The sequence below is a fragment of the Gorilla gorilla genome, chromosome 7, assembly GCF_029281585.2.
Source record: "Gorilla gorilla gorilla isolate KB3781 chromosome 7, NHGRI_mGorGor1-v2.1_pri, whole genome shotgun sequence".
Taxonomy (NCBI): Eukaryota; Metazoa; Chordata; class Mammalia; order Primates; family Hominidae; genus Gorilla; species Gorilla gorilla.
Genome location: NC_073231.2, coordinates 14,784,525 through 15,361,240, shown reverse-complemented (window position 1 = coordinate 15,361,240; position 576,716 = coordinate 14,784,525). Strand labels below are relative to the sequence as shown.

Genomic DNA, 576,716 nt, shown 5'->3' with positions numbered 1-576,716 from the left:
GATGGAGAACCATGAGGGATAACCTATTCGGAATATTAAACTGTAAGGAACAATCAAGTGAAGCCAATTGAGGAAGACCTTTTAAAAGGAACCGTTCTGGCCCAGCGTGGTGGCTCATGCCTGTAATCCCAGCATTTTGGGAAGCCGAGGCGGGCCAATCACTTGAGGTCAGGATTTCGAGACCAGCCTGGCCAACATGGTGAAACTCCATTTCTATTAAAAATACAAAAAATTAGCTGGGTGTGGTGGCGCATGCCTGTAGTCCCAGCTACTCTGGAGGCTGAGGCAGGAGAATCGCTTGAACCCGGGAGGTGGAGGTTGCAGTGAGCTGAGATTGCTCCACTGCACTCTAGCTTGGGTGATAGAGCAAGACTCCATCTCAAAAAAAAAAAAAAAAAAAAAAAAGAACAGTTACAAGACAGGAGATCCCTTTGCTTTTCTCTTTTTTCTTCTATGTAGTGTTGAAACACCAGCAACTTTCTGGTTTAGTCCCTTCTGTATAAGGAAGGATGCCAGAATGGGAACTCGCACTTGGTAGTTCCCAAAGATTCTTTCCATCTGTGAACCAATTTTGAGGCTCTCAAGAGATGTGATTTTCTCTGTTCAGCTCCAAGGATCCTTTAATTAAAGAAAAAGCTGAAATGCAGCCTAGAGATTAGGTAATCAAAGCATGTTAAAGAAGCCATTGATTCAGAATCTCTCAGAAAAACAACTCCGCTGAGCAGAAATCTCACTTTGCAAACAGAGTCCTTCAAGTACAAATCCAAGCGGAGAAAAAGGCTGCATACGGATGCTTCAGGATTATACACGAGCTCTCTTTCTAAAGTTCCTGATCCAGAAAATCAGCCCCAGGGCCAATATGACAGAAAAAAACTGCCCTTCCAGCACTCTGGGTCCCAGTGGCAAGCAGGGACCAGATGGTCAGGCGTTTAGGGACCTCTAGTTTTTGCAATTACAACGGAGAAAATAGTTTCCAGGGCAGACCCAGGTCAGAGCAGACCTGTGTCATCAGTGTCTTCTGCTTCAGTTAGCTCTTCAATCACTGTCTCCATTCTTTGTACTTGGGGATCAGGAAAGGAGGCTATTTTCTGCTCAATGACCAGCTAGTTTTTTCATTACTTCTTCCTAAGAAACAGGGACTCCTTTGTCACTTTGCCAGCTTGCACTGGAAACCTCCAGACTTAAGTGACAATATATCTCAGTTTCCCTGGGACTACCCAGGTTTACATATTGATTTCATGTAGGTTTTTTGTTTGTTTGTTTTTTGTTTGTTTGTTTTTTTAGGCAGAGTTTCATTCTCGTTGTCCAGGCTGGAGTGCAATGGCGCGATCTTGGCTCACTGCAACCTCTGCCTCCCAGGTTCAAGCGAGTCTCTTGCCTCAGCCTCCTGAGTAGTTGGGATTACGCACATGCACTACTACCCCCGGCTAATTTTGTATTTTTAGTAGAGATAGGGTTTCTCTACCACGTTGGTCAGGCTGGTCTCCAACTCCCGACCTCAGGTGATCCACCCGCCTCGGCCTCCCAAAGTGGTGGGATTACAGGCACGAGCCACCGCGCCTGGCCGGTTCCATGTAGTTTTTATCAAGTTAAAACTTACAAATTGGGAGCAGTGGAGGATACCTATGGTCCCACCATTTGAGAGGCTGAGGTGGGAGAAGTGCTTGAGCCCAGGAGTTTGAGGCTACAGTGAGCTGTGATCATGCGCCTGTACTCTAGCCTGGGTGACATAGCAAGACCCCATCTCTCTTAAAATATAAGTTACTTATAGTTAAAATTATAGCTGTTAAGAGTACAATTCTATAGGTTTTGACAAGTAGATCCACCTGTATAAGCAACAACTCAAGATATACTCCATTTCTATGACCCCAGGTTTCCTCATACTGTCACCCCTCAAACCCCTCTCACCCTCATACACAGGTAACTGCTATTCTGATTTCTATCACCATAGATTATCCTTTCCAAATCTTGAACTTCATATAAATGAACTCATACATTTGAACTCTTATATGTTTGGATTATTTCACCCAACATAATGTTTCTGAGATTCAGCCATACTATTGCATGTTTATTCTTTTTTATTGCTGAGTATATTTCACTGTTAATGGACACGTGGGTTGTTTCCAGTTTGAAGAATTGTGTATACAGCTGCTATAAACATTCTCTTTTTTTTTTTTTTTTTTTTTTTTTTGAGACAGAGTCTGGCTCTGTTGCCCAGGTTGGAGTGCAGTGGCACGATCTCGTCTCACTGCAAGCTCTGCCTCCCGGGTTCACACCATTCTCCTGCCTCAGCCTCCCGAGTAGCTGGGACTACAGGCACCCGCCACCACGCCTGGCTCATTTTTTGTATTTTTAGTAGAGACGGGGTTTCACCATGTTAGCCAGGATGGTCTCGATCTCCTGACCTTGTGATCCGCCCACCTCGGCCTCCCAAAGTGCTGGGATTACAGGTGTGAGCCACTGTGCCTAGCCACTATAAATATTCTTACACAGCCTTTCCATTGGCATAGCTTTCATTTCTCCTGGATATATAACTAAGAGTGAACTCACTGGATTATAAGGTTGGTGTAGGTTTAACTCTAAAAAACAAAAAGCTGCCAAAGAGATTTCCAAAATGACTGTTTCATTTTATACACTTACCTCTCTAGTGTGTGTGAAGTGGCATCTCAGTACAGTTTCAATCTGCATGTCCCTGGTCAAGGGTGATGGTTCATGCCTATAATCCCAGCATTTTGGGAGTCCGAGACAGGAGGACTATTTGAGCCCAGGAGTTTGAGACCAGCCTGAGGAACATGATGAGACCCAGTCTCTACAAACACACACACAAAAAAATCTTAAAATTAGCTGGGCATGTTGGTGCATGCTTGTAGTCCCAGCTACTCAGGAGGCTAAGACAGGAGAATTACTTGAGCCTAGGAGGTTGAGGCTGCAGGGAACCGTCATCATACCACTACACTCCAGTCCAGATGACAGAGCAAAACTGTCTCAAAAAAAAAATTGCATATCCCCAACGATTAATGTTGTTAATTAAGTATGTTTTTGTGTGCTTATCGATCATTCACACATCTTCTTCTGTAAAATATCTATTCCATCTTTTGCCTGTTTTTTTATTGGACTGTTTGTCCTTATTTTGGATATATAGAAGTCCATTACATATCCCTGACTCTAGTCCCTTATGGTGATTAACATATTGAAAATACCTTCCCGACTGGGCGCGGTGGCTCATACCTGCAATCCCAGCACTTTGGGAGCCCGAGGTGGGTGGATTGCCTGAGCTCAGGAGTTCATGACTAGCCTGAGCAACACGGTGAAACCCTGTCTCTATTAAAATACAAATATATATATCAGCCAGACGTGCCACGTGAGCCTGTAGTTCCAGCTCCTTGGGAGGCTGAGGCAGCAGAATTGCTTGAACCCAGGAGGCGGAGGTTGCAGTGAGCCGAGATCGCACCACTCCACTTCAGCCTGGGCAACAAAGCGAGACTCCATCTCAAAAAAAAAAAAAAAAAAAGGGAAAAAGAAAGAAGAAAATACCTTCCCATAATATATGTCTTGAGCTTTCATTTTCTTTATATTGTCTTTCCAGAGGCAGAAGGTTGTTTTTTTGTTTTGTTTTGTTTCTTTGATCATCTTTGGAATAATTGACATCTTGGCAATATTGAGTCTTCCAAATATCATGTATTTCTTCATTTATTAGGCCTTATTTAATTTTTCTCAGCAATGTTTTGGTTTTCAGAATAGTGGTATAGCTTTTGTTAAATTTATTCCTAAACTTTTTCGTTTTGGTGCTATTGTGAATGGAATTGTTATTTTCTAATTGTTTGCTACTATTTGTATTTAGAAATACAGATGACTTTTGTATATTCTCCTTGTATCCTGCAACCTTATTAAATACACTAACTATTTGTTTTGTTGATTTCTTGAGGTTTTGTACACAAATAATATTGTCTGCCATTATAATTGTCTTATTTTTTTCCTTTACAATTTTTGTGACTTTTCTTTCTTTTCTGGCTTCATTGCACCAGCTAGGACCTCTAATAAAACCTCACATAGAAGAGGTGCTAGCAGACATCCTTAACTTTTATCTTAGGGAGAAAGTATTCAATATGTCACCATTAAGTATGATATTATCAGCATACTTTCTTTAATAATATTCTTTATGATATTGAGGAAATTTCCTTCTATTCCTGATTTGCTGAGAGTTTTGATCATAAATGGATGTTGAATTTTGTCGAATACTTTTTCTGCATTTATGGGGAGGGCCATGTTTTTTCTCTTTGATGGTGAATTACATCGATTTTCAAAGGCTGTCACAAGCATATTTACTAAGAGTTGTCTTTTCACTCTCAAAGGTGATCCATATTTTACAACAACTTAAATAGTTACTCATTCTAGATTCCCCTCTCAGTTTTACATAACCACTGAGCCTCTTTCAACTTGCAGCTTTAAGAATCTCCTTCTCCTGGTGACTCGGACTTGCCTGCCTCCATCAGTAAGCCTAAGATTAGGAGGCTTCCCTGGTATTAGCGAGTAGGCTAGAAACTCGGGAACCTAAAGAATCTCTTACCTGGTAAGATATTTTTTAAAAACAGAGTTCTAAATCCTTCCTACCTCTCCAAGTGCCACCCCCTGGGTGGTGTTTGGCTCGCAGGGAAAAACCCAGAGTGTAGACCACTGACAGGAGTTAGTATTCATCCTTTGCTCACCCATTGCTCCCCATCCTGTATATTAAAAAGCCAGATCTTCAACGATTGCAGCCTCCTGGAGATTTAAAGCTAAAGTGAAAATGTTAAGTGATAAAAGAATGGTCTTTTATATTTATATAATCAGTAAATATATGTACACTTTTTTATAGCTTTAGAGGATACAAGCACAGTTTTGTGACATGGATATATTGTATAGTGTGGAAGTCAGGACTTTTAGTATAATCACCACTCAAATAGTGTACATTGTCCTTATTAGATAATTTCTCACCCCTCAGCACCCCCCGCCAACCCTCCTACCTTTCTGAGTTCCCAATGTCTATTATTCCACTCGCTATGTCCACATGTCCATTTAGCTCCCACTTATAAGTGAGAACACAGGGTATTTGGATTTCTGTTTCCAATTTGTTTCATGTAAGGTAATTACCTCCAGTTCCATCCATGCAAATATATTTAAGGGAATACTCCAAACCTGGAGTGAGAAGCATCTCCTAGGAATTTGCACTGCGGCTTGGAGATACTCCAATGGAGAAGTCAAAGTCTTTGAGAATTCCTGCTAAATACTATCTAAAATAAACAGGAACAGGAACTGATTTCATTGAGCAAAGATAGATGGCATTTTGGTACCATCTTTTTTTTTTTTTTAGATGGAGTCTCACTCTGTTGCCCAGGCTGGAATGCAATGGCACGATCTCAGCTCACCATAACCTCCGCTGCCCACATTCAAGCGATTCTCCTGCCTCAGCCTCCCGAGTAGCTGGGACTACAGGCACATGCCACCCTGCCCGGCTAATTTTTGTATTTTTAGTAGAGACAGGGTTTCACTATGTTGGCCAGGCTGATCTCGAACTCCTGACCTCATGATCCACCTGCCTCAGCCTCCCAAAGTGCTGGGATTACAGGCATGAGCCACCGTGCCCGGCCTTGGTACCATCTTTAAAAGAAATCTTCTATAGGCTGGGATTTCAGAGGCCTGGTTTTTAACTTCAGCTTTGTCGTGAACTCTCTGCGTAATCTGAGGCAAGCTATGCCACATATACTACTACCACTACTACCGTTACTACGGCTAATAATAATAATAACGACTGCTAATATTTATATAGAACTATGCCAGATATTTCACATATATTATTTCACTCTTATAAAAGGGGAAAGATTGGCTGGGCGTGGTGGCTCATGTCTGCAGTCTCAACACTTTGGGAGGTTAAGGTAGGAGAATCATTTGAGCCCTGGAGTTTGAGAGCAGCCTGGGCAACATGGTGAGACCCCCATCTCTACCATTTTTTTTAAATAACAAAAAAATGAAAAAGGAAATTCAAGAGTAGAAACAAGAAATATTCAAAAATAATAATACCTGTCACTGTGAAAAAGGCTTGTCACCAAGTATCTCATTGAAACTTTACAACTTCCCTAGGAGGTGCGTTCTATCACCTTAGGAAAGTGAGACTCAAACAGGTTACCTTGACCAAGGTCAGACAGCTGGCAAATGGCAGAGCTGAAACTCAAATCCAGGCAATCCAACTCTAAAATGCTTGTTTTAATCCTAATGGGGAACTACCCTGTCCTACCTAGCATGGAAACTAGATAGGCAGAAAAAAAATACGGTTTTTCAAAGGAGCATGATTACAAGGACAGAAGAACGGTCTAGAACTCTCTTACTTTAAACATTAACCTTACAGTTACCATTTTTTGAGTGCTTATCCACAAAAATTTTTCCTAAAGCACTTTTCACACATTTCTTTTTTTAACCCATGGAACTGCCTTTTGCCATCGTCTGGCCTCAGGTCTGCAGCTCTTGTGACAGTGCTTCAGTGCCGTCTCTGCCACCTTGGTGTGGATGCCCCTTTTCAGGCTCAACCACTTCAGATTCTGCATATTTGCAACGTTTCCCTGCTTTCCTCACTACTGAGTTTCCTGGAACCCACTCCCTTCATGGAAAACAATCCAGTGCAATCTTTGGCCCCAGGACACATGACCGGCTTACTGGCCAACTTCCAGCCCTCACCAACTGTTGGTAGAGGATAGGATTAGATGGCTGGCCCTGCATCCACAGGAGTGCATGATGCAATGTTTTTAAACCTGGACTAGGCCATCTGAACGGTTTGCAACTAGCTTGTTTTCCTCCTGTTCCAGCTTTGGAATGGAACTGAGTGAAAGCCAACCCTAGGTCTCTATCAGATAGGGCAGCAGCCAAAGCAAGGCAAAGAGAGCAGAGTGCACAAAAATAATATCACGCACTGCAGGGCAGGACAGGAGCCACGTGGAGGGAGGGTCAGATTCTGAGGTTTAAACAAGAGCCAAAATTCAGGTCTTGTGTTCGAGTCTTGGCTGATTTAGTTTTGTATTGGTCAAGGTCGTGCGAGCACCCAGCACCTGAAGCATGGCCCGGCAGGAAACCAGGGCAGTGGTTGTGACTGGGGAGTAACCTCATATTTTTAAATTAACCGCTTCCCTCAGTGGGTGGCAAAATAAGAGAGAACATGAAATCACTCAGTGTGCACCGAAATGGAGAACGCTTGGGCTTGGACTTTAGCACCATTTTGTCCCTGATGTAAAGTGTACAATCTTGCCACGGTATATAATTCTGAATCCTTGGAGGTCCCTGAATTGTCTGTGAATACTCCCTGTAAACTAAAGCTGTGTGTGGAATACTACTTTCAAAGCAGATAACATTATGATTTCTGGATATTCGTTCAGGATTCTTCAGTCTCTGGCTCTCCAAGCAGACTGCCTGAGCCTTATTTCCAGAGGGAATTGTCTCTGCGGTGTTTGCAGATTCCTTGTGAGCTGATAGCACTGAAACAGCATGAGAAACTACTCCCGTGACTTAGTCATCTTTAGACCCAGAGACTGTGGAAATGTCTGTCTTCCTGGGGCTTGAAGGGGTCGAGGGGTGGGCTGAATACCAGACCCACCCCCATCCTCTGGGCAGAAGCTATTTCCCACAGTCTCCTGGCCCAGACACAACGTCTTTAGAACAGAGCCAGGAATGTTTCCTGGAGTTTAATGCTGCCCGGAGGTCATGGGAGCGACGTTGCACAATGATTAATGACAGGGAACACTTAGTCAAGATTATATTTAATTTATACTTAGGTGTTGGCAATTTCTCATAGACAATTATTTCTCCAGGATGTCTCCTGATTCCCTCTGAGCTGTATGACTATCACTGTTAGATGTGTATTTGGGAATCCCAGAACTTCATGAATAGCTAATGGCAGACACAGGACTGCCCACGTGTTCCTATCTAGCACCTGTCTCCTATTGTTCCATATTTATCTCTATTATATTTCCTAAAATGATGATACTTCCTTCTATTTATAGAACTGTTCAGCTAGTTGCATACTGCCAGAAAAAAAGAGAGAGAGAGGAAAAAAACAAAACAAAGGGAAAAAAATGAGTGTCCTTGTATTCTGGTGTATTTGTGTTCCAAAGTCCATGAAATAAGGCGTATTCTATAATTGTTACTTTATTTTAAATAGCCATCCTTAATCACATTCTTTGACAATTTTTGACTCAGCTCAAAATATAGATAGTAATCTCAATCCCTTATATTTACTTTTGATGTAAAATCTGAATCTCTGGGATGTGTTTTTTACAGGAAATGAGGTTTCGCATAATTTCCTGAGGAAACTGAAAATTTAACTACTTCAGTAAATAAGAAGCAAACAAACAAAAGTTGCATCATGATCGTGGGAAGGGGAGGCAGAATCACTTTGACATGATCATATTGCCTTGGTGGGCTGAGATCCGGAGATCTCTAGGAAAATATCTGATGAACACCTGTTTCTATTGCTTCATCAGCCTTCACTACTACGATGTTACTATTCTCAGGTGACAAGCCCAGGTTAGCCTCACTTCTGTGGCCTGGTCCTGACTGAGCATGTTTTGGGGAGAACCCGACTTCCACATTCATGTGGGTCAATCAGCTATGTGAGCTCCAGCTTCTTCACGACGCTGTGCTCAAACAATGTCCACAACAAGAATATAGTCACAATACATTCTCTCTTTGATCTACATGAGCTCAAGTCATCACTTTATTCTTTTAATATAATGAGGGTAATTTGGTATCAAACTATAGTTGACCTGTTTCCTTCCCCTTTGTCAGCTAACTTATCAGTTGAGGGGAAAAAATCAGTTTCTAGAAATGTAAATCAAATTCATCTTACCATCTTCTCAGATGTTAGGCTTGATCCAAAGCCCACCAACATATGTGCCATATCCTGGGAAAATAAGACCAACTACACACGAATCTGTCTTTTAAAAATGATTGTGAGCACCTCAGTGTGTATGGTGGCTCAAACCTGTAATTCCAACACGTTGGGAGGCCAAGGTGGGCAAACTGCTTGAGCCCACAAGTTCAAGACCAGCCTGGGCAACACAGTGAGACCTCGACTGTATACAAAAAATACAAAAATTAGCTGGGAGTATTGGCACATGCCTGTAGTCCCAGCTACTCGAGAAGCTGAGGTGGAAGGATCACCCGAGCCCAGAGAGGTAGAGGCTACAGTGAGCGGTGATGGCACCACTGCACTCCAGCCTGGGGGACAGAGTGAGACCCTGTCTCAAAATATATATATATATAGTTGTGGTTATTTTATACTTGATAAGTGTTTGTTGTCAACATAGCATCTTAACTATGAAATATGATCCATTCTTATTATTGAAACTGGAACTTGTGGATTCATTTTAATTAACATTCCTTTTCAAGTACCTAGTGCTATGAAAAAGTAGACATTGCCTGGTTTAGCAAAGTGGAGTGAGTCTTGATTGTCTTCTGAAACTGACAACAGCAGGCAGGGAATCCGGGGTACACAGGGAACAGAACTGACTTTGCCAAGGCACTTGAAAAACAACTGGTTTTTGTTTATTTCTTTTTACTGTGGCTTTGTGAAACATATTCGGGTGATTTAATTAACCTCACTGAGCCTCATTTATTCAGTTGTAAAATGAAAAAAATAGTTGAACCTAACTCATTTGTTTATTGTGAGGATTAAATAAGAGGAGGCATGGGCTGGGCACTAGTAAACACTAAATAAATATAAGCTTTTTTTTTTTAAATAAGGGCAGGACAATTATAGCCTCAAGTGTCACATTCAATGTGACTCAAGTCATACCCTTTCACTTGAAGTTGAGGGTCACAGGCTTTTATTCCAGAACTTCTCTAAAACCACGTCATACTGAAGTCAAGGGTTAAAGAGTTCCCAAAATATTTGGACCCTATTAAAATGATTCGGGGTGGGCTTTCTACTGAGTCCTGGCAGAGAAAACCAGACCTAAGAATCGACCCATCACAGTTAAAACTTACTTGCTCAATTCTAAGGCATGCATATATACATATATATATATATATATATATATACATATATATATATACGTGTGTGTGTGTGTGTGCTTTATAAATCAGTTTGCCTTAATCAATTTTGCCTTTAATCAATATCTACATGTAATTTAGAGTTTTTCTTTTCTGCTCCATCCCCTTTTGAATTGGTGGCTTCTCTCAGGATCAATGTTGATGTAAAATTAAGTACAGTGTGGGCATATGTTATTTTTAAAATCCTTTGTGAGTTTTATAATTTCTTTTAAAATACCATCTTATTTAGTAAGAATTTAGGATTCTTTGCATTTATCAGGATGTCTGTTTTAATATGGAGTTGGTTCTGATGGAAAAGCTTGATTGATTACACCTTGGGCCCATCTTTGCTTTTAGTTCTCCACAGAAAGCCTACATGAATGAGCCACGTTATCACTTCTCTTAACCGTGGAAGTAAAGTCTGAGAGACGAGGAAATAACACTTCTGGAACGAAGCCATGCAATCCCTGGAAAGGAACTTAGCATCAACTCGGGCAGTGACCCACTGTGACCCTGTTGGTTGGCCATACCAACACCTGCCGGGCAAAACCCCATGCCTGAGGACTTCTCTGGGCTCTGCTTCTGCCAAACCTTTAATGCCGGGTCTAAGATGAATGAAAATGGTTTTCTATGAAGACCAGTATATAAGGACAGAGCAAGATTCCTCATCTTCAAATATTTATTATTTCCTTCTTCTGGTATTAGCAAATTTTGGCTTTAGATGATACTAATGCATACAGTAGATAAGAAATGTGTTATCAAAATAAGCATATTGATGAATAGTACATAAGATTCTATAAAGTGTATCAATTCTAACCTGTATATCTAATAGTAACATAATTTATATTATTAATATTACAGTACTGTAAGCCCTCTGTGTTCATGGGTTCTCCCACCAGCCACAGATTGAATCTGGATTCCACCAGCCACAGACGGAAAGTATTTAAAAAAAATGGGTGATTGAATCTGTACTGAAAATGTGCGAATTTGTCATTATCCCCTAAATAATATGTTATAACAACTGTTTACATTAGCACTTACACTGTATTAAGTATTATAGGTAGTCTAGCGATGGTTTAACGTATATGCGAGGATATGCAGAGGTTCGCTGCAAATACTACCCCATTTTATATCATGGACTTGAACAAACAAGTACTTCAGTATGAGAGTAGGGACTGGAGTCGTCCCTGCCAAGGGACAACTGTAATCACATACATTTTTTTTTTGTAATACCACTCTCAGCAAATTCTACATCAGAATCCAGACATTACATAGACAAATGCACATTCAAATTATAGAATGTTGGACTGGATTATATAGATTTATACAGATGTTCTATCATTTATCAATTGAGCAAGGTTCAGCTTAGATTTTTGGCTAATTTGAATTCATTTGATTTTGAAAGTGCAAGAAGTTAAAATTATCATTCAGTGATAAAATAAGAAAGATTATGATATTTGAGAATACTGTTTTTATCTTGACTATAACCTCTATACCTGGCAGAATTAGTGCCTAATTTTATGAGCAATGCAAAGCCTTATTAGAACAGGAAGGAGGCTGGGCCCAATGGCTTATACCTGTAATCCCAGCATTATGAGCGGCCAAGGCAGGTGGATCACTTGAGCTCAGGAGTTTAAGACCAGCCTGGGCAACACAGTGAAAACCCCTCTCTACAAAAAATATAAAAAATTAGCCGGGTGTGGTGGCATGTGCCTTTAGTCACAGCTACTAGGAAGACTGAGGTGGGAGGATCCCTTGAGGCCAAGAGGTGGAGGGTGCAGTGAGCCAAGATCGTGCCGCTGTTTTCCAGCCTAAGAGATAGACTGAGAACCTGTCTCAAAAAAAAAAAAAAAAAAAAAAAAAATCAGTTAAAAACAAAAGGGAACAGAAAGGAGACATCCTTCTTCCTCACCTGGCTTACAATTTTCAGCTTTGGGAGCAGTGCTGTGGGTGAGGATAATAAAATTACAGATGTATAAAAATACTCTGATAGAAAAATGAGATAAGGGTGAAACTAACAAAAGAAAAAGTGTATATGGTCAATTCACATATGAAAAACATATAACCTTACTAATAAAGCAATGCAATGCAAATTATAATTTTAAAGTATCATATTTGCCTTTCAAACATAGATGAAAAAGGTTATTACCCCCGATGAGCACATGGTAAAATAAACATCCTCATACGCTTCAAGCCACGTTTCATTGGACACATCACAGTATACATTAAAAGCCTTAAAAATCTTTAAGCCTGACCCAATAAATCCATTTCTAGAAGTATACACTAAGAGGAAAAAAGGGATGCATTTTAATATTTATGTTTAATGATAATTACTACAGTATTATTACTTATAAGAGTCAAAATTAGAGACCTAATGTGTCCCATAATAGAAGAAAAAGCAAATTTTAGAATATGAAATACTTTAGAGTAATTTAAAATGTTTTCAGATAATATTTAACAACATGGAAAAATGTTAATGATTAGTGGGAAACTGAAATGTTGTCTGAAAAAAAGCACGAAAATCTAATTACATATGTATTCTATTTCCAATTTATTAAACAGATATATACAGAAGTTTTCCTGGGACCAACATCGTGGTTATATTTTTTAGGGACATAAGAACTGTCACACTGGGTCAGGTCCAGGTTCAAAAGTCAAAGGAGGCTCCAGGCCACATTTTAGGAAGACGGAATTGTCCTCCCTAAGGAACACTTTCCAAAGAATTTAGATTTAATAATAAGAGCCACAACAATTTTTTATGCGTGTGAAGCACTTTACACTTTACAAAATTTTTCAGATTTATTTTCTCTCTGGATTCTTAAAACAATCCTTTGAGGTTGGCTGCATACTATTATGTGTTTTACAGATGAGAAAATAAAAGCTCAAAGAGTTACCCAAGTGGTAAGTGGCAGTTTTCAGCTTTGACCGTTACCCTTCCCTTCCTCATACCGGCCACTTCTTCTGGAAATGTGATTCATAAATACCTTCAGGCAATTTTGGAATACACTTCTAACTCCTGTGTATACTGTCTCTTGAGAAAATGTATTGTTTGCTTTTAGTCTATCCTATGTGCTCTAAAATTTCCTAGTTTCAGTATCCATGGGCATATTAATGTAATAGTTATTTAACTGTATTATATATAATTAGACATAGAGGGTAAGAGTGAGCTTAATAAGGCCAACTACCACCAGCAGCAAACACACTTGCAACCATCTTTCTCAAGAAATGTAAGATGGGGGACAGGAAAAACACCATTTAAAGGGACTTCCCTTGGGTCACAGGGAAAATTTCTAGGAGAGCATTGAGAATCAAGAACCATTATGATGTATCAGCTAAATAAGGTGTCAACAAAAACCATGCTTGGCCTTGTATGAAGCCCAGAGCTGGCATTTCCCCACCCTTGGTCATTCTCTTCCACCCTGTGTCTATCTAGGTCAGGCTTCTCAAACCTCACCATGGCAGATGCATCATGTGGAGACCTTGTGAAAATGTAGACTCTGATTCCCTAGGTCAAGGGCTGAGATTCTGCATTTCTTTCAAAAACCCAGGTGATGCTGCTGCTGCTGCTGCTGCTGCTGCTGCTGCTGGTCTAGACCACATTTTCAGAAGTAAGGATTTAAACAATCAGCACCCAGGGAGCTAGGACAAATCTTCCGCTTGATTCTTACTTGTAGGTTGGTTTTCTATAGCTAACTCAGTGAGAACTCTCACCCCTTTGTTTCTCCATTAGCAATTGTTCTTTTTTGTTCGTTTTTATAATCTATTTAATTTTTAATTTTGGGGGTACATAGTAGGTGGATATATGTATGGGGTACATGAAATATTTTGATACAGGCATGCAATGTGAAATAAGCACATCAGGGCAAATGGGTCATCCATCACCTCGCGCATTTATCTTTACTTTGTGTTACAAGCAATGCGATTATACTCTTAGTTATTTTTAAATGTACAATAAATCGTTCCTGACTGTAGCCACCCTGTTGTGCTATCAAACTAGATCTTATTCATTCTATCTAAATATATTTTTGTACCCATTAGCCATCCCCATCTCCCTCCCTCCACTACCTCTGATAACCATCCTCCTACTGTCTCTCTCCATGAGTTTGCTTTAATTTTTAGCTCCCATAAATAAATGAGAACATGTGAAGTTTGTCTTTCTGTGCCTGGCTTATTTAACTTAATATAATGACTTCCACTTTCATCCATATTGTTGCAAATGACAGAATCTCATTCTTTTTCATGGTTGAATAGTACTCCATTCTGTATATGTACCATATTTTCTTTATCCATTCTTCTGTTGATGAGCACTCAAGTTGCTGCAATGAACATGAGAGTACAGATATCTTCTATGTACTGATTTCCTTTATTTTGAGTAAATACCTAGAAGTAGGATTGCTGGATCACATGGGAGCTCTATTTCTAGTTTTTGAGGAACCTCCATACTGTTTTCCACAGTGATTGTGCTAATTTACATTCCCACCAACAGTGTAGGAGTGTTCCCTTTTCTCCACATCCTCACCAGCATTTGTTATTGCCCGTCTTTTGGATAAAAGCTATTTTATTGCGGTGAGACGATATCTCATTGTGGTTTTTATTTGCATTTGTCTGATGATCAGTGATGTTGAGCACCTTTTCATATACCTGTTTGCCATTTGTAAGTCTTATTTTGAGAATGTCTATTCAGATCTTTTGCCCATTTTTAACCAGATTATTAGATTTTTTTTCCTATAGAGTTGTTTGAACTTCTAATATATTTTTATTATTAATCCCTTGTCAGATGAGTAATTGGTAAATATTTTCTCCCATTCTTTAGGTTGTCTCTTCACTTTGTTGATTGTTTCCTTTGCTGTGAAGAAGCTTTTTAACTTGATATAATCTCATTGGTCTATGTTTTCCTTTGGTTGCCTGTGCTTATGAGGTACTACACAAGAAATTTTTTCAAGACCATGTCCTGGAGAGCTTCCCTAATATTTCCTTTAAGTAGTTTTACACTTTGAGGTCTTTTATTTAATCCTTTAATCCAATCTGACTTGATTTTTGTATATGGAAAGAGATAGGGGTCCAGTTTTATTCTTTTGCATATAAATGTCAAGTTTTCCCAACACCATTTATTAAAGACACTATTTTCTTCCCAATGTATGTTCTTGGCACCTTTGTTAAAACTGAGTTCACTGTAGACGTATATATTTGTTTCTGGTTCTCTATTCTGTTCCATTGGTCTGTGTGTCTGTTTTTATGTCAACACCATGCTATTTTAGTTACAATAGCTATGTAGTGTAATTTGAAGTCAGGTAATGTAATTCCTCCAGTTTTGGGGTTTTTTTGTTTTGTTTTGTTTTGTTTTGTTTTTTTCAGGATGGCTTTGGCTATTCTGGGTCCTTTCTGATTCCATATAAGTTTTAGGATTGTTTTTCCTATTTCTTTGAAGAATGTCATTGGTATTTTTATAGGGCTTTGAATCTGTAGATTGTTTTACTTAGTACTGAGAATTTAACAACATTAATTCTTCCAATCCATGAACATGGAGTATCTTTCCTTTTTTTGTGTCCTCTGATTTCTTTTGTCAACATTTCATAGTTTTCATTGCAGAGATTTCTCACTTCTTTGGCTTAGTTAATTCCTAGGTATTTTGTTTCATTTGTAACTATTGTAAAAGGCATTACGTTATTGATTTCTTTTTCAGATTGTTTGCTGTCGGTATACAGACATGCTAGTGATTTTTATGTTGATTTTGTGTCCTGCAACTTTACTGAATTTATCTATTAGCTCTAATAATTTTTTAGTGGAGTCTTTAGACTTTTTCAAATATAAGATCATATCATCTGCAAACAAGGATAATTTGACTTCTTCCTTTCCAGTTTGGATGCCCTTTATTTCTTTTCTTGTCAGATTGCTCTAGCTAGGACTTTCAGCAATTGTTCTGTGTTACATAAAATTCCTTTATAATGACTCTCAATCTTGGTTCTACATTATAATCATCTGGGATGCTTTATCAAACTTTGATTCCTGGGTCATACACCAGTAAAAGTAAATCAGAATTCCAGATATCTAGGTGATTCTAATGTGCAGGCAAAGTTAAGAACCACTCACTAGAGGAGTGTAGAAGGCAGAGAACCCCATAAGTCTGGCTCTGGTCCATGCTGCCAACATTTCTTTTTAAGCCTGGGTCCCTCTTTTGCCTTTAATGTTAACCTGAAAGTCAACCAAAAATAATTGTCTCAGAAGCCTGCTTGCAAAGACAGGTCATCTGCTCTGAAGACGGAGAGAGAAGGTCACTTCAAAGAGACTCTACTGGAGAAAGGTCAATACAGGAGCTAGAGACTACATTTTTCCTTGATTTCTCTGACTTGGAAGTACATCATAAATTCATTCATAATTTTACCTTCCACTTTTGAATCTTAAGAACATATTCTGTGAATCATTTCTGAAGAAATTGATTATTTTTCTTCAAGAATATGCAAACACTTTAAGACAAATATTCAGCTAATAATCAGGTAATTAAATAATCACAGGTACCCAGGGAGGTGATAGCACTCAGAGACAGAAGTTCAAACAGATGAACCTCTAAGAAGAGAGAAACCTTTTCCCTATGAAGTTGAAAATGAGCTTTCAAGCAAACTAAAACACCCAAAACCATATTATTTCTGAAGCAAAATTGAGAAAATGAAGACCTTAAAATATATATAAAACATTATATTCATCACAGTTTTCTAGCTTTCTCTCCATCTTTTCAAATATCTAATAATTCCCTGATTAGTAGGTGACTATTTGCCAAAAAAAAAAAGCCAAAACAGAAAAGAAAACTTTTCTCTACAAGTCACTCTATGTATGATACATATTTTTAAGTGACTGTAATTTATTTAAAATTTTTTATTCTTATGAGCCCCCACCCCATTTTTTTATAATAACCTCATGATTTACTTGGCTAGAGTGTTTGTCCTCACTCAACAGGAAGAACAAAACAAGACATCAGTAGGGAAACGCAGCCACACCCAGACTGAAGAGAACAGCCGTATCCCTCAGGAAATTAGAGGAGAGTTCAAAGTTCTGAGCCAGCGTATTGTTCAGCCAATTAAGCATCCTGAGCAAGGATATTCACTTGATACCTGAACACTGGGTTTTCAGAAAGGCTCCAGAGATATCCATTCACTCATCCATTCATTAATCCAACAAGTATTTATTGAGGATCTATTACATTCCAGGCACTATTCCTAGGGGCAAAATATAAAAGTCATGGCCCTTGTCCTCAAGAGTTTAGACACCAATGGGAGAAGCCAATTTATAAACAAAGAGGCAACAGGTAGAGCAGAGAGGAAGAACTCAGGCTCAGGAATCAGGCAGATGGATATTCATATCCCAGCTGTGCCATTTTCTTAGCTGTATGATCACAGTTTATTTACAGCCTCAGTTTCTGCATCTATAGAATCCAGATAATAGTAGTACCTATGTCTGAGGGTTGCTGCACAGGCTAAATGAAATCTTCCATGTAAAACCACTTAGCCCAGTACTGGGCATATACTAAACAAGCCAGGAATGTGAGGCACGTGTGCGGTTCAGTGGTCGCACACAGAGAGAGGAGTGATTAATTTGGCTGGGGGACAGAGGCACTACTGTTTCAGGACTTTATGAATATAAATAATACTGTGTTGAAACCAGCTAACCAACTATGAGGGCTGGGAGGGAATGTCTCAAGTAGCCTTGTAGCCACAGAGCATTCAACTCAGGAAAGACAGAGCTACCTAATTATCACTGGGACTGAAATCAGAGAAGACCTTGATTAGTCTCAGAGTGTACAATACGTCTTGATTCTTTCCAACTCTCCTTTTGAACCTTTATATCTTGATAGTTTGTACTTCCTGTACACATATGTCTTCAGTTAGAAGATGAATTTCATAATAAGGGTTCCATCGCAGTGTTGCTGCTGTCAAATAAGATAACGTATGTGAAATGCTACACACTAAAGCATTGTACAAAATACACGAATGCACTAATTATGCCAGACAAGACAAAGTACTGTCTCCAAGAAGCATGCCAGGCAACCCCGATGACAACAACCACAAAAGCCTCTCTAGAACTGTTCAGTTGCCCCCTGCTCTTCCCTGGCCCCAGCTACCCATCCCTTTCCAGTCTGAGTTTATAAAACCATGGGCTCCCCGCTTAGGGAACCTGAGCACAGTTGATGAAGGAGGCACTGAGAATAAGAAAGTTGGGTAAGAAAGGATGAGTCAAGAAAATTCCATAGACTGGTCAGAAGTTAGAACAGGCTTAGGAACCAAGGACCCATCCCCCTCAGGGAGAAAGGGAAAGCCTGAAAGGAATGAGTGGCATCTCCACTCGCCTCCCGGAAGGCAGGTCAAAGATTAGAAGATAAGAAATACGCTTGCCTGAAAATGAGAAGATGGCAGACACTGAGCCCAAATAACTGTGACCTGGTGGCAATCATGGCATGTCCTAACCAGCCTACCTAGGTCTGGCTGACAGCTGTCCCCTGATCTGAGCCTGGTATTCTGGCCAGTGTATAGACACATAGACTCTAAGAGCTACCCACTTCCCCCCACGTTTCTTAACCTTTTCACACACCCCCATAACCACTAAAACACTTTTTAAGAATTTTTTTTTCCTCTGATCATTCCCATTTCCCCATCCCCTCCAATGACATTTTAATATCACAGATATTCAGTACATCTGTTTAAAGACGATGACCCTGTGGAGGGTAAAGGACTATTGCAATATCTAAGCTTTTCTTTGGTCCTCAGAGACTAATTTTCACTCCGTCTCTGGGCAATGTAACCCCTATTGAGAATGAATGTATTAAATCCGCCTTCTGCTTATGCAAGACAGACTCCATCTCTCATATTTACAACCATGAACCTTGATAAGAACACCCCATCTCATGCTGTTAAAACTCAAATCCACAAAGTTGATATTATGTTCATGTACTCTACACCAAAGCTTCATAAGATTCTGTTAAAATTCAAAATATTGGAAAAAATCCTTTTAAAAAAATACCAATAGTAGGTACTGTCTATCAACCAAGCACTGGGCTGTGTATTTTACACATCACCTCATTAAATCCTCACATCACTCTAAGCATCATTGGTCTGCTTTACAGATCAGGACTCCGGAGCTCAGACAAGTCAATAGCCGACCGAAGGTTATCCTGTTGGTCAGTGGCAGAGCCTGGAATGAGCACAGCCTTGTCTGATTTCAAGGGTGTGGGCCGTAAGCACAATGCAACATGCTGGCATGCAGAAAGTAAGACTCGCGCCTTCCTCACCTAGCTTCACTGGGGGTTTGCTTAGGAGTTTAGGAGCTCTGCTTATAAAGGAGTAATAGTTTTTAAAATATTCACATGTATTTTCATTTGCACTTCTGTATGTCTTGCCTTCCTCCCAGGCAGCCTGAGATAAGGAGTTAGGGCAGATATGAAATTTGAATTATTCAACAACCAGCGCTGCACATGCACCAGCCAATCAGAACAGGCCAATCACCAGCCAATGAGAATAGACCAGGCTCCAGTGAACCATAACAGTCCAGGAACCAAAGTACTGGGAACCAGCCAATGAGAATAGACCAGGTACTAGCCAATCAGAACAGTCCAGGCCTTACCATGGGAGCAGAGTTCAGCTGCCACCTGTTACTCCAGGTGTCCTTGGGGAGGGGTTGTGCTGGTGGGACAATGAGGGGGCTTGGGGCAGCAGCTAGTCATCTACCGATGTGGATGCAGACTTGGTTCTACAAGACCTAGAGGCACTTTCTTTTTTCTTTTTTCTTTTTTCTTTTTCTTTTTCTTTTTGAGATGGAGTCTCCCTCTGTCGCCCAGACTGGAGTGCAGTGGCGCGATCTCAGCTCACTGCAAGCTCCACCTCCCAGGTTCACCCCATTCTCCTGCCTCAGCCTCCTGAGTAGCTGGGACTACAGGTGCCCACCACCATACCTGGCTAATTTTGTTTTTGTATTTTTAGTAGAGACAGGGTTTCACCGTGTTAGCCAGGATGGTCTCGATCTCCTGACCTCGTGATCCACCCGCCTCGGCCTCCCAAAGTGCTGGGCCTTAAGGAGTTTCTCTCTTGCTGCCCAGGCTGGAGTGCAATGGCGGGATCTCCACGCACTGAGACATCCACCTCCCGTGTTCAAGTGAGTCTCCTGCCTCAGTTCTACAAGTAGCTGGGATTACAGGTGCCGGCCACCACACTCGCCTAATTTTTGTATTTTTAATACAGACGGGGTTTTGCCATGTTGTCCAGGCTAGTCTCGAACTCCTGACCTCAGGTGATCCGCTCACCTCGGCCTCCCAAAGTGCTGGGATTACAGGCATGAACCACCGCGCCCGAACTGTTTCTTTCATAGTGCAGAGGATGTTTCATAGAGACGGGTGTTGCCTTATGGGAGGTGGACAAAAAGACACAGAGGAAGGGAACGAAGCCCAAAGTCTGCCCGATGATTTTGGGGGAGGAGACAGGAGGAGACACAAAGGGAAAGCAAGGAGAGCAGAAGCCAGAACGTTCATCCCCACTCCACTTTTTACACCTGACCTTGTCGGAAAGGGGATTATTTAGAAACAACCAAGAATAAAAGGGACTTTTTCTGCTTCCCCCGCCTTACCCGCGGGCACCTTCACAATGGCACAAGAGCCATGGTCAGAGGGAGGCAGTGGAAGGAAGGTAGATAAACAGCTTTAGGGCAGTGCTCCTGCCTCCCTCGCCTGGTATACAGTGGCCCAGAGGGGATCGAAACCTCCAGTGCCTGAGGACTGACAGAGGCCTGGCGCCAGGAAAAAGAAGCTGATGAAGCAGTAACTTTAAAATGTGCGGATGTTCAGAACCACAGGTGGGAAGTGAAGTGTCTTTTGGAAATAAATGAAGACCAACCATAGGAAAACAGAACGACCGTTTATTTAGAGCTTACTATAACAAGAGAGTTAGCCAGCATCAACTGCATTTTGGCAGAGACTCAAAGACAGGCAATGGAGTGGAAGAGCTTCATAGTGGCAAGAAGTGAAGGCATCAGGTGAGTCCTGATTGGAGACTGCCGGCATGCGGAGGCTGCAGGCGGGCAGACTCAGAGCAGGGCATCCTATGGGATTGGTTAGGGAAGCATATTTGGCTTTCTCTGATGGGTCCTAAATTGGAAGCAGGGACAAAAATGAGGATAAGCTGTGATTTATTAATCAAGTCCTGGCCATTTGGAGCCAACTGATACAGAAGTGATTTTTTGGCTTTCAGGACTTTTACTAGAGATAGCAATCTGGCCTCCTACAGTTTCAACTTGTTGCTGGGCTGGTTAGTGTAGATAAGGGGGTTGCTTTCTGGAGCAGGTTGTAGATCAGTGTTCTGTTTTTATATGTGGTCTGGCCATTGTTCAATTGTGTCTTTAGTCTCTCCATTTTGGCCCAAAAGGCCATATAGGATCAGTCACATCTTAGTGGTCAGGACTTTGGATGAGAAACAACCCCGTCTCTTCCCAGCAGAGTCAGTGAGTATGCAATCTACCTATGTAGATCTGGGAACACCACTCCTCAGCCAAGACACTGACTATAACGTGGGAGGATGACCTTTCAGAAAGGTAAGCATCATAGCATTGACAGAGTTGTTCCAGAGGCTCTGCAGAGGACAGGCCACCCTTTCCATGTCCCTGTGCCTCCACTCATCCCCCCTTTATGCCATCTGGGCTCTGCTGTGTGCTTGCCTCATTTAGCTCCAAGGAATGACTCTGATGTTGGTCAGTGATACTTTAGTTCAAGTTGAGACATGTGTTGTTCTCAATGTTTTATTGACATACTATTTACTATGTATTATTATATAATCATTTTTTAGATTACAGAACAGGTGGTTTTGTCTAGTATTAAGGTTATAGGTCCTTTGCAGAGCTCCTGAAATCACAGTGCACGAGATATCATCAGGCTTTTAGCTGGTTTATTTGGTTGATCCTTATGAAATTGCCAATATTCAGTTGCTTTTGTCCTACATAGTAGACGTTTTGTAGGGTTCAGCCAAGAAAATGAACGAATATTCTGAGTTTTACTTCTAAGAACCAACTGGGTGACTAGAAAATGCTTTTTAAAAAACCATGAGGCCAATTGTAAATTTTCATTTTTATTTAGAAAAACTGCAGATATCTTTGTGACACATATGCAGATGCACACACACACAAATGATGGCTGATCCCTCTTAATATTTGTTTAAAGTACAGAGATAGAAACTTTTAAAACATGCCCCTGTCTAATTCAGCAGAGCGGCTTAACTATTGTGTGGGAACAGTTTTTATGAACCATATTTTACTTCACTTTTTCATTTACCTACTGTTGATTAGAGACTTTTTTTTAAACCTCAAAGTGATGCGTTTGAATTCCCCTTCAAGGTGGAGTGATAATAAGATTCAGTTTCATCTCATCTACAGGGAATTGGCAAACGGAAGGCAGAGCAAAGCGAGAAACACTGTTGTTGGCCAGTAAAGAAGCCTATAAACCAATATTAGGTAAACTGCAAGTAGTTACACATATCTCCCTGGCTGTCAACCAAGTGGAGCCCATCACAGCTCCCTGATGTCGAAAAGCGTGTTTGTCATTGATTTTCTAATGCGCTGGTTGAAATCTTGTCGGCCACTGTCAATTCAAAGCCCCCTGTAATTACACTTCTTGTAGAAGAGATTCTGATTGTATTTTCTGTGCCAAAATCTTGTCCTAAAACATGTTTCATGAGAAGTCGGAAGGGAGGCTGTAGCAATTCTTATCCCAAGGAGTGTGTAAGGCTCCCTGAAGAATTTTTCTTTAATTAATGAATGAGACATCTTATCCCCCTGATGGAGGTCATTTCAGTCATCTTTCTTTCCTAATGGAGCAAAAACCTTTCATGTGTGAGACAAGTTCAAGGTCAGGGAGTGTTGTCAGTGGAGTTACTGGAGTCTGAACTCTGAGCTGCCCACCAGGTTACATCACATTTTTGAGGTTAAAGATATAAGGGTCCTCTATCTGGACCATGGAGTTTTGATTCCTCTTGACACAGATTATCTTGGACGTCACAGTCAGCATATATTACTATTTCTTTCACTCCCCTGGTATTTAATTGTAAACCAAAAATAAAATTTTAAGATGTGCCCCCCCCCCCGCTGCCCCCGCCAATCATCTGAGTGGACCCCTCATCTCAGCCAAGGGCATTCCAAAAATTAACCTGAAAAATCTAGTTCAGGACATGATGGGAAGGGGGAACCAGATATGCTTCATTGCAGCCTCCTTACTTTTGGAATTACTTTAGAACAGACTCTTTAAGACTGATAAGAAACATTTACAAGGCTGGGCATGGTGGCTAACGCCTGTAATCCCAGCACTTTGGCAGTCCAAGGCGGGTGGATCACCTGAGTTCAGGAGTTCAAGACCAGCCATAGCTAATGTGGTGAAACCCGGTTTCTACTAAAAATACAAAAAATTAGTCGGGCATGGTGGTGCATGCCTGTAATCCCAGCTACTTGGGAGGCTGAGGCAGGAGAATCTCTTGAACCCAGGAGACGGATGTTGCAGTGAGCTGAGCTCGTGCCATTGCACTCCAGCTTGGGCAACAAGAGCAAAATTCCATCTCAAAAAAAAAGAAAGAAAGAAAGAAAGAAAAGAAACATTTACAGTCTATTCTCTCTGCAGCCTGCTACCTGGAGGCTTCATCTGCATGATAAAACCTTGGTCTCCACAACCCCTTCTCATAACCCAGACATTCCTTTCTATAAATAATAACTCTTTCAACCAATTGCCCAGCAGAAAATCTTTCAACCTGTCTATGACCTGGAAGCCTCCACATCTAGATGTCCCATCTTTCTGGACCAAACCAATGTACCTCTTACATGTATTGATTCATGCCTCGTCTCCCTAAAATGTGTAAAAGCAAGCTGTGGCACATGTTCTCAGGACCTGCTCAGGGATGTGTCACGGGCCATTGGTCACTCATATTTGGCTCAGAGTAAATGTCTTCAAATATTTTACAAAGTTTGACTTTTTGTTGACATAATCAAAAATAGACTTCAGATCTATCTTATATGGTTAATTTTTCTTCTTTCTCTTATATTGTAAATCTAGTAAGAGAAGAAACCATATGCTCTACCCCAAAACACCTATTTCAATGCCAACCATAAATAATGTATCTGTTGAGTGGTAAGTGGACCTTTGTCCATACAACAAAGACTCTATCCAACTCTGAGAAGCCACTAGAGGCCATAATTAGCACTGTTGCTAATGTTATTGATATGAACTCTGGACTCAAAAGTTCAGGCATTAAGTGTAATATTTATTTCATAAAACTGGTGGATTTTGAGAAGCCAGTGGGGGAAAAAAGCTATCCTATGTATGGGCATTATATAGAAGCACACAGGGACCTTAACTGAGGTAATATGCTTTCAAATGCAAGAGCAAAATGAGAGCAGGTAACTAATCCAAATAATCTCCTGTATTCTCCCTCACAAAGGAGTTCTAAGGTTCTGGCCATTGGGCATCTCTCCCACCCAATGCCTGCTGTGTGCTGCAAAACAGACTCTGCTCCGGCCTCTTGCCAATATATCACCTGGCGAATTCTCCAATAATATCACTATAAGGTTTCTGTACAACAAAGAAATATAAAACCAAAGATATCACAGGAAATGTCAAAAAAAAAAAAAAAAAAACCCTCATCCCCAGCTTCACCCCTGAGGGCCAAACATTCAACTTGAGCGTTTGGCAGTAAGAAAAAAGGACATGCAAAGAACAACAAAACAAACCCAAAAAAGCGTACTGATTCTTTGTCCCTTTCTATTTTGTTTGAAATGAAAACTTCACCTCAGAAAACAGAAACAACTAAATCCCCAGAAAACATAAAACTCTCTTAATTTTGTTTCCAGCACTGAACCTCCTGCTACTGCCCACTACTGCATTTGCCAGATAACCCATTATGGGACTAAAAAAACGCCAAACCCTGACAAATAAATCATTCTGAAAGCTGGGGCTTCCCAAGGGTAACATCAGAGATTATCAGTCAGGCAGAAATGTTAACATCCATTTTCCCATCATTGTGAGGCCCTTTGTTAATGATTTTTTTTTTCTTTGCAGAAAAGGCACAATGCCCTGCATTATGGGGACGTTTTATGCAAATAGCACTTAGGCTGTGTGAAACTCTGTATCAGACACTGTAGCCCAGGCAAATACCTCTTACAGAAAGATCTTCATACCAGTGCAGAGCCACCTCACATGCCCTGAGGATTAAAGGACCAACAAACCCTTCATGTCTACTCCCCAATGAAAATGACCAGGTTTTGAACAGACCAAGCTCTGAGTGGTGGCCCAGGTCAGATGGGGCTTTATTCAACAGCAGGAGAGGGACTTTTCCTCACCTCAGGTCTTCAGGCTGAAAAGGGGATCCGCTCCTAGGTCAGTCTAACACTAGGAATCATAGGAGTTCAGAGCTAGAAGCACTGTGTCATTTTATCTACTTACTTCAGTGTTGACACTGAAGCCTGGAAAGGTGATGTGACCTACCCACGCTCAGAAAGCCCACACATAGGGAATCAGGACCAGAATCTAAAGTGACTGGGCCCAGCTTGCTAAATTCATTTATTCGTTTCCTTAATAAGTAGTAATATTAAGGCTGGGGCACTGTGCAGAGTTTTGAAAGAATAACAATGAGTAAGTTGTAGTCTATGCCCTCAGAAGCACTAACAGTCCAGAAGGGGAGGTACAACTAAAAAGATAGATACAAGCACAAAAGATTTGATGACCTCAATGCCTGTCATCATAGAACTGGTTAAATAAATTGTGGTACATCCATATAGTGGGATAGCAGGCAGTTGTTAAAATAATCATAGCATGATCTACATGTACTGATTGATGTGGAAAGTCCTCCAAGTTATGTTGCCAGGGGAAAAAGGTGAAGTCTCTGTGGTAGATATCCATCCAACTATATCAATAATCCTTTTTAAATGTCAGTAGTGTAAATGCACCAATTAGAAGACAGAGATTATTGGAATGGATTCAAAAATGGATTAATATCCAACTATCATTGCCTACAAGAGACCCACTTCAAATATAAACATACACATAGATCAAAAGTAAATGATGGACAAGCACAGTGGCTCACACCTGTAATCCCAGCACTTTAGGAGGCTGAGGTGCACACATCACTTGAGGTCAGGAGTTCAGGACCAGCCTGGCCAACATGGCGAAATCCTATCTCTACCGAAATACAAAAATTAGCCAGGCACGGTAGCACGTGCCTGTAGTCCCAACTACTCAGGAGGCTGAGGCAGGATAATCGCTTGAACCGGGGAGGCAGAGGTTCCAGTGAGCCCAGATCACACTATTGCACTCCAGCCTTGGTGACACAGTGAGACTCAGTCAAAAAAAAAAAAAAAAAGTAAATCATGCAGAAAGAAAGACTATGCTAATATTCACCCAAAGAAAGCAGAAGTAGCTATATTACTTTCAGACAAGCAGACTTCAAAGCAAAGAAAGTTACCATGGATAAAAAGAGGCATTACATAATGATAAAGAAGGCAATTCTCCAAGAAGATATAAACATTCTTAACATATATGTGCCTAACAACAAAGTGTTAAAATATATTGGGCAAAAAGTGATAGAACTTCAAGGAGATACAGATGAATCCACTATCATGGTTGGAGACTTAGACACTCCTTTATCAGACATGAAGATCCAGCAGGGAGAAAGTCAGTAAGGACACATGTGAACTCAACAATATAATCAATCAGCTGAGTATAACTGATATCCACAGACTATTTCACTTAACAAGAGCAGGATATATGGTCTTCTCAAGCTCACCTGGAACATTCACCAAGGTAAACCACATTCGGGGCCATAAAACACACCTGAACAAATTAAAAAGAATAAAAATCATACAGGGCCTGCTCTGAGAGCACAAAGGAATTTAAGTAGCAATCAATAACAAAAAATAACTGGAAAAATCACAAAATACTTGGAGTTTAAATAACACATTTCTAATTAAAATGGTTTAAAGAAGAAAACTCAAAAGAAATGTTAAAACATTTTGAACTAAATGAAAATGAAAACACAACTTAGGCAAATTTGTGATATGCAGGAAAAGCAATGCTTAGAGAGAAACTTACAGCATTTAAAATAAGAAAGATCTAAAAATCATCTAAGCTTCCATCTTAGGAAACACGAAAAAGAAGAGCAAATCAAATCCAGAGGAAACAGGCTGGCGCCGTGGCTCATGCCTGTAATCCCAACACTTTGGGAGGCTGAGGAGGCGGATCACTAGAGGTCAGGAGTTTGAGACCAGTCTAGCCAATATGGCGAAACCCCATCTCTACTAATAATACAAAAATTAGCCGGGTGTGGTGGCATGCATCTGTAATCCCAAGCTACTTGGGAGGCTGAGGCATGAGAATCACTTGAACCCAGGAGGCAGAGGTTGCAGTGAGCTGAGATAATGCCACTGCACTGCAATCTGGGAAACAGAACTAGCCTCTGTCTCAAAAATGAACAAACAAACAAAATTCCAGAGGGAACAGAAGAAAACAAATTAAAATTAGAGCAGGAACCAGTGAAATTGAAAACAAGAAATAGAGAAGATAAGAATCCCAAATCTGTTTTTTTGAACAAATCAATAAAATGATGAGCCTCTAGTCAGGCTTAGAAAAGAGTAAGAAGAAAGAAATTATTAATATCAGAAATGAAAGAGTGACATCACTACAGATCCCATGGACATGTAAACAATAATAAACAACTCTGTGCCCACAAATTTGACAATGTAGATGAAATGGGCTTATTCCTTGAAAGACATAATCTGCCAAAACACACACCAGAGGCAATAGACACTCTTATTAGACCTATATCTATTTTTTAAAATTGAAGCAATAATTAATAACCTTCCAAAACAGGAAAGTCCAGGCCCAAATGGATTCACTGATGAATTCTACGAAAAGTATAAGGAAAAAATTATGCCAATTATTTGTAATCTCTTTCAGAAGGTGGAAGCAGAGGGAATACTTCCTAATTCATTCTACAAAGCTAACGTCACTCTAATACAAAAGCCAACAAAGACATTATAAGAAAACTACAAACCAATATCTCTCATAAACATAGACAGCAAAATCCTCAACAAAATTCTAGCAGATCATATCCAACTATATATAAAAAGAATTATACACCATTACCCATTGAAATTTATCCTAGGTATATAAGTCTATTTCAACATTCCAAAATCAATTAATGTAATCCATCACATCGACAGGCTAAGTTAGAACGATCATATGATCTTACTAATAGATACAGAAAAAGCATTTGACAAAACACAATACTCATTCATGACAAAAACTCTCAAGTAATTAAGGATAGAGGGAAACATTCTCAACTTGATAAAAAGCACCTACAAAAAGCCTGCAGCTAACATTATACTTAATGGTGAGAAACCAGAAGCTTTCCCACTAAGGTCAGGAACAAGGCAAGGATATCCCCCTTGCCACTCATTTTCAAACTTGTACTGGAAGTCCTAGTTAATGTAACAAGAAAAGAAAAAGAAAGAAAAGATATACTGATTAGGAAGGACGAAATAAACTGTGTTCACAGATGATATGATTGTCTATGTAGAAAATTCAAAAGAATCGACCACAGCAACAACAAAAAAACTTCCTGGAACTAATTAATAAGAAATCACAGCAAGTTTTCAGGAGGCAAGGTTAATACACAAAAGTCCATTTCTTTTCTATCTACCAATAATAAAATGGAATTTAAATTAAAACAACACCATTTATGTTAGCACCCCCCAAAATGAAATACTTTGGTATAAATCTAACAAAATATGTACAAGATCTTTATGAAGGAAGCTATGCTCTTTGAAAACAAATGAAAGAAAAACTAAATAAATGAATAGATATTCCATGCCCAGAGATAGGAAGAATCAATGTTGTCAAAATGTCAGTTCTTCCCAACTTGATATATAGATTTAATACAATCTCAATAAAAATCCCAGCAAATTATTTTGCATATATCCACAAACTAATTTTAATGTTTATGTGGAAAGAGAAAGGACTCAGAATAACCAGCACAATATTTGAGGAAGAAAATAAAGTTGGAGGAGTGACACTACTCAAATATTGGTAAAAGTATAGACAAATATATCAATGGAACAGGATAAAGAGCTCAGAAACAGACATACATAAATAGAGTCAACTGATTTTTGACAAGCAACAAAACGTGTTCAAACAACTATACAGCCACATGCATAAAAAAGAAAATAAAGTGAATCTAGACACACTAGACACAGACCTTATGCCTTCAACAAAAACACTCCAAATGGATCACAGATGTAAATGTAAAACACAGAACTATAAAATTCCTAAAAGATAACATAGAAGAAAATCTATATGACCTTAGGCTGATGATTTTAGATACAACACAAAAGGCATGATTCATAAAAGAAAGAATTGCTATGCTGAACTTCATTAAAATTGAAAATTTCTACTCTGGGAAAAACACTGTCAAGAAAATGAAAAGACATTGCTTCTCAGCCTTTTGGCTAAGATCAAGTGAAAATGAAAAGATAAGCCACACACTGGGAGAAAATATTTGCCAAGACATACTGATAAAGGACCGTTATGCAAAATATACAAAGAACTCCTAAAACTCAACAATAAAAAAACAAACAACCCAATTTAAAAACAAGTCAAACACCTTAACAATACTTCACCAAAAAAGATATACAGATGGGAAATAAACGTGAAAGGATATCATATTTCATCGGGGAAATGCAAATTAAAACAACAATGAGATATACTTTACACCTGTTAGAATGACCAAAATCCAGAACGCTGACAACACAAAATACTAGCAAGGATACAGAGCAACAAGAACTCTCATTCTTTGATGGTGGAAATGCAAAATGGTTACAGCCACTTTGGAAGGCTGTTTAGCAGTTTCTTACAAAACTAAACATACTCTTACCATATAATCCATCAAACACACTCCTTGGTATTTACTCAAAGAAGTTGAAAACTATGTCCACAAAAAACTGCATGGGGATGTTTGTAGCTGCTTTATTCATAATTGCAAAACTTGGAAGCAACCAAGATATCCTTCAGTAGGATAAACTGTGATATGTCCAGACAATTTAGCACTAAATAAAAACGAGCTATCAAGTCATGAAAAGACACGGAAGAAACTGAAATGCATGTTACTAAATGAGAGAAGCCAATAGGAAATGGCTACATGCTGTATGATTCCCACAATAGGACATTCTGGAAAAGGAAAAACTATGGAGACACTGAAAATATCAGTGACTGCCAGGGTTAGGGGAGATAGAGGTATGAATAAGCAGAACACAGAGGAAATACTCTGAACGATACTATAATTGTGGCTACATGTCATTACATATTTGTCCAAACCCATAGAATGTTCACCACCTACAGTAAACCTTAAAATTAACCATGAACTTGAGTGATGAGGTTTTGATGTAGGTTCATGGTAACAAGTGTACCACTCTGATGAGTTTTTTTTAATAGCAAAGTCTGCATTTCTCAAATGTAAAATGAGGGATTTGGATTTGATCAGAGATTTTCCAACCTGTTTCATTCCATTGTAAGTAAAATATAAATATATAAGGTTTAGCATTTTAACCATTTTTAGGTGTTTGACTCAAGTACAGCCCACTTAAAAGTCCTTGGACATTATTTGGCACTAAGTATATTCATACTTCTGTACTGTCATCATCATTATCATCCATCTCTAGAATTTTTTTGTTTTTTTCCTTTTTTAAAACTTTTTTTTAAGTATTTAGGGGTACAAGTGCAGTTGTGTTACATGGTTATATTGTGTAGTGGTAAAGTCTGGGCTTTCAGTGCATCCATCACCCAAATAATGTCCATTGTACCCAATAGGTATTATTTCACCCCTCATACGCCTCTCACCCTCCCACTTTTGGAGTCTTCATTCTCTATGTTCACAAGTGTCCACTGTTTATCTTTCACTTATAAGTGAGAACATGTGAGTTTTACTTTTTATTTCCCAGTCATTCCACTAAGGATAATGACCTGCAGAACTTTTTTCATCTTCCAAAACTGAAATTGTACTCACTAAGCACTTACTCCCCATTCCCCCTTCTTCTCTAGCTCCTGGTAACCACCATTCTACTTTCTGTGTCTATGCATTTGACTGTTTTAGGGACCTCACATGAGTATTTGTCCTTTTATGTCTGGCTTATTTCACTTAGCATACGGTCTTTAAGCTTCATCTATCTTGTACATGTGTCAGTATTTCCTTTTTTAAGGCTGAATAATTTTCCATTGTATGGATATACATTTTGTTTGGCCATTCATCCAACATGGACATTTGGCTTGCTTCTACCTCTTGACTATTGTGAATAATGCTACTATGAACATAAGTGTATATAAATATCTCGAGTCCTTACTTCCAGTTCTTTTTATTACAGACCCTGAAGGAGAAGTGCTGGATAATATGATAATTCTAGTTTTAATTTTTTTAAGAACGGCCATACTGTTTTCCTTAGCACCATTTTACATTCCCACTAACAGTACACAGGGTACCAATTTTTCCATGCCCTTACCAATACTTGTTACTTTTTGCTTTTTTAGTAGTAGCCATCCTAGTGGGTATGAGGTGGTATCTCACTGTGCTTTTGATCAGCACTTTCCTAATGATTAATAATGTTGAACATCTTTTCATGTGTTTATTGGCCATTGTATGTCTTCTTTGGAAAAATGTCTATTCAGGTACTTTGCCCATATTTTTATTGGGTTGTTTGTTTTTTAGTTGTTGAGTTCCAACCTTTTCAAAAGCTGTGTAAACATTAACTTTCAGTGAAATTGTTTATCAAAGCCCAATAAGCAAAATAGGAAAGGGCAGCCCTAGCCTGGTTGAATTGGATTCATGTACAGGACTCAGAGCTCTGACATACTTTCCCAAGAATTTCTCATCCCAGATCATTCCCCCTCTTCCCCTCCAACGTTTCCCCACAGCTGAAGGGGGTCGCTGGGACGCCTCCATGAAAACTTTAGTGCACACAGAACTGAGCAGACTTGAAAAATCACTAGACTAGATAACCTCTAGGCTACTTCCCAGGTAATAGACAGTGTTCATGTGAAGAATGACCAGAGTTTAATCGTTCAAAGGAGAAACTACTTAAAGTAAATGGGTTTTCACCAATACTTATTTGCAGAAGGCATACCCGTGATGTTCACTTCCTTCTGTGAAGACTCTGGTTTAACACGTAAGTCAGATTTATGCCATATTCTTCTGAAACACTGAAGATGTTTATTTTTCACATGTTACTTATCAGATTCTTGTAGTGAATCTAATTGCTCAGTCATATCTTTTGGGGCACAGTGCTCGGATAAGTCTGTCTGCAAAGTTTCTAAAAATGATTAAACTGTTAGAGATATCCCTGTGGTATATTGATTGCAAATTTTTCCTTAACTTCTTCTCTTCTCCCTGTATCCACCCCACCCTTTGCAATGTGACTTTGTGGCTCCTGCCATCAAGAAGTGAAGTCTGATTTCCCATTCCCTGAGTCTGGGCTGGCCTTGTGGTTTGCTTTTTTCAATGCACTAAAGTGGAAATGGTGTTGAGGTAGTTCTGAGCTGTCCAGCTTCACTTCTGCTCTCATTCTTGGAATCCTGTCCAGCCACAGTGAAAACAAGCCTGGGCTAGCCTGTCTGATAATGAGGAACAAAGGGGTTCTATCATCTTGTTGCCCCAGCTGACAGCCAGCCAACAGCCGAATATATCATAGTAGCTTTCCTAACCAATCCAGCACACAGCCACCTTACTCACTGACCACAGACATGTGTGCCAGCCCAGTGCAAATCAGCAGAACTGCCAAGTTGGCCCACAGACTCATGAGAGTAATGAATTATGATTTTAGGTTGCTGAGATTTGGGGTGGTTTGTTAGATGGTGATACTTAAGTAATATTGTCACCAACTACTTCTTACAGCAAAAACAAAAGGTAATAAATAACAGTTAGCAATTCTGAGGACCTATTGCATCCTGTGCAATTTAAATCCTTCTCTCACTATCCTATTCTTCAACAGGTACTTGGACTCACTATCAAAAGGTAAACACTACACTTCGAATTTAAGGAAATTTTTGCAAATCACAAAAGGTTCTGGAGATAATGTTTTATTTCAAAATACTCTGAGATGAATATAAACAAGTATTTGGGTATACCAAGGGGTTTGGTTCTTTTGTTTTTCTGCTCCTTCTGGGTTTTTCCTTTGGGGGTTTTGTCCTCCCTACCCGTGTGCTTGCATTTTGTAAGCCACACTTCTGTAGGGTAGCCACATTACTTCACCAGCAGTGTTTCAAGAAAACATCTTCTGAAGTTATTTCAGGGAGCAAATGCATCTGTTTCTATTTGGCTATAAAATACGGTTAAAACAAAAAGAAAAAGCAATCAGAAATAGCATTATATCTAATGCCCTTTCCAAATCAGAGAGTAGAGGTCTTTAGTTGGTTAAGCTTTCAGCATCCCCAAATATATAGTATCCCTGCAAAAGTAAGAGAAATTATGTCTCCTCTGTGGAGCAAGTGAGGGTTTAGCCTTCCCTGTGTCAAGAGTGCAGTACTCTCCCTGCACTCATTACCATGGTTCATTGCAAACCAGCACTCCACAATGTCAGATGGCCACCACAGCTCAGCCTTCTGACTTCAATATTCTCAAAGGCTGGGCAGTCTTCCTTTTGAGAACGTTAAGCAGGAAGAAGAAACGTGAGACTAATTTATGCAAATGTAAGCAACATCAATCAGATGGTCTCTGCCAGATAGAACAAATCACTGGGTGATATACTGCTTTGCTACTATGCACAAAAAGACTTCCAGACACCAGCTCTTTAGTATGGTGGCAGTGTACCTGGGCCACCAGCTAGGCTTTGCCATGGCAATTTGTTTCTTTATCTTTAAAAATAAACAGCACAATTCAATCTAACATCTCAGTTAAATAAGTAAAACCCAAAAGGCAAGCTTCAGTGTCTGGAATAAATTACCCAAGCCTACTGAAAGTTAGAATCAGGCCGAATTTAATCTAAGAGAAAGTAGAATAAGAAAAAATTTTTTAAAGGAAGAGTTTCAAGGAGAGTGAGAGCTCAATTGACACTGACAAATATCACAGAGAGATGGGAAAGGAGGGACTCTGAAAAGTTGATTGATTGATTGATTGAATTATGGATTGATTTTTGCATGTGAACTTTAAAAGCTCAATTCCAGTAGGATAGCGGTGACGAACACCAAATAGTGACTCTAGGAATGAACAGGAATTAAATAATTAAAGATATAAGTATGTTTACAGGAAATTCAAGTGGGAGTGATAAGAAATGCAGTGGTAGTTTAAGGGGATCAAGCGGTCACGGAAAGGAATTTTTGGTGAGCACAGTAATGAATCACAAGGGCATGACTAATCCAGAGCAGCCAGTGGACCGACATTGAAGGCACCAGGGAGAAGGAACAAAACAGGCATCCGGAGATGGCATTAAGAATGCATTTAAGATACAGCAGGTTTAAAACTTGCAACTCAGGTGTTTATACATGTAACTTGATCTTCTTGTCTATGACAGTACCTAATTTCTCTCCTAAATCCCCATTTCAACTCAGTATCTCTGTTGCTTTTGGTTTTAAGAAGGGTCAGTTTGGATTTAAACACTGGCAATTGAATATTAAGATTGTCCTCCTCCCTCTCCTCCTTCTCTCATCCCCAGAAGGGAGCTGTTTCCCTGGGGTTTGTTTGCTGTCCTGGCTCTTGGTTCTCACGGCAAGGCATCTGGATCTTGGGCATCATGCTATGGTATATCCACCGATGTCCATGGTCCTATTACAGTTTCTAGTTCCTCATTCTATGTGTTCTGCATTCTCCTCAACTGAACCCCACTGGGACTTCCATGCTCAACCCTATCCTGAATGACAGGGCACCCTCATCTTTCTATGTCGTCCTGAGGGACTGCTCTCAGGTCCACCTGCCTACTTGCCACATCTCCAGCCATTGCCCACATACACATGGAACTTCTCGGTGAGGCTTTTAGAGTCCCCAGTTAAATCCTGGTAAGCCAAGCAATGGTCTCTTCTGTCTGGAATCCCACAAACTTTTCTGGGGTTTCTGATGGTCCCTCATAAGCCAGCAGGTTATAGGAAACCCTTTCTCATGAAATCTCTACCCACCAAACTCTAGCCATTTTCCTTCTGCCCTCCCTGGTGAGCCAGGGGCAGGAGCTTCCGTGGCCATTCCCAGTGGGGGAGATGCTGCTCTCTGGATTTGGGGGATGGTTTACTCATAGACTTAATGCCTTTATTATTTAAAAATATTGAAAGTAACTAACTATGATTCCACTAAAAAATCTGGAACCAACATAACTAAAGAAACTAAAAACAGGCTAGAATTAGGCATTAATAAAAAAATAGTGGTCAATATCTTCACTACTGTTTTCCACGGACTTCTCTCAAATCCCATTCATTGGCTCACAGGATTCTTCCTTTTCCAGAAAGTCAGGTCTCTGTTGGCATCCCATCCATGTCAGCAAAATTATCAAGAGTTATAAAGGGTCTGAGATTTTACTCTACTTGCAAATTAACAGGTTAAGCTACCAGTTTCATGGATGTTGACAGAAGACATGAGACTCTTGGGTCAGAGGCAAAGAACTTTATTACAGCAATAGCAGTAGCTAGAGCATTTGCTTTATCTTGTACTGATTCTCTGAGTCTCAGATCTCACAGAGTGAGAAGAAGACAACCAGGTGTCTCCTTCACATGCAGTGGGTTGAGTTACAAGAGAGGAACCCTGAGCTTAGGGTATCTGAATCTTTTATAATGCCTGCCATTTGTTATGTAGGGAGGCACTATCTCTGTCTTCCAAGACTGTTTGCTATACAAACATCCTTGAAAAGATAGTCCAGAACAAATGTGGCCATTGCCTCTGCTTGTGAGATATACAGAAATATAAGAAACCCAAAGAGACTTGCCTCCAAACAGAGTCAGTCCCTTCTCTAATCTTCAGTAATCTATAGAATTTTTTAAATTACATTATTTTGTCATTTTTTTGAGAAACTGAGAGAGAAAAAGAGCCAAGAGTGTGTGTTTAGAATGCCATCTTTGTCCCTGAAATCCTGAAATTTGCCTGAACAGAACAAATTAATTTATTTCCAAAAATTACTTTTCTTTGTGTCTATGATAGACTTTAACATGTAACATAGGTTTTACCATTTATTTTAATCTGTGTACTTATAGTTGCTTTTTACCTCTGTGGCCCTAGTGAATATCACCCATCATGTTATTACTGTTGACTGGGGGATAGGTTGAAAAAAGCTGCTGAATTTAAGAATGCCTTATGGAAATCTAACAACCTTGTCTTGACCATGCTACAGGGAACTAATGTGTCAGATGTTCACATTTCAACCGGAACTCAATAGGAGGAGAAAAATATCTCTAATACAGCAGAAGAGAGACACTGATCTCTAGAAACAAAGTCCCCCGGGAAAGTCAAATCTCTGATCTGGTCAAGCTGCACTTACAAAGGAGGAACTCTGCTTTTCATTTCTAGTATGCCAAAACCTTGGTGTGATTTGAAGAGAAAAAGTGGTTGCCTTTCTATCATTCCTTCTAAATTGTCTTCAGTGGCTTCTCCGATGTCCTGGAATGTTGGGCTCTGTAGGTTTTCATATCCAATCTTCTTCCCTTTTCGTTCGATCTGATTATAGTTGGCTTTCTCTCTTCCCAGGGAAGCAATTACCGGATAGAGATTGATAATATAGTCCTGGAGTGGTGGCTCACACCTGTAATGCCAGAACTCTGGGAGGCCAAGGCAGGCAAATCACTTGAGGTCAGAAGTTTGAGACCAACTGGGCAACACGGTAAAACCCTGTCTCCGCCGAAAACTACAAAAATTAGCCGGGCATGGTGATGCGCATCTGTAGTCCCCAGCTACTCGGGAGGCTGAGACAGGAGAATCACTTGAACCTGGGAGGCAGAGGTTGCAGTGAGCCAAAGCACTCGAGCCTGGGTGAGAGTGAGATTCTGCCTCAAAAAAAAAAAAAGTCAGGAGTTCGAGATTGCTAATATATCAATGTACTTACTCTCCAAGCAAGAGACCCAAGTCATTCCCAGTGCCAATGATCTATCAAGATTTTGGTTGGTTCTATGGTCTGACTGTCTCCTCCAAAATTCATGTTAAAACCTCATCTTCAAGGTCATGGTATTAAGGTGTGGGTCCTTTAGGCGTGAATGGGACTAGTGACCTTATACAAAAGCTCCAGGGAAGCTTGTTTAGCCCTTTTGCAAGGTGAGGACACAGTAAAAAGATGACATTCACCACATATCAAATCTTCCGGTGCCTTAATCTTGGACTTCCCAGTCTCTTGGACTGTGAGAATGTATTTCTGTTGATTATATACCACCCAGTTTATGATATTTTGCTATAGAAGCCCATATGGACTAAGAGAATTGGTTTTGTTGTTTGCTAAAGGTTGTGTCACATAACACTGTCTAGATAAAAGGAATCGACTTTTCCTGCATAAACTTCGGCACGTGATAGGCCCTTCATAAATATTTATTGAATAAATGAGTGAATGCACTAGATAAGAAATGCAGAGGTTGGACTGGGCGAGGTGGCTCATACCTGTAATCCCAGCACTTTGGGAGGCAGAAGCAGGGAGATCACTTGAGGTCAGGAGTTAAAGACCAGCCTAGCCAACATGGTGAAACCCTGTCTCCACGAAAAATACAAAAATTAGCCAGGTATGGTGGTGCACACTTATAGTCCCAGCTACATGGAAGGCTGAGGCACGAGAATCGCTTGAGCCCGGGAGGCTGAGATTGCAGTGAGCCAAGATCTCACCACTGTACACCAGCCTGGGTGACAGCGAGATCCCGTCTCAAAAAAAGAAAGAAATGCAGAGGTTAACGATAGTATTATTTTATTGGTATATCTTATAATTTGAAATGAACTGTCCTTCATACACATAAACTCTTCTTCCACATTGGTGATGAATTTACAGTGAATGATTGATCATTCCTCTTTTACCTGGTCTTTCTTATAAAATTAATGGCATATACTAGGGGATCAATCAAAGGAGCTTCTATCCCCGTGTTTCTTCCTTCCCAGGGCCTACCTCATGCTGTCTCCTTACAAACACCAATTCAGTGTAGGACAAGGTAGGCTGGTTATGAAATAAAGTACAGTTAACTGTGTTATGTGGGAATTGAAATCATGACCTCATGTGCATAACACTTGCAATTAGCCAATGAAGGCCTGATAAATCTTTGCATTTTAAGAGTTAGCTAAACACTCAGCCTTTAGGAGCATGCCTTGGGAAGGGTTCCAAGAGTGGGACTGGTAAATATTCTACCTCTTTATTCACTGCCAAATTTCTGAGCTTTATACTCAGTTGTCAGTTGTAAGGAAAATCTTGAAATATCACCAAAGCCACCTAAATTTCTAAAATGTGTACTGTATGTCATTTATCAGTCAGAAGAGAGAGAGAAAGAATGTAATTGAACTGAAACATGCCTGCAATGTCTGTCTCTTCTACCTCAAAAGTCTGTGTTTCTTTTTTTCTTTTTTTTTTTTTTTTTTGAGACGGAGTCTCGCTCTGTTGCCCAGGCTGGAGTGCAGTGGTACGATCTTGGCTCACTGCAAGCTCTGCCTCCCAGGTTCACGCCATTCTCCTGCCTCAGCCTCCGGAGTAGCTGGGACTACAGGTGCCCGCCACCGCGCCTGGCTAATTTTTTCTATTTTTAGTAGAGACGGGGTTTCACCGTGTTAGCCAGGATAGTCTCGATCTCCTGACCTCATGATCTGCCTGCCTCAGCCTCCCAAAGTGCTGGGATTACAGGCGTGAGCCACCGCGCCCAGCCAAAAGTCTGTGTTTCTTTTGGGTAAAATTACTTTCAGAAAGTATTAGCTCCCTATAGTCAGCTTAAAGGATTCCTGGAATGACACGGCTAAACATGAATCAATTCCCTGGCTAATTTCCTTCAAGACAATACAAGATTATATCACACTGCTTGCTTCAGCCTGGAGTTCTTCCTATCTAAAAATAAGAATGTATCTTTCACATGAAAGAAACCCTAAGCTTTGAAAGAAACCTTGATTTCACTTGTTACATGAAACTCCTGTGTGTGTACAATCTACTATATTTGTCCTAACTGTGTCATGGTTTCAGGTGCCTCTAGGCATACCAGAAAGACATCTTGCTTGAATTATCAAGGTTCTGTGCTTTTAGGAGACACTGGATTAGGAGCAAGGCGCCTCAAACAGACACTTCCTTCTGTCTCTGGGCACCGTCAAAACCTCCAAATAAGCTGGCAACTGCAAATGAATTTCAAGCATTTGACAAAGTGGGGTTGAACATCACTTCACTCTGGTTTGCCGCAGAAGCCTTAATATTAAGGTATACTTTTTTAAAACTGTATTTTTCTGTATTCTGTATATAGAAACATTTTCTATTTCTCCATGTTTCCTATAGTTCTTTTTTTTCTAGCTAAAGAATTTATTTCAACATTTGCAAAATACTATATCACAATTATTTACCTTTCTTTGTTTTCTGTATTTCTATCTTTCCATTCAGTTAATTTGTACCCCATTTTGGAAAGCAAGTTGGTAAATCAAAAGTCTTAAAATGCTCATAGCTTTCCTCCCAGTAAATCTGTATCTGGGAATCTTTCCTAAACAAAGCATCCTAATCATCTAAAACAATGTTGCAGTATTATAATACTGAAAAGGACCAAAATGATCAACCATAGGATGCTTAGTTTTTAAACAGCATGATTATATTTACAAAGAGTTTTGAATAACATTGGCAAATGTCTATTATTATATTTGCTAAAAAATTGAATACAAAATTATATTCTCTATGTAAACACAGTGTACACACTATAAGCACAGCCCTGACACATAAAAAACATAATGCAAATATTTGTTAAATTCACTCATTTGAATGAATCACAGCTATGTTGAAAAAAAAGAATCCTGCCTAGGAAACAAAATTTACATATTCATATGGTTATCTCTGGATGACAAAACTAAGCATGATTTTGTTTATTTTAAGATTAGTATAATTACATTAACATTTTCATAACATGAAAAATAAAATTATCTTGAAAAAGAAATATGTTTATGAGCATATTCTAGGGAGTTCAACATACAAGAGAAATTCTACTATATATTGAGGCTTCCATTGTTTGATTAACTTTTTAAAGACATGGTCTAGATGCCTAAACTTTTTCACCTAAAGCTGCATTTCAAATACTAGTTGAGATATGGAAATAAGATGCCTCACAACTTAGTTCTGAAATTATGTATCCTCATAATCATAGCTACCCTTTATTGATACCTAATTTACATCAGATGCCAAGATAAATGATGTACCATTGAATTTAATTTTATTTTTATTTCATTCATTCATTTAATACATTTTGAAAGCAGCTGCTAGGTACAAGACACTTAGTATAAAGGTAGCAAAAAGTTTTTGCCATGAAGGAAGTTATTAGTTTGGTGCAAAAGTAATTGTGGCCTTTGCCATTAAAAGTAATTGCAAAAACTGCAATTACTTTTGTGCTAACCCAATATAAGGAGACCTGACCTTAATTAAATGAGGACACTAGTGTTTTAGATGTTGACCCACCCAAAACACTACTGTTACTAGAGCGTAAAAGAGGGACGATCACATCCAGGTGAGGGTCACAGGAAGGGCTAATGATTGAGCAGAAACTGTAGGATTAAAGCAAAGGCCCCTGGCCCCGGCCCACCAGGCTGGAGGGAGAAAGTGCAAGACTGGGACCCAGGCCAAGGCCACACACAAGGCCTGGCTCCTCTTCCGGAGACCACTGGTCAGAAAATAATTTTCCCCAGGGGCCTGAAGTCTCGTAACGCAGACACTCTAGACATTTTCCATTTTCTGATTTTATATATATATATATATATATACACACCACACAAACAAATATTTAAAATCGGCATGTGAAAATATATGTTGGTGTATTTTCACATACCCATTTCACATATATATACATATATGAAATATATATTTCATGTATACATATATATATGAATATATATCATGTATCATATATATCATATATACACATATATATGAATGGGTATACATATATGAAATATATATTTCAAGTATACATATATGTATACATGAATATATATCATGTATCATATATAATATCATATATACACATATATATGAAATGGGTATGTGAAGACAAACAAACATATATTTTCACATGCCCATTTTACTAAAAATATGGGGGTTTTTTTACAATGTTTAATTCTATTCTAGTAATCCTTAAATTTTGATGTGTATTCTTGAATGGTTAAAAACATGACTTTTTTAAAAATAAAAATGATCTGTAGAAACCTGTTTCCATAATGATAGAAATCTTGACTTTCCATCTTGCTGACAGATCCCAGTTAGAAATTTAAACCAAATTGTTTCCATCAATTAGTAGGCTAGGAGAGAAAGTGTGGAGGACAGGAGTTTCTGCAAAGTTATCAAAATTTTAGAGGAAAATGAACACTTGTACCCTCCTGAGATGTGAGTTTATATTGACCACCAGATTTCTCTAACACTGATCATAGATTCAAACTTATTTATTTATTAACGATGATGATAAAACTACCTAACGTTTTCGAGAACCATCTGTATGCCAGGCACTCCTCAAAATTCTTTGCACAGATTACCCCCATTAACCATGATGCCAACCTCATGGCCGGCAAGGCAGAAAAATCTCATTCTCACTTTACCAGTGGCTAATTGTGAAAACTCCATTCATGTTGGCCATTTTCACTAGTCATTTGAAAATCCAGCAAATGAAATCAGACATTTTGTGGTGGATGAAGCAACTTTTTTGGTTTGTTCTGTTTTTTTGAGACAGAGTCTCACTCTGTCACCCAGGCTGGAGTGCAGTGGCACGATCTTGGCTCACTACAACCTTCAGCTCCCGGGTTCAGGCGATTTTCCTGCCTCAGCCTTCTGAGTAGCTGGGATTACAGGTGCCCTCCACCATGCCCAGCTAATTTTTGTGTTGTTAGTAGAAATGGGGTTTCACCATGTTGGCCAGGCTGGTCTCTGGACTCCTGACCTCAGGTGATTTTCCCACCTTGGCCTTCCAAAGTGCTAGGACAAACAGGCACAAGACACCACGCCTGGCCTGAAATAATTTTTAAGAAGTGATTTAGTTGCAAGTCAGCTCAGAGCCTCTGTTTAAACATTATGAATTCTCCTCAAGTTATCAGAATTGACTAACTTTTAGTTAAGCCCCATTCCATGGCAAATAGAACATACCTTAGGCTAGGGACAAATTGATTGCATCTTTATATATTTGTGAAATTTAACATTCTGCCTCTAAATTTCCTGTAATAAAAATACTCTTAGAATGATCCTTCTTGAAAGGACGTGATTCTAAGGAAGTCACTGAACATAAATAACTAAGTAAAGAAGGAGGGGGAGGGCATTCCAGAGAGGTTTCTCATCACTGCTATTTGCATGGATTTTACCTGGGGGCAGCCAGTTACTAACTCTGAGCTGCTTTCAGGAACTTCCAAGTACACGGAGTTCAGGGATCTCCTTTTTCCTATCAACTTGGTTATAATGGTTTCCAGGATTAATAAACAAACTCAAAGTTTGGCCCAGGAAGCAGCTCTCATGTTATAAATCATACCACCCACAACTTTACCATCTAAATAGATAATGATATCCAAGTCAAGTATTTCCATGGGAGGGTTTTTCATTGTCCTAGCAGAATGAAAGTTTTAAGGAACTTTGTCTTTCAGGTATTATAAACTTTGGGGGCCTCTTCCAGTTTTTCCTACAGGCAGACGAAAAAATGTCACAGCTCTAGGGATGCTTAAGTCTCACCCAGTGACCTGCAAGTTCTTCAACAGACAGACGGGAAATTGAGAACCAGGATTATAGCACTCAGACCCCTATGGACTGAAAAAGTGGCTAGTTTGACTTCCTTCTGAATTCTTTTCACAAAATAGTAAATGACAAATAAAAATCAGAATCTGTTACTCTAAGAGGAGTGTCCCTCTGGGATGTCATATAATAAATGGTGAGAGACGGAGAAGATGGGAAGGAGAGTGGAGGCTTCTATCTTAGGCCTGAGAAAAGTTTCAAAACAATTACGCAATCAGGAGCAGGAGTCATTGTTGACTGGCAAGTGGCAAAAAAAAAAAAAAAAAAAGAAAGAAAGATAGACAGATAAATGGATAGATTTGTTTTCATTGGCTCTTACAGGTGATGAGTTCTTGAAGAAGGGGTGGAAATTAACAAAACCTATATGTATCCATGAGGGCTTTTCCTCCATTACTTCTGTAGGCAGGAGATTCTCTAGAATTGTGTCCACCATGGCTGTAATTAATGAGAACCAAAGATGTCCAATGTAATCTGTTCCAGCAGTCATAATAGAACTTTTAAAACATATTTCCTTTTACAATTCCATCAGCAGCCCTTGCTTGAATACCAGACTGATGTGTTTGCTAATCAATAACTCATTAATAATGATAATGACCACAAAGACTTAAGCTGTCCCTTAAAGTAGGAGCCGGATGCCTGTGCGGAATCCTGAGGGCTTTGTTGATTGGTTAGGTAGGTAGGTGAAGAATTAGTGAAGAAAACTGTGATCAAATCCTTCCTCACATTTTTTACCAAGATCATAAAATGGAAGAAAAGTAAATTGGGATTAAAATAAGGCAGTTATTTTCTCATCTGCTCTCACTGAAAAGGAATGTTTGTCATCTGCATGTTCCTAATAACAAACATTCATTGAGCACCTATGGGCAAGACGCAGTGGGCCTTAGGATCAGGATGAGTCTGCTGGTGGCTCCATGCAGGAGAGAGATGGCCATCCAAACCGTGCTGAAAGAACAGAATGAAGACACCATCACGGAGGCAAATGGTAAAGACCAGTCTCGTACCACTGAACAATGGGCTACAGGGAGCCCAAAGATGAGGATGCTACACTTCTTACCCTCAGAGAGCTTATGGGACCATGTGACCGGAGAGAATTTAGGTCAGCTTGTTAGCATCACAGGAACAGAAAACGAGATGAAACTCACTGTCCCTAGGATGCTGTAACTTTTGTGGCACCTACAGGAGGTCAACTTGAAAAAGGAAATTGCTTCATCAGGAAGGAAAAAGGGCTGCTTGCTAATGCAGGAGGTAGAAAGAAATTATTAGACAGATAGTAGGTGCAGCAGAGTCCCCAGTGAAATGTCCCTTTTAACAAAAAGCAGCCCCCAAATCACTTCCTTTCTAACAAACAGCAGCCTGAAAAATTGAGCTGTAGACAAATAAGCAAGCTGGGAACTTGCACGGGTGAATGCCAGCAGCTGTGCCAATAGAAAAGGGCTACGTGGAGGCCAGGTATGTCCAACATAGAGTCTCCATCTTCTCTTTTTTTTTTTTGTCACCACATGTACAGTAAAGGAACAGGCAACATGGCACCAGCCAGGTAGAGAACCATCTGCAATGGCACACCGAGTCCTAACCACTTTTTTGCGCCTTATGCAAATGAAACACCTGGTCTGACCAATCTTTCATGCCCTATGTAAATCAGACACCACCTCCTCAAGCTCATCTATAAAAAACCTTGCATTCCACTGTGGAACCAGCAACTCACTTCTCCAGCATGGCTCTCTGCTGCAGAGATCTCCTCTCTTTCTTTTGCCTATTAAACTTCCATTCTGAACCTCACTCTTTGTGTGCCTGCGTCCTAGTTTTCCATGGCCGTGAGACAATGAGTCTCGGGTATTTACCCCAGATTATTACCCCAACAACGCCACTTCATCGTTATTATATATATATATAGTAATAAAATAGCTAGCACTGACTGAGTACTAACCTTGAGCTGTATATCAAACTCTTTATTACATATTACATTTTATTACATTTTATTAATGTAATAACTCATTATTACATTTAACCCCTATAGTAATCCTATGAGAGATATTATTGTCATTTCCAGTGTATAAATGAGACAACTGAGCCTCAGATATAGTACTTTATGTACCGAACGTGGCATGGCTTCCTTCAAAATCTGCTCTCTTGACCCTTCTGCTGTTCTGAATATCATTAAGAATCACAAATATGTTATACAACTAAAATAAAACCATCATAAAGCAGCTTATATAACCAAAGGCTTCTCAGCCTCCACATACTGGCTGCTTTTTTTAAGCAATATTAAATGAAAGAATGTTCTAATAAAATCAGAAATGTCATATAATCTTCCGATGCTCCTAAAAATGGAATGTGAATTACGGTCAAACTATTAATAATATATTAAACTATCCAGAGAAAGAAGGCAAAGATAGAGGTGTGACTTGCTTTTTCTCTGCATAGATAAGATCGTCAGACCAAATGAAACCATACAAACCACACATCAAGATGTTTGACAAGTTCTTCCTGGCTCCTCCAAAATGTAATTTTGGCAGCAACTTTGGACAGAACATCAATTCAAATACATAAATAAAAGGACATGGATTATCACAAAGAGGACAGCCCAGAACTCAAATATTTTCTATTGACATTGAAAATAACTTAAAAAGTGGTGATTACTCTGGAAATGTTTGCAATGTGGACCTTAATTTCTCTGTGTAATTCCCTCTGTGAGGAAGCAACTAGCAAGCGACCTAACTGGGTGTAGAAATCAGGAAGCTGTGCTGAGGAGGTGATATTCAAGTTTCTCATCTTGAAGGAGGATTAGGAGTTGGGGAGGGAGGGTCTGGGAGAAGGAAGAGTGTACACAAAAGGCTGAAGGCAAGAGAGTGCACATGAGGTGAAACCTGCAATCATTTGGTGTAACTGGAGGTTAGTGTCTGAGAAAGGGCGAGCTGTGGAGGAATTTATCCCTATGGTGGCAAGAAGCTATTGAACAGTTTTGCTAAATGTTAAGTGTATCTACTGTTTCCCAGGCTTTATTTAAGGATTCATGAAATCATGTTTGTAAAATCCATTTGCAGCCCTTAAAAACGAATACTAAAGAAATACCAGGGTGTTTACATGTTTTCTTGCAGATGACAAATGCAAAACACCATCCATAAGGTTTTTAGGAAAAAAACTCAAGGATTTCATTCTAATTGTGAGGAGACTCCCAGACATGTCATTATAGCTAATCCCATGAAGCTCAAGTCATAGATCAAAAAACTACTACTTTAAATGGCAAATATGCACTTATTTATAAACGGATTTGATAGAATCACACTTCCAAACACGCATTTGCTTATTATTCCCTGTAAAATGACAAAACTATCACCTGATTGTTCATTAATTCTCCTGGAACATTCCAAACCTACCCAGGTAACAACTACTAAGGGTTCACAAAACATGTTTAGCTATTGATTTCCCAGGCACGCCACAAGCGATGAACAACAGCCATCATCTATGAAGCCGCTGCAATGAAGCAAAGCTACAGTAATTACTAAGTGCTTGAGTGGAGTATGGAAAACTTCACTGTTGGATAAAAAAATTAAACCTAGTTTCTGGACCCAATGGGTCATGCTAAGTTACATGTTACATGACTAAGTAATCATGACTTTGCCAAAAAGGTACAAAATAGGCACAAATGGCTCTCATCCCTCCTTATCCTCTTCTCGTCTGAGGACAGTGATGAATCGTGTTGACCACTTCTCTCTGGAACTTATCACTGCTATGTCTTGTTAAAGCAAACTAAATATGGCCTGAGAAAGACTCCATACTTCTGTATTTGAGTCCTTGTGGACGAACTGCAACCTACCTTAGTGTGCAGACAAGATTGAAACCCTAATTTAGGATTACAGCCTGTAACAATAGCTGAGTCTCGGCCAATCTCAGCAGCCACACTTCAACCATTCATACAGTGCTGAGTGTTCAGACTGTGTTCAAATAAGGCAAATGCCAAGCTGTAACCAATCCAGCTGTTTCTGCACCTCACCTCTGATTTCTGTACGTCACTTCCCTTTTTTTGTTCTGACCATGAGGTATCCCTGCAACCTCTCTGAATCTGCTGTAATTCTGGGGGCTGCCTGATCCATGAATCATTCATTGCTCAATTAAACTCCTTTAAATTTAATTCAGCTAAAGTTTTTCTTTTAACAGCCCATTTATCTATTCAACACATTTTACTGAGCTCTGTTCTGGTCACTATGCTGGGCAACGGAAGAGAGAAATTAATAAGACTTAATTCCTGCCTTTGAATTGCTCACAGTGAGATGGGACAGGCATGTAGATTTTAAAAAAAAGAATGCAATATAGAGTCAGGACTAACAGAGCCATCGGAATATACAAGGCCTTATTTGTAACTTTGAGATATATGTTGTCCCCAGAACGAGGGTCATAATAAAAAATAAACAGGAATTCCCAGCTGCAAGCTCTCACTAAACAGTCTCTTACCCAGGACAACAGTTAAATCTTTAATAGGAAAAACAGGAAGCATCCTATTCAAAATCCTGGTTGAAGGATGCAGGCTGAATATTCATTAGGGTGGGGGTGAAGGCTGAGGGGAGCAGGAGTGAGAAAATAGCAGGAAGCCAGGAACATCCATGGTATGAGAATTTCTTGAAGTGTTGAGATGTGTTTCCTAGACAGCTTCCACGGAGGAGGAGGGCTGTTGAAGATGTTCTCTTGTTAGATGCACTGTAACAATGACGACTGGTTTAGATCATAAAATATTCTTTAGTTCCTGACAATTTTCAGTTCACAAACTCTATATACATTTTACCATTGAGGCATATGAGAGTGAAAGCATCACTGGCTTTCTGTACTGTCACCTAAAGTCAGAATTTTTAAAATACAGAGGCTGTATGAAACCATAATTACGATGCAGTGCAGCCAGGAGAACTAACAAAGAAGAATATGCTTTCTTCTTGCTCTTGTTGTTTCTGTTGTTATTAATCCACTGCTTTTCTGCTATTGACATTGGGCCTGGCTAAATGGTTGGTGGACAGATAAACCTAGAGGCAAGCTTTCAGAGAGGGCATCATATATATATACAGTAGTGCTAAAACACAGGACAAGAAAATAGTTCTAGAAAATGAGGGTTTGTCTTTTCCTCTCTATTTCTCTAAGAGGAAGGAAGAAATGCATATTAGCAGTGTAATTAAGTCAGATGTCTTGCTGAATGAAGACATTATCTCTGAATGCAGCCCCTCTAAGGGAAAGCCAGGAAATTTGAAAGGTGACCTAAAAAGAGGATTTTATTGTAAGAACTGAAAAATACTTGCTGGCAATATTTAAGTAGAAGTTAAATGCATTTGGCTGAGCTGCATAAAGGAAATCGATGTTCTCTATTAGCTAAATTTGAGGACATTCACGTCTGCTTTCCCAGCCCTTGAGAATGTATGAGGTCCAACAACCCAGTTCTTTCAAAGTCAATCACAGCTTCTCACTTCCCTTCTTCTCCTCCCTCCTCCTGCCCACTCCGCCTCCAGCCTTCACCCTCCTAACTCCCAGACAAATGCACAACCATCTGTGTTCAGGTTCCTTCCCTCACATCTTCCTGGGAGGATGGGAGCAGCAGTCTGACTGCCTCACAGTACCACTCTGACATTGGTCACTCCTTCAGAGTCTCTTATCGGTGTACAGAGGACATCCAACTCCAAGTAAGGGGGCCAGGGAGTACACATGAGGCAGATGACACTTCCTATTCTACTATCACCTCCTACTCCTCCCCAGACAACACAGGTGAAGCCTTGAGGGGGAAAATTAGTCATAGAAAGCGGGCAGGAGAGGCATTGTGGGTGCTGAGTAAGGTGGAGAAAGTGAGAAGAGGGGGCTGGGCACGGTGGCTCATGCCTGTAATCTCAGCACTTTGGGAGGCTGAGGCGGGATGATCACTAGAGGTCAGGAGTTCAAGACCATCCTGGCCAACATGGCAAAACCCCGTCTCTACTAAAAGTACAAAAATTAGGGCTGGGTGCGGTGGCTCATGCGTGTAATCCCAGCACTTTGGGAGATCAAGGCAGGTGGATCACCTGAGGTCAGGAGTTTGAGACCAGCCTGGCCATCACAGTGAAACCTCGTTGCTACTAAAAATACAAAAATTAGCCAGGCATGGTGGCAGGTGCCTGTAATCCCAGCTATTTGGGAGCCTGAGGCAGGAGGATCTCTTGAACCCAGGAGGCAGAGGTTGTGGTGAGCCAAGAGAGAGTTACTGCACTCCAGCCTGGGCGACAGAGTAAGACTCTATCACAAAAAAAAAAAAAAAATTAGCTGAATTTGGTGTAACACGCCTGTAATCCCACTGTAATCCCAGCTACTGGGGAGGCTGAGGCAGGAGAATCACTTGAACCTGGGAGGCGGAGGTTGCAGTGAGCCGAGATCACACCACTGCACTCCAGCCTGAGTAACAGAGGGAGACTCGGTCTCAAAATAAAAAAAAAAAAATTAGCTGGGCATGGTAGCATGTACCTGTAATTCCAGCTACTGGGGAGGCTGAGGCAAGAGAATCGCTTGAGCCTGGGAGGCAGAGGTTGCTGTGAGTCAAGATGGCGCCACTGCACTCCAGACTAGGTGACAGAGTGAGACTCCATCTCAAAAAAAAAGAAAGTGGGAAGAGGGGATTATTGATTAGATTTGATGAATGCAGATCTCAAAGTGTGTCATGTGCACGTCTTTCAAGGTACTCCAGCTCGTTGCCCCCTTACCATTCTATGTCAGCCCCCACCCCCCCCGCACCTTTTCTAAAGAAGAGGCACCTAACTCTTTGGAGGGAGAATGGATTGGTCATAGACCCTACCTATCGCCATTAAAATAAACATACATGACATATTTTGCAAAAAAGAAAAAAATTCAGTGTTGGCCCCCCCATAAAGGCTTTCCATTTTCATTATCCTCTTCGCCAAGTCAGAAATCCATCTCAGAGCTTCTGACCAAGCTACCGTCCAGCCCCTCTTCCTTTTGAACTCAAGGGTTGACACTGGGTGCTCCCTGGTGCCACACTGCCTCGAAATTCTGAGCTATCCTCTTTTCATCCTAAAACCCAAACACCTGTGCTGCTTAGTGACTTTGCCCTTTATACAGCACTTCCATAGAGATTATTCCATTGGAACCCTCTGGAACTAGGTGTGATTGGTCATCCCATTTTTGAGATAAGACCTAGACACATTAATGCACCTTGCCCAGGGCCATGCCCTTAGGGAGAGCAGAGCTGGAACCCCAAAGGCATCTCTTGACTCCAAAGCCCTGCTCTGTCCTCTGTTCTTTGCAGCTTGTTTTTTTAGAGTCTTGAAAGTTTAACACCTCTTGACTGGGCTCTGAAAATGTGATTCTGATCCAGGTATTCACATGTGAATTTAGGAGCCCAGAGAGTTCCTTCTTCGGGGTGAAAACTACGTAAGAAAAAAAAAATCAAAGCATTCTTTGGCATTTCATGGCATAAAAATAAATACTTTAGGTGTACACACCCTTCCCTTTTGGCAGGTTTTAAATAAATGGATTATTCATGGATTCTTCAGCGTTCTAGTGAGTCCTGGCTTGGTGCACTGTTGAACACCCCATGATGGGCTACTCATCTGTGGCCACTCCATCTCTAAAAACAGGGATCCCAAAGGCCTAATCTTAAAGTGCTCAGGAGCACTGGCTATGAGCTTAACAGTTGGCAGACAATTTGTATGTTGCCCTAGTTAACATTTCTCTGTTTTTTTTCTTTTAAAGCATTTTGTAAGAAAGTAATTTCAAATAAATCATTTCATTTATCTGGGATGCAGTTTCCCCATCTATAAAATGGGTATGACTCTGGCCTGCCTTTCTGTATAAAACAGCGGTATTCAAAGATCCACCAAGTTTCTGAGCTATTGGTGTATCAGGGTCCTAGGGCTGCCATCACAAGATATTGCAAACAACGGGAATTTATTCTCTCAGAGTCCTGGAGGCTAGACATCTGAGTCAGAGTCCTGGAGGCTAGACATCTGAGATCAAGGTATTGGCAGAACCGTGCTCCCTGCGAAGGCACTAGGGAAAGATCTATTCCCCGCCTCTCTCCTCACTTCTGGTCGTTCCTTGACTTGAGGCACCCTAACTCCAGTCTTCACATGGAGTTGTCCCTGGGTACTATGCCCCCTCACTTGCCATTCCTTTTATAAGGACACCAGTCATAATGAATTAGGGGTCCACCCTACTTCAGTGTGAACTCATCTTAACTAATTATATCTGTGGTGACCCTGTTTCCAAATAAGGTCACGTTCTGACATATTGGGGGTTAGAACTTTTTTTTTATTTATTTTTTGAGACTGAGTCTCTCTTTTTCACCCGGCTGGAGTACAGTGGCACAATCTCAGATCACTGCAACCTCCGCCTTCAGGACTCAAGCAATTCTTGTGCCTCAGCCTCCCAAGTAGCTGGAGCTACAGGTGCACACCACCACGCCCAGCTAATTTTTGTATTTTTAGTAGAGACAGGGTTTTGCCATGTTGGCAAGGCTGGTCTCAAATTCCTGACCTCGAGTGATCCACGTGCCTCGGCCTCCCAAAGTGTTGGGATTACAGGCGTGAACCACCATAACTGGCCAAGACTTTGATATATAAATTTTAAAGGGGATAGAATTCAACAGTTCTATATTTACATATACAGATGCTCCTGGACTTACTCTGGGGTTATGTCTGGATAAACCCACTGTAAATGGAAAATATTAAAAATTGAAAGCATGGGCTGAGCATCTGACACCTGCAATCCCAGCACTTTGGAAGGTCGAGGCAAGAGGATAGCTTGAGGCCCAGAGTTCAAGACCAGCCTGGGCAACATTGTAAGACCCGCTACCACCTCTACAAAATTAAAAATTATTTTTAAAAATTACACATCTGTAGTCCCAGCTACATGAGAGGCTAAGGTGAGAGGATTGCTTGGGCCCAGGAGTTGAGGTTACATTGAGCTATGATTGTGCCACTGCACTCCAGCCTGGGCAACAGAAAAAAAAAAAGAAAGAAAGAAACAGAAAATGTGTGTTTGACTCACAGTATTTTCAACTTTTGATAGGTTGATCCAGATATAACCCAATCATAAGTTGGGGGGTGAACTAAATGCATGTCATTTTCACACCATCGTAAATCAAAAAATTTTAAGTCAAAAGTATTTTAAGTCAGGAACTGTTTGTACCTATCTGAGGACAGAAGCAACACTACAGCTGTCAGTAATTCAGGTTCCATAGCAGAAGGAATAATGACAGCTTTCATGTGCATATAGATGATGCGTATATGTGGACCAGCCAGTGTTAGAGCTAGAGTCAGAGGACTGTGATGTCAGTTCCAAATCACCAAAAAGAGGCGAGCCAATGCCTGTGTGGCCTGAAAAACACATCTCTCTGGGCTGGCAGCCAGCATGAGAGAAGCACAAGCTGTAACACCAAGAGGTTTACAAAGTCCCCATGAGAGGGTGGGAGAAGCTCCTCCGGGCTCCCACAGGGGCCCCAGTGCCTCTACCAAAATCAAACCTGCCCTTAGCCCTGCAGTGCCCTCGGTGGACACAGACGCTGGGAGGCTGACTCACTCACACTCCAGTATGCAAAGCCAAGTGCCAATGTATTCATTTCTACCAAGGGATGTTTCTTTCCAGCAACAGAAATGCCCCATTCCCTACAAAGGGCCCAGAGCCACTGCCTCCTGACATTTATCAGAAGGATGCGTCATGAGCATGGAGTGAAGCCAGATGCAGCACGACACAGTGGCCTCACTTACCACACTGTGGTCAAGTCTTCTCAGTGGGTGGCCCACATGAGGGTGTTGCTCTCCCCTGGACATTGGTGGGGCACTGCTACCCTCTGCCTCTGCCTTCCCTCACCTGGCCCCCAGGCTGGACACCCATTTATGTTCATATAGCCTTTCCCACAAAGGCCATAGTGAGATCTCAAAGGTCTGATTCAAATGTGCCAACGGAGCCAGGGAAGAATGGGGGAATGGTGGTCTCTAATAGTCCCCAGGGAACTGAGAAGATGCCTCCCATGTGCCTGAGAAAATTAAGAAACCCTGGACCTTCCCCTCTTCCATATCCCCCAGCAATCCCAGGCCATACCCCAAATCCACCCCTTGGGTCACACCTCAGGGGTTCACACCACAGGGGTTCACACCTCAGGGGATCACACCTCAGGGGTTCACACCCCAGGGGAATCACACCACAGGGGTTAGTACCCCAGGAGATCACACTTCAGGGTTCATACCTCAGGTGATAACACCGCAAGGATTCACAACTCAGGGATTCACACCTCAGGGGAATCACACCACAGGGGTTCACACCTCAGGGGATCATACCTCAGGGAATCACACCACAGGGGTTCAAACCTCAGAGGATCACACCACAGGGGTTCATATCTCAGGGGATCACACCTCAGAAGTTCACACCTCAAGGGATCACACCACAGAGGTTCGCACCTCAGGAGATCACCCTCAAGGGTTTGCACCTCAGGGGATCACACCTCAGAGGATCACACTGCAAGGGTTCACACCTCAGGGGATCACACCTCAGAGGATCACACCGCAGGAGTTCACACCTCAAGGGATCACACCACAGGGGTCCACATTTCAGAGAGGGTCACATCTCGGGGGTGGGGGTCACACCTCAGGGGATCATCCACTCACTCGGAGGAGGAGCACAGGTGTGGGAGATTTGTTCCGGAATCCAGGCAAGTCAGAGGTCACAGAAATTCAAGGGACCACCTGATGCAAGGCTACAGCACCTTTTTCTTTCGTACCCAAACACACACTAGCACACACACAAAAAACACACATATGCACCACATACACACACATCAAACACACATATCACACGCACCACACACAAACCACACACACCACACAAACCACACAGAAATACACATATACCACACACACCACATAGCAACACAAATGCACACATACCACACACACCACACACCACACACAGTACACACACCACATACCACACATATGATATACACACATCACACACACACATAAACACACATACCACATACACTACATACTACACACACTATACACACACCACAAAAACACACCTTGCACACCACACAGACACACCAAATACACACACCACACACACACACAAACCACACACACCACACAAACACACCATGCACCATGCACACACATACACCACACATCACACACAACATCATACATACATACCACAAACACACAGCACACACACAAAACACACAGCACACACAAACACACAGCACACACACACACACCTGCACTCAAGTGAGCCTGAGAAGCACATGAGATGCCCTCTGTTCCAAAGCTGAGCTGTTAGAGCCCCTCTGGGTAATGCTAGGGCTGTTCTCCAAAACACTTCTGCCTGCTAGGATTTGGAAGAGAATCAAGAATTAGTTTAATAATTCTTCTAAGAACACAGTTTCAAAAAATAATTATGTATTTGCACAAACACAATGTGTGTACAAAGGTGTACATTGGAGCTTTTCTTGTGTAACGGGAAAGAAAGCAGCCTTAGTGCCCAGCATGCAGAAATGCTTAAATGACTTACATTTTATCCGTCAGTGAAGTACTAATCAACTGCTTTTTAAAAAAACATGATTTTGCAGATTTTGCAATGTCCTTGGAAGATTCCCACAAAATACTTACTAGAAGGAAAAAAAAAAGCAGCATATAAAACTGTAATAAAATGATGAGATTCTCCAAAAGGTTAATACTCTTTTTATTAGGCCATTATTGCATTGCTATAAAGAAATACCAATGAATACCAGGTAATTTATAAGGAAAAGAGGTTCAATTGGCTCACAGTTCTGTAGGCTGTACGAGTATGGTGCCAGCATCTGGTCGGCTTCTGGGGAGGCCTCAGGGAGGTTTTACTCATGGTAGAATGTGAAGTGGGAACGGGTACATCACATGGTTAGAGCAAGAGCAACAGAGAGAGCAAGAGGAGGTGCCTCACACTCTTAAACAACCAGATCTCACAATAACTCACTCACTATCTCAAAGACAACAACCAGATCTCATGAGAATTCACTCACTCTCTCAAACACAGCACCAAACCATGAGAAATTCGCCTTCACAACCCAAACACCTCCCACTAGGCCCTCCTTCCAGAACTGGGGATTTCAATTCAACACAAGATTTGGGCAGGGACAAATATCCAAAATATATCAGTGTTTATCCTTTAATGTTGCTATTATGAGCGTCTTAAATTCCTTCCTTGGACTCTTCTATATTTTATAATTTCTCTATAATATTCTCTACATTTATAATCAGAAAAAAATACAATAATTGAAGCATAAGGAAGGACCCACTGCTTCCTCTTTTCTTTATACCTCCTCATCCCTACCCTAGTCCTCCAGTGGTGGAATTTTGCAACTTCTTTTTCCCATGCTTAAACAAAAAGTAAGCAATCCTGTATCCGAAACCAAGGCCAGGTCAAATGTATTTTTCTTCAGTAAAATAAGATGCTGTAGCTAAATTTCTCTACTCTTTTCTTGCCCCACGACCCTACTCATTCTTAACTCCAACACAGAGAATCTTGAAAGAAGCTGCAAACAGCAACCTGGTCTTTGACTGCACAATAATCCTCTAAGGTTCAGATCGTCTCATCCAGAGTTAAATTCTAACAGAGAGAGAGAACGAGAGAGAGAGAGAGATTGATCTGGATTCAGGCTTCCTAGATGCAGTCTATCCAACTCAGGCAGCAGTGAACGAGGAATACAGGCTCTTTCCCACATGTTTGGAACCCTGGCCCTGAGCCCTGAGCTGTGCATTCCATTTATCCTCTTTGTGGGCTGAACAGATGAAATTGCTTTAGCTGAAGGAAGTGGCACGAATTTACTTATTTATTAGATCTGCAGGATACCTCCATCACACCGACCTCTGGATCAACTCAAATCATGAGACAAGCACACGCTGGAGCAGACAAAACAGCACAGACGTGTTCATGCACCCAGACCAACAGGATGGCAGGGTCACCCTCTGTTAGTGCACATGGCAGCGGGGGAGTCTGGCCAGCGAGGGGCAACTCCCCATTCCTAGAGATGTGATTGATTGTTTCACAACTCACAAGGGATCACACAACTAGAAAGAGGAAATGCTAGTTATTGGAACTCCAATTTCCATCTTCCCAGTCCTTTCTTCCCACCACTGCAAGGCTGGAACTGAGGCTACTGCAGAGAATTTAGCAGCCCCCTGGCTCTAGCCAAGTACAAAGTGCGAAATTCCTAGGACAGTTCTCTTTATTCTTCTTTCCCTTGGCCTCTCCCCGAAACCCTGCACTGCTCCCTGCCCCTCCTCTCACAGACAATAAACTATTTAACAAAGAACGTAGCTTTGTTCCTTCTCACCTTTTCTGATAAGTCTCAGGCTGCAATGCCAAGGGGCTCATCTCTGATGAATATCAACATTAAGCTTCTCTCTCTCCCAGCATCAATCTCTTCTTTCAGATCTCAGAAGTCAGCCTCCCCTCCCTGCCTCGCTGCTCCCCTCTTCCCCTTTCTCACACCCCCACAATAGTCCCTTTCCTCCCTTGCTCGCCTCCTTTCCCAGACAGAGGCAATGTGGTAACATGTCCCCACCTGAGACAAAGAAAGGAGGCTTTGTTATACCGGCAAGAGCCTAAATATTAACATCATTTAATTACTGCCATTCTCCCAAGCCAACTTCTTGGCAGCAGGCTCCTCTTGTTAAATAGGCTTTTAAGTCTTCCCAGGGAGGCTGCATCGGAGATAATTTGTGAATGGAGACTGGGGTGTTGCTGCTGGTATAAAGAGGTGACTTCAAGGTAACTGGGTCTTCAAAGACAAGCAGGGGGAAAGGCTATGTAATTCCTTTAGGCTCAGATCATCTTTCGGAAATGGCCACTACTCTCAGATTCAACGTCTTGGGCACAAACCAGTGGACTGCATTATTAACAGGCCCAGATTCAATTCTTTTTTTTTTTTTTTCTTCCCCAAACACAAGGAGAGCCGTGTCATATTCATGTTGCCAGGACTTGTTCTCTTGGTTGTGTGCTGAGGTGAAAGACAACTTGACTTTAGTCTGCTGGAATGTGCCTCAGCCAGGGGTGCCCAGTTGACCCTAAAAAGCATCAGGACCTTTCACATTGTGAAAGGTCACTTGATCTGTAGAAAACAGCAAAGTGATGACCAGGTGCAGTGGCTCACACCTGTAATCCCAGCACTTTGGGAGGCCGAGGCAGGTGGATCACCTGAGGTCAGGAGTTCAAGACCAGCCTGGCCAACATGGTGAAACCCCATCTCTATTAAAAATACAAAAATTAGCCGGGAGTGGTGGTGAACATCTGTAATCCCACCTACTCGGGAGGCTGAGACAGGAGAATTGTTTGAACCCAGGAAGCAGAGGTTGCAGTGAGCACAGATCACACTACTGCACTCCAGCCTGGGCAACAGAGCAAGACTCTGTCTCAAAAAAAAAAAAAAGAGCAAAGTATTCCCCACCTGATGCAACAACATTTCTGGCAAAAGTGGCTGGTTCCCAGTCGCTGCAATAATTCTGAATTGCTGCATTTGTTAGTGCATCTCACACTGCATTCGAGGCATCTCATGATAGCTCTAACTTCACCTGGTCGGATCACAACCCTCTCATTTCCTTAGAATAGTCTCATGAAAAGTGTATGATTGTGGATTTCCTTGTTTTTATTTCATTGATTTATTGTACTATTCTTAATAGAGTCAATTTATGACCGATAGCTGGATTATTTATGCATGGTGCAGAAATGCGTCAAGAATCCGAAATACAATAACTGGCCCTGAAGCAAGAAATCCTGTCCTATATTATCAGTATACTTTCCCTGTCTCTAAAGTTGGCTTGCCGGCCAGACACAGTGGCTCATGCCCGTAATCCCAGCACTTTGGGAGGCCGAGGTGGGTGAAGCACTTGAGGCCAGGAGTTCAAGACAAGCCTAGCCAAGATGGCGAAACCCGATCTCTGCTGAAAATACAAATATTAGCTTGGCCTGGTGGCATGTGCCTGTAATCCCAGCTACTCAGGAGGCTGAGGCAGGAGAATCACTTGAACTCAGGAGGTGGAGGTTGCAGTGAACTGGGATTGTGCCACTGCACTCCAGCCTGTCCAGAGAACGAGACTACGTCTCAAAAACCAAAACAAACAAAAAAAAATTACTAAGTTTATTTCACATTGTCAAAACTGTAAAGATCACACTATTAATATTAATTGCTTGCCTTGATTATGCAATTCTACTGTACTCCTGGCTCATTCTTTAGTTGTTCTGTCGTGCTCAGTTTTGGCCACTGGGATTGAGGGAAAAAAATCAACTCATTCTATTTGCCATTCCCAGTATTATAGGATAGGAAAGAGTTAACACCTGCATGCCTGCCTTCTCTACATAGATTCTCATTTTTATATAAAGTTAAAGGTAGTTGTATCTTACAAGTTCCAGCATCAGAAATCACTTTTAGAGCATCAGCTGGTTCTAAACTCTACAATAGCTAATGAAATCACAGCAACAACCAAGATAACATATGGCAGGATCAGAGAGATGTGTTCAAATTTGCATTCAAGGTGAACTGTGCAGAAAGAAATTAATGATCATGCGGGCAAAAGAGAGAGAGAGAGAGACAGAATACATTTCACCACAACGACAAAACATTCTTATCTTTTTAAATCTTTTTAAAACATAAAACAGCTCATCTGTTAGCCTACTTTTTTTTTTTTTTTTGAGATGCAGTTTCACTCTTGTTTCCCAGACTGGAGTGCAATGGCGTGACCTCGGCTCACTGCAACTTCCACCTCCCCGGTTCAAGCGATTCTCCTGCCTCAGTCTCCCGAGTAGCTGGGATTACAGGCATGAGCCACCACGCCCAGTCTAAACTATAAACTATAAACTAAGTTTCACCCAAAGTTAGGTCAGCCTACACCCAGGAACGAACAAGGACAGCTTGGACATTAGAAGCAAGATGGAGTCATGAAGTTAAATCTCTTTCACTGTCTCAGTCATAATTTTGCAAAGGCAGTACCAAAGTTGAGTTTCTCCAGTCTTCCTCTCCCAGTTGGCTCTCAAACTGTTGGGAGTCAAGATTATACCTTAAGTTAAATGTTTATTGCCTGAGTAATACAATTAGCTCAAGAGAGGGAGAAAAAATTAAAGATACCAACACTAAGGATGTCTTCCAAGAAAATAATGTAGTCAGATCACCCTACAAACAAACGCCACAGTTAGAGACCCGCTCATGAGCACAGAGCTCTAGCAACCAACTTTTTAGAGCCTCAAGCACAAATAAAAGCAGAAAGCCTAGGATTACCAGACATTTGAGGAAAGCACAAGAAAGACTTAAACCAGTTTTTAGAAGTAACTTAAGAAATAAAGACTACACAGGAGATAAGAAAAAAATCATCTAATTTTTTTGTTGTTGTTCAAGACAGGGTCTCACTCTGTCACCCAGGCTGGAAAGCAGTGGCGTTATCATAGCTCACTGCAGGCTCGAGCCCCTTGGCTCAAGCGATCCTCCCACCTCAGGCCCTCTGAGTAGCTGGGACTACATTTATGTACCACTACGCCTGGCTAATTTATTTTCATTTCTGTAGAGATGGAGCCTTACTTTGTTGCCCAGGCTGGTCTCGAACTCCTGGCTCCAAACTATCCAGCTGCCTCGGCCTCCCAAAGTGTTGGGATTATAGGCATGAGCTACCATGCTGGGCTTAATTAATATTAATATTCTCAGAGAGACAAGACAATATACTGAATCCATAAAACAAATATAACATGATACACACAATGGACATTTGGAATATATACATTGTACTTTATTCTACAATTGCATTTTTTTTTTTTTTGAGATGTAGTCTTGCTCTGTCTGTTGCCCAGGCTGGAGTACAATGGCTTCATCTCAGCTCACTGCAAACTCCGCCTCCCAGGCTCAAGGGATTTTCCTGCCTCACCATCCTGAGTAGCTGGGATTACAGGCACCTGCCACCATGCCCGGCTAATTTTTGTATTTGGTAAAGATGGGGTTTCACCATGTTGACCAGGCTGGTCTCAAACTCTTGACCTTGTGGTCCACCCACCTCAGCCTCCCAAAGTACTGGGATTACAGGCATGAGCCACCGTGCCCAGCCTACAATAGCTTTTCATACCACAATTAGACTGAGTAGTCACTGCTGTACACTGCGATGCATCTCACAAACAGGATGATAAGTGAAGGAAGCCAGGCACAAAAGGGCACATACCCTGTGATTCCACCATAAAACATTCACCAAGGGCCGGAGGTGCAAGAAGTCATCATGGTGGTTACTCTTTAGAGGGAAGGTGTGGAAAACATCTGACAAATTTCCAACATGAAAAGAGAAATAAAAGAGGTTTTATCCAAAGGATCAAGAATCAGAATGGCCTCAATTTCCTCAACAACAACTAGAAGCTAGAGGAGAAGGGAGCAATGCCTTCAAATTTCTAAGGGAAAGTGATTTCCATATCCAGCCAAATTATTAATTAAATGTGAAAAAACACCAAAGCTTTTTTTTTCAAATGTACAAAGTCTTTAAGGATTCCTTCTGTGTAGAGGAAAACTCATACCACATTTCCCCTCTACTCACACCACCACAACAATCATCAACACAGAAGACTTCTGTAACAAATATGTCGACACCAGCTGGGTGTCCTCCAATTCAGTTCTCACACTGTCTACCCAGAGATAATGTCAGATCCCACAGGTTGGGGGCTCAGTCCACAAGACTGCCCCTCCTGCAGTTGCAAATCCAGGTCTCTGCAACTTCTTTTTATTTTATTTTTTTATTTTTTGAGATGGAGTCTCCCTCTGTCACCCAGGCTGTAGTGCAGTGGCATGATCTCAGCTCACTGCAACCTCCATCTCCCAGGTTTGAGTGATTCTCCTGCTTCAGCCTCCCAAGTAGCTGGGACTACAGGTGCCCACTACCACACCCAGCTAATTTTTGTATTTTTAGTAGAGACCGGGTTTCACCACATTGGCCAGGCTGGTCTCAAACTCCTGACCTCAAGTGATCCACCCACCTCGGCCTCCCAAAGTGCTGAGATTACAAATGTGAGCCACCATGCCTGGCCTCTGGAATTTCTGATCAATGGGCTTCAAGTTGGGGTTCCCACCACCTCCTCTTTGGGTTGGATTAATTTGCGGGAGCAAATCACAGGACTGAAAGAAACACTTACTTACATTTACTGGTTTATTATAAAAGGTATTACAAAGCATACAGATGAAGAGATGCATAGGGTGAGGTAGGACAGAAGGGGTGCAGAGCTTCCATGCCCTCCCTGGGTGCCACCCTCCAGAAAATTCCCTGTGTTCAGCCACCCAGAAGCTCACTGAACCCTGTCTTCTTGGATTTTTTGTCAAACTTCATGTCAGTAGGCCTTCCCCAGGGTATTGGGTGGGACCCTTTCTGAGGAGAATCTTAAGACCCACATCAGAAAGGTGGGGAAGATTAGAGTCCTGCCTTGGGGCAGATGAAAGGAGAGCAGGAGAAGGTTGGAGAGATTCTGTTTCCTGAGCCCTAACACAAACCAGAATTATAACAAATGACTAACAAGGGCTATGGGACTTATGAGCCAGGAACTGGGGACAAAATCCGATATATATCATAACACCAGACCTTCGTTTTACTCTTTTCTCAGGAAGCTAGATATGCCAGAAATATACCCAGAGAAAGGAAGATACGAGATCCATGCAACTAAAGAGAGAAAGCAGCAACGATCATTTGCAAATGTTGGCCAAGAGACAGCATAAGGCGACAGGTATATGGCAAACCCAGAGAGCCAGAAACCCAGATTGGCACAGGTTCGGAGGCTCTGACAGAGCTGTCTTCAAGAAGACAAATTGGCCAGTCGTGGCGGCTCACACCTGTAATCCCAGCACTTTGGGAGGCCGAGGTGGGCGGATCACCTGAGGTCAGGAGTTCAAGACCAGGCTGGCCAACATGGTGAAATCCCGTCTCTACTAAAAATACAAAAATTAGCTGCACATGGTGGCATGCACCTGTAATCCCAGCTACTTGGGAGGCTGAGGCAGGAGAATCGCTTGAACTCAGGAAGCAGGGGTTGCAGTGAGCAAAGAGGGCACCATTGCACTCCAGCTTGGACAACAGAGTGAGACTCTGTCTCAAAAAAAAAAAAAAGATGACAAATTGATAGAATACCTAGAAAGGAGATTTACACAATTAGGGCAAGTTTAGGGTTAACTGTGTATAAATTAGATGGGTGTATTATTGTACGTATATATGTTTGAATCACGTTCATATTACTATACCTAATATATTATAAACGTTATAAAATATAAATAAGAAAATAATGAAATAAAAATAAATATAAATAACAGCTCTATGATTTTCTTCCCTCCCCTTGCAGGTGCGCTGGGCAGGACACAGGCTGGAAGTGCTCAGGGGTTATCTTGCGCATTTCCTGCCTGTGCCCCACAGCGCACCCACAATACAAGCAGTGCCTTCCTTGTATTCGTTGACCAGATAAACCAAGAAGAACCATCAGGCCTTAAAGACGTGGAGCACAGAAACTGGGAGAGAAGGTCACATGTTGGTAGATGCCAGCCTCCACTGTAATAAGTCCTGCTGGGTACCCCAAGGTGGGCCCTGGGAAGCTCAGACCAGCATAAGGTCCTAGAGCCTGGAGTTGGTGATCAGAAAATTATCAACTCCTGGAAAAAGCAAAGGCCCTCAAGACCATCTCAGTTACAGTTCTCCTTTTAGCAATGAGAAAAATTTACGCTTTAGAATCTTGCCTGTCTAGTTCTACATCCATTTAACATATCTGCTTTTGATGGACTCCCAGATAAATGCATGAAACGTAAATATAAAGAGATCGTGTGTGTGTTTAATTTCCTGTCCTAATTGTCTTCCACTGCCTACACAGGCTGCCAAGTCTCTTATTTGCTGCCATTTGGGATGTGAGGTTTCTCCTCATCAATTCCTCTACAGTCCCTGTAAGAGCTCTGAGCCAGAGCTGGGCAGTTTGTTCAGAAAACTTTCTCTGAAATATTTTTAAAGAACTTCACAGAGCCCTTGTTATCTAATAGACAGGCCAAAACATTGACTCCAGGCATGTTTTCCTTTCTGTTTCATCAAAGGAAAATGAAGATGAAAAGCCTTTTTGTAAGTACTTATTCCCTATTAGGAAATTGTTTAAGTAAATCACTTTAGTCAAAAATGTTAGAGTCAGTCTGCCTAAGACAGAATATTTCAGTGGCTAACTTTAATAAATGCTAACTTACAAATTGAGCTCATTGGCCATAATTGCTTGCAACAGTAGGCACTAAACACAGAGATTAGCATAATTGTGATTATAACTCCCATTAGCATTTGTAATGTAATTGTAGCCAAGTAACGTGCCAGGATGGAAAGATTATACTAAAACTTCTCTCGCAAAGACACGAAAAGTGCATGCCCTTCCTCCAGGAGGTAGCATCACGGGGAGATGGCTCTGTGGTGAGGCCTTTAACCTCCCAGCATCTCACTTTTGCATCAGCAAAACTTTTTGTGATTATTCAATATACGTGGCAAGGATACACTGCTGGAAGAAAACTGTTTCTGCTTAAGATGGAGTCACATTTTGACTTAAGGTGGACACATTTTGCCACCTGCCTGAAACCAGTACGAACACACACAAACAAGAACAGCAAAAGGTATTAAATGACAGTTTGCAAGACGTTGGTTATCAGGCAATGAAGCACAGTGACCTCCAAGAGATGGGAAACGAATTAGTGGAGCCCTATTTTTGCCCCAGCTCACTGTCTTGAGAGAGTTTCCAGACTGTGGCACAGGAAGGGAGAACCCAGGTAGAAGCTGGTGGACTCCTTTAGGCAAGAAGATGGAAATGAGAGTCCAGGGATAGCAAGGCAGCTGGAGTTTACAGGACAGAGAACCAGCAGAGATAGCTGTACAGAGAGAGAATCCTGGGATCTGGACGGGGTTCTGTCAATATTCACACAGTATTGATCATGACAGCATGTGAAGATACTACTCAATGCCAGAGGGGCGAAAACATCTGAAAGGATCAGAGAAAAGCACCCAGTGTTCACCAAGTGTCAAGACTATTACCTGTTCCCTCCCACCAGCCAGCCAGGGAGAAAACAAATTTTTGAACACTGGGCAGAATACTCATGAACATTGTCTTAGCGGTGGGAAATAATTAGCCGCAGACCAAACACTGCTCCAGATCCACCTCACAAATTATGAAATCTAAACCTGAAGGGCTCAAACTATACCCAAGCAACTTAATTGCATCCCAGAGAAAAGCTTAAGAACAGCTATAGGAAAGCAAAGCATCACCTCTCCAAAAATGGTAGTAACCACAACGGGTGGTATCTGATAAGGATTATCAAACATAGAAAGTATAAGGAAAATATAACCCATGATGGGGGAAATAATTCAAAACTGACTCGAAACTGACACAGATGTTATCATTAGTAGACGAGGACACTGAGCAGTTATTATAACCATATTCCAGATATTCAAAAAGTAGAGAAAAATGATTTAACAAAAATACTCAAATTGAACTTCTGTGAATAAAAAACTACAATACCAAAAATTTAAAAAATTGATGGGATTAATAGTAGATTAGACATAGCAAAAAAATAGATCTGTAAATTTGAAACCATGGCAACGGAAACTATCCAAAATAAAAACACTGAGAGGAAAAACAATTTTTTTTTTCTTTTTTTGAGATGGAATCTCACTCTGTTGCCCAGGCTGGAGTACAGTGGTGCAATCTCGGCTCACTGCAACCTCTGGCTCCCAGGTTCAAGCAATTATCCTGCCACAGCCTCCTGAGTAGCTGAGATTACAGGTGTGTGCCATCACACCTGGCTAATTTTTTTGTGTGGTTTTTTAGTAGAGACAGGGTTTTGCCATGTTGACCAGGCTGGTCTTGAACTCCTGAGCTCATGTGATCCACCTACCTCGGCCTCCCAAAATCTGGGATTACATGTGTCAGCCACCACGCTTGTCTGGGAAAAAAATTTTTAATTAAAAGAGGATCAGTGAATTCTGAGACAACTTCAACTGGCCTAATGACACGTGCAGTGGAGTTGCCAGAGGAGAGGTGAGGCAACAGAAAAAATATTTGAACAAATGACAGTTGAAAACATTGCAAACTTAATTGAAACTAAAAACTCACAGATCCAAGAAGATCAACAAACCCCCAAGCAAAAGAAGCATGAAACAAAACACCAAGACATATCATAATCAAATTGTTAAAGAAATCAATAATAGACACAAAATATTAAAGCAGCCAGAGGAAAATAATAAGATGTTACATAAAGAGGAAACAAAAATAAAGATGAGAATAGATTTTTTTAATAGAAAACAATGTAAGCCAACAGACATCTTTAAAACATTGAAAGATAAAAACTATCAAGCTAGAATTTTACACCAAGCAAGAATATCTCTCAGAAACAAAGATGAAATGAAGATGTTTCCAAACATAGAAAAACTGAAAGAATTCACTAGCAAATCCACACTGCAAGACATTTTAGAGTCTTTTAGGCAGAAGGAAGTAAGGAGCTTCACAAATAAGGAACACCAGAAATTGTAACTATATGTGATTTTTCTTATTAAATCTATTTACAAGATAACTGAATATTTAAACTAAAATAAGAACAATGTAGTTAAACTTCATATGTATAAGTAAAATATATTACAGTGCTAGCAGAGCAACCAGGAGGGGGAAATAGAAATATTCTATTGTGTGATTCTTTTTATTTTATTTTATTTTATTTTTTTGAGATGGAGTCTCGCTCTGTCGCCCAGGCTGGAGTGCAGTGGTGCGACCTCGGCTCACTGCAAGCTCCGCCTCTCGGGTTCACACCATTCTCCTGCCTCAGCCTCCTGGGTAGCTGGGACTACAGGCGCCTGCCACCATGCCTGGCTAAATTTTTGTATTTTTAGTAGAGACAGGGTTTCACCATGTTATCCAGGATGGTCTCGATCTCCTGAACTCAGCTCTGTCACCCAGGCTGGAGTGCAGTGGCATGATCTCGGATCTGCAACTTCTACCTCCTGGGTTCAAGCGATTCTTCTGCCTCAGCCTCCCAAGTAGCAGGGATAACAGGTGCCCCCCACCATGCCCAGCTAATTTTTTTTTTTTGTATTTTTAGTAGAGATGGGGTTTCACTGTGTTGCCCGGGCTGGTCTCAAACTCCTGACCTCGTGATCCACCCACCTTGACCTCCTAAAGTGCTGGGATTACAAGCGTGAGCCACCACGCCCAGCCTCTATTGTATGATTCTTACACATAAAGTGGTAGATCACACAAAAGAATAAAGTGAAAAATTAGAATTATATGCTCTCCACTATAAACTATATACACTATATTTTACTACTAAAATGACAAAAAGATTTATAGCTAGTAAGCCAATAATAAAAAAAAATTATTTCAAGGATCAGTTAATTCAAAAGATGGCAAAAATAGAAAAAAGTGAGTAAAGAACAGATAGGACATCTAGAAAACAAACAGCAAGATGGCACATTTAAACCTAATCATATCAATAATCACATTAAATGTAAATGGGCTAAACAATCTTGATTAACTGCAGAAATGGTCAGACGTGATTAAAAATCTAGACTGAAATAAATACTTTCTATAAGACATGCTCTTCTTGCTCTCCTGGCCCCCACCCACACTGGCACCAGGGAAAGGCCATGTAAGCACATAGTGAGAAGGTGGCTGTTGGCAAGCCAGGAAGAGAGCCCTCACCAGAACCCAAACATGCTGGCACCCTGATCTCAGACTTTCAGCCTCCAGAACTGTGAAAAAATAAATTTCTGTTGTTAAATCAAAAGAAGAAGAAGAAGAGGAGAAGTAAATATTCTTTATATATTAAAACATGGGTAAAGTAAAATAATTTAAAAATTATTTTTAATGATATACCATACTAATACTAATCAAAAGAAAATTGGAGTGGCAAATTAGTAACAGTGGCACATAATAACAGAGCTTCAAACCACATAAAGCAAAAACTGTTAGAACTACAAAGAGAACAAAATAAATCCAAAATTATACTTGGCGATTTCAATAATTAGCTCTCTGATTGACAGAAGTAAAAAGAAAGTCATCAAGCTTATCAAAGATTTGAAAGTCACTGTTAAGCAACTTGACATAATTGACATTTATAAAACACTCCACCTAGCAACAGCAAAACACACATTGTACTCAAGGACACACAGAGCATTTGCCAAGATAGACAATATTCTGGGCTATAAAACAAGTTACAATAAATTTGAAAGTGTTCATGTCATACAAAGTATGTTCTCTGACCACAATGGAAGTAAATTCAAAATCGATTATGAAAAGATCTCTGGAAAATCCCAATTATTTGGATGATGGAAACTAAATAATACTAAATTATATACTTGTAAATACTAAATGGATTAAAGAAGAAATCAAAAAAGAAACTAGAAAGTATTTTCAGTTAAATGAAAATGAACATATAGAAATTTTCAGGATGCTGTTAAAGCAGTTCTTAGGGTAAATGTGTAATACTATATGCCTACACTAGAAAGAAGAACGTTCTGAAGTCAATTACCTCATCTTCAACCTTAAGAAACCAGAAAAAGTAAGACCAAATTAAATCCAAAGTTACAAGAGTGTTTGGACTTGCTCGTTAATAATAGCTTCTTTAATGTCCTTCTAGAATATTCTATTACCTGTGTCATCTAATCATTGGTGTCTGTTGATTTTCTTTTCCCATGCAAATGATACAGGAGCTAGAAATAAATTATTTAGGCAAATAGTGAGGGTAAAGAGTCTTCGGCAAGGCTTCCCTTCTAACAAAAAGTAGCCCAAGAAATTATTTTTCCTATCAAGGAGCAGCCTGAAAACTTAAGCTGCAAAGATAGATAAGCAAGCTGGAAGCTTGTATGTGTGAATGCCAGCAGTGTACCAACAGAAAAGGGCTACCCGGGGGCCAGGCACATCCAACGTGGAGGCTCCATCTTCCCTTCTCTTTATTACCAAGTGTACAGTAAAGAAACAGGCAACGTGGCTGCAGCCAGGTAGAGAACCCATCCATAATACAAGATTAGGGTGGGAGAAGCCAGTTTTTCACACCCTATGCAAATGGCACACCTAGTCCTAACCAGCTTTTTTGTGCCTTATGCAAATGGCACACCTGGTCCGACCAATGTTTCGTGACCTGTGTACATCAGACACTACCTCCTCAAGCTCTGCATTTCACCGTAGACTGGCGACCCTTTCAGGACCCCTATCTCTGCAGGAGAGAGCTCTTCTCTTTCTTTCACCCATTAAACTTCTGCTCTTAAGCTCACTCTTTATGTCTTAATGTCCTAGTTTTCTGTGGCTGTGAGACAACGAACCTCAGGTATTTACCCCAGACAACGATGCCACTTCACAATTAAGACTTTTTTTAAAATCACAAGTAATTTTGGTTTGTATCCTGAACATTTTCAGTATTATGCTGGGTCTTGTTTCTATTTGCCAGTTCTATGGCTCTTAGAATTCTGGTGTTGTTCCCTGATTTCCTACTGTTATTTATTTTGCAGAGTTTTCAAATAGCTGTCCTTGTACCCTGTCCAGGTTTCAGAGCTGGGCTTACTCGGAGGTAAACGGAGGTGTGTATTCATTTCATATGGCAGGCAGAATTCTAAGCTGGGTCCCAAGAGTCCTACCCCCGGGTTACATGTTCATTATGAGCCCCTTCCCTTGAATGTGAGCAGGATTTGTGGGTACAATGGAATACCACTCCCATAATTATTTTGCTTTATATGGCAGAAGAGATCTTGCAGATGTAATTAAGATCCCTAATCAGTTGACTTTGAATTAATTAAAAAAAAGAGATTATTCTAGATGAACCTAATCTAATCGGATGAGCCTTTAAAAGGAGTCAGAGAAATTCACAGCCAGATAGATGTCAGCCTTGAAGATGCAGCCTCTGTGAGTTCTCCAGTTGCAAGGAAATGGATTCTGCCAACAGCCACATGAACTTGGAAGAGAACGCTGAGCCTCAAATGTGACCCCAATTGACACCTGATTGCAGACTTGTAAGAACTGGGGCAGAAAATCAAGCCAGCTGTGGTGGCTCACACCTATAATCCCAGCACTTAGGAAGGCCGAGGCAGGTGGATCACTTGAGGTCAGGAGTTCTAGACCAGCCTAGCCAACATGGCGAAACCCCATCTCTACTAAAAAAAAAATTAGCCAGGCGTGGTGGTGCATGCCTGTAATCCCAGTTACTTGGGAGGCTGAGGCAGGAGAATTGCTCGAACCTGGGAGGTGGAGGTTGCAGTAAGCTGGGATCGCACCACTGCACTCCAGCCTGGGTGACAGACCAAGACTCTATCTCAAAAAAAAAAGCAATAAAAGAGAACTAAGGCAGAAAAGCCTGCCAGGACTTCTGACTTACAGAAACTGTGGCTCAAGCAATGATGTTGCATTAAACTTCTTCTTCTTTTTTTTTTTTTTTTTTTTTAAAGACAGGATCTCACTCTGTTTCACCCAGCCTGAAGTGCAGTGGTGCAATCTCAGCTCACTGCAACCTCCCAAGTTCAAGCGATTCTTCCACCTGGAGTAGCTGGGACTACAGGTGCACCCCACCCCAACCAGCCATTTTTTGTATTTTTTGGTAGATGCAGGGTTTCACTCTTTTAGCTAGGCTGGTCTCGGACTACTGACCTCAAGTGATCCATCTGCCTTGGCCTCTCAAAGTGCTGGGATTACAGGTGTGAGCCACCTTGCCCGGCCAATCTTCTATTTTTATAGCAGTTTATTACACTGCAAACTTTAATAGACTTTATCCTACGTGAAACTGTGTCTTAAAAAAGAAATTCTAGGTACTCTATGTCTGAGCAAACGTTATCCTTTAAGTATTGATTAATACTCAATATGCTTTCTAACAAAGCTCTTTGTTGATTTTCCTTCCTCTGTATTCCCAATATAGAATTAGGGAAATAACTTAAAGATTCAGCTCTCCTCAACATCAACTTTCCAGCAGTGTAGACTCTAGCAGCTCATCTTTGTGCAATTACAAGCTGCTTCATTACTTCTTTTCCTTTGCCCTTTTGGTTCATCAAGCTCACTGAGTTTTATGAAAGAAAAGCTAATCTTGCTATATAATTGCATTAATTATTGCCACATGAGCCACTCAGCAGGGACAAATAGCAAGCCTGGTATAATGAGTAAACTAGAAGTAACCATTTATAGCCACTCATAGGATAGGCCAAGTCAAAGTCACCATGAAATGATAGGTTGTTTTCTCCAAAACATGACAGCTATCGAAAGAAAGTATAACTTTCATTTAAGATATGCAAGGTGGCCAGGCGTGGTGGCTCCTGCCTATAATCCTAGCACTTCTGCAGGCCAAGGCAGGAGGATCACTTGAGCCTAGCAGTTCAAGGCCAGCCTCGGCAACATAGTGAGACCCTTGTCTCTACAAAAAATACAAAAATTAGCCAGGCATGGTGGCACATGCCTGTGGTCCTAGTTACTCGGGATGCTGAGGTGGGAGAATCACCTGAGCCAGGGAAGTCGAGACTGCAGTGAGCTGTGATCACAACACTGCACTCCAGCCTGGGCAACAAAGTGAGATTTTGTATATATATATATATATATATATATATATATATATATAAGCAAGGTGTCATATCCATTGAATCTGCATGTGGGGACACAGACAACATTGAAACAATGTAGCTTTTTTTTTTTTTAGCTGGAGTCTTGCTTTGTCGCCCAGGCTGGAGTGCAGGGGCACAATCTCAGCTTGCTGCAACCTCTGCCTCCCAGCTTCAAGTGATTCTTCTGTCTCAGCCTCCCAAGTAGGAGGGATTACAGGCACCTGCCATCATGCCCGGCCAAGTTTTGTATTTTTGTAGAGATGGGGTTTCACCATGTTGGCCAAGGTAGTCTTGAACTCCCGACCTCAGGTGATCCACCAGCCTCAGCCTCCCAAAGTGCTGGGATTACAGGCGTGAGCCACCGCGCCCGGCCACGAAGCAGCATGTCTCTTATGATGCTTCTTGGGGGGAAAAGCAATCTGTAATCAAATTGTTTGAGAACTATTAATTACAAATAAACCCCTTCTTAGAGATGCACACTTAATAAAGATGACCCAGGTGTGTGAAGGAAAGAAAACTATTTCACTTGAATTTCAATTTCATTCCAGAATTTCCCAATCTTATTTGATACATATTCTGTTCAGGTTTTAGAGTTGAGTTCACTGGAAGACAAGTGGAGATGTGTGCTTACTTCACACAGTAGGCAGAGTCATTTTGGAAGCAAACCTATCAAAATCCCTGGAAACTCAAATGTTTCTTCCTAGAAAATATTTTGGGAAATGTGGAGCTAGAGATTTAAATTCTTCCCATGTTTGTTTATCCTGTCCCCTCTTTCGGGTGATATTCCACTCTAGGTCAAGGGTTGATAATATGTCAAGTGGTGAGAGAAATTCCAGGCATAGCTAATGGAAATTGCCACCCCAACCTCACCCCCAGCTGATGTCAAGCGCTCATGCAGTCCATGGTCTCTGCAGATAAAAATGCATCCTCAGTGACTCAAGAATTCCAGGCATTCTGATCAGTTGTGTACTGTCTCCCCAAAGCATTCAACAGACATTCTCCAAGCACCTATCTTGCGCTAGGCTCAGTGCATTACCAGCAAGCATCCCAGGCAGGGCACTCATTTTGCAAGCTCGCAGAAAGTGTGGTCATGCCAAGTAAGTGTCCAGGAGGGTTTATAACTCATGGGCTTCTGGGGAAGAGGATGAGCAGCCAGCCTGGAAGGTGACAGACAGTCCCAGCACAAAAACCCTTCAACAAGGTCATGGGGTAAGAGCTGCCATCTCCCAGGCAGGGCTCTGGATGGGCCCGGATGGATGGGATAGCAAACTCACTCCGTAAAAGCAAAGGAAATTTGTGACAGGCATCAGCCCCTGAAAAAAAAATGTCTTCAAGTTGACAGCAGAGCAGGAAGTAGGAAAGGGAGAAATGGAAGAAACTGGAAGAATAAATTACTTTCCACTTTGCATTGATTCTAAGATGTAGATTTTTTTCACCTTTTAACAGCTCTGAATTCTGACATTGGAATAGATCGAAGGCATCCTACAATCGCCGCCTGACAGGCGCCCACGTGACCTCGTTGTCTTTGCGGCATGTGCAAACTTGTTCACAGCTGTGGCTGTTGTCATCACTTCAGCGGGATTATGTGCACTGTTGGCACTTCATGTGCCGGGTTTAATTGCCATGTAAAATGCCTTCAGAAAGATTATACTATGATTCAGCATTGAAAGGAAAACTTACGGTGTATTCAGAAAGGTGAGGAGACAGAGCGGGTGGGGCGGGGGGGTACATACATTTGTTATTTGTGAAGTGAATATTCATGACGGGAGGAATGCTTGCAATTCCATATTCTCTTGCAGAACAAACCAAGTGCTTTACAACCTTGCTGCTCAAAGTGTGGTCCACAGACCAGCAGCATCTCCTGGGAGATTGATCGAAATTCTGAATTTCAGGCTCTGCCCCAAACCTACTGAATCAGGATCTGCATTGTAACAAAGTCCCATTGATTTGTACGCATATTAAAGTCTGAGTGCCCTGCTTTAGTGAACATAAAGTGAAGCTAATTCATACCGAATTATCGAGCTATAAAAAGGGAATGCCCAGCAGAAGCCAAGCAGTGCAGCTGAAGGCAGGGGAAATTGTCAAGCCCTTTAGAATCCATGAAAGAAATTCCAATGCAACAAAGAGGTTGGTGTGGCCAATTCACTCATCAGGCAGGCCTGTCACTAAGACACCATGTCATAGTCTCATTGACAATGATTTTTCCTCTCTTTGTGGTACATCAGCTAATGATGGAGCTTAAAATGAAGGACATTTTAGATTCAATTAAATATGGCAAGTGGTATTTCTGCACGGCACTGTAAGAGATTAAAATAAAGGCATCTCCATCAGTGAGGCGGAGCTGGGAGGCAGCAGAAGACGGACAGTGCCACTGCAGTCCAAGCGGGAGAAGCAAGGACACTAGGAAAGTTCATGAGTCACCCAAGACCTGGCCAGGGCAAGGGAGGGACACATGGGGGCTGAGGTCCCTCTGACATTGCTGGTCGTGAACCATCCTGCCTGCATACTGCAGGTTCTAGAGCTACCTAAGACCTCCAACTAAAAATAATAATGATAATACTCAATTCCTTATTCTTTTCAAATAATTGTTAAAATTATTATTATTTTGAGGCGCAGTCTCACTCCATCGCCCAGGCTGGAGAGCAGTGTCACTATCTCAGCTCACTGCAACCTCCACCTCCCGTTCAATAATTCTCGTGCCTCAGCCTCCCGGGGAGCTGGAAATACAGGCCTGTGCCACCACACTCAACTAGTTTTTGCATTGTTAGTAGAGACGGGGTTTCACCATGCTGGACAGGCTGGTCTCAAACTCCTGACCTCAAGTGATATGCCCGCCTCGGCCTCCCAAAGTGCTGGGATTACTAGCATGAGCCACTGTGCCCACCCTCAAATAATTTTTATAGCCATTATTTTGTACTTCTTTCTTCAATAACTGTTAGTGTTTTAACCCCTCATCATCTCACTGAGCCCCAAAACAAACCCTAGGGAGAAGCAGCATGAACTGAAGTCTGAAGTGTGGGCAGTACTGTCGTTTTCCCTGTGGAGATGGGGAAATATGTCTGGGATTATCCCGTTGGTAAATGGTGGAATTGGGATTAGAATCCCAGAATTCTGACAACGCTTTCATTTTTCATTTTATTAATTAATTAACTTTTTGAGATGGAGTCTCGATCTGTCACCCAGGCGGGCATGCAGCGGTGCGATCTCGGCTCCCTGCCTCCCGGTTTCAAGTGATTCTCCTCCTCACCCTCCTGAGTAGCTGGGACCACAGGAGTGCACCACCACTTCAGGCTAATTTTTGTATTTTTAGTAGAGACAGGTTTTCGCCATGTTAGCCAGGCTGGTCTTGAACTCCTAATCTCAGGTAATCAGCCTGCCTTGGCTTCCCAAAGTCCTAGGATTATAGGCGTCAGCCACCGCGCCCGAGCTCTGACTATACTTTCGAAGTTCTAACTAGGAAGACATCTGGAGCAACTTGATCATCGCCAGGTAATGGCAGAAGCCCTGACTCTTCCTTGGACCTCCTCTGATACCATCCTAGTGGGGAAGTAGAGGGACATGTCATTTCTTCCCTTGGAGGCAGGAATCTGGGCTCCCCATGTGGCCTCTGCTGACACTGCAAGGATGGAGCTCATCACAGGAGGGGAGAGAATGTCCCTGTTCGCTACTTAAACTTCTGTGACCCTATCCTGGCTGGGAGGTCAGGATGCCTTATTCCAGTGTCATGAGGATAGAAGCCCAGCCTCCCCATTCAGCCTTGCAAGGAGGGAATTTTTGGTGGGGTTTGTCTAGAAAAGAGCAGTGATTTCCCAAAATTTTCCATCTTACTAGCTTGTTTCTTTCCTTGTCCTTTAGCTAGAGAGAGCAGGGTTTTGTTGGTGCTTTCTTGCCTCACCACTTGGGACTTCTGGGTTACTGGCCTCATCAGCTCCAAATCTGAGATATATGAGGCAGTGAGAGAGGGAGAGAAAGAAAGACAAGAGAGAAACCAGGACATCCTGGCTAACACCGTGAAACCCTGTCTCTACTAAAAAATACAAAAAATTAGCCGGGCGTGGTGGCGGGCGCCTGTACTCCCAGCTACTCGGGAGGCTGAGGGAGGAGAATGGCATGAACCCAGGAGGCGGAGGTTGCAGTGAGCCGAGATCATGCCACTGCACTCCAGCCTGGGCAACAGAGAGAGACTCCCTCTCAAAAAAAAAAAAGAGAGAGAAACCAGGGCATTCACCACTGTGTTGTTCCTCGGATCCTGGGGTTTCAAGCTGGTCTGCCTTCTTTTCTTTACCTCTCAGAGTTTTACTGTCTTTGACATGCAATGCCCATGATGTCCAGTTGTATTTAGTGGGAGGTATAGAAAACAGTGTGTCTACTCCATCTGCCCAGAAGCAGAAATCCTGATTTCGCAAAAGAACTTTAACTGGAGCAGAGCCTTGGCCCTTTCTTTACATGTTATCTGCGGCTGTTTCCCTGCTGCAACGCAGAGGTGAGCAACTGAAGGAAATCTGTGTTGAGTCCTCCTCCACAGCCTACTTCTTTACAAATTGCAGATTTTGGTTGCCTCTATGTAAAGCTATTCCATTACAGCAATTCTCCATACTTCTAACACTTCTGCTAATTTCACATCTGCTGAGCCAGAAAGTTTCTCGCAGCTCCTTGAGCATATCCTGTCTTGGAGCACAGGAGAGATTACAGCAGAATCTCTGCTTAAGTAACCTCGTTTCCTGACCACTGGATTCCATCCTTAGCAACAAATGGCAGACTCTCTAAGCTCCTCTGTGGTGGGTAGAAAATGGCTGCCCAAAGATATCAGGTCTGTGAAACCTGTAAATGATACCTTACAAAGAAAAGTCTTTGCAGATATGAGTGCGTGAAGGATCTTAAAATGTGGAGATTATCTTGGATTATCTGAGTGTGTCCTAAATGCCATCATGGTGGTTTTGTTGTTGTTGTTGTTGTTGTTGTTTTTGAGATGCAGTCTCGCTCTGTCACCCAGGCTGGAGTGCAGTGGTGCTATCTCGGCCACGGCAACCTCCACCTCCAGGGTTTAAGCAATTCTCCTATCTCAGCCTCCCGAGTAGCTGGGATTACAGGTGCCCGCCACCACACCCAGCTAATTTTTGTATTTTTTGGTAGAGATGGGGGTTTGCCACGTTGGCCAGGCTGGTCTCGAACTCCTGACCTCAGGTGATCCACCCACTTCAGCCTCCCAAAGTACTAGGATTACAGACGTGAACCACTGTGCCCTGCCAAGTTGTGTGTTTTTTGTTTTGTTTTTTGTTTTTTTAAAACAGAGAGATTCAACACACAGAAGAGGAAGAACAGCTCTACCAGATTTCAAACTTTCTACCTCTAGAACTGTGAAATACGTTTCTGTTGTTTTTAAGCCTCTGAATTTGTGTAAAATTACTAAGAAATTAACCACCAACCCTCTGTTCATTTTGATACCAATAGAGCAGACAGCTTCATAGAACTCCCTCATCCCACACAAGATGCAAGTCAGAAAAAACAAATCTCTACTCAATTGTCCTGCTTCTGTTACCTGGGAAAAGAGACTGTCTGAGGGATGAGTTGGGTCTCTTGTAACTGCAACAAAGTGAATGTCTCCGGATGCTCTAAAAGACCCTCCTCAGAGGCCCCAGGAACCTTCCTGCAAACCAAGTCTTCCCTCCAGGCACCTTGTTTACCCCGATGTGACCAATTCTATCTGTGCAGAAGCTGCCTATCCAGTTTTTAATATAAGTTGGGCTGATGTCAGCTCAAGAAGAAGCAATGAGGGGAGGCACTCAAAGGCGACTCTCAACAAAAATGATTTCTTAGTATTCTGACTTCCAGAGTACAGTCGCTATCTATAAAAAGTTAGTATGTTTTATCACGCTTCATCCTAGGAGGTACGTGCACTATGCACTATGGTTCTCAGTTTTGCAGATGAGGACATTGTGGCTTGGAGAGCTTAGGGCATTTAAACAGCAAAAATGGCAGAGTCCCTGAAAGATGTGCCCGGGTATTTAGACCACATCTTAACGGATTTCTCAAAGATGCCACTGCCTTTCTGAAGGAAGCCTAGGCAAACCCTGTTGGAGGCATTGCTTGTAAATCACTGTCAATTTTCTTTATTCCCCTCTCCTGCCCATCTCTGCCACAATGCAGTGACAAAAGACCGTGTCTTGCTACACTGCATGTCACTCCCTGAGATTTGCTGACACCTGCAGACAAATGAGAGGATTGCACTGAGTTTGCATTAAAAGGTATTAGAGGCCAAGCGCCGTAGCTCACGCCTGTAATCCCAGCCCTTTGGGAGGCCAAGGTGAGTGGATCACTTGAGCTCAGGAGTTTGAGACCAGCCTGGCCAACATGGTGAAACCCCGTCTCTACTAACAATACAAAAATTAGCCAGGCGTGGTGGCGCGCGCCTGTAGTCCCAGCTACTTAGGAGGCTGAGGCAGAATTGCTTGAACCTGGGAGGTGGAGGTTGCAGTGAACCAAGATTGCACCACTGCACTCCAGCTTGGGCAACAACACAGCTGAGACTCTGTCTGAAAAAAAAAGTATTAGAGCTGCTTGCAGGAAACCCCAGACCCAGGAAAGGCCGTATCATCTCTGGAGAAGATGATGAAGACCAGGACAGAGAGCACTAGGAGTAGGTCTGCAGAGATCCGAGCAGCCCCTCTGGTCCAGGCCATGCGGTCAGGTGCACGGACTCCCGTTGCACCTTATTGCCCTGAGGGGGTGGGCTGATGAGAGGCCTCAGGTGTTCTTTGTTCTGGGCAACGTGTAATCAGTGATTATTTCTAACAATACAAATAGTAAAACTACCTTAGCCACTCACTGGGTAACCCTGAGCAACTCCTTTAGTTAGGAGTCAGCCTAACTAAATTCTTATTGATATAATGTATATTTATATTAATTTTTTAAAAACCATAAACCCATACACAAAACCAAAATCTCTGATAGCAGTTGGGCCTGAAGTCGACTATGAGGTCTGGGCTTTTAAGAGAACGAAGTACCAACTCTTTCCGGTAGGTGGAGCCAAAAGATCAGACCTGAAACGCATTTCAGTTCAGCCCTCCCAGGCGGGGGGGTACCAGCATTTTCTAGCTCTTAATAAACTTTACATTGTCGGGGGATCAGTGAAGAAGGTTATAAAGAGCTTGTATTCATCCACCCCATTCATATGTCCCCCACATTAGCAGTCCTTTTATTCATAACGTACTCTCCCACCACGACCACCACATTATGAATAAATGAGACCTACCACCGGCAATGCCTGGCCTTTCTCCCTGTAGCCATCACCTCTCCAATCTTTCCCCTATCAAATCAGGGTATCCAAATGCCAAAATGCTCCCCCTCACAGATGCTACTTGTCTGTCAACCTTGCTTATGAAAAAGGAAAGAAACTAATGTCCGTTGAGAATCGACTATATTTCAGGCATTTCCACATGTCACTTGATCCCAATAATAATGGTAAGCATCGTAATAGCTGCTGTTTGGGGACATTTACTATGAGCCAAGTGCCATGCTAAGTGCTTTTATATATTATCTCATTTAATTCTCTTAGGATGACTGTAAAATGGCATTATCATACCCACTTCCCAGTTCTGGAAACTGAAATTCAGAGAGATTGGTAAGCACAGGATAGCGCATGTTGGAAGGCACATCAGGATTAATTTACATTTCATGAGCATCTCGCCCCTACTTCTGTTGTTTTATAGTCTCTCACTTACACCAGGGCTCTTTCTCTGGGAACATACGGGCAAGAGGGGGAGGCCAGTTGTTGGGGAAGAGGAGAAAGGGAAAAGGACTGGTGCTCCTTCCACTATGAAGGGGAGATATGCTCAGGGTACCCTGTTCTAGACCCTATCTAGATGAGACCTCTGACCTGCATCACCTTATCTCCTTCCTCCTTACCAAAATAACCTAAAACTTTTCCCATAGAAACAATAGTTTTGTTTTATTTTGTTTTGTTTTTGTTGTTTTTTGCTATAGCCCTACTAATATCATCATTCAACTACTTAATAGGTTAAAGGGGATTTTTCAAATACACTGGGAATTGATCTTCACTAATAAACTATTTTTACAGGAATGCCATTTAGGCTCCAAGTAAATGTCTTGCAATATTTTAGATTATTAAATTGCATGTACTTTGAATATTCGCATCCCAGAGTCAACAGATTTTGCAATTATTTTCTGTTAGAACGTAAATGGATGGTTATGTGAATTGATGGGTGGATGGATGGATAGACGGGTGGATGAATGGATAGATGGGTGGGTGGATGGATGGATGCATGGATGGATGGATGGAGAGATGGGTGGATGGGTGGATGGATGGATGGATGGATGGATGGAGAGACGGATGGATGGATGCATGGATGGATGGATGAATGGAGAGACAGGTGAATGGATGGATGATGGACAGATGGGTGGACGGATGAATGGATGGGTGAGAATCTGGGCAATAAACAGAGTGAGTTAAGATGTGGTGCTTATGAGACCAAGGATTTGGTCCCATGTAGACCAATCAATTTCATTCGTTCCTGGAGCAATTTACATGTATTCCTATTCTACTGAGCCATCTCAGAAATGTATACTATCAGTTACAAAGGGAATTATGTGACAGTATACAGATAGAGTAAAACAACTCATCTTTACTACTATAAAAGTAGCTGAAAATTTATACCTTATTATGACGGCTCAGCAGCATCTCTTTACATTCTAGTTTTCAGAACTTCCATAGCATCCAATTCACTCCTCTATTAGTTCATCTACAGCACAAAATGAATTGTAAACATCTACTTATACACTGTACACCAACTAGAATGGCTATTATTTTTTTAAATGGGAAACAAGTGTTGGTGAGGAAGTGGAAAAATTGGAACCTTTGAACATGGCTGGTAGAAATGTAAAATGGTGTTACTGCTGTGGAAAATAGTTTGGTTCCTCAAAAAGTTAAACACAGAATTGCCATATGACCTAGCAATTCCAATCCTTGATACATATCCAAAAGAACTAGAAGCAAGGTCTAAACAGATACCGGTATAACAATATTCACAGCCGCTTATTTACAATAGCTAAAAGATAGAAGCAACTCAAGTGCCCATCAACACATAAATGAATAAACAAAATGTGGTGTACACTCACAATGGAATATTATACAGCCACAAAAATGGATGAAATTTTACATATGCCACAGGGATGACCCTTGAGAACATTATGCTTAGTGAAATAAGCCAGATATACAAGGACAGAAGGAACTGTATGATTCCACTTATATGAGGTACTAATAAATAGTATACTTACAAATGGCTAAAATGATAAATTTTATAGTATATACATTTTATAATACTACAATTTTAAAAAATCTATTTATGTACCTAACTTCCTCACTGGATTGTAATTTCCCAAAGCATCAGATCTCATTCATTTTTGTATCCTCAACTTCAAACACAGAACCTAACACATAGGAACTAAAATAAATGACATCGGCCGGGAGTGGTGACTCATGCCTGTAATCCCAGCACTTTGGGAGGCAGAGGCGAGCAGATTACCTGAGGTCAGCAGTTCGAGACCAGCCTGGCCAACATGCTGAAACCCCATCTCTACTAAAAATACAAAAATTAGCCAGGCATGGTGGCAGGTGCCTGTAATCCCAGCTACTTGGGAGACTGAGGCAGAAGAATCGCTTGAACCCGGGAGGCAGAGGTTGCAGTGAGCCGAGATCGTGCCATTGCACTCCAGCCTGGGCAACAAGAGTGAAACACCGTCTCAAGAAAATAAATAAATAAATGACATCAAATTAAAAATATAAAAATACACAGACAGAAATCGTCGATTTAAAATTCCTTATAAACACATGCATATGTACATGCAAACAAGAACTGGAGAGACCCAATCTACTGGATGTCTTACTGTCTGCATTTTTAAAATTTCATTCGCTCCACACATATATAATGAGCATGCCCACTCTGCCAGGCTCTGGGATATATCATTGAAGAAGACAAAGCTTCTATCCTTACAGAGCACACATCGTACAGACAGGAAACATGCTAAATGACATAAATCATAAATATAGGCCAGGCACGGTGGCTCACGCCTGTAATCCCAGTGAAACTGCCTCTGCAAAAATTATAACTGAGGAAATTATGACAGTGAAAGAGATCAGACCTAACTGACTCTATCTTGCTTCTAACTTTTAAGCTGTGCTTGTTCATTCCTGGACGTAGGTTGAACTAACTTTGGGAAGGAATTCAGTTTTGGGTTGACTCTGAAACAAAATCGATAACAGCCCTTTCCCGAAAAGACTCCCTTCTTGCCTGGGAACCAGTCTGCCTTTGCAGCACTAACAAATTAGTGACAAGATTAGAAATTAAGGTTTCCGGACCATGCAGTGTCTAGCTTGAAGACTGTGAACCTCCACAAATTGCTCCTAGAGATAACATCACTATTGTAAAACCTAAGATCAGTGCTGGAGATATTTTGCAGACCCTGCACTAGATGGATCAGCTGATATCACCCAGACTGATAATCTAGCCCAACCAGTCCTGCCGTCCCACCCAGGAACAGAAGACAGCAAGAAAAACTCACTTCGACCCCCTGTGATTCCATCTCCAACCTGCCCAATCAGCACTCCCCACTTCCCAAGCCCTTACCCGCCAAATTATCTTTAAAAACGCTGATCTTTGAGTAATAATAAAACTGCTATCTCCTGCATAGCCATCTCTGCATGAATTACTTTCTCCATTGCAATTCCTACGTCTTTTTTTTTTTTTCTTTCAGACAGAGTTTCTCTCTTGTTGCCCAGGCTGGAGTGCAGTGGCACCATCTCGACTCACTGCAACCTCCACGTCCCAGGTTCAAGTGATTCTCCTGCCTCAACCTCCCAAGTAGCTGGGATTACAGGCACACACCACCGCACCCGGCTAATTTTGTATTTGTAGTAGAGACAGGGTTTTACCATGTTGGCCAGGCTGGCCTCAAACTCCTGACCTCAGGTGAATCACCTGCCTTGGCCTCCCAAAGTGCGGAGATGACAGGCATGAACCACCATGCCCAGTGCCCCCGTCTCGATAAATCGGCTCTGTCTAGGCAGCAAGCAAGGTGAACCCATTGGGCTGTTACACCAGCACTTTGGAAGGCTGAGACAGGCGGATGGCTTGAGCTCAGGCGTTCAAGACCAGCCTGGGCAACATGGCAAAACCCAGTCTCTATTAAAAATACAACAAAAAAGTAGCCAGGCTTGGTAGTGTGTGCCTGTGGTCCCAGCTACTCAGGAGGCTGTGGTGGGAGGATTGCTTGAACTTGGGAGGTGGAAGTTGCAGTGAACTGCACTCCAGCCTAGGTGACAGAGCAACACCCTATCACAAATGAAAAAAGAAAAAAAAGTAAATATAACCCCAGGTTCTGGAGGGCCATAAGGAAGTGCTGGAATGGCGTGAGGGACTCCTTTTGCAAAGCACAACAGGGAAAGTCTCTGAGAAGATAACATCTGAGCTCTAAATGATGAGAAAGGACCACGGTGTGACAACCTCAGGGAGCAAATTCCTAACAGAGGGATGAGCGTCTGCAAAGGCTCTAAGGGAAGAAGAAGCACAGCATGTGAGAGAGACAGAAAAACCATCACCGAGGCCAGATCACAGTGGGTGAGGAGGAAAATGAGAAAGAGGTATGTGCAGAACAAGTCGGGGGACCAGGTCATGTTGGACCGCAGGCCAGGCCAAAGAGTTGGTATTCCATTCTAAGGGTAATAAGAGCTTTCGGGCTTTTCAAGCCTGATCTGACTTATGCTTTCAAGAGATAACTGTAGCTTCTGTATGCCTACTGGGCCATCAAGGTACAAGATACTGGCAGGAACCCAGATGAACGGTGATGGTGGCTTGGATTACAGCTTTAGTCAGGGAGATGATAAAGAGTGGTTGGGTTCAAGATACATTTTGGAAGCTGCCCAGATAGAACCTGTTGATGCACTGGACATGAAAAGAAAAAGAAAGTGGTCAAGGGTGACTTCTAGGCCAGGTGCGGTGGCTCACGCCTGTAATTCCAGCACTTTGGGAGGCCAAGGCGGGCGGATTACCTGAGGTCAGGAGTTCAAGACCAGCCTGGTCAACATGACGAAACTCCATCTCTACTAAAAATACAAAAATTAGCCAGGTGTGATGGTGGGCGCCTGTAATCTCAGCTACTCGGGAAGCTGAGGCAGGAGAATCACTTGAACCCAGGAGATGAAGCTTGCAGTGAGCCGAGATCACACCATTGCACTCCAGCCTGGGCAACAAGAGTGAAACTCCATCACAAAAAAAAAAAAAAAAAACAAGGGATGACTTCCAGTTTTTTGTCTGAGCAGCTAAATTAAAGAGAGGTTCATGGAGGAAGAAAAGGAAGACTAGGCAAGAAGTGGGTGGGATGAAGACAGAGGAGAAGTTCAGATGGACAGTTTGCTTTGGATCGTGTTAAGTTTGAGGTGCCTCTTAGAAATCCAAGTGGACAATTCCATATGCAACTCTGGAGCTCAGATGAGAGGCTAAGGGTCTTCAACATATGCATAAGATGACTTGATGGCCTTAGCAGCAGGGAGAGACAGAGGAGAAGATATCCCAGATCAAAATCCTGGAGCACCCCCACATTTAGAAATCCACCAAGGAGAGGTGAACTAAGGAGATAAGTAAAAGAGTCGTGTCAGTGGAGGAATTCCAGGCAACAGTGCAATCCTGGAAGCCTGGAGAAAACTACATTTCCAGAAAAGCAGGGTGTTCAGCTGTGTCAAATGCTGCTCTGAGGACAGGAAATTGACAGGAATTGACCATGAGATTTAACAGATATGGAGGTCATTGTGGAACTTGATGGGCTAGAGCCAAAGAACTAATTGGAGCAGGATGATGACAAGAGTCTGTGAGAATGGAGGCCTAATATCAAGTCTTTTGAGAGGACATGCTTTGTTCAGAAGCAGAGCCCTAGAGCAGTAGCAGAAAGGAGATGTGCGATCCACAGAAGAAATTTTAAAGATGGCACCATGCACGATACTGTATTATCTCAATTTTTACAATCGCACCATGCTACAGGTATTATTGTCCTCATTTTATGCATGAGAAACCTGAAACAGAAAAGTGAATTCCTCACGCATCAAAATTTTTAAAACCTAAAGAACAGCAAATGCTACTATTACGTGAGACCTAAACTGTTTCCACCGGACCCTCATGTCTCCCGATAAAATACAACAGCAAAGGTCAAGTACTTTTGTTTTCCTGTTTAACAGAATGATGCAGTCGTATGCCAAGCAGCCTAAGCGGCCTTATTTGTATCTTTCTGTTACTTGTTGACTTCGAATCTTTGATGAAATACAGGAAGCTTTCTGTCACTTTTGAGTCACTGGTCAGTATCTGCCTTGATCAAGCCTGAATTTGGTTTCCAAGCTGGCAGTCTTTCTTCTAGCTATGCCTCTCAAATCTTTCACATGAAATGATGCAACAAGTTTTTAGGTCATCAAAAGGTATTTTGCTGTTATTGCTGCTTTAACTCTTAAAATTGGTAACCTTAGTAGTACCCAAGATTTCAAGACTTATCAAGGCTGGCACAGTCTATAGAAAGTCCAATTTTGTCTTAAATCATGACAGATTACCCTTAAAAAGAATGAATTCAATCATTCATTTTACTGAGATTAAAAGACATACATTTACTAAGTGCCTGCTGTACGCCAGGAATGGTGTTAGAGGCAGCCTGGTAGAAAACACAAAATAGGCTGGGCACGGTGGCTCATGCCTGTAATCCCAGCACTTTGGGAGGCTAAGGCAGCTGGATCACCTGAGGTCGGAAGTTTGAGACCAGCCTGGCCAACATGGCGAAACCCCATCTCTACTAAAAATGCAAAAATTAGCCAGGCGTGGTGGTGCACACCTGTAGTCCCAGCTACTCAGGAAGCTGAAGCAGGAGAATCACTCGAACCCGGGAGGCAGAGGTTGCAGTGACCTGAGATCGCGCCACTGCACTCCAGCCTGGATGACAGCCCAAGACTCTGTCTCAAAAAAAAAAAGAAAATAGAAAAGAAAAGAAAACACAAAGTTGCCAGTGCCCTTGCAGTTGTGTGACAGAGCAACCACGGGAGACCCTGGGAAAACCGGCCCAGAGAAATCTGCCAAGGGGTGAATAGTAACCTATTTGGTGTGAGCTGAGAAAACTCTATATTTGAATTTATATGCAAAACAATTGATTCATTATATGCACTGAAGGCAATAGCATTTTTATTTATTTGCAATCACCCTAGAACTAGTTTTTAAAAAGCGTGTTGAAAGTTCTTATAACTTTTTTATATTAAATAATATACAGCTATTTAGAATAAAATATATACATATGCTATAAATAGAACTAGTTATAGTAAATTGTTTTAAATTTAGATAAAATTATATTATTATGTAAATTATGTAACACAACAGCATACATAATCATACTACATGTAGTATTCTATTTATATTAAAGTTTTCATTTTAGATAATAAACCTAATCTGTTATTCTTAGAAAAATACACTATGCCAAAAACCGTTCGTGCTAGAACTGCGGCTGACCACAACTGCCAAATTCAGGTCCCTCTCAGGTGGTATCTGGCTGAGGAGGGCAGTTCTTTTTTTGGGATGGAGTCTCACTCTGTTTGCCCTGGCTGGAGTGCAGTGGCACAATCTTGGCTCACTGCAGCCTCCACCTCCCAGGCTCAAGCGATTCTCCTGCCTCAGCCTCTTGAGTAGCTGGGATTACAGGCACCCGTCACCACGCCTGACTAATTTTTGTATTTTTTTTTTTTAATAGAGATGGGGTTTCACCGTGTTGGCCAGGCTGGTCTCAAACTCCTGACCTCAAGTGATCCACCTGCCTCTGTCTCCCAAAGTGCTGGGATTATAGGCGCCCGACTGAGAAGGGCAGTTCTTAATGGCTCTGCACAACTTGCTGGTGTGCACTCACAAGTAGTCAACAGAGGTAGAGTATGACACCCAGGAGGCGTTTTACACTCCCTGTGTTGCAGAGTGGTTGGGCCCAGGGTCTGCTTTGCTGGTTCTGTAAGAAGCAGTGTACAGAGAGCTGAAGTCATTGGCTCCGTGTTTCTGATTTGTTCTTATGGCATATTCATATCCAAAGGAGCTTCCTCGAGGCCAGCTTCCTTCTCCCCTTCTCTATCTCTGCTTTAACCAGAAATTCTTTTCCTTCGGCTCAAATTACCAACATTTAAAAGGGAAAGATTCTAGGAGGAATAACCATAAAATAATTTAGGGCTAGCAATGTATGTATGTATCAGTCTGCTTTCACACTGCTGATAAAGACATACCTGAGACTGAATAATTTATAAAGAAAAAGAGGTTTAATGGACTCACAATTTCATGCAGCTGGGGAGGCCTCACAATCATGGCGGAAAGGGAAAGGCTCGTCTTACATAGAGGCAAACAAGAGAGAAAGAGGATCAAGTGAAAGGGGTTTCCTTAAAAAACCAAAAGATATTGAGAGACTTACTCACTACCACAAGAACAGTATAGGAGAAACCACTCCCATGATTCAATTATCTCCCACTGGGTTCTTCCCACAACACATGGGAATTATGGGAGCTACAATTCAAGATGAGATTTGAGTGGGGACACAGCCAAACCAATGTACATTGGATTTGTGAATGTATAAAATTCCTTGTGTCCCAAATGGAGGGTTTTGAGAATGCTATGAGTGGCAGAAGTTTTCCTCTGCCCTTGGGAAAAGAAGGCAGGCTTCAAAGACAACCTTAGCTTCTTCACAAAAATGCCCTTTGCAGCTCCTGTTTCCATGTGGATGGAAATATGTAACTGAGAGTTGTGATGGGTTGAATTGTGGCCCCCTAGAAAGGTATGCTGAAGTTCTAACTCCCAGTACCACTGAATGTGACTTGACTTGGAAATAGTGTCCTTGCAGATGCAATTAGCTAAGTGAAGATGAAGTCAGACTGGAGTGGTGGGTCCTTAGTCAAATATCACTGGTGTTCTTCTAAGAACAGGGAAATTTGGACCCAGACACATAAGGAAGAGGCCACGTAATGAAGGAGGCGGAGATTGGAGTTATGCCGCTGCAAACCAAAAATTGCCTAAGGCCAAAAGAAGCTGGAAGACACAAGGAAGGATCCTCCGTTAGAGGCTCAGAGGAAGCGCCGCCCTGCTGACACCTTGATTTCAGACCATAGCCTGCAGAACTGCGGGGTAATGCATTTCTGTTGTTCTAAGCCACTCTGTGTTACTCTGCAACAGCAGCCCTAGGAAACAAACACCGATGTTAATCAAAAAAATGAAGAAACTTTGAATGCCAACATTACACAAAAGCAATGTGAGAAGTCAAAGGGAAACAAAAGTCCTAAGCTGTTATACAATATCCTTGTGTTTCTTATTCTAGAGAGATGTTAAAAATGTACTTATTTTCCACCACCTTAAAGGACCCTATTTATCTGTTCAGATGGAAAAATGGACTTTGAAGATTGTGGGGTCGGCCTCCTGACTCTTTGTTCTAAACTCTGGGAACCAAAAAGGACTCACCTACAGTCCACATAGCCTCAGTTTTTATAAGAAATAAAATTTTAGCTAAACTCGGGACCATACAACAGATCGGTTGTGCTTGCAAAGTTGTGTTTTAGAATATGGTTTTCCATTACATGAATAGCAATAAAACTGCTGAGTCAGAAACTCAAGCAACCTCTCCTAACCCCTATCCCGGGGGTTTTGTAAACACTCACTGGATTCTGGGAAATCATGAGACAGCAGTAAGCAGAATTCCATTTTACCGTTTATTAGTCATGCAAACTTGGGCAACTTATTTAACCTTTCTGAATCTTAGTTTCAACATTTGTAAACTCCTAATCCACAGATTAAGTGTCAGCAGAGTTTGGACCAAGGACCCAAAACTGAAAACAAGAAGTGTCAAGCACCGCCACGTTTTCAGGCAGGCTTTTGGCATTTCCACAAGACTTGCAGAGTTATCCCCAAATCCATTTGCCGCCATTGCCGAATGAGCCAATTACTCCTCTCAAGATATAAAAGAGAATATTAAAGATGTGCTAGAGAGGCTGCCAGGGAGAGTGTCCTTGTGGAGGGTTGCTGGGGTGCCATGCAGTTCACCCAAATGGGAGGAGGCAGGTAGGGAAAGGGGTGCCCTTCTGCAACCCACCTGCTTCAGATCAGAGAGAAACCAGAAAATATTAGAAAATGTTGGAAAACTTGAAGTGTGGAGAGTATGCATGGACTGGTTTCTCATTCATGGTTTTTGATTTGCTTTGTTTTTTAGAGACAGGGTGTCACTCTGTCACCCAGGCTGGAGTGCAGTGGCATGATCATAGCTCACCGCAGCCTTGAACTTCTGGGCTCAGTCAATCCTCCTACCTCAGTTTTCTGAGGAACAAGGACCACAGGTGTGCACCACCATGCCTGACTAATTAAAAAAAAGTTTTTAGAGAGGGGATCTTGCCATGTTGCCCAGGCTGGTCTCGAACTCCCAGCCTCAAGCGATCCTCCCACCTCAACCTCCCAAAATGCTGGGATTATAGGTGTAAGCCAGCATGCCCAGTCTCACTTGTGTTTTATAAAAAGGCTGAAAGCGAGAAGCTGTGGCTGAGCTTCCCTGGAGGCAGAGGGAGGAGTGGGCTCTAGGAGGAGCTAGAAGCACCACACCAGGGGCATCACAGGGGCTATGACTTCCATGGGCCAGATGGCCTTGATCTGGGCCAAAGAAAGAAAGAAGGAGACTCCATCTGAGAAGACCATCTTGGGAGGAGGGGAGGTGGCAGCAGTAATCCCCACCTACAGGGAGTCAGAGTGGATAGAAGTTGAAGAGGCCAACCCAGGAATGATCATTGGTTGTGCCCAATGGGGCTGTCCAAGATCCTCACAAGAGGGACCCAGGAGACACACAGTCCATATGTGGCCATGTGCCAGACTTGCGTGGGCAGATTAGCACTGCCCCAGTCAAAGACAGCCTTTTCAGCCCCTCAACACTTCTCCTCTCTTCCCTTGAACCCCAAAGGAGCACAGTAAGTTCGGGGAAAGGACTAGTGGAAGACAGATGAGGGGATAGGAAGGAAGTTAACTGTGGCCTGGCCACACGGTAGACCTCCTAGCTGGAGGCAGGATGCGTCTAAGGAGAGGAAACACTGTGGTGAATTGGATGTGGGTTGGGGCTGGGTGCGGTGTCTCATGCCCGTAATCCCAATAATTCGGGAGGCCTAAGCGAGAGGATCGCTCAGGGCTGAGAATTTGAGACCAGTATGGCCAACACAGCAAGACTATGTCTTTATGTATTTACTTTAAAAATATTTTTTAAAATAAAAATAAAAAATGTGTGTTGGTATTTCAACTATGTATTAGATTTTTTAATATCTGAAGGTGATAGGTAAATCAATGAACTCAGAAATTCATCCAAGGACAGAGAAGAGCAATTAGTGGAAAAATACATGCCATGGTATTGAGGAAGAATCAGGTTGGTTTTTACCGTCTCTCTGCAGAGCCCGCCTTGTACAAAGAGCCCTGGGAGATACCGGGAAAATGGGGAGGCCACACCATGGCAGAAGACTCTTTCTAGGGGGATGTCTCTGCCCTGCTCTTCCTAGGGAATTTTTGCACTTTTTCTTATGGAGCCTGGAGGTGCATGATGAGTGATGGTGGCCAAACTGGTTCTGCAGAGATGGTCTGGCACCTGCTGTGGTTGAGCTTTGAAGCCTCTGCCAAACACAAGGAGGGCACAGGAAAAGTCACATTTCACACCCCGTTGCAAAAGAATAGGATGAGTTGATGTGAGCTAAGTACTATGCACAATGCCTGGCACCCAGGAAATGGTATATGGGAGGTACAGCATCTTCATTTTACTATAGACAGAATGGATGCTAAAATTCATCCAAATCTTTAGTTGTCTCTATAATCTGAAATTCCACTCTCTGATTAATAAAGTTGTCTTTAAGAAAGTGGTTTTTCATTACGGAAATGAAAACTGTGACTAACAAACTCAAGTCCAGCCTCAGTCTCAGGAGGATCCGTTATGCAAAGGGACCCTGACTTTTGCAACATACAACACACAAACCCACAGCGGGTTCCGGTCTCAATGGCTCACTTGTCTGACAGGATCTTCACTCAGAAAGAAACAATTGTCAGGTTCATGTTGTGGCCTAGCAAGAGTTTGGAAAGTTCCGTAAAGGAAAATAATGTAGACAAATTTAGAACCTGCCCCAGGTGTGTTGATTTGACGCCAAACCATGGATAGGTAACTTGATTCAGCTGAACCTCGTTAAAATAATGTTGGAAAACACTACATTACTGCGACATCCTTTTTATTTATTTATTTATTTACTTATTTATTTATTTTGAGAGAGAGTCTTGCCCTGTTGCCCAGGCTGGAGTGCAGTGGCGCAATCTTGGCTCACTACAACTTCTGCCTCCTGGGTTCAAGCACTTATCCCACTGCAGCCTCCCGAGCAGCTGAGATTACAGGTGTGCACCACCACGCCTGGCTAATTTTTGTATTTTTGGTAGAGATGGGGTTTCACCATGTTGGCCAGGCTGGTCTCAAACTCCTGACCTCACATGATCCACCAGCCACAGCCTCCCAAAGTGCTGGAATTACAGGCGTGAACCACCACGCTCGGCCCATTACTGCAACACTCCAAGAAATCAGTAATAACCATGTCATTACAGAGAAGCCCAAACCTTCCTATTTTATTTGACATGCACTAATTGAAAAAAGGCACTTTGATTGCTGTAACATAAGCCTATCATGCACTGAATTAGAGTCCATAATTATTAGAATCTATTTTGATGAGCACCTGCTTTGGGGGATGAAATACTCTATATGAGGCCTCTTTCTATCTAACATAGGACTCTTTATCTTTTTAAATGGTGATTTGGTGGCAGATGACAGTCAACATGTCTCTGAATCATCATGAGTTTTTAGCATTTTACAGAACTGGTTTGGAGATTAAAACTAACATCATTTTGTTACAACAGTGGTGCTGCGTAATAAAAACGAGAAGTCATTCGTAGAGTTCATAAACCTCTTTTTAATAATTTAGATTTTAGGCCGGGCACAGTGGCTCACTCCTCTAATCCCAGCACTTTGGGAGGCCAAGGCAGGCGGACCACCTGAGGTCAGGAGTTTGAGACCAGCCTGACTAACATGGTGAAACCCCGTCTCTACTAAAAATAAAAAATTTGCTGGGCATGGTGACACATGCCTGTAGTCCCAGCTACTCGGGAGGCTGAAGCAGGAGAATCGCTTGAACCCGCGAGGCAGAGGTTGCAGTGAGCCGATATCACGCCACTGCACTCCAGCCTGGGAGGTTGCAGTGAGCTGAGATTGTGCCGCTGCACTCCAGCCTGGGTGACAGAGTGAGACGACATCTCAAAAATAATAATAATAATAAAAAAATAGTAAATAATTTAGATTCTAATTCATTCAACAACTATTCAGCGAGGGCTATTACATGCCCATAGATAAGTGTTGCAATAAAAAGCAGAAATGTTTACATTTCTATTTTTTAAGGAAGGCATTTTCTGACATTTACGAGTAAGGATATTCCAAGAATATTGTCATGTATCTTGTTGTTTCACAGCTCAAGCTATGGGAATGAAAATTTTAATCTGAGTTTCTAATTATTTCCCCGAGACAGCTTGAGAGAGGGGGAGGTAACTTCCCCCAACTCCTAGGTAGGTGGTAGGTAACTAACCCTGCAGTGAAGAACCAATGCTCTGAAAATGACCAGGAAAAATGCCCCAATATCTACTGCTTCCTTCTAAGTGGGAAGATGGGAAAAGAATATTGGAAGAAAAAAAATCAAAGTGGATAATTATGAGAAAATCATAAGGGTAAAAATAAAACATGAGAGAGAGGAAAAGCAGCAGCTCTATATTATTTTTTAACTCTTGTTATGGCAGTTGGTTGCTTTTATTTTCAAGTGGGTTAGTTAACCTGACATTCTATTCACTTTGACTTTAAATGCTAGAAGAGTACATTTCAGCAAAAAGAAAAAAAAAAAGCAATGGGAAATTTTCATTGTTATAAATGAAAAGTTGGCCAGGCATGGTGGCCCATGCCTGTAATTTCAGAATTTTGGGAGGCTGAGGTAGGAGGATCACCTGAGGTCAGGAGTTCGAGACCAGCCTGGCCAACATGGTGAAACTCCGTCTCTACTAAAAATACAAAAATTAGCTGGGTGTGGTGACATGTGCCTATAATCTCAGCTACTCAGGAGGCTGAGGCAGGAGAATCATTTGAACCTCGGAGGAAGAGGTTGCAGTGAATCAATATCATGCCACTGCACTCCGGCCTGGGCAACAAAGCAAGACTCCGTCGCAAAAAAAAAAAAAAAAAAAAAATATATATATATATATATATATGTATGTATGAAAAGTGACCGTAAACATCTAGGGAGCTGCAGGTGGAAAGAGAGAACACCCAAACAGATAAACAAGTGTCTAAAAATGCTGGCAACCGAGCAAGCAAACAAAAGGCATCAGACTTCACCCTGATCCATTATCAGATCTCAGAGTCATCTATGGAATCTTCCTCCCTGAACTTTCTAAATATCCAAAGCCAAATTCCTCCCCTCCCACGTCCCTGTCCCTGGCCTCCCCATTCACACACACCCTCTTTTCCCTGTCTTGCTGTGAAACTTGGCTTTCGCCATGCACCCAGTCCCCGGGCTAACCACCACCCCCAGTACCACATTACTTTTGCTCTTCTCTTCTGGAATACTGACGTCCAAGTCTAACATCTGTCATGTGATACACCGCAATTAAATAGCCTCCTAACCAGCCCCACTTTCTCTCTGTTCTCCTACAGAGTGATGGCTCAAAACTAAATCAGGGCATGGCATTACCTGGTTTTAAAACCACTCATAGTTCTCTCACCTGCAGAATAAAGACCACACCGTCCAGCGTGACATTCAAGTTTTTTCTGAACCTGCCTCAGCAGCGTCACAGTGATGGCAATGGTGAGATCACACACACACATTTGTACATTTATAGTAGGACACACTTCATGATCCTCAGGAGTTACTCTTCCATGTTTTAGCTCCCACTGTTTCCTCTGCCTGGAATGCTTTTCTCCTTTATCTACCTGGTGAAGTCTCATCCTTCAAGTACCAGCTCCCCAGCTCCATTACTTCCTGGAAGAGAGCTCATATGGAGCTAGAGTTAAGAGTGGTTCCTCCTGACGGCCCAGCACAACAAGGCAGAATGAGTGTGTGTGTCTACAGGCAGGAGTGGCTTCTGCTACTTAAGAAAATCAAAGAAACAAGAGGACATATTTTTAAAATAACAGAAATGGAAGCAAACTGAATGAATTTTTTAAAAGTTGCTGGAAAGAGAAGAATGAAACGTGTCACAAAATAAAGAGACAAGATGATTTCTGGTCCCTTTTTATTTTCAGATGGCTTCACTTGACATTCAATTTCACTGTAAGCACTGGAACTGCACAAGCCAGCCTTTTATTAAAAAGAGAGAGAGAGAGAGAGAGCGCCATTTATTTCCATATTAACTACAAACAAGCAATGAGTCAGGTGTTTAAAAAAGAACCTGATTGCCTTAATATCATCAACAGTGCAACTTCTGAATGAGGATGTGGACTAGTAAAAATAAAAATAATGATTGATACATTTTTTTCTATTTACTTATCTACAGGGATTAGAAGGATTAGCTAGATGATGGATTGGAATGTTAAAACTCTCAGAAAACATATTTCCCTAGTTACAGATACAAACAATGAAGAACACTTGTCTTTGTGTCAAATTCTAATAAATGATATTCAGGTATATTACAAAGAAGTTAAAATGCTTATTTCAATGCCAAAGGGGGAGCTGGTGAAGTAAACTGGTTGTAACCTATTAGAGTTCTCCTTCCCCATGTTCTGCAGGGAAGAAAATAAATCAGTTCATTTTCCAAGTGCAGATCATCTCCAAATGTCATGTGCAAAATTATGCTTACCTGCCTATTAAGACAAAATGAATCAGCAGTGAAACTTACATTATGTTAAAGACAGAACAGCAAAGATGAGACAAGGTATAAATTCTGAACCGTCTAGCTAAATATTATAGGAGGTGTCCTTTTCACTTTGTAGGTCCTAGCTGAAAACTGTTGCAAAAAGGGTGGTGAAGAGTTAGCTGAAATCAAGATTCCTTGGAAGGCAATCCACAATGGATTTGCAGAATGAGGTCTGCAAGGACAAAAGTCAAATTGAATCATGTCCTTTCATCACCTGGCTAGAGACTGGTCCATACCCCCTACCATTTCCTTGATTTGGTTTACACTAAGGCATTTCTGGGCCTTTGCTACTCCTGTCTCTGCCTGAAATGTCCTTCCCCAACCTTCTCTGACTCATAAAATCTTATTGATCCTTTATGACCCAGTCCAAATGTCACTTCAGTGACCCTCCCACTTTGGCCCCATGTCCCTGGAAACAGCCCTCTGCATATACTTTTATTATACTGTTTATCTCTTGATATCATGGCTGTTTCCTCCTATGCCTGTCTCTCCCTCTGAACTCAGCCTATTCCATTTTTCTGAGCACCAAGCTCAGTGAGCATTCAAAGAATGCTTGATGAAAGAATGACTAAATTAATGCATAAATGGTGATGAAATTGCTGGTCTCAGACCTGCCCATGTCATCCCCTCTCTTAAACTGTCTACTCTCAGTTTCCAGTATCCCTTTGTTATAAGGCAAGGCCATTAGATGATTTCCAAAATAACTACAACTCCGGGATTCTAAAGCAGTTTTCTTCTGTATCAGTTAATTATTGCTGCATGACAGTCCATCCCCAAAGTTAATGATTGACTATTTATCATTTCTCTATCATTTGATGTTCTTGTCTGGGCTCATTCATGAGACTACATTCAGCTGGCTGCAGTGCAGGGACCAAGATGGACTTGTCAGGAGCCTTGGATCGAGCTGGCAGCTGAGTACCTTGGTCCTCTTCCAAGCCTCCTTTCATCCTCCACACACTAGACTAGCTTTTTTACTTGGACAAGCTCCAAGCGTGAGCAACTATCAAGCCTCTGCTACGCCATACTTGCCAGTGTCCCATTGACCGAGGCAAGTCACATGGCCAAGCCTAGTCATTGAGGGGTGAATTAGATTCAACCTCTTTCTAAGCAAAGTCGCAAATAATTTGTAGTCATTTTTAATCTACCACGACTTCATTGAAATCCTATTAATTTTCTTGTCACCACCATTGTAAATGGGATCTTTTTTCTATTTTGCCTCTTCCTGTTAATATTTTTACACTTAAATGTAGGCCCTTATCTAATTTCATTGGTTAGCCCTTCCAGCTCAATGCTTAAAAAATAGTTCTGAACTTGCTGGGAATGCTTCTGCTATTAAACCACTTATAAAGTTGATCATTGATTTAAGTAAATATTCTTTACCACTGAGGGAAATATCCCTCTATTTTATTTCACCACGGGTTTTTGTTGTTGTGGTTGTTGTTGTTTTAATTAGTCGTTCACGTTGAATGTTAACAAAATAGAATCTTAGAGGATCGAAAACTGTCTATCAGGTACTATGCTTATTAACCGGGTGATTAAATAACCTGTACACCAAACCCCTATGACATGCAATTTACACATATAAAAACCTCCATGTGTATCCCTGAACCTAAATAAAAGTTTAAAAATTGATTTTAAATTTTACAAAAAGAATCTGGTAGTATTTTTTAATTTATTAATATAACGGGTTATATGAATAGATTTCTCACTACCGAGCATTCATTCTGTTTTTTATACAGACCCTCCCTCTCCTGCCTCCCACCCTCAGTTGTCAAGAGATGACTATTCTGCATACAGACTGTCAATGGATTTCCGCCTTCCAGTTCCACTTCTTCCTCTTCCCCAGCTGTTAGCATCTAGTTCTGTGCTGTCCAACCCAATCACAACATGCCACCTGACACTACTGAACACTCTGAATATGGTGAGCTTGAATTGAAGTGTGACACAGTGTAGAATACACAGACTTTGAAGGCTTAGCACCAAAAAAAGAATGTAGATCTCTCACCAATAATTTTAATATTGAGTACATGTTGAAATGAAGCCATTTTAGATATATTGGATTAAATATCATATGAAAATTAATTTTTTTTACCTTTTTTAATGTCACTACTAAAAAATTTTAAATTATATTACATACGTAACTACATGTATCTCTATTGGACATCACTGATCTAGAGGAATTCTACTCTTTGGTTGTAGATATTCCTAAGATATTTTTACATTCCTATTTAAAGATAGTTGACCAGGGACGTTGGCTAACGCCTGTAATCCCAACACTTTGGGAGGCTAAGACGGGTAGATCGCTTGAGGCCAGGAGTTCAAGACCAACCTGGCCAACATGGTGAAACCCCTTCTCTACTAAAAATGCAAAAAATTAGCTGAGCATGGTGGCGTGGTGGCATATGCCTGTAGTCCCAGCTACACGGGAGACTGAGGCACAAGAATTGCTTGAACTCCAGAGGCAGAGGTTGCAGTGAGCTGTGCCGTGGTACCCGGTCTGGGCAACCGAGCAAGACTGTCTCAAATAAAATAAAATAAAATGGAGATAGTTGAACGTACTTGTGATCCATAGTCAGAGTTGTGACATGGCTTTGTTCTCACCTCTCTCTATACATGCCCTAGATAATCCCCTCTTCTCTGGGTTTGACCACGTGACTTAGCAAATGCAATCAGAGGGTTAAAAGTGTTTGTGTATTAGGGTTGCCCTCTCTTGCTGCTGGAACCCTGAACCGCCAAGCGAAGCAGCCAGGCCAGCCTTTTAGAGGATGAGAGACCATAAAGAAAGACAGGCCATGGTGTCTCACACATCTATTCCAGCCAAGCCCAGATCTCAGCTGACATCAGCCCCATGACTAATCCCAGGCAAGACCAGCAGAAGTGTTACCCAGCCCAGCCAGAGAATCGAAAGAAATAACAAACCGTTGTTGCTTTGTCACAAAAATTTGGATATAATTTTTATGCAGCACAGGCCAACCAACTCAATGCTCTATGTCTTTAAGATGGAAATCATGCTATGTGTATGGTGAGCACTGGCCATCCTCAATTTAATTAGTGAAACTGATTGCCAACTTCTCTAGAGTCTCTTGCAATTTTATTTTAAACTAGCCAAACCTGTCACTGGTATGTCATTTCTTACCAATGTCCTCTTCCTTACTTTCTATCTTCTTTATCATGCAGTTCAAAATTCACATACTTTATGGGTTTCTCTCAAGCAACTTCCTTCTTTGCCAACCAGTGACAGATAGGCACTCTTGCCTCCATGAGGTAACTTTTATTGCCTGCACAATAAGTAACTTTTCACAGGTAATGTGACTAACAGGTGACACAGGTCATTACCTCTCCCACGTATCTTTCAGCTGACGCATCCTCTAAATCCAGCCCACCTCCTCCCAGTGGGATCAGCGGGTATTCCCCAGGCAAGAGAGGGAGCACATATCTTCAAATTAATTAAATCTGGTATTTAGAGCAGAGTCGGCAACCAAGCAACATCATCACTAGAATTTACTGTTCATGAATCACTCTCTAATAGAATCAATTTTCTAAGAGATTTAAAACCTATTTAAATCAACACACAAATAACATGTGGCTGGGGGCTGATAACAGAACAGGGCGTTGACTGGCCACTGTAGGTTTCTTAAAGAAGGCTGCCAATTCCTAATGTGTTTGCTTTGTTTTGATTTTCTATCTTCCCCATTCTACCCACTGCAATTTGTATCCTTTTCACAGCTTCATTTTATCATGCCAGTTTGAAATTTCACGTTCAAATCGTCCAGTTACATATAAATATTCTGCTGGGTGCAGTAGCATGCACCTGCAGTCCTAGCTACTCAGGAAGTGGAGGTGGAAAAATCCCTTGAGCCCAGGAGTTTGAGGCTAGCCAGGGCAACATAGCAAGATCCCATCTCTAAAACACATAAGTGAAATTAAAATTAAAAAATTCTACTTTCAGAAATATTCAATTATAATGTCAATGAGATAAATATTTTTGGCTTGGCACAGTGGCTTATGCCTATAATCCCAGCACTCTGGGAGGCCGAGGTGGGAGATCACTTGAGGCCAGGAGTTCAAGACAAACCTGGCCAAGATGGTGAAACCCCATCTCTACCAAAAATACAATAATTAGCCAGGTGTGGTGGCGCACGCCTCTCATCCCAGCTACTCAGGAGGCTGAGGCATGAGAACCACTTGAACTTGGGAGAAGGTTGCAGTGAGCTGAGATGGCGCCATTGCATTCCAACCTAGGCGACAGAGCGAGACTCTGCCTCAAATAAAAATGTTGCAATGTATGTTGACTCTTTAGCTTATATTCCATAGGTTCAGAAAGCTAGATATACCTAAATATTGCCTTCTCACATCACTAACAATGTCATCAATACAACTGCTCTCTGCTATACTCTTGTAGGTTCCCATTTTTATTATAAATTTCGGAAACACTAGATGATGAGTATAAGGAGGTTGAAACTCAATATTACCCAAATATAGATTAATCCAGCTCTGTTAGTATTAACAAAAAATATCATTTTTGGCCGGGTGTAGTGGCTCACATCTGTAGTCCCAACATTTTGGGAGGCCAATGAGAGCAAATCACAAGGTCAGGAGATTAAGACCATCCTGGCCAACATGGTGAAACCCCATCTCTAATAAAATACAAAAAATCAATCGGGCGTGGTGGCGTATGACTATAGTCCCAGCTACTCAGGAGGCTGAGGCAGGAGAATCACTCGAACCCAGGAGATGGAGGTTGCAGTGATCCGAGATCACACCACTGCACTCCAGCCTGGGTGACAGAGCAAGACTCCATCTCAAAAAAAAAAAAAAAAATGATTTTTATATGTTACGTATTTTATAAAGGTTTTCTCACCCATCCTTATGGAAATCCTACTGAGTAGAAACCATTTCATTTTACATTTTTTTTTTTTTTTTGAGACACGGTCTTGCTCTGTTACCCAGGCTGGCACACGGTGGTGCCATCTCAGCTCACTGCAGCCTTGGCCTTCTGGCCTCAAGCAATCCTCCTTTCTCAGCCTCACAAGTAGCTGAGACTACAGGCGCCCAACATCAGACCCAGCTATTTTTTTTTTATTTTTGATAGAGACAGCGTCTCACTTTGTGGCCTAGGCTGGTCTCGAACTCTTAGGCTGAAGGCATCCTCCCATCTTGGCTTCCCAAAGTGCTGGGATTACAGGTGTGAGCTACCACACCTGGCTTTCATTTTACTATTGAAGAAAAAAGGCTCCCAGAGTTGGTGCTAATTACCTTCACATCATCAGTTCAAAAGTCACTTCTGCCTGCACCATGGTACTTACATTAAGAAAGTAAGACGTTAGAGTACATGCTCTCTAATGTCCTTCCAGCCTCAACGTTGGCTTATTTGCACATACTATAGTAGGTGTGCCCAGTTCCCTATCGCTGGGCATTTTTCCCAGGTCTCTCTGACACGTAACAGGGTCAGGAATGAAAGTATACCTGCCCAATTGTTAACATTATATGTTGTTATTGATCCAAATGAACTGAAAACCTGATAAAATGCCTAACCCATGGCATCAAGCTTTGCAAACAAATGACAAGTTTGGTAAGTTTAACAGGTTCCGTTTTGAAAGGCATCTACAAGGTAGAGGTGGCAGAGAAAGCTAAGCTGATGACAAAATGGTCTTTCTCAAAAGCGTATGCTTAGAAAGTCTCTATTTTATGACATTCACTTTACTAGACTTTAAACAATTCTCACATCAACCATAAAGCAAGCAATATGCATTTCTGCATGTGTCTATATGGTGTACTTTTGAAATCAGTATGCATTAATCAATGTTAATAATGAGTAACTCCTCTATTTCTCATATTGTAGCTGTTTCAGTGGAATTTATCCCGTTTCTGTCTGGGTAAAACATAACTGAGAGCAGCAGTGAGACAGGATAAAGAACTTTCTAGTGCAGGTTTACAGTGTGTTCCACGCTTAGCAATGACTGGTGAAAAATCACATGTCCGTCCTGCTACTCAGATTATGACAATGTATTACTGTTCAGGGAAGGGGGGGCTATTATGCCCTGAAAATATGGAAGGAGACACTTGCTTTTATACTCCTTTTTCTTTCCCAAGTCCAGGGGATTCATCAGTCAAAATGGCTTGTTAAATTAATTAGTTTTTACTTTCTCCAAAACAGTAAGTCCTATGGGATGGGGCAATACTTCTCTTACGAACCACCACAGTTTTATCTGACATCTTTCGGCTAAAATTTTCCCTTTTATATAATTTAAACTTTCTTTTACTTATTTATTATCATTATTACTACTATTGTTATTTTGGAGACAGAGTTTCGCTCTTGTCACCCAGGCTGGAGTGCAGTGGTGCAATCTCGGCTCACTGCAACCTCTGCCTCCCAGGTTCAAATGATTCTGGTGCCTCAGCCTCCCATGTAGCTGGGACTACAGGGATGCACCAACCATGCCTGGCTAATTTTTTTGTATTTTTAGTAGAGACATGGTTTTGCCATGTTGGCCAGGCTAGTCTCAAACTCCTGACCTCAGGTGATCCACCTGCCTCAGCACCCCAAAGTGCTGGGATTATAGGCGTGAGCCACAGTGCCTGGCCTAAACATTGTAACTGAAGTTTATGAACTAGAAATATACAATGTTTCCCTGTGTTACTAGGTTCAACATATTTTGTACATAAGTTCAGAATTCCAATAGCATAATATTGTACACATAAAATTAGACCATTCATAGGGTTGCCTTATTTGCTTAGCGACCACAGGTAAGAAAGGGTATTCAGAGTTCCAGGAAAAAAATAAGAAAATATGTTTGTTAATACTTCTAAGGATGCTATGCTCACCAGTATTAATATGATAATATTTAAAATGACCTTTGGAATGAAGAAATAATATAAAGATGAAAAATCAGGCTGTCTGGTTTTTTTCTTTACCAGTATACAGCGTATTTGCTGAACATATTCTTGAAGTTCAAAGTCAATGCCATATGTGAATTTTGTTATGACTGATTTGTATGTTGAATTTCATCATTGCTATTTGTTTCCATGTAAAGACTGTTTCTATATCATGTTTAAACATAAAAAATACTTACATATGTGGAAATATACCACTCCATTTTTTCCTGGAATATGTGCACATCACTTATTCTGCATGTATTTCTGTGAATGGCCTGACTGTTATGGTATCAAAATAGAATTTAGCTCTGTTCACATAAGACTAGAGCTAGTTATGGCCATAAAAGACTAGAGCTAGTTATGGCACATTCACAATTATGGGAGAAAAAATGTGTGTCATAGGAATGTGAGATTTTACTTCAAAATTAGAAAAACGGAGACACTTAACTGATCATGATTTTTTAAAATAATCTTTTTCATATGTTTAAAATTCTAGAGAAATAAAATGTGTAAAATCTCAAACAAAATAAAAATCAATTGTACATCCCATTGTTCCTTCTAGTATTTTTGTATACACAGATATTCTTTTTAAGATTTAATTGGTTTCATACTGCCCCACTACTTTATAATCAGCTTATTATAAAGGGTACTCTAGGCTGGGTGTGGCGGCTCACACCTGTAATCCCAGCACTTTGGGAGGCTGAGGTGGGTGGATCACGAGGTCAAGAGATTGAGACCATCCTGGTCAACATTGTGAAAACCTGTCTCTACTAAAAATACAAAAAAATTAGCTGGGTGTGGTGGGGCACACCTGTAGTCCCAGCTGCTGGGGAGGCTGAGGCAGGAGAATCGCTCGAACCCTGGAGGTGGAGGTTTCAGTGAGGCGAGATCATGCCACTGTACTCCAGCCTGGCAACAGAGCGAGACTCCGTCTCAACAACAACAACAAAGGTACTCTAGTGGATATCTTTATACTAAATCTTTCTACATACTCTGTTTATTTCCTTGAAGCAAACACCTAGAAAGTTAATTCAGAAACCAAAGTAAAGGTTCATATTTAAGATTTTTAAAAACAAATTTCAACATCATGTCTGAAATAAATGTTTATTTACTTTACCTCTAGTAGTGATTTTTTTCCGCAACTCTGGCCAAATTTGGGTAGTATTTTTCCCCCTACATGATTCCAATTTAAGAGGAAAAAAAATAGTTTCTCTTTGTTCTATTTGGCATTTTTGTGAATAAAAGGGTCATTTAATTCATCACCCTGGAACTTGACTAGTTGATGTCTATTTTCTTTTTCTCTGTGCATATTCTTCGCCCAATTTTCACCGCAATACTAAGATTTCCTGTTGATTTGCCAGATAGATGAAACATCAACTTCTTTTCCGCCACGTAAACTAATAAAGATTTGTCTTAATTTTGTGTGAGGCATGTTGAAATCAAAATATTTTAAACTCTCACGTAGCTAAATCTATCAACCTTTTTCTCTATCATTGCCATCTTGGATGTTTTGCTTAGAAAACCTTTTCACTCCTGTAGCTTTATCTCCACCTCCACTTCCTTCTAATTCTTTTATTATTAGTTTTTTGTCTTGTTGTGTTTTGTTCGTGGTTTTTTGTTTTGTTTTTTGTTTTTGTTTTGTTTTTGTTTTTTGAGACGGAGTTTCCCTCTTTTGCCCAGGCTGGAGTGAAGTGGCACGATCTCGGCTCACTGCAACCTCCAACCCCCATGTTCAAGCAATTCTCCTGCTTCATCCTCCTGAGTAGCTGGGATTATAGGCACTCGCAACCAAGCCTGGCTAATTTTTGTATTTTTAGTAGAGATGGGGTTTCACCATGTTCGCCAGGCTGGTCTCGAACTCCTGACCTCAAGTGATCCACCTGCCTCAGCCTCCCAGAGTGCTGAATTACAGGCATGAGCCATTGCGCCCGGCCAGTATTAGTTTTTACGTGTAACTAGGTAGTCCACCTAGACTTTGTTTTTACATATTTTGTGATGTATATGTATGAACTTAGGTTTTTTCTTCTTCCAAAGCTAACCAATTGCCACAATACTGTTGAGTTTTCATGCCTTTCTCTATGATTTGAAATCCCACTTTTCTCACATTATAAATTTATAACTAAGGTCTATTTTTTTGCTTCAACTGATGATATTTTTATTGATCTACCTTCATATTCTAGTGCTAACATAGAATTTAAGTTATTATAGCTTTAAACTACATTTAACAGCTGGAGTGTCCAGACCCTTTCATAACCGTTCTATTTAAAAGTTTCTTGATGTGTTTCATTCATTTATTTTTTTTTTTTTGAATGAACTTTGAAATCACCTGTCCAGTTCCTGTCTGACACTTTATTGGGATTGGATTGGGTCTGTACATTAACATGGAAAGCGTCACCATCGCTGTAGTACTCGGTTTTTACATTTAGGACTTTGCCCAGTGGCCATGTGGTTTTCTCAAAAGATAAATTTTGCCAAAAACGAAACAAACCGCTTGTGAATAAAAATAAAGAAATAAATAACAACACAAACTGAAAATTCTCTCAAAGACCTCAATGAATTTCGTCCATGGCATGGTAAATATGTTTACCCTGCAGTAGACAGGAAGGGCCAGGGTTGAAGGGAAGCAAGCATGGCGAGACAGAGGCAGCTGCTGATTCCTAGAACAGCAACTCCCACCCCAACTCCCACCCAGCATTTCCCTCTTGACAAGGGAGGCCACTGTGACTGTACGCCAAGAAGGGTTTGAAGCCACTAGAAGATAAAACTTAAGCATATTTTTTGAAATAGTGGCATAGTATCACAGGATGCCTTCTGATTTGTGTGAGAGGGTGGCAAGTTGATTCCTGTTTTAGTGGCCATCTAAAGTCGCCACACAGGAAATGAAATAAGACAAATTCAAAATGTTGTATACTCTCAAGTGTGTAATCCCAGCACTTTGGGAGGCCGAGGCAGGCAGATCACTTGAGGCCAGGAGTTTGAGCCCAGCCTGGCCAACATGGCAAAACCCTGTCTCTACTAAAAATACAAAAATTAGCCAGGCATGGTGGTGTGCACCTATAATCCCAGCTACTCAGGAGGCTGAGGTAGGAGAATCGCTTGAACCCGAGAGGCAGAAGTTGTAGTGAGCCAAGATCACTACAGTGAGTGAGATTCCATCTCAAAAAAAAAAAAAAAACTATACATCACAGCAGCATTCACAATAACCAAAAAAGGTAGAAGCAACCCAAGGGTTCACTGATGGATGACTGGATAAACAAAATCTGGAATTTATCGACAATAGGATATTATTTATTGCCATAATAAGAAGGAAGGAAATTCTGACATACGCTACAACATAGATGAATCTCGAGCGCATTATGCTAAGTGAAATAAGCCTGTCACAAGATAACAAATATTGTATGAATCCATTTATATAAGCCATCTAGAGTAGTCAAATTCAGAGTGACAGAAAATAGAGGGGTGATTGCTAGGTGCTTGGGGGATAGCAAGGATGGAGAATTGATGAATGGGTATAGAATTCCAGTCGTACAAAATGGAAAGAGTTCTGCCAGTTGCTTGCACAACAAGGTGAATGAACCTAACACTACTGACCTGTACCTAGGTGATCTGTACATGTAACATGGTTAAGATGGTAAATTTTATGTGTATGTTACTATAATTTTTTAAAAAGCGATGTATGCTACATTCTTCTATTGTGTTACTATGCAGGAACTTTACAAAAATTCTTTCATTTATTTAATAGATATGTACTGAGTACCACTAAGAGCTAGGCACTATTCCAGCAGCTGAGATATAGCCACAAGCAACATCTCTAGTCTTTGAAACTTACAACACAGTGTAGGAAACAGTATAGATAAGTCAGTACACACATATTAGAAAACACCTGGCAGTGATAAATTCTATAAAGAGAACAAAGTAGAGGGAAGTGATACTGAGCTAACAAGAGGGCTATTTTACACTCGATGTGAAAAGTTATTGATTTATTTTCTACAATATTAGGCACTCACAGTTGGTAAAACAGCTGTTGGACTACTGGCCAAAAAGAAAAACTAATACAATATTGAAGGGGCTTTGTTCAATTCAGGCTGTTTTAATGCTATTTAAAAATAAAGATCATAGTTTAAGTTTTTTCATAGTCTAATTTTTATTCTATAACTCACTGAAGTAGATTTACCATAGGATGATTATCAGTGGAGTTCATTTCTCACTCCTATTCAGAATTCTCCTAGTATAACATTGTGAACAAAATTGTCTTATCGCTTAGCAAACACAGGAAAGGGTGTTCAGAGTTCCAGGAAGAAAAAGAGAAAATAGCCTTTGGAGAAAGTAAAATAAAGACCTGGCAGAGGGAATCTGAGGACATCTTATCATGGCAAAGTGATCTAGTGCAGGGGTCCCCAACCCCTGGGCCACCAACCAGTACCAGTCTATGGCCTGTCGGGAACTGGGCCACACAGTAGGAGGTGAGCCGCGGGCGAGCGAGCATTACCGCCTGAGCTCCACCTCCTGTCAGATCAGTGGTGGCTTTAGATTCTCATGGGAGTGTGAACCCCATTGTAACCCACACATGCGAGGGATCTAGGTTGCCTGATCATCCAAGATGGAACAGTTTCATCCCGAAACCATCTTTACCCCCACAACCCCATGGAAAAATTACCTTTCATGAAACCTGTCCCTGGTGCCAAAGAGTTTGAGGACTTATGATCTAGTGGACCCTCTGTCCTAGCCAAAGTTGGTAATGTGACTTTCCAAGATGAAGCTGTCGCAGGTTGCAGCTTTGTGCGAGGTGGTAGCAGAGGCCTAGAGTGCAGGCAAACAGGGGACTCAGCATCAGTCCCTTCAGAATTCATTGCTGGGGGCTCACTATTCATTTCAAAACCTGCAGCATAGTGAACAGATTCTTGCATTACTACCGGGCCCTTCTTCAGAAAAGAAATCTGTGGTAGAACCTGGGTATCCACTTACACAGCCAGGTCCTAATCTCAGCAATCATTCATTCATTCCTACCACACAGTGACTCATGCTTTATTTCTCCCTCAGACTTCAGATGAACTCAGAAGGCCAGGGAACAGAGGTCAGCTCTATCCCCAGATGCTATGCTTAACAAAGTCACTTCTTTCTCTATTGTCACAGAAAGTGAGCCCCACAGGCCTACGCTTATTTGTCGTAAATATCTGGAGCTATCCCATACTCGTATGGGATAGATTGTTTTCTATGCTAAGCAAAAAGAAACATTCAAACAAATCAACCTGCTTACTGAGATGTATGTCACAATCTGTTTTGGCCAGATGGTCATTTGTTGGAAAATTCAGTAGGTACTATGTAGAAGAACACAGGGCAGAAAGACATAATATTGATTTGTTGAGTGGCTGCGGTGGCCCAGGCACCAAGATGTGTCTGGAGGACAGAACAGAACAAGATCCATGTGGTCCCTGCCCTCAGAGAACTCCCAGACCAGCTAGAAAACAAAATGATTCAAGGACTAAGGAACTGTGGTAAGTGCTGTGACAGAAGGGGTGTCATGGAAGTATATGAAAGGAAAAATTAACTTCATCTAGGGGATGAGGAAACCCTCCCAGAGAAAATGGCACTTAAGCAAAGATCTAAGGATGCACTGGAGTGGGGAAGCGATAGGCAGGGCACTAGGAAAAGACAAGGGCATTTGCAAAGGTCTAGAAGCAAAAGGGCACACAATGTTCGGGGAAAATGTGGGGGGAAATCCAGTTTCTTTGGGTTGTAATGTGAGGAGATGAGGCCGAAGGGAGGGAGAGACAGGGCTGGAATGCAGGGCTGGGTGGGACTGGGAATGGTCTTGTAAAGGGTTGATGCAGGCCAGCTGTGAGGGTCGTGTGGCTAATAAAAAGGGAGCCACAAAGCCCGGTGTAGGAGACCAGTTAGCAGCTTAAGGAGAAAGATGGGAGAATGGCCTGTACTGGGAAGAGGCAGTAGAGAAGAAAGAGACATGGAAGGACGAAAGACAGATTTAGGAGGCAGAACACCCAGGATTCCCTTCCTCCCCACAGGTAAATAACACCTGGGCTTCACTCATTCCGCAGAGATCTAAGCAAAAACGAAACTATTTTGGAAGAGGATTCAAATCACATGAAGCATTTATGAAGTGGCAGTGTCGCACATGATACCTTCTGATATGTATGAGAGGGATGGCAGATTGATTCCTGCTTTAGATAGTCAATCGCCACACAGTTAATGAAACAAGACAAATTTTAAATGATGCATAGGCCAGGCACAGTGGCTCACACCTGTAATCCCAGCACTTTGGGAAGCCAAGGTTGGCAGATGAGTTGAGGTCATGAGTTCGAGACCAGCCTGGGCAACAAGGTAAACTTCCGTCTCTACTAAAAATACAAAAATTATCTGGGCATGGTGGTGGGTGCCTATAATCCCAGCTACTAGGGAGGCTGAGGCAGGAGAACTGCTTGCTTGAACCCAGGAACCAGAGGATGCAGTGGGCCAAGATTTTGCCGTCACACTCTAGGCTGGGCAGCAGAGCAAGACTCCATCTCGAAAAAAATTTTTTTAATTAAAAAAAATTAAAAGTGATGTATATATCACTATTACATGAATGATGCAACAGCATTATTCACAAAAGCCAAAAGGTAAAAGCAATCTAAGTGTCTATGGATGGAAGACTGGATAAACAAAATGTGGTATTTATGTACAATAGAATATCATTCAACCTTCAAAAGGAAGGACATTCTGACACATGCTACAATATGGATGAACCTGGAGGACATTAAGCTCAGTGAAATAAGCCAGTCACGAAAGGACAAATACTGTCCGATTCCAGTTCTATGAGGTACCTAAAAGTAGTTAAATTTATAGAGAGAAAAAAGTAGAATGGTGATCACCAGGGCCTGTGAGGGAGGGAGGAAAGGGGAGTTAGTGTTTAGTGGATACAGTGTCAGTTTGGGAAGAGGAAAAAATCCCAGGAGTGGATGGTGGTGAGGGTATCACAACAACGTGAATGTACGTCATACCAATGAGCTGTACACTTAAAGATGGTTACAACGGTCAACTGTATGTTACATGTATGTTACCACAGGTTTTTTTTTTAATTTAAAAATATTCTTTTAAAAAAAGCAGTCACCGTCATTCCTAGTGTTGTCCACTCTGGAATATTCAAAATTATTTCAAACCAATGCTAAATTAACTTGAATTTTAAAAATAGTTTTAATTTTAAACAATTATAAAGGCAATACATTTTCATTGTAAAAATATAGAAAATACAAAAAAGTGTTATTAAAAGATAATTTTTAGAAAAAATGTAAACATCGTGACTTTCACACAAATATAAAATGAATATTTGTGAAAGAGGTTATTTAACTCATTATTGAATAAGGAAACCAGTATGATGTTAAAACTAAAGAAGCTGGCCACTTGCCTGCAGTCCTAGCTACTCCAGAGGCTGAGGCGGGAGACTCACCTGAGCCCAGGAGTTTGCAACCAGCCTGGGCAACACAGCGAAACTCCCCAACCCTGTTTAAAATAAATAAATAAATAAACAAAAGAAAAAGGAAAAAAAAAAAGCAAAGAACAAAAGGACACACATATACAGGCAAACAGGAATGCTAAAATGAATTTACAAATCAATGCCATACTGGTCAGTATCCATTGGACAATAATCATTCCACTGGGACGAACTCATTAGCCTTGATGTTGGCAAAAGTCATTTGCAATACTACAGGCTTTCTATAATTTATAGAGTTGTAAAATAACCTACAGACGAGGAAAGGCCACAGTACACTGTAAAATTAAATAAACCTGCAAAAAAACGCTAAGCAGGACATCCGGGAACACTGGTCCCTCTTTCTAATTCCCTTGAAAGTCTCACAAGGCTGAAAAAGGAAAGTAAAATCCTTGTGTAACCCTTCTGCCCAGAAATACACTGGCACGGATTCTTTAGAGACGAATTTAATCCAGAGTGTGGAGCCCTTATTAAGGAAATAATCAGGTGCAACGTTCTGGGACACGCTCCTGGACTGGGTGGGCTTCTGCACACTCACCCAGCGCACCTCCAATCCCCGGGAGCGCTCGGCACCGCCCACTTCTCTGCGAGTGGCTGCAAGTTGCAGAGCAAACCAGGGGGCGATCGGGAACCCTCTGGGAGTAAAGCGCTAAGCTATAAGCGCAGGGTCGACGGGCAGGGACCGGAAACAAATTCTAGGAACCGAGATCCGCTGAGCAGCAGGGAAGCTGCGCAGCCACCGCGTCCCGCCAGCGCCGCCTCTTTCCCTCCCCGCCCACCGCCCGCCTGGCCCGGCGGGGCGGCGCGAGGAGCCAGGGGCGGGGCGACCTTTGCTCCGGCCGTGAGCAGTCCAGGCTAGGCGTGGCCCAGCCGCCCGGTTGCAAGGTGGGGTGTCCCCGCCGCTCGGATCCCCATCTCGCCTGCCGCGGGCGAGGTGGCCCCGCCGCTTCCTGCGCTCACCTCGGGTCCCTCCCTCCCGGGCCGGGTTTGGCCGCGGCGGCCGCCCCTGGGCGCCCGCGCCCGGACCCGCGGTTTCGGTCAGACCCGCCCGCGGGCTGGTTTCGATTAGGGCCAGTAGGAGGGCGGAGCGGCCGGGACGCCAGGAGGGAACTAGCCTAAGTGGGGACGGTCCCCGTGCAGGAGACAAAGAGCGTCCCTGGAGCTATCAGGGCTCAGGAGCCCGACCCGGAGCCCGGGGCGTCCGCGCTGACTTCGGGTCCCCGGAGCCTGGGGCACGGCAGGGAGAAGACGACGGCGGAGAAGGCGACAGCGGAGAAGGAAGGCAGGCTGCAGGGGCGCCGTCGGCGCGGTGGGCCGGGATGCGGACGCCGGTGGTGATGACGCTGGGCATGGTGTTCGCGCCCTGCGGGCTGCTGCTCAACCTGACCTGCACCCTGGCGCCCGGCTGGCGGCTGGTGAAGGGCTTCCTGAACCAGCCAGTGGACGTGGAGTTGTACCAGGGCCTGTGGGACATGTGTCGCGAGCAGAGCAGCCGCGAGCGCGAGTGCGGCCAGACGGACCAGTGGGGCTACTTCGAGGCCCAGCCCGTGCTGGTGGCGCGGGCACTCATGGTCACCTCGCTGGCCGCCACGGTCCTGGGGCTTCTGCTGGCGTCGCTGGGCGTGCGCTGCTGGCAGGACGAGCCCAACTTCGTGCTGGCAGGGCTCTCCGGCGTCGTGCTCTTCGTCGCTGGCCTCCTCAGCCTCATCCCGGTGTCCTGGTACAACCACTTCTTGGGGGACCGCGACGTCCTGCCCGCCCCGGCCAGCCCGGTCACGGTGCAGGTCAGCTACAGCCTGGTCCTGGGCTACCTGGGCAGCTGCCTCCTGCTGCTGGGCGGCTTCTCGCTGGCGCTCAGCTTCGCGCCCTGGTGCGAGGAGCGTTGTCGCCGCCGCCGCAAGGCGCCCTCCGCCGGGCCTCGCCGCAGCAGCGTCAGCACCATCCAAGTGGAGTGGCCCGAGCCCGACCTGGCGCCCGCCATCAAGTACTACAGCGACGGCCAGCACCGACCGCCGCCTGCCCAGCACCAGAAGCCCAAGCCCAAGCCGAAGGTCGGCTTCCCCATGCCGCGGCCGCGGCCCAAGGCCTACACCAACTCGGTGGACGTCCTCGACGGGGAGGGGTGGGAGTCCCAGGACGCTCCCTCGTGCAGCACCCACCCCTGCGACAGCTCGCTGCCCTGCGACTCCGACCTCTAGACGCTTGTAGAGCCTGGGGGGCGCCGGGTGGCAAAGGACTCACCCCCGCACAGGCCCGCCTGGCTTCGAGGTGGAACCCGGACACTTGCCCCTCACTGGTGTGGATGGAAATCTGCCTTTCGTGGGACCAAACAGGACTCCATGGACGATTAGTTCAGGTTGGGTTTGGTTTTCTTCTTAAAGAGTTTAGTTTTCCTCTCCACAGGGAGTGGAGTCACTCTTAGGGAGTGACGGGCTTTTCATATATTTTTGCTGAAGAATATATGGAAAGGGTGGCATTTGCGTCACGTGGACCAGGGACAGTGCTGAAATCAGCAGTGCTCAGAAACAATTTAACATGTTGAAACGACAATATTCTAAAATACTGATGAATCTTGCATCAGTATAATTATTGGGGTTTTTTTTCTTTTTCCTACTGTATAACTCCTTGCCATGCAAACTCTCAAGAGGCCAATATATTCCTGGCCATGTTTGAATGAGCCTCTTAAAATAAACTTAGAGCCATGCAAATGCCAGCAGCTTAATGGATTTCATGGAATGAAATACCGTGATGAACTCATAGCTACATATCATTGCATAAATGGGATTTATCTTTTTTCTCACTTATTTTTGCCGTGAAAGTCGAGGGCATGCAAGAGTTTCTCTTCCAGAAGCCAGGAGGAGAACCAATGTCCTAATGCTGTACTATTCCACCCTTTGGACGCCTCATCCAGGACGCAGAGGACTCTAGGTTTAACATTTTGTACAAAATGGAACCTGTTAATCACATTAAAGCACATATGTATATATCTTTTATTTATAAATAAAATTTTAAAACAATAGTTTCAGTATATCCACAAAAGCTCTTTTGTCTTCAGTACAACGTTTGGGAGTTTAAACATTCATTACTAACAATTTCCTGGCTGCCTCGGCACTTGTGTCTGAAATCTAGCACTCAAATCTTTGCACCTCTTAGCATAAGGTTACTAAAAAAAGCCAACGGGCCCCATTTAAGTCCCTGATTGCTTCGGTTTCAGGTTCATGCCGTTTCTGTGCAAAGCCAAGTCTATTGCTGAGAAAACGAGAAGCACCAGTTTCCACTTGAGGTGAGACTGGAAATCTTTTCCTTTGTAGCAGTGGTGTTTAGAATCACAGGAAGGCAGCTATGTGTTCCATGAAGGGGACTGGGTCTCCAGCAGGGCTGGCTTCAATTCCAAGTGGTTGATTTAAGGGTACCTTTAACTGAACTGAATCTCATCTTTAAAACCTGCCGTTCAGAGGTAGGAACATTCATTCAGTTCAGCAAGCACTGATAATAGCTATAGTGAGGCTAACTTAATAGCACATGCTGCCTGTTAGAGTGGAAGGGATGACAGAGATTCACTTCCCTTGCCATTTGGTACTGGAATCACTTCTTTCTCTCTTTCTGAAGCCAGGCTTTAACGTGTAGGCTGTATCACTTTGGAATCTCTTTCAAATGCAGATTCTGATTCAGTAGATCTGGAGTGAGGCCCTGAAAAGATTTCCTAACTGGCTCCCAGGAGATGCCAATGCTGCCGGCTCATGGACCACACTTGGAGTTGCAAGGCTTTCACTGGGACTGTCTCACTCGAATTTCAATCCCAACTGGTGGCTCATATTCAGACCTTTGAGTGCCTGCTACCGAGATGCGCTTGGGGACTTGCTTGAGGGTACAGAGCCAGAAGGGAGAAAGTGCAACAGGGCTCTTTTCCACTAACACCTCCGAAGGCAGCAATTAGGGACCTGAGAAGTCAGCACCTAGCAGACACCGTACAGGTACTGGGCTCCTGGCAAATGGTGAGTCTGGGCTGCATCATAATTCTATCTCCAGGGAAGCTTTGGTAAAAACGCACAAAACTTTTGTGTGTTTTGCTTTTCTCCCCATCCCAATGATTCTCCACTGCCTTATATGCAAAACATTTCCTGCCTGAGGATTAGGATTCGGTTGCTGAGAGTTGAAACTCTACTTTTCCCCTATCAAGAGAACAAAGCCAAAACTCCTCCTTTAAAAATACAAACTCCTTTTTGCTATAGAAATATTCAAGACAGCCTGTAATCCCAGTGCTTTGGGAGGCCAAGTGGAAGGAATGCTTTGAGGCCAGGAGTTCGAGACCAGCCTGGGCAACATAGCTAGACCCCATGTCTACAAAAAAATTTTTAAAAGTTAGTCAGGCATAGTGGCAACATGCCTAGAGTCCTAGCTACTTAGGAGGCTGAGGCAGCAGGATCACTTGAGCCCAGGAGTTCAAGGCAGTAGTGAACTAAAAGCACATCACTGCGTTCCAGGCTGGGCAACACAGTGAGACTGTCTCTTAAATTTAAAAAAAAAAAAAAAAAAAACGAGTATGATGGCTCATGCCTGTAACCCCAGCACTTTGGGAGGCCGAGGTGGGCCCATCACGAGGTCAGGAAATCGAGACCATCCTGGCTAACATGGTGAAACCCCGTCTCTACTAAAAATACAAAAAATTAGCCGGGCATGGTAGCGGGCGCCTGTAGTCCCAGCTACTCCGGAGGCTGAGGCAGGAGAATGGCGTGAACCCAGGAGGAGGAGCTTGCAGTGAGCCGAGATGGTGCCACTGCACTCCAGCCTGGGTGACAGAGCAAGACTCTGTCTCAAAGAAAAAAAAAAAAAAAAAAAAGGTTCAGGACAGCATGGAAAGAGAGTCCTGCATCAGTCTGGGATCCACGTTTGCCGTGCGGGTCATTCTCTGCCACAGCAAGTCTCAGGAGTTGCTGCTGTGGGCAAGAATTTATCCTAAACTTTTCCTAAACTTACCACTGACCAGCCCAGCAACTGCACCACAGAGAACACACTCAAAGCACTTGTGTCTTGCATCAAGCCCTCTGACCTACCAGACTCATGTTTAATCCTCCCAATCCCCAAAGGAAGTATGAGTCCCCATTGAATGGATGAAGTCTTTTCTAGATTACTCAAGTGATGCCAGGAGGACGGTGAGATCTGTGAAGGTAGGGCAGAAACTGCTTTAAGGCACCCCTGCTCTACCCGTTCGCCAATCTGGCTCTTATCTGGACACACGCCCTCACCAAGGAGGGGTGTGGCTTTGAGCACACAGCCGGTTCTCCACCGTGGAGGCTGCGGGAGGTGCTGTCAGGGTGCTTTGGCAACCATCCTTCCCTTCACTGTGTAGATCGTTCACCCACTATGTTTTTGAGCGTCTGACATTTTGCCAGCACATTTGTGGGCACCATGGAAAACAATACCATCCAGGCCCATTCTGTATGGAACTTAAATAATCTCCAGTGATCATGTACAAATAAAATGAAAAAGATTAAGCCAGGAATCGAGGGATGGAGGAACAAAGGTGTTTTTTCTTTTTGTTTTGTTTTGTTTTTTGGAGACAGGGTCTCACTTTGTCACCCAGGCTAAAGTGCAGTGACATGATCAGGGCTCACTGCAGCCTCAACCTCCCAACCTCAGTGGATCCTCCAGCCTCAGCCTTCCAAGTAGCTGGGACCACAGATATGCATCACATCACCCAGCTAATTTTTTTTTTTTTTTTTTAACAGACAGAATCTCACTATGTCACCCAGGCTGGTCTCAAACTCCTGAGCTCAAGTGATCCTCTCACCTTGGCTTCCCAAAGTGCTGGAATTAGAGGTGAAAGCTCCCACACCTGGCCAAAGGTGATATTTTAGGAAAAGTGGTCAAGAAGTAGGAGGTACTTGGGCAGAGAACTGAAAGGAGAGGAGCCTTTTAGGCAGAAGGAACAACTTCAAGTTTCCACTAGAGAAAACAGGTGGGCGTCGCAGTCTTACTACCAGCTAGTTTTGCTTCTTTTTCTAGAATCGGGTGGTAAGGCCAAGAAGCAGCTGGTGGTACAACGGAGTAACCCTGAGTCAACCTTGTCATCTACTCTTTGCCAGGCTAACAGATTCAGAGGGAATACCATCTCGAACAAATTCACCCTGTCTTCTAGAATATTTCCGTAAGCAGACAGGGAGGGTCTCTGGGGATTCTAGGAATTTAATCAACTTGAGCAATCAGCCTGTTTTGCAGCCTCGTGCCCTGCAGTCTGTTTCTTCCTAGACCCTGTGTGGTCACCCAGCAGGTTAAAAGCAGCTCCTGACAGGTCCCAACAACTTTTAGATGAATTCGGTGAACTTTCCTCATGGCCATTCTATAGTCTCCACCCCAGGGGAACAGCAGCTTCAGCAGCAACCACGTGCCACCTATGTGCTGGCTTGAGAACTCACTGCATTGGTGCCACTGGGACCTCTCCTCGGCATGCGACGCAGTCCCTCCTTTCTCCATTACCCCTTAAAACCCTCCTGTCACATTCCCCCTGGGAGACACTGCTTTGGAGAGTAATCCCAGTGCCCCTCTTCCTTGTGCCAAGTAATAAAACTCCTGTTGATCACACACCTGCGTTCTCAAGGAGCGTGGTTTGTTATTCATCGGACCAACAAACCCTGATTTTTGGGGGGTAACATTTCCAGAATCAAAAATAAGCAATTTCTTTTTTTTTTTTTTTTTTTTTGACAGGGTCTCCCTCTGTCACCCAGGCTGGAGTGCAGTGGCATGATCTCGGCTCACTGCAGCTTGAATCTCCCAGGTTCAAGCGATTCTCCCACCTCAGCCTCCCAAGTAGCTGGGACCACAAGCACACACCACCATGCCTGGCTAATTTTTTGCATTTTTTGTAGAGAGTGTGTTTCTCCATGTTGCCCAGACTGGTCTCGAACTCCTGAGCTCAGGAGATCCACCTGCCTCAGCCTCCCAAAATGCTGGGATTACAGGCGTGAGCCACTATGTAAGCAAAAAATAAGCAACTTCATATGTGAATAGTCCTCCACTAAGCAGGACTGAACATATGAAAATGAGGTTTCATTTGTTCAAATCAAGGAAAATATAGACAGAGCTTAGCAGGGGGGACAGTGCTGACAAGGGGACTTGATTCTTCAGTAGCACATGGAGAGAATGGCTTAAGGCTTGATTGAACCCATTTAACTCTTGTCCTACTGGTGGCCCAAGTTATACCAAGGCGCTGACAAGGTGAGCCAGCAGCCCCTCTTGTAAAGCAATGTGACCAATAAGCTGGGTTGAGAGCCTGGGAGGGCAGGAGATGCCTTTCACAGGTACCAAATGACTCTCCATTGTTTTGCATAGAGAAAGTGACGTGGAGCCTGCGGCCACTGACACTTCTCCCCCACCACCATGTTTGCTATTCACAGTGGCTCCCAAAGAGCTGCCTCTCACCACGGGGCTGAGGGAGGCTAGACAAGATCACTGCAATTTTTCTAGAACTTTGATGATACCTGTCTCCCAAGAGGGTAAGCCTTGCCCTTGCTGGGCTTCTGTTTCCTCATCCATTAAACTGGGAAGAATGAATTCGATATTTTCAAAGGGCCTCTCTAACTTTATTCTGAGGGTGGCAGTTAAGAATTAAAGGAGGCTGAGAGGAGAGACATAAAATTTGAACAGTGGAGCCTGAGGAAGCTGACTGATGTGTAAAATTTTTTTAACAATAATTTGTTTTAAGTTCCAGGGTACATGTGCAGGATGTGCAGGTTTGTTACATAGGCAAACGTGTGCCATGGTGGTTTGCTGCACAAACCAACCCATCACCTAGGTATTAAGCCCAGGATGCATTAGCTCTTTTCCCTAATGCTCTCCTCCCACCATCCTCCTCCAAAACATCCCAGGGAGTGTTGTTTCCCTCCCTGTGTCCAGGTGTTCTCGTTGTTCAGCTCCCACTTATGAGTGAGAATATGCAGTGCTTGGTTTTCTGTTCCTGTGTTAGTTTGCTAAAAATAATGGCTTCCAGCTTCATCCATGTCCCTGCAAAGGACATGATCTCATTCCTTTTTATGCCTGCATAGTATTCCGTGTTGTATATGTACCACATTTTCTTTATCCAGGCTATCATGCGCATTTGGGTTGATTCCATGTCTTTGCTATTGTGAATAGTGCTGCAGTGAACATACATGTGTATGTATCTTTAAAATAGAATGACTTATATTCCTTTGGGTATATACCCAGTAATGGAATTGTTGGGTCAAATGGTATTTCCAGTTCTAAATTTCTGAGGAATCACCATACTGTCTTCCACAGTGGTTGAACTAATTTACATTCCCGCCAACAGTGTGAAGGTGTTCCTATTTCTATGCAACTTCACCAGCATCTGTTGTTTCTTGCACTTTTTTTTTTTTTTTTTTTTGAGACAGAGTCTCACTCTGTCACCCAGGCTGTAGTGCAGTGGCCGCTTCTCAGCTCACCGCAACCTCTGCCTCCCAGGTTCAAGCAATTCTCCTGCCTCAGCCTCTTGAGTAGCCGGGATTATAGGCAACTGCCACCACACGTGGCTAATTTTTGTATTTTTAAGTAGAAATGGAGTTTCACCATGTTGGCCAGGCCAGTCTCAAACTCTTGACCTCAGGTGATTCACCCGCCTCAGTCTCCCAAAGTGCTGGGATTACAGGCTTGAGCCACAGTACCCAGCCTTGTTTCTTGACTTTTTAATCATCACCATTCTGACTGGCATGAGACGGTATCTCACTGTGGTTTTGATTTGCATTTCTCTAATGATCAGTGATGCTGAGCTATTTTTCATGTGTTGTTGACCACATATATGCCTTTTTTTGAGAAGTGTCTGTTCATATCCTTTAAATTCCCGGGGTGTGGTAGCTCACACCTGTAGTCCCAACTACTCAGGAGGCTGAGGGGCAATTTGACGGCAAATTACTCAAGGATTGCCTGAGCCCAGGAGGTCAAAGCTGCAGACAGCCATGACTGCACCACTGCACTCCAGCCTGAGCTGGACCAAGTGAAACCCTGTCTCAAAAACAAAACATAACACAAACAAACAAAAGCTAATTATTAGTCTGAACCCAACAAACTCTATATTCTAGTTCCTGGTTTCTCTGAATTCCGTCGCTATTCCTCGGTAGTTAAAACAGTAGAAACTTAGTACTTCCCCCTCACCATCCATGACCATCACCCATTTACTTCCTAAAGAGAATGAACATAAAGTGCTTAATCTAACTCTTAATTGCTAGATACACAAAAAGTCAAGCGTTGTGTGGAGCTCTTTCAGCTTAATGCACGAACCAATTAACTTTTCTAAAGCGTCTTGTTTTTCCAGAAGAAAACCCAAACCTATTACTATATTACAGAATTTGAGTTTCTAGAATGAAATTCAGATTTTGCATCTGCCACAGGCTCACTGCTCCATCTATTGGGTGTAGAGAAATTAAGTGAGAAACCAACATGTAATGTAGAGATGATCACGATAGAAGGCTCTTAGAATTGATAACAAGACATTTCTACAAATAGATACAGTTACAAAATTGATGTATGAAAATCTATTTAGGGGACAGGGATGGCTAGGAATTTTTAAATATAAAATCTTGAGTATCCATCTACAAGATTAAGTATTTCTGATAAAACAGACATTTGGATGTGTTTTGTAAATTCTTGAATGGAGAAAGCATAACAGGATATATTAAACTCGGTTCTGGTAGGGTAACACCTAGGCATACATTCATAGGAGACCAAAGATAAGAAAAAAAAGGTATAGTATAAATAAGCCAGGGACAGAGCAAGGGGAAGAGGGTACATATCTGATATACAGGGATGTGGCTGCATATAGTCAGCAACCTTCCCAGGAAGAGGAAATGGCAGGTGTTTCTTGGATCCAAGTAGGAAACGAGACCTGCAGAGCAGAAGAGTGGAGCTGAGAGTAACATTTCTCACAGAGCCTGGGGAAGTCACCTGAGCTACCTGGAACACAAGCCCTGAAAGGCTGGTGGAAGGCTTAAGGTCCAAAGGAGGCCAAGGCACTAACTTAAATCTGTCCAGACAAAGTGATCGTCCTGTAGTACATCATTTGTACATGCTTTTGAGCCTGATTCTTTCATGTCATTTTATGCATTTTGTGCATAGGGAGAGATTTACCTAGAGCAAAATTATCGTGAGCTTGGCTCTTGGGAGAAGATAGTAAGATTCATTCTGTGTATGACAAGTTGAGAGTTTGGTGAAGCTGACATGGTTTCTCTGAGATACAGCTGAGCCTCTGGGGCAACTTAATGATGCTTGCTCTGTCCACCAGTCACAGAGACAGAGTGATGGACTTAAGTGATGGACAAGGTACGTACAAACACAAGTAGTGAGGTGCGGCTATATATGCATACATATTTGTTAGTTAAGAACCATTTCAGGCTAGGTGCAGTGGCTCATGCCTATAATTCCAGCACTTTGGGTGGCTGAGGCGGGCAGATCACTTGAGGTCAGGAGTTCGAGACCAGCCTGGCCAACATGCTGAAACCCCATTTCTACTAAAAATACAAAAAAATTAGCCAGATGTGGTGGTGTGTGCCTGTAATCCCAGCTACTCAGGAGGCTGAGGCAGGAGAATTGCTTGAACCCAGGAAGCAGAGGTTGCAGTGAGCTGAGATCACCCCACTGCACTCCAGTCTGGGCAACAGAGCAAGATACTGTCTCAAAAAAAAAAAAAAAAAAAAAAAGAACCATTTCAGAACAAGAATTCTAGTAACCTCAACTAGATAAGTTTGAATTTATGAAATCAATATCACTGCCATTACTTTTGGTCAAACAGAAAAACAATCAAAAGTTTATATATATTTTTAAAACTATATAACTTAAGACACTTAAAATATTTGGTTTCAGGATCACTGCAGTCTATTTATCATACCAATCTATTTTTAAATGGCCATATGCATAGTTTTAACCAAAGTTATATTCTATAAGGATTCATGTGGTAGATCAAAGTGGTGAGTAAATGGACTAGAAATATTTTTCCCATGTAAGTAGGTGTATCTGGAATTATTTTAATATTGTGAGTCCAAGTAAATTGTAGGTTCAGCAAATCTATAAGTTGCAGATATGGAAATGGATCTGGTGGAAGTGGTAGAAGGTGCACACATAAGGCAGGAAGTAGCCAACAGCGTGCTTCTAACTAAAGAGAAATCCAAAATTTAAAGTTGTGTTTAAGTGATTTCACCATATTCCTTATTATTATTGGCACAAGAATTACTCCCCCTCGTGAACGCTACAGGCAAAACGGCTGGGTAGGAAGACAGCAGTATTAGCAATAAAACTACATCTTGCCTCTGCCTTAAGCTGGTATCACCAGGCTATTTCCACTCCTGTGCAGCTGGGGGACCTCTGTGGCAGGGTATATCCAGAGGAAGCCAGCCTAACTTTATACACCTGCTACCCTTCCCCTCAACCCACTCAAAGCTTTATGTAAAACTCAGGGTGACTTAATTATTAAGGAGCAGAGCCAATTCTTTGGCCTAGGCCACCAGGAATGAAAAAGCAAGTGGAAGTACATCAGATTTCTGGTTTAGTTTTAAAACCAAGTGGTGAAGGTAACAAATTCCCCACTCAATGACCCCCCATCGGGTGACAGCAACACAGGGTCTTCAACAAAAGCATCTTCATTTGCTAGCGTCTAGATTCATCTCTGGGAGTCAAAATTCATTTTCTTCTCCTATTTAACATGATGTGACTAGGGGTCATAACTGCTTGGTCGTCTAGCTAGTGAGGTTTTAGGAAGAAGAGAATTTAAATTGTGAAGTCAATGAGAACTATTGACTATAAGATTCCCGTTCCAAATCTTTTTCTTTACTAGTTATGACCAGATTCAATACTGAGCTCACTGTCTCTTCTATTCTATAGCTTATAAATCTTAGATACCACTGGAGCTGGAGCTGTAGAATTAGAGGATGGTGGTTACAGAAGAATTGGATATTACAGTTGCTCATCTGACTGCCCGTGACAACACCTTTCCATGAAGACCCTATTTGGCAGGGTATTTCTTTTTCATTTGTTTGTTTTTGAGACGGAGTCTCGCTGTGTCACCAAGCAGGCTGGAGTGCAGTGGTGCAATCTCAGCTCACTGAAACCTCCGACTCCCTGGTTCAAGCGATTCGCCTTGGCAGGATATTTCTGTAACCATCTGCAGCTAGTATTCGAGTACGAGCATGACAGTATCAAGTTGCAACAGGACAGCTTTCTCCACATTCTTTGTGTTCCTTAACAACCCTACAAGGCAGAAAGTGCTGTTTCCACTTTTAAAAGGGGGAACACCAAGGCGGGTCAAATAGTTTGTCCAACCTCCTTCAACCCTGGCTATCGTCACAATGTGATCTATTTAAATTGACTGAATCAAATCTACATCAAAAGCATGTTCTCTGAGACAACATACAAATAGTCTAGCCCTTTGGAGCTCGCTATCCTATTGTCTGTTCTAAAATAGAATCAAGGCCGGGCACAGTGGCTTATGCCTGTAATCCCAGAACTTTGGGAAGCCAAGGCAGGCAGGTCACCTTTGAGGTCAGGAGTTCAAGACCAGCCTGGCCAACATGGTGAAACCCCGTCACTACTGAAAATACAAAAATTAGCCGGGTGTGATGGCACATGCCTGTAATCCCAGCTGCTCTGGAGGCTGAGGCAGGAGAATCACTTGAACTCAGGAGGTGGAGGTTGTGGTGAGCAAAGACTGCACCACTGCACTCCAGCCTGAGCCAAAGAGTGAGACTCCTCTGTCTCAAAAAATAAATTAATTAATTTAATTAAATAGAATCAGAGAGCACATGAATTTTCTGGAGTCCTCATAGTCTATATCTGTTGCCGATAGTTAGATATTTCATATTGTTCAGTTTAAAGAACCCACAGTATTAACAAGGTAATAATTTATAGGATGAAAACTTGAGGAATATTGCAGAATTAGATATTAATAAAAATAAGTCATGCGTGGTGATGAATAAATTACTCCAGCCCATGTTACCAGATGCATCCACACAGTCAGCAGGACCATCATAAACTTGCCCCATGGAAATGCATGTCTGAGCATCCTTACAGGATGTGACGGTGCCAAGCAGACAACGGCTCCAGTGCATGTGTTTGCATCAGCCTCGTAGGACTCCCTGGGACATCTAAGAATCTGTCCTTCAGGGTCTGGGATACAAATATGGCCACATCCTCCATGGTCTTTTGAGCACCTGTTACTACCTGTGGAATATTCCCACCACCTCCCTGAAAAGCATACTGAGTTATTAGGTTTCTTAAGGGTCTTCTGCAAACTTCTTGCAAATACATTATCAGAGTTATCAGAGTTATGGGACCCAAATGTTTTCCCCAAATTAGATTGCTCTTCAATTTAATTCCTTTTACTCAACTAGATACTGAATGACTGGAGATTCTTTCCTCATGGATAAGGATGGTTTTAGAAGCCTAGGAGTTCAGATGTTGGATGGCTTAAGAAAAACTGAGGGGAACTCTGACTCATTCAGGGCCGCATTGTGAGTTCTCTTTGCCCCTCAAGTTATACCTGGTAAAACAATTAATTGTAATAAAACAAACACACACAGATTCAGTATTCTGACATGCGATGGCTTTCATCCACATTAATTTGTCTAGGGACAGTTAGTATGATCATAGTAAACACTCAGGAAATTCATACCATGCACTCAAAGCTGAGTCAGTGTGCCTGGACAGAAGCCTGAGAAGAGAAGACGGCGGCAGACCTGGTCTGTGGCAGGACTGGGAGGATCACTCTTTATCTGAGCCATCCTGACAGGTGCATGTGCCATCATGGAGGTGCTCCCAAGAAACACGTTCCTCCCCATTCCCACAGGGAACAGAGGATGGATGCAAAGCAGATGTGGCGGAGGAGGAGCGGGAGGAGCAGGAGCAGTGGTTGGGGCTGCTCCTTCAACCCTGGGATCCAAAGCAAACAGCTGCTTCAGCAAGTCAGTCCAGTAGGTTCCAGCAATGGGCATGTGCCCCTACTGTCCCCCTCCTTCAGAAACTCACGTCATGGCTGCGTACATACATTTTTCTATCTCACAGGAAGAAAATGTGCAACTGACCCAAAGCCTGGATCCTTAGGTTAAGTGTGGTACGTTAGCCTATCATCAACTCACAGTGAATTTGGGCAAGGAGTTTTTTCCTTTCCAGCCTACTAACTTTAGCCTTTGGGAAATTTCCAGAACATAGACAACTTAGAGAGAAGGCCTGAAGAATTGTGGGTTGGGACCACTGCCAGTGCAAACATAAAGATGCCCAGGATTTTATCCTAGAAAAACACACTGAAAAGAGTCAGGTAAAGTGGATCTCAAAGAATAACCCCACAGAGGAAGGCTAGCTGGCCACCTCCTGGTTGTCTGCCAAGATGATCATTTTCTTTATATATGGCTCTTTCAACACCGAAAAGGCTGCTGCGTCCTCTTGTTCCACAGCACAAGAGCGGCTTTGTCCATAGTCACCAGGTAAGACTTGTAGGCTCCTCTAATCCCGTTGCTCCAGGATTTGTTTAAAGAGTGTGTTTTATTTCTATTTCTTAGAAGACTCAGACTACCTGGGCGCGGTGGCTCACGCCTGTAATCTCAGCATTTTGGGAGGCCGAGTGGGCAGATCACAAGGTCAAGAGATTGAGACCATCCTGGCCAACATGATGAAACCCCATCTCTACTAAAAATACAAAAATTAGCTGGGCATGGTGGTGGGTGCCTATAGTCCCAGCTACTGAGGAGGCTGAGGCAGGAGAATCACTTGAACCCAGGAGGCGGAGGTTGCAGTGAGCCGAGATCACGCCACTGCACTCCAGCATGGGCGATAGAGTGAGACTCTGTCTCAAAAAAAAGAAAAAAAAAGAAGACTCAGACTTTGCAACCCTAAGAGTCAAGTTCTTATTAACTAATACTGAACAAGTCACCTATGATGGGGGAAAGCATGGGTCCCATTTAATTGTGTCTTTTGTGTGCATATGGTGGAAATGCCATGTAAAGGTTTGCTACTGCACATTCCTTCCCAATTGTATGTTTAATCATGTTACATTGGTAGCTTGAAATCTGGCATCGTGGGAGTATTTGCACCCTGATAATTGGCAAACACTACAAACGGGGATTTCATTTTTTTTTTTTTCATTTTGATTTCTAGACCAGGAAATGGCAAACAATGGCCCTTGAGCCAAACTCAGCCTAATGCCTGTTTTTGTAAAGTTTTAGCAGAGTAAAGCTATGGCCATTCACTCACATGTTATCAATGGCTAATTCTATGGGACAATGGCAGAGAATCCACCAAGCCTAAAATATTTACTATCTGACCTTTTGGAGAAAAAGTTGGCCAATCCCTAGTCTAGACTTAAAGGAAGTGGTGAAGTATTAATGAGGCAGACTAAATATATGTGTATTGTGTCTATAACCATTAAATTTTAAATACCATAAAAAATTGAGGAAATATTGCCATAGTATTTGAAATCTATTATCCAGTTCAGCAAAGAAGTCACTTATGTCACTGATGGACTAATTCCCACAAGTCTTCATTGCTTCACTTTCATCTCACTTGTTTATGGAAATAAAATCATCAAAAAACATTCATGTCAAGAACACTCACGCACTGACTTCTTTGCCTAATCAGATAGTAATCAAGCACTTATTCATCGCTTTGTTAAATCTTGAATTGTAACCATAGATTGGCTTCTGATCTAAGAATTCCAAATAAAAAAGCAGTCTGTGAAAATCAGTTAGCTATATGAAATTTGTAATAACAAATATCATGGCCAGGTGTAGTGGCTCACACCTGTAAACCCAGTACTTTGGGAGGTTGAGGCAGGAGGATTGCTTGAGCCTAGGATGCGGAGATCAGACTGGGCAATACAGTGAGGCCTCATCTCCACAAAAAATTAAAAAATTAGCCAGGCATGGTGGCGTATGCCTGTGGTCCCAGCTACTCGGGAAGCTAAGGTGGGAGGATTGCTTGAGCCCAGGAGGTCAAGGCTGCAGTGAGCTATGATTGTACCACTGCACTCTAGCCTGGGCAACAGACTCAGACCCTGTCTCAAAAAGAAAACAAAACAGGCTGGGCATGGTGGCTTATGCCTGTAATCCCAGCACTTTGGGAGGCCAAGGCGGGCAGATCACCTGAGGCCAGGAGTTCGAGACCAGCCTGGCCAACATGGTGAAACCCCATCTCTACAAAAATACAAAAATTAGCTGGGCATGGTGGCGTGTGTCTGTAATCCCAGCTACTCAGGAGACTGAGGCAGGAGAATCACTTCAATTTGGGAGGTGGAGGTTGCAGTGAGTCGAGATTGCACCATTGCACTCCAGCCTGGGCGACATGAGTGAAACTCCATCTCAAAAAAAAGAAAAAAGAAAACAAAACAAAACAAAACAAAAAGCAAAGAAAAGAATATTGTGTATTTTCTTATTTGTACGTTGTGTTACATATCCTTTATACAGTACACTTAATTATAAACAGATGTAGGTATATATGTGCACATATTTTTTTTCCCAGAGAGCTGATTGTTAAACATTTCCCAGTACATCACTAGGTATTATAGTAAGAACTCAAATATTAACTACCAGGGATGTTGACAAACAGGCAAAGCATGAAGGCGGGGCTGGAGTAGCAGAATGAGGACGCTGGTACCCCCAGGGCTTGACGTGCTGTAAAATTCTTCCTACATACTGGGTGTTAGAGTGGGAGAATTTCTTTACTATTTCCTCACACTTGCATATGGAGGAACTTCCATAAAATTACACTTCTGTATACTCCCACATCCATGAAGTTACTCCTACCCAGGAAAGGAGAAGTGACTTAGAAATTATTGGAAATTGTTAAGATGAGGCTGGCCATATTTAGTTTGACCCCTTTGTTGGGCTCTGCCACCTGCAGAGAACATGCGCCTTCCTCTGGAGTTATAAATTTAGCCTTGGCACTGCACAGCTTCAAGGTTGAAAGCTCAGGGTCACAGAATGTTCCTTGAGCAATGCTACACTGGTTCTTAAAGGCATGCACTCTAGTTCTGAAACAGAATTTTGGAAGCCTCCCATTTTTCACTAGAAATTTCGTCTGTATTTTCTAGCATCAGTTTTCAATATGAATAACATGCTCCAGAAAAAACAACACTGACACTGGCACACTCAATGTAAAGATGAGCTGAAAACTATATGCTGATGGCTTGTCAGAAACCCTGCCATCTATAAACAGGCCTGGATAACAGACAGCACAACTTTTCTGCATTTTCTAATTTCACATACTACAGTGAGGGAAATAGGACAAAAGGAATAATGGCCAGAGATGTGCTAAGGTGTTTCCAACATACAGAGGGCCATTAGGAAGGAGGAGGACCTTAACAGAAACATAACCGAGGAATCCAAGAGAATGTGACCTCAGTTTTAGACAATATTTATTATAGAAGTCTCAAATCAAAATTATATATACATTTATGCTTCAGGACAGGTGAGTCACAGAAGAAGATCATCCGGATAAATACATATGCTTCTTAGACTATGGTTATGTGGCTTGAAGAAGGTAAGGCTCTTCCTACCAAGAAACATACTTGGATAGAGGAGAATAGAGTTCAACTTCCCAAGGACAAACACATTTAAGACTTCATCCACCCAGAAGTACATACATGCTTCTCTCAAGATCATATGCAATCAACCTTGGCCTTGAATTTAAAGATATGAGAATCTCACAGATGCCTGTTTGCTGATCCAAGACATCAAGCTTTCAATCTGCTGCTATAAGAATTTTAACATTATCAGCTGTACTAGAAGTAGTGACACATTACTTTGAAGCTTTACTTCACACTTTTTCCTTTAACTAAAGGTGTTTTCCCATCTCCTATGTCAAAATCTACCTGTCCCTGAAGTCTGGACTGTGTGTGCAGAAGAAAGCTAGTTGATCTCCTTAGTTCCCCCTCCTTCCTCTGAACCTCAACACACTAAAACTCATCGTTGGAACTTTACTGCCTTACTTGGTTTCAGAGTCAGCTCCTCTCTCACCTCAACGGAAGTCCTCTCCATGCTTCATACACAGTAGCTGAATGTAATTAAGTGTCCCAGTGGTAAAGAAACACAGGAGAAGGTGAGATTATATTGACTGGGTCTCTGGAGCACCTAGTTCTATAGTTTATAGATGACGTCATTTTAAAGACATTTAATAGCAACTGACCCTCAAACAGAACAAGGAATGTTATAATAGCAGCTTCCTTGTGGAAAAAATAAAATCGTTTCTATACTACACTTTCACATGAATCATCTATATCGCTTTTATCTATTACTGCTAAGAATAGAGCAGGAGCCAGGCTTTGCCTCCAGTATTGAAACTTACTTGTAACTTGACAGTTGTTGCCATCGTAGAGCTGGTGACCTTGAATACAGCCACTGGAGTAACAGCCTGGGGTATTATGACATAGTTGGTTGCCAGGACCACATGCCAGAGAGCACTCGTCTACATCTGACGATAGAGAGCCCTAAGTTAGAGAGGACCCAGGAACAATCTTTTCAGTATTTTTGTTCTCCGGAGCCACTTCCCAGATGCTCACTGAATATGTACTATGTGGAAGTCACTGAGCCAGGGGCCAGAATAGACAGTCTCTTTCTCTATAGAGTTCCCACTCACATGAATATAATTTAACAGACACATCGGTATAGGAACCCCAGATGTTTGACTGGTACAGAATATTGATTTATGTTACTTTAGCAACATTTATTGGGATGCCACATGTCAAGCTGGCCAGAGTGTAACTCAGAATGACAAATGTTACTGCCTGGACTTCACTACTGGCACCATGGGACAACCTGTCCAAGGTGATGCAAACAACTTAAGCTTCCCAGGTATAACTGGTGACATTTAGATCAAGTATTGTCATTTCTCAAAGCTCTATGGCAGGGACTCTTTAGAATATGAGTCACAGGACCAGGAATGATTTATTTTGGTGTTTGTTGTTTGTTTGGCAGAAAGAAATGTGGTTCCTTGGGGCATTGCCAGAAAAACATCATTTCTCCAAAACCATGGGTTCTAGAATAGAATGATGCCTTCCCATCCCAGGAGAATAATCAATGTATGGTTACAAGTCAAGTTCAGTGGCCGGTCAAGTCCTGCAGTGGGCCCGGAATGCTGCAGGATGCCTGCGGAAAGATGCCACAGGAGCCTGGGCGTATGTATAATACAAAACCCAGACCTCTCCAGGGTCAGGACCAGAAACCAACTTCAGACTCCTAATAAAGAATGAATAAATAAGTTGTTTTATCCAAAATAGGCTTCAATAATTATTCATAATATGACAAAAACTTATTGATGAATTCTCAATATAAAAATCATCATTGACTGTAACTCTCATGTTATTAAACCAGGGCCTTTTCTCTTGCATCCTTCTGATATGGTTTGGCTGTGTTCCCACCCAAATCTCATCTTGAATTGTAGCTCCCATAATTCCCATGTGTCATGAGAGGGACCCTGTGGGAGGTAACTGAATCATGGGGGCAGGTCTTTCCCGTGCTGTTCTGGAGATAGTGAATAAGACATGAGATCTGTTGGTTTTAAAAAGGGGATTTCCCCTGCACATGCTCTCTTGCCTGCCACCATGTAAAATGTGACTTAGCTCATTTGCCTTCTGCCATGATTGTGAGGCCTCCCCGGCCATGTGGAACTGTGAGTCCATTAAACCTCTTTTACTTTACAAATTACCCAGTCTTGGGTATGTCTTTATTAGCAGCGTGAGAATAGACTAATACACCTTCCCACCTAAATAGGTAAGGCTGCAGGTAGAGCCCATGTAGAGAGAGGGAACTACTGATTAAGGGTAACTGATATTAAGGCTCAGGGTGGCAAGACTGGTCTACCCAACAGGCCAAAGCATCAAGACAACAAATCCTTTAACCTCCTAATCACATTTTAACCTAAAATACCATCCTGTATTTTTATGGACAAGTGCTACAATAGCAGCCATAACCTTTACACATTATTAATGAATGGTGAAGATATATGAGATTTATTTCAACCATTCTGGCACAAGAATCCCATTTTATAAAGAGGAGAAATGAGACTCGAAGACTTGGAGAAGCTCAGCCAGCAGAAACAAGAAAGGATAAACATACGATGGGTTCTAATTTCAGAATCTGTTCTGATGCCAAGGTGTGTACCTCAGACATGGCCATGAAGTAACAAACATCTATTTTTTTCCATGACAGAAACCCTTCAATTCCGTAAGAGAAATATGCTAATTTAATGTTTTCTCATTAGGCTACAGTTGACCAGCAGTTTCCACAAAAGAAGATGATAACAGGCATTGTTGAGGATGTGGAGACATTGGAACCCTTAAGTATTGCTGGTGAGAATGTCAATGGTACAAGCACTACAGAAAACAGTTTGGCGGTTCTTCAAAAAGTTAAACACAGAATTACCATATGACTTAGCAGTTCCACTTCTGGCTTATATCTAGAGAATTGAAAGCAGAAATTCAAACAGATTACTGACCACCAATGTTCAAGTATCTTGGTAAAGGGATCATGTCTTAGTTGTACTTAGTTGTACTTGTACTAAATACTTAGTGGTACTTAGTGTAGTACCACTAAGTACTTAGTACTTACTACTTACTAAGTTGTACTTAGTATAGTTACTCATTTGATTTTAAAAGTCTGGCTTATAAAAACCATTAAAAATAAAATACTTAGGCAATATTAGTTTTTAATGGATAGCTAACAACTTTGCTATCTACTCACGTTCTATCTGTACCTCACATGACTTGAAGAAAACTATTAAATTGAGAGCAGTCGATGTCAGTAACTAACATGGGAGCTCAGGCTCAGTCAACGGGCTACTTGGGTCAAAGTTTCAGTTGGATCACTTACTAGAAGCGCGACCTTGGGAGAGTTCCTTCCTCTCTCTGGACTTCAGTTTTCTTGTTCATAAAATGCGGGTAGTAAATAAGTGACGCTAAGAAGATTCAGGAATTAAGTGAGCACAAAACCGCTCGGCACAATACCCACCACATAAATGCTCATAAACTAGTAACTCTTTTGCTCCCTCTTCCCACAGATTCTCCCAGAAGGATCACAACGTTGCAGTCAGCCCTCAAAGACTCACATCAGGTGAGTGACAACTTGAACAATGATGATTCTTGGTCCAGGGACCAGAAGTGCATGTGGATTCTACACATTATCTGCAGATGAGTCTCAAACCTTACTTTCCAAATTTAGGTAAATGCTTGTTGTGAATACATAAGCAATTTATTTATGAATGCATTTATTTTCATATTAAATTCCTGGTAGCTTTCTCATAGTCTGTCAGTATACCAAGTACAATGACTATGTGCCGTTCTAAAACAGACATCATAAAGGTGTCTTCACACTACAAGGTGTTAGAAATCACTGCTTAGTAGAAGCAAGAAAGGTAAGTAACATTGACTCCTATTTCAGAACTGGTGTGGGCAGATCAGCTTCAACAGAGAGGCTGGACCCGGTTAGGCAAAAATTCTGAAGCAAATCGGAGTGTTAGAATCCTTCCCGAAAGAGATGCAACTCAGTTGCTAAGTGGCGCCCCCTCCAAACTGGTTCACAGTATCTTGACCGAGAAAGAGTCTGCATAAGTTAAAATGGCTTAAAATCGGCTTTCCAATCGTAGGGGGCTAAACAGGAGCACCCGCCTGGCCAGGTGGTTTAACAAGTGCTGGGCGCCGGGCTATATCTCCAGGCACCGCCTTCACCCTTCGGGAACTGTGCGTGTCTCGGTCACCCTGGAACCAGCACTCAGCTCACCCCTGCTTTGGGGTCTGCCTACACCTGAATGGTGTCAATAAGTGCCTCCAGAATGTGGCTTCCTAAATGCACCTCAAGCCCCCAACACCCTTTCCTCTGGGCTGTTTCTGGAGTTGGGCACCTGTCTGCGAGGTCCGGCGTCTCCAAGAGGCTACACCTGCTGCCTGTAAAACCCGGGGAGCGGGGCCCGACCCACCGAGATCTAGGCGAAAGCCAATCCCACTCGGCCCCGACGTTAGAAGGAAGAGCCCAAGTAGGAGGGTGCGGCCCGCTCTCAGGTTTGGAGCGGACCTCTTCTCCCACCTGCTTGAGGATGCAAAAACGGAAAGACACTGAATTTGTCCGCTGAGCCCACCTCCCCTCCCAGCCACCGGGAGGTCTGTAAAGGGCCGAGAAGCAGGTGGTCCGAGCCCGGGGCATGGACGGCGGCCCCTGCAGAAGGCCCAGCCACGCCCTCCTAGATCCTGGACAACCCGACGCTGCAGCATGGGACAGGACACACCCCGCGAGGGAGCCCCAGCCGCCGGCCCCTGCCGCGCCCCTCGGCGACACGCGACGCCTGCGCTCTGCAGAGCGGTCCTCTCTCTGAGCGCCCTTGGCAGCCCGACCCACTCACCTGACCTGGACACCGCGACGCTACCAGCGTGGCCAATCCCGGCGAAAGGAGGAGGACGGGTGTCCAGCGCCCCAGACCCGGGAGGGGTCGGGCGTGGAAGACCTGGCGCTGGATACCGGCGTCTCCAGGCTGCAGCTGCGCTCGCTGGGAGGAGCAGAGAGGCGCGCGAGGTGCGGGCTCAGTTTCCCTAGGAGCTCTGGGTAATCTGAAAGTAGTTACGAAAAGAAATTCAAAATGTTTAAAAGATGAATTAAGATGTTCTAACTCATAAGTGGCAGTTGAACAATGAGAACACATGGACACAGGGAGGGGAACATCACTCAACAGGGCCTGTTAGTGGGTGAAGGGGAATGGGGAGAGAGAGCATTAGGGCAAATACCTAATGCATGCAGGGCTTAAAACCTAGATGACGGGTTGACAGGTGCAGCAAATCACCATGACACATGTATACGTATGTAATAAACCTGCATGTTCTGCACATGTTCCCCAGAACTTAAAAAAAAAAGATGAATTAAGAGCTGTTGTTATAAAACGCATAGGGTCACGGGTATGACAGAGGAACTGGCAGGGAACCAACCCTCTCCCTCTAAATAAACACCGAGAAAACTGGTCAACTTCCCATGAAAAAATTGTTTTCAGGGAGATTAATCCCCCAAAGAAAGAAAACAATCACCATGAGTTTCCACCTGGAGGCATTTACCAAACCTGGCAATAGAGGAGGAACACAGTAGTCTCATGTAATTAAGGAGACACAGATACACAGAGATCAGAATTCGGGTAGCCTGAAGCAGCTGGAACTTGAGAGGCAGAGCACTAAAGAGAAGAGAGCTGGCTGGGTGGGGTGGCTCATGCCTGTAATCCCAGCACTTTGGGAGGCCGAGGCAGGCGGATCACCTCAGGTTGGGAGTTCAAGACCAGCCTGGCCAACACGGAGAAACCCGGTCTCTACTAAAAATACAAAATTAGCCCAGTGTGGTGGCGCATGCCTGTAATCCCAGCTACTTGGGAGGCTTAGGCAGGAGAATCGCTTGAACCCAGGAGACAGAGGTTGCGATGAGCAGAGATCACACCATTGCACTCCAGCATGGGCAACAAGAGCAAAACTCCATCTCAAAAAAAAAAAAAAAAGAAAAAGAGCTACATAAAAGAGTTTCCAAAATCTTTACAAGAGTTGTTTGTATCTTTGGCTAAATCCCAAGCTGTGCCTGTATAGGGTGAGATTTCACGAGACCAGGCAAAGAATGACTACCGAAGAGTTACAAACAATTCATAGATTTTGACAGGTTTCAGACATCTAAGTTCTGAGCAGTTATTGAACACCTGGGATATTTCATAAGGGCCCAAAAGGCTTCTGGCTCTAAAATGTTCACCTGTAGTCACAGCTACTTGAGAGGCCGAGACAGGAAGATGGCTTGAGCCCTGTAGTTCTAGGCTGTAGTGAGCTATGATCATGCCTGGGAATAGTCACTGCACTCCAGCCTCAGCAACATAGACTGTCTCTAAAAAAAAAAAAAAAAATTTTTAGGACCCCTCCCCACCAAGAACTTTTGTTTATGAATATCTACCTAATATCTATCAATACTTGCTGTATCCTAAATTAAAGCTGAGAATGTTAAAGAATATTTATTAATTCAATTAAAATAGCAATAATAAGCTGATTACATGTTAACATATACAACACATTTTTATGAATAATCACATTTTCCAAAATAAAAAACTAATGAGAACAGTAGTATTGTTTTACATTTTGAAAGCCTCTTTAATGACATTAATAGAAGACAGCTGCACTCTCCCGTGCATTTGCATTCCATCTATTAGTGTGTTGTTTTGGTTCCAGTATACAAAGAAAATCTGGCCTTACACAGATATGCAGTTGGCCATGGAAAAAGTATTTCAATAGCCCTTTCAGATAATTGCTGATATTCTTCTTTGGTGCTGTTATGGGTTGATTTATGTCCCCTAAAAAGGATATGTTGAAATCCTAACTCCCAGTACCTCAATACATGACCTTATTTGGAAATAGGGTCTTTGCAAATTTAACCAAATTCATAGAATGTGGCCTAATCCAAGATGTCCAATGTCCTTATGAAAAGGGGAAATTTGGGCCGGGCATGTTGGCTTATGACTATAATCCTAGCACTTTGGGAGGCCAAGGCGGGTGGATCACCTGAGGTTGGGATTTTGAGACCAACCTGGCCGACATGGAGAAACTCATCTCTACTAAAAATACAAAACTTAGCTGGGTGTGCTTGTGCATGCCTGTAATCCCAGGTACTTGGGAGGCTCAGGCAGCAGAGTAACTTGAACCCAGGAGGCGGAGGTTGTGGTGAGCCAAGATCGAGCCATTGCACTCCAGCCTGGCCAATAAGAGTGAAACTCCATCTCAAAAAGAAAAGAAAGAAAAGGGGAAATTTGGACACAGACACATACCTATCTGTGAAGGAAACCAATGTGAGGAGACATAGAGAGAAGGCCATGGAAAGATGGAGGGAGGTCGAGGGCAGGATTATCCATAAGCCAAAGAAGGTGTGGGGCTACCAGGAGCTGCGGTGGCAAAAGGAACATCCTTCCCTAGAGGCTTCCCAGAGAGTCCAGACCCATTGACACCTGGATTTCAAACATCTAACCTCCAGAACTGTAAGCCAATACATTTCTGTTCTGCCAAGCCATCCCATTTGTGATAGTGTGTTATGTCGGCCCTAGGAAATTTATGTAGATACTAACACCAAAATCCAAGAAGTGGTACTTTTCTAGTGATTAGTTGCAATGCATGATTATAGCTCACTATAGCCTAGAACTATAGGGCTCATGCTGTCCTCCGGCCTCAGGCTCTCAAACAGCTGAGACTACAGGCATACACCAATGGGCCCAGGCCTTAATAATTCTTAAGCCTTTATTCTAGAGCCAGTAGCCTTCCGGGAACCTACAAAATATCCCAGGTGTTCAGTAATGGCTCAGAACTCAAATGTCTCTGAAACCTGTTAAGATCCATGAGTGTTTATCTTATAACTCTTCAGTAGTCATTCTTTGCCTGGCCTCATGAAATCCCACCCTATACATGAACAGCTTGGAATTTAGCTAAGGACACATATGAACCTCTGAAACCATATCAATGAACATTTAACAAATGTTGTGTGTTCTCATTCATCTATGGGAGCTAAAAAGGTAGATCCCATGAAGATAAAGAGTAGACTGGTGGTTTCCAGAGGCCAGGAAGAGCAGGGGGCATGAAAAGAGGTTGATTAATGGATACATTAATACAGTTAGATAGAAGTAATAAGAGCTGGTGTTTAATAGATTGGTAGGGGACTATAGTTAACACTAATCTAGTGTATATTTCAAAACAGCTAGAAGATAGTAATTCAAATGTTCCTAGCATAACAAAAGATAAGCACTTAAGATGATGGATAACCCAATTACCCTGATTTGATCTTTCACACTGTATGAATGTATCAAAATATCACATGTACCCTAAAAATAAGTACATATATTGTGTATCAATAAAATAAAAAGCAAATAGCAGGGCCGGGCACAGTAGCTCATGCCTGTAATCCCAGCACTTTGAGACGCCAAGGCAGGCAGATCACCTGAGGTTGGGAGTTTGAGACCAGCCTGACCAACATGGAGAAATCCCTTCTCTACTAAAAATACAAAATTAGCTGGGTGTGGTGGCACATGCCTGTAATCCTAGCTACTCAGGAGCGTGAGGCAGGAGAATTGCTTGAACCCAGGAGGCAGAGGTTGTGATGAGCCGAGATCATACCATTGCACTCCAGCCTGGGCAACAAGAACAAAACTCCATCAAAAACAAAAACAAAAAAAAAAAGCAAATAGCAAACAAAAATAAAATAACAAAATAGATGAGGCAAATTGCTACACAAATTTTTTTATTTAGTGTTATATTTTGTTTTCTACCTGTGAAATTTGCTGATTTATGTATGTTCAGTATATTAATCTCCATCTATGAGTCGATTCACCAATACTTTATACTCTTTCATTCTGGATATCAGAGAGCTGTGTGGGTGTGTGCATCAGACAACTAAAGAGAATAAATGTTGAATGATGATGTGCCAGGAGATACTAGCCTGAAAAGATTTCACGAACAAGATGAAATTTAAGCAGCAATTTGAAAGAAAAAAGAAACATGCCACAGAGGATTGTTTATGAAGTAAGTCAAATCTGTGTGAATTTTCCCAGCTATTTGTTTGGCAATAGGGCAAACTGAGGCAGTTTGAAAGAGTCCATCTGTTTTATACATGTAAAGCATGGAATACTATGCAGCCATTAAAAAGAATGAGATCATGTCCTTTGCAGGAACATGGATGGAGCTAGAGGCCATTATCCTTTGCAAATTAACAGAAACTGCCTTTATCTTTTGCAGAAACAGAAAACCAAATACCGCATGTTCTCACTTACAAGTGGGGGCCAAATGATGAGAACACATGGACGTAAGTAGGGGAACAACAAACACTGGAGCCTGGTTGAGGGTGGAGGGTGGGAGGAGGGAGAGGATCAGGAAAAATAACTAATGGGTATTAGGCTTAATACGTGGGTGATGAAATAATCTGTACAACAAACTCCCATGACGCAAGTTCACCTATATAGCAAACCTGCACATCTACCCCTGACCTGAAAATAAAAGTTACATTTAAAAAGTGTAGCTTGCTACTTCATTTAACAGATTCTCTCTCTTCTTTCTCTCTTTTCTTTTTTTTTTTTTTGTGATTGTTGCTGTTTTTGTTTTTTCCAGTTTGGTTCTTATTTAGGTTTGTCCTGCTACTATTTGAAGATTAATGTTCATTTGTTTGTGGAACAGCAGAAATTATTCCCCAATAAGATCTAGGCAATAAATGGGAAAAGAAAGCAGCAGCCAAGAAATTAAGAGACTGGAATTCTATTTCTTGCTCTGCTCCTTGTTAGCTGTATGATTTTTCTTAAGTTTCTTAGACGCTCTGGGATTCTTATGTAAAATCAGATGGTAGAGATTGGCCCTCTCTTAGTTTTTGTTGTTGTTTGTTTTGTTTTGAGACACAGTCTTGCTCTGTCACCCAGGCTGGAGTGCAGTGGCGCAATCCTGGCTCACTGCAACTTCTACCTCCCAAATTCAAAGGATTCTTCTACCTCAGCCTCCTGAGTAGCTGGGATTACAGGCACCTGCCACCATGCTTGGCTAATTTTCGCATTTTTAGTAAAGACAGGGTTTTGCCATGTTGGCCAGGCTGGTCTCTAGCTCCTGACCTCAGCCTCCCAAAGTGCTGGGATTACAGGCGTGAGCCACCACACCCAGTCATCTCAGATATTTTCAAACGTCAGTATTCTGTACATCCCAAACCATATTGCTACAAACATCTAAAAACGTGCTTGAAAATCTACATGGAAGGGATTCAGACAAAATGCCAGGTTAAGCATGCAGTTTCCTGACCTTTCATCCTCCCACCTTTTTGCAAGCACTACCCAACAATTGAGATAAGGGTGACATGCCAGCAGGTGCCCGTGGCTGCGGGCAGTGGCCAAGGGCATGCATTTGTTATGCTTTAAGGTGCACACAAATGATCTGGGGATCTTGTTACTATGTACATTCCTTTGAATAGATCTGGGGTGAGGCATGAGTTTCTGCATTTCTAACAAACTCCCAGGTAAGGCTAATGCCATTGACCCGTGTCCCCTCTTTGAGCAGCACAGATCTCCAAAGGGATTCTTGAGTGCACCTGAGGACTGAATTCTCCAGAGGATGGGCAGGTGCAGAGACTCACAGCTTGACGTGCTATGTGGAAAGCAGAAGCCTAGGCTAATGAGATGGGTTTTGCCCCCCAGCAGGGAACCTCCAAGGTACAGGCTGCAAATGCTGAAGTCCAACTGAGAGACTCTACTGGGTCCCTTTTTTGGTACTCTGCATGTTTGCTGAACGTGATATTTTGGGAGACTGAAGAACCTGGGCTGAGCAACAGCTGAGAAATGACTTGTTCCAAGGCTCTATGGTTGTAAGTGCCTTTTCTTCTCTCCCTTGAGCTTCGCCCCACAACTTGCACCTCTCTTCACCCTCAAAATAATAAGGCCTCCTCTCGTCCACCATAAAACCAGTCTGCCATCTCATTCATCATTTCCTGCCAGTCCAGCGTTTGCCATTGTTCTTCAAAATCCTGACTTTTGTGGTGGCTGAGGGAGCCCACCTTCACGAACAGGCAGACACTGAAGAAGTACCTGCCTCACAGGTAGGAAGCCTGGCCAGCGTAGACAGGTGGTTTCTACTGAGGCAGGACTCACTGATAAGACAGGAGAGAACGTTGGTAAAAAAACATTAGAGAACACTTAGGAGATGTAATGGGAGCAAAAATAAGATGTTCAGAAATTCAAAGTATGATTTACAGATTTATACACTCAATGGAAAGGACACGAAAAATCTTGATAAATGAACTGTGATTTGGGGAGGAGAAATGGAAGAGCTGAGAACACCAAATAAAATACAAGGAAATAGAAAATATGAAAGAAGAGATAAGAATGGGGAGCCTAGCCTGGAGTTTAATTTTGCGAATAATAGCAGTTTCAGAGGGACGAAAAGCACTTGATGAGGAAATGGTAATCTTCACATATGTATACATAAGAAAACTTCCCTGAGGCCGGGTGTGGTGGCTCATGCCTGTAATCCCAGCAATTTGGGAGGACGAGGCAGGCGGATCACCTGAGGTCAGGAGTTTGAAACTAGCCTGGCCAGTATAACAAAACCCCGTCTCTACTAAAAATACAAAAATTAGATGGGTTTGGTGGCAGGCACCTGTAATCCCAGCTACTCAGGAAGCTGAGGCATGAGAATCGCTTGAACTCGGGAGGCAGAGGTTGCAGTGAGCCAAGATGGTGCCACTGCACTCCAGCTTGGGTGACAGAGTGAGATTCCATCTCAAAAAAAAAAAGAAAAAAAAAGCCAGTTGCGGTGGCTCACACCTGTAATCCCAGCACTTTGGAGGCCAAGGTGGGTGGATCACCTGAGGTCAGGAGTTCAATACCAGCCTGGGCAACATGGTGAAGCCCCATCTCTACTAAAAATACAAAAATTAGCTGGGCAAGGTGGCAGGTGCCTATAATCCCAGCTACTCAGGAGGCTGAGGCAGGAGAATTACTTGAACCAGGGAGGTGGAGGTTGTAGTGAGCCGAGATCACGCCATTGCACTCCAGCCTGGGTGACAAGAGCAAAACTCCATCTCAAAAGAAAAAAAAAAGGAATAAAGAAAGAAGGAAGGGAGGGAGGAAGGAAGGAAGGAGGGAAGGAAGGAAGGAAGGAAGGTAGGAAAAACTTCCCTGAGCTGAAGAGACTTGTTTCCTGTTAGAAAGTGTTCATTAATTCCCAAGCAAAATGAATGAGATTGGATATCCTCGGCCATACATCACTGAAATTTCTGAACCCCGAGGATGGAGAAAACACAGACTGAGTATCTCTAATCCTAGATGCTTGGACCAGAAATGTTTCAGATCTCTGATCTTTTCCGATTTTGGAGTATTTGCATATGCATAATGAGATATCCTGGAGATGGTACCAAGTCTAAACATGAAATTCATTTACGTTTCATATACACCTGATACACATAGCCTGAAGATAATTTTATACATTATTTTAACAACTTTGTACTTGAAACAAACTTTCTGTACATGAGGTCAGGTGTGGAATTTTTCACTTGTGGAGTCATGTTGGTACTCAAAAAGTTTCAGATATTGGAGCCTTTCAGATTTTGCATACTCGGATTAGGGACCCTCAAGCTATACAACATGTTAGACAGAGAAAACGAGTTCTTGAATAGGAAGAGAATCCAGGCTAGCACCAAACTTCTCATTTCAGACTTTCAATAGAAAGAAACATGGAAGTTTCTACTGATAGTCTTATTTCCCATGAGCTGAGAATCCTGTACAGATGCATCATGTTCAAATATAAGTGCAAAAGAAGAATATTTTTAGGCCAGGTGCAGTGGCTGACACCTGTAATCCCAGCACTTCCGAAGGCCAAGGCAGGTGGATCACTTGAGGTCAGGAGTTCAAGACCAGCGTGGGCTACATGGTGAAAACCCATCTGTACTAAAAATACAAAAATTAGCCAGGGATGGTGGCACATGCTTCTAATCTCAACTACTTTGGAGGCTGAGGTGGGAGGATCGCTTGAATCCAGGAGCTGGAGGTTGCAGTGAGCTGAGATCATGGCACTGCATTCCAGCCTGGACAACAGAGCAAGACTCTGTCTCATTTTAAAAAAAAAAAAAAAAAGGATATTTTTAGACTTTCAAGAATTCAGAAGTTGATCATTGTTGTACCACTACAAAGAAAATCACAAAATGCTCAAAAAGAAACTAAAGATTAATTCAATTCTAAGATTTAATGACAGGGAAGCAAAATAAGAATACAGAATACTGGGAATGGAATATATATTCTTGTAAAATGTACAATTTCGTTAGATACTGCAAAAGTGTGTGAAGGTCACCTTCTGTCTTCCCCGCCCTGCCTGGGAGACTGACAGACATGGACTCTTCAATGAGGCCCTGTGTCCTCTGGCTACCACTGGGTTCAGACACTGAGGAGCCCCATCAGGAGTCTCAAGAAAGGGAAGAGTGAGGTCAGAGTCTTCATTCCCCATCTGGCAAAGTCTCCCAGGCTGGCCATGTGCCTCTCAAGAACGCCATTGAGCCTCTTAAGTTGCCTACTCTCCACTACTCTCTCCTTCCCAATTTTGGCAGCCTCTCCCGCACTCTGTTCCATCGCACTCTGGAGTGAAGTCTCTGCTGTGGCACACCTAGGCGTCTGTACTCTCCCTGTGGGTCCTACCTCATTACACAAGTGTTAATTGTTCCTTTTTGGGAGGCTGAGGCTGCCATATCACTTATGGCCAGGAGTTTGAGACCAGCCTGGCCAACATGGTGAAACCCCATCTCTACAAAAAATACAAAAATTAGCCAACATGTTGGCATGCACCTGTAGTTCCAGCTACTTGGGAAGCTGAGGCATGAGGCTTGAGCTTGGGAGGTGGACGTTGCAGTGAACCAGGGTCATGCCACTGTACTTCAGCTTTGGCAATAGAGCGAGACCCTATCTCAAAAAAAAAAAAAAAGAGAGAAAAAAGAAACAATTTTCCTATCTGACACTTTCCTACAATTATATCCGAAATAATATAATTGTAAACTCTGAGTGATAATAAATGCTTTTGAAACAGAAAAATAAATATCTTATAAGGAAAAAAATTTAATGACCTGGAATTGGTGACATTATTACTGTAAGTGAAAAATAATCAAAATGCAAACAAACATATATTTATGTTACCTTCGTGTAAGAAGAAAGAAAAATAAGAACACATACATTTCTCTACTTATCTTTATAAAAAGAAACGCAGGAAAGATAAACCAGATATCAAAGAAGTGGATTTCCTACAAGGAGGGGAGGAGAGCAGGAAATGGACAGGAGGAACCTGGGAGGGAATGATACTTTCTCTTTGTGCACCTTTCGCTATGGTCATGACATGAAAGCATGTTGGTGGTGAAGGGTGGGAAGAGGGAAAGGATCAGGAAAAATAACCATTGGGTACTATACTTAGTACCTGGGTGACAAAATAATCTGTACCCCAAACCCCCATGACATGAGTTTACCTATGTAACAAACCTGCACATATACCCTTGAATCTAAAATAAAAGTTTAAAGAAATGTAAAAAGATGCATCAGCTGTTAACATCCATTCTTCGCTATGTGGTATTAGAAGGTAGAGAGATGACTAATATTTGTGTATACTCCAAGACTGACTTGAAAAAAGATTTGTTCTAATCTTGTAATATTTTTAAGCACTACAATAAAAATGAATGAAAATTTAAAAATGAATATGAGAAGAAAAACTGTTGCTCAAGTTGACCTTTGAGAGTGCTCCTGCAGTCTTTTGACATATCTCCATTAATGTTACTGTTATTGCTGTTCTTTGAGCATTTCCTCACTTTCTGACGCTACAAGATACTCCACTCTCATCTTGTTTTTTTATTTTTCTTTTTTTTTTTTTTTTTTAGATGGAGTCTCACTCTGTCACCCAGGCTGAAGTGCAGTGGCATGATCTCGGGTCACTGCAACCTCCGCCTCCCAGGTTCAAGCAATTCTCCTGCCTCAGCCTCCCAAGTGGCTGAGATTACAAGCGCCCACCACCATGCCCAGCTTTTTTGTTTGTTTGTTTGTTTGTATTTTCAGTAGCGATGGGTTTTCACCATGTTGTCAAGGCTGGTCTTGAACTCCTGACCTCAGGTGATGCACAAACCTCGGCCTCCCAAAGTGCTGGGGTTACAAGCGTGGGCCACCACACCCGGCCTCCAGGCTCATCTTGTGTATTTCCTGCTCAAGCCCTAGAATCAGCCATTTCTCAGGAAGCCCTAGTTCCTTTTATTGGAGAATGGGATTCGAAATCAAGATCTGGACGCAACATATGCCCATTGCACTGGCAGGTTATTGCTTACAGGCCTTCTGAGCTGATAGAGCAAAGAAACATATGTGTGTATACTAACCCCTATATATACCTATATCTATCAATGTTTCCATCTACAACCATCTGTATCTGTATTAAACAAAATGAATTCATACTGATGTCATGTCTGCATCTCTAATCCATTACCATATGGATCATCCTAGCATTTTCCCCTTGCTTATCTGTAACATCTCACTCCAACAGTGAGAAAACTAGCTCCCACCATCTGCCATGCATTTACTTAATGGATCAATTCCCCTGCACATGTATTATGGTTTACGTGTTTATTAACCTTCACCCCTGCCAGGGTTTGTTTTTTCTTTTTTTCGTATAAAGCAAACAGGAAACAAATAATAAAATGGTAGACCTAAGTTTAACCATTTAAATAATTACATTAAATTATACTAATTTGTTATAGTCTGAATGTTTGCATCTCCCCAAAATTAATATGTTGAACCTCAATCACCAAAGTCATGATATTAGGAGACGGGGCCTTTGGAAGGTGATTAGGTCATGAAGACCAGAGCCCTCATGAATGGGATTAATACCCTTATAAAAGAGGTCCCAGAGAACTGCCCTGCCCCTCCCACCATGTGAGCCAGAAAGTGGGCTCTCACCAGACTTTGCATCTGCCAGCACCTGGATCTTGGACTTCCCAGCCTCTAGAACTTTGAAGAATAAATTTACGTTGTTTATAAGCCACCTAGTTTATGGTGTTTTGTTATAAAAACTCAGCAGACTAAGATGTGATCTAAACAAACCAATTAAAAGACAGAAATTTATAAACATGCATTTTACAAAAAGACCCAACTATATGCCGTCTGTAAGAAATCCACTTTAAATGCAATGATATTGATACTTTAAAATGTGATAAATGTAATGAAAGGATGGAAAGCATATATTATGCAAATACTAATTAAAAGAAAGCTAGAATGGCTACATTCACGTCAGATAAATATCAGAAACAATTAAAATTATCAGGGACACAACCTGCGTAGGTGATCAAAATTAACATGGTTCATGAAGGGCAGTGGATGCTGCATGCCTCCAGATAGAATGTCCTGAAGATGAGACAAAATCCCTTCATGAGAATGTGTAACCTGAATCTAATCACAATAGAACCATCAGAAAAATGCAAACGAAACAACATTCTGTTTTTAAAATGTCAGAGGGGAATGTATGCCTAAAAACTATGGATGTCGTAAAAGACTAAGAAAGGCTGTGGGGAGTTGCAGGTCAAAGGAGGCTAAAGAGACATGCCAACTAAATGTGATATTTAACCCTGGCCTGAATCCTCCCTGGAGAGGAGTGAGGAGTCCTGTGAAAGACATTATTAGGTCAACCAACAAGACATGAATATGGGCCACAGATTAGATAAAAATATGACATTAATAGAAATTTATGAAATTTGTAACTATACTATGGATATGTAAGAGAATGTCACTCTTCTTAGGAAGTACACACTGAAGTGTTTAGGGATAACAGCCATGATATACGTACCTTACCCTCAAATGGTTCTGAAAATAATCACACACGTGTGCATGTGTGTGTGCGTGTGTGTGTGTGTGTACAGAGAGAAAGCAAATGAATAGAGCAAATGTTATAACATGTTAATAACAGGTAAATCTGAGTAAAGGGCATTACCAATATTCTTTGTATTATTTTATTTTACTAATTATAAAGTGTTTTCAAAAATGTTATAAAAATTGACCAGGTGTGGTGGCTCACACCAGTAATCCCAACACTTTGGGAGGCTGAGGTGGGTGGATCTCTTGAGGCCAGGAGTTCAAGACCAGCCTGGCCAGCATGGTGAAACCCCGTCTCTACTAAAAATACAAAAGTTAGCCAGGTGTGGTGGTGTGCGCCTGTAATCCCAGCTACTCTGGAGGCTGAGGCAGGAGAATTACTTGAACCCGGGAGGTAGAAGCTGCAGTGAGCCGAGATCGTGCCACTGCACTCCAACCTGGGCGACAGAGCAAGACTCCATCTCAAAAAAGAAAAAAGTTATAAAAATTATCCATAACTCAATTCTTAACTTCATCAATAAAATATAGAGGTTAGGAATGGGAGACTCAGGGGGAAAGTGAATGTCTTCTCAATGTCGTAGTTGGTGGGGAGTAGGAATGATGATGAATGTTTAGAGAGTCAGAGTGACTATTTTAGTATAGTCACGTATTCACAGAGACTTCTAACCCTATGAGTTAAAATATAAAAGATATATAGTAAAATTTGTATTGCTTTTTATTTTAGAAGGAGGACACGGAGGGTTTTTTAAATTAATGTCCTGATTAATCTGGAAGAAATTTGAAAAGGAGAAAAGCATGAACAACAATAGGTATAATAAATAGTAAAATGCAAAGAAGAAGATGTGAAATCAAATCCATGAGATACAGGGAGAAATGTGAATGGATTGAACACCAGTATTAGATGATAAGGACTCTCAGAACGCATTAAGACATAATACCAAACTATATGCTTCCTACAAGACACACACGTAAAACTTTTGACAGAAAATTTGAAACTTAAGGGATAGGCAGAGATACCAAGCACAGGCAAACCAAATAATTTAAATAAAATGAAATTCAAAAGCAGTGACTTTGATATCAGCTGTAGGAGAGCCACATGAGTTTGCAGGTGATGAGAAATCATTTGATACCTCCCTATTTTCTTTCTACCCCGAGGAGGGTGTGCCACGTTTCCTTAACAACCCAGTCCACCCCTTAGTTCCAGCATAAATGGCATTAATGATGGTTTCATTGGTCATCATCTGGGGGCGGTCTCTCACTAACAGCCTAATTTCCTACTGCCGAGAAGACGGTTCTGATTTTTTTTTTTTTAACGTATAGAAATGTGCATACGTGACTTTTCAGAAGTTTGTTCTAATGATCTGAGATATCTCTACTCACGCTGGGGAAAAGACTACAGCTGTGAATGCTGTGTTGCCTCCACTAAAATTACAGCTGCTTACAGCTTCCAGGTCTTTTCCATAAACCACTGAAAACAGAACCCTCTAGGATACACCCGGAGCTTTGTGGGCTGGCTTTCCAAGTCTGAGTTTTTGCTGCCACCTACAGGCTCAATCTGGGCAGCACACTTTGCCCTTAATGCCACTTTTGACTCATACCAAAAGGTCCCTTAAATAGCGTCTACGTTGCAAATTGCACAAGGAACCAAAGTAAGTATCCAGCCTCCATGAATATGGCAAGTATCCCCAGACAGGAGCTACAGGGACACGTCCTCTACATATAAGGGACAGCGGGAAAGCAATTAATTCTCACCAGGAATATCTTCCCTTGCCGGACCCTGAGATGACCACTGAGCATGGAATCCCAGAATCATGCCATCTTTCCAGCCTGGAAATTCATCACTTCTCACTGCAAACACCCACATTTATTCCATGCATCCTATGTGCCCGGCATCTTCCCCATGCATTATCTCATTTATTATTCACAACAATACTATGAGATAATAACTCTCATCACCTCTTTTTACAGACAAGGAAACAAACCGAGTTTCAGAGAAACCAAATAACTTGTCCAAAAAATACAACTAGTAAATGATAGATTCTGGGTTTAAACCCAAATCTTGCAGTTCAAACTCAACAACTCTTTAGAGTGTTACATCCTTGATTTATTCATGGAAAAATCAACCCCATTGCCGAGCAACTTGAACAACCTTCCTTGAAGAAGGGTAAAATGTGTTACTTTCATGCTGTATTTTCCTGTTGGTATCAATGTCCAACTCCCAAAAAATCTACAGCAACTGACCACATGAAACTACTAAATTCTTCGGAAGAAAAACTAGTAAGTGCCCATACTAAATGGCCACAATAGCTTCAATGAGCTCTTCTTCTTGGTAAAGATACTTCTATTCGTTCATTCATTCATTTATTCCAACATGCTCCTGAAAGCCACCCAAACCATATCAAGATACAATAGAGTACCTGCATCCACAGGGACATAAGGGGAACCCGGGGTGTGCTGTGGGTATGATGTCACCTAACAGCACTAATCTGAAGTCAGTTTCTGTTTTTTCTTCTTCAGAATCCTTTTTCACAAAAACTACAAAGAATTTATCCACAGGCAATGAAAGCCTTTCTTGTCATTGTTGTTTCTATTTCTTTCAAGTTTATGTTTTCAATTTCATTTAAATAATGTAACTTTAAATGCATTAATTTGATTGTATTATACATCACTGAGGGAAGGTTCAGGGCAGTTTTTTTTTTTCTTTTCCTTTGCTTGTCTTCACCCTGTCTTTGTTTTTTCTTCACATTCGTCTCAGTAATCCCCACTTATCAAGGTAAAACATATAATAAATATTATGCTTTGTACTACATGTTTACATATCCCTGTAGAGACATATAAATACATACACATTTGGAGAGGAAAGCCCCTCCCCAAATCCACTTTGTGTGTGTACCTATACAATTTTCAAGGCTATTGTTTGATCATCTCTTGGCCACTCAGAATCCATAGACTAAAATCCAGGTGCAGTGGTTCACGCCTGTAGTCCCAAATACTCGAGAGGCTGAGGCAGCAGGATTGCTTGAGCCCAGGAGTTCAAGGCTGCAGTGAGCCATGATCATGCCTGGGAATAGCCACTGCACTCAGCCTGAGCAACATAACATTGCCCATTCACTATGATGTTGTCTGAGTTTGTCATAGATGGGCGGCTCTTAATATTTTGAGGTATATTCCTTTGATGCCTAGTGAACTCCAAGACTCCACAGACTCAGCTAAAAGGATTCAGAGCCCTCTTACTTCAACCTCTGCCTCATGGCAAGTGATTGAATAAGCCTCTAAGTCAGATTATTCTCCCTTAAAGATCTTCCAGATCAAAGACGTAGTGATGACCCTAGGCAGGTAAAAAACATTTCTGTGTTTTGTCTTCTAGGGTAGGTAAAAAGATGTTTTCTTAAGTCCAAATAATATATCTCCAGCTTCTATATAAAGTGATTTTACAGAGTAAATAAATACTTATTGGATCATCTGTTCCTAAAATTATTAAAAGTTAATTGAGGAAACAAAACCTACCCTAAAAGAGAAAGTCAATGATGATTCCAAGGAGTGGATAAGAGTGTAATTTCCAAGCAGGTGCAGTAGCTCACGCCTGTAATCCCAGCACTTTGGGAGGCCAAGGTGGGCAGATCACTTGAGGTCAGGTGTTCGTGACCAGCCTGGCCCACATAGTTAAACCCCATCTTTATTAAAAATACAAAAATTAGCCAGGTGTGGTGGCAGGTGCCTGTAATCCCAGCTACTCAGGAGGGTAAGGCAGGAGAATCGCTTGAACCTGGGAGGTGGAGGTTTCAGTGAGCCAAGATCACGCCACTGCACTCCAGCCTCAGTGACAGAGCAGACTATCTCAAAAAAAAAAAGTATAATTTCTGAAGTGTGATCAAGTATATTCAAATTCCAGCTTCACACTTACAGGCTATGTGGCATTTAGCAAACCAGTTAATCTTTCTGTGCCTTTGTTTCTATATCATAGACTTCTAAGAATTGAGGTAATACATACAAATCACAGAGCAAAAGCCAAGGCTCTGGTATGAGTAATAGATTTTAGAAAAATGCTGATGACCCAGTTTTCAACCCCAGAAGAGATGATTCCCTTGGCTTGACAGATAGAAGCAGAGGACATGATAAAAAAAAAAAAAGCCCTCCACAAACTGGGTATCAAAGGAATATACTTCAAAATAATAAGAGCCATCCATCTATGACAAACCCACAGCCAGCATCACAGTGAATGGGCAAAAGCTGGAGGCATTCCTTTTAAGAATAGGTATAAGATAGGGTTACCTACTCTCACCACTCCTATTAAACATAGTAGTGGAATTTCTATCCAGAGCAATCAGGCAAGAGAAAGACATAAAAGGCATCCAAACAAGAAAATAAGTCAAATTATCTCTCTTCATAGATTTAATGATTCTATACCTAGAAAAGCCTGAAGACTCCACCAAAAGGCTCCTAGAACCAATAAACAACCTCGGTAAAGTCTCAGGATACAAAATTAATGTACAAAAATTCAGTAGCATTTCTATACACCAATAACATTCAAGCTGAGAGCCAAATCAAGAACACAATCCCATTTATAGTAGCCAACAAAAAAACAAAATACCTAGGAATACATCTAACCAATGAGGTAAAAAATCTCTACAAGGAGAACTATAAAATACTGCTGAAAGACATCATAGATGACACAAACAAATGGAAAAACATTCTATGATCATGGATTGAAAGATTCAATATCATTAAAATGGCCATACTGCGCAAAGCAATTTACAGATTCAGTACTATTCCTATCAAATTATCAATGTCATTATTCATAAAATTAGAAAAACCTGTTTTAAAATTCATAGAGCCTCCCCCTACAAAAAAGCCTGATTAGCCAAAGCAAGCCTAAGCAAAAAAAGTGGAGACATCATACTACCCAACTTCAAACTATACTATAAGGCCACAGTAACAAAAACAGTATGGTACTGGTATAAAAACAGACATATAGACCAATGAAACAGAATAGAGAATCCAGAAATAAAGCTGCACACCTACAACCATCTGATATTTGACAAAGTCAGCAAAAATAAGCAATGCAGAAGGCACTCCCTATTTTATAAATGGTGCCAGAATAACTGGCTAGCCATATAAAGAAGAATGAAACTGGACCCCTTATCTTTCCCCATACACAAAAATTAACTCAAGATGGATTGAAGATTTAAATGTAAGACCTCAAACTATAAAGGTCCTAGGGGAAAACCTAGGAAACATCATTCTGGACATGAGGCTTGGCAAAGAATTTATTTCAGAAAACTTCTGTTTTTCTCAGTCTTCCATATGTCCTCAAAAGCAATGGCAACAAAAAAATTGACAAGTGGAACCTAATTAAACACAAGAGCTGCACGACAAAAGAAACTATCAACAGAGTACACAGACAACCTACAGAATGGGAGAAAATATTTGCAAACGATGCATCTGACAAAGATCTCACATTTAGAATCTACAAGGGACTTAAACAGTTCAACAAGCAAAAACCAACCTCATTAAAAAAGGGCAAAGGACATGAACAGACTCTTCTCGAAAGAAGACAAACATGAAAAAATTCTCAACATCATTAATTATCAGAGAAAGGCAAATCAAAAACACAATGAGATACCATCTCATACTGGTTAGAATGGCAATTATTAAAAAGTGAAAAAATAACAGATGTTGGCAAGGCTGCAGAAAAAAAGGGAATGTTTATACACTGTTGGCAGGAATGTAAATTAGTTCAGCCACTATGGAAAGCAGTTTGGAGATTTCTCAAAAAACTTGAAATAGATCTACCATTCGACCCAGCAATCCCACTACTGCGTATATTTTCAAAGGAAAATAAATCATTCTACCAAAAAGACACACGCACTCATATGTTCATTGCAGTGCTATTCACAATAGCAACGACAAAGAATCAACCTAGGTGCCCATCAACAGTGGACTGGATAAAGAAAATGTGATGCATATACACCATGGAATACTACACAGCCATAAAAACAGAATGAAGTTATATCCTTTGCAGCTATGTGGATGCAGCTGGAGGCCATTATTCCAAGCAAATTAACACAGAAACAGAAAACCAAATACCACATGTTCTCACTTGCAAGTGGGAGTTAAGCATTGGGTACTCATGGACATAAATATGGGAACAACAGATACTATGAACCACTAGAGGAGAGAGGGCAGTCGGGCCTCAGGGGTTTAAAAACTACCTTTTAGGTACTATACTCATTACCTGGGTGATGGAATTCTTCACACCCCAAACCTCAGTGTCACACAATATACCTAGGTAACAAACCTGTACATGTACCTCTTGAATCTAAAATAAAAGTTGAGATTATTTAAGAACCAGAAATAAATTTCTGTTGCTTATAAGCTTAAAAAAATCCAGTCCACCATTGATGGGCACCTAAGTTGATTTCATGTCTTTGCTATTGTAAACAGCACAGTGATGGACATACAAGTGCATGTGTATTTTTGATAGAATGATTTCTATTTCTTTGGGTATATACCCACTGATGGGCTTGCCGGGTCAAACAGTCTTTGAGTTCGTTGAGAAATCTGTAAACTGCTTTCTACAGTGGCTGATTTAATTTACATCCCTATCCATACCAACAGTGTGGAAGAGTTCCTTTTTCTCTGCGGCCTCACCAACATCAGTTATTTTTTTTTACTATTTATTTATTTATTTATTTACTTATTTATTTATTTTGAGAGGGAGTCTTGCTCTATCACCCAGGCTGGAATGCAGTGGTATGATCTCGGCTCACCGCAGCCTCTGCCTCCCAGGTTCAAGCAATTCTCCTGCCTCAGCCTCCCGAGTAGCTGGGACTACAGGCACATGCCACCCTGCCCAGCTAATTTTTGTATTTTCAGTAGAGATAGGGTTTCACCATGTTGGCCAGGCTGGTCCCAAATTTTTGTCCTCAAGTAATCCGCCCACCTCGGCCTCCCAAAGTGCTGGGATTATAGGCATGAGCCACCAGGCCCAGCCCTTTTGACTTTGTAATCATAGCTACTCTGGTGTCAGAAGGGAAGCAAGCACTAAAATGCGGCTGAGTGAACCAGAGACTGGGGTATATGGGCAAAGCAAGGACACAACACTCAGAGAAAGCTGAGAATCTGCACACAGAAGGAGCCTGGGCCCTATTTCCTGGGTGGCCCCCTGGGAAAGCAGCAGGACCCAGCATCTCTCACCCCTAAATGAAGGAGATGTCATGAGGGTCACACATAAATGGCAGTGTGGAGTCATTAAGGAGACAGCTCCAGATGCAGCCTGGCATAGGTGGGCATCAAGACGGGCACAGATGTGGTCAGAGGCCAGCAGCCCAGAGAGGCCTCGAGCTGGAGAAAGGAGGAAGTGGGGTTATCTGAAAGCCTTTCGCTAGGAAACCAGATAAACTTGGAACATCTTCCAGGTGCCAACGGGCACAGACGATCAGAGGCCAGTGAGAATGAGGATTCACCAAAAGATGCCAGAGTGGGCACACAAGCCCCAGGGGCCAGGCCCTTCACCCACTCCTTGGCACTAAACCCCCTTGAAACTCAGATGCAACCAGAGGAGGAAGGAGGGAGGTGAGAAACTCCTGGATTAACTGGAGAATACCTGAAGTGGCTAAGATTGCCTTCCTATCACCAGTGCAACGTGGGCCCAAAATATAAAATCAGGGATAAAAAATAATTTCTAAAGCTTGAGTCTGAGGCCTGAGACATTTGTATCTCCTAAGCAAATAAGCACTTAGCACAGCATCGGGCATGTAGTAAATGCTCCATAAACGTTAATAATGATCATTACTACCCACACAAGCTTAAATAACAAGTCATCGAGGCAAGATGAGAAAGTAGCAAATGGCGAAAGGCTCAGAAGCACAGCAGCCATGGAAATGCACAGCCCCAGCCTCCTGCTGCAGGGAGCAAGTTGACTGACAGCCCCCAGCCGCTGCCCCTGGCCCTGGGCTGCTCTCCGCCAAGTCCTCCATGACTGGAACTCCTCTATGGGCCCCTGGGCTCAGGAGCTCCTCTCCATCCTGGCTGCAATGCCCGCAGAGCTGCACTGCTGCCTGGAACTCCTCGTCCCCCGCCCTCCCTCCTTGCTCCTCTCCCCTACAGAAGCCAGCCTGCATCTCTGTCTGACGCTCCTTTGCCTGCTCCTGCTTTCTCCCCTTCATCCTTCACAGGCATTCCCGCAGGAAATCTCCTGCACATCTAATCCTGTCTTGGTATCTTCTTATCAGAGGACTCAACTTCTTCAAGGGGCCTCATCCTATTATCCTCACTGTGGGCCAGAAGGACACATACAGCTTCCATGAGGAAGTCAGACTGGAGGATCAAAGGGAATTAGATGTGCTTGGCTAACAGCCAGGGTCTTAGGGGCACTGCAAGCTCACATGACCACTGGAGCAGGTGTGGGCACAGGCTCTGGACCGTTCACCCATGGTGGGGGTTAGATAGCAGACCCCGTCAAAGAAGCCAGGCTCTGTCTAGGAGTCAGTGCGTGAGCCTGTTGAGGGGCTTTTGTTAGAGGAATGCCGGGGAACAAAGGAGATGACTAGAGCTCAGGAATTTGCTCTGGAAGCTTCATCTCCCAACGTGGAATGCAAAACCCTGTCTTCTAACACATGAATTCTAAGCTTTAGCAAGTGTGTAAGGAAAGATATCTCATTCCTGACATTACACCATACAATCTAAGCACGACCTGAGAAACACAAAAGACCTAGTGTAATTGCTGCAGAGATGTCCAACTTTTAAAAGGCATCTATGTTGGCCAGGCTCAGTGGCTCATGCCTGTAATCCCAGCACTTTGGGAGGCCGAGGCGGGCAGATCACGACGTCAGCAGTTTAAGACCAACCTGGCCAACATAGTGAAACTCTGTTTCTACTAAAAATATAAAAAAAAAAAAAAATTAGCTGAGTGTACTGGTGGGTGCCTGTAATTCCAGCTACTCCAGAGGCTGAGGCAGAATAACTGCTTGAACCTGGGAGGTGAAGGTTGCAGTGAGCCAAGATCGCACCACTGCACACCAGCCCAGGCGACAGGGCAAGACTCGATCTCAAAAAAAAAAAAAAGCATCTATATTATAAAAGGGTATGTAACATTTAATTATGAGGAACAGTCAATTTATATACCACTCCGAACCTCAGCCTCCTTCTCGTAAAAACAGGAAATGATACCACATGGACCCTAAGATCCGCTGCAGATCTCCTGGCCTATGGTTTTCAGAGTCATTGAACCATGAGCAGTGGCATCATTTCACACTTTACTTTCAGCAACTAGAAAATGCCAGACTACTTTTATTTGCTGTGCTTGACATCTTGTCACCAAAAAGAGATTTCTAAACAGATTTATCTTTCTCATGACATGAGACTTTTAATATCATCTGTTATAAATAATTGCTGTTGACAGCTTATACTGACAGGTGTTTGAGCAGTTGTCAATAATATGCTCATTTTATTGATTCTTTTCTTCCTTATATATCATGACTGAAATTTAAGTAGCTCAGAGTATATATTAATTGAGCCATCACTCTTATCTCCCTGATACATGATCACAGAACCAACAACTGTGCCTCTAATGTCCACATGGACTAAAAGTCACAAGATTGTGAGAGAAAAAAAAGGGCAACAATACAGACAGGCTAAATTAGTATTAGGTTAGTGCAAAAGTAATTGCGGGCCGGGCGTGGTGGGTCACACCTGCAATCCCAGCACTTTGGGAGGCTGAGGCAGGTGGATCACTTAAGGGTCAGGAATTCAAAACCAGCCTGGCCAACATGGTGAAACCCATCTCTACTAAAAATACAAAAATTAGCCACTCGTGGTGGTAAGCACCTGTAATTCCAGCTACTCAGAAAGCTGAGGCACAAGAATTGCTTGAACCCAGGGGGTGGAGGTTGCAGTGAGCTGAGATGGCGCCACTGCACTCCAGCCTGGATAACAGAGCGAAACTCCATCTCCAAAAAAAAAAGTAATTGCGGTTTTTGTCATTAAAATTGTGAAAACTGCAATTACTATTGCACCAACCTAATAACTCAATGTCATCAAGAAACCCACAAGAACAGCCACAAGTTTCTTTAGAGATGATTCTCAAGATTTCTCCAAAAGTAGAGTGAGATGCCAGATCCAAAAATACAAGGAGTACCTGAGAGTCTACCTACCTTTCTCCACCCAGCCTCTTCCTCTGCCCGGGTCCGTCACACCTGCACCCAAGCTTACACTCTCCCAACAGGAAACGGGGGCATGCATCCTTCTCTGGGGATATTAACACTTAGAGGTTGCCCAATAAAGCAGCGCGGTCGCTTCCCAACCCTGTTATAGTAAAGACCACTAGACACAAGCCTCATGAGATACACAACCTACAATCAGCTCATAAATATGCCTCGCTCATAAACGGCTGGGCCAAACTTGCCAGGCATTTGGGGAAAACGAGATCTAAAATAAAAGTAAAGTGAAAGAGGCTGGGCACGGTGCCTCACACCTGTAATCCCAACACTTTAAGAGGCTGTGGGTGGAACATTTGAGATCAGGAGTTCGAGACCAGCCTAGACAACATGGGGAAACCCCGTCTCTACTAAAAATAGAAAAATTAGCTGGACGTGTTGGTGCTACACCTGTAGTCCCAGCTACTAGGGAGACTGAGGCAGGAGAATCACTTGAACCTGGGAAGCAGAGGTTGCAGTGACCTGAGATTATGCCACTACACTCCAGCCTAGGCAACAGATCAAGACTTCATCTCAAAAAAAAAAAAAAAAGTAAAGAGAAAAAGACCAAAACAGACTAATGGAAACCAGAAATTCAGAGAAACAGAGACAACACAGGGAGCATAAGAGAGTTCCATAGAAACTATGACTGTTTGAGAAATAAGCAAACACAAGACATCTATAAAAGAACAGTATCACCTTAAAATAAAAATCAAAGAACAAGAAAAGCTTTGACAATTAAAAATCTGACACAACTTTTCTTAAAAAATCAATAAAAGTATTCAAAAATAGAGTTTTAAAAATCTTTTCAGACAGGTTTTTTTCAACTTTTATTTTAGACTCAGGGAGTACAAGTGCAGATTTGTTACTTGGATGTATTGTGCGATGCTGAGGTTTGAGGTATGAATGATCCCATCACCCAGGTAGTGGACGTAGTATCCAATAGGTCATTTTTCAGGCCTTGCCCCACTCCCTTCTTCCTCTCCTCTAGTAGTCCCCAGTGTCTGTTGTTCCCATATTTATGTTCACGAGTACTCAATGTTTAGCTGCCACTTATAAGTGAAAACACGTGGTAATTGGTTTTCTGTTCTTGCATTAATTCGCTTAGGATAATGGCCTCCAGCTGCATCCATATTTCTACAAAGGACATGATTTTTTCTTCTTTAAGGGCTGTGTAGTATTCCATGGTGTACATGTACCATATTTTCTTTATCCGATCTACTGTTGTTGGGCACCTCTGTTGATTCTGTGTCTTTGTTATTATGAATAGCACTGTGATGAACGTGCACCTGCATGTGTCTCTTTGGTAGAATGATTTGTTTTCTTTTGAATATTTACCCAGTAATGGGATTGCTGGGTCAAATGGTCCAGATAGTTTTTGAAAAGGACAATAGGAGGGGCCGGGTGCAGTGGCTCACACCTGTAATCCCAGCACTTTGGGAGGTCAAGGCAGGTGGATCACCTGAGGTCAGGAGTTCAAGACCAGCCTAGCCAACATGGCGAAACCCCGTCTCTACTAAAATACAAAAATTAGCCGGGCATGGTGGTGCACACCTGTAATCCCAGCTACTTGGGAGGCTGAGGCAGGAGAATTGTTTGAACCTGGGAGGTGGAGGTTGCAGTTAGCCAAGATCATTCTATTGCACTCCAGCCTGTGCGACAGAGCGAGACTCTGGATCAAGAAAAAAAAAAAAAAAAAGACAACAGGAGGGCAAAGGTAGGTAAATTAGAAGATCATTGCAGGTGTGTGAAAGTTGTCAGAATCCCTCTCCCTCTCCCTCTCCCTCTCCCTCTCCCTCTCCCTCTCCCTCTCCCTCTCCCTCTCCCTCTCCCTCTCCCTCTCCCTCTCCCTCTCCCTCTCCCTCTCCCTCTCCCTCTCCCTCTCCCTCTCCCTCTCCCTCTCCCTCTCCCTCTCCCTCTCCCTCTCCCTCTCCCTCTCCCTCTCCCTCTCCCTCTCCCTCTCCCTCTCCCCTCTTTCCACGGTCTCCCTCTGATGCCGAGCCGAAGCTGGACGGTACTGCTGCCATCTCAGCTCACTGCAACCTCCCTGCCTGATTCTCCTGCCTCAGCCTGCCGAGTGCCTGCGATTGCAGGCGTGCACCGCCCCGCCTGACTGGTTTTCGTATTTTTTTGGTGGAGACGGGGTTTCGCTGTGTTGGCTGGGCTGGTCTCCAGCTCCTAACCGCGAGTGATCAGCCAGCCTCGGCCTCCCGAGGTGCCGGGATTGCAGACAGAGTCTGGTTAACTCAGTGCTCAATGGTGCCCAGGCTGGAGTGCAGTGGCGTGATCTTGGCCCGCTACAACCACCTCCCAGCCGCCTGCCTTGGCCTCCCAAAGTGCCGAGATTGCAGCCTCTGCCCGGCCGCCGCCCCGTCTGGGAAGTGAGGAGCGTCTCCGCCTGGCCGCCCATCGTCCGGGATGTGAGGAGCCCCTCTGCCTGGCTGCCCAGTCTGGAAAGTGAGGAGCGTCTCTGCCCGGCCGCCATCCCATCTAGGAAACAAGGAGCGCCTCTTCCCAGCCGCCATCACATCTGGGAAGTGAGGAGCCTCTCTGCCCGGCCGCCCATGGTCTGAGATGTGAGGAGCACCTCTGCCCTGCTGCCCAGTCCGGGATGTGAGGAGCGTCTCTGCCCGGCCGCCCCGTCTGAGAAGTGAGGAGACCCTCTGCCTGGCAACCGCCCCGTCTGAGAAGTGAGGAGCCCCTCCGCCCAGCAGCCACCCCGTCTGGGAAGTGAGGAGCGTCTCCGCCCGGCAGCCACCTCGTCCGGGAGGGAGGTGGGGGGATCAGCCCCCCACCCGGCCAGCCACCCCGTCCGGGAGGGAGGTGGAGGGATCAGCCCCCCGCCCGGCCAGCCACCCTGTCCGGGAGGTGAGGGGCGCCTCTGCCCGGCCACCCCTAATGGGAAGTGAGGAGCCCCTCTGCCCGGCCAGCCGCTCCGTCCGGGAGGGAGGTGGGGGGGTCAGCCCCCCGCCCGGCCAGCCAACCCGTCCAGGAGGGAGGTGGGGGGGCCAGCCCCCCGCCCTGCGAGCCGCCCCGTCCGGAAGGGAGGTGGGGGGGTTAGCCCACCGCCCAGCCTGCCGCCCTGTCCAGGAGGGAGGTGGGGGTTCGGCCCCCCGCCTGGCCGGCCACCCGGTCCGAGAGGTGAGGGGCGCCTCTGCCCGGCCGCCCCTACTGGGAAGTGAGGAGCCCCTCTGCCCGGCCAGCCGCTCTGTCCGGGAGGGAGGTGGGGGGGTCAGCCCCCCGCCCGGCCAGCCACCCCGTCCGGAAGGGAGGTGGGGGGGTCAACCCCCCGCCTGGCCAGCCGCCCCGTCCGGGAGGTGAGGGGCACCTCTGCCCGGCCGCCCCTACTGGGAAGTGAGGAGCCCCCCCCCGCCCGGCCAGCCGCCCCGTCCGGGAGGGAGGTGGGGGGGTCAGCCCCCCGCCAAGCAAGCCGCCCCGTCCGGGAGGTGAGGGGCGCCTCTGCCCGGCCGCCCCTACTGGGAAGTGAGGAGCCCCTCAGCCCGGCCAGCCGCCCCGTCCGGGAGGGAGGTGGGGGGGTCAGCCCACCGCCCAGCCTGCCACCCTGTCCGGGAGGGAGGTGGGGGGGTCAGCCCCCCGCCCGGCCAGCCAACCCGTCCAGGAGGGAGGTGGGGGGGGGGTCAGTCCCCCGCCCGGCCAGCCGCCCCGTCCGCGGGGGAGGTGGGGGGGCCAGCCCCCCGCCCGGCGAGCCGCCCCGTCCGGAAGGGAGGTGGGGGGGTTAGCCCACCGCCCAGCCTGCCGCCCTGTCCGGGAGGGAGGTGGGGGTTCGGCCCCCCGCCTGGCCGGCCACCCGGTCCGAGAGGTGAGGGGCGCCTCGGCCCGGCCGCCCCTACTGGGAAGTGAGGAGCCCCTCTGCCCGGCCAGCCGCTCTGTCCGGGAGGGAGGTGGGGGGGTCAGCCCCCCGCCTGGCCAGCCACCCCGTCCGGAAGGGAGGTGGGGGGGTCAACCCCCCGCCTGGCCAGCCGCCCCGTCTGGGAGGTGAGGGGCACCTCTGCCCGGCCGCCCCTACTGGGAAGTGAGGAGCCCCTCAGCCCGGCCAGCCGCCCCGTCCGGGAGGGAGGTGGGGGGGTCAGCCCACCGCCCAGCCTGCCACCCTGTCCGGGAGGGAGGTGGGGGGTCAGCCCCCCGCCTGGCCAGCCGCCCCGTCCGGGAGGGAGGTGGGGGGGTCAGCCCACTGCCCAGCCTGCCGCCCTGTCCGGGAGGGAGGTGGGGGTTCGGCCCCCCGCCTGACCAGCCGCCCCATCCGGGAGGTGAGGGGCGCCTCTGCCCGGCCGCCCCTACTGGGAAGTGAGGAGCCCCTCTGCCCGGCCAGCCGCCCCGACCAGGAGGGAGGTGGGGGGGGGTCAGCCCCCTGCCCGGCCAGCCACCCCGTCCGGGAGGTGAGGGGCACCTCTGCCCGGCCGCCCATACTGGGAAGTGAGGAGCCCCTCTGCCCGGCCACCACCCCGGCTTGGAGGTGTACCCAACAGCTCATTGAGAACGGGTCATGATGACAATGGCGGTTTTGTGGAATGGAAAGGGGGGAAAGGTGGGGAAAGGATTGGGAAATCGGATGGTTGCCGTGTCTGTGTGGAAAGAGGTAGACATGGGAGACTTTTCATTTTGTTCTGTACTAAGAAAAAATTCTTCTGCCTTGGGATCCTGTTGATCTGTGACCCTACCCCCAACCCTGTGCTCTCTGAAACATGTGCTGTATCCACTCAGGGTTGAATGGATTAAGGGCGGTGCAAGATGTGCTTTGTTAAACAGATGCTTGAAGGCAGCATGCTCGTTAAGAGCCATCACCACTCCCTAATCTCAAGTACCCAGGGACACAAACATGCGGAAGGCCGCAGGGTCCTCTGCCTAGGGAAACCAGAGAACTTTGTTCACTTGCTTATCTGCTGACCTTCCCTCCACTATTGTCCTGTAACCCTACCAAATCCCCCTCTGCGAGAAACACCCAAGAATGATCAATTAAAAAAAAAAAAAAAAAAAAAACTGGGAAAAAAAAAAATAATAATAATAGTCTTTTTGGATTATGTTGTTGATCACAGTAATAAAATTACATTATCTTCTTCAAAAAAAAAAAAAAAAGAAAGTTGTCAGAATCAAAATTCAGTCACATGTTTAAAATTCTAACAAATAGAGCCAGGGAAGGTCATAAAAGCAGAATCCTCATTAAAAACATATCGTATTTTTTGGTAAACTTTATATGCAGAATTATATATATTAGTTAGAATTTTTAACTCTTAATAACTTTAATTTCTAGTGAAAACCTAGGAAATAAGATGTTTTTTAGTGTCTGTCACATATCAATATTTTGCAGATGTGAACCATTTTATCATTTCAAAAAGCATCTCCCCAAAACATAATTTTTGTGTGTATTAATAAACCCAAATATATTTAGTCTTTATATAAAATTCAAGAAGCCAAGAACAAACTTATATATTTATGTTCAGCAATTTATGTTTCAGTATTTTAACTTATTTAGAAATGACTCAGACATTTTATATCTATTACCTAATTTAACATAACCTGAAAATTTCACAAGTTTATTTATAAATGTTTATCGCATTGCATTTTCCTAATGTATTTATTTTTAACAATTTACCTAGATTACCATAGCCAAACTATCAATCAAGTGTGAGGCTAGACTGAAGACCATCTGTGACTTCAGGCAAGGGTCATAACGTGTCTGCACTTCCTGTTCCTCCACACAAAAGCAATGAAGATGGTAGCACCGCCTTGCCCATCTCACAGGATCCTTATCAAGATGAAATAAAGCATAACTTCCATCCATAGAGTACTAATTCCCTTGTAAGTCATAAGCTCCTCTGGGGCAGTGTCTAATTATGATTTATCTTTGGACTCTCTAAATTACCCAGACCAGTGACTTACACATAGTAAATATCAATAAATACTCTTTGAATGAATAAATAAGATTTGTAGAGCAACTTTCTAAAAGTTGAAAGATACAGCACTTTATATATAACCATAAAAATTTAGAAACCTAATATATATATACATATAAATAATACTGCGTTCTAGAAAAATAAAGTATGACATGGCCATGTAGTAAAATCTTGTGTATTCATTAGACTGAGTTGTTGTTGTTGTTGCTTTGACCAGGGAAATTATTCATGATGTAATGCTGCAGTGTTTAAGGTGGGTTGTAGATCACTGAGAAATGACATTCCCCCTCAGAAATACACACATTCCCATACACCTGCTATATTTCCTAATTGAATTCGGCGAAGAGAGGGAAATTAACAGAAACAAGGAGGCTCCCAGAGAGTGAGTGAGAGACCCGGAGAGGTTTGTCCTGGCTCCTGACTTGCCTATAGTACTCAAGGGACTGGTGTCATTCTCTGTCCAGGTAGGTCCTCGTCAATGTTGAGAAAACAGCTAAACCCTTGTACTGCAACAACCCTTTTAGACTCAGGCAGGCATTGCCAATCTGGAATAATAAACGCTGGTAATCCATGTGCTTCCATTTGAGGTAGTATTGGAAAGCATCAGCCTCTCCTTGTTCCTGAACCTGCCTGACAATCTACAAGGCCACCTCCCCTTCCAGGTAGAAAGCAGAGGCTGTGTCTAGATGGCCCTGAATGACAGCTCTGCCTGCTATTCTCCATTGTCCTAGAAAGCCCACCTCCCCACCATCCACCCCTGATTTCATCCTCTGTTTCCCAGATGAATCTCAAACTGTGTTAGAGACCTAATGTTACAAATCCATGTAGTCTATGATCTCAAATATTCAAAAATATGGAAGAATCACTGAGGCAGTAGCATCAACTGAGCCCAGGAGCTTGAGGCTGAGAGTGGGAGGACAAAAGGGCAGGTGGGGAGAGAAGACCCTCCCTGGTGGCCCTGCAGTGCCTCTGTGGATGGATTTTACAAAACAGTACAAAGGGAAGCTGAGGGTCAATAAATGAATGCCCTGAAAACCACCTGGCAAGAAACCCTTGTAAAGTTTCTCTGTAACCTCAGGGTGATACAGGCCCCAGTTTAAAATCTACTCATTCAGAACTCCAGGACTGCAGGTTCTTGCTAAGCATCCAGTCTGCTGACAAAAGCACTGTTTAGGCAAGATGCCAGCGGGACTTGGGAGCAACCCACCTCTAAAGGTCGATGCTTTTCAAAATGGGTTTCCTAAATCACCTGCATCAAATATTATCTGAGAGTTTATTCAATACGTTTAACATGAAGATTCCTAGGCTGTGTCTCAAACCAGCTGAAAAGGAATCTTTAGGAAGAGGGACATGTGAAACTGTTTGTTGAAGCAACCTACAGCAACGTATGGGCTTTTTGTTGTTGTTGTTGTTTAGACGGGGTCTCACTCTGTTGCCCAGGCTGGAGTGCAGTGGCCCCTCATCATCACACCCACAGCATTCTGCTTTGTCTAAGGCTTCCAAATTAGGGAATCCTAATTTCCACCACACCACGGTAGCCCCTCAAGCTAAGGGGCTGGATCTATGTCTAATTCATCATTGTGTCCACATCCTAGCCACATGACTAGCACATAGCTGTGCTCAAAAGATACTTGTTGTATGAATAAATTCATAGTAAGTAGAAGATACAAAAATGAAGAAGGTGGCTGGGTGCAGTGGCTCATGCCATAATCCTAGCATTTTGGGAGGCTGAGGCAGGAGGATCGCTTGAGTTGAGGAGTTCAAGATCAGCCTGGGCATCATGGCAAAACCCCGTCTCTACAAAAAATAAAATAAAATAAAATAAATGAAGAAGGGAAGAATGTTTGAGGAACTCCCAAATATAGGATTAGTGCTCAGTTGCTAATACACTAAGGAGCAGATTGTTGGTATGGATCAGCACAACCAAAAGGTAACCTCCAAATCATTGCTATCTGACTATCATCTATCTATTATCTATACATATATATGTAATCTATATATGTGTATATATAATCTATATATGTATGTAATTTATATATATCTATATATAATCTTAAAATTATGTAGTGATAGAAAGGGCAGGCTTATGCGATGGCGGATGGGATTATGCCTTCGGCTTTTGGAACTATCGAATATCAATGTGGAAGACTTGAAGACCTATTTGCTGAAGACCCTCCAAGCCTCTTAGAAAACAATGACAAGAGCTTTGGGACATTTGCTGGGACACCGGATATGCTGGCATTTATGAACCAAGCCTGGGGATGCTCTCTACTGCTGTGGAGTTGGGGTGGTTTCAGCGGAGGACAACAAGGCTGCTAATTTGTCACTCAACTGCCCTTTGGCCCAACGCCTGGGAATTTATCCTAAAGGCCTCAGTAAAGGAGATTGTCAGTTAAAGAGTCCAGTTACCCACGAGAAGCCTTATTAGTAACTGAACTTGCTCCTGGGCAAAGAATGCTGCCCATCTCGGGGAGAAGAACCCTAAAGCCTGAATTCAAGACAGCAGCAGGGAATACAGCAACTGTCAGTTACAGCCACCAGGTGGCGCAGCAGAAAGCCAAACTCTCAGGAGCGCAAGGCAAACCCACATCCTGGTTCTTCTCCCCTAAGAAACTTGGTAGCCTCAGAAATTTGTCTGGAGGAGGGCTTAGAGGCAGACACCATTGAAACGGTAACCCAAGACCTTAATTTCACCCTTGCCTCAGTTTTACCCTTAAAATTACACCCAGAAAATGAACTGATAGGGCTCGCTCTTGAGAGCCAATTGCTAAATTTTTAGTCCATCTTTTCTCAACCTCATGGTCAATGACACCAAGTTGGTAACTTGAAATTGGCCATGGAGGAATATTTACACCATGGAAATTGGCAAATGCTATAAATTAGTGCTTCAGAGGGTTGGTTGTTAAACATTTACCCAACACTCCTGGGTGAGAAGGAGAGACCGCCCATAAATTGTGCTGGGAGGCAAAAGAGGAAAGTTTGGCAATTTGCTTCTGATAATAACTCGGACAAAGTCAAATGTAGCAGCTAAAAACTTGGACTCTGTATTCAGGATTTAGAACTTAAATCTGTTGTTTAAGATTAAGCTCTGCCATTTATCAGCTGTGTAGAGTTGGGCAATCAACTCTTGGTGCCTGTCTCTTCATCTGTAAAAGAGATATAATTGTACCTACTTAGTAAGGCTACTGTATAAGTCATCTTAAAATAACTACATGTGTTAGATATTACTATTACTAAAAGGTGATGAAATTATTAATACCATTAATACAGAAATCATTACGATGTAAACAACAGAGACACACTTGAATTTTAAGACCTTAAAGCTATTTACCAATCTTGTTATATTTTTATATTTAATTTCAGATCCTGATTTAAATTTATTTTCTGTAAAGTGACTAAACACATTGGTTGGTTTTAATCCAGAACAATAAGCTTTTTACTATCATACATTCTCTTTTGAATGTTTGGGAAGTAAATTATATATTTCCAGGGTTTTGCTCTAAAGGCTTTTTATTCTCTTTCTTTAAATATTTTGTAAATATCAGAAAGTCAGTTGGGTTTCCCAAAGAGCATGCCATTTAACATGAGTGTGTCTCAAATTGAGTCAAACAGAGGTTGCTCAGAAATTGGGTTAATAGAAACTCCAAGTCTCATTCCTCTAATGAGGGGCTAAGGGTTTCTCTCCATGTTTTGGATGATGGCAGCCTTTGAGAATAAATAGATGAAATGAACTCTCATAGCGACAGAAGGAAAGTAGAACAATCTAGAACAACTAGACATGTGACTTTCTCTGAAACCACAAAGTAAATAAAAGACTCAGCTTTATGTTTTAAGGAGCTTCATCAATTAGGTCTGGATTTTGATTGATAAAAAATTCAGGGTGTCTGCTTACATAAAATTGTGAGACTTTTCCAGAAGTTTTGGAGAAAGTTGGGTTGCGACCTACCCTCTGACATCCTGACATTAAGAGTCATCTGGCCTGAGGCCAGAGGAATGAATACTCAGTGACCCACCTATGTCACTTCTAACTGGCAGAAATTAGAAGGCTGTGAAACTAATTGGTCAAAGAGGCTGTCAAACTCATTGCATCATCTATACTTTAAAGTCCAGAACTGCAGCGCTTTCTGCTCACTCCAGCCACTTACCTTTTTGACTCCCTTATTATATTTTAATGAGCCAATCAGACTCCTATGTATTGATTTCCTGTTATTTCTACCCAATACTATAAGATGTGCTGTTGAAAAATTTGTTTTAAAAACTACAACCACAGGGAAAAGAATACTTTTTCAAGGCACAACAATTAAGAGGGCATGCTCTATAAATCTGTAATAAATAATAATTTTCTAAAAATCAGGCCAGGTGTGGTGGCTCATGCCTGTAGTCCCAGCACTTTGGGAGGCCAAGGCGGGTAGATCACCTGAGGTCAAGAGTTCGAGACCAGCCTCGCCAACCTGGCGAAACCCTGTCTCTACTAAAAATACATAAAAAATTAGCTGGACATGGTGGTGGGCACCTGTAATCCCAAATACTCAGGAGGCTGAGGTAGGAGAATTGTTTGAACCCAGGAGACGGAGGTTGCAGTGAACCGAGACTGAGCCACTGCACTCCAGCCTAGGTGACAAGAGCGAAACTGTCTCAAAAAAAAAAAAAAAAAAAAATCAAAGGATACTTTTAACAATGCAGACACACTCCAAGTTTCTCACTCTGGAATGCTTGGGCCACAAGAAAGTGACAGGGTGCTTCCGCAGCAGAAAGCATGCACATTGCTGTTTTTAGAATTCCTTCTGGTATACGGTCTACTCAGCACCTCAGGGGAAAAGCATGTGACACTCTCAGTCATATGAGACTACAGCTGTCTTGCTGTCATGGTCATACCCAGAACTATTTTGCCACCACCACAGCTGCTGGTAGAGCCCAGATGGGTGTGTCCATGCATAGCCAAGCAGCAACAAAGACAAACAACTGTCATCAAAAAGGTGCCTTTCATGACAGGCAGAGCAAGGGCCACAGGCCCTGCTAGAGCTTCTAAAAATTTAAATAAATGGATATTTTTAAAATAAATACACATGACTGAGCATGTGTAGTATGTAAAAACATAAAGATTAATTTCAAATGTAATGTTTTTATTACTATGTAATCTCACCATCCAGATACAAACTTTATTAACACTTTCGCTAAATTTCCGTCAGTCATGTTTTTGCATGTGTGTGTCTCTGTGTGTGTTTGTGGAGAGACTTTTTAAAAAAATTCTCACTGTCTCTACCATTTACTTTGAAATAATTTCAGGCTTATAAAAAGATTGCAAAAACAGAATAAAGAATTCCAGTATGGTCTTACCCAGATTCCCCAAATACAGATATTGTCATATTTGCTTCATATCTCTCCAGCTTTCTCTCTCTCCTACGTATATTACTTTTTTTGAACTATCTGATGGTAAATTGCCAACCTCATGCCTGCTTCCCTTTAAATACTTCCTTGTGGCTGGGCACAGTGGATCATGTCTACAATCCCAATACTTTGGGAGGCCAAGGAGGGAGGATTGCTTGGGGCCAGGAATTTGAGAACAGCCTGGGCAACATAGCAAAACCACATCTCTACAAAAAAAATTTTTTTTTAATTAGCTGGGGTGTGGTGGTGCACACCTGTAGTCCCAGATACTCAGGAGGCTGAGGTGGGAGGATCCCTTGAGCCCAGGAGTTTGAGGCTGCAGTGAGCCATGATCACACATCGAGCTATGAGGTGCACTCCAGCCTGGAGACAGAGCAAGACCCTGACTCAAAATAAATAAATAAATACTTCTGTGTGTATTCTCTAAAAACAAAACCAGTCTTATATATACCCCCAGATTCTATTTATCAAAATAAGAAAGTTAACGTTGAGATTATAGTAGAATTTAATCTACACAGAATTTATTTAATGTCACTAATTGGCTCACAATTGCTCTTTTAGCAAAATAAAAGATTCTGGTCCAGGATCTAATCCAAGAACACCTATGACATTTGTACCCTTGGTATCCTTTAATCTGGGTTCTTTGGCCTTTCTTGTCTGGCTTTGACACTTTGGAAGAGTACAGGTCAATTATGTTGTAAAAGAGTTTTGAGTTTCTTGGTGCTTCCTCTTGGTTAGGTTCATGTCATGCATCTTGGCAGGAATATTGCAGAAGTGATGCAGTGTTTTTCTTAGTGCAGGAGGCACGTGCTGTGGTTCTGACACACTACGGATGTTGTTAACTCTGAGCATTTGATTAAGGTGGCTCCTACCAACATGCGCTAATATAAAAGCTGCCATTTTACTCTTTGAAATTAAAAGCTATCTGATAGGGAGCAACTAGATATTGTGTAAGTATCCTATTAAATCTTTAAAATGGTACTTGTGGCTAGGCATGGTGGCTCACATCTGTAATCCCAGCACTTTGGGAGGCCAAGGCAGGTGGATCGCTTGAGCCCAGGAGTTCAAGACCAGCCTGGACACCATGGCAAAACCCTGTCTCTACAAAAAAATACAAAAATCAGCTGGGTGTAGTGGTGTGCGCCTGTAGTCCCAGCTACTCGGGAGGCTGAGGTGGAAGGATTGCTTGAGCCTAGGAGGTTGAGGCTGCAATGAGTCGAGATTGCACCACTGCACTCCAGCTTGGTGACAGAGTGAGACCTTGTCTCAAAAATAAAATAAAATAACATTTTACTTGCTATTTTTACCATCCTTTGATGATTCTTGCTGAATCAGTTATTATTATGATGGTTATCAAAAGGCAATTCTCTCATTCCATCATTCCTCATTTACTAGTTTGCATCCTGCTCTAAGGAAGCACTTTTCATTCTCTCCATCCATTTATTTATGTATTCATTCATTGATTCATTCATTTATATCAATGTAGATACTTATGAATTCTAATTTTATTCGATGAATGATAATCTGTTGCGCTATCTTTTATTTTGATGCTCGAATTGTTCCAGAGTTGGTCAATGGGAGCCTCTTCGATCTGGTTCCTATGTCTTTGTGACATGTCCCTATCATTCTTTGAGCATTTATTTACTTACTTGCACAGCAAAATGTTTCATTTTTGGATTCAGCCAACTCTCCAAGGAGCTCTGGTTCCTTTCAGTGGAGGGTGGTATTTAAAAACCATGTCTGGGCACTAAATGTGCTCATTGCTACCAAATGTTGTTACTTTTAGACACTCTCAGCAAACAGAACCAGGTATATGTCTGTGTCCTGAGATTCATATTGATTTCTATAACTACATATTTAAAATCACATATTTATACTGATACCTCCAATTCCAATCCAACACTACAAGATGCTTTGTAGCTTTCTCCCTTCGTGTATTTGTAATTCCATTCTTTGATAGTAAAAAAAACCTGGATTCCATTATTTTGTCAATTATGGAATATACATAGCTTCAGAAGGCTAACACATAACACTGTGAAAAACAAACCTACAACCCTACTAACTACAATAATTGCTTACAGTTTTTGTCTTTAACCTGAGGACATAAAGTCAAATTCTTCTTTTCAAAAATACTTGGTTGCTTCTCCTTGCTCCCTTTCTGGTGGTGACTGTTTATTTTAATTTTTATTTTGTTTTTTTGTTTTTTTTTTTTTGAGACAGACTTTCGCTATTGTCACCCAGGCTGGAGTTCAATGGCTCAACCTCAGCTCACTGCAACCTCCACTTCCCAGGTTCAAGTGATTCTCGTGCCTCAGCCTTCCAAGTAGCTGGGGCTACAGGCATGCGCCACAACACCAAGCTAATTTCTGTATTTTTAGAAGAGACAGGATTTCACCATGTTGGCCAGGCTGGTCTCTAACTCCTGACCTCAAGTAATCCACCCACCTCGGCCTCCCAAAGTGCTGGGATTACAGGCGTGAACTGCCATGTCCAGCCCTAATTTTTTAAATTTCTTTTTATAGTACACCATCTCTTCATTCATGTATGTTGCAAATATTTCTTTAAATTTATTTTCCACGTTTATATTTTGTCTGCAGTACTGTTAGAACTTTTACAAGATGCATATTATCAAAAGAAGTAATTTCTTTCATGGCTTTTGTTAGAAAATTCTACTGTATTTGAAATTAGGTAAATATTCATTCTATTCATCTAGTAGTTTTGTATTTTCAATGTTTACAGTTAATCTCCACATTCTCTTCTGGAATTTACTTACACATGTGTTAAGAAGAAAAATCTAACTTTTTTCCCACATGTAGTCAAGCATATTTCCTAGGACATTTTTGCTGTTTAAAAACTAAATGGCCATTTAAAAAAAACAAATATTTCTATTTTTATCATCTGTGTTTTCCTATCTGTAAACTGGGGATAATAATTTCCACCTCATCATTTCTGTGTTTTCACACAGAAAACATGAACTCGGCTGGGTACGGTGGCTCATGCCTGTAATCCCAATATTTTGGTAGGCTGAGGCAGGTGGATCACTTGAGGCCAGGAGTTCGAAACCAGCCTCGCCAATATGGTGAAACCCTGGCTCTACTAAAAATACAAAAATTAGCTGGGCGTGGTGGCGCACTTGTACTCCCAGCAACTCTGGAGGTTGAGGCAGGAGAATCACTTGAGCCCAGGAGATGGAGTTTGCAGTGAGCCAAGATCATGCCACTGCACTCCAGCCTGGGCAACGGAGTGAGACCCTGTCTCAAAAAAAAAGAAAACATGAACTCAAGTCCTGCCAGACTATTGTGCTCCTTTTTTTTTTTTCTATAGAGACCGGCCTAGTGTGTTCTTATATGCAAGGAAAGCACTTTGAAATGTGGATTCTGACATCTGATGCCCTGAATTAATGTACCAAAGACAGCTTCAGTTGATTATAACTTACCTGGAGCCAAAATGAAGCACTTCGGGGAAAATGTTCACACTGTGGTACTCTCGGTCTCATTCCTCTACATCTTGTTTTTCTCCTTTTGCCAGTCCCTGGATAAACCATTCATCAGATACATAGGAAGATAAATCAGATCAGCTGCAAGACAAGAAAGGGAAGGAAGCGACTAGCAAAATTTACTAGATTAAAAAAGAAACCTGTGAAGAATTGTACCCCAAATTTCTTCTCTATATGCCCTTTTTTTTTTTTTAAGATGGAGTTTTGCTCTTGTTGCCCAGGCTGGAGTGCAATGGCGTGATCTTGGCTCACGGCAACCTCTGCTTCCCAGGTTCAAGCAATTCTCCTGCCTCAGCCTCCTGAGTAACTGGGATTACAGGTGACCATCACCATGCTCAGCTAATTTTTTATATTTTTAGTAGAGATGGGGTTTCACCATGTTGGCCAGGCTGGTCTCGAACTCCTGACCTCAGAGGGTGATCCACGCTCCTTAGCCTCCCTAAGTGCTGGGATTACAGGCATAAGCCACCGCACCTCGCCTCTCTATATGCTATATTTATTCTCACATTTATTCCTTACACACACACACATTTGTTCAAGAAAGAAATATATTGTGGTGTACTGACTCTCACCTTTATAGACTTATTAAAAATTGTAGATAGAACCCTTCACATGCAATCCATAAAACTCCAAGTTTATATTAAATAAAAACTAGAGAATGAGTATACTACTGCAAAATTATCTATTCTATGGGTCACTTTAAAGGACTAGCTCTCCTGGTACATTTAAATTTACCCAGCTGACAAAATACAAGGTTCACAGTTGCAGAAATTAAAGCTCATGCCATTTCTGTTTGACAACTGAACTTCCACTCAGGGAATACTGTAATCATCTACTCGACCTTCACCCAGGAGGTATTTTATATGTGGCCTTACTAACTTAATAATACAGCAAAGCTTTACAACATTTTATGATTACACAGACTTAGGAGAAACCATTGGTTACATTATGTACTCATAGAGTCACTAAATGGGGGTCACTGCAGCTACAGCAAAGGATCTATCCAACACAGTCAACTTTATAGGCATTTTCAGTGGAGGGGACATGGATCCTTTCCTTCCCGCCCATCCTCACCTACCCAAGCATTTGGAAGAGTCTCTGCCAGGGCCAATGATGCTATTATTAGTGAAGCCTCCTTCTTGAAGGGCCTTATGGTTCAGTGCCTGACTCAAGAGTGGTGAGGTCATTTTCCTTGTATGTCTAACGGCATCAGAACAGTTTTAATGATTTGGCGTCCTTTTTGTTTTGAGGCCAGTTCCTAGCCACCTACAGCCTGGAGTCTATCCTCTTCAGAGGATGTAGAACCCCTTCTTTATTTCTTTGGAGTTTAAACAGAGTCTTGAGAGGAGGCAGGAGAGAAATGGAGTTGGGGGAATTCTGTCCCAGAGAGTAGCAGGGAAGGAGGTGATAGCTGTTGCCAGGCCCTGAAAGAGAAGAGCTACCTAGTAACTAAGGCTTCCAGGATTCTAATGGGCTGACTGCAAATTCTGCCTCGTTGGCCCATGCTGTCTGCCATCTCATTTCCACTTTCACAGCTTTCAACACTAATATACCACTGGAGGTGATCCCACTGCACCCTATATACCTCTCTTTTAAGCACTGATATTGCAGTGGTTCTCCAAGTGTGAGCCCTAGGCCAGTCATAGCAGCATTTCCTGGGATTCCCAGACTGACTGAATCAGTAGCTCTGGGGTGTAGCCAAACAATCTGTGATTTAAAAAGCCAACCAGATGATTCTGATGCATACGCAATTTTTTTTTTTTTTTTGAGACGGAGCCTCCCTCTGTCGCCCAGGCTGGAGTGCAGTGGCATGATCTTGGCTCACTGCAACCTCTGCCTCCCCAGCTCAAGCAATTCTCCTGCCTCAGCCTCCCAAGTAGCTGGGACTACAGGCGCATGTCACCATGCCTGGCTAATTTTTGTATTTTTAGTAGAGGCGGGGTTTCGCCACATGGGCCAGGCTGGTCTTGAACTCCTGACCTCAAGTGATCCACCCACCTCACTCTCCGAAAGTGCTGGGATTACAGACGTGAGCCACTGTGCCTGGCCTGATGCATGCTTAATTTTAAGACCCACTGCTGAACTATAATTGTTGATTAACTCATCTATATTCTCAGCAAGACAGAAAGTTCCTTCAGCATACAGACAAATGTATTTATCAATACACTTAAAGTACAGAATATTATGGCTGAGTGCAGTGGCCCACACCTGTAATCCCAGCACTTTGGGAGGCCGAAGTGGGAAGATCACTTGAAGCCTGGAGTTTGAGACAAGCCTGGGCAACATAGTGAGACCCCCTTCTCTTCAAAAAATAGATAAATGAAATAAATAAAGTAAAAAAGAAAAATCAGCCAAGTGTGATGGTGCACACCTGTAGTCCCAGCTACTTGGGAGGCTGAGGCAGGAGGATGACTTAAGCCCAGGAGTTCGAGGCTGCAGTGAGCTATGATCATGCCACTGTATTCCAGCCTGGGTAACAGAGCAAGACTCTGCCTCAATTTTTTTTAAGTATAGAATATCCGAAATGTATGTTGCATGAATAAATGAGTGAAACAAATAGACTAGTGCAGTCCTAAGTAAAATGCTTAGTAAATACTTATGACAGCATCAAGCTTGAGTTGTGTGGATGTCTAATGATCTGGAGTCAATGAATTGCTCCTCCCACCCCAGAAATAAAATAATATCTATCCATGAAAATAAACATTTCTCTAGAGTTCACTTAGAACTTTAGGACTCAGGTGCATTTCAGTAAATGTATATTTTTCTGATGGGAAATGGAAGGTAGTTCCATTACAAAGTAATTAGGAAATGCAAAGAAAGTATTATATATATATAAAATATTATTTATTATAAATAAGATATGTATATTATTTATTATAAATAAGAGATATGTAATATTATTTATTATAAATAAGATACATATTATTTATTATAAATAAGATATATATTATTTATTATAAATAAGATATATATTATTTATTATAAATAAGATATATATACATAAAGTCTTACTTCACCACCTTCTGAGTCTTCTTTCCTATGCACCTTTTTAATATATCACCCTCAATTATGATGTTAAAAATAAAAAGTATTCTTTTCCTTATAAAAGCAACACAAACTCACTCAAAAAGATTAGAAAATACAGAAAAGCATCAAAAAGAAAATAACACTGTCAATAATTTCATTATTCAGAGATGTAACTACCCTGGGGGATATGCCTTCAAAGTATACTTGCTGTTACCCCATAAGACAAACTTGTGGAAAAAGCCATATAATGGATGTGGCCCAAAAATTCAAAGCTTAAAGTCTGCTCTCTGATTTTCCTTGGCCCCACCTTGACTATTTTAGGATGGGTTAATTTAGGGGGAAAACACTGGAATCTTCCAAGAGTTTGGAGTTCCTGCAGAAAAGCCTGTTCCAAAAAAGTATAAAACCATCCTTGCCTTCCTGTAGGATCAAGTTGTGCTGGCACTGGTTTGCTCTCTCTGGCCCTTGACTTTGCTCAGGGATTCAGAGCCAGAGTCATCCATGAAGGCCCCTCTTGCTGTGTTTCTTTCTGTTATCCTTAAAATAATCATTTGAAAATAAATAGGCTGTTGTCCCCACCACCTTGGGATTTTCCATTAAACCTGGCTTTATGGGCTGTGACATTCGTAGTCATCACCAGCAGAAGTCAATTCTGTAGCTTTGATGTTCTGCAGGGAGAGAGGAACCAGGTGAGCAGCTGGGAGACAAGGCAATCTCAAACAAGGAACAAGTAATTAAGGGACGAACACCAGCTGTGTTTCTTAAATGACTTTTATAATTTTAAAAATTTATAATTATAAAAGCTTTAAGGTAAAGCTTATTGTGGGTATTTGTGAAGCAGACTGAAGTATTAAGGAGAAGGGAAAAATCACCCATCCTCCCAAATCTAAAGTAATCTGTTAGCTTTTTATCTTTTTATTTTATTTTATTTTATTTTATTTTTATTGAGATGAAGTCTTGCTCTGTCACCCAGGCTGGAGTGCAGTGGCGTGATCTCTACTCACTGCAACCTCCACTTCCCAAGTTCAAGTGATTCTCTTGCCTGAGCCTCCTGACTAGCTGGGACTATGGCACATGCCACCAAAGCCCGGCTAATTTTTGTATTTTAAGTAAGAATGGGGTATCACCATGTTGGCCAGGCTGGTCTCGATCTCCTCACCTCAAGTGATCTGCCCACCTCGGCCTCCCAAAATGCTGGGATTACAAGCATGAACCACTGCACCCAGCCTTATCTTTTTGAGACAGTCTCTCACTCCGTCATCCAGGCTGGAGTACAGTGGCCCAATCTCAGCGCTCTGCCTCCCAGGTTCAAGGGATCTTCCCACCACGGCCTCCGGAGTAGCTGGGACTACAGATGTGCACCAGCATGCCTGGCTAACTTTTTTATTTTTTGTAGAGACAGGGTTTTGCCGTGTTGCCCAAGGTGGACTCAAACTCCTGGGCTCAAGCAATCCTCCCACCTTCGCCTCCCAAAGCGCTGGGATTACAGGTGTCAGCCATTGTGCCGGCCCCCTCTGTTAACTTTTTGTCTTGCATTTGTCTTCATGTGTGTTGAAAAATATCGTACGCAAAACTCACGACCTCATTTCTTTACTAAGACTGCATACAAATTTCTGTATATTATTAGAACAATCTTCAGAAGCATCATTTTAGTGACATTTTCTATCACATACTGTGCTGAATCATTTTCCTGTTGTTGCTTTTAATTTTTGTTGGAAACATCTTTTATATATACATTTTTGACCATCTCTTTATAATGTTGGCATAGATCTCAGAGAGTAGAGTTACTTGATGAAGGGATTTGGATACATTAATGACTTTTAACAGATATTGCTAATTGCTTTCCATAGTGCTCCAACTTCCACTGCTGTAACCTCAGTGTGCTGTGAACTTTGAGTCCAAAAAAGGCAACCTTTAAAGGGATAGCGTTTGAAAGCATCTATAGCACTACATGTCAAAAATAAAGTGGGTTTACTAACACAATCCCTCTTAGCATCTGTATTTTATAATCCTTTTTTTTTTTTTTTATGAGACAAGATCTTGCTATGTTGCCCAGGCTGGTCTTGAACTTCTGGACTCAGGCAATCCTCCTGCCTCAGCCTCACAAGTAGCTGAGGTTATAGGCATGCACCGCCACTCCCAGCTACAGTCTTCCCAATGTATTGCAAATCTGTTTTGGATTCCGTCTGGGCAGTTTGGCCTCAGGAATGCTGCACTTCATAGTCTCATCGGTCCATGTTTCAAAGACATGGATTCCAAGAAGAGCATTTTAGAGGTGCCCAAAGGGTAAATATTTCTGAAGTCAGATTTACCATTTTCCTAGAATTGTGTCAAATCTCCTTATTTCTACAAGTGATTACCCCTGCACAGAAAATGTATCCCTCATCCAACAGCTTAAGAACTCGAACATGTCGTTCTTTTGAGTTTAAAAATATCCAGAATCTACAATGAACTCAAACAAATTTACAAGAAAAAAACAAACAACCCCATCAAAAAGTGGGCGAAGGACATGAACGGACACTTCTCAAAAGAAGACATTTATGCAGCCAAAAAACACATGAAAAAATGCTCACCATAACTGGCCATCAGAGAAATGCAAATCAAAACCACAATGAGATACCATCTCACACCAGTTAGAATGGCAATCATTAAAAAGTCAGGAAACAACAGGTGCTGGAGAGGATGTGGAGAAAGAGGAACACTTTTACACTGTTGGTGGGACTGTAAACTAGTTCAACCCTGTGGAAGTCAGTGTGGCGATTCCTCAGGGATCTAGAACTAGAAATACCATTTGACCCAGCCATCCCATTACTGGGTGTATACTCAAAGGACTATAAATCGTGCTGCTATAAAGACACATGCACACTTATGTTTATTGCGGCACTATTCACAATAGCAAAGACTTGGAATCAACCCAAATGTCCCACAATGATAGACTGGATTAAGAAAATATGGCACATATACACCATGGAATACTATGCAGCCATAAAAAAGGATGAGTTCATGTCCTTTGTAGGGACACGGATGAAACTGGAAATCATCACTCTCAGTAAACTATCACAAGAACAAAAAACCGAACACTGCATAGTCTCACTCATAGGTGGGAACTGAACAATGAGAACACATGGACACAGGAAGGGGAACATCACACTCTGGGGACTGTTGTGGGGTGGGGGGAGGGGGGAGGGATAGCTTTAGGAGATATAGCTAATGCTAAGTGACGAGTTAATGGGTGCAGCACACCAGCGTGGCACATGTATACATATGTACCTAACCTGCACATTGTGCACATGTACCCTAAAACCTAAAGTATAAAAATAGTAAAATAAAATAAAATAAAATAAAAATAATACTGCGATAAAATCCTTGAAGACTGGTGATCACATGAATGAACTATCTATTAGAACATGCTGCTAGAGAGATAACAGCAATCCTGGAAGCTGTGCCCCTAATACCATGTATGGACACAGTGTCACAGTCCCAGCCAAATCGCCTTACCTCTGGCCACTGTTTGAAAATGCAGCGTTAGTCACAAAAAGAGCCAGGTCAGAATATGTGTATGAATCAGTGTAATTAGAAGAATAACACTAAAGTTGATGGGTCAGCTCCAGTAATTTTGTAGATGTGGGACAACAGTCTAATGAACTGACGTAGATTAAACTCAAACCGTGGAACGGACCCTAAGCAATTATTGAGTATACAGATGAGCAATCAAAGATTTAAAGAAGTCCAGAAAGATGCCCAAGATCCCCTGGCTGCTCAGTGACTATCTGAGTCTTTAATTAGGTCTTCCAGTTGCAAGTTCAATGTTCTTTCTAGTACTGCATTAGCTCATCTCTGGCCCATGTCCATGAGGTCTTGGCAAGGTCCATGGGGCTCCATAGAAGAAGTGGTTGAAAAAAATCCTGGACACATATACAAAAGACACAGATGACATCTTTTATTATTCTCCACGTTGCTGCCACCTGCACATCAGTAGTGGAATTTTCTGGTGCATCCCAGAAGCTGAATCCACTTATCATATTCACCTCTCAGGAGGAAATAAAATTCACTTAAGAATTCATTTCCCCAGCCCCTTATTTGTAGCAAGCCCCATGCACGAAGGGCTAACTCCAAAGCGAGATTCTTTTCTGATGAGATGCAAACCACTCTGCAGTAAAACATATAACCAGGGAACTGTAATTTTCTGACCCCAAACATCATTAAATGTCCGCAATGCCATCACATTAGCTTGTTTTCATGTAATTGTATAAACACAGTTTTGCCAGTTCAAAGCACTTGGAAGTGTTTTATTATGCTTTCTTCCTAGCTGTGCAATCCTGACCACATGCCAAGGCTGAAAAACAAACTAGCTTATCCATGAGCTGGTGATAATTTAGATTTGTAGGAGGGCAGCTAGACTGAAGCATTTAATTATGCATCACTATTTCATTTTACTTTAGGAAATAGGGTGGGTCATATTCTTGGATATGAAAGCTGGGAATAAGGGATGAAGGTCAATGTCCTGCTCACTTTCTCCCTCACTGGGTCCTCATAGGTTGAATTTAATTTTAACTGATATTCATTGAATGGATCATATGGGGAAAGTTCCATGATAAGCCCTAGGAAGAGGGGGAGTCAGGCTCATTTCTGGTTCTTTAGGAGTTTACATTGCTGAAGATGATTAGGCATGTAAATAACTTGAACTCTGAGGCCAAATGGCATAGAGCCACGATGGCCACAGAAGTGTTAAGTGATATAGGAAAGAGGGAAATTAACCTTGTCTGAGAGTTTCTAGAAAGCTATAAGGAAGAGGTAGCATTTGAGCTAGACTAGGAAATGGGTTAGGATTTTAGCTGGTGAAGGGAATTCTATGATCAGGAAATACTCTGAACAGTGTGAGTGAAAAGCTTGTGGCCAGGATGGGCCAGCGCGGGGCATGGAGCTGTGCTGAGTAATCCAGTAGTGACTATCGAACATTACCATCTGTGACCAGAAGCAAATCAGCTCTATGCAAGGGTCTTATCTAGTATTGAATCTTCATTGCCCCAAATAGCACCCAGCACATGAGTGCCTGTCTCAGTCCATTCAGGCTGCCATAGCCAAATACCTTAGACTGAGTCATTTATAAACAACAGAAAGTTATTTCTTACAGTACTAGATCTTGCAAAGTCTAAGATCAGTGAGCCAGCAGATACAGTGTCTGATGAGGGCTTGCTCTTTGCTTTATAGATGGCACTTTCCTGTTGTGATCTGGCATGATGCAAGGGGCAAACAACTCCCTCAGGCCTCTTTTATAAGGGCACTAATCCCATTCATGAGGGCTCCACCCTCATGACCTAATCACCTCCTAAATGTCTCTCCTCTTAATACTATTGCACTGGTGATTAGGTTTCCATATATGAATTTTGAGGGGACACAAGCATTGAGACCATGGCAGTGCCCAGTAATGGAATGAAGGAATTCTTAGGAAAGGGGTATTGCTTCAACTGGGTATTGCTGTTGCAAATGCAAGGATCCATTCAAATTCTTGTAATCAGTGGGTTTCTGGGGGAGATGGGTCCTTTTAAGAATATATTTGAACTGGGGAGATGGAGGTGACTCTAGAGACCCCTGATCATCTTCAGATCCACTCGCAGAATGTATGGTCTCTGGCATGCTTTTCTGCATTGTTCAGTTCTCTTTCAGCCAGCTTCTTCTGCCTTATCCAGGTCTGTTCCATATTAGCTTTGACCTGGAAGTGGCCTTAGTGGCCACTCTGACCCCTCTCTCCGAATCACATTCCCTCTGCCCCTACTTTTTGTTGCCTTGCCCATTTCTAGTCCTAAAAGTAGAAGCCTTACTGGACTGGTCCATTTTTGCATGCCAGGCCAGCAGATGCCCATGCCTACTTCAACCAGCAATGAGGGACTCAGGGACAGGCAGCAGGGACTGTGGGCAAGGGAGTCCCCCTTGGAAGCAGAGGTATGCTTGGCACTCACCATCTCAAGTACACCTGTACAGGGAATAGAGTTAAGTTAGATTTAAGCCAAATGACCAAGAAATTTGAGCTGTATTCAGTAGGCACATTCCTTCATGACCTCAGACTCTACCAGGCCACTGGCCAGCAGCCTAACCACTTGTGACTCCAAATCTTTTCCTTTATTTCAGTCTTGTGTTTCACCTGAAAACATCATCACTCCATCCTCAATATGGCTCCATCACTCTCTGCCTATGTTCTCCAGGGCTTTCTCATAGAAACCTGTGCTCTTACCTCTCCTAACAGCAGGGAAGTGGGATGTATAATAATAATAGTACTTGCCTGTTACAAGCTGAATTATTTCTCCCCTAAAAAATTCTTACGTAGGCCAGGCATGGTGGCTCAGGCCTGTAATCCCAGCACTCTGGGAGGCCGAGGTGGGTGCATCACCTGAGGTCAGGAGTTCGAGACCAGCCTGGCCAACATGATGAAAGCCCATCTCTACTAAAAATACAAAAAAATTAGCCGTGCGTGGTGGCACACACCTGTAGTCCCAGCTACTTGGGAGGCTGAGGCAGGAGAATCGCTTGAATCTAGGAGGCAGAAGTTGCAGTGAGCTGAGATCGTGCCATTGCACTCCAGCCTGGGCAACAGAGGGAGACTCCATCTCAAAAAAAAAAAAAAAAAATCATAAGTTGCAGTTCTGACGCAAAGTACCTTCGAATGTGGCCTTATTTGAAGATAGCGTCTTTAAAGGAGTAATTAAGTTTAAATGAGATCATTAGGGTAGGCCCTAAATCTAATATGACTGGTGTTCTTATAAGATGAGGATATTTGGACACAGACATGTACAGAGAGAAGACCATGTGAAGACACAGGAAGAACACAGCCATCTACAAGCCACGGAGAGAGTGACGCCTTCGCTCCCAGCCCTCAGAAGGAATCAACCCTGCCAACACTTAGATCTCTGATTTTCAGCCTCAAGAACTGTGAGAAAATACATTTCTGTTGCCAGACTATGGTACCACCCAGACTATGGTACTTTGCTATGGCAGTCCCAGCAGAATAACACACTACCTCATGTAGTTATTGGGAAGATAAAATTGATTAAGGCACTTAAAACACTTTCACCAGTACAAGAAGGATTAGCAATTAATTTCCAAACCTCTTAATCCTCCATCTTTCTCTTATTATTATTGCAGAGCTCCTATTTGTGCTGCTACATGTGACCTGACATCAGGCTGACTTTTTCAAAACTCCTCAATGTTCAAAGCAAAGAAATGGGGAGCCGTGTTTACCTGCTACCTCCTTCCAGCAACATGCACACAGGAAAGAACCCTAGGAACTAAGTTCAAAGGAGTTGCCTAACAAAAGTTAAATATAAACTCTTAGAATAAATTCAAGGCAGTATTAACAACTAAAAGTAAAATTTATCTACTATTTCTTCCCATGACCATGTAGGATGGAAATTCTTTTTTTTTTTTTTTTTTTTGAGAGGGAGTTTCACTCTTGTTGCCCAGGCTGGAGTGCAATGGCACGATCTCGGCTCACTGCAACCTCCGCCTCCTGGGTTCAAGCAATTCTCCTGCCTCAGCCTCCCGAGTAGCTGGGATTACAGGCACGCCCCACCATGTCCCGCTAATTGTGTATTTTCAGTAGAGACGGGGTTTCGCCATGTTGGTCAGGCTGGTCTCAAACTCCCAACCTCAGGTGATCTGCCCGCTTCAGCCTCCCAAAGTGCTGGGATTACAGACAGGAGCCATCGCACCAGGCCAGGATAGAAATTCTTAAGCAAAGTGTTTATAACACACAGAGGTTCCTCATTGAGTTTTCAGGTATGTCCAGTAATCTGTCGCAACTAATAAACTAAAGACTATATACAGTTTACCTTTTCATATAGTGGCAATCTTGCTCATCTATCATATTTAAAAATAATTTTACTGCTTTTACCATATAATCCACCCTTTTAAAGTATACAATTCAATGACTTTTTTAGTATAATTATAGAGTTGTCCACCTGTCATTACAATCTAATTTTAGAACATTTTCGTTTCCCCTAAAGAAATTCTATACCCATGCACAATCATTCTCTATTTGTTCTCCCTCTATCTGTAAGCAACCACTAATCTTTCTGTCTCTATCTATTTACCTATTCTAGATATTTATTTATTTAGTTTTGAGACAGGGTCTTGCTCTGTCATTCAGGCTGTAGTGTGATCACAGCTCACAGCTCACTGCACTGCAGTCTCAACCTCCTGGGCTCAAGTGATCCTCCCACCTAAGCCTCCCAAGTAGCTGGGACTACCAACATGTGCCACCATGCCCTGCTAATTTTTTTAAAAAAAATTTTGTAGAGATGGAGTCTCCCTATGTTGCCCAGGCTGGTCTCTAACTCCTAGGCTCAAGAGATCCTCCTGCCTCAGCCTCCCAAAGTGCTGTGATTACAGGCGTGAGCCACCATGCCTGGCCTATTCTGGATATTTTATAGAAATTAAATCATACAGTGTGGTCTTCTATGACTGGCTTTTTTTTTTAACCTAACATAATGTTTTCTGGATCATCCAAGTGATAGCATGTCATTCCTTTTTATTGTCAAATAATATTCCATTGTGTGAATACACCACATTTTATTTATCCATTCATTGGTATATATATAAGTGTTTCCACTTTTTAGCTAGTATAAATAATGATGCCATGAATGTTTGTTGACAAGTGTTTGGATGGATATGTATTTTCAGTTCTCTTGGAACTGGAGGAGTGGAATTGCCTAGTCATAAGGTAACTCTATGTTTAACATTTTAAGGAACTGCCAAACTGTTTTCCAAGTGTCTGTGCCGTTTTACCAGCCACGTATCAGGATTCCAGTTTCTCTACATCCTCATAAACAGTTGTTATCTTCTACATTATAGTCATCATTATACCATTATTATGGGTACAAAGTAGTATCTCATTGTGGTTTTGATTTGCATTACCTGAATGGCTAATGATTTTTAGTATCTTTTCATGTGCTCATTAGCCATTTGATATCTTCTTTGGAGAAAAGTGTATTCAAATCCTTTGCCCATTTTTCCATTGAATTATTTGTCTTTTATTGAATGATAGATGCTCTTTATATATTTTGGATTCCAGTTTCTTATCAGATATATGATTTGTAAATATTTTCTCCCATTCTGTGTGTTGCTTTCATTTTCTTGACAGCCTTGCTTGTAGCACAGTTTTAACCTTTAGATACAGTTCAGTTCAATTTATCTATTTTTTCTTTTGTCAATTGTGCTTTTGGTTTCGAATCTTAAGAAAATATTATCTGACCTCAGGTCACAAAGATTGACTACTATATGTTCTTCAAAGAGTTTGATCGTTTTTGGCTCCTACATTTAGGTTTATAACCTATTTTGAGTTAAATGTTGTGTGTGGTATGAGGTAGGGGTCCAAATTCATTCTTTTCCATGTTGATTCCCAGTTGTCCCAACACTACTTGTTGAAACTATTCTTTCTCACATTGAGTTGTCTTGTCACCTTTGTCAAAAATCAATAAACATAAATAAATGTAAGGGTTAATTTTGGGAATCTCAATTCTATTCTATTGGTCTATGTGTTTATCTGCTTATACCAGTACTATAATACATTGTCTTGATTACTGTAGCTGTGTTGCAATTTTTGAGTTTGGGAAGTGAGAATCCTCCATTTTTTTTTAATTTAGGATTTTTTGGCTATTCTGCATCTTTAGCATTTCCTAATGAATTTTAGGATCATCTTGTCAACTTCTACAAGAAAAGGCAACTGGAATTTTGACAGGCATTGTGTTGAATCTGGAGATAAATTTAAAGAGTATTGACAGCCAGGCACAGCAGCTCACACCTATAATCCTAGCACTTTGGGAGTCCGAGGTGGGCAGATCACTTGAGGTCAGGAGTTTGAGACTAGCCTAGCCAACATGGTGAAAACCCATGTCTACTAGAAATACAAAAATTAGCTGGGCATGGTGGCACGTGCCTGTAGTCCGAGCTACTTCGGAGGCTAAGGCAGGAGAATCACTTGAACCTGGGAGGTGGTGGCTGCAGTGAGCCAAGATTGCACCACTGCACGCTAACCTGGGCAACAGAGCAAGACTCTGTCTCATAAAGGAAAAAAAAAGAAAAAAAAGAGTATTGCCATCTTAGCATCTTGTGATCCATGAATATAGATTGTTTTTTCATTTATTTGACTTCTTTCAACGTTTTGTAGTTTTCAGTATTCAAGTCTTACACTCATTTTGTTAACTTTGTTCCAAAGCATTTTATTCTTTTTGATACTATTGAAAATTGAATTGTTTTCTTAATTTTTGGAATGTTCATTGCTAGTGTGTAGAAACACAACTGATTTTTGTATGATCTTGTATCCTGTAACCTTACTGAACTCACAGTTAGTTCTAATGCCTCTTTTTTTTGGTGGATTCTTTAGGATTTTTTATGTACAAGATCACGGTGTCTGGAAATAGAGGTATTTTGTTTCTTTTTTCCAATCTGGATGCCTTTATTTCTTTTTCTTGCCTGGCTAGAATCTCCAGTACTATGTGCCAGTTCATGAGAACAAATATGCTTATCTTATACCTAAAGTTAGAAGAAAACCTTTTAGTCCTTCTGAAATATTATCATGTTATTAAATATTATGTCAGCTTTGGGTTTTTAATAGATATTCTTTATCAGATTGATGAAGTTCCCTTCCATCCCTACTTTGTTGGATGGTTAGGTTTTTTTTTTTTAATTATTACTGTGTTTTTAAATCATGAATGGGTTTTAGCTTTTTTATTCTGAAATCTTTGGTTTTTGTCTTTTATTCCATTGATATAGTAAATTACATCAATTAATTTTCAAATGTTAAGCCAACATTGAATTTCTGTGATAAATCCCATTTGGTTATGGCATATACTTCTTTGTATGTGTGGCTGGATTCAGTTTTCTAGCTTTTTTTTTTTCCCAGAAATTTCGCCTCTACATTTTTTAGGGATATTGATCTATAGATTTCTTGTCTTGTGATGTCATTGTCTGGTTTTGATAATATTAGCCTCATAAAAGGAGTTAGGAAGTGTTCTGGTTTTTGGAAAAATTGAGAAGAACTGGTCTTAGTTCTTTTAATGTTTGGTAGATTTCACTAGTGAAGTCATCTGGTCCCAGACTTTTTTTTTGTTTTTGTAAGAAATTTTAAAATGACCAACTCAATCTCTTTGCTTCACACAGGTCTATTTAGATTTTCTATTTCTTTTCGAATCAGTTTTGGTAACGTTTGTCTTTATAGAAATTTGCCCAGTTTGATCTAGGTTATCTAACTTTTTGGCATACAATAGTGTTTCCATATAACCCTTTTTATTTCTGTGAGGTCAGTAGTGATGTCCTCTCTTTCCTTCACATTTGAGTCTTCTCTCCTTTTTTCCTGATCAATCTTGCTAAAGGTTTTCCAAATTTTGTGGATATTTTGAAGAACCAACTTTTAATTTTGTTGCTTTTATCTGTTTTTCTATTCTCTGTTTCATTTATTTCTGTTCTTTATTCTTTCCTCCTACTTGTTTTGCATTTAGTTAGCTTTTATTCTTCAAGCATCTGCAGGTCTAGTTTAGATTATTGATTTGAGATCTTTCTTCTTTTTAATATAGGCATTTACAGCTCTAAATTTCCCCCGTGCACTTTTTTAGCTAGATCCTATAGGTCTTGGTATGTTGTCGTTTTAATTTGTATTTATCTCAATATATTTTCTAGTTTCCCTTGTGCTTTATTCTTTGATTCGGTTATTAAAGAGTGTGCGGTTTAATTGATACCATCCAGTGTATTTCCTTACACCAATACAGCTTTTTTCCACCTGGCTCCTTTGTGCTCTTGTTGTCAAATATATTACATTTCTGTATGTTACAGGACCAACAACACAATTAGATACCTATTGTTTTGTGCAATTGCTTTCTTAAATCAGTTAAGAAAAATGAAGACATGTAATTATGCAGCTTTTATCATTAGCTACATAATTTCCTTTATTGAAGCTCTTTGATGTCCCTGCTCATATATTTCCCCTTGTTGGATCTGCATAGCTCACTGTTACTCAAAGGTTGTGCTTAAGCCCCTTAGTTAGATTTTCATCCTTTACTGTTGGATATGTGTGTAGTTCAGAGGTTGCTATCACACATTGGGGAATTTACATTTTGTTTGGCTCTGCATTCAGCCAGGGACTAGTAGCTTGGAGTCCCTCTTTAATCACTCCTGAGATGTCTCAGCCTCAAACACACACACAGTCTTCCAGACAGTCAGGAGTGAGAGCAATTTTAGTTTTAAGCCTGGCTTCCTAGGCCTCACCCCTGGGTTGGAGTAGCTTATTTTTAAGCCAGTGTCTGCTCAGAGGTTGTCTTTACGCCTCTTGTACCAGTGAGACTGTAAACGACTACCCCATTTTCCTAAAAATTATCTTTATCTTTTCTCTTTTCCCTGCACGTTCACCTCTTACTTAGCTATTTAGGAATGCAATTCTAACCTTTACCTTCTCTCCACCAGGCACTCCCTGCACTGAGAGCTTATCTAACTACATGTTTGCTTAGAAATTCTAAGGACCAAATGTTGAACCAAACCATGCACTCTCCCGGATTCTCCCCCACCAGGAAATTGCCTCAAGATGACAGTCAATTTACAACCCAGCTCTGCCCTTCATGGTGGCAGCCAGCAAGTCGCGAGTCACGCAGACCCCGCGCCTCCTCCTCTCCATAGCATGCACTCCAAATCCCCCTTAAAGCCTCTGCTTTCTGCCCCCACAGCTGAAGTGGTTCCCTTAAGGCAGAAGCCTGTACCTATTCCCTTCAGCTAAGCTCTGGAATAAAACTCGCTTTCTTTCTATCAGCCCTCACTCATTAATTGGACTGTGCAAGCAGTGAGCAGCTGGACTTGCATTTGGTTACAAGCCCTCTGCCTTGTGTTGATTGGCCTGTGCACGGCTTGGGGAAATCTTTCAGGTCTGCCCAACATCCTGCTCTGACTGGCCTTGAGTGGGTGAAACCTAGTGCATGTTCACCGCCTTCCCAACTCGCAGAATTGACTGTGATCCCAGAATTGACTGGGATCCCAGCAGCGCTGTTCTGGGCTCTTGACCTGGTTCTATGAAACTTCCAGCTGCTCTGCCGTTCCACTCATCCTGGAGCTCCAGCCTCTTTCACTGCTCTCCACACAGTCTCCACTGTTTTGACAACACCCTTAGGCATACAGTTCTCCAGGTACTGTTTCAAATAAAGTCAGTTCCCTCAGGCAGAGCGGCAGAGCTCTTCACCCTGACAGCATGCCCTCCCCCCGACCCCACCACCACAGGGCCTTTTTCTAGGAATGACATCCCTGCTCTACAGGGGGGCACTGAGGGAGGATGATGTAGCAGCCCTGGTCTTCTTGGTTTGCCTTCCCTGGTATAGAATTCCTGCCCTGTGAGAGAGCTGGCAGGGGCAATCAGGCCTCTTATTGGTGGCCTGCTGCAGAGCTCCTGCCCTTTAAGTGCAAGGAGGCCCTAGTCCTGTTAGCTACCCTCGCTTGGAATAGATCTTCCACAATAAGGAGCTGGGGAGAATGAGAAATGCCAGCAGTCCCTCCCTCCTGGTAAAAGAAAACCTTCAGCCGAATTAAATGTAAAGGAGTTTAATTGAGCAATGAACGATTCGCAAATCGGGCAGCCCCCAGAATCACAGCAGATTCACAGAGACTCCAGCACAGCCACACGGTGGAAGATTTACAGACAAAACAAGTGAAATGATGTGCAGAAATCGGCAGTGAGGTACAGAACAGCTGGATTGGTTGCAGGTTGGTGTTTGCCTTATTTCAACAGTTTGAACACTTAGCAGTCTATGAGCGATTGAAGTATGGCCACTGGGATTGGCTCAGCCTCCCAAAGTAATTTTTGTATTTTTAGTAGAGACGGGGGTTTCACCATGTTGGCTAGGCTGGTCTTGAACTACTGACCTCAGGTGATCCACCCGCCTCGGTCTCCCAGAGTGCTGGGATTATAGGCATGACAACAGGGCATACTCCTAAGTTAGGTTTTCAATCTTGTCTATTAAGCTAAGTTACAGTTCATCTGCAAGGACTCAAATATAGAGGTACAGAGGCCTTCTCATGCCATATTTAGTTTGCTTTAACACCCCCAAGGTGAAACTGCAGCCCCAGACAGGGTGTTAAGTGGAGCGGGAATCTCTGTCTTCTTGGTCGCATCTGCCCGAGAATGGGGCCCAGAATAGAGCTTCTGGAGATATGGGGAGGAGGGGTAGGCAAGGTCATGGATCAAAGGCCACAGACTTTGGCTATTCTTCTTACCAGTGTTTAGTACATTTCCTTTTCCTTTTTCTCTTTTTTTTAATTTTCTTTTTCCTTTTTTTTTTTTTTTGAGACAGAGTCTCACTCTGTTGCCCAGACTGATGATCTCCGCTGACTGCAACCTCTGCTTCCCAGGTTCAAGAGATTCTCCTGCCTCAGCCTCCCGAGTAGCTGGGATTACAGGTGCCCGCCACCACGCCTGGCTAATTTTTGTATTTTTAGTAGAGACAGGGTTTTGCCATGTTGGCCAGGCTGGTCTCGAACTCCTGACCTCAGGTGATCTGCCCACCTCAAGCTCCCAAAGTTCTGGGATTACAGGAGTGAGCCACCATGTCCGGCTGTTTATACATTTTCTCAAATGACTGTTTCTCCATCTGCTATATGTTTTAGGACAATTTCCAGAGACTTTCAATTATGACTTGTTTGTATTTTGCTTTTTAAAATATTTTTCAGCTGGGTGCGGTGGCTCACACCTGTAATCCTAGCACTTTGGGAGGCCCAGATGGGAGGATCACTTGAGGTCAGGAGCTTGAGACCAGCCTGGCCAACCTGGCAAAACCACATCTCTACTAAAAATACAAAAATTAGCCGGGTGTGGTGGTGCACACCTGTACTCTGAGCTACTCAGGAGACTGAGGCAGGAGAAACGCTTGAACCCGGGAGGCAGAGATTGCATCAGCTGATATCATGCCACTGCATTCCAGCCTGGACAACAGAATGAGACTCTGTCTCAAAAAAAAAAATTAATTAATTAATTAATTTAATGTTTTTCCCCAGTGAAATGGGCTGTTTTGCTGGGGAGAATTTCAACTGAGCTTCATTCTGTGTCCCTTCCATTCTGGAAGTCCTGCTCATTTACCAGTGAGGAATGCTTTCTGGGGTAGGAAAGAGTGGCTGGATCTCTAGCTGGCAGGGCATTGCGTAAACCCCTGAACACACACACTGGGTATGTGGCCTGTACCCAACCTCATTTCATGCCATGATTTCTCAAGCACTGAACATAAAATAAACCCAAGCAATTTGTTCTGTTCTATGCGTACCAAATCGGTTAGCAAGATTTGGCTTTTATTTCTAATAAGGGAAACATGTGGGCTCACTTTTTCAGTTTGGCTTCAGTAAAACATTCCCAGAAAAAGTATTCTACCCATAAGGACCTCCTGAAAAACATTAAAGTTTTCACAAATCAAATTTTCCCAAGTTTCAGAGTTATATTTATGTGAAAAGGCTGTGCTGAAACAAATGTTAAGAATGCACAACTTACTTTACCTTTCAAATTTTAAAAATATTAGTTTTATAACATAATAATTGTTCCATAATCTCCCAATAAGCCTCTTTCTAGCAGAAATTTTAAAACTGGAGGAAGCATCTTTTTATTTATTATTTATTTATTTATTTATTTATTTATTTTGAGACAGGGTCTCACCCTGTTTCCCAGGCTGGAGTGCAGTGGCCCAATCACAGCTCACTGCAGCCTTGACCTCCCAAGGCTCAGGTGATCCTCCTGCCTCAGCCTCCCAAGTAGCTGGGACTACAGGCCCATGCCCCTGTGCCTGGCTAATTTTTGTATTTTTAGTAGATACGGGTTTTTGCCATGTTGCCTAGACTGGTCTCGAACTCCTGGGCTTAAATGATCCACCCACATCGGCCTCCCAAAGCTCTCCCACAGGCATGAGCCACTGCACCTAGTCATCTTTAAAAGCTTCTGTGGTGCTTCAGACTTACTCAGGCAAATCACCTGCTCTCTCCCACGGGTTGCATTAATCAGTGGGATCACATTAGACCAGGAGTCCCGGACTGTCTAGTTTCATTATATTATGCAGACTTTCACATACCACTTTCATACTTTTTACCATATCTTCACATTTTTTTCTACATCTGTGTATCAACTGCAGTTATTAAAACTTTTTCTAATACACTTTTAAGTATTTCTTTCTAAATGCATTCATTTTTAAAGCAAATGTTTTATCACTCGTGCAAAAAGCCAATTAATAAATATAATGAAAACAAAAATTAAACATTCTAGCTACACACTGTTAAAAGCTCTGAACTTGAGGCCTGCTTTCTCTGTATAAAGAGAGCTATGCGGCCAGGTGCGGCGGCTCACGCCTGTAATCCCAACACTTTGGGAGGCCGAGGCGGGTGGATCACGAGGTCAGCAGGTCGAGACCATCCTGGCTAACACGGTGAAACCCCGGCTCTACTGAAAGTACAAAAAATTAGCAAGGTGTGGTGGCGGGTGCTTGTAGTCCCAGCTACTCCGGAGGCTGAGGAAGGAGAATGGCATGAACCCGGGAGGCGGAGCTTACAGTGAGCTGAGACCACACCACTGCACTCCGGCCTGGGAGACAGAGCAACACTCCGTCTCAAAAAAAAAAAAAAAAGAGAGCTATGCAATAGAACAATTGTATTTGATTAGTGCTGTCATAAGCACTTTATACATGGTATCTCATTTAACATTTATAACAATTGTATGAGGCAGATTGTTTCCCCATTTTACACAAGAGGAAACTGAGTGATAGTGGGTCCATGTCCCCACTCAAATCTCATGTCAAATTGTAGTACCCAAGGTTGGAGGTGGGTTCTGGTGGGTGGTGACTGGATCATGGGGGTGGATTTCCCCTTTGGTGCTGTTCTTGCGATAGTGAGTGAATTATTTCGAGATCTGGCTGTTTAGGTATGTAGCCACGTGCCGCCCCCACCCCTTCCTGCCCCACCCACTTCTTCCTACTCCAGCCCTGTAAGACATGCCTGGTTCCCTTTCACCTTCTGCCACGATTGAAAGTTTCATGAGATCTCAGAAGCCATCGTGCTTCCTGTACAGCCTGCAAAACTATGAGCCAATTAAACTTTTCTTTATAAATTACCCAGTCTTAAGTATTTCTTTTCATCTTTCTTTTTTTTTTTTTTTCAGATGGAGTCTCGCTCTGTCGCCCACACTGGAGTGCAGTGGCATGATCCCAGCTCACTGCAACCTCTGCCTCCCAGGTTCCAGCGATTCCCCCACCTCAGCCTCCTGAGTAGCTGGGATCACAGTTACCTACCATCATGCCCAGCTAATTTTTGTATTTCTGTAGAGAGGGGGTTTCACCATGTTGGCCAGGCTGGTCTTGAACTCCTGACCTCAGGCAATCCACCCACCTTGACCTCCCAAAGTGCTGGGATTACAGCCGTAAGCCACTGTGCCCAGCCAAGTATTTCTTTATAGCAGTGTGAGAATGGACTAATACTCTGAGGGACAAGATAGAATAAATGGCAGAGACAGCGGATCAAGCAGCATTAACATAAGCAACTCCATCTTAGAAAAAGACTCCATCTTACATTTTAAAATCCATCATGCTGACAGGGACCAGATGTTCACCTAATCAATAGACACTGCACCCAGCCAGATAAGGACAAAACCAGGCGCACTTTTCCACTATCAGGCCTCACCAAAGGACTCTGGAGAGCAGGACTTCGCCAGCTCAAAACGCCCATCTTAACAGACACTGTCTTGCTGTCACTTGTGATAAGCACCTGGCATCCACCTCTGAAGTCTGTACCCACATAAAAGACTCTTCCTTGCAAGACCTTGCAGGACATTCTTTTTGTCTACATTGCTCTTCCTGGACTGGTTAACTCTTTCCCTCATCCCTTTTCTCTTGATTTTTTTTTTTTTTTTTTTTTTTTTTTGAGACGGAGTCTCACTCTGTCACCCAGGCTGGAGGGCAGTGGCACCATCTCGGCTCACTGCAACCTCTGCCTCTCAGGTTCAAGCAATTCTCCAGCTTCAGCCTCCAAAGGAGCTGGGATTACAGATGCACACCACCACACCTGGCTAATTTTTGTATTTTTAGTAGAGATAGTGTTTTACTACGTTGGCCAGGCTGCTCTCAAACCCGTCACCTCAAGCGACCTGCCCGCCTCAGCCTCCCAAAGTGCTAGGATTACAGACGTGATTCACTGCACCTGGCCTCTCTTGATGTAAAATTTACTTTATTTGATGTGGAATGTTTAATCTATAACATTTATATATCGATTAAGCATACCACACTATGTATGGTTTGCAATGCTGACTGACTTGTGGAACGGTTTGAGCCTCACAGCTCTGACTACTGACTGAATGGGTAATAGTAAGGAGAGTCGCCTCCTTGGTAATTCTATGTAGCTCATGGCTTCTGTGACTGAAATAGCATCAACAAAAGTCTGACACTGTGGAAAGACACAAACGTGTGGATCTGGTTATCTGACCTTGAGACGTTCAGGATAGCCAGGATTCAAATGGAGGCAGTCTGGAGTCAGTGCACCTAGCTGCCTCCTACATAATGCAAAAGACAAGTGATTCTGTATGATTTGATGCCATCTGTGCCTCAATTACAAATGCCTGAGACTGCATTGGAGTACATGGCCCTACTTTGGAAACACTGGTCTGGGGGGATGTCCAGACAGCTCTGGGGAGAGGTGTCTTCCTTCCACACTCAGATACACATGGAAATGCTGCACATTCTCTCAGCTTTTGGAGATTCACCTTTTGTATTGGTATCTAAATGGTTCTCAGAGTCCTGCAGCAAAGACTGTCTTAAGCTTTCTTTTTCTTCTTTAGAGACAGGGTCTCATTCTGTTGCCCAGGCTGGAGTGCAGTGGTGTGATCATGGCTCACTGCAGCCTCGACCTACTGGGGTCAAGTGAGCCTCTTGCTTCATCCTCCTGAGTAGCTGGGGCATGTGCCACCACACCGGCCTTTTTTTTTTTTTTTTTTTTTTTGTAGAAATGAGGTCTCACTGTGTTGCTCAGACTGGCCTCAAACTCCTGAGGTCAAGCAATCCTCCCACCTCAGCTTCCTGAGTAGCCTGGACTACAAGTATGCCACCACGCCCGGCTGATTTAAAAAAAAATTCTTTTTGGTAGAGATGGGGATCTCACTATGTTGCCCAGTTTGGTCTCAAACTCTTGACTTCAAGCAATCCTCCTTCCTTGGCCTTCCAAAGTGGTGGAGTTACAGGCATGAGCCACTATGCCCAGCCTCTTTTAAGCTTTCTTTAATGCAGCATTTCTTATAGGATCTCAGAATCATTTTACAGAGGAGCCTGTATTTGTACCTCAGGAGACGCAAATGTTCCATTAAGCAGTCTGAATCCTTCTCAGCATTTAGAATAAAATTCATTTCATTAAAAAATATTCCTAGTTTTTAAAGATGAAGAAAGTATTGCTTCCCTGAAAGAGGTTACAAATATTCAAATAGGGTTTCTGTTACCTGGTGAATTTTCTCATGCCGTCGAACACAGATCACTTCAGAAGGTCATCTGCTTTCTAACACCCCTTCCAGTCCTTCCACACCCCCTTCTGACTTGGCAGCAGGAGCAGCATTTCCACCAGGTGATAGCCTTTGTCACTGCCAGTTCCACTGGGGGGCACCAGCAGCCATGGGCAAAGGAAGCCCTGGGCATTTGAATTTGGCACACAAGCTGCCACCATGTGTCAGGCACTCTGTATTCAAAGAGTGAAAGGAAAATAGAATCTCAGGATCCCAAACTCAGGATGGCAAAGGGAAACTTCAGCATGCGAACTGAGTCACGCAAAAACTGCTGTTCCTTCTGTTCCCAGACAGCTGTAATTTCACAATCTCATGTCACAGCCTCATTTCCTCTACTCCCTCTTTAAACGTTAACTTTATCTTGTGTAAAATGTAGATTTACTGAGCTTATCTTGTGTAAAATGTAGATTTACTGAGCTTATCTTGTGTAAAATGTAGATTTACTAAGCTGGAGACAATGAATAATTGTTTTTTTCCTCTACTCCCTCTTTTCACAGGTAAAATGTAAATTCACTGAAGCTGATCAGAGCCTCACAAGAAGGTAACCATCCGCCTCATTGCCTACCCTCCCTATTTTTCCCTCTTGCTTGCTCTTTCCCTTTTAAATACCAAAGTTCCCAAAACCCCTTTGGAAAAAACACAGGTCACAGATGCTCCTGTGATCTGTGCTTTTTACTAGGCGCGTCCTTGACTTTGGCTAAATAAACCTCAAATAGATTGAATCCTGCCTTACTCACCTTTTGGTTTACAAAAGTTCAGTGAACCTGGAAGTTCTTTCAAAAAACTCACAAAAAGGGGAAATTGCCTTAGGAGGGAACAACATATGTGATAAGTAATGCACTTCTAATTGTCACCACTGACAGGTACTTCTGCGTGGCCTGCTCAGCAAAGAACTCAGTTTCTTGATAAAGAAAAACAAGGCCCAAATTGATGTGTGCTAACTGCACGACCTTCACCAGCAGGAGGGAGGCAGTGGCACGGAGTGAGTGCTTGGGTTTGCTGTGTGTCCGGAAATGGTGGGTTCTTGGTCTCACTGACTTCCAAGAATGAAGCCGCGGACTCTCGAGGTGAGTGTTACAACTCTTAAGGTGGCGCGTCTGGAGTTTGTTTGTTCCTCCTGACGTTTGGATGTGTTGGGAGTTTCTTCCTTCTGGTGGGTTGGTGGTCTCGCTGGCTCAGGCAGCAGTGAAGCTGCAGACCTTCGAGGTGAGTGTTACAGCTCATAAAGGCAGTGTGGACCCAAAGAGTGAGCAGCAGCAGGATTTATTACAAAGAGCGAAAGAACAACGCTTCTACAGCGTGGAAGGAGACCCGAGCAGGTTGCCACTGCTGGCTTGGGCGGCCCGCTTTTATTCTCTTATCTGGCCCCACCCACATCCTGCTGATTGGTAGAGCCAAGTGGTCTGTTTTGACAGGGCGCTTATTGGTGCGTTTACAATCCCTGAGCTAGACACAAAGGTTCTCCACGTCCCCACTAGATTGGCTAGATACAGAGTGTCACACAAAGGTTCTCCAAGTCCCCACCAGAGTAGCTAGATACAGTGTCGACTGGTGCATTCACAAACCCTGAGCTAGACACAGGGTGCTGATCGGTGTGTTTACAATCCCTGAGCTAGACATAAAGGTTCTCCAAGGCCCCACCAGAGTAGCTAGATACAGAGTGTCAATTGGTGCGTTCACAAACCCTGAGCTAGACACAGGGTGCTGATTGGTGTATTTACAATCCCTGAGCTAGACATAAAGGTTCTCCACGTCCCCACCAGACTCAGGAGCCCAGCTGGCTTCACCCAGTGGATCCCGCACCGGGGCTGCAGGTGGAGCTACCTGCCAGTCCCACGCCGTGTGCCCGCACTCCTCAGCCCTTGGGTGGTCGATGAGACTGGGTGCCGTGGAGCAGGGGGCGGCGCTCATCGAGGAGACCTGGGCCGCACAGGAGCCCACGGAGGGGGTGGGAGGCTCAGGCATGGCGGGCTGCAGGTCCCAAGCCCTGCCCCGCGGGAAGGCAGCTAAGGCCCGGTGAGAAATCGAGCGCAGCGCCGGTGGGCTGGCACTGCTGGAGGACCCAGTACACCCTCCGCAGCCGCTGGCCCGGGTGCTAAGCCCCTCATTGCCCGGGCCGGCCGGCTGCGAGTGCGGGGTCCGCCAAGCCCACGCCCACCCGGAACTCCAGCTGACCCGGAACTCCAGCTGGCCCGCAAGCGCCGTGCGCAGCCCGGGTTCCCGCTCGCGCCTCTCCCTCCACACCTCCCTGCAAGCTGAGGGAGCCGGCTCCGGCCTTGGCCAATCCAGAAAGGGGCTCCCACGGAGCAGCGGTGGGCTGAAGGGCTCCTCAAGTGCCGCCAAAGTGGGAGCCCAGGCAGAGGAGGCGCCGAGAGCGAGCGAGGGCTGTGAGGAGGGCCAGCACGCTGTCACCTCTCAGCTGGATGCAGCCGTAGGGCCAGCCACACCTCTCTCACGTGGGACGCACCTCTTGAGACACTTCTCTTTTGGAAATTCTAATTGCCTCCCTGTTTCCTCTGTTCTGTTGGCAGAAGTGGCTTTGAATTCTGCGCACCCCACGGTTCTACCTGCCTTGTCAGGAGTCTTGCAGTGAGGCCCTCCTGGTCTGAAGCGATCCCTTCTTCCCTGTATTGCGCTGTCTTCAGGGCGGGGCTCCTCTTGTTACAGTAGGTAGTCAGGCACACATGAGCAGGGCGGAAGAACCCCCCCAGCAACCATCAGGTGAGATGCTCAGGTGGTTGTTACACTGTCTCGCTAAAATAATAATTGGTCACAGCCGGTGCCAGGGAAAAGCAGGCTCCCAACAGACAGAAAACACCTGAAGCTGGTGATCAGCGGCTTTCGGATAAGAGCTCAGGAGTTGGGTGAGTGGGCTCAAGCATGCGCATTAAGAGGCAAAAGGACGGCGCTTGACTGGTATAGGACCTTCTGGGAACATTCAACTAGTAAGGGAAGAACACCTCAAGTGAGCATGCGCACAACTCCAGTAATACATTGCGCATGCGCCCTCTCCCAAGCGCTGGCAGGCCACTGCGTATGTGGACAGCCAACCCCAGGGAAGAATCAGGGGAGACCTCGGAAAAATGCCAACGTATAAAACCCCAGGTCAAAGGTCAAACTGTGCACTTGCTCTCTCAAGCCGCCTGCTTGGCCCTCTTCCAAGTGTACTTCCTTTCGTTCCTGTTCTAAAGCTTTTTAATAAACTTTCCCTCCTGCCCTAAAACTTGCCTCCGTCTCTCCTGCTGTCTTATGCCCCTCGGTTGAATTCTTTCTTCTGAGGAGGCAAGAATTGAGGTTGCTGCAGACCCGTTATGGATTCACCACGTTAACACCCTGGCTTTGGTCCTTCCTTATCTTCTCTTTGCCTTTATTTAAACAATATGGAGGACTAAATCCTCTGATGGGTACCTGAGGGGCCTGCTCTTCCAGTTTGCAAATAGGGCACCCTGAGGCAGTATGTAGCAGGACTTCTGCTAAGAGCCTTTGAAAGAAAGATCAGGGGAACTTCCAAAGCTACCATAAATTCAACAGCTGTGACTTAGGAATATAGTGGATCATTGAAAACAAAAAAAAAAGATTCTGATTTAAGAGAGCTGATCTTCAAGAGTTATATCCTCAGCCTGAAAACAGAGGCAGTTTTAAAACAGGGACTCTTTAGTTTTCTCTTCAGAGACCAATTACCAAACAGATGAGAGCTACCACCACCCACCTCCCAAAGCTCCAACAGTACCACTAAGGACTAAAACTATAAAACAGTCATTCCTTAACTGATAGAATTAAAAGTAAAAACAAATGAACAAAATCTGAAATAATTAAGTTCTGGGAATACAACTGTTTAACCATTTCTTTGTATTTTTATTGATTTTTCTTTTTTAATTTCTGCCCAGTTACAACAACGAAATGGGAAACCACAATTAAAATTCACAAACCATGGCATGAAAAACAACACGCACCCCATCAGGAATTACACCAAACCCCTTTTCCTTTTTATTCATTCAAAAGAGAGTCCAATACACAAGTGTCAAATATGAGCACTGTCATTTTTTTTTTCTTAGAAGGGGGAAAAACATTTATTTTGGCAGTGCTTTGACAATTCCAGGAAGTGGTTTTGATACCACAAGTTGCAGGAATAGAAACCCTAACAAACTTGGAGGGCATTTGTTTGAGAGGCAAGGGACGCCTTGCTTAGAAAACATTCCTGTTGTGCTTGGTGAATCGCCTATCGCCTCGGTGGGCTGCTGTGTCTTTCCAGGTGCTGAAAGAGAAAACGGAATTTCTTGCATAGACAGCTGAAGAGTCCTGTAGAGCAGAGTGATTTTTGTATCTCCAACCCTCCTCCCACCTTGAAACAAATTCTCAAGCTTCTCTGGAGCATCTTTTGGTCACATGACCCTCTATCATGGTAACCCTTTTGCTAAGACACATGTGACACCAAGGTTTCCTCTGACACTGCTTCTCTAGGGTTCAGATGACAGCACAAAACATCACTGGTCAAAAATATTAGATATTAAGAATGTGGGCGTTTATGTTCATAACAGCAAATACTTTGTAGGGTGTGTCACCCAAAGGAGCATTTTTGTCATTTAATATGGTCCCCGGGGAGTTAGCCCAAAATCATACAAATAAGCCTTTTTCTAAAGACGGGTCAAAGTTGGTTAATTTAACAGTTGAGGAACCGTCTCATGCCAATTAAAAAATTCTTACTTCCCAACTATTCAATGGTCCAAAAAGCAATTAAATGTGACCATTCAGTTTTACACACATGCACGCACACACACACGGAGACGCGCACACACACACGAGAACTGTGACAAAAGGATTCACCAGATTAATCTAGTGACTGTGTTCTAAAAGAAAACGAAATCTCAAACTTGAGGTGTCCTATTCAAGTACTAAAAAAATGCAAACATCATCTGATCCCATTCGATTTTTATCATCATAAGAAATCACTCTCTGAACTGCAGGTTCTGGAGCCAGTGAAATTAACGCCTGGGGCACAAAATATTCTACAAAAATCGGTCTGTGATTTCTAGCAGGGCAGTCGCTTGCTCCTTATTTCTTTTAAAAAACATGTTGAGACTTTGTATACTGTGGCCTTCCAAGAGTCAATACTTTACAAAAGAAGTAGAAGAGTAGCGAGTACCAGCAACTCACTCTTCTTTTCTGAAGCTGGCGAGAGGCAGCCAGTTTTATACATTTTCGATCAACCCACGGAGGAGGCAAATGTAAACAGAGTTTTTTACACTCTCCGAAAAACATGTTACTACTGTAGCATATGCTGTTTGGCCCAATTAAAAGTAGAATGGAGAGCAATTTGTTTGGTTGGGTTTTTAAGTTTTACCTTGTGAAGATTTTAAAACAAGGGTTTTACTAGTTCTTGGCAGGAGACCGTCCAATCAGAGGCTCTGTATTTATAAATAACCCATGTGGGATTATGCTCTCCAATGAATGTAACTGGAGCCTAAATTCACAACTTTAAGATCTGACAGCCAGATGTGGAAGGTCTACAAAGAGCTCTGCTAATAAGTAATATGTCTGCAAAGTGCTCTGCTAAGTAAGGTACTTATTAAGCAGAGCACTTTGTAAGATTCAGAACTGACTCCTGATTATCTTAAGCCATTAAAAGACTCAAGTTTTGCATGGACTTTTTGTCCTCTTTGGCCCCTGAGTGTGCCCCATCTCTGCCCAGCACTAATAACACGTTGGAAGAGCAAAGGATTTCCCACCAGCGTGCCAGATGATTTATACAGGCAGGGACCTTTATTGAAAAGAAAGGAAGGGACACGGACTTAAATGCACATTTAAGGTTCTTTCTGATTATTGGCAATCTCTATGAACCAACACTTAATCCATGGACTAACAGAGAGATTTTTTTTTTTTAGTGTGAAGAGGATTAAAGAATAAAGAAAAAACAAAAAAGTCTTATACTAAAATAAGAAATCAGCCCCATCTTGGCACAGTTCTCATGCAGAATATTGCACCCAGTGTGAACTAATGCTAGAAGCTTCAAACTGTATAAATTTAAATGTATTTGCATATTATAAAAATAAAGATAAACATATACATATTTTACACTAGTTATGGAACAGCAATGAACGTCAGTCGATCCCTCTTTCACATTTAACAGAACTGAAATCTGAGTGCTCTAAATACTGCCACCTGTACTGTAACTATGGCTTATATGTGCACGGAAAACAAAATCCCTGAGAAGCCATTCGACTTTTTTTTTTTTTTTTCCTTTTCTTCAAGTAGCGCGCTCCTTGGAGGATCACAGTTCTGAGGTTCAGGTTGTAAAACATTTGCTCCATGTTCTCGTCCATGCTTCCCCCCACCACCCCCTCCCCACCTCTTCCCCAGTCTTCCAAAAAGCACCCTGCAAGCACGCATTGTCACTCAAGTTCACAGAACACGCTGGGGGGAGTGCAGAGGGTCTGCCAGGTGCAAAAGATGGTCCAGGTGTTCAGATGCTCTCTTTTCTCCATGGAAATTCCACAGCCACAAACGTCACTGGTTTCTGTGCTTTTCACCAACATTCTTCCTGTATGGGTGGACAAGAAGAAAGCACAGAGATGACAAAAAGGTACTGGACAATGCTACCCTCAATAAGAAAAGGAAGTGATGATAGAAATTTATTTTCTGCACATATTTTCATTTCTACTTCCAGGACTCATTATAAACATGTAAATGTCAGGCAACTAATGTCCCCACAAAGGAAAGAGTCATTTTAGCAGTCTATTTGCCAAACATTTCTGTTGGTGTGTTAAGCTCAGTTCAGCTATAAAGAGGGAACTGTACTAACTGGCTGTCATCACTTATTGCACTGTAATTTTATAGCTTAACTAGACCTCTAACTAACAACCCAAAACTCTAAACACGGAACTGTTTCCTTTCAATAAACACACACGGTCACACGCAGACACACACCAAATAATCCTCTAGGAGAAGGAATATATACTAAAAAGTGAGATGTCTGTCCGCCTAAAATGCATGATTTTACTTAAAATGTTATAAGTTAAGTTGTCCACGAAAATCTGGAGCCTGATCAATACAGAATGAATAAACTACTGCAGCCTCAGCAAATAAAGAGGGATTCAGTTCCGATAAAATGGTTAGAGGAAAAAATATCAAGTGTTTTTCTCATTTTTGCTTCCCTACAATGACATGTGATGGGATGTTTTTGAAAGTGTTTTTTTTTTTTAGCAACTTTTAATAAAATATACAAAGACATTGAAAGGAAAGGAAAAAGGAGTTATGATTCGTTTCCTCCAATCCCCAATCTCTCATTAGGAGAGACACGGATTTCATGGACACTGATAATTCAGCATCTGCCTAAACACTTCTCCAGTCCATACAAGATTCAGTCATGGGCTCATTCAAGCATGATAATAACGACATCACCAAAACAAAGCAAAGCAAAGCAAAACAAAACAAAACAAAACAAAAAAACCAAAAACCTCTCATTTACCAACTACATGCCAGGAATTAGGTTGTTCACTCTAGTGCATTATTTATCTTCAACTCCTAATAATCCCACCATGTAAGTTCCATCTTACTTAGTATTTTTTTTTTTTTGAGACAGAGTCTCGCTCTGTTGCCCAGGCTGGAGTGCAGTGGCGCAAACTCGGCTCACTGCAAGCTCCGCCTCCTGGGTTCACGCCATTCTCCTGCCTCAGCCTCCCGAGTAGCTAGGACTACAGGTGCCCGCCACCACACCCGGCTAATTTTTTGCATTTTTAGTAGAGACGGGGTTTCACCATGTTAGCCAGGATGGTCTTGATCTCCTGACCTCATCATCCGCCCACCTTGGCCTCCCAAAGTACTGGGATTACAGGTGTGAGCCACTGCGCCCGGCCTCAGCATCTTACTAAGAAGGGAACTAAGGTTCCAAAAGATGAAATAACTTCCCCAAGGGTGCATACTGGCGAGTGACAAAGCCAGGCCTTTCACTAGGGTGATCTGACTCCAAAGCTCAAAGAGAAGTTGGATATTTGGAGCCCTAGGAAAGAGTTTCACATTTCTAAGGCACTCTGCCACGAGAATTTTTTGAATGCCTATTAATATAGTAAACTCCCAGAAGAGAGGGTTTTGAAAACTGCCTCAAATTCAACTAATAATATAATCAATCTAACTGTAAGGAGGATGCCAGTGTAAAAACACACGTCTCAACCTAGCAGCTAACTTTGGTGGTGTGAGTTTTGGGTTCACGTGGGAGATGTGTTACATAAACATTTTCCCACTGAATCTGACAGACCTTCAGAAATGCAGACAGTCTGCTCCCCGGGCTACACGTAAGACTGAGAAACACAAGAATCCCTAATCAAGGACACCTAGAGGGAATATCCCACTGTTCAACCAGCTTGAAAATTGTTTCACATCTATATGCCTTTTTCCACATTTGGGATCTTAGAGAAAACAACCATCAAAATCACCAACCTTCTCTGTTTCTCCCCACCTCTCTAGCTCCATAAACTTGTCCTCCTTCTTCAAGATCCATCTCAAATACGACTTCCTGGAACTTTTCCTGATTCTTCCTGGCAGAGTTCCTTCTTCCCTGTGCTTACAAGACTCTGTTCACACACCTATCACGGCAGGTACCATGTTTCAATTATAATTAGACTCTGATAAGTTTGCCTGGTTATGGCTTTGATTCCTATCTTCTCCAAAGAGGCTATTAGGTTCTGGAGGGCAGGATTTGATTTAGTTCTTTATGTATCCTCAACACCCGGCCCAATGCCTACTAGAGGATAATTACTCAACAAAGATCTGTTGAATGAATGATGGGTCAGATGTGATGAAAAAGCCACAGGTAAAAAGTAGCCAAGATACTATGAGATCATTACCAAAAGAGGTATATAAAAAGTATTGAGGAGAGCCAGGTGCGGCAGCTCATGCCTGTAATCCCACTGCTTTGGAAGGCTGAGGCAGGCGGATCACCTGAGGTCAGGAGTTTGAGACCAGCCTGGCCAACATGGCAAAACCCTGTCTCTACTAAAAATGCAAAAATTAGCCAGGCGTGGTGGTGCATGCCTGTAGTCCCAGCTACTCGGGGGGCTGAGGCAGGATAATTGCTTGAACCCGGGAGGCGGAGGGTGCAGTGAACCAAGATTGTGCCAATACACTTCAGCCTGGGTGACAGACCAAGACTCTGTCTCAAACAAAGAAACAAAAAGTATTGAGGAGACATGAAGAACAGAGTGACTGGTTACAGTTAGGATGGTTAGGGGAGGCTCCCCAGAGGAGCTGACATATGACCTTGGCCTCAGCGACCAATGGGCCTTCACTGGGTAGGAGAGAAGGGCAGCAGCCAGCCAGCAGACTGAGAGGCAGCCAGGGCCCACCACGGTTGACCTCCCATGGTAAGGGAGTATCTGTGTGTTGGCAGAGTGGCTGGGTCTGATTGTGCAGGGCCTTGTGAGCCACGGCCAGGAGTTTGAACTTGAGCCTGTGATCACCAGGAAGCCATCCAAGGCTTTTCAACAGGGAGAGATGTGATGGGGTCTGATTTGTTAAAAGACAATTATTGTCGGTTTGAAGGACAAAAAGATAAGAGAGCAGGCAGCCAGCTGAGACTCAGTCACAGGAACCTTGGCAGAGATGGGGGAAGTGGTGGCTGGGGGGGTTGGGCCCTAGAGGGAAGCCCGAGGCTGAAGCTGAAGATGTGGGTCAAATTCATTCATGTCAGGACACAGACGAGATGGGATAAAAGGTGTTGGAGAATTACTACATATAGGGAAGAAAGCAGAGGAAGGCAGTGAGGCTCACGGACTCCTAGCTTGGAGCCGATGGTACAAAGCTACGCTGTTACCCAAGACAAGTCACAGACTGAGGAAGAACTTTGCGGGAGGAAGGCAATAAATTCAGCTGTACACCTGTGAAGCCTACAGACATCCAGGGATGATGCCAGGTGAGACATTGGAAACAGAGGTCTGGGGCTGAAGGGAGGGGCCAGCCTGGGGGGCACCCAGCCCCCGAGTCCTCCCAGGTTAGGGAATTGAAATCTGCCCTTCCAGGATGCAACAAAGAAATTATGACTCAAGGTACTGAGACGCTTAGGCTGAAACTGAAGCCATGGCATGTCGTATTAACCATGTCTTTTATTTTCTGTATTCTGGTGCTTTCCTACTCCGGACCTTGCAAACTCTGGAGGGACCGCCCCTCCTAGGATTAGCCAATTCCTAGAGATGGTAAAACAACTTGCCCGGAGTATACTCTTCAAATACAAACCAACTAATCCTGAACCCACACCTGGAACACCTCCTTTACTGGCTCTCACACTCCAGGCCACCATCCACCTGCCCTAATCACCCCTGAGCCAGGTGCCAGACGACTAAGGCAACCCCTCTGCCCCAGGGCCACTGAGATTATTCAAATGAGCCTGTCCTAGACCTGCCTACCCGGCCTTGCCCGTTCCTCCCCTCTCCCCTCCTGCCCCCAGTCCCTCCCTTTCCCTACTTGTGACCATCCCAGTACTTTGCTGTGTAGTTCCTGAAGGTGTGGACCCACTTGATGTTTTATTTCTGCATAATAGTAACATTTTTCAAAACTGACTTCCTTTTTTGAACAAGGATCTAAGATCACTGTCTATGCAATATCATAGTAAATTAAGCAAAAGATTCAAGCAGTTCCCTTCTTCCTAATTCCCATATGCAACTTGATTCTAGAGATGTATAAGGTTTGTCTAGGATTCCTGTTCTCCAAAATCTCTTCATCCCAACACCCCCATATCCCCCCTAATCTCTCTGAGTCCTCAAGAGGGCCTTACCTATTTAAGAAATTGTCTCTGTTTCACGGAGACTTACCCTTAAAAACTGGTGCTCCTAAAGTCACAGTTTGGGTACAGTAAAAATGATGGCACAAGGAAAAGAAGCACTATCTTTTCCATTTAATTTTCCAAGAAAGTATGAAGATACCTAAGCAGAGAGGGAAAAATTCCAGTATCAATGTGGCTGACGGGAGACTAAATAATTAAAGAAACACAATTCCTCCTAGCTTGTTAAAACAGCAAGGCAAAGAGCTGCCTCACTCCTTGCATAGAACAAAACAAATCAATGCAAATCAATGTGAAACACCCCACAGGCAACCTCCACATGTGGCCTTTTCTTATAAAATACCATCCCATCCTCACCCTCTATATTTTAAAATTCTGTGATCAGTGAAAAATTCTCCATTGTGATGAAGCCTAATTCATCTCACGCCGCTGCTTTTTAAAAATATTTTATCAAGTTCATACTAATTTGTGTGCTGTTAGGCATACATGGCCTGTTTATTTGGTGATATAAAGGCTACAGACTTCATCCTGCTTTTTATGAAAGGCTACTGCAATTGGTCTTAAATGTCTTTATGTCAAAACGATGTTACTGCCAAAATTCCTGTGCAAAGTAATCACGGTACTTCTGAGAATACTTACAAACAGCAAGTAACTGGAATTTAGTGAGGATCTTGCTTGAATGGGAACTCTACAGTATAGAGGCAATAATCCAAGATTTTAAAAGGGTATTTCGAAATGCAATAACTCAGCCTTCCCCTCTATTATTATTAGTACTTCCTAAAAAAGGAGAAAGCTTAGCTCAACAATTTTCAAACCACCACCCCACCCGTTTTTTTTTTGCTAATTCTGTTAACACATGATCAGCCAAAATCAGAATGAACTTCCTTCTTCAGTCTCAGAACTCCCACCACTCCCCACATATCGGAGCACAGACAGATACGGTATCGCTGCAGGAGAAACGTCAACCATCAGGAAATAAGAGTGACACATGCCCATTTCCTGTATATTCAAGGGTCAGTCCATTCAGAAACCACATGTTAGAATGTGGGTCGCATTCCAGTAATGCCTCAAGGTAAAACATTTTCATATGATGACCTGTTGAATTTGCTTGGTCTTTTACACAAAAATCAGTAGATAAACTGGGTTATCTGGCAGGTTATCAAAGAGTCTTCAGTTTGGTGGAGGATGGATTTGCTCTAAAGCTCTTTAGAAGGAGAAAGAGAAGCATTCTGCAGGATCCCTAGAAATGAAACGCAACCAGCAAGCTGCCATTTGTCCAGAGAAGCTCACGCTCCCTGGGAATTGGAATATTGGGTCTCAACCTGAAGAGTAGCTGGACAGAGACAGGAATTCACAAATAAAAGCTTTAAAAGGTAATGCGGTCTACTTGCTTCCTACCTTGCCCACCGGAAGTATATGTTTGCCCTATCTTTTGACTCCTAATGTCAAGGCTCAGTACCCCTGAAATATCTAGGGCCTAATTAGGCTGCCATGAAGAAGTTCTAAAGGAGGAGCTCTCCAAGCAGCTCCAGCTCCTCTCCGCCATCCAGGAAATAGGGGGCTGGCAGTGGCAGGAGCAAGACAAGCCACTGCCTTTAGACTGAACTGTGCCAAGGATAACGTGTTTATGAGAACCTCTTTAAAACTCAGAAATCGGCCAGGCGCGGTGGCTCACGCCTGTAATCCCAGCACTTTGGGAGGCCGAGGCAGGCGGATCATGGTCAGGAGATCGAGACCATCCTGGCTAACACAGTGAAACCCTATCTCTACCAAAAATACAAAAATTAGCCAGGCATGGTGGCATGTACCTGTAGTCCCAGCTACTCGGCAGGGATAACAGGACAATCATTTAAACCCAGGGGGCAGAGGTTGCAGTGAGCCGAGATCATGCCACTGTACTCCAGCCTGGGTGAAGGAGTAAGACTCTGTCCCAAAACAAAACAAAACAAAACAAAAAACAAAAAGCTCAGAAATCTGCTTCATACTAACACACCAGCCAGCAAAACCATTCCTGAAAGTGACACTAAAAATATTTATTGGCCGGGCGCGTGGCTCACGCCTGTAATCCTAGCACTTTGGGAGGCCAAGGCAGGCGGATTATCTGAGGTCGGGAGTTCAAGACCAGCCTGGTCAACATGGTGAAACTCCTTCTCTACTAATACAAAAAATAAAAAATGAGCCAGGTGCAGTGGCGTGTGCCTATAATGCCAGCTACTCTGGAGGCTGAGGCAGAAGAACTGCTTGAACCCAGGAGGCGGAGGTTGTGGTGAGCCGAGATCACGCCACTGCACTCCAGCCTGGGCTACAGAGCGAGACTTCATCTCAAAAAAAAACAAAAAAACAAAAAAAAAATTTATTGACTGCATGAACTAGGTGTTGGATAAGACACACGTTAACTGCAAATAGGCAGGAGATTTCTTTTTGGGGTGAAGGAACATTCTAAAATTAGATTGTGGTGATGGTTGTATAAATACAACTCTGTAAATACGTTAGTAATCATTGCACAGGTGAATTTTCTGGTATGGAAATTATACATCAATAAAGCTTTAAAAAATGTATCTGTCACAATCTGTATCCTTGAGGAGGCCAGAATTTTTCAGAGCAACCCAGGCAAATTTGCTACTAGGTAAATGTTCACCTCATCTTACATGCAGATATCCTTGAAAATCATCTCAAGATATTCAAAGCATGGAAATTACTCACATTTCTATCTGATAATCAGCAAGGGGGAGAAGAAGCCACTCAGCTCCTGTTTCTCCCTGGAGGGTGAGGTGCAGAAGGGGAGGCATTTCATCCTGTTCCTGAAACCTCTTCCCAATGAAATGCTGGTGGAGACCTCAACCACCAATCCACTGAGACAAGTTATAAGAGTAAATCATTTTCTTAAAACAAACAAAAAAAATCACTACCTACTTCTTATTCTCTGTCTCTCCCCATGGGGGAATAAAATGTCTAGAAATTGTTTAAAATAAGAAATAGAAAAGCTTGGAATTCATTTAAAAAAGGCCAATCAGGTAACAGTCATCTACAGTTTCTTCTTTATAAAGAAAGCATTGCAGCACCATTAGTCAAAGACAGGCAGTTAAATGACAAGTCTCTGATTTGACCAATAAAGGAGAGGGCTAAACCAGTCAAAGAAGAGCTTGGAATGTCTTTTTAAAAACCATCATGAGATCTAGATCAGCCACCTAAGCCCCACAAAAGCCAGCAATCACCTAGGGTAATTATTCTGGTCTACCTGGGAGCCTTCTCTAGGGCACCCATCATCCCAACATGACTGACAGCCATCCCATCACTCTCAATCCTCTCCTGATTTGAACAGTGAGTGATATGTTCACCTTACCTGAGAGTGGGAGGGACTGTGCTGAGGCTGAGAGCAGACAGCATGGACAGTTTTGCCTTTGTGCCGCAGAGCAGGTATTGACCACAGAGCAGTCCTAAGGCCCCACTGGCCAGGGAGCCCACCCTTAGAGGCATGGACTGGAACTGAACCATCAGAAAGTCGTGTACACACGTTAGACTCATCTAGGTGGCTTCTTCTGTTTTTTAGTGACTCATGCCTGGTCCCTTCCCTGAGAAATTCTAACTTAACAGGTCTGATTAAGAAAGCCTGACCTTGGCCGGGCACGGTGGCTCATGCCTGTAATCCCAGCATTTTGGGAGGCTGAGGCAGATGGATCACTTGAGGTTAGGAGTTCGAGACCAGCCCGGCCAGCATGATGAAACCCCATCTCTACCAAAAAATACAAAAAAGTAGCCAGGTGTGGTGGCGTGCGCATGTAGTCCTAGCTACTTAGGAGGCTGAGGCAGAAGAATCACTTGAACCCTGGAGGTGGAGGTTGCAATGAGCTGAGATCGCACCACTGCACTCCAGCCTGGGTGACAGAGTGAGACCCTTTGTCAAAAAAGAAAACAAAAAGCCTGACCTCTATGGTGACCTGCTTAAGTTACCTTGGCTGGAGTTGAAAGCCAGTGCAATAGCCCCGGACTTCCAATGTCTACTGCCTGCTGAGACCCCAAGTCTCAGGCTCAGGCCCAAGCTGTGTTGACTTAACCACAGCTTCTTTGCCAGCCATCCTAATCGATCCCCCCAAATCTCCCGCTTCCAATCCACTGTCATCCACCCATGAATGGGACCTTCCCCAGAGCCTGGCCCGGCCTCCACATGAGTTTGTTTTTGTCCATGTGTTCATGGATGTAAACTGTGGGTGCTTAAGGCAGTGAAGGTGGGGGAACACTGGGCAGCTCGAGCACAGGCTTCACATCTACGTGTGCTTTTCTATAAAGTCACACAAGAGATCATTTACCCCTCGCAGCTGCACTAAAATATGGTAATTTTCCAAGAAACGTCTTGCCAGGAATATGAAACTTCCCTACTTAGAGAACATTCCTTCATTTAGAGTTGAGAATTATATTGCAAAGCTGTCATCCATTTCATGAGACTTTTTTTTTAACCTATTTCAAAATAAAATGATTCTGATAGCTAGGTCAAAAGTGGTTCAATGCCTAAAGAGGCTTCCTCGGCATCTGGATGTCTGGCGCCATGTACCGCCGCCTACCCATGACTTTAGGCTGCTTGTTCGTTCAGGTTCAATACGCTGTCGAGAGAGAGGCTGATAACATTTTTTTCAGGTTGGTATAAACGTGGTCTTTCTGCGGCAGTACAAGAAGCCCATGGGAAAACACTGATAAAGCTGGCTTGGTGCCAGGAAGGTTTCTAGTGCAAATGGATATTTTAACTCCTACCTCTATCGCATCTATTCGATGGCATGTGGCTATGGCAAAACAATAGGTTCATGTCTCTCTTGGCTCTGGAAAGTTTACGCCAACGCAAAGTATACTGAATTTTTGTTTCCTCTGTTTCATACCTTGCTGGTTCTGTAATATCCCCTTGAGCTTTAAGAACTTACGGGGTATTAAAAAAAAGAGACAGAAGAAAAAGAAAACATATAATATCCCCTTATCCATCCTCACCCAGGTGTATCTGAAAGAAAGGGACCAATATGTACAATTTCAAAGAAACTAAAAAAGAAACAATAAAATTTCTGTTGTTTGATATGTTCAGGACAGGGGATATTCAGGTTAATATTCGGTTGGTGCAAAAGTAATTGTGCAATTACTTTTAACAGTTATTCTGTAATCCTATTTTAATATTTAAGAAGCACTTCAAGATTCACAATGTCTTAGGGTCAGTGATAAATTAAACTATGCACATGATAGTTAAATAGTACTCTGAATACAAGAGCATTAGATAACAGTTTTCCTTGGGTGTTCAGTGATATTTTCCAGCAAGGATAGATTAGGGATGTTCTATGTAATGAGTTTCCCAGTTTGGAGAAACGGGGCACTGAGCCGAGTGCCCTCTACTTCTACTGCAGCAGCTAATGAGTAAGAATGCCACTGGGAACCCTCGCTTTGCAGGGAGCACACCAAAGGCAGGGAAGCTGCCATGTGAGGGGCGAGACGGACGCCTGTCACACTGCCTGGAATGCAGCCGGACAGCAAGTTTCCCAAGAGGAGATGACAGGTCACAATTCCCAAAGGCACACTTTCCAACCTCCCTAAAAACAGGCTTAGATTCATACATAATTTTTTCATTAAAAAATTCCGTGTGACCAGCTAGGAAGAAAAAGTCGAGTTTGCTGCATGGATATGAATACTTTGCTGGAAAAATCATGGTGCTGACATCACCCAGATCATGAGATCTGACCCAAGAAGATCTGTGGCTGCTGCTTTTCAGGATTTGAGGTAACAGGCATTTCATCTCAGCTTAAAAGTGGCCTCTTTGGTTCTTAATACAAACAAAACAAAACAAAAAACACACATACATAAAACCCAAACAAACAGGATGAGTGTTATCTAGAATAGTAGTAACCCAATGTTCTATCTAAAAGTTACTTTGCATGTGTACATTCTCTGTCTTCAAGTCCATTTTGGGGCAAGGTGGTGGCAAACTGCACAGCCCTTGATTTTCAGGGACTGACTCCAAAATCAGAACCATGCAACAAAAAACAGTCTATTACTGACTTTCTGCAGGCTTTGCTCATGGAATGGGCCTGCACTGTTTTTTGATGTGAGAGCCAACTTAATTCTGCAATGACAGAGTTAAGACTGCCCATCAAAAAAATATTTTCTTTTGTAATCCCAGCACTTTGGGAGGCCAAGACGGGTGGATCCCGAGGTCAGGAGATCGAGATCATCCTGGCTAACAGGGTGAAACCCTGTCTCTACTAAAAATACAAAAAAATTAGCCGGGCATGGTGGCGGGCACCTGTAGTCCCAGCTACTCGGGAGGCTGAGGCAGGAGAATGGTGTGAACCCGGGAGGCCGAGCTTGCAGTGAGCCAAGATCGCGCCACTGCACTCCAGCCTGGGTGACACAGCGAGACTCCATCTCAAAAAAAAAAAAAAAAAAAAAAATGTTCTTTTTGGTTGCATATACCTGCAAATAAACTAAAAACCAATGAACTGTACACTTAGGTAAGTGAACTGTGGTATGTGAATGACATCTCAAAAAGGCTGTTAAAAAATGTTCTGACTTTATTAGCTAAAGTAAAAAAAAAAATCACAAAAAAAGAGGAAATAAAAGTTCCTGTTTTGCTGCATAAATCATGACGCTGATGTCATCCAGAAGAATTATGTCTGTTCAGGAGGACTTTGCAAGGTTTGTGCAGATGCAGTTTAACCTGGATTTTTGTTGTCATATCTATGGAGCTGGGATCAGGAGCCAGGTCCGGGGGCCAGAGCGACTTTGAGAACTCACTTGGAACAGGGGCTGATCACAGTCGGCGTGGGTGGGTAAACCAAGGCAACATTCACTCGCTCGCTGCCGTTCTTGGGGCAAATGATCTCTGCCACTCCTTCCGGTCTGGGCTGACTCAGCAACTCCCCTGTAGGAGGAGAGAGAAAAATGTGTTAGGGAGATGGGCACTAAAAATGGGCTCATTTTACAAAGACAGCACTGCCCAGGGATGGGGGCAGGGGGAGAAGGGCAGAGGTGAAGCAACGAAGGGTGTGAGAACAAATGTGCAACCAAGAACAGCAGAATTGCCTGGGCGCCAGCTCCAACGCCTAAATCCTCCTCTGCGTCACCGTGGAGAAAATTTTCATGGTTATGGCAGGAAGGCCCACACTAGAAAAAGACAGCATCTGTCACTGCTCTGCTCACCTTCCTTTTAACAGACTGACTCCAGGGATCTTTATCTAGATATCACCGACTGAGCCAGAGTCCCCAGAGCCCACCGAAGCAAGGGCTGCCAAGGAGGTGTTCATAATTAGGATTTGGGGCAGATGGGACTCAAGCAGACCACAGCAACCGTTCAACAAAGCCCTGTATAAATGATCTGGAAACACAGCAGACTAAAGGTGTTAAAAACACAAACAGCCTAAGATCAGCCCAGCCTCCTCTGGGCAAGGGGATTGCCCTGATAGGTATGTGTGAAGTGGATGCACGACACAACACTATCTAACGAGTCTAGCAAAAACACATAATTAACCTAATGGATCACCACAATACTTAAAGGAACGCTATTACTCTGCATGCCCTGGATGTAATCTCTCTTCAACTAGATCATTACATCTCTAAAAGCAGTGATGACTTCCATTCTCTCATCCATATACCCAGGGCACCCTGCCCTTTCTCAGAGAGTACTCAAGAAACAGCTCCTGGCTGCAGATGGGACACATTATTGTTCAAACTGCCCTACTTAAACCTAGGAACTAAATTTTTTGTTGTTGTTTTGGAGACAGGCTCTTGGTTTGTCACCCAGGCTGAAGTGCAGTGGCCTAATCACAGTTCTCTGCAGCCTCAATCTCCCAGGCTCAGGTGATCCTCCCACCTCAGACTCCCAAGTAGCTGGGACCACAAGTATGCAGCACCACATCCGGCTAAATGTTAACCTTTTACTTTATTTTTGCAGAGACGGGAGTCTCGATATGTTTCCCAGGCTGGTCTCAAACTTCTGGCCTCAAGCAATCCTCCCACCTCAGCCTCCCAAAGTGCTGGGATTACAGGTGTGAGCCACCATGTCTGGCTTCTAGAAAGTCAATTAACCAAATCAAGGATGTGAAACGTACACCAACTGGGGAAAGACACTACTGCAATTAAAACTTCAAACTCTCTGCACCAACCACTTCTACTGCTGACTTGAAATTCTAGAGACTCTGGGCTGGGCGCGGTGGCTCACACCTGCAATCCTAGCAGTTTGGAAGGCCGAGGCAGGTGGATCACAAGGTCAGGAGTTCGAGACCAGCCTGGCCAATATGGTGAAACTCCACCTCTACTAAAAATACAAAAATCAGCTAGGCGCTGGTGGCAGGTGCCTGTAGTCCCAGCTACTCAGGAGGCTGAGGCAGGTGAATCGATTGAACCCGGGAGGCAGAGGTTCCAGTGAGCCAAGATTGTGCCACTGCACTCCAGCCTGGGCGACAGAGTGAGAATCTGTCTCAACAAAAAAAAAAAAAAAAAAAAAGAAAAAAAAAAGAAAAGAAATTCTAGAGACTCCAAAGAACAGCAGTCCCCCCTTATCCCTGGGAGATGCGTTCCAAGACCCCAGCGGATGCCTGAAACTGAGGACAGTACCGAAGACTATACAGACTATGTTTTTGCCTATAAGTAGATACCTATGATAAAGTTTAATTTAAAAATTAGGCACAGTAAGAAATTTACAACAATAAATAGGACAATGATAATATACTGTATTAATAATTAAACTTTTATGAATATGGTCTCTCAAAAAATATTATTATGCTGCATTCACATGTATTTGGACCACAGTTGATTGCAGGTAACTGAAATCACAGAAAGTGAAACCATGGATAAGGGGACCACTGTATCTGCTGACGTATAATGATATGAAATTCCTTTGCTTCAAAGTACTGTATTTCCGGCTGGGCACAGTGGTTCACGCCTCTAATCCCAGCACTTTGCAAGGCAAAGACGGGTGGATCGCTTGAGCCCAGGAGTTCAAGACCAGCCTGGCCAACATGGTAAAACCCAGTCTCTACTAGAAATACAAAAATCGGCCAGGCATGTTGGCGGGCACCTGTAATCTCAGGTATTCGGGAGGCTGAGGCATGAGAATCACTTGAATCCAGGAGGCAGAGGTTTCAGTGAGCTGAGATCAGGCCACTGCACTCCATCCTGGGCTCCGTCTCAAAGAGCAAAAGAAAACAAAAACACCGTATTTCTAAATGTCTCATCCCCCGCAAAGGCCACACTGACAGCGCAGGCCCATATCAGCACTGGGCTTGCAGTTTTAAATGTACACCTCGTTTAATCTTCACAATGGCCCTAGATGGGTTTATCCTCATTTTACAAATGAGAATGCTAACGCTCAGGGAGGTTATGCGATGTACCCAGAGTCAGGAGCTAACCAGCGGCAGACTTGGGATGTGAACTTGGGAACCCCTTCTGGGGCCCTTACTCTTTGCCCCCAGGCTAATGCCTCCCCAAAGCAGGGACTGCTTCTTTATGCCAGAACTCATCTTTCCTAAATGAGCAATCTAAAAATGCTATTTTTAATTAATGAACTAAGCGGCATACTTTTATGAAAGACATTAATTTCCTGATGTGAACATTTTTATATAGTGTCACACAATATTAACTGAATGTAATTTGAGTTCCTTAACCAAACTCCTGTAAACAGCAAACTACTACAAAAGTTAATTTAGCATCATTAGCTTGTAGCATGGCTATGTGGATATCAGAAATGCACTTCAAACACCAGCTAGGAAAAGATCCCCAAATATAAAAATGCAAGTTAAAAATGTAAACGTTAAATGCTTATCAAAGTAATAAAATGAACCCAAGTAACAGCATGTTCGAGCTAGAATGGAACCTGGAGGGCATCCAGTCCAAACATCAACTAGTAAGTCAGAAGCCCTCTGAGTTTAACAGATATGCTGCAAGTCCCACAGAGAGCTGCAGGTCTGTAAACCAACCCACCCACCATGCACCACACGGGCCAGGACTCCAACGAGAAGTTGCTGTGGGCACCCCAGTCTCTTAACACCCTTACTTCTGGGACTGCCCTCCCCTAGCTCCTTACCTGCTTATCTTCAAGTTCTACTTTTGTCCTAAAATCATCCCCAGGGCTTGAACACAGATGCGGCTTCTTTGGTTTCCCCTGAAAACTCTCTCCTGGTTGGAATTCCACACAGGCCCCAGCTCCACCTCCTTTTATCTGCCTGGACACTCAGAATAACAACTGCAGATGCCAAGCCCCTGTCCTCAGCACCCATCCCTGGCACCAGCCTGGTGCAGCAGGCTTCTTGGCTAGTATGTCACAGCTTTCGGTGGTCAGATCATTTTGCCAGAGAATTTGAAATAACAGGCTGGGTGCAGAGGCTCACACCTGTAATCCCAGCACTCTGGGAGGCCGAGGTGGGCGGATCACAAGGTACGGAGATCGAGACTATCCTGGCCAACATGGTAAAACCCCGTCTCTACTAAAAATATAAAAAATTAGTGGGGCGTGGTGGCACGCGCCTGTAGTCCCAGCTATTCAGGAGGCTGAGGCAGGAGAATCGCTTGAACCTGGGAAGTGGAGGTTGCAGTGACCTGAGATTGAGACACTGCACTCCAGCCTGGACGATGGGGTGAGACTCTGTCTCAAAAAAAAAAAAAGAAAGAAAGAAAGAAATAATGTACAGCAGACTATTAAGCCTCCATTATCAACTCTAACTGTACCCCAGACTGTCCACGTCATACAGAGCCAGGTAACTGGTTTTGTTTGGGTCTTATCTTTAGCAGCACTGCCAGCCATGGAAACAGAGCACGAAGGTGGAAGGCACTGAGAAGTTTCACACATGTGAAAAATTCACTTGATGTTAACAAATACTGAGCAACAAGCAGAACAGTCCACAGTTTCCAGCACGTTTGTATACTCCAACAACCTACCACGCGGTGCCATTATCCTTAGGATTTAAGAAATGTGCACAGTTCCTAGATTAAGAAAATAAGAAAAACAGCTTTTTCCTTTCAAAATGATCTTAACTCACATATGAAGAATGGTTTATGTGTGTGCTATCTAGCAAAACAGAAGCTCATCATGCTCAAATTGAACATCAACTTGATCTTCAAAATAAAGTGCATTATTTCACTGAGTAACTAACTACTGAGACCTTACTGTGGGTGAGGACTGAAGAAGATGCAGGGGTCTGAGAGTTGAGGGATCCTCCACCATGGAGGATCCCAGTGTCCACAGGGGAGGCCAGGTGTGCAAAGAACTACAGTCCTGTATGATGAGGTCCCCAAGGAAATTTACAGGAGATGCTGGTGGAGTTCGGAGAAGGAGAGATTCATACTGATTCACAGGACTGGGAAAGACTTCAGAGTGGGGAACACTCAGACGAAGGACCCAGCAACTTTTGTTATCAGAATGGAGAACGATGCATGCACTTTACCTTACCATCATAGTGTAATGTATGTCAAACTGCAAAATAAGCCTAAGTTAATCCAGGAAGAAGAAAAGATGACCAGAGCAGCAACTGACATTGAGCCAGCACTTTTTACTGGCTTAATGTTGTTTATGTACCATCTCAGTCTTCACAACAACACCAGAAGGTAGGGACAATTATTATCCTCATTATATACAGAAGAGGAAATTGAGGCTCAGATGCAAGAGGTAGTTTGCCAATGGTCACAGGAAGAAGTGGCTGTGCTGAACTTTGACAGTAGGACTGACTAAAATCATCACTACCAGATATCCTGTGTCAAGGATATCATGATGTTTAAATTAGGTAACACATACATGAAACATACTAAACACTGTATCTGGCGCCTAGTAAGTACTTGAGTCTATTACTGTAGTCACGAGAAGATTCTCTAAAGGCTTACTCTTCTAAATATACAAAGAGTTCATACAAGCGCATGTGAGGACATGGCGAGAAGACACCGTATGTGAATGAGAAACCCCTCACCAGATACCAAATCTGCTGGTGCCTTGATCTTGGACTTACCAACCTCCTACACTGTGAAAAACAGATTTCTGTTCCTTATAAGCTACCCAGTTACAAGTAATGAAGGGTAGGGTATGGAGTAGCTCCTTGGATGGTGGAGAAGCTGGCTGGACTGCCCTAGGCCAGACTGTCCATGATCAGCTGGCCAAAGGTAGCAGGCAGGGGACTGTCCTCTGGGTGCCAACAAATTCCCTGGGAAGCTATCTTGGGGGGTGAAGGAGCAGGCTGTGCGGAAAGCAGGCTACAGAAATTTCTGGGAAACATGATGAGGCAACAGCTGTGGTCCCTGGAAGGCCACCCACACGGGATGCTGAATTCATGGGGAAGGCAGCTGGAACATCCTTAAAGGGGCTGAGTTGCTGCTGAACTTGCAAGGGACTTACCCAAGGTATGCACGCTATCGGTGGATTTGGCAAGAATCTTCCTGCATAGCCACTAACAAGTCAGCTGGGGTACCCACAGGTATATTCTAGCACTAAGCCACATATACTCTTAGGGGGTTTTGGGGATTCAAAGAGTGGTTCCCCAAAACTGTAGGGATGTTGCATTCTTCCTGTGAACAAGGTTTGCTCTTGGCTCAATTACAGAGTTAGCCCTCCTTATCAGTGAGTTTTGCATCCATGGATTCAACCAACTGCAGGTCGAAAAAATTGTTTTTAAACTGTACCTGGGCTGGACGTGGTGGCTCATGCCTGTAATACCAGCACTTTGGGAGGCCGAGGGGTGGGGGCAGATCATTTGAGGTCAGGAGTTCAAGACCAGCCTGGCCAACATGGTGAAACCCCCATTCTCTACTAAAAATATGAAAATTAGCCAGGGATGGTGGTAGGCACCTGTAATCCCAGCTACCTGGGAGGCTGAGGCAGAAGAATCGCTTGAACCCGAGAGGCAGAGGTTGCAGTGAGCCGAAATCGCGCCACTGCACTCCAGCCTGGGCGACAGAGTGAGACTCTGTCTCAAAAAACTAAACTAAAATAAAATAAAGCATCCGGGAGGATGTTCGTAGGTTATGTGCAAATACCATTCCACTGGATATCAGGGACTTGAGCATCCAAAGACTTTGGTACCCATGGGGGTCCTGGAACCAATGCCCCACACATATCATTCCTTTTCAAAACGACTCAAACTCATAGGGTCACTTGATAATTGAATATATCCTAAGGTATGGTTCCAACGACAGCTACAAAAACTTACACCATCAAAAATTATGACCCTCTCCTAGAACCGTTTTCATTTTCAGCACACATCTCAGCAACTCTTCAAAATGTAGGAATCCACTGAGTTCTGGGCAATTTAACAATGTAAGGAAATTTCCATTTTCAGGCATTTGTGGAATTTTCAAGTCCGGTTTTGATACTGAATGCTGAAACTTCAATAAAATAAAATAAACAAACAAAAAAAAAACACAAAAAAACAACACACAGAAACACCCTTCAGTGTCTTGAAGCTTTGGAAACCATTTGTGAAGTCTTATCAGTCACAGAGTACAATCGGTAGGGTAAACAAACCAGGCCAGTTGGGGCCTCTCAGAGATGCCCTTAAATCAGAATGCCCTCAGCACCTATCTTCAGTGAGTATTCATGGCCTGGTCACTAGGCAACACTAAACAAACTCAGTGTCAGCACTTGGCTTCTTCCACTTCTTCCAAGCATACCTCCAAAGTGGTGATAGTTACAGGCAGAAGAAAAAAGGCCACACTCTTGATTACTTCTGCGACTCACACAATGGTTCTCAGATTCTCCCAATAAATAACGCCAGGGAAGCCGTGCCAGGCCCACACACTGGGCACGGATGACGGGCGCCTTTCAGTTTTCCTTTCATGGCAGGTGCTCCACCTGGAGCCCATAAGCTCAGCTTTTCCTTGTTTAGCCCAATTCCTGGCAGAAGACAATCGTCCTGACAGTAATGTTTGCTTGCTAATTACATAAAGCTTTGTTAAAATTATTTTTTGGTTTGAAAGATAGGAGGGAGAAGGGGATGACTAAATGATCTCAGGTTTGCTAAACAAGAAGAGTTGCATTTGGCCCAAGGGCCCCTTGAGGGATCATCAGTCAGGTCTCTTCTAGATCAAAAAGCTGCGGCCTCAGATCACAACGCCCCTTCCAATGCATTTGGTAAACGTTCAACCACAGAAAGCCAAGGGGAAAAAACTGCTACTATTTTTCAAATCTCTACCAGAATTTAGTCTCTTCCCTCACATTACAAGCTTATATAGTTGACCCTTGAACAATCAACACCCCAAGCAGTCAAAAATCCACGTATCATTTCTGACCACCCCCAGAACTTAATTACAAAAAGCCTACTGTTGACTGGAAGCCTTACCAATAATGTAATCAGCTGATTAACAGATATTTTGTGTGTCACATATAGCATGTGCTGTATTCTTACAATAAAATAAGCTAGAAAAAACAAAATGCTACTGAGACAATCATGAGAGAGAATATATTTACTATTCATTAAGTGGAAGTAGACCAACATAAAGGTCTTCCTCATCATTGTCTGTTCATTGAGGAGGCTGGGGAGGAGGGGGAAGAGGAGGGGTTGGTCTGGTTGTTTCAGAGGTGGCAGAAGTGGAAGAAAATCCTTCTGTAAGTGGACCTGCACAGTTCAAACTCGTGTGTGTTCAAGGGTCAACTGCATTTCCCTTTCATGATAACCTTTTGTTTGGAGGGTTTTTTGTTTTGTTTTGTTTTTTGAGACAGAGTCTCACTCTGTTGCCCAGGCTGGAGTGCAGTGGCATGATCTTGGCTCACTGCAACCTCCACCTTCCGGGTTCAAGAGATTCTCCTGCCTCAGACTCCCAAATAGCTGGGATTACAGGCGCGCACCACCATGACTGGCTAATTTTTGTATTTTTACTAGAGATGGGGTTTTGCCATGTTGGCCAGACTCGTCTCTAACTCCTGTGACCTCAAATGACCCACCCACCTTGGCGTCCCAAAGTGCTGGGATTACAGGCGTGAGCCACTGCGCCTGGCCTGTTTGGGGGTTTGTTTTGTTTTGTTTTAAAAATAATTCATACAAATCCAATCCTCTGTAGCATTGTTCCCTACGTCTTCCTCATGCCTGGTTATTTGCAATTCCTCTTCCTCCTGCTTTCTCTGTTTCTAATACCTGCAACAGGAGAGCCCATCTCCCCTCCTCCAAGCCACTCTTCCTCACGGGACGCCCACCTGCTGCAAAAGCGTCAGAGTCTTGGCATCTCCAGAGTCCCTGGGGAGTTTCCTTCCCCAAGTGTCCATTACAACACTGGGATGAAAGGCCAGGTAGAAACTTCAGGAGCATTCCACTTTGAAGTGTGAGGCTCTACCAGACACAAAATAAATATTACTGGGGGCCAGAATAAACATCCAGGGTCAGCAAGTGAACCTGGCTTACGTGGCATGCATTAATATGTAGGAGAAATTTCCCCAGCGAGGTTGCAGGAAGCTGAGTCACCTACTAAGAAGGGCTTTATTTTTGGTTCTAAAAGACAGAACAATAGCAAAGTAAAATACTGTTCTATATCAAAGTTCTTTAAACTTACTGTTCTCAGCATCTTCATCAGTCCCAGATTAACCCTGATACTATACAAATTGCAATAACACAAGAACAATAGATGCTTTCTTTAGATTTTGTATGAGATTTCTCTGGAATTTCTAAAAATCCTAGAAAGGGGCCAGGTCCGGTGACTCAGGCCTGTAAGCCTAGCACTTTGGGAGGCCAAGGCTGGCAGATCACTTGAGGTCAGGAGTTCGAGGCCAGCCTAGCCAACATGTTGAAACCCCATCTCTACTAAAAATACAAAAATTAGCCAGGCGAGGTGGTACACATCTGTAATCCCAGCAACTTGGGAGGCTGAGGCAGGAGAATCGCTTGAACCCAGGAGGCAGAGGTTGCAGAGAGCCGAGATTGTGCCACTGCACTACAGCCCTGGGGACACAGCCAGACTCTGTCTCAAAAAAAAAAAAAAAAAAGAAAACCCAGAAAGGAACCATGAGGCACCACTTGAAGCTTCAATGAGGTGGTTTTATGATGTTGGGGGGTATAGAAAATCATTCCTCAAAATATGGCACCTGAGCACGCTGGGCGCTTTTGAAAGCTGAGCGGCCTCAGAAATAAGCCTCAGAATGAAGGTCCCTCTAACCTTGTCTTGTGCCTCCCCAAACCACAAGGGCAGGGACTATTCCTGGAACGTCCTTATCTGACCAAGAGAGCTTACCAACAGAAACATAAATGCTTTCTATGCCCTCCCTGGAATCTCATTATCTCAGAAAAAAAGCCTGACGAATGTGACCACACCTGACAGACATTTTCCCGAGATAATGTCTGCCTCTCAGGGCCATTCAGATTCCAAAGAGAATCACTTACAATTTCATTTCGGTCTCTGTGGTCCATTCATTCTCCCTAATCCTCACTTACTGCCTCTCAAAAGAACTGTCTACATTCTCATCTCTTCCCTCCCCTATGAAAAAGCGTATAGCTTCTGTATCCCACTGTGATTCCCTTCGAATGTTAATAAATTTATTTGCCTTAGTAATCTTCTTATTCTTATTAATTTGCCTTTCATCAGTTGATTTTCACTGAACCTTCTTCTGAGAGCAAAGGGAAAGTTTTCCCTGTACCCCCTACAATGAAAAGAAAGCATTCGTGTGGATGGCATGCACACTTAAAAACCTCACCATCCACAAGAAGTGGCCAGAGCTGGTGTGAAAGGCTGAGACTAATTCAAGGAAGTAAATTAATAGTGGGACACACTGTAAGTAGCTAAAACTTCCGAGGTCAGTGTTACAAAGGAGAGCTAAGGCCTTCTACAACATTATTCTCTTAGTAACAATTAAAAAAGTAAAATGAACTTGAACTTGTCATTCATCTGTATGTATCACTATATATAGTGATATATTTAGATATAACCCCCATCATCTGTGGTTTTTGCTTTCAAAGGTTTCGTCTACCAGCCATCAATCTGGATCTGAAAATATTAAATGATAAACTCCAGAAATAAACAATCATCAGTTTTAAATCTAGCACCATTCTAGTAGCATGATGAAATCTCGACCTGTCCAGCTCCATACCCCCCAGCACCATGAACTCTCCTGTGTCCAGTGTCCCCACACTGTAGACGCTCCCCTGGGAACCCTCCTCTGCCCAGTGTCCCCACACTGTAGACGCTCCCCTGGGAACCCTCCTCTGCCCAGTGTCCCCACACTGTAGACGCTCCCCTGGGAACCCTCCTCTGCCCAGTGTCCCCACACTGTAGACGCTCCCCACCTGCTCATCACTTAGGCACTTTCTCGGTTATCAGATCCACTGTCAAAGTGTTGCAGTGCTTAATACGTCACCCTTATTTTACTTCATAATGGCCCGAAAGTGTAAGAGTAGTGATGCTGGCGATTTGAATCTGCCAAAGAGAAGCTGTTAAGTGCTTTAGTAAAAAGCTGAAAGGTCTTGACTTAATAAGGAAAGAAAAAAAATTGCATGCTGAAATTACCAGATCTACAGTGAGAATGAATATTCTGTGAAACTGTGAAAAAGGAAAACTAAATCCATGCTAGTTTTGCTGCTGCACCTCAAACTGCAAAAGGTATGGTTACAGCACCTGCTAAGTGCTTAGTTAAAATGAAAAAGACATTACGTTTGTGGGCAAATGTATGACCAGAAACGTTTTCCAATTGATGGCAATTGGGTTTGGTGCCGTTGGTGGTTTCAGGATCCAGTAGGGGACTTGGAAAGCATCCCCCGCAAATAAGGGTTGGAGGAATGACTCTATAGCAAGGGTGCCCAACGCCAGGGCCATGGACTGGTACGCGTCCATGGGCAGCACAGAAGGAGGTGAGTGGTAGGTGAGCAGGCAAAGCTTCATCTGTTTACAGCCACTCCCCATTGCTCAAATTACCACCGGAGCTCCATCTCCTGTCAGATCAGGGCAGCATGAGATTCTCATAGGAGTGGGCAAACCCTACTGTGAACTGTTTATGTGAGGGATCTAGGTTGCGCGCTCCTTGTAAGAATCTAATGCTTAATGATTTGTCACTCCCATCACCACCAGATGGGACCAGCTAGTTGCAGGAAAACAAGCTCAGGGCTCCCACTGATTGCATATTATAGTGAGTTGTATAATTATCTCATTATCTATTACAATGTAATAATAGTAGAAATAAAGTGCACGACAAATGTAATGCACTTGAATCATCGTGAAACCATCCCACCAACCCCAGTCTGTGGTGCCGAACAAGGTTGGAGACAGCTGCTCTACGGTGATATAGACATATAGTGAGATGCACACACACCCTGCCCTTTGTTGCTCTATAATGGTCCTACATGTAAGTATGTCCTTAAGAAAATGTGCACAAGGACTTACACCATCCTCTCCTCACTGACCCTTAAAAGGTCTGACACCATCTGACCCAAGTCAAAGCTGCCTCTTCCCGCCACTCACTCGTCCCACCACGCCTCCCTGCAGACGTGTGTGCCACTTGGCTCCATTTTGCTCGCTAAGGGTTTATATAAATACGAATCCACCCAAGAAAGGAAAACTATTTCCCCTTTTCCTGCTCTGGATAAAGTTCCAGCAGACTTGGCTAAGGATGAGACAAGCTTCACAGATCAAAGAGAGTTGGGGAGAGGGGGAGGGGGAGGAGCAGAGCACAAACCTAGCTCAGCCCTCTCCTCTCACAAAACACAAGTCAAGATTATAAAAAGCACACAGTGCTGCACTGAAGTGCTTTCAAAAGGTTACTCTTTATTTTGATAGCCTGTCACCTACTTCTTACTGGAAAATGGTTCCAGACTCAGAGAGGTTACTGCAGATGGCATAAAAGCATTCAGACGACAACGTTCTCTTCCCAACATTCATTTTCCTTGCAAGAGAAAATAGGAGGAACCCTTATGACCTGAAATTATAAAACTAGCCCCCAAGGACCTTATCAAAATCTACCTGACTTTGAAGTACTAAGGGGAATCGTGTGAAGTCCTTAATAATGATCAGAAGCCAGGCCGGACGCAGTGGCTCGCACCTGTAATCCCATCACTTTGGGAGGCCGAGGCAGGCAGATTGCTTGAGACCAGAAGTTTGAGACGAGCCTGGCCGACATGGTAAAACCTCATCCTACTAAAAATACAAAAATTAGCCAGGCATGGTGGTTGGCACCTGTAATCTCAACTACTCAGGAGGCTGAGGCAGGAGAATCGCTTGAACCTGGGAGGTGGAGGTTGCAGTGAGCCTAGATCATGCCACTGTACTCCAGTCTGGGCGACAAAGCAAGACCGTCTTGGGAAAAAACAAATGATCAGAAGCCATATACAGTCAACTCCTGAACAACAAAGGTTTGAATCATGCAGGTCCATTTACAGGAAATTTTCTTCCACTTCTGCCACCTCCTGAGAGAGCAAGTCCAACCCCTCCTCTTCCTCCTCCTCAGCCCACTCAATATGAAGACGATGATGAAGATCTTTATGACAATCCACTTCCACTGAATAGTAAACACATTTTCTCTTCCTATGATTTTCTAAACATTTTCTTTCCCCTAGCTTGGTTTATCGTAGGAGCACAGTATATAATACATAAAACATACGAAATACATGCTGATGAACTATTGATGTTATCCGTTAAGGCTTCCAGTCAACAATAGGCTATCAGTAGTTAAGGAGTCAAATGTTATATGTGGGTGTGATTCCATGGGAGGGGGCTGGTCAGTGCCCCTAAACCCCGAGTTGTTCAAGGGTCAAGTGTACTTGCTTCTTGTCTCCTAACATTTCTGCAAATTCATTTTTCTCCAAGGAAGGGGAGGAAGGAGGAGTGAAGGTTGGGACTGGGAGGTCTGGTAGAGCTGAGGCCTCCCTGAAGAGTCCTGGGAGAGAGGAGAAACCCGCAGGCTTGGAGTCGGACCCACAGCACCTCAAGGCCAGAAGGAACCTTGAAATGGCTCACCTTTCTCCTTTTGCTCATGAATAACATCTCGCGCAGGCAGAAACATCTCCCACAGCACTACAGGGAGAGGAGTCCGGCTGCAATGCTCTCTCAACACCAGCTTTTCTTTATCTACTCCCCTACCCAAGTGTCATCTGCAGAATAAAATCCAGCCGGGACTTGAGGCCGTTTGAAACCCACAGCATCTATGATGACGGGAAAAGCACTAAATTGCACGACTAATTTAAACCCAGCACTGCTAAGCCTCTTCAACCTCTGAAAAATTATAATTGCAAACCAGAACAAATTTTTTTTTTTTTTTTTTTTTGAGACAGGGTCTTGCGCTGTCACCCAGGCTGCAGTACAGTGGCGCAATCATAGCTCACTGCAGTCTCAGCCTCCCAAGTAACTGGGACCACAGGCACACACCATCATACCTGAATTTTTTATTTTTATTTTTTGTAGAGATGAGGTCTCGCCATGTTGCCCAGGCTGGTCTCAGACTCATGGTCTCAAGTGATCCTCCCACTTCAGCCTCCTAAAGTGCTGGGATTACCGGCGTGAGCCGCCATGCCTGGCCAAGGCCAGGGTTATTCTCCTTTGGGTAACTAACGTCCACCTGACGCATACTAGCTGATGCTGCGTCTCCTCTGCAGGGACGTAAGCTCCACAAGAGTGGGATTTTCCTTACTCACTGTGGGATCCCAAGCATCCAGAACAACGTCAGGCACACGGCAGGCCCTAGATATATGTTAAAGAACGAAACTCATCCATCCCCGAATCCATAAGTTGGGGCATAAACACGGAGGTCTCTCAAGTGTCCTCATGTGTGTGGTTCTGAATCCGACACTGGTGTGGCACAGGGTTAGGCTGCGGGGGCCAGAGTCCACACCCTCTTCTTCCACAGGGTACACAAGTCCCCACCTAGGAAGCTTCCAGACTTCCCTGGGCAGTACTACCTTCTCCGCATGCCATCCAAGGGCAAACAAAAAACCCCAAAACCAGAAGCACTCCAGGAAGTGGTCACCCTGCTTTGCTGTCTTACCAGATTACTGGATCTTTTTCAAACTAAAGAGAAAACCACAACAAAGTCAAGTTCCATGTGGGGCGACTCTAATGCCTACCTCTTAAAATATTTTCTCAATTTTGACGATTACATGGCTCGGAGAAGCCCGTAAGTGTAGTGCAAAATGTCCTCTTCTGAATTGTAGTTGCAAATGGCTTCCTTTGAGGGGGAAAGGGCAGAGATACGAAGAATCATTTAGTGGTTCGGGGGTGTGGGGTAGGGGGAGACTGAAGCCGGCGTAAGATCTTAGCATCCCCCTTTTTGTCCTCCAGTCTTGGTTACTTACACGGGCTGGTCAGTATGCTGCTGGGTCCCAAGGTGGTGGGCACAGCTCTGGAGATCTTTCTTTCTGCAATTCTCTCCTCTGGGTCGGCTATCTAGGCCACCCTCCTGGCACCACAGCCTGGAAACTCTCAAGACAGTAAGCTGGGGCAATGACAGGGCTTGCCTCCTTCATTTCTCATAGCTCACGATCACTGTCCTTTGTTGCCTGATGCTCATGGTCTTGGAAATCATTACTTCTTATATTTGACTGGGGTTTTTGCCCTAGGTGTGCAAATGAATATGGTTCCTGTGACACTGACTTGGCGGGAAGGGGTAATGTGGCTACAGGCATGTTTTGCTTTTGCTTTGTGCTTGTTTTTGCCATAGGTTTTTTAGTGCTTGATACTGTGAATAAAATCCAGTCAGGCACTGTCTAATGACTTCTTTATTGCCTTTTTGAGACAGAGTCTCGCTGTCACCCAGGCTAGAGTGCAGTGGAGAGTGATCTGAGCTCACTGCAACCTCCACCTCCTGGGTTCAAGCGATTCTCTGGCCTCAGCCTCCTGAGTAGCTGGGGTTACAGGCGTGCACCACCACGCCCAGATAAAGGTTGTATTTTTAGTAGGGACGGGGTTTCACTTTGTTGGCCAGGATGGTCTCAAACTCGTGACCTCAAGTGATCCGTCCACTTCAGCCTCCCAAAGTGCTGGGATTACAGGCATGAACCACTGCACCTGGCCTTCATATAATGACTTTTTGAGCAATGGTGGACCCCACGTTTCTAAGGGTGGTCCCATAAGATTACAAAAGAGCTGAAAAATACTTATCACCTAGTGATGTCGTAGAGCAATGCATTATTCTTATGTTTGCAGTGATGCTGGTATAAACAACCTACTTCACTGCCAGTCATAAAATGCTAGCACATACAATTATGTACAGTATATAATAACAAACGACTATGTTACTGGATTATGTGCTTACTATACTATACTTTTTATCATTCTTTTAGGATGTACTCCTACTTATTTTAAAACATTACTGTAAAACAGCCTCAGGCAGGCCCTTCGGGAGGTGTTCCAGGGGAAGGCATTTTTATTACAGGGTATAACAGCTCCATCACTGTCATTGTCCCTGAAGATCTTCCAGTGGGACAAGATGTGGAGGTAGAAGACAGTGATATTGATGATCCTGACCCTGTGTAGGCCTGGGCCAATGTGTGTGTGTCTTCATTTTAAAAAAAAAGCTTTAAAAATTAAAAAACTATAAAATTTAAATAGAAAGAAACTCATACAATAAGGATATAAAGAAACAATATTTTTGTACAGCTGTACAATGTTTGTATTTTAAGCTAAGTGTTACTGTAAGAATCAAAAAGTTAAAATATTAAAAGTTTATAAAGTAAAAAAGTTACAGTAAGCTAAGGTTAATTTACTATTAAAGAAATAAAGACTTAATAAATTGGATGTGGCCTAAATGTACAGTGTTGAAGTCTACAGCAGCAGTAACATCCTGAGCCTCCATATTCACCCACACTGACTCACCCAGAGCAACTTCCATTCCTACAAGCTCCATTTATAGTAAGTGCCCTACACAGGTGTATACCACATTTTTGTCTTTTTTTTTTTTTTTTGAGACAGAGTATTGCTCTGTTGCCCATGCTGGAGTGCAGGGGCATGATCTCGGTCACTGCAACCTTCACCTCCCAGGTTCAAGCGATTCTTGTTCCTCAGCCTCCCAAGTAGCTGGGATTACAGGTGTGCGCCACCACGCCCAGCTAATTTTTGTATTTTTAGTAGAGACAGGGTTTCGCCATGTTGGCCAGGCTGGCCTCGAACTCCTGACCTCAAGTGATCTGCCCACCTCAGCCTCCCACAGTGCTGGAATTACAGGCATGAGCCAGCATGCCTGGTCACCATTTTTTATCTTTATACTGTATTTTGATTGTACCTTTTCTAAGGTTAGATGCACAAATACTTACCATCGTGTTACAATGGTCACAATATTCAGAACAGTCACATGCTGTACAGGTTTGTAGCCCAAGAGCAATAGGCTAGACCCTACAGCCTGGGTGTGTAGTAGGCTAGACTATCTAGGTTTGTGTAAGTGCACTCTGTCATGTTCGCACGATGACACAAGCGCCCAAGGGTGCGTTTCTCAGAACATATCCAAATTGTTAAGCAAAGAATGACTGCAGTTTCTTTATTTAAATGGTAAGCCTGTCATGAAAGTTTAAAAAGTTAAGCTCTTCCAAAAATGCTGAATGAAAAGACAAGCCACAGACTGGGAGAAAATATTTGCAAACTATGTATCTGATAAAAGACCTATGTGCCAAATATGTAAAGAACTCTCAAAACTTAAGAAAATAAATAAAATAATTTTTTAAAACGGGTAAAGTTCTAACAGGCACCAAAGAAGGTAAACCGATGGTAAATAAGAGCATGAAAAGACACTCAACGTGATGCATATTGGGGAGCTGTAAATTAAAACCACATGAGATACTACTTCATGCCTGCTAGAATTTCTTTTTTTTTTTTTTTTTCTTATTTTAGGTTCTGGGGTACATGTACAGGATGTGCAGGTTTGTTACATGGGTAAACGCATGCCATGGGAGTTTGCTGCATAGATCAACCCATCACCTAGGTATTAAGCCCAGCATCCATTAGCTATTCTTCTCAATGCCCTCCCTTTCTCACCGCCCCCCCACACAGGCCCCAGTGTGTGTTGTTTCCCTCCCTGTGTCCATGGGTTCTCATTGTTCACCTCCCACTTATGAGTGACAACATGCGGTGTTTGGTTTTCTGTTCCTGTGTTAGTTTGCTGAGGATGATGGCTTCCAGATCCATCCATGTCCCTGCAAAGGACACGATCTTGTTCCTCTTTATGGCTGCATTGTATTCCATGGTACATATGTACCACATTTTCTTTATCCAGTCTATCATTGATGGGCATTTGGGTTGATTCCATGTCTTTGTTATTGTGAATAGTGCTGCAATGAACATACACATGCATGTATCTTTATAACAGAATGATTTATATTCCTTTAAGTATATACCCAGTAATGGAATTGCTGGGTCAAATGGTATTTCTGGTTCTAGGTCTTTGAGGAATTGCCACACCGTCTTACACAATGGTTGAACTAATTCACACTCCCACCAACAGTGTAAAAGCATTCCTATTTCTCCACAGCTTCACCAGCATCTGTTGCTTCTTGACTTTTTAATAATTGCCATTCTGACTGGTGTGAGATGGTATCTCATTGTGGTTTTGATTCACATTTTTCTAATGACCAGTGATGTTGAGCTTTTTTTCATATGTTTGTTGCATGCCTACTAGAATTTCTAAAATGAAAAACACTCAGCATAATCAATTGTTGGTGAGGATGTGGGGGAACTGGAACTCTCCTACACTGTGGGTGGCATTTCTTGAAAAGTTGAAACATACACCTACCATGTTACCCAGCTATGCCACTCCTAGATATTTACCCAACAGATAAGAAAGCATATATCCATACATAGACTTGTAGCAGCTTCATCTGAAGTAGTCAAAAAGTAGAAACTCCCTCATTTGAAGGAATACAAGTGTCCGTTAAAAGGTCGGCACATAAACAAATTGTGGCGTATTCGTATAACAGACTACTATCTAGGAAGGAAAAGGAATGAGCCATGGATATATACGCCAACATCGATGACCTGGGAATAACTATGCTGTGTAAAAGAAGCCAGACCAAAAACAGAGTGCATAGTGGATGAGTCCATTATACAAAACTCTAGACAATGCAAGCTAACCTGGAGTGACAGGAAGCAGATCAGTGGTTGCTGGGGGTGAGGATGGGAGCCAGGAAGGAATGGAAGTGAGCAAGGAGTGAGGGTGATGGACATATTCATCATGGGGTCTGGGGTGACGATTTTATGGGTGTATGTATCTATCAAAATCTATCAAATTGGACACTCAACTATGCATTTTTCTGTGTGCCAGTTATATCTCAATTACAAACAAACAAAAACACAAAACCCTATGGTTAACCCAAAACCTAAACTATCACCAAGAAATATCAATTGGGGTTATGGCATGACCATCCTCCCCAAGCAAATAAAATGCTTGACAGATTCTGAGAGGGACAAATTTCACTGATCATATCCCATGAGTTTCATGCTAAAGAATCAGGGAATCTCATAGATCGAATGCACACACAGGCAGAAATGCCATATAAGCGTGCATCGTTCTGTGAAATATTTATGATTATTTCATTTGTGCCTTACTGTATTGTTTGTAAAAGAAAAAAGTATATTCTATGAGATGAAATTCAAGCTGAAGCTCTACGCAAACATGTAGAAAGTTCTAATATTAATAATACTAGATGCTATCTAATAATAATTGGTAGATGACACTACCTACCAATGGTTATTATACCAGTAGGTCAAAGTAGTTAAACATAGTTGATGGTTATAAACTTTGAAGGAGTAGCAATAACATGGAAACATACCTACTGACTGAAGGACCCACATGTAAGAGCTGACATTTAGGGAAAGGTAAGCCAACGTTAACATACTCTTACCCATCTCTAATCAACTAAAGACATATATAAGCGTGGCTTCTTTCTCCTCTTCTTCTTCAGCCTCAGGAAATGACTCCCTACCTGTTTACAAGGTTCAGAGAACTGTAACTTAAAAGTGAGACACGAGCTTTAGTTCATCCAACACTATCCCCCTCCAAATGTTAAAGAGACACCAAGGCTAAGGGTAATTAGAGATCAGGACACCGGCTGCTTTCAGTATAGAAGCACACAGCAATCTAGTGGCAGACTCCAAAAACTAGCTCCAAAGAGCACCATCCTCTCTCCATCTAAACTGGATATTACATCACTTCTGATAAAATGAGTAACTACCATAATAACCTCTATCAGCTAAGAGAAAATTTACCCTGGCTTCTATGAAAGGAAAAAAAAAAAAAGCACTTGATTTCTTGAGCTGAGAAATTACATTAAATTACCTCCAAGCTCTTTGTTAATTGACGTCCATTTGTATCAGAGGTAATTCGTTTAATAAAGCCATTTGAAATAAAAAGTATGGGCAGTTGCCAACCTACACATACTTGACTTTCAAAAATAATAAACGGCCTCATTCCTCCTCACAGTGCTCTCTCTGAGGCTTTCAACAATTCCACCTAAGAGGCCACCTACTGCCCTGTATCCTTGGCCACAGCCCCAGCCTTGCTGCAGCCTCAACTGCTGCCGCAGTGCCCCGGACTCCATCCCAGCCTACAGATGTGGGGGCTCTCGCCCCTCTTGTTCTCCTTGCTGTGGCTCTAACCCAGCAGTCCCCAACCTGTTTGGCACTAGGAACCAGTTTCGTGGAAGATGATATTTCCAGGGATGGCGGAGGAGGGGGATGGTTTCTGGATGAAGCTGTTCCACTTCAGATCATTAGGCATTAGATTCTCACAAGGAGTGCACGGATCCCTAGCATGCAGAATTCACAATAGAGTTCATGCTCCTATGAGAATCTAATGTAATGCTGCCGCTGATCTGACAGGAGGCAGAGCTCAGGCAGAAATGTGAGCTATGGGGAGCAGCTATAAATACAGATGAAATTGCTCACTCCTGCCCTGCAGCCCAGTTCCTAACAGCCCATGAACTGGTACTGGTCTGTGGCCCGGGGACTGAGGACCCCTGCTCTAGCCTGTATGTATCCATACATTCTCACCTATGCATCCCATTATGGACTAAGAACACCAAGAAATCACGGCCACCCATACGTCATGCTCTTTCAGAATGTTCTAAGTTATGTGGGCTTTGTGGGTCCACCTTGAAACCTGACCAGCTTTCAGAGCATCATACTTCAGGGCTGGCTCTTCTTTAAAGTCAGTAGACTCAGAAGAGTTTCTGGAACACAGCCCTTTGTGGTTAAAGACAATCCACATAATCCAACAGTAAATTTTCTCTGCACACCCTACAAACTTATTAAAAGTGACTTCCTAAGTACAAGCAAAGTCATACATCACAGGTCAACCTCAGGTGAAACTGGTCTTCCACCTAGTTCCTGGTTCATGCATCCCCAGATCCTTCACAAAGCAACAGCTACAGAGATTTCTATTTTTCTACGAGGAAGAGAAGGAGAAGGACTGTAAAAAGCTAGAGTACTTTCATGAAGTCTGAAAGGTGACTCTGCCATTTATGCACTGGATAACCCTGTGGAACTGACTTAGCCTCTTGAGCCTCATTTTTCTCATCTGTGATCTGTGGATAGTAAATGCCAAATATGGACCTTATAGGAACACTACTAGAATTAAACAATACTTGCAATTGACTTAACCCTAGGCTTGGCACATAATAGCAACTCACTCAATGTTGACTTCCTTCCTCACACCCTTGTTACCCTGAAATATAAAAACCAAAGTTTGAGCAAAAATATCTTCTAGAAAGAGAGGTGTCTATGAGAGAAGCAACTGCAAGGGCCCTGACTTTCCTACTTCCTTCTCTAAAGTCCCTGTCGCTATCATTATATTTCATCCCACTTCCAATGCAGACCTTGTTCTATAAAGAATATCTAGCACTTTCACATGTTTCTGAAGGAAGTGTATTATTTGTGGCCCCTTTTTGGAGAAAAATTATTCTGCTTCAAGGTATTTATTCTATGGATATACTAACATGTGTCAAAGAATACAATCTCGAGTCTTTAGTGTTGTTTCTGGAGTAAAATATTGAAAATAATCAAAATGCTCATCAATAGAATGCTGGCTAAATAAAGTCGGCTTATATAATGGAATATCACGCGGCCAGTAAAAAAGAATCAAACAGCTCTCTATATACCAATATTTTGCAGTGTATATATTAAACTTTTAAAAAGCATACAAAACACTGTTTCTATTCTACTACCATTTTGGGGTGGGAGACTTTCTTTCCCTACTCATTATATACATGCAAATATATATATTATAAACAAATCTCTAGATTTTTTAAAACATAGAGCATTTCTTTAAGAATATCCAAGAATTGGCCGGGCGCGGTGGCTCACGCCTGTAATCCCAGCACTTTGGGAGGCCGAGGTGGATGGATCACGAGGTCAGGAGATCGAGACCATCCTGGCTAACACGGTGAAACCCCATCTCTACTAAAAATACAAAAAATTAGCCAGGCATGGTGGCGGGTGCCTGCAGTCCCAGCTACTCGGGAGGCTGAGGCAGGAGAATGGCGTGAATCCGGGAGGCGGAGCTTGTAGTGAGCCAAGATAACGCCACTGCACTCCAGCCTGGGCAACAAAGCAGGACTCCAACTCAATAAAAAAAAAAAAAAAGAATATCCAAGAATCTGGCCAAAGTGGCTGCCTCCAGAAAGGGAAATACATGGCTGTGGACAGAACAGACAACTTCCCTTTCCCCAAAGAGCCTTTTGTACCTTTTGAGTCACCCAGGCTGGAGTGTGGTGGTGTGATCACAGCTCATTGCAGCCTCAGCCTCCCAGGCTCAAGCAATCATTCTGCCTCAGCCTCCCGAGTTTCTGAGACCACAGGTGTGCACCACCATGCCCAGCTGACTTTTTCTATTTTTGATAGAGACGGGGTCTTTACATTACCCAGGCTGGTCTCAAACTCCTGAGTTCAAATTATCCTCCCGCCTTGGCCTCCCAAAGTGTTGGGACTGCAGGCATGAGCCACCACACCCAGTCTATACAGACTATCTATGAAACACAAAACTTAAAATAATCAATCCCAGTGTAAATTTAGTTTTTGTTCTGATTTTTCCCCCAGAACAGCTCTCTCACATTTAAAAAGTCTTTCTCTAAATTTATTTAATTACAAAAATTAACAGTGCTGGTTTGAATAAGGAAATAAATATAAAGATGTGCAAAGAAAAGAATATAATCCTTTCCCTTACTCCCCCTTCCCAAGTCCCCAGGGTTAGACTGCTATGCTCCCCCTTCCCAAGTCCCCAGGGTTGGGAATGCTGTGCTCCCCCTTCTCAAGTCCCCAGGATTAGACTGCTGTGTGCCCTTCCCTACACCTTTTTCAAAAAGCGCATGCACACATCAGGAATTTTTTGTGTTGATTTCTTTTCTTCCAAGCAGAATCAAGCCATAAGCATAACTGCAACATTCTCTTCTTTCATCTGACAGTCAGGTTAGTGTGAGAATGGTATTTGGTCCCAATTCCTTTATTCACTTGATCTCAATGTCTTTCTCTTCCCCACCCTGCCCCTCCACCCGTGCTCACCCAAACAATTTTACGTAAGTAGACTAATATCATAATTTTTTTTCATGGAATCCCCCATTGCCGAATCAATCTCCTTGCATCCCCTTCAAGAAATGAGGCTACACGTCCATGTTCCCATCCTGTGGTCTTTCAGAGGCCCTCTCACTTGGGGCTGGCTCCCGCTCTGAGATTATCTCTAGTCAGGATGGGAAAAACTCCAGGGGTGCCCCGGGAAAATCTCTAGCTGCCTGGCCAGGCAGTTAAAGGTGGCCTTGACCAAGTGCGAAGTGTGATTCCAGGCCAAAGCTGTGCTGCCATTTCAATCGTGGAATTAAATGATCTAAGTGGAGAAGCCACTGGATGCTTTGAACAAACCCACATCAAACATTTAATGAAGAAAAAATAGCAGCAGTGAGAGAGACAAGCTCTCAAGCAAGACCTGGCAAGGCTTCTAATTTCACTGTCCTTCCTACCCCTCTTCCTTTAAAAGCCAACAGAGATGACAGCCTACGTGAGTCAGCACAGGGAAGTGGGGAGGCCTCTGGGTCTCAGTTCCACATATCTTCCCCCTGCCTGTTCCCAGGGGTCTGCAGGTCCAACGGCCACTCCCTGCGAGTCCTTGGGTGTGAGAGGGAGCAGCTGCCAGATGGAAACAGAATGAACTGCCTGCCGGGGGATTAGCAGCTTCTGTGCAAAGCTTACAGGATGCCTCTAATGCCCCTGTGGCAGGAGGTCAAAGAATCTTAACAAGGAGGTGGGAAGTGGAAATAGAAGGTCACTTACTACTAAGCCTATTTCCACCCTGCATTTTGGGTTCTTGGATTTCATCACGCCGAATTTTACAGAATGCAAGTAAGTAAGTACAAAGATCGAAGATCGGCATGGAGAATAGCATGAAGCAGTAACCTCCCTCCCAAATTTGCTTACAACTCTTATGTCCATACAAAGTTGTTACTAATGCCACAGGTTATGAAAATACAAGTCAATCATCACTGATTAATCACACTTTGATTTATGCTAGAGCTTCACATTTTCTTAAAAGGTGGGGGGTGCTTTTTAAATATCGCACAAAAAAGCCAGCAGTGTTTAAATCTTCCTTGGATGTTGCTACACAGACTTGATGTATATTAAATCCTCCTCTGCCTCCAAGCATGCAAAGATGTTAGCAGATACTACGCAGGTTTTCCATCAAGGTTTCAATAAAATCCTATTGCTATCAAACCTAGTCTAGGTGCCTGATAGTAACTTTTCCACATATGTGCAAAAGACAGCTGGGTTTACTCACCGTAGGAGCATGTGGACATCTGAGGAATTCACTGATTAACTGTGGATAATGGATAAGCCCGCGTCCAAAGGAGAACAGCGCAGCGCTGGCTTTGGGGTCTGGCTCCAGCTCTGCCATCTCCTAGCAGCGGGTCCCTCGACAAACGGCTCTGACAGCTCTAGGCCTGAGTGCACATGTCTAAGGGCAAGGTCACTGCATGCCTCGTAAGACGGTGGTGAAGCCTGCATGAGATGCTATACGCAAGTGTGTAGCATGAGGCCTTGAGACCCTGGCCACACACAAGACGAGGACTCTCCACCCGGCCACGGGCAGCCAATTCCTCTGTGTGGCAGCACCAGGCAGGCTGAGAGGAGCTGAAGCAAGCAGATCAGACAGCTCCCCGGGGATTTTGAAATTAGGGTGAGAGATAGAATTAGTCTGTGGTGGGGGACTGAAGCCAAGAGAGGCTGGAGCAGTCGTTTGCATCGTGCGCAGCTGCAGAGGAAGCTGGTCTGAGGGGAGAGGAAAATGGAGCGAGTCCTCAGGGAGAGGGTGAGATGGCACTGAGACGTGACCATGCCTGATGCAGAGGGACAGAGATGGGGGCAGGGGATGGAGCGGGAGACAGGGGACCACGCCAGGGGCACTGAGATGGGGACAGGGACCAAGTCAGGGGGATTGAGATGGAGACAGGGACCCAAGTCAGGGGGACTGAGATGGGGACAGGGACCACATCAGGGGGATTGAGATGGGGACAGGGACCCAAGTCAGGGGGAATGAGATGGAGACAGGGACCCAAGTCAGGAGGACTGAGATGAGGACAGGGACCAAATCAGGGGGAATGAGATAGGGACAGGAACCCAAGTCAGGAGGAATGAGATGGAGACAGGGACCCAAGTCAGGAGGACTGAGATGGGGACAGGGACCAAATCAGGGGGAATGAGATGGAGAAAGGGACCCAAGTCAGGGGGACTGAGATGAGGACAGGGACCCAAGTCAGGGGGACTGAGATGGAGACAGGGACCCAAGTCAGGGGGACTGAGATGGGGACAGGGACCAAGTCAGGGGGACTGAGACGGGGGCAGGGACCAAGTCAGGGGAACTAAGATGGAGACAGGGACCCAAGTCAGGGGGACTGAGATGGAGACAGGGACCCAAGTCGGGGGGACTGAGACAGGGACAGGGACCAAGTCAGGGGGACTGAGATGGGGGCAGGGACCAAGGCAGGGGGACTGAGATGAGGACAGGGAACCAAGTTGGGGGACTGAGATGGTGACAGGGAACCAAGCCATGGGGATTGAGAAGGGGACAGGGACCAAGTCAGGGGGACTGACACAGGGACAGGAACCAAGTCAGGGGGACTGAGACGGGCACAGGGACCAAGTCAGGGAAACTGAGAAGGGGTCGGAATGACTGAAAACCAGAAAATCAGGACAGGAGGTACCGACAGGCTGGTGGCGGGAAGGGAGGGTAACAGAGCCAGGCATGGGATCCTGCACAGAGGACACAGACAGAAGACTGGGAAGGAGAGACAGAGGGACATAGGACAGTCTCGCATTCTAGTCCATACAGAGGTTCTCTTCCCCATCCTTGGAATCTGGGGATAGCCCTCCTCCTGCCAGAATCCTGACTTTCCTTTCAAATTAGCTCAAGAGCTCTGACTAGAACACAGTAACTACAAACGGTTTTTCTCAGGGGTATCCATTTTTCTCATTAACCATAAATGTTTATTTGCAAGTTACTATGTGGCTCCAACAAATTATTATAAAAACAGCTTCTGAAGCCTTGCTTTAAGATGAATAATGTTTCTCTCTGTATCCAGACAAATGCACTGTGAAGTCCTGGTGAGCATTGCTGCCAGAACAAAAAGAGTAAGGAGCTGGACACGGGGCCCCGCGCTCTGATGCTGGTGCTGCGCTAACTCCCTGCAAGTTCCCGAAACACCGTGAGTCCTCTGGGCCTCGCCCCTTCTACAGCAAAACGAAGAGACTGAACTGGTTTATCTCTAGGGTCTCTTCGAGCTTTAAATAGTCTGTTCCAGCTTAAAATACTGTAAAAATATATTTTCTACTTAATTTTCTAGGCTTCATAAAACTCCTCACAAATTTAGCATGAAGCAGAACAATCGCCTAAATAGGGCACACAAACATGTCCTTGGTTCTCCCAGGCCACCACTTCCCTAATTCTCCCGTCTTCAGTCTTTGACACAGGTAATGAACCCACAGGTCACCGAGAAGAGCATCACCTGGGAAATTTCAACAGACCCACGGTGGCTGTGCTCCATCTCTGATGTAGCACAGAAGATAGTGGGGGCTGAAAAAAGAAAGAATCTCGCCTCTCAGAGATGTGCCTGTCTCCCTGGGCTTCAAAGATCTTAGCCACGTCCTACATAATGTATGAGTGAGCGCTCACATAAAAGGCCTGTTACACAGTTCTCTATCACAGCAGATTTCCCTACAGGGAAGAAAACAATGGTAAATCATATAAAAATAGGAGAGATTTAATTTTGTGCATAAATAAACATGCTTTTCATTCCCTACTTAGCAAAAACAGTTTCCCCTAGGAGCTCAGGCTACCTGCCTGCGAGGCAGAACTAAATCTATGCATCCGTACAGCTCTCTTGTCTGACACCTGACCAGTGGGGTCCTCTATGCTCCCTTGAGAAGAAGCCAGTAAACAGACAGGCAAACTCCATAAATAAGGCCACTTTCTCAGGGGCTCTGCGGGGAGCAGGATGCCTGGAGGCCAACCTCTCCTTACCTTCCATCATCTAAGCATCTCACATCTTGCATCTTCTTAAGCATCTTAAGAAATACAGGCCTGCCTCCCTCCAAGCACACAGTGTACCCCGGAGTCCTTACCCACTCCAGCACAGGAAAATCAGCCCTCACTTAGCCTCAGAAAAGATCCAGTCTCCCTTAAATGGCCTGGAACACTGCAGGCCATTTCAGAGTCTTCTGGCTCAGATGCAGTGCTGGGGTGAGGGCTTAAAGGGCAATGAAAGTCTTTCTCTTTCTCTCTCTTACACACACACACACACACACACACACACACACATCCCTTTCTGCTCCATCAGAAGAAAATGATTCTTGCCAATATCTATAATAAGGTCACTCATATAACATAAGATCCTGCTCTCAAATCTCACCAGCTGAAGAGATATAGATCATCTCTAAAAGATAAACCATTTGTAGTCCAGATGGGTTTAGCAGTCAGAAGCCAGGCAAGTAATCTAGAGTGAGACAGGGTATCCATCAATTCTGAAGTTCAAGGAAAGAAAATAGACTACAGAACAAGTAAGCAAGTTGGAGGCAAGGCCCCAAGGAACCCAGGAAGGAGGTGTGCACAGCAATCGGACCCTGGAGGAAGGCTGCACTAGCCTCACGGGAACAGATTTGCTTCTTCCAGTCAGATGCGCTTCTCTGCCCCCAGGCCACGTTTAGCATTTGCAGGTTCCCAGGCTAGACTCCTAGGGGACCTGCTTTCACCAAGGAAGGGAATAGAGGCAGTAGCTAAGTCAGTGCAATCTCACGCTGTCCTAGAGATTCTGCAAAATGCAGAGCTCCCCTCACAAAAGTGTAAAGGGACAGAAGACTGCATCAGCTTGCTAAGGCTATCATAACACAGGACTATAGGCTGGAGAACTTAAAGAAAAGCGTTGCATTTTTTTTGTTTTTTGAGATGGAGTCTCTCTCTGTTGCCCAGGCTGGAGTGCAGTGGCACAATCTCTGCTCACTGCAACCTCCGCCTCCTGGGTTCAAGGAATTCTCCTGCCTCAGCCTCCAGAATAGCTAGGATTACAGGTGTGCGTCACCACACTCAGCTAATTTTTGTGTTTGTAGCAGAGACAGAGTTTCACCATGTTGACCAGGCTGGTCTCAAACTTCTGATCTCAAGTGATCCATCTGCCTCAGCCTCCCAAAGTGCTGGGATTATGGGTGTGAGCCACCATGCCCAGCCTAAGAACAGGTATTTATTTTCTCAAATTCTGGAGTCTGGAAGTCCAAGATCAAGGTGCTGGCAGGGTTGGTTTCTTCTGAGGCCTCTCTCCTCCGCTTGCAGGTGGCTGCCTTCTCCTGGTGTCTTCACGTGGCCTTCCCTCTGAGGATGTTGGGGTACAAATTTCCCCTTCTTGTAAGAACCCCAGTCCTACTGGATTAGGGCCCAACCTAATGACCTCATTGAACCATAATTACCTCTTTAAAGACCCTAACTCCAAATACTACCTTCTGGAGATTAAGATTTCCACATATGAATTTTAGAGGGAACACAATTCAGCCATAACAAAGGCTAAGTAAGAACCTGTTTAAAATGCTGGATGTCTTTTCTTGCTAAAGGAGCTGACTCTTAGTTCTCTCCTTCAGCTCCTGGAGATTGTGTAATTAACTGGAGGAGGCTCAGAGGTAGAAGGAGGCTAAGATACTATCTATTCTAGCCTCTCGTTTTGCAGTTGAGGCTGAAGTCCACAGAGGTTAAATGACCTGGTTCTGAGTAACTGGTTGGACAGCTGTACCCAAGAGGTTCTGATAATGGATTGTTGTCAGCTTCCTATCAACTTCCTTCCTTTAAAGTTAACACACATTCATTGTTTTTTTAAAAAATTTGCAGGAAAGAACACTATATAAAGTGAAAAATAAATGTCCACCTTCCTCCTGACTGCCAGTCTATTCCAGAGGTAACTACTGTTAGCCATTTCTCAGGCGCCTTCCAGAAATACTGCATGCAAACACAAAGAGTGTGTGTGTGTGTGTGTGTGTGTGTGTGTCTCGCACACTCCTAGTTGCCTACCCAATATCCCTTCTCCTCTTCTTCCATATTCACAGAACTCTGGATTGTGTGTCAGGGAAGAACATGTGCCTAATCAAAATTTTTGCCTTGACAGATTCCCTGAAGGTCTGGGTAGCCATGGGATAGTTCTAGCCAGTGAAATGTAAGCAGAAGTTGGGCCAGGCATGGTGGCTCACGCCTGTAATCCCAGCACTTTGAGAGGCCCAGGAGGGTAGATCACTTAAGGTCACGAGTTCAAGACCTGCCTGGCCAACACGGTGAAACCTTGTCTCTACTAAAAATACAAAAATTAACCGAGCGTGGTGGCGGGAGCCTGTAGTCCCAGCTACTCGGGAGGCTGAGGCAGGAGAATCACTTGAACCCAGAAGGTGGAGGCTGCAGTGAGCTGAGATCACGCCACTGTACTCCAGCCTGGGTGACAGAGTGAGACTCCATCTCAAAAAAGGAGCTGGTTGGACATTTCTGGAAATATTTTGGGTTTTCCGATTCCAACTTCTTACCTTCCTCCTTAAGTCTTTTTTCCACCAGAAATGCAGATGTGAGGTCCGGTACAGTGCAGCCATCTTGCTGCCATGAGGAAACACGCCCACATAATTAGTACTGCAGAGGAGAAAGATGGCATCTAAGGCAGGGATGGCATAGTGAGACCCTGTCCCAACCCTGCACTGCTGACATATGCAGATGTCTTGTTGTACAAGGTAAATACATTCCCTTCATTTTTGTTAATTTATAGCTAATATCTTCCTTACTGATATCCCATATATCTTTTTAATTTTTTAATACAACATCCTCCTATGCATAGTGATTTGCTTTTCCATTTAGTATCCTGAAACTTTCCTAGTTAGTACGTACAGAACTGTGCCATTTTTAACACTACACAATATTTTGCTGGACACCTACAGATGGTCATATACGCTACCTCTATTTTTTGCTAGTATAAATGCTATTATTACAAATATCTGTGTAGCTATTTTTGTGTACATGCTGGAAAATATTTACAGGGTCATTAGTGGAATTACTGAGTCTAAGAATACGAACCTTTTAAATTCTAGTCTAAGGATATTGTAGAAATGCCCTTCAACAGCACTGGTCAACTCAATATGTCTGTTTTCTCATCCTTTCACCAGCAAGGTGGGTATTATCAGACTTAACCACATCCAATTTCACAGGTGAAAACAATGACACCTCTTTATTTTCCTTTGCATTTTTAAACAAAGTGAAGTTTACTATGTTTTCACATGCTCACTTCTAGCAATGAACATTGGTTTAACTATTCCATTTTTTCATTTTTCCTATTGACTTCTAAGACTTCTTTCCATGTGAAAGGAATTAGCTCTGATACATACGCTGCAAATATTTTTCTCCAATATATTACTTGTTTTTTGACCTCATTTATGGAATTTTTGCCCAACAGAACTTTAAATTTTCCTCATGAAATTTTTCTTTTAGGAAAGTTAGTCTTTTTCTTTACAGCTTCTGTGTTTTGTGACACACTTTGGGGGGAAAAAAGTCTTCTGTCTCCATTCCAAGATATATTTAAAATTTACTCATGTTTCGTCTAATAATTTTTATGAGTTCATTATTCAAGTCTAAATCTTTCAGACAATTTAATTTCTTTTTTTAAGAGACTTTCTTTGTTACGTAGTTTATTTTTATCTAAGGAATGTTGGAGGGACCCCAGCTCCCTTTTTTTTCTAACAGCTCTTCAGCTGTCCTAAACCACATTTATTGATGAATTTACTTCCCCCGGTGATTAGGAATGCCACCTTTTCCCGATCTGGAGGCACAGTGTGAAGCAGCCTACATCTGCCAGGACTCTGACATATGCCCTACCTTCGAGAACGTTTCAGTGAATGATGCTGATGCAAATATACAAGGGAACTCGTCAATCATTTGTGTCGCTTACAACCAAGAGAATGAATTAACAGGATGAAACCAGAGATTAAAAAACATCTCAAAAGCCTGGAGCAACAGGAACTGTTTAACAAGATAATGTCTAATAGGATATAGTTTGAGCTTACACTTAGGTGCGGTGAAATCAAAGCCATCAGATACAGAAGAGAAATAGTGGGGAGGCAGAACACATGCCAAGACCTCCTCGGGACACTGCCAGTAGCTCTGACCTAGGGCAGTCTGAAGCTGCAGTGTTCTCAGATGGCCTTCGAAGACGCAGGGCCATACCGTATCTTAGGCCGTCTTCACAGAAAGAAGGTAACAGCCTGGGCCCTGGTCCACATTGCTCACACCATTACCTAGAGCCTGCAATTCAGTTTCAGACACGACCAGTTAAGGGGAATATCAACTAGACCACTCCACGGAGGAAAAACGCAAAAGCTAAGGGCATTTAAAACAATATCACATGAAGAAGGAATAACTGGAGATGCCCACTGCCCACTAAGCAGTGACACTCTGTAATGCGGGCAAGGCCCACGCCACCTTTATCTGTGCAGTCCTCATGGCGTGCATACCCTGGAAAGAGCTGGCCCCTAATGAATAAGCATTGAGCAAAAGTGGAGAATTGAGGGGACAGGATTTGCCGCTTTAGATTTATGAGGTAGATTCCTTAGAGACTAGTGGCCGAGCTCTTATCCTGCCCCTAGCTCAGTCCTTCATGTCTTTCCTTTAGATCAGGCTCTGTCAGTCTGCTAAGAGCACCCCTGCCTCCCTCTTCCGGCCCGTCACTGCAGCCAGCAGCCTTCTGCCTACAATGCAAATCTATTCTCCCCAGCCTCTCACATTCAAGTGAACTCCTTGGACACTGCAGAATGGGCCCTTTGTGATCCAGCCCCCCGCCCACTTTCCCAGCTCCTTGCTACTTTAACATAAGGAAATCAAACTTTTCAGGACCCCAATATGTCACCTCTCATGCCTCTGCAAAGCTCTTCTCTGGGTCCGGAGCGCCCTCCCAGAACCCCTTCCCCATCCTGAGTCTGGCAGATTCCAACTCAGTATGTGTACCGGGCTGCACCCCCACCTGGAGGCCTTCTCCAGCACCCTTCTCCGTGCAGCTCAGCACCCTGGACATCATCTTCTTCACTGCATTTCTCACACTGTGCTCTAGTTAATTCATGGACATCTCTATTTCTATATCAGATCGTGAGATCTGTCCAGCGCCATGGCCCATGCCTGTAATCAGAGCATGATGGGAGGCCTAGGTGGGTAGATCACTTTAGGTCAGGAGTTCAAGACCAGCCTGGCCAACATGGTGAAACCCCATCTCTACTAAAAATACAAAAATTAGCCAAGCAAGGTGGCGGGCACCTGTAATCCCAGCTACTGAGGAGGCTGAGGCAGGAGAATCGCTTGAACCCAGTAGGTGGAGGTTGCAGTGAGCTGAGATCACGCCACTGCACTCCAGCCTGGGCGACAGAGTGAGACTCTGTCTCAAACCAACAAACAAAAGATTGCGAGATCTTTGAGAAAGGAGATTGTGTGGGGTATTCTCAGTGCCTGACACACTGGCAGGACCAATGGATGACAGCAAGTTAAACTAGAAGGTAGGGGAAGACACATTTCAGATAAATACAAAAAAGAGACTTGAACAGAACTGTCCACAAATGGAACAGATTGCCTCACGTGAGGTCACGTTCAGAGGTGTCCAGAGGCCAGATGGTCTGCTGGAAACACCATACAGAAGATTCTTCACTGTTCAACTAGAACAGTGCTTCTCAGCCTTGCTTTAGAGTGTCCCTGCTTCGGCAGGTCTGGGATGTGGCCTGGGATTCTGCATTCCTAATATTCTGCCAGGGGAGGTCGAAGCTGCTAGTCCAGGGGCCACATTTGAAATGCAGGGGACTAGATGACCTCTAGTTTCTCTCCAATCCTGAGATCTGTCCCAGGACACATGTATAAGAGGTGGCCCCACACCTCTGGCCTGGGGAGCCATTAACTAAGGAGAAAGCATTGCTTCGAGTTCTGTGTCAGGAAACACCAAGCAAAAGGCCCAAGGAAGAAATGACTGTAAAAACTCCTAAAATAAACTAGAGTCTGGTTCTATCTACATCAGGATTTTCCTGAAGCATTTTAACTAAAAGAAGACTAAGTTATTAAGTGTCAGCCACTGTTTTCATCAAACGATTTGGCTTTCAGTATTGTTTTTGTTCAGCTATTTTAAAACCTGAATCACGGCAGAGAATACAAGTAAAAGAGAAAATCACTCATAATCCATCTAAAATTACAGGTTATTAAATTTAAATAGGACATTAGTGGAGGCTATTCTAGAGTTCTCTGGACCAATTTTCTAATTTTACAGGAAAGGAAACATGTACCCAAGGTCACCAAAGTTGGCCCTAAAGCAAGGAATCCTATCCTATATATTTCTTTTTGAGATGGATTCTTGCTCTTTCTTCTAGGCTGCAGGGCAGTGGTGTGATCTTGGCTCACTGTAACCTCCGCCTCCCGGGTTCAAGTAATTCACATGCCTCAGCCTCCCGAGTAGCTGGGGATTACAGCACCACCATGCCCGGCTAATTTTTGTATTTTTAGTAGAGGCGGAGTTTTGCCATGTTGGCAGGCTGGTCTCAAACTCCTGACCTCAGGTGATCCGCCCACCTCGGCCTCCCAAAGTGCTGGATTACAGGCATGAGCCACCGTGCCCAGCCAATATTCTCAGTATAAGCTTGCTCTTTTTCTTAGTCTGCTCAGGTTGCTATACCAAAATACTACGGATTGGGTAGTTTAAACTATAGAAATGTAGTTTCTCACAGTCCAGAGGCTGGGAGGTCCAAGATCAGGGTGCCTGCATGGTTGGTGTCTGGTGAGGGCCTCTCCCTAGCTTGTAGAATGCTGCCTTCTTGTTATGTCCTCACATGGCAGAGAGAGACACAGTGGGCTCTCTGGGGTCTCTTCCAATAAGGACACTAACCCCACTGAATCAGCAACCACCCTCATGATCTCATTTAACCTTAATACCTCCTTATAGACTCTCTCTCCAATATACATTGGGGGTTGGGGCTTCAACATATAATTTGGGAGTCAGAAATCAGTCCCAAGCAATGCGAACTTTGAAAAATGATACTCTTACTTCATTTTTCCAATATGAGTAGAATAATGCATTTGATAAAAGTTTGATCGAATAAATCCAACTTAAAAATACACCTTCTTGTCTACAGCCATACTACCTGATCTGGAAAGCTAAGCAGGGTCGGGCCTGGTTAGTACTTGGATAGGAAAAATACATCTCCACAATTACCTGATTTCAAAATTTACCACAAAGCTACAAGAATCAGGGTAATGTGAACAGACATATAGATCAATGGAACAGAATAGAGTTCAGAAATAGACAAACACATAAATGGTCAATTTTTTTTTTTTTTTTTGAGACAGTCTCACTCGGTCACCCAGGCTAGAGTGGTGCAATCTCAGCTCACTGCAACCTCCGCCTCCCAGGTTAAAGCGATTCTTGTGCCTCAGCCTCCTGAGTAGCTGGGATTACAGGCATGCGCCCCCACACCCATCTAACTTTTATATTTTTAGTAGAGACGGGTTTCACCATGTTAGCCAGGCTGGTCTCAAACTCTTGAGCTCACGTGATCCGTCTGCCTGCCTCAGCCTCCCAAAGTGCTGGGATTACAGGTGTGAGCTACCGCCCCCAGCCGTCAACTGATTTTTGACAAGAGCCCAGGCAATTTAAAGGAGAAAGAATAGCTTTTTTCAGCAAATGGTGCTAAAACAACTGGATATCTGTATGGAAAAGAAGATAAACCTCAATCCTTACTTCAAGACGCACATGCACGCACACACACATAGACACACACACACACACACACACACACACACACGCACCAAAGTAACTTGACATAGATCGTAGACCTAAATGCAAAAGCCAAAATCACAAACTTCTAGGTGAAGGTCTTCTTAACCTTGAGAGGGACAGAGAGAAAGAAAAAAAAAAGTACTAACCAGAAGACTTTGACAAATTGAAATGTTAAACTCTTGCTCTTCAAAACACACTTGAAGAAAATGAAAAAGCAAGCCACCAACTGGGAGAACATGTTTGTAATACATACATCTGGCAAAGGACTTGTTTCTAGAATATATTTAAAAACTCATACAGCTCAATGATAAGACGACAAGCAACCCTATTAAAAATGGGCAAAAATTAGAACAAGACATTTCACACACACACACACACACACACACACACACACAGCCAGTAACCACATAAATGGCACAATGAGCAAAGATGCTCATCATTAGCTATCAGAAACACAAACAGAAACCTTACTAAGATACACAACATAACCACTAGAATGCCTACAATTAAAATGACTGACAATACCAAGTACTGATGAACATGTGATGCAACCAGAATTTTTTTCTTTTTTTTCTTTTTTCAAGACAGAGACTCCCTCTGTTGCCCAGGCTGGAGTGTGGTGGCTCAGTGATAGCTGACTGCCACCTTGAACTCCTAGGCTCAAACGTTCCTCCCACTTCAGCCTCCTGACTCGCCGGGACTACAGGCACATGCCATTACTCCAAGCTAAGTTTTCACTTTTAATTTTTTGTCGAGGCGAGGTCTCTTTTAGTTGCCCAGGCTAAGAATTTTCACAAACTATTGCTCGAATTGTGTGTTAGCCCATTCTTACACTGCTATAAAGAAATACCTGGCCGGGCGCGGTGGCTCACGCCTGTAATCCCAGCACTTTGGGAGGCCGAGGCGGGTGGATCACGAGGTCAGGAGATCGAGACCATCCTAACACAGTGAAACCCCGTCTCTACTAAAAATACTAAAAATTAGCCGGGCGTGGTGGCGGGCGCCTGTAGTCCCAGCTACTCGGGAGGCTGAGGCAGGAGAACGGCGTGAACCCAGGAGGCGGAGCTTGCAGTGAGCCGAGATCGCGCCACTGCACTCCAGCCTGGGCGACAGAGCGAGACTCCGTCTCAAAAAAAAAAAAATAAAAAAAAAATAAAAAAAAATAATAAAAAAAAAAAAGAAATACCTGAGACCGGGTAATTTATAAAGAAAAGAGGCTTAATTGGCTCACAGTTCTGCAGGCTGTAGAAAAAGCACGGAAGCATCTGCTTCTAGGAGGGCCTCAAGGAGCTTTTACTCATCACAGAGGGCAACAGGGGAGCAGGTGTCTTACATGGCAGGAGCAGGAGGAAGAAAGAGAAGGGAAGGTGCCACACACTTTTAAACAACCAGATCCCATGAGAATTCACTATCGTGACAACACCACCAAAGGGGGATTGGTGCTACACCATTAGAGACCGCCCCCCGATCCAACCATCTCCCACCAGGCCCCACCTTCAGCACTGGGGATTGCATTTCAACACGAGATTTGTGTGGGGACATAGATCCAAATTGTATCAGAATGTAATGGTACAAACCCTCTGGAAAAGTTTGGCAGTTTCCTATAAAGCTAGACATGGGCTGAGTGCAGTGATTCATGCCATAATCCTAACATATGGAGAGGCTGAAGTGGGAGGATCGCTTGAGGCCAGGAGTTCAAGACCAGCCTGGGCAACATAGGGAGACCCCATGTCTACAAAAAAATTAAAAATTAGCCAGGCGTGGTGGTGCATGCCTGAAGTCTCAGCTACTCAGGAGGCTGAGGTAGGAAGACTGCTTGAAACCAGGAGTTCAAGGCTGCAGTGAGCCACGATTGCACGACCACACTCTAGCCTGGGTGACAGAACAAGACCCTGTCTTTAAGAATAAATAAATTAAATCAACAAATAAACAAAAAGCTAGACATGCACTTTCCATATGACCTAGCAATTCTAATCTTAGAGCAAAGACAATATATGCTTACACAAAGCCTTACATGTGAATGTTCATAGTGACTTTATTCAGATTGTCAAAAAAATGAGAAGAACCCAAATGTCCCATCAAATGAATGAACATATTGCAGTACTTCCTAAAATGGAATACTACTCAACAATAAAAAGAAACAGGCTACACTTTGGGAGGCTGAGGTGGGCGGATCACCTGAGGACAGGAGTTCAACACCTGCCTGGCCAACATGGTGAAACCCCGTCTCTACTAAAAATACAAAAATTAGCTGGGCATGGTGGTACATGTCTGTAATCCCACCTACTCAGGAGGTTGAGGCATGAGAATCGCTTGAACCCGGGAGGCGGAGGCTGCAGTGAGCCAAGATCGTGCCACTGCACTCCAGCCTGGGCAACCGAGTGAGACTGTCAAAAAAAAAAAAAAAAAAAAAAAAAACAGGAACAGACTACTGTTACATGCAGCATAATGACATTTTATACTATGGTGGTCCCATAAGATTATAATGGAGTGGAAAAATTCCTATCACGGAGTGACATCATAGCCACCATAACTCAATTTTTTAAAACAAATTTAGTGTTGCCTAAGTGTTCCATGTTTATAAAGCCTACAGTAATGTGCAGTAATGTACTAGGCCTTCACATTTACTCATTACTCATTCACTGACTCACCCAGAGACACTTCCAGTACGCAGGCTCCATTCACGAGACGTGCCCTATACAAGTGCACCATTTTTTTGTCTTTTATACTGTATTTTCACAGTACCTCTTCTGTGTTCACATTTGAGATACACAAATACCATTGTGTTATAATTGCCTATAGTATTCATTACAGTAACATGCTGCACAGGTTTGTATTCTAGGAGCAACAGACTTGACCATATAGCCTAGGTGCATAATAGGTTGTAACATGTAAGTTATGTGGGTCCATTCTACGATGTTCATACAACAATGAAATTGCCTAATGACACATTTCTCAGTATCCCCATCATTAAGGGATGCATGACTGTATTCATTCATGTAACAACATAAATAAACCTCCAAAACATTATGCTAAGTAGAAGAAGCCAGATCTGAGGTTCCTCAACTGTGCACGAAATCACCCCAGGGCCCCCAGTGAACTCACAGACATGCCACTGGATATTTTAAATCTTTGAGCGAAACAGCAATAATTGTGGGACACAATGTAAGCTACTTTTAATGAGTTCTCTGGATCTAATGGAACTGGTAGGTATCCCTTTTAACTTTCAACACCATGAAAAAATTATGGATTCTAAAGGCGCTGTGAACCAAGGAAGTTTGGAAACCTCTAAACCAGACACACAAAAAAGTACATACTAAATGACTGAATGTATATGAAGTTCTCTAATAGGCAAACCTAATTCCCATGGACATAAAGCAGATGAGTGGTTGTTCGAAGGTGAGCATTAGGGGAGTGAGGGTACATTTGGGGTAATGGGAATGCTCCCTATCTTGATTGGGAGTGAATGCATGTCAAAACCCATAGAATCTATCACACACTTAAAAAAATAGGTGCATTTTTACTGTATATAAATTATACCTTAATAAAGTGTATTTAGAAATTAAATACTGCAAGAAAAGTTTAAAACACACATTCCTAAACACTATCCTGTCCCATGGGTCTTGACCATCTTTCTAGATGGTGGGCATCCCGGAGCAGAATTACGAGATACCCATCATGCAGCTGCCATCTCAGTGACTACAAGGTATCATAGCTCACACTCAGGAAACAAATGTTCATTAATTCCCTCATTTTCCTCACGATGAAGATGTTTCTACAAGGAAATGAAAACTGAAACTAAATTCCAAATTTGCTATATAATGATCTTTTATGAGAACAATTTTTTCAACAACTTAATTTTCAGCACTTATTAATATTTATAAAGCTTTTCTCTCTCACTTCCTCAGGATTCCTGCCACTGAATATGGTTTCAAATTAAAATTTTAAAAGATCCTTTACTGGGTAAGAGTATTTGGGACACCCATTATACTACATAGAAGAGTCAATATTCAGACCCAGTTCTCATGTATGGAAATTAAACTTTTCATGGCCTCTTGTGATTATTTAGAACAAAAGTTGGCAAAAGATGGCCCGCTGCCTGTTCTTGTAAATAAAGTTTTATTGGAACTTAACCACAGCCAGTCATTTACATATTATCTACAACTGCTTTCCAAGGTGGTGCAATTCTGCTAACCAATGCTACTACAGTGGCACAGGTAGGTGGTTGCCACAAAGACTATGGCCTGCGAAGCGAGAAATAATTACTATCTAGCCCTTCAAAGAAGAAGTTTGCTGAACTCCAATCTATAACATATCTGTTGACCTAAAACAACATGCTGAACCATGCAAGACAGAGAGGAAAGAAAAGAAGAAAACCAAACACCTCAGTGATGTTATTTCTTTTTAAAACACAACTGAACAATTACATAAAGGCTGTGTATGTGAGAAAAGCATACTGTTTCAATTGCAAATTTCAGGCAACCCTGTTGCTTCTGACAAAATAATAGTTTGAGTAGCCTCAGGTTCTGGGTGGTGTCCCACTCAAAAAGTCTGCTTCTGTGAGTTGTAATTATCTATGGCTCTTGGCTTCTTAGAAAAAGTACCCAGCTTTCCTTTCTACTTTATTGTTTTGTTTTGTTTTTTAGGGTCTTTTTCTGCTGCCCAGGCTGGAGTGCAGTGGCATCATCAGAACTCACTGCAGTCTCAAACTCCCGGGCTCGAGTGATCCTCCCACCTCAGCCTCCAAAAAGCTGGAGACTACAGGTGTCCACCACCACACCCAGCCGATTTTGTTTTTTCTGTGGAGGCAGGGTCTTCCTATGTTGCCCAGGTTAGTCTCAAACCCCTGGCCTCAAGTGATCCTCCACCTCAGTCTCCCAAAGTGTTGAGATTAAATGCACGAGCCACCTCGCCCAACCATCCAGTTTTCCTTTTTGAACACTTCCTGGTATCTCCATTCATCTCTGTCCATGAACTCAAGGTTGGGGAGAACAAATGAAGTAGAGCTACATAACTTCCTTTAGTTCCCTTTCTACACACAGGGGTCTAAAATTTCTGATTCCCTTTCCCATCTGAATCTTGCCATTTTTCTCTAAGTTAACCAACCTTTCTTCTTTCCTCTTTTTGTTCCCCCGCAGTGATAGTCATCTTGTTGTTTATTTAAAATGACCCTTTAAAGACATATTAAGTCTCATTCTGTCTGCTTAATGTCATGACCAAAACATAGTTTCATGCAAAAAAGATTTTAAGCATTTTTCTACAAGCTGAACTGGGTTGGGACGTGCAATGGGGGAACTTGTGACTTTGGCAAAACATAATAACTAGGCTCAGTGCCCACAAATATTTATTTAGCATTTTGAAATATGAACTATTCTAAATATGTAATTAGCAACTAGATGTTCATACCACTGCAGTTCTAAAATGATGATACAAATGTTCTGCTGAGTTGAGCAAGATCTTTATATATTCTTAGAGCAGAAGAACAAAATAGTTACCCTTGCTGGGCTTTCAAGTCCAAAGATTTTAAAAAGCAATGCAGCAAAGGAGTTGAATAGACATTTCTCCAAAGAAGAACATCCAATAAGTACATAAGAAGATGCTCGGCCAGGCGCAGTGGCTCACGCCTAATCTCAACACTTTGGGAGGCAAGGCGGGCGGATCACTTGAGATCAGGAGTTCGAAACCAGTCTGGCCAACATGGTGAAACTCTGTCTTTACTAAAAATACAAAAATTAGCCAGGCGTGGTGGCGCACACCTATACTCCCAAGCTACTCGAGAGGCTGAGGCACAAGAATTCCTTGAACCCAGGAGGCGGAGGTTGCAGTGAGCCAAGATCGCGCTGCTGCACTCCAGCCTGGGCGACAGAGTGAGACCCCATCTCAACTGAAAAAAAAAAAAAGAAGAAGAAGAAGAAGATGCTCAACACCACTTACCATTAGGAACATGCAAATTTAAAACACAATGAGATACCACTGCACACCCATTAGGAGGGCTACTATTAAAAAAATAAATAAATAACAAGTGTTAGCTAGGATGTGGAGAAACTGGAACTCTTGTGCACTGTGGGTGGGAATGTAAAATGGTACAACCGCTACGGAAAACAGTATTATGACTGCTCAGCAAAATCAGTGAAATGATTTAACACCATGTGACCCACCAGTTCCACCCCTACATGTTTACTCAGGAGAAACAATGACATGTGCAGCACACAAAGACTTGTACATGCATGTTCATAACAATTTTATTTATAATCACCCCAAACTGGAAACAGCCTCTATGTCTATCAGCTGGTGAATGGATAAATAAACTGGCATATTCAGCAATAAGATGGATGAAGTACTGACCTGTGCAACAGCTCAAGAGTGAGTATCAAATACATTACACTGAGTGAAAAGGTCAGGCAAAAGACTATCCGTTAGGATTTCTATGAAGCTCTAGACAAGGCAAATCTAATCTATAGTGACAAAAAGCCCATCAGTGGTTGCCTGAGGCTGGCATGAGGGAGGCCTGGCTGGGAAGAGGCAGAAAGCAACCCCAGGATTGAGGGGAAGGGTCTATATTCTTGATTGTGGTGGTAGATATCTAAATCTGTCACAATTCACCCAAATGTATAGTTAAAATGGTACATTTTATTGTATGCAAACTATACATCATTAAAAAAATTTTACGCTATCCTGCTGTGTTTTCATATTGAAAGATGAAAAGAAGCGAAGCTGTCCTTCTTCCCCCTATACCCCACACCTCCTAATAAGCCTCACATAAAATTCCATATGTCAGCTGGGCACAGTGGCTCATGCCTGTAATCCCAGCACTTTGGGAGGCAGAGGCGGGCGGATCACCTGAGGTCAGGAGTTCAAGACCACCCTGGCCAACACGGCAAAACCGTGTCTCTACTAAAAATACAAAAATTAGCTGGGCATGGAGGCGGGTGCCTGTAATTCCAGCTACTCAGGAGGGTGAGGCAGGAGAATCAGTTGAACTGGGAGGCGGAGGTTGTAGTGAGTCGAGACTGCACCACTGCACTCCAGACTGAGCAACAGGGCGAGACCCTGACTCAAAAAAAAAAAAAAAAAAAAATTCCACGTACCTTCAACCTTCTCTTCTCCCTTCCTGAGTACCAGTTATTTTCATATTTTAAAGGACTTTCTCTTTCTCTGATCTAACACAATGACAACTAAGCAAAGGCATGTACCATTTTATAATATATGCAGGGTCTCTTTGCTCCACTCTATACACGTGAAAGATTTTAATTCAAGTACAAGTTATTATTCAGAAAGACAAATGCTATTAAGAAATGAGAGTAATATTGACAAACTAGACCACTAAAATTTATGAGAACAATAAACCCATTTCCTGCAGGAACTATCTATTCTGGATATTACTTAGTATTATAATTCTGCCTCTTAAGAAAATTAAACCTGGGGAAGAGAGAATTAAAAAAAAATAAGGACTATAAAAGACTTGACGCAAAAACTGAGAAAGAGAAAAATAAAGTTTTTTTTCTTCTCAACAGTATGCAAAGACTCTAATTTCTCCACATCTTCATCCAACATATGTAAAGACATTATTTGTCTTTTTGTGAAGAAAATGTGCTATCTATGTAAAAGCCTGTCAAACTGTAAAGTGTTACATATTTGAAAGCTATCATCATTAAAGAGCCAGACTGTCCTTTTAACCAGATGGCCCCTTTAACAAATATCACAGAAAGAACACTAGGCTGGAAATGAGATATCCTAGTTCTGGTCCCAAATCTACCAATTATGAATTTAGTGACTGTGGGTAAGTAACCACTTGCCTTAACCCTCCATTTCTTATGTCCACCAATCCATGCCTTCCTCATCTCATAAGCTTGCTCTGCAGATCTGATGACGGCATATAAACAAACTTTGAAAATCACCAAGCCGCTCTCAATAAAAGAGAGCAGTATTATTTATTCCTAAGTCTGGCTGAAATAACATAATATATTTTTGATTACATATATCAATGGAACACCATCATGATATCCTTGTAACATGAGCCCAAAGAGTAACAATCACCTGGCTGAATCCACCTGTTTCTAAGAAACAAAGAATATCTCATTTCACATAGTATTACAGTGGAAGATCCAGAACCTACTATGCCTGGACTGTCTCAGATGAGTATTTCCAGAGCTTTAATAGCAAGTCAAGATAAACACAATAATTGGAGGAAAAAGAAAAAAAATGATACAGACCCACTAGTATTTGAATGCATTCTCTTAATTCTAGTAAATGGATATACATATACATATATATATACATATATGTTTGTACAGTGTAACTCAATGTTTTTAAGGAATTGTTATCCATCAAAAGACATATCCAAGCAACTACTGTTCCAACCCCACTGCCATTACCTCATTATTAGGAAGACTCCAGGGACGCAACAAAATGTTCATTACTGGCCAGGCACAGTGGCTCACGCCTGTAATCTCAGCACTGTGGGAGACCGAGGCGGGCAGATCACTTGAGGTCAGGAGTTTCAGGCTAGCCTGGCCAACATGGCAAAACCCTGTGTCTACTAAAAATACAAAAATTAGCCAGGTATGGTGGCACACACCTGTCGTCCCAGCTACTCAGGAGGCTGAGGCATGAGAATCACTTGAACCTGGGAGACGGAGGTTGCAGTGAGCCGAGACTGTGCCACTGCACTCTAGCCTGGGCCACAGAGTGAGACTCCATCTCAATACAAAAAAAAAAAAGAGAATGGTTCATTACCATCTGGAACATCCTGTTCAAATCTCAAGGACTTGGCAGCCATGATGCTGCCGGTCATTCATGGACCCGACCCGGTAATGACATATCATCAAACTCGGCACACTGTACACGAAAGCAAAAGTATCCTTCAATTTCTTCTGAAGGCACGATCTTTTAAGATGGATGATCACTTCTTCAACATTCCTTTAGGAACAAGTCCATTAGTTCGATGCCGTTGGTTCTTAGAATCCCTGTCCCCCTAAATCTCACACCTCACTACACTTCTAGTGTAATTCTATGTACTGGATGCCTAACTTAGTGATTTGCCTTGCCTTGTGTGATAAACATGCTCCTAAGAAAGATGGTGTAGAAGGTACCACTTTTTACAGTACTACAGGATTCCTGATTCAAATATCTTATAAATCCTTTAGTAAAATGATATACTTCTTATACAAGAGCATATTTTCATATTGGATTTGTTTTAAACAACGCACACAAACTTTGACATTGTATGTAAAACTATAAGCCCCATCACATGTAATATTTTAAATGTCTTCATTTAACCTTAAATAAGTAAAAAATAATAAAATGTAGGGAAATTACCAAGTGCCTTAATAAAGGTCAAGCTAACTATGTAACATCTCCTTCGCATATTCCTTAAGATATTCTTAATGTGCTAAAAATACCAATGGCGGGCTGTACTTCAAGACTTCTTTTTGGGTCGGGCGTGGTGGCTCACACCTGTAATCCCAGCACTTTGGGAGGCCGAGGCAGGCGGATCACCTGAGGTCATGAGTTTAAGACCAGCCTGACCAACATAGTGAAACCCCATTTCTACTAAAAATACAAAAATGAGCTGGGCGTGGTCGCACACTCCTGTAATCCCAGGTACTCGGGAGGCTGAGGCAGGAGAATCGCTTGAACCCGGGAGGCGGAGCGAGCCGGGAATGCACCACTGCACTACAGCCTGGGCGACAGATCAAGACTTCGACTCAAAAAAAAAAAAAAAAGACTTCTTTTTGTTGTTTGCTGGGAATGGATCCACCACATGCAAAACACTCACTCATTCCCCTCAAGCAAACATGCTGAATGTAAGAGGCCTTGTGAGCTGACAATCACTCGGTCAGACAGTCGAGTGGAGGACTTTTATTTCAAAAATGGCAATGGTAAGGCCAAAAGGGAGTTAAGTAGCTCCGTCCAGGCTGCAAAGAGACTGAACAGGAATAAGAAGCCAGCCCCTGGTTATACTCTTCCCTGCTCCACAAAGCCTTCCAGACCCCACATGTGCCACACCCCACGGGTGTGAGAGTTTGGGTTGAACCAAAAAGACTTGATCTTCCTGTTCGTATCCCAGAATAAGCCACCCTTATGTTGCTGCAGAATTTTAGGAAATATGCCATCCTACTTTGGCAACCGTATGTGAGATTGTCTGCATTTAAAGAAAGAGGGATGTGTGTTCTGCATTAGCTCCAGAAATAAAAACCCCTACTCAGTCTCAGCAAGGCATGCAGTTAAAAATAATCAGAGCCGGTGTTTCTCTACGGTGAAAGAATGAAACAGAGAGCCAGGCAATGTGGGAGGCTGACTGCCAACAAGGCTATGTCTTTATAATCATCTTAGTAACCGGACTGCCTGCTGCAGGTTTTCAAGGGAAGTCCTGAAAGAAGCAGCACGACCCACCCTACCTTCTTCCGGAGAAACTGTAACTTCACACGTCTGATTTTCTTTTCTTTTTTTTTTTGAAATGGAATTTCGCTCTGTTGCCCAGGCTGGAGTGCGGTGGCACAATCTCGGCTCACTGCAACCTCTGCCTCCCAGGTTCAAGCGATTCTCCTGCCTCAGCCTCCTGAGTAGCTAGGATTACAGGCATCCACCACCAAGCCCAGCTAATTTCTGTATTTTTAGTAGAGACAGGGTTTCACCACGTTGGCCAGGCTGATCTCGAACTCCTGACTTCAGGAGATCCACCCACCTCAGCCTCCCAAAGTGCTGGGATTGTAATAGGCGTGAGCCACCATGCCCGACCCCACGTCTGATTTTGAATGCTAACATTTCCTCGGTACACAGTAACTCACAACATCAAAGTGACACAGGACGCACGTGTAAATCGCACTAGAAGCCTCATCCGTACAGCCTTGCTATCAAGTGTGGTCTGCACCAGCAGCACCGGCATCACCCAGGAGCTGGTAAGGAAAGGAGAACCTCAACCCCTGCCCCAATCTCTGGACTCAGCATCATCCATTTTGAGCAAGGTGCCCAGGTGATCAGACAGCACGTTAAAGCTAGAGAAGCAATGCCCTAATCCTAGTAACCCATGCACCATCATGAGAAATCCCAGACACTGCCTCCTCTTCCTTCCCACCTGATGCTGCAGGACACAGGACGGATGCTCATGGTGCTCCCTGTGATCTCTCCAATTTCTCACTTGGGCCTTTGCAATCTGCATTTACAAATTAGCATGGATTGAATTAACAGGAAAACAAAAGAGTAGTATCTGGTTAGCATCTAAGAAAGCGAAAGAGGGCCAGGTGCTGTGTCTCACACCTGTAATCCCAACATTTTGGGAGGCTCAGGTGGGCAAATCACTTGGGGCCAGGAGTTCGAGACCTGCCTAGGCAACATATCAAGACCCCATCTCTACAAAAAATAAAGAAACTCACAGATACGGTGTTGTGCACCTTTAGTTCCAGCTACTCAGGATGCTGAAGCAGGAGGATGCATTGAGCCCAGGAGGTTAAGGCTGTAGCGAGTGGTGATCATGCCACTGCACGCCAGCCTGGGCTAAAGAGTGGGACTCCGTCTCAAAAATAAACAAACACATAAATAAAAAGAAAGTGAGACAGAAAGCAGGGAGCGGGGTCTGTTTGGGAAAGAAAAAGAAGAAAGTGAAAGGTGAGCAGGTCCGGTGTAGAAGAAGCAGGTCAGAAGAGAGGGCAGAGGCTCATTTCTCCCCACACGTCACCCTGCGCCTGCTCCCATAAACATCAGCGAACTCATCCCTATCTAACAGGCTGGAAAAGGAGTCACATTTCTCTTAAATTTAACTTTTACGCTAAGGTCCAAAAATGGAAAGGTAGAAATTGAAGAATTAATTACCTCTGTTTTATCATTAACCAAAGCAGTATTACCTGCCTAAAGAGGACAAAATATTAAAAAATAGCAGAATCTTATTTTATAAGGGATTGTGGGATCAATTTAAGTAATTAACAATCCACTGCTCTCTGGGACTCTACCTACATGGATGTCATGCTGAAAGGCACAGAAACACAGATTCTAATCCTTTGGAAAAGAATGACAGATGGAGAAGAAAGAACTCTGAAGTCAGCAAGCCCAGAATGCAGTGTCAGCCCTTCTACTACTAACCCAGCAAGAGAACTGTGGGCAGTTTCTCAGGCTCAGCTTTGTCATCCAAAGAAACAGGAAAAATCAACCAACGTTGTCTCCAAAGGTCCTTCCATAGGAGCCCTAAAAACTGTATGATTCTAAGTCAATTAATCATTGTCTCAATATTACTATTTCTCTTTAAAATGGGAAAAATGACTCACAGGTAGTCTCACCAGATGCAGGCTTCAAATGTGTCATTTGCTCATTTTAGGAAATAGTCCAGACTTCTTCAAAACATGACTCTATTCACACTTAGCCAGTCTTGTTTACCAAAACACAAATATGCCTAGGCATATACACAGCACACCTGTCATTGTTTACAGTTAGCATGACTCCTGCACCAGCTTCTTATCTGAAAAGATCTAAAAATAACACAACTGGCGTGCTCTAATTCTGCATAGGCAGGGCTGGCTTCTGTCCACCTTCTCGGGCATAAACGGGAAGCTCCTGCAAGGTCAGCTCTCTGCTTCAGATGCCTCCTTCTCAGACCATCTCTCATGCACCACCCATCACACTCTATCCCCTGAACCTCTCTTACATCTTCTCAAAGCTTAAATTATAATTGGCATATTGGATTACTGACCGTTCCTCTTCCCCAACTTGATTTTCAACTCCTAGAGAGGAGGGGTGTTACCTGGCACTACTACTACATCAAAACAGTGTCTGGCACAGAGGCCATAACCACTGGCCAAATAAGCAAATTTAAGTTCTAATACTGGTCAGTGAGGTTGTTGCTGTATTTTTAAGAAGGCCCAAAACTATCTGCATGACAAAGCAATCCTTGGATGAAGATATGAACAAGAGCAACAAAAGAAGAAGAAGAAAAGAATTCATTTTTGTTGGAGTAAGAGGAAAACTAAGAAGACCTATAAAATAGATTAAGATACAACTACCCTCAGTATTCTGAATGCACATGTGTTTTTCCCTTTAGAGTTAGGAACAGAAATTTAAACTGACCCTCTGTCATTCATATGCAAAGAGGATAAAATCAAGTGGATTTTTTATGTTCTGCTTTAACTGCCATTCTTTTTCAGATTTAATCAGCTGAACAAATAATGGTAGTTTTCTAGGTTAGTTCACATAAAAGTCAGAAACAGTCCTATAGACACTTAAAAACTTTTTTAAAAAGGTGCTTTCATCATCAATACCAATATTGGCAAGATTAAAATCGATGTATCTGTGAAGCAGCAGAAAATCATATTCCTTTTCAGTAATATTAGCATATCACAGAGCATATCGGGTAGTGAAACCCAAGCCTGGGTGCACACTTATCTAGAGGCAGACCCAGGAACAGAAGATTGTGAGTGGCATCTGTGAGGCTGCCGGAAACAGGTTCTCAATGAGACACAATTTCATTAAATGGCCTTTGACAAGACCCTCCTGCTGGGGGGCCCATGGCAGGCTCCTGGGAATGCTTTTTCCTCAGTGGTCTTTTCTAGTCTTTATCCTGAATTTTCCTTTTTTTGACTTAATATTTCCCTATCTTAAGCTTAGTGTTATACTCTGAGATTTGTTAACAAAAGCACACTTATCCCTATAGAAAAGCATAGAGAAGACTGAATGAGACAATAATAGCTTTTCATAGCAACCACAGCAAAAAACTAAACGGGTCCCACACCCAATTTTAATTTTCCCCACAAAATCTGCTCCTCTCCCTAGCTTTCCCAGTTCAATAAATAGCAACTCCATCTTTCTGGTTGTCAGGCCAAAAACCTTTGTCTTTACCTCTTTCTCTCAAAACCCAGAACAAATCCATCAACAACCCCTTCTACTCGATCCTCCAAACAGATCTAGAAAATGGGCCTGGCACAGTGGCTAACACCTGTATTCCCAGCAGTTTGGGAGGCCAAGGCAGGCAGATCACTTGAGGTCAGGAGGTTGAGACCAGCCTGGACAACATGGCGAAACCCTGTCTCCACTAAAAACACAAAAATTAGCCGGACATGGTGGCACGCATCTGTAATCCCAGCTACTCAGGAAGCTGAGGCAGGAGAATCGCTTGAACCTGGGAGGTGGAGGCTGCAGTGAGCCGAGATCACGCCACTGCACTCCAGCCTGAGCGACAGATCGAGACTCTGTCTCAAAAAAAAAAGGGGGGGGAAGAAGGAGGAGGGGGAGGAGAAGAAGGAGGAGGGGAAGGAGGAGAAGGACGGGGAGGAGGAGGAGTAGGAGGAGGAGTAGGAGGGGGAGGAGGGGGAGGAGGGGGAGGAGGACAAAGAGAAGAAGGACAAGGAGAAGAAAATGACCACTGGTCACCAGCTCCACTGCTACTATGCAAGTCCAAGGTATCAGTGTTCCTTGCCCAAACTACTGCAAAAGTCTCCTGCCTTACCTCCCTGCCTTCACCCTTACCTATTCACCACACACTCTCCAGGACCTTTTAAAACTAGTTCATTTAAAATGTTCTCAGCTCAAACTTCCCAAGCCTCACAGAATCTCCCCTCTGCTGCTGGCACCTCTCTGATCTCTTTTCTCCTTCTCCCCCTGCTTGCAGCCTTCCTGTCGTGCCTCAAACAAACCAAAAACACAGCTGTCTCGGGGCCTCTGCACTTGTTCTCCCTGCCTCAAATGTTCTTCCCTCACATAATAAGATTGCTCATTCCCTTACTTCACTCAAGGTTCTGCTGAATTATCCCCCCTAGACAGGTTTTCCTTGGCTGCTTTATCTAAAATAGCACCGACCCACCCCGCCCATCATTCTGTCTCTCATCACAAGTATGTAAAACCCATAAAAACAATGACTTTGTGCAGTGTCTACGATGACCTTTGATACACTGCATTCAACAAATGCTTGCAGAATGAAGGAATAAACTTATGCATCTACTATATGCCAGACACAATAAATATTTGTTGAATGGATGAATAAATGAATGAGTGAATTCCAACATCCCTCCTCCAAACACACTCAGAAAAACAACTGTCTTAAATTTTTCAGAGGAATCACCAAAATGAGGCTAACACCAATGATATTTTTTTTAATTGGCAGGAAGACTGGAGACACAGGTACTTGTGTATACTGGCTAGTTAGAAATATTTTTTGTTTTTTTTCTTTTGAGACAGAGTTTTGCTCTTGTCATCCAGGCTGGAGTACAATGGCTTGATCTGGGCTCACTGCAACCTCCACCGCCCAGGTTCAAGTGATTCTCCTGCCTCAGCCTCCTGAGTAGCTGGGATTAGAGGCATGTGCCACCACACCCAGCTAATTTTTGTATTTTTAGTAGAGATGGGGTTTCACCATGTTGGCCAAGCTGGTCTCGAACTCCTGACCACAGGTGATGCACCTGCCTGGGCCTCTCAAAGTGTTAGGATTACAGGTGTGAGTCACCACGCCTGGCCAGAAATATCTTAAGAAACAAAGAAGCAGAAAGGATCTACTCAGAAGCAGGCAGTATCTACTTGACAAAAGACAGAATGGAAATTCATTATTGATAAGACAGCTGGTGGTTATATACTAAGAAATAAAAAGAGCCCTATGCTTAGAATTGTCATTTACTAACTACCTGATGAAGACATCTCATGACAGACGTATAAAACGATTTTGCAGTAAATTCCCTGCACACTCTGGACCTTCAGAAAATGTGTATGGACTTAAATTCCATTTTATCATAAACAGTGATAGGAGAGTTTCTATTCCCAACCGCTTCAGACAGGTGTTTAAAGTCAATTCATTCATTAAGGGATGCTCAGCTTAGTCTAATCAATACCTGGTATAGCCCATGTTGCTGAATAACCTCAATTTCGCACCACAGTTATGCTTTAAAAAAAGATTTGTAAATATTGAGAGACGCAGTATACTTGCTGTGATGCACACAGGTAACACTAAAAGCACTATCCAAACATCCTTCCCTGTTAGGGGATATTTTCCCCATCCTAGGATAAAAGGTGAGAAAAAACAAAGCACAGCCTAGACACTGGGTTGCAACTCAACTGCTGGGACAATCATCCGGGACAGCTGCTTTCCACCCAGCTGGCCCAGGGCTGCACTGGCTAGTCCCTTTGCTTCTCTGTCCCTTTTAGCCGAGCTCCCAGAGTGTCCCACCTGACACCACAGGGTTTGCAGTTGCCATCTGCATCCTGCTGTTCTCATCTCTTTAATCATTTCTCCAACATTTATCATAACAGCCTCCTCCTAGTCTTCAAAGAAGGGATTATGACTCCAATTTACACACCGCTGAACCCGTGTTAGCCATTTGGAGGGAGTGCCTCTACTTTCCATTTTAAAAGGGGCCAGTCAGGCCTAAAGAGGAAGAAAAAAAAAAAAAAAAAAAGCCATGCCATCCCATTTCATTTTCTTCTCCACTGCAGGCAAAGGAATAAAAGTGAAAGCCATTAACATAAAGAGACACACGTAAAGGGCAAACGGCTCAGGAAGAACTCAAAAACCCTTGATCATTTAACTGGAAATTGAATTAAAATACTTCATGAGATAAAGACAAGCCCTTTTACTACTAACGGAGCTGGGCAGTTATTAATTTTTTTTAAACAATCAGATCTCGCAAGAGGTAGTTATTTTTAAACCATAAATTGAGTACTCAATAGAGAATGGACAAAGATTTTGGTCCTTACATTAGGACGTGTTTTTTAAAGCAAACAAATGAAAAACACAGACTGCTATGGCAAGCCATCGGCCCACAGGCTACTTAACACAAATGAATTAAATAGCCACAGAACCACTTTAATCAAACAGTGTGAAGTCGGCTTCCGTTCTCAAAGCTGGTGTTTTTAAAAACTGGTTAAATCAAGTTACCTTTTTTCTTCTGAAGGTAGGAAGAGGGATTTACTTCTGAATTCAAAACTCTATTATACTTACTTTTTTCTTAAATTGCTACATGATGGAATTGACCACTTCCTCCCAGTAGCAGGGTAAAGGTACACAATGCAAAGAACAGCTCTGCAGCAATTAATTCCTTTTTACCTTTTCTTTTTTTTTTTTTTTTTTGGAGACATAGAGTCTAGCTCTGTTGCCCAGGCTGAAGTGCAATGGCACGATCTCAGCTCACTGCAACCTCTGCCTCCCGGGTTCAAGCGATTCTCCTGCCTTAGCCTCCCGAGTAGCTGGGACTACAAGCGTGAGCCATCATGCCCAGCTGATTTTTGTATTTTTAATAGAGACAGGGTTTTGCCATGTTGTTCAGGCTGCTCTTGAACTCCTGGCCTCAAATGACCTGCCTGCCTCAGCCTGCTGAAGTGCTGGAATTACAGGCGTGAGCCACCGCACCCGGCCTTGCAGCAAGTAATTCTGAAAGGTTTCAGTTCACTGATTTTCTGCCTTCACCAGCCCAGATGTGCATAATGTGTGTGCACTTACACGTGTGCGTATTCTGTGTCAGTAAGAAACATGTGGGATTATTATAAAGATATTTACCAGTTGCAAATTAGACCCTTCACAGCTGCGGTCCTGTTCAGTCCAACTGTGGCCCCAAAGAGCCTCCCCCGGGCTGAAAATGCATTTTGTGTCTCCTGGTCAAGAAACGAGCAGTCCAAGTGGACGCTTCATTGTGGTCAAGGGAAACGATGCTTTTGTATAAATAAACTATTTGTCTAAACTGCAAACAGGTAAGGGTAGATAAGCTTTACTTTCTAGCAAGGGCAAAAGTTATCTCCTTTCCCTTTCTCTCAGAGGGAACCAAATCCTGAAGACGGTTCATGGCTCAAAGCCCTAATTGCCTGGTATGACCCAGGGAAAATTCCATTTTAAGAAAATGTACTTTCCTTTAAATATTCTGAGACAGAAAGCAACCAGGTCTCTGAAGAAGCCGCTAGACTTTCTCAGGATGCTAGAAACTTTCAGGAAAGCAAAGGAATTTAATGAAGCCTCATAGAGAGTTTGGAATCTTTACCTTACATAGCACTGATGGCTAATACTATGCTTGTTCTAATGCAGGTAATTTTGTATGATTCTTGACTAGGTTTGAAGCTACCAAAACCAAAAATCAGTGTGTATACCTTTAAATCCAGAGGCAACTAACAGCTATTAAACTAGTTAACATTTATAAACCATTAACTCTCACCTATACCCCTTGTAAACTATTAACTCTCAGCTACACCCCTTGGTAAATGTTAACAGTTAAAGTTCTCTTTCATTCATTAAAATGCAAATAGCTTAACATGTCTGTGACAATACACACTAATAATTTCCCACTTTTTATTAAATGTTTAATAGCAATGTAAGTCTCACTGATACCCAATCTGAAAAAACTTCCCATATTAGAGAGATAGACTGTGGGTGCTAATATTTTCCTAGCAAACGATAGAATTTTTAAATTGGAACAGACTTTAGAGATCATTTAATCCAGCTTCTCATTTTAAAGATTAGGAGACAGAACCAGAGCCTCTGAAATGTCCAAAGCCACAGAGTTTATTAGTAGAGATAAAATCAGAACACCCAGGGTCGGGTGCGGTAGCTCACGCCTGTAATTTCAGCACTTTGGGAGGCCAAGCCAGGTGGATCACTAAGGTCAGGAGACCAGCCTGGCCAACATGGCAAAACCCCGTCTCTACTAAAAACCCCAAAATTAGCCTCGCTTGGTGGCGCACACCTATAATCAGGAGGCTGAAGCAGGAGAATCGCTTGAATCCAGGAGGCGAAGGTTACAGTGAGTGGAGATCGCGTCATTACATTCCAGCCTGGGCAACAGGAGTGAAACTCCGTCTCAAAAAAAAAAAAAAAAATCAGAACACCCAGAAAGATCAGGCCAGCACCCGCTACACACCAATTCATCTAACCCTTCAACACTCATGTAATCTCAGCGGTCTCTTCTCTTTCCCCATCTCCAGCTAGCAGGTTCCATATTCACCCCGATAGCTCCATCCATGGTTTTACCACCCTGGGCACTAATCACCTACACCTGCTCTGTTCCTCCTTAGTGAATCTCCTCGACTTTGTCACCCAAAAGTCTTACATAGGGTCACGTATGTAAGTGTGCCTCAAGAGCTTAGGAGAAAATCCCAAGGCTAGATGAATTACAGAAGATGAAAAATACAGTTTTCTCTTTTTCCTAACCCTTGGTGGTTTTCAGGATGCTGAATTTTACCAAAAAGAATGTGCACACTTCATTTGTCCTATAGTTTATTTAGTCTTGGGTGTCTTATAAATAGAAACTATATTTTGTGGTTGATCCCAAATATTAATATTTAGCATTCCTCCAGCACTTAAAATACACACAGTTTCTGCCATTTCAATGAGTCCCTACAAGTCAGTAGGACACTAGGCTTGGCACAAACATAAAACGAACAGTCAGCACACAAACGTCTCAGAAATGCATGGACAGGTTCAGGGAAATACTCTTAAAAGTGAGGTCTAGATACCACAAAACAGGCTCTTCAAACTCTACGTGTGGAGTTGTTATCTAAATCAGCAAGTTTGCTTGGCAGCTTAATTAAATTCATCCTACCATGTAGTACAACAAAATCGAGTTTCCATATACTATTAAAAAACCAGGGACTAGAAAGTTTACAGTTCTTATCTACTGTTGCAAAACAAAACTGGAAACAAAACTCTATTCTTTCGTATTATACCCCTTCCTCTTGCCTTGTTTTTCTCTTTCCATTCATTGAGTAACACTTTAACTAAAGAATGTACTTAAAATAAGAACAAATACAGGAAGTTAATCCAACCAAAACACTTAAAGTAATAGTAAACTAAGGTACATGGAAAAAGAGGAAGTTGTGATGCCCCCCGCAAAATAAAGATTTCCTGGCAGGTGAGACTTGAAAAGCGATCACAGTGTTCTCCATTCTCTTGGTGACAGAGAAAAAATGTTTTCCCTCAACAAAGTTGAAGCTTAAGTGTAAATCTGAGGTCACCAGGCGGATCCCTAATAAGGACAGAGCGCTCCCTCAGGAACAGCGATGCCAAGCCCAGTTTTGGATACATAGGGAGTGAGTGGTGGAATGCCGGCTTCCTTTCGAAGCAGACCCCTCTCCAGCACCATGGGAGTCGCACCCTTAGCAGATATTCTGTCCTCCAGAGAGCTGAGGTTTCAGGAGTGCCAAGCAAAGTATAAATGTCATTGGCGTGACTACTTAAAACATACCACAATGGCCGGGTGCGGTGACTCACACCTGTAATCACATTTGGGAAGCCAAGGCGGGCAGATCACCTGAGGTCAGGAATTCGAGACCAGCCTGTGCAACATGGTGAAACCTCATCTCTACTAAAAATACAAAAATTAGCTGGGTGTGGTGGCATGCACCTGTAATCCCAGCTACTTGGGAGGCTGAGGCAAGAGAATCGCTTGAACCTGGGAGGCGGAGGCTGCAGTGAACTGAGATCACGCCACTCCAGCGTAAGCAACAAAGCGAGACTCTGTCTCAAACACACACACACACACACACACACACACACACACCCCACAAGAGGGTTTAGACCTGGTGCCTGCTGGTTTCAGCCACTCTAAAACCAATGGGAGGATTTTATTATTTTATTTCTTTGCAAAATAATGGGTTCTGTGGACACCATCGCCCTTCATTAAAGCTGAGATTCTGACTTCCATGGCCATTTGCCATTGATGCTTTTAATAACCATGCATTGATTCTGTTCTGAAGTCCAGAGAAAAAGCTTTCTATTTTTGCCTTCCCTAATAGGGCACAGCCAACAGAAAGCTTCCCACCATGCAAAGCTCTAGCTTGGCTGACATCAGAACAGAGTCCGGTAAACAGTTTCTTATATTAGGCTATCATTGTTGTTAGCCCCGATGAGTCAAAAATTTACATTCTGGGAGAAGGGTATGAGCCCTCACTTCTACATACTTAAAGTCAGAAGTGATTGCATTTCCATAAGAACATTTATACCCAGATATATTTCAGAGTCCTACTTTGTGGCTGGGAAGGTGGCCTAAAAAACCCAATATAACCCAAATGAAGCAGGAGGTCCTGATTCTGTTCTCAGCAGCAACTGCCTGCCTCAGTCCGCGTGTCTGCTCTCAAGACCCCGACTATGACCCTACTGGCTCCATTTCTCCTACTATACAAACAAGGCTCTTGCCATCCACTCAGGCTTATTTACTTGTACTGTGTACATATACACCGACTCACACACACACTCACATACCCCCCCAAAAAAATGGAGGCTTAAAAGACCCCATTTTGTCACAGTTTGCTCGGAAGCTACTCCCTCTAGCTCAACAGGCGACAAGCTCTTGTCCTACCTGCCCCTTTCTACCTTTTGGGAATAAAAAGGAGCAACCAGAAATAGCAGAGAAAGCAGAAGGGAACCAGGATCTGACTCGTAATTACAGTTCCATAAACCCAGACAACTATTTTTGTTAGTTAACCTGGACAATCGCACAAGATGTCTGCTCATTCTTAAAAAAAAAAAAAAAAAACACGCACAACTTAGATTGCTAGTGCCTGGCACGTACAAGGCAAACAGTGTGGGTACAACCATTAGGTCAGGTCCTAGCTACGTATATATATTTGAGATGGAGTCTTGCTCTGTCGCCCAGGCTGGAGTGCAATGGCGCAATCTCAGCTCACTGCAACCTCCGCCTCCCGGGTTCAAGCGATTCTCCTGTCTCAGCCTCCTGAGTAGCTGAGATTACAGGTGTGCGCCACCACTCCTGGCAAATTTTGTGTTTTTAGTAGAGACAGGGTTTCACTATGTTGGGCAGGCTAGTCTCGAACTCCTGACCTCAAGTGATCTGCCCACCTCGGCCTCCCAAAGTGCTAGGAGCCACCACCCCTGGTTTAGCTACCTATTTCTATTGTCAAGGTTATCCAATTGTTGTAGGTTAAATGGTCCATATTCACTAATACACTGGTGAAGGTGGGTAATTACTATTTCCAATTCCCATGTTGCATTCCATAAAAGACACCAACCAACTCCATGAACACCTTGATTTGTCTTAGTTGTGTTCACATTATTAAATTACACTGATTTAGGAGCAAAAAATCCTTTGGAAGTCATGGGCATTGTATAAGGTTGCCCAATTTACAAAACAAAAATATACGCTGGGTGTGGTGGCTCACAGCTGTAATCCCAGCACTCTGGGAGGCCAAGGTGGGTGGATGACTTGAGGTCAGGAGTTCAAGACCAGCCTGGCCAACATGGTGAAACCCCGTGTCTACTAAAAACATAAAAATTAGGCCAGGTGCAGTGGCTCACGCCTGTAATCCCAGCACTTTGGGAGGTCAAGACGAGGTCAGGAAATCAAGACCATCCTGGCTAACACAGTGAAACCCCGTCTCTACTAAAAATACAAAAAATTAGCCAGGCTTGGTGGTGGGCGCCTATAGTCCCAGCTACTCAGGAGGCTGAGGCAGGATAATGGCGTGAACCTGGGAGGCGGTACTTGCATTGAGCTGAGATCGCACCACTGCACTCCAGCCTGGGCAACAGAGCGAGACTCTGTCTCAAAAAAAAAAAAAAAAAAAAAATTAGCCAGGTGTGGTGGTGCATGCCTCTAGTCTCAGCAACTCAGGAGGCCGAGGTATAAGAATTGCTTGAACCTTGGAGGTGGAGGTTGCAGTGAGCCAACATTGCGCCACTGCACTCCAGCCTGGATGACAGAGGGGGACTTTGTCTCAAAAAAAAAAGGAAGAAAGAAAAAAATATGTATTATGACTAAATCAGAACATCACATGGAACATATTTACACTAAAAACTATTCATTGCTTACGTGAAATTCAGATGTAACAATAGATGTACACATGAGACCCACCCATAAGCAACACTTTATTGTTTATCTGAAATTCAAATTTAACTGGCTATCCTGTTTTTTTAGTTTTGGGTTTTTGGGGTTTTATTTGTTTGTTTGTTTCTTTGGTTTTGATACAGGATCTCACTCTGTACCCCATGCTGGAGTGCAGTGATACTACCACAGCTCACTGCAGACTCCATCTCCTGGGCTCAAGTGATTCTCCCATCTCAGCCTGTCAAGAAGCTGGGACCACAGTCGTGGTCCTCCCTCAGTATATATGGGGGGTTTGGTTCTAGGGCCCCCACCCCCAGCATACCAAAATTATTTTTTATTTCTTGTTGAGAGAGCTCTCGCCATGTCGCCCAGGCTGGTCTCGAACTCCTGGGCTCAGGGGATCCACCCGCCTCGGCCTCCCAAAGTGCTGGGATCACAGGCGTGAGTCACCACACTCAGCCGACATCCTGTGTTTTATCTGAAAATCTTAACATTGTATTAGGACAAGCGGAAAACAGGTGAATTAAGACATGGCATCTTACCACAGGAGCTCATCGTCTGGTGAAAGAGCCAGACGTGAACTAGAATCATACAATGGAGGATTAGAGGCGCTTACCAAGCGCTTTCAAGAACACAGGGAAGGAGCAATTAAATCCTAACTGAGATGCACACTAATGTCTCCATCCTGCACAATGAAAATGAACATTATAGAATTTATTCTATCATTCTATATATCCCACAGATTCTTTAATCCTGATTCATGAACTTGCTACAGTGTTTTCAGCCAGGCACAGTGGCTCACACCTGTAATCCTGGCACTCTGGTAGGCTGAGGCGGGTGGATTACTTGAGGTCAGAAGTTCAAGACCAGCCTGCCCAACATGGCAAAACCCCCTCTCTACTAAAAATACAAAATTTAGCCAGGCACGGTGGCAGGCGCCTGTAATCCCAGCTACTTGGGAGGCTGAGACAGGAGAAGCACTTGGACCTGGGAGGCTGAGGCTGCAGTGAGCCGAGATCACGCCACTGCACTCCAGCTTCGGCAACAGAGTGAGACACCATCTCAAAAAAGAAAAAAAACAAAAAATTATGCTTTCTGCCGTTATTTTCATCTGAAGCAAGTTACTGACAAGGTAATGTGAAGGGGGTTATAAAACACTGGCCATACCAGATTCAAAAACACAGATGAGAAAAGATGCAGAGTTATTTCAATGCCAAATAAGCCTCCTCACTTTTGTACTTTGAAAGCGAGTGGGGACTGAATGTTTACCTTTTTCAGAACTACAGTTTAGAAGACAGTCTTCCCCATGTCTGCTGAGATGAGGGATTCCCCATGAACTCCTCACATGCACAGCTCTGAAAGTAAGATCTGGGGCCCGTATTTGGAAAACAAACTCCCTAGCTCTTTTTGCTCCAGCAGCCAAAGGAGCTGGGCAAGGTACAAGAGTCACTGGTCAGGTGGGGTCAAGCCAGGACAGTGCTGGAGAGATCTGTCCCAAGCTTACTCAAGTGTCTTTCTCATGGCACTGGGGCAAGCATGATCTGCACAGCCTGGCACAGAAACAGCACTTGCCCAGAAGATACTTCCCCGTATTTCAAGATCAAAGAAAGTAGGACGCAGAAAAGAAAAGAAAAGAAGCAAGGGAGGTAAGGGGTGGTGTGTACATATTTCCTGTTGGAATTCCTCTGGAGTATAAAAAAGAGGGCCTGACAATTGCCAAATGTATCAGGTGAGGCTTTGGGATCCACTGGTGGGAAACACTGAATATATTTAATATCCAAGACAATAATTCAAAGACTCTAAATTGGGAAATTAGCTTAATAGTATTTTACTTGCAAGGTCCTACATTTCAATATTAAAAATACTGACACGTTAAAAAATGAAATTGGTCTTTTATTCCTAGCCTATTCATCTTTGCATCTTTCCCAGCACAGAGCATCCTCATGGCACTTAGCAGACCCCCATGATGTCTCGTCAATTAATGAGTTAATGGATGGTTTCAAGCCCATGAGCCAGATTCCAGTCACCGGCATTTATCAGTTTATTGCTGCACACGGGAAACCTTGCAGCCACAGGGCTTTGTTTATACACTGCCCTACAAGCCACTAGCATTCTCCAGATCAGAAAGAGAAATATATTCTAGTTCTCATCTTTCAAACTGGCTCAAAACCTGACACTTTCACATCAGGAAAGTTAAAAAAAAAAAAAAAGAGATCCCAAAAGAGTCAGGCTGTTCATAATTATGTTTTGGAGGCAGTGCAGAAGAAAACATCCTAGACAGGCACTGCCAAATTCTAAAAAGAGTCTTAGAATGCCAAAAACAGATTCAGTCCCTTAAGCAAAGTGGAAGGGAAAAAAAGAAGCCTATCAATTCAAAGCAATAAAGATTTAAACAGAAAGTTCATGAGAGATCAATAAATTCCGCGTGTGGCCCTATTGTTTAGTTACTAAACTGCCAATGCAACTTTCAATGGTTAACCAACACAGGACAAGTTTGCTCCTAATTTAATATCGCTTTCAGATTTCTGACTCCATAAGGAGACATCTTCCAGGCCAAAATATGCCAAATTTTTCTACCCTGAAACAAACCTGTGAATTTTCTGGGCTTAGGTCCTTTCTTTTTTCCTCCATTCAGCCACTGAAATAATAAGAATTCTAATTAAAAATGAGTTCAGGCCCAGCGCGGTGTCTCACGCCTGTAATCCCAGCACTTTGGGAGTCCCAGGCAGATGGATCCCAAGGTCAGGAGTTCGAGACCAGCCTGGCCAATATTGTGAAACCCCCGTCTCTACCAAAAAATATATAAAAATTAGCCAGGTGTGGTGGCGGGTGCCTGTAGTCTCAGCTACTCAGGAGGCTAAGGCAGGAGAATCGCTTGAACACGGGAGGCAGAGGTTGCAGTGAGCCAAGATCGCACCAAGGCACTCTAGCCTGGGCAACAGAGCAAGACTCCATCTCAAAAAAAAAACAAAAAAAAAATCTTTTGTTTGTAAACTCAGTAGATATATAACTGTCCTACAGTGACATTGACAAGTTAACTTTTAAAATACCTAAAGCAAGTTTCCCTGTAGAGTTGGGCAAATTCCATATGCTGACTGCCCACTTGTTGATACATTTTGCTATCAGGAACCCAACACCACCAATTGTGGGGAAACCCTTTTCTAAACAAATGAGAAAATCTAAGATGATTCAAATAGCTGAGCTGCACAAAACAAAATGCTCTGAGACAATGACTGGTGTTCACTGATCTGGGTCATTTGCCTGCCTCCATGCCTGACAGCCTTTGACCTATCCCAAAGCAACAGCCATCTGTCTAGTATCTGAACACAAACTGGGACAGAGCACAGGGGGTATACAAGGCAGCAAGTAGTTAAGGAGCCAGCAAGGGAAGGAAGGAAATTGTTTAGTAAGTGCCCACTACATGCCAAGCATTGTCTTAGGCATTTTTACATGAATTATTTTATTCAGTCCTTACAATAGCTGTATGACATAAATTTTGCTTTTTTAAAACTAAGCAAGTACCAGATGCCTCCATGTCATCAAAATCTAAATATATAACATTATTACCCTTTGAAAATTCTAATAAATGAAAGAAAATTAAAATTTAATATTTAAAATTCTATTAAACGGCCCAACCAGTTTTGGAGGCTAGGAAGGGTGATTATTATAAGAGTGATTTATTTTACTAAGACCTAGAGCAACAGATGAGACCTATGTTACTGAAAACGATGATGCAATGCTATAATTACAACTATATTAAAAATATGCCTTTTGGGGGATACTCTCTTCATTGTGGCGATGGCCTCACAGGTAAAAAACGGAAACAGACAGTCCTCCCTCAGTATATATATAGGAGGTTTGGTTCTAAGGCCCCCATCCACAGCATACCAAAATCTATGCATAAAGTCCTGAAGTTGGCCCTCGGGACCTGCATATGAGATGAGTCAGCCCTCCGTATGCACAGGTGGCGTCAAGGTGGACCAACGCAGTTCAAATCTATGTTGTTCAAGGATCAACTACACTCATGATTCAGACCAAAATAGAAATAAAGAAAGTGAAAATATCCGTAACAACAAGGATAAAGCATTCTCAGTCAAAAAAGACTATATAGAGGAACACAAGCTAGATATCTCTGTTTTGTATTTCTCAACATATTTTCTGCACAATACCAGCTCCAGGGGATGTTACCTCTTACATATGCACACACATACACGCACATAAAGATTCTTCAGTCAGTAAGTTTGAAAAATGCTTGGTCAAACAAAGCTCACCACAGCTGGTTGCGGTGGCTCATGCCTGTAATCCCAGAACTTTGGGAGGCTGAGATGCAAGGATCACTTGAGGTCAGGAGTTCGAGACCAGCCTGGCCAACATGGCGAAACCCCGTCTCTACAAAAATTACATGGGTGTAGTGGCACACGCCTGTAGTCCCAGCTACTCGGGAGGCTGAGGCAGGAGAATCACTTGAACCCAGGAGGTGGAAGTTGTAGTGAGCCAAGATCACACCACTGCACTCCAGCCTGGGTGACAGAGCAAGACTCTGTGCCCCTCACACCAAAAAAAAAAGTTCACCATGCTTTCTAACTGTGGAACTTCTCAGAGGCCTTCTCATACACTAAGATACTTGGTGCTATTCAAAGACAGCTTAATAAAATACAGTTGATCGTTTAACAACACGGGTGTGAACTGTGCAGGTCTACTTATATGACAGTTTTCTTCCACCCCTACCTTGCCTAAGACAGCAAGACCAACCCCTCCTCTTCCTCCTCCTCCTCAGTCTACTCAATTTTAACTTGACAAGGATGAAGACCTTTACCGATGATTTACTTCCATTTAAGGAATAGTAAATATATTTCCTCTTCCTTATGGTTTTCTCAATAACATTTTCTTTGCTCTAGTTTACTATATTGTAAGAATATAGTATACAATATATATAATGTACAAAATATGTGCTACTGACTGTTAATGCTATCAGTAAGGCTTCCAGTCAACAGTAGGCTATTAGTAGTTAAATTCTGCAAAGTCAAAAGTTAGATGTTCAACTGAATGGGGGGTCAGTGCCCCCAATGCCTGCATTGTTCAAGGGTCAACTGTATTTTTTACTAATTTTAAGTGATATCTGGTATTAATCCCATTTTCAGTTAAGTGGCAGTTCAAACAAATTAAAATAACTTGCCCACCAGGACTGCATACCTTAGGTGGAGGATTTAGGATCTGAAACACATTTGGCTGGCTCCAAAGCCTGTATTCTCTCCCATTGTCCCACAGTGCCACAAAAAAAATGGAAATAATTAATTTGGGTCTGCCTGCTCCCTCTCAGGGCCGCAAACCCTTCATCAAGAGTCAAGGTACGGTCAGAGGGAGCACACGCAGGCCTGAGATTCCACAGAAAGAGCAGAGAACAAAAGATGGAAACCCATCCCACTCACACGACAGCCCTTCTTGGGTACACTCTCTTTGGCGGCAGATGCCCAAAGACAACAGACTGTGCTACGCGTCAACAATCTCATCTGACTGCTAGGGTAGGTCCATTCCATGTAAAAATAACAACAACCCCTGCTTTCTCAGTCCCCTGTACTTAATTATTAGAAAAAGGGAAGGAGAAAATACGCCAGTTAGGAAACTTCAAGAACGCCCTCTGTTCCTTTCCATTTTGCTGGCATGCATCTCTACTAGAAGCCTGAGAAAATATGGCATCAAGGTGACCAACCTACATACACTTGTACCGGATTCTCTAGAATGTGTCTTCAGGAATTCCCCGGGGCTCTTCCTGTGGTGCTGAGTGTGGCTCTGCCACCGTCACAGCAAACAGGAGGCTTAAGGATGAAGTGACAGCTGCTTTCCCAAATGAAATGCCATAACATCACCCAGACCGCCTCACTTAGGACTGAGGGCTCCACGCATTCAAGCAATAACTAAAGGAGAATCAGTGTGAGGTCATCCACTGAGTCATGCCCAACTACAAGACCTTTTTTTCTCTTGAAAAAGGCTGAGAGAGATGTTTGCTCTTGGCAGACAGTTCTAATTTTCATGCAAATTAAATCACTGGTCTCGTTTCCATTTCTTCTGGGCTCATATGCATACATATTTATGTATACATACGTATACAAACCCACAACCACTTATTTCATCACTATGAAAGCCCAAATACCTTATTATAATCACTGCAATGGACATGACAAGAACTGGGAGTTCTATTTCACAGTCCCTATTAGCGATGATGACAGAAAGTCTACACGTGCCTTTTAATTTCATCACTTAACGTTTCTTGGGCTGAGGTAATATCAAACTCATCTTTACATTCATCCACTGTAATTTCAAGTAGAATGCCTGAAAAGTGGTAGACATATATAAAACATCTACCGAACTGAATTAAAGCAAAATAAAACATGTAATGTAAAACAGAACACTCAGGCCTTGTGTCTTACGAAATCCTTGAAACTTCACAACCAAGATGTGACCATTGCCAAGTCTTTCCAATGAATTAAAAAGCAAACAAAATTTCTACTATACTTATGCCACGCGAAATTGCTGCTTTTGTAGGTCAAGAATGATTGGATATCAACAATTTCATGTGGTTCAGTCTAAGAGAATATAATCAATCACACAAACTAAGGTAGAAAATCTGGATATATCTCCAACAACAATGTTCCACTTACCACAATATTCATATACAAAGGATATAATCACAAGGCATATACCAAATTAGTGTGAAAAGAGCATGTTTCAGGACATCTAAGGAAATCGTATAATCAAAACTTATTTTTTAAATTAACAAGATATAATAAAGACATTTTACGTGTAATAAAATTCACCAATTTTAAATGTAGAACTTGATGCATTTTGACAGATATAGTCTCGTAACCTCCACTACAATCATGAGGTAGAATATTCCCATCACCACAAAAAGGTTCTCTTGTACCCCTCTGCAGTAAATCCCTTCCCCATACCACCGGCCCCAGACCTGCTTTCTGACAGTGTATCAGTTTTGCCTTTTCTAGAACTTCATATAAATGGAGTCATACAATACGTACTCTTGTCTGGCTTCTTTCACTCAGCATAATGACTTTGAGAATCATCCATGTCGCTTTATCAGTAGTTCATCTCTTTTCCTTGCTATGTCGCATACCACAATGTGTTTATCTGTGCACCAGACAAATTGTTTCCAGTATGTGGCAATTGTGGAAAAAGCTGTTATGAACATTTGTGTATCTTTTTAAAATGTATTTTCATTTCCCTTGGGTGAATTAACTCAGAATGAAATTGCTGAGTTAGCTAGTAAACATGTGTTTAACTTTATATGAAACTAGCAAACTGTTTCCCCAAATGCTGTATCATTTTCCACTCCCAAGAGCAGCGTGGGAAAACTCCAGTTGTCACAGCTCCTCGCCAACACTTGGTATGGTCAGTCTTTTTCATCTTAGCCACTCTAGGGAACATGCAGTAGTATCTCCTAGTGATTTAATTTACATTTCTCTAATGATTAATGATGTTGACATCTTATACTTACCTGCTATTCATATATCATATTTTGGAAAATCTCTATTCAAAATATGTTACTCATGTTTAACTGGGTTGTCTCAGCTATAAGAGGTTTTTTTTTTTAATCAGATATATATTTTTCAAATATTTTCTCCTAGACTATAGATTGCCTCTTCATCTTAACAGAACTTTTGAAGACCCAAAGTTTTAAATTTAGATTAAGTTAAAAAAAATTTCTTAAACTAAAAAATTATTTAGTTTCTGTGCTAAAAAGAAAAAATATCTGCTGTTAGGGGGTGGAGGTGATGAACACAGGCAGAGCTCAGAGGAATTTTAGGGCAGTGAAACTCTTCCGTATGATACTATAACGATGGATACATCTAATCACACATTTGTCCAAACTCATAGAACACTAAGAGTGAACCCTACCTAGTGTGAACTACTGGACTTCGGGTGACAATGTTGTGTCAATGTAGGTTCATCGATTGTAACCAGTCCCACTGTGGTTGGGGATGCTACTAATGGAGGAGGCTACGCACGTGTGGGGGCAGGGAACAGATGGGCAATCTCATGCCTTCTGTGCAATTTTGCTGTGAACCTAAAACTCCTCTAAAACATAAAGTCTATTTAACAGTAAAAATCTTTGCCCGTCTGAAGGTCACTAAGAGTTTCTCCTATGCTTCCTTGGTAAGACTGTATAGTTTTAGCACTTACATTTAGATCTATTACCCATTTCAAGTTAATTTGTGTATATGGTACAAGGAATGACTCAAGGTTCATTTTTATTAATACAATTATCTGATTGTTTTGGCACCACTTGAAAATATTCTTTTCCTCACTGAATTATATTTGTACCTTTGTCCATAATCAATTGGGCATGTATGTGTGGGTCTATTCTGTTCCATCAATCTATCTGTTTATACTTACGCCAATACTACACTGTCTTAATTACTATAGCCGGAAAGTAAGCACTGAAATCAGGCAGTGTAACTTAGAATACAGTACCAATTTTTAAATAATTTAATAACTGTGGGACAATTCACCCCCAACGGATATATCACAGGACCTCAAAATGATGCTGTTACTCCCTCCATTCCTTTTTCCTCTGTAAATTAACAGTGGCTCCTTCCACACATGCCGGGGGGACTTCAAAGGCCTCCATGTATTTCCTGCTTAGATGGAGCATAAAGAATTCCTGCCCAGTTGACCTCATCCAGAATGGACTCTTACCTATACTTATTACCACGTATGATCTTTTCTTGTTCCACCAGCCATAACCCCTTGTACCCGTGGTCTCTAGTCCTTAGATTTTTCCAGAGCATATCATTAAAATGCTTCTAACCTCTGTTTTGATCATCTGATTCCTACCTATTTTGGACTGCTTCAGAGAATCATTTCCCTAACATACTGGTCCTTAACCCAGACCATGGCCTGTTTTCACTCAGAGTCTGGCCCTTACCTCTAACTGAAACCCACCCCATCATCTCACAGAAGTAATATATTAATACGTAGTTTCTGATGAGCTTAGAAATTGACCCACCCTGTCTTAAAACTTAAGAAAGTTGCATTTGTTTTATCTGAATTCCTTTCTCAGAAAACCAACCATCAGGGCTCCCAGACATCAAGGAGCTGAAACTCACCAGATCACTGCATTTGGACAAGGAGACACCAGACCCTTCACCCATTATGGCTGCCTCAGTGACCACCAGCTTCCTGTTGACCAACTCCTCTTCCTTATACCTTCCTAATTCCTGTTTACCAGCATGTAGTTACATTGCCTTCCCACTATATAAGCCCCCAATTTTAGTTGGTCAGGGAGATGGATTTGAGACTGAGCTCCCATCTCCATGGCTGCAGTACCCGATTAAAGCCTTCTTCCCTGGCAACACTAGTCTCAGCAGTGATTGGCTTTCTGTGCGGCAAGCAGCAGGACCTAAACCAAATCTCTGGTGTTTTGGTAACATAAACACAGAAGGGTAAGTTAAAAAAACAAAGCCATTTTCTGCCCCTATGCTCAACCAAATCTGCTGCTACTGGCCATGAGGGCCGCCCACTGCACAATTCAAGGATGCCATTCACACCAAACAACAAAATGGCCCTGCCCGACTCATCCTCCTCTTTGCCCACCCTCCCACATTAGTAGAAACAATGTCTTCCCATCAGAATCACCAAGTAAAAATATTTTTAATGTTCCTTGGACCAAATTCATATCCTAAATATTCTTATGTTAACCTTTATGTGTTTCAGACAAGTCAAAATGCAATCTACAAATAACTGTTTCAGTGAGATCACTTTTTCATTTATTTCTCCTAAAATCCTCATATATTTACATCATCTTATAGAACCACAATGAGCATAAAATTAGCTACTCTCTTCCTATCATTTGTACCAGCTACCCACCAGACAGTTCTGAAATGTATCATGTAAACTGAATTTTCCAGTTGCATGCCAGGATAAAAGTCCTTGAACTTGGGGTCACTTGGCAGTCATTTTATCTTTAAACTCACACCTACAGGCACTAGGGAAAAAAGGAAAGGGAAGGAGAGAGGGAGAGAGAGAGGACTCAGATAAGATGATATCATAAAGTTATATAACATGGTGCTGAAATTGTCTCATCCAAAAAATTACTTGAGATTTCTTTTGGCTTTAGGTATGAACCACATATTAGTTACTAGAAAGGGTATCTAGTTTCCACCTAGATTAAAAAACAAACCAAAAACATGTTTCAGGCCAGGTGTGGTGGCTCATGCCTGTAACCCCAGCACTTTAGGAGGGCAAGGTGGGTGGATCACTTGAGGTCAGGAGTTCAAGACCAGCCTGGCCAACATGGTGAAACCCCATCTCTACTAAAAATACAAAAAGTTAGCCGGGCACGGTGGTGTGCACCTGTAATCCCAGTTACTCAGGAGGCCGAGGCAGGAGAATCACTTGAACCCAGGAGCTGGAGGTTGCAGTAAGCCGAGATTGTGCCACTGCACTCAACCCTGGATGACAGAGTGAGACTCCATCTCAAAAAAAAAAAAGAAATGTTTCACTGTCAAGATGACAAACTGAGAAATTATTTCCCCATAAAAACCTAGCTCCACTTAGTTTAAGAAACAAAACTCAAAAGGCAAAAATTAGAAACTCCTGGATACAAAAATCAGAAATGGGAAAAGAGACACAAGGTACAGAGGATGGAGAGGAAGGAGACTAGGAGTTACTACCCTAACTCGATGAAAGCTAAACACAACCAGGGACCCCTCCCAGGACAGCCCTGGTGAAGTGGAATCACATAGAAAAGCAACAGATGACACCTGACATGAATTACTCTCCAGAAAACTTCATTTTAGAAAATGGCTGTTAAGTACAACTTTATATCACTCAACTGTCAAATCCTAGTCTACTCAAGGTGAGGCTCCTATAACTTCTTTGAAATTTCTAGTAATTATTGTCTGAATTGAGTTGCCACTATTAAACCAGGCAGCCACTTAGTCCAACTATTTTTGGTTCCCAAATTTGACACTTAGTGTCTTATAAGAATTTAATTTTCATAGCCCAAAAAGGTCAGAAGCCTGGTTGATGTAAAACAAGTGGTGTCTATTATTTTTCTTAGGAAGGCAGAAAAACTAGGGCAGGGATTATTGCAGCTACAGAATGACTGTCCTCCGCACCTCTCCTTGTTCAGGCGGCTTGGCCTGCTCTTCTGACAGTGCAGCCACGGAAAAAGTGCCAAAGCATGCCAACCTCAAACAGAGGTGATGACAGAGAAGCTGAAATCCTGGTTTCCCTGGGGATTTGGCTGGCCAATTTTTGGAAAGCTTTACTCCTAGCTGAAGTGGTTTTATTATTCTCTTTTTCTAAGCAGGAAGAATATAGAAGAAGAGGGTCTGGGAACCTAGGAGCACTTCTCTTTACCATTGGTCCAGTAAACTCAGTGTCATTTTGCCTGCGAAAAGCTCTCTAACTGATCCCTGTTTTATCAGACGATAAAACTCTGACACTGCATGGGAACCTAGAACACGGATCTATGGCAACTTAGTAAGGATCACTTCTTTTTTGTGTTTTTTTTTCTTTTTTGAGACAGGGTCTCACTGTCCTCTAGGCTGGAGTACGGTGGCGTAATCTCAGCTCACCGTAGCCTCTGCCTCCCTGGCTCAAACAATCCTCCCACCTCAGCCTCCCCAATGGCTGGAACTACACGCATGCACCACCACGCCCAGCTAATTTTTTTTATTTTTTGTAGAAATGGGGTTTTGCCATGTTGCCCAGGCTGGTCTTGAACTCCTGGGCTCAAGCGATCCTCCCACCTCAACCTCCCAAAGTTTTGGGATTACAGGCCTGAGCCACTGCAGTCAGCCAGTAAGGATCACTCTTATCCCTAGTAAAAAGGATCCGTGATACAAAATGGCCACCGAGTCCCTTCTCTCTCCCCAGTCTCTTACACATTCTCATAAACAGTGATTGACTCACTTATTTTCTGCAGAAGATAGAATGGCATGAATGGGATGGAAACGGTTCATACGACTACTTGGATATCTCTCATCTTGTGAACCAGTCTAACAAGCAATTACCCTGAGGAATCTGAAAATAAAATCATGTTATGAATTCATGAATCAGGAAAGAACCGTGTACTTGCATAATTAGCCTTCTTTAGAGAACGGGGAAATACATATCTGATACAAGACAATTTTTAAGGTGTAATCCCATCATTTGCAAGTCACTAAGAATAAATTTGAAGGTGACAGTGGGAAAAAAAACAAAGAGAAAGATGGGTTGGTATGATCTATTTTTAGCTTACAGTTCAGCTACACATATTAACAAAATCTGTGATACTGCTAAGGTGCATTAATATAGATTAAAGGAAACAAGACAATAAAGCAGATGGATTGAGCTCTTCAAGTCTGTGCTAGTAGGAAATGGAATTAAACACAGGCTGTGGTTTTATTAAAGTCACAATGGTCATTAGCATATGCAAACCCACTAAATTCTTCACCATATAAACTTTTTGTTACATTTTTATAACAAAAGTTAAAAATATACCCTCACATTTTTGAAAGTATGCTTCTTATGGTTCCTAAGATACCAAAAATAAAATAAAACATTCCTAAAACAGTCTAAAATTAAAAGGAGGCCCATAGGTACTTCCCTATAGGTGTCGCACAGAAAATTTTTTTTATAAAAACAATGTTTTACTCTTTTATTAATAATCCAACCCCAGGATTTTAAAAGTATGCAAAGTATTATTACATGCCAATAGGCTAATGATAATTCAAACATTATAAATTGCTATACTTTTTTTTTTTTGAGGTGGGGTCTCGCTGTCTCCTAGACTGGAGTGCAGTGGCGCAATCTCGGCTCACTGAAAGCTCCGCCTCCTGGGTTCACACCATTCTCCTGCCTCAGCCTCCCGAGTAGCTGCGACTACAGGCGCCCGCCACCACACCCGGCTAATTTTTTGTATTTTTACTAGAGTCGGGGTTTCACTGTGTTAGGCAGGATGGTCTCGATCTCCTGACCTCGTGATGGGCCCACCTCGGCCTCCCAAAGTGCTGGGATTACAGGCGTGAGCCACCGTGTCTGGACATAAATTGCTATACTTTTTTAGTAACAGGTTAAAAACCCTGGGATTTGAGGGAAAGACCAATTGTTCAACTCCATCCTTCATTCTCAACATGCATTTCCTACCACTAATAAATGGAACTCGAGTTTTTCCATGGCCCCACTCAGTTGGAAGAATCCTCTTTCTCGTCTGAACTCCTGTGGCACTGTGTCCAGATTGACTTTTACCATTTATTATAATAAGTGGTAGAGCGCACAAACCTGATCCATTTTCTACAACAAGTTCCCAACGCACAGGCTCTGAGGGGGATTCAGTTGAATCTCCCAGGTGCTTATCCCTTGCTGCAAGGCCTCTGGAAACTCCTGCTGTATGAATCTAGAATCAATGAATAAATATTCTGACAAATAGCTACTTACATGTAAACTCTAGATGTTATCTCATGTCTCTACACTGCATGAGCACTGTGTTGCATCTTTCAGCTAATAATATAGACAAACTAAGTTAATGATTATTCTTGCAAAGATGCAAAGATTTTTTTTAATCTAGTATGAGCTAAAAGCCATAATTAATCACTGAGAAGGATAGCCTCAACTTTTTTAAACTGACTGTAAACTGATTACCTAGTGCCACTCAGCTAATACACTGGAACCAGCCCTTGGTAGACAGATGTGCTCTTCCAAACAGATATGCACAGTAGGCCTGGGCTCATCCCAATTTGGAGCTACTCCCAACTACTCGGATCTTTGCCTTGGATCAGCCCAACAAACGATCATCTTATGGAAGATGAGGCCGATCACAAACCCACAATGAAATACACGGCTTGGGCCCTTTCTAATGAATTACTCATGAGTCAGGCATGACACCTGTGTCTGGGAGGCTCCTCTCATAAAGTCGGTAGTAACCTTCACATAGAAAGAAGTTATAAATGACTATGCAACGTTACAAGTGGCTTCCACCCATAGTCATCGATACTTCATATGCAAACAGCACCTCTGATATCTCACTCAGGTTCTAAAGAAATCTTTGCTAGGGGAAGAGAAAAAGGGAGAGGAAAAAAAAGACATTCTCTGCTGTGTTTTACATTTCTTAATCCTCTCTAGTTTCATCTAGAGTCTAGAGAAAGTCAGTGAGAAAAAAGATCATGGGCATGTTCCTAACCATTTATTTCAATTTCCTTTATTATTAGGTGGGAAAGTAGTTAAGAGCTATGCAAAGCAGGTGCAGAGAGCAGGAGGAGGAAGGCAAAAAGAGAGCCGCTTTTGAGGTGCATGAACCAAGAAGAGTCGCTGCCTGCTCTGTGCTATCATGCAGCTGTTAATGCCACAAGGCTGCTCTCCCACCCTCCCCAAAGTTGGTAACGAAAAATCAAAGCACAAACAAAAGCAATGCACAGGACAGGACAGCAAAACCCAATCATCCTGCACCAACCACATCTCTTCAATGCATCTGCTTTGACCTCTTCTTTTACAAGCACTACCACTGAAAACAAGCTAGAACAAAAGCTGATTCGTTATGCACAATCATAAAGAACTCCGGGGCACACTACATACATAATTCATCATGCCAAGCACGCAACAATCAGCATCATTTATCTTTGCGGTATTTTAAAGCGGTGACAGGTTACTAGATATTTATAAAGTCTCTTATTTCTATGAGACCCTTCCAAATTTAAGAAATAAAGAACCTCATTCCTCTGCAAATGGCACTGCTTACAAACCTAAGACTATATATCTCCTGGAATTCACTTGGTATCCATCATAAGAGGGAGTGGCTACACGACCCTAATAAACCAATTAAGCTAGCAGCCGTTCCACATCAGTCCTGTTGAAATTAATCTTATCAAATCACTTCCGCTTTCTGTTTTTTAAAACATGCTGCAGTCTTCTTCCCACTGTGGTTAAAATTTTTCTTGAAACATACACTTAAATCAGTCATGCTTTCTGTCTAATGGATGAGGAAACCGGAGCCTGGGAAGGTTCAAGAGCTCAGAGCTAGGAGGAGAGAGGCCCAGGACTCTGCCTCATTAACATCCGAGACTCAATTGCCTTCATCCCCAAGGACCTACCTGGGGGCCTCTATCGTTTATTATTGTCTGAATTACCTCTAAGTGGTCCCTCTGACTCCATTCTTACTCCATTGAAATCCATCTTCCACACTGCTGCCCTGAGTGTGCTGACAAAATGGAAATTTGACATTTCCCCATTTGACCCTTCAGTATTTTCCTCTCACCCTCTGAAAAAAACCATCAGACTTTAATTTAGCTTAACACCGAGATGCCAGAAGTTCCTTCTGGTGAAAAAGTGTTAGCTAGTGAATAGATAGGCTAAAAGTTATTTACACGGGATATGTACAGTGGCTCAACCTGTAATCCCAGCACTTCGGGAGGACAAGGTGCACAGATCACTTAAGCACAGGAGTTCAAGACCAGCCTAGGCAACATAGTGAGACCCTGTCTCTACAAAAAAAAAAAAAAAAAAAAATTAGCCAGACATGGTGGTACGCACCTACAGTCTCAGCTAACTCGGGAGGAGGCTGCGGTGGAAGGATAGCTTGAGCCCAGGAAGTTGAGGCTGTGGTAAGCTGAAATCGCGCCACCTCACTCCAGCCTAAATGACAGAGCAAGACTCTGTCTCCTAGGAAAACAAAAAAGGTTTAAAAAGAAAACAAAAATATTTACAGACGTGCATTGATAAATGAATAGTTGGGCTCCCAGTAATTTGTACAGCCCATCACACGTCAGGGGCCCTGGTTTTACACAAAGTCCCTAAGGCTCACCTCCCCTGGAGACCTCCCATCCATCTAACCACCCCATACACACACACGTGGATCAAGACAGATTCCATCCCGCAGGCCTCTCCGAGCCCCTGGAGATGTTTTTCTCCTGGAATTTATTACACAGCCCTGCAAATCTCTGCTTACTGTCCACACTGCTTCCCTGGACTGCAGCTTCCCGGGGTCAGGGCCTTGCTCCCCTCCCATGCCCCATGCTCTGCCCCATGGCTGGTCACTGCCAATCCCCAGCAAATGTTTACAGTCCAGTACTGCAATGTTAAAAGCAAGCATGTGCATTTCACACAAGGAGTCCTTACTTTTTTTTTTTTTTTTTTTTTTGGTGACGGGAGCGTCGCTCTGTTGCCCAGGCTGGAGTACAATGGTGCAATCTCAGCTCATTGCAACCTCTGCCTCCGGGGGTTATTCTGCTTTTCATTCAAATAACTACCCATTTTTAATGGGTGACAAGCTATTGCCTTCCTGAGAAGCAGCATAGGGTGACAGCAAAGACCATAGGTTCCTGAGGACAACCTGGGCTCTGCTACATGCTGTGTGCCCCTGGCCACATGACTTAGCCCTCCTCTGTGTCTCCGCTCCTCATCTGTAAACCAGAATGATGGTAATCAGAGATAATGTTTACTGAGCCCTTATTATATGGTAAAAACTACTTGCAGCTGGGCGTGATGGCTCACACCTGTAATCCCAGCACTTTGGGAGGCCGAGGTGGCTGGATCACTTGAGGTCGGGAGTTTGAGACCACCCTCGCCAACTTGGTGAAACCCAGTTTCTACTAAAAATACAAAAATTAGCTGGGCATGGTGGCACATGCCTGTAATCCCTGCTATTCATGACAATGAGGCACAAGAATCATTTGAACCAGGGAGGTGGAGGTTGCAGTGAGCCAAGATCACTCCACTGCACTCCAGCCTGGGCAACAGAGTGATCACAAACAAGCAAACAAAGAAAAAACTACTTGGGGACTTGACATCTATTCATTCATTTCCCCCTCACAACATCTAAGGAGACTCTGATAGCAGGTGTAAATGCTTGGGAACTGTTAGAATTATTTTTACCTATTTACAGAAGAAATCGAGGCCCAGGGAGGCCAAGTGGCTTCCCAGAGGTCCAGGCCCCCGACTTCCTAATCCACTGATTTAATTTCATCCAAGGCTCAGATGCATGGGCTCAGATGTATGAATGGCATTCAAGAAGTGTCTGGGAGAGGTTAACATACTGCTGATAAAAGATGCAAGGCCTCTTTCTCTAATGCTGGTTTAATATAAAGCAAGTAAGCTGCATGGCAATATTCATCTCTAGCGACAGCTAAGGTGACACTCGTTCTGTCACCCTACCTAGGAAACTGTATCAACTCCCTGAGATGAAAATCTGCCCCATTCGAGAAATGAGCTAAATCAAAGGAGGGAGAAGGAAGGAAGAGGAGGCTAAGGCAAAAAGTTACTCACACTTTGCATAAACATGTCCGGATGGCAAGCATTATAAAACGATCTGTGTAACATAAGCTTCTGGGTCCTTGGGAGGCAAGGGAGCATGTGATTGTGCACGGATATGAACAAAGCCACCGACACACCACCAGATTCTTCAAAAGCAAATATTTGTCTATGACCAAAGAATAGGGATTCTTTTCTAACAAAGAGCAATGTACACCATTCTAATTCCTGATTCTTCCTCCTGCTTTACAGTGGGTTATGATCTCGATGGAAATCCCCCCATGAATAAATGTGTCTGCAATCACAAATGGCCCCATAAATCAGAAGATTTGTGAACTGTAAAAGGGGACAGCAGGAGGATTCCAACCTTGTAGTTTCCTTCATGCGGACCACCTGCGACCGGATGCATGGCAGTTTATCAGTTCCTGGAAACAGTCATCTGGCTTTTCTTTTTAGCTAAGCAAGAAAATGTTATCAGCCCTGGTAATCAACAAGATGCAATCATCCCTGCTATTTGGGTAAGCTTTTAATGCCGCACCACATTACACAGAGGAGGCTCAGATGCATAGGCTTGGATGCATGAACGGCGTTCAAGAAGTGTCTGGGAGAGGTTAACACACAGCTGATAAGCTCTGGCTGGCCCAACAGCCCCTAAGGCAAATTCCTGAAGGGACTAAATAGAAAATGAGTGGATATTCCCTATTCCAAGGGAAAAAATAAAAATAAAAGATGGGAACAATACAGTAACCAGGGAAAAGCACAGAGCATGCACATGTGTGTTTTTCTTGGGGAGGGGGAAATGCATATATTTCAGAGGCTTAACAAATACATTCAAAAGAACACCTGCTCCATCCCAGACAGGCAGCAGAACATCGTGCAAGAGTGAGACGGACACAACCGGGCAGTGCCACTCATGAGCCATCTGGGAGTGAGGGGTGTCAGGGAAGGGGACAGATGCACCCTACAGGGCTTTGCATCCCAGTTCTTATTCCTGTACCTTGGGCACAAAACAGCCCAGCTCTAGGCAAGCCAGTGAGCCATTTTTGGTATCATAGTGTTCTTTTGGAAAATTCACATTTCTATTTTTAGTTCTTCCACATGCAATTCATAAGCAACAGCCCTCCGGAATCAAAGTCACCTCAGCTATGCCATGAGTCAAGAGAATCCCAGCGAATATATTTTTTAATAGCATGTTCAGGGAAAATGTGACCAGCTCTGTTCGGCCATACTGTCTGCATTGACTTGGCAGTTAGCACGGAATGAAGGATTTTAAAGACCAAACACATCAATGAGTCCTGTGAAAAAACTCCCAAGAACCTGACTGGGGACTCTGTTAGCTTCAAATAAATATATACGTCATTAAGTACGTTTTAAACACAGAAGCAACCATAACAGGACTTAATTGCTTACTGTTTTTTTTTTTTTTTTTTACAGGTCAAACACATTTTAGAGTGCTGGGTTACACCCACTCTTTCTTCATCACACGTACAGAAAGGCAGAGTGTGGGAAATCTCTTAAATTTTAAATTCCCACTTAGTATGAGGATAAAACATCCAAGAAACATTTCCTGTGCAGAACACACCAAGCTTAGGTGTAGAAAATACAACGGTGTGGAGCTCGAGAGGATGGTTATAGGATACAAATAAAAACAACCACGCAGCACGGGCAGATTTTTGTTTAGAAAACAGATGGGACAGAAAGGCAGATGCAATGTTTTGAGTCAATGAGATACAGTTCGTTCTTAATTACATTTCATTGATTTCTTACATGGACAGAACATCATTCTTGCTGCCACTGTTTTATTTTGATCAGCGGTATATTTATCTGTAAACATGTACAATTTGTAATTATTGCTATGTCTAAACACTGCATCACGTGTAATGGCTGAATTAAGCTGTGAAATGCGTAATTATGCTGAAAACAATGGTGTTCCAATACACATCACCAAAGCCAATTTAAAAAAATTACCTTGTTTCAAATCACAAAGCGAAGCCTTCATAACCCTCGAGGCTTTTTTTAGGTCCCACCACTTTGATTTAGAGATCTGTCTTTTTCTAATTGCATCTCAAGAGTGTTCCGAGCACAGAGAGGGATTATTAACCCTGAAGGAAATAAAACTGAGTATTTCTTACACCTCTGGAAGGTGGAGAAAGTACTTAGTTTAACAATCTGGAAAGGATCAAAGGTCTGTCAGTATAGGTGTGACTAAACAATACATCCATTGGTAGACTACTATGCTATATTTGTAGGATATACTATAACATTCTACAGACACACACACATATATAATAATCTTCTATAACAGGGTTCTAACTGTTCATATGGAGGCATCTCAGAAATATATTTTGAAGGGATCAAATGCGAGATGCAGAACAAGGAGTACAGCATGATCTCATTCCTGTTAAAATATATGCAAATACATGCTTTATTTTCCCTGGAAGAAATCAGCAAGAAACATTTTACAGAGGAGACAGTTTGGGGAGGGGTTATGAAAAAGGGGGCTTTGCTAATGAATCTACCATCCACATATGGATAGTACTTTTTTTATTTTCAGTTAAAGTTATAAGGGTGAAGAATCACTATGTGATTCCTGCTGTCACCTCTGTATTTAGAAAAATGTTATGAGGTTTTTTTTAAGCTCTAGAAGAAATCACAGCGGAAGCTATTAATATACTGAATGAAATTTGAAACTTCAAAACATTAAAGGTTTTTAAAGCAAAAAGGGGAACAAGCTAGAAAAAAAATGCCTTAAGTATGATAGACAAAAGGTTATTATCTTTCATGTATGAAGAGTTAATATAAACTGATAAAACTCTGTGATTAAAAAAAAAAAAGAAAAACCACCAAGATGATGCCAGAAGATGTTATTAGAGGATTCAGAAAAGAAGCAACACAATTAGGCAACATTTATACAAGAAAACGTTCACATCCACTAGTTAAAATCTTCAGTCACCAGGACGTATTGTTTCCATTAAACGGTAGTGCATCTTATAGATGATACCCAGTGTTGAGGAGGTACAGTGAAAAAGATCTTGCATCTGACGTGCCCATCCTCATGGGAAGTAACGTAAACGTGCATTGAGATTTAATGACATTTTTTGCCTCTGACTCAATGACTCTACTTCGGGGATTACTGCCCAAATAAAAAAGAGTTTTTATAAAGAAATACAGTCATCAGAGAATCAGTCACAGAAAAAACTGGGAACAAGAGCACAAATGGTTGGATAAACAAAAAGAACACAAGGTTAAATAAACAAAGGTGAAAAATCACCTTGATGTACTATTATGCAAGCATTTTTAATTACCGTATAAATACTAATCACAGGAAATTATATTCATGTTAGCACAAGTTTAAAAAATCAATATTTGAATTATTTATACAATTATAACTACATATTTTTAAAACCTAAGCTTAAGGAGGAAACAAAGCTAAAAGACACAGAGCAAAATGTGCAGTGATTACTTTAGATACCCACCATGAGAAACTTTTTTTTTCTTCTACTCTCCAAATTTTTTACGTTTTTTTGAGTCAGTCTCGCTCTGTCACCCAGGCTGGAGTACAGCGGCACGATCTCAGCTCACCGCAACCTCTGCCTCTTGGGTTCAAGCGATTCTCCTGCCTCAGTCTCCTGAGTAGCTGGGATTACAGGTGCGTGCCACCACGCTCAGCTAATTTTTGCAATTTTTTAGTAGAGACGGGGTTTCATCATGTCAGACTGGTCTCAAACTCCTGACCTCGTGATCCGCCCGCCTCGGCCTCCCAAAGTGCTGGGATTACAGTGCTGGGATTACAGGTGAGAGCCACCATGCCCGGCCTATAAGTTTTTATAAAGGGGAAAAAGCATTTTTAAAAGAGCATAAGGTGTTCAGATGAACAGAGATCATACTGTATTCCACCTCTTCAATGAAGAAAAGAGTTTTGATCCACAAACTTATCACTCTTCTAAATATATGTTTAGACCCTTGTACCTTCTAGAATGGTGGAAACAGCAGCAAACTCCTATTGAGCTCTTGCCAGGTGTCAAGCATTGTTCTAAGCATTTAACACATATAACTCAATCTTCAGAACCAACACAAACTATTATGATGCCTAAAGTCACACAACTAAGAAGCAGTGGCACAGGGATTAGAGCCCAGCAGTCTACTGCAAGAGCTCTTGCAACTAACCACCATATTATAATGCTTCAATTCGAAAACTACACAAAATCCCAACTGTTTCAAGTCAAACTATAAAGCAAATACAAACAAAATATAACCTAACACTTAAAAATATCTTGTACTTCCTAGGATTTGATTAAAAGTAATTGAGGAAACTTTGATAAGTTGGCAGGCAAGGGAAGACAAACTCAAACGATGATAAGATGCAAGAAACCACTGTTGTTGGCCGGGCTTGGTGGCACATGCCTATAATCCCAGCACTTTGGGAGGCTGAGGCAGGCAGACTGCCTCAGGCCAGCAGTTCGAGACCAGTGTGGCTAACGTGGTGAAACCCCGTCTCTATTAAAAATACAAAAATTAGCCGGGCATAGTGGTGTATGCATCGTGATCCTCCCGCCTCGGCCTCCCAAAGTGCTGGGATTACAGGTGTGAGCCACCACACCTGGCCTATAAGTTTTTATAAAGGGGAAAAAGTACTTTTAAAAGAGCATAAGGTGTTCATATGAACAGAGATCATACTGTATTCCACCTCTTCTATGAAGAAAAGACTTTTTATCCACAAACTTATCACTCTTCTAAATAGTGGTCCCAGCTACTCGGGAGGCTAAGGTAAGAGAATCGCTTGAACCCAGGAGGCAGAGGTTGCAGTGAGCCAAGATCATGCCACTGCACTCCAGCCTGCATGACAGAGCAAGACTCAGTCAAAAAAAAAAGAAAAAAAATGAAACCACTGTCATAGTGCGGTAAGTGGTGTCCAACAAATGAAGTGCATAAGACATGGTGGTCCAGGGCTGGGCGCAGTGGCACACACCTGTAATCCCAGCACTTTGAGAGGCCAAGGTGAGTGGATTGCTGGAGCCCAGGAATTTGAGACCAGCCCAGGCAACGTGGCAAAATCCTGTCTCTACAAAAAATATAAAAACTAACTGGGCATGGTGGCATGTACCTGTAGTCCCAACTACTGGGGAGGCTGAGGTGGGAGGATCACTGGAACCCAGAAGGTCAAGGCTGCAGTGAGCTGTGACTGTGCCACTGCACACTCCAGCCTGGGTGACAGAGTGAGACCCTGCCTCAAAAAAAAAAAAAAAAAAAAAGAACACTATGGTGTTCCATTAATGCAAATTTAATAAAAATGGCATTTTCAGTCAGTGAGTAGTGTCACACACAAAAAAGCATAAAGTAAATATAGTGAAACTTAAACAGCCCACAATAAAATGGTAATTGTATCAGATCCGAATTTGCCTTTACTGAAGGGTCTATTAGGGTAAGATTTAGAGCAGGGAAAATCGATGTTCTGGAATACATTCCTAGGGATTACAGAGGCATGCGGCTCTCTGGCTGATGTTAGAATGAATAACCAATGCTCCTCTTCTCCTTCTACTCCGACATAGTGAAAGTGACCAGCAGCACGCTTAGACATGGCTCTGCAGAGCAGGTGTTCTGTCAGCTTAACAATAACTTGATTATGAGTCTGAGCAAATCATGTGAAACTACCCTTCCGTTTTCCCAGCCATAAATCTCTTCCAAGGTCTCAAGAGAGCCCAGCCCAATGACAAAGGGACAGGCTAGAACAATGCTTCTAAAACTCTAGTTGATGGGCCAGTGGGTCACTGGCAAGTGTCTACCAGTCCATGAATGTCATTTAAACAAAGAAGTCTCTCCCTTACTATAATTTCTAAATGCAAAACGCATCTGTGCACACATGCCCACCCCTAGGCCTGCTGAAGTCTTTGTCTGCTCCCTGCCTTTTAAATGGCATTCTAACTTGAAATGCTCCACCTCCCTTCTTCAGGTGGTTAACTAGAAATCATCCTCTGACACTCAACTGCAGTGTGGCCTTTCCGGGAACCCTTCTCTGAGACCCCTGATGGCGCTCTCCCCACCTTACCTCCACCTGACCATGACCTCTGCTGACCTCTGCACGGGCAGCTCCTGTGCAGTACCAGACTCTGTCTGCCCAGAACTTAGAACATGAAGGGAGAGGAGGTGAGCTGGTGTACTCTGGAAATCAATGGCAACCTAACTGAGACCCACGTGACGGTGGGTCAGAGCAGAGGTTCGGGGCTGATATCCTAGAGTTCTCTAACTCTGGGGAATTCACTTAATTTCTAAATGTCAATTTCTCCTTCTGAAAGCAAAGACAGTAATAATACCTACTTCCTAGGGCTGCTGTGGGGATTAAATGAGATCACCCCTAGGAGGCACTTAGCACCGTCTCTGCAACATGAGAAAACGTCAACATTGTCACCTCTTCTATTTTTCTCCAAAAATAGGGAGACTGATGTGATGATTAACACAATTACCTTTATGACATGAAAAACAAGAATCATATTAAAACAATAATAAAGTTGGTTAGTCAAACAACGGCACCCAGGCGAAATATTTTTGTGGTTTTATGTTTTCCCTTTCCATTACTTTTTTAAAAATTCCTTCTTTTCAAAAAAAGAAAAAAAAAAAGGAAAAAAGGAGGGAAGGACAGAAAGAGTGAGGAGGAAGGGAGGGAGGCTTGTTCTAGAGACCTAAAATTCACTACTGCTATAACCTAGTACTAATACAATGTTAATAGCATAGACTTCATTTTAGGAATAAGGAGGATCTAAGAAAATTAAACTCTTTTATTTTCTCAACATTTAATATGCTAATAGTAGAAAAGTACTTCAAAGCATCCCTCACCAAAGAAATCCAGCAGTCATATATTTTTATTATGATGATATGCACTTTAATGGATGCTGTCTTTGGAGTCAGCATTCATATAGTCTTTGGTGTTCAGAAATGACTGATGATTTGAATCCTTCCCCAGATGGGAGCAAGTCTATAAATGACAAAAAAGGTAAGGACTACTGCCAGGCATGGTGACTCACGCCTGTAATCCCAGCACTTTGGGAGGCCGAGGTGGGAGGATCACTTGAGGTCAGGAGATTGAGACCAGGCTGGCCAACACGGTGAAACCCCATCTCTACTAAAAATACAAAAAAAATTAGCTGGGTGTGGTGGCACATGCCTGTAGTCCCAGCTAGTTGGGAGATGAGGCAGGAGAATCACTTGAACCCGGGAGGCGGAAGCTGCAGTGAGCCAAGATCGCATCACTGCACTCAAGCCTGGGTGGCAGAGAGAGACTCCCGTCTCAAAAAAAAAAGGTTAAGGACTCCTGAAGAAGAGGCATTTCTCTTCCTTGGAAAGGCTGATTCGTTTGGGAAGTTTTTAGAAATCCTCATATACAATGAATTTCCTTTTTCCAGCATCCTCACAAGTTCTGCCTGAGATTTCTCACAAACAAGTAATCCAAACTGCAAGTCAACTCAAAAGAATGACTTGACCGTTACTTTCCACCTACTCATACATCTGAAGGAAATTCAAAGCTGTGGTCTGCTTTGCTCAGTAGGATCACATTTTTTTTTCTGGAAAAATCAAAAGCCAGGGTTCCCCCCAAAGTAACATTCAAATATGCAAATGATTTTCTCCATATGGGGTCAGATTCTGTATTTACAAGAATCAACAATGACATTAACCAAGATCCCAACACAGCTCCCCAAGCCCAAGATCATGTATTTTATTTTCCTAGAACTCCCAGTTCAGTACAAACTTCTCTATAGAGCAGGTATTCAACAGTGATTGATGACACTTATCTAATCTGGTAATCATCTAAATTTGTATCACTGCCACCATCACCACCCGCTGCCACTCTACCTTCATTAGGTCTTGCCAGTCATTCCAGGAGTTAAACTTAAAATTTATCTTTAAAAAAAAAAAAGCTCTATGCAGAAGACAGGAATTACACAACATTTATTTGTACTTCTCTTCTACATGTTCTTTACGGAGCTCGTGTATGTCACCCCTCATTAAATCACATACACCCTAGAACAGACCAGGAGGCTTGGATGCCCTCCTTTCTGTCCTCTCATCCACACTAAGAGGATCCCCACAACCGTGTCAAAGATCTCCAATCAACATGGCATCTCCAGGCCTAGCCCCAAAACCCCTACTCTTAAGTCACACCTTGGAAAGAAAGTTGCTACAAAGCCTGGCAAAAGAATTCCCAGTCAATTGGCCCCAGGAAGAATGACACCAGTGTATCTGCCCCACCCCTCCAAAGGTGCTTGGCTGAGATGTGGCAGGTGCACAACACCGGGAATGTACTAAATGACAGGGAATAGTTTACTTTAAAATGGCTTTTTCATATTATGTGACTTTCACTCAATAGGAGGAAGAGGAGGAGGAAGATGAGGAAGAAAAGCAGCATCAGTCATCAGGGCTTGACTCATTAAGCCACATCACCCAAAAGGCAGAATGGCACACGCACAACAGAAACCTCCGGAGAGTAGTCTTGACACGATTCCAGTTTCCCTGCCTCCTCGCCCTTCTCCCAAGCGTGCTTCTTCAGATTTGCAAAAGTGAAAGAAACCATTTGCAATAGGCTGGGTGCTGGGGGCTGTCGGTCTAGGGCAGGACATCCCTTCCTTTTTTTTTTTTTTTTTTTTCCCCAGATGGAGTCTTGTTTTGTCGCCCAGGTATAGCGGCGCGATCTCAGCTCACTGCAACCTCCGCCTCTTGGGTTCAAGTGATTCTCCTGCCTCAGCCTCCCAAGTAGCTGGGATTACAGGCACACACCACCACACCTGGCTAATTTTTGTATTTTTAGTAGAGATGAGGGGTCACCGCATTGGCCAACCTGTTCTCGAACTCCTGACCTCAAGTGATCCACCTCCTCAGCCTCCCAAAGTGATGTGATTACAGGTGTGAGCCATCACGCCTGACCCATACCTTCCTAAGATGGGTGAAACAGGCTCCAAACTCACAATGTCCCTGCAAGCCCACCAGCAGTAACCCGATGCCTCTGTCTTCCTCTGCCCACATTCTTCTCCTGCTCCAACGTGCATTTAGACTCTTTGCTTCTATAAATTTACAGCAAAAGAAAAAAACTTGTTGGTGATAGCTTTTCATTAAATTTACTCTTTTAATAAACAAAGCCCCAGTATTTTCAGCTAAGAGATTGAGGAAGGAAAAATGTTCTGAAGGATTTAGTGCCAAAAATAAAAATAACTCAGAATGTTTCCTTCTTGGTCTCCACAAACAAGTCAGCCCTGCTAGCAGTGGATTCTGGGAACTGTTATCCACGCAGCCACCGTCGTATAGAGTACACATGCGATCATCTCTGCATTACGCCAGCCACTCTTCCATGACCTTCCAGGAACTCACACCAGCAGGTGTAACCTGTACGCACTTTCCGGGAACCACTGAAAACATCTACCTTCCTGCACCTGTTCCACCTCCACCATCAGACCTCACGCTCCTCACCATCTATATGCTCCCCCTATAGAATGTTGGCTGGGCGTGGTGGCTCACACCTGTAATCCCACTTTGGGAGGCTGAGGCTGAGGCGGGCGGATCACCTGAGGTCAGGAGTTTGAGATCAGCCTGGCCAGCATGGTGAAACGCTGTCTCTTACCAAAAATACAAAAATTAGTCAGGCGTGGTGGCAGCTGCCTGTAATCCCAGCTACTCGAGAGGCTGAGACAGGAGAATCACTTGAACTTAGGCAGGAGAATTGAGCCACTGCACTCCAACCTGGTGACAGAGTAAGACTCCGTCTCAAAAAAAAAAAAAAAAAAAAGAAAGAAAGAAAGCAGCAGCCAGTGAACCATCAGCTTCGGGAGGTTGGAGTATTCACTGCCTCAAGGTCAGGTGGTAGAAGGCTTTCTGTGGCCAGCTCCTGCATTAAATGCACACTTGCATCCTGCTGCTAAATGCCCCTTGCCCACTCTTCCCCCATTTCTGTAAGAATTAGGCGATAGATATGGAAGGCAGGAATATGTATACCAGAAAAACCACATGGGACAATGACACTGGCTTCCTTTAAAATGCATAAAGATAAAGAACATCACAGGCCGAGCATGGTGGCTCACACCTGTAATCCCAGCACTCTGGGAGGCCAAGGCGGGCAGACCACCTGAGGTCAGGAGTTCGAGACCAGCCTCACTAACACAGTGAAACCCCCGTCTCTACTAAAAAAAAAAACACACAAAAATTAGCTGGGGGTGGTGGTATGTGCCTGTAATCCCAGCTACTCGGGAGGCTGGGGCAGGAGAATCACTTGAACCCAGGAGGTGGAGGTTGCAGTGAGCTCAGATAGTGGCACTGCACTCCAGCCTGGAGACAGAGCGAGACTCAGTCTCAAAACAAACAAACAAACCAACAAACAAAATATCATAAACAACCAAAAAAGCACTTGCCAGGCATCAATTAAGAAATAGCCGTGTGTGGTGGCACACGCCTGTAATCCCAGCTACTCAGGAGGCTGAGGCAGAAGAATCGCTTGAACCCGGGAAGCAGACGTTGCAGTGAGCTGAGATCGCGCCATGGCACTCCACCCTGGGCGACAGAGTGAGACTCCATCTCAAAAAAATAAATAAAATAAAATAAAAATGAGAGTTTGAGTTCTTTCAAAATAACCAACCTGCTCTGAGCCCCTTCTACCTGATCTGCCCTGTGCCAGGCATTGCACAGAGTCCTGGATCATCACGTGAAATGTCAGAACTCAGAGCGGAGACTATGCACCTGTGCAGTAATGCTGCCACTCCTAACATACGAGAGTGTCTTCATGATTCAATGACAACACATCATCATAGGTGTTCTGTGGTTGTCTGAGATGCCCGTCAATTGCTCTGGTTTCTACACACTGCACAGACTTCAAAAGCCAAGTGGGAGGAACGACCAGCTTCATTCATGCTAGAGCAGCCTTGGAGAAGGCAGGCCAAACAGGGGTTCCTAATCCCTCCCTGCTGAAGTGAAGGCTGCCAGCCCCCAGAAGAAGGTAAACCTGACAACCACCCCCCAGCAATTAATGTTGCAATCAGAAAAGCTGAACCAGGCTGGGTGCAGTGGCTCATGCCTGTAATCCCAGCACTTTGGGAGGCCGAGGAGGGAGGATCATCTGAGGTCAGGAGTTTGAGACCAGCCTGGCCAATATGGTGAAACCCTGTGTCTACTAAAAATACAAAAATTAGCCAGGCATAGTGGTGCACCCCTGTAGTCCCAGCTATTCAGGAGGCTGGAGCAGGAGGATCACTTGGACCCAGGAGGTGGAGGTTGCAGTGAGCCATGACTGTGCCACTGCACTCCAGCCTGGGCGCCAGAGCAAGACTCCGTCTCAAAACAAAAACAAAAACAAAAGAAAAGAAAAGCTGAACCAGAGAGGACTGAGACCTGACCCTACCTGATGTGCTTTCCACAAAGACTGGAAACACAAAGCAGACCTCCATCCCCAGGGAACAGGGACGCCAAGGCTGCCAGAGACAAGAGAGGGCAGTACTGGGCCTGCACCCACCCGCTGGTTTTCAAAACAAAACAAAACAAAATCAACAGGCATTCTGATGCCCTAATGGATGGATGGTCAGGTGTCCTTAATCAAAAAGGGCTCCCATGGGCCAGGCGCAGTGGCTCATGCCTGTAATCCCAGCACTTTGGGCAGCCAAGGTGGGTGGATCACGTGAGGTCAGGAGTTCAAGACCAGCCTGGCCAACATGGTGAAACCTCGTTTCTACTAAAATTACAAAAATTAGCTGGGCGTGGTGGTGCATGCCTGTAATCCCAGCTACTCGGGAGGCTGAGGCAGGAGAATCACTTGAACCCAGGAGGTGGAGGTTGCAATGAGCTCAGACAGCACCACTACACTCCAGCCTGGGCAACAGAGCGAGACTCAGTCTCAAAAAGAAAAAAAAAAAAAAGAAAGGGCTCCCATGGATAGAAGCAAGTTAATGGGTAGATGAGAAGAAAACCAGAAATGTCCAATTCCACCTTTCCCCACTCATTCCCCTCCTGTAATACAGAGTTAAAGCCCCTCACCTCTTCACGGACAAAGGGGAATAACCTCAGAGTATGACATAAAATATCCACTAAATAAAGAATACTGGTTGGGTATGGTGGCTCACGCCTCTAATCCCAACATTTTGGGAGGCTGAGTGGGGAGGACCATTTGAGGCCAGGAGATCAACACCAGCTTGGGCAACATAGCAAGGCCCTATCTCTATTTCACAAACACACACACACACACACACACACACACACACACAAAAGGAAAAAAAATTTAAAGAAAAAATACTTTAGGAAATTGTAAACTACTTGTGCAGAGATGGACTTAAGAGCCTATTCCAGGGTTTAAAGAAGAGGCACCTAATATTTAAAATAATTCAAATACTCCAAAGGCCTTTCTAGCCTTCTAGAACTCTATTCTGCACAGTATTTGTTTTTCCTAGTGCCTGATTAAGGTTTTGATTTTTACATAAAACAAAGTCCCAGGGAGTTCAGAGGCCTATTCATAAAAAGAAAAGCCAAGAAGCATCAATATTAATAAAGCTTAACCAAAGAGATATTGAAAAACCTTTGTAAAATTAAAAACAATGACTAATTCAATCCAAACAACTAGGTCATGCTCAAATTCCAGTAATTCTAAAACTTAGATATAATAAGGCAAGAATTTTGCTTTGCTTCAGTGGTCAAAATGAAGGACCCATTCAAGGGTAAGACCAGTCATAGACGCACAATGGGAATGCTGGAGGAACACTGTGAGGGGGAGGGAGTTGGGAAGCTAAACAAAGCCAGATAATCATTACAATACTACCTGGGATTTTCACTGAGTGTGTGAATAACAAAGAAAAAGAGATAGTTCTCAGGCAGGGCATGGTGGCTCAAGCCTATAATCCCAGCACTTTGGAAGGCTGAGGCAGGCAGACTTTGAGACCAGCCTGAGCAACATAGTGAAACCCTGTCTCTACAAAACAACACAAAAATTAGCCAAGCATGGTAGGGTGTTTCTGGAGTCCCAGCTACTCAGGAGGCTGAAGTAGGGGGATCATCACCTGAGCCCAAGAGGTCGAGACTGCAGTAAGCCATTATTGCCCCAATGCATTCCAACCTCAGTGACAGAGTGAGACCCTGCCCCCACCCCCCCAAAAAAAAAGTTATTTCTCACAAAAAGACCAAACTATCATTCAGCAAACATCTGAGAGGCTCTGCAGAGGCTACTAAGTCTCGGGTGTGTCTCTGGCTCAGAAGCAGCAAGTGAACAACCTAATCAAAGATATATCATGACGCACCCAAACACCAACAAAACAAGTCAAATATGCTGAGTGTTGTCGGAGAGGTACACTCCGTGTGCAAAAACTGAAGGACAGAAGACATTTGGCATGAGATACAGAAAGGCATCAAGTTACTGAGTAAATGAAAGACAGTAAAGCTAAAGAAAGCCACATAACTCATTCTGTCTACTGATTTGGGTTGCTTTCTCCTTATTTTTTAAAATGACCTTAAATAATTTGGAGAGTAGGATATTTAGTGAAAATCTGCAGTCAATGCAAGTTTAACTCACTAAGACACACTCTTCCAATTCAAAAACACAGTATTCACTCATCTGCTTAAAAGGAATATCAAAGCACTTGAATCTTGCTGCAGGCCTGTGTCCTAACCACCACATCTTAATGTATCCCCGCTCAACTTCAAGAGTACCAACTTTTTGAGTTTAGAGGTCATACTGGTAGAACAGAATAAAAGCATAAACAAATATCCCACAAGAAGAAACTTGCACTAAGACAAGTATACAGGACCAAGCAATGAGAAGGAAAACAGCAAAAGGAAGGGAATCCTGGCTACCAGCTATGGGCAGCAAGTCTGCAAAAAATAAAGGGTACCCGCAGGAAGCAGGTAAAGACTTTCTTTTTGGAGCCAGGGTCTTGCCCTGTCGCCCAGGCTGGAGTGCAGTGGCACAATCTCAGCTCACTGCAACCTCCGCCTCCCAAGTTCAAGGGATTCTCGTGCCTCATTCTTCCCAGTAGCTGGGATTACAGGCATGAGCCACCATGCCCAGCTAATTTCTTTGTATTTTTTGTAGAGATGGGGTTTCACCAGGTTGACCAGGCTAGGATGTTGGCCAGGATGGAGAAAGCAGGTCAAGACTTACACAGTGACATTTAGGCTTCATCATAGGCCATCTCCAAGTTTCCAAAAGAATCTCCTGTCACTCAACCCATTTGTCTTAAATAAGATGTCTTAAAAAGATAATCACGTTGTCAGATTACCTATTTTAAATAAGACAAATAGGTCATCTCTCTGACAATGTGATTTATTTTTACAAAAAAACTATGAAACTAGTGATTGCTGGATGTGCATTTTCCAATCATTTCTTTCTTTTTTTTTTTTTAAGAGACAGGGTCAGAGTGCAATGGCACAATCATAGTTCACTGCAACCTTAAACTCCCATGCTCAAGTGATTGTCCCACCTCAGCCCCCCAACTAGCTGGGACCACAAGTGTGCACGCTTAGCTGATTTTTATTTTTTATTTTTTTTTTGTAGACACGGAGTCTGGCTACATTACTCAGGCTGGTCTCAAACTCCTGGACCCAAGTGATCCTCCTGCCTCAGCCTCCCAAAGCAAAGGGATTACAGCCGTGAGCCACTGCACGCTGCCCATTACTTTTCTTGTATAAACCAAAATAAGAAAAGAGAAATTTACCATTATACTTCCCGTGATCAACTACAGTAGGGCAGCTCAGGCCAGAAAATCCAACAGGACAACGGCAAAATAGGCTTTTCACATAAAAATACTTTAAAAGATATTAGTGCAACTTTATACATTTTTTCTGTATAAAATCAAGGGAGACAGTAATTTACTATTTACTCTTACTGTAACATCCCAAAGTTAAGAAAATTCAAAGTCCAACTTTTTCAGCATTGCATATAAAATTGTTATAGTTTATAGGACAACTTAACGCTTTTATAAAACATAAAAGTAACCAGTTTTTAATGTCCCCAAAAGCAAAATGACTTCTTAAAAAGACAAAGGTGGCCAAGCCTAGTGGCTCACGCTTATAATCCCAGCACTTTGGGAGACTGAGGTGGGTGGATCATCTGAGGTCAGGAGTTCAAGACCAGCCTGGCCAACCTGGCAAAACCCCCGCCTCTACTAAAAATACAAAAATTAGCCAGGTGTGGTGGCGCATGCCTCTAATTCCAGCTACTTGGGAGGCTGAGGCAGGAGAATCGCTTGAATCCAGGAGGCAGCCCAGAGGTTGCAGTGAGTCAAGATCACTCCATTGCACTCCAGCCTGGGCAACAGAGCAAGACTCCATCTCAAAAACAAACAAACAAACAAAAAAACATGAAAAGGCAAAGGCTACCAATAGATTCAAAGGGTTTCTGCTGAATTAATATATATTTTAATAATCTAGGGATTCAATGAATCTATTTTTAATGTATGCTCTACTTAAACACTCAACATAATTCTGTTCCTACATTTAGCTTTTATTTCTAACTCATTATTTTAACTTTTACCAAATCGTTCGCAACTGTAACAATTACTAACAAATGATGGGTACCACAGAAAAATACAGAAGAGGAAAATGTTTTTTGCATCTTCTTAATGTAATGAGAAATGTACTATAATCATGTTTTCTACTATTCTATACCCTCTGCTACTTTTGAAAAACAACACAATTCAAAAAAAAACAAAAAGACTATAAGACAAAAATATGTACGTTGGTGTATATATCATATATATTTTATATGTACATATTTTATAATTATATGTATATGTATATATTTTATATACATTGTGTTCTAAAATTGTGTTCTAAAAACAACTGATGATTTATTCCTATTCAATCTATAAGATAATTTTACAATTTTTCAATCATTTGTTTTCCACATTGAAAAAAAATCTCTTCCTTATAGCCTGGATTGCAAAACCAGGTGTGCCTCATTTGAAAGACAAATAGACGAAACAAGACAAGGGGCTTGTTTCTGCATCTCAGTACAAGCTTGTCTGTGGAATTTATGACTGGTAAAAATCAAACATAAAGAGCTGAGGTTAGCAAAAAAAAAAAAAAAAAAAAAAAAAACCTCCAGCCTCGCCCCTAACTCCTCAAAGTTCTTAGAAGATCTTTACTTGCTCAATAACCTATGTCTCTCCTTTTGTTGTTAATAACATTCGTTTTTATTACTTTGGATTAAGAATGGCTTCAGGTAGCTCCTTCAGTAAACTACCCTGTAAATGCATAACTCCCAGTCACTTTATTCCATTTGGTATCACAATAAAGATGTATCTTGCTTCCATGAATAACACACAATGACAAATATAAAACAAACTGAAGAGTCTACCAAGTCATGGAGTGTGACAAGATTCCAGATAAACATACAGAATGGATGCCTCAGTTGTCTGGTAACTGAATACGCTGGCTTTTTTCATGCTGAAGAATTAAATTCAACCTAGATCTAGGGCAACGGAAAGATGTCACCTTCGGAAATATTGGTATTCAATTCCTTCCTGATACTATTACCAGCTGCATTCTTGTTGTCCCTCTCTGACCAGGACAAAGATCAGAGTGGGACGCAGTCTTCCATTTCATCACCCCTCCGGGTCCCCTAGGGGTGGGGAACCAGGTGAGAAACGTGCAAGGATGCTATTGTTCTGTCTGGTTTGTGCTTAGGACAGTTGGAATGTTGTTAACCACCTGCTCCACAAAAAAACAAAAAACAAAACACACACACACAAAAACAGTTGTTTAAAGAACTACAAAGGATGAGGAAATGGACGCGTTCCCAACTAAAAACTAGTTTGATACCAATTAACCAGGCTCAAAAGAAAAAAATCCCATATAAGTAAAACGCAAAACTTATGGAGACAGTAAAAAGATCTGTGGTTGCCGGGGCTGGGGGGAATGAATTGGCAGAGCACAGGGGATTTTTAAAGCAGTAGAACTACTCTGTATGGTACTATAATGGGGGATACAGGTCATTGGACATTTGTCAATGCCCAACACAGAGTAAACCCTGTGTAAACTATGACCTTTGGCTGGTACTGATGTGTCACTGCAGGTTTATCAACTGAAACAAATGTACTGCTCTGGTGGGAGATGTTGACGTTGGTGAAGCTACACATGTGGGGAAGGGGATATATGGGAAATCTCTGTACCTTCTGTTCAGTTTTGCTATAAACTTAAAACTGCTCTAAGAAAAAAAAAAAGTCTTCAAAAAAAAAAAAAACAAAAAAACAAAAAACCCCAGACAACTAGTCCTGGAATTCTTCCACTTGCTTATGATGGTTTAAAAAAAGAAAACGAAAAAAAAGTCTACTGGAAAACACTCCCCAGAAAACTCTTAGCTTTCTGTCCCTTCCATCTCAATTATTAAGCACTGCCAGAAAGCTTCATTTGCTTAACACTTACCAAAAAAGAAACCTTAAGACGTCTATAAAACTCGAAACTGCCAGGAAATTCCCGAGGAAACGCCCCTCAAAGATTTCAGTCATCTATCTTCCATGTCCCTGAGTGGGCGGAGGGGAGCAGCAGCCCCAGGATTTAGTCATGCATTACAGTCTGAAATTTTTGTCTTTACTCATCCATCGTTCACTCCAATTACAAAAGATTTTCTCTGGAATTTCTTAAGAAAAGTGAGCAGTAATTTTTACTTTCTAATTACATTCTGAATATAAGCAGAGTGCTTAAATGCTTGAGGGGATGGATACCGCATTTTACAATGTGATTTCTATGCATTGCATGCCTGTATCAAAACATCTCATGCGCCCCACAAATATACAAACCTATGTACTCACGAAAATTTAAGTTTTTTAAAAAATTGTGACACTGCACACTTGAAACTCAAACTCATCTACCCTTTGAGATGTGTCTAATAAACACTTTAGCCAAGGATCAGTAAGAGGCTAACATCGGACACTGTCCAGCATCTGTTCAACCACCTGAAATTTCCTTCCACCAAATGGGGGCTACATCGACAAGAGGGGAAAGGAGATGGCAAATGTTGTGACTGGAACCCATTTTGGAAGTCTGAGTCTATTAGGAGAGGATGACACTTGTGACTGCATTTCATAAGGCTCAGGTACTTACTGCCTTTTGCTCATCTCCAAATCTCCCTGTGTTTCCCTTACGCAGCTTTCCTGGAGAACCCGTGAGGTTAAACAAACATTCTGCCAAATGAGAACCAAGTATCTCCAAAAACGTATCTTACAGCATACCACAGAAGAACTTCTCCCTCTCTCCGCTTACCTGGAAAAGCATGTGGATTGGGCGATCCTCTCTTAAGGCACTTAGAACAGAGAATGTGTACGGTGTAGTGCAGTCCAGGCCATTCCTGAAGTAGGACATTCAGTTCCTCCACCAAGGGGGTTATGGCTTGCCATGCGGTCCATATATTTGGTAATGATGCATGGCTAGCAATGGACAGGGTGTCTGGCTGCAGGACTCCCTTGGCAGGTCTGTAACTCACAACCACAGGAACTTTCCCTCTATAGGCAAAGATCTGAAATTTACCATCCGACCTGTGCACCACATGGCTGTTGATCTGGACACTGTACCGTGCAAACAACCCAGGTGGAAAAGTAAAAGGAAAGCTATATTCAATCTGCAACTGCTCAGCCACAAAAGACTGCCCAGCTAGGTTGGTCCCATTAATCCAGGCTTCTGCATGGGGCACCTCGTTCTGCACATAGCATGGGAACTTGTACCAAGCTGTGGACCCATTCAAAGGCTTGCCCTTGTGTTTATTGAGGCAGTAACAGAGTCCCATCTTCTCCAGCAGCTCCAGCAGCAGCTGCAAGTCCTGCTGGGCCTGGACATGAGGCTTAAGCAGCAACCGAATGACATGAGCTGGCAAGAGCCCATGCAACAGAAAGCCCTCCACATACTGATGGAGCTGGGTGGCCCGGAGGAGTTCCTGGCTGGGGGTGGACCGCGCCATGGGCGGGGAGCTTTCCCCCTCCGCCTTGCCCTCTCCACTGGTCCCTAGGAGCAGCTTATGCAGCAGCAAAGAGGGATCCCTCTGGAAGAAGACATTGAGGATGTCGATGAGGCGGGTGAGGTTGTGGAAGACGTGCTCCTTGAGAGCCGGACTGTCCTCAAAGTAGAGTAGCTTGCCGCTCTCATGCAGGTAGGAGAGGGCACTCTGCAGTCGGTCCTCGGTCAGACCCGCCTGCAGGCCCAGGCGCGCCGAGTCCCACCAGCTTAGCCACAGTCGCTGGGCCTGAGGTGGCTGGAAATGCAGTTCCTCCAGCACCTGCCAGGATCGAGGCAGTACTCTGTGTAAGTTGGGGAAGATTTCTCGGTGCTCAGCAACTGACAGCAACTTGTCCCGAAGGCGTCGTAAGTGGCGCGGGTCCCTGCAGCAAACAGGCAACACCGGGGAGAGGATCTGCAGCCGGTGGTTGAGCAGGTATTGAAAATGGGCCTTGCGCCGTCGAAGGTTCTTGTCCGAAACGCCGTAGTAGGCTGCGTGGGGGCTGGCAGAGCGCAGCTCGAAGTCCCGGGCCAGTGCCTCGTCCACCACCTTGGCCAAGCGGCTCAGTCCCTCCGCGTCGTGCTTCTCCTGCAGGGCGATCTGGCGGTGAATGTCCAGACATTTCTCCTCCAGCTCACGCTCCCCGCACAGGTCCGCGTGGGTGCCCACGATGCACACCACCGCGTGGGGCACTCTCGCTCCGACCCGATGCAAGAAGGAGCCCACGGTGGTAGGAAAGTGGCTAGGCTCATAGGTGGCCAAGTTGACCACCAGCACGTATAGGGCCCCTGGGGACAGGAAGAAGGGCTGGATCACCTCATAACTTTCATCCCCAGCTAAGTCATACACGATGAACCGCAGGCCCCGGGAGGCATCGGCCGTCCAGCTGGTCACCTCGATGCCCTTGCTCACAGGGGGAGGTGATGGTGGGTAGCACTTTTCCTTGTCCCCTCCTCCTGGGCATCCCTCCACTCTCTCCTCGGTGAGGCAGTGGCGCAGCAAAGTCTTTCCTGCAGCCTTATGCCCCATCAGGAGCAGCTTGAGCCGGGGCTGCACCGCCGGCTGGGAATGAGCCAGTTCCTTCTGGTAGGCTGCGATGTAGGGGATCCCCTTCATGCAGACCTCGTAGGGGGGCTGGATCAGTGGGTTGTCTTTGATCTTCCACAAACCCACCCGGGAGAGCTGGCCAAAGTGGTCGGGCAGCACCGCGATCTGGTTCCCCTGCAGCACGAGCTCCTCCAGGCCGGTCAGCTCCACGATGGAGTCCGGCAGGTAGCGGATGCGGTTATTATCCAGCCACAAGGTGAGAAGCCGGCCCAGGCCCGAGATAAGGGATGGCACCGAGGTGAGCTGGTTGCGACTAAGGTAGAGCTCCTCCAGACCAGCCAGGGGCAGCAGCGCGGCAGGGAACTCCTCGAAGAGGTTGGAGGAGAGGTTGAGCATTTTGAGCCGCTGCAGGCAGCTGAACTGGGCGGGCAGAGCCTGCAGCCCGTTGTTGTCTAGCATGAGGCTCTCCAAACTGGCCAGCTCGCAGAAGCCGGCGGGCAGCGTGCCAAGCTCGGCCCCACTCAGCCAGAGGATCTTGAGGGCACGCAGGGCACTGATATCCTCAGGCAGGCCCCGCAGCCGGTTGCTGGACACGTCCAGCTCCTCCAGGGCCGCCAGCTGCAGCAGCTGCCGGGGGAAGGCAGTGAGCTGGTTGTGATCCACGTCCAGGGTGCGCAGGCGGGAGAGGCAGGAGAGGGAGTCAGGCAGGTGCGCCAGCCGGTTAAAGCTGACGTCCAGCTCCTCCAGGTGAGCGAGAGCGCCCAGCTGGGCGGGCAGGGCGGGCAGCTGGTTGTGGCTGAGGTTGAGCTTCCGCAGCTCCCTCAGAGCACTCACCACCTCCGCGCCCAGGGCGGTCAGCCGGTTGTGGCTCACGTCCAGCTCGGTGAGGTGGTGGCCGAGCTCGGCCACCGCCGGGGGCAGCCGGGCGAAGCGGTTCCTGCGCAGGACCAGGACGCGCAGGCTGCCCAGCGCCGACCCCAGCCCCTCGGGTACCTCCTCCAGGCCGTTGTTCCCCAGGTTCAGTGCCTCAATGTCCCCGAGGTTGGCCGGCAGCACGAGCTGGGGGGAGGCGGGGGACTCGAGCGCGTCGGCCCCGGCCCCGGGGCAGGCCCCGGCGGCGGTGAGCGTGAGCTGGCGCAGGTTGCTCCGCAGCTTCCTGGCACGCAGGGCGGCGTCCCGCCACAGCCTCGCGGTCTTCAGGTTGCCACTGTCCATCCCAGCCATGGCGGGGCCCCGGGCCGACAGCCTCACGCGGACGCGGGAGCCCGCAGCTACATGCCGCGCCGCGCCCCGGGCCCTCCGGCTCCTGCCGCTGCCTGGCCTCCCGCGCTCGGCGGCCGGTGGCCGCGGGTCCTAGCGCAGCCAGCGGCCAAGCGCTGGCGGCTAGGGGGCGGCGGCGGCGGCGGCGACGCGAGCGGCTCTGGGGGACGCCGAGCGCGTGGAGAGCAGCTTGCATTCTCCCTGCGGCCGGGCCATGGGCGCGCCGGGCAGCAGGGCCGCCGCCCGCGCGCCGCGGAGGATGCCTGCTCCTCCTCCCTCTCCGCCCGCCGCGCGGCGCCTCGGGGTGCCCGGCTCCGACCCCGCTACCCTCGCAGCCGCGGTCCTGCGGCCGGCAGCGGCGTCGCCTCCTCGAGCTCCTGGGGGAGGGCGGCGCTCAGCCCGGCGGCGGGCATGCTGCGGGCGCAGGGCTGGGGCGCAGCCGCGGGGAGGGGGCGGCGGCGCCTCCTTGTCTCCGTTTCCCCGGGCTCGGGCGGGAGCGCGGGCGCCGCGTCCCCGGCGCTGGGAGGGCGCGATTGGGAAGCGGCAGCGCCGCCCGCCGGAGCGGCCCCCACGTGACCGGCGGAGGCGCCGCGTTTTCCCGGCACCGCCCCGGGGGCGGGAGCTGCGGAGGGCGCCGGGTGCGGGGCCGGGGGCGCCTGGCGGGGGGCGGGCCCGCGCCCCGGACCTTGCTGGGCGGGGAGGTAGTCCCAGCGTCGGATGTGGGGCTCCGGGGCTCCCGTGGTGGGTTCCCCCGCGGTGGGTTCGCCCGCGCCTGGCTCTTTGTTGGCCCCCAGTCTCTAAGGATTTCTTTTTCTTGTTCTCTAATGCGTCGGATCCGCCGGCTTCCCTTACTCATCCTTTACCTGCTCCCCTGCCGCTCGCCCTGCATCCACGCCGTAGTGGAACTGGCACAACTCGGGGGTCCTGGGTATCATCATGGAAGCTTAGGACAAGAGTGTGGTTAAACAAAAGCAGAACAGGCAACCATTCATTCATTTGGTAAATATTTCCTGAGGCCCTATTTCGTGTTGAACATGGGACAGGAATAATGCAGGGTGGTCAGAGGAGAATAAAAAATTCCAGGCAGCAGTTTCACTTGACTAGAGGCTATGGGCTGATAAGACCCTGAAAACCAGGGTGTGTACCAAGCTGGCTAAGACCGGCTGGACCCAACGTGGTCCTGGATTTGACCTAGGTTTCTCCTAGGCCTTCATTATATGCTCTTTAACATCCTAAGTCACACCAGTGCCATGACAATTCCGGGAACACCCATATTTGAAGTAAAAATGGGTGGCACCACAGTCCCGAAAAATCTCCACACTTTTCCAGGAATTTTCATGAATATTTCACTCCTTGGTTAAAGAAACCCATAAAGGTAGCAGCCCCAAGCCCCGTTGTGAGTGACCCTCTCTTGAGTACACCCACAATCCCTTTTCCTGGCTGTGTACTTTTCCCTTTGCAATAAATCTGCATATTGTCACTATTTTCTGAGTTGTCCTTGAACTCATCCTCTGGATAGTGTCAAGAGCCTGGACATGGGCTGGGGTCAAGGTCACACTGGCTTTAGAGGGTCTCCCCCAGCCCACCCGTACCAGACCTACTAAAAGACGGTTTTCACCCCCCTGGGGAAGGCTTTCGAGCAGGTGGCCCGCCAGCCTAAAGGAGGGTTGTTAAGATGGGGTGACACAAGGTGTTTATCTGGGGTATCCCATTTATCTTCACAACAACGCTGTGAAACAAATACTGTATCCCCATTAATACAGTACGTGTTGTTCTGCGGACTCAAGAAAACAGCTATTTCGGGAAACAGTCACAGTCCATTGTTCGACTCTAATGCTTATTTTTATTGCTGTTAGGAAATGTTTCTTTGAGCTCACATCTATGCTAAGTCAATAATTTCTCCCGAACTTATGAAAGCCTGGAAACCTACCAAGACTCCCAGTGTCACCTCCATCATTCCCTTCAGGTTGATTGATAAGGAAGCAAATAGTTTTCAGGGACCGAAAACTGCGTTCAATCGGTTAAAGGCACCACTTGACCCACTGCAGCTCTACCCGACATGCGCTATGGCTGTCATTTGGGGACCCATATTTGGTGCGGTAACGTGAGAAGTTTGTGTTTCCAAAAAGAGCACCTGAACATCTGAGGCTGGAAATCCACCCCAGTGATGGTTATCAGGCTGCAGGTAGTACATGCTGTAACTGGAGGATGTTCCCCAGTTCTGCTGGGTCCCCGAGGCTCTGACACCACAGGTGAAATGTGAGTAAGTGAACAGCAAGAGCTGATCTGTGTTCACTCTGAAGGACTTCCGAGAGCTCAAATGGCTCAGGGTAGCCCCACCCACACTCCCTCCCAGAGACAGTCAGAATTTTACAACAAATATTCTGAGTTATCTAGGCTGACCATTTTTTTCCCCCACAGAGGAGGAAATGGGCTCAAAGTAAGTGACTTCTCAATCAGCCATCAAAGTAGAGTAGAGGCAGGACTGCTAACTCCCCGTGTGGAATGTATTCCCCTGTGATCATCACCTGTACTCACACTGTTCTTGAGCCAGACCCCAAATTCTACATCCTGCAGCTTCTTCTAACAAAAATATGAACTCAGCCTGGGTAAAGAGACTGGAGTAGGCATCACCATCCTACACCACCTTACATGATTATATCTCAATAACTGCTAACTGTTCCTCTTTACAAGCCATCAGAAAATTATACTTCCTCCTGCAGAAGCTGAAATCAATTGAAAAAAATGAAAATTGTGCTTGCTTCAGCAGCACATATACTAAAATTGGAACAATACAGAGAGGATTAGCATGGCCCTGCACAAAGATGACATGCAAATTCATGGTGTTCATTTATTTAATAATATTTTTATTTAAAAAATTATTTTAAAAAAGAAAAATGGCCGGACATGGCATCTCATGCCTGTAATCTCAGGACTTTGGGAGGCCGAGGTGGTGGATCAGTTGAGGTTAGGAGCTCAAGACCAGCCTGGCCAACATGTCAAAACCCCATCTTTACTAAAAATACAAAAATTAGCCAGGCATAGTGGTGCGCACCTGTAGTCCCCAGCTACTCAGGAGGCTGAGGCACGAGAGTTGCTTGAAACCAGAAGGCGGAGGTTGCAGTCAGCCAAGATCACACCACTGCACTCCAGCCTGGGTAACAGAGTGAGACTTTGTCTCTAAAGAGAATTATATTTTCCTTTCTTTTCTTTTCTTTCTTTTTGTTTTTCTTTTTTTTTTTTTTTTTCTGGAGATGGGGGTCTTGCTTTGTTGCCCAGGCTGGACTCGAACTCCTGGGCTCAAGCAGTCTTCTTGCCTGAGCCTCCTGAGTAGCTGGGATTATAGGCATAAGCCACCCTGACCAGCTTATACTTCTATTTTAAATGTCCTTGGAAAACTGCACTCTTCATTTGTCAGGAGATCATCTATAATTTGCTTTATCTAATAAAAAGTACTGGCTAGGACCCTGCACTAGGGCTTCAACCCCCACTAAAGCCCCAAAGCCTGGAGTGAATAAGTCTGCTGAGGGGGGCAATTCTTTGTGAGCCCCTCAGCTGATGCAGTCAATATAGTAGGAAGCCTTGTAAGAATCCTTGTCTATGAGTTCTTTGAAAGTCAGTATGTGAATGGGCACAGGGGTATATGCCTGTAATCCCAGCACTTCCAGAGGCTGAGGCGAGCAGATCATTTGAGCTCAGGAGTTCAAGACCAGCCTGTGCAACAAGGCAAGACATCATCTCTACAAAAAATACAAAAATTAGTAGGGTGTGGTGGCTCACACCTGTAGTCCCAGCTACTTAGGAGGCTAAGGCGGGAAGATCACTTGGGGCTGGGAAGTGGACGCTGCAGTGAGCCAAGACTGCACCACTGTACTCCAGCCTGGGAAACAGAGTGGGACTCTGTCTCAAAATACAACACAACACAACAAAAGAAAGTCAGTATGCTAAAAACTAGAAAGTCAAATGATAAAAGATAACTCAATGATAAAAGAAAACTCTATGAAAAGATATTGTGTTCCATATAGCTTTAAAATTTTTTTTTTCTTTGTGCTTTCCACTTTCAAAGAAACTGCTTCGTAAAGAACTACAGAAATGATTCCTGGGCTGGGTGCAGTGGCTCACACCTGTAATCCCAGCAGTTTGGGAGGCCGAGGCGGGCGGATCACAAGGTCAGGAGTTCGAGACCAGCCTGGCCAACATGGTGAAACCTCATCTCTACTAAAAATACAAAAATTAGCTGGGCATGGTGGTAGGTGCCTGTAGTCTCAGCTACTCAGGAGGCTGAGGCAGGAGAATCGCGTGGACCCGGGAGGCGGAGGTCACAGTGAGCCGAGATCATGCCACTGCACTCCAGCCTGGACAACAGAGCAAGACTCCATCTCAGAAAGAAAAAAAAAAGAAAGAAAGAAAGGATTCATGAAAGTATCATCTTTTTTGTTTTTTCATTGAGACAGGGTCTGGTTATGTTGCCCTGGCTGGTCTCGAACTCTTGTGCTCAAGTGATCCTCTCAAGTATCAACCCAGGCAAGGACTCCTGCCGTGGGCACCTAACCTGGCCCTCCTCTCACCATGCTGTACCCCGTGTAGTTAAGTTTCTGATGGGCCAAGGGGGCACGCCCCCTCCACCTTCTAGAACACACATGGTATGGAGGACCCTGAATTCCCAACGCAAATAGCCTCAAGCCTGGATGGGGAGCGTGGGGCAGTCTTTCATAGTCATTGAAAAGAAGTTATTGAGGTGGGCATCCCTAGACCTGGGGGTTGTGCAGGAGCTGGACCTCAGCTATGTGCCGATGAAGCTCCTCTCTGTGCTGGATGTAGCCCAGGCTAGGGCAAGGAGTGTGAATATGCCACATCTGTTAGGGTGATGTAACACATTTAGATATTTAGGCGTGTGGCATGTGGGCCTTCCCGTGTACCCTTTCCCCAGGCCCTGCAGAGGATAAGCGTGGCCCTGCAAATGGTAGGGTTTTTCTAAAAGCAAAAACAACAACAACATTGTTTGGAGAAGAGGAACTCTATTATATAAAGTTTTCTTTCCTTAGGGGTCTATCCAATGTCATGAATCTAATCTATAAACTTTCCAAAACCTTTTCAGCTTAAGCCTTTTAATATATCCTGTTTTCTGACTCTTAGATTGTTTTCTCTTTCGCTGCTGCCTTATGATGGCAAGAGCATTCCATACACATTGGCTTTGTTCCAGAGTCTAGACCCTGTCTGCAAGAGCAGAGTCATTCAAGAGAGTGGAGAGTACATAGAAAGAGGTTGTGTCTTGAGTGAGGCCTTGAAACATGGCTATTTAGAAGGGAGAATCCTAGATGCTCCAGATAAGTGTCTTTTGTCAAGAACAGTCTGGATTGGCAATGTGTGGTGGCTCACGACTGTAATCCCAACACTTTGGGAGGTAGAGGTGGGCGGATCACTTGAGGTCAGGAGTTCAAGACCAGCCCGGCCAACACGGTGACACCCCCTCTCTACTAAAAATACAAAAAAAAAAAAAAATTAGCCAGACATGGTGGTGCACTCCTGTAATCCTAGCTACTCAGGAGGCTGAGGCAGGAGGATCACTTGAACCCGGGAGGCAGAGGTCACAGTGAGCCGAGATCATGCCACTGCACTCCAGCCTGGACGACAGAGCAAGACGCTGTCTCAAAAAAAAAAAAAAAGTCTGAATAGAGGTGGGCAAGAGTAGTTTGTTCCTATCCTTTGCTAAAACTATCAACAAGCCCCAAGTAAGCTTTCATCCTGGTTTCTTTTGCTCTGTCTTCAGCATATTCAATCAACCTTCTTCCATCTTGACAGATTTCTCTCAACCTTGCTAATGCCCTAGCTACTGTCTGACTACTTTACTTCCTTTCTCTGTCAAATATCTTCCATAATTGGTCCACACTAGTCTGACTCCTCTCCCCTGGCTCCCTCCTTGGGCCGGTCCAGGAATCTGGTTTCCATCCCCACCATGTTGATGAGCCTTTCCCTCTTAAGGGTCAACTCACCCTTTCTCCTTCCTTGACCTCCCATCGCTGAAAATGTTAAACAACTTCCTTTGGAAACTTTCTCCCTTCTTGGCCTATAGGATATTTGGTGTCACTTTAAGGTTTGGGTTTTCAAAAGGAGTCCCTGTAAAGGCTAATTATATCCTTATAGGGATCAAGTTTGCAATTAGAATAAGTGCTACCAAACGAAGCACTATAACTACATGGGCAGAGTGGCCAGGATTTGCCTAGATAATGATAGCTTCTTAGGAGGATATTTAGTCAGTATGGTTTTTCCACTTAAATTTATATTATTCTATTTCTATTAAAGATACATTTTGAAAATCATGTGAGCACCCTTTTCCATTGAATTTTAATTTAATCTATCACAACTTAATCAAGTCTTGATTTTAAGGTGACAAAATGCTCCAATGTGCACAAGACTGAGGGGTTTCTCAGGATAGGAGATATTCTGTTCTTAAAACTAGGGTAATCTTAGGAAACTAGTACAATTTGTTAACTGACTTAGTCTTTAAAACAAACCCTTTAATTTACTCTCCCTTTACCCTTCAGGAGTTCAGAAAGCACAGCTTCCAGGAAATGTAGCACATTTTCAGCTGCTTTAGTTCTGATTTAGACTTTGTTCTGATTTCATTTACCTAGTTGTTCACTACCTTAGAAGACAGGATATTCATGGGCTGGAGGTTCCAGCTGACTTTGGAGTATGAAAATTACCTGTCTAGTCTTGAAAGAAAATTTGGCAATCACTTAACCCTTCCACACAAATGAGACCCAGGGCTCGGTTACAACATCTCATGAGAAAATGAACTGAGTTTTCTCCTTGAAGTCTGGAGAAGCTGAAGATATGCTGCCTGTATCATGAAAAGGGGCAAAGGGTTTCCCACATTTCTCCTTTCTTGTGATTCTAGGTCGTGTTTTGCTTTAAATAAATGACAGCAACAACAATGCTTCCTCCTATGTGGCTAAAGGCAACTAAGAGAAAATCTCACCTTCGAGATTTTAATTAGGCCACACCCTTCTTGGCTTGTCTTTAGAGGAGATAGAAGTGGAAAAAGTCAAGGGAAAAACAGACAGAGGAAAAGGAAGAAATATTTATTTATTTATGTATGTATTTATTTGAGACAGAGTCTTGCTCTGTTGCCCAGGCTGGAGTGCAGTGCCGTGATCTAGGCTCATTGCAATATCTGCCTCCCCGGTTCAAGAGATTCTCCTGCCTCAGCCTCCCTAGTAGCTGGGACTACAAGCACACACCATCAAGCCCGGCTAATTTTTGTATTTTTTAGTAGAGACAGGGTTTCACCATGTTGGCCAGGCTGGTCTCGAACTCCTGACCTCAAGTGATCCACCTGCCTCAGCCTCCCAACGTGCTGGGGATTACAGGTGTGAGCCACTGCACCCGGCCAGGAAGAGATATCCCTTCAAAAGGTGTTAGGCTTGGTCCAAAGCAGGGGATTAGAAATAAACTCTTAAAAATGGACATCAAACAGTTTTGTCAAACGAGGTCTTGGTGATCATGGCATTCTCTCCGGCCACTGGGCATCACTCAATGGGAAATCTCAGAATAATCACGAGTCATAATAGCTAACATCTCTTAAAAGTTTTCCATGCATCCAGGCACTGTGCTGTGTGCTTTTCATGCAATATTTCATTTAATCTTCACAACAGCCCTGAATAGTAGGTTCCATTAGCCTCATTTACAGATGGAGAATGAAAGCAGAGCTACTGAGTGGCAAAATTCACTCAAAACAAAGCAGACTGTAAAATTCATGTATTTAATCACAGTGCTAATTCTTCGGGGGTCAGGAGGGTGGAGGAGATTGGTTCTTAACTGACTGGGAGCAGACTGTGTATTTTAAGCTGTAGAAAAGAGGGAAAGAGGTACCAGCTGGAGACAGGGCTGCCACCCAGTCTTCAGTAGAAATTGAACTGAGCTCTTACAAAATTGAAGAATATTATATTGGGCAATCCAAAGCTCTAAACACAGTGTCCCCAACTACAAGAACTGGGCTGAACAACTATTCTTAAATGTCACTGCAGGAAACCAACAGAATGTCTATGCTAGTTGTAGATCAGCTGTGTTTGTTCAATTTGCTAGTTTTACACAGAAAGGGTTTAATAACAATGTCCGTAAATCTACACTCCAATTAGAGGGTGTTTCAGACTTCATATTTTGACTGCATTTTTTGAAAAAAGATGGAAGATGAATTTATTAAGCTCAGATTAGATACAAAGAATCTGACCCCTTTTGTTTGGATTTTTTTAAATTTTATTTAAAAAATATTTAAAACATACCTCACCCCTCTTTCCTAAATTTAATAAATCTGCCTTGGACTCATCTGATTTGAAAGCAAGCCAGTTCCGATCAGCAATGGCTAAGAAGCCTGAGACTTGCCACTTAACTACAAGCGTGGAGCATAAAGTATGTGTTCAAGACACTGACTCCTCCAGAGAGCAAAGGCAAAACTATACCCAGACGACTGTTGTTTTTTCTTTCCCTTGCTCTCCAGAAAACTCATTTATCTTGGAATGAGCAACATTACATTTAACATTGGATCTCTTTGTGTTTCCAGGTCAAGTGGGAACACACACCCTCCCTACTGGGGAAAATAAACTGCAATGTATTTTTAGCATCCGTTGAAAGTACTTTCAGCTGAAGATATTCCACAGGACCCAGGCCATTTCACTGCAAGCCAAAGGATTTGCCTCGATGTGACCTAGAATTCCAGAACTTTTCCTGGGGGTCCCAGAGTAGCAGTGTCCCCTCCCAACCCCCAACTGCCCACCCAATCCTAGAGAAAACATCCTCTTTCTGAGAAAAACAAGGAAAATTAGTCCAGTGAAAGACAAATGGAAAACATCTGTGATATAGTCATGACACATGAGGCTAACTGTAGCATACTTGGCATTTTGAAATGAAGCATGTCCAGGAGGAGGGGAGAGGGAGAATGGGTTGCAGGGAGGATGTCCCTATCATCCCCCGCTTCGTGTCTATTGCTAATGGCAAGCATTGGACAGGGAGACACTCTACTGTGGGGCTTTTCAAAAGGGGCCTGTATTAGTCCGTTTTCACACTGCTAGTGAAGACATACCTGAGACTGGGAAGAAAAAGAGGTTTAATGAACTCACAGTTCCACGTGGCTGGGGAGGCCTTCACGATCGTGGCAGAAGGCAAGGAGGAGTAAGTCACGTCTTACATGGATGGCAGCAGGCAAAAAGAGAGAGCTTGTGCAGGAGAACTCCCCTTATAGAACCATCAGATATCATGAGACTTATTCACTGTCACAAGAACAGTATGGGAAAGACCTGCCCCCATGATTCAATTACCTCCCACCAGGTCCCTCCCATAGCATGTGGGAATTCAAGATGAGATGTGGGTGGGGACACAGTCAAACCATATCAGGGCCTGTATGGTGCCTCAGTGAAAGGGAGAGCAAGGCATCACTCTCCACAGACCCAACCATGCTCCTAGGCATGGTGAGTGAAGTTCAAGTGCTTTTGTCTTCCATGCCTCCTTCCAAGGGTGTGTGTGCAGAGCATAAGCTGTGTAGCCCTGGGAATGGAGTTTCAGTTACCAGTCTGAACTATAATGAGATGCAGTCACAGTGAGATAAATGGTTTAAGACCTTGCTTCCGTCCACAAGGCTTTGAAATATTTTCCATATTTAAAAATAAATGTACTAGTACCTACCTTTTAAATATATGACCCAGAGATATTGGGCCCTCCTTTTTGAACATCGTAGTTCCAAAATTTCAGAAAAGTCTACAATGACATAACACATACTATAAAGCGTAGCATTGAAAATGTAAAGTCCAGCCGAGCATGTTGGCTCATGCCTGTAATCCAACCACTTTTGGAGGCCAAGGTGGTCAAATCACTTGAGGTCAGGAGTTTGAGACCAGCCTGGCCAACATGGTGAAATCTCGTCTCTACAAAAACTACAAAAATTAGCCAGGCATGATGGCAAAAGCCTGCAATCCCAGCTACTCAGGAGGCTGAGGCTCAAGAATTGCTTGAACCCGGGAGGTGGCGGTTACAGTGAGCCAAGATCATGCCACTGCACTCCAGCCTAAGAAATGGACAGACTCTGTCTCAAAAAAAACTAGGGAAAAAAAAATGTTAAGTCCTACCAAATTAGTGTAACTATTATTATTAATATTAATATTATTATTGAAGACAGACTAAACTTTGACTGTTTTTCTTCCTTGCCCAAATTCCTACCCTAGGGGCCTAGGGAGTCACGGCCTACAAACCATAAAATCTCATCAGAGAGGTTATATTTAACCCTATATAATGTGGCCTGCCTTCCAACCTGACTCTGTCCTAACATCACATAACAAGGAAGTAAATCAAAATATTTTAACCCCAAATATATTTCCTTGCCATACCTTGAAAGTGTCCTGCACAGTCGTCTCTTGTGGGGAAAAATCTGCATTCTATAAATAATCCCCTTTTCCCTTTTTCCAGGCGTTTTTCTGGATCCAGGAGCGAATCAACTAAGAAAGAGCCTAGCACCCTTTTAAGTCCGGTAAGAAACATTTACAGCCTATTCTCTGTGAAGCCTGCTACCTGAAGACTTCCTCTGCGTAGTAAAAACTTGGGTCACTAAAATCCTTTATCTTAACCCAGACATTTCCTTTCTATTGATCCCAGGTCTTTAGTATACTCAACAAATTGTCAACCAGAAAAATTTTAAATCTACCTATAGCCTGGAAGCCCCAGCCCCGCTTTGAGTTGTCCCACCTTTCTGACACGAACCAATGTACATCTTAAATGTATGTGATTGGCCGGGTGACGTGGCTTATGCCTGTGATGCCAGCACTTTGGGAGGCTGAGGTGGGCTGATCACTTGAGGTTAGGAATTTGAGACCAGCCTGGCCAACATGATGAAACCTCGTCTCTACTAAAACTACAAAAATTACCCAGGCCTGGTAGCGCATGCCTGTAATCCCAGCTGCTCTGGAGGCTGAGGTAGGAGAATCGCTTGAACCCAGGAGGCAGAGGTTGCAGTGAGCCGAGATCATGCCACTGCACTCCAGCCTGGGCAACAGAGTGAGACTCAGTCTCAAAAAACAAACAAAAAAGAATTTGATTGATGTTTTATGTCTCCCAAAAATGTATAAACCAAGCTGTGCCCCACACCTAGGGCACGTGTTCTCAGGACTTCCTGAGGGCTGTGTCACCGGCCATGGTCACTCATATTGGGATCCGATTAAAATATTTCTTCAAATATTTTAGAGTTTGACTTTTTTCGTCAACATTATGAAGCCGTGTATTTAATAAACCCAGGAAAACCAAAGCTATCATTTATTTCTGATACTAATGACTTATAGCAAAAACAATTTCTGTTTACTTTTCTGTAAAACAAAACAAGAAAACCTAGTTCTCTATCTACTCTCGATGTCATCCTATGAAATAAGAGTCCTTGAAATAATGCCATAAGGGACTATGGTGTATAATAATGTAAGCATCGCCGTTGGCCATAAGTTCATTACTAACCCCACAAATATTTATGTAAGGCCCTGGCTAAGCTGCCTGGACTCGAGACAACTTAAGAAGACTTCTATCTTTGTTCTCTCCCTCAAAGCGTACACATAAAGCATTTATCCACTATTGATTAAGGTGCTCTTCCAAAGCTGTGGTCCTCTGATAAAGTTAACAAGATACACTCTATTTCAAAATTCTCTGATTTGATGGAAGTAGCTAGCAGACCCCTCTGTCTGGTTCGTTTGTCCCCTAATTACAGTGGCTGTTCTGGTATTTAAGAACAATTTGAGGAAGCCCTTCCCTTTCTCTGTAAGAGAATATTGTTCCATTGCCTTGGTGGATCTTGAATACAATGATGTTAACATTGAATTTATTTTTTCAAAACAATACTTGGAATATTAAGTTTATGTATTACAGGTTTGGTTTTGTTCTAGTATGGAATGCTGAATTTATTATTATTTTTCTTAGTTGGGCTTATTTTAGTAAGTTCTTATTAGCAAGTTTAACATGTTGTACCAATTAAATGAAAATATCCTCCAAAATTGTTTGGAAAAATTATAGAAGCCTTATCCTAGCAGCTTAGGACATAATCATATGTCTCTGCTGCTTATCATGACTGTGTTAAGGCTGTGTCTCTGCAGAGCAACTGGATTTAACTGGAACCAAACTCAGGTTTCCTCTTAAATTTTAGTGTTCACTTTCTTGCGGATGATGTTCTTAAAATGGATAGTTTATTTTTAAATATCCTCATGCGTAACATTAAATCTGACAAAAGATTCTAGGACATGCTTTTAAAAATACAGTTGGTGTGATGCACAGCTTTTTCGTATCTGTGTAAATTCACAATGGGTCTTCAACTGCTCCCTGTCTCCCCCAGTAGTGGGCTGTCAGGAGCCATTTGTCCATGTGACCCCACATCCTTGCCTTCGAATAATTAGACCTGAGGTAGGTGCTTAATTGAAACGGGGCCAAAGTCTCTTTCTTAGAAATTTGGACTTGGTCACACCTATAATCCCAGCACTTTGGGAGGCCGAGGCGAGTGGGTTGCCTGAGTGCAGGAGTTGAGACCAGCCTGGGCAACACGGTGAAACCCCGTCTCTACTAAAATACAAAAAATTAGCTGGGCATGGTAGCGGACACCTGTAGTAATCCCAGATACTCCGGAGGCTGAGACAGGAGAATCACTTGAACTTAGGAGGCAGAGGTTGCAGTAAGCCTAGATTGCGCCATCAAACTCCAGCCTGGACAACCGAGCGAGACTCCATCTCAAAAAAAAAAAAAAAAAAAAAATACAGCAAGAAATTTGGACTTGGGGTTGAGAGAAGGAAAGCCAGTCTTTCTCTGGGTCCAGATGGTAAATTTGGAACCAGAAGCAGCCAACTCCAGACTATTAAGGGGACGTAGGAGCAGAGAAAAGCCAGTCCACCGGGAAAGAAGATGGCAAATATGAGAGGCCACGTTTCTTGAGTTTCCAACAACATTTTGCTTTCTTGACTGGTATTCTTGAATCCTAGCTCCTCTCCCTGCCTTCAAGACTTACAATAAATCTCCTGCTTTTGCTAGAGTGCCTTTGAATTGGTTTCTCTTCTTTAAAACCCAAAGAATCTTAACATAGAAATTTTTATCTGGAAGTGAGTTTACAAGTTACAGTCCATTAAAGGAAATTGTTATATCAAAGCAGATGGGGTGAGAAGTGGATAGTCCTCTAACCAAGAAACAGTATGGTTTCATGTGTGCAGTTCTTACAGACTTTCAAGGAAGTACAGTAAGAGCAAGAAAGAGAGAGACTTCAGGCCAAGCTTGCCTTGCTGAAAGAAGACGATGGAAAATAGAGTAAGAATACAGTTATGTACCAGAAGCCTTTCTGATCACAGCCAGCCATCTAATCTTGCTCAAAGTTAATCTAAAAAGCATCTATAAGGGCCAGTCATGGTGGCTCATGCCTGTAATCCCAGCACTTTGAGAGGCCAAGGCGTGTGGATCACCTGAGTTCAAGAGTTGAAGCCCAGACTGGGCAACATGGCGAAATGTCGTCTGTACAAAAAATACAAAAGTTAGCTGGGTGTGGTGGCAGGCACCTGTAGTCCCAGCTACTCGGGAGGCTGAGCATGAGAATTGCTTGAGCCTGGGAGGCAGAGGTTGCAGTGAACCGAGACTGCACCCCTACACTCCAGCCTGGGTGACAGAGCGAGACTCTGTCCCAAAAGAAACACATCTGTAAGGACACAAACCATGCTAATTATGTATCATGCTTAGTAGCAACCAGATCCTTTATTGTAACCATTTTTGAAACTAAAATTGGGGTGTTGATTGGGAAAATATATGTTTATAATTAGAATGAGAATATCTGATAGAAACCAGAGGACCTAAGGACTTCAGCTTCAAAACTTCTGCTTTGATTCCCAAAACCCTGCACATGTCTGTTTCATTCCATTCATCCCATCAGATAAACACGCTGAGACCTGCCCCCTTGTAAAGCAAATCAGTTTTAACGGCTTTGCAACATGGGGGCACAGGTGACATTTCATGATTTATTAGAGAAAAAAAGTGTCATCATAAGTTAGAGACAATGATAAAGTGTTTTCAATACATACGACATAGGGTTTATGGTAAAAATATATAAGGAGTTCCTACCAATCAATTTGCAAAAGATGAGTACCATAATACAGAAACAGGCAAAACAGTTTGCATTAGGACAAATGCAAATAGCTAGTAAACATATTTTTAAAATAGTTTAACTTTGAAGAGTAATCAAACTAATGTAAATTAAAATAGGATACCATATTTAGCCTGTCAAATTGGAATCGATTTTTAAACATCCAATATTAACCAGAGAATAGGCAAAAGTAACACTAACAAATACTGCAGCTAGAGGTGCAAACTGGTAGAATGGTACATAAACACTTAATAATATACAGCAAAAACCTAAGAAAATGTTCTACTCTTGGGAATTATTTTAGTTTTAGAAATTTCTGCTAGCCAAAAAGCTGAGAAAAATAAAAAGTTTTCTAAAAAGGCTTGGTACAGTGGCTCACACCTGTAATCCAAGCACTTTGGGAGGCCGAAGCGGGTGGATTACTTGAGGCCAGGAGTACTTGAGACCAGCCTGGCCAACGTGGTGAAACCCCATCTCTACTAAAATAAAAATTATGAAAAAAATTTTTTTAAAAATTCTAAAGAAATAGAGATGCACCCAAAGATCTACATACAAGGATATATAGGGGGGAATACTGAAAACACTGTGGATTTCCAAATGATTAAATAAATGTTGGCATGAATATATGATGGAATCCATGTAGCTATTAAAAACGTTTTCCAAGAAAATTTAATGACTTTTAAAAATACTTATGCTGTAATATTTGTTGACAAGATGAAACTACAGTCCTTCATATAAACATGACCTTACTCTGATAAATAAAATAGATCTATTTGTAATTATATATATGTGTGTGTAAATATGTATTCATTAGAAAAAAGCCTGAAAATATATGCATCAGATTATGAATAGTTGTTAGTTCTGCTTACTGGAATTACAGCAATTTTCTTTTCTTTCTTTTTTATTTTTCAAATTTCCTATAATAGGTATGATCTTTATCAGAATAAATTATATATCAAAAGAAATTCATGCAAAAATATACATACACTTTGTTCAATCACAAAAATACTTGTAATATTTAATGTGATATTTCTATATCTCAATTTATGATTCAGAGCAAATATGTTCACAACGAAATCCCCCCTCTTTCCTGGAATATCCCTCTGTGCTTCCTTCTTGGCCATAACACAATCCTTATTCAACATGTGCAGTTTCTCCAAGTTAATTGCATGAGACTCATAAAATTGGGGATTTTTAAATACATTTCAACAATGTCAGGAATCTGGTTGCTTAGTATTTCAGTACAAAACATTTCCAGCACTCTCACTTCTAGCTGAAAAAAAAAAAATTGAAGCAGATGAAGTTCTGAATATGCTGTTTTTGCTTAACTTTAATCCTGTTAAACAGACTCTTCTGCCCCACCCCTCCTTTTATAAACACCTTATTTCTCTACCCCTCATCCCCTTGTGTAGACCTGATCATTGGACAATAGGCAAACATGTGTAGGTGTCAAGCTTAACAGCAGGTAAAGAGACCAAGAGCACCAAAAGGGATTGAGCCTGAGAGATAGGAGTCTGGGCTAATGACCCATATTATCCTCTAGTTTGCCTTCACCTGGCGTGTGCATGGAAGATGGTGCTTGATGCCTTGTCCAAGTTGATACAAATATGCTACCAGAAGCCCCCACGTGTGAGAATTTGAGGTACTATCAAAGACTGGGTAAGGAGGTACATCGGGTCCAATGGTACCTGTCACATGGATAATCCGTTAGGTGGAGTTTTGTAATCAAGTGATAGAAAAAGCCCCATTGCAATTATAGTGAAATCTCTACCCTCCCTCACTCTGTGGCCATGGGCAAGTTGCATAGCCACCATGACTGTCAATTCCATCAACTATAAAAGGAAGGAGTTGAATTATATCAGGTTCTCTTTTTTTTTGTAGACGGAGTCTTGCTCTGTCATCCAGGCTGGAGTGCAGTGGTGTGATCTCGGCTCACTGCAACCTCCGCCTTCCGGGTTCAAGCAATTCTCCTGCCTCAGCCTCCTGAGTAGCTTGGACTACAGGCACCTGCCACCATGCTCGGCTAATTTTTGTATTTTTAGTAGAGACGATGTTTCACCATATTGGCCAGGCTGGTCTCAAACTCCTGACCTCAAGTGATCCACCTGCCTTGGTCTCCCAAAGTGCTGGGATTAAAGATGTACATCACATTCTTAATTTGGAGTCTGATGATGGGCATCAGAAGGTCCATGAACAGGTAAAATTATCAGCAAAATAATATGCATTTTTCTAGGGAAAAGATTCATAGCTTACGTCAGATTCTCAATTCATGAACCCAAGAGAGACTCTGACCCACTGAATTATACAACCTTTAAATTTCATTCGAGATCAACATTCCAGGATTCTCCATTGATGCATATTTTGGATAGAACTTTTACTTGATTAGAAAACTTTATTTTATTGTATCTCAGCTTTTTGGATAGAAAAAAATTTTAATAATAGAAATAAATAAGTAAAAAGAAAGCTTTATTTTATACCACATTTAGTTTTACTCAGACTTCAAACAGGTAAGGCCAGACTCCAGTGTGAAGTAAAAAATATATTTCCTCTCTCATCTATAAGGAATTTTTCTACAAAAGGGGTTTGAATATGTATGGGTGCACAGGAGCTACAAAATACAGAAAATATATTAAAATAGTTAAAAATCTGTTATATTTCATGTCAGTGAAGGACATTTTGCAATTGTGGGAAATTAGACACAATTTACTAGTTTTGTTCATCCAATTAAGATATTTTAAATGTAATGTGTGTTAAGGATAGTTATACACAGTGTTTTCAGTATGTGATCCTGATGCCGACCTTGGCATAGTATTTTTTTTTTCTATTTTGAGACAGAGTCTCACTCTGTTGCCCAGGCTGGAGTGCAGTGGCTCCATCACAGCTCACTGCAGCCTTTACCTCCCCAGGCTCACATGATTCTCCTACCTCAGCCTCCTGAGTAGCTGGGACTACACGTGCACGCCACCATGCCTGGCTAAATTTTGTATTTTGTAGAGATGGGGTTTTACCATGTTGTCCAGGCTGGTGTCGAACAATCCACCTGCCTCAGCCTCCCAAAATATTGGAATTACAATTGTGAGCCACCACACTTGGCCAGCATAGTATTTTTTTTTTTTCCTTTTTTGAGACAGAGTCTCGCTCTGTCATGCAGGTTGGAGTGCAGTGGTGTGATCTTGGCTCACTGCAACCTCTGCCTCCTGGGTTCAAGTGATTCTCCTGCTTCAGCCTCCCTAGTAGCTGGGACTACAGGCATGTGCTGCCATGCTTGGCTAATTTTTTTGTATTTTTAGTAGAGACGGGGTTTCACTATGTTGGCCAGGCTGGTCTCGAACTCCTGACCTCATGATCTGCCCACCTCAGCCTCCCAAAGTGCTGGGATTACAGGCATGAGCCACCACGCCTGGCCTCAGCATTGTATTTTTACAGAGTAGGTTGGGCTACAGAGGAAGACCCTGTCTCAAGAAAAGAATAGGTTGGAAGGATATGGGGGAATGTTATAGAACTGTAACTCCAAGATCCCTAACCCCATCAATATGTAAATAATGTAGCTATAATGAATTCAGAATCTCCAGATTTTCATTCCCTGCTTGACATTAATAATGTAACATATCTATTCACATCGGTCTCTCTGACATTTACCTATTCTTTCAATAGACCACATTAAAAGCAACTAAATGATGATACAGACATTTGGCATCTTGCGGCTTTAGACACTAGCTAGAGATGTGTCGGGAAATTCTGTATGGAAGGAGCACTCTGGGAGCGTCTTTGCCAGGGGCCGCTGAAGCATGGTGCTAGATAATAGCCCTGTTTTTTGACCAACCTCGCTGAGCATGCAGAGCTGATCTCACGGGTTCTGGGTGACCTGCAATGACGTCAGTGTGCAGCAGAGACACCACATCCACAGAACAAAACAATAGACCGGCCCTGCAACTGTGGACTGCATTTCATTTTTATTTTAAAGTAGTTAACCTTGGATTGTTAGAGCTCTTATAAAAGTCTTACAAAAGGTGAAATTTGGTCATTTAATATTATATTGCTCATCTCTTTAGCTTTTTGAAAAATATTGCTACCATGTATTTTTATGTAGTTTTGTCCCCCCAAATTCAGTCAATTTGCAAATGAAGATGAAAATAAAACAATTAAAAAGAATAAGACATTGGGAGGCTGTGGCTGGTGGATCACTTGAGGTCAGGAGTTCGAGACCAGCCTGGCCAACATGGTGTAACCCTGTCTCTACTAAAAATACAAAAATTAGCCAGGCATGGTGCCATGAGCTTGTAATCACAGCTACTGGGGAGGCTGAGGCATGAGAATCATTTTAACTCAGGAGGCAGAGGTTGCAGTGAGCCGAGATAGCACCACTAAACTCCAGCCTGGGTGGCAGAGTGAGACTCAGTCTCAAAAAAAAAAAAAGAGAATGAGACAATTGGATAAAAACAAAATGTAGTATATTCATGCAGTGGGATATTATTCAGCCATAAAAAGGAGGGAAATTCTGATATATGCTATAATGTGGGTGGGTCTTGAAGATGTGATGCTGAGTGAAATAAGCCAGTCACAAAAGGTCAAATATTGTATGAGTTCACTAATATGAGATACCTAGAGAAGTCAAATTCAGAGCCAGAAAGCAGAATGTTGATTGTCACACTGTTGAGGGAGTTGGGTGGGCTGGGGAATGGAGAGCTACTGTTTAATGGGTGCAGAATTTCTGTTTGGGAAGATGAAGACTCTCTGGTGATGGATGGTGATGATGATTGCATGACAATATGAATGAACTTAATGTCACTAAACTTTACACTTAACAATGGTAAATCTTACGTTGTGTATATTTTACCACAATTTTTAAAATCCACTGAATTGTAAAACAAACAAACAAAAGGCTAGGCATGGTGGTGCGTGCCTGTAATCCCCACTCTTTGGGAAGCCAAGGCAGGCAGACAGCTTGAGGTCTGGAGTTCGACACCAGCCTGGCCATCATGGTGAAACCCCGTCTCTATTAAAAATGCAAAAACGAGCCGGGTGTTGTAGCACGTGCCTGTAGTCCCATCTACTAGGGAGGCTGAAGCACGAGAAATGTTTGAACCAGGAGTCAGAGGTTGCAGTGAGTTGAGATCTCGCCACTGCACTCCTGGGCAACAGAGTGAGACTCTGACTCAAAAGAAAATAAAAAGAACAGAAATAAATAAATTGTGAGATAGTGAAGGAAATTTGAATACTAAGTAGATGTGCAATGATGTAGAAGAATTATTATTAATTTTGATCTCTTTCAAAGACTCTCTTTTAGAGCTACTTAGTGAAATCTTTACAGATGAAATAATGCTGTCATTTGCTTCAGAAAAATCTGGTGAGTGCTAACAAGGAGGGTAGAGATGAAACAGTGTCAACCATGAGTCAGTTAAATTTAAAAAGAGAGGGAAAAAGAGCACACCTGTAAACACATATTGCTGTTAACCTTACATAAATAAAATCAGAATCTATGATTTTTAACCAAAATGTGTTACCTATTGGAATCTAAACTTTAGTTTGCTTGCCCAAACTAAGAGTGAATTTGTGTATATATTCTCTAAACTGTATACTTCTTGAGAACCAAGTTTGTTGTTTTATCTTAAAAAAAGTCTAGAAAATAAAGGGCACTAATAAATATTTGGTGAAGAAACAATGGACTCTATTTTTGGAATTCCTATGCTGCCCTGTAGACCATCATTGTTTACTTGGAGAAGAACTCTGCCTATCTTACTCTCACTTGTAGGACACACGGGTTGATATTGACTTAACACAACTTGTACTTTTCATCTTCACAGTGCATGTAAATAATTAATTATTTTGCTCCATGACACAGATGCTAATGCTGCATTTTATAGATGGGAAAACTAAAGCATAGACTAACTAAATCCCTAAAGATCAATGAATGAGTCAACGTCAGAGCCAGATGAGTAGAATTTGGGATATTTAGTTCTGAGCAACTGATTCCCCAAAGTCATTTAACTATATTTTGTGCTTGTTATAGCTCATTTAAAAGCATTCACAATTCCCCAATTTAAAATCTTTTCAAGTGAGGAATTGGTTTGTTGTGACAGCAGGTGATTCAGTTGCTGTAAGCGCTCATTCATGAACTCATTCCTCAATCTGGATACAGTAATTCACAAAGTAAGCTGATACTCTCCTACTAATCTCTCTGCCGCCAGTTATTTGTTCTGCCAGGCATCCTTTAGAAAGACGAGAATGTCTTTCTAAATCCCAAATCAGGCCAGGCAGGGTGGCTCATGCCTATAATTCCAGCACTCTGGGAGGCCAAAGTGGGTGAGTCACTTCAGGCAAGGAGTTTGGGACCAGCCTGGGCAACATGGTGAAACCTCATCTCTACTAATAATACAAAAAAAAAAAAAACAGCCAGGCGTGGCGGCATGCACCTGTGATCCTAGCTACTTGGGAGGCTGAGGCGGGAGGATCACTGGGCCCGGGAGGCAGAGATTGCGGTGAATCAAGATTGCACCACTGTACTCCAGGCTGGGTGACAGAGCAAGACCCTGTCTCAAAAAAAATAAAAATCCCAATCTGATTGTGCCACACCCTAAATACGTGTGTAAAAGTTGCATAAAGGGTTAACAGAAGCAGCGTTCTTCCTTCAGAAGGTAAAAATGTGTCAAGAAAATTGAGAAATAAAATGAATAAATGCTGAGTGAGAGCTCAGTAAATATCTAGGACTATGAATAACTACATCCAAGACATTATTATGTTTGTCTGTATAACATATGTTGAATTTGCTTGTAAAATTGAGGCACTCTAATAGATTTGTTTTTCTGCTGCTGGAAATATTAAGGAATGACCATAGGTCAAAATTTGCATTTGCTTCCTATCATGTACAAACTTAAGCAGAATAAATAGGATCACAAAGTTAACATTTTATTGTATTCATTTCAAAGATCTATAGTCACCTCACTAATCTCACTGAATGAAATTATCTTGTTACTTATTTATATAAGGAAAAAAGAGCAAGTCAACTTGAATGAATTAAATGTGAATTTTTTTAAAAATGTAAGTAGCGGCTGGATGCGGTGGCTCATGCCTGTAATCCCAGCACTTTGGGAGGCCGAGGCGGGCAGATTACCAGAGGTCAGGGGTTCGAGACCAGCCTGGCCAACATCGTGAAACCCCATCTCTAATGAAAATACAAAAATTAGCTGGGCCTGTAATCCCAGCTATTTGGGAGGCTGAGGCAGGAGAATTGCTTGAGCCCAGGAGACGGATGTTGCAGTGAGCCGAGATCATGCCACTGCACTCCAGCCTGGCCGACAAAGCAAGACTCTGTCTCAAAAAAAAACAAAAAAAGTAAGTTACTGTTTTAGCAGAAATATATGGTCTATAAATAATTAACCAGTTAGTAGTTTCATTAATGTTCATTCCTCATTTTGTTTTAAAATGGATTGTGCCACCCCACATCTATTGCAAATGTAGGGGAAACCCTTTGTGTAGTGTCTGTAAAAGAGTTTCTCAAAGTCTAATTTAATTTTTAATTATTCAAATGTTACTAGAAAGTATGACCCCAAAGTTCAGTATGCAATCTCGTTTTTCATTAAGAATTCTCTTTTAAAATGCGGACGTCTCAAAAAGAAGAAAGGGGGGGGCGGTGGGAGCTGGGGGCCATGGCTCACACCTGTAATCCCAGCACTTTGAGAGGCCTAGGCGGGCCGATCACTGGAGGTCAGGAGTTTGAGACCAGCCTGGTCAACCTGGTGAAACCCTGTCTCTACTAAAAATACAAAAACTAGCTGGGCGTGGTGGTGCTTGCTTCTAATCCCAACTACTGGGGAGGTTGAGGCACAAGAATAGCTTGAACCTAGGAGGTGGAGTCTGCACTGAGCCGAGATCACGCCACTGCACTCCAGCCTGGGTGACAGAGTGAGATTCTGTATCAAAATATAAATAAATAATCATAATAACAATCATAATATAGGGACAGTGGTTCTCAACTTTGGCTGCACTTTGGAATCACCTGGAAACTTTACAAATAGTGATCCCTGGATTCCACCGCCTAAGATGTGTGTTTATTTGATCTGAGGAGTGGCCTAGGCATTGTGATTTTTTAAAGCAGCATCCAAAATGCAACCAAGATAGAGACCCTTGAAGAAGAGGCTCAGTCCATGGAAGTCCCTATGCAAGACCTGAGAATGGAATCTAAGAAGGACCCAAAGCCAGAGAATCCCGAATATAATGGTTTGTAGATTTCTCTGTAAGTCTAGGTGTTGTAAACAATTTCAGTATTGCCGTTAGTAATATCTTACTGTATTCTTCAATGCTGTGGCTATTTCTCAAAAGGATCTAGTTTTCAGAATCTAGGATTTAAGTTAAATTAGGCTAAGATGAAAAGGATGTCAAGGTAATCAAAACTTTGGTGTTAGGCCGGGCACAGCGACTCATGCTGGTAATCCCAGCACTTCGGGAGGCTGAGGCCATGAGGATCACTTCAGCCCAGGAGTTTGAGGCCAGCCTGGGCAATAGCAAGATGCCATATCCACAAAATTTAGCCAGGCATGGTGGTGCATGCCTGTAGTTCCAGCTACTTGTAAACTGAGGTGGGAGGATCACTTGAGCCTGGGAGGTCGAGGCTGCTGTGAGCCATGACCGCACTTCAGCCTGAGGGACAGAGTGAGACCCTGTCTCAAAACAAACTCTGAGAAAACAAAAAAACAACTGTGGTATTACATGTGAGCCATGCAGAACCAAAGTGGTTATTTGTATAATATAAACTGCCTCAATATAATTCTTAATAATAAAATACACACGAAATATGTTTACTCTTATTTTAGAGCTCTTAAATCTTCATCATCAATCATTCTCTCTCGCTGGAAAATGGATACAGATTTGAATGCCTGAAAGTTCTACCCATGCTGATACCTATAGCTTAAAGTAAAACACAGCCCTGTTGTTACACAGTAGTTATTACATTTAACAATTCAGATCCCTCTATATGAAGAGTCCCAGGGGTACATGGTTTGCATTTATTTGCTAGCAAGTTCTCACACCTGGTATGTATTTGGTTTGCTTGCTTGCTTAATTGTGAATGTTAACAAAGGTAATATAGAAAAATAGATACACATGGTGGCTCATATCTGTTATCCCAGCACTTTGGGAGGCCTACGCAGGTGGATCACTTGAGCCCAGGAGTTCAAGACCAGCCTGAGCAACAGGATGCAACCTAGCTCTACAAAAAATACAAAAATTAGCCAGGTGTGGTGGCACATGCCTGTAGTTGCAGCTACTTGGGAGGCTGAGGTGGGAGGATTACTTGAGCCCGGGAGGTGGAGGCTGCAGTGAGCCATGATTGCACCACTGCACTCCCGCTTGGGTGACAAAGCAAGACTCTGTCTCAAAAAGAAAAAGAAAAATAGATACAAATGAGGAAGTAATTACTGAAAAAGAAATCCTTTTTTCATAATGAGCAAGAAAAAGCACAAAAACTTTGACCTCTGAGATCTAGGACTAGAAACCCTGACCCTCTCCATAGTTCAACCTTTGCATCTCGCTGGGTGCTTCCAGAACCCTGATTGCCTGAATCCCTTCCTTCACTGGTGGTGGTGTTGGGTCCTTGTCACTAGATTACTTAAGCTCCTTTAAAGTGTTGCTTTCCCCCTCCTTGCTCCAGGCTGTTGGGCCAACATTTGCTATACGTTCTCAGAAGCAAGGAAGTTGGTGTCATCGTTCAGCACCCCTATTCAAACACTCCCTTAATAATTCCTCCTGTTTCGTCTGGCTCATTGGGTGTTGCCCATAAAAACAGTTTGGCTTTTGTAATTACAATTAGAGCAGGCGGCATGACTAATCAGTCAGTTCACTGCATCTCTTGTTATCTCCTGTGAAGTGAGTCAGTTTCAACTTTGCCTTTGTGCTTATGTGTCATTCCCTGCTCTTTGATGTTCAAGTCTATATTGGTTCCAGACTCTGTTTTATTTAATCTGTTTGTTTTCTTTCTAAAAACATATTCTATATTCCCGTTCAAGAGTGGAGCTAACTTCACAGGATTTGGGAAAATTCTGATTATTCTAGCCCATACACAGAATGCCCAGGACAAGGAAGACACCACTTCTCTGAGGAATTGTACAAAGAATACAAGTCGGTGAAGTCAGCATGCACATGTTGAATGTTTACAATGTGCCAGGTACTTTCATATACTATTCTATTAAAAATAATAGAATATGGCCAGTATATGGCCAGGCGCAATGGCTCACGCCTATAATCCCAGCATTTTGGGAGGCCGAGGCAGGCAAATCACAGGAGTTCAGGAGTCCGACACCAGCCTGGCTAACATGGCGAAACCCCAACTCTACTAAAAATCCCAAAATTAGCTGGGTGTGGTGGCAGTCACCTGTAGTTCCAGCTACTCAGGAGGCTAAGGCAGGAGAATTGCTTGAACCCAGGAGGTGGAGGCTGCAGTGAGCTGAGATCACGCCACTGCACTCCAGCCTGGGCAACAGAGCGAGACTCCACCTAAAAAAAAAAAAAAAAGCACTATACGTTAGAGCAGTTTTAGGTTTACAGAAAAATTGGGAAGACAGTACGGAGTTTCCATATATGCCATACTCAAGTTCCCCTGTTATTAACCTCCTACATTAGCATGATCCATTTGTTACAGTTAATGTAATGCTATATGAATATTGGTATGTTATGATTAACTGATATCTATACTTAATTTTTATTGCCTTATTTTTTACCTGTTGTCCTTTTTGTGTTCTGGAATCCCTCCCAGATACAACATGACATTCTAGTCATCCATCTCCTTAGGTTCTTCTTGGCTGTGACAGATTCTCAGACTTTCTTTCTTTTTTGTGAGCTTGACAGTTTTGAGGAATATTGGACAGGTATTTTGTAGCATATCCCTCATTGACATTTGTCTAATGCGTTTCCCATTAGACTGGAGTTAAGTGTTGGTGGGAGCAAGACCACAGAGGCAGAATGCCATTTTCATCACATCATGCCAAGGGTACATACTGTCAAGATGGATTATCACTGCTGCTTTTACCTTGATCACCTGGCTGAGATTGTGTTAGTCAGGTTTCTCTGCTGTAAAGTGACCCCACTCCCCCACCAACACTTCTGTTCTGTGCTCTTTGGAAGGAAGTTGCTATGCATGGCCCACACTTAAGGAGAAGGGACTTACAGCCCATCTCTTTAAGACAGAGGATTTATATAAATTATTGGAAGTTCTTATTTAGTCACTTATTTATATCAACGTGGACCCAAGGATTTTTTTTTTAATGTTTTGAGTTATAATCTAATTCCCTTCTTTTCCTGACTTCCTTCCTTCTTTCCTCTCCCCGTCTCTCTCTGTCTTTCTCTTGCTTTCTTGCTTTTTTTTCCAGCTTTGGCCATGCTGCAAGCTCTTTCAGTTGACTTCTCTGTACCTATGACATACTCCTTTGTGTATGTGTGTGTGTGTGTGTGTGTGTGTGTGTGTATGTTTGAGCACTTCCTCAATTTCTGGCTCTGCAGGATATTTCAGACATCTTGTATATTTTCTCCTCCGCTCGTAGAATCAGCCCTTTCTCCAAGAAGCCCTGGTTCCTTTTGTTGAAAAATGGTACTAAATATCAAGATCTAGGTGGTAGATATGGTTGTTGCTGTGGGGGAAGTCTTTGCTTCTCAGCTGAAAGAGAAAGGAAATATATGTGCATACACTAACCCATATATTTACATATATCCATAAACATTGCTGTGTGTGACCATTTATAGTGATATCAAGTTAAATATGCATTCATAGGGACGTCCCAACTCTATTCCATTACCTCATGGATCATTCTAGCCTCTTTCCCTTCCACCAACAGTGAGAAGTCTGGCTCTGACCGTCAATCATCCATTTACTTAAGACCTCCTGGCCTCAAGTGATCTGCCCACCTCAGCCTCCCAAAGTGCTGGGATTACAGGCATGAACCACTGTGCCTGACCTTAATTTTAGCTGAATTTCTATGAAAGGGTTGGTTTTTTCTTCTTGGTACTTTTGACACAAAGCTCATTTCCTTCCTTTGCCACTTCCTTTGCTGCTGCATCACCTCCATCTTTTTTCAGCCTCCGCAGCAGCCAGCCATCACTAACAGAAGTAAGGGGAGAAGCCTTAGCAACTTCATTAGACATTGTGAGGTGAGAGGGCACAGCTGGGTAGCCAGGTGGTGATGGTTGGATGGAGGGAGGGAGGGAGAGAGGGATGAATGGAGGGAGGGAGGGATGGATGGATGGGTGGATAGATGGATGAAAAAAGTATCAGTTAATAGGTGCTGACTCATCCAAGATATTAATACAGCAAGGGGAAAGAAACATGTATGATGGGACAGGATTTACAGGTGACCATTAGTCAACTGTAATTTATATCTGTTAGGATATAGGTTACACACCTCTGACTAGTCGGTGCCTCTTCATTGAGCTATGATCAAATCAATCATCAGCATGCTCTTGTCATCCAGTGACAGTTGGTAATTTAAAAACAAACCCATGTCCACGTTCCAATCTGACCTGATGTCTGGACAATAGTGGATGTGTGTCATTATATATTTGTCAAAACTCATAGATCGGGCTGAGTGCAGTGGCTCACATCCGTAAACCCAGCACTTTGGAAGGCTGAGGCAGGCAGATTGCTTGAGTCCAGGAGTTCAAGACCAGCCTGGGTAACATGGTGAAATCCCATCTCTACTACTAATAAAAAACAAAACAAAAGTCCATAAGTTGTGCAATATCAAGAGTAAATTGTAGTCATAATGACATCTCAATGTAAGTTCATTGATTGTGATAAATGTAGTATTATTGTGGTGTTGGATGTTGACAGCAGGGAAGGTTGTGGCATGTGTGGGGAAAAGGGGTACATGGGAACTCTCTGTACTTTCTACTCAATTTTGCTATGAACCTGAAACTGCCCTAAAAAATCACTTTTATTAACATATGGGCCAGGCACGATGGCTCACGCCTGAAATCCCAGCACTTTGGGAGGCCAAGGTGGGCAGATCACCTGAGGTCATGAGTTCAAGACCAGCCTGGCCAACAAAGTGAAACCCCATCTCTACTAAAAATACAAAAATTAGCCAGGCGTGGTGGCGGGTGCCTGTAATCCCAGCTACTGAGGAGGCTGATGCAGGAGAATTGCTTGAACCCGGGAGGTGGAGGTTGCAGTGAGCCGAGATCACGTCACTGCACTCCAGCCTGGACAACAGAGTGAGATTTGATCTCAAAATAATAATAATAATAACAAACCTAAAGTTGTCCCTAAAATATGAGCTGATTGAGAGTTTAAGATTGTTGAAAGAAGAAAATGGCATGGTGAAAGGAAAGGGGGTTTTGCAAACTCACTCATCTAAGTTTGAATCCTAGCTCTGCCACTTAATAGCTATGTGACCGTGGGCAAATTATTTGTCGTTATTTATATGAAATTGATATTAAAATATTAAAGTATTAAATATAACTCATTAAAATAATATGTAAATGCCATCCTTTATTAATATTTAAAATGATATATGACAAAACTCATACAATTTGATAGCACCAAGAGTAAACCTGAATGAATGCACATTTACTAATCATTCATGAGGTCAAAAGATCCCAGGATAGAATGTGGAATGCAGTAAAACAATCTAACTGTATTACAAAAGTATGAAACCACCTCACTGAAGAGTGGAGGGAAAAGATGTCAACCTAAGTAACTCTGGAAATGAGTAGAGTCTGATAGACTAAAGGCAAAAGAAATTGTCCATAAACACTGCTGTAGTCAGAAGTGGAATATGAGATTTCCACCAAGTGTCTGTAAACGAGAGGTGCCTTTCTCCTCATCTCTTCCTTTCCTACTGGGTAGAAGGAGAACTGATATGGCTCGTCTCTGTGTGCCCACCCAAATCTCATCTTGAATTGTAATCCCCACATGTCAAGGTAGGGACCTGGTGGGAGGTGATTGGATCATGGTGGTGGATTTCCCCATGCTGTTCTCATGATAGTGAGTTCTAACAAGATCTGATGGTTTTATAAGTGTTTGGCAATTACTCCGTCACTCTCTCTCTTTCCTGCCGCCTTGTGAAGAAGGTATTTGCTTCTCCTTCGCCTTCTGCTATGATTGTAAGTTTCTTGAGGCCTCCCTAGCCATGCAGAACAGTGAGTCAATTAAACTTCTTTCCTTTATAAATTACCCAGTCTTGGGTATTTCTTCTTCCTCTCTCTTTTTTTTTTTTTTTTTTTAGATTGGTCTGTCCCCCAGGCTGGAGTGCAATGGCAAAATCTCAGCTCACTGCAACCTCTACCTCCCAGGTTCAAGCAGTTCTCCTGCCTCAGCCTCCTGAGTGGCTGGGATTACAAGCATGCACCAACATGCCCCACTAATTTTTGTATTTTTAGTAGAGGAGGGGTTTTGCCATGTTGGCCAGGCTGGTCTCGAACTCCTGACCTCAGGTGATCTGCCCATCTCAGCCTCCCACAGTGCTGGGATTACAGGCATGAGCCACCACACCCAGCCGGGTGTTTCTTTATAGCAATCAGAAAATAGACTAACACAGGGACAGGTGCCTGACATGGAAGGAACATCCATCTTGGACTACATGGAGTGAAAAGCAAGGGCTGAAGACGATGGAACAAGAAGACGGAAGACACCTGTCTTCTTCTCAGGATGGTGGTGCCATTATGCCAGCTGAATCTATGTGGAACAAAAAGTAAGCTTCTACCTTGTTTAACCTACTCTGATTTGGGGTTTTCTGTCACTCACAGATCAATCTAATCCTAACTGATATAAATTTTAGTTACATCTTTTTCTCCCTGCCTTTTAACTTTCCAACAACACCAGCATCCCTTAAAAAATGAGGCTACACAACTGTTCATGAAATAACTCTCCTTGTGGGATACCCTAAGGTACCCTTAAGCACCTAATTCTAGTCAATAAAAGCAGGGCATGAAGCAGACTCTCCCTCACAAAAAGATTATGCCCTTACATGGAATAATAATTGATAATAAGTAGCATAATTTTTGTTACCTCATCATCTTTACAAAAGAGATTTTTTTAATGAGTTTTCAAACAACAGTATAAATTTAGCTTTTGTTTCCTTTACATAAAAATTACACACTTACTGAATTTTGGGAGAAATGCCAAGAAGTATGACCTCTTAAAATGTAAAGGAACACAAATTGCTTTGGTTTGGAAGGTGGTAAGTATGGGGTTTGAATTAGTCCGTTTTCACATTGCTGACAAAGACACACCCGAGACTGGGAAGAAAAAGAGGTTCAATTGCACTTACAGTTCCACATGGCTGGGGAGGCCTCAGAATCATGGCAGAAGGCGAAAGGCACTTATTAAGTGACAGTACTAAGAGAAAATGAGGAGAAAGAAAAAGTGGAAACCCCTGATAAACCCATCAGATCTCCTGAGACTTACTCACTATCACAAGCATAGCACAGGAAAGACTGGCCCCCGTGATTCAATTACCTCCCCCTGGTTCCCTCCCACAGCATATGGGAATTCTGGGAGATTCAATTCAAGTTGAGATTTGGGTAGGGGGGCAGCCAAACCATATTATTCTGCTCCTGGCCCCTCCATATCTCATGTCCTCACATTTAAATACCAATCATGTGTTCCCAGCAGTCCCCCAAAGTCTGAATTCATTTCAGCATTAACCCAAAGTACACAGTCCAAAGTCTCATCCAGACAAGGCAAGTCATTTCCGCCTATGAGCCTGTAAAATCAAAAGCAAGCTAGTTACTTCCTAGATGCAACTGGAGTATATGTACCGGGTAAATACAGCCAATCCAAATGGGAGAAATTGGCCAAAACAAAGGGGTTACAGAGCCCATGCGTGTCTGAAATCCAGCAGGGCAGTCAAATCTTAGAGCTCCAAAAGGATCTCCTTTGACTCCAGGTCTCACATCCAGGTCACACTGATGCAAGAGGTGGGTTCCCATGGTCTTGGGCAGCTCCACTCCTTTGGCTTTGCAGGGTGCAGACTCCCTCCCAGCTGTTTTAACAGGCTGGCGTTGAGTGTCTGTGCCTGTTTTCCAGGCACATGGTGCAAGCTGTCAGTGGACCTACCATCCTGGGGTCTGGAGGACGGTGGCCCTTTTCTCACAGCTCCACTAGGCAGTACCCCAATAGAGACTCCATGTGGGGGCTCCAACCCCATATTTCCCTTCCGCACTGCCCTAGCAAAGGGTCTCCATGAGGGACCTGGCCTGCAGCAAACTTCTGCCTGGGCATCCAGATGTTTCCATACATCGTCTGAAATCTAGGCGGAGGTTCCCAAATCTCAATTCTTGACTTCTGTCCACCAACAGGCTCAATACCATGTAGAAGCTGCCAAGGCTTGGGGCTTCCACCCTCTGAAGCCACAACCTGAGTTCTATGTTGGCTCCTTTCAGTCACTGCTGGAGCAGCTGGGACACAGGGCACCAACCAAGTCCCTAGGCTGTACACAGCAGAGGGCCCTCGGCCCACCCCACAAAATCACTTTTTCCTTCTGGGCCTCCGGGCCTGTGATGGGAGGGGCTGCCATGAAGGTCTCTGACATGGCCTGGAGACATTTCCCCCATGGTCTTGGGGATTAACACCAGGCTCCTTGCTACTTATGCAAATTTCTGCAGCTGGCTTGAATTTCTCCCCAGAAAATGGGGTTTTCTTTTCTATTGCATTGTCAGGCTGCACATTTTCCAAACTTCTATGCTCTGTTTCCCTTTTAAAACTGAAAGCTTTTTTTTTCTTTTGGAGACAGAGTCTCGCTCTGTGGCCCAGGCTGGAGTGCAGTGGCACGATCTCGGCTCACTGCAAGCTCCGCCTCCCAGGTTCACGCCATTCTCCCACCTCAGCCTCCCCAGTAGCTGGGACGACAGGCACCCACCACCACGCCCAGCTAATTTTTTTGTATTTTTAGTAGAGATGGGGTTTCACTGTATTAGCCAGGATAGTCTCGATCTCCTGACCTTGTGATTCACCCGCCTCAGCCTCCCAAAGTGCTGAGACTACAGGCGTGAGCCACCGCGCCCGGGCAACTGAATGCTTTTAACAGCACCCAAGTCACCTCTTGAATGCTTTGCTTCTTGGAACTTTTCTCCACCTGGTACCCTAAATCATCACTTTCAAGTTCAAAGTTCCACAAATCTCTAGGGCAGGGGCAAAATGCTGCCAATTTCTTTGCTAAAATATAACAAGAGTCACTTTTACTCCAGTTCCCAACAAGTTCCTTATCTCCATCTGAGACCACCTCAGCCTGGACCTTATTGTTCATATCACTATCAGTGTTTTCGTCAAAGCCACTCTACAAATCTCTAGGAAGTTCCAAACTTTCCCACATTTTCCTGTCTTCTTCTGAGCCCTCCAAACTGTTCCATTCTCTGCCTGTTACCCAGTTCCAAAGTTGCTTCCATATTTTTGGGTATCTTTTCAGCAATGCCCCACTCTACTGGTACCAATTTACTGTATTAGCCTGTTTTCACACTCCTGACAAAGACATATCAGAGACTGGGAAGAAAAAGAGGCTTAATCGGACTTACAGTTTCACATGGCTGGGGAGGCCTCAGAATCATGGCGGGAGGCAAATGGCACTTCTTACATGGCAGCAGCAAGAGTAAATGAGGAAGAAGCAAAAGTGGAAACCCCTGATTAACCGATCGGATCTGGTGAGATTTATTCACTATCACACAATAGCATGGGAAAGACCGGCCCCCATGATTCAATTCCCTCTCCCTGGGTCCCTGCCACATCACGTGGGAATTCTGGGAGATACAATTCAAGTTGAGATTTGAGTGGGAGCACAGCCAAACCATATCAGGGTCTAAAACAATGAAAATATTGACCAAATAGTTATGAATGGCATGTTGTTTAAGTATTTTCACAAATAGGCACTAATATCTCTCCATCTCTCTCCCCCGCCACCCTTCCTTGTTGATGTTATACTGGATTTAGGAATTAAGATTTCTGTTCTTAGAAACAGGAGAAAAGGAAGATGGCAGTTAGTAGTTGCTTGATGTCCATTTCAAAATGGTTACCTAGCAACAGTTCCAGGCTGTAGCCGCTAGGAGTAGCTCCAGCTGCTCACGGTTAAGCCGGCTTGAGCTACATAGTTGCTCTGCTAAACAACTTATTTGTATGATTTCCAAATAAGAATCACCTTTTGGGGTTAGATGGGCTGATGCTTCAGCTGGCCATCTGTTTTATTTGTCTTGTCTCGTTCCTTGACAAGGTGAATGTGCTTGCTGTGTTTATAAAAGAAAAAAAAAACCCGGTCGGGTGCAGTGGCTCACACCTGTAATCCCAGCACTTTGAGAGGCCAAGGCCGGCTGATCACCTGAGGTCAGGAGTTGGAGACCAGCCTTGCCAACATGGTGAAACCCCGCCTCTGCTAAAAGTACAAAAAAATTTAGCCAGGTGAGGTCACGGCCACCTGTAATCCCAGTTACTTGGGAGGCTGAGGCAGGAGAATTGCTTAAACCCGGGAGGCGGAGGTTACAGTGAGCCAAGACCACCCCATTGCACTCCAGCCTGAGCAACAAGAGCAGAACTCCGCCTCAAACAAAAAAAAAAACAGTTGTGAAAAAAAAAAAATCTGACAGTATTTGGAGCCAAAACAAAATGTCTGTCAAAGCTCCTAGATGTCAAGTGATAGCAACTATGTAAACACATAAATAGATTTTTTAAATATTAATAAATAAAATCTATCCCAGCTACTTAGGAGGCTGAGGCAGGAGGATTACTTGAGCCCAGGAGTTCAAGACCAACCTGGGCAATATAGTGACAATCTGTCACAATATTTTAAGTCCACTTTTAAGTAAGAATATTAATAGTTTACTTAAACCCACAGAATGCATTTGAAGAGTTTAAGTCAGTGTTAAATAATTTTTATAAAAGTTAAATATCATTCTAAGATCACTGTACTCCTTGCCTCTTAAGTTTTAATCTCCTTATGTTCAATTTCAGGAAACCAAGACAAGTATCCACAAAAGGAGAAACATGGGCCGGGCGCGGTGGCTCACGCCTGTAATCCCAGCACTTTGGGAGGCCGAGGTGGACGGATCACAAGGTCACGAGATTGAGACCATCCTGCTAACATGGTGAAACCCCGTCTCTACTAAAATACAAAAAAAATTAGCTGGGCGTGGTTGCGGGCGCCTGTGGTCCCAGCTACTCGGGAGGCTGAGGCAGGAGAATAGCACGAACCCGGGAGGCGGAGCTTGCAGTGAGCCGAGATTGCGCCACTGCACTCCAGCCTGGGCAACACAGACTCCATCTCAAAAAAAACAAAAAAAGAAAAGGAGAAATACAGGATGTTTTACAGTGCTTGTGGTGCTTGATTTTTATATCTTGTCATTAAGCTATGCCTTTATTTCCTTTGTGTTAAACCTCTATTCTTGTTTACACCTGTTTTCTATCTGTATTTCAAAAACATAATGAATATTTCGTCTATGTAGTTTCTTTGTAAAGTCTTTTGAGCTCTAACCTCTCAAAGGACAGCCACTCAATATGGTCTGTTTATTTATCTATTTATTTATTTATTTCTTTATTTATAGATGGAGTCTGGCTCTGTTGCCCAGGATGGAGTGCGGTGGTGCGATCTCGGTTCACTGCAAGCTCCGCCTCCTGGGTTCACGCCGTTCTCCCGCCTCAGCCTCCCGAGTAGCTGGGACTACAGGTGCCCGCCACCATGCCCGGCTAATTTTTTTGTGTTTTTAGTAGAGACGGGGTTTCACCGTGTTAGCCAGGATGGTCTTGATCTCCTGACCCCGTGATCCACCCATCTCGGCCTCCCAAAGTGCTGGGATTACAGGCGTGAGCCACCACACCCGGCCCATCAATATGGTTTAAACATGCATCACACATGCTGAGGCCTGGCACGGTAGCTCACGCCTGTAATTCCAGCATGTTGGGAGGCTGAGGTGGGCAGATCACTTGAGTTCAGGAGTTCGAGACCAGCCTGGCCAACATAGTGAAACCCCATCTCTAATAAACACACAAAAAATAGCCGGGCATGGTGGCACACACATGTAGTTTCAGCTACTCAGGAAGCTGAGGCAGGAGAATCGCTTGAACCTGGGAGGAGGAGGTTGCAGTGAGCAGAGATCATGCCGCTGCACTCCAGCCTGGGCAACAGAGCAAGACTTTTTAAAAAATTTAAAAATAATACTAAATAAATAAATACCCATCACGTATGCTGAATGTGTAGAAATTGGATGGCTACTAAAAATCATATTCACATGGACTCAGATATTCGTACACCAAAGTTTATAGCAGCATTATGCATGATAGCCAAAAGGTGGAAACAACCTAGCTGTTCATGGATAGCAAAACGTGACGTATGCACACTATGGAATATTATTCAGCCCTTAAAAGAAATAAAAATTTTTACACATTCTACAACATAGATGAACCTGGAAGACGTTATGCTAAGTTAAATAAGCCAGACACGAAAGAACAAATACTATATACTTCCACTTACATGAGATAACCAGGGGAGTCAAATTCATAGAGACAGAAAGTAGCATGTTGCGACGGGGAGCAATTGTTTAATGGGTACAGATTTTCAGTCTGGGAAGATTCATTTAGCTCCCACTTATAAGTGAGAATATGTGGTATTTGGTTTTCTGTTCCTGCAAAATTTTGGACATGGCTGGTGGTGATGGTTGCAAAACGATATTAATGTACTTAATGCCAGTCAACTATACACCTAGACACGGTTAAAACAGACAATTTTATGCTACGTATGTTTTACATAGCTTAAAAAAAATCAAATGTGCTTATTTGGTCCAGACAAATGTTAACAATGCTCTGATTTTCCCTCGTGTTCCAGTATTTAGCCACATAGCTAGTGGGAGATCATTACATTACTAAAAGAGAAAAATCTGCTATGGAGATTGTGTAACGTGCACCCATGTATAGAAAAATAAACCACAATGTCTAAAAAGCAAAATCCTGGCCAGACACAGTGGCTCACACCTGTAATCCCAGTGCTTTGGGAGGCCGAGGTGAGCGGATCTCCTGAGTTCAGGAGTTCAAGACAAGCCTGGGCAACATGGTGAAACCCTATCTCTACTAAAAATACAAAAATTAGCTGGGCATGGTGGCAGGCGTCTGTAATCCCAGCTACTCAGGAGACTGAGGCAGGAGAGTTGCTTGAACCCAGGAGGCAGAGTTTGCAGTGAGCCAGGATCACACCAGAGCACTCTAGCCTGGGCAATAAGAGGGAAACTTGGTCTCAAAAAAAAAAAAGAAGAAGAAGAAGAAGAAGACTGACTTCATTTAAAAGCATGATTTTTATCTTTATATATATTTCTTCTTTCTTTTTTTCTTTCTCTTTTTTCTTTTCTTTTTTACTTATTTTTTTGGGGAGGACAGGGTATTGCTCTGTCACCCACACTGGAGTGCAGTGGTGAGATTATGGCTCACTCCAGCCTTGAGCCCTTGGGCTCAAGCAATTCTCCTGCCTCAGCCTCTTGAGTAGCTGGGCCTACAGGCACACACCACCATGCTTGGCTAATTTTTTTATTTCTTTGTAGAGATGGGAGTCTATATTGCCCAGGCTGGTCTTGAACTCCTAGACTCAAGTGATCCTCCCACCTCGGCCTCCCAAAGTGCTGGGATCACAGATGTGAGCCACTGTGACTGGCTATAATGTTATTTAATATTGCAAAAGCAAAATGTAGCTATTATAGAAAAATCAGAAAATGCATGCAGAGCGAATAAATCCTAGGGGCACACGCAGACCAATGACCACACATAACTCTACCAAAGAAGTATGGTAGGGTAGCATGTCTGCCTCTAAAGACACTGGCCCAATATGTCCATCATCTACAGCCCATTTCCCCCAGATCCATCCTTCCAACCTTCTCTGTGATGCTCTATCCCCTTAGAGTTGGCCCTCACATGCTGTATCACCCAGGTCCTTCTGGTTGGGCATACCAAGGGAGTAGCGAATTATCGGGAAAAAATTCAGAAGAAAGAATTCCCAGAAAGAATTTAAGACTCCCCAAAATAGCAGATCTTGAAAGAATAATTTGAATGTAAGCAGTTTATTTGGGAAATGATCCCAAGAGAGTGTAGTGGGGAAATGAGGACGTGAGATAGAAAAGAGAAGAAACCAAACAAATGGTTGTTAGCAAGTTACCTTGTAGGCAATTGGCGTTTAATTTCTGGGGAAATCTTGGAAATAGTGAGGAACATGGACCTGTGAGCTGTCCCACTTGAGGGTGGGGAAGTTCCAGTATGTATCACTACTTCCCATCTGTCATCAGCTGAGGACTTACTCCGGGATGGTGTACATGAAATGTGAGGTCTGAGGAGCTATGGGGCAGATGGTCGTGGGGACCACCTATTGGGACATGAAGACAAGAGAAAAATAGAGAAAGGTCAAAAGGGTCAAAAAGCTACACAATAATGCTGTAAGCAAGTACGGAACTGTGCCCATCAATTTCTCAAAAGGAGTAGCTGGATGGACCATTTCAGTGGAACAACAGGAGCTAAAGCCAGAATGCTTCAGAGTAAGAAGTAGAGATCATGTGTGGGGACAATTCTTTTTTTTTTTTTTTTTTTTAAACGGAGTCTCATTCTGTCACCCAAGCTGTAGTGTTGTGGTTTGACCTCGGCTCACTGCAGCCTCCGCCTCCCAGGTTCAAGCTATTCTCCTGTCTCAGCCTCCTGAGTAGGTGGCATGTGCCACCAAGCCTGGCTAATTTTTGTGTTACACGGGATTTCACCGTGTTGGCTAGGCAGGTCTCAGCCTCCCAAAGTGCTGGGATTGCAGGCATGAGCCACCATGCCCAGCCAACTCTTTACAACACTTGATTCTGAAAGGAAGGAGAGAAAGAGGGCTGTAGCCAAAAGGCTGTGAGGTTAGAGCAATGCTTTTCAAACTGGGGTCCTTGACGGATTCTCAGTCCATAAGACCTGAGAATTTTAAAAGACACACACACACACACACACACACACACACACAGTGTCCCCTGGATGCCCATTTCTAAGTGAATATTGCTTCCAAGTTTCAGTTCCTCTGTTTATATTTGTGTTTACGATCAACTTGTAGCCAGGCCAGGCAGTAATACTTTAAAGATCATTTTCTTTCTTTTTTTTTTTTTTTTTTTTTGATGGAGTTTCGTTCTTGTTGCCCAGGCTGGAGTGCAATGGTGTGATCTCCGCTCACAGCAACCTCCGCCTCCCGGATTCAAGTGATTCTCCTACCTCAGCCTCCTGAGTAGCTGGGATTACAAGTACGGGCCACCATGCCCAGCTAATTTTTTTGTATTTGTAGTAGAGACAGGGTTTCCCCATGTTGGTCAGGCTGGTCTTGAACTCCCAACCTCAGATGATCTGCCCCCCTCGGCCTCCCAAAGTGCTGGGATTACAGGCGTGAGCCACCGTGCCCAGCCTAAAGATCATTTTCAAACAGAAATTGTTCATGGTGTCATGGAGAAGGTATAATCTGGATGAACGTGTTTCTGTGTTGACAAGAAGGAACAGAGCGCTGCCTTCTGCTCTGATTGTTCCAGCTTTAGAGGTGTTTGAATTAGAGTGAGTGTTCCCCATGGGGGATGCTTGTGTCCTAGAAAAGACATTGAGGGCTGGGCATGGTGGCTCATGCCTGTAATCTCAGTACTTTGGGAGGCCAAGGCGGGTGGTTCACCTGAGGTCAGGAGTTCGAGAACAGCCTGGTCAACATGGTAAAACCCCGTCTCTATTAGAAATACAAAAATAATTAGCCAGGTGTGGTGGCATGCACCTATAATCCCAGCTACTAGGGAGACTGAGGCAGGAGAATTGCTTGAACCCGTAAGGCAGAGGTTGCAGTGAGCTGAGATCACACCACTGCCCTCCAGCCTGGGCGACAGACAGAGCAAGACTCCATCTCAAAAAAAAAAAAAAAAGACATTGAGCCTCAAAGAGAAAAACGAGAAACAGTGTATTAGTCCATTCTCACACTGCTAATAAAGACATACCGGAGACTGGGTAATTTATAAAGAAAAAGAGGTTTAATGGACTCACAGTTCCACTTGGCTGGGGAGGCCTCACAATCGTGGCAGAAGGCAAAGGAGGAGCAAAGGTGTGTCTTACACGGTGGTGGGCAAAATAGCAAGTGCGTGTGCAGGGAACGGCCCTTCATAAAACCATCGGATCTCGTGAGACGTATTCACTATCACGAGAACAGCATGAGAAAAACCCACCCCCATGATTTAATTACCTCCCACTGAGTTTCTCCCACAACACATGGGGATTATGAGAGCTACATTTCAAGATGAGATTTGGGTGGGAACACAACCAGACCATATCACAGGGGGAGCAACATATCCATGAGGGTAGATTTGTCACAACAAAACAGGAGCCCAAGCCGAGAGCTTTATCACATATACTCATCAAATCATTCTGGCTACTGCAGGACACTTGTCCGGAAAGCATCTCTGGGAACATCCAGCTGCGAAGGACTCCAAGGCCTTAATTTTCAGAGAGGACTCTCTTTAGTGGGTCTACAAGTGAATGCCTCCAGCTAGATTGAGTGGGGAGGGCTCCTTTGTGGCCGTAGCAGCGTTGGAATTGGGGATACAGTGGGCAAGCCAGACGTAAAAGCCACTTGCCATTTGGCCACCCTGAAAATCTTCCTTTCTGCATGGGAATGCAGGCCCTGAAATAATATGATTTATGTGTATCTTCAAAAGCAAGGAGAACTTATATCATAGGTAATCTCAAGATTTTGATGTTTCATAAGAAAGCTGAAGAACTTCAATGATTAGGATCAATCATCTTAGACCTATTCAGCTTTTAAAGAAGTTTTACAAAAAAACACATACACATGTACTCATGCAGAAAAACACCGCTTTAAAGGAGTAACTAGTTGCAACTTGTTATGTTATTTCCAATCTTGATCTATGTGCCTATGGTTTTAGATCGTTGTGGTCAACGTGTTGAATATTTCATGAGTGACCCCAGACAAACCACCTCACCTCCACTCATCTATTTTCTTATCAGCAAATGGAGATAATTGCTTTTATTTCACAGGGCTGTTACGAAAAACAAGTGAAGTAAGATAATACAAAAACAATTCGTAAACTCTAAAGTATACAATTATGAGACATTTAGTTACACGTAATTGCTTCTGTTATGTTTTTCTATGTATCACTTGTAACAGTTGCATATTACTCTGAGTTGCTGTCGTAGTTTATTTAACCATTTTTTACTTGTTACTCATCCTTGCTTTTTGCTATCATAAATAAAGTTGGTTATAAACATCTCTGCATGGTTTGCATTTTTTCTCTTTTGAAATATTTCTTTAGGAGGAATTCCTGGAAGTGGAATAAATGAGTTCCAATAGTAGTTGAGACATTCTTTCTTAGATGATATACATCATAGTACAAACAAACAAAAAACTAGCTCATTATGCTGTACCATAATTCAGACAAATTAAGAAACTAAAACTAATTCTGGTGGTGTTAGCAAGCCAGCATATATAAAATCATATCATCATAATTTTCAAAAGGCAAATAGTTACATTTTCTTTGATTATGGAACATGCCTCCTGATGGCATGAAATCCTTTTTTTGGAATGTGGCAGAATAGAGTAAGAAATGTAAAGACTTAACGCAGTAGCCTTCTTTTACAGTTTTAGCATCCTCTGTTTACAGAAGACCTGGTTTTTTTGTTTTTTGTTTTTTTTTTTTACTGTAAAATAAGTTTATTAGTGGTAATGTGATAGAATTTATTCCCGATATCTGATGTTACAAACTTTAGGGTCGTTGAGATATGCAGGATCCTTGTATGTAACTGGCATAAACCCCATTATTTGAGCTCTCTTAATTGCTTTCGTGATTTCTTTCTGTTTCTTCCCACAAAGACCAGGTCCTTGTTGCTGGATACCTGTTTATATTGTGAACAACCTCTTCTCCAAAGCACCGTGTGAGTCCCGGGATGTGTAAGGCTGACAGCAGCTGTTACCAGGTGTGTCAACTTCTTCCTCCCTAGACCATCACAAACAGCAACCATAGCGGCCATGGCTCCGCATTTCTTCCACTTCCTTTCATTCCAAATCCAAGACCTGGTTTTTAAAGGATCACTTCCTTCCCATGTGAGGCTTCAAGCTCCTTGGCAACAGTTGGTTTTGATTCAGAGCAAAGTCGTTTTAGTAAAGGACAGTTTGCTACATGGATTTTAGATTAAAATCGAGGAGATGAATTTTGTGCAGCAGGTATGTAAAATACAAAAATGTATTCTCCATGATGTGGTTCCAGTTTTCTGGAAAGATCAAAATTTTTTTTTTTTTTTTTTTTTTGAGGTGGAGTTTTGCTCTTGTTGTCCAGGCTGGAGTGCAATGGCATGATCTCGGCTCACGACAACCTCTGCCTCCCAAGCTCAAGCGATTCTCCTGCCTCAGCCTCCCTAGTAGCTGGAATTACAGGCATGCGCTACCACGCCCAGCTACTTTTTTGTATTTTTAATGGAGACAGGTTTTTTCTATGTTGGTCAGGCTGGTCTCAAACTCCTGACCTCAGGCCATCTGTCCACCTCCGCCTCCCAAAGTGCTGGGATTACAGGCATGAGTCACCGCACCCAGCCAGAAAGATTAATATTTTAAAAGTATATGCAGGCCAGGCATGGTGGCTCACATCTGTAATCCCAGCACTTTGGGAGGCTAAGGTTGAAGGATCACTTGAGGCCAGGAGTTCAAGACCAGCCTGGGCAACATAACAAGACTCTATCTCTGAAAAAAAAAAAAAATAGAAATTAACCGGCGTGGCGGCACACACCTGTAATCCCAGCTACTTGGGACACTGAGGCAGGAGGGTCGCTTGAGCCTGGGAAGTCGAGGCTGCAGTGAGCTATGATCATGCCACTGCATTCCAGCCTGGGTAACAGGGCAAAACCCCATTAAAAAAAATTTTTAAGTATGTGCAGATTCCCAAACTTCTGGAGTGTAAGTGCTCTTAACATCTATTATCTGACACAATTTTTGGAGCCTTAAATGCTCAGATTGGCAAGAGGCTTCTGCCTTTTTGGACTGAAATTTTGCTTCTCTCTGGGCATTTCTTTAGAGATGGTTGCGGAATCAAAGAAGAAATATCTGAGCAAACTAGTATGGTTCAATAGAAACTTTCCCTATGAAACGTTTCAGAGGAATTTGACCTATACCACTTATCAAGGGATCAGGGTGATTGATTATTAAGTGTTTACCTCTGTTGCCCTTATTTTGTTTCTCCAGTCACTTCTCTTTTAAATGGCTTGATAGGAAGTTAAGAGGAGGTATAACGGGAAAGCCTTGGCTGAAAGTTACATTTGATTCATGAGTTCAGCTTTGCCACTAACTAGCTGGCTGACCAGATCCAAGTTACTTAACCCATTTGGGCCTGAGTTTTCTCAAGCACAAAGTGGAATCTAAGATGTAGTCCAGTTCCAACACTCTGTGATTTCATCTGGAGCAAAGGCCTTTCTCCATGACACAAGTAATCTTCTGAGGGCCAAATGACTTAAAGACTCTTTTGCAAATGTGATGTGACTGTTGCTGCGCTGCGTGTGTGGGTGCGTGGCAGGGAAGGGTGGGTGGAAGTCAATTCCTACTCTCTACAGCAACAGTTAAAAAAACAGGTTGAAAAACATACAGTGCTCTCCTGTGTTTGGGCAAACAGGAATCAGGCCACCCTGACCTCATGGTCCCGCGGATGCTGCCAGGAAGCCCGAAAACTCCATCCAAAGCTGCTGAGACAGAATCTTTGGCAGAGCTGAAAGGAAGCTGAAAGGAGCAGTGCCGGGAGTTCCTGCCCAAAAAGGGGTGAGCACGGCACTTGGCAAACACGCAGCATGTATTATGTGCTGAGTTAACACCCCTTAGTGTCATTATTAGCACTTTCAGAAATAGCCAGCAAAGCTATTTAGAGAGGGGGTTAAAAAAAACACCACCAAAACCTTTAACTTACTCCAATATTACTTCAGGTGCATTCATACTTTTAAAACCTAAAGTGTAGTCTTTCTACTTGTTGTTAAGGCATCATTATTCTTCAGACTCAAATTCTGGCAGTTCCTTGTTGATATACTGCTTTGGTGTTTCTTTGGCATTGCTGTTGAGTCTCAGATCCCACATTGGAGGATCAGCTGCTACGAGGTGTATTATGAGGATTAAGTGAAAGCAAACCCCGGGGTCTTACGTGACCCCAGCAGGCTCCCTTCCCCTTTGGGTCCTCACTGTTCCAGACCCAGAGTGTTGCCTGGCCATCTGAGGGGCCTTAGTCTCACCCAGTCTGCTCACCTCTGCTAATACCTCTGTATGATGATACTTTTATTTATTGCTAAAGCCTTGCTAGGGTTTCAATCTGACACTGCCTGCTGGTCTGGTTCTGCACCCTGCTGCCTCTTCATGCAGCCCCTAGCTCCATAGAAAACCATTTGCCGTGGGCTTTCAAGTGCCCTTCCTTGACCTTCCTCCCAGAAGGTTCTTGCCCCTGCCTGCTGGCCTAGTAAACTCTTAGATTTGCCATCCTTAGGTCAGAGGCATTCCAACCAGAGCTGTGCCACCTTGAACATGGGCTGGGTAAAATAAGGCTGAGACCCACTGGGCTGCATTCCCAGGAGGTTAGGCATTCTGAGTCATACCATGAGATAGGAGGTCGGCACAAGATATAGGTCACGAAGACCTTGCTGATAAAACAGCATGTGGTAAAGACGCCGGCCAAAATCTGCCAAAACCAAGATGGCAAACAAACTGACCTCTGGTTGTCCTCACTGCTCATAATACAGTAATTATAATGAATCAGTATGCTACAAGACGTTACCACCAGTGCACGGACAGCTTACAAATGCCATGGCAACATTAGGAAGTTACCCTGGTCTAAAAAGGGGAGGAATCCTCATTTCCAGGAATTGCCCACCTCTTTGCCAGAAAACTCATGAATGAGCCACCCCTTGTTCAGCATATAGTCAAGAAGTATATAAGTATCCTTGGTTGAGTAGCTCAAGCTGCTGCTCTGCCTGTGCAAGAGCCATTCTTTACTCCTTTACTTTTTAAATGAACTTGCTTTCATTTTACTCTATGAACTCACCCTGAATTCTTTCTTGTGTGAGATCCAAGAACCTTCTCTTGGGGTCCGATTGGGACCCCTTTCCAGTAAGACTTCAAGTCTCAGCTAAAATGTCTCTTCCTGACATTTTACTGTTTCCTCTTGCGAGCTACCTCAGCACCCAGGACAATTCCAGCTGACCCTTGAAAAACTCAAGGGTTAGGGGCGTCGACCCCCTGCACAGTCAAAAATCTGCATATAACTTAACTTAGACCTTAGAAAATGTTACTAAGAAAATCATAAGGAAGAGCAAATGTGTTTACTATTCACTAAGTGGAAGGAGATCACCCTAAAGGTCTTTATCTTTGTTGTCTTCATGTTGAGTAGGCTGCGGAAGAGGAGGAAGAGGAGGGGTTGCTCTTGCGGTGCGGCGGGTGGGTAGCAGAGGTAGAAGAGGTGGAAGAGCTGGAAGGAAGGGGGAGCAGGAGAGGCAGGCACACTCAGTGTACTTCTTTTTTTTTTTTTTTTGAGAGAGTCTCTCTCTGTCACCTAGGCTGGAGTGCAGTGGTGCAATCTTGGCTCACTGCAACCTCCACCTCCCGGGTTCAGATGATTCTCGAGCCTCTGCCTCCCGAGTAGCTGGGATTACAGGCACATGCCACTATGCCTGGCTACTTTTTGTATTTTTAGTAGAGACGGGGTTTCACCATGTTGGCCAGGCTGGTCTCAAACTCCTGACCTCAAGAGATCTGCCCCCCTCGGCCTCCCAAAGTGCTGGGATTACAGGCGTGAGCCACCATGCCCAACCTTCAGTGTAAATTTCATTGGAAAAAAAATCCACATATAAGTAGATTTTGACTCACGTTCAAACCTGCGTTGATCAAGGGTCAACTGTATATATCCACCAGAGACTGAGTTTTTTGGAGCCAAGCATTTTATTTTGATTTTTATATTTCAAGCTTTGAAGCTTGAGCTCAGAATCTGGTAAAAAGGTGCCCAGTAAATGCTGTATAAATACACAGATCTGTGTTCTAACAATCTCTTCTTCAATTCCTACTTAGAACAAGGTGAGGGAGGATGTTAAATGAAAAAGAAATTTGTAAACTGACTGTGGGAATTTATATTAAACCATGTTTATACTTGCTTTATGGAAACCTGTCCTGAAACAAAGAAAAAGAGAAGCAAAAAAGGGTCCCTTTCTGTTTCAAAGATCTTATGTAAGAGGAGAGTCCCTTGACACCCCTGAACACCCCATCCCCCACACACAGGCCCATGGATTTCCCTCACATTCTAGTAACCATGGGCTCAAGTTTCTGTTTTAAAAACTTCATTACTTGTTAGGAAGGCTAAGCCTTGTTTATCTCTTAATGCAAATTATTCCACATAGAGATCCTCCTACAAGAGCTTCTCGCTGGGGACAGTGAGCACCAGAGATGCGACTTTGAATGTGGGACCCTTTCCTGGCATCCAGGCCACAGCTCAAATGCTAATCAGTGCTCCTGGGCTGCAATCCACTGTTGGCCCAGATTCCTGGTCCGTGGAAACAGGTCTCCACGGTGTAAAGAGCCTGAGCATTCTTGCCAGAAAAAGCTACTTTCAATTCCTGGCTCTGTCACCCACAGGCTCTATGACTTGGGAAATGTTACCTATCTTAGCAGAGCTGCTGTTTTTTCACCCATAAAATGGTGATAACAGTAAATGCCTCACAGTTGTTGGCAAATGAGATGAGAGGGCTGAGGTCCGGTCATGTAGCAGGTGCATATAAAGAGTACTTTGTGTGTCTTTGAGTGACTCTGGGGCTCTGAGACTTGCCGGGAGTAGGTTTGGATTGGCTGGTTATTGGGTCTTGCTATGAACTGGAGATGGTGTTGGGGGTGGGTCGGTAACAGCACAGGGGTCTGGGGGATACCTGGTGAGGTATGGCACACTGTGGACCCCTGAGGTTGGTCTGCTGGGGGATATGGTATTCCAGGAGCTCCAGGGCAACTCTAAACCCACAGCCTGCAAAAGTGGGCACTGGCTGATTCGATTCTGACACCTACTTTCTTTTCCAATGGATAATTTTTTCCATTTCTAGCTCGCTGAATAAAGGTGGGCCACTGGCTCCGTAGAGCACTAAACACAAGAAACTTGGATTGTTGAAAAAGAAATTAAATGTCAGAATCAGTTCCCATGTGTAAATGATGTATCTCCCTATCTGACCTTGGAGGTGAAACCCAGAGAAGATTGTTTCTCAAAGTGAATTCAGAGCACCTACTCCTCAGAGCTCAGACGTGTTGAATCAAGATCTCTGAGATGGGGATGGAGAATCTTCATTAAATCAAGTTCCCCCAGGTAGTCCTGGTGCACCTTATACCCTCACTAATTCAAGTGTGGTCCCTGGGACAACAGCATGGGCATCACTGGGCCCTTACAAAAACTTCAGAATCTCAGGCCTAGCCCCAAACCTACTGAATCTGCATGTTTAAAACATCATAGTAAAATGTAATACACATAGCTTACGATTTACCTTCTTTAAGTGTACAGTTCAGGAGTGTTAAGTGCATTCACATGATTGTGTAACCTATCTCCAGAACTCTTTTCATCTTGCAGAAATGAAACTCTATACCCATTAAACAACCCCCATTTCTTAGTCCCACAGCCTCTGGCGACCACCCAGAATCTGCATTTTAACAAGATTCCCAGGAGATTCTTATGCCCATTAAAGATGAAGAAGCCCTGCACTAAGTATGAAAACCACAGATAACAAAATCAGGAGCCTGCCAGTAGGCTTAGCGAGGCAACCAGGCCATTTCCTTAGGGCAAGATTAGGGAAACCAGTGAGCAGAACAATAGCAAATCCCTCTAGAAAATTCTGATGCATGCTCCAGTTTGACAATCACTGCTATCCAGAAGTGATTCATAACTCAATGTACATATTAAAATCACCTGGGAACCTTCCAAACATATTCATGCCTAAGACCCGTCCAAAATCCACTAACTCTAATCTCTAGAGGCAGGGCCCAAGCACCTAAATTTTTTAAACATGTCCCAGGGATTCTGATTACTCAGTCAGATTTCTCTTCTTTTCTTTTCTTTTCTTTTTTAACAGTCTCACTCTGTTTCCCAGGCTGGAATGCAGTGGCGTATTCTCACCTCACTGCAATCTCCTCCTCCCAAGTTCAAGCAATTGTTGTGCCTCAGCCTTCTGAGTAGCTGGGACTGCTGGCTCGCACCACTATGCTGTTATGCCTAGACGGTTAGTTCCTTAAAGAAGACCACCAGAGTCTAGAGTCAAAGCCAAGTGGCAAGGATCTTTACTATAAGTTCGAACCTGGTCCTTCCATTTCACAGCATACAAGAGGGCCTTGAACAATGCAAGTGTTTGCTTTTTATAGCCTGAAAGTTACAGGGGAACAAAGGAATTCTTTTGGTTCCCGCTCTTTCAGTAAAACTTTGAACGGCTGTCCCCTTATCGGAGACTTTCCTGGTGGTGTTTGTACTGGGCTCAGGAAGTTTGAGAGATATATGGCGATATGTGGTGGGATGGGAGGATGGGATGTGTTTGTACTGGGCTTGTTTGTTTTGAGCCCGGGGCTGAGGAATGTGCCCGGCTCCTTTCATTCCCCCCCTTTCTTTTCAGGTATTTTTTTAGAGCCAATCTTAGGTCTTATAAGTCTGATTCTGTTTCAGCGTTTACAGGTTGGTATTGGGCTCTGAGGACCATGAGTTGTACAGTGTTAAACCTTTTTTTAACGAACCGCAAAATTCTGTTAACAACACAAGGTCCTACGGTAAGCAGAAATAGTAGACTCAGCAGGGGTCCAAGGAAGGGGGCTAACAGAGAAAACATAGATGAGTTCTACCATTGGTCTGCAGCTGAAGCAAACTACCGTGTTCTTACTTCTGTGCTTAACTTGCGTAACTGTTGGACCTGGTCTTTCACGAGCCTTGATTTATTTATGTAGAAACAACAGTCTTCTTTTAGAAACATACACGTTCCTCCTTTTTCAGCAGTGAGTAGGTCTAAGGCCTTCCGGTTCTGCAAGGTTACCTGTGCTAGGGACGTGAGCTGCCGCTGGAGGGAGGCAAGGGACTCAGCTGACTCCTCCATAGTAACGGCAAATTGTTGGTACAGCTTGTTACTTTCTATGAGGGTGTGACCTAGGGCTCCCCTAGCCAGTCCGGCTGCCATGAAGGATGCGGTGAGGGAGATTCCTGCAATGAGGGGGAGAAATATGGCTCGTGCAGGTCTTGGTCTAGGGTCTGGGTGAATAACAGCACTAGTCCAGTTACCGGTATACTTTAGGAACTCGCCGGCAGTAAGTAGAGTTAACCGGGGAACTAATGTGACAGGAAGACACAGTAGGTTGGTAACAGAGGGGCTTGATAGGTTTTTAGATAATGTTCCATTACACCAGAAGAATATGCCTGACGGAGCCCTTAAGGTGATGTTAGGGGGTGTTGCAGTGGTGTTGCAGAGGCTGGAATTAGTTCCTGAGAAACAGTAGGGAAACTTTTCTTGACTGGGGTTTAGGTATAGTGGCACGTTAGGGATAGGGGCATATGAGAGGTTTCGGTGGTTGTTAGCTTGGGCAGAGGTGGAGGATCCCCATGGCAGGGGGACAGCGGTTAGCGGTGGACGCCTTAGAGTGGCACACAGCAGCCAGACAGGCTGTGAAGTCCTGTAAGGTTGGCAAGTTCTAATCCTTCTTGCAATAATTTTAACCAGGAAAAAGGACGTAAATCTTGTGTCAGGCAGTTTTCTTGTTGCTGGATATTTCCATGGACCAGGGGCCGTACCTGCACTAGACCTCGCCACAGATAGAGGTGACTGCTAGGCCATGTGGAGGCGGAGGAGTAGTATACAGCCCCGTGTTGAGGCGTGGTCTAGCGGGAGTTCCAGAGGTCTCTAACTATCCATGTATATGAAAGGTGTCTATCTCGTCTGCGATGGAAGGGCCATCTGGGATCTATCTGTTCTTTTCCACCCCACCATTGGTATTTATGGATGTTACAATAGTTATAAGGGCAGCCGGCACTTTGGTGCCACCAATAGTGTTAACAATTGTATTCAGTCTGATCATACTCAAAGCATATTATTGGTGCCACTGGTTTGGCTACTGGGAAATCGGTAAAATTTAGTAAAATTGGGCTATTGCACCTTGAGGAGGGGCAATCTGCACTGGCCACTAATTTCCCGGGCTTATGAGGTTGCCTAGGGTGGGTTTGGTTTTCATAAAGCCAGAATCTCTAGACAAAGGGATTAGGAGCTGGCTTTATGTTTTCCTTAGCGGCCACTAGGGCGACTAATGTTAGAGTTAGACTACTTAACTGCATGTTTGCAGTGAGCTATGCTGCCGGTGCAGGGTGAGTTTTAAGGGGTTGTTCTTAGCTCTGCCCACAGTCCACGTGTCCGGTGCTTCAGCCACCGCTGTGATTGGCCCTAGAAGGTCGGAGGTTGGGTCCACTGGCTTGACGTGGGTGTAGTGGATCCACGACGCAATGCCTTCTACTTTCAGGGCGGTGGGTGTGGTCAGGAGTACTTGGAGTGGTCCTTTCCACCTGGGCTCTAGGGTCTTTTGTTGGTGTTGCTTAACCAGGACCTAGCCTCCTGGCTGGTACGGATGGGGTGTCAGTGGGGGACTGGTCTCATATAGCTCTTTCAGCTTGGGCCAGATTTCTTGGTGAATTTTCTGTAAGGCTTGTAGGGAAAATAAGAATTCAGAGACATTTTCTGTTTCAGACTTAAGCAGGTCATCTTTTAACCTAGGAACCAGGGGTGGAGGTCTGCCATACATGATTTTGTAAGGGGTAAGGCCTAGTTTGTAAGGGGTATTACGGGCCCGGAACAGAGCATAGGGGAGAAGGACTACTTAATTAGCGCCAGTCTTTATAGTCAATTTAGTTAAGGTCTCTTTTAAGGTCCAATTCATCCTTTTTACCTGTCCTGAACTCTGGGGCCTGTAAGCGCAATGTAGTTTCTAATTTGCCCCAAGGATGGAAGCCAAGTCTTGACTTACTTTAGCGACGAAAGCGGGCCTATTATCTGACCTTATCTGGATGGGGAAGCCATACCTGGGAAGGATATCTTCCAGAATTTTCTTTGCTATGACCTGAGCAGTTCCTTTTTTGGTTGGGAATGCTTCAGTCCACCTTGAAAAAGTATCTACAAAGACAAGTAAGTACTGGTTCTTGTACTTTCCTGGCTTTATTTCAGTAAAATCTACTTCCTAGTAGATACCGGGCCTGGTTCCCCTGAGCCTTGTTCCTGCTGCAGCTTGAGATTGGGGGTATGCGTTGTTAAGCTGGCAGACTTTGCAACTTGTCACGATACTGCTGGCCGTCTCAGCTATATGTCTGATTTTGAGCTTGGAGCATCTGATCAGGTCTATCATCCACCGGGCCCCCAGGTGGGTGGTTCGGTGGATGTGTTCTAACACCTGTTGTCCTAATTTTTCTGGTAGGATGGTTTGGTCATTAGTATCAGTCCACCACCTATTCTGGATTTGTTTCAGGGGAAGTTTGTCAATCCACTGGAGATCTTGTTCTGAATATTCAGGGAAATATGGCAAGTCCCGGGGGCCCGGGTCAGGGAGCTGGAGTGCAAGGAGTTGGCTGGGAGCCTTCGCCACATTCCTTGCAGTTTGGTCTGCCAGAAAGTTGCCTTGAGCAGTTGGAGTAGTTAGTTTCTGATGCCCTGGGCAAAGTACAATGGCTAACTTTTCTGGCCTCCATAGGGCTGTTAGCAGGGCTAGGATCTTTTGCTTGTTTTTTATCTCTTTTTTTTCAGCCGTCAGTAACCCTCACTCCCTGTAAATGGCCTCATGTATATGCGCCGTTGCAAAAGCATATCAGCTGTCTGTATATACTGTCAGCTTTTTCCCCGCCCCTAAGGTAAGAGCTTGGGTGAACGCTATCAGTTCGGCCTTCTGGGCCGATGTCCCCGGGGGCAGGGGTTCCGCCCAGATTACCTCAGTCTTTGAAGTTACTGCCACTCCAGCGTACCTCTGGCCTTGATGCATGAAGCTGCCCCTATCAGTGAACTAGACGAGGTCGGCGTCAGGAAGTGGGCGGTCCTGCAGGTCTTCTCGAACTCCGTGCACCTGAGCTAGTATCTTGGTGCAGTCATGGAGTGGGGCGTCCAGGTCCGGGTTGGGCAGCAGCGAGGCAGGGTTTAAGGTCGTTGGGGGCAGGAAAATTATCCTGAGAGGATTTAGTAGTAGTCGTTGGTAGTGGGTGAGCCGGGCGTTACTTATCCATCGATTAGGTGGCTGTTTGAGTACACCTTCAATGGCATGTGGAGTAACGACCTGCAATTCTTGTCCCATGACAAGTTTATCAGCATCTTGCACTATCAGAGCTGTGGCCGCAATCATTCGGAGACAAGGGGGCCACCTGGCAGCCACTGGGTCTAACTTCTTTGACAGGTAGGCAACTGGCCTCTGCCAGGGGCCTAAGTACTGAGTTATTACCGCCTTGGCGACACCTTTATTCTCATCCACGTATAAGTGGAAGGGCTTGGTAACATCAGGTAATCCTAGTGCAGGTGCAGAGAGTAGGGCGGTTTTAATCTGTTGGAAGGCCAACTCGGCTTCGTCCATCCAATTAAATGGCTGTTGCCCCCGTGTTGCCTGATACAAGGGTTTAGCCAGTTCTGCGAACCTAGGTATCCATAGTCTGCAAAATCCTGCCGACCTTAGGAATTCTCTCACTTGTCGGGTGGATTGTGGCCTGGGGATCTGCAGAACAGTTTGTTTCCGGGCATCTGTTAGCCAGTGCTGCCTTCCTTTAAGCAGGTACCTTAGATATGTTACCTTAGGTTCGGGGAGGGGGTCCGAACCCCGTCTTCCCTAGTCTTCGTCTTGAGTGACTAGTACGGGTGTAGACCTAGGGGGTCCGGGTCCCTGTCCTCGTGGTTTCTTTTTGGGGCAGTCTTACCCAGTGGCCAGCCCCCTTACAGTAGGCACATTGGTCTTTACTCAGATTATCATGCCGGGGGGGCCGCCTAGGTTGGGTGTACTCTGGCTATAGATGCTCTTTCTGTACTACTGCTGCCAGGACTTTGGTCATTTTGTCAGTGGCCTTAAATTGCTTTTCTTCTGGAGTATCTCTGTTATTGTAAACCCACTGGGCTATCTGAAGGAGGTCCTGAATCCGCTTTCCCTCCAAGTCTTCTAATTTCTGGAGTTTTCTTTTAATATCTGGGGCTGCCTGATTTACGAAAGACATTACAACAGCTGCCTGACTTCCTGGAGCCTCTGGATCTATGGGGGTGTACTGTCTAAAAGCTTTTATTAATCTTTCTAAGTAGGTAGCTGGGCTCTCTGTCTTCCCCTGCAGAATAGAATATACTTTTGTCAAATTAGTGGGCTTGCGAGCAGCTGCCCGGAGACCTGCCATTAGAGTCTGGCGATAAAGGTGTAGCCGTCCTCTACCTTCTGCCGTGTTGTAGTCCTACGCCGGCCTGGTCAGAGGAAAGGTTGCGTTTTTGAGGTCGGGGTTGGCAGTCGGTTGACCGTCATCCTCCGGGACCAGCTTTCTAGCTTCTATCTGTATTCTCTCTCGCTCTTCCGTGGTGAACAAGATTCGGAGGAGCTGCTGACAATCATCCTAAGTGGGCTGGTGGGTGAACATGACACTATCCAGTAAAGCCAGTAAATCTTTGGGGTTGTCTGAAAACCGAGCACTCTGAGACTTCCAGTTATACAGATCACTGGTGGAGAATGGCCAGTACTGGAGCCTGGGGATTCCTGTGTCATCTGGGGGTCCTATTTCCCGAAGGGGTAAAGCCACCGTGGAGTCAGGCGGCTGAGGGGGGCTAGTCCGCGAAGTGCGCCTTCGCGTCCGCCCCGCCGGCCTTTCAAAGTTACTTTCCCTTTCAGCGGGCCCGTGTGTGCCGGCCGCCTCCTGTCCGCCTGCTCCTTCTCGCAGCTCAGTCAGGGGGGCTGGGGGCAGGGGTACAGAGGGGGTTCTGTGAACAGTGGGTCCCCACTGTCAGGTAGAACAGGATGGGGGGGGCAGTTGGTTGCTTGGATTTTAGTGGTCGAGCAACCAGTGCCTTACAGGGTTCAGAGGCTAATTGGAAAGGGGACAGCCAAGGAGGCGGGTTCTTAACAAGGTCCTGCCATATGAGGATATATGGGATTTGATCTAAGTGGCCCGCATGCCCAGGTGGGAAAATCTTGGACTTTACCTTAGTGATGACAGCAAGTCGGAAGGTCCCTTCGGGCGGCCACCTTACATCAAAGGCAGGCCACTTGGAGCGACACAGAGTAATTAGCTCTCCTTTCCTGATCTCTATACTAAGATCATGGCCCCTTGCTCCAACTTCCCCGAAATTACTCGTAAGGGGAGATAGAGGAGCTCTCCGGGTATTACCTATCTTGTAACAATCTGTAGTCTCTTCCTGTAAAGGAATGTGGGTGTGAATCCTTGTAAAGGAAATCTGATCTGACTTATTAATGACATCTAATCGCAGGCGCACTTTGGCAGCCCAGTCAGAGTTAGCCGCCTGTATCGCGGTCGCGCTGGGGCAGCCTAGATCAGAGACAGCTGCTGCCCGCCAAACCGGGGCAGTTCAGATCGCAAGCGCACACCGGAAGCCCGGGTCAGAGTTAGCTGCCTGGATCGCGGTCGCGCTGGGGCAGCGTAGATCAGAGACAGCTGCTGCCTGCCAAACCTGGGCAGTTCAGATCGCAAGCGCGCACCGGAAGCCCAGGTCAGAGTTAGCTGCCTGGATCGTGGTCGCGCTGGGGCAGCCTAGATCAGAGACGGCTGCTGCCCGCCAAACCGGGGCAGTTCAGATCGCAAGCGCGCACCGGAAGCCCGGGTCAGAGTTAGCTGCCTGGACCGCGATCGCGCTGGGGCAGCCTAGATCAGAGACAGCTGCTGCCCGCCAAACCGGGGCAGTTCAGATTGCAATTTAGATCAGATGAGAGCCAGGGGACGCCTCCCACCGGTCTCCGCTGGCCGTCCTATAGCGCGTCTGCCAGGACTGTGCCAGCTCCAGTTTCAGACCTCGCGAGTCACAGATTCAGATTCAGAACAGACACAGACAGACAAACGGAGACGAGCCAGCTCACCTATTAGTAGATCGATCTTAGCAGATCCGTTGACCAGGGGTCTGGTGGGCTTGGGGAATCCCGGACGAGCCCCCAGATGTTATGCCTAGACCATTAGTTCCCTAAAGAAGACCACCAGAGTCCAGAGTCAAAGCCAAGCGGCAAGGATCTTTACTACAAGTTCGAACCTGGTCCTTCCATTTCACAGCATACAAGAGGGCCTTGAACAATGCGAGTGTTTGCTTTTTATAGCCTGAAAGTTACAGGGGAACAAAGGAATTCTTTTGGTTCCCGCTCTTTCAGTAAAACTTTGAACGGCTGTCCCCTTATCGGAGACTTTCCTGGTGGTGTTTGTACTGGGCTCAGGAAGTTTGAGAGATATATGGCGATATGTGGTGGGATGGGAGGATGGGATGTGTTTTTACTGGGCTTGTTTGTTTTGAGCCCGGGGCTGAGGAATGTGCCGGGCTCCTTTCAATGCCTGGCTATTTTTATTTTTTATTTTTATTTTTGTTTTGTATTTTAGCAGACATGGAGGATTTTTGCCATGTTGGCCAGGCTGGTCGTGAACTCCTGGCCTCAAATGATCCACTGGCCTCAGCTTCCCAATGTGCTGGGATTACAGGCATGAGCCACTGCGCCCCACCTCAGTCAGGTTTCAGAACCACTGATCTGCAGAGATGAAGGAGGTTGGTAGGATGAGGCAGATTCTGTAACCATGCATGAACATTAGAGGAAAATAATGGTGCCGGGTAAGGCCTCAGAGCTGCTTTTTTATTTTATAATCTGCTCAGCTCTCCTGGTATGAGTGATTGCCCTGGGGAGTTTAAACCAACCAACAAAGCTGTGTTTGCAAAAAGAAATCGCTATCTTATTTGATGTTCCAGTGTTTTCCATGCAAACAATCCTTACCACCTCTTCCCTACTGCCTGCCATTATTTCCTATCACAGCCCTCTGTTTATTTTCCTATAGCATTTACCATAATTAGCAATTATTATGCTCATTGTCTGCCTCCTCTCATGAAAACAATAGCTAACTGTCTCTGTGTAAAAACCAGGTTCATAGGTCTTGTTCACCTCCTCCTCACACAGAGGCCCCTGATAAATATTTGAATGAATGAAACACACATAGTACTCAATCAGCTGATGTACCAACCAACTTTGCTATGCCATGGAATCCCTGCCCCCCTCGTGGCCCCAAACCAGCTGACATAATATAGAAAGGGAGAAGCAGTTGTCTTAAAAGAAACTGCTGCACTGTCAGGATTGAAAGAATTATGGCAGACAGGCTGTGCGCTAAAGCCCACAGGGAGCAGTCAAGGGCAGTGGTGGCCCAGTGTTGTCAGGTGGTAGAGACCAGTGTAGGGAAGCAGCACTGGCGGGCGGATTACCTGAGGTCAGGAGTTCAAGACCAGCCTGGCCAACATAGTAAAACCTCGTCTCTACTGAAAAAAAAAAAAAAAAAAAAAAAACAATTAGCCCAGTGCAGTGGCGACCACCTGTAATACTGTAATCCCAGCTACTTGGGAGGCTGAGGCAGGAGAATCACTTGAACGCGGGAGGCGGAGGTTGCGGTGAGCCAAGATTGAACCACTGCACTCCAGCCTGGGCAACAGAGTGAGACTTCATCTCAAAAATAAATAAATAAATAAATAAATAAATTAGAATTCTTCAATGAGTGATTGATAGGTTCATTGAACTGGTGAAATCTGCGTGTAAATGTGACCTCATCCAGAACCTCCCAGCTGGTGAGGCTTGGATTACAATGTGTTTATGCAACTCCCCAGGTAGAATTCTATAGTGGAAAGAGCATAGATTTTGGAACAGTGTTGAAGACAAGTTCTGCTTCCTCTACTAGCTGACTGTTCAACAGTGGGAATTACTTATGTGAGCTTCAGCTTCCTCATCTGAAAACGAGATGATCTTTCTCTCATATATTATGCCAAGCGCCTAGTAAACTGCCTGCTGCATAGCAGCATTTGATGAACGTTAAGTCCTAAATCTGCAATCTAGATTTTCTCACCCATTCTTTCTCAGACTTTTTCTTCCTTTAATTACAGCTTAGCCATTACCTCCTCGTCACTGGAACCACATGCCATCACTTATAACACTTACTGTTTGTAACATTTGATTGGCCGAGAAAAAAATCACATACTGCCTTGTGGATTTTCTTTCATCATTATATTGAGAGTTATTGTATTGTGAGTATATTAAAAGCTGAAGAATTTATTTAACTTATTCCTCAGCACAAATGGAAATAATTTTGGAGATAGGAGGCTTTTACCAGAAAGAGGTCCTGATCCAGACCCCCAGAGAGGGTTCTTGGATCTCCAGCAAAAAAGAATTCAGGGTGAGCCCACAGAATACAGTGAAAGAAAGTTTATTAGGGAAGGAAAGCTCTCGGGGCTGCAGGTTGGCTATTTTTATGGTTATTTCTTGATCATATGCTAAACAAAGGGTATCTGTTATTCAGGAGTTTTCCAGAAAAGGGGTGAGGATTTCCCAGAACTAAGGTCCCTCCCCTTTTAGACCATATACGGTTATTTCCGGATGTTGCTATGGCATTTGTAAACTGCCATGGTGCTGGTGGAGGGTCTTTTAGCATTCCAGTGCATTTTTATTAGCGTATAATCAGCACTGAAGACAACCAGAGGTCACTTTCATCACCATCTTGGTTTGGTTTTGGCGGATTTGGGCCAGCTTCTTTACTGTATCCTGTTTTATCAGCAGGGTCTTTGTGACCTGGTCCTGTGCTGACCTCCTATCTCATCCTGTGACTAAGAATTCCTAACCTCCTGGGAATGCAGCCCAGCAGGTCTCAGCCTCATTTTACCCAGCCTCTATTAAAGATAGAGTCCCTCTGGTTCCGAGGCCTCTGACACTACTTCCTGCTTCTTGCTGTTCTTTAGCACTGAATTCCACAGTCAGGCACAGGTCTGGCATGCACCATCTAGAGCTCAGCAAGTTTAATAGCTCAGATGAGGAACAATGGTGGCTCCCTAAATAGTCTTCAACCCTCCACGCAAATACTCTTAAAATGCAGCCCAACGATGCATTGGTGATACAATGAATTGTTTATTTATTTCTAGCTATTATCTTATGATTTTTAAATTAATACATAATAGATGTACATATTTTCAGGGACGTGTCACAATTTAATACATTCATATAGTTTGTAAAGACCAAATCAGTGTAATTGGGATCTCTATCACCTTAAATAGTTGTAATGTCTTCATAGGGGAGACGTTCAAATGATTCCCTTCTAGCGATTTAAAAATACACCATACGTTATTGTAAATGATAGTCACCTTACTGATATGTCAAACACTAACTCGATCTTATTTCTTCTATCAAAGTATATATATATATATTTTGTTGTTGTTGTTTGTTTGTTTGTTTGTTTTGAGACGGAGTCTCGCTCTGTCGCCCAGGCTGGAGTGCAGTGGCGCGATCTCGGCTCACTGCAAGCTCAGCCTCCCAGGTTCACACCATTCTCCTGCCTCAGCCTTCCGAGTAGCTGGGACTACAGGCACCCACCACCATGCCTGGCTAATTTTTTGTATTTTCAGTAGAGATGGGGTTTCACCATGTTAGCCAGGATGGTCTCGATCTCCTGACCTCATGATCTGCCCGTCTCAGCCTCCCAAAGTGCTGGGATTACAGGCGTGAGCCACCTCGCCCAGTTCAAACTTTATTTTTGAAATTCTGAAGATATCCCATACGGATTGAAAAGGGTTTTATATTTTTTGATCAGATTTTTATCTGCTTTATCTTTTAACAGAATTCAGTGTTATGAAAGAGCTGTAGCATCTTTCAATCATTGTGATATTATTTATGTTAAGACAGTGGCAAGAAATACAAATTTCTTTTCTCTATTTAGTCTCTGTTTTTTCTGCAGTAATATATCTCCAATTTTTGGTTGGTGCATTGCTGTCCAGTTAAAAGATGACATTTCCTAGTATCATTTGAAGTTGACTCGGTCAGGTATCTAAGTACATGTCATAGAAATGTAAGTCAAAATACTGCATAGTCTTCTGAGAAGTCTTATAAAGAAAGTGTTCTGGCAGGGTGTGGTGGCTCATGCCTGTAATCCCAGCACTTTGGGAGGCCGAGGTACGCGGATCTCCTGATGTCAGGAGGTCGACACCAGCCTGGGCAACATGGTGAAACCCCGTCTCTACTAAAAATACAAAAATTAGCTGGGCATGGTGGTGGACACTTGTAATTCCAACTACTCAGGAGGCAGAGGTGTGAGACCTGCTCTAACCCAGAAGGCGGAGGCTGCAATGAGCCAAGATTGTGCTATTGCACTCCAGCCTGGGTGACAGAGCAAGGCTCTGAAACTGTTCTGTGTTTATTCTTTCTCTTTTGCTGCCAGCCTGAACCATGGAAGAGATTACTGGAGCACCAGACACCTTAGACCATGAGTGTAAGGACCACACGCTAGAGACTATAGAGCTGACAGCCCGGAGGAGATTGAGTCCTTAATGAATTTGGGGTACCTTGCCACACTCACACCAAACTGCCTACTTACAAAATCCCTTTGCAAGAGAAAGCAACCAAGTGTTATATCAACCTGAACCTAATATGAACTGATACAAGCTGTAGTAAAATTATACTTTTTTCATATTCCATTCTTATGAATGAGGTTAATTACAGACAATTAATGCATTGGTTCTATGATGACCAAATAGTTTATAGCCTACTAATTGTTCTGAAGTGCTGGCTGAATGTAGCATTTTGATTATAATGCGAAACAACAATATTAAGATGTTTAAGAAAATACAGTTGACCCAAAAAGTCAATTTTAGACAACGATCAATAAATAGGCCCTATGTTTCTCTGGGCACCAAAGATTACCCCTTCAGGAAAACATATGCCAAAAAAAAAAAAACGCCAAAATCTGCTGAAAGAAAAAGCATTGCCTTTGGTTTTATGGATTTTTCTAGCTATTTTTGTGTGTCTTAAGTTTTAAATAGATTTTAGACACATTTATTGTGCTAGAGAATTTTTTATCTCTAGCAAGAAACAAAATCTTTGTCGTAGAAACATATATATGTAATTTTTTGGTGTTTGTTTATTACTGAAAAATGAGCACAATGAGAGAGAGGTAGGAAAGCTGGGAAAAATAGAAGTTAGAGGAAAACGATGGTAGAGGTTGTCCTGCAGGTTGGCTCAGATGTAGGAATGTCAGAGGTATTTGAACTAGAGCAACTCCACCTTGAATAGGGCCTGGGTAAACCGAGGCTGACACCTACTGGGCTGCATTCCCAGGAGGCTAGGCATTCTAAGTCATAGGATGAGATAGGAGGTTGGCACAAGGTACAGGTCACAAAGACCTTGCTGATAAAAGGATGTGGGAAAGAAGCCTGCCAAAATCCCACCAAAACCAAGACAGCGACAAAAGTGACCTCTAGTTGTCCTCTCTGTTATTATATGCTAATTATAATTAATTCTCATACTCAAAGACACTCCCACCAGCACCCCGACAGTTTACAAATGCCATGACAACATCAGGAAGTTACCCTAGATGGTCTAAAAAGGGGAGGAACCCTCAGTTCCGGGAATTGCCCACCTCTTTCCCAGAAAACTCAGGAATAATCTGCCCCTTGTTTAGCATATAATCAAGAAATAACCCCAAAAATAGCCAACCAGCAGCCCTCAGGGCTGCTCTGCCTGTGGAGTAGCCATTCTTTTATTCCTTTACTTTCTTAATAAATTTGCTTTCATTTTACTCTATGGATTCACCCTGAATTCTTTCTTTCGTGAGGTCCAAGAACCCTCTCTTGGGATCTGGATCAGGACCGCTTTCCAGTAACAGGAGTAATAATAATATCCACTATTTGAAGAATAGATTTCTGCTTACGAAGCCCACACATTATCTCACTCGGAGATAAGACTTAGGAAACAGGTTGGATTGCCAGAGGTTACGGGTGAGGGAAGTGACGACTGTAAAGGAATATCATGAGAAGATTGTTGTTTTTTTTTTCTGGATAATAAAAAAGTATAAAGTGACCGGGCACGGTGACTCAGGCCTATAATCTCAGCACTTTGGGAGGCCAAGGCGGTCAGGAGTTCGAGACCAGCCTGGACAACATCGTGAAACGCCATCTCTACTAAAAATACTAAAATTAGCTGGGCGTGGTGGTGGGCACCTGTAATCCCAGCTACTCGGGAGGCTGAGACAGGAGAATCACTTGAACCAGGAGGCGGGGCTTGCAGTGAGCCGAGATCACGCCACTGGACTCCAGCCTGGACAACAGAGTGAGACTCTGCCTCAAAAAAAAAAAAAAATAGTATACTCCAACTGTGCATGATAACCCAGGTTGGCCATAATGTTTGTCGTGTATGTAAATATCACGGAATGATTTAGGTTTTTAAAATATCAAATTAAGTTCAAGGTCTTCAAAGAAATTTATGCAAGTGAGAGCTTCTGAGCCTTAAATTTCATTAGCTCCACCATAAATCCACCACTGATCATTATTTATACTTTAAAAACAATCAAAATAGTGTTCATAGTATGCACATTGTTCTGTAAACTTTTTCCCTTCGACTATGCATCTTGGATACCTTTTCCTGTCAATACAGAGGGTTCCAGCTCATCTTTTAAAAACAATTCTGTTTTTTAAAAAAATTCTGTAGTTGTCCAGTATTCATTATATACTTCTTGAATGATACTTAAATTGTTTCCACAATTTGTTCCTCTCACTGTGGAGATACTTTATACAACAACAGAGCCTGGCATATAATAAGCCCTAAATAAATGTGTGTTGAGGTCAAGTGCAGTGGCTCATGCCTGTAATCCCAGCACTTTGGGAGGCCAAGGCAGGTGGATCACTTGAGGTCAGAAGTTCAAGATCAGCCTGGCCCACATGGTGAAATCCCTTCTCCACCAAAAATACAAAAATTAGCCAGGCGTGGTGGTGGGTGCCTCTAATTTCAGCTACTCGGGAGGCTGAGGCAGAGAATCACTTGAACCCTGGAGGCAGAGGTTGCAGCGAGCCAAGATCATGCCACTGCACTCCAGCTTGGATCACAGAGTGAGACTCTGTCTCAAAAAAAAAAAAAAAAAAAAAAGTGTGTTGAGTTGCTGCCTTGTTATGAGCTTGGTGGTTCCAGGTTTGCTGGGGTGTTAAAAGATGCTGATCTTTACTTGCCGCTCCCCTGGCTTGGAGAGGTGAGAGGAGAGAACAAAGCCCACTATTCTTTTCTTCCCCTCCTGCCTCATTTCTGTTTGTCCCTCCTCCCACCCGCTTCCCCTGGCTGTCATCACCCAGCCTGGCTGTTAGTGAAGGGTGGGAAACATCACCACTGAACAGGTTTGGCCAGAAAGCAAGATGGTGTTCTGGGACTATGCTCTCAATTTCAAAGCACTTTTAACGTTAGAGGAAAGTTTTCCTGAACTCTCTTTCCCCACATCAATGACAGGAAAGTCCCAGACATAAAACTGGAACGACAGGGGCTATCTGAGGGTCCGGAGTGCATTTGGGTAACGTGAGCCTGAAAAACAAAGAATACTCAAAACGAATAAAAATCCCACAAAATCAAGGAGTGTGAGACTCAAAACGAATAAAAATCTCACAAAATCAAGGAGTGTGAGACTGACTCTAGAGATAAAATTCTCTTTATATTCTTGTGTGATAGAGGGGATTATAGACAAATCTACTTTAGCTAGGCCAAAAGGTGCCATCAGTTTTGTGTTTTTTTTTTATTATTTTTTTAAAGAGGTTCTTACTCTGTCGCTCAGGCTGGAGTGCAGTGGTGCAATCATACCTCACTGCAGCCTTGAACTCCTAGGCTCAAGCAATCCTCCTGCCTCAGCCTCCCAAGGCACTGGGATTACAGGCATGAGCGATCGTGCTTGGCCTTCATTTGCGATTAGAAATGTTCTTAGTCAGTAATAAGCAGAATAAATGTACTGAGGAAGAAACAGTCATTTCAAAGTCTATCATCCCAGAATGATAGAATTTTAGTGTTTTTTGTTTGTTTGTTTTTGTTTTTTTGAGACAGAGTCTTGCTTTGTTGCCTAGGCTGGAGTGCAGTGGCGCAATCTCGGCTAGCTGCAACCTCCACCTCCCGGGTTCAAGCGATTCTCCTGCCTCAGCTTCCCAAGTAGCTGGGACTACAGGCACACACCACCACGCCCGGCTAATTTTTGTATTTTTTGGTGGAGATGGGGTTTCACCATGTTGCCCAGGCTGGCCTTGAACTCCTGACCTCAAGTGATCAGCCTGCCTTGGTCTCCCAGAGTGCTGTAATTACAGGCGTGAGCCACTGTGCCCGGCCAAGTTTTGGTGTTTTTAATGAGAAAAAGTATATGTTCATTTCCTAGAATAAATCTCTACATCACTCATGGAAGTTAGTGGAATATTAAGCCTGCCAACTTCTCTCTTTCCAGCCTCTGCAGCCCCTTGATAGTTTGGCCTGGGACCACTCTTCTCCGTGGATTTCATCATGTTCTGAGGCTCAGGAGAATCGAAGGGACCCAAGGCCAGGTGCTCAGCATGAAGTCCAGGGTCACTGCTGTCCCTTTCTACTTTTTAGCTGTTACATTGGCTTGCCAGGATTGGGCTCCTGCTTCATTTACAGGGCTCAGTGACTGCTAATGGGGTTCAGGACACACTATCCCAAAATATTTTAGGCTGAAAGAACTTGAGAAAATGGCAAAACAAGAAGGTGGCTCTCACCTTTCCCCCTACCCTTCTTCCTTGAAGCAGGTCATAAACTTAGGAAGGATTTTTTTGATGTTGCCCTAAAGCAGGTCATAAGACCCTCATTCCAGAGATGCCCTCCCTATACCTGGAGGAAAGGAACATCCTAACCTCTGACGACACAGGGACCCAGAGGAGAACCTGAACAAACAGGCCTGGCTACGTTTCTCTCCAGTTTACTGCCATTAGATCATACGGCTTTGTTCAATCATACTTTTCCACGGCCATCCTCATCTTCATCAAACTTAGCATGAAAATAAGTGGGCTTACCCACTTCTTCAGAGCTTCATTTCCTTATGAAGGCTCCCATGTCACGTAAAACTTACACTCAATTTGTATGCTTTTTTTGGTTTCTTTTCTCTTGTTTCTTTTGTTATAGGGATCTAAGCCCTGAACATTGAACCCGAGATAGGAAGGTGAGGTAGTTCTCTTCCCTGACACTCCCAAGCCAAGTAACGAGGTCGCATGTCTATCCCATAGTGTTCTCCAGACTGTTGAGCCACTTTGGCCATTTATTTATTTATTTATTTATTTATTTATTTATTTATTTATTTTGAGACAGAGTCTCACTCAGTCGTCCAGGCCGGAGTGCAGTGGCATGATCTCAGCTCACTGCATCCTCTGCCTTCCAGGGTTCAAGCGATTCTCCTGCCTCAGCCTTCTGAGTAGCTGGGATTACAGGCGCCCGCCACCATGCCCAGCTAATTTTTGTATTTTTAGTAGGGACGAGGTTTCACCATGTTGGCCAGGCTGCTCTCAAACTCTTGACCTCCAGTGATCAACCCGCCTCAGCCTCTCAAAGTGGTGGGATTACAAGCGTGAGCCACAGAACCTGGCCTTTAGCTGTGTTGCTGATGCTTATTTGATTCAGTTGATTTCTGGCATTCAATGTCGCCCTGCTAAGGGAGAATGGATTTTGTTTGGTTAACGGCATAACCAGCATCTGTGGTTAGACACTTTGCCTGTTTCCTTCATTCACTAAAATTATAATTGTATTTTACTGCAAATGTCTCTCCCTTTAGGGATGGAGTATAATTACCATTGAGTCTCTGCTGCTCCTAGTAAATTACCTAATGCTTCTTAATTAGTTGCTAAAGAGCCTAACAGCCAAATGGTTTTAGTAATAGTTTAAGGTAAGAAAAAATGTAAACTTGGACAGGAGCACCTCATCCTTAACTTTTGTGGGTGGTCATATTTCTCTATGGCCATATGAAAGCATTTACATCCCCTGTCCCATAACTTTCACAGAGAACAGGAGTCCTGGAGGCAAATGACAAGAGTCAATGGGACAATAAAGGGGTTTACTCTTGTCATTTGCAGAGCTTTGTCTCTTTAAAGCAAACAGCCTCTTGTTTTTACAGTCACACCCTTGTCATAGTCATACTCATAAGCAAACAAATGTTGAGAAAGTGCCAGAATCACTCATGAGCAAGCTCTTTCTTTTTGAATCAGCCATCCTCATGACTTTCCACTGTGCCGCCTAGGGAAGGCTTCCTATGCCTCCTACTCCCTCAGCCTATGCGTGCAAAACCAGTATCACAGCCAACTCTTTTTAACCTACTAATCCTGATTTCTGTCTTTTCTACCTCCATTGCATGGAGCTTTGGAAGTACAGAAATGATTAAGACAAAGTCTCCTTCCTCAAAGATCGTGCAGCCTTGTGAAAGAGACAAACACATATACATTTAATTTTAATAAAATGTGTTTAGCCAGGCACAGTGGCTTATGCCTGTAACCTCATCACTTTGAGATGCCAAGACGGGAGGATAGTTTGAGCCCAGGAGTTTGAGACCACCCTGGGCAACATGGCAAGACCCCATCTCTACAAAAAATATAAATAATTAGCAGGGTGTAGTGGCACGCACGTGTAGTCCCGCTCCTTGGGAGGCTGAGGTGGGAGGATCACTTGAGCTCCAGAATTCTTGGCTGCAGAAAGCCATGATTGCACCACTGCACTCTAGCCTGGGAGGCAGGGTGAGACTCTGTCTCAAAAACAACAGGCTGGGCACGGTGGCTCATGCCTGTATTCCTAGCACTTTGGGAGGCTGAGGTGGGTGGATCACATGAGGTCAGGAGTTCAAAACCAGCCTGGCCAACATGGTGAAACCCCATCTCTACTAAAAATACAAAAATTAGCTGGGCATGGTGGTGCATGCTTACAATCCCAGCTACTCGGGAGGCTAAGGCAGGAGAATTGCTTGAACCTGGGGCACGGAGGTTGCAGTGAGCTGAGATCATGCCACGGCACTCCAGCCTGGGTGACAGAGTGAGACTCTATCTCAAAAAACAAAACAAAACAAAAAACAATAACAACAACAACAAAAGGCAGGGGGAAATTGCTGTGATAAAATTATACATAGGGTGCTATGGGAGCACAGAGAAGGGACACTGAGGCCAATGCAAAGCTCATGAAGGTTTTCAGGGGGAAAATGATACCTAAGGTGAACCACAGAACAATGAACACTGTTTGAACATAAAGCATGAGGTGGGAAACACTGGGCTCTGATGGTTGGAGGGGTATATACGGGAACCATCAGAGAAGTCATGGAGGTCAGGGCTTAGAAGGGGCATTCAAGCATGGCTTTGAATTATTTATTCCTATTAGAGTTTAAACTCCCTCAGTGTAGGAACCTGGTCTGTCTTGCTCACTAATGGGTCTTCAATACCTAAAATGGTGCCTAGCATCTAAATGGTACTCAATAAGTATTTGTGGAACTGAATGAAAGCTTGGAAATAACACCACCAGATATATATCTCTTATAAATCATTTTGGCAGCTATGTGGGACATCAGTCCTGAGGCTAATGCAATAGTCCAGGTAGTGAATTGAATGAAACCCCAACATGGCAATGAGAAGACGATTAGGAAGAGGGAAGTTATCTGAGAAACGTTTACAAAGTGAAATCAGCAGGAATTGGTAACTGGATGTGGGAGGTGAAAGAGAGGCAAGGATGACTCTTAGTCGTAAAGACTATAGGAGAAGGGACGGGAGTGGTGGCTCACGCCTGTAATCGTAGCACTTTGAGAGGCCGAGGCAGGTGGATCACCTGAGGTCAGAAGTTTGAGACCAGCCTGGCCAACATGGTGAAACCCTGTCTCCACTAAAAATACAAAAATTAGCCGGGCCTGGTGGCTTGTGCCTGTAGTCCCAGCTATACAAAAGGCTGATGCAGGAAAATCGCTTGAACCCGGGAGGCTGAGGTTGCAGCGAGCTGAGATCCCACCACTGCACTTCAGTCTGGGCTACACATTGAGACCCCATCTCAAAAAAAAAAAAAATAATACTACAGGAGGAGGACTAGATTTGGGGAGGGAATAAAACGAAGAAACCTACATGGCTAGAAATTCTATCTGAGAAAAATCTTTCTTCCACTTCCCTTTTCATTATCTACCCTTGATCCTCGGGGACCCTCTAGACAGGTGATGTTCAGATCACATTCATCCAGTCATACACATTCAAGTCATGTTTATGTAACTTTGAAATTATATCATTTATGAAATTATGATTTAGAATATAATTATATGTTATTTTTATAGTTTCTTCTTTTCTGAAAATATTTTCAGGTTTGTCATTTACTTATTTAAACCTGGTAGGCAGAATGGGTTTATCATCTGCGTCTGAAAATTCTGATCCCTGAAGTCCGTGTGGCCTTTTTCTATTATCTGTTGTTTCTGCTGGTTCTCCCTCAAGTGCTTTTGCTTTCATGTGAGTGTGAGTCTCTTTCACTACATGTTTGACACTGCTCTTGAAAGTTACACATGAGGATTTCCTGAGGCTCCGGAGGAATATGCCTTCCCCTGGGAGGCTGCGCATGCGCCACTGTCGGGTGCTTAGACCCACTGCTGCCTGGGAACCATCTCAAACCAAATTAACGCTTGAGGCTCTCTGGCTCCCTCAGATCCTGTGTGCTCAGAATGCAAATATATGGGAGAGCTGGTCTGTGGCCAGTATTTCTAAGGATATTTTTCCTTTTCTTTTTTTCTCCTGTTTACATTTTCTAGTCTCTTGTGGTTATGAGGCAGAAGAGCATGTTTAGTTCTGCTTAACTCTCATGCTGTGGGGGTTGCACCTGTGGTTAAGGGCTATAGGGACACTTTTGGAACTGTCTTCCTGTGCTGGACTTCTGTCTCCCTCACTCCACAAGACTAACAACCTTGGCCAACTGGGTGTTGCCCCCAGTTCCCTCAGGAATATGTAGCTTGGATATCCCCTAACCCCGTTCAATATATTATTCAGAAAACAGGCTTTATCCTAAAAGTGGACATTGAGTCCCCACTCGTCAACTTTTATCAGCTTTTCAATTTTTAAAGGCAATCCAAATAACCTAGCCCTCCTTTTCTGGAAAAAAGAAGTCTTCTGCTAGAAATATTGAACTTTGTAATTAACAAAAGGTAGAATAACTCAAAAGTTTTTTGCTTTGGGAATCTGCTGATAAAAATGTAGGTGAATATAGCTTGATTTTATTAAAGAATAAATGTTTATTATTAATAGTCAAGATAAATCATTTCAATTGGCTTCATTATTTGTAACGCTGTACGAAATTCCAACTAGCACTGTCTTTCTATCTCTGCACCTGGTACTCAGTTGATAAAAGTGTTTTGAATGACCAGGGACACAGATGGTGACCTGTACTAGCTTTTAATCAGGTGACCTTAGGCTTCCATTTTCTCAATTTTGAAATGAAAAGGTTAAACTCTGAACTCTGAAATGAGAAGGTCGTATCAGTTGAAAAAGTAGCATGGCTTATTTCAGAGCTAATAATCTGGGCTAATTACATTTCAGCTCTTTTTCCTGGGGAAGGAAGGGAAAAACAGGTTTATCCAGTTACTACTTTTTCCCGCTCTCCTCAGTCTAAAAAATAAAAGCGTTTGTGACAGCATATGAACATAAATGAATATAGTAACACAGAAATATATGCTGGTACTTTAAAAACAGAGGAAGAGAAAAGAGATGAACACACACATTTATTCCCTAATGTCCTATAATTGGGTCCACATCTATGCAAAACTTTGTGGTCGCCCAAGCAGAAAAGAAAACTTGATTAGTTACTAAACTCACATCATGTGTAAAATAATGGCAGCCACAGAAAAGCTTTTCTAGATCCTTGTGCTGAGAAAATCTTCTCCCATGGGTTTTTAACATCAGTTTTCTAGGTCTAGGTCTTCCATAGAAAATGACCACAAACTGGGTGGCTCAGAACAATAGACATGTATTCTCAGTTTAGGAGGATGGAAGTCTGAAATCGAGGTGTTGGCAGATTCTTTTGGGGGATACTGAGGCTGTCCCAGGATGACCTCCCAGCTTCTAGTGGCTGCTGGCAACCCTTGCTATTCATTCTTGTTTGTTTGTTTGAGATGGGGTCTCCCTCTGTTGCCCAGGCTGGAGTGCAGTGGCATGATCTTGGCTCACTACAGCCTCCTCCTTGGGCACAAGCAATCCTCCTGACTCAGCCCCCGAGTAGCTGGGATTACAGGCATGCACCACCACGCCTGGCTATATATATATATATATGGTATTTTTTGTAAAGACAGGGTTTTGCCATGTTGCCCAGGCTGATCTCAAACTCCTGCACTCAAGCCATCTGCCCATCTCAGCCTCCTGAGTAGCTGGGACTGCAGGCGTGTGTCACCACGCCTAGCCCTTGGCATTCTTTAGCTTATACTTGTATCACTCCAAATTCTACCTGGCATCTCATGAGCTTCCCCTCTGTGTGCCTGTTGTCTCTGTATCCAAATTTCACTCTCCTTTCTCTTATTAAGACACCATTGGATTTAGAGCCCAGCTAAATGCAGCAGGACCCCATCTCAACTTGATTGTATCTGCAAAGACCCTGTTTCCACATAAAACCACATTCACATGTACCAGTGGTTAGGTCTTGAATATGTATTTGTAGGGGACAAAATTCACAGGTCTTTACAAAAGAAAGCCTGAAGGGTGTAGCGGAAACATTTACACCTCCTCCAGCTGCCCTGCTCCCAGAGTATCCAGCCCCTCCTGTGCTCCACCCTCTTGCATCTCATCACCCCAAAGATGACTCCTTGACAACCTGGATGTCCGGCATATTCTAACAGATTGTTCTGAACTGCCCAGAGGGGCATTAATAAATAACAATAGCTGTATTAGCTGTATCAGCTAGTTATTTGTACAAGAAATAGAAAAAGCACTGTCAGTACTTACTGTGAACTGAAGCTTCCTGGAAGAATACCACATTTTAGAATCATGATCGGTTTATCTTGGTTGAGTCTAATTAAGGTTTTGGAATGAGGATCTAGCCATCTTTATCCTTACTCCAAATTTCTATTTGAATAAACTGCCACGTTTGCTGCTATGTTTTAGCTAAAGTATGCATTGGGCAGAGTTTTCTGTGCCAAAGTCCAGAGAAGTTAAGACAATGGAGGTTCTGGGAAGAGTTTTGAGCCTCTGTGGTTAAATGGGTGCTATGGTTTGCATGTGCCCCCCAGATTCCATGTACTGGAAACCTAATCTCCAGATTCATATGTTGATTGGAGGTGGGGCCTTTGGGAGGTAATTAGAATTAGACAAAGTCATTAAGACAGGGACCCCATGATGAGATTAGTGGCTTTATAAGAAGAAAAGAGACTTGAGGTGGCAGGCTCTTGCCTTTTGCCATGTTATGACACAGCAAGAAGCCTCACTAGACACCAGTGCCTTGCTCCTGGACTTCCCAGTCTGCAGAACTGTGAGCTAAATAAGCTTCTATTGTTTATAAATTATCCAGTCTGTGGTATTCTGTGATAGCAACAGAAAGCAGATTAAGATAATGAGTTAGAGACAGAAGCTGCTCTAAATGTTAATTGAGGAGCCTCAAGACATAAGCATACTGCTTTGGGGTTCATATTGGGGCATAGAGCACCAGGGAGAGGGAGGCTTTCTCATTTTTCTGTGGACACACAGCTTGACCATGCAGCAGGGAGGAGGACCAAATGGAAACCTGTGCCATTCAGTGTATGAGAACGTTTGCAGCATGGAGAATGTAGCAAGTAAGGAAGTAGCCTTCTGTGTGTTAGAGAAGAGACACTGGTAGCTATGGCAGTGAATAAGTGACTCCTCTCTCAAACACTTCTAAGTAGAGGACTTACTCATATAAGAAAGTTGGCCAGGCTCAGTGGCTCATACTTGTAATCCCAGCACTTTGGGAGGCCAAGCCGGGCAGATCACTCGAGGTCAGGAATTTGAGACCAGCTTGGCCAGTGTGGTGAAACCCTGTCTTTACTAAAAAATACAAAAATTAGCTGGGCGTGGTGGCACACACTTGTAATCTCAGCTACTTGGGAGGCTGAGGCAGGAGAATTGCTTGAACCTGGGAAGCAGAGGTTATAGTGAGCCGAGATCATGCCACTACACTCTAGCCTGGGTGACAGAGCAAGACTCTGTCTCAAAAATAAAAAAAAAAAATTTAGAAAAGAATGCCAAAATTAATGAACATGAGTGAATTTGTTTCTGAGCAAATGTGAGACAATTCTGGAGAGTCCCTGGAACAAATAAGATAATTTTTATTTAAAAAAAAAATCTTGAATAGCAACCAGTTTATTTTTATTGTGGTAAAATATACATAACATAAAATAAGCCATTTTAATAATTTTACAATGTACAATTCAGCAGCATTAAGTACATTTACATTGTTGTGCAGTCATCACCACCATCTACGTCCAGAGCTTTTTCATCATCCCAAACTGAAACTCTGCACTCATTAAACAATAATTTTCAATTCTCCCCTTACCCCAGCCCCAACAACTTTGATTTTACATTTTGTCTCTAGGAATTTGACTACCTTAGACAATATTTGTACAATATTGTACAATTATTAGACAACGTTTGTACAATTGTAATTTGTAAATACTGTACAATTATGAAGTATTGTATAATGTTTGTCTTTCTTTGTTTGGCTTATTTCACTTGGCATAATGTCCTTAATGTCCATCCACATTGTACCATGCATCAGAATTTCCTTCCTTTTCATGCCTGAATAATATTCCCTTATATGTATGCACTATATTTTGCTTATCCAGTCACCTGTTGACAGCCAGGAGAACTCTAAATGTGGGGACTGAGGTCCTGCAGCTATGTTGATGGGAACTAACAAGGTGACAGAGTTCAGACGCCAACACTAACAAGAACTGTGTTGCACCACAGATTTATCATACTTTTGGACACTCAGGTTACTGAATTGTGTGATTCTTTTCATCTGGCAAATGTCTTTTTTTACAGCTGAGGAAATGAACCCCCAGCTTGCTAAAGTCATCATACGTGCTGTCCCCTCTGCCCATGCTTGTCCCCTGATGACTGGACTTTGGCTTTGGCTCTGCCAAGAATGAATGATTGGCCAGGTGTGGTGGCTCATGCCTGTAATCCCAGCACTTTGGGAGGCCAAGGTGGATGGAACTCTTGAGGTCAGGGGTTCGAGACCAGCCTGGCCAGCATGGTGAAACCCATCTCTACTAAAAATACAAAAATTAGGCAGACGTGATGATGCACACCTGTAATTCCAGCTACTCAGGAGGCTGAGGTGTAAGAATCACTTGAACCCGAGACGCGGAGGTTGCAGTGAGCAGAGATCGCGCCACTGCACTCGAGCCTGGGCGACAGAGCAAGACTCTGTCTTAAAAAACAAACAAAACAAAAAACAATGAATAATTGGCTTCTCTCCCTTAAGCCTTGCAAGTAGAATCAGGGGGCGGTCCAGCTCAGTCATTAGAAAACTGAAGTGAACTCTCTTCTCTCTGACTGCCAACAGAATGGGTCACAAGAAACAAGCTCTTTCTATCGTTATTGGAATTCTTAATTTATCTTTGTGAAAATAAATCCTATTTACATAAAAAGAACTTTATCAGATTTACTTGTTCATGTTCTCTCAAGAGTTATATAGATTTAGTAGATATATTCCCAAATTGCCATATTGTCAGATGGGCAATTTGGCCCATCTGACTGACAGAACACTGAGAGGGTGTGATTGATGTGTGCAGAAGAACACAGCTGGAGGGCCATTTGAGTGTAATTACTTGGGGTTTTATTACTCTCCTTGCAAATGAACGATGTGAAGATGTGCAAGTGCCAATTGTTCCCAATTACTTGAAATAGTTTCTGTTAATATGCAACCCCTTTCTGCAATTGTATTGCCAAGTCCCAAGGGAAATTACCAGATTATTGTATAGATTGTTAAAGTGGCTGAGCATGGTGGCTCACACCTGTAATCCCAGCACTGTGGGAGGCTGAGGTGGGAGCATTGCTTGAGCCCAAGCATTCAAGACTAGCCTGGGCAACATAGGGAGACCCCATCTCTACAAAAAATTTAAAAATTAGTCAGGTATAGTGAAGCCCACATGTGGTCTTAGCTATTCAGGTGGCTGAGGTGGGAGGATTGCTTGAGCCCAGGAGGTTGAGGCTGCAGTGAGCACCACTGCACTCCAACCTGGGAGACAGAATAAGACTCTGTCTCAAAACAAAAAACAAACAAAAAGGCTGGGCACAGTGGCTCAGGCCTGTAACCCTAGCACTTTGGGAGGCCAAGGCGGGAGGATCGCCTGGCCTCAAGAGTTCGAGACTAGCCTGGCCAACATGGTGAAAACTCATCTGTACTGAAAATACAAAAATTAGCTGGGCATGGTGGTGGGCACCTGTAATCCCAGCTACTTGGGAGGCTGAGACAGGAGTATTGCTGGAACCTGGGAGGTGGAGGTTGCAGTGAGCCAAGATCACGCCATTGCACTCCAACCTGGGCAACGGAGCAAGAACTCCATTTCAAACAAATAAACAAATAAAAATAACAACAACAAAATATATACATCCATATATATTGGTTAAGCTATATACACACACATATATATATAGCTTAATAATACAATTACATGGTTGAAATATGATCATCAGAAAAGATACCTGAATTCAATTAGAACAGTATGTGTCACATCTTTGAGGCTCAATGGAATACTGATAACAAATTAATAAATAAATAGCCACATAGAAAATACAATATAACTTTATACAAATAATAGTATATTGCCATAACTAGATATGTAAAGTCTCCTTGACACATAAACAGTAAGAGGAAAAACCACAAATCAAATCAAACTTTTTTAAAATCTTTTTTCCCTTTCTAATTTTTTTTAGTTAGCTTTGAGTTCAGCTATCAAAACCAAACTTTTTTAATCTCATTTTCTCTCCTGACAAAAAAAAAGCATAAGTAGAAAAATAAAATAAAATTGGGAATATTCGTTTTATTCCACAAAAATGAAGTGAGCAACTCTGAGTGGAACTTTGGTTACAGAAGAGACAAGCTGCTTCCTGAGATAGGGGGATTTTATGAAGAAGATAGAATGAGAGAATACAAATAATGGTTGATCTAATAATTTGCAATTGAAGTAGAGACAAACTAAGCCACCTTCCCAACTCTCCCACATCTCAGGAGTGATATCAATGTCTTATTAATTTAATGAAGCCCTAGGAATCATGAAACTGAGTTGTACTTTGGACAAAAGGAATCAAAAGTCTCTCTCTCTCATTGAAGATACCAAAAAGATAATTTAAAACACATATTCTATTTGACTTTGTATTAGTCCATTTTCATGCTGCTGATAAAGACATACTTGGCCTGGGCAATTTACAAAGGAAAGAGGTTTAATGGAGAGCTCCAGTTCCAGGTGGCTGGGGATGCCTGATGATCATGGCAGAAGGCATGCAGGAGCAAGTCACATCTTACATGGATGGCGGCATGCAGAGAGAGCTTATGCAGGCAAACTCCTGTTTTTAAAGCCATCAGATCTCATGAGACTTACTCAGTATCACAAGAACAGCTTGGAAGAAAACCCACCCCATGATTCAATTACTTCCCATCAGGTTCCTCCCACAACACATGGGAATTGTGGGAGCTACAAGGTGAGATTTGGGTGGGGACACAGAGCCGAACAATATCATTCTGCCCTTAGCCCCTCCCAAAACTCATGTCTTCACATTTCAAAACCAATCATGCCTTCCCAACAGTCCCACGAAGTCTTAACTCATTTCAGTATTAACTCAAAACTCCACAGTCCAAAGTCTTATCCAGATAAGGCAAGTCCCTTCTGCCTATGAGCCTGTAAAATCAAAAGCAAGCTAGTTACTTCCTAGACGTAATGGAGGTACAGGAATTGGGTAAATACAACCATTCCAAATGGGGGAAATTGGCCAAAACAAAGTGGCTACAGGCCCCGTGCGAGTCCGAAATCCAGCAGGGGAGTCAAATCTTAAAGCTCCAAAATGATCTCCTTTGACTCCATGTCTCACATCCAGGTCACGCTGATGCAAGAGGTGGGTTCTCATGGTCTTGGGCAGCTCTGCCTCTATGGCTTAGCAGAGTACAGCCTCCCTCCCGGTTGTTTTCACAGGCTGGCATTGAGTGTTTGCAGCTTTTTGAGGTACATGGCGCAAGCTATTGGTGGATCTACCATCCTGGGGTCTGGAGGATGGTGGCCCTCTTCTGGGCACAGCTCCACTAGGCAGTGCCCCAGTAGGGACTGTGTGTGGGGTCTCTGACCCCCCATCTCCCTTCTGCACTGCCCTAGCAGAGGTTCTCCATGACAGCCCCACACCTGCAGCAAACTTCTCCCTGGGCATCCAGGCGTTTCCATACATCCTCTGAAATCTAGGAGGAGGTTCCCAAACCTCAATTCTTGACTTCTGTGTACTGGCAGGCTCAATGCCACATGGAAGCTGCCAAGGCTTGACACTTGCACCTTCTGAAGCCACAGCCTGAGCTCCACAATTGTTCCTTCCAGCCATGGTTGAAGTGGCTGGGACGCAAGGCACTAAGTCCCTATGCTGTTTTCACACTGGTGATAAAGACATACTTGAGAATGGGCAATTTACAAAGGAAAGTGGTTTAATGGAGAGCTCACAGTTCTACGTGGCTGGGGATGCCTCACAATCATGGTGGAAGGCAAGGAGGAGCAAGTCACATCTTACGTGGATGTCCAGAGAGCTTGTGCAGGTAAACTTTATTAACTATCATGAGAATAGCACGGGAAAGACCCGCCCCAAGATTCAATTACCTCCCACTGGGTTCCTCCCACAATGCATGGGAATTGTGGAAGCTACAAGATGAGATTTGGGTGGGGATACAGGGCCAAACCATATCAGATTTTATTTTCAAACGCATTTTCTTAAAAATAAATACAAGATGCTTTTTAAAGAAATTATTTATACATATTCCAATTGGCATATATATTTTGTTACCATAAAAAGGTAATATACACATATGGTTGTATATGAAGAAGAAACAGATAGTAGGCTACATGTAAAAATGATAAAGGGCTGCAGCCAACTGAGCTGATGGAGTTCCTTTCCTCATGGGGCCCAGTGTGCAATAGCTGCAAACAGCAGCTTCCTTGGTAGTGTATGCAGCCTGTTTCTTATATGGGTTGCTCTAAGGGACCTTGGAGACAGTCAGATGGTTGTTCATGTCTCTGACCTTGCACTACCCTCAGTGCTCTGAATAGGTATTCGAGGTGCCTTTGAAAAGCCCCAGGGTGCTGTGGCCGGGGTTCACATTGGCCAAGTCATCATGTCCATCTGCACCAAGCTGCAGAACAAGGAGCATGTGATTGAGGCCCTATGCAAGGCCAACTTTAAGTTCCCTGGCTGCCAGAATATCCACTTCTCAGAGAACTGGGACTTTACCAAGTTCATTGTGGATGAATTTGAAGACACGATGGCTGAGAAGCAGCTTATCCCAGATAGCTGTGGGGTCAAGTATACCCCCAATCGTGACCCTCCAGACAAGCGGTGGGCCCTGCACTCATGAGGGCTTCTACTGTGCTGCCCCCTCCTAATGCCCACCAATAAATCCTACTTCCTGTCCACCTTAAAAAAATGATGAAGTGTAGTCACCTCTTGAGAGTGAGAATAGGGCTGGTGTGGAAGTGAGTTTTTACTTCTCACTGGACATATTCCATGTTGGAAAAACTGTTCTGAAGTGGGTATCATTTTTATAACATTTAAATTTCAAAAAATATTTCACTGTGTGCCTAATTTGTGCAAGGGGAGAATGCAGAGGAGGGAGGCATTAGAACCACACGTAAGGAACTCTGGAGTCCCAGCGTGTTTGACTGCAGAAAGCCATTATTTATCATGTTTGGCTAATAAATATTGTGTGAAGATTACTTCTGATGTGTAATCTCTTAATTACAGATACACAAAAAAGGCCAGTCATGAATCACCCCAAATTGGAAGCAACCAAGATGTCCTTCAGCATGTGAATGGATAAGCAAACTATGGTGCATTCAGGTAACTGAATATTACTCAGCGCTAAAAAGAAATTAGCTATCAGCCATGAAAAGATGTGGGGGGTATTATGGCCATATTACTCAATGAAAGAAGCCAGTCAAAAATGGCTACAGACATGCAATCCAACTGTATGACATTCTGGAAAAGGCAAAACCACGGAGACGGTAAAAAGATCAGTGTTTGCCAGAGGCTGGGGAAGGAGTGAAAGAGTAGGATGAATAGGTGGAGAACCGGAGAATTTTAGCTCAGTGGAGCTAGTTCTGTATGAAACTGTAATGATGGATAGAGGACTTTATGCATTTGTCAAAATCCATAGAACTGTAGAATACAAACAGTGAATTTTAATGTATACCATGGATTCAGTTAATAATAATGTGTACATATTGGTTTGTCAATTGTAACAAACGTACTACATTAATGCAAGATGGTAACAGCCTAACTGCTGGGCAAAGAGAGGATGCATGGGAGCTCTCTGGACTTTCTGCTCAGTTTTTCTGCGAACCTAAATCTGCCCCCCAGAAACTAAAACCCAAATTAAGAACAAAGTTAATGCTGTTTAAACATAATAATAATAAAAGGCTACTAATAACATACTAATATAGAAAACTAGTATTTCAAAACCAAGTCAGGACTATGATGCTCTTATCCATGTTTGTTTGTTTGTTTGTTTGTTTGTTGTTTTCAAGGTTAGGCGATGCTTTCCTTCACTGTCCAGTTTGCAGAGCCGTCCTGGAGCTGGCGCGGGTCCTCCCTCCGTCGTCCTGGCTCTTGGAAAGGAACCAGGCGGGCTGAGGAACTGGCGCGCCCTCGTCCGCCCACAAGTCCTTGGAAAGCGCAGGCCTCGTGCGCTCTCCAGCGCCCTCCCAGGGCGCAAGGGCAGGACAGGTACATCCCGCGTGCTGCGGTGGCGATCAGCGCGGACACGGAGCCCGGCTCCACCCGTCCGCCCAGCCTTGGGGTTCTGCCAGAGCGCCGGGCGCAGAGCAAGCGGGCCTGAGCTCCAGCACCTTTGGCAGCTCCCGGACCCGGGGTGCGAACGGCGGCCGTGGCTCACCGCTTCAGGAGGAGGCGGCCAGGACACTAGGAAGAGAAGCCCGGACCAGGGCTAGTTTGTTTCCCCACCTCTTCGGGCCAGCTCAGGTTCTTAAACCCGCCGTGCAACGGACGCAGGTACCCGCTCAGAAAGCTCAGTCAGTGGTGCAGGAAGCCTGGGTCGCTGTGCATCGTGTTTAAAAATAAACACACACTTCCCTTGGGGCCATTGGCATTTATTCTATTTAAATTACATAGATCGTTTCCATTCCTTGGTGTCTGAAGTATTAAGGCTGAAGTCTGCTTTCCCAGCTATTTGCATGTATTCGTTTAGGGATGGAGTCGCCCTGCAACACGGGCTGCTCCTATGGCAACTGCTACAAAACAAGATCAGGCTTCACCAGAGTCGGGAGAAGAAACCTCCCAAGAAAGCCAGGCGCTGGAGTCATGGGTGTGGATGTCCTTTTAGGGCCTAGGAAAGGAGGGTCTGATGAGGAGGCATTGAAGAAAAGCCAGTATGACGACGATGCTTTCATGGTGAAGTTTTGTGCATTTTCTACTGAACATTTTTTAAAGTATGCCCTTCTTTTTTGAGTTAGAAGGAAATATTGGCATTCAGAGTTAATGCTTCTTAAAAACAGTTACGTGGAAAGGAAAGTATTCCATCTTAGCTCATTTGCAAACAATTGCATTATTCTTGATCTTTGTTTATATCTATATATGTGTCCAATGAATATACTGTAGGATGTATATGTAATTATATATCGTATGTATAGTGTAGAATATAATTATATAACTTTTGAAACGTTGTACTTCAGAGAAGACACTGTTTGGGAAACACACGGACATTTTATACACTGAAGTTTATCTTAAGGTCTTTTTTGTTTTTTTGAGACAGAGTATCACTCAGTTGCCCAGTTTTAAGTTCTCTCTTTTGAGAGGCAGTAAGTCATGATTAGGGAGAATAAATGGACCACAGAGACCGAAATGAAATTGTAAGTGATTCTCTTTGGAATCTGAATGGGCCTGAGAGGCAGACATTATCTCGGGAAAATGTCTGTCAGGTGTGGTCACATTCGTCAGGCTTTTTTTCTGAGATAATGAGATTCCAGGGAGGGCATAGAAAGCATTTATGTTTCTGTTGGTAAGCTCTCTTGGTCAGATAAGGACGTTCCAGGAATAGTCCCTGCCCTTGTGGTTTGGGGAGGCACAAGACAAGGTTAGAGGGACCTTCATTCTGAGGCTTATTTCTGAGGCCGCTCAGCTTTCAAAAGCGCCCAGCGTGCTCAGGTGCCATATTTTGAGGAATGATTTTCTATACCCCCCAACATCATAAAACCACCTCATTGAAGCTTCAAGTGGTGCCTCATGGTTCCTTTCTAGGTTTTTTTTTCTTTTCTTTTCTTTTTATTATTATACTTTAAGTTTTAGGGTACATGTGCACAACGTGCAGGTTTGTTACATATGTATACATGTGCCATGTTGGTGTGCTGCACCCATTAACTTGTCATTTAGCATTAGGTATATCTCCTAATGCTATCCCTCCCCCCTCCCCCCACCCCACAACAGTCCCATGTGTGTAATGTTCCCCTTCCTGTGTCCATGTGTTCTCATTGTTCAATTCCCACCTGTGAGTGAGAATATGCGGTGTTTGGTTTTTTGTCCCTGCGATAGTTTGCTGAGAATGATGGTTTCCAGCTTCATCCATGTCTCTCCAAAGGACATGAACTCATCCTTTTTTATGGCTGCATAGTATTCCATGGTGTATATGTGCCACATTTTCTTAATCCAGTCTATCATTGTTGGACATTTGGGTTGGTTCCAAGTCTTTGCTATTGTGAATAGGGCCACAATAAACATACGTGTGCATGTGTCTTTATAGCAGCATGATTTATAATCCTTTGGGTATATACCCAGTAATGGGATGGCTGGGTCAAATGGTATTTCTAGTTCTAGATCCCTGAGGAATCGCCACACTGACTTCCACCATGGTTGAACTAGTTTACAGTCCCACCAACAGTGTAAAAGTGTTCCTATTTCTCCACATCCTCTCCAGCACCTGTTGTTTCCTGACTTTTTAATGATTGCCATTCTAACTGGTGTGAGATGGTATCTCATTGTGGTTTTGATTTGCATTTCTCTGATGGCCAGTGATGATGAGCATTTTTTCATGTGTTTTTTGGCTGCAGAAATGTCTTCTTTTGAGAAGTATCTGTTCATATCCTTTGTCCACTTTTTGATGGGGCTTGTTTGTTTTTTTCCTGTAAATTTGTTTGAGTTCATTGTAGAGTCTGGATATTAGCCCTTTGTCAGATGAGTAGGTTGCAAAAATTTTCTCCCATTCTGTAGGTTGCCTGTTCACTCTGATGGTAGTTTCTTTTGCTGTGCAGAAGTTCTTTAGTTTAATTAGATCCCATTTGTCAATTTTGGCTTTTGTTGCCATTGCTTTTGGTGTTTTAGACATGAAGTCCTTGCCCATGCCTATGTCTTGAATGGTATTGCCTAGGTTTTCTTCTAGGGTTTTTATGGTTTTAGGTCTGACATGTAAGTCTCTAATCTGTCTTGAATTAATTTTTGTATAAGGTGTAAGGAAGGGATCCAGTTTCAGCTTTCTCCATATGGCTAGCCAGTTCTCCCAGCACCATTTATTAAATAGGGAATCCTTTCCCCATTGCTTGTTTTTATCAGGCTTGTCAAAGATTAGATAGTCGTAGATAATGCGGCATTATTTCTGAGGGCTCTGTTCTGTTCCATTGGTCTATATCTCTGTTTTGGTACCAGTACCATGCTGTTTTGGTTACTGTAGCCTTGTAGTATAGTTTGAAGTCAGGTAGCATGATGCCTCCAGCTTTGTTCTTTTGGCTTAGGATTGACTTGGCAATGCGGGCTCTTTTTTGGTTCCGTATGATCTTTAAAGTAGTTTTTTTCCAATTCTGTGAAGAAAGTCATTGGTAGCTTGATGGGGATGGCATTGAATCTATAAATTACCTTGGGCAGTATGGCCATTTTCAAGATATTGATTCTTTCTACCCATGAGCATGGAATGTTCTTCCATTTGTTTGTATCCTCTTTTATTTCATTGAGCAGTGGTTTGTAGTTCTCCTTGAAAAGGTCTTTCACATCCCTTGTAAGTTGGATTCCTAGGTATTTTATTCTCTTTGAAGCAATTGTGAATGGGAGTTCACTCATGATTTGGCTCTCTGTCTGTTATTGGTGTATAAGAATGCTTGTGATTTTTGCGCATTGATTTTGTATCCTGGGACTTTGCTGAATTTGTTTATCAGCTTAAGGAGATTTGGGGCTGAGATGATGGGGTTTTCTAGATATACAATCATGTCATCTGCAAACAGGGACAATTTTACTTCCTCTTTTCCTAATTGAATGCCCTTTATTCCCTTCTCCTGCCTGATTGCCCTGGCCAGAACTTCCAACACTATGTTGAATAGGAGTGATGAGAGAGGGCATCCCTGTCTTGTGCCAGTTTTCAAAGGGAATGCTTCCAGTTTTTGTCCATTCAGTATGATTTCTTTTCTTTTGTTTTGAGATGGAGTCTGGCTGTGTCCCCAAGGCCGGAGTGCAGTGGCACAATCTCAGCTCACTGCAACCTCCACCTCCTGGGTTCAAGTGACTCTCCTGCCTCAGCCTCCCCCATAACTGGAATTATAGGCGCATGCCATGACGCCCAGCTAATTTTTGTATTTTTGGTAGAGACAGGGTTTGATATCCACTCACTTTAACCTCCCAAAGTGTTGGGATTACAGGCGTGAGTCACCTCACTCGGCCTATCTGAAGTTCTTATATTAAATATAGAGTTGACGTTTAGGATTCCTCTGGATCCAGCCTAAAAAGCAAGGCTTTATTTCCTTCTAAAGACTTGTAACACTATCAGACCCAATGCTCACCGTTTTTCTTCCTTTTATTTTGGAGACAGAGTCTTGCTATGTTGCCCAGGGTAGACTGCAGTGACTATTCAATACTGGCACCATCAGACTGCACTGTGGCCTTGAACTCCTGACCTCAAGGGATCCTCCTTGAGTTCTCGGCCTCCCCTATAGCAACAGGCATGCACCAATCATCTTTCCTTTTTTTCTTTTTTTTTGAGATGGAGTCTCACACTGTTGCCTGGACTAGAGTGCAATGGCGTGATCTTGGCTCACTGCAACCTCCGCCTCTCAGGTTCAAGCGATTCTCCTGCCTCAGCCTCCCAAGTAGCTGGGATTACAGGTGCCCACCACCACGACTGGGTAATTTTTTGTACTTTTTGTAGAGACCAGTTTTCACTACTTTGGCCAGGCTGGTCTGAAACTTCTGATCTTGTGATCCACCCACCTTGGCCTCCCAAAGTGCTGGGATTACAGGCGTGAGCCACGGAGCCTGGCCCACGCTCACTTTTTATAAGCAAATTTTTTGGTAATACCTACTATGCTTAATTTTTAAAAAATAGTCTTTATTTTTACGAGCAGTTTTAAGTTCACAGCAAAATTAAGTAGAAGGGAGGTACAGAGATTTCCCATACACATAGCTTCCCCTACACATAGCTTCCCCTATTATCAACATCCCCAGTCAGAGTGGTACATTGTTGCAATTGGTGATGCTGCACTGACACATCATTATCACCCAAAATCTCTGATTTACTTATGGTTCACTCCTGTACATACTATGGGTATGACCAATGTCTACTGACATGTATCCACTATTATAGTATCATACCGAGTAGTTCCACTGCCCTAAAAATCCTCTGAGATCCATCTATTCATTCCTCCCTCCACACCAACCCCTGGCAAACACTGATCTTTTCACTGTCTCCATAGTTATGCCTTTTCCAGACTGTCATATAGTTGGAATCATACAGTATAGAGCCTTTGCAGATTGGCGTCTTTCACTTAATAATATACACTGTAGGTTTCCTTTCTGCCTTTTCATGGCTTGAGGGCTCATATCTTTCTAGCGCTAAAAATTTTCCATTGTCTGGATGTACCACAGTTTTTTCACACATTCACTTACTGAAGGACATCTTGGTCATATCCGAGTTTGGGCATTTATGAATAAAGCTGCTATAAGCATTCACGTGCAGGTTTTTGTGTGGACATAAGTTTTCAACTCATTTGGGTAAATACAAGAACTATGATTGCTGGATCATATGACAAGAGTATGATTTGGTTTACATTAGTAAGAAGCCTCCAAACTGTCTTCCAAATTGTCTGTATCATTTTGCATTTCCACCAACACTGTGGAAGAATTCCAGTTGCTCCACATCCTCACCAACATTTGGTGTTGTCAGTGTTCAAGATTTTGGCTATTCTAATACGTGTGTTGTAATATCTCGTTGTTTTCATTTGCATTTCCCTGATGATATATGAGGTGGAGCATCTTTTCATGTGTTTGCCATATAACAAATATCCTTAACACCTCCTTAACAATTCTGAAATGCAATTCTTAGTTAATATCATTTACCTACAACATAATTGTTAAAATAATCAATACAATGCTCTAAGAAATAAAGGACTAAAAGGAAAGTGATGAATAATGACATAGTACAGGGACCCCTTGAGAGAAGACATGAAGAATTAGACAGATGATTGCCCTTAAATGTCATAGAATCACCATGGAAGTGCCTCATATTGGCAAGTAAAATATCCCAAATCAGCAATGATATTCTCTAAAATGGCAAACAGCTGTTAGTAAAGCAAGCAAAACAAAGTATAATCTTCCTTCTTTTCACATTGTAGTTGCATGTGTGGAAATTTGTTGTATATTAAAATTACACAAAACACATTTCGTGTTTATATGTAAAATAGAGTTGAGGTCTAGACGCAGATAATTATACATAGGGTGCTTAGTTTGTTTTTCTTACACAAACATCTGTTGGGATATTCAGAATTTGACAGAACTGTCCCATGCCAACAGTGCTACCCCAATATTGTGAAAAAAAAAGTCCTACTTTAAAAACCACTGTTCTAAAAGATGGAACTTGGTTGGGTGTGGTGGCTCATGCTTGTAATCTCAACACTTTGGTATGCTGAGATGGGAGGATTGCTTGATTGAGCCCAGGAGTTCAAGAGCAGCCTGAGCAACATAACAACACCCAGTCTCTACCAAAAATTCTGTAAATTAGCTGGGCATAGGGCATGTGACTGTACTCCCAGGAGGCTGAGCTGTTACTTATTCATAGAGGGTCTTGACTGCAAGTTGTCCAGGTTAATGGCATTTTTGAACAAAGAATTGGACAAAATGCACAGCAAAGCAAGGAAAGAATGAAACAAAGAAAGCAGAGATTTATTGAAAGTAAAAGTACACTTCGCAGTGTGGGAGCAGTTGGAGCAGCAGCTGAAGGGCCCAGATGCAGAATCTTCTTGGGTTCAAATACCCCCTAGAGGTTTCCCATTGGCCACTTGGTGTTCACCTCATGTAAATGGAGTGGTGGCTCACAATCAGTGTGATTGGTTACGGACAGTAACCGATCAGAGGCTGAAGTGAAGTTACAAAGGTCACACTCCTATGCACACATCTGATTGGTCTCGCAAAGCTAACAATCAGAGGCTAAAGTGAAGTTACAAAGTTGCTCTTCTATGCAAACCAAGACTTGGGTGGCAATCAGAGATTGGTCTTGGAAAGCTAACAGTCAGAGGCTAAAGTTTCAAAGTTACACTCCTATGCAAACGTCTGATTGGTTGCAATCAGAGGTACTTTCAATTTCCCATCTGCCCGAGCAGAAAAGACGGGTTTGCAAAGGGAGTAGCCTCTGGTCCTTGTCACTTAGGTGTGGAAAGTTAGGGTTTTCCTTCCAGGGCCTATTGTTCTACCTCGGGAAGACTGATTGAGCTAAAGAGCGAGGCTGCTTTGAGCCATGATCACGCCACTGCACTCAAGCCTGGGTGACAAAGCAAGACCCTGCCTAGCAAAAAAAAAGAAAAAGAAAAAGATATAACTCTTTCTCCAACAGGAACATTATGAATTTTATTCACTGACTTGAGATTTGAGTCCAAGAAGGAAGGTGAAGTTGCTGAAAAAGCAGACTCACTTAAAAGTCAAAAGCCGAGCCAGGCATAGTGGCTCACACCTATAATCCCAGCATTTTGGGAGGCCAAAGTAGGTGGATCACCTGAGGTCAGGAGTTCAAGACCAGCCTGGCCAACATGGTGAAAACCCGTCTCTACTAAAAATACAAAAATTAGCCTGTCATGGTGACAGGTGCCTGTAATCCCAACTACTTGGAAGTCTGAGAATTGCTTGAACCCGAGAGGTGGAGGTTGCAGTGAGCTGAGATCACACCATTTCACTCCAGCCTGGGTGACAAGAATGAAACTCTGTCTAAAAAAAGAAAAGAAAAAAGAAACAAAAAAGTCTAAAGCTGGTAAACTAATCCCAATGAGAAGCTTGGCATTGAAATGATGAGTTTATTCACAGAGAAAAAGAGCAAAGTCTCCAAAAGTTTTCTAGGCATTTTATAACTGAGCTGGCCTCAAGTGCAGGTGCAGGAGCTCTTAGAAGCTCAGCCACGGGGAATAACACTGCAGGAGATACATGTCCAGGGATGAGCTGAATGAAATGGGGGGATGGGATCCAGTATCCCATGTCTTCAACTTCAAACAGCTGCCCGCCTGTAGAAACCGTTTCAAGCTAGCTTGAGGACAGTATCCCTTCTGCAGGGCTGCATGCCGTTTGCTTGTCTGGCAATCCCATAACTCATAGGCAGATGCTGTATGCCATATACCAAATAGCAAAGTGGTGATGTGCAGGGTAGGAAAACTGGATTGAGAGGAATGAGATGAGGCAATCATTCTCAACCTTGGCTGCACAACAGAATCTCTTGGGAAGACTTTATAAAATATGAATGCCTGGGCCCATTCCTATGGTATTCTTTTTTTCTTGATAAATGTTAGCAATTTCATTAGTCTTAGTCCTTGCTTTTGTGTACTATCTGTCCCCAGGGAGATTATTTTTGAGAATTACCCCTAAATTTTCATTGTTTTCTCCCTTCAAATTCAGTGCTTGTGAGACACATTATGAAAAAGAGAAGCGACTCCGCATTTGTTTAATGCATTACTACCTCCACTTAACCTCTTGCTTATTGGAGCTAAAAGCAGACTCTGTAGTCCTTATCCCCTAGTGGCTCTAATCCCCACTCTCCTAACCAGGAATTTACCATTGTAGTTTCAATGCAATGGCAGTTTCATTTTCTTTTTCCATCCTAATCCAGTAGTTAGCTTAACTTGCTCTACAGTGAAATACACGCATGGTATTCTGACTTAATTGACCGAGTGCATGACCCTGGCATCAATAATTTTTAAAGGGTGATAAGGTGATTCTAATGTGCAGTTGGGGTGGAGAATACCAATCTGGCAGCTGGAAACAAAAGAAGAGTGAACATTTTCCCATTGGGCGCTTCCAGAAAGTAATTAAATACATATAAATGCTGGGAAAAAAGGAAGCTAAGTCCTGAGATATTAACTGGTTATATGATGTTGAGCTGGCTATCTTATCTAAGACTCAGTGTCATCTTTAAAAGGAGGGAAACTATAGCACCAGCCATATACAAGTGTGAAGATTAAATGAGCTAGTATGTGTAAATCACTTAGCATGGTGCTTGACAGTGCCCAACAGACAGGCCCAAGGCATAGTGGCTCATGCATGTGGTCCCAGCGCTTTGGGAGGCTGAGGCAGTAGGTTCGTTTGAGCCCAGGAGGCTGAGGCTGCAGTGAGCCATGATCGTGCCACTGCATTCCAGCCTGGGAGACAGAGAGAGACTGCATCCCCCCCGAAAAAAAACAAAAAAACAGTTGGCTGGGCACGGTGGTTCAGGCCTGTAATCCCAGCATTTTGGGAGGCCGAGGTGGGCAGATCACCAAGGTCAAGAGTTCAAGACCAGCCTGGCCAACATGGCAAAACCCTGCCTCTACTAAAAATACAAAAATTAGGCTGGGCGCTATGGCTCATGCCTGTAATCTCAGTACTTTGGGAGGCCAAGGCGGGTGGATCACAAGGTCAGGAGATCAAGATCATCCTTGCCAACATGGTGAAATCCCATCTCTACTAAAAATACAAAAATTAGCCATGCGTGGCTGTGCACACCTGTAGTCCCAGCTACTTGGGAGACTGAGGCAGGAGAATTGCTTGAACTCGGGAGGTAGAGGTTGCAGTGAGCCAAGACTATGCCACTGCACTCCAGCCTGGGCGACAGAGCAATACTCCTTCTCAAAAACAAACAAACATAGTGCCCAGTAAATGACTGGTGTTTGGTCATCATCCTCATTGTCATTTTAGAGAATAAAAACATTGGATTAGAAGTTTATATACAACATATTTGCCTCCATAAATAAGTGCAAATTCTGAAATTCAAAGCAAAAATTTTTTAAAAAATCATTTTATATTTGCTGAGAGCTTTTCCTTTGAACATAGGTTGGGGGAGGCAGTTTCATGGATTTCCATGTTCATAACTGGATCTGTCCCCAGTCTTTTTCTGGCATTCCCAGCCTTGAACCACGTCTTGTTAATCCTCCTCCACAAAAGCCCATACTAGTTTTATTTATTTTCTCTCAGAATATCCCATGTCTATAATTTCTGTTGATTTATGGTCTATAAATACTAATTCCAGACTTGTGTAGCCAGCACTTTCTGGCCCCAAGCGCTCCACAAAATGGACTCAGATTGTTTTCTTGTATAATGCACAGTCTACCAGTTTGGTGAAAGGTGATAAAGTGATCTGTGGAGCTCAGATGGAAAGAACCGTCTGGGAGAGCCAGGCTCCTAATCACTTAAATCCCTTCCAAACATGGGGAGGGGGGTGGTGCGAGGGAGAATGAGAGCAGACAAAGCTGGCTGTCGTTGTTATGATTAGGCTTTCGCTCTAAGCCTCCAGAGAGTTGTGAGCTGGGGTAAATGATGTGAAGGATTCATTTGGCCTGGATAGAGACAGGCTCAAGGAGCTGCACCAGTAAAAGTGGGATGAACGGCGTCTTAGACTCCCTTTCCTCTAAGCCCAGTGCAAGCCACAGCCTCGTGAACAGCCCAATGTGATAAGACAAATCCAAGGAAAAAGAAGGTATACGCTTCCTCCTGAGAGCTAGATTGGAGTGTCTCTAATCCCCTCAAACTGTTATCTGTCAGGAATCTTATTTGTGAGCAACAGAATCCAACTCCAATAACTTTGGAAGGAAGAAATTTAGCAGAAGGCTATTCAGGAGCTCTGGCTCGTGCTGAGCAGATGGGAGAAGCAGGCTTAAAGTGAAAGCTTTGGTGGCAGGCAGGAGCACAAGTCAGTCAGGACACCAGTGCAGTGGGCATTGGACACAAGACCACAGTGCTCACCATGGCTGATGCTGGCACGAGGTAGTGGTTGCTGCTGCAGGCATCGCTACCTCTGCACTTGGGAACTTGCCAGTACTCACCCATCTGCCACCACCCACCTATCCATGGTTTCGCCACCACCCTGCTTCCTGGGGTGCAGCAACCCCCAAACAGATGCAGCTTTGGGCCAGCGTTATGGAAGAGAAAGCAAATCCCCCAAATGTCTGAATCACAAACACAGAGACCTCACCCCCATGACAGTGGAAACAAATGCCCTGGCCTCTGACCCCTAGAGATCCGCGTTCCTGCCACTAAACGGTGCAGTGAGGGGAGAGCTGGGCTGCAGAACAGGTGGAGAGAAGAATGTGGTGTGTCCCCTAGGGGTCGGTGCTAGGACATATTGTCTCCAGGGTTTCGTGCCTTTCTGTTTGGTTGAGGGCAACATTTCTCAGAAGCATATGGATACCTGGGATTTTAAGAGGGCATCATGGCAACTCTTTCACTCTCTAGTTTTAGAGGTGATCTTGACAAATGTCTCTCACCTGAGAGCCTTTGAGTATGTACCAACTAACCACATGGGGCAATTGGGGTATCAGATAAAAAGGCTGATGACACGGTCACTCTATTGAGTTAGCAGCAGCTGAGCACAACAGGCCACCATGTTGTCTCTGACTACCATGCAGCATGGCAGGCTGCTTATTGTCACCCCACATCCATTTTCCCCTTCTTCATTAGAAAATGGTGAGCCAGCTAAAAATTGTATTTCCCAGTTTTCTTCTTCTCCTCCTCCTCCTTCTTTTCCTCCCTCCTTCCTTTCCCCTTCACCTCCCCTCCCCCTTCACCCTCCCCAACCCCTTCACCCTCCCTAACCCCTTCACCCTCCCTAACCCCTTCTCTTCTCCCTTGTTCTCCTTCTCCTTCTCCTTCTTCTGACAGGGTCTTGCTTTTTTACCCAGACTAGAGTGCAGTGGTGCAATCATGGCTCACTGAAGCCTCAACCTACTGGCTTAAACGATCCCTCCACATCAGCCTCCCAAGCAGCTGGGACTACAGGCACACACCACCACGCCTGGCTGGTTGTTAGATTTTTTTGTAGATATGTGGTTTTTGCCCGAGCTGGTCTTGAACTCCTGTTCTCAAGTGATCGTCCCACCTCAGGCATCCAAAGTGCTGTGAATATAGGTATGAGCCATCATACCCTGCCTACCCCAGCCTTTTTTACAGCTAGGTGTGGCCATGCAGCTAAGTTTTCATCAGTGAATTGTGAGAGGAAATAATGCACGAAATTTTGATTTCAGCCGGGCTCAGTGGCTCACGCCTATGATCCCAACACTTTGGGAGGCTGAAGCTGGCAGGTGGATCACTTGAGCTCAAGACTTCAAGACCAGTCTGTCCAACATGGTGAAACCCCGTCTCTACTAAAAATACAAAAATTAGCCAGGCGTGGTGGCACACGCCTGTAATCCCAGCTACTGGGGAGGCTGAGGCAGGAGATTCACTTGAACCCGGGAGGTGGAGGTGGCAGTGAGCCGAGATCACTCCACTGCACTCCAGCCTGGGCAACAAAGTGAGACTCCATCTCAAAAAAAGAAAAAATTTCTTTTTTGGTCTTACTTCTTTAAAACACTCCCCAGAACTTGGCCTTTACTTCCCCCCAAATTGTTACAGATTTTCATTTTTTCCCTTTCTTGAATCAGAAAATGGCTATGTTTGCTGCTTGACTTTGATCATGTAGATTAATTCATAGCCCTAGGTCAGTTTTTTTGTTTTGTTTTTTTTTTGTTTTTTTTTTTTTAGATGGAGTCTCGCTCTTTCACCCAGGCTGGAGTGCAGTGATTTGATCTCAGCTCACCGCAACCTCCACCTCTTGGGTTCAAGAGATTCTCCTGCCTCAGCTTCCCAAGTAGGTGGGATTATAGGCATGCACCACCACGGCCAGCTAATTTTTGTATTTTTAGTAGAGACAGGGTTTTACCATATTGGCCAGGATGGTCTCAAACTCCCGACCTCAAGTGATCTGCCTGCCTCAGCCTTCCAAAGTGCTGGGATTACAGGCATGAGCCACCGTGCCCAGCCCAGGAACTCTTAATCAGGGTTTTATGAATATTCAAAGAATTTGGGGATATAAGCCATGTGGGTTAATGAAGTTAAATCGGGGAAGAAAAGTCTTCATTTCAATTTAACTCTAACTGAAATTGTGTTTTTCAATTATGAATACAGGAAAGTAACCACAGTATTAAGAGTACAGGTAACTTTGTGACCAATAGAAAGATATTTTTATTTCACATTTCAGCTGAAGATATCTCAAAATATTATTTGTGCTCTTCACCAGTTTGAAATTGTGATACGAGACAATTTGACCCTACTAGATCTTTCTATTTAGTGTATTAATAAAGAAGCAAATATATTAGTAATTCACACATTTGCTTTATAAGCATTGTGATGAATATATTTCAATATAATTGCTATCTTTTATAATCCTATACATTTTCTTTTATATCTTTGAAAAAATTATTCTGAGGCTAGGCATGGTGGCTCTCACCTGTAATCCAAGCACTATGGGAGGCCGACATAGGAGGATGACTTGAGGCCAGGAGTTTGAGACCAGCCTGGTCAACACAGCAAGACCTTATCTCTGTTAAATAATAATAATAATGATAAAAAGAAAAAAATTATTCTGAGATAGTCCATAAGCTTCACCAGACTGTCAAAGGGGACATTGTCACAAAAACTTAAGAAGCAACATGGTTTCTTTTTTCTAGTCGTTCTGTCTCAGGGGATGGCAGAACAACTGGCTCTCAGAATACATGTGGAACAGATCTCACCCTCAATGAAACCACTCACCTACAGACGTTAAATAAGAGAGAAATAAACCTTATGATCTTTAAGCCATGCATTTTATGGTCTTTTTGTTACAGAAGCTTAAAAAATACTCCAACCATACATATAAAGTTATTTTATTCTCACTTTCTTGTTTTAAAATTCATATCAACATCATTCGTTAAAGGTAAGAAGCATACAGATGTCAAAATCCAACAACTTGTTGAGGGTTATTAAAATGATAATAATTATGCAAATTTATTTCAAGGAGATATTTGCAGTTTGTATGTTGTATTCATCCCAACAAAAGTATTATTTAGCACAACAAAATACTTCTTGTACTTCAAAATATATTAAGAGAGAAAATATGGTGCCTATTAAATTTAATTTGACTTCTTATTTATCAAAAGTAAACATTAGCACCTGAAATATGTTGTTTGCACAGAAATACCTATATTTAGAAGCTTGAAATATTTCCTCTGAATTGATAACTTAGAAACAAAACATGGAAATTATAGTAAGTGAATTTCATATTTAATGTTTTAAAGGCAATCTGTTTATACAGTAGTGTGCAATTTTACATTTTAAACCAGTTTTTAATATATGTTTGATCCTAAGGCTAAATATCATATATATTCTTCTTGAATTAATTTGTTTATAAAGCATGTTTTTGCTACTTAATTAATTAATTAATTATTCTGGATGGAGTCTCACTCTGTTAGCTGGAGTGCAGTGGCGCCATCTCGGCTCACTGCAACTTCCACCTCCCAGGTTCAAGTGATCATGCCTCAGCCTCCTGAGTAGCTGAGATTACAGGCATGTGCCACCATGCTTGGCTAATTTTTGTATTTTTAGTAGAGATGGGGTTTTGCCATGTTGGCCAGGCTGGTATTGAACTCCCGACCTCAAATGATCCACCTGCCTCAGCCTCCCAAAGTGCTGGGGTTACAGGCGTGAGCCACTGTGCCCAACCTGATTTAAATGAATAGTATGTATCAATTGTTAAGTGGGAAAAAAACTAAATGTTTCTATATATTTTAAATATTACTACACATTATATAAAAATGAACTCATATGCTAATTGAAAATACACTTTATGCTTGAAATTACTTTATATTGTATGCCCTGCAAAGTTGATAGAATTTTTTTTAGTTGTCCTTTTGCATCCCTTGGCTGTGCTATAAAGGGGCTTTGAGGATCAAGTAAGGAACTTGAGAGCAGTGAAAGTACCACCAAGTGGAGAGGGGGAAGACCTCATATGCAGGAGGATTAACTTTGCCCATACAGGGGTCTGGCCTTTGCCCTCAGCTCCTGGGAGATAATCTCTAAACCAATGGAATATCCTGCCTGATAAGAATGTTTACCTGAGGACTTTGGAACAAGCTCCATAACCTATGCTAACAATGTAATCGATAATGCAGGCTTTGGGCCACACGGCTCCACCTCAGCCTCCGGAAGGGGTGGAAACTAACCATGTCGATGTGATGGAACCCCAGTAAAAACTGTGGACATTGAGGCTCAGGTGAGCTTCTCTGGGTGGCAATTCATGCATATCCTCACATATCACTGCTGAGTTAGTTCTCCACTGGGAAAGAACAACTGGAAGCTTTGCACGTGGAGCTCTCCTGGACTCTTCCCCATATGCCTCTTCCCTCAGTTTATTTATTTATTTAGAGACAGAGTTTCACTCTTGTCGCCCAGGCTGGAGTGCAGTGGCGCAATCTCAGCTCACTGTAACCTCTGCCTCCCAGGTTCAAGCAATTCTCCTGCCTCAGCCTCCCAAGCAGCTAGAATTACAAACATGTGCCACCACCAGCACACCTGGCTAATTTTTTTGTATTTTTGTAGAGATGAAGTGTCACCATTTTGGCCAGGCTGGTCTCGAACTCCTGATCTCAGGTGATCTGCCCGCCTTGGCCTCCCTAAGTGCTGGGATTACAGGTGTGAGCCACCACGCCCCGCCCCCTCAGCTGATTTAAATTTGCATTCTTTCACTGTGATAAGCCACAACTGTGAGTATAACAGCTTTCAGTGAGTTCTGTGAGTACTTCTAACAAATTGTCAAATCTGTGGGTGGTCTTGAGGATCCCTGAACTTGCAGTTAGTATCTGAAGTGAAAGTGGCCTTGGGGCCTTCTGAACTTCACGCCTGGCTTCTAGTCCTGACTGCCCCTAACTCTAGTTATCAACAAATCTCCGTTTGCCTCCAAGCCACATTGTCTGCTGGTTCTCTGCCAAACTCCCACCCTTCTCTGCCTTCCTTTGTGTCATTGCCTGTGTTCCCTAACTCCAGGGGAAGATGAGCAGGTGCGAGACAGGGAGAAGCCATTCTACTTCTGGCTCCAGCGGCAGCGGTACCAGTGACTGTATACAACAGGGGGCCCGAGAAGCATCTGAGGCTCCAGCGGAGACACAGGGTTGGCTTCCGCTCCCCAGCAGTGGGGACGTCACCAGACATTCAGCAGCTCCAGCCCGGGGACTGCTGCAGCTTCTACCCTCTGGGTAACATCCCTCTTCTCTCTTTTGCTCTTCTAGCATACCCCACACCTTTGTCAACATCCCCTGAATTAATTCTCTCTCTGCTTTCAGTTTTCCTGAAAGGGGAAATACTCCTTTTCTGTATAAGGGGAATAATAATAATTATATCTGTTCTCTTTATCATTCAGAACTGTTGTGAGCATCCACTGCTAATGATTGATTGGTTGCTTTAAGGTTAATAAAGAATCACCTAATTTCACACTATTATGATCATGCAAATAGGGGCGTTCGCATCACAAAACAAGTATCCAGTAGGGAGGAAATTTCTCTGGAACCTAGAACAAAGACAGGAAATATATTTTAAAATATTCTTACTGTATTATGATGCATTTAAGCCTTGTAGTCAAATCCCAGCTTTACCATTTACTGTCTGTGTGGCCTTAGGCAAGTTGCTGAAGTTCTCTGTGTTTTATTTCCTCATCTGTAGAATGAAAATAACAATGGACCTACCTCACTGGGTTTCTGTGGGGATTAAATACAATAATTCATATGTGACCAAAAGGTTGTTTAAGCAATATTCATGGGCCATGATAAGAAACCACCTTTATTTTGTTTCTCATTGTTTATTTAAAATTTCTTCAGCAGGAGAAAGTCTTTTCCTGCTCCTAAATGTGAAATCAGGTGGTTCTCTAATGCTTCTGACCATCCTTAGGTAATAAAAAGTTCTACAACCACATTAACTTGCAAAACACACTCTCATTTCTAGATTTAGAATGTCACATCCCATGTAATAATAAAAGCTTCCAGTTTTAGGGAAAGTTCCCCCTAGCTGGGGTCTTTTGCTACGGAGCCAGGTTTAGGGGGTATGATTATCTTCTAGACCGTCACCTTACCCCTGCAGTCCCAATTTGATAACCATAGTTTCTCATCAATTGAAGTGGGTTAGGTTGGGTTAGGACAGAAAAGGTTAGGGTGTGGCCAGAAAACTTCTCCTTAAGTGACACTCTTGTAGGCTATGTTCTCACTTTCTGGGTTTGGCAAATGGTTAAAGGTGACCTTTTCTTCCTGGTGCTTCAGATTCCACCATGACTTTCAACGGTGCTTCCCATGTTGAGGGCAATGTATTTGCTCCTGGTTGCTTTTCTCTCAGCCGTGTGTGTGTGTGTGTGTGTGTGTGTGTGTGTGTGCACGCGCATGCATGTGTGTGTGTAGCTATCCACCGTGCATAGAATCTCTGTTGAAGACCCCTGTTCTTCCGGGTGTCCCTTGACCAGAGTTTAAATAAGCTCCAAGCCATCCTTCTCTCCCTCATGGTCCACACGTGAATTTTTTGTCCTGACATACTTTGGGAGTGCAAGCTGACCTCAGTGCAGAAGGAACTCTCCTTCACCCTGTTAATGTCTTTTCCAGACTGCCCTTCTCTCTTGACCTCTAGATTCTCTGGATGCAAGTCAGACTGCAGTCTACTGTGCTTTCACCTCCCAGGGGACACAAACCAAGCTCTACTCGGTCCTAGTGAAGTCTCTCTTGACCTGACATGAAGAGGAGGCATCCCTACCAGTCCCCTTTGCTGCATGTGATAAAGGACCCATACAGCACCTCTTTCTAGACACAGTTTCTTCAATTTTTTTCCCTCAATTTCAACTTTTTAATATATAGCCATGTATCACTTAACGATGGGGATACTTCTGAGAAATGCATTGTTACATGATCTCATCATTGTGTGAACATCATAGAGTGCACGCACACAAACATAGATGATCTAGCCTACAACACACCTAGGCCATGTGGGACAGCCTATTGCTCCCAGGCTATGAACGTGCACAGCATGCGATTGCACTGAAAACTGTGAGCAATTTCCATACTATTAGTATTTGTATATCTAAGTATATCTGAATATTAAAAAAGGTATAGTAAAACTACAATATTATAATCTCTTGGGACCATCAACATATGTGCAGTGTGTCATTGACTGAAATGTCATTATTCACTGCAGGACTGTATTTCTTTTTTGTTTTTGTTTGTTTGAGATGGAGTCTCGCTCTGTTGCCCAGGTTGGAGTGCAGTGGCATGATCTTGGCTCACTGCAGCCTCCGCTGCCCAGGTTCAAGCAATTCTCCTGCCTCATCCTCCTGAGTAGCTGGGATTACAGGCATGTGCTACACCTGACTGATTTTTGTATTTTTAGTAGAGAAAGGGTTTCACCATGTTGGCCAGGCTGGTCTTGAACTCCTGACCTCAGGTGATCTGCCTCCCTCAGCCTCCCAAAGTGCTGGGATTACAGGCGTGAGCCACTGTGTCTGGGCCAGGACTGTATTTGACTTAGTGGAAGTAGTCCAAAATTGTGTAACTAGTTTTTGACTAAATCCTACTTTATAAGCCCTCTGGGGTGGTCTGTGTGAAAACTCACTTTGGTATTTAGTATCTATTATCCTCATGCCTCAGCCAAACTGGGAAAGAAGGAGCCTCATTTTTACATCTTTTATATGTGAAGAGCACTTAGAACAGTGCTCAATAAATGTTAGCCATTGTTAACTATTGTGAACAGAAAACAGAACATGTGGGTAGTCTGAAATAAGCAAGTGGAACCAAAACAGAAGGATCACCCATTATCCTTCTTTCACAAAGAGCTTTAATGAATTTGATATTGTGGAATATCTTTTCTAGCTTACTTTCAGAGTAGAAGAGATTTTCATCTATTTGGAATGGATTAGCTCCCATTCAGCTTAAGCCGAGCAGTGAACTTGTGACCTCTTATTTCAGGTTCATGATGCTTTGAAACTCAGCCACAGGAAGCAAAGATATGGGTGGCAAGGCTGGGCACAATAGCTCATGCTTGTAATCCCAGCACTTTGTGAGGTCGAGGCAGGTGGATTGTTTAAGGCCAGGAGTTCGAGACCAGCCTGAGCAACATAGAGAGACCCCCGTCTCTACAAAACAAACAAAAACAAAACAAAGCAAAAACCAGCCAGATGTGGTGGCTCATGCCCAGCTACTCCAGAGCCTGAGGTAGGAGGATCGCTTGAGCCCAGGAAATTGAGGCTGCGGTGAGCTGTGATTGCACCACTGCACTCAGCCTGGGTGACAGAGTGAGATACTGTCTCAAAAAAAAAAAAAAAAAAAAAAAGATAATGGATGGCAGCAATTTTGCCCCACATGGGGCCGCAGTGAGTGTATCAGGCCATGGTGTTTCTTGGGAAGGAGAATGCAGCAATGTTAATATTCAACCTATTTAGAAATACAGCAACTATCATTTCCTTCCGCAGGTATAGTAGGGAAAATGAATGGTGCTGTCCACACGCTTGGAACGATTCCTCCAGGGCTGACTTTTTACAGAAAAAGGCTTATTTTATTTTACTTTATTTTTCAAGACAGTTTCACTCTGTCGCCCAGGCTGGAATGCAGTGGCACGATCTCCGCTAACTGCAACCTCCACCTCCCGGGCTCAATCAATCCTTCTGCTTCAGCCTCCTGAGTAGCTGGGACTACAGGCACGCACCACCATGCCTGGCTAACTTTTGTATTTTTAGTAGAGATGTGGTTTTGCCATATTGGCCAGGCTAGTCTGGAACTCCTAACCTCAAATGATCCAGCTGTCTCGGTTTCCCAAAGTGTTGGGATTACAGGTGTGAGCCATGGCACCTGGCCAGCTTATTGCTTTTTAAACCTGAAATATTTTCATGGACTGGGAGAGACATAATTTTTTTTGTTGTTGTAGAAATTCAGCCTCTTTCTTTGCACTGTCTTTTCTATTGAAAGTTGAAAAGTTTGATGGAATTGGAATAGGGAATGTAGTTCTAATTGGACCAGTCAATTCCCAGCTCTTAAAAGCCTGGACTGACACTCACGGATTCCTTGCAGCCTCACTTTCTTATTCCACAAAGTGGGATCCACAGTACCTAACTGCCGTGACAACTCACAGAACTGTTTTTGTTTTGTATGCTGTTTTTAGAGACAGGGACTTGCTTTGTCACACATGCTGGAGTGCAGTGGTGCGATCATAGCTTACTGCAGCCTCAACTTCCTGGGCTAAAGGGATCCTCCCACCTCAGCCTCCTGGTTAGCTGGGACTACAGGTGCTGCCAGCACACTTGACTAACTGTTTAATTTTTTGTAGAGATGGGGTCTTGCTATGCTGCCCTTACTGGTCTTGAACTCCTGGCCTCAAGCAATCCTTGCACCTTGGCCCCCAAAGTGCTAGGATTACAGGCGTCCCTCACCGTTCACACCCTCACAGAACTGTTTTAAGGATCTGATCAGCAAACGGGTGTTAAAATTGCAATAATATTATTTCTTTTTCATGAAAGCTTTTAATAAGTGTATCATATAACCAGTTTTCCTATTGTGTTTGTGTTTGGATCTGCTAAAAATACATTTTACACTGAGCAGGCTGAAAGAGAAAGCAAAACACCAGAGAGCCCGGTGTTTTCTGACTAATAAAATACTCTACATAATCATATAATGAACAATTGCTGAACACAAGTCTGGTGAGTTCATTTATGTCAGTAAACAAATTCCAATTTTTTTCAATCAACATATTTTGTAGAATGAAAAATTAATTCAATGTTTTATAACAGTGTGATCACACATTTTGTAGCTGAAAGTCACATCTCTAGGAGGTTAAATGAGAGCTAAGTTTTTATTTATTTATTTATTTATTTTTTTTTTGAGACAGTCTCACTCTGTGCCCCAGGCTGGAGTGCAGGGGCATGATCTTGGCTCACTGCAACCTCCGCATCACGGGCTAAAGTGATTCTCATGTCTCAGCCTCCCAAGTAGCTGGGATTACTGTAGTATGCCACCACATCTGGATAAATTTTGTAATTTTTTAGTAGAGGTGGGGTTTCATCATATTGGCCAGGCTGGTCTCGAACTCGTGGCCTCAAGTGATCCACCTGCCTTGGCCTCCCAAAGTGCTGGGATTACAGGCATGAGCCTCCCAAAGGCTGGGATTACAGGCATTACATCTACCACTCCCAGTCGAGAGCTAAGTTTTTAGCAGGTGAGCATCCTCTGGATTATTTTGAGAAGGTTATTTCCTCTCAATAAACATAACAAGTCATAGATCCTGCAGAGATTTAAACAGAAATAAGATTGCTGTGCAAGAAGACAGCAGAGACAGTGGAGACTGAGATAAAGTGATAGGAATATTGAAATATACAAGTAAATAACTACATTGGGAAAATTAAAGGCAGATATTTTACTGTGGAGGAAGAGATTACAAATATAAAAGGCTGAGAAAAACTTTGAGGTGTGGGATTGAAACTGATGATATCAGTGTGAACTCATATTTATATAGACAAAGATACATAAAGATGGAAATATTTATATAGAGTATGTGTAGGTGTGTGTCTTCCATCTCTGTTAATGAGAGGTCTCAGAAGCAATGACCCTACTGTAGCAATGAGTATATTCTTCACTAGGCCAGGCGCAGTGGCTCATGCCTGAAATCCCAGCACTTTGGGAGGCTGAGGCGGGTGGATCATTTGAAGTCGGGAGTTCAAGACCAGACTGGCCAACCCAACATGGCAAAACCCTGACTCTATTAAAAATTTTTTAAAAAATTAGCCAGGAGTGGTGGCACACACCTGTAATCCCAGCTACTGGGGAGGGACAGGCAGGAGAATTGCTTGAATCCAGGAGGCTGAGGTTGCAGTGAGCCAAGATTGTGCCACTGCACTCCAACCCGGGTGACAGAGTGAGACTCCACCTCAAAAAAAAAAAAAAATTCTTCACTAAAAGACCCAGGACTCCTTAGAGAACTGGCAAATTCCTGGGCCAGGAGAAGGGAAAGACAGAATGAGCTTGAAACAGTTTGTTGCACAAGAATGTAAGAAAATGCTAAAAAAAAATAATGGGAACATGTCAAAAGGACATAGGAAGCAGCTTGAAGAAACTCCCTTGGCCAAATCTAGGTTAATCTGTGTCATCCCCCTCCCCTAAAACAAATGATAGAAATGGATTACATTTCCTCAAATAAAATAGGAAGCCATGAGTCCATACTGACATATATATATGTAAATTAAATAGGAAAGCATCTCTTTGTAGTAGAATGTCAACTACAGAAGGAATTATGGAAATAGAAAAAATCATCATTTAAGGCTGGGTGTGGTGGCTCACGCCTCTAATCCCAGCATTTTGGGAGGCTGAGGCAGGTGGATCACCTGAGGTCAGGAGTTTGAGACCAGCCTGGCCAACATGGTGAAACCCCATCTCTACTAAAAATACAAAAATTAACTGGGCTTGGTGGCAGGTGCCTGTAATCCTGCTACTCTGGAGGCTGAGACAGGAGAATCACTTGGACCTGGGAGGTGGAGTTCGCAGTGAGCCGAGATTGTGCCGTTGCACTCCAGCCTGGACAACAAAGTGAGACTCTGTCTCAAAAAAAAAAAAAAAAAAAGTTAAAGTCATTGTTTAAGGACTACCATAATGATGGTTGATTCAGACAGGAATGGGTAATGAATGCTCCAGCCTGTGTGCTGGCGTTTGATAAGGTACAGATACTCCTCAACTTACTGTGGGGTTATGACCTCACAAATCCATCGTAAGTTGAAAATATCATCATGTTTTAGATGCATAGTGCTTCTTCTGATTACAGAATTTAAATATTCTTGAAATTTCCCTTTCTTTTCTTAATATCAGTGGTTTTGTCACTAAGACTGAAACTTAGCAGTTTAATCTTGTCCTATTTCCATTAAAATATGGTTAGTCTTAATACCTACTCAGAATCCCTGCAATGTGAGGTACAAATGAAGATTCTGAGGCTACCCAGATCTATAAAGTCAAATCCTGAAATAAGGACCCCAGGAATCTACATTATTATGGAGTTCCTTGGGATTCTCACACACACTAAAATTTAAGGGCTATTGTCATATGGTTTCTATAATATTGAGCTTTGTGATTTTGACAATGACCAAAGAAATGCCTTCAGTAAAACCCTACAAAATTCCATCATGAAATCTTCATTTTAAATGTAATAATTTTCAATTGCCTAGAGTACTTATTCAAGCATTTTTTAATGGGCCCTTGCATAGCTAAGAATTTTTGTTTACCTCACAAACGACAGATACCTTGGTTGACAATAAAATTCTTAGAGTGTAAACTTTTTCCCTCAAAATGTTGTAAATGTTGTTCATTGGCTTCTGGAATTTAGTATTTCAGATAAATTTGAGGACTATCTAATTTTTGCTCTGTTTTAAGAGTTCTAGTTTTTGCTGGGTGTGATGGCTATGTCTGTAATCCCAGGATTTTGAAAGGCCGAGGCAGGCGGATCACTTGAGCCCAGGAGCTTGAGACCAGCCTGGGCAACATGATGAAACCCCATCTCTAAAAAATTACAAAAATTAGCCGGGCTTGTGGCACACACCTGTAGTCCCAACTACACGGGAGGCCGAGCTGGGACGATCGCTCGGCCCTGAGAGGTTGAGGCTGCAGTGAGTTGTGACTGTGCCACTGCACTCCAGCCTGGGTGACAGAGTGGGAACTTGTCTCAAAAAAAAAAAAAAAAAGAAAAGAAAAAAGAGTTCTAGTATTTTTACACCTGGATAATTCTATAATCTTTTATCATTTTAATTCAAAAATTTGCCAAGACGTGCCATTAATCTTCCTTGCTCTCGCACTAGGAATGTTTTCTGGGAACAGGCTATTGCCTTCCATTGCATCTTTGATTATTGGTCCCACGAGTACCATGCCAGGTACCTTCAAGCCTCCTCCCCTTTCTGCAAATTTCCTGAAGTATACCCCCCACCTCCTCTGCCTGGAAACTTCCTCCTCATTATTATATTTTGCCATAGTTTAATAAAACATTCAAGTTTATAATTATATTATTTAGAGCAAAGTAGAGGCTTATAATTTTTTGCAAATAATGTTTTTCTATTCTGTGCTTTTATAAATGGTAAAATGTATTATATACACAAATGAACTTTTAACAACATATAAGTAACATACTACTATTAATAAAATGCTTTTTGCATCTATCATCCCCACTGAGAAATAGAACTTAGTGCATTAGGAGCCCCCACTGTGTCTCTTTTTTATTGCCTTTTCAAAATCTATTTTTCATGTAGGGATATGCGCCTAGCTATCATATTGTTTAGTTTTGAAAATTAAGATGCAAACACAAACTTAGCTGTATGAGGAGGGACAAAATCGTCTGTATTTGATGAAGTCTCCCAGGTAATCTGAACAGTCTCTAAGTCACAGCCTGGCTCCATCTTGCTTGATTGCTGATGGGAAACCTTTGAAAATTGGTGGGCAAAGCTGTATGTGTGTCCTAGGAAATGTAGGCATGTAAGGGCATCAGACAGAACTATGGCGTGGATTACCAAATATCAAGAAGACATATAGGCCCGGCACAGTGGCTTACGCCTGTAATCCCAGCACTTTTTTAGTCTGAGGCAGATGGATCACAAGGTCAGGAGATCGAGACCAGCCTGGCCAACATGGTGAAACCCCATCTCTACTAAAAATACAAAAATTAGCTGGGCGTGGTGGCGTGCACCTGTAATCCCAGCTACTCAGGAGGCCGAGTCAGGAGAATCGCTTGAACCCGGGAGTTGGAGGTTGCAGTGAGCCGAGATCATGTCACTGCACTCCAGCCTGGGTGACAGAGTGAGACTCCGTCTCAAAAAAAAAAAAAAAAAAAAAAAAGATATATGGTTAGACACAGTGAGTTACAGTGTGTTTTCTCTTTCTTAGCTTACCACGTTTTATCTCCAGCTCTTGCATAATTCAAAGCACAATACTTCTGTGGGGTGAATGAGTATCTTCAACTGATATAGCAGCAGGACTTGGAGGGGAAAGTGGAACTTCCTCAAGTTTTGATCAAGAGAAAGTAAGCAGCTGGGTGTGGTGGCTTGTGCCTGTAATCCCAAAACTTTGGGAGGCCAAGGTGGGCAGATCACTGGAGGCCAGGATTTCGAGACCAGCCTGGCCAACATGGTGAAACCCCATCTCTACTGAAAATACAAAAATTAGCCAGGTATGGGTATGCACACCTGTAATCCCAGCTACACAGGAGGCTGAGGCACAAGGGTCGCTTGAACCTGGGAGGTGGAGGTTGCAGTGAGCCGAGATTGTGCCACTGCACTCCAGCCTGAGTGACAGGAAGACTCCGTCTCAAAAAAAAAAAAAAAAAGGCAAAGTAATCACACCTCAAAATCTGACCAGATTCACTGGACTTTCTGTTCACCTGTTAAATAGAGTATGCAATAGCATTCAACATCTTGGTGGTAACAGCATTCAACGTGCCTGTCTCTTGAATTGCGCTGCTCCGATCCTGACAAGTGTCCCATGGAGCACAGCTGTCATGCTGCGATCTTTCTCCATCATCTTGGGGATTCTCTCTGCCTCTGTCCTGTGTTAGATCTCCTGTTTTATTATGGACATATAAGAGTTGTACACATTTATGGGGTATATGTGATATTTTGTTACAAGGATACAATGTGTAATGATCCAATCAGGATAACTGGGATACTCATCACCTGAAGGAACTGTCATTTCTTTGTGTTAGGAACATTTCAATTTCACTGTTAGATATTTTGAAATATACAGTAAATTGTTATTAACAACCTTTGAAGATTTTGCGGTATAAGTGTGGTTGGTTCTCAGCTTTCCCCCTGGCAGCTTGGGATTTTGTTTTCTCATATTGTTATGAGAAACAAGTTTGTTAAATCACTTTGCACTGATCCACTGGTTTTGCAGCTTCTAAAATGTCATAGCTGTTGTCTCCTCTCCTATTCTTCTAGTGCTTGTGGGTTTAGGTCTTAAAACAAAACAACTCCTATTTTTATGGGGTTCAAGAGAGAGAAAAATTAAATGCTCATGTTCAATTCACCACATTAACCTGGAAGTCCAAAACTGCCTACTTCTGTAAGGTCCAGTTCCACTGGGAAGCATTCTTTTGATTCATCTGCCTTTAGCAGAATTAATCCTGTCCTTCAAAAGATTTTTAGCGTGGTGCACAACACATTGGATTCTAATCCATTTGTTTACATATGCCTCTTCCCCCAGAGAAAATATGAATCCTGAAATGTCAGGATCAAGTTTTACTCTAATTTTATCCATGGCACCCATCATAATACCAATATGCATTTGATAAATGTTTGCTGTCTACAGGAATGTGTAATTAGGTTCCAAAAAGGATACTGCTGAACCTTTTCAAAAATTGGACACTTATTCAAATACATGTTATACTGACTAGGAATTTTTAATTCCTCCTTATCAGTTGTCAAACTGAACTAAAACTGAAAGCCGGTGAGCTCCTTCAACAGCATAGGAGCCTGTTTCTTGCACTCCAGATAGAGCAATGTTTCGTTTGAGTACCCTCTGGTGGCATTTCAAGAAACTAACTTCTTTTGCAGCCTGATATCTGGTTCTGTTGCTATTAAAAGCTTGATGGAAGACATCCCTCATTTTCTTAATTTTCTCAACTGAACATGCATGACTTTTGCAATCAGAAAAACTGTATAATTTTTTCCAAAACAACTTTATGAGTTTCTGAGACAACAGAAGACGTTAGGAAGCTGAACAAACATACAAATAGAAATTGCACGTATTTTAAAATTAATCTATTTCTAATGCTTGCTTGCTTTTTTTTTTTTTTTCTTTGAGACGGAGTCTGGCTCTGTGGGTCAGGTCGCCCAGGTTGCCCAGGCCACACAGGCTGGAGTGCAGTGGCGCAATCTTAGCTCACTGCAACCTCCGTCTCCTGGGTTTCAGCAATTCTCCTTCCTCAGCCTCCCATATACAGGCATGTCTCACCACATCTGGCTAATTTTTGTGTTTTTAGTAGAGACAGGGTTTCACTATGTTGGCCAGGCTTTCCTCAAATTCTGGACCTCAGGTGATCCACCTACCTCGGCTTCCCAAAGTACTGGGAATACAGGCATGAGCCACCGCGCCGGCCTGCTTTACCTTTCTTATTTCTCAGTCTGAGTGAGTCAAATTATGATAAGCCTCAAATTAATCATTTATAATTCAAATGGTAAAAAAAAAATCTGGAATTCTTTATACTAGAAAGTCCATTTTCTTTTTTATGCCAAAAAAAATTGAGTTTCTTCCACTCAATTTCAAAACAAATCTGAAATTTTTAACATACAGGCTTAAGCATGTTTATTTAAACAAAGACACATAAAAATGTGCAAAATGAACTTTGATGGATGACATATTTTTTAAGTTTTTATTTTTGTTTTTTCTTTTATTTCTTTTTTCTGTTTTTTTTTCTTTCCTTTTTTTGTTTGATTTTGGTTTTCTTTCTTTTTCTTTTCTTTTTTTTGGTGAATTTTTTTTTTTTTTTTTGAGACAGAGTCTCACTCTGTCGCCCAGGCTGGAGCGCAGTGGCGTAATCTCGGCTCACTGCAATCTCCACCTCCTGGGTTCAACTGATTCTCCTGCCTCAGTCTCTCAAGTAGCTGGAATTATAGGCATGCACCACCACGTCAGCTAATTTTTGTATTTTTAATAGAAACGGAGTTTCACCTTGTTGGTCAGACCGGTCTTGAACTCCTGACCTCAGGTGATCCGCCCACCTCAGCCTCCCAAAGTGCTAGGATTACAAGCGTGAGCCACCACGCCAGGCCTTGGTGGATGATATTCTTAATGAAAGGGTCTGGATGTGTGTATACCTTCCTATCAGTGGGTTGTGCTTGTCAGCAAGGCTACACATTCTGGTGCTGTGATTAGAGCAGAGGATCCTGTTTGTTTTTGTGATCAAGATTAGATAGGGCATGATTTGTACCAGGTCACACAAATGTTTTTAAACAATCGTGTAATGCTTAGAATGAGACTTGGGGGTTTCCTCCATTAGGGAAAGGGCAAGTATGTTTTATGTGTAGGAAAAACGGTATGTGTGGATATGTGGGGTCACCAGAATTGTGGCAGAGACTGTTAGTGGTCCTAATATTTGATCTTCCCTTCTTCAATAGTGATAGACTTTCAATTGTTCATAAGTAATTGTCCACAGAAACAAGACAACATTTTCACCAGTCTAAATTTGCAGCTAATGTGCGGTCCTATAACTAAGTACCAAAGGGCAAGATATAAGCAGAATTAATATGCATGACTTCAGGATGTGAGAAGAAGTTATAAAGAAATACATAGCCTCCCTTTTACTGTTTCTGTCTTTCCGTTGGCTGAACGGTGTGTGCAATGGGGAGGTGTCTGGAACATGGGAATGAGGACAGCATACTAGGAATGATAAAGCTACAAGACAGAAAAGCCCTAAGTCCTTGACATCTTTCTATTAACCTCAGAGAGAAATATGTTAACTTCTACCTCACTGAAGCCACATATATTTAAGGCCTATTTTATTCCCAATCACATTTTAATTGTATTTTTTCCTCTTTATTTTTTGTAGAGATGGGGTCTCACTATGATGTCCGGGCTGGTCTCAGACTCTTGGCTTCAAGTTATCCTCTCGCCTCAGCCTCCCAAAGTGCTGGGATTACAGGTGTGAACCATTGCCACTGGTCTTTTTTTCTTTTTTTCAAATCTTTATCCTAAAAAAAAGAAAACATGCCAAGAAAGGAGACAGATTCCACAAAGGGTGAGATGTAACAAAATCTGGGAGTTTGGGGGGAAAATCCTGGAGGAAGGGAAATTGAATCTCTGACCTAAACAGTGAACGAAATTAGCTAACAAAAGTTCTGAGATGGGAACCGGCATGGTGTGTGGAGGTACTAAAAGAAGAATGGAAAGAGAAAAAAGGTAGTTTGTGCTAAATCAGGAGACAAAAATATAACCCAGATCATCCTGAAGGCATTAAGGAAGGAAAAGATTTAAAAAAGTCAAAAGTGATGCCCATATTTTTGGCCCAATCAACTGCGTGGATTGTAGAGCTATTTATTGAGAAAAGAAACACCACTCTGGGCATGGTGGTTCACGCCTGTAATCCCAATACCTTGGGAGATCGAAGTGGGAGGATTGCTTCAGTCCAGGAGCTGGAGACCAGCCTGGGCAACATGGCAAAACCCTGCCTCTACTAAAAAATACAAAAATTAGCCGGGTGTGGTGGTGAGCGGTTGTAGTCCCAGCTAGTCGGGAGGCTGAGGTAGGAGGATCACTTGAGCAATCATTGTGCTACTGCACTCCAGCCTGGGCGACAGAGGGACATCCTGCCTCAAGCAAACAAACAAACAAACAAAAACAAAAAGAAAAACAGAAACACTAGAGAAGTGGCTGGTTTGGGGAGGAAGATGATGATTTCACTTTGGATATGTCAAGTTTGTTGTGTTTGTGAATCAGCAAGTCGTTATGTGGCTCTGGTGCTCTGAGTTAAGATCGTGGGTAGAAACAGGTTTTGGAGTCATTGGCTACTGGATGGTAAATAAAGCTAGATGAATGCATAGAATACCTAGAGCAAGAATCTATACTTTGAAAAGAATATAAAAGTTATGAACAGGGCCTAAGATCCATGTCCTGAAGGAATTCCGGAATTAAATGATTGGATATAAGAGGGGGAACCGATCAGGGAGATTGAGAAGAAATGGCCAGAGAAAAAGGAAGGAAGCAGGCGAGTGTGCTGTCATGGAGACCAAAGGAAAAGAGTGTTGCAGTAAATAAAGAATAGTCAGCCGGGCGTGGTGGCTCACGCCTGTAACCCAAGCACTTTGGGAGGCTGAGGTGGGCGGATCACGAGGTCAGGAGGTGGAGACCATCCTGGCTAACTAGGTGAAACCCCGTCTCTACTAAAAAATACAAAAAATTAGCCAGGCGTGGTGGTGGGCGCCTGTAGTCCCAGCTACTTGGGAGGCTGAGGCAGGAGAATAGCGTGAACCCGGGAGGCGGAGCTTGCAGTGAGCCGAGATCGCGCCACTGCACTCCAGCCTCGGCGACAGAGCAAGACTCCGTCTCAAAAAACAAAAAACAAAAACAAACAAACAAAGAATAGTTAGCAACACTGGATGCTGTTGAAAGATCAAGTCAGATGAGCTTTGATAAGAGGCTACTGGGTTCAACTACACGGGGATAACTGGTGACCTCAGTGGAGAAGTAGATGTCAGTGGACCATGGGGGTGGAAGAGAAATTAGTGTAGGTTGAATAGTGGGTAGATGTGTGAAAAAAGCGACAATTCTTTCAAGAAGTTTAGCACCAAAGGGGGCGGGAGAAAAGATAGTGCAGCAGCCATAGGAATTCTGAGGTTGAAGGAGGTGTTTTGTTTGCCTGGAGGGCTATTTAAGTTGGAAAATTTTGAGTCAAGCTCATTTAAATGCCAAAGGGAAAGGTCTACTGATGAGGAAAACACTGAAGATACAGAACAGAGAGTGGATAATACAAAATTCAAGATTCCTGGGAAGGTAGGAGAGGAGGGGAATTGAGGGAGCGTGTGGTGGTATCAAACCAGAAAATGAAGGTGGGAGGGAGGAGTGGCTGAAAGGGGCGGGGCTAGGACTCAGGTGAGGCGAGGGAGGCACTCACTTCAGGCACAAAATGTAAGGAGGCATCCCCCCAAAATCAGTAATTAAGATAAACACTTTAGTGTAATTTTTTTTTCTTTTTTTGAGACAGCATCTTGCTCTGTCGCCCAGGCTGGAGTGCAGGGGTGCGATGTCAGCTCACTGCAACCTCTGCCTCCTAGGTTCAAGTGATTCTTGTTCCTCAGTCTCCCAAGTAGCTGGGATTACAAGCATGCTCCACCATGCCAGCTAATTTTTGTATTTTTAGTAGAGAAGGAATTTCGCCATCTTGGCCAGGCTGGTCTGAACCCCCTGGCCTTTAGCGATCCTCCTGCCTCGGCCTCCCAAAGTGCTAGGATTACAGGCATCAATCTCTTAGTACATCAAAATTAATGTAAGAAATGTATGATGAACAAAAATCAACATATTAAACAAAGACACGACCAGATGTGAGCATGTAGATTTGGCAGTAAAAAGCTAAAACTGTTTTCTCTGTGAAGGAGGAGGCAAGGTTGTCTGGTGAGAGTACATGGGAAAGGAGATGGGAGGTTGGAGGTGAGAGCAAAGAAGGTTTGCTGCAGAAGTTGTGGAGAGAGGGAAGACAAGACAAGGAGAGAAATGTGACGGCTGCCAAGGAGGATTAGCACCCAGGTGGAGCAGGTGGTCATTAATTCTTCACATCACTGATCTGGCCATTGTATGATCTCTAAGGCCTCTCTCAGAACTCAGAGAAAGCATGAAGAAGGAAAATAGATTTATGATCATGGCGGGTTTTCACAGGGAAAAAGGTTAGGATATTGGCAAGGGATTTATGATAGTGGACCACAGAAGCTATGATTAGTTATGATAAGGGGCTGTTGAACCTAAGCCAGCAAGGTAATAAGCCAAAATATGAGAAATAAACTAAATCAAATGTGAAATGATAGCTCTGAAATAGAATGTAAATGCCAAATGTTATGGGGTGAGTTGTGTCCCCCTAAATTTATGTGTTGAAGACCTAACCCCCAGTACCTCAGAATGTACCCATATTTAGAGTGAGAAATAAAAATAAAATCCTAAATCCCCTAAGGCCACGTGTGGCAGCTCACACCTGTGATCTTAGCACTTTGGGAGGCCAAGGCAGGCGGATCACCTGAGGTCAGGCATTTGAGACCAGCCTGGGCAACATGGCCAAACCCACCTCTACTAAAAATACAAAAAAAATTAGCTAGCCATGGTGGTACACACCTGTAATCCCAGCTACTCAGGAGGCAGAGGCAGGAGAATTGTTTGAACCCGGGAGGTGAAGGTTGCTGTGAGCCAAGATTGTGCAACTGCACTCCAGCCTGGGTGACAAAGTGAGGCTCTGTCTCAAAAAAAAAAAAAAAAAAAAAAAAAAATCCTGAATCCCCCAACCTTCTGAACGGACCCCGTTCCAGCCAAGAAGACCCCAGAGAAACCTTAAAACAGAGTTCCGGGCCATGTCGGGACAGGAGGTCAGACATATCCCAGTCTGCCCCTTCCTTATTAACCTTTAACCAGAATCTTTCCTAAGAAGTAAGCAGGAATCAGCTGTGGAAGACAAGAGCAGATGACTTACTCTGTTATCACTATTAGCCAATTGTCTGAGGCCATGACGAGACTTCCCTTCCCTCTTTACAGTTTCGACATGACAGCTCGCCAGTTTCACAATGCATACCTTCCTTATCAGAGACTGTTGATGATGGAGATGCTCTGGCCAGTCTATAGAGGATGCGCAGAGGATTTTCGGTCCTCTGCTTCACCTTCTGATGCCAGAAGGCTGAAAACTCCACACTCAGATTATGCTAATGCTGCCATTTGTGTACATGTGACCCATGAAGAGGTATGAAGCTCAAGTGTACATGCATGCTTCTCCTTTCATAAACATTAATGATTCCTCCTATTGCTTATTAAATATGTATATTTGGCCACTATGCTCAGCATACATTCCTGTCTTATGCTTCCTTCCCTCAAGGTGCCTATTTCTGGCTTCTGGCTGGAGGCTACACTTCCCAGTCTATCAGAATGGCAGCCTGCAAGGATGCATAACCCTAATCCTTTATGAGAAATAAAGTTCTCTTTTCTATACTTATGAACCTTGTCATTCTTCAGTTGGCAGGAGATTAGGTCTTTAAAGAGGTGATTAAATTAAAATGAGGTGGCCGGCATGGTGGTTCATGCCTGTAATCCCAGCACTTTGGGATGCCAAGGCAGGTGGATCACCTGAGGTCAGGAGTTCAAGACCAGCTTAGCCAACATGGTGAAACCCCATCTCTACTAAAAATACAAAAAATTATGTTTTTTATTTTAGAAAAAAAGGAGAATCCTCACCTAGATCTATTACAATGAAATTTAAGAACATCAATGACAAAAAGAAAATTTGCAGACTCCAGAGAGAAAGAACAGATTATCCATAGAAGAGCAAGAATCATATCAACATTACACTTTTCAAATAAACATAGGATACAGGAAGAAAATAATGTTTTTAAATGACTGAAGGAAAAGACTTTGTAACTTGCAGAAACCGTTAAACTAAATAGAAAAGCTTTATACACATTTCCCATGAAATCAGCACAGCACCATTACTATTAATATATTACAAAGACTCCTGGCCAATGCAATAAGAAGAGAAAGAGATATAAGGGGTATAAGGAAGGGCAGGGCTAAAACCGATTATTTGCAGAATATGATAATTTTAGAAAAAAAGCAACAGAATAATAAAACTATTAAAATTTACAAGAAAGTTTAGAAATTATCCAGAATGTTCTGGGGATTAATAAAAAAAGAATGTTTAGAAATTAAAAACCATCAGGAGTTTGAGACCAGCCTGGCCAACATGGTGAAACCCTGTCTCTACTAAAAATACAAAAATTAGCTGGGCATGGTGGTGCACACCTGTAATCCCAGTTACTTGGGAGGCTGAGGTGGGAGAATAGCTTGAACCTGGGAGGTGGAGGTTGCAGTGAGCCGAGATTGTGCCACTGCACTCCAGCCTGGGCAATAGAGCAAGAATCCATCTCAAAAGAAAAAAAAAAGAAGAAGAAGAAGAAAAAGAAAAAGAAAGAAATTAAAAACCAATTTTTTGTCTTCAAAATTTTAATTTCTTTTTCATCAAAAGCAAGCTTACATAGAGTGAAATGCGTAGATCTTACATGCATAATTCAATGTGTTTTGATAAACATATACATCACATAATCACTATCCCAGTTAAGACGTAGAATATTTCCAGGACCTGGAAACTTCCCTTGTGTACCATTCAAGGTAATCCTCAACCCCTAACCCCAAGCTGAAGCAGTCACTATTGTGAATTTCGATTATCATAGATTAGTTTGGCCTATTCTTGAACTTCATATAAGTGGAATTAGAGTATGTCTTCTTTTCAATCTGGCTTCTTTCACTCAAGATTTTTCCAAATTCATCCATACTATTGCATGTATCAATAGTTTATTATTGTCTGGGCATGGTAGTTCACACCTGTAATCCTAGCACTTTGGGAGGCTGGGCCAGGTGGATCATTTGAGCTCAGGAGTGCCAGACCACCCTGGGCAACATGGTGAAACCCTGTCTCTACAAAAAATACAAAAATTAGCTGGACATGGTGGCATGTACCTGTAGTCCCAGCTACTTGAGTGACTGAGGTGGGAGGATCACCTGAGTCCCAGAGGTCAAGGCAGCCACCATCCTGCCATTGCACTCCAGCCTGTGTGACAGAATGAGGTTTTGTTTCTGGAAAAAAAAAAAAGGCTTATGATTATATATTGAGGAGTATTATGCCATTACAGGGATACATCACATTCTGGTTATCCATTCACCTGTTGATGGAGATTTGAGTTAATTTCATTTTTCAGTTATTTTGAAAAATGCTGCTGGAAATATCCACATCCAAGCCACCACCTGGACATTCACTTTCACTCTTCCTGAGTGAATACCTAGGAGTGGAATTGCTGGGTGATAGGGCCAATGTATTATGTTTATTTAATTAATTAATTCATTCATTCATTTTTGAGATGGAGTGTCTCTCTGTCACCCAGGCTGGAGTGCACTGGCACTATCTAGCATCACTACAACCACCGCCTCCCAGGTTCAAGCGATTCTCCTGCCTTAGCCTCCCGAGTAGCTTGGACTCCAGGTGTGCACCACCACGCCTGGCTAATTTTTGTATTTTTAGTAGAGACAGGGTTTCACCATGTTGGCCAGGCTGGTCTCGAACTCCTAACCTCAGGTGATCCACCCTCCTCAGCCTCCCAAAGCACTGGGATTACAGATGTGAGCCACCGCGCCTGGCTCTTTGTTTGTTTGTTTCTAATCTGGTTGTCTTTTATTTCTTTGTTTTTGTTCATTTAACTTAAAAATCAATAATATTTTATGTAATGGTATAAAATAATTTACCATTCATAATGGCAAAAAACCCATAATGTACCTAGGAATTCTTGGTTATGAATGTACAAGATATCTATGGAGAAAATTGTGAAATGTTAAAGATCATCATAAAAGACAATCTGAATTAGCAGTTCTGTATTACAAGAGGATAAATTAATGTGTCATTTCTCCTCAAAGCAATCGAGTGAATTCAATCTTAATGAATTTTTTGGATTGGATTGGATTGGATTTTTTGAAGAGCAAAAAATTTGTCCTAAAGTATACATGAAAGATTAAATATCCATAAATAGCTAAGTCAGTATTGAAAAAGAAGAGTAAAGAGGAGGAACTTGTTTTATAAGATATGAAGACATATTGCAGAGCTGAGTAATAGAAAGCAGTGTGGGAAGGGTATAAGAACAGATACCAGAGACCAAGAGAACAGAGCAGGATGCTCAAATACAGACCTAAACATATGGAATTATCTAACACGTGGCATCAGGCAGCAATGGGAGATGGCTTAGAAACAAAAGGCATTTTGCTATGTGAAACTCACATATTTAGTGCAGCCTAGAGTAATTTACTAACCCTGCTATCTAACAATACATTGATCTTCACTGACAGCTGACTAATCCCAGGACACTGAAGCTAGAGGAAAGGTAGGTACATTTTTCCACTGGGGTGAATAGAGAATAACCAATGCTCGAACTTCTCCTTTAGACTGTGGCATAGCTGAAATACTCAGGGAAGCTTTCTCTTTAACTGTTCAACTATGGCACACATTTTATTTTAAACAGGAGGTGCTAAAGTCATTGGGATTTCCCCTTTGGTGTTACGTGGCAAGTTACAGCAGAGTCAACATTTAAAAACATCGGCCAGGCAAGGTGGCTCATGCCTGTAATCCCAGCACTTTGGGAGGCCAAGGCAGGTAGGTCACCTGAGATCAGGAGTTTGAGAGTTTCGCTTGGCCAACATGGTGAAATCCCACCTCTACTAAAAATACAAAAATTAGCCAGGTGTGGTGGCAGGCGCCTGTAATCCCAGCTACTTGGGAGGCTGAGGCATGAGAATCTCTTGAACCCAGGAGGCTGAGGTTGCAGTGAGCCAAGATAGCGCCATTGCACTCCAGCCTGGGCTACAGAGCAAGACTCTGTCTCAAAAAATAAATAAATAAATAAATAAATAAAAACATTTAGGTCTCCTGCATACTGATCTCACACAGTCATAAGAAAGTACTGAACACAGTGATATTTCTTAAACATTTTGGGTACACTCCCAGCTTAGGATCTTTTCACTTGTTTGCTCTGCCTAAACTTCTCTTCTCCCATATATTCTCAGTTTACTCCCTTGCCTCTTCAAGTCTTTACACAAATGGCACATCATTAGAGAGGTCTTCCCTAACGATTCTATTTAAAATTGTAACCCCCTCCATACCTGGGCTCCCTCCCATCCCCTTTTCCTGTTTTACTTTTCTCCATACTATAAGCATTTTACTTATTTCTTTTGTTGATTGCCTGTCTTTCTTTTTCTTTCCTTCCCTCCCTCCCTCCTTCCCTTCCTTCCTTCCTTCTGTAGAGATGAGGTTTCACCATGTGGCCAGGTTGGTCCTGACCTTAAGTGGTCCTCCCACCTCAGCCTGGCAAACTGCTGGGATTACAGGTGTGGGCCATCACGCCTGGCCTTACAGTAAATTCTTGATAAACAACCCAGGAACTGCCTCTTTCCTTTAAAAATTCACTTGTAGCTTCTACTGATCTGAGTATACCCAGGGCAACTTGAATATACAATTGCAATCCTCAAACTTGGCCCAAATAAACTCTGCTTATATTAATTTTGCCTCATCTTCCTTTTCGGTTGATTATTTCATGCATGTTTCACTTTGTTCAACCTTTAATTGCTCAAACGAGAGTCTAAAGACAAAAAATGTTACTGCACGATAGTAATTTTCATGTAGCTATTTTCATCTAGCTTGGATTTTTTTTTTTTTTTTTTTTTTTTACTATTTTTTGACTGACTTCGACTATTTTCACCTAGCTAGGATTTTTCAGAAGGGACATTCTTTTACTGTGTCTCACAATCCATTTTCCTCAGAGAAACTTCTTGGAGTTTCCTCAGCACAGCTGCTCATCATAGGCTTCATGGACAAAAGCCTCACTATTTATTAGAGTATCTTCTTCTGGGTCTTTTTATTTATGGCAGGTCTAATTTCTTGATGCTGCTGCACTAGTTCTAGAAGTCAAAGAAATAAAGTCAAAAGAGTTGTTTCTTGAGATAGAAGCTGAGATGGAGGTACGTACAGTTAGAAAGGGCTACTTAATGCCATCAAAGATTATGGTTATTGGAATTATGCCTTATCTCAATTGCCTATTTAACAAAGCAAATAATCTAGAATGGGCAAGACTTAAGACAATTATGATTGGTTACTAAGTGTTCACTTAACTTCCAAACTGGCATATCTTCTGAGTAGATGGATTCAGCACAACTTCAATTCTATGCTCCTGGGTTGCAATCCTCAAGCTTGGACCAAATAAACTCTCTAGTTATATTAATTTTGCCTCAGCTTCTACCTTTTAGGTCAATAGTATTAAGCCTCTTTAAGTGGTCCTGAAGTATTAAGCCTCTTTAAGTGGTTACTGAAGCTGTATTCATCTTTTTTCTCTGTGTGTGTGTGTCATTTTGTATTGTTTCTGTTGCTATATCTTTGAATTCATTTATCTTTTTCTCTGCATTGCTTAATGTGCTAGCAATCCCATCCAAAGAAATTTTTATTTCAAATATTTTTCACTTCCATCCAGAAATTTGATTTCTTTTCAAAAATCTTTCCAGTTTCTCTCCTATCATGTCTTCCTTTAAATCTTTGAGCATATTCATAACAGGTGTTTAAAATCCTTGTCTGTTAATTCCATCATTTTTATCATTTTGGGGTTTGTTTCTATGAACTTCATGAGATATTTTCTTACCACTTGGTCTCTCTCTCTCTCTTTTGAGACAGAGTCTTACACTGTCACCCAGGCTGGGTTGTGGTGGTGCAATCATAGGTCACTGCAGCCTCAAACTCCTGGGCTCAAGCAATCCTCCCGCGTCAGCATCCCCAAGTGCTGCGTGTCTTTCAGTTTTTGACTGGATGTCTCACATTTTGAATTTAATGTTGTTGAATCCTGGATTTTACTATAGTCTTTCAGAGAGTTTTAGAATTTGTTCTTACAGGTAATTAGGTTACTTACAGAGCAGTTTGATCCTTTCAGGGCTTGTTTTAAGGCTTTTAAAGAGTCTACAGTAGTTTATGTTCTGGGTCCTGCAGTCTACGGCTATTGTATCTCACTAAGGCATGACACTTTCGTAACCACCCAAGAGGTTCATCTTGCCTACTGCCTAGACAGAGTCGATTTATCAAGACAGGGGAATTGCAATAAAGAGCAATTCATGCAGAGCTGGCAGTGCCGGAGACCTGAGTTTTATTATTCAAATCAGTCTCCCTAAGCATTTGGGGATCAGAGTTTTTAAGGATAATTGGGTGGGTGAGAAGCCAGTGAGATAGGAGTGGTGACTGGTTGGGTAGGAGATGAAATCATAGGGAGTCGATGCTGTCCTCTTGCACTGAGTCAGTTCCTCCCGTGGGGGACACAAAATCAGATGAGCTAGTTTATCCAAGATCAGGTGAGTCAGTTTATCAGTCTCGGAGGTGCCAGCTGATCCATCAAGTGCAGGGCCTGCAAAATATCTCAAGCACTGATCTTAGGTTTTACAATAGTGATATTATCCCCAGGAGCAATTTGGAGAGGGTTAGAATCTTGTAGCCTTCAGCTGCATGACTCCTAAATCATAATTTCTAATCTTTCGGCTAATTTACTAGTCCTACAAAAGCAGTCTAGTCTCAAGAAGAGGGTTTATTTTGAGAAAGGGCTATCACCTTTGTTTTAAACTATAAGCTATACACTAAGTTCCTCCCAGTGTTAGTTTGGCCTGCGCCTAGGAATGAATAAGGATAGCCTGGAGGTTAAAAGCAAGATGGAGTTGGTTAGGTCCGATCTCTTTCACTGTCTCAATGATAATTTTGCAATGGCAGTTTCACATCTGAGGTTTCTATTGCATGTTCCATGGTATTCAATAATCTCTTCACTCTCGTTGCTGGGAGCTCAAATGATTCCCAGTTCTGTGTGAGCTCTCACCATTGTTTGGTGTACTGCTCCCCAATAATTGTTCTTTCCTGGCCTTGTGGAGTTTCACGTTTTTTATTCAGTTAAAGATTCAAGGTACTCCTAAGCAGATTTCTGAAGCTCTTTTTCCATGTAATTCCCTCCTCTCCAGAATTCTGCCCTACAAATTCCAACCAACTTGGCCTACCCCAATTTCCTCAACTCCAATCCCTGTCTTTTCAACCCAGGAGATCCTAGGTTTCCATATGATTTCCTTTCATCGCGCCACAGACTGGAAATCGCCTCTGGGCAAAAGGGCAGGGTGATATACGGCTCCTTTTATTTCTTTTCTCTCAGGTAAAACAGTCCACAGCTGTCCGTTGTCCAATGTCTGAATAGGTGTCTCCTATATTTTGTTCCGTTTTCTAATTGTTTATAGTGGGACACTAAGTCCCTACCCATTTTCTTTTCTTGCCCAGAAGTGGAAGTTTTAAGAAACTCCTTATGGAAAATGTGAATTGTTTTATTATTTTTTATGGTCGAAAACATCTTTCTCTATGATATCTTCCCACTCACCCTACTTTTTTCCTTCTCAGGAAACACTGACGGGAACACACGTGCCAGTGCTACCCTCCAGTGACTGGACTAGATCCTTGCGCAACTTCAACCCGCGCTAGCTCCGCCCACGACCGGCCACGCCCCGTCTTCTCACCGGCGCGCCTCCCTCTTGTTCGTCCTCCCTCCCCCTGTGGACTGCGGCGCTGGCGTTCTGCGCACGCCGGCTCACTGCGCCTGCGCGGCGTGTGGACGCCACACGCTCCCGGAAGTGGGAGGTGGCCGCTGGAGTTTGTGTGGCCGCCGCCGCGGGAACGCGAGCCCGGTAATTTTTCAACGGAGAAAGGCGAGGTTTTCGGGCTCTGCAGAGTGAGAGTTAGCAAGGGTCCGGCTCCAGCAACTCTCCTCTGGCGTGACAGCCGGCATGGAGGATCCACAGAGTAAAGAGCCTGCCGGCGAGGCCGTGGCTCCCGCGCTGCTGGAGTCGCCGCGGCCGGAGGGCGGGGAGGAGCCGCCGCGTCCCAGTACCGAGGTGAGGAGTCGGCCCGCGCCTGGAGGTTGGCGCCAGCTGCCCCGTCCCCAAAGCGCCCTCGGCACCCCTTTCTTCTCAGGTGTCCCGCAGAAGGTGCAGCTGTGCGCCCTTGGACCCCAGCCTCTTCCTCGGTGCCCAGCTCCCTAGCTTTATCCTGGGGTGGGTGTCTTGGAGCCCCCTCAGGGCCGAATCACTCTCTGGGAGGGAGGAAATCGTCAAGACCAGTAGTTCTGTCTACAGTGGGTTAACAGGTTCTAAGAGGGAGTTTTGCTCTAAACTTAATTCTGTGTTCATGGTTGCTGTTGTCACTCCATGTAGCTGTTATGGGTAATTTGCAAGGCTTTATGTTTTTAAAATCTCACCATATACCCTAGGTATGTCACTTCATACCTTTTTTTAAAAAAAGAAAAAATTTAAAAAGCACCCACCAGCATCCCTCTCTCTGTACCTGTTAAGTGGAGCTTCGTCTTAGCTGCTTTTGCTCATTAACTGGTGTCTCATATAAACATAGCATAAGATTGAATAATTTTGACATCTCATCGGTTGAACTTAGTTACAGTGGCAAAGTTGTAGAACAGTCTTAAAACTTATTTAACGAATGTTAATTGTTGACTAGCGCTGCGGATTGTAAGTGATTGAATACTAAAATTGATCTTTTCCTAATAATAAACATGTTGAACACTTCATAAAGCTTCATAAAGTGGGTATTTGCAAGAGGCCTCGTAACTCTTGCTCCTTCCGTCCACAATCAATTTGCATCTGGCAGCTAGAATGAGCTTTTCAATAACATGAATTTGGCTTATTCCCCTCCTTAGTAACTTCCATTTGCTGCTCTGCGGGGTCTGGTGCCTGCCTCCGTTGCTAATTGCATCTCACACAGTTTTTTCCCTTTTGTTCCCAGTGCCCCTCGCTTCCTTGTGTTCTTTTACATTGGAAAGAAGGTCTTGTTAAGGGTCTCTGTATGTTCCTTTTGCCCTGTATGCACTTCCTTTGGATCTTTGCAATTATCTTTCTCCTTCTAAAGTTGTTACTTTCAAAGAGTACTTGCACATCCCTTCTCTTGTAAAGAACCACTCTTCCACCTGCCTCCCTCTTCAGCCTGAGATACATTGTCAATCTCATCCTGTAAGTGGGTTTTAAAATAAATTTCGAAGTTTATTTTTAGTAAAAGAAGTGTGTTTGAATATGCTTCTTTATATTTGAAAGTCTTGACACTTTTACAGCTACTTAAGTCCTAGGTCTCTGTTCCAAATTGGCTTTAGTGACGGTAGTAATTGTTAAAAACTTACTGTTGCATGCTCTTTATAATGATACTTTTTTTTTTTTTTTTTTTTGACAAAAAGCCGGTCGTAGTTGCCCTCGCCCGTAGTCCCAGCTACTGGGGAGGCTGAGTGGGGAGGATCACCTGAGCCCATGGGTGGAGGCTGCAGTGAGCTGTGATCGTGCCACTGCACTCCAACCTGGGTGACAGAGTGAGACCCTGTCTCAAAAAATAATAGTAATGATATATATATATTTTTTTTTTTTTGGAGACGGAGTTTCCTTCTTGTTGCCCAGGCTGGAGTGCAATGGCATGGTCTCAGCTCACTGCAACCTCCGCCTCCCGGATTCAAGTGATTCTCGTGCCTCAGCCTCCCTAGTAGCTCGGATTACAGGAACCCACCACCACGCTTGGCTAGTTTTTGTATTTTTAGTAGAGACAGGGTTTCACCATGTTGACCATGCTGGTCTCGAACTCCTGACCTCTGGTGATCCGCCCACCTCGGCCTCCCAAAGTGCTGGGATTACAGGCAATGAGCCACTGCGCCTGGCCGTGATACAGTTTTTTTCAATCTGGAGCAAAGTTTTTTGTTGAATTCAGGTGGTAAATTTCCATTATCTCTAATGCCAGTTGTCTTTGTAAACTAGTAGAAGCTATTGCATATTTATATTTTTAATAAGTAGGTTCAGATTTCATCAGAACTCTCCTTTTGGAAGAATGTCAATCAAGAAAAATTGTAAGTTTTTTTTCAGTGTGCAGATGCAGAGGTTTTCCTTTTCTTTTTTTTAATAGGTAGTACCTAGATTTTTGGCAACAGAATAATAGCATTTCCAGAACATGTTTTCAAAATGTTCTCTATACAGAAAAAGTTTCATTTGACAAGCAGTTACTTTCTAGCTTACTGTTAAAATGTGTTTTCTTTTATCTTGCAACAACAGATTGTGTTCCTTTAAAAAAATGCTAAAAATCAAGCTCCAGTACCCTTCCCAATAAGAGGACAGCAATTATAGAATACCTGTCTTTTTGTAAAAGAAAATTTGTAACTCATCTTTAAGTTCAACAACAGTTTTTTTTTGTTTTTTTTTTTTTTTTTTGAGACGGAGTCTCTCTCTCTGTTGCCCACGCTGGAGTGCAGCGGCTCAGTGTCGGCTCACTGCAAGCTCCGCCTCACGGGTTCACGCCATTCTCCTGCCTCAGCCTCCTGAGTAGCTGGGACTACAGGCGCCCGCCCGCCCCCCCGCCCGGCTAATTTTTTGTATTTTTGGTAGAGACGGGGTTTCACCGTGGTCTCTGTCTCCTGACCTCGTGATCCGCCCGCCTCGGCCTCCCAAAGTGCTGGGATTACAGGCGTGAGCCACCGCGCCCGGCCTCAACAACAGTTTTGAAGTAGTTTGCCACAAGATAGTAAACCTCTGTTTGGTATAGAAGATTTTCATGGCCACATCCCATAATGTAAAAGCTTCTCTTATTTGAGATAATATAAACCATACATCCACTTAATTGAACACGTGAATATTGCAAAATGTTACAGTTCTGTGATGGTGAATGTTTCTCTCCATATTGTGGAATCTATCACTTTTCTCGTTATATGGTCCGTATTATATGTGACATGTGATAGATGGATGTAGTTACTGGTACGGATGCTGATGCAAATGTAAGTATTTCGTAAACTAATTTTGTGTTTCTGCAGATTAACAATACAAGTAGGGTTTTTAGTATTTTCTTTCTGCTCCTTGGCAGATTGATTTGAGCATCGTTCTTTGTGAACCATTAGTGTAGATTTGAAATTTGGGAGGAGACACTGCTTTCTGAGGATTGGACCTCGGCTGTCTTTAGAACTTCACTGAAGGAAGAGACCTAGAGCTGGACCTAGGAAAGGAAGCAGATTTTTCTTTATGGAAGTCATAATTTATAGCATCTATAGAAGAGGCCTAAGTGTTACTTGTGAATAATTTTTCTAGCTACAGTTTTGGATGAGAATTAACAAGTGAATCAGAAAGAGGATTTATCCAAAGAGAAAATCTGCTTAAATTAACTGAGACATCTGTTTTGGTAGACAAACTGTTACTTAATGTTGACCTAAATTTTAACCTGAAATTTACTAAATGGTGACTAAAGATGAAGTTGCAAATTCAATGTAAATTTAAAGTCAAAAGATAATTTTTTATAAAATTCTGGTCAAGCAGAGCAATATCTATTGTAAATTTAATATATTGTTGAAAGTGAATCATTGGTCAACTAGCAATACTTTTTTTTTCCTTAACATTGTTAACAAGGAACCTCAGTGTGGCTATTCTTTAATTTATGGACAGTTCACACATTGGAACTGCTGACCTCTTCCTCAAAGGAAATGGGTGAGTCACTCTTGAGTACTCTGGCACCTTACCTAGCATTACATTTCCAGTAAATGTGTGTTGCATTAAATTGAGAGCTTAAAGTAAGAAATAGTTCCTGAACCATCAGGATCAGTTCTAAGTTAGGGACTGTGGCCTCTCTGTGATTATCCTTCCTTGATCTATAATTACGGTTTACGTGAGGACAGTGTGGTAAATTATAACTAAGGTAACAAGCTTTAATAGGGATAAGTAGTACTAAATATTTTTCAAAATTATGGAACATAGCTAATATTTGTGATATTGCATGTGGAAAATAACTTACAAATGAATCTTTGGAACTTAACATATTAGTAATTTGAGACTGCCTGTGGAGAAAATAGAATTGAGTCGTGTTTTTTCTTAACAGATTTTTATTTATGAAAAAATTCATAATTCTGTAGTTCTTCTGGTTAGTGGACCTAAGTACAACTTTTGGAAAATGTAAGTTTTGAAATTAAATACATTTCCTTCTTTGAGTACTAGGAAGCTGTAAATTAGATTTGCAGTCCATTTTGTTTTTATGTTGGGCAATTTTTGTTAACTTTGTGAAATGAAGTCAGGTTAAAAATTTATCAGAAGTTATTATACATGTATAATGTAAAAGTTCATTTAAAAATGGGTTCATTTGTAAATATTAGCATATTGTTTGTGAAGGGGTTGTTGTATAGCCTGTGATATTAATAGTTACCATTTATTAATAGCTACTGTGGGTGTAGGGGTCTGATACACATAATCTCATTTAATCTTTGTAATAATTCTGCCCAAACACTATTTACCATTACCAAATTACCATTTTATAGATAAGGAAATTGAAGATCAGAGGCTAATACGTAGCTATCCAAAGTCGTGCTGCTATTTCTAGTAAATAGTCAGCTGGGGCTCTCTATTGAGGTGGTGTTGACTCCCACCACCAGTCTTCTTTTTACTTAGCTTTGTTTCCTTTGAGGAACCTCATGACTCATAATAGAGTGGGGTAAATTGTATTGGAGACGCATCTTCCTTCTTATCCTTTCCTCCGTTTAGGAGCTGCAGTGAACACTTTTCATTGAACATGTAGCATGAAGAGGCTTCAGAAGTTTGAAAGTTTGAATCTTTAAATCTGTGATGTTTGTACTAATTATAAACTACATCCTTTTTTTTTTTTTTTTTTTTTTGGTAGGAAACTCAACAGTGTAAATTTGATGGCCGGGAGACAAAAGGATCCAAGTTCATTACCTCCAGTGCGAGTGACTTCAGTGACCCGGTTTACAAAGAGATTGCCATTACGAATGGCTGTATTAATAGAATGAGTAAGGAAGAACTCAGAGCTAAGCTTTCAGAATTCAAGCTTGAAACTAGGTAATTAAAAATAACTTATAAAATTATAAAAGTAGTACATGCTCATTTTAGAAAATCTTGAAAACATTGAAATATTAAAAATCATCTGTAATCCTACCATAATGACATGATCCTATTAACAGTTCAAAAAAACTGTAATTAACATTTTTTATGTGCAACTCTGATTATTTTTTTCTGTCTTCTAGATGATAGGACTGCTGAATCAAAGTCAAATATTTTAGTGACCTACCGGCAGTGTATAGGAGTATCTGTCTTCTTATGACAAGTGTGTTTTAATTTTTTTTAGTTGCTCATTTAAATGATGGATAATTATATTAGATAGAGTATTTTTTATTTTCTTTTTGCCATTTGTATCTTTTATAAAAAGAGTTTGTTTGAAATCAGGTACAATAAATTAAAAACATTCACTTACCAGGAATATTTTTTGTTCTAATTTCTAAAAAATAATCTACAATGATCGTTTGCATTATGTTTCACTGTATATTGAGTGAGAAAACAATGCAACTTAGTCAACTGTGTGTATTTTAATGAGATATACACATACCTAAGTTTTTAGTAATTTTTTGCGAAACAAATCACTTTACGTTGATTGGGCCATGGGGCAGAAATGGCTTTTGGAGTCCAGAAAAATACATCGATTTTTGATAAACAGTAGAACTGCCAGGCATCAAGAAAAAAAATTGCCTGTATGAAATCGGTGAAAACTCTTCCTTTTTCAAGACATCTCTGAATCATAATTCTCTTAAAAGTAGTATTCTTCCTCTTTAGAGTTTCCCCACTCTTCAAAAGAGCACAAATTTATTAATTTCTAGATTGTCTACATCATAATGTATGAAGAAATTTTTGACTCCTATTTCCCCGATTCTTTCTGTTATGAAGGTACAACTTGTAGCCTACAGAAGATTTTCCGAGCAAAATTTTTGTCCTTCCCAGGTGTGAAGATCAGTTGCTTACTCCTGGCTTGCGTGGGAGCTAGCGATCTAGATGCATGTTTATACATTTATTCAACAAGCCTGTATTGAATTCTAAGTACTGCACTAGGCATTGAAGTTATAAAGGTAAATACAGATATGTTCCCCACTTTGGCAATCTCAGTCTTTTGGGAAAACACACAGAGAAATCATCACAATACAGAGTGGCCAATGCTATATTGGAGGTCTGGCCAGGTACAGCATGAGAATACAGAGGAGAATATTTCTCAGGAATTCAGAAAGATGACATTTGAATTGTACCAAACAGAAAAGGGAGGGGGAGGGTATTTCAGGCAAAATAATAACAGAAACTTTTCTAATTCCAGTTTGTATGGTTTCTGCAACATGATCTTGCCTTTTCTTCAGCTGTTGTGCAACCAAAGTTATAGGACATAAAAGTGTATTGAGAACATGACTTTTAAAATTTTTTTATTTTTTTGAGACAGAGTCTTGCTCTGTCGCCAGGCTGGAGTCCAGTGGTGTGATCTCGGCTCACTGCAACCTCCGACTCCTGGATTCAAGTGATTCTCGTGCCTCAGCCTCCTGAGTAGCTCGGATTACAGGCATGCACCACCATGCCTGGCTAATTTTTGTATTTTTAGTGAAGATAGGGTTTCTCCATGTTGCCCAGGCTGGTCTCGAACTCCAGCTCAAGTGATTCACCCACCTCCCAAAGTGCTGAGATTATAGACGTGAGCCATCTGGCTGGTTGAGGCCATGACTTATAGTATATTTTGTCTGCAGTACACAGTATACCTCAGGAACATTTGACAATGATACTGAAATGATAGATTGTAGCCAAGTTGTGAAGGAACTCTATGCTGAAGTCTGCATTTTACCTCGTAAGCAGAAGGGAGCCACTGAAGATATTTAAGCAGAAAATTGGTGTTAGTGCTCAGTTCTCAAGTAAAGTAAAGAATGAATCGAAGGGTTGTGGTAATGGAGGCATTTGCCATGCTCCACGAAGCTAATGAGAGCCATAGCAGAAAGAATTAAAGAGAATCATGTTCTGAATATGTTTCTGAGTTAGAATTGAGAAACATGGTGAATATTTGGAAGAGCAAAGGAGATGTTAAAGATAGCAGGTTTCTATCCAGAGCAACTAGTTGTATGTTTGTCCTGCCATTAGCTTTGCAGACAACTCTGGTAAATGTAGTCTCTCCCCCTATCACACCTCCCACCCCACAACAACAACAAAAAAAGATAAAAAAAGAAAGTAATCCAAAGCTGTCACATGACACAGAGGTCACTCACAGTGCCTTAATATGAAAGAGGTTAAGGATTTTCTCCCTAGGTCTTGATAATTTTGAAAATCTCAAGCAAAGAAACAATATTAAGACATTTCATCTTGAAAAAGCTAACTGGTTGATTATTACTATTTTCATGGGTAGGATTTTTTTCAGTGCTTAATTGTATTTTAGAAAGGAAAATAAAAGACTAAAAAGGTTTTTTTTAAATAGTCATTAATCAGTTAACATGATACTTTACTTGGCACTACACATTAATTATAATTTAGATCTTCTTATTTTTACTTCCATTTCATATTTGCAGGCCAATATAAGATTCATTTATATAACACTGAAGGAAGCCTGAATGCTGGTTGCAACTTAATTTTTTGGAAAAATACATATTGTTTAAAGAATGAAGTCACCTGATCACTGTTATCTTTTAGGATGACCTTTCTCTCCTCCCCAGTACTCCATCTGTGGAATGTATACTTTAAAGCTACCTATAATACTGAAATCCCCTAAATCATATTCTACCCATGATAAATTAAGAAACTTATTTCTAGTTAAGAACCTACTAGTATGATAATGCTCCTTTGGACATTTTACTTAGAGTGTATTCTAACTGAGTTTTCCTTGTTAAGTAGCCAACAGACATTCACCTTTATATGCTAGGCTCATAATGCTTTCATATTCATATGAATCTTTTGAGTTGACTAACCTACAAAAGCCAAAAGAAAGGAAAGAGATAATACGATATCTTCAACTTAACCCAAATTTTTATATTCTTAAGTTTATATTTTGGCCAGTGGAATAATTTTATGTTAATTTCAATGTTTGTATCATATATGTAATCTTAGTATATAAGGCAATATGACTGTGTTGGTAGTATATGCTGACAGTGTTTATGGTTTGAAATACCAGTATATGTTGGAGAAAATACTGTTATATACTACTAAAATAAAAAATGATTTGTGAAGGAAAATGTTAATGTTGTAATAAACATATTATTTTAATTAGTTCTTTGCTAACTTAGCTTTGAGTCTTGCTTTTCTTACATTTATTTTAGCTAGCATTTGCTAAATTTCGCTGTGATTGTCAGTGTTCAGCCCAGTGCCAGCAGGTAAGAGTTTTGATTCTTGACTATAGAATTTACCTAAGTGTAACTAGTCTTCTTCTTCTACTTAGAGGAGTAAAGGATGTTCTAAAGAAGAGACTGAAAAACTATTATAAGAAGCAGAAGCTGATGCTGAAAGAGAGCAATTGTGCTGACGGTTATTATGACTACATTTGTATTATTGACTTTGAAGCCACTTGTGAAGAAGGAAACCCACCTGAGTTTGTACATGAAATAATTGAATTTCCGGTTGTTTTACTGAATACGCATACTTTAGAAATAGTAAGTGAATTTTTATATTTTAATTGTATTTCTAGCAGCAACTATTCTGGTGTTTACTGGTTATGTGGAGGACCTCATTTGCTGTTTAGCCAGAATTAGACTTCTAAAGTAAGTTTTTTCTTTGCCATGAACTTTATATCAGCTTGATTAATAGAAAAGCTGTAACAAAGCAATTTTAGAGACTACTGCTTTCTTTTTGCAGTAGGGGAAGTTAAAATGTTTTTTTTCCATTTGCTTAGAACATCCGCATGTGGACATCAGAATCTCCTGGTAAGTAAAAAAATAAAGAAAACACTAATGATACTGATGCCTGGCCCTAGTCCCAGAGATTCTAATTTAGTTCTCTGATAGGGCCTCTGGCATCAGCATTTTTTTGAAGCTTTTCAGTTGGTTTTAATATGCAGTCAGGCTTGATAACCACCGCTGTGGCCTAGTGTGAACTCTGATCTCTAAGAATGATAATTTACAAAAATGACTTTTGAACCTCTCTCTCTGGTGGAAAGTTTAAGGGTGAAATGACTCATAACCCTGGTTTCTAAGCCAAATAATATGTGTGCTTTAGATACTTGTCAGTGCCTTATTAGTTCAGAAAGTCTAGTAGGAATTCCCTAAAATAATACTGTTTACCTTATAAAATCTGAGCAAGAATATCCTAACATCTCATCTCTCCAAAAGTCACTTCTGTGATATCCTCAGTTCCTACCAACCCACTTGGGAGTAAGTATAAAAAGGCTTTGTGAATTAAAATGCATAGGTTATTAGTGCTATTCAAAATCTCTTTTAGTTATAGTCTTAGCCTATTTCTATAATTTTCTTATCCAAAGCAGATTGAAGGTCAGTAAATTAGAAGGAAAAATGGCAGCTGTGAAGGCAAATAATCTTGCATAAGTCACTAGATTTTACTTGTCTCTTAATCAGGGACGTTACTGTAGCAGTTCTCCCTCATTTGGACATTATGATTTATTGCTTTTGTCTATATTGCTCTCACTACACAAAAACATGTTATATTTTTCACACTGTGTAAAAACTTCATCCCACTTCACTGCCAGCTGCTACATTTCTTTGTTCCTCTTTTTGGGAAAATTCTTCACTTAAGTTATAGGTACTTATATGTGTATCTCTTTCCTTTTCTTCCATTCTCTCAAATTTATACCATAACCTTCAATAAAGTTTAAGCTGTGTATTCAATCCCATCATTCCACTAAAATCACTCAACATCATCTTTGACCTTTACCGTAACTCCTGGCAAAATTGACCATTCTCACTTTTTTTTTTCTCTTTTAAGATAGAGTCTTGTACCCAGACTTGAGTGCAGTGGTGCAAACCCAGCTGACTGCAACCTCCACCTCCTGGGTTCGAGCAGCTCTGCTGCCTCAGCCTCCTGAGTAGCTGGGAATACAGGTGTGTGTCACCACGCCCAGCTAATTTTTTGTATTTTAGTAGAGACAGGGTTTCATCATGTTGCGCAGGCTGGTTTCAAACTCCTGAGCTCAGGCAATCCACCTGCCTCAGGTTCCCCAAGTGCCAGGATTACAGGCGTGAGCCACCATGCCCGGCCATTCTCACTTAAAAAAAAAAAAAAAAAATTAACACTGCACTGCTGGCTTGAATACTCTTTCCTTGGAGCATTTTCTTCAGGTATAACTTGTTCTGCTTGATTTTTCTCCAGCCTTACTGGATTCCCCACTTGCAGTTTTCTTTGCTGGTTCCTCCTTTCCTTCCCAGCTTCCCCATATCAGATGACCCAGGTCTCAATCCTAGCCCCCGTTCTCTGCTTACATCCTCTTCTCTGCTTACATCCTTTCGCTTGATGATCTTATCTAGTTCCATAGCTTTCAGAAGCTATCTCTTTGCTGGTGACTTTCAAATACATATTTCCAACCCGTTCCAAATCCAGATTGCTTATTTGAAATCTCTACTTAAGTGTCTCAACCTTTTGAACTTACCCCCAGCCCATTCTATCTTTAGCCTCCTGTAGCCTGGGGGATGGCAGCTTTTTCTAATTAGAATCCTTCTAATTGCTCAGTTCAAAAACTTTGGAGTCATCTTTGACTCTTGTTTCTCTCACATCCAGGTCATCAATGATTCCTGTTTGGCTCTGCCTTCAAAATATATCCAGAACCCAGTCACTTAACTGAACTGCTGTGACTTCATTCTGAGCCTCTATCATTTATGTGACTTACTGCATTCACCATCTAACTGGTCTTTGTGTTTCTGTCTGTGTCCGCCTATAACCAGTTCTCAAAAAACTGGCCAGAGTAATCCTTTTAAAATACAAGTCACTTCACCCCTCTGGTCAAAACCCTGCAATGGCTCCTCATTTAACTCAGAGTACAACCCCTATTCCTTACATGACCTGGCCTATTGTTTCCTCTGATTGTTTCCTGTCTTACTACTCTTTTCCTTAACTCATTCCACTCCAGGCATACTGACCTGCTTGCACATTCTCAAAAATGCCAGGCATGCTTTATCCCATTACTTGCCAGGACTTTAGCTCCAATTTTCTTAGCCAGAAGTCTTGCTGGCTGATGTTTTTCTCCTTCTCTCCCTCCCTCCCGTTTTTCCTTCCAGTCCTTCCTTAAATCTTACCTCTAAATAAAGCCTACTTGATTATCCTATTTAAGAGTGTGGCCTGTGCCCATGTTTCTGACCCCCCTTACTGCTCTACTTTCCTTTGCTTGCTCAAGCGAGTCTCCTGCTTTATCTTCCTGAGTAGTTGGGATTACCGGCACCCAGGTTCCTTTAGTTTTAATAACCCTTACTACCTTTTAACTCACCTAATTTATTTAAGTGATGATTAAAGATTTGGCCAATGAATGTATAGTTCTCTCTAGCATTCTTCTGTTAAAAGTATTTAATAGTGAATAACATTTTAGTAATATCTGTTATTTAGTACTACCGAATTATAATTATAAGGGAAGTTGCAATATATTTTTGAAAGAATGTCATTTAGAATGATAAAATAGTGATACTTAAAAGGATGTAGACTTAATTTATCTGTGATATGCAGTTAAGTGGAATGTTGCAGTGTATCTGGTAAGAGTGTCTAACTTTTGAAGTTCAATTATTCTTTTTTTTTGTTTTTTTTGAGATGGAGTCTTGCTTTGTCACCCAGGCTGGAGAGCAGTGGCTCAATCTCGGCTCACTGCAACCTCTGCCTCCTGGGTTCAAGCGATTATCCCACCTCAGCCCCTTGAGTAGTTGGGACTATACGTGCATGCCACCTCGCCCAGCTAATTTTTTTATTTTTAGTAGAGACGGGTTTCACCACTTCGGCCAGGCTGGTCTTGAACTCCTGACCTCAAGTAATCCACCCCCCTTGGCCTCCCAAAGTGCTGGGATTACAGGCATTAGTCACCACATCTGGCCTCAAGTGTTCTTTTTTGTTCTTTACTGTTGCTCATTTACAATTCTTTACAACCATTTATAGCTCATCCACTTAATAGATTAGTATGTAGAAAGAATTTATTCTTAGGAAATACAAACTTTTCTTAATTTTTAAATCTTCTGCCATAAAGAATATTTTTTGTCATTTTCTCTATATCTGCTACCTAGGATTAACAGTTGCTGCCTTTAAATCTTTAGGGTTTAAAATTGTCCTTAATCTCAAAATTGACTCAGTGTGTTCTGGTTAGGGAGGCATTACTGGGCTAGAGGAAAAAGCACTTAGAGATTGGAGCCTGATAACAATACTGGCCTCACTTAGTTTACAGAGTTGTGAGCATAAAATAAGACCATTGTGTCAGGAGATCGAGACCATCCTGGCTAACATGGTGAAACCAAGTCTCTACTAAAAATACAAAAAATCAGCCAGGCGTGATGGCGGGCGTCTGTAGTCCCAGCTAGTTGGGAGACTGAGGCAGGAGAATGGCGTGAACCTGGGAGGCGGAGCTTGCAGTGAGCCGAGATCGTGGCAGTGCACTCCAGCCTGGGAGACAGAGCGAGACTCTGTCTCCAAAAAAAAAAAAAAAAAAAAAAAAGGGGACCATCGTGAAAGCTTCTTGAAAAGATTCAACATTGCTATAGATACACAGTGTTAGCAACTCTTAAACTACCTATATATCATACAGTTAAATTTTGACTATTTAGAATTTAGTTCAATTGGATTTTTATATGAAAATAAAGACTATTCAGGAGTAAATGAGAGAAAAATAGTTTAAAGCTAATTTATTATAACTGCAGGCTGGCATTTCTTCAAAAGAATTTATTATTTTTAAAACTTAGTATCTTGAAGTAGAGGATGCATTAATGGGCTTTATAGTTTTAAAATATTATGAACAAAATTATTAATATTTTGTTCCTCAGGAAAATAATTAAATTTTGAGTTGAAATCTTTCACACTCTCACTTTATCTTAAAGTATTTTAAATTATGAACCAATTCATTTTTTAATTTAAAAGTTAAGAGTGCTTTCGATGTGGGGAATTATTCTTAAAAACTGTGGAAGGGTTATGCCGTGAGATCCTATGAAATTGCAACCTGCTGTGATGAATTCGTCGTGTATCATGTATCGTGTATCTTAACTCATATAAATTACTTTAACTTGCTATCCTTCCCTTGCAGGAAGACACGTTTCAGCAGTATGTAAGACCAGAGATTAACACACAGCTGTCTGATTTCTGCATCAGTCTAACTGGAATTACTCAGGTTATAAGTCTAAGTTCTTCTCTCTAGAGTTTGAAAGAGTTCTTGAAATTAGGGATTTATTTTATACATAATTTTAAAAAATTATTACTGTTGTGAACAATTTAATACCTTGCTTGGTAAAGATCTTTCATGTTGTAATAATTAAAAAAAAAAAAAAAAAGCAAATTTTATACCTGGTAACATTTTCCTCAGCCTTTCCTCTTAAGGAGTTGTAGTGATGAATCGAAAGATTTCGTCTATAAAATGCATCAGCAAATTGTTTCCATACTGAACTTGAAGATGTTTTATTTATTTATTTTTTTGAGACAGTCTCACTCTGTCACCCAGGCTTGAGTACAGTGGCGTGACCTCGGCTCACTGCAGCCTCTGCCTCCTGGGCTCAAGCGATTTTCCTGCCTCAACCTCCTGAGTAACTGGGACTACAGGCGCGTTGCCACCACACCCGGCTAATTTTTGTATTTTTAGTAGAGACATGGTTTCGCAATATTGGCTAGGCTGGTCTCGAACACCTAACCTCAAGTGTCCCACCTCGGCCTGCCAAAGTGCTGGGATTACAGACCTGAACCACCATGCCCAGCCAGAGATAAGTTTTAGAATGTATCTGTTTACAACCTGACTTTATATGTTGCATTTATTTTTTATTTTTATTTTTTTGAGATGGAGTCTCACTCTGTTGCCCAGGCTGGAGTGCAGTGGCACGATCTTGGTTCACTGCAACCTCTGCCTCCCAGGTTCAAGCGATTCTCCTGCCTCAGCCTCCCAAGTAGCTGAGACAATAGGCACGCACCACGATGATTGGCTAATTTTTTTTTTATTTTTAGTAGAGACTGGTTTCACTGTGTTGGCCAAGGTGGTCTTGAAGAACTCCTGACCTCAAAAACTCCTCGGTCCCAAAAAGTGCTGGGATTACGGGCATGAGCCACCACATCTAGCCTGTTTCATGAATTTTTAGGTCTCTGATTTTTTATTGTATTCTAATGTGGTAGGCACTTTTTTCATTAAGTTAGTTCATTCATTCACTCCACGTGTATTTGAGTGCGTACTATAATATATGCCAGGATTTGTATGTATCTATATGTGTATATAGATGTATGTCTGTGCAGTGGTCACAGTAGGCCTAATAAGTCAGTGTTTTATTGCGGTGTTGTGGACATCTATGAAAAGGGCTTCCATATATGACAGAGGGAATAGAAGACTGTTCTGGGGAAAAACATCCTCAAGTTGATGAACTTGGGCTGAGTCATGAAAGATAGGTAGGCAGAAAAGAATGGCTGGGCATTTCAGGTGGGAACTGGCAGACCTACAGGTAGTTCAGGATGCTTCAGATGTGTATGGGCTGTTAAGAAAATGGTCCAGATAGGCAGAGGCAATCCAGATCCTGAAGGGTCTTGTGCATCTATTTATCCTGAAAGCCTTGGAGAGTGGTTGGAGGATTTAAGTATGAGAGCGATAGGGCGGACCCGATTTACGTTTTAGGAAGATCAATCTGGCAGCAGTATGTAGTATGCGTGGAAAATTGTGAGACCTGAGATGAGAAGACACTTAGGGAGCTGTGGCTTTCAGCTTAGAAGAGATTTCTCTTTTCCCTCCTCTAGAAATCCAGTAAGCCACTAGGTTCAGGCCTATAAAAAGAGAACCACTGGGGATGATCTTAAATCTTAATTTTGGGAGGATTATACATTTCAGTTGAAAGTAGTCCCAGTACTTGGTTGTGAAATTTTTGGAATTTCTTAAAAATGAAACTTCAGGTGGAGCTAAGCCAAGGAAACCATGAATTTAAAGTATCAGCCTTTCTAATACTGTTTCTTCCCCTCCAACTTAGGTCTGGGTATTTTGTAGGACTACATGAAGCTACAGCCCTGATTTTTGTATATTTTACTTTTATTTCCTCAGGATCAGGTAGACAGAGCTGATACCTTCCCTCAGGTACTAAAAAAAGTAATTGACTGGATGAAATTGAAGGAATTAGGAACAAAGTATAAATACTCACTTTTAACAGATGGGTAAGTATTTAGGAAGATTATTTTTTATATCTACTTTTTAGAGATTAAAGATACCCTTATTTATCTAACTTTTAGAATAACCACAAACTATTATTAAAGACCCTAGAGTCTCGCCCCACAGGGAATAGTATTTTTCCTTTCACCTAAGGATGAAAGAGAGGAAGAAAACAGTGGTCACAGTCCAATACAGGACTAGAACACTACAGAAAGTTAAAAATATGTAAAGCTAAAAAGACTTTGCTAAAACTCTTTTTTCATGACACTTCCTTGCTCAAAAAAGTTCAGACTCTTGAGCTTGGCCTTGAAGCCCCTTTCGTCTCATCCCACGCTACCCGTTTAATCTAATTCACCTGCCATTAATCCTCTTTAGTCAGACTGGCCCAGGAATTCACATGGTTTACCCTTTCTCTGTATAGTTACTTATGCCTCCCTCTGTACTGAGAGTCTCTTCTCGACAACTTTATCATTTTTCAAAGCCCATCTTGTGTTTTACCCTGACAACGCCATTGATCTTTTTTTTCCTTGAAACCTTATAATTTCTATGGTATATACCATTCATGTTGACATCTGACCATATATTCTGATATATAATCTTTGTGTACATACATAAGGCTTACTGTTGCAAGGAAATTTAAAATTCTTTCAGAGAAGGACTTTTGCTGCCTAATAATCTTCCATAATGCTTACCTTAGTGCTGAGCTTAAAGTGTATGCCCAAAAAGCATTTGTTAAATGAAAAGCTGAATGGGAAGATCAGAAAGATTAAAACATAGATGACAGACGTTGTGCCAGGGCAACTTCGATACCTTAAGGCCATTAAGGTTGAAAAGAACGTCCTAAACAACTTCTGTTTCAAGCTGTACAGATTATCCTCTATACCTGAGATGTCACCAACATAGAGGGTTTGGAGATCCTCACATGTGATAGGAGAAAAGCATTGAATTTAATCACATCATAACTGTTAAGTTTGGAAAAATGTTTATGGACCTCTTTAGAAATCTATTACTGATTTTAAATATGAATGAGCAGTGCTCTGCTAAAGTATACAGGTGTTTCTGCTGTAGTATAGTATATGCAGTTCTGGTAAAGTCTCATTTTGTGGGACAGATCACTCAAAACCTATGCAATTTTGTAACCAGAGCACTAACAAAAACCAATCATTGGAGTCTCCATTAATAATTTGGCAGCCCAGGCAAGCAGCTCAGGGAAGGTGAGGTTGCATCAAAGTATATGAAAATTGTACAGAAGCACTAGTATCCTGGGGACATACACTTATTTTAAATTTTCTTATAATATAGTTGACAGTATTATAAGAAAATACAAAGGATTATATCCTGTTCCCAGTATAGCAGCTGAGTTGAGGGCTTTTCTTTCCTGCTGAAGTTTATAATTTCCACTGCTATTATTCTGACTCTCCTTGCCTAAGAAAAACCACGTAGGAACCAACACAATTTCCATATTACACAATCAGTATTGTCCTTAACTACAATAAATTGGTTAGTGTTATAGAAACATGTTGTAGCGGAACAGATTATATTTTAACCATTTGATACCAGCTGCTTTTGTCTCTTTCATTTTTTTGTTTTTGGTTTTATTTCAAAGCATGCTGTCAACTTACCATGCTAAGTCTGGCAGTAAAAGTAAGCTTAGCATAATACTCAGCAAGATAGAAGCCTGCCCAGAACCATGAAAACAATCAAGATGAGCCTAATAGGAATTAGTTTGTGAACAGAAGTTAATATATCCGACTTCTTTGTTTGGGTTTTAAAGCTTAATTTTGAATTAGTATTTTGTAGGAAGCAAGGTTAATTTTCTCAGCTTGATGTTACGTTTGAATATGAGAAAGTTGACATATATAAATAAATGATTTAAAATACTCATTTGTAAGAATAGCATAGCGTTTATTTCATCAGTTTTTTGTCCTTTTTTAATTTATAGTTCTTGGGATATGAGTAAGTTCTTGAACATTCAGTGTCAACTCAGCAGGCTCAAATACCCTCCTTTTGCGAAAAAGTGGATCAATATTCGGAAGTCATATGGAAATTTTTACAAGGTAAAATTTCTATATTTAATAATTACATGGTTCTTAATGATAAATTTGTTAAATTTTGCATGTACGTTAGGTTGTAATTTTCCAGGTGTTTTTCATGGAAAAAAGCCATATAATTAGTTCTTACTCTTCAGATTCCAGATTCCTTATGTTCAAATTAGATAAGCCTTTTTCTCATTCAACCTGTTAACTTTATTTAAGTAGGTTAACTATATATACCTGACAAGTTTGAAACTGTAGGGGCAGTCAGTATGTGGATTGTTCATGGAGCAAATGCTGCCCACTACATTTTAATTTTACTTCACATTTATCAAAGTTAATATGCGTGTGCCGTGTAAATGTTTAAAATATTATTGCAAGACTTACAGTGAATGGCAGTCTTCTGCTATAGCCTTCACCAGAACTGGTTCCTGTTCTGCTGCAAAGACTTTCAACTTATGTAAAGCTCTGTTTTTGTTTTTGTTTTTGTTTTTGTTTTTTTTCAAATATTTACCTTTGTATTTCTAAGTTTCATGCTTATACTACTTCCTGACTTTTCAGTTTGCGATCTATTGAATGCCTGCCCTGAAAGATCAAGATTGAGCTCAACTAAGTTACCACTCCTGCTTGTCCTTCCCTTCCTGCATCTTCCTACTATAGCTCTGTTACCTTTCAGTCAGAGCACTCAGTGTTCATACTCCTTTGACTTATGGAGAGTGTTCAAAACTTTCCCCTGGATGTAATAATTTACTTCTGCGGTTGTTTACTTATCCCCTTACTCTCCATTCAAACTGTAAGTCACTTCTCATGACTGAGAACACTCACGTAGTCTGTCAGGTTTTCTTTTTTCATCTGTTTTTCCCTTGCAGACTATCTTCCTGGCCTTTAATCCAGTTCTAATCTGAGCTGTTAGTTCTTCACGCTTCTTTTAAAATCATCTTAGGGGATTTCCTTTAATTCTCATGCGTTAGATACTATGTCATTTTTCTCCCTTTACAGTTTCATTTTGGAGAAGCATGTTCTAAAGTAGTTTCATGAGAAAAGGTGCTTTTCCTTACAGACTCTTCTGTTTTAACAGTCTTTTAAAACTGAGAAGTATGCATGCAGAAAAGTAGAGTTTTGCCGATTGCTATAAAGCAAATACCCTTGTAACTTCCACCCACTTAACTCCTTCCTTCCTCCTGGAGTTAACCCTAATTCTTCCTTTCATGGTAATCATTTTCTTATTATTCCTTATAGCTTTAGTATTTAAATGTATATCCTTATATAGTTTTGTCTGGCTTTGAGCACGATATAATTAGTATTATACTGGCTATATTATTTGTTTTTGTTTTTTTTTTTTTTCAGTATTATGCTTGAGATCCATCCACGTCATGTATGTCACTGCAATTCATTCACTTTATTGCTATTAATTCCATTGTGTGACTATACCAGATTTGTTTATCTGTTCTACTTTGGCTGGCCATTTGGATTGTTTTTATTTGGGGCTTCCATGAAGAGTACTTTTATAAGCATTGTTGTGCATGTCCCCTGGTGTCTTTGTGCACTCATTTTTCTAGGATATAAACCTAGGAGTGCAGTTGCTGGGTCATGGGATGTGTACATCATTGACATTACTAGATAATGCAAAAATAGTTTTCCAATGGAATTGTACCAGTTTGCACTCTTATCAGTGCTATGTGAGTTTATAGTTACTGTAAGTTTTTGCCAGCATCTGATATTATCAGACATTTTAAATGTTTTGTAAATCTGACGGGTGTGTGATACCGTCTCATTGAGGTATCAGCTATCTGGATTGCTTTTTTGCGATCCCCTTATTTAAATTTCTGACTGTTTTAAAAAAAATTGGGTAGTCTGTTTTTTCATTACCTGTGTATTTTACTGGTTTATAGATTTTTACTTTGGGTGCTAGTCCTTTGATTATATTTGATAATTTTTTTGTGTGAAGTTTTTTTGTTTTTTTGTTTATTTGTTTTTGAGATGAAGTCTCATTCTGTTGCCCAGGTTGGAGTGTGGTAGTGCGATCTTGGCTCACTGCAACCCTGTCTCCTGGGTTCAAGCAGTTCTCCTGTCTCGGCATCCCGAGTAGCTGGGACTACGGGCGCCCACCACCACAACTGGCTAATTTTTGTATTTTCAGTAGAGACGGGGTTTCGCCATGTTGGTGAGGCTGGTCTCGAACTCCTGGACTCAAATGATCTGCCCGCCTCGGCCTCCCAAAGTGCTGGGATTATAGGCGTGAGCCACTGCACCTGGCCTTTTGTGGATCTTTTTTTGTTTTTTTGAACTCATTTTGTGAATTTTTAAAAAAATTGTGTTATGGAAAATTTGAAACATAACAGAAATAGGTATGAGTCCTCATGACCCAGGTTCAACAATTAGAAACTCATGGCCAGTCATGTTTCATGTGTATCCCCACCCACTTTCCTCTTCCTTATTATTTTGATGCAGAAGTCAGACATTATGTTATCTGATCTGTAAAAATTTCATTACGTAGCTCCAAAAGCTAAGGGTCATTTTCTTAGAAACACAGCTACTTTAATTCCTTCATCAAATAGTCATGAATATTTTCTTTTACCTTTTGTGTGTTGAGTCAGATCAGGATAAGGTTCACAGATTTGTAGTTGGTTAATATGTCTCTTAAGTTTTTTAGTCTTTGATATGTTTGGCATGTTAATACATCTCTTTAGTTTTTTTTAATCTCTTCTTTTTCTTCCCTAGCAGTTTATTTTATTCTTTTAAGAAACTGAGTCATTTGTCCTGTTGTGTTTCCCCTTATCTGGATTTTGTAATCATATCCTGGAATGTGGTTTCAGAGGTGTCTCTGTCTTTTGTATTTCATGTCCATTTATACTCCAGTTGAGAAGCTCGATCCCCTTTAGGTTCTTTTTTTGCTACAACTCCCAGATGGAATAATTTTTATTATTAAAAATTAATAAACCTTAAAATAATTTTCAGTCAGTTTTGCATAAATCTACAGCTCACAGTATATTAGTGTAATCGGAAAGTTGTAGATATTATAAGGCAATAAAATGCTCCCTCTTTTTTTGAGTAAACAGTGGTTTCTCTTTGTGCACCTGTTTATTTTGGCCAGTTTGTTAGCCTGCTCTTTTTGTGTGTGGTTTTCCCCTCTTTGTAATAGATAACTATAATGCTATTAGTTGTATAAGTAGAAGAAACTTATGTTTTCCTTTTTTTTTGTACCTTATCTAAGACCTAAATAAAACTCTCTGTCACAAGTTTCTGCTGTATATAATGCTGATAAGGTATATTATATGGTATGTCTAAAAACATTTTTTTTTTTAAGTAAAAATGACTTTTTTTTTTTTTTTTTTTTTGAGGCGGAGTCTCACTCTGTCTCCCAAGCTGGAGTGCAGTGGCATGATCTCGGCTCACTGCAGCCTCCGCCTCCCGGGTTCAAGCAGTTCTCCTGCCTCAGCCTCCCGAGTAGCTGGGATTACAGGCATGTGCCACCACGTCTGGCTGATTTTTTTGTATTTTTTAGTGGAGATGGGGTTTCACCATATTAGCCAGGCTGGTCTTGAAGTCCCAACCTTGTGATCCGCATGCCTTGGCCATCCAAAGTGCTGGAATTATAGGCATGAGCCATTGCGCCTGGCCAAAAATGACCTTGTATCCAGTCTTTCTTGGGGGCAAAGGGTGGAAATGGGTAATTAAACTTGGAGCTTAATTTAAAAGGCAAATAACTGTAATACATTTCTGTGAAATAGTTCGCTTAGGATGGGACTTGGTTTTTCTAAAAGTAGGCTGAAACAATATAAATAAAAATACAGTTTAAGACAGATTTTTGTATAAGATTTTGGGGGAAAACCCAAACTTTGTGCGTGGCATATCAAGTGCAAATGTGGGGTTAGCGTTTACAAAATTATACAGCTGTTTCTTTTTGCTTTTCTCTTCTCTTTTTTCTCTTTTCTTTTCTTTTCTTTTCTTTTCTTTTCTTTTCTTTTCTTTTCTTTTCTTTTCTTTTCTTTTCTTTTCTTTAAGACGGAATCTCAGTCTGTCATCCAGCCTGGAGTGCAGTGGTGGGATCTCAATTCACTGCAACCTCCGCCTCCTGGGTTCAATCAGTTCTCCTGCCTCAGCGTCTCAAGTAGCTGAGGTTACAGGTGCCTACCACCATGCCTGGACTAATTTTTTTGTATTTTTAGTAGAGACTGGGTTTCACTATGTTGGCCAGGCTGGTTTTGAACTCCTGACCTCAAATGATCTGCCCCCCTCGGCCTCCTAAAGTGCTAGGATTACAGGCATGAGCCACCAGGCCCAGCCTCTTTATGTCTTTATAGGCCTATGTATATGCATTACAATGCTGTTGTTGAAGTAAAAGGAAAGGATGAAATACACCTCTTGACTGTAAAATGTGTTTTCTTTTTTTTTTTCTCCCTTTACAAATACTCAATTCTAGGTTGAATTTAAGATAAGCTCACATGGATTCTTTTTCTCAGGAAATTAGACAATTTCTGCCTTTGCTCTTCATGCATGTTAAAAAAAAAAAGCTTGCTTACACATGTAGAAAGTTGAAAGTGCAGTGAAATGTTACTGCTTTCAAATGAATGACAGGATACTTTGCAGAAATCCACAACTTTTCTGGGGGTAGAGCATTAAGTCTATCTCTGGTGTACAGTCAGATTGTAGCTATAAAGCTCTTTTCTTAAAGTCAAATTCTCAGGCTGAGCAGAGGTTCAGAGAAAGGATCCCTTACCTAATCATATTCTGGTGTTGAAAGGGAGGAAAAATACTTAATTTTCTCCTACAGTTTTTCCATATTGCACTCAGACTTGAGACTTTCCAATAGCTTTCCTCACTTGATATCAAGCCCAAGGAAAAGGTGGATATTTTAAGGTTTTCTGTTGTAACATGATTATTTCCAAAGACATACTCCGTTACCTTTGAAATGCAAGAATCTTGTCACTTGAAGTCAAACATTTTCTCCAGCTTCTTATAGGGACTTATTCAGCTGATTCATGTGATGAAAAATGTCTGTAAGGAGGCTGCGTTTTGCAGCGCTTCTTCCAACCGCTCAGCAAAATCTGGCCTTTTTGTTTTCCTATTGTTCACCTTTCAACTCACCACCTGATTGAGAACTTTTCCTTGCTAAGCCAGAGGAAGCAAGAGGTTGGTTTGTTCTTTGTCTAGATTTCACATCATTTTTAAAAACACGATGAAGTGACTGGGCCTTTGTTTAATAAAGTTAATAACTCTTTTTTGGGCACTATCTAGGACTTTTCATTTTAATCTTTTTTTTTTTTTTCTTTGTGGTTAAAATGTACATAATACAGGTTGAGTATCCCTAATTGGAAATGATTGGGACCAGAAGAAATGTTTGAGATTTGGGGTTTTTTTCAGATTTTGTAATATTTGCATATACATAATGAGATACCTTAGAGATAGGACCCAAGTCTAAATATGAAATTCATTTTTGTTTCATATATACCTCATACACATAGCCTGAAGTTAAGTTTCATACAGTTTTGTGGATGAAACAGTGTATGTACACTGAACCATTAGAAAGCAGAACTGTCACTGTCACAGCCACTGATATGGACAGTCTGGTTGTTTGGCATCATCTTTCCTGATGCTACCAATAAGCAATTGCTTTCTTAGTTACACATAAATTAAGCATGTGTCATGTACCTGTGTTTTGACTGCGAACCATCACATGAGGTGTGTAATCTTCCGCTTGTGACGTTGTGTTGGCCCTCAAAAAGTTTCGGATTTTAGAGCATTTCAGATTTTGGGTTTTTGGGATTAGGAATGCCCACCCTGTATAACACTTGCTGTTCACTTGAAAATGTTCTCAGTCATTTTTAAGTGCACAACAGTTCAGTGGCATTAAGTACATTCACATTATTGCACAACCATCACCACATCATTCTCCAGAACTCTCATATTCCAAAAGTGAAACTCTGTGCCTGTTGAACTTCCCCTTCCTGCCAAACCCTGGCAATCATCATTCTTCTTTCTGTCTCTATCAGTTTGACTTATCTATATACCTCTTATAAGTGGAGGCGTACAGTATTTGATCTTTTGTGACTGGCATATTTCACTGAGCATAATGTCTTTAAAGTTCATCCATGTTGTATCATGTGTCAGAATTCTACCTTTCTGAGGCAGAATAAGAATTCATTGTATGTATTTACGGGCTGAGTATACCTAATCCAAAAATTCAATATCTGAAATGCTCCAAAAATCTGAAACTTTTTGGGCACTGACATTGTACTCAAAAGAAATTCTCATTGGAGCATTTCAGGTTTTGGAATTTTGGATTTTCGGATGAGTGATGCAAAAGTGGTGTAATGTAAATGTTTAATATTTCAAAATCCAAAAAATTTCAAATCCAAAGCATTTGTGTCCCAAGCATTTCAGATAAGGAATATTTAACCTGTACCACGTTAAAAAAAAAAAAAAATCCGTTGATTGTTTGATGGACATTTAAGTTACTTCCATGTTTTGGCAATCATGAATAGTGATGTTATGAACATGGATGTACAGATACCATTCTTTTTCCTGTATAACCAGAATAGGAATTGTTGGAGCATGTGCTAATTCTATGTTTAATTTTTTTGAGGATTCTCCACATTGTTTCCCACAGTGGCTGTACCATTTTACATTCCTGCCAGCCATGCACAAAGTACTACATTCTCCACATCTCTGTCAATGCTTGTTATTTTCTGGTGTGTGTGTTTGTGTGTGTGTGTGTGTTTATGGCCATTCTAATGGGTGTGAAGTGGTATCTCATTGTGGTTTTGATTTGTATTTCCCTAATGATTAGTGATGTTGAGCATCTTTTCATGTGATTATTAGCCATTGGCATATCATGTTTGGGGAAGATTCTTTCCTCATTTACTAAATGAGGTATGATGTTTTGAGTTGTAGGAGTTCTTTATTCTGGATAATTCATTATCAGATATATACTTGCAAATGTATCTTCTGTTCCATGGGTTGCCGTTTCACTCTACTGATAATGTCTTTAGTAATAAGGTTTTTAATGTTGATGAAATCCACTTTATTTTTTCTTTTGTTTCCTGTGTTTTGGTGACATCCAAGAAATCATTGTCCAACCCATTGTCATAAAGCCTTTTCCATATGTTTTATTCTAAGAATTTTATAATTGAATGTCTTACATTTAGGTCTTTGATCAATTTTAAGTTAATTTTGTTATATGGTGTAAGGTAAGGGTCCAACTTCATTCTTTTGCATGTGGATATTCAGTTTTCCCAACACCGTTTGTTGAAAAGGCTGTTGTTTTCCCCATTGATTCAATGTATTTGTGAAGGTTTATTTCTAGACTCTCCTCTGTTTTGTTAGTTTGTATGTCTATCTTTATACTAATACCACTCTCTTTCAATTACTGCACTCCTTCCTTCTGTTAATGCTTGTGTTAACGTTGTTTTTTAAATGTTGAGCCATCCTTGCATTTCAGGATAAAATCCTACTTGGTCATGGCACTTAATTCTTTTAATATGCTGCTGATTTAAATTTGCTTATATTTTGTCAAGGATTATTGCAACATGATAATTGTGGGGGATATTGATCTGTAACTTTCTTTCCTCATGAGGTCTTTGTCAGGCTTTTGTATCAAAGTGATGCTGACCTTAATGGAATGAGTTGGGAAGTATTTCTTCTTCAAATTTTTTGTAGTAGTTTGAGGAGACTTGGTTCTAATTCTTTAAATATTTGCTTGAATTCAGCAGCAAAGCTATCTGGTTCAGCGCTTTTCTTTGTTAGAGGTTTTCAGTTGCTGATTCAGTCTCCTTCCTAGGTATAGGTCTATTCAGATTTTCTGTTTCTTTGTAGTTCAATTATTGGTAAGTTGTATATTTCCAGGAATTTGTCTCTTCTACCTGTTATCCAGTGTGTTGGGCAAACTGTTTTTTGAAGTGGGTTTTCCAAGTGATAATTAGTGGAAGGTACAGGATATATTGCAGTATTACAGCTTAAGATAATTATAGATGTTTTACATCATTTGCTTTGTGATTATCCCAGTAACCCTATGAGTAAATATTAGAGCTGTTAGTCCCATTTTACGGATGAAGAAGCTGAGGTCCAAGATGCATAGGCAAAATAGTTGTACAAACTACAGAATGTAAAACTTAACAAATCTTGATAGAAATATGAAGAAAATATAACAATTTTTTTTTTCTTTTTTTGAGATGGAACCTCACTCTGATGCCCAGGCTTGAGTGCAGTGGAGTGATCTTGGCTCACTGTAACCTCTGCCTCCCGGGTTCAAGGGATTCTTCTGCCTCAGCCTCCCGAGTAGCTGGGATTACAGGCGCACGCCACCATAGCCAGATAATTTTTATATTTTTAGTAGAGATGGGGTTTCACCATGTTGGCCAGGCTGGTCTTGAACTCCTGACCTCAGGTGATCCACCTGCCTTGGCTTCCCAAAGTGCTGGGATTACAGGCGTGAGCTACCACACCCAGCCAGTAATTCTTAAAAGTGGAGGCACATATTGGAATTTGGGGAGTGTGAGAGTTTTTTTTTTTTTTTTTTTTAATTTATCAAGGAACAGGTTTTTAAATAACCTGAAAAATATCACACCACATCATCTTTCATTCTTAATCTTCATTATCTTTAGCCATCCAAAAAGGCTAGTCTTTTTATCTAAGAAATCAGTCAAGTAAAGTAATACACTATAGAAAAATACCATGTAAAATAACTAAGTTCGTTTCAAAAGGTAGATCTTCAACTTACAAGTCCTGAACAATACATTCCTTTTAATAAATTATTTTTAAATTAAAAAACTGCAGAGGTTTTAGATGTCTGAGGATCCTGTCTATATTTTCAGCTGAAACTCTTAAGATCATATTTTAAAGCTCTGAAAATTTCAGGGTTTTTTTGATGGAGTCTCGCTCTGTTGTTCAGGCTGGAGTGCAGTGGTATGATCTCAGCTCGCTGCAGCCTCCACCTCCCAGGTTCAGGCAGTTCTCCTGCCTCAGCCTCCCGGGTAGCTGGAATTACACATGTGTACCACCACGCCTGGCTAATTTTTTTGTATTTTAAGAAGAGATGGGGTTTCACCACGTTGGCCAGGCTGGTCTCATACTCCTGACCTCAAGTGATCTGCCCGCCTTGGCCTCCCAAAGTGCTGAGATTACAGGCGTGAGCCACCTTGCCTGGCCTGAATTTTTTATTTGCCTTATTTGAGTGGGGGTATTGCCCTTTGCCTAGCTTTATTTAGCTATTAGTGCTAATTTTCATTTTCTTATTTTTCATCTTAACTGTGGCTTGTATTACAGTTTAGAACACCAAAGAATTATTTACTAAGCTGTTTATTTTTCAGGTTCCTAGAAGCCAAACCAAACTGACAATAATGCTTGAAAAATTAGGAATGGATTATGATGGGCGGCCTCACTGTGGTCTTGATGACTCTAAGAATATCGCCCGAATAGCAGTTCGAATGCTTCAGGATGGGTGTGAACTCCGAATCAACGAGAAAATGCATGCAGGACAGCTAATGAGTGTGTCCTCTTCCTTACCAATAGAGGGCACTCCACCACCACAAATGCCACATTCTAGAAAGTAACAACAGTTTTGTGTGTGGATCATTCCAATTGAAGTTGGTATGAAGAGGTAGCAGATGAATCTCATTGAATTAGTCCTATAGTGCAAACTTGAAGCACCTTAAAACATTTAAAATCTTATTACAGGTGATAGAGATAGATACATGTATGTGAACAGATTTTGTAGGAAGGCATACTGAATTCTTTGTCACCAGCACTTTTGATATGAGCAGTATTCGTTACACAGTAACAGTTCCTGCTTAGAACTGAATTTTATAATTTAAGGTGTTCAAGATATATTCTTTTTGGTTTTAAAATGCAAAATCTTATTGGCTGTTCTCTTGAATGTGATATCTTACTGGTGTTTAAATATGTAATGTGTTTCTTTATTAACATCACTAGATGAAACCATATCTTAAAATGCAGAAATGATTGGAAGGTAGATCTTATCTAGCCTTTGGATTTCAAGAATATCATAGTCCTTTTGATTTTCAAAGTTTATATGTGAAGTTCACCATGTATGTGGTGAATTTCATAAGGTACTTGGTATACATATCTGCCTATGTTTCTTTTCACCTCGTAATTGGAAGAATTATGATGGATTATACGGTTTGGTTAAAAATCCAGTTACTGAAGGAATTAATGAAAACTTAGAAGAAAGTACTGAAAGGAATATCATAAGGGCTGTAGCTCAAACTTCATAATACATCAATCACTGGGGTCTTTTTGGGTTTGGTTGTTTGATTCGCCTTCCTTTTTTGACATATGTATGCCTTAATTCTTAAATCTGAGGGACCATGCTTTGAAATAGACTGAAAATTAAGGGTCACCACCTAATTTTTCTTTGTATTCAGTATCGTAAGTGAGGTTAATAAAGTCAATACTTTCTACCATATATTACGTTTTTGTTATTAAAAAACTTCATTGGCCACTAGTGAAGTTAGTCAATAGAAGACTTGTTTTTCTGATTTTACATAGTAAATGGCTGCTAAGTAGTGAGTAATTCTTAACTAATTCTAAAAACTAAAATGTGCATTTCGACTTGATAAGGTAAAACTGTTATCTAGAGGCTAAACCGATGTATTTTCAGAATTGAATTTTTCTCCTTGTAGCTTTCAGGGAACAATTTCATTGACATTGCTTGCTTCCTGCCTTTTACCTTTTAATAAAAATTGTGATGCTACTTTATTCTAAAGATTTATATTTTATAACCAAATGAATTTCCTCAAAGGTTTCCAAACCTATATCATATAGGGTGAAAAGCAGGAAAGTAGACATTTTTCTTGGCGTGGGAATTCTCTACATAGGGCGGTAGATTTCTTAAGCCAATGAATTTCTGCTTTTGAGCAGTAGTCATATAATCAGTATCTTAAAGAATAATGTGTAAATAACAGAAGGCATATGAGTGTGTGGTGTTCCTAGATGAACTGTTAACAGATAATAGTAAAATAAGGAAATCTAAGTGCTTTAAGTTTATACAGTTAACTCTTAGGATAAGAGGGATGTATGCTGAGATGTTTGTGCGTCCCAGATAGCACTGTACGATAACCTGTAAAGTATTACTGAATACTGAATAGCTGAAACTGCAATTGGAAAATCTGATGATGACGAGGAAATATTACGTTTCCAGTTTTTTTAGCTCTATCTGCTAATTTCTTTGCCTATTTTCACTTTCGCCAAGTACCAACAAGCTCATGTTGTATTTCTTTTTAAGAACTTCAACATTATAAGCTCTCAGTACCCTGTTTTGTTGTTGTTGTTGTTGTTGTTTGAGACAGAGTTTTTGCTCGTCTGCCAGGATGGAGTGCAGTGGTACGATCTTGGCTCACTGCAACCTCCGCCTCCTGGGCTCAGGTGATCCTCTTGCCTCAGCCTCCTGAGTAGCTTGGATTACAGGCGCGTGCCACCACACCCGCCTAATTTTTGTATTTTTGGTAGAGGAGGGGTTTCACCATGTTAGTCAGGCTGGTCTTGAACTCCTGACCTCAAGTGATTTGCCCACCTTGACCTCCTGCAGACGTGAGCCACTGCGCTCAGCCATAGATTTTACCGTCTTAACCCATTTTAATTCCTCTGTTGAGTCTCTGTCCTCCCCTCCAATTTGATTTGGGATTTTGCTGATGAGATGATACTAAACATTGAGAGTAGTGCTTTTTACTCTGACTTTTATTGTGTTGTCTTTGAAAGACAAATAGTACAACTTTTTACAAGGAAACAAGTAAGAGATGGATGTCCACGAAAACAATATTAGTATATTCTATTATTGTTTCTTATTAATAGTTACTTAGTATTTACAAACAATTTATTATTAGCTGTGTTAATTTTTATTCTATGCTTCATATGCTCTGACATTGACAGAGTGGATTTCTGCTGATTTTTTTCAAATCCGCAGTCTTTATAACCAACTGAAGTATATAATAGAGCATTACATTTTATCTTTATTTGTGTTCTGTTGGATCAAGTATTTAACATTTGCTCTGAAAAAAATGTTTTTGTGATGTGTCTTTGTTGCCTTGAGATAGATCCGTTTATCCTGCCTCCTAGGGAGAAGTTTCTGCCTGGATTGAAACAAAAAAACACAGGCGTCACAAGCATGTTACCTATTAAGAGAGAGAGGGTATCTCTGAAGACTAATTAAAATGGTAATTTTTAAAAAGATGTGACCAGTTGACTTTGAGTATATCATCCCAGGTATTATCCCCAAAATGATAATGCAAAACAGGATAATTTGGAGACCAGGAGAAAAACTGGTATGATTACTGGGGAGGGGAAGAAGCACAGATGGTCAAGATAATAATGCATGTTTGGCCTCAGCTGTAGGTAGAGTTGCCAAAGAAACTACCTGCCTCACAGATGAGCACGCACGGGTGCATTGTCAAAGTCTGAGAAGGATGTATTGTACTTTGAAGGAAGACTTTCCATTTCTAAGCTACCATGGAGAAGTATACGCTCCTTGAGACCAGAGACTGTGACTTCTGCATCTTCGATTCCAGCGACATATGATAAAATGTTTTGCACGTAGTTGAATCCAGCGTTGATACATGAAGGACAGCATTACATCTTTTTTCTATTATACTTAGAAATTTCCTCTTTCTTCTGCACCACCAACCTGTATATCAAGCCTCCTTGCCCCACAAAGCTTCCAAAGCCCGTAAATTTGTTAATCTAGAGCAGGGGTCAGCAAACTACCACCCATGGGCCAAATCTGGCCTGCTGCCTATTTTTGTATGGCTTACAAACTATGGTTTTTATATTCCCTTTTGTTAATGGCTCAAAATAATATTTTGTATAATATGAAAATTATGAAATTTTAGTTTCTCTAAATAAAGTTTTGGAAAGAACTACCATTCTCATTTGTTTTCATGTCATCTCTGACCACTTTTGTGCTACAATGGCAGAGTTGAATAGCTGCATCAGTGGTACCATCTGGCCAGCAAGGCCAAAAATACTACTGTCTGGCCCTTTATGGAGAAAGTTTGCCTACCCTTACCTCCCTTATGTAATGCAATATATAAGTTCCATCAACAAACAAGAAATGCGACTGTGATGAGAGCGTAGAGCTGAATGTTAAGGTACAATAATGATACTTGTATCAGACATTTATTGAGCACTGTTAAGTACTTTACTCCATTGTTTAATAAGAATCCGGTGACGGAGAGAGGCGTTCTCTCCAGTTTACAGATGGGAAAGTTGAGGTCCAGAGCGGTTAAGTTGCCAAAGTTTAAGTAGTGGGAGCTGTAGATTCTGGCAGTCTGGCTTGAGCCTTGCTCTTTATCCCTGTGCTATGCTGCCTCCCGTTGTAGACTTTGGCTTATCCTGATATTCCAGGAACAGGTAGGTTGTCCTAGGTAGAATAAACATCTTCCTGTTACGGTTTAAACTAGACATTTTCAATGCGATTGTACTAAATGTTGCAAATCAGGAGGTAATTAGATGTTCATTCTTTGAATGAAACAATATAAAATACTGTTAACTTCTAATGTGACCAGCTCTAAGGTTTTTTCGGAGATGGGGATAAGTGGAGAAGGAGAACGATTTTTGCTTTAAAATTTCCTCCATGTTCTTGAGATTAGAAATGTTAGTGTCTTGTGTTTATAATGACACAGAGGCTAAAGGGCTTAAGTTTGACTGATGAAGAGGTGGAAGTACTTGTTTTTCTGGATTCCTTACCAAGACTTGGGTAAGGGGCGGATGCCTGAGGCTTTAAACCAGATCTGCTTTTCTACTTGCAAGTGAATGTTCTCAAGGTAAATTTCATTAGATTTGTTTTAGGATGAATACTGCTCAATCATTGTGGAGCCACAAGGCATGCTTCATTTTATTGCACTTCTCTTTATGTGCTTCGCAGATACTACTTTGTTTTGTTTTGTTTTTTAACATACTGAAGGTTTGTGTGAATCCTGTGTGGAGAAAGTCTATTTATGTCATTTTCCCAACAGCATACTTTCACTTCATGTCTCATATTTTGGTAATTCTCCCTATGTTTCAAACTTTTTGATTATTATTATCTCTCTTAGGGTGACTTGTAATCAGTGACCTTTGATGTTACTATCATGGTTGTTTGGGGGCACCACAGACCACACCCATATAAGACAACGAACTTAATTGATAAATGTCTGTGTTTTCCCCATCGCTCCCTCTCCAGACCTACCTATTCCCTGAGACACAATATTGAAATTAGGCCAATTAATAAGCCTACAGTGGCCTCTAACTGTTCAGGTGAAAGGAAGAGTCACGTGTCTTCCACTTTAAATCAAAAACTAGAAATGATTAATCTTAAAGAGGAAGGCATGTCAAAAGCTAAGATAGGCTGAAAGCTATGCCTTTTGATCCAAATTAGCCAAGTTGTAAATCCAAAGGAAAAGTTGTTGAAGGAAACTAAAAGTGCTGCTCCAGTGAGCACACAAGTGATAAGAAAGCGAAACAGCCTTATTACTGATATGGAGAAAGTTTTAGTGGTGTGGATAAAAAATCAAACTGCAACATTTCTTTAAGCCAAAGCCTAATCTAGAGCAAGACTGTAACTGTCTCATATTCTGTGAGGGTTGAGGGAGGTAAGGAAGCTGCAGAAGAAAAATTGGAAGCCAGCAGAGATTGGTTCATGAAATTTAAAGAAAGAAGCTGTCTCCATAAAACAGTGCAAGGTAAAGCAGCAAGTGCTGATGTAGAAGTTATAGCAAGTTATCCGGAAGATCTAGCTAAGATAACTAATGAAGGTGGCCACACCATACAACAGGTTTTCAATGTAGATGAAATAGCCTATTCGAAGAAGTTAACATCTAGGACTTTGATAGCTGGAGAGAAGTCAGTGCTTGGCTTCAAAGCTTCGAAGGACAGGCTGATTCTTGTTAAGGGCTAATGTAGCTGGTTTAAGTTGAAGTCAGTGTTCATTAACCATTCTGAAAATCCTAGGGCCCTTATGCTAAATCTACTCTGCCTGTGCTCTGTAAAGGGAACGGCAAAGCCTGAATGACAGCACATCTGTTTACTACATCATTTACTGAATATTTGAAGCCTGCTGTTGAGACTTTGTGCTAAGAAAAAAAAAAAAAATCTGTTCAAAATATGACTGCTCATTGACAATGCATCTGGTCATCCAGGAGTTCTGATGGAGTTGTATAAGGAGATTAATGTTGGTTTGAATGCCTACAAACACAATATCCATTCCACAACCCATGGATCAAGTAGTAGTTCTGGCTTTCAAGTCTTACTATTTAATAAATACATTTCATAAGGCTGTAGTAACCATAGGTAGTGATTCGTCTGATGGATCTAGGCAAAGTCAGCTGAAAACCTTCTGGAAAGGATTCACCATTCTATTCTGAATGCCATTACAAGCATTTGTGATTCGTGAGAGGAGGTAAAGGTATCAACCTTAACAGGAATTTGCAAGAAGTTGATTTCAGTCCTCATGGATGACTTTTAGGGGCCCAAGACTTCAGTGGAAGAAGTCACTGCTGATGTGGTGGAAATACCAAGAGAACTAGAAGTGAAGATGTGACTGAATTGCTGCACCCTCATGATAAAACTTGAGGAATTACTTCTTACAGATAAGCAAAGAAAGTGATTTCTTGAGATGGAATCTATTCCTGGTGAAGATGCTGTGAACATTCTTGAAATGACAGCAAAGGATTTAGAATATTACATAAGCTTAATTGATAGACCAGTGGCGTGGTTTGAGAGGATTGACTCTAATTTTGAAAGAAGTTCTGTGGATAGAATGCTATCAAACAGCATGATGAAGAGAAATCTTTTGTGAAAGCACAAATATCAGTTGATGGAGCAAACTTCATTGTTGTCTCATTTTGAGAAACTGCCACAGCCACTCCAATCTTCATCACCTACCACCCTGATCACTCAGTAGCCCTCAATGTAGAGGCAAGATCCTACACCAGCAAAAAGATTATGGCTTGCTGAACACTCATGATTGTTACCTTTTTCTAGAAATTTAATCTTTAAGGTATATATGTATTTTTTAGACATAATGCTTTTGCACACTTCATAGACTATTGCTTAAATTTAACTTTTGTATGCATTGGGGAGCCAAAACATTTGTGTGAGTTGCTTCATTGTGATACTCCCTTTATTGCAGTGGTCTGGAACTGAACCTGCAGTATCTCTGAGGTATGCCTGTATATAGTATGATCAAGAACAAGTTTAGAATACAAGTCATTTTTTTTTCTATTGAGTAAAAGAACAAAAGAGGAGCAAGGTTGTGATTTTCTGTTTGCTAGTGTAGTGTGGCACACCATCACTGGTGATGGCAGATTGATGGAGGGCAGCGGTTGAGCCTTCCCCTTGAAGTGTCCATTCTTGCTTGCCGACTCTGCACCTTCGAACATAGACCTGTTTTCCCTTTGGATTTATTTTTGTCAGTGGGACCATGATTATCACAGTCACATAGGATTGAAACCATGAAACTCATAGTCCCTCCCTCCCCCTTTTAGCACAATGTCCTTTATTGTCCAGTCACTTTATCCTCACCCCAGCCTCTGTTATCATCATTGCTACACAGACTATTGCTAAAATTTAACTGACTTCTCTCTTGCTGTCTCTTCCTGTATACCACTGCCATAAAAAACCTTCCTAAAATGTTGCTTTGCACACTGATCTCAGAAACCTTCACATTTCTGATGGGATAAAACTCAGCTCTCTGTTGGCATATAAGACCCTTCACAGTCTGATTTTTTCTGCCAACTTTTACAGTAACCATCTGCTCTGGGGTAATAGTTACTCCCCTCACCATCACACTCGCGTTGAGTCGCATGTGCACCATCCTACTTCTGTCCCCAGGAAGTTAGCCCATCAGTCTTATTCTCTTGATTCTGTTTTGTTAAAGACCTGCTCTGATTTCAGCCTTCTTCCCAGACAACCTGGACCTTTGGCAACAACTCCCTCTATTTGTTCATTGCACTTCTGTTACATTCATTGTGCCCTTCATTTGTGCTGCAGAGATTCATATGTACTGTATTGTTGGGGGTTTTTTTTCTGTTTCCTCAACAGGAGTGTAAATTATTCAGGCACAGGTTCTTAACTTGTATCTCAAGAACCTAAGACACAATGGGTGCTTAGTTAAAAATAATTAGTGATGGTAAAATATATCCTCTAAGGTTAGTACCTGTTCCTGAAATTGCAAAAGGTAGCGTAAGTCCTGACTGCTGTGATGAATGAGTTGCTGTTTTGGCAGAGTTACAGATATGAGCTATCCCCTTTTCTTTTACTGTGCACCATAAATAAATTTTTAGAGGCTCTGTCTCGAGTAGAAATGTTTAATCCCTGTCTATGCTTGACTTTCCCCCTAGGTGCCAGGAAAAGCAAACAAATGTTAAGCTGTCCTTCCTGGTAGTTCAGTCTGTACATTGCTGATTTAAAAAAAAAAAAAAAAAAAATCTGCTCCAAGTATCTTTGGCCTTGAAAAAGGTCATTGGTTGCCTTTCCTCTGTGTTGAGCACTGATTTTTCAAACTTTTTTGCAGAAGTACTCCCTAATACTTGAAAAAAATTGTTTGAAAAGGAAACTGTACCTATTTGCACATTTAAAGCTATCCCTAAGTTCATAGTATAAATATTGACATTTAAAACAAAACAGGCTTCATTATATAATCAGTGGAGTCTCCATACCATAGAAATTTAGTACCATTATCTACATAGAAAATACATAAAGGCTTTTAAAATTCCTCTTTCTCCTGGAACTTGTATTTTTGGTGCAGTTCTCCCACAAGGTTTTATTCTAATGTAATACAGTAGTCCCCTCTTATCCGTGGTTTCGCTTTCCATGGTTTCAGTTACCCAAGGTGCAGTAACAAGATATTTTGAGAGAGGGAGAGACCATCCAGTTTTCATCTTATAGCTTGTCATCAGGTTTTACTCTGTATTTTTATGCCTGAAAGTCATTGATCATACTATCATACATCTTTGCAACAAGTGTATATACATTTAAAATTATATATGGCTGAGTGCAGTGGCACATGCCTGTAATCCTAGCACTTCGGGAGGCTGAGGTGGGTGGATTGCTTGAGCTCAGTTCTGGACCAGCTTGGGCAACATGGTGAAACCCTGTTTCTACAAAAAATTCAAAAACTTAGCTGGGCGTGGTGGCACAACCCTGTAGTCCCATCTACTTGGGGGGCTGAGTTGGGAGGATTGCTTGAGCCCAAGAGGTGGAGGCTACATTGCACGGAGATCTATTTATTGTGACCGTAAGGATGTGTGAAGTTTCTTCTATATTTACTCAGTCATTTGCATAATGGATCAAGATATAAATATATTAAAATTTTTGGAAATACTTTAATGAGATAATGTTTTTACAATTAGTTTATATATCTGGATTAATATGATTGCTAGAATGAAAGGGGTCCAGCATCAATTCTATAGCTTTACCTGAAAGGCTTTTACTCAGTTTTTTAATTTCCGTGACAAAAATCACATTGTGATCTGTGATGATAAATCATTCTTCAGCTGACAGCATGATTAGTTTCTTGTTTATTTTTGTTGAAAACAGAACTTTTGAAAGGTGCCTAACTTTTAGAAGTGTTTACTTAGAATTTACTCATTCTTATATTTGGGGATGTAAACCCAAAGGGCTTTACCAAGACTATCAAATAATTATTCATTATACCTGTTACTCTTTAACCTAGAAAACCTTTATTTATTTCAGTATATTCATAAAGGGTTGGGAAAATCCAACCTGTTACTTTCAAAACACCTTTTAGGATATAATACTCTTGGCACAGTTAGTGCTTTAAATATATTTTTATTATATGTTTCATCAAAACCTTGGAGCTACAGATTTAGTCATTCAATCCATGATACGTGTTCATCATATGATGAAATCAAGCAAAATATCCATGTCATGAATGAAATCAGACTGACTTTGTCAGAAAAAGGTCTGGCTTGAAAATTCAGGTTGTGTTACTGAATTTTGAACTTACAAAAATCATTACAAACCATCACAGAACACCTTTTGTAAATGATTAGTGAAAATGGTCAAGATTTAAAATTTCCCTTATTTAACTTATAGCAAGTCACAGTCATCTGTGGCAAAAACAAATTATTTAGGAAGCAAGTTAGGTTGATGAAAGGCAAGATATTCTTTCAATATAGGTGTGTACGTATATCGAACTAAGGTATTTGGCTTTTGGCAGAATTAAGAATCAAATAAAATTCTTTAGTGTTAATAATATTAACTTTTACTAGGATTACGCTTTTCCTATAGAATGTTATCCTGCTAAAAACTAACTGGCAGATATCTAGAACCTAATTTATTTTCTGTTAAGAGGTAGTAAATATTTCCCATTTCATAAGATGAAGTAGATTCATATTTGACTGTATTTGGAGTAAATATTTCACAGAATAATTGTGGTCAGTTTTTTCATTTTTCATGAGCAGTTTTGTCTATAGGTTTTATTCAGTGCCTCATGAAAATTCTGATAGTCCTGAAAATTATTCCAAGTACAATTAAAATATTCAGCATCACTAAACTCTTTTTGTTTTGACTGTCCAAGGGTATTTTTCCTTCCAGTCAATGACTGTTCTGTGGATGAGTTTTTAAATAGTTGAAAAAGTAACTTAGAAGAACAGCTGTTTGTAGCAGTCAGTATTTCTCACCGATGCTTGCTGCTTTTTGCTGCTGGGGCCTCCACCAAGAATGATTTATTTCTTGGCAGGAGTCTTGGAGAGGGAAGTGGCCAATTTGTTCAATAAAAGTCATTACTTTCACTTTACCACATATTCACATTTTGAATATCCTAACAAGTCTCCAAACATCCCCATTTCTAAATCCCCTTCTACAGAAGTTTAGAACGGGGAAAGTCACAAAGCCCTAAGGCCTTAAGCTGACTTGAGGAGACTTTCCGGGTGGTAGGAGGCTTCTGCTTTGTTCTCTGTGTTCACTAACGCCTTGGGGCAGCAGTGCCAAGTGAGCTGGGAAGGTGAGTGGTGTCTTTGTTTTGTAGAACGGAAGAAATAGTGTGGATGCCACGGTTTTGCTTTTGTTAGAGGGCTGTATGAAAGCTCAGAATTACCTTAAATTCCAAATTAATTAGGTCATCCTGTAAAATTACCCTTGCTGAGGCACCCCTTAGAAGGTTTCAAGGTGGCCCTAGGGTTAGACATATCCCACATGAAGACCTCTGGTCCAGTGTTGAAAATTTCTGTTATTTTTGTATGTTAATAAAATGTTTTCATCAGTAATATAGAGTGTGTGTGGGGGGGTGTGTTAGTTCACATTTGATAAGGTTCTTGTTTAGGACTTCCTTAACGCTGAGAAAACGAACTTAGACTTTTGTAAGGAGAGTGGAGCACAAACCTGCCCCTGCCTCATTGTCAAGAAGCCTCTCCATCAGCCCGCCAGCACCAAGCCTTTTGAGTTCCTTTTGATAAAGTCAGTAACACCTGGTTTAGCATTATTCCCACCTCAGTCTAGTGCTTACTCAGTCCTGGGCCATGCTGAAATTGCATGCATACAAGGTATAGCGTAATGAGACAGTTTTCAGTGCAGACAGCTGAGCCCCCAGGCACTTGCTCCGCTGAGTGTTTCAGCGATTACGCTGCACTTCTGCTCGCCTGCCTAAAACGCGTGAAGAGTACAGTGGGGGAACAATGAGCATGACTTTTGTTCATTCTGTGTGTCTGGTGAGAAAAATGGGAATTCCAAGCAACAACGTATTAGTGATGATTCTGGAAATTCAGGAGAAACAGGTAAAATATAAAGAAACCTTAAGTCGTAAAATTTATGTTAAATCCTACATTCCTTACTACAGGCAACTTCCTTGTATTCTCCCAAGAGAGAATACAAGGAAGGTAGGAGAGTAGGAGGGGGAGCTTTTAAAAATCAGGTGTGTTGAGGCATACACGCTCTTCTCATCGGCACATGGAACATTCTCCAGGGTTGACCATAGGTTAGGACACAAAACAAGTCACAAGAACTTTTAAAAAATCGAAATTGTATCAAACATCTTATCTGACTACAACGGAATTAAACTAGGCATCAGTAACAAGGAACATTCAAAACTAAACACGTGCAAATTAAACAACATGCTCCTGAATGATCAATGGGTGAAAGAAGAAATTAAGAATGAGATTTAAAACTTCCTTGAAACAAATGAAATAGAATCACAGTGTACCAAAACCTATGAGACATAGCAAAAACAGTATTGAGAGGCAAGTTTATAGCAATACGTGGCTGCATTTAAAAACTAGAGAGATTTCTTTCTTTTTAGACAGAGTTTCGCTGTTGTCGCCTAGGCTGAAGTGCAGTGGCGTGATCTCGGCTCACTTCAACCTCTGCCTCCCGGGTTCAGGCGACTCTCTTGCCTCAGCCTCTCGAGTAGCTGGGAATACAGGCATGCACCATCATGCCCAGCTGATTTTGTATTTTTAGTAGAGACATGGTTTCACCATGTTGGCCAGGCTAATCTTGAACTCCTGACCTTGGGTGATCCTCCCACCTTGGCCTCCCAAAGTGCTGGGATTATAGGCATGAGCCACCGCACCCAGCCAAGAGATTATGAACAACCTAACAGAGTACCTCAAGGAACTGGAAAAGCAAGAACCAAACCCACCTGGGGGAAAGAAATTAGATGTAGTAGAATAAGATAAGCATTAGGAATTCCTCAAGGCCAAGAGAAATGTCTGCACAGAAAAGAGAAGGAACTTGGGGGCTGCATTGCCAGAATGCCTCACCCAGCGTATGTTTTGTACGCTGTGTCCTTGGTCCTCGCTTTGCGATAATTTCTCCCTGTGGCACACAAGATTTCAACTATCCCTTCTCTGCAAAAGGTTCCTAAAATCTATTGCCCTGATCTCTCTTTTGAGTTTCAATTTCTAGAGTATTTCATAGGTGTCACCAGTGTTTTAAATTTTATACATTAAGAAACAAACATGCTTATTTCCTCAACTGCTACCCCCTCTCCCGCCTCCAACACACACACAGCCTACTCTTGTGTCACTCAAGTCAGGGAACACCCTCCCATTATACTCAAATCTGCCAGTTCCCTGTTCTTTGAGACGGGAGCGTCATTCGTCACACTGCAGGCCTTCTGGGGCTTTGTGGCCCTGGAGGAAGCCTGGATGCGATGGGTCCTTGTGTCCAGAATGAAAGTTAGCTAACAAAACTGGAGGGAAGTGTTACGCTTTGAGGAGGTAACACAGGTTGAGCATCCCTAGTCCAAGAATCAGAAACGATCCAAAATCTGAAGCTTTTTGAGTGTTGTCATGATTTCGGATTAGTGATGCTCAATGAATAAATATCAATATAATACGGATATTCCAAGATCTGAGAAAATTCAAAATCTGAAACATTTCTGGTCCCTAGCATTTCAGAGACGTGATGCTCAACCTACACCTGCACCTGCTTCAGTCAGTTACCCTGCATGCTCCCACGCGCAGTGCCGTGTGTCCCGCGGCACATGCTCTGCAGTCCACAAGGCTCTGGAGAAGAAAGGTGTGGCTGCACTTCCTGGCAGTAGACACTTCATTTCTGCTGTTGGAATAGATTGTGTTTGATTCTACTCTTATGTCTAAGGGCATCTCTTTAGGTTTCTGGCCTTGGAACCATGCTTGACTGTGGAAGGGGTACATAATTCTGATTTATTTTTAAGGTGTTATTCTACTTCTTCGTGTATAATTGATGCAAACCATTTCTGACATCCTTCAAAACACTTGTGTCTTCTTGAAACTCCCACCTTTAAGACAAGCAATGAGTGTGTTTTTGTGTGGCTCAGATATGTAGGTGAAACCTGTGTATGCAGCACCCTCCCCCAACCACCCAGTTTCAAGCCCAGCTTTTGTGACACTTTTGTGACTCAATTATGAATAATCAGAGCTGTTCCTGGACCCCATCATTCTGTCTTACTTTTTACATTCTTCACCCAAGCATGTAGGGGCCAGGCCTAAATCAAAGAGCTCAGAGGAATTGGTGGTTCTTTGGAGTTCAGGAACATCTCTTATGGAAGATGGAGACAATTGTGGAGAAATCTTTTCATCATCCATGATAGGCAGATGAGATGCAAATAGGCCTAGACTCACTTTGGTAGAAACTTAAATAGATAGTTCTAGAAAATTATTTTGTATTTGGTATTCCATGAGAGGTTGGGCAATTTTGGAAGCTTTTTTAAAGTTCAATCCAGTGACACACTATCCATAATTGTGTTGTTTATTGGAGATTTTATTTTTGTTTTATTTTCGTTGGAGACAGGGTCTCACTATCTTGCTCAGGCAGAACTTGAACTGCGGTGCTCAAGCCATCCTCCTACCTCAGCCTCCTGAGTAGCTGGGACTACAGGCCATAATTGTATTGTTTATATTCAACAGAGAAATATTTACTGAATATTTAATTCTAATTGAGAAAATAAGGCATAAGCAGGGAAAGATAGTTAACAATGTAAATCAAAAGAGGCCTACAGTGTAGCATGGTGTTTAAGGCTATAAGAGATTGGAATTGGACCTGGGTTTAGATCTTGGTTCTGAGACTTACTGGTGGTGGGACCTCAGCAAGTTACTTAACCTTTATGAGCTCCCAATTTTCCTTACAAAACTCTTTATAGGGTTGTTGTAGGAGTTAAATAGGATATCATCTGAATTATGCCTAGTGAATTATAGCTGATTTAGCGAGGGTATCATAGACTAAGATAAAACATTTTCAAATAAAACATCTTCAAAATCCATCATGGTGCGAAAGGATATCCTTGTTAGCATGGCATGCTGGATGCAGGGCAACAAGTCTAGAGCTCCTTAAATTTTCTCTGATTAGGGGATAAGTGATCCCGGATCCTGGAATGGTGCTGAGATTGTTGAAAGAAGCGAGGTGACTTTGGTGTGGGAATCAGGAGGATGTGAGGAACAGAAGGGAAGCCAGCGGCCAGGTCAGCAGACACATCACTGCGTCAGTTCAGTAGGAGAGTTCACACTGGCCCCCATACAGGTAGGTCTAGTTACCAGATTGCCAACTACCCATCATCAACTGGAGATGATGGAGAAATAATTACAATCCATGATGTGGCCAAAGTACACAGAGGACAGTGTAGGAGCAGAAGCAAAGCTTAATGGACTAGGGGGTCAAAGAGGGCTCTTTCAGGTGGAAACACAAGCTAAGCCTTAAAGAACAAATCATGACATTAGAAAGAGAAGCAATCGTTTACCAAGCAGCAGACACAGCATGTTGAAGAAACAAAAACACAGAAACATGAAACACCACTGGAGTCTCCAAGACGGTATTTTCCCAGTGGAGTTCTCCTTTTCCTCAATGTGCAGATAGAGATTCCAAACCTGCCCTTGACTCTCACCCTGACCTGCCACACCTGCATCATCTTCTTGCTAACACTGAGCCAGATTTCACATGGTGAGAACTGTTCTGAAATCTTGTCTTAGAGTCCTGACATCTTGTCTTAGAGTCCTGACCACGAAGCCCTTAAGAGTAGTAATATTGCCAGTCGTGGTGGCTCAAGCCCGTAATCCCAGCACTTTGGGAGGCCGAGTCAGGCGGATCACGAGGTCAGGAGATCGAGACCATCCTGGCTAACACGGTGAAACCCCGTCTCTACAAAAATACAAAAAATTATCTGGGCGTAGTGGCGGGCACCTGTAGTCCAAGCTACTCTGGAGGCTGACGCAGGAGAATGGCGTGAACCAGGGAGGTGGAGCTTGCAGTGAGCAGAGATCGCGCCACTGCACTCCAGCCTGGACGACAGAGTGAGACTCTGTCTCAAAAAAAAAAAAAAAAAAAAAAAAAGTAATATTACGTTCAGCCCTGAGCTGGCTTCTCAGATTTCCACTAGACTGGTTCTACAGCCAGTGCTCTGTAGGGTAGGGACTTCCCCATCCCACTTACGTATACTTGCGCTGAAACGAATTGCTCACTCCAGCCATGTAGATCTAGCCTCCACGAATAGATAGCTTAATAGGCAGGCTCTCATTAGACTTTAGTAGAAACATTCATGGATACCAAAAACTGTGTTTCAGTGGCTCTCAAATCTAATGTGTTGACCCTGGGCATGGTGGCTCATGCCTGTAATCTCAGCTACTGGGGAGGCCAAGGCAGGAGGATCACTTGAGCCCAGGAATTTGAGATCAGCCTGGGTAACATAGCCAGGCCCCTATTTGTATTAAAATATAAATAAATCTAATTTATCATCAGAATCTGTAGAATTTTTTTTTTTTTTTTTTTGAGATGGAGTCTCACTCTGTCACCCAGGCTAGAGGGCAGTGGCACAATCTCAGCTCACTGCGACCTCCACCTCCTGGGTTCAAGTGATTCTCCTGCCTCAGCCTCCCGAGTAGCTGGGATTACAGGCATGCATCACCACACCTGGCTAATATTTTTGTATTTTTAGTAGAGATGGGGTTGCACCGTGTTGGCCAGGCTGGTCTTGAATTCCTGACCTCAAGTGATCCACCTGCCTCAGCCTCCCAAAGTGTTAAGATTACAGGTGTGAGCCACTGCACGTGGCCATATCTGTAGATGAATTTTTAATACAGAGTCCCAGACCCCACTCAGAGATTCTAGGGGGCGGAGCTGGGCCAGTGTTAAAGAAAATTCATTTAAAAATTAAATTAAGGAAACAAATTCCCACAGGTAACTGTGATCCTTAGATCTGGAGACCTTGGCCGAGAGGACCGTCGCTGGGCCATCAGCCATCGCCATTGGCCTTGCTGATGGAATGTGACCAATGAGGTTCTCTGTCCTGAGAAGCGGTTCTGAAAGATGCTAGTTCTTCTGAGTATATCTCTTGAGTGGCAGTGATGAGTCTGCTCTCCGAGTGACAGTGACATTTCTCCTTGCAGCCTGGCAGTAAAAGCCAGTCAGCAGAGAGAGACATGAGCAGCACATATGTGAGACTGCCTAGAGGAGATGAGGCAGAGCAGCCCTGAGACCTCTGCAGTTCCTGAGGCCACACTGCACATGGCCACACTCCTCTCCTTGCTTCCATGAGATGCTCCTTTATTTCTTTGAGAAATTCCCCTCTCCAGCTAAGGACAGCACAAGTTGGTTTCTGTTACTTGCAATTAAAGAGCCCAGTGACTACAGCTCTTACTCAAATAGCATCCCTAAAGAACAATGAAGGGACACACTCTAAACATGCTAGGTATGAAATATCAACTTTCTCCCCAAACAACTCTGGAAATGAGCTCTTGCTCAGGAAGGAAAAAGCAAAAACACTTTTACTATTGAGTCTTTTATGCAGCTATTAGCTTGGTACAAAGAACATCCCCTTATGAAAAGAGAAATTCAAGATGCTGTCTGGATTGGAAGAAATGGAAGGAAGCAGTGGAAGCTCCACTCTCACAAGCAGGGCCCACATCGGCCTCCCCTCGGGAAGAGGAAATACGATCAGTTTTGCGGCACAGATGAGCTCCAGGCAGAGCCAATTTCACACACGCTGATTGCAGCCTGCACCTTCTGCCTCACCCTCCGAATCAGCCTGAGGCTGGCAGAGGTCTGTGAACTGGGCTGAGATTTTTTTGACCTGTCAGGTTTTAGCATATGGCAGAAACAATCAATACTGCCCAAGAACCGAATAAAGCACAGCTGTTCCCAACAGGGAAAACAGGCAAGCTGCTCTTTCCCAGAAGGAGCACTCCTTGCCAAGCCTGCATGCCCCGACCATCTTCCTGCACAGGGCACTTAGATATTCACCTACTTAGGAAACACATTCCAGCCTCTAGCCACCATCCCACACCTAAAAATCAAACAGAGACATTCATCTTGCTGGGGACTGGGAGTTTATAGCAGTGCCTTTTGGGTGAGTCGGTGAGCTCAGCTAGTGGTGGCTTACTCCACTAATTAGCCTGTGGCCAGAAAGCCACTTAGGCTAAGTAGCCCTGCTCTGCTCACTCCTGTGGCCACAGAGTGGTCCCTGGGCCTAGCCAGTCAGCTGGCTGGCAGATGCTTGCCACTAGGAGATGGGAAATGGGCTGCAGAAGTTCTGAAGCTGAAAATGTCACCTGACCAGCCTGGGCAACATAGTAAGACCCCATCTCTACAAAAAAAAAAGTTTTTAAAATTAGCCAGGCTAATTTTTACACACCTGTACACAGGTGCATATCTGCAGTCCCAGCTACTCAGGAGGCTGAGGTGGGAGGATGGCTTGAGCCCAGCAGTTTGAGGCTGCATTGAGCTATGATAGCACCATTGCACTCCAGCCTGGGCAACAGAGAGAGACCCTGTCTCTTAAAAAGAAAGAAAAGGAGAGTGCAGCCTGCATCTGTCCCTCCCCTCCCCTTCAGACAGAGCAGTTCCACCTTTACCTATTTATTAATTGAGCTTCCTATCATTTTGTTTGAAGAAGGGATTCATAACTGCTAATACTAATCGTTCACGCTGTGTGTTGGGGTGCACGAGTGCACACACGCCCACCAGGCACCATGCCAGGTGTTCCAGATGCCTTGGCTTGATCTCTTCAAACAAGTCCAAGAGGGAGATTCTGTTATTATGTCCATAGCACAGCTGAGGAAACGAAAGTCAACTCTCTTGTCCAAGGCCACAAAGCCAGTAAGTGGGAAAGCCAGGACTTGAACCTAGGTCTCCCAGACTCTGCAGCCTTTCTTGCATTGTCCTCTGGGAAGGGCCACAACCACCTGAGTGAAGAAAAACAAAGCCCAGTCTTTCTCTAAAGCAACTGTGCTCAACCTTGTCTACGTACTGGAGTCATCGAGGAAGCTGCAACCAGCGCAGACGCTGGGCTGTCATCTCTGGAGGCACTGATTTGCTTCATCGATCTGAGAGCAGCTTGGGCATAGGGATTTGTTTTTTTTAAGATTGAAAATCACTGCATTAGAGAAGCAGTGATGAGAATTCAATAATTCGAATTACATGTCAGCACTGATGTGAGGGTTCAAGATAGGAATTTCCCTCCTGGCACATTACTCAATTGATGGTTTAAAAAGCGTCCTTAAGAAGAAGAAAGACAGCCAAACTCCTCCTGCAGCTCTGGTGGAAAATGGAGAAGACTTTTCCTTTCCTCCATCTCCCCCAGGGCCTGGTGGAGTGAGGCGTTGCCCAGCTATAAACTGTGGTCACTTTTCTGGTGGGGCCAGCAGATAACAGCTGATGTGTGAAGGAGGCAGGGAAGGACATGGGGAAAAGGTCCAGTGGAAATCAAAGCCCATTGTCATAATTCTGTCCTTTGTTTTGAGACAGGATCTTGCTCTGTTGTCTAGGCTGGAGTGCAGTGGTGCAATCATAGTTGACTGCAGCCTCAATCTGCCTAGCTCAGGTGATCCTCCCAACTCAGCTTCCTGAGTAGCTGGGACCACAGGTACATGCCCCTGGCTAATTATTATTATTTTTATTTTTAGTGGAGATGGGGTCTTGCTATGTTGCCCAGGCTGGTCCTGAACTCCTGGGCTCAAAAAATCCTCTCACCTCACCCTCCCAAAGTGCTGGGATTACAGGCGTGAGCCACGCGCTCGGCCATCATTCTGTTCTTTATGCACCCAGTCCAAGACCAAGATAGGTGGAGGTGAGCGAGATGTAAATGCAGCCGTCAACATAAATAATGTTTGAATGCCATCTTTACAAAGGGCAGCTGGGCGCAGTGGCTTACACCTGTAATTCCAGCACTTTGGGAGGTCGAGGTGGGCGGATCACCTGAGGTCAGGAGTTCACAAGCCTGGCCAACATGGTGAAACCCCGTCTCTACTAAAAATACAAAAATTTGCCCGGCGTGGTGGTGGGAGCCTGTAATCCCAGCTACTCAGGAGACTGAGGCAGGAGAATCGCTTGAAGTGAGGAGGCAGAGCTTGCAGTGAGCTGAGAGCACACCACTGTACTCCAGCCTGGACGACAGAGTGAGATTCCGTCTCCCAAAAAAAAAAAAAAAAAAGCAACATTAATGCAAAAAAATTAATGGTGAAAAAAATGTCAAGTATTGAAATATGGATAGCATCTGACAGGGCTGCTGAGGTTGGGGTGAAGGGAGTGAGGGGAATCCTGCAACTAGACCTTTGGATCTTGTCTTTATTTGAATTTTGTGGATTTTTTTGGCATTAATTTTGACTTTAAAAAAAAAAAGCATGAAAATATTATTTTTCTTAAATTGTGTGCCCAACTGTGAGTCCCAGTAAATATTTCCTTTAGGAATTACTTAAAGGAGTTAAACAACTTTTGACTTGTTGATCCTTCTGCATTGAGGGAGGGGGCATCTCAGAAGCATGCCCTTTGAAAAGTATCAGAATACTAGGCATCCTCCTGTACCTCCCACAACCCCCGCAAAAAAGAGTACTAGGTCTCCCAAAGGCCGGATGGGATTTCTGCATCAAAGAGAAGACATCAACAGAGAGATAACCTAGTCATTCAGAGGCCGCATGTGAGGAGAGAGGGACAGTGGACAGCCATGCCCAGAGAAGGCAATTTGAGTGCATGACCATCGGCCCGTGCCAAGGGCAGCCTGCAGAGTTCCTCCCTCTGTTGATTCATTTGGCTAGGATGAGTTCTAGACCTGAACACGTCCTCCCCATCATACAGGATTACCCACTGTCACCTTGGTAAATTAACCTGTTTAACCTTCGGCTCCCTCGTCTGTAAGATAGAACTAATACTATACCCCTCACAGTGATGTTTTAAGGATAAGTGAGGTAGAATATATATAAAGCACTTTACAAAGTGCCTGGTACATTCTAAGTGGTCAAAAAAAAAAAAAAAGATAGCTATTTTCACCTTACTATTAGATTTTCTAGGTCAAGGCTGGGCGCAGTGCCTCACACCTATAATTCTAGCACTTTGGGAGGTGGGGGCTGGTGGATCACTTGAGGTCAGAAGTTCAAGACCACCCTGGCCAACATGGTGAAACCCCATCTCTACTAAAAATACAAAATTAGCTGAGCGTGGTGGCACATGCCTGTAATTCCAGCTACTTGGGAGGCTGAGGCAGGAGAATCACTTGAACCTAGGAGGTCGATGTTGCAGTGAGCTGAGACGGCGCCATTACACTCCAGCCTGGGAAACGAGTGAAACTCCATCTCAAAAAAAAAAAAAAAAAAAAATTATAGGTCTGTTCTTGAAGCTAGAACAGAAAAAAAGATTTTCTAGGTCTATTCCTGTCTGAGTCCTCATTGGGAACGTTTCACTGCTCACTGATAAGTCACCAGAGCGTAGGCCAAGCCAGTGAGGTTTGATGCATATTAATATAAAATGTGGGAAATTGTCACTAAAATGAGTCAGAGTTACGGAAGGAATGGAGAAGCCTGGATTCCGGTCTCAGCTTCAGGACTTGTTAGCTGTGGGAACTTAGGTCTATCCCACCACAACTTCGGGCCTCTTCCTTCTTTATGCAATAAAAATAACAACATCATTCCTATTGCTCTTCTGCTGTGGGAACCAAAGAGATAATAAGGTGCAAAAGTGACTCAGGGCAGCACCTTTGGATGGAAATGAGCTTTGTTAAGGCGTTGTTCTTTCAGTGGGCTCATTTCTTTGCCTGGGCTGGTTCATCTGGTTCTGATCCTGAACTTAATGATCTTTGGAGGTAGATTCTTTATTCTGGACTTTAAAATGATAGCAGAAAGAATTAGCTGAAAGTAACAAATTATTATTTAAAGTAGGTATGATAGATATTAGTTCTGGTATTAATTATATTACTTTCCCATAGGGAATTGGAGGTATATATGAATATATATATGAATATATATGAATGTATATATGAATATATATATGAATATATATGAATATATATATGAATATATATGAATGTATATATGAATATATATATGAATATATATATGAAAATATATGAATATATATGAATATATATGTGAATATATATGTGAATATATATGTGAATATATATATGTGAATATATATATGAATATATATGTGAATATATATATATATATGAAAAGGAGTTTATTTCTTACAGTATAGTGGCTGAGAAGTCCACGGTTGAGGGACTGCATCTGGTAAGGGCCTTGTTGCTGGTGGGGACTCTGTGGAGTCCTGAGGTGGCTCACAGCATCACATGGTGAGGGGGCTGAAACTGCTAACATGCTCAAATTGGAGGTGTTTTTAAGAAGCATGACTAAGGGCTGGGCGTGGTGGCTCATGCCTATAATCTCAGCATTTTGGAAGGCTGAGGCAAGCAGATCGCTTGAGGTCAAGAGTTTGAGACCAGCCTGGCCAACATGGTGAAAGCACATCTCTACTAAAAATACAAAAATAAGCAGGGCATGGTAGCATGCACCTGTAGTTCCAGCTACTTGGGAGGCTAAGGTGGAAGGATCACTTGAACCCAGGAGGCAGATGTTGCAGTGAGCCGAGACTGTACCACTGCACTCCAGGCTGGGTGACAGAGCTGAGACCCTGTCTCAAAAAAAAAAAAAAGAAGCATGACTAAGGGAAACGCCTTCCTCTTGGTCCTGCCTAGAACCACTTCTTTTGTTTTTCTGAGTTTGTATGTTTAGATCTTTGTAAGTGTCCTATGTAGTTATACATTTTCCTTGATTATGAGTTTGAATGATCACTTCCTTTTCTCAAGCAAATGCACTCACTTATGAGAATTTTCAGTCATTTGGACTATAATTGCTTAAACTTCAGACTGTAGCTGCAGAGTCATTTTGTAGCCATCCTTAGAGAGTGAGTATGGTGTAAGGATTGAGAGCCCAGGCTCAGATGCCATGCCACTAAATAAGTGACCTTGCTCTGTTAAACGGGGGCATGCCAGCCCAGATCTCATAGGGTCGTAGTGAGAAATGAAAGAATTAATGTTTATAAAGTGCTTAAAATAGTGTTTAGTGAATAATAACTCCTCAATAAATGTTAGCCATTATTGTATTGACCCTATTTGTGTTAGCTCTTATTACACTGGTCTGCACAAGGCTGAAACTTGGGGCTTATCCTCTATGGGATGTTTTCTGTGAGTTTCAGCTACTGCTCCTAGTACACTTTCTGGCAGTGTTTTTGTCTCTCTCTGTGTTCTATTTCTCTGCTTTCTTCCATTCTTCCGTGTCCATGGAAAGGACTAGATATACTTTTTTTTTTTTTCCAATAAATCCCCTTTAAGCAAAATTGAGTCAGGTGTCTCTTGCTACCAAAAGAACTGGACAAACTCCACTAGTTTGAGAACAGTCACCTCCTATTCTTGTGCTGATTGGTTGAACTCTCCTAGAGCACTGAGTCTCTGGGATTCTGGCAAGGTACTGTCACTGACACCAGCAGCATTCTGGGTAAGCAGCATATACCACTATTACCCGTGAACGAATCAAGGAACATGCTAAGTGCACACGTATGAAGGGACATCTGTTGCACACAGAACTGGGGCACAGTTGGCAAGGAGTTTAAATGTGTTAACTTCAGGATACATTTAGGGAAACTGCAATCAAGAGATTTACCCAGAAAACACATTTCAGAACTATGGTATAATAAAAAATATGTTTGGTCTTTATCCCTGACTCCTGGCACTGAGCATCAAAGACCCTTGGAAATTTCCGAGTGGTTCGAATGTCTATTGTTATTCATGAATCCTTTCTGATCATAACTAAGTTTATGCTATTGAGGTGAATCAAGGTGGGACCTTAAATAGTTTCAGGAGAGAGGCTGGCCACACTACAAAGACCAAGCTTATGATTAGAGGGTTGGAACTTTTGGCTCCACCCCTCACCCTCTGGAGAGAAGAGGGGAACTGGAGATTGAGTTCAATCACTAGTGGCTAATGATTTGTTTATTTTTGTTTTTGTTTTTGTTTTTGTTTGAGACGGAGTCTTGCTCTGTCACCCAGGCTGGAGTGCAATGGTGCAATCTCAGCAGACTGCAACCTCTGCCTCCCGGGTTCAAGAGATTCTCCTGCCTCAGCCTCCAGAATAGCTGGGACCACAGGCATGCATTACCACACCTGGCTAATTTTCATATTTTTAGTAGAGATGGGGTTTTGCCATGTTGGCCCCACTGGTCTCGAACTCCTGACCTCAAGTGGTCTGCCTGCCTTGGCCTCTCAAATTGCTGGGATTATAGGCAAGAGCCACCGCGCCCAGCCAATGGCTAATGATTTAACTGATCATGCCTAAGTCATGACACCTCAATAAAAACTCTTGAGCAACAAGCTTCCAGGAGCTTCTGGGTTGGTGAGCTCATGATGTGCTGGGAGGATGGCATGCCCAGAGAGGGAACGGAAGCTCCACACCCCAGCCACTAGCCCCATACCTCGTCCTATGCGTCTTTTCCATTTGGCTGTTCTTGAGTCGTATCCTTTATGGGAAACTGTATGTGAATCATCAATGCAGTGCTTTGTTGAGTTCTATGAGTCACTGTAGTCTGTTAATGAACCTGAAGCAGTCATGGAAACTCCTGAATTTATAGTCAGCCAGGTAGAAGTGCAGGTAGCCTGGGGACCCCACTGGCCCTGGACGTTTTGTGGAACTGAGGCCTTGATTTGTGGGATATGACAGTAACTCCAGATAGTACCAGAATTGAACTGTAGGACACCCAGTGAATGTTAGAGAATTGATGTTGAAACCATAAGAACTTTGGAGGAACTGATTGTAAGAATTCTCTTCTGAAAAGCAGCCAAGTCCTCTATTGCCTCCAGAGAACCATGTTGAAATCACTGATAACAGAGTAAAGTATTCTATTTCTCTGCTTTCTTCCTCTCTTTGGTGGTTTTCAACAGATTGTTTGGAAGTGAAAGGAAATATATCTGTGACAGGGGGGTAAACAACACCCTGTGACATTCAAAGTTCTAAGGCCTGATAGGCTGTGGGGTGTGATAACGAACTCCCATTTCCACATTCACATATGAAGTTGACCAGATTTGTGATTTATTCTGCTGAAATTCCCCAGAGACGGTCCAACTCTTTTACCATAGAAAAGCAACATCAGGGGATTGCGTACATTAAAGGTGATATAAACTGTAGTGGGAATGGTGTTTTAGAGCACATTTTAAATAACCTGTTTTGGACTCATGGCAGGCTCCCGTTAGAAAACAGTTGTGAGGGCTAAATTATCCCCATCAGAATTCATCAGTTATGTACCCACTTCGTCCTATTCTGCTGCACTTTTTTGTAGGATTCAGCTTTCCTTTTCTACAAATACATTTCTTCTCTTTTTTATACTTCTTACATTTTTGTTTCTATTCTTTATGTAATTGGAGTGAGGATTGTAGCGACAGAAAGGGGATGATCCCTTTCCTCCCCATCGTAAGGCTCACGGCTGACACCCCTACAACAAAAGACAGGAAAAAAGCACAACAAATTTATTTGATTCTAGTTTTATGTGGCACAGGAGGCTTCAGGATAAAGACCCAAAGACCCAGAGTAAACTATCCATGTTTACATTTAGGTTCAAGGAAGCAGGGACAGCCACGTAGAAACGTGATTGGGCCAGGCACTATGGCCCACGCCTGTGATCCCAGCACTTTGGGAGGCCAAGGGGGGGCGGATCACTTGAGGCCAAGAGTTTGAGATCAGGCTGGCCAACATGACAAAACCCCATTTCTACTAAAAATACAAAAATTAGCCAGGCGCAGTGGCGGCAGGCACCTGTACTCCCAGCTAGTCAGGAGGCTGAGACAGGAGACTCGGTTGAACCCAGGGTGTCAAGGCTGCAATGGGCAGAGATCGTGCCATTGCACTCCAGCCTGGGTGACAAAGCAAGACTCTGTCTCAAAAATAAACAATAAATAAATAAAATCAACACATAATAAATAGAAATGTGATTGGACAAAAAGGGTATGAACTCTTAAAAGAAAAACTTCAGCTGAATTAAATTTGACAGAGTTTAATTGAGTAAACAACAATTCACGAATCAGCAGCTGCCTGAGCCAGAGTAGGCTCAGAGACGCCAGCACAGCCCCGTGGTGGAAGATTTGTGGACAGAAAAAAGAGAGTGACATACAGAAAACGAAAGTGAGGCACAGAAACAGGCAGATTGGTTATAGGTTAGTGTTTGCGTTATTTGAATGTGATTTAAACAGTTGGCCACATTTGATTGGCCAAAACTCAGTGATTGGCACAAGAGAAGACTACAGTCTGTTTACAACTCCATTTAGGTTATAGTTCATGATGTACTTTAGGTCAAACTTAAAATATGTAAGGAGAGAGCTTTAGGCCAAACGTGACTTAACAGAACTGATGGTAATAAACTGAATGGGGAAACCTAGCCAGGCTTGCCTGTTCAGATTCTTCTTGGCCTCTCGTTTGCAGCATTTCTTCTTCCCTGGTGTAGGGCAGGACCCCTCTGGAATGAGGGTCTTTATTTATGGCCAGCTGATACATTGAAAGGTGGGGGAAGGTGAGAGTAATATTTTGTTGTTGTCGCCCAGGCTGGAGTGCAGTGGTGCGATCTTGGCTCACTGCAACTTCTGCCTCCCTGGTTCAAGCCATTCTGGTGCCTCAACCTCCTGAGTAGCTGGGATTACAGGCACCCGCCACCATGCCTGGCTAATTTTTTGTATTTTTAGTACAGATGGGGTTTTGCCATGTTGGCCAGGCTGGTCTTGAATTGGCCTCAAGTGATCCTCCCTTCTCAGCTTCCCAAAGACCTGGGATTACAGGCATGAGCCACTGTGCCCGGGAGGAATATTTTTAAGCTTTATAGCTAGCTTTGAGGGAAAGGGGTTCTGGTTTCTATGACCTACCTTGGGGAAGAGGAATACTAGTTTCTACGGCTTGCCTCAGGGAAAAATGAGGGGCAAGAGACAGAAAGGCAGGGGAAGTTCAGAGAGAAACTTCACTCGTAAGCCTTCACTTTGGGGCATCACTTTCTGAGCTCCAACATTGTTACTTGGATCCTAATTCATACACATCCCTCAGAAGCTCTGGGATCTCACAGGGTGCCTACGTGCTACGGGTTCCTGGAGCTTAGAGGAGACATCGTGAAGAAGAGTTTGGAAATGGAAAGGTTTCTGGGCCTTGGAGCTGTGATCCCCAGCTCTGCTGGAAGAGGAAGACACTGTCTCTGGGGATTTGGGATCAGCTGGATGGGGCACTCCCTGAAGTCAGAGAATGCAGGAGCACAGCTCTGTCCTGCTCCTGCCTCTGTTGTGATTTGACCTGCCTTTTCCCCTAATCTGTTGGGGTAAGGGGTTATACAGCATCATATTAGGACTTGCCCACGTTGTTAAACTATTAGTAAGTCCCTAAAACAGAATCGAATTGATGAGCCATGTATAGTTTGCTTAACCATGTTCTTATGGCCAGTCATGCAGGTTGCTTTCAAGTTTGGCTTTTATAAATGCATCTATAAATAAAATATTTGTCCATAAAGATGTTTCCACATTTAAGGTAAATTCCCACAAATGAATTCCTGAACATCTTAAGGCTTTTGGCCCATTTTCCAAATAACTTCGCGAAGGGCTCTGTTTTCTAAAGGGCAGGGTCTAAAGGTGCATTTTTTTCATTCCTTTGCCAGCATTATTATAGTTTTTAAAAACCTTTACCAACATAGTAGCTGAAAAATGGTTGTATTGATTTGATAAATACTTCCCTGATTACGTTTGATGTAATCAAACACTTTTGATTACCCATCAATTTTGACTATCCCATCAATTACATGGGAACACTTTCCCCATGTACTTGTCTGTTTTTTGAGACAAAGTCTTGCTCTGTCACTGAGGCTGGAGTGCAGTGGCGAGATCTCGTCTCACTGTAACCTTTGTCATCTGGGTTCAAGCGATTCTTCTACCTCAGCCTCCCGAGTAGCTGGAACTATAGGCAGCACCACCATACCTGGTTAATTTTTGTGTTTTTTGTAGAGGTGGGGTTTCAAGACGTTGGCCAGGCTGATCTCAAACTCCTGACCTCAAGTGATCTGCCTGCCTCGGCCTCCAAAAGTACTAGGATTACAGGCCTGAGCCACCACACCGGCCTGTTTTTTTGTTTTGTTTTGTTTGAGACAGGGTCTCGCTCTGTCGCCCAGGCTGGAGTATGGTGGTGCAATCACTGCTCACTGCAGCCTTGACCTCCAGGGTTCAAGTGATCCTCCTGCGTCAGCCTCCCAAAGTGCTGGGATGACTGACGTGAGCCACTGTGCCTGGCTCCTGTGTACGTGTTAGCCACTAATTTTTTTCAGGTGCTTTGCCCAACTCTGGGCTGTGCTGCCGCACACAACCTGTAATTGCAGAATGAAACCCACTAGGGACTGGCAACAACTCCAGTCGCCACCTAGATGACCCAGCACGTAGCTCACAGACCCAATCACTTTTGCGGTCCAAGTTTAGAAATCACAGTTGTTAACTAGTTTGTGGTTTGCAAAACAAGTGTTAGGCATCTAGTCATTTGCTGATTCATCACATATTTTTTATGGGCCCTCTATGAGCCAGACACTATTTTAGGCATGGTGAAAAAGACAAAAATCCCTCTTTGTACGGACTGTACATTCTAGTGAGGAGAGGAAGAAAGTAAACATCCTTAAGTCTGTTGTCAAATAAATTAAAAGATGTTCATTGCTTTAGGAAAATGAGCATCAAGGGTAGGGGGTGGTTTGGAGAAAACTGGAGGGTGAAACCTGCTGCAGATGTAAAGTGTGGTCAGGACAGAGCCCAGCAAGGAGGTGAGAGAGCCTTGGAAGCTGCCTGGGGACACTGCGTCTGGCAGAGGCACCAACCATGGGGAAGAACAGTAGGAAACCAGGAAGGCCAAAACGGGGCAAGCAATCGGAGTAACGGGAGTTGATGTCAGAGAAGTCCAGGGGGTGGATCTCATAGGGCCTTGGGGGCCGTTGCAAGCATTTGGGCTTTCCTAAGGGTGAGATGGGAGGACCAGAAAGTTTTCAGCCACATGAGTGATGAGATCTGTCTGGCGTTTGAAAAGAGTAGCTCTGGCTGGCTGCTGCATTCGAAACAGACTGCAGGGGGTCAAAGGCAGGAGCTGGAGGAGAGGGCGGAGCAGACAGACTGCTGCAAATTACCCAGAGCCCTCACGTGGCCCTGGAGCTGGTGAGTGAAAAGATCCAGGAATCCGGCAGAGCTGATGGGATTTCCTGATGGAGTGAATGTGCGCTGAGAGAAAGGGTGGAGCCACGGGCAGTTTCTATTTAAGACCTCGTAGGTTGCTGTGTGCCCCATGGTCCCTTAACTAATGTCTGAGCGTTTCCAGAGTTAAACCAGGAACACATTTACTCATGGGGCTAGGTCCTGGTATGAAGGGCATGATAACTAATCCCTGCCATGAGAATTCAGCAGGGGCAGTGGTTTTATCCATGTTAATGAGGTGATGAATAAAAATGATAATGACATTGTGGCATTTGGTCCATTCTTTGATGATCTTCATATATTCCTGTTTAACACTTTTTTCTCTACACGTTTACAGGAACTTCTCTAGTAGCAAACTACAGAAATGATCCCTGAAAGTATCGTCTCCTGTTTAACTTGACTTAATGGAATTGGCATAGGTATGTCCTATCTTGGCAACCATGTGTGGACCTTATACAAGATTTATGCATGATGTCTTTGCTGTTGTTGTTAGAACAACTCAGCAAAATAAAATTCCAGTTCATCGTTGGACAACATTGTTTCACACATCTGTGAAATAGGCCAAAAAAAATAAATAAATAAACAGCAACTTCATAGACAAATAAATAAATAAATAAATAAATCTTTTCTCTTTGGCCTTTTTAACCATCTCATACAAACCAACTTTCATGCGCGTCCGTGTGAAGAGACCACCAAACAGCCTTTGTGTGAGCAAAGGCTCACCTGGCTGCAGGCGGGCTGAGTCCGAAAAGAGTCAGCGAAGGGAGATAGGGGTGGGGCCGTTTTATAGGATTTGGGTAGATAAAGGAAAAAGGGGGGTTGTTCTCTAGCGGGCAGGAGTGGGGGTCACAAGGTGCTCAGTAGGGGAGCTTTTGAGCCAGGATGAGCCAGGAGAAGGAATTTCACAAGACAATGTCATCAGTTAAGGCAGGAAGAGGCCATTTTCACTTCTTTTGTGGTGGAATGTCATCAGTTAAGGCAGGAACCGGCCATCTGGATGTGTACATGCAGGTCACAGGGGATATGATGGCTTAGCTTGGGCTCAGAGGCCTGACATTCCTGTCTTCTTATATTAATAAGAAAAATAAAATGAAATAGTGGTAAAGTATTGGGATGGTGAAAATTTTTGGGGGGTGGTATGGAGAGACAATGGGCGATGTTTCTCAGGGCTGCTTCGAGCAGGATTGGGGTGGCATGGGAACCTATAGTAGGAGAGATTAAGCTGAAGGAAGATTTTGTGGAAAGGGGTGATATTGTGGGGTTGTTAGAAGACACATTTGTCTTATAGAGTTATTGATGATGGCCTAGATACAATTTTGTATGAAGTGAAAAAAGAAGGGAATAAGACAAGGAGAAAAACAGGTATTAAAGGACTAAGAATTGGGAGGACCTAGGACATCTAACTAGAGAGTGCCTAAGGAGGTTCAGCATAGCCTTGCCGGCAAAGATTATTTATTTACTTCAAGAGTTAAGGGTGGCAGTTTGGGGATAGCACCAGGAGATATCAGCTGCGATGGCTTGGAGAAACAGTGTAAACCGGCAGTGTAAACAAGAGCAGGGCATGTATGAGTAGTTGAGAATGGTGAATAGGAGTATGACTAGACAGAAGATAGTAGGGATGACAAGTTTTCTGGGGCACACACACAGTCCAAGTTGGTCTGGTGTCTGGAATGAGACTGGGGCTTAATAAAAAGGAGCGTCCATACAGGAGCTCAAATGGGCTGTACCCTGTAGCATTCCGAGGACACGCCTGAATTCTGAGAAGGGAAAGTGGTAAAAGTATTGTCCAGTCCTTTTTAAGTTGGAGGCTGAGCTTGGTGAGATGTGTCTTTAATAGACCATTAGTCCATTCTACCTTTCCTGAAGATTGAGGATGGTAAGGGGTATGAAGTTTCCACTGAATACCAAGAGCCTGAGAAACTGCTTGGGTGATTTGACTAATAAAGGCCGGTCTGTTATTGGACTGTATAGAGGTGGGAAGGCCAAACCAAGGAATTATGTCTGACAGAAGGGAAGAAATGACCGCAGTGGCCTTCTCAGACCCTGTGAGAAAGACCTCTGTTATGCCCAGACCATTAGTTCCCCAAAGAAGACCACCAGAGTCCAGAGTCAAAGCCAAGCAGCAAGGATCTTTACTACAAGTTCGAACCTGGTCCCTCCATTCCACAGCATACAAGAGGGCCCTGAACAATGCGAGTGTTTGCTTTTTATAGCCTGAGAGTTACAGGGGAACAAAGGAATTCTTTTGGTTCCCGCTTTTTCAGTAAAACTTTGAACGGCTGTCCCCTTATCGGAGACTTTCCTGGTGGTGTTTGTACTGGGCTCAGGAAGTTTGAGAGATATATGGCGATATGTGGTGAGATGGGAAGATGGGATGTGTTTGTACTGGGCTCAGGAAGTTTGAGAGATATATGGCGATATGTGGTGAGATGGGAAGATGGGATGTGTTTGTACTGGGCTTGTTTGTTTTGAGCCCGGGGCTGAGGAATGTGCCCGGCTCCTTTCATTCCCCCCTTTTCTTTTCAGGTATTTTTAGAGCCAATCTTGGGTCTTATAAGTCTGATTCTGCTTCAGCATTTACAGGTTGGTATTGGGCTCTGAGGACCATGAGTTGTACAGTGTCAAACCTTTCTCTAACGAACCACAAAATTCTGTTAACAACACAAGGTCCTACGGTAAGCAGAAATAGTAGACTCAGTAGGGGTCCAAGGAAGGGGGCTAACAGAGAAAACATAGATGAGTTCCACCATTGGTCTGCAGCTGAAGCAAACTGCCGTGTTCTTACTTCTGTGCTTAACTTGCGTAACTGTTGGACCCGGTCTTCCACGAGCCCTGATTCATTTATGTAGAAACAACAGTCTTCCTTTAGAAACATACACGTTCCCCCTTTTTCAGCAGTGAGTAGGTCTAAGGCCCTCCGGTTCTGCAAGGTTACCTGTGCTAGGGACGTGAGCTGCCACTGGAGGGAGGCAAGGGACTCAGCTGACTCCTCCATAGCAACGGCAAATTGTTGGTACAGCTTGTTACTTTCTATAAGGGTGTGACCTAGGGCTCCCCCAGCTAGTCCGGCCACCATGAAGGATGCGGTGAGGGAGATTCCTGCAATGAGGGGGAGAAATATGGCTCGTGCAGGTCTCGGTCTAGGGTCTGGGTGAATAACAGCACTAGTCCAGTTACCGGTATACCCTAGGAACTCGCCGGCAGTAAGCAGAGTTAACCGGGGAACTAATGTGACAGGAAGACACAGTAGGTTGGTAACAGAGGGGCTTGATAGGTTTTTAGATAATGTTCCATTACACCAGAAGAATATGCCTGACGGAGCCCTTAAGGTGATGTTAGGGGGCGTTGCAGTGATGTTGCAGAGGCTGGAATTAGTTCCTGAGAAACAGTAGGGAAACTTTTCTTGACTGGGGTTTAGGTATAGTGGCACGTTAGGGATAGGGGCATATGAGAGGTTTCGGTGGTTGTTAGCTTGGGCTGAGGTGGAGGATCCCCATGGCAGGGGGACAGCGGTTAGTGGTGGACGCCCTAGAGTGGCACACAGAAAGCAGCCAGACAGGCTGTGAAGTCCTGTAAGGTTGGCAAGTTCTAATCCTTCTTGCAATAATTTTAACCAGGAAAAAGGACGTAAGTCTTGTGTCAGGCGGTTTTCTTGTCGCTGGATATTTCCATGGACCAGGGGACGTACCTGCACTAGACCCCGCCACAGATAGAGGTGACTGCTAGGCCATGTGGAGGCGGAGGAGTAGTATACAGCCCCGTGTTGAGGCGTGGTCCAGCGGGAGTTCCAGGGGTCTCTAACTATCCATGTATATGAAAGGTGTCTATCTCGTCTGCGATGGAAGGGCCATCTGGGATCTATCTGTTCTTTTCCACCCCACCATTGGTATTTATGGATGTTACAGTAGTTATAAGGGCAGCCGGCACTTTGGTGCCACCAATAGTGTTTACAATTGTATTCAGTCTGATCATACTCGAAGCATATTATTGGTGCCACTGGTTTGGCTACTGGGAAATCGGTAAAATTTAGTAAAATTGGGCTATTGCACCCTGAGGAGGGGCAATCTGCACTGGCCACTAATTTCCCGGGCTTATGAGGTTGCCCAGGGTGGGTTTGGTTTTCATAAAGCCAGAATCTCTAGACAAAGGGATTAGGAGCTGGCTTTATGTTTTCCCCAGCGGCCACTAGGGCGACTAATGTTAGAGTTAGACTACCTAACTGCATGTTTGCAGTGAGCTATGCTGCCGGCGCAGGGTGAGTTTTAAGGGGTTGTTCTTAGCTCTGCCCACAGTCCACGTGTCCGGTGCTTCAGCCGCCGCCGTGATTGGCCCCAGAAGGTCGGAGGTTGGGTCCACTGGCTTGACGTGGGTGTAGTGGATCCACGACGCAATGCCTTCTACCTTCAGGGCGGTGGGTGTGGTCAGGAGTACTTGGAGTGGTCCTTTCCACCTGGGCTCTAGGGTCTCTTGTCGGTGTCGCTTAACCAGGACCCAGTCTCCTGGCTGGTACGGATGGGGTGTCGGTGGGGGACTGGTCTCATATAGCTCTTTCAGCTTGGGCCAGATTTCTTGGTGAATTTTCTGTAAGGCTTGTAAGGAAAATAAGAATTCAGAGACATTTTCTGTTTCAGACTTAAGCAGGTCATCTTTTAAGCTAGGAACCAGCGGTGGAGGTCTGCCATACATGATTTCGTAAGGGGTAAGGCCCACTTTGTAAGGGGTATTACGGGCCCGGAACAGAGCATAGGGGAGAAGGACTACCCAATTAGCGCCAGTCTCTATAGTCAATTTAGTTAAGGTCTCTTTTAAGGTCCGATTCATCCTTTCTACCTGTCCTGAACTCTGGGGCCTGTAAGCGCAATGTAGCTTCCAATTTGCCCCAAGGATGGAAGCCAAGTCCTGACTTACCTTAGCGACGAAAGCGGGCCCATTATCTGACCCTATCTGGATGGGGAAGCCATACCTGGGAAGGATATCTTCCAGAATTTTCTTTGCTACGACCTGAGCAGTTTCTCTTTTGGTTGGGAATGCTTCAGTCCACCCTGAAAAAGTATGTACAAAGACAAGTAAGTACCGGTACCCGTACTTTCCTGGCTTTATTTCGGTAAAATCTACTTCCCAGTAGATACCGGGCCTGGTTCCCCTGAGCCTTGTTCCTGCTGCAGCTTGAGATTGGGGGTATGCGTTGTTAAGCTGGCAGACTTTGCAACTTGTCACGATACTGCTGGCCGTCTCAGCTATATGTCTGATTTTGAGCTTGGAGCGTCTGATCAGGTCTATCATCCGCCGGGCCCCCAGGTGGGTGGTTCGGTGGATGTGTTCTAACACCTGTTGTCCTAGTTTTTCTGGTAGGATGGTTTGGTCATTAGTATCAGTCCACCACCCATTCTGGATTTGTTTCAGGGGAAGTTTGTCAATCCACTGGAGATCTTGTTCTGAATATTCAGGGAAATATGGCAAGTCCCGGGGGCCCGGGTTAGGGAGCTGGAGTGCAAGGAGTTGGCTGGGAGCCTTCGCCACATTCCTTGCAGTTTGGTCTGCCAGAAAGTTGCCTTGAGCAGTTGGAGTAGTTAGTTTCTGATGCCCTGGGCAATGTACAATGGCTAACTTTTCTGGCCTCCATAGGGCTGTGAGCAGGGCTAGGATCTCTTGCTTGTTTTTTATCTCTTTCCCTTCAGCCGTCAGTAACCCTCACTCCCTGTAAATGGCCCCATGTATATGCGCCGTTGCAAAAGCATATCGGCTGTCTGTATATACTGTCAGCTTTTTCCCCGCCCCTAAGGTAAGAGCTTGGGTAAGCGCTATCAGTTCGGCCTTCTGGGCCGATGTTCCCGGGGGCAGGCGTTCCGCCCAGATTACCTCAGTCTCTGAAGTTACTGCCGCTCCAGCGTACCTCTGGCCTTGATGCATGAAGCTGCTCCCATCAGTGAACCAGACGAGGTCAGCGTCAGGAAGTGGGCGGTCCTGCAGGTCTTCTCGAACTCCGTGCACCTGAGCTAGTATCTTGGTGCAGTCATGGAGTGGGGCGTCCAGGTCCGGGTTGGGCAGCAGCGAGGCAGGGTTTAAGGTCGTTGGGGGCAGGAAAATTATCCTGAGAGGATTTAGTAGTAGTCCTTGGTAGTGGGTGAGCCGGGCGTTACTCATCCATCGATTAGGTGGCTGTTTGAGTACACCTTCGATGGCATGTGGAGTAACGACCCGCAATTCTTGCCCCATGACAAGTTTATCAGCATCTTGCACCATCAGAGCCGTGGCCGCAATGATTCGGAGACAAGAAGGCCACCCGGCAGCTACTGGGTTTAACTTCTTTGACAGGTAGGCAACTGGCCTCCGGCCAGGGGCCTAAGTTCTGAGTTATTACCGCCTTGGCGACACCCTTATTCTCATCCACGTATAAGTGGAAGGGCTTGGTAGCATCAGGTAGTCCTAGTGCAGGCGCGGAGAGTAGGGCGGTTTTAATCTGTTGGAAGGCCAACTCGGCTTCGTCTGTCCAATTAAATGGCTGTTGCCCCCGTGTTGCCTGATACAAGGGTTTAGCCAGTTCTGCGAACCCAGGTATTCATAGTCTGCAAAATCCTGCCGACCCCAGGAATTCTCTCACTTGTCAGGTGGATTGTGGCCTGGGGATCCAGGTCTTCATGGAGGGCCTCATTGAACAGGGTAGGAGAGTTTTTGAATCCTTGCAGCAGCCTGGTCCATGTCAGTTGGCCACTTATGCCCCTATCAGGGTCATTCCACTCGAAGGCGAAGAGCTTTTGGCTCTGAGGGGCTAAAGGCAAACTGAAGAAAGCATCTTTCAAGTCTAAAACAGTGTACCATTGATGTTTAGGGTTTAAGGTACTTAGGAGGGTATACGGGTTAGGTACAGTTGGATGTATGTCCACAACCCTCTTGTTGATTTCTCTTAAGTCTTGTACAGGTCTGTATTCTCCACTATTAGGTTTTCGTACCGGCAACAATGGAGTATTCCAGGGTGAGTGACATGGGTGAAGGACCCCTTGGTCAAGGAGCCGGCGGATATGCGGGGCAATCCCTTTCTTGGCCTCTAGGGGCATCGGGTATTGGCATACCCGCACGGGGTCTGTCCCAGGCTTTAGTTCAATAAATAAGGCAGGACGGTGTTTTGCTAGACCTAAGCCCCCCGTCTCTGCCCACACTTCTGGATATTGCTGGAGCCAGGTTGCTATGTCCTGGTCAGGGGCCGCTTTCTCCTGGTGGAGCCGGTACTCATCTTCTAGGTTTATAGTCAGGACGGACACGGGTCGATTGTGGGAGTTGGTCACTACGGGCCCCTCAGGGAGGAAATGGATCTGTGCTCCCATTTTAGTTAGCAGGTCTCTCCCCAATAGGGGACAGGGGCTCTCAGGGATGACCAGGAAAGAATGGGTTACATTCTTGGCTCCGAGGTTTACTGTTCTTTGTGTTGTCCATGGGTATTTCTTAACTCCTGTGGCCCCTTGTACCCACGAGGATTTGGAGGATAATTTCCCATTAGTTTTAACTAAGACCGAGTGCTGTGCTCCCGTATCGACCAAGAACTGGACTGGGGACCCCTCCACTTGCAAAGTTACCCTAGGTTCGGGGAGGGGGTCCGAACCCCGTCTTCCCTAGTCTTCGTCTTGAGTGACTAGTACGGGTGTAGACCTAGGGGGTCCGGGTCCCTGTCCTCGTGGTTTCTTTTTGGGGCAGTCTCTTACCCAGTGGCCAGCCTCCTTACAATAGGCACATTGGTCTTTGCTCAGATTATCATGCCGGGGGGCCGCCTAGGTTGGGTGTACTCTGGCTGTAGATGCTCTTTCTGTACCACTGCTGCCAGGACCTTGGTCATTTTTTCAGTGGCCTTAAATTGCTTTTCCTCTGGAGTATCTCTGTTATTGTAAACCCACTGGGCTATCTGAAGGAGGTCCTGAATCCGCTTCCCCTCCAAGTCTTCTAATTTCTGGAGTTTTCTCTTAATATCTGGGGCTGCCTGATTTACGAAAGACATTACAACAGCTGCCTGACTTCCTGGAGCCTCTGGATCTATGGGGGTGTACTGTCTAAAAGCTTCTATTAATCTTTCTAAGTAGGTAGCTGGGCTCTCTGTCTTCCCCTGCAGAATAGAATATACTTTAGCCAAATTAGTGGGCTTGCGAGCAGCTGCCCGGAGACCTGCCATTAGAGTCTGGCGATAAAGGTGTAGCCATCCCCTACCTTCTGCCGTATTGTAGTCCCACGCCGGCCTGGTCAGAGGAAAGGTTGCATTTATGAGGTCAGGGTTGGCAGTCGGTTGACCGTCATCCCCCGGGACCAGCTTTCTAGCTTCTATCTGTATTCTCTCTCGCTCCTCCGTGGTGAACAAGATTCGGAGGAGCTGCTGACAATCATCCCAAATGGGCTGGTGGGTGAACATGACACTATCCAGTAAAGCCAGTAAATCTTTGGGGTCGTCTGAAAACCGAGCACTCTGAGACTTCCAGTTATACAGATCACTGGTGGAGAATGGCCAGTACTGGAGCCTGGGGATTCCTGTGTCATCTGGGGGTCCTATTTCCCGAAGGGGTAAAGCCACCGTGGAGTCAGGCGGCTGAGGGGGGCTAATCCGCGAAGTGCGCCCTCGCATCCACCCCCCCGGCCCTTCAAAGTTACTTTCCCTTTCAGTGGGCCCGTGTGTGCCGGCCGCCTCCCGTCCGCCTGCTCCCTCCCGCAGCTCAGCCAGGGGGGCTGGGGCCTGGGGCCCGGAGGGGTACAGAGGGGGTTCTGTGAACAGTGGGTCCCCGCTGTCAGGTAGAACAGGATGGGGGGGGGGCAGTTGGCTGCTTGGATTTTAGTGGTCGAGCAACCAGTGCCTTACAGGGTTCAGAGGCTAATTGGAAAGGGGACAGCCAAGGAGGCGGGTTCTCAACAAGGTCCTGCCATATGAGGATATATGGGATTTGATTTAAGTGGCCTGCACGCCCAGGTAGGAAAATCTTGGACTTTACTCTAGTCATGACAGCAAGTCGGAAGGTCCCTTCGGGTGGCCACCCCACATCAAAGGCAGACCATTTGGAGCGACACAGAGTAATTAGCTTTCCTTTCCTGATTTCTATACCAAGATCATGGCCCCTTGCTCTAACTTCTTTGAAATTACTCGTAAGGAGAGATAGGGGAGTGCTCTGTGTATTACCCATCCTGTAATAATTTGTAGTCTCTTCCTATAAAGGAATGTGGGTTTGAATCCCTGTAAAGGAAATCTGATTTGACTTCTTAATGATATCTAATCGCAGGCGCACTTTGGCAGCCTTGGTCAGAGTTAGCTGCCTAGATCGTAGTCGCGCTGAGGCAGCCCAGATCAGAGGCAGCTGCTGTCTGCCAAACCGGGGCAGTTCAGATCGCAAGTGCGCACCGGAAGCCTGGGTCAGAGTTAGCTGCCTGGGTCCCGGTCGCGCTGAGGCAGCCCAGGTCAGAGGCAGCTGCTGCCTGCCAAACCGGGGCAGTTCAGATCGCAAGCACGCACCGGAAGCCCGGGTCAGAGTTAGCTGCCTGGGTCCCGGTGGTGCTGAGGCAGCCCAGGTCAGAGGCAGCTGCTGCCTGCCAAACCGGGGCAGTTCAGATCGCAAGCGCACACCGGAAGCCCGGGTCAGAGTTAGCTGCCTGGGTCCCGGTCACGTTGAGGCAGCCCAGGTCAGAGGCAGCTGCTGCCCGCCAAACCGGGGCAGTTCAGATCGCAATATAGATCAGATGAGAGCCAGGGGATGTCTCCCACCGGTCTCCGCTGGCCGTCCTATAGCGTGTCCGCCAGGACTGTGCCAGCTCCAGTTTCAGACCTCGCGAGTCACAGATTTGGATTCAGGACAGACAACAGACACAGACAGACAAACGGAGATGAGCCAGCTCACCTATCAGTAGATCGATCCTAGCAGATCTGTTGACCAGGGGTCTGGTGGGCTTGGGGAATCCCGGACGGGCCCCCAGATGTTATGCCCAGACCATTAGTTCCCCAAAGAAGACCACCAGAGTCCAGAGTCAAAGCCAAGCGGCAAGGATCTTTACTACAAGTTCGAACCTGGTCCCTCCATTCCACAGCATACAAGAGGGCCCTGAACAATGCGAGTGTTTGCTTTTTATAGCCTGAGAGTTACAGGGGAACAAAGGAATTCTTTTGGTTCCCGCTTTTTCAGTAAAACTTTGAACGGCTGTCCCCTTATCAGAGACTTTCCTGGTGGTGTTTGTACTGGGCTCAGGAAGTTTGAGAGATATATGGCGATATGTGGTGAGATGAGAAGATGGGATGTGTTTGTACTGGGCTCAGGAAGTTTGAGAGATATATGGCGATATGTGGTGAGATGGGAAGATGGGATGTGTTTGTACTGGGCTTGTTTGTTTTGAGCCCGGGGCTGAGGAATGTGCCCGGCTCCTTTCACCTCTACCCATCCAGTGAAAGTGTCTACCCATACTAAGAGATATTTTAGTTTTCTGACTTGGGGCATGTTGAGTAAAGCCAATTTGCCAGTCCTGGTGGGGGGCGGGGGCAAATCTCTGAGCTTGATGTGTAGCGAAGGGAGGGGGCCGGAACAATCCCTGAGGGGCAGTAGAATAGCAGATGGAACACTGAGAAGTGATCTCCTTGAGGATAGATTTCCATGATGGAAAGGAAATGAGTGGTTCTAAGAGACGGGCTAGTGGCTTGTAACCTACATGGAAGAGGTTATGAAATGACCACAGAATAGAATGGGCCTGTGAAGCTGGAAGGAGATATTTTCCTTGGTCTAAGAACCATTTGCCTTGTGTGGGAAGAGATTGATAGGTGGAAGTTTCAGCGGGGGAGTAGGTGGGAGTGACTGATGTGAAGGAGAAAAACTGGCCGTGAGGGACAGAAGTTGGAAAGCTAGCTGCTTGTCTAGCCACCTTATCAGCATAAGCATTGTCTAGAGCAACGGGATATGATGCCTTTTGATGCCCCTTGCAGTGAATGACCCCAGCTTCTTTTGGACGTAAAGCAGCCTTGAGGAGAGTTTTTATTAAAGAGGCATTAATGATGGAGGACCCTTGCGTAGTGAGGAAACCTTTCAGCCTATATAACAGCATGGTGGTGCAGAATATGAAAGGCATATTTAGAGTCAGTATAAATATTGACATGTAGTCCTTTTGCAAGAGTGAAGGCTTGAGTTAAGGCAACTAATTCGGTTTGCTGAGAGGTAATGGAGGGAGGCAGAGCGGCAGCCTCAGTGATAGATGTGGAAGATACTATAGCATAGCCTGCCTTTGCTGGTGAGTGGCGATTAGGCCTGGTGGAACTGCCATCAATAAACTAAATGTGATCAGGGTGAGGAACAGGAAGGAAGAAAATACGGGAAAATGGGGTGAATGTCAGGTGGATCAGACAGATACAGTCATGAGGGTCAGATGTGGTATCCAGAATAATGTGGGAGGCCAGATTGAAGTCCGGGCCAGGAACAATGGTAATTGTGGGAGACTCAACAAAGAGTGAGTACAGCTGAAGGAGCTGGGGAGCAGAAAGTATATGCATCAGGTGTGAGGCGGAAAATAGACTTTGGAAGTTATGACAGCTGTAGAGAGTGAGTTGAGCATAGTTTGTGATTTTAAGGGTCTCTAAAAGTATTAGGGCAGTGGCGGCCGCTGCACGCAGACATGAGGGCTAGGCTAAAACAGTAAGGTCAAGTTGTTTGGACAGAAAGGCTACAGGGTGCTGTCCCAGCTCTTGTGTAAGAATTCTGACCGCATTAACCATGCCTAGGAAGGAAAGGAGTTGTTGTTTTGTAAGGGATTGAGGTTTGGGAGATTAGCCGGACATGATCAGCAGGGAGAGCACGTGTGTTTTTATGAGAATTGTGCCGAGATAAGTAACAGATGAGGAAGACATTTGGGCTTGACCGAAGTAATGGGGGCTGTCCGTGAAGTTTTGCAGCAGTACAGCCAGGTAATTTGCTGAGCCTGATGGGTGTCAGGGTCAGTCCAAGTGAAAGCGAAGAGAGGCTGGGATGAAGGGTGCAAAGGAATAGTAAAGAAACCATGTTTGAGATCTAGAACAGAATAATGGATTGTGGAGGGAGGTATTGAGGATAGGAGAGTATATGGGTTTGGCACCAAGGGGTGGATAGGCAAAACAATTTGGTTGATAAGGCACAGATCTTGAACTAACTTGTAAACTTTGTCTGGTTTTAGGACAGGTGAAATGGGGGGATTGTAAGGGGAGTTTATAGGCTTTAAAAGGCCATGCTGTAGCAGGTAAATGATAACAGGCTTTAATCTTTTTAAAGCGTGCTGTGGGACGGGATATTGGCATTGAGTGGGTAAGGGTGATTAAGTTTTAATGAGATTGTAAGGGGTGCATGATCGGTCGCCAAGGAGGGAGTAGAGGTATCTTATACTTGTGGGTTAAGGTTGGGGGATACGAGAGGAGGATGCGAAGGAGGCTTTGAACTGGGGAAAAGGGCAGCAATGAGGTGTGGCTGTAGTCCAGGAACAGTCAGGGAAGCAGATAATTTAGTTAAAATGTCTTGGCCTAATAAGTGAACTGGGCAGGTGGGGATAACTAAAAAAGAGTGCATAAAAGAATGTTTTCTAAGTTGGCACCACAGTTGGGGAGTTTTAAGAGGTTTAGAAGCCTGGCTGTCAATACTTACAACAGTTATGGAGGCAAGGGAAACAGGCCCTTGAAAAGAAGGTAATGTGGAGTGGGTAGCCTCCGTAGTGATTAAGAAGGGGACGGACTTACCCTCCACTGTGAGAGTTAATCAGAGCGTCTGTGATGGTCCTGTAGGCTTCCGAGGCAATCCGGCAGTGTGTCTTCAGCTGCTAAGCTGAGAAGATCTGGGAAGGAGTCAGTCAGAGAGCATTGGGCCAGAGTTCCAGGGGCTCTGGGAGTGGCTGCCAGGTGAGTTGAACAGTCTGACTTTCAGTGGGGTCCCGCACAGATGGGACGTGGCTTAGGAGGAATCCCGGGCTGTGGGCATTCATTGGCCCCGTGGCCAGATTTCTGGCACTTGTAGCAAGCTCCTGGGGGAGGAGGTTCTGGAGGAACCCCTGGCAGCTGCGGTTCAGGTGTTTGGAAGTTCTTGTGTGCTGGAGATGTGGCTGGGGTTTGTCTCACAGTGGAGGCAAGGAATTGCAACTCAGAAATATGTTGCTACTTGGCTGCCTCTACTCTATTATTGTACACCTTCAAGGCGAGGTTAATTAAGTCCTGTTATGGGGTTTGAGGGCTGGAATTTAATTTTTGGAGCTTTATTTAATGTCGGGAACAGATTGGGTAATAAAATAAAATATATATTGAGAATAAGATGGCCTTTTGACCTTTTAGGGTGTAGAGCTGTAAAGCGTCTCAGAGTTGCTGCTAAAGGGGCCATGAACTGGGCTGGGTTTTTTATATTTGATGAAAAAGAGCCTAAACACTAACTGATTTGGGAGAGGTCGGATAAAGAAAAAGGAGCATTAACCTTGACTATGCCTTTAGCTCCAGCCACCTTTTTAAGAGGAAATTGCTGGGCAGGTGGGGGAGGGCTAGTCATGGAATGAAACTGTAAGCCAGACCCAGTGTGAGGAGGGGAGGTGATAAAAGGATTATAGGGTGGAGGAGCGGAGGGTGAGGAAGAATTGCGACCTAGCTCAGCCTGGCAAGGAGGGGAGAGGTCAGATGGGTCTGTAGAAAAGGAAGATTAGAAAGACTTAGTGATGCTTGGGGTTGGGACTGAGGGGACAGGTGGGAGGGAAAGACGGAAGATTTGGGATGAGTTGCATGGGGAACAGAGACTAGGGAGGGCCCAATGTGTAAAACAATGCCTGGACATCAGGCACCTCAGACCGTTTGCCCATTTTATGACAAGAATTATTTAGATCTTGTAGGATGGAAAAATTGAAAGTGCCGTTTTCTGGCTATTTGGAACCACTGTAGAGTTTATATTGGGGTCAAGCGGCATTGCAGAAGAAAATAAGGCATTTAGGTTTTAGGTCAGGTGTGAGTTGAAGAGGTTTTAAGTTCTTGAGAACACAGGCTAAGGGAGAAGAAGGGGGAATGGAGGGTGGAAGTTTGCCCATAGTGAAGGAGGCAAGCCCAGAGAAAAGAGAGAGTAGAGACACAGAGGGAAGGGGTTCAGGGGTTCTTACCCTGCAGAAAAGCAGGAAAGGGGTTGGGGTGTGTAAATAAGGGGTTGGGGCGCAGAGATAAGAGGTTGGAGTGTGGAAAAAAGGCGTCAGTGTGCAGAGATAAGAGGTTGGGGCACGGAAATAAGGGATTGGGGCACAGAGATAAGAGATCGGGGCATGGAAATAAGGGATTGGGGGGTTCTTGCCCCCTAGAGAAGTGATACTTGCCGCTAAGGGTGAAGGAGAAGGGGGTGCGGGGTTCTTGCTGCCCAGAAAAGCAGAGAAGGGGTAGAGACATGGAGAGAAGGAGTTGGGGGTTTCTTACCCCCCAGAAAAGTGGTACTTGCCACTAAGGGTGAAGGACCAAGGTAGGCGTCCTTGCGTGGTCAGACACCTCTGAAACATGGGTGAATTATCAGAGAGCCGTCCCTGCAATGATTAAACACTAAGGGAAGGCTGCCTTCCGTAGTCTGTGAGCAGCGCCGGAGTTTTGGGTCCACGGATAAAACGTGTCTCCTTTGTCTCTACCCGAAAATGAAAGGAATTGAAATTAAGAGAAGGGAGAGATTGAAGAGTGGAAAGGAGAAAGTGGTTGAGGGACAGTCAGAGAGGTTGGAGAAGAGAGGAAGAAGAGGCCGCTTACCCGATTTAAAATTGGTGAGTTGTTCCTTGGGCTGGTGGGTCTGAGGACCTGAGGTCCTAGGTGGATCTTTTTCACGGAGCAAAGAACAGGACAGAGGATTTATCTCCCAAGGGAGGTCCCCTTATCCGAGTCATGGCACCAAATTTCATGCGCATCCGTGTGAAGAGACCACCAAACAGGCTTTGTGTGAGCAACAGGGCTGTTTATTTCACCTGGGTGCAGGCGGGCTGAGTCCGAAAAGAGAGTCAGCGAAGGGAGATAGGGGTGGGGCTGTTTTATAGGATTTGGGTAAGTAAAGGAAAAAGGGGGGTTGTTCTCTGGCAGGAAGGAGTGGGGGTCACAAGGTGCTCAGTAGGGGAGCTTTTGAGCCAGGATGAGCCAGGAGAAGGAATTTCACAAGATAATGTCATCAGTTAAGGCAGGAAGAGGCCATTTTCACTTCTTTTGTGGTGGAATGTCATCAGTTAAGGCAGGAACCGGCCATCTGGATATGTACATGCAGGTCACAGGAGATATGATGGCTTAGCTTGGTCTCAGAGGCCTGACACCAACTATCTATAGTACAGCTAAGTGCATGTACAAAAAAAGTTACTGGAATGCTCAGAATAAGATTGTTTAGTTGTTTTTGCTTCTTTCTACGAGGTTTCTTTTGTCCTTTGAGGTGGTGATGAACTTGGTCACACCACAAGTAAAGTCAGAAGTAAGGCAGAGGATGCTCAGTAGGCTGGTTTGATCACCTGAGATCATTAAAAATGGCTGACTCCTGGCTGGGCGCAGTGGCTCACACCTGTAATCCCAGCACTTTGGGAGGCTGAGGCAGGCAGATCACGAGGTCAGGAGATCGAGACCATCTTGGCTAACGTGGTGAAACGCCGTCTCTACTAAAAATACAAAAAATTAGCCAGGCGTAGTGGGGGTCGCCTGTAGTCCCAGCTACTTGGGAGGCTGAGGCAGGAAAATGGCATGAACCCAGGACGTGGAGCTTGCAGTGAGCTGAGATCGCAGCACTGCACTCCAGCCTGGGTGACAGAGTGAGACTCCATCTCAGAAAAAAAAAAAAAAAGGCTGACTCCTGACTCCTGACAATATGTGCAAAAATATAAAAGGAAACTAAAAAATGCTAACAAATCTCCTTTTAAAATTACTTTAAAAAAATACAAAGCAGGGCTTTGGAAGTTTTGATTCCTTTTTCCTCTCCTGCTGCAAACTCATGTTGTGGTTTTGGGTGGGTGGGTGGTGGAGAGTGTGTCACCAGCAGGTGGCGCTGTCGGCAGTGGCTGGGTCTCTCCCCAAGGTGACCATGTCTAGTTTATGAGAAGGGAAGTGGAGGGTGAATAGGTCACGGCCGCCTTTTTTTTCTTTGACTTTTCTGCTGCCTGGCTATCCTCCTTATCTTCTGCTTTGCGATATCAACACCACTATCTTCTTTATCTGCAGTGCCCTGTTTGCCACCAGGGGCTCTAGCTTCTTCATTCATCTCCACCCTCTTCCTTGCCTCTACCTTCTTCCTCCTCCTCTTCCTCCCCACCTTCTTCCTCTTCTTTGTCCTCATCGTCAGCCTCATCTCCCCATTTTCTTCATTGGGGTTCCCACTAGCAGGGGCATCTCTTCCCCTTTCTCCACCTGCACAACTTCTTTCTTCTCCTTTAAGTGATTGGTGGTCATCTCAGAGTTGGTGTCCACAGATGGATGTCTGTGACACAGCGGGCTCCCCGGTGATCCCATGTGTTGGATAACAAGAAAGCAAGAGTTTGAGGACTCTGCCAATAAAATGGGGACAATGCAAAGATGGCTTTTCAGAGCGGCCAGTGGGCACCTGATGACTTTTGAACTCACCAACACTGGCAGTGATTTGATTTTGTGTTCACCTGGCCTTTGGGTTGTTGGGCACGGTGAAGGAGGGTGACAAATGACAGGCAGAAAGGAATCAGATGCATGACTTTGTGAAGATGTAGGACATTTTGTTATTCAAGGAATGTTCAGTTATGAGTGCCGGTCATTGTTTTTAAAGGAAGGGACATACTTAATATTTTAAGTATTCTATTTTCTTACCTGAAATTTAAAAGGAAGGAGGAAATAAGAGGTCTGGCAGCCCCCACTGCAGAGACTAAAATGTGACAGGCGGGTGAGTTGAGAGGGAAACAGCTGGCTGGTTTGTCTCTGTGGTGGCTTCTATTTTGAGAAAGTTGGTGATCACCTTGCGTCACTGTTCTGATGTTCTCAGTGGCCTCAGCTGAGCTGCAGTGGAGTGAGGGGTGGAGGCAGCCCGAACGGTGACAGTCATTCCAGCTGCCTTGCGATGTGGCAGATGGGAATAAACGCCCATGAACTGGGAGAAGATTTGACGGCTGCCCATTGCTGTGTAAACCTGGCCAAGCCATTTTACACCTCTAAGCCTCAGTAAAAGAGAAATCATTCTCATTGCCCTACCTATTTCTAAAAATCGCATGAGTCTCCAAAATTGCAAGTGATATGACATAAAATTGTTTTGGGAACACTAAAGACCTATACAAATATAAGCCCCCATTATTGATTTAGCTGCAGGGTACGTCATTCATACACATGAAGTATGTTATACTCAAAGACTGTATACACGTTCCTGTTTCAGCCTGAAATCTGCATTAAGTTTTCTAGATATAAAGAGTCCCTTATTTTATGACTGGAATTTTCCTGCTCTATGCACTTGTTTATTATAAAGGTCATGATGGGATTTCATTTTTACCCTGTGTGCATGTGTGTGTGTGTGTGTGTGTGTGTGTGCGTGTGTGTGTGCAATATCAATAGTAGAAGGGAAAAAAGAAAGGTGACCTAGCCTGGGCAACATGGAGAAACCCCATCTCTACAAAAGATGCAAAAATTAGCTGGGCATGGTGGCATACACCTATTGTCCTAGCTACTTAGGAGACTTAGGTGAGAGGATCGCTTGAACCCAGGACCTCCAGGCTGCAGTGAGCCAAGATCGCACCACTGCACTCCAGGCTGAGCAACAGAGTGAGAACCTTTCTAAAAAAAAAAAAAAAAAGAGGTGTCAAGACCTTCCATAACATGGATAAGGCCTTACAGATGATCCAGTCCAATTTCCTCAAGTTTTAAAGAAGCTGGGTTCCACGGTATTAACTGAATGATTTCAAGATTACACAGCTAGTCTGAGCAGAACTGGGACAGGTCTCCAAGTCAACAAACTCCTGCCCCAGCAGGTTTTTTTACCTCCTTTTGCTTCCTTCACATTTTCTACAATTTTGCCATACATATGAGCACAGAGAGTTATGCTGCAAATACACACACACACACACATATATATGTATCTACACACACAAATATTATATAACATTCTTTCCTCAACAGTCTCCTTCCCCCAAGCAAGAAGTTTCCACTAAACCTTGAACAATTTTACTCAAAGCTTTATGGCTAAAAAAGTGGAGGAAGCAGAGAACATATATTTTCAGAGCAACACCTAATCCAGAATTGCTTTTCTCCTTAGCCCTTAATTAACTTCTTTTTAAATTCAAAATTTTTTTCAGATATATCTAAAATAGTATTATATACAGTTGACCTGAGACTGTCTCAGATTTAAAGAAGCGTTTCTGGAAATCTCACCCAACACCTTCCCTCTCACCTCATGTGGCTGTCCTGCCCTTGGGGAAAGTAGGTTGGGTTTCATAGTTTGCTTTTAGTAGAGGTTCTCTTTCTCTCTCTCTCCTTTTTGGAGACAGAGTCTCATTCTGTTGCCCAGGCTGCAGTGCAGTGGCACCATCATAGCTCACTGCAGGCCAGAACCTCTGGGCTCAAGTGATCCTCCTGCCTTGGCCTCCCTAGTAGCTGGAACTACAGGTGTGTGCCATGACGCCTGGCTAGAGACTCTCTTAGGAATGCTGAGTGGAGGCTGGATTGGTGGGAGCACTGGCCAATTGCCATAGGGGTCTTTATTGAGCACCAAGCAAAGCACCTTCCTCCCTTGCCGTTAGGGTCCTCATATCCATGCTTGCTTCTCTTCCTAGGATGCATTGTGTCTGAATTTATCTTCTTTCTTTATCTGTGTACGTATGTATTGTCTTACTCTCTCTTCATTAGAATGTAAGCTTCCTGAGAGCAGAGAGCTGGCTGGTGTTGTTCACCTGCGTACCTTGAGTGGCCAGAGAGTGACTGGCACTCTTTTTAAATTTTTTTAATTTTATTATTAGTTTTTGAGACAGGGTCTCTTTCTGCCACCCAGGCTGGAGTACAGTGGTGCAGTCATGGCTGACTACAGCCTTGACTCCCTAGGCTCAAGCAGTCCTCTTGCCTCAGCCCTCCCTAGTAGCTGGGACTACAGGTGTGCACCACCATGCTTGGCTAATCTTTTTATTTTTTATAGAGATGGGGGCCTCGCTGTGTGGCCCAGGCTGGTCTCGAACTCCTGGGCTCAAGCCATCCTCCCACCTCAGCCTCGCAAAGTGCTGGGATTACAGGCATGAGCCACCACATCGGGCATTTTTAATATGTATTAAAAGGACAAAAGGACTGTGGGGTTAACGGTTTGAACATCTTGATCCATATTCTCAGCTCACCTTCCCAAAAATGTCAGAATTCACAATCCCATTAGGAATGTCTAGGAGGATCTTTTCACTTGAATCCTCTCTGAAGCTGGGTGTGATAGTTTTTAAAATCCTTGTTAATATGATAGGAAAAATTTTTAAAAGCACTTATATTTTAATTTGCATTTCTTTGTTGCAATGTATTTTAGAAAGATTTTTATTCCAACAGATTTTTAAAAGGTGTGGTAACATTCCGTTATGTCAATTCCTCCTTGGTAATTTTCCCTGACAATGCTGGATGGATCAAAGGGGACTGTATCACCCTCTCTTAGTTATGGGCATCAAACATGTTTGAAAGTATTTTGAGAAGTATAAACAAGTTATGCAATCAGAATGATTTCTTTTGCTCAAGATGAGAGTATAGAAGACAATGCTTTCACTCAAATAGCACTTGTAAATTACTCTAATGCTTGCCACCTAAGTGACAAGATCATTCGTATCTCAGCATCGTGCAATATACACATGTAACAAACCGGCATATGTACCCCCTGAATCTGGAATAAAAGTTGAAATTATTAAATAAATAGGTAAATAAAAAAGTAAAGTATTACTTTACAAATGTGGGAACAGGAGGAATTATAGAGAAGGAAATGATTATACTATTGAAAATATTATTTCCTCCCTGAGTATTTTAACTGTTGTAAGTCAACAGAGGAATTTGCAGGTTTTAGAAAGTCGCTCCAGTCATTCTGATTATTGATTAGTTTTGCTTAATTTTAAATAGTCTATTATGGCTGGGTGGAGGTGGCTCATACCTGTAATCCCAGCACTTTGGGAGGCTGAGGTGGGTGAATCACCTGAGGTCAGGAGTTTGAGACTAGCCTGGCCAACATGGTGAAACCCTGCCTCTACTAAAAATACAAAAACTAGCTGGGCGTGGTGGCAGGCACCTGTAATCCCAGCTACTCTGGAGGCTGAGGCAGGAGAATCACTCAAACCTGGGAGGCAGAGGTTGCAGTGAGCTGAGATTGCACCACTGCACTCCAACCTGGGTGGCAGAGTGAGACGCTGTCTCAAAAAAAAAAACAAAACACCAAACCAAAACTAAAAAGACTATTAAAAAATAACAAAAATAAAAAAGAAATAACATATATGTCTAAAAATGGAGTAGTCTAAAGAAGCAGGGTGTGGTGGCTCCCACATATAATCCTAGCCCTTTGGGAGGCTGAGGCCAAAGGATGGCTTGAGCCCAGGAATTCAAGGCTGCAATGAGCTATGATCCCACCACTGAACTCCAGCCTGGGCAACAGAATAAGACCTTGTCTCAAGAAAAACAAAAAGGACTGTAAAGATACCTAGTTATATTTGGGATACATTGGCAGGTTCAGAACTACTAGTATGGAACAGAAAGGAAGAAATTGATTGACTCATTTCCCAACTACTTATTCACCCACAGAACATTCCTAATGAACACACACAGGAGTCATTGCTCATAAGGATCAATTAGTCCACTTACGCAGTGGAGTCCATCCTTGCAAATGCCCACAGAAAGAGAACATTTGGCGTCTGAAAGAATCTAGTTCAAGTCGCATGTCTGTGGATCAAAGTAAAAATTTAAAAATAATTTTTACTAAAGCTCCATGAACCACATTTGTAACTTGGGGATGAATTCGTTTGAAATCTCCTTTTTCCTCAGCATTTTTGCAGCCCATGTGTGCAGGGCCGGGCAGGGGATCATGGTGGTGGCCCCGGGTGGCAGGGTTGGGAGCTGGGACAGAGACTTACAAGGGCACCCATGGCTGCCATCACTCTGTACCCCTGCGGAGACTGCAGAGTGAACGGGCTCTATCTTCTCTCCACCCAGTTCTTCTGGCTGTTTTGGTCTGTTGATTTCCAGTTTCCCAAAGCAACATATCTTTCTTGGCCTGTTTGGAAAGAGAACTGTTGCTAAGATTATTGAACTCGCAAGGGAAAGTTCTTGTGTTTACAGCTGTCTAACGCGGGGCATTATTCTAAGCAGATGATTGCATTGTTACAGACAGACATCTACGAGGTCAGTTTTTCCTAACCACTGTAATAAATCTAATGATAACCAGTTAACTTGACAAAGCCATTTCTCAAAGCAGCTTCAGTGTTTGATAAATACTTTTCCTTTTCTGGAATTTCTATTCTAGTTATTACATTTGGGAGTAGAATGCACACCCATCACAAAATGCCTAACCTTTAAGCTCCCACGGTGGAATTCAATATAATTAAAAGCAGCAAGTATTTAAGTTTCTAGTAATGCCAGCTCTATGTGAAAAATTTGGGGAACATCCAAGAAATATAAGTCTTGTAAATGATGTCCTAATTACGAAAAGAAATAAAAACACCTTCTCCAGTTTTCCGTTTCCAGTTCATTCATCTGAGGAATGCTTTCTCCAGATAGGACGGGATAACTGACTCCTTTAACTTGGTACCCCATTCTGCAGGGAAACGGGAGAAGTCCTCCCCTGTGGCTCACTCTGTATGGCCGACGCCTTCCTTTAAAGAGTTCAAACTGTAGCACCTTCATCACACCTTTAGTTTTTGAGCTCCAACAGGGCAAGGTGATTCAACTTTGGAAATAGAATGACGGAGAGAGACTGGGTGCAGTGGCTCATGCCTGTAATCCCAGCATTTTGGGAGACCAAGGTGGGAGGACCGCTTGAATCCAGGAGTTCAAGACCAGCTTGAGCAACATAGTGAGACCTTGTCTCTACAAAAGACAAACAAAATTAGCAAGCGTGGTGGTGCGTGCCTGTAGTCCCGCCTATTTGGGAGGCTGAGGTGGGAGAATCATTTGAACCTGGGAGGTCGAGGCTGCAGTGAGTGGAGATTGCACCACTGCATTCCAGCCTGGGTGACAGAGCAAGACCCTGTCACACACATACACGCAAAAATGACAGAGAGGCAGAATTCTCCTAAGTGGAAATGAAATACAGAATACCATGATTTAGTTTTCCTGTAGTTCTTTCCCTAGCGTTTGACAATAGCTTTCCTTTTGGGTGATCAGTGACCTTTGGTTTTACCTCATAGCCCTGTGAGGTTGCCGTGTTGAGTCTTGTTTTCATACCACATTGACGGTCCTTTCTGGTGGCCTGAAGGTTTTTGTTATTATTTTAAAAAGCTTTATTGATATATAATTCCCATACCATACAGTTCACTCATTTGAAGTGTACATTTCAATATTTGAAAGCCTATTCACAGCATATGCGCAACCATTACCACAGCCAATTTTAGGATAATTTTTTCTTTCTGTTTTTTACTGTGGGGGTTTTGCAGTGAAAACCAGAAAACCTGCTAGACAAATTCCAAAAGAGCTGTAACACGCAATTTCAGAACATTTAATCACCTCAAGAAGAAACCTGAAGGATCCTTCCGTTGCCGCCTCTATCTCTGTCCCCTCCAGCCCTCAGAAACAATTAATCTATGTTCTTTCTTTAAAAAAAAAAAAAAAAAAATCTTTGAAGCCTTCATAAATCAGCCGTTTGATTTAAATCTCCATCTCACTCCGCCACTATTTTTGATCAATTCTTCACCAGAGCTTCATCTTGACATGCGCTCTGCCCTTCAGCTGATGCCACTGTGCTAAGGAACAGAGTGACCCCCCACCCCACTCCCGACAGAAGCAGCCCCAGAGAGAGAAGCAGAGGGTCAGGGTCAGGGTCAGGGTCAGCACCGAGTGTGCTCGGGTGAACTGCAAGTCTTGACTTAGTCTTGAGGACCTCCTCAGCCTTGCACCCCTTCCTTCAGCAACACCTGCCGGGATGCGTCTCTCGGCCTCCTCTGAAGTACAAAAACATTTTGTGGTCTAGCTGCTCACTGTATTTTCACTCTGTGATTTTCTTTAATTTACACCCCTCTTCTACTCTGCTGGCCTTCAGGATTTTTTTATTTTTATTCACCACACTCATCAGGGAACAAATGCATAATCCTTCATCTGGCTTCTGCTGTCAGTCAGTTTGAATCTTGGTTGCCTTCTCAGCCATAAACTTTATCACCTGGCCTCATGCCTTCGGCTTTGTCCTTGATTTTGGAAGCGCAGTGAATCAACATTATTTATCTTTGCAGAAGGCAGTATCTTAACCACCACATAGTAGCATTCATTTGTCAAATCGTCCCAAACATGCAAGACGCTATTTGTTATTGAAGAGGAGACTTCTTTATTGAAGGATATTGTCCACTCTTAGTAAAGTATCTCAACTTATGATCCCCAATACTTCCAAGAAGGGTAAGCGTGAGAGAAGATACAGTTGGGGGTGTCTGGGGGGAGGTTACTGATGGACAGGTTAGCAAATAGAGCATTGTAAAGGAAATCAGTGAAGTAAGATTTTCATAAAATAACAGGTAGAATTTTGGTGAGTTTTCAAGTTCAATTTTTAACCATTCCATATTCAAATATTGTTTTGAAGAGGCATTAACTCAGGCTTTAAAAAATGTTGCTGAGTCAGTGTGCAGGAGGGTGAAAAATATTTTTAAAATGTCGCTGAAAAATTATATTCTCCTGGTATGAAATAATTATATTCTTCTGGTATGAAATAATTATATTCTTCTGATATTAGAAAGCCTCTTATTTCTTAAATAGGCTTAAACATATTTCAATTAATCTTTCTCTATGCAATCAGCACTCTAAAGACTGACATGAAACTACGTAGAATCCAGTACACCTTTTGTTTAGGGTCTTTTACTTATTCACAACTAACTTCATAAAAAAGCCAAACCCTATAAAATACCTTATAAAAGACCATGACTAAGTAAACATTGCACTTTACAAAAATTTTATTATTTTTAAAATTTATTTTTTAATTTTTATCCTTACAGAGGAGGTCTTGCTATGTTGCCCAAACTGGTCTTGAACTCACAGGCTCAAGCAGTCTTCCTGCCTTGGCCTCCCAAAGTGCTGAGATTACAGGTGTATAAGCCACCGCACCCAGCCATACTTTTTTGTGTGTGTTATTTTTTCGTTTTTGTTTTTTTGAGACATAGTCTTGCTCTCTTGCCCATACTGGAGTACGGTGGTGCAATCTCGGCTCACTGCAACCTCCGCCTCCCAGGTTCAAGTGATTCTCCTGCGTCAGCCTCCCGAGTAGCCTGGATTACAGGCACCCGCCACCATGCCTGGCTAATTTTTTTTTTTTTTTCAGTAGAGACAGAGTTTCACCATGTTGGCCAGGCTGGACTTGAACTCCTGACCTCAAGTGATCTGCCCTCCTCAGCCTCCCAAAGTGCTGGGATTACAGGCGTGAACCACTGCACCTGATCCATATTTTTAAATTTAAATTTAAGTTTTTATTTTTGAGACAAGGTCTTGCTCTGTCACCCAGGCTGGAGTGCAGTGGCAAGAACTTGGCTCACTGCAGCCTTGACCTCCTGGGCTCAAGCAATTCTCTGGCCTCAGTCTCCTGAGTAGCTGAGACTACAGGTACATACTATTATGCCCAGCTAATTTTTTGTAGAGCTGAGGTCTCACTTTGTTGCCCAGGCTGGTCTCAAACTCCTGGACTCAAGTGATCCTCCCGTCTTGGGCTTCCAAAGTTGCTGGGGTTACAGGCGTGAGCCACTGCGCCCAGCCGGTACTTTATATTTATTGTGCCTGCATTTATATGGGAACTTCCTGTCATATTTCCTTTTTAAAAATTTCTAAATTCCTAAAACCTTAATTAATAGAGCACATCGTCCTCTTAGGTTGTCAGTCCTTCTAAGGGAAAAGCAGTATCTCCTGGTGTGGTCTGGTGTGGTCTTAATCTTCGGTGTCACAAGAGCAAGCCTGCTCCCACCAGCGCCACAGTGAGGTGACACAGAAGAGTGCTGGGCACCACGTGTTTACTTGCATTCCTCTGGTCCCGTGGAAGCCCATTATTCCTTTCCTGAATCGTATCCGAGCCAAAGGCCCTATATGGCCAAGATTCCCTGTTCGGTGATGAAATGCCAGCACATGACATTCTTTCTAATGAGTCACAGTCAATAAAAAATGTTTTCTAAATGAATCTGAGTATGTCTCCACACCAAGCAACACAGAAGAAAAATCTTATCAAACCAAAACATCTTATCAGCTGAGCCCAGACAGACCTTTTAGTTTTGCAAGCAAAGTGAAATGCGTTCCCACACAAAGCGAAAACCCAGTCTCTCCTTAGTTTTCCTTGGATACATGTGTTATATACTATGAGGAAATGAGGGAGACATGTATTGGGAAATATTTTCAGGGTTTGGAGAGTGATGAGAGATTACCGAGGAGTTTGTGTACAATGGTAAGAACACAGCTAAAGACATTCACTTTTGAGAGCCTCCATGTAAACATTAGGTTAATATCACATGCTGAACATGCCTTTTTTTTTTTTTGCAATGCTTTATTTTCATTATGAACATGGTCTTTACATGGAATAGCACTGACCCTATTATTAGTAGTGGAAATCTATTAGCCATGCATTTTGTTGTTGTTGTTGCTTCTAAAGAGACTTACAGGGGGCTTAGGAAAGCCACAAAGAATCCCCACGGTGTGCACACATCAACCACAGACAGGTTAACCCTTCAGGCTCAGGGAAAGTGAACATGAACTGAACAAATAAAATGTAATGATCACCCGGAGGTTAACTATTAGGTTAACTATTATAGTGAAAGAGGAAAATAATCTTTAAAAAAATTTTTTTTATTATTTTTTATAGAGACAAGGTCTTGCCATATGCCGAGGCTGGTTTTGAACTCTTGGGCTCAAGCCATCCTCCTGCCTCAGCCTCTCAAAGTGTTGGGATTACAGGGGTAAGTCACTGCACTTGGCTTTTTTTTGGAGACAGGGTCTCATTGTGTCACCCAGGCTGGAGTGCAGTGGCACAATCATGCAATCATGGCTCACTGCAGCCTCAGTCTCCTGGGTCCAAGTGATCCTCCTGCCTCAGCCTCGCAAGTAGCTTGGGACCACGGGTGTATTCCTCCATGCCCAGCTAATTTTTGCTGCTGCTGTTGTTTTGTAGAGACGAGGGCTCACTTAGTGCCCAAGCTGGTCTCAAACCCCTGGGCTCAAGTGGTCCTCCTACCTCAGCCTCCCAAAGTGTTGGGATTACAGGTGTGAGCCACTGTGCCCAGCCAGAAAAAAGAAAATCTGAAGGAAAAAATACAAGCAAGCCGTGTATACACAGTTTTGTCCCCTAAAACTACGGTACAGAAGAGAGGGTATAAATTACAGGACTGGCATCCATAACATTCCCTGAGGGAAAGATATACAACATCTAGGGTTCATCTGTAAGTCAAAGCAAACCCAAGTCAGAATGAGATGAAGGATTTAAATATGACCAAGGTGCCAACGTGTAAATGATACCATAGACAAGTGAGAACTCACCTGGGCCTTGAACTTGACTTTCTCTCAAGTACTCCCAATAAAGTTACCCAGTAAGGAAAAGAGGCAGGTGGGGGATTAAGTTCTTATTTGCCCATCAAGAGTTTGTTTGTTTAAATTATCCACTGCCTTTGGTAATACCATGTGCTTCTCTTTCTGTGGGAGAAACTACATAATATCCAGAGAAGGGTAACTAGAATGGTGGAAAAGCCACTTCAGTGAGAAATGGCTGAAAAACCGGGCATATTTAATAAGAAGAGAAATCTGAATGAGGACAAGAGGGCTGCCACGAATCTTTAGGGGGAAGCGGGGATGTGTGTTCTCCTGTAGTGCTGCAGAAGGCAGGGCTAGGGCCACAGGAGAGCTGCCCCACCTTTGAAGGAGCTCTCTGGGGCAGAGTTGATGATTTAGAAGATAGAGATTTATTATAAGGCCACACCAGTGGAAGGTGGGGACATGGGAATAAAACCAAAGGTGAGGTAGAGATAGCTGTTAAAGAATGTGGACTTCACAGCTTGCACTGCCTCCATGCTCTTCCCCTTCCAATCTACCTCATACGCATACCAGTGTTACTTATCTGCTGGTCAGAACGTTTATTAGCTACCCATTACCTACTGAAGTATGCTGAAACTCCTTTTCCTGGTATTCAAAGCTTTCTGTGGTTTTACACTTCTTTTTCAGCCATATCATCAGATTAATAATTTTCTCATGTTCTCCAGTTCTTAAATGTGACATGCATTTCCCTGCCACATTCCTTCCCTGCTTAATTCCCTGCCTGTTGAAAACCTTCAGGGCCCAGCAAAAATTCCACCTGTTTCATGAAACCTATGTAGAGGCAAAGGGAACTTTCCTTTTACCTTCTGAAGGTTCAATAATTTGAGTCTCTGGAAGAAACTGACAATAGATAGGTTAACAGGAGAAAAGGCATACAAATGTATCGTGTGCCCATGCGCACAGGAGCCGCACAAACTATGACTCAGGGGAGGACCAGGTGACTGACGCTTTTATACCCCACAGAAAAAAATAGGGGCTGGGGGCTCCTGGGGGGTGGTGGTGATGAGATGTGGGAGACAGAGGGGCAGAAATGCACTGTGAACAAAGGCTGCTTTATCTGCTTATAATGCAGAGAAAGTGTCTCAGGCAGCAGCCCTCAGAGGAATACATTGGTAGCCTGTGGTAAAAGTCTCTCTGAGCAAGAGGTCAGACCGTTAGTCTGTTTTCCTGAGTTAAGCTTCCCTGGCTGATGATTGCATTCCTCTGGAGGAACTTCCCTTAGTCAGAAAAGAGAGGACTAGAGAAAGGTCTTCTCTGCATTGGCCACTCCCCAGGTACTCTCAGTTTGAAGTCCAAAGCAGCATATTTGGGGAATTTTTTTCTGAGCCCCAACAACAACCCCATCCAACCTTTGTTTATGCCAGGGGAATGCGCTGCTTTCTTCCTGTGTTCCCATAATACTGTCGTGGTCTTTGTGACACTGATCCAGCCTATCTTTTTTTCTTTTTTCTTTTTCTTTTGAGACAGAGTCTCGCTTTGTCAGCCAGGCTGGAATGCAGTGGCGTGATCTCGGCTCACTGCAACCTCCACCTCCTGGGTTCAAGTGATTCTCCTGCCTCAGCCTCCCGTGTAGCTGGGACTACATGCATGCGCCACCACACCTGGCTAATTTTTGTATTTTTAGTAGAGACAAGGTTTCACCATGTTGGTCAGCCTGATCCTGAACTCCTGACCTCAAGCAATCCACCCACTTTGGCCTTCCAAAATGCTGGGAATACAAGTGTGAGCTACCACCCCTGCCCTGCTGCCCTGTGTTTTTCCTAATTAGGCATCTGTATAGCTTTTTTTTTTTTTTAGCTCATACAGTATTTTTACAAATACAAGTATTACCTACCTGGGAGAGTAGTATTCCCATTTCACAGATAATTCAGGTTTTGAGAGTTTAAGCAACTTAACCATAACCATAGAGCTAATACTTGGTAAGGTTGGAATTCAAACTCAAGTTTTCTAACCCAAAGTGCAGGCTCTGCTTCCCCTCACACTGTTGTGAGGGTGTTTTTTAAGTCTAATCAATATGACAGAGATTTTCAAATTCTGAAGTGCTACCCAGATCAAAAGAGGGTTTTATCCATTAGACTGCAGCCTTGTGGAAGCCAGACACCAAGTCATTTTCATCTGTGCATATAAATGCATATTCTCAGGTCCACCCAGACCTGCTGAATCAGTGACTCCAGGGTGGGGTCCAGCAGACTTTGTTACAACAAAGCCTTCCAGGTATCTGCTGCATGCTCAAAGTCTGAGAACCAAAACTGTAAGAGAAGATTATCTTTTTTCTCTTTTTTTTTTTTGTGGGGCCCTTTTCCTACAGAGACTACAGGGGCATTATGGGATCATTAACAAGTACACAAACCTCAATTCTCAGAGGAGAGAATCGCTACTAGTGCTGAGTGAGCAAAGATTTTATCAGGATAAAAAAATGTAAAGACTAACCTGGCAAGATTATGAGCTCTAAGGGGTGTTGTCTTACCTGGAAGGCAGGTGTCAAGTGAAGCTTTGAGTGGAGAAGGCAAGAAGACAGGATGTTGAAAGGAAAATTCTTTATGGGTGTCAGAAAACTCATAGGGAGGGGAAAAAAGATTTATTAGGGAATTTTAATATGAGAAAGAAATGACACTTTTGTAAAAAAGGCTATTTACTGAAAATTGCTGACAGCAGGCCTTTGGTAAAAGGGTGGAACAATGGGGAGGAGTAGCAGATGTTGAGAGCAGAAGATGAAGCTCTGAAGGCAAGGGTAAGCCCTGATCTCCGGAGAAGAGCTTTGAGTTCCTGTGAGCATTTGATTCTGGAAAACACTAACATGAGTTCAGCTATAGACTGTTTTCATTTTCCCTAAACAAATGCATTGTTCTAAAGAAGAAAACAAATACATGTGAAGGGTTCCTGGTTTCTTAAAGGTATTTTGAATAATGCAAAAATGTTGGTTGTGACTCTCATTTAAAATGTGTCCAGAATGGGCTAGCAAAAAAGAGGAACTTGCTAAAGTTCAAATGACTGTGTCGATCCAAAAGAAAGAAGCTGAGGCCTAAAATATAATTGGAATAGTTTAGCCAAAGTGAGGACACAGCTGCTGGGAAGACTCAGCCCGCAAGTAGCCTTGGATATGAATTCCACTGGATCTTTGTTACGAGCAGGTTTGTTTGTTTTTTGAGACAAGGTCTCACTGTCATCCAGGCTGGAGTGCGGTGGATCATGGCTCACTGCAGCCTTGACCTCCCCAGGCTCAGATGATCCTCCCACCTCAGCCTCCAGAGTAGCTAAGACTGCAGGTGCACACCACCAGGCCTGGGTAATTTTTGTATTTTTTTGTAGACACAAGATTTTGCCATGTTGCCCAGGCTGGTCTTGAACACCTAGGCTCCAGCAGTCCTCCAGCCTTGGCCTCTCAAAGTGCTGTGATTACAGGTGTGAGCCACTATGCTTGGCCCACAAGCAGGTTTTTAAAGACAAAAAAAAAAAAAAAAAAGTTTGAGTGACAGGGAGTAGGCTGATATAAAGTTGTTTGTCAGGAGCTGGCTTACAGGAATAACATTGATTAGTGATTGGCTGTACATTGTTAGGCTATAGGGTGTGGTTATAGTGTTTGATGTGGCATTATTAGGTTACTTTACAGCTACTTGTGGTAATAGAAAGCAGTTTTAAGAGGGGAGTAGGACGTGATTGCTGTCTCATTTTAATATCTCCCTGGGCCTGATAATTTAAGAGGACTTGCATTCCTCAGATCAAAGTCCATTTACTTTCTCAACTGTATAACCCAAGTAGCCTGACTAGATGTGCCCTGCCAGTGTCTAGGAGCCTCTGTTGTCCATGTTCATGTGATGTCCTGACAGGATGGCTTGTGATGAGTCTGCCCTCTGAGTGACAGTGACATTTCTCCTTGCAGCCTGGCAGTAAGAACCAGTTAGCAGACAGAGACATGAACAGCACATATGCTAGGCTGCCTAGAGGAGATGAGGCAGAGAGGCCCTGACACTTCTCCAGTTCCTGAGGCCACACTGCACACCTTTGTGAAGTGCAGCACCCCTGCCCTGATTTTCCTGCAGGTTTTCACAAGGTTCATGTTCACCCATTCCACCTTGCTGTTGCCTTTTTCCCCATTGTCTCTTGTTTTCTAGATGTGTCTTTGGGTTCTAGCAGCTCAGAGCTCTGTGTGTGGAATCGTCACCAGTGTGGACCTTGGCCACTTCTTCATTTGCCCCTCCCCCAAGGCACCACTCACTCGGCTCCTGCAGGAACAAGCATTTAGCGCAGATATCAGCTAAATGGGGGGTGGGGAGCAGCGGTGCAAAGAATGGGGCAGACAGCACAGCCCAGAATTGGCTACTACTTAAGATTTAATGCTATACTGAAATGTTCACTGACAAAATATGCTATCTGGATTTATTAGTCCAGTCTCACACTGCTATAAAGATACTACTTGAGACTGGGTAATTTATAAACAAAAGAGGTTTAATTGACTCACAGTTCCTCATGGCTGGGGAGGCCTCAGGAAACTTAACAATCATGGTGGAAGGTGAAGGGGAAGCAAGGCACGTCTTACATGGCAGCAGGTGAGAGAGAAAGCAGGGACATCTGTCATTTATAAAGACCATCAGATCTCGTGAGAACCCACTCACTGTCATGAGAACAGCCTGAAGGAAACCACCCCTGTGATCCAATCACCTCCCACCAGGACCCTCTGTTGACACATGGGGATTACAATTTGAGATGAGATTTGGGTGGGGACACAGAGCCAAACAATATCACTGGAGATTCTTTCAAGATAATCCATGGGAGAAAGGTGAGTGAGTGGGGCATTTTAGATGAAACAAGATTGGCTGTGCATTAATAATTGTTGAAGCTGCCAAGGGTGCATTGAGGTTCTTTATACTAGTCTGGTTGCTTTTGTACATACTTGAAATTTCCCACAATAAATTATTATTTTTTTAAAGTGGATGCTGGAATCCCTCAGGCCTTGCCAGCTCAGCCATTTTGTCTCCGGCCATCCTTCCCCTGATATGTTCCCTGGGATCCCTCTTCCCCTCTGCTACCCATTTCTTCACTCTCTTTCTTTCTATGGCTCTCAGAATTCTTGTCTTCCCTACCTAAAGGGAACACTTAAAACAACTCCCATTTCTTCCTTTCTTCTTCTTCTTCTTTTGTTGTTTTTTTTTTTTTTTTTTTTTTTGGTTTTTGTTTGTTTGTTTGTTTTAAGGAGCAGGGAGTTTAATAGGCAAGAAAGAAGGGGCAAGAAAGAAAGACGCTCCCCTGTACAGAGACAAAGGGAGGGGTGCTCCAAAGCCAAGAGAGGGAACCCCCACAACTCCCATTTCTTATGAAAAACAAGCAATTTAATTATTCTATGTCTAGACTTCTCATTAGCCTGCACTGGAAGACCAAATAAACCCATTAATATTGTTTTTCTGAACAAAAGTTGTTCTCTCTGTATGAAGAATTCTGCCTTCATCTTAGTCCATCTGGACCCTGCAGCCAACTTTTAAAGTCACTGTATCCCCCCACCCCATTAGAACTCTAATATTTGTTTAACCTCAGAGTAGAATGGAAAGCATGAATGGTAGATACTTCTTACGACTCCAGGAAGTGAAATTTAGTCTCTCTCTAGAACCTTCCATCAGGCGAGGTCCACTATGAGCCTGGTTTAGAGGGGAAGGAGAATGGAGACCCTCACAATGTCCTAAGACTCTTGTTTTCTTTGTTTTTCTTGTTTTCCTCTTACTCCTTTTACCAGAACTTCTGGCAAGTAACATGTTGACTCATGGTGTTTTATCACTTCCTTCCTCTGGCTCACGTCCAGTAGAGATGCTAATGAGTTGCCAAGTCACCAGTAGGCAGGAAAAGACAGAAGGGCTTCTCTGCCATGGAAACTTGATCATCTGGTGTTAATATTCTGAAAATGACATTGACAAAATGAGAGTTAAGCTGGATGAGAAGGTATCTCCTGCTTTCTGGCGTGAAATCATTCTTCCTTTGTTTCCTTTGAAGTCCATATCTGTGTAAAAGATGCAACAGCAGGAATGATCTGTACTTCTTGGGGGTCTTAATCTCTGCTGTGTTGAAAGGATATTGAAAGAAATGGATGAGCACCTACATCTGGGCTCCTCATCTTAGAAAGTAGGCACCTGCTTGGGAACACTTAGGCAAATGGATTCTCTCCTTCCCCATTTCCCTTCAGGGGCCAGAAGGTCGGACAGAAAGTCCACCCTTGAACCTATCTAAGGTCTAGGAGAAAGTCTTTCTAGAAACATAGAGAAAGTGAATGATGAGATGCCCGAAGAGTCATAATTACAAGAGTCCAGTCTAGTCACTTTAGGGTGAACTAAGACATGGAATGCATTGGAGAAAAGTGGGGAGGATGGAATATCCTAAATTTTGGAAGTCATAAAAGTAGGGTTACCAGATAAAATATGGAATATCTACCTTAGTGTGAACTTCAGGTAAACAACAAATAAATTTTTAACATAGGCATTTCCTCAATATTGCATGGGACATAAGTATACTAAAAAAATGTATTTGCTATTTATCTGAAATTTAATTTTAACTGGGGCCCTGCATTTTTTATTTGCTGATAACCCTAGAAAAGCCCAGCCAAACAGAGCTTTTATCGCTCCATTGAATGTAACAAGTGGTCACTGCACATTTGTCAGGGGGAAGCAAAGTCAATGACTGTGGTAATAATCCCTTATCTTGATCTACTTTCAGTGAAAAATATTACTTCTTTTATTCCTTTTGGAATGTTGCTAAAACAATGGCTGTGCTCTGACGGTAACTTCCATCCAAAGATCTCTTATTACATGGTATATGCTCCCTAAAGAAAGCATACCGTAACAAGAGAAAGCATACCATCTAGGGGTCAGAAATCGATGTTTATCTCCATTCTTTTTCTTTCTGCTTTTGATGCCTTATAAATTTTTATCTCTTTATTAAGGAAAAATTTAAACATATACCAAAGAAGAGAGAACAGTGCAATGAACCGCCTTGTACTCAGTATCCAGCCTCAGCAATCATCAACTCATAATCAATACTGCCTCATGATGCTCACTTTGGCAGCACATATACTAAAATTGAAATGATACAGAGTTTTGCATGGTCCATGTTAAAAAAAAGGGGGGGGGGAAGAATACTGCTTCATGCTTGGCACAGTGGTTCATGCCTGTAATCCTAGCACTTTGGGAGGGTGAGGTGGGAGAACTGCTTGAATCCAGGAGTTCAAGACCAGCCAGGACAACAAAGCAAGGCCCTGTCTCTATAATTTTTTTTTCTTTTTTTTTTGAGACAGAGTCTTGCTCTGTAGCCCAGGCTGGAGTGCAGTGGTGTGATCTTGGCTCACTGCAAACTCCGCCTCCTGGGTTCAAGCCATTCTCCAGCCTCAGCCTCCTGAGTAGCTGGCACTGTAGGCACCTGCCACCATGCCCGGCTAATTTTTTGTATTTTTAGTAGAGATGGGGTTTCACCGTGTTAGCCAGGATGGTCTCGATCTCCTGACCTCATGATCAACCCGCCTCGGCCTCCCAAAATGCTGGGATTACAGGCGTGAGCCGCCGCACCCAGCCTAAAATTTTTTTTTTTAATTTAGCCTGGTGTGGTGGTGTGCACCTGTAGTCCCAGCTACTTGGGAGACTGAGGCAGGAGGATCACTTGAGCCTAGGAGTTTGAGGTTGCAGCAGTGAGCTTTCATGGCATTACTGGTTTCCAGCCTGGGAAACAGTGAGACTGAGACCCTGTCTCAAAGAATACTGCCTCATCTATTCCACCACATTTTTGTCCATTCCAACTACATTATTTTGAAATGAATTCCAGAGAGCTGGACTTTATTGCTTTGTAACTTTCTACTTCTCACTGTACCTTTTCTTTGCCAGTAGTGGAATTGTATGGACAGTGGCTGCCCCAAACCTGAACATTTGTTGCCCCACGTTTATCATTGTGTAGTTGCCTGCCTTCCCCATATCAAATCCCCAAATTTGCATTTTCCAGCCTCCCTTAACTCCACAGCTCAGACACTCAACTTCAGTTTTGAAAGTCAGACCCTCTTGGTGCAAGATTTTGACTAGGACTTGGGCTTGGAGGAAGCGGGAGGGATTGGGTGCACGCCATCAGGTCAGCTCTGCAATGGCATTCTGGGGGCTGCTCCTGGAAGATGACCCAGGAAAATATTCCTCCCTCTTTTTCCAAGGAGTTTGTGAGTACCCTAACTACATTAATAAAGCCCTTCCTTTACACACTAGCTAGAGGGATTCCACTGACTTTTACCAGATAGCTGGACTGATACAAAAGCTGATCATTCTAACCTTCTGAAGAAGCCGAAGTGGAGAGGTGTACACAAGCGCTTCAGTCGCTCAGGAGAAAAATGTTGTGATTTGTATGAATATGATGATTTATTAAGTATGGGTTTATGGGACCACCCCATAGCAGTCGTTTCCAAAATGTAATCCCCCCTGCATCCCCCTCCAGCCCACCAACCAACAGCATCAGCATTGCCTAGAAAGTTCTATAAATTCAGATTCTTGGACCTATTCCCAAGACCTCATGAATCAGAAATTTGGGGGTGGGGCCTACTAATCTGCTTTGTAACAAACCCCAGGTGATTTACATCAGCAAATTCCAGCCTGAGGGCTACATTCTGTGCCCACCGCTTTTTTTGTTTTTCTTTCTGTTTTTGTTTGTTTGTTGTTGTTGTTGTTGTTTTGAGACTGAGTCTTGCTCTGTCACCCAGGCTGGAGTGCAATGACATGATCTCGACTTACTGCAAACTCTGCCTCCTGGGTTCAAGTGATTCTCCTGCTTCAGTCTCCCAAGGAGATGAGATTACAGGCTTATACTTCCATGCCTGGCTAATTTTTGTATTTTTAGTAGAGACAGAGTTTCACCATGTTGGCCAGGCTGGTCTTGAACCCCTGACCTCAAGTAATCACCTGCCTCAGCCTCCCAAAGTGCTGGGATTACAGGCCTGAGCCACCGCGCCCGGCCCTAGCATCTTTTTTTATAAATAAATTTTTACTGGAACACAGCCACACTGATTCATTTATGTATTGCCTCTCTCTGCTTGTGTACTAAACTTGTAGAGTGTCGTGGTTGTGATAGAGACTGTAATGGCCCACAAAGCCTACAGTATGTGCTATCTGGCCCTTAACAGAGCAAGTTCAGGGCCCCTGATTTAGATTCGCTCTAAGTGATGAGACAGTAAAAGTTACAGGAGGAGTCAATAAGAATTAAACAGGAATATGTGACACTAATTTATAACAAAGTATAGCTGTTGGGATTGGTGTCCATAAAATGGTGGTCTTTCCTTAGCTGAGGTCTGTGAGACGCAGAACAGCAGGTTTTTTCTAACTTGTTAATGGCAGTCTCCATGCTGAGGACAAATTTAGCAAACTCTTATTTGATCAAGATGCTTTTTTTAAAGTGTGTGCATAAGCATGCATGTGTTGGTTTGTGTGTATCTAGAAGATAATCTCTTGAGCAACCAGGAGGAATCACAGAAAAGAGAATTTTATCCTACTATTAGGAAATAACTCCCGTCTTCTTTCAAGTCGTAATTTGTTTGTCTAGACTGCGGCATTTACCATGAATGCTAAAAAACAGGGATAGTGGGCCAGGTGTGGTGGCTCACACCTATAATCCCAGAACTTTGGGAGGCCAAGGTGGACAAATTTCTTGAGCCCAGGAGTTCAGGACCAGCCTGGACAAGATGGTGAGACCACCAATGCTACAAAAATACCAAAAATTAGCTGGGCATGGTGGCCTGCACCTGTCGTCCCAGCTACTCAGGAGACTGAGGTGGGAGGATAACTTAAGCCCAGGAGTTTGAGACCAGCCTGGGTAATATGGCAAAACCCCGTCTCTACAAAAAATACAAAAACTAGATGGGTGTGGTGATGTGCACCTGTAGTCCCAGCTACTCTGGAGGCTGAGGTGGGAGGATCTCTTGAGCCAGGGAGGTCGAGACTGCAGCAAGCTGAGATCACGCCACCTCACTCCAGCCTGGGTCACAGTGATACCGTCTCAAAACTAGCCAACCGACCAACCAATTCATTCTGTTTGACCCATAGTTTGACTCTTGAGAATGCACTGTAACAAAATAAGTAAGGATGTGTTCAATATTATAGCAACAAGCCTGTTGGTTTCAGCACTGTTTATAACAGTGAAAAATGAAAAGCAGCCTAAATGTCCTACCTAATCAATGTGGTTAACTGTGATATACACATATTATGGAATATTATGTGGCCATTAACATGATGTTGTGAAAACATGCATATTGGCTTGGATAAATACTCACACTGTTGACTGAGCAATAGTGTCAAACCATTATTCTGTATGTTTTCCTGCAATGGACTTACTATTATGTATACCCATTTATATGCCTACATTATAATCTATAAGTGTACACAGGAAAATTCTCAAAATTTTAACTAGTTTTAAACTAGTTAGTGCTGGGCGGTAGGATTATGAGTAACTTTGACCTCTTTCTCACCTTCTCATCTTATTTTTTTTTAAGTTTTTTGAATTTTACTTTAAGTTCCGGGATACATGTGCAGAATGTGCAGGTTTGTTACATAGGTGCATTGTGCCATGGTGGTTTGCTGCACCCGCCAACCCATCATCTAGGTTTTAAGCCCCACATGCATCAGGTGTTTGTCCTAATGCTCTCCCTCCCCTTGCCGCCCACCTTCATCTTATTTTTATTTATTTTTAAATTATATTTATTATTTATTTATTTATTTTTGAGATGGAGTTTCCCTCCTGTTGCCCAGTCTGGAGTGCAATGGAGCGATCTTGGCTCACTGCAATCTCCGCCTCCCGGGTTGAAGCCATTTTCCTGCCTCAGCCTCCCTAGTAACTGTGGATTACAGGTGCATGTCACCATACGTGGCTAATTTTTTTTTTTTTTTTTGTATTTTTAGTAGAGGCAGGGTTTCAACATGTTGGCCAGGCTGGTCTCGAACTCCTGACGTTAGGCCCACCTCGGCCTCCTAAAGTGCTGGGATTACAGGCTTGAGCCACTGCACCCTGCCCTTATTTTTATTTTTATTTTTTATTTTTATCTAGTGATCATGTATTCCTTGTGTAATTATATGTGTTTTAATGCACACGCAGATACAGACATCTTAGTTTGGGGATGTAACAACATATTTCAATAGATAAATTTAGATCCCCTACTTTCTGCTCAAGTTGACATAAATGTCCTCCCCATGCAGCTGGGTGGGAGCATCAGGCCCCACAAGGGTTGCAGGTTCCCTACTTTCGCAGAGAGGGAAAGGGGCAGCTTCAGGTAGGGACAACAACACATTAAGGACCCCTTGCTTCTTCCTCATTTCCTGGGTGGGATGGTCAATCACCCCAGTATGCCTGGAAGTGAGGGATTTCCCAGGATACAAGACTTTCAGTACAAATAAGGAAAATCCCAGGCAAACTGGGTCCAGTTGATCATCCCATCCTGGCAGATTTAAAAAGAATGGCGTATATGCCTGCAGGTGCACAGAGCTACATGTGTGACTCACGCTGCGGTATGTGGTTTCATGAGAAGTTACTTATGAAATCATCACTGATTTCTGATCCTCATGGCCAGGAAAGGAGAGAAAAACAGCAGGGTTGAGGTCAGTTCAAAAAGGAGGCCTTCTAACCCCAAAGAAAGCAGAATCCATTTTGGGAGATAACACCTTCTCTTCTCTGCATTTAACACCAGTGCATGCATTTGTTCTGTGTCTGAGCCTCTGTAAATTAAAAAAAAAAATTAAAGTGTTTTCTGAATAATTCAGGTCAAATTAGCCATTCACTGACTCAATTTCCCACTTTCTTTACTGTTAAACATTGAACTATTTAATGTCGCTGAAATTGCATTTACTGTATTCCATTAGCCCAAGCTGTGCCCATTCTGCTAAAGCTCTCGACATTCTTATTATCATTAAAGAGAAAGAGGAAAGGACCAGGAGTGGTGACCAGCAAACCACAGCTTGTGTGGGAAGGAAATTTGACATGTGATGCAAGCGGACGTTTGTGTAAACTGCTGGGAGATTAACAGTGAGTATCTCTCTGTGTGTTGCCCATCCACCCATTTATAAGTGGTGGGAGAGATGGCGCAGAGGGGGAGCAATGCCCATTCAACCAGTGCAAGTTGTGGGCTCAGCTGGCTGCTAGTCAGTCATCCTTTGTTTGAAAGCAGCACACTTCCTTTTCACCAGCTGAGTCAGGAGCTGTTCTCCTGGGTAATTTCAGAGAATCCACCTCATTGCTCACATGCACGTCACTGCCTTTGGATTGTAGCATGCTGGAGGGTTTAACCAGGGAGTTGACAATGAGTGTCTCTGCAGAACAGGCCAAGCACATTCCCTGACCAGGTCATGCGGGTGAGTTAATAGGTTCACTACGTGCTCCTCCTACCCTGGAGAGCAGCGTGACGTTAGTTCCTAAGCGGCAGGGTTAGCACGTACAGTGTTATGTGGTGGCCTTGGCTTTAGAGTTAGCCAGACTTAGGGTAGAACTGTGGCTCAACCACTTCCTCACTGTGTGATATTTGGCAAGTTATTCGCCATCACTAAGGCTCGGTTTCCTCAAATAGATTAGGGAAATAACATGGTTCCCGCTTCACTCTCCTCTTTCCTTTTCTTCACTGAGTTTCTCTCACCTGTGCTTCTTTGTTGCCTGTAAAACATATAGGCCAAAGGGAAAGATGATTCTGGCATATTCCAGACCATTCTCACCTTCTTTAATTTAGTTTATTTAATTTTAAAAATATTGGTAAATAGAGATGGGGTCTTGCTGTGTTGCCCAGGCTGGTCTTGAACTACTGGCTTCAAGTGGGCTTCCTGCCTTGGCATCCCAAAGTGCTGGAATTATGGGTGTGAGCTACCACACCCAGCCTGGATCTCTTTCCAGTGGGGAACTTAAGATTCTTCTTCCTTTTCTGAGAATGACTTGGACACAAGGGTTTGCAAAGTATGTTCCATGGACCACTGGTGGTTCACTGTGGTCCCCTAGATGATGCAAACTTCAGAGGGAAGAAAATGCCCTATGAGGAGGAAGCAGAGAGGAGCCCCATTGGCTCTGAGTGGAGACTCCTGGCTCTACCTTCAGAACTCCACTCCTGGTCACCATCAAAGTCCTGCCTGGAGCCCACAGATTCCAATCCTATGCTGTTCTCCCCGCCTCTTCTTCACCAGCTGTACAAAATGACGAGGTTTGTGTAGCCGGAGCGATGCCTTGGGTTTTTGTTGTTTCACACCATTAGGAAAAATAGAGGGATTAGGTGGCAGAGTCCGCTTAGCTTTTCAGTGAAGAAATGAAAGGTGTGGCAAGATGGGTTCAGGTGCATTTTGCTGGTGGGAATGGAAATAAGATTGGGAGGAGGAGGATGTGAATGTGAACAATGAGACAGTTTCCCTGAAATTATCCAAGAGAACGGCTCCTGACTCGACCGTTGGCAAAGAGGGTGTGCTACTTGCAAAGCAAGGCTGACGGCTGAGATGATATCACATTTGCATTTTTCTGGATTGTCATCAGTCTCATTGTGCCATGTTTCCAATCTGCACATGTGCGGATGTGCAACCGGGAGACACAGACAGGCACCAAGAGCCAGTAATGAAAATCCCACCTTCTCCTTGTAAGCAAACCTTATCCAAGGACCCAGGACACTTGCTTGACCCAATTATGCAGAAACTCCACTGCTTCATCCTCCTCCTGATATGCTGTGAGAGAGGAAAGGAAGAGGGGCTGACAGAGAAGGGGTGTGGTGAGCTCAGGTGCATTTTGCTGGTGGGGGGACACCTTGATGCCAACTTGTTCTGTTTCTCCAGTGATGTAAAAGCCTTTCAAAGTTCTCATTGGTTGACCCAATCATTCTAGTTCTAGGAATCCAGCCAAAGGAAATAATCAGCAATGCAGATGAAGATCTATGTTAAGGGTATTTACCCTAGCTTATTGATTATGGTAAAATATTGGAAAAAAATCTACATGACCAGGAGTGGAAAATGAAGTAGAATATGATGGAATTACACAGTCTGTGAAGATGATGTTTTAGGAGTATTAGTTTTTAAATGGAAAAAGTTACACATGCACACGGTTAAAAGTTTAAATAGGACAAAAGAGAAGAAATGAGAAAGGAAACTCTCTCTGGGGTCCTCCTCTATAGATAAAACTATGTCCTCAGTTATAGATTGTGCTTTAGAAAAGAAATAGGTGAAACAAGAAAATGGTTTCAAAGTAATAATAAGTGGAGGAAAGACACAAGATCAAAAAACAACACCACCACAATAAAACAATGAACTTTCCAGTATAATTGCAATTTGAGAGGCTTGAGAGGAGAGTAAGACAGAGAAGAAATATTCCAAGCTGTTTCTGAGTGATGAAATTTGGGATAATTATTTTCTGTATTTTATAAACTTTTTATAGTGTGTAATATTACTTTCTAATACTTAGCATTTAAGGAGCTAGAAAATTGCATTTAAGTTCAGAATTCAGCAAGGAACACCAATGATCTTCTGAAAATATTTTTTTCCAAAAATCAACAGTCTTTATATTAACACATATATGTTCCCCTATTTTCTTTATGTGTAAGTTTAAAATAATGCTGCAAGTTAATTTTTCAAGAACACCCAGAAAATGCATTTTATCTCCCTGTCGGCCCTTCTTCAGCATCTGACTTAATCACCACATGCAAGAAAGTTAGAAAACAACACCACAAGAAAGAATTCTTGGCCGGGAGCAGTGGCTCACGCCTGTAATCCAAGTACTTTGGGAGGCTGAGGCAGGTGGATCGCTTGAGGTCAGGAGTTCAAGACCAGCCTGGACAACATGGTGAAACCCTGTCTCTACGAAAAATACAAAAACTAGCTGGGGGTGGTGGCGTGCACCTGTAATCCTAGTTACTTGGGAGGCTGAGGCAGGAGAATCGCTTGAACCCAGGAGGAGGAGGAGGTTGCATCACAGCACTCTAGCCCGGGCAACAGAGCGAGACTCTGTCTCAAAAAAAAAAAAAAAAGAGTTCTTGCCATTCTTTGGTGGTATTGTGCTCAAATAAAAACGTTTTGCTTATTTTGCATTTCAGTGTCAAACACAGAAGTCTGAACTTTGCGTTTCTATAAATGAATCCATCAGGGAAGATAAATTTGACAGTGGTTCTTAGGTCAAGGTCTAATGTTATGAGAGTTTTCAAAAGAATCCCGAGGGAAAGCATCTGTCTGGTTAGCATATGACAGCACTTAAGAACAAATTATTCCCAGTTTCCAAAAATGTGAAATGTACATTTGGGAGTCAAGTCAAGTTTCTGGATTTACAATAGTATTTCAGAATCCATCCACATATTTTAAAGAGACAGACATTCCTAAATGCCCTCTAAAAAGACCCAGTAACAAAATTGTTAATTTTTGGATGTTGGAAAGAGCTTTCTGAACTTACGCTGAAGTGTGTGCATGTGTTTTTGTTGTTGTTGTTTTGAGACAGGGTCTCACTCTGTCACCCAGGCTCGAGTGCAGTGGTGCAATCTCTGCTCACTGCAACCTCCGCCTCCTGGGCTCAAGTGATCCTCCTACCTCAGCCTCCCAAGTAGCTAGGACTACAGGCACGTGCCACCACACCTGGCTAATTTTTGTAGTTTTTGTAGAGAAAGGGTTTCGCCATGTTGCCCAGGCTGGTCTCAAACTCCTGGGCTCAGACAGTCTGCCTGGCTTGGCTTCCCAAAGTGCTGAGATTACAGGCCTGAACCACTGTGCCCCGCTTGTGTATGCGTTTCAGCGATGGCATCCCCACAGTATGAAGGATCTTAAGTGTGAAGACCCTTATTTGGAGAGGATTTGGAGGGGTGTTGGCTTCTCGTTCTGTTCAGAATCTTCCCGTCTACACCACTGCACACATGGCCTGTGGTCAGGCTCACCTCTGAGTCTGGGCTGGAATGAGCAAATATCTTGTTTATAGCCACAAACTGGTTCATTGGTTAAGTAGGTGAAGATGTCAGGAAATAAGATTTGCTCTTGTCATGGGTAAACAGATAGGGGACATCACTGAAGATTACGGGGAATCAAATGAGCAATTGTTTTCCTTCGGTCTTTCTCACACATATCAACCTCTTCGGATGCATGACGGCTGTGAGCTGAGAGCGCTCAGAGCAGGAAGGAACCAGGGCTGTGAGCAGTGGTTTGCCACTTGGACAAGATTCAGATTTATACTTCTTCATACCCTGAGTTCTTGAGACCAGGGATTTATATTTTTAGAGATGTGTTTTGTCTTAGTTTCCTAGGACTGCCATAACAAAGTAACAGACCGGGTGGCTTCTTAAGTCCCAGAATTGTATTGGCTTACAGTTCTGGAGACTGGAAGTCTGAGACCACGGTTTCGGCAGGGTTGGTTCCTTCTGAGGGCTGGGAGGGAGAATCTGTTCAGGCCTGTCTGCTGGCTTCTGGTGGTTTGCTGGGAGTCTTTGGCGTTCCTTGGTCGTGGGCCCATCACTCTAATGGTTGCCTTCACGTTCACGTGCTGCTTTCCCCGTGTGAGTGTGTCTGTCTCCAAATTTCCCCTTTTTATAAGGACATCAGTCATATTAGATCAAGTCCCACCCTATTACCTCATTTTAACTTAATCACCTTTTTAAAGACCAGGTCTCCAAACACAGCAGGGGTGTCCAATCTTTTGACTTCCCTGGGCCACATTGGAAGAAGAAGAATTGTCTTGGGCTGCAGATAAAATACACTAACACTAATGAAAGCTGATTAGCTTTAAAAAAATCTTAACATTTTAAGAAAGTTTATGAACCTGTGTTGGACCATATTGAAAGCCGTCCTGGGCTGCATGTGGCCTAAGGGCTGCGGGTTGGACAAGCCTGAAACACAGTCACCTTCTGAAGTACTGGGGGTTGAAACTTTAATATGTGAATTTTGGGGGCATGCAATTCAACCCATTACAAATATACACACAGGTATATGCATACACCTGGATAATATTTTTGGAAGGGAAGACCTTGTCTCTAAAAAAAAAAAAAAAAAGAAGAAGAAGAAAGTAAGAAAGTTTGTAAAACAGCTTAAGACTATTTATTTACTATTTATTTATTTTTGAGAGGAATCTCACTCTGTCACCCAGGCTGGAGTGCAGTGGTGAAATCTCCGCTCACTGCAACCTCTGCCTCCTGGGTTCTAGCAATTCTCCTGCCTCAGCCTCCTGAGTTGCTGGGATTACAGGCACATGCCACCATGCCCAGCTAATTTTTTTTTTTGTTTTGTATTTTTAGTAGAGACGGAGTTTCACCACATTGTCCAGGCTGGTCTCGAACTCCTGACCTCAGACGATCCACTCGCCTCGGCCTCCCAAAGTGCTGGGATTACAAGCGTGAGCCATCATGCCTGGCCAAGACTTTAAAATAATTATTTTGTCAATGGAAGAGCTAGGTGTGACTTTTACGGGAAGATGCCTGTGTGTTTAAAGTGTTATTTATCATTCAAAAGCAAATAAAGGAAACTTCTTTTTTATTTTATCTTTTTATTGTGGTACCCTATACACCAATCAGCTAGCTTCAACAATTACTAATAATTGTTACAAACTAATTTTTTAATAATAACAAGTATAGTAGTAATTATTAGCAATTTAAAAGCTTTGCTGGAGAATATTATCAAATACAAATAGCAGACAAGGCATTGAGGACAATTGAAACATTAGCTATGGTGTTTCTTGACAAGCTCCAATTTCTAAAATAATAGCATATTACAATATGAGCATGAGAATCGTCGTGGACTCTCAAGACAAATCCAAGCAACCAGCAGAGTCTCCTCAAGGGGCAGAGGATCATGCCCTCATTCTCAGTGCAGACTTGGGCAGCATTCCAAAAGCCTCTCCAAGAGTTAAGCATTGATATTTGCCTCGCAATCCCTCTCTCTGCAGTTGCTGCAATGGCTGAGTCTCAAACTTTTCAATCCACGTACCTCTTTGATGAGGCAAAAACCCTCCCCACCATCTGCCCCACCTGTTTGCTCTGCGCACAGGGGAGAGAGATTGGCTCTGTTCCCTCTCCTTCTCCGTGTCCTGTGTGTTGATGGATGATGAGTTTCCAGCAACCCAACTGCTCAGAACAAAGACCACATCTCCTTTTCTCTCTTCTCTGTGTGCTAGTTGGGGAACATAAATGTGTTTCTCATTATTTGGTCTGTTTTACAATGTGAGTTCCTGCTGGAGTTCACTGCTTTGGGGATTACAAGGTATTTCATCTCCTGTAGGACTGGCCCTTCCCTAACACTTAACAATGGCAGCCTGTCTGAAGACAGGAAACCCTGAAGTGTTTTGCTAAATTTAAAGACTCAGACAAATATTAAGATTGGAGAGATTTTTCCTATTTTTTAAAAAAACGTAATCCTTTTATGTAGCTAGTATGTATATGTGTTACGGGGGTTGGGAGAGTCCTGAAATGGGTGGTAGGAAGGATCCAAAGATAATTAATTCTCAGCTTAAAAACCATTATGGCACAAAGGAAAGAGAATGGGCTTTGGAGCCAGAAGGTGGGATATGAATCCTGCGGTTTTCCTACTGGCAGTTGCAACAGCTTTACTTCTATCAGCTGCAAGATGAGGATTGTATAACCTGCTTTCTTAGGACTGGTGTGAAGACTAAATGAGATGCTGCATGAGAGCATCTGGCATGCTGTAGGGCTTCATGAGTGCTACCTCTTTGAAAACACTTTTTAAATTTTAGATTCAGGGAGTACATGTGCAGGTTTGTTACATGGGTGTATTGGGTGATGCTGGGGTTCTATTGAATAGATTGGGTTTCTATTAAACCCATCACCCAATAGTGAACATGGTACCCAGTAGATATCTTTTCAATCCTTCCCCTTCTCTCTACCTCTCCCTACTTCGAGTCCCTAGAGGGCTATCTCTTAATAAAACCTAATTCTGTAACGGCAAGGAGTTCAGCATTGCAAATTCAAATTGGCTACAGGATGCCCAAATCCATGTGACAGGTCTTTTGTTGTTGTTTGTTTGTTTGTTTGTTTTTGAGATGGGGTCTCACTCTGAAACCCAGGCTGGAGTGCAGTGGCCTGATAATGGTTTACTGCAGCCTCAACCTCCTGCACTCAAGCCTCCCTGGTTCAGGTGATCCTCCCACCTTAGACCCCTGAGTAGCTGGGACTACAGGCACATGCCACCATGCCGAGCTAATTTTTGTATTTTTTGTAGAAATGGGGTTTCACCATGTTGCCCACGCTGGTCTTGAACTCCTGGGCTCAAGACATCTGCTTGCCTTGGAATCCCAAACTGTTAGGATTACACTGCGCTCGGCCAGGACAGATGTTTATATAATAGAAGTTTGTTCTGTGTTTAAGGATCATCTATAGGGGTGGGCGGGGGGGCAAGGCACTTGGCCTTACTAGCCTCATTAAAGAAATGTTTCGGGAGCCCCCTCCACCTAGCTGCAGGGCACTGGATCATCTGGAATATAGAAATCATAATAATTCCCCTTGCGTCATAGGCTGACCTGAGGATCAAATGAGATAATGTCTGTGAAAGTACTTGGTAAACCTGAAGCACTGTCTAAATGTATTGCTGAGGGCCTGAGGTAGAGAGGACGTTTACTTTGGGCCATTCATGAGGTTCAAGTACAAACTCTCCATTGCATGGCATTCAGTGCCGAGCAAACACATTCTATTTGGCTTTAGCATTGAATGAAAAGTCAACAGTGCCTTTTCAGTTGCTTTGCCTCCTCTCTTCTCCTTTCAAAACAAAGCCAGGTCCTCTAAGGGTTTCCTGCTGAGTTTATAAAGAGGTGCTGGATTACAAATCCTGCCTCGGATCCCAGGATCTTGGAAGCTGGGGAAGAGTATGGCATCAAAACAAGGGGTGTCTGAGGACACCTACCCTTGGTTCTTCATCAAGGGATTGGCCTTCTCTCAAGCCTTGAACCAGGGCCAAGTACCCCAGAAGCAATGCTTTCTTTCCCATGGAGGTAGTCACAGGAGAGGCACCATGAAAGAACTTGGACAATGTCACTGCTGGACTGTGAAAGGTCTCACTGTGAGGATGATCAGGAGGGAGGAGCGGTGGCTTGGGGCTGACCTCGGAAGTGTGGTCCAGCTGCCTGATGTTGATTGTACATTTCAGGCATGCTTTGAGAAGAGTCCTAAGTGATCCAAAGTCCCGTTCTATGAAATGAAATGTCCATCTCTTTACTTCTATTGCCATCTTTTTTTTTTTTTTCTTTTGAGATGGGATCTCACTCTGTCACCCAGGCTGGAATTGCATGATCATGGCTCACTGCAGCCTCAGACTTTTGGGCTCAAGCAATGCTCTCGCCTCAGCCTCCCAAAATGCTGGATTACAGGCGTGAGTCACTGTGCCCGGCCTCTGTTCCCACTTTCTGTCTGACTTTCTCCTGACATTCTTCTTTTCTTCAATCTCACGCACCCATCCTGCAGATCCTAAATATTGCCTTTATGATGGGAGTCAGGGCTCTTCACTCTCTAGACGAAGCCACCTTTCCTACCCAGGTCCCAAACGAACCCATTCCCTCTCTGCCTTTACTCTTCTAGCTCTCCCGCTTCCTCTGGAAGTCCCCCTTTCTTCTCTCTTCCCATTTACACCCTCTCCATCCTTCAGGACCCTTTGTGTGTGCCTCCCCATGAAGCCTTTTGTGACTATTCAATCCCCAGCCCTTTCTCCCTGCTCTCATATGCTACATATTTTTTATATTTTTTGTATTACTCTTTGGCCCTTCATGATTTTCTGTTTTTTATTCACTCATTAACAGTTGAGTGTTTTTGTGCTAGGCATTGCATTTGGTACTGGGGACCCAGTGGTAAACCAAACAAACAGGGCCTCTCTTCAGAAGTAATTTATCATTTAGGGCCGGGCGCGGTGGCTCACGCCTGTAATCCCAACACTTTGGGAGGCTGAGGCAGGTGGATCACCTGAGTATCACAGGCTGAGTTCGAGACCAGCCTGGCCAACATGGTAAAAACTGGTCTCCACTAAAAATACAAAAATTAGCCAGACACGGTGGCGTGCGCCTGTAGTCCCAGCTACGCAGGAGGCTGAGGCTGCAGAATCACTTGAACCAGGGAGGCAGAAGTTGTAGTGAGCCAAGATTGTGCCACTGCACTCCAGCCTAGGTGACAGAATGACAATCTGTCAAAAAAAAAAAAAAAAAAGAGTAATTTATCATTTAGTAGGCAGTTAAGAGACTTTTTTAAAAGAAAGAAAAGAAGAAAGAAGAAAAGACATAAATAAGCACTATATACATCATAAATAATGTGGATTTTATTCTGAAAGCAATAAAAGCCATTGCAGAAGTTTAAATTTTTTTTAATTAAAAAAAATGCTTAACAACCCAAATGCCCATCAATCAAAGAGTGGATAAAGAAATTATGGTATATGTATATACACCATGGAATACTACTCAGTCATAAAAAGAAATGCAATAATGGCATTTGCAGTAACCTGAGTGGAATTGGAGACCATTATTCTAAGTGAAGTAACTCAGGAATGGAGAACCAAACATCGTATGTTCTCACTCCTAAGTGGGAGCTAAGCTATGAGGATGCAAAGACATGAGAATGATACAATGGGCCGAGCACAGTGGCTCACACCTGTAATTCCAGCACTTTGGGAGGCTGAGGTGGGCGGATCACTTGAGGTCAGGAGTATGAGACCAGCCTGGCAAAAATGGTGAAACCTTGTCTCTACTAAAAATACAAATAATTGGCCGGGTGCAGTGGCTCACGCCTGTAATCCCAGCACTTTGGGAGGCCGAGGCGGGTGGATCACCTGAGGTCAGGAGTTTGAGACCAGCCTGGCCAACATGGCGAAACCCCATCTCTACTAAAAATACAAAAAATTAGTTCGGTGTGGTAGCTTGAGCTGTAATCTCAGCTACTTGGGAGGCCGAAGCAAGAATCGCTTGAACCCGGGACGCAGAGGTTGCAGTGAGCCAAGATGGCGCCTTTGCACTCCAGCCTGGGTGACAGAATAAGTGAGACTCCATCTCAACAACAATAACAAAAAGAATGATACAGTGGGCTTTGGGGACTCCAGGCAATGGTTGGGAGGGAGGTGAGGGATAAAAAGACTACACCTTGGGTAGAGTGTACACTGCTTGGGCGATGGGTGCACCAAAATCACAGAAGTCACCACAAAAGACCTTATTCATGTAACCAAATACCACCTGTTCCCCAAAAACCTATTGAAATAAAAAAAAATTTTAATAAAGAAATAGAAAAAAATGTTAAACAGCCTTATTGAGGTATAATTGACTTACAGCAAATTGCACATATTTCAAATATACAATTTGGTACGTTTTTTGTTTGTTTGTTTGTTTCAGACAGGCTCTCACTGTCACTCAGACTGGAGTGCAGTGGTGCAAGCTCGGCTCACTGCAACCTCTGCCTCCCAAGCTCAAATGATTCTCCTGCCTCAGCTTCCCGAGTAGCTGGGATTATAGGTGCCCCCCCAACCATATCCGGCTAATTTTTGTATTTTTAGTAGAGACAGGGTTTCACCATTTTGGCCAGGCTGGTCTCGAACTCCTGACCTCAAATGATCCACCTGCCTCAGCCTCTCAAAGTGCTGGGATCACAGGCATGAGCCACCACACCCAGCCACAGTTTGGTGAGTTTTAACATCTGTATATACCCATAAAACCATCAGCACAATATGATGAGCATATCCATCCAACCAACAAAGAGTTCTTGTGCTCTCTTCTTCCTTCTCCCCAAGTAAGATTTGAACTCCAATGCTACTGATTAGTTCACCTTTTTCAGAATTTTGTATAAATCATCATACAGGGCCAGGCACAGTGGCTCATGCCTGTAATCCCAGCACTTAGGGAGCCAGGAGGTTTGCTTGAGCCCAGGAGTTCAAGACCAGCCTGGACAATATAGTGAGACCTTGTTTCTACAAAAAATAAAAAATTAGCCAGGTGTGATGGTGCATGCCTGTGATCCCAAGTACTCAGGAGACTGAGTTGGAAGAATCATTTGAGCCTGGGAGGTCAAGGCAGCAGTGAGCTGTGACGGTATCATTGCAATCCAGCCTGGGCAATAGAGCGGGACACTCTCTCTCTCAAAAAAAAAAAACAAAAACAAACAAACAAACAAAAAACACAAACCCCAACCAAATAAATAAATAATTGTACACTATATACTCTTTTTCATGTGGCTTTTGTGCTCTTTACTACTGAAGAGCATTCCGTTGTATGATACAGCAGTTTATTTATCCATTTACCTATCAATGGACCTTTGGGGTTGTTTCTACTTTTTGGTTATTACGAATAATGCCGCAGTCTTTGCTAACGGTATTGGTATGGACACATGCTTTCATTTCTTTTGGGCAGACAACTGTGAGTGGAATTGCTGAGTCATGTGGCAAACTACCAGTTCTGTTGAACCTCAGGGCCATCATTCTGTTCATGTCAGCTCGTTGTAGAACCACATCGATGAAGACCAAGATGGTAAAGAAGAAAAATTGTAGCTAACATTTACTGCACATTTACTACAAGCCAAGCATTGCACTATGAAGTTTAAGTGCATTATTCGTTAACCCCTTCCGTAAAATTTGTAATTTTCATTTCAGAAGCAAATATTCATGTTGTGCAAATTTCTGATTGCCCTAAATGTAGAGAGACTGATGGGGAAAGTATGATGGGTTTGATTTTTATATCAAATCATCAGGCATGGAGAAATATCTTTTAGAAGTGTTAAAATAAATGTTCCTACTGTATATTTAAAATACAAAAAATGATGATAATAATTCCTCTGAAATAGGTACCGTAAATACCCTCATTTAAAATGAGGAAGCTAAGCCTTTTCAAAGTTAAGTAACTTGCCTAAGGTCTCTTAATAACTAGCGAAAAGGATAGAACTCAAACCTAGGTCTTTCTGACCCTGCAGTTTGTGTTTCTATGCATGGTGTAAGTGAATGAGTCAATGTATGCTAAAGTCAAGACTCTTATCTTGTGTTTTGCTTCTTTCAGCATGGACAGAAGCACATTAACCTAGTCACAGGTGCCAGTGAGAGGCATTTTGATTAGCTGAGATGTTGGTTTCATTTTGCTTTACTGTTAGTCTAAGAATCTAAGGAAAATATAATGTGCAAGATACATTTGGCAATCATTTTATAGATTTTGTTAAAACTCCATAGGAATCCTTTATAAAGTTGTCTAATCTAAAATATATGACTATATTTAAGATGCATTTGTTTGCTTGGTTTAGATGGTAGTTTTTTTAAAGGGCCTCATCCATCAAAACACAATAAATGGGAATTGACTGTAGAATCCTGAGAATTTGTAATATTTGGAGGCAGAATGACATAGCAGAGAGAATATGAGTTTGCAGGTAAAAGAGACTTGGATTGAATTTTCGGTCTGATGTTTCACAATGGAAAAGCTTTTGATACCTCATTTTCTTGTTGGTAGAATGAAGATAGTAATGCCTATTTAAAGGGTGGTTGTAAGGATTAAAGAAGATGACAGACCCGTTACCTGGTGACACTTTTGACACATTAGATTCTTGGTGAGGGTCAGGTCCTAGTTCATTTCTAGTCCCCCCCGCAACCTTTTTTTTTTTTTTAAAGGGATCACACCTTTTTATCCTGGCTTAAAATCTAAATCCCTTCCTGCTAGGAGTTGGTGATCCTTCCCAAACTGTATGCAAAATTTAGTATGTTTGTACATGTTCATTTTGCGAGAAAATATCCCTGTGTATTAGTTCCTTTTCAAACTGTTATAAAGAACTACCTGAGACTGGGTAGTTTATGAAGAAAAGGGGTTTAATTGACTCACAGTTCCGCACAGCTGGGGTGGCCTCAGGAAACTTACATTTTTGGCAGAAGGAGAAGGGGAAGCGAGGCACGCGGCAAGATGCAGGGGAAGTGCCACACTTTTAAATCATCAGATCTCGTGAGAACTCACTTACTATCAGGAGAACAGCCTGGGGGAAACCACCCCCTTGATCCAATCACCTCCCACCAGGCCCTCCCCATGGGGATTACAATTCGAGATGAGATTTGGGTGGGGACACAGAGCAAAATCATATCACCCTGGCTTCCATCAGATTTCAAAGAAATCCATGATTCAAAGACAATTTAGAACCACTGGGAGATTGTTTTTCATTCATTCAACAGTATTTACTGAATATCCACTATGGGTCAAGCGTTTTGCTCAGATAAACCATGTCCCTGACTTTCAGGAAGGTACAGCCTAGACTGGTGAATAAAAGTATGACCTGTTTTGTGAATCTGTGTGTTATCACGCTATTATTAGGTTGGTGCAAAAGTAATTGCGGCTTTTGCCATTGAAAGTAATTACTTTTGCACCAATTTCATGCTTACATGTATGGAGATGACACATCAGAGAGAAAGGAGAGTACATGAAACAAAAAGCAGAAGAATCCAGGCAGTTGAGTGGACATGAAAAAGAGGCCCTGTAAGCAAGGAACAGGCATCAAGAAAATAAACCTTCCTGACTTTGACTGACAGCCAGCTGCTATATTAAGGTGTAGGATTGTGTAGGTTCTGCCCCACGGAAGTGCCGGCCAAGGGGTGAGTGGAGAGCGTTGGGGTGGGGAGGTGATGAGATGCAGCTTGAGCTCCCTTCACCAAGCTGGGAGCCCTCAAGACTCTGCCTACCTGGAGACAGTAACTTTTTCTAATATGCTTCAAGGTGCTATGAGAGGCTGCCAGCCCAGTGTATTGCTGCTACACAGAGAGTCAGATTTTCCTTTAGGAGCTGAGCTGTTAAACTTGAAAGTAGATCAACTCTAGTTCTGAAAAAGAAAAAAAAAAAAAGTGGGTTCTTTGGCTCTTTGCTCAATTGATCCCTTAGAGGACACGATCAAGATAACTAACAGTTGGGTCACTATGTCAACAGTGTTGGGAGAACAAAGGAGGTGTCATTCAGCCTCACACCTTTCCAGGCAGCTAGTAAGGTGAGTTGGAAAAATCCTAATGCAGGAGAGAAATTTGTTTTTTTTGCAACTCAGTCCTCTTATTTTATAGATGAAGAAACTGGGACCCAGGATGATTATTTCCCAGCCTTTTCTTAAGCATGCAGCTGGAGAGTGGATGGTAAAGGCAGGAGGCCTTGGAGGATTCGTTGTACTCACTATGAGCACTTGACAATGGGAAGGGGCCCCTCTGCAGTGGCACTGGCTCTCCTGGCCCTGTTCACAGTGTCTAGCTCCACCCACCTGGCATATCTTGGGGCCAGAGCCTGTGCATATTTATTCTTTCGAGTCTTGCACTTTGCTCTTTTATTTTTACTGGCCCTGCACTTGTGTTTGCTCTTGGTGCTCTCTTCATACATATGGCAGGAGGCCCCGTGTTTAACTTGAGCTTGGGACTAAATATAACCACTGCTATCACCAGAGGCATCCATACATGTCAGCCCTTTTTCAGTGTTTGTCTGCTCCACCCCAGGTCGCAGGCTCGGGGCAGGCCCCCGTGCTCCTTTCATAGGAATTCACTTTTAAATGGAAACTATCACCAAAAGCAGGGGTGACTGGGGCCGGGAAGAAATCAGTTCTTATCACAAGCTGCACTCATGCTTTGTCCCTGGTGTGCAAAAGCCCAGTCCCCAAATCTCCAAACCTCTCTTCTCCGTTTAACAGCATGGTAGATGCCCCTCTCGCTGACTCCATTTCCATCCTGTGAGCCCTTTGAAAGGAACTGCAAAGTGTCTGTAGCTTTGACATGTGCTTTTGTCTTCCGGGGCCTTCCAAAGCCTTTAGGTCATGCCACAGACCTGCAAACCATGGTTCTTGGACATTGTTCCCACACTGCACATTGCACCAGGAGAAGCTTCCACCTCACCTCCTCCAGGAAGCTCTCTCCCACACTCCTGTCAACACTGCCCTTGCCTGTCTATAGTAATCGTGGTGATTAAAAGTTGCCTGCGTGGTTCATAAATTATTGTGTGGTTTTTCATCTTGTCAAAATAAGAGCAAAAGTCCTTCATTACTTGAATTAGTGTCTTCCACTCACCAATCCCTGATCCCTTTTCTCAGTGCTGAGAAAACAGGTGCTTGCCAATATCTCACTCTCTTGAGAACACGGAAGAAGATTCAAGCTCACATTTCCTACTTCTCTGAATACGGTAGGATCTGCTTTGACCTCTACTGCAGGCTGGGGAATGTCAGGCCAGAAGAGGGGCTTGGAGGGGCAGCTGGAGCTCCTAGAGAGAAAAGAGGGCACCCGCCCAGCCAGCTGAATCAACCTGGGATAATGAAACAGCAGAACTCGAAACCACATTGTTCTTGCAGCTTCCACTGGGTCTGAAATCAGATCCTTTACAATTTCTTCAAGGTCTACAAGTTCAGAAACTCACTCCTTTGAAAGAATATTGCATGCAGTGACATCATTTTCTGAATCAATCCCTTTTTCTCTCCATCCCTTCCTTCTAGCAATTGTGAGCACCTGCTGCGTACAAAGCTCGGGGTTAACAAGAAGTCTAAGATGTACTCCTTGTACTTCTAGAGCATGCTGTCTAGGACAAAAGACTTATTTAAAGTTATGTTCAAAGGAAGAAGAAAGGACCCTTGGATAAGTCGACTGGGCTGCTCTTGGGGGCTGTCAGCAGCAGGGGTTATTTCGGGCACAAATTCAGGGAGAGTGGGTGATGATAGAGTAAGGAGATGTACAGGGGAAAGAGGAAGGGTTTATTTATGTGTTCATTTGTGAACTTGTTTCACCCCGGGGAAAGAAGCAAGTGGTGAAGGTGGAGATTGCAAATACCAGAAAAGGCAGAAATGAAGAGTACCCGAGACTCCACTGGAGAAAGAGACAATGCAGTGTGGCAGGAACATGGGGCCACGCCTTGGATGCTTCTCCATGAGGACAGGTCATGATTGTTCCATCAGCCTGTACATGCACAGCTAGCAGTTTTCTATATGGCTGCCCAGCTGCTCAGCCTGTTCTCCAAAAGGTCTTCTTAGGTCACGTGTTGGCTGTAGGTGAGGACTGGGAATATGTCTTGTTCTTTGCCCTGGATCCTGTGTGTACAAGGTCACCTTGTGCCATCGGGACTTTGAGTGAGGACACAGTGTCCAACGCCATTCATGGAAAGAACTATTCTGGTCAGGGTATATCTGAAACTGGCTACAGTTTGCTGGTGGGGGTGGGGTGGGGTAGAGGCATCAGAATTTGAGAGTCTCTCTGGCTTCAACATCTCTACTGCAGACAGTTAACCTCAAGAGGCCCCAGGAGGGGATCTTCCTGGTGCCATTAAGAACACAGAGCATGAGGGGCCTCCCGTCTTCAAGGAGGTGGAGCTGGCTGTGAGCTCAAGGTGGGGCCTTCTGATTTTCAGTGATTTGTTGTTAGAACCGGAATTTCAGGGTTTTTGCAGCCTGGGGTCGATCCAGGCAGGTGTTAGAAAACTGGAATGACTAGATCATTAAGTGGTGTTGAGTGTGGCCATGCCAGAGTATGAAAGCTTTAGCAGAAACACAGAGCAGGAGCTTATCTCCGCTGCCTCAGTCGGACACATGATGTTGCATTAGACATAAGCTCAAAGCTCACATCTCCCTTGGAAATACACAATAACATCTAAAAACAATGAATTGAGATTAATAAAATATTCTTGGCTTGTGTTTTAAATCAAATTGGAAGTCCAGTTCATTTTGATCACTAATATATGCTTTTTGCTGTTCCACAATCCATGCAAAATAAGATAATATGTTGTGTGTATAGCCCAGGACCTGGTGGACACTCAGAAATGCTGGTTATTTTCCTTAGTCTCGTCCCACCTGTTCCCCATAGAAGAAAGTCTGCACCCCATACATTTGAAACCCTGCACAATCTTTTCCCTTTCTTGTGTTCAATCATATGTAAGCACTAATTATGCGCCAGGCCAGGGAACACAATAGACAAAGTCCTTGCCCTCATAGAAGTTATTTATTTATTTATTTCTTAGAGACAGGGTATTGCTCTGTTGCCCAGGCTGGAGTGCAGCAGTACAATCATTGCTTACTCCAGCCTCCAACCCCTGGGCTCAGGCAATCCTCCCACCTCTGCCTCCCAAGTAACTGGGGTTACAGGCATTCACCAACATGTCCAACTCCTCATGGACATTATAATAGGAGAGAAAGTCAAGAAACAAATAAAGCACAGTGTGTACCATGCCAGGTAATGAGAAGTTCTAAGAAAAAAGTGCAGCAGGGTCAGAGGATTAAGCATCCGCCTTAACATCTTTATTTTACACTTAGGCACCAAAGGAGCCATCTGCTAGAGCCAGGCTCACATCCAGCCTCACATAGTACAGAGTCTCTTGAAGGTCAAAGTGTATGCATTTCAACTATTTCTTTCCATAAAAGCCCTCCAAGTCCCCTAACTCAGGGATCCCCCAGCCCCAGGCAATGGATGGGTACTGGTTCATGGCCTATTAGGAGCTGGGCCACGGGGCAGGAGGTGAGCAGCAGTCAGAAGCTTCATCTGTATTGACACCCACTTCGCAACACTCGCGTTACTGCCCGAGCTCTGCCTCCTGTCAGATCAGCAGCAGCATTCCATTCTCATAGGAGCTTGAGCCTTATTGTGAACTGTACATGTGAGGGATGTAGGCTACACGCTTCTTATAAGAATCTAATCCCTGATGATCTGAGGTGGAGCAGTTTCATCCCCAAACCATCCCCTGCCCCTAAGTCTGTGGAAAAGTGAAACAAATCCCTGAGACCACTGCCCCAACCCTTATTTTGCACATTTATTGTCATGTTGTTTTTGATTAAGATTCCAGTGCTTCTTGTATCTTATTCTTTCCACTTGGGTTCAATTTTCGTCTTTAGAAAATATACTCTTTTTCACTGAGGGCCTGTGAATAATATAATATCTTAGTCTTAATTTGTATATATATATAAAGAGAGAGATGGAGTCTTGCTCTGTTGCCCAGGCTGGAGTGCAGTGGCACAATCTCAGCTCACTGCAACCTCCGCCTCCTGGGTTCAAGTGATTCTCCTGCCTCAGCCTCCTGAGTAGCTGGGATTACAGGCACCCACCACCATGCCCAGCTGATTTTTGTATTTTTAGTAGACATGGGGTTTCACCATCTTGGCCAGGCTGGTCTCGAACTCCTGGCCTCAAGTGATCCATCCGCCTTGCCTCCCAAAATGCTGGGATTACAGGTGTGAGCCACCACACCCGGCCTTAATCTGAATATATTTTTGTTTCATCTCTATATTTATTCAATAGTTTAGCCCTCTATAGTTTCTAGATTAAAATTACTTTCCACGAGCAGCTGGAAATATTATTCCACCATCTTCTGGTGTCCATCGCTGTCGCTGAGAAGCCTTTTGTCAGGCTAGTTGTTATGCTTTGTGTAATCTGTCTTTTTCTCTCATTGCTTCCTCCTCTCCTCCCTTCTGTTTTTTTTTTTCTCCTCTCTCTCTCTCTCTCTCTCCCTTTTCCCTTGTATATTTTTAAGGTTTTGTAAATCGTGTGTGTGTGTGTGTGTGTGTGTGTGTGTGTGTGTGTGTGTGTGTGTGTGTGTTCAGTAGCTTCAGTACAAGGCTTCTTGGTATAGATTTGGTTTCCTCTGTCCTGCCTGGGACTAACATCTTCAAGTATGAATTCTTATTCATTCTCTCAAAACTCAAATCCAGTGAAATGTTGACTCTTCATCTTCCATTTCTCTTAACATGCTGTAATATTTTCTATCTCTTTATCTCTCTGGTTGCAGAGGGTAATCTGTGCATATATTTTACAATCGCAGATGACAATGATCTATTTTACAATTCCCATATTCGCTACTCAGTTTTGCTGATCTGCAGTTACGCTGTGCCCTGCATTTTAATCTCAATGATGAGACTTATTCATTAAAATTCTTTTTTTTTAATCTTTTTTTCTACTTTCATAGTGCCTTGTTCTCTTCTAGGGGTTTTGTCTTTTGTAGATATGTATTTAATCATTTCAAACATTTTTCTTTCATATTCTCTTTCTGATTGCCATTCTGTTCTATCAAGTCTAATTCTCCTGTTTATTTTGTCTGCTCATTCTTGGTGAATGAATGGTGAATTGTTGTCTTATGTATTTTGTAATTTTCAATTTGTGCTCTTATATACATTGTGTGTGTGTAAAAATTTCTCGTGGCATGGGTTGTGAGAATATCCTTCTAATGTTATTATCTCTATTTCTGCCAGGGACTCTATGGGTATCACTTAACTAAGACTTGCTTTTTTTTGTTTGTTTTTGTTTTTTTGAGACAGGGTTTTGCTCTGTCACCCAGAATGGAGTGCAGTGGCGCAATCTCGGCTCACTGCAACCTCCGCCTACCGGGTTCAAGCAATTCTCCTGCCTCAGCCTCCCAAGTAGCTGGGATTACAGGAGCCCGCCGCCATGCCTGGCCAATTTTTATATTTTTAGTAGAATCAGGGTTTCACCATGTTGGCCAGGCTGGTCTCGAACTCCTGATCTCAAGTGATCAGCCCGCCTTGGCCTCTCAAAAAGTGCTGGGATTACAGGCGTGAGCCACCATGCCCAGTCCTAAGACCTGTTTTTTTTTTTCTTATGTTCGTTCCTGAACTTACGGGTTCCTAAGCCAAATAAATAAATTTGAATCCTTCATCCATGCAAGGTATAGGCTTAGAGTTCCAATTTTTCAAGAGAGACTTTATTTCTCCACCCAGAAACAGAAAAACTTTCTTGTAATACCTTGGTACTGACGGGTAGATTTTTCTAGTTGATCTTATAACCAAGGAGGCAGCTCTAGCAGGGTTCCAGCTTAATGCAGGAATTTCAGTTACCAGCTCCATGGTTTTATCAGGCTCAAAGCCTTGCTGAGGTTAACATGTAGTCTCAATGTTGGCTTTAAGACGCAATGCTACATAGATCCCTAGCGTGGGCCCTGAACCAGCAGCCACAGAAGCAGCATGTTGTGGGCTATCAGAAATAGACCCTTAGTCCCCACTGCAGAATCAGAATTTTTATCTTAGCAAGACTCACAGATGATTCCTGTGTACATTACAGTTTGAGAAGTTCCGCCCGAGTCACATGTTTTTAAATGCTCATTCTTCCAACCTCTCCCCTAGAGAAGTTATAATGTCTCTCATGTTTTTTCTGGGCTCTTTGTTTCAAACTTCTGTCTGCATTTTTGGAAACAAGAGATGTAATTTTCTTTCTTGAGAGCTCATCTGTGCATTGAAAAACATTTTTGTTGAAACCTTCTTAGTTGGCCATATTGCCAGGCCTAGAAATCCAATCCTACTCATTCTTCAAAGTTAAACTTTAAGCTTTTAGCAGTTTCCTATGCTAGCCCCTACCTTTGTGCTTTGTAGATATAGACACTCAACAAACTATTTGTAGCTTTTGCATTCAAATGATGGATTAGAAAAATGTTCTTTATAGTGAGGTGGTATCGTTTTTGCTTAGTTCTGCCCCCTCTATGGTATTCTCTTTTTTAACATAATACCCTCTGTGTCCCACTATATACTTTTTACAAAGCTGGCTCTGGCTCAAGCCAAGGCCTCCTCTCTGACACCATGGAATTTCTGTAGTGAGACAGGAAAAATCTATTGTGCTCTCAGAGTCACAGACACTGAACAACACAGCAGGGGCCAGGTTATCAGTGGCCTCTTCTTCCAGAGTTCCTGTAGGACAGTTGGTTATCTCAGCCTGTGCCCAGTCAGCCTACACGTGGGGGTCTGGGTAGTAAAAGCTGCAGAGAAAGCAGCTCTGTCCAGATTCATTTGATTAACTAGACAGGCACATTAACTATACACCCGTTCATTGCATTGCAGTATCCTGAAACTCAGGGGCACTTGAAGGGGAAGAGGAAGTAGCTCCTGCCTCTGGGGTGCTTATAATCATATGGTAGTGAGACACCCATATCCAAAAGAATGAGAAGAAAAATCCCAAGATCTTAGAGATGCAAGTGCCTCACAGGGAGGTAGAAACTGTACAAAATGCTGAGAGAACATCAAGTAAAGAGAAGCAACTCCATTGGTTGGGACAGAGCAACATCATCCCTTGTTTCCTTAAATTGCCAGTAAATATTTATCCCCTGCTTGCTTCTGCTTGGGGCCAAATCATTCTCCTTTGTTTTAGAGAGAAGGAAAGAACCCCTCTGTTCTCCCCTTCCTGGGAAATTCATCACACCAACAGCGGAGATCTTGGCTTTTTACACTATTGTGGGGGCTGTGCTTGGCATAAAATAATACATTCCCTGCCTGGGGCTAGGACGGATTGCTGCTTTTCTCCCACCTCCTGTAGGGTACATCCGGCCAACCGTCCCGATCATTGTTTGCAAAGATTCTATTCAAACATGTATATTGTTTTATGAATGGCAAAAGAGGAAGCCAACAATAACCTTAGGTCTTCATCTGCTTCTTTCATCTGAAGGGCGGGATGATTCTATGAAGTTCCCCTCCAGCCAGTGTCCCATGCTCTCTGTTTCCTGGGAAGCCAAGATCATCAAGATCATTGTCTTCTTTTGCTCACAGCACACCTACTCCTGGAGTCCCAAACCCCATTCCTTTCTAAATCCTACTTTTCTTAAATACTCTCTTTCCCTGGTGACTTTGTATCTGAATGGATTATTTGAAACTTCAGTGGTGCCTTATAGTGTTAGGAATTGTTTTTATGTCTTTCTGACTTACCTCCCCAAATATATTTTAAGCTATTTGAAGGCAGAGGATTCATAGCATGTGGCACAATGGCAGGCAAGGGCAAGTTCTCAAAGATCTCAAGAAAGTCTGTTGAGCCCAAATTCATAACACTGTTAGTTATCATATATAAGGTCACTCACCTTCCATATGATGCCCAGGTTGTTGTAGAAGTCATAGTAAAGAACGTCTAAGGACATAGGAATGTCTTGTTCATAAAGGTCAGAGGAATAAGCCAGACTTTCCACTGTTGGGGAAGGTGAAATGCCACACAAGTGCTTACCTGAACCCAGTACCTCCATTCTGCCACCAACAGTTTACTTCCTATCACCTTCTCTCCCAGGTAGAATCATCAAATGTCCCATGCAACTTTCTGATGTTATGTACAGACATACCTTGGAGATATTGCAGGTTCAGTTCCAGACCACTACAATAAAGCAAGTATAGGCTGGGCACGGTGGCTCACACCTGTAATGCCAGCACTCTGGGAGGCTGAGGTGGGTAGATCATTTGAGGTCAGGAGTTCGACACCAGCGTGGTCTGAATGGTGAAACCCTGTCTCTACTAAAAATACAAAAATCAGCCAGGCATGGTGTTGGGCGCCTGTAATCCCAGCTACTTGGGAGGCTAAGGCAGGAGAATCGCTTGAACCTGGGAAGCAGAGGTTGCAATGGGCCAAGATGACACCACCGCATTCCAGTCTGAGTGACAGAGACTCCATCTAAAAATAAAAAATAAAAATAAATAAATAAATAAATAAATAAAGCAAGTATTACAATAAAGCAAATCACCTGAATATTTTGGTTTCCCAGTACACATAAAAGTTATCTTTATACTATACTAAAGTCTATTAAGTGTCCAATAGCACTATGTCTAAAAAAAGATGTACCTATCATCTTAATTTAAAAATACTTCAGGCCAGGTGCGGTGGCTCATGCCTGTAATCCCAGAACTTTGGGAGGCCAAGGCAGAGGGGTCACTTGAGGTCAGGAGTTCGAGACCAGCCTGGCCAACATGGTGAAACCCCATCTGTACTAAAAATATAAAAATTAGTCGGGTGTGGTGGTGTGTGCCTGTAATCCCAGCTACTCAGGAGCCTGAGGTGAGAGAATCACTTGAACCTGGGAGGCAGAGGTTGCAGTGAGCTGAGATTACACCACTGCACTCTAGCCTGGGTGACAGAGTGAGACTCCATCTCAAAAAATAAATAAATAAAAATAAAAATACTTTATTGCTAAAAAATTGCTAACAATTATCCAAGCCTTTAGCAAGTCATAATGTTTTTGCTGGTGAAGAGTCTTGCCTCAATATTGATGGCTGCTAACTTAGCAGGATGGTGGTTGCTGAAGGTTAGGGTGGCTGTGGCAATTTATGAAAATAAGACAATAGTGAAATTTGCTGCGTTGATTGACACTTGCTTTCACGAAAGATTTCTCTGTAGCTTGTGATGCTGTTTAATAGCATTTTATCCATGGTAGAACCTCTTTCAAAATTAGAGTCACTCCTCTCAAATCCTGCCGCTGCTGTGTCAACTAGGCTTAAGTAATATTCTAAATCCTTTGTTGTTGTTTCAGGAATGTTCACAGCATCTTCAACAGGAGTAGATTCCATCTCAAGAAACCACTTTCGTTGCTCATCCGTAAGAAGCAACGCCTCATTTGTTGAAGTTTTATGATGAGATTGCAGCAATTCAGTCATATCTTCAGGTTCCACTTCTAATTCGAATTCTCTTGCTATTCCCACCACCTCTGCATTGACTTCCTCCACTAAAGTCCTGACCCTCTCAAAGTCATCCATGATGGCTGGAATCAACTTCTTCCAAATCCCCGTTAATGTGGATATTTTAGATGCATGCCTGTAGGCCCAGCTACTTGGGGAACAGAGATGGGATTATTTGAGGCCAGGATTTCGAGGCTACAGCGAGCTATGATTGTGCCACTTCACTGCAGCCTGGTGACAGAGTGATACCCTGTCTCCAAAAATATTTATAAAAAAGAAAAAAATTAAAAATGTTGATATTTTGACCTCCTCCCGTGACATGCAAGACCACATAATGGCATCTAGTATGGCAAATCTTTTCCAGAAGGTTCTTAATTTACTTAGCCCAGCTCCATCACAGGAATCAGTATGTATGGCAGCTACAGCCTCACAAAATGTATCTCTTAAATAAGACTTGAAATTTGAAATTACTCCTTGATTCATGGGCTGCAGCATGGACACTGTGTTAGCAGGCATGAAATGGCATTAATCTCCTGTACATCTCCATCACTGCTCCTGGGTCACTAGGTGCATTGTCAATGAGAAGTCCGATTTTGAAAGAAAACTTTTTTTCTGGAGCAATAGTTCTCAATAATGGGCTTGAAATATTCAGTAAACCATGCTGTAAACAGATGTGCTATCATCTGGGCTTCTTTGTTCTCTTTATAGAGCACAGGCAGAATAGCTTTAGCATCGTTCTTAAGGACCCTAGGATTTTAAGAATCGTCAATGAGCATTGGCTTCAACTAAAATTTACCAGCTGGATTAGCCCCTAATAAGAGAATTAGCCTCTCCTATGAAGCCAGGCACTGATGTCTCTTCTCTAGCTATGGAAGTTCTAGATGGCATCTTCTTCCAATGAAAAGCTATTTCTTCTACATCAAAAACCTGTTGTTTACTGTAGCAACCTTCATCAATTATGTCAGCTAGATCTTCTGGATAACTCTCTGTAACTTCTATATCAATACTTGCTGCTTCATCTTACCCTTCTGTATAATGGAGATGGCTTATTTTCTTAAACCTCATGAACTACCCCCTGGTAGCTTCCATCTTTTCTTCTGTAGCTCCCTCACCTTTCTCAGCCTTCACAGAATTGAGGAGAGTTAGGGCCTTGCTGTGAGTTAGGTTTTGGCTTAAGAGAATGTTGTAGTTGGTTTCATCTTCTAAGTAGACCACTAAAAATTTCTCTGTATCAGCAATAAGGCTCTTTCACTTTCTTATCATTCATGTGTTCACTGGCGTAGCACTTTTAATTTCTTCAGGAACTTTGCCTTCACATTCACAACTTGGCTAACTGGAGCAAGAGGCCTAGCTTTAGGCCTATCTCAGCTTTCAACATGGCTTCCTCACTAAGCTTAATCATTCCTATCTTTTGATTTAAAGTGAGAGATGTGTGACTCTTCCTTTCACATGAACACTTAGAAACCATTGTAACGTTATTAATTGGCCTAATTTCAGTATTGTTATTGAAATTGTTAACAATAGCAATTTTGTTAATTGGCCTAATTTCAATATTGTTATGTCTCAGGGAATAGGGAGGACTGAGGAGAGGGAGGGAGATTGGGGGATGGCTGGTCAGTGGAACAATCAGAACATACACAACATTTAGCAATTAAGTAACCATCAAATTACTAATAACCAAAGGCAAAAAGAAAATCTTGAAAGTAGCTAAAGAAAACATAGTTTACAATGGAGAGCAACAATGTCAATTATCACTGATTTCTCTGCAGAAACAATGGAGGACAGAAGACAGTGGAGTAACATCTTTAAAGTATAAAAGAAAAATACTCTCAATCCAGAATAGCTATAACCAGTAAAAATATTCTTCAAGAATGAAAGTGAAATGAAGACATTTTTCAGATACACAGAATCTAAGATAATTAATTACTGGCAGATCTGAACTCTAAGAAATACTACAATATAAGTTCTTTAGAATAATGGAAAATTTATCACATCTTAACCCATTGAGGCTGGTACAGCAAAATACCGTAAACTGGGTAGCTTGTAAACAGAAATTTATTTCTTACAATTCTGGGGCATGGGAAGCTAAAAGTGTCAGCAGATTTGGTGTCTGGTGAGGGCCCACTTTCTGCTTGACAGATGATGTCTTCTTGTTATATCCTCACATGGTGAAAGAGGCAACTGAGCTTCCTTGGGCTCTTTTATAAAGGCACTAATTCCATTTATGAGGGTCCCATCCTCATGGCCTAATCACCTCCCAAAGGTCCCACTTCTTAATACTATCACCTTAGGATTTTTTCAACATATGAATCTTAGGGAGACACAAACATTCAGACCATAGTAGATAGCAACTTGGAATTTCAAGGCAGAATGAAGAGCATAAGAAATGTTAAGCATTTGGGTGAACATGAAAGACTTTTCCCCTTTAATTTCTTTAAAATACATATAACTATTTAAAGCAAAAATTAAGACATTGTTTATAATGTATACAGATGTATATGGATATTGGTAAAATGTATCTAGATACATGAAAACTATATCAAAAAGAATGGGAGAGTAAAAGGACCTGTACAAGTGCAAGATTTGTATATTTCATGTAAAGTGGTGCAAAAGTAGCCATAAGTAATTAAGAAAGTTAAGAGTGTATATATTAATCCCTAGAATAATCACTAAAAACTAATGCAAATAGTCATAAATAAGAAGCCAATAGATATATTAAAATACTAAAATGTACAATTAACAAAAAAAAAAATGTAGGAAAGGAGGAACAGAGGAACAAAACACAGATGGGACCAACAGAAAACAAATAGAAAATAGTAGGCCTAAAATCCAACCACAACAATAATTATAGGCCGGGCATGGTGGCTCACGCCTGTAATCCCAGCACTTTGGGAGGCCAAGGTGGGCAGATCATGAGGTCAGGAGATCGAGACCATCCTGGCTAACATGGTGAAACCCTGTCTCTACTAAAAAATACAAAAAATTAGCCGGATATGGTGGCGGCCACCTGTAGTCCCATCTACTCGGGATGCTGAGGCAGGAGAATGGCACAAACCCGGAAGGCGGAGCTTGCAGTGAGCTGAGATTGTGCCACTGCACTCCAGCCTGGGTGACACAGCGAGACTCCTTCTCAAAAAAAAAAATTATTATTATTATATTAAATATTAATAGACTACGCATTCCAATTAAAAGGCAGAGATGGTCATAATGGATAAAAAAAGGTAGACCTAATGAACACTGCCTATAAAAGTTACACTGTAAATATAAAAACATTAGATTGAAAGTAAAGATAAAGTAAAAGAATAGAATAGAAAGAGAAAGATATACCATATAGACAATAACATAAGAAGACTGGGTGGCAATAATATCAGATGAAGTTGACTTTGAAACTAAAATTATTACCAGAGATAAGGAGGGACATTTCATAACGATAAAAGTATCAACTTATCAGGAAGACATAACAATTGTGTATGTGTATGGACCAAATAACAGAGCTTCCCAGTATAAGCATACCTTGTTTTATTGTGCTTTGCGGATACTGAATTTTTTACAGAATGAAAGTTTGTGGCAACCCTGCATCAAACAAGACTATCATCACCATTTCTCCAAATGCATGTGCTCACTTTGTGTCTCTGTGTCACATTTTGGTAATGCTTGCAATGTTTCAAACTTTTTCATTCTTTTTAGTGTAATACCATAAACCTTGAATAATATCATGAGATCCATATAGAGTGCCCCTAGTGACAGTGATATTGCTCCCAAGAAACAGAGAAAAGTCATGACATTACAAGAAAAAGTTGACTTGCTTGATCTGTACCATAGATTGAGGTCTGCAGCTGTGGTTGCCACCATTTCAGACAGATTATTCATCTTGTGAACAGGCAATGGAAACTTACGGTATCAATACATACAGTACAGTGCTGTAAATGTATTTTCTTCTCCTTATGATTTTCTTAATAACATTTTCTTTTCTCTAGCTTACTTTATTATAAGAATATAGAATATAATACATATGCGAAATATATGCTAATTGACTGTTTATAGTGTTGGCAAGGTTTCCAGTCAAAAGTCAACTATTAGTAGTTAAGTTTTTGAGAAGTCAAAAGTTATATGCAGATTTTTGACTGCATGGCGGAGGTCAGCATCCCTAACTTTCACATTATTCAAGAGTCAACTGTAATAATAATTGCTTATATATTCTTTGCAAGGCCCTGTGCTAAATGTTCCATATACATTATCTCATTTGGCCTTCCCCCAAACCTTTACATTAGGGGCAAGTATTGTTCTCATTTTGCAAATCAGTGAGTTGAGACCTAAAGGGATCAAGCGAGTTGTCTCTCTGTCACACAGCTGAGTGTGTTTGGAAGCAAGACTAAAATCTAGATCTGCCTGACTTGAAGGCCCCTTTTCTTATCAGAATGGGGTAGATACAGGTTTTATCCATCCTTCCTCACAGACAAAAAGTAGCATGGTTCATGGTCATGTAAATACACACCCTGAATATTTACCCTTCTGATTACCTTGTGTAGGGGGAACATCCGCATCCAAGAGACGCCTGCAGTCCAGGGGGCTCCAGAGGGAGGGAGTCCTGTGGATGTGGAAGATACGCTTTTATCTGAGAGTCATGAGATTGGACAGTGGGTCCCTGTTGTTGTTAACCCCTGTGTGATCTTGGGCAATTCACTGTTCCTGTCTTTACCTCTACTTGCTCCTCAGTAAGTCAGAGTGAACTGAGATCTCTTCCTGAAATTACTTAGCCTAATTCTATGGTTGGTTTCTGGTGGCCAGGAACCAGAAATAAATCTCTCAGCAAAATTTTGCTTATGGACCATGAATCTTAGAGTATCCATGGTATCATTGATATCTTTAATTCCCAGATATTTTCCAGTAATGAAATTCATATAATAAAGCCAGGATCTCTGGTTCTTAATGTGGTGTTCTTGAGATCTCTGACTCTGTCTAACCCCGCTTCCCCCAGATCTATCAAGTTTTAGTCCGTGCTGCTGGCCTGCCATTCCTTAGGAGTGCCCTGATCCTGGCCTGGTCGCTTTTTTTTTTTTTTTTTTTTCAATCACAAGGCACTAATTCCTACAAAGGGAGAAAACTCAAGGGTATGATAGTCATCCATCTTGAGAGCCTGTGCTCTGGAGTTGGGCAGCTTATGTTTCCCACCTACCAAAATTATCTCCCTGCCTAATCTGTCCAAGGTGGGCAGAAAAGGTTGTTTCCATTTACGACTTCCTTGCCGAACTCAGTTTCCATGATGCCACTTCAGTACCACGCCTAGCCCTATATTAACAGCACGGTAGACTGGACACAGGGCCTCTTCTCCCAAGAATTCATCAATCCATAAGTTTTCATTAAGTAAATTAAACTAAGGCTCTTGCTAGTGCCTTCTTGGCACAAGAAACTTGTCAGTTTCTGGAATCTCTAAGGGTTCACATCTCCCCTCCCTCATCTCCATCTAGTCTTATTATTATTATTATTGAGATGGAGTCTCGCTGTGTCACCCAGGCTAGAGTGCAGTGGTGCGATTTCGCCTCACTGCAACCTCTGCCTCCTGGGTTTGAGCGATTCTCCTGCCTCAGCCTCCCAAGTAGCTAGGATTACAGGCGCCCGCTACCACAACTGGCTAATTTTTGTATTTTTAGTAAAGACAGGGTTTCATCATTTTGGCCAGGCTGGTCTCGTACTCCTGACCTCATGATCCACCCGCCTCGGCCTCCCAAAGTGCTGGGATTACAGGCGTGAGCCACTGCACCCAGCCTGTATTATTTTTATTTAAATAATTGTGCTGGAAAAATCATCCTGCTTGGGAAAAAAAGTAACGCAGGAAGAGGCATGGGGCCGACTCAGTGTGCTACGGCAGTCCTTTTGAGAATGACAGCTTGGGACACAGCCAATGGAAGAATTCACCTTCCTGATCTTCTCAGAAATGGCTTTAGAATGAGGTTATGGGCATAAAATATGCCTTCCTTTGGGCTCACTGCATAACTTTGGGGAGTGAACTTAACCTTGCAGTGGTCCAAGTGCAAATGTCCAAGGTGTTACTTCCCATAATTTTGTGACAAAGAGAATTCTTGAAATACCAGGAGAGCCTTGCAAAAATAAAGTGACCTTGCAAAAGTGACATTTCTGGCCACTGCTGAAACTATAACAGGACTTAAAATGGAGCTTTCTTGTTTGTCATAAATTTATGCCCTCAATTTACTGTGAGACCGACCCCTCCACCTGGTTCTGGGGGTGTCTAAATCACATGTCAGCATCTTACACGCTGTGGGCCAGTGATGACGAGGGCTGGATTTTCACACACGGGAAGGCCAGGTGGCACCACTTTTGCTTATGACTTCCATTTACCATCTCCCTCTTTCCACTTCTCCTGCTGCTTGCGAGAACAGATCCACATTTGCTAACCTAGACCTCATGGGAGTTAGAGTCACCAAACAAGGAGAAGAAGGCCCTTAGCTTGGCAAAACTTCAAAAGTTTCTAGTTTCTAATCTAAAGGGGCAAAACTGTAGCCATACCTTGCCATACCTTGGAATGAAGACTGAAGTTTCCCCAGGACTGCTGAAGTCTCACCAATGGCTAATCAAATGTCAAATTTTCACAGCAAGAATTTTCCAGAAGGGGAACAGGTAACTGGATGTCAATTAAATTCCCTGGGCCTTAATTCTTTCATCTGTAAAATGAGGCAGTAGGAGTCACTGGTGCTCCACAGTTCTTTCTTGTTTCAGCTATGTAAGAGTCTTTTTATTCTTTTTTGTTCTTTTTTTTTTTTTTTTTTTTTAATTTTTGAGACAGGGTCTCGCTCTGTCACCCAGGCTGGAGTGCAGTGATGTGATCTCGGCTCACTGCAGCCTTGACCTCCCAGGCTCAAGCGATCGTCCCACCTCAGCCTCCCGAGTAGTTGGGAGGGACCACAGGCATGCACCAACATGCCCAGGTAATTTTTAAATTTTTTTGTGGAGATAGAGTTTCACCATGTTGACCAGGCTGGCCTCAAACTCCTGGGCTCAAACAATCTGCCTGCCTTGGCCTCCTAAAGTGCTGGGATTACAGGCATGAGCCACTGCACCCAGCTGTCTTTTTATTCTATTGCATTCAAGTATTATTGCCAAAGGCTGATGTTACCTAAAATTAGCCATTTTATTACTTTTTTTTTGGCTAAAAAAAATAATCTCCAGTTCTCTTCCCCCTTCAAACTATAAAATACAATGATTAGTAAAATCTCATGACTTCTGTCTTGCTCTAGCTCAGCAAACAACAGGAGGCTTTCATCCTCCTATGGATATATTTCAGATCTCTTCACTGATTTTTCTTAGGTGTCTATAGCATCTTGGGAGGGTTTCTATTCCAAGCTAACCCTATATCCTCTAAAGACCTACCCAAATATTCTAGCTTTTACTTCTCAGCAAAGTTCTATTCTTGTATTTCCAGTTGCCCATAGGGAATTTTCACTTGGAAAGAACATCTCATCATAAGACAGTTAACAGATATTTTTGAGTGGCTATGGTATATCCATCATTATGAGTAATCTAGAAGAAACATTAGACATTGCCTCTGTTTTTTTTTTTTGTTTTTTTTTTTGAGACAGAGTTTTGCTCTTGTTGCCCAGGCTAGAGTGCAATGGCGCAATCTCAGCTCACTGCAACCTCTGTCTCCCGGGTTCAAGGGATTCTCCTGCCTCAGCCTCCCGAGTAGCTGGGATTACAGGCGCCCGCCACCACGTCCAGCTAATTTTTTGTATTTTTAGTAGAGACGGGGTTTCACCGTGTTAGCCAGGATGGTCTTGATTTCCTGACCTCAGGTAATGGACCCGCTTCGGCCTCTCAAAGTGCTGGGATTACAGGCGTGAGCCACCACCTCTGTTCTTAAGAAACTTAAATTACAACAAGGGAGGAAAAGACAAATATATTCATCCAGCAAACACTTGTTGAGGATCTATTTATGTGAGATACTTTAAAGTCTGATAGGAAATGTCACCATGTATCTCAATTTGCCAGGAACTGTCTTATTTATACCTGTTGCACTGGTGTATTATAAATAGCAATCCTTCTGACCTTCAAAAGTGCCCTAGTTTGTGTGGCAGATTAGAAGATTGCTTTGATGCTGGGAAGTGATAGGGCCCTGATAACCTCATCCACTAGAGTCAGGTCAACGGAGAAGATTACCATAGCAACTAAGGACCATTATGTTAACAGAAACAGATATTATCACAACCTGGATATTTTTGTAATTTGGATGAGGCAATCTCATTCATTACATGAGATATTTCTAGAAGCTGTATTCATGTTGTTGGTTAATCTAATGCAAAGTGTTATCTTCTCCAGCTTACAATTCTGATCAGCATCTATGCCTCTGGGATAGGCTTAGCCTATGCTGAGACAGGTCAGATCTCATGTCTATGGGAAATGGACCAAGGAGAAGCCTTAAAGAGTGGGCAGGCCAGGTGTGGTGGCTCACGCCTGTAATCCCAGCAGTTTGGGAGGCCGAGGTGGGCAGATCATTTGAGGTCAGGAGTTCGAGACCAGCCTGACCAACATGGTGAACCCCATCTCTACTAAAAAACATAAAAAGTTAGCTGGGCGTGGTGGCGCATGCCGGTAATTCCAGCTACTCGGGAGGCTGAGGCAGGAGAATTGCTTGAACTTGGGAGACAAGTGAGCCGAGATCACGCCACTGCACTCCAGCCTGGGAGACACAGTGAGACTCCACATGAAGAGAAGGGACCTGAAGTCTCATGAGCTCAGTTCCATAATCATGCCTGGGTGGCTACTCCATGCTGGGCACTCCTCTAGTCAACAGGGCAGAAGGAATTTTATGAGCAGAGCCTGGAGGTGGGAAATAGCATGGGGTGTGTGGGGCCCACCAAGCAACTTGGCATTGGTGGACGTCTACAGTGTGTGGCAGTGGCCAGCAGGGGATGTGCTATGGGAATAGGCAGAGGCCAGATGATGGAGAATCTACATCAAGAAACACCATGCTTTTTTAAAGCTTGGAAATGAAAAGGTACCTCAGATGTGGCTCTATCCCAAGGGCTCTGCCTGCCTTGGCAGCCACCACACCTGCAGCAAGACGATCTGTTTTTCAGCGCTTCTGCTGATCCCTGAAAACCTCTCTGCCCCCTCCAGGGCTCTGTCCAGGTGTATGTTACTCATATTTGCAGATTTAGTGCTGATGAGACAGTTTCTGGAGACCCAGGACAAACAATGTTGGCTGGAAGAGCCAACCCTGGGCAGTCAGCCCCTTGTTTGGCAGCACTTCCAGGTGCTACAGAAGAACTGGTGCAGCAAGGACGATTGATTCGTGTGGGTCAAAGTAGGGGTGTTGATGTTCTTCCGGAATGTGCAACAGTTGCTGATAATATTGGCTGACACTGAAGATCCTGCCAATTTCTTTAATCTTCCTTACTGCTGGTAGACTTGAATGGCCCAAAAGGCCGTGTATACCAGCCTGGAGTGCTACCCCGAAACCACTGGATCTTGAACTCCCTGCCACTCTGAACGGCAGTGCACAAAGCAGGTGATCTTATTTATACTGGCAACATAAGTTCTTGGTAACAGGGGCAGAGCAGTATGGTTTGGTGCATAACACAGGAAGTTAAAAAATAAAAATAATAAAAGGAAAGAAAGGGGGAAAAATGCTCATATCAGTGTGGAATGGGCAAGTAGAACCCACCAAAAAGGTAAAATGTGAAACTAGCAGGAAGAACTGTCTCCAATTGCATGAGAAGAACATGCCAACAAAGACGATTTTTCAAAGATAATTGTTAAGAAACACATGGCCAAGAACTTTAAAAATCAAGTACAAGCCAGGCATGGTGGCATGTGCCTGCGGTCCCAGCTACTTGGGAGACTGAGGCAGGAGGATGGCTTAAGCCCAGAGTTTAACAGTGTAGTGTGTGATGATCATGCCTGTGACTAGTCACTGCACTCCATCCTGGGTGACATAGCAAGACCCCACCTGTAAAAAAAAAAAAAAAAAAAATCATGTGCAGACATTTGTTTTCCAGTTTGCTAGACACCAGCACTTGAAAAAATATCTCTTTTAGGATGAAGAGATGTTTTTCCTAAAGTTGTATGAAACAGCTTTTCCTCTGTACTAACTCACTTAAACATGAATGAGTCTTAAATTATTACTTTTTCTTCTCTATTGCAAGAGTCTCACTGGTGTTCATTTCCTGAAGAATCAACGATGAACTAAGGGCGTGTGGGAGGCATTCGCCTCCTTTGAGGACTGTAGAGATGCCGATAGATAGAAATAATCTTGAACAAAAAGTTCCATGAGGTTATTGGACTGTTTTATGGTCCATTCTGGGTCATGTGCATGCCAAGTCCATCTTTTTCATCCAAAATGCCTTCATGAGTATGTTCTGAACTGGGATCCTGGGGGTCATATGATTATGACTGTTTTTTAACTGTGGCTCTCACCGTAGAGAACACTCCAATTTAACATGCCCCTTTATGAAGTTCAACTCATGATTAATTGTCATTTACACCAGCGCTACTCAAAGTGTGGGTCTCTGATGCTTGAGGAGCTTGGTGCAAACTGTAAATCAACATACTGCTTTCTTCATGGAGAAAGTCAGGCACTAAAAACCTGTCCGCTAAACTACAGTGTGCTTGGTGAGGCGGTTGACACACATTATGGTGCAAGCTTCACCTCTTGATGTGGCAGGGTAACCGTTTGCAGACCAACATCTGTCTACAGACTGCACTTTGAGGCACTCTGACATATACTTGACATATATTTACATCATCTTTATAATCTATAAGATGCAATCTATAATTATTAATCTGTCTCAATTTTAAAAAGATTATTTTGAAACAATTTCAAATGTATAGAGAAGTTGCAAGACTACTACAAAAAACTCCTGTATGCCTTTCTTTCTTTTCTTTTCTTTTTAATTTATAATTTTTTTTTCTTTTATAGAGATGGGGTCTTGCTATGTTTACCAGGCTGGTCTCGAACTCCTGGTCTCAAGAAATCCTCCCATCTCAGCCTCCCAAAGTGCTGGGATAACAGGCATAAGCCACCATACCCAGCCCCCGTATGCCTTACATTCAGACTCCTTTCAAGTTTTACTCATGATGTGCTTGCTACCAATGGGTCCAAATCATGATCCTATGATCTAGCCTCTTTCTATCTGGATCTTTCTCTGAGTTCCATGCCCTTGACCTTTATGAAGGTTACGTTTTGTAGAATGATTCTCAAGTTGGGTTGTCCTCTGCTTTTTCATGATTAGACCAGGTCACGCCTTTTGGACAAGAATGTCACAGAAGTGATGCAGTGGTCTCACTGCCCACTATCAAATAGCCCATGATGTCATTTTGCCCCATTGGTGATGGTAACTTTGATTGTTTGATTAAGATGGTGTCTGCCCCCTCTTTTTTCTTTTGTAGTTAATAAGTATTATGTAAATATTCCATTATTCATTCCATTTTTACCTCCTTGTTTTAGAACTCATTGATGTTTCTTGCTGGAATTAATTATTACTGTGATGTTTGCCAAATGATAATTTTCTAATTGTATTATTCCCCTCACATTAATAAATTGGCATACTATTGTAAGGAAGAACTTTTGTACCTCCCGTTTTTACAAACAAATGTGTTATCATCCATTCTATTCTATTATTCAATGGGTTACAAACCTTACTCTCAGTAATTACTTTGATGTTCATGTAGACCCAGATTTTGACAGTTGGTTTCCTGTGAAGCTGGATTCTGCACCTTTTGCCATGTGCGTCTCATTCTTTGAGAACTTCCTCACAAAAAGCCCTTCCAGGATATCTGGTGCTTTTTCTGTTCCAGGTCTGGATCAGCCAGTTCTTTGAGGAGCCTTAGTTCCTTTTCATGGAGAGTGATATTTAGAAGCCAAGATCTAGATGCAAAGTAGGCCCTTTGCTACTAGAGTTGTTGCTTCCCTGGGCCCTCTCAGTGGACAGAATTAGGAAATAGATGTATTTTTATCCGTCCATATATGCAAACACACAAAGGTGTGTATATACACATACACCTTTACATCTATACTTCCGTCTTGACGTCTTGGGGTTGCATCATCCTTAGTATGTTTGTTTACTGGCCCCTGTAGGTAGCCATTCTCTGGACTACATGAGGGGCCTCTCACCCTGCTCTGAATCTATCCTCATAATTGTTGCCATTGCCAGGTGCCACCAGCTGCTTCTGCCACCTTGCTCCAATACCACTCTTGCCAGGCCACTGTCACCTCCCTTTCTTGTGCCTGCTCAGTGACTCTTGGGCTGAATTAGGAAAGAGAGGAAGGAAGCCAGACTTTTGTTTCTTAATTAGAAGATGAAGTAAGCAAAGGCTACATTGAGATTACCTGCCAAGATTACTACTTTGTTTCACCTTAGGACACAGATAAGACAGCCTGTCTGTCAGGACGATATCAACATTGAAATGAAAGGGTCTTCAATATCTCTAGGTCTACTTCAGGATCGTAATCATGGCCAGAAGGTTGGGAGGGGTGGTGCTTCTGCATTCTGCAGTGCACGTCAGCCTTGGTTTTTGCAGCGGGAATAAGGCTATCAGTCCTGGCTTTAATGTCGCTAAATCAGCAGAATGCTTGTCAGCTGGTCTAGACATGCATCATGCCTGATGAAAGAAGATGAAAAAATAGAACATTGGTTTTTCTGGCAAGGGGCATTTGGAAACGTGGGGGTGTTATGCATTGTCACAATGCCTGGGGCCCACTGACATTTGGTGAGCAAGAGCCAGGGATATAAATGCTCTGTAGTGCACAAGGCAGTCCTGCATGACAACGTCTTGTCCCACTCAAATGCCACTGGAGCCCCCTCTAAGAGATACAAACAGGTGCTCACCCACAGGGGTACAGTTTGTAATGCTTTAATGCCATTACTGCTGTCATGTTTGTGAGGGAACATGGTCTCCAGCCTCCACCAGATGGGAGCAAAATAACCATAACTACCAGAAACAGAAGTGGTTGTAGTAACTGCTTCCACATATTCTAGATACCCACCCACTGTGTGCAGTTATGAGTGAAAGTGTGGCAGCTTTGTGAATCCCACAGGCCTGATCTTGGTCCTAGTGGGCAGCATGACACTGGAATAAAATTCAAGACATTAAGTGATCCTGTGTTTTGCCCGCTGTTGAAATTAGCAACTGGAAAATAAATGTGTTTCTATGGTCAAGGATGACTGGTTACCTTTTATGAGCTCACACATCCCGTCACTTGGTCAAGGAGTACTTGCTTGCACTTCCAAATTGATTGTAAGCTCCTTGAGGGCAAGAGGCAGTATGGCAGGCTTATGTAATTACCCACAGTGTCTTGCAATTAGCAGGTGATTACTAGCCGGTGACAAGGTTTGATTTTTCCCAGCTGGACCATTAACCATAACACTGGGTAAGGGCTCACACGTATTTTTCTACAGTGTTCCAACACCTCACTAATTCATATTTTAGATAGGGCTGAAATCTGTAAATTTCTGAACTGGTTAAGCAAGGCAGAAGCAGCAAAGCCCTTTTTTCTTTCACCTACTCTGTCTCCCTCCCTGCCTCTGATTTATAGGCTGACAGAAGTGGATGCAAGAATGACTTCCGTATAGGTGGGCAAATGACCCTACTGCTGAATCGTGCTACTTTAAGCTCAGAGCTGAGGAGCAGGACATCCAGGCTTGGGAGGACAGCAAGGGTCATAGGTGTAGGCTGGCTTCTGCCATGAACTCTCTGTTCAATGTTCAGCAAGTCTTCTAACCTCTCTGGGCCTCATTGTCTGCATCTATAAAATCGGGAGGTTGGACCTCACGATCTCTTCACATCTGTGGTTCTACAGTTTTTTGTCTTGGACCTCATGAAAACTATGAAGCATGGCCACATCAAGAACAGTACGCAAAGTGATAAGGAAATGTCACACGGATGGCAAAGTGACAGGGAAAACAGAGTGAAAAGTGTGTCCTATGATAACACTGGAAAGAGCATTCTCTGGCCACAGTTCAAACCTCTCTTTCTCAATGAGTTTTGTCTTTTGTCTTTTTCTTCTTCTTGTAATTACAGGAAGAATAGCGAACAGCACTTATAGCTGCTGCTTTCCCAGCTAAGAGGATAAGCCAGGCTCAGGCTCTGGTGGTGGAGACATGGTCTATTTACCTCAGATTTACTTCCAGACCACAGGAATCCCACATTTGTCCAAGACCTGTTTCTTTTCTCCCATGGAAGGAGAGCTGCAATGGCTGGACAATTCCACTCTCAGCAACCTCTTCTGATCTTTGAAATTCTGATCTCCTTTTAACAAAGCACAGTGAGAAGTAATTTAGACTAAATGACTTGATACGTGTATTTCCTGATACTTTATTTTTCTTTCCATGATTATTTTAATTCCTGAAAAGTGGAAAAGTACTTTCTCCATCATTTCTCATTTTTCCCTTTTCCCTTACAAACATAACTCTGCATTTATTGGAAACTATCTTAAATCGACTTTGGAAGTGATTTGAAAATAAATTGTAAAATAACAGTGCTGTAGGTGTCTAATACGCTTTGTGTTGTAGTCAAGAGAATAAAGCAGTAGACACATTTAGTAGCAAATATCTGAAGTAGAAGGGACATGAGAGAATATTTAAATCATTGTTTTTCAAATTGCAGGTTGTAGCCCATTAGTGGGTCCTGAAATCAATTTAATGAGTTGCAACCAGTATTTTTTAAAAATAATATAGAATAGAGTAGAAAATACCAGAGTAATCACACATAAAAAAGGTTTGTTAATGAAACGTTTGTTTAGGCAAGTTCTGACTTGCCTAAAATATCAAAGCTGTTAGAAACTACAAAAAACAGAACAAGAACTTTGCACAGTAGACGAGAGCATTTTATTTTACTAAGAATTAGTTTATATGATTGGTTATTGTGATGTCCCATTTAATTTAGAAAGGGTCTTTGCAAAATCCACTGAGAAAAACAGTTGATTAAATATTTATTGAGTGCTCAAATGTATGAGAAAGTGTGCAAAAATATTTAATGAAAATACTACTTATTACGTCCTGTAACTAATAAAGATATTCAACTATAATTTAAAAGCTCCCAAAAAGGAAATTTCTAGGCCCAGAAGGTTTCCATGGTGAACTCCATTGAACATTTAAATAAAATTTTTTTTTTTTTTTTGAGGCAGAGTCTTGCTCTGTCGCCCAGGCTGTAGTGCAGTGACGCCATCTCTGCTCACTGCAAGCTCCGCCTCCCGGATTCACGCCATTCTCCTGCCTCAGCCTCCCGAGTAGCTGGGACTACAGGCACCCGCCACCACGCCCGGCTAATTTTTTTGTATTTTTAGTAGAGACTGGGTTTAACCGTGTCAGCCAGGATGGTCTCGATCTCCTGACCTCATGATCCGCCTGCCTCGGCCTCCCAAAGTGCTGGGATTACAGGCATGAGCCATCGCGCCCGGCGAAAATTTAACAATTTTACACAATTTCTTCCTGAAAACAAAAGGGGAGGGAATGCTTATCACTTCATCTTATGAGGCTAGTATTACACTGATACAAAAAAAAAAACAAAAACAAAAAACAGACTAATATGGCTTATAAACTTAGATACAAAAATCCCCAGCAAAATATTAGCAAATCAAATCTAGAAGTATATTAAAAGACTTAAACACCATGACAAAATTTATTTCAAGTATGCAAATTTAGGTCAATATTAAAAAAATCCATATAATCCGCTGCAAAGAAAGAAAAAATCACACAGTTATATCAATTGACACAGAAAAAGCATTCCACAAAATCCAACACGTACTCATGATAAAAACTCTCAGCAAACTAGGAATAAAGGAAATCTGTAGCTTGATAAAGAGTAGCTATTAAAAGCCTACAGGTAACATCATGCTTAATGGTGAAAGACTGCTTCCTGTCTAAGATTAGGAACAAGGCAAGGATGTCTACTCTCACCACCCTTATTCAACATGGTGCTAGAAACTCTAGCTATTGCAAGAGTGCAAGATAAATAAATGAATACTGTAAAGATTGGAAAGGAAGAAATTAAACTGCCCTTATTTTCAGACGACATGATTATCTACATAGACAATCTCAAGTAATCTGTGAAAACTCCTAGAATTAATAAGTGAATCCAGCAACCTTGCAGGATATAAGATTGACACATAAAAATTAATTGCATTTCTATTTATAAAAATGAACATCCAGAAACCAAAATTAGAACACAACATAAGTCACTCCAAATAAAATGAAATACTTATGTGAAGGATTTCTGTACTGAAAATAACAAAATGCTTATTAAAGAAATTAAAGAAGATCTAGATAAATGGAGATGTATATTATGTTTATGGATTAAAAGACTTAACGTAGAAAAAGGTCAATTCTTCCCAAATTGATCGACAGATGTAATGCAATTTTTTTTTTTTTTTTTGAGATGGAGTCTCGCTGTTGCCCAGGCTGGAGTGCAGTGGCGCCATCTCGGCTCACTGCAGGCTCCGCCCCCCGGGTTCACGCCATTCTCCTGCCTCAGCCTCCCGGGTAGCTGGGGCTACAGGCGCTCGCCACCTCGCCCGGCTAATTTTTTTTTTTTTTGTATTTTTAGTAGAGACGGGGTTTCACCTAGTTAGCCAGGATGGTCTCGATCTCCTGACCTCGTGATCCGCCTGCCTCAGCCTCTCAAAGTGCTGGGATTACAGGCGTGAGCCACCGCGCCCGGCCAGATGTAATGCAATTTTGATCAAAATCCCAGCAACAGTTTTTGTAGACAGAGACAAGATTACTCTAGAGTTTATATGAAAAGACACAAATTCTAGAATTTAAAAAAATCTTGGGGCTGGGTGTGGTGGCTTACGCCTGTATTCCCAGCACTTTGGGAGGCCGAGGAAGGCGGATCACGAGGTCAGGAGATCGAGACCATCCTGGCTAACACGGTGAAACCCCATGTCTACTAAAAGTACAAAAAATTAGCCGGGCATGGTGGCGGGTGCCTGTAGTCCCAGCTACTTGGGAGGCTGAGGCAGGAGAATAGCATGAACCTGGGAGGCAGAGCTTGCAGTGAGCTGAGATCGCGCCATTGCACTCCAGCCTGGGTGACAAGGCGAGACTCCATCTCAAAAAAAAGAAAAAAAAAAAAATTGTGAGGAATTACTCTATCTCATATTAGGTTTTACTATATATCCACAGTACTCAAGATAGTATGGTGTTGTTCAGGGATAGGTATATACATAATTGAAACAGAATAGAGAACCCATAAATTAACCTATATAAATATGAAAGAACCCATAAATAAACTTATGTAAATATCTCCAACTGCTTTCTGACAAAGACGCAAAAGAAAGCCTTTTCAACAAATGGTACTGAAGTAAGTGGACATGTATAGGCAAAAAAATAAACCTCAACCCAAACCTCTCACCTTATCAAATTTAACTCAAAATGCATCATATTTGTAAATTTAAAATGTAAAACTATAAAACTTTTGGAGGACAACAAAGGAAAAAATCTTTGAGATTAGGCCTAGGCAAAGAGTTCTTATGCTTGACATCAGAAGCGTGATCCCACAAAGGAAAAAATAGATAAAAAGTAAACTTTACTATGAGAAAGTCCATGTGAGGAGAATGAAAAGGCAGGCTACAGACTGAGAGAAATATTTTCAAATAACACATATGACAAAAGACTAGCACCTGGAATATACAAAGATCTCTCAAAACTCAACAGTGAAAGAAAAAAACCCCAGTCTACTTAGAAAATGGGCCAAAGACATACATACATTTCACTAAATAAGATACATTCGGCAAAGAAGCACACAAAAAGCTTTGGCATAATTAACCACTGAGGTAATGTAAATTAAAACCACGATGAGATGTTACTACACGCCTTTCAGAATTGCTAAAATAAAAAGTAGTCACAACAGTAGTCAGGTGTGGTGGTGCGTACCTATAAGACTGTGTGAGCCCAGGAGTTCAAGTTCAGCCTGGGCAACATAGTGAGACTCTGCCTCTAAATAAATAAATAAAAACAGTGACAACACAAAAAGCTGACCAGGATGCAGAGAAACCGGATACATTACTGGTGGCATTGTAAAATAGTATAGCTACTCCAGAAAATAGTTTGGCAGTTTCTTATAAAACTAAACATGAGACTGCCGTAAACCCAGAAATTTCACTCTTGAGCATCCATCCCAGAGAAATGAAAAATGTGTATTTGCACAAAAAGCTGTACATGAATGTTCATAATAGCTTTATTCATAATAAACCCAAACTAGACACAACTCAAACGCTCATCAGTATATTATTAATCTGTATTGTGGAATAGTCCTCAGCAATGAAAAGGAACAAACTGTTGATACATGGACCAACTTGGATGAATCTCCAGGGAAATAAACTGTGGGGAAAGCCAATCCTTAAAGTTTACATGTAGGATTCCACTTATATAACATTCTTGAACTGACAAAATTAAAGAAATGGAGAATAGATTCGTGGTTGCCAGGGGTCAAGGACCATGGTGGGAGTGGGGTAGGGGAGGAGAAAAGCCAGGGAGAGGAGAGGAGCTGTGGTTACAAAGGACATGAAAGATCCTTGTGGTTCTATATCCTGACTGGGGCCGGGAGCAGTGGCTCATGCCTGTAATCCTAGCACTTTGGGAGGCTGGGGCAGGAGGGTCGCTTGAGTCCAGGAGTTTGAGACCAGCCTGGGTAATGTGGCAAAATCCCATTTACATTAAAAAAATATATACATACTAAACATTAGCAGGCATGGTGGTACACACTTGTGGTCCCAGCTACTTGGTAGGCTGAGGTGGGAGGATTGCCTGGGCCTGGGAGGTTGAGGCTGCAGTGAGCCATGATCGCATCACTACACTCCAGCCTCGGTGACACTGAGACCCTCTCTCTCAAAAACAAAGTAAAAATTATATCCTGACTGGATTAACGTCAATATCCTGGTTGTGATACTGTATTCTAGTTTTGCCTGATGTTACCACTGGGGAAAACTGAGTCAATGTTACATGGAACCTCTCTGTATTATTTCTTAAAACTGCATGTGAATCTGCCATTATTTCAAAACAACAGTTTAAATTGTAAAAAGGAAACATGAGGACTCTCTGGTCTTAGATGCAAGCAAATGGAGTAAAAAATGTATAATTTGGGCAAAGACTAAAGTAACTATTGGAGGATTCTAAATAGCTTCGTGACAATGACATGCTTTCTCTTTCTACGTTCCCATAGAGTACTTAGTCCCAGTCATACCCTTGCCCATAGAGGCACTCAATAATTTTGTCTTATGTGTTATTATTAGTGTGGAATAGACGTTGCCCTGTCAAGCAGTTTAATGTATGAATGTAAATATAAATCACATATATATAATAGGCAGCTCAAGTGTGGTTCTGTGTGAACAAGCCAATTTTTTTTTTTTGTGAAAGGACATGATAATTATCCTTGAGAACAGAAGGAAAACATAACCAGAGTCCACATTTATTTTGGGGTCCACAGCTGTGTTTCCTTCCCATGCAGGTTTTGCTTGTTCACTTGCTTTTGCCTTTTTCTATAGGATATCCTTCAACCACATTCATTAGCCTAGGAGGCGGGAGAGTGGAATTTCTGTGTGGGAAGGAAAGGGTTTACACCCGTTATTTCTAGGGCCCTAGGGCTCTCAGGAGATGCTTCAGGGAGGGGGAATGGGTGCAATTTCTATCTTGGGCGGCCTATTTTCTTTTTTTTCTTTTTTTTGAGACGGAGTCTTGCTCTGTGGCCCAGGCTGGATTCCACGTCTTCATAAAATGTTAGAAAACTGCCAGCGGCTCATGTCTGAGTTCAGCTGCACAGGACTGAGGTTGCAGCTGGAGACCTGGGCCTCTGCATTCCCTGTCTAGGGGAGGGAGTGCAGAGGCTGAGATGAGGCGTGAGTGGTGTCCTGGAGGGCTGGAATGAGTGCCCCCTGTCACTGTCTGTCTGGCTCCTGCCACTGACAGCAGAATGTCACTTATTCAATGTTGCTTGCCCGGGGAGGACAGAGTGTGTCCTGCCTTACAGAAGGCCTGGGGCAAAGCCATGACATTTCAAAGCGGGAAAATCAACCAGGGTGAGAGGGACTTTTTTCTGGAGAAAATACTGTTTAAAAAATGTTTGTTTTCAAAGTCTGTTTGTGTAATATAGTGTGTGACCAATAGAAGCGATGAGAGTCCAAGGTGGTGAGGTGATTGATCAATTGATGAGAAAAGCCCCTGGAAAATTTGTGTGAACAAACACTTAGTTGCATGAGCAAATGTGCAAAGCAGTGTTCAAAAAGATGTTATGAAAATATTTGGGAGATGGGAGGTGGCAGTTTCAGTGAGCCAAGATTGTGCCACTGCACTCCAGCCTGGGTGACAGAGTGAGACTCTATGTGAAAACAAAAACAAAAAACAAAAATTAGGAGAAATCTTTCAGTAATAGGTTCAATAAATAATTGACTAATGATGAATATTAATTAGTCAATATTAATATTAATATTAATTAATTAATATTTATAATATTAAATATTAATATTATATTGATAATATAATAATTTATAATAAAATGGTGTGATGATAATAAAATCAGTGAAATTTCAACTGGCTAATTCCACATTCAAATGAGACCAAGATGTTGACCAGAAGGCAATCCACACAGTGACTCTGGAAGGGAGCCCGGCTGAAGCAGTGACCGGTTTTTCTTCCTGATCAGCTCTAGCAGTGCAGGCGGTGATGTGTGATATTTGGATGGATGCTGGAAAACTAACCGTCCTCTGGCGGTGAAGAGTTCCCCTTTGATATGTCTGGGGATTCCTGAAGCCTTTCCAAGACCCTTCAGCACTAATGCTAGGGTCCTCGGCATTACCGACCTACCTTCAGCATGGCAGTAATGGTAAATACCAGTGGGAGGAGGCAACAGAGGTGAAATGGAAGAGCATGTGTGCCTGCCCCTCATGGTGCCACCAGGAAAGCAGGGGGTCTTCAGGGCCAGGGCCCAGAGAGAGCACTTCAGAGATGAATTTCTACCTCCTTGGTCTCCTGCGGTGCTTAATTAAGGCCTCTTGAACTTGCTGGGCTAGAGAAAGATGAGCTGAGACCCTGGAGTTAGTTAAATTCCTAGGAGCGCTTTGATGTTACTTTCTGGGGACTTGGGTTTTGGAATACTGCAAGATCCAGCCTCAATGTCTCTGTCCGCAATGAGCAGCTTCCTCGGGAGCTTGGCCAGCCTCGATTTGTTGGGCACGGGGGAGAGGTGGAGGAAAAGCACTGGTAGGAAATAAGCCCAAACCATGAATCACCCCTTTCCTCCTAAAGAAGCTACTGTTAAGAGTGAATTGGCTGAAATTTCCAGAGGGCTTTTGGCCACCAGCACTACAATTAGGAAAGAAAACCAACCGATAAAAACACATCTAAACCACAGACTAAATCACCACTCCATGATAACCCTTCCCAAAAGAGCACAATCCAGCCAGAACTGATTCCCGGCACAAGACCAGCCTGGTCTTTCCCAGCTCTGGAGAGGTCTAAGAAGATCCCAGAGGAGAGGTGAGCTCGGACAGGGATCGTGCTGTCATGTTTGCCCAAGGTGTTCCTAGTATACACCGGGTGCTCCTGGCTAACTCACAGGAGCCTTATTCATTCTCGAAAGCGTCCCAGTTTAGATCATAAATTATATGATCATCTTGAAAAGAAAAGCAAGCAAGCCACTGAAAATAACCTGCGGCCTCAAGACTTCAGCAAGTCGGCTCTCAATTCTCTTCCTATGTGACTCTTGCTTGGGGTTGGCGAACCATGGCCTGAGGGACAAAGTCTGCCCTGGTCCTGCTTTAGTATGGCCCACGAGCTAAGAACGGTTTTTACATTTTTAAAGGGCATTTAAATAAAAACAAATATGTGACAGAGACCACATGTGGCCCGCAAAACCTAAAACATTCACTACCTAGTTCTTTACAGGAAAAGGTTGCCGACCCCCAACCCGGCCACTCGATCTTGTAGCTTTGGGTAGAGGGCTGAGATCTTGGATCATTATTGATGCCTTTGGCCCCAAAGAATTTTGACGATTCTGTATCCTCATCCTACCTTTGCCAAATCCAAGGCCCAGCCCCGGGTCCCCCAGTGCTGGAGAGGCAAAGTAGTGTTTGTGGAATGAATAACATCAATGCAAGCATGTCACTTACCAGAGAATCCCATGCAGAAAGCAAAAGGCATCTGTTGAGTTTCCCTCTCTCTCTTCTCCTCCAAGGGAAGGTGACAAGAAGGAATGAGGTTTAGTTAAAGCCTTTCTGTGCCACACAGGGTTTCTATTCTGGTGGAAGGGAACGCTGTGGCCAAGAATGCGGCCTCTCTCCTGGAATGCCCCTGCAGCCATGGTTCCTTGGTGGTTTCCTTCCACCAAATTATCCTGAGGTTTAATCAGGCCCTCGGAGACCCACATCATTTCATTCTAACTTTCATACTTCTACGCGGTCTGTGGTCCTAGTACGTGCTGAGGAAGCCCTTGGGAGGAATGCGGCTTTTCCTGTAGAAAAATGATTGTGTTCACTCCTTTCCTGGGAACTGTATCTCTCCAGCATGAGGGACAACTTTTGAGAATCATCATCTTGGTCTCTCAGTTCTATGAGATTGATTCTGGTTCACAGGGACAGTTCTTGGAAAAAAGACCTATGTTGTCCTCCTGGCTCAGTCACTGATGGGCTCTGGGACTTGAAGAAACTCACTCAGGGCCTTTGTCTCTCACTCTCTCGCTCTTTCTGTTTTTTTTTTTTTTTTTTTTTTGGTGACAAAGTCTCACACTGTTGCCCAGCCTAGAGAGCAGTGGTACAATCACAGCTCACTGAAGCCTCGAACTCCTGATTCAAGTCATCTTCCTGCCTCAGCCCCCTGAAGAGCTGGTATACAGACACGGTACCACACCCAGCTATTAAATTTTTTTTTTTTTTTTTTTTAGAGATGGGGTCTCACTATGTTGCCCAGGCTGGTCTCGAACTCCTAGCCTCAAGAGATCCTCCCAAGGTGCTGGGATTGCAGATGTGAGCCACTGTGCCCAGCCACCTTCCTCTCTTTACCCATAAAGAGAGCTCTGTGATATTTCTTTCAGCCCAGTCACTGAGGATGTGATGAAGTCCGAGCAAGTGTCTGGAATGTGATTCACTCCCGTGATTCCTGGAGAGGACACAAATAGTGTACAAGGTGCTTCTTATGAGAGTCTGTATTTAGAAACCTCTTAAAAATGAACATGTTGGCTGACTCTCAAAAGCATTCAGGGCACTGCTAGAGCCCCTGGTTACCTTATTCCTACTAAACATGCTCAGGGCCCCTTCAGTAGAGCCACTGACAGGAGATGGGAGGCCGAAGAGGTCGGTGGCAGAGCTTGGATTGGAAGCCAGACTTCCTGAATTCCAATACCTTCCAGTGGCTCTCCATGCTCACCAGAGGCGTCACCCCGAACATGTGAATGTCCTTTGTGGGGGTTGTGGGAAAAGCACCTGGCACTGCTTTGTATATGGAAGCTGAGTGGTAAATGTTCAATTGAATTACTCAGAGCTGGACATTTGCCATTCTGGAGACATTGCTCTAGAAAAGTGTTTTTCTTTTTCTTATTTTTATTCCAGACATTCCTGAGGTGTTGGTCTCACAACTTATGATTAGGTAATGATTATTAAAACCTCACTGAACCTCAAATAGACATTCACGAAAACCAGAGTTAACGTCTCCACCCTTCCTATGTCTGTGAAGGCAAGTTGTGGGCAGAGTGTAAAAATCTGGAGAAAGTTATGTACGGAGCTCACTTTTTGCATCTACATACTAGCTGCTAAACTTTAATACACTCTGCCTTTCCACTAGAGCCACCGCCCACTTCCCCAGGGTGGCAGAGGACTTGTTGACATGGAACTTCTAGATGCAGCTTCCCACCCCACTCTGCCTGCATCTTGTCCTGAACTTTGGAAAAAAGCAGCTCTGGAAATCTCACTTAGGGTGACTATCCGCTACCTATCAGGGGCTGTTTTGTTTTGCTGCTTAGTTTGTTTGCTCAAGCAGTTAAAAGCTATGATAGCCATTTATAGTTTTCCTGCTTTTGTTTGAATACATCTGTCTGCACTGTACTTCAAGTGCAAATGACAGGGTAAGAATGCGTATGATCTAGGATCATTAAAAATGGGTGCAGAATAACACTAGCTCCTGTATGTCTTCCCTAGCACTTACCTTCTCAGCTATGCTAAAACAATTAACTCCTCTCTGCCTTGCACATTTAACTCAGCCATTGACTACAAGCTTTTTCTTTGGAAACCTAAGATCTACATGTGGAAACATATCGATTTGAAATGTTTCTCCACTTACTCTGGCTCTAAGAATAGAAGGACACTTTCAGTTTTGTTTTGTCTTCCTTTATTACATTTTTGCTTTTGAGATACAAACCAACCTCTCATACCACACAAAGAACATCCATTCTTGGGATTTTTAAAGTGCATTTCCCCTTGAACTCTGTGTACAAAAATATTTATCTTTTAAAACATGCAGAAATTTCTTGACAAGGCACTTTTAGGTATAAAATGAAGATGAGTCCTTGGTTCTACATTCACACTGAAGTAATAGTGAAACATCATCACAGCTGCACTCTCAAAGCCCTCAGAGGTCCAGCAGTCTCTAAAAACTCGTCAACAAGACTGAAAACATTCACGGCTTTACAATGTGGGTTGCAGAGCTTTACAACGATGACCAGGAAAAACTGCTCGTAACAACAGCTGTCCTTCCCAGTTCCACATGTGTTGTCTCACTGCAGGAAATTAAGATAAGCTGCCAAATTGTCTTTGTGTGACCCTGTAAGATCCCATCATCCATGTAACTTCTTGTCTCCGATTTCAGTGAACATGTCAGGAGAGACGTGATCGGGACTCTCCCAGGACTACATTCAGGTGAGAAATTTTAGAAGAGGAAACAAATAAAAGGCAACCAAGGTTTTCATCCCCTATCCATTGAGAGGGAAGATCCAGAAAATGGGCAGTTCCAAAAAAAGAACACTTTTTTGATTGATAAGCATATATGGCCCATTTAATGTCCATGACTACAACTAATGCCTTTTTTCAAAAAGAAAATGGTTTGAAAAGATCAAAACCACAGAGCAATCTCCTAACAGTTCCAAATTTACATCTTCTAAAAACGTATAATTTTGCCACCATTAAAATGAAATCTTAAAGGTAAATTAAATTCTCCCATTGACTCTGACATTGTTATAATTTCTGGAGAACTGCACAGCTTCATTATTTCTCACCAGCTCCAGTAGAATAATTTTTTAAATAAAGAAACCCACTCAAATGCTTCATGTCTTCCAATAGATACTGAAAGCTTATTTATTAAATATCTTTGTATAATCCAGCTTATTTATTGTACCCAGTTTGCAAATGCTCCTCAGGGCACTTGAGGGAATAAATATAAAACAAAAATGAAGTTGCTTCCCTATTGCCGGACAACTGCACCTGTGACAGGTGGCTGGTCTTTCTGGGGCAACCTGGGAAAGATCCTGGGACTCGGAGGCCACTTGTTACCATAACCAAGAGCTGTCTGAAGGCAAATCTACAAGTCAAGGTGCAGTGAAGTCTCCAAGTAAGAAACCTGTCACCCTCTGAAGTGTGTAGGCTTATCTACTGATGATGAGCTATCAAACAAGGAGAGAATACATCAGTGCAGCTCCTGAGGCCTTCTGAGAATTTCACAGGACAGAAGTGGGCCAAAAGGAAGAAGACTGTTTGCGGCAGGAGGGTAGCAGAGGAGCGAGTGGTAAAGAGAAGACAGATAGAAGGCAGTATTCTTCAGACCCCCATACATCACTGAATGACAGCCCTGATGAGGAAACTCACGCAAGTGGAGTCTTTTATTGGAGAACAAGGGTCTTTGCAAGCAGGTGAGGACTTGCCTTCTGAACTGTGCGGCAGGGTGAGCATCCCAGGTGTGCTGGCTGGGGGCTTGCATCCAGCACCCCCAGCAAAAAAAAGCCGGGGTGAGCTGGGAGAAAGACGGGTAGTGGGGAGGGTTTACGGCTGCTTTAGAAGAGATAGTTATCACTGAATTACCATATTTCAAATTTTGACATGGGTATGTCTTAAGATCATTATTAGATAAAATTAAACTGACTTTATTAAACAGAGTCACTTCAGGCCTTTTTCTTAAGAACACAGAATGATCCTTAGTCGGGTAACATGTCAATGACAGTGCACTCTGTGCCTTTCCTGCATTGTGGGGAGGGCACTTCTTAAGGCAAAGTAAAATTCAGGACCTGCATGAAATCAGTTTTGCTTCCATTTGAGTTCGATTTATGCTATTAATAGTTCTGATCACCATATTTATAACATTTAAAGTACTCTCTGTTACCCGATGTCTGGTATGTTTACATAAAACATGGTTCTGCCCAGTAACAGCATAAGGTAAAAATGTGATTTCCCCTAAAATTATAATATCATGTAATCCTAGAGTGTTACCCACCTGGGAGAGGTACAAAAAACAAAGCATTAGATTTCAGGCTAAGAACAGCCAGTTTTAGGAGTAAGAATTATATCGAATAGCCTTAAGAGCATTTAAAAAGTCAAGGCATCTTAAACTTCAGAAATGAAAACAAAACCAAAACAAAACAACAACAAAAACAACCTAACCCAACCACAAAACTCTAGGAGCCAAGGCACTCAACATCTGCCTGTTGGTTATGTACAAAGCCACAAATGGGAGGTCTTTTCAAATTAATCTGGAAAATCCAAGCACAAGACTCTTAGCTTGAAAAGCCTGACAACTCTGCCTCCAAATCCAGGCAACTGTGCTTCCACTCCTCTTCTTGCTTGCCTTAGGAAAACTTCACTTTAGTAAGATCAGGCAAAACAGAAAATAAAAGAGTCATTTAACCAAACTCCAAAAACAAACAAAAATAGAAAATAAAAAACCAACTTCCTAAAAATATACTTGTAAAAATATATTTTTAAAGCACCCCTAAGTAAACACCAATCTTGCCCAAGAAAAATCACAGGTTTGGGGCCTATCTGATAATGATTGTCCCGGAAGTCTCTCTCTTTTTTGAGACACAGTTTCACTCTGTCGCTCAGGCTGAAATGCAGTGACATGATCTCGGCTCACTGCAACCTCCACCTCCTGGGTTCAAGTGATTCTCCTGCCTCAGCCTCCCGAGTAGGTGGATTACAGGCGCCTGCCACCACACTCAGCTAAATTTTGTATTTTTAGTACAGACGAGGTTTCACCATGTTGGCCAGGCTGGTCTTGAACGCCTGACCTCAGGTGAGCTGCCCGCCTTGGCTTCCCAAAGTGCGGGGATTACAGGCATAAGCCACCACACTCGGCCCCAGAGGTCTCTTTTACAACAGCACTAACCAACAGACTTTAGTCCAATATGGTTAAGAACAATGAATCTCTGAAATTTCAGAGTTGGCAAACATTTAAAATAACGTATAACTTGGGTGAGGTTTTTCTCCCCTATCTCTTTACATACACACCATAAATAAGAACACCCAAGTCCATGTCCCTGGGTGCTGGTAAAGTGTTCTAGATATTGTGAATCACAGTCAAGATAAAACCATTTTCTCAAGGTTTCGAGGAGATATTGGATATGCAAATCAAATGTCCTAAACACAGCAGAAAAGATGACTCTTTGGGAAAGGAGATTCAAAATTCTCTTTTTTTTTTCTTTTTGAGACGGAGCCTCGCTTTGTCGCCCAGGCTGGAGTGCAGTGGTGTGATCTGGGTTCACTGTAAGCTCCGCCTCCCAGGTTCCCGCCATTCTCCTGCCTCAGCCTCCCAAGTAGCTGGGACTACGGGCGCCGGCCACCACGCCCGGCTAATTTTTTAGTATTTTTAGTAGAGACAGGGTTTCACCGTGTTAGCCAGGATGGTCTCGATCTCCTGACCTTGTGATCCGCCTGCCTTGGCCTCCCAAAGTGCTGGGATTACAGGCATAAGCCATCGCGCCCGGCCCCAAAATTCTTTCATAAAGAATGAGACAAACCAGCCAAGCACGTTAAAGTCATTGAGCTTTCCGGGGAAAAATCAGATTTTTCCGGTGACTCGGGGTAAATGTGGGGACTTAGAAAGCTCCCCCTAGAAGGCAAAAGTAGAAGCTGAAAGTGTCCCCACTCTTGACTGTCCTGCCTTGTCAGAACCCTGCAATCTGTGACACTGCACAGGAGCCAGTGGGTTTTGATGACTGCTGTGTTGCTCTCTGCTGGAATATATCTGTGGGGTCAAGAAGCGGGAGGAGGAAATGCCTGTCTCAACCACTAACTAATTTGCCTTTATTATCTTTTCCTGAACGTCAGATCAATTGTGGAAGAACATAAAATGCAAAAGATGAACTTGCAGAAAACAAGAGCCAATCCCCTTTCTCTTCTGCAGCTGCACTGGAAATGTGCGTCAGGTCAGTGTGTCACAGCAGAGATACACGTGGACGGGGAAGCACAGCAGCTTGCAGGAAAGGCCTGGCTGGCAGAGAGCACCCAAAGATGAACACAATGAACAGTGAGGGTCTGACGCGAGGTGGCTGGGGCTGAGTGGCTTTTGGCGACTGATGTCCCACATCTGAGTGGAGAGCAGAGGAGAGACTCCTCCAGCTTCATCAGCATTGGCATAGGCTTGATTCCCATCCATACCCTTTCCAGCACAGACATGCACAGACTCTCGTGGCTGCCACAGTGCGAAAGCGCGCCAGCCACCACTGCTCCTTTGAGTGAGACACTGGTTGTGTAATCTGAACCTGGCTGGATTTGCTGTTTAAGAAAGAAGTGAAGAGGATCCTTTTATTTTCCCAAACGGGGCCTCATGGAAGTTCCACGTTGCTCCTCCCTGGCCTTCCATCTCCACTGCACAGTGAGCAGAGCTAGGCTTGTCTACGGCAGCTCCGCCACGCCCTGTCACCTGCAGTCACTAGTAGTAGGGCCCCAGCTTTTCATATCCTAAGTAACTTGGCCACTCTGGAAACAGACCATAGGAACACCGAGGGCTTCCGAACTGGTCAAAGGATATTCCCAAATCCGGTCCACTGTGGGGCTTGGTCACTCCCTGGGTAGATTTTAACTCAGCCCGGATGATCCTATAGTTCTTGCCTCTGTTGCTGTCCCAGTACGTCTGTCCATTGCACTCGTAGTACACAGCAAACTCCATTCTTTCATAAGACTGAATCTTCTCGGGCAAGCTGATGTCAAAGGAGAACGTGTCCCTGTCTGAACCGGCATAAGTGTCCTTCACGTACTGACAAGGAAAGTCTGTGTAGCTCTTCCAGGTGTCGAACGTCATCCTTATTTTCACGGTCTTCTCAAATGCGAGGTTCTGAACCTTCACAGTGCCTGCAATGGCCTTGTCCTTGAGCACACAGTTCTCAAGGCAGACGTGGTCGGCCTGAAGTCGATTTCTAAAGTCTAAGTAATCTGCAGAGGGCTGGGAAAAATCCAGAACAAAGCTCTCACTCTCTGCTGTCGTCAAGCTCACAATGTTGTCTAGGAGCTCGGTGATGTTGAATGGGATATCTAGCGGGTCATCGAATTCCGAGAACACTTTGACCATTGTCAGGGCCAGCCCTTGGTTGTCTGCGAAGGACACCCGCTTTTTCACCTTCTTCTCCTGGACAGCCGGGGCCACCATTCCACTGGCTTCATTCTTGCTGCTCAGCTGAATACAAGGCCTCAGTGGTTTGCTGGGCTTTGGTGAGATCTTAAAGGCAAACCTCTCTCGGCGCAAGGAAGGAGCCATGCAGTTATATCCGTACTCGATGTCCACAGCCATCATGGGGCTAGATGAACAGGGTAGAACCCTGGAAAGGGAAGAGAAGAAAGAAAACAGTGGAGCAATCAGATCAGACAGATGTGTAAAGGTATCATTCCAGCAGGGACTGGCAAACAATATTTCCTTTTATCTATGCCCACATGGCTACAGGTCAGGATTAACTCTGGTGTGGTCCAGCACAACATGCGTTTGAGAGATTATGCTGTGAGGGGACGAGATGTGGCGGGGGGTGGGGGGGTGCTTCAAGGGTAAAACAAACAAAAGAGTATGAAACCCACTAGTTTTAAAACTAAATGCACAGGTTTTTTGCTCAGCATTTCTTGGGGTCTTCTGTTGGCAAATGTGCCACAGAGGATAATGAAAAGGGCATAAACTGTTTTAAAATTTCCCACATCTATTTGACTAAAAAGGTGTCTTCCACAGATAGCTGTCCTGAGGGACACTATTTATTTACGTATTTTTAGAGACAGGGTGTTGCTCTGTGCCCAGCCTGGAGCGCAGTGGCGTGAGCACAGCTCACTGCAGCCTCGACCTCCCAGGCTCAAATGATCCTTCCACCTCAGCCTCCCAAGTAAGTGGGACCACAGGCGCAAGTCACCATGCTTGGCTAATTTTAAAAATTTTTTGTAGAGACAGGACTCGCTATGTTGCCCAGGCTGGTCTCACACTCCTGGCTCAATCCATCCTCCTGCCTTGACCTCCCAAAGTGCTAGGATTACAGATGTGAGCCTCTCTGCCTCTCTTTATTAATTGAGAAGTAAAAATTGTATATTCTTACGGTGTACAACATGTTTCCATATATGTATACATTGTGGAATGGCTAAATCGAGCTATTTAACATGCATTATATCATACTTTTTTTGCAGTGAGAACACTTAAAATCCACTCTCAGCAATTTTCAAATATATGACGTATCATTACCAAGTATAGGCACCATATTGTACATCAGATCTCTTGAATTTATTCCTCCCGTCTACCTGAAATTTTGTATCCTTTGGCCAAAGGATACCTCTCCAGTCCCTCTACCCTCACTTTCTGGTAGCCACCACTGTACTCTCTGTTTCTATGAGTTTGACTTTTTCAGATTCCACATATAAGTGAGATCATGCTGTATTTGTCATTCTGTGCCTGACTTATTCAGTTAACATCCTCCAGGTTCATCCACGTTGGCACAAATGATAGGATTTCCTTCTTTTTTCAGGTAGAATGGTATTCCACTGTGTTTATATACCATGTTTTCTTTATTCACTCATCCAATGATGGGCACTTAGGTTGATTCTGTATCTTGGCTTAGTGAATAACGCTGCAATGAACATAAGAGTACAGATAATTCTCCGATACACTGACTTCAATTCCTTTGGATATATGTCCTGCAGTGGGATTGCTGGGTCATATAGTAGTTCTAGTTATGGTTTTTTGAGGAGCCTCCCTACTATTTTTCCATAATGGCTGTACTAATTTACATTCCCACCAGCAGGAGACAAGGGTTCCCTTTTCTCCACGTCTTTGCCAATACTTATTTTCTTTGGTCTTCTTGAAAATAGCCATCCTAACGGGTGTGACGTGACATCTCATTGTGGCTTTATATTTGCTATAATCTGATAAAAGGAAATGGACTCATCCCACAAATAGGGATTGGGTGTTTCCTACATGGCAGGCATCAAGCAAGATACTGGGATTCAATAGTGAAGATAGACACAAACCTGCTTTCATTAAGCTTATGGTAGGTTTTTAAATGTCAGGATACCATTCTTTTAAAAAGAACCAGCAGGCCTAGGCAGTGGCTCACGCCTGTAATCCCAACACTTTGGGAGGCTGGGCAGGTGCTTCATCTGAGGTCAGGAGTTTAAGACCAGCCTGACCAATATGGTGAAACCCCGTCTCTACTAAAATTACAAAAATTAGCCGGGCGTGGTGGCATGCACCTGTAGTCCCAGCTGCTCTGTAGGCTGAGACAGCAGAATTGCTTGAACCTGGGAGGCAGAGGTTGCAGTGTGCAGAGATCACACACTCCAGCCTGGGCCACAGAGCAAGACTCTGTCTCAAAAAAATAAAAATAAATAAAATAAAAACAACCAGCAATTTCGTATCCTTAAGCCTTTAACATAGGTGAATATTTGTTTTTTCCACAAGTAAAAAAATTGGCTCTATAAGAATAAAAAGCAAAGAGAATCATGCTGAAAGAGGATAAATCTGAGTTAACAAAAACTATATTTTCTATAAGTAAAACAAAAAAAGACTACAAACTGTGAAAATATTTTACAATAAGCGTAGCAGCAGAGCTAATACCTTAATATGTAAAGTGTTCTTACAAAGCAATAATAAAGTCAAATATTCCACATAGAAAAATAAGCAAAGAACATGAATAGAAAATTCATGAAAAAAATTTTTAAAGTGGCCTATAAATATGCAAAATGTTCAACCTTATTATTAATTTAAGAAATTTAGATGAAAAACAATGTCTGTTTTTTATTTATTGAATTAGGAAAAAAATTGAAAAGATAATACAAGTTTTTCTTTTTTTTTTTGTTTGAGACTGGGTCTTACTCTGTCACCTAGGCTGGAGTGAAGTGGTATGAACATGGCTTATGGCAGCCTCCACCTACTGGGCTCAAGCGGTCCTCCCACCTCAGCCTCCTGAGTAGCTAGGACCACAGGCACGAGCCACCATGTCCGGCTAATTTTTAAGAAATATTTTTTGTAGATACGAGGTCTCACTATGTTGCTCAGACCAGTCTTGAATTCCTGGACTCAAGCAATCCTCCCACCTTAGCCTCCCAAAATGCTGGGATTTATAGGTATGAGCCACTGTGCCCAGCCAATGCAAACATTTTCATTAGTTAAAATTGGCACAACCTTTCTAATTTTTTAATCATTTTTTATCCTAATATCACATAGAGACATTTATCCTAAGTAAAGAATTAAAAACACATAGAGATTAAGGTACTAAAATGTTCAATGCCACATTATAGGGGGAAAAAGTTGACAAAATAACCTAGATGACCATTAACAGGTACCTGGTTAAATTAAATGTACCACATCCATGTGATGTGCTTTTATTTTTACTGTTATTATTTTTTCCTTTTTTGAGACAGAGTTTCACTCGTGTCACCCAGGCTGGAGTGCAATGGCACAATCTCAGTTCACTGCAACCTCCACCTCCCAGGTTCAAGTGATTCTCCTGCCTTAGCCTTTCGAATAGCTGAGATTACAGGAGTCTGCCACCACGCCCAGCTAATTTTTGTATTTTTAGTAGAGACAGGGTTTCACCATATTGGCCAAGCTGGTCTCAAACTCCTGACCTCAGGCGATCCACCCGCCTCAGCCTCCCAAAGTGCTGGGATTGCAAGCGGGAGCCACCATGGCCAGCCCATGTGATGTAATTTTATATCATCATTAAAGCCATTATTTTAAAAAAGATTCAAATGAAATGAAAAAAATTATATATTTATATTTATGTCTATATATGTATATATATAGAGAGAGAGAGAAGATAAAATTGTACATAGAAACTAGACTTGTGGGGAAAATGCCGTTGTCACTTCAACGACATGAGTTTGAACTTTGTAGGTCCACGTGTGCTCAGATTCTCTTCTGCCTCTGCCGCCCCTGAGACAGCAAGACCAACCCCTTCTCCTCCTCTTCCTCCTCCTCAGCCTACTCAATGTGAAGAGGATGAGAATGAAGACCTTTATGATGGCCCATATCCACTTAATAGTAAATATATTTTTTCTTTCCTATGATTTTCTTAACATTTTCTTTCCTTTAGTTTACTTTACTATAAGAATACAGTATATATTACAAATCAAATACAAAATATGTGTTAATCAACTGTTGATGTTATTGGTAAGACTCTGGTCAACAGTAAGCTGTTAGAAGTAAAGGTTTTGGGGAGTCAAAAGTTATATGTGGATTTTTGACTGTGTAGGGGCTAGGCTCCCCTAGACTCCATGTTGTTCAAGGATCAACTGTATTATATAAATGCAGAGAAAAAAGACTAGAGATATATATTTAAAATCGGAATACCTAGGTGACAAGATTTCAGGAATTTCTGGTATCCTGGTTTGTATTATCTTATATCTTCCAAAATAATATTGCTTCTATCATCAGAACAAAATGAACCTAAAAAAAATCCTCAAATATTTTATGATATGCCAAAAACCCATCCCATCACTACTGCCTCACTAAAGCTGAGCACTTTTTTTTTTATGAGACAGGATCTTGCTGTGTTGCCCAGGATGGAGTGCAGTGGTGCAATCATAGCTCACTGGAACCTCAAACTCCTGGGCCCAAGCAATCCTCCCGCCTCAGCCTCCAAAGTAGCTGGAACTACAGGTGTGCACCTCCATGCCCAGCTAATTTTTCAATTTTTATAGAGGCAGGGTTTCACCATGTTGCCCAGGTTGGTCTCAAACTCCTGAGCTCAAGCAATCCTCCCGCTTCAGCCTCCCAAAATCTGAGCACTTTTTATCATTCTAATTACCATGGCAAATTTATATTTTGATTTGACAGTTTCAATGGACTAAATTAAGGAAATGAGTGACGAAACTAGGATTAAAATCTCAAGTCTGAGAATCACAGAACACAGGATCTGGATGAGTCCTCCAAGCTATCTCCCCTCAACCTATCTCCCCTCCTTATGGCACAGGTGTAGGTGTGTGATGACGTGTTGGGGAGCTCACTCTCAAGCAGCCATGGCCACCCCTGAGAAGTGACAGGCAACATGCCAAGTGTCTTCTGTAAAGAGCTGGGACCACTGGTTCAGTTCTGTAAATAACCTCTCATTTTCACCTTCTGATTGTGATTAACCAAACATGTAAAGAAAAAAGGTGAACGGACGAACACGTATCAGATTTGACCCCATTTTTCCAAAAGTACAGAACTTCCCTGGGATGCAAGAAACCCTTACAGATGGCCAGTCAGAGAAATACACATATTCAGAACCAAACAATAACTTATGGCCAGAATGCAAGTGCTTAAACATTCATTTTAAAGGATATCTGTCTCACTGTTTCCCCTTTAAGAAAATCAATCTAGTGAAAATTTTAAGGGCAAATTTGCTTTCAATGATCTGTTCTTATAGCCACGTAACTGTTCTGGAAAGGAAAGTTCTGACTGAATTAGGGAAGGTAGGTTTGCAGAGGTTCAACGGATTGACTAACAGGTTCAATGTAAAAAAAAAAATCCTATACTTACAAAATATCTAAATTTTAGTTACTCTTGTCCTTTGCAAAACTGTGCTGGAATTATACCCTCAGCTCTAACTGTAACACAGGTAGTGCTTTTGTTTTGTTTTGTCTTATTTTTAATTTTTTTTTTCGAGATGGAGTCTTGCTCTGTTGCCCAGGCTGGAGTGCCGTGGCGCAATCTTAGCTCACTGCAACCTCTGCCATCCGGGTTCAAGCGATTCTCCTGCCTCAGCCTCCCAAGTAGCTGGGACTACTCGTGCCACCACCCCTGGGATTACAGGTGTGCACCACCACCCCCAGCTAATTTTTGTATTTTTGGTAGAGATGGGGTTTCACCATGTCAGGCTGGTCTCGAACTCCTGACCTCACGATCTGCTCCCCTCAGCATCCCACAGTGCTGGGATTATAGGCATGAGCCACCGTGCCCAGCCTTGTTTTTAAACAAGTACGAAAACCAAACAAGAGGCTATATCTGGCATCCCAGTGCCCCCCACTCTACCCATCCTGAAAAATCTGGGTGTGAACTGAGGGAGTAAGGGTTCCTCTTCACAGCTTCCTCCTCAACTGAGTCAGCACAGGTCACCTGCAAGTTCTCTTTGCACTTCCAAGAAGCCTGCAAACCAGCCTCCTACGTGCTTTTCTGCATGTTAGAAAAAGCCCTGGAAACTCTCAAGATATCGTGGAAACAGCCAAAGCAAAAGGATCAATCAAAGAATCTACACACAGCCCACTAGAGCCAATGTCCCAAGTTCTAATCCCGCAGGCTGAAGAGACTTAGCTGAAGACCTTGGGAGAGTTTCACTGTTTCAACCCAGTGGCATAAATTTGTCCCTGAGATCCCTTTTATCACCAAGCTGTAAGAACAAGCAGAAGTCCGGCTTGGAGAGGCCAGGCTCTAGTCAGAGCCAGAGCTAATTAAACAATGCTGCTGGCACCTGAAGGAGCCAAACTGCTATTACAAGATTCTTCCATGAAAGGCAAAAGTAAGGTTATGATGGCCCAAGAGTTACCAGCAGGACTACTACCCCAGGGACATTGCACAAGCAACCCCAGTCTAGAATCCCTTCACTTTGTGGGTCACCATAACTGCAGGTGAGGACATTAACCTGTGTGGCCTCAATCTGGGGTATGACTCGACTGTCAGTCACCTTGCCTGTCCCACAGATAGCTTCCAGATTTTATTTACCCGGTCATTCTCCAAGAATCAGCACACCAAAGTGCTGGTTTGGTGTAGGCTTTCCTGAACTGCTCAGGAACTCCCCAGCGGACTGTGACAGGGATGGCTGCCGCCATGCGGAAGTACTCCTAGCAACTGAGATGTGCAAGGTAATATTAAGTTCCTGAAAAGAAGGCACCTGGACAGGTGCTTCTTTTACAAATGACATGAAAATGATCGGTTCCAACACAGGAAGCACCAGGCTGCAGCCCAGCCTCCTCTCCTGACAGACTCTCTGGCTGCTCCAGCTCTGTCCTTTTCCCAGGCCAGGGAATATGAGTCACCAAAGTTGGCCAAGGGAAAAAAAAAAAAAGAACCAGAAGTTATGCACATACATTTGAACCATGAGAGCAGGACTCAGGATCTGATACCAGTTGCAGGATAGGAATAAGAGTGTATGAGTGCAGCTCCCAGGTAGGTATGAATTCTCAAACACTTGCTTCCATAGAGATGCCTCAGAGCTCAGGGATCAGTTTCTCTGGTGAGAGACTGGGCCATGCTTGAGGGTAGATTTCAGTGTTCATGGCTAAGACAGGGCAAACCCTAACAGATCATGGAGATAGTTTTGCATAAATGCTTTCTCTGTTCCACTCATGATAACACACCTTCTCAAGACAGCTGGCCAAGGTTAGACGGCCATGGTGATAACTATAGACCTGCACAGAAAATAACCCTATGACCTTCACGGTTTCAGGCAGCTGAACTACTGACTTTCTGGCTGTACCTTTCATAGGGAGGAAATCTTTTTTGTATCAGGGCCACGACATTATCCCCTCCATTCTCTCATTCTCTCTCTCTCTTTCTTCTGATAAAAAAAGACAAAAAGGCCGGGCGCGGTGGCTCACGCCTGTAATCCCAGCACTTTGGGAGGCCGAGGCGGGCGGATCACGAGATCAGGAGATCGAGACCATCCTGGCGAACATGGTGAAATCCCGTCTCTACTAAAAATACAAAAAAAAAAATTAGCCAGGCGTGATGGTGGGCGCCTGTAGTCCCAGCTACTCGGGAGGCTGAGACAGGAGAATGGCGTGAACCCGGAAGGCGGAGCTTGCAGTGAGCAGAGATGGCGCCACTGCACTCCAGCCTGGGCGACAGAGTGAGACTACGTCTCAAAAAAAAAAAAAAAAAAGGCAAAAAAAGGCCGGGCGTGGTGGCTCACGCCTGTAATCCCAGCACTTTGGGAGGCCGAGGCGGGCAGATCACGACGTCAGGAGATCGAGACCATCCTGGCTAACACGGTGAAACCCCGTCTCTACTAAAAATACAAATAAAAATTAGCTGGGCGTGGTGGCGGGCGCCTGTAGTCCCAGCTACTCAGGAGGCCGAGGCAGGAGAATGGCGTGAACCCGGGAGGCGGAGCTTACAGTGAGCCAGAGATGGCGCCACTGCACTCCAGCCTGGGCGACAGAGCGACACTCCGACAGAGCGACACTCCGTCTCAAAACAAACAAACAAACAAAACCAAACAAACAAAAAAGTCAGATGCACAAGCAACCCACCAGGAACACTGAAAGCTGCCGAACTGCATTCAGTAAACATTCGCAACCAGGTTATAATTTTCATTTTTAAAGACATGGCCATCTACCTCCCTCCAACAATTCTGTGTTCCCTTCCAAAAGGTTTCACTGATCCAGCCTGAAGAGAGTGCATGTCTTTCCCCTTTGTACTCAGACCATGGGGGCCTATTCACAGCCTTAAAGGCTACTTGTACCCCTTGATCCTGTCCCCATCATCCAAAGCATCTTGGAGACTGATATTTGTGAACACAGTTGCATATTCTAGGAAAGAGGCAAGTTCAAATGACACAGCCCCTGCCGTCTAAAAACGTACGAGGGAAAACAGGGCACTAGGCTAAGAATGCCCGCACCTTGCTTTGCTACTTGAGCGAGTCACTCAGCTGCTCTGGGCTTGAGGTCCCCTCCAAGGTCCCTGCTGGCCCTGACAATGTATGTTGCGACCCACCCCTGGTGCCGCTTCTCTTCCCACTAACTTTTTTCCCTAAATACCTCAACTGTACTTTTGTGGTAAGTCCTCCAGCTGTCTTCACTTTAGTTTTGGCTCCTGGACAACTCTGCCCAAGGAAACATTTCCTCCTCTCCTCCTCTTCCTCCCAGACCAAAGCTCTAATTGTCTCTTCTGCTGCACCCTGGGTCTCCCAGGCAGGCCCCCGCCACTCAGACCACAGGTTCCAACACCTTCCAAGTCTCCAAGTTCCCAAGTCCAGTCTTTCCTCTGTTTTCTCCTCTTTTTCAGAAAACAGTGCTCCGACAGGCTCCAAATCTTCCAGTAAGTCATTACCGGCCCCCACTCCCTCTTTTGCAGCTACTGTGCCTTCCACACCCCTTTTTCTGGATTCCAAAGAGGCAGGAACAGGCCAGTGCTCTCCAGGCTGGAGGATCCCACAAGTTACTCTCCGACCCTGTCCCCTGCGTCCAGTTTGACCAGGCTGCACTCCGCCCCCAACCTCCCTACAAGCCTCCTTCGCCTCGCGCCGCACCCACCTTTTGGGCCGCGGAGAAGCCCCCTCCCCAGCTCGCTCGCCGCATCGGAGATCCCGCAGGGTTGTGGCAAGGGCGACTACGTGAGCGTCGGTGTGTCCGGGAGGCAGGGCCTGGGCTGGGTTCCCGGAGATGTCGGCGGTGGGAGGAAGACGACGAGGAGGAGGAGCCCGTTATCGCACCCGGGCGGGGCCGGCAAAGGGGCAACCCCGGCCGGAGCAAGCAGCGCGACACCAGCACCCCCGCGCGGCCGCCTGGCCTCCGCCAGCCCGGGACGGAGATCGTGCTAGGTCCCGTCGCCCTCGGTGGCCTGAGAGCCTACCAAGTGTATTTCCTCGCGTTTTATAGGGAAAATAAGGCCCGGAGAGAGACGAAGCGGCTTGTCCTCAAGCTCCAAACCCCACTACCCAACTTTGGAGAAGTCTCCAGACCTCTCGGGACCCGGGGCTGGGAACTTGTGCTAGGTTCGAAGCCAGAACAACAGGTGGTAAAGGGATCAGCCGCCGCAGCCGCAGCTCCCGGGTCACGGTCGCAGCCGGGCCCAGCAGCGCGGTGGAGCACGTGGGCCCGGGAGGCGCTTCCCAGCTGCGGTCCCTGGATCGCCCTCTCCACGCTGAAGCAACAGCTCCCTGGGGCCAACTACCTAGAATGTTCCAGCCCGGTGTGCCAGTGCAAGTCGCACGGTGAAAATGTAGGTGACAGGAACCCAAACAGGTCCCCGCTGCACGCCCTCGCCTTGTTGTCCCCAGTCCTTCCCTCGGACTCGAGGCTTGGGGAGCTACGTACCGGGTTCAGCTCATAAGTCCCGAGGGCAGACGCGCCAGCCCGCGGCAGCATCCGCACTGGGGGAACAGGGACAGCTGCCGTGACGGCAGGAGCTGGGCCCCGGGCTCGGGTTCGCGCCCCCCGCGGGCGGCGAAATCCGTCCGTGCACGAGAGCTGCGCGCTCACCTCCTCCCTCCAGCAGTCACCCGGGACCCGAGCTCCCCGCGGCCGCGCTGCCCCCTTTAACTTCCCTGCCAGCTCTCGGGACCCCGGGGTCCATCCCAGGCCCCCTTCCACGTGAACGCCCCCCGCAGCCAATGGGCGCGCCCGGGACTCCAGCCGCCGACCAATGGGCGCGCAGCCACGGCGCTGGGGAGCACCGCTTCGCCACGTGATCGGCAGCGGGCCCGGAGTGATCCGGCTGCGGGCCAGGGTCTGGGAAGGGGGTGGTGGGTCGCCGTTTCATCAGAAGCCCGAGGACGGGCGCCAGGGGGCAACTTCCTACAGGAGGGCGTCCCGTTAGAATGACAGGGCTTTTGCAAAAGTCTGACACCCGTGGCACAGAGCGCCCCAGATATGGAGGGTTTCACAGGTAGGTATACTTCAGAAGAAATTTCCTGACTCGAATCGGTTATAATCGCTATCTAAATCTACAGGGCCTCCGTGATGCATATTATGCACCTTGAGATCTATAGAAAATGGTCTTAGAAAAAGAAAAAAATGATGACCTTAAAGAGTTTGAATCAGAGGCTCTTCCTTTCTTCAGTTTACATGTAACTTGATCTGAACTAGCCACTTTAGGCATAAGGCTACCAGTTTTCTAATTTTAATGACCAGTAAAGTTTTAGAAAAAAATTAGAAATTGATATAGGATTGCCAGCTTTTTAAACTGCCAAGAAAGACATGAAAATAAACCCTGCTGTCTTCTATTACTATCCTTTTATTTTTATTTTTTAAAGTACTCTTTAATAGCAATAACAACGAAATGCAGGAAGGATGTAATGGCCAGTCTTTCCCATTGGATATATTTAGCTTTCTGAAAACTCATTATGTTGAATATAGCATTTGGGAATTTCTACTGTAAGGGATATAGGCTCAGCTTCAATTTTACTAGGAATGCAAGCCTAAAACAGTAATCGGTGACAATAATCCAATACAAGCCTTTAGCTGTATAGAGAGCTTCCCCGGAGGGAGTCATGGTGTCTGAAGAGTGATCATTAATCTTCTTCCTTCTTTTCTGATGGGCAGATCTGATAAGGGACCACTTGTGAAATCAGCTATTGGTAGGTGGTTGGCAAATAGCGTTTCTGTGCAATATTCCCTCTGCCAACTTTAAACCCTCTCTTGTTAGGTGATGAGTAGGTTGAAGATTTTTAAGCCAAGTACTGGCTAAGTTTCTCAGGTGTAGTGAGCATGCTGGAGGAGTGGGCAAAGATGAAGAGCCAAGAGATATTGCAAAACATATGCAGGCAAAGGGTAATCCGAACCACACCGGGAAAGAGTTGGGACAAGTAAATACAGCTTTGTAGCATTAGGGTTTGGAAGCATTTTTCTTGCATAGATCTAGGAAACCATGGTCAATAATTTCCCCTGTGGTTTAGGTGACTTTTTC

At 43.0% G+C, this 576,716-nt stretch overlaps 5 protein-coding genes, 4 non-coding genes and 2 pseudogenes across 15 annotated transcripts; 6 read left to right on the top strand and 5 right to left on the bottom strand.

The window, feature by feature from the left end:
* The first annotated feature begins 108,723 nt into the window (after positions 1–108,723).
* Positions 108,724–110,923, top strand: CLDN23 (claudin 23). Its single transcript, XM_031013875.3, has one exon. The coding sequence runs from the start codon at positions 109,214–109,216 to the stop codon at positions 110,090–110,092; it is 879 nt and encodes a 292-aa protein (XP_030869735.1). The 5' UTR covers positions 108,724–109,213; the 3' UTR covers positions 110,093–110,923.
* An 82,702-nt stretch (positions 110,924–193,625) lies between these two features.
* On the bottom strand, positions 193,626–303,539 carry MFHAS1 (multifunctional ROCO family signaling regulator 1). Of its 3 annotated transcripts, none has more exons than XM_031013928.3 (3): positions 299,918–303,539; positions 207,322–207,448; positions 193,626–196,329 (listed from the first exon to the last, which is right to left on the bottom strand). In XM_031013928.3, the coding sequence occupies exons 1-3, from the start codon at positions 302,913–302,915 to the stop codon at positions 196,296–196,298; spliced, it is 3,159 nt and encodes a 1,052-aa protein (XP_030869788.3). In that variant the 5' UTR covers positions 302,916–303,539; the 3' UTR covers positions 193,626–196,295. The 3 variants fall into 3 exon arrangements, with proteins under 3 accessions (XP_030869788.3, XP_055205094.2, XP_055205095.2); XM_055349119.2 differs by lacking the exon at positions 193,626–196,329 and adding an exon at positions 200,591–200,701 and having other exon boundaries at positions 299,918–303,463; XM_055349120.2 differs by lacking the exon at positions 193,626–196,329 and adding an exon at positions 236,476–236,575 and having other exon boundaries at positions 207,375–207,448; positions 299,918–303,467.
* On the top strand, positions 302,086–448,787 carry ERI1 (exoribonuclease 1). 5 transcript variants are annotated; one of them, XM_063709059.1, is made up of 15 exons: positions 302,086–302,438; positions 313,410–313,470; positions 342,897–343,000; positions 344,683–344,825; positions 377,984–378,079; positions 378,766–379,249; positions 407,051–407,143; positions 410,731–410,932; positions 418,181–418,671; positions 423,467–423,645; positions 427,031–427,241; positions 431,804–431,887; positions 433,781–433,890; positions 435,828–435,942; positions 445,227–448,787. In XM_063709059.1, exons 9-15 carry the CDS (start codon positions 418,564–418,566, stop codon positions 445,467–445,469), a joined length of 1,050 nt encoding a protein of 349 aa, XP_063565129.1. In that variant the 5' UTR covers positions 302,086–302,438; positions 313,410–313,470; positions 342,897–343,000; positions 344,683–344,825; positions 377,984–378,079; positions 378,766–379,249; positions 407,051–407,143; positions 410,731–410,932; positions 418,181–418,563; the 3' UTR covers positions 445,470–448,787. The 5 variants fall into 5 exon arrangements, with proteins under 5 accessions (XP_063565129.1, XP_055205090.1, XP_018888429.1 ...); XM_055349115.2 differs by lacking the exons at positions 407,051–407,143; positions 410,731–410,932 and having other exon boundaries at positions 447,991–448,787; XM_019032884.3 differs by lacking the exons at positions 407,051–407,143; positions 410,731–410,932.
* Positions 305,706–305,811, top strand: LOC115935637 (U6 spliceosomal RNA). The gene has a single exon (XR_004071264.1). It is a non-coding gene; the product is annotated as a U6 spliceosomal RNA (small nuclear RNA).
* Positions 342,697–343,054, bottom strand: LOC101131493 (small ribosomal subunit protein bS18m-like; annotated as a pseudogene).
* On the top strand, positions 371,724–377,597 carry LOC101135562 (large ribosomal subunit protein uL16-like). Its single transcript, XM_019031922.3, has 2 exons — positions 371,724–371,802; positions 377,293–377,597. The coding sequence occupies exons 1-2, from the start codon at positions 371,724–371,726 to the stop codon at positions 377,595–377,597; spliced, it is 384 nt and encodes a 127-aa protein (XP_018887467.2).
* LOC115935685 (small nucleolar RNA SNORA70) lies at positions 377,108–377,241 on the top strand. Its single transcript, XR_004071305.2, has one exon. It is a non-coding gene; the product is annotated as a small nucleolar RNA SNORA70 (small nucleolar RNA).
* Positions 448,788–463,845: 15,058 nt separating the features above from the next.
* On the top strand, positions 463,846–463,956 carry MIR4660 (microRNA mir-4660). Its single transcript, NR_106412.1, has one exon. It is a non-coding gene; the product is annotated as a microRNA mir-4660 (primary transcript).
* Positions 463,957–474,152: 10,196 nt separating this feature from the next.
* On the bottom strand, positions 474,153–474,226 carry LOC115935742 (uncharacterized; annotated as a pseudogene).
* A 22,127-nt stretch (positions 474,227–496,353) lies between these two features.
* LOC115935674 (U7 small nuclear RNA) lies at positions 496,354–496,415 on the bottom strand. Its single transcript, XR_004071294.1, has one exon. It is a non-coding gene; the product is annotated as a U7 small nuclear RNA (small nuclear RNA).
* Positions 496,416–560,037: 63,622 nt separating this feature from the next.
* Positions 560,038–565,439, bottom strand: PPP1R3B (protein phosphatase 1 regulatory subunit 3B). Its single transcript, XM_055349108.2, has one exon. The coding sequence runs from the start codon at positions 565,437–565,439 to the stop codon at positions 564,582–564,584; it is 858 nt and encodes a 285-aa protein (XP_055205083.1). The 3' UTR covers positions 560,038–564,581.
* Between the last annotated feature and the right edge of the window lie 11,277 nt (positions 565,440–576,716).

What these genes read in the sequence shown, in the direction of transcription:
- CLDN23 (XM_031013875.3), top strand. Translation starts at nt 109,214, where the DNA reads ATGCGGACGCCGGTGGTGATGACGCTGGGCATGGTGTTCGCGCCCTGC.
- MFHAS1 (XM_031013928.3), bottom strand. Translation starts at nt 302,915, where the DNA reads ATGGCTGGGATGGACAGTGGCAACCTGAAGACCGCGAGGCTGTGGCGG. An exon ending in CAATCCACATGCTTTTCCAG is followed by an intron (nt 207,449 to 299,917) that starts GTAAGCGGAGAG and finishes CTCCTCCTACAG; the next exon opens with GGGAGTTGCTGAGTCAGCCC. An exon ending in GTGATCAGCCCCTGTTCCAA is followed by an intron (nt 196,330 to 207,321) that starts GTGAGTTCTCAA and finishes CCACCCATACAG; the next exon opens with GAAGAATGTTGGTGAAAAGC.
- LOC101135562 (XM_019031922.3), top strand. Translation starts at nt 371,724, where the DNA reads ATGCAGCAGGGAGGAGGACCAAATGGAAACCTGTGCCATTCAGTGTAT. An exon ending in CAGCATGGAGAATGTAGCAA is followed by an intron (nt 371,803 to 377,292) that starts GTAAGGAAGTAG and finishes TGCTCTGAATAG; the next exon opens with GTATTCGAGGTGCCTTTGAA.
- ERI1 (XM_019032884.3), top strand. Translation starts at nt 418,564, where the DNA reads ATGGAGGATCCACAGAGTAAAGAGCCTGCCGGCGAGGCCGTGGCTCCC. An exon ending in TACTCACTTTTAACAGATGG is followed by an intron (nt 433,891 to 435,827) that starts GTAAGTATTTAG and finishes TTTAATTTATAG; the next exon opens with TTCTTGGGATATGAGTAAGT. An exon ending in CATATGGAAATTTTTACAAG is followed by an intron (nt 435,943 to 445,226) that starts GTAAAATTTCTA and finishes TTTATTTTTCAG; the next exon opens with GTTCCTAGAAGCCAAACCAA.
- PPP1R3B (XM_055349108.2), bottom strand. Translation starts at nt 565,439, where the DNA reads ATGATGGCTGTGGACATCGAGTACGGATATAACTGCATGGCTCCTTCC.